General features: G+C 42.5%; 1 protein-coding gene across 3 annotated transcripts; it reads right to left on the bottom strand.

The window, feature by feature from the left end:
- Positions 1-128,249: 128,249 nt before the first annotated feature.
- atp10a (ATPase phospholipid transporting 10A) lies at positions 128,250-479,335 on the bottom strand. Of its 3 annotated transcripts, XM_059646782.1 has the most exons (23): positions 479,237-479,335; positions 363,926-364,249; positions 355,911-356,105; positions 227,486-227,690; positions 218,415-218,500; positions 202,015-202,121; positions 195,730-195,861; positions 191,911-192,041; positions 189,916-190,168; positions 187,070-187,287; positions 186,214-186,408; positions 182,872-183,427; positions 168,775-168,878; positions 161,401-161,527; positions 153,186-153,370; positions 150,488-150,818; positions 149,037-149,113; positions 145,460-145,585; positions 139,890-140,090; positions 133,918-133,998; positions 133,706-133,810; positions 131,991-132,178; positions 128,250-129,054 (listed from the first exon to the last, which is right to left on the bottom strand). In XM_059646782.1, the coding sequence occupies exons 2-23, from the start codon at positions 364,192-364,194 to the stop codon at positions 128,334-128,336; spliced, it is 4,593 nt and encodes a 1,530-aa protein (XP_059502765.1). In that variant the 5' UTR covers positions 364,195-364,249; positions 479,237-479,335; the 3' UTR covers positions 128,250-128,333. The 3 variants fall into 3 exon arrangements, with proteins under 3 accessions (XP_059502765.1, XP_059502766.1, XP_048389463.1); XM_059646783.1 differs by lacking the exon at positions 363,926-364,249 and having other exon boundaries at positions 479,237-479,321; XM_048533506.2 differs by lacking the exons at positions 355,911-356,105; positions 363,926-364,249; positions 479,237-479,335 and adding an exon at positions 302,916-303,881.
- Positions 479,336-563,413: the final 84,078 nt, after the last annotated feature.

The following is a 563,413-nucleotide window of genomic DNA, read 5'->3' on the forward strand; positions in this document are numbered from 1 at the left end:
TAACACCCTTCAGTGGTCAATTAATACCCACTATAGGGTTTCAACTCACCATCTCTGCAGCTACCTGACTTTCTGGCAGGCAAGATCCAGGGTAAAAACAAAGTTGGGATAAGGTGACACCCATTTGCTCCAGCCTGAGAATAGTTTTGTGGCTGGGGGTTGGCCATCCTTACCTTTGCCTCTGACCCTCTAGACCACCTCTCGTTGCAGACCTGCACCCTGCAACCCCCTCCAATAATACTGGGGCAGCTGTTTATGGCTGTGAAATCTGTACCTCCAGTAAAACTTCAGTCCCTCAGACTGCTTCACAGTTGTATGGCAAGTTGCTTCTGTTGCCTATCAGGTACACAGAAAAGATTATGTTCCAGTGACTATTTCACTAAATTCCCTACTATACAACACATCCAAGGGTGCAACGATTCTTGACATGTTGATTGTTACATTCATTATATTAACCTCAACGGATAGTGCCCAGTCTGCTCTGTAGGAAATCGGGTGTTCAACACATTACCTCCTGTCCTCACTACTGTTAGTTGAATTGGCTTGATAGCACACAAGTTGCACCATCGATGAGCATTAATTGCAAAGGGATTTACTACAACTTTTCGGACAGCTACGTTAGGTCTACAATTGTATGGCATCACATGAAGCCCTCATAATAGAGAGATGTACCCACACAGCTCTTCCCTCTCACAATCTTATCACTGAACCACATGTTCATGACACATTTTTAGAAAAAAGGGAGAAAATAATACAAGAACATGATTAACAAGCATGTAAGCAGCTATCCCAACTTAAACCAGAACAAAGCATAGGAGGTTGAAGTTTCTCTATGAATGCATGAGTTCATGGAAATTTACTTTTCATGTGTCCAGTCTAGCTCAAATGTAACATATGAAATAAGAAAAGCAGATTTCAGCTCCTCAAGCTTGCTTATCATTTAATAGGGTCATAGCAATCTCTTTATTTTCAAATTTCACATTCCCATCTACCCTGAAAATCTTTAATTCCCATGACTAACAAAAATCCATCCATCTCTGTCTCCGTCTTAAAAATATTCAATGACCCCTTATCCAAAGTTTTCTGAGATAGAGTTTCAAAATTGCACAATGTACTGAGAATAAAATAAAATCCCAAATTTCTGTCCCGAAAGCCCTAATTTTAAAACTAGGCAAATCCCGGTTCTGGGCTGAGCTGGCCCACAAGAAACACGATACTTTCCATGCCCAACTTGTCAAGCTCATTCAGAATCTTATACACTTGAATTAAATCATCCCTCACTCTTCTAATTTCCACTAGAAATAGGCCCAGTGGGTCCGACTCATCATTGTAAGACAAACTGCTCATTCCAGTTATCAATCTGGTAAGCCTCCTTGAAATAACTCCAGTGTATTTACAACCTTCCTTAAATTAGGATTCCAAAACTGCACACAGTTTTCAGGATGTATCACCAATGTCCTGTATAACTAAAATATAACGTCCTTACACAAAGACAGGTGGAGAGACAGGTAGTATTGAGGAGGTGGGGAGGATATAGAAGGGCGTAGACAGGCCAGAAGAGCGAGGAAAGAAATGGCAGATGGGATATAATTTGGGACAGTATGAATTTATGCATTTTGGTTGGAACAACAGAGGCACAGACTGTCTTCAAGAGGATAAAGATTTCAGAAAGCTGAAGCACAAAGTGACTTAGGAGTTATACAATCATAGAGTCATACAGTCCAACCAAGCCATGCCGACCGTAATCCCAAACCAAACCATTCCCACCGCCTGCACTTGGCCCATATCACCCCCAAAGATTTCTTATTCATGTACTTATCTGAATGTCTTTTAAATGTCGTAACTATACTGGCATCCACCACTTCCTCTGGAATGTCTTTCCTTACACAAACCACTCTTTGTGTAAATAAAAAAGCTCCTCATATCATTTTTAAATCTTTCTTCTCTCATCTTAAACATATGCTCCCTGGTCTTGAAATCCCCTACCCTAAGGAAAAGGCATTTGTATTCATCTAATCTATACCCTTCATTATTTTACAAACCTCTATAGGGTCTCCTATGCTTCAGTGAAAAAAGTCCCAGCCTATTCAGCCTCTCTTTATAACTCTAATCCTCCAGTTAGGATTTTCTTGAAGTTAACATGCAAGTTCATTTAGCAGTTAGAAAAGCAAATGCAATTTAGCATTCATTTCAAGAGGGCTAGAACACAAGAGGAGGGTATAAGGCTGTGGTCAGAAGCTTGGAGTATTGTGAGTAGTTTTCATCCCCATATCTCAAAAACGGGTCCAAAGAGGTTTGCAGGAATGATGCCTGGGATAAAATGCTTGAGGTATGAGAACCAGTTGAGGACTCTGAGTCTGTACCCAATGGGGTTTAGAAGGTTAAGTGTCGATCTCATTGAAATTTACAGAATACTTAGAGGCCTGAATAGAGTAGATATGGAGAAGATGTTTCCACTAGTTGGAAAGATGATGGCCTGAGGGCCTAGTGTTTGAGTGAAGACACATTCATTTAGAACTGAAATGAGGAAGAATTTCTTCAGCTAGAGAGTGGTGAATCCGAGGAACTTATTGCCACAGAGGGCTGTGGAGGCCAAGTCATTGAGTGTATTTATGATAGAGTAGATATGTTCTTGATTAGTAAGGGTGGCATGGTGCCTCAGTGGTTAACACTGCTACTTCATGGCACCAGGGATTTAGGTTCAATCTGCCCCTTGGGCAAGTGTCTGTATGGAGTTTGCATGTGCTCCCTGTGTCTGTGAGGGTTTCCTATCAGAGTCCAAAGATCTGTAGGATTAGCTGTGGGAAGTGGAGTGATGGGGAGGGGCCTGAGTGTCTGTGGGATGCTCTTCGGAGAGTTGGTTTGGACTTGATGAGCTGAATGGCTTGTATCCACAGTGTAGGGATTCTATGTAAGGGGATAAAGGGTGATGGGGAGAAGGCAACAGCATGGGGTTGGGAAACATATCAACCATGATTAAATGCCAGAGCAGATTTCATGGGCTGAATGGTCTAATTCTGCTCCTAGGTCTTATGGTCTTGCTTTTATGTTCAGTTCTGCCCGTAGTAAAGGACAGTATTCAATTAGCCTTTTTGGTTCATGTTGTATCTATATAAAGACTTCTGTGACTTACATTCCTGAACACTTAAATCCCTCTTCACATTGGAATTCTATCATTGTACTGAGCAATGGTTAAGTCCTGCAAATAAATAGATGACATTTCTGAACTGCACATCATCAACTCCCTGTCAGACAGGTTGGCAACATGGATACTGAAGCTATCATGCTAGACAACAACCACATATCCATGGCAAATGATTCACATCCACCTGCAATGCTAGATAGCATGCTGCAGCATGAAGCTACACAGCCAAGTAGTGATAACTGTATAATGACTACATCAGATTATGTCATACGTCCATCAAAGCATTACCCGAATGTATAGAGATAAAATATACCTGTATGCATCCTTGTATATGTTATCAGAAAAGGGAACAAGGGGGATATTGTATTATGGCACAGATTACAGAACTTAGCAGCTTGTACCTTTAAGATAATTGGGTGGTATCACAACATGTGATTTTCCAGTATAAAGATACGCATCTCACCTTCAATCACCCTCTCACTGTGTAATGGGATCAGTTGGTTCTGTTTTTGTAATGTCCTGTAATATTAGCAGGCACAGAACTCAGGCTATGTTTGTAAATTTGTGATATCATAGTCTTGTAAATAGTTAGCATTGTAAATAAACTTCAAGATACTTGAATCAACAGAAATGACTGTTTGTGATATACTCTTTAGAGGTAATCACGTAGTAAATGACAAACAGAATCAGCCATAGTGATGCAAATCTCTGGTCAGGTTCCAGGAATGGGAATAAGAATTCAGTGGTCAAAGCAAAATCATAAATAGTGCAGTCCTTCATCATCGTGGGTTCAGTAGCATGGAGACAACGCTTCAGAAAAACCAACTGAAGTGGGCAGAGCATGTCTCCCATATAGATGATTGCAGAATCTTCAAGCAGATCACCTATAGCAAACTTTCTCAGGGAACACAACATTGAGGTGGTTGGGGCGAACAATGGGTAGTGCCACCTAAAACATTCCACAGACTTCTGCATTGCAGATGACCTTTCTTTGCAACTGATTTGTCCACATGAATGCAAGCACTGATACAATGGACTCTTCAGTCATGACATGACAAGGTAAAGATGAAATCGCTTATAGTTTGGAATGCTTGAACAATGAGAAGTTGACAAGATGGGGATGGAACCCAACTAAGTTAGAATATAATGGGGAACACTCCCTACTTGCCGCCATGGATACAGCTCCAACAACAATAAGAAGTTTGACACCATCCAGAACAAAGCAACTCCCAAAGCACCTTCCAAACCCACAACAAATACCATCTAGAAAAGCAAAGGCAGCAGATACATAGAAACACCACCACCAATATCCTGACTTGGAAGTATATCAGTTCTGAGGAAGAGTCAATAGACCTGAAACATCAACTCTGTTTTTTCCTTCACAGATGCTGCCAGACCCGCTGAGCTTTTCCAGCAACTTTGTTTTTGTTCCTGATTTGCAGCATCTGCAGTTCTTTTGATTTTTATTTAAGCAGCTCACTCGATTGGCACCACATCCGCAAGCACCTACTTCTTCTATCATCAATACCCAGGAGCAACAGTGTGTACTATCTACAAGATGCACAGCAGAAATTCACCAAAAAATCCTTAGACAGCACCTTCCAACCCCACAGCCAATTCCATCTAGAAGGGCAAAGGCAGCAGTTACATAGAAATACCACCACCAATATCCTGGCTTGGAAGTATATCACCATTCCTTTCCTCTTGCTGGGTCAAAGTCCTGTGATTCCCTCTCTAAGGGCATTGCAGGTCAACCTGTAACACATGGACTATAGTTGACATCCATCTTCGGGATGGGCAAGAAATGCTGGCCAGCCAGTGATACCCAAGTCCCATGAATGAATGGAAAAAAAATCAAACTAAGGCGCTAGCTGGGAAGCAGGTTTGAGGGAGAAAACAGTAGTTGGTACATTGGGTGAAGGGGTGGGGTTATAGGTAGTTTAGATTGTGGGTTGAGGGCTGGTCAGGGAGCTTTCTGACTGCAGGTGGATTGCTTTGTCAGATTGCTTGATAGGAGACTGATTGTGGCAGTCGATCACAAGGGACCGGGGGAAACACTTTTATCCTCCAGGTCCGTACCAGAAGGACAAATAGTAAACCCAGATAACCAGGCACATTGACCTGACTTATACTTCAAAAACAGAGACCCAGAATGACCAGTGCCTTCATTTCTAAATATGACTGGTTTATCAAATTGGTTTTCCTGCTAGCTCAGAAGCAAAACTTGTACAACACTTAGTTGCTAGATCTACTGCTTTCATCTCCAATTTCCCCAAGCCCCAGGAAACCTGAGCCTCAGGTCTTAAGTATGAAAGCCTACTAAAATTTAATGTATTTAAACAATGGACTCACCCCTTGAAGCGGGAAGTGAATGGGTTGGAGGTAGTTTCGTTTGGTAAGGTAGTTTCACCTTGTTAATATTTTAACATCAGATTGACTGCTGCTGGTTTGAATATTCTGGCTATGGTGAATCAGCTATGTTCTACATTATCTTATCCCCTTTGGATCTACAGATAGCAAAAGCAACACAGCAGTAAACATAAAACAAACATAAAACAATTTGTTCATTTGCAATTAGTCCATAGTAATTAGTTAGGTGAGTGGGCAGCAGATGGTGCTGTTAACAAAGGGAAGTTTCCTTCCTGGGAATGTCAGACTTAAGGACCTAAAGCTTCATCAGTAGCAGTCATTTGTTACTATGTCAACCGGATGCTGGTGTTCTACATTCAGTGCTCCTTTCCTTTTGCTGATCTTTTTAAAAGATGAATTTTTAATGACTTTCGTGTATCCCAGCATAAGCCGAGCACATCATGAAAACCCTAATGGTCCTGGTATTCCACATAAGAACCGATAGCATTCATGGCAATGGGATTCTGAGAAATTATTCTTTCCCCCCTTTGTATTTCATTTGGGATGTCTACCCAGCTGCTGAAAACACAAGCAGGAAAAGAATAAAGAGCGACATCACGAGAAAATTTGCACTAGAAAGTATCTGCTTTATTTTGCTTTCACTGAGGTTCATGAATGATTTGTGTTATGATAGCTTGCCAGGGACAATATGCTTTTAATATACTCTCTGAGGTGAAAGTTCTTAAAAATGTCACATGAAATTAAGGTCTCTTTCATCTGGTCAGTTGTTGCACGGCTGGTTTTATTTTTCCTGCCAGGACAATCTTGTATATAAGCTGGAAGTAATTCACTGGATTATTTTCTTTGAATTGATTGCACTGATTTCTTGAGTGTCTGTGGGATATGTGATAAATGACAGTACATCTGGGACTTGGGCTGTTCTATGAAAACAGCTCCTGCACTTCTTTTTGGAGAAAACGCAAACACTAAAGAAATGGCCAATTTTACTTTCAAAAAGAATGGTTTGTAAGTTGACTTAAATATGCTAACATAACTTGCACCCAATACAAATATAAAATAATATGCAATGCATTTTAAAAAAAGTTTTTCTGACTTAAAAATGTTCAAACACACGATGCCTTGAAGCTATAGACCCCATTTTTCTCTGTTGTTTGTCTTTCTCGCCTCTGTTCCCAAAGGTATTGATTTTTATGGTAGTTCCTTCGTTGTGGATTCCATTTGAAGAATTTCTGTGAGAAAAAGAATTCTATGACATAGATGAGACATATGACATATTTTAATTGACATAGATGAGACATTTGACATATTTTAATTGAACAATGACCTGTTTATTTGCTGGTACTGTGTTACTGGGGAATGATGTGCTGCCCAGCAAGACCTGAGACAGTGTGTGAAGTAAGATAACAAAATGTGAGGCTGGATGAACACAGCAGGCCCAGCAGCATCTCAGGAGCACAAAAGCTGACGTTTCGGGCCTAGACCCTTCATCAGACTTAAATTGTGTTTCGGAATCTTTATTGCGTTTCGTACTCTATGAAGCAACTGGCTGAAATGCAATTTGCAGCAGGTTCAAAGACAGCAAAATTTTTTCTGATGATCCAATTCTGTTTATTCCTTTGTATTGGGAAATTGTAGGGAGGGTCTTGCGGCTGACAGTGACAGTTATGAGGCTCCAAAACAAACCCAGAAAATGCTGGAGAAACTCTGCAGGTCTGCCAGCATCTGTGGAGAGAGAAACAGAGTTGACATTTCAAGTTCCGAAAAAAAGTCATATTCCACATTTTCTGTCTTTGTTTCAGGTATGTAGATTATTTATTGCTTTTGTTTGAAGTTCTACATGATCAGGATTGTGTCTTTAATTTAGGATAAGATTAAGGGGTAAGGTGATCCAATCTGGATAAAAACCGAAAGAACTGTGGATGCTGTAAATCAGGAATAAAAGCAAAGTTGCTGGAAAAGCTCAGCAGGCATGTGAAGGAAAAAACAGTTAACATTCCTCAGAGCTGGCCCCAGTTCTGAGGAAGGGTCACCGGACTCAAAATATTAATTCTGTTTTTTCCTTCACAGATGCTGCAAGACCTACTGAGATTTTTCAACAACTTTGTTTTGATCCAGTCTGGAGTCTGAATAGGAATAAGCTTGGGTGACAGAGCTCATTTCCTCACAAAATTTCTCTGCATCAACCCTGCACTGCTGACTCATGATTTTGAAAGTCTCTGTCACACTTCCTGTTACCCTTCTCTCCAAGGAGAACACCCATCTTCTTCATTCTATCCTCATCTCTGAAGTTGCTCATACCTAGAGCCATTCTTGTAATTCACTTCTGCACTCTCTCCAATGCATTCACATCTTTCCTACAAAGTGGCTCCCAGAACCTTTTTTAAATTCACTCATAGGATGAGGGTGTTGTGGGTTGGGCTAGCACTTTTTGCCCATCCCTAATTGCCCTTAGAAGGTGCCCTCTTCCATCAGGCAGAAGACACAGAAGTTTGAAAATATGTATTAACAGATTTAAGAACAGCTTCTTCCCTGCTGTTGTCAGACTTATGAACGAACCTCTCATTTGTTAGAGTTGATCTTTCTCTGTACCTTCTGTGTGGCTGTCACACTATATTATGTATTCTGTTCTATTACCCTGATGTATTTATGTAAGGTTTGATTTGCCTGGTTAGCATGCATGACAATACTTTTCACTGTATCTCGGTATGTGTGACAAAAATAAATCAAATCAATTCAGCGCTCACTGGTGAAATGCCAGTGGTGTGGGAGAGGCAGCAAACACTACTATCATCCAACATCGTTTTACACTTTCCAGCCCATTTTGGAGTGGGTGTAATGTGGGAGCTGTTTGCAAATTCCTGGGGCCCAGGGGCTGTTGTAAAAAGTAAAGTAATTCTTCAGCATCCTTTCAGGAAGGAAGTGCACTGTCCTTACTTAGCCACAGTGACTGATTCTTAACAGATCTCTCCACCAGTCTTGTCAGTCATTCAACTGTATTGAACTACTGAAGAATTCACCTGCTTCCCCCCTTTAGGGCATATGAAATGGATAATGAACGCTTGCCTTGTGAGAGACTCCTATACCCTGAAAGTGATCTTAAACAGTTGTAGTGCCCCACCACCCAATCCCCATTTCTTTGTCCTGTTTGAGAATAGTTTTTCAGTCTTTCAATAGTACATCTTTTTGCTGTCCTTTTAGTGGGCTAAGCCATGTTTTATATATCCTCATATACTTTCCTGTTCAGCTTTCATTATGCTTTTCTTTTGATTCTTCCTTTTAGCCCTTATTGCTTTCTTGGCATTGTCAGCATATCCATATCAATTGCTTCATCCTACTCCTTCATGAATGCTTAATATTTTGCCTGTTTGCTCTTTCTACCAAATGGTTTGCACAACTTTGATAGTGAGCCAACTGATCCTACTAGCTTATTCTGCGCCAACCTATTTAAGGAATGGGGTCGTTCATTCATGTTAAAAATAATCCCTTTGAAAGTCTTCTAGTTTCCTTTCATATATTTTCCTTTCAGTACTGCTTCCTCCTTTTAACACTGCCCTGCATTAAAGTCAATATGTCTGAATCAATTTTGTTGAGATTTACTTCCTGCTATTTTCTAGCTTCATGACAACATGCTACAGTCACCAGATCACTTAAATCAACAGTGAATTTAAATCCAATGTTATGCTACCATTTGTTGATTCCTTCTCATATCGTTTTAGAAATGTGAATCCCTCACCATTTCAAATCAGGCCATTCAGAAAAACATTGAACACCAACAGAATTATGACTGGAGTCCTTGCTTTTAACTTTCCCAATTATTCCCTACTTGGTGTTGGATTAGCTCAGTTGGCTAGATGGCTGGTTTGCACCGTAAAGTGATGTCACCAGTGTGGGTTCAATTCCTACGCCCAATTGATAATATTGTGAAAGGCTTTCCTTCTTAATTGCTCCCCTTGCTTTAGGTGTGGTGATCATCAGGTGAAACCACTGCTAATCGCATCTCTCTAGTGAGAAAGCAGCCACATGTTCTGGTAAGACTATGGTGACTTTATCTTCATCTCCCACCAAATTGCATCAGTGTGTATTGGACTATTTGTTTGCCTGCTGTTCCCTCACCACTTTAAAATGTGCAGTTAGTTATTTTTCACAGAAAATGATAACCATCAACTATTTGCACTCATGCCCATTTCAAAGTTGCTAGTTATAGTATCTTGAGTGTTCAGTTTGTTTTGGGAAGAAGCAGCTGCATTGACACACTGGCTCACAAAACTCACTTCTCTTTGACCACCATTCTTGTTGCTCTTTGACATGGAGGCCTATTACATGCAATCATTCCATAGTCAAGTCCACAAGACAGATGATGGCAGGAAGACATGAGTTACAGCAGTTCCATTGACCTGTGGTATGAAAATTTGGTGGAACCTCAGCAATGAGTCAGTAACTGAACCCTCAAAGTAAGACATTGCCACTAACTCCAGAGCTGCCTGACTAGTACTGTGGAAGATATGAAATATTCTGGTGATATTCTTTATTTTTAACACTTTACTTCACATTTCAAAGTTACATTGGTCATTGGGTATGGAGGACAAGAGGCTTTTGCACAAACATACCTTCTGAAAGAAGTAGGGGCTGTCCTAATATTTTAATTTATTGTCCTTTGATTCTATTCAATAGAACTGAGGATCACACCAGCTCCTGTGTACATTTCCAATTTTTCTTCAAACACATAAAGCTGTCCTAGTAATTCCAATCATCATTTAATTTAAAACATTTGTCAAGCATTCATTCCAACATCAATTTCCTTCTTTTGGCTCACATTGTATTTATTGCACTCTTTGCATTTATAGAAATTACTTTCAGATTATCCTCTTATATCCTAACTCTCTTTTGCCAAATTATGCTCAGCTTTCTGCATTCCCCTTCTCTGCTGAACTTGTTTAATTTTACCATCATTGTCTCGCCTATCTATTCCATTCTCTCCTAATCAGTGGCTCTTTTTATTAGAACTGAACCCACTTTTGTTGGAGTCCTTTGTTTGCCATCTCTCAAGCCAATACATCTCATTTGTTCTCTCCAAACTGCTTGACATCTGTCAAGCCTGAGAGATCTCATTCCTCTCTTGCTTCGTAAATATCCATTATGGTCTCCATACAACTCTTTCCCATGTTATTAGATCTGTGGTTAAATTAAGCTCATGTAAGCCACAATGCTGTATTTGGATCAGGTGACATTAGTCTAGAATAAGCATCTGATGAGAGAGGCATGGCCAATCCACATAATCTGCACATCTTTGGACTGTGGAAGGAAACTGGAGCACCTGAAGGAAACCCATGCAGACACGGGAGAATGTGCAAACTCCACACAGATAGTTGCTCGAGGCTACCGATCAAACTGAGACCCTGGTGCTGTGAGGCAGCAATGTTAGCTACTGTGCTGTCTCCAAAAGGCTGCTCTCTCAGTTCAGAGAGGTTTGCTGGTTTAACCTAAGGGTTACCACACCAGAGTTGAGGAAGAAGGAGGATCCTTCATGGTAACCTCAGTCAGTGTGGGAAGTGAACCAACGTTGTTGGCTCCACAAACCACCAAGTGAGCTGACTGACTCCAGAGTTTTACAGCGCAAAAGGAGCTGAAGAACCTTACTGAGAGATGATACAAGCAATGCAAAGACAGTGTACATGCTGACTCTCGTGACCTAGAGATACTCCAGACTAATATTTCAGTGCGTGGATTGTGGCATTGGCTTAAAACACAAGATAAAGCAAATTCCTCAACAGGCAATGATTTCCAGTCCAACCTTGCATTCCCAATGAAAAGATTTTGCCCATGCTGTTATGACCTTCAGTACAGCACCAGAGAGACTTCAGAATGCTTAAGATTTGAGATTACATGAGAAAGCAACTGCTTTCGTTAAAAGGATCAAAATCCAGTCAAGGGTTTGCCCTTTCAATAGATAATAGACAATAGACAATAGGTGTAGGAGTAGGCCATTCGGCCCTTCGAGCCAGCACCACCATTCATTATGATCATGGCTGATCATCCAAAATCAGCATCCTGTTCCTGCCTTATCCCCATAACCTTTGATTCCACTATCTTTAAGAGCTCTATCCATCTCTTTCTTGAAAGTATCCAGAGACTTGGCCTCCACTGCCTTCTGGGACAGAGAATTCCATTTTTCCACCACTGTCTGGGTGATGAAGGGTCTACGCCTGAAACATCAGCTTTTGTGCTCCTAAGATGCTGCTGGGGCTGCTGTGTTCATCCAGCTTCACACTTTGTTATCTCGGACTCTCTGGGTGAAGAAGTTTTTCCTCAACTCTGTTCTAAAACGCAAGATATTATTTCCATGAGCTCCTCCCTGTGGCTAAAGCTGGAAGTGGTATTTAGCCCAAGGAGAAATACATTCTCTTCTAATGCTTAGAATGAACTTTCATAAAAGCTGCCCACATTGTTGTCCCATCAGTGTTGGAATTCAGGACTGAAAGGGTTAAATAACTTACCATATCTGGCAAGTTTTAAAAAAAAAACGCAGAGTAGACAATAGGCATGAGCTAAAAAAGATCAATCCCGCATTAAGCTCATTGTACACTTATTTAATGGCTTAGTGTGCACTGCTATTCACTGATTATACATCAAGCATGAAAAATATTGAGAAATGTGGTCGTTGATGAACAAAATACAATGAAGATCGAAAAATAAAAATCACATGAGTGCATATTGGCCTATTCAGTCATGCATTGCCCTATTCTGGTGCCAGAAAAGCAATAAAAACCCAGGATCATATCTGAGTTGTTATGACTTGGTTTTTAGATAATTTGTGAAGGCTTCCATTTCAGTTGCTACACTGAAAGACCACATCTTTGAATCACGACTTGCGTGAAAGATCGCTGTGAATGATGCGCAGCAAACAGCCAGGGTTAAACCAACTGAGATGGCTTCACATTGCGTTTTGTGAATAAGATAGTTGTTATCCTTGGGTAACCTAGTATGAAAGATAAGCACAGCAGTACAGTATCTGGAACTTAACAAGCAGAAGTTGTTCAAACAAACTGCAGTCCTCAGCAGACAGTGGGAGAATTCTTTTGCTAAAATGAAGATAAAATTACAACTCTTTCTGATTATTCCACAGAATTAGGGAACGTACTCTGGGATGCAGTGAATGTGGTGATATATAGCACGTTGTAAGGAAATAATTTTATTTATATAATGCCAGATTATGAGATGACTCAAAACAGTTCACAAACAGCGAAATACCTTCAAGACGTAATTACTTTAAACTTTTCAGCCAGAAGGAGGTAGTGATGTAAAAGTAATGTAATTGAGCTAGGAGTTCAGAACCCGAGACCAACTTTGTGGGAAATAGGTTTAAATACCACCATGGCAGATGGTGAAATTTGGATTAAATGGAAGCTTGCAGTAAAGGGTGGGCCTAATGGTGATCACGTAGCAAAATGTAAAAATCCATCTGGTTCATGCATATCTTTTAACCTCAATGTCTAATTATTCTTCGGCCTACATGAGACTGCAGACCCAAAACAATGTGTTTAACTCTCAACTGCTCTCTGGCCAATAAATGTTGGCCCAGCCACTGACGCCCACATCCTGTGAATGAAGAAAGAAAAGCTTCTAGTAAATTCTGGACCTGCTATAAATAAAGTGCAAGCTGTGAGTGTGGGGCCAGGCAGGGAGAGAATCTGGCTTAAAGTCAGGTTGCATTCTGCTTGCATTTTTTGTTGAGCAGTCTTATTTCATTGGTCTGAAAGCAAGCCTATTACAAACTTGATGTACTGTTATAGCCCTGCTTTATGTTTTTAACTGCTGTTGATATATGCATTTCTCTGGATTGCAAAATACTTGGCAGAGCAAGAGAGAACAGAAGAGCTGAATTTCCAATGACTTTTGTGGAGCTTAACTTGAGGATATCAGGGTATAGAAACTAAAAGCAGGAATAGGCCACTCAGCCCCTTGAGCTTATGCTTCATTCAATCTGACCATAGCTGGTCCTCTTACACAATGCCACTTTTTCCCCTGACCACTTGATGCCTTTAAAATGTAAAAAGAAACTTTCTTGAATGTATTCAGTGACTTGAGCACCACAACTTTTTACAGCAGAGAATTCCACAGTGAAGAAGACTTTCCCCATCTCAGTCCGACACGGTCTACACCATATCCTAAGTCTGTTTTCCCTGGTTTTAGAATCCCCAATCAGGGAAAATGTCCTTCCTGCATATAGTCTGTCCATTTCTGTTACAATTTTATACATTTCAATCAGATGTAAGGAGGAGGCCCTCTTCCCTACTGTCAGAGGGAGAATTCCAAGGAGTCTTCGAAAAATCAGTCTAACATCAGCCCCTCACTATGGCTATGATGTTAGAAGTTCAATTACTTCATGAGAGCAGCAAGGGTGAGAATAACTCTTCATCTCTCCACCTCTATCAAAAGCAATCCCTTTCAGCCTGTCCCTGACAATCTCAAAAAATGTACCGCTTGCCAGCACATATTTTAACTTCCAAACAAAGGTCATGCTACAACACCTCTCTGTGTCATGACAAATACACTCATCTCTCTTTTCTTCTGCCTCCGCTACTCATTAACATGATTTTCACACACTAAGGATCCGGGTTCAATTCCAGAGACAGAGAATACAAAATAAAAACAAACATTTCTGTACTGATACAGTGCCTTTACCAAATTCCCGTGTTATGAATTGAAGTATGCAGGTTATCTTCGTATTTATTCAAATAATCTCAGTCTTAGAGTAAGAATAGGCTATACAGAATTCCCTTAAACACTCTGTCCTGGCTGTGCCTGCCTCTGTTGCACCTCTGTGTGATCTCTGACCAGATCTGCCCGATCTGAGTCTGACATCTAATCTCAGTCTGATGTCTGTCTGATCTCAGTCCAACCCAGTACAGAGAAAATCATCAACCTTTAAAGCTCTTGTGAAGATTTGTAGCTCAGATTGTGGGTGAGGTTGTTAATTTGCTCGCTGAGCTGCCTGGTTGTAGTTCAGACATTTTGTCACCATGCTAGGTAACATTATCAGTGCAGTGTCGATGAAGCAATGTTGTTCCACCCCACTTGAAATTTTTATGATCTGGCCTGTTAAGTTGGTTTGTGTCATTTCCAGTTCTTCTTTTGCATGGGCTTGTTTATGGGATCTAATTCCACATGTTTGTTGACTGCATTGCGGGTTGAAACCAGGCCTCTAGGAATTCCCGTGCACGTCTGTGGTTGGCTTGAACTAGGATGGTGACAATGTCCCAGTTAAATTGGTAGCCTTCATTGTTCGAGTGCACTAAGATGAGGGAAAGTTTGTTGTGTCGTTTTGCAGCCACGCTACAACAAACACTCACAAGGACCAAAGACCCCATACCCATGACATGCAGGACCAACGTAGTTTACAAAATGCCTTGCAAGGACTGCAACAAACATTACATAGGCCAGACTGGAAGGAATGACATCATCAGGATACTCGAACACCAGCTAGCAGCAAAACAGCACGATGAGCTTTCCCTAATCTCAGTGCACTTGGACAATGAGGGCAGTTGAGTGTCAACCACATTGCTGTGGGTCTGGAATCAGAAATAGTCCATACCAGGTAAGGATGACAGTTTCTTTCCCGAAAGGACATTAGTGAACCAGATGGGTTTTTCTGACAATCAGACATTGGTTTCATTGTCATCATTAGACCCTTAATTCCAGATTCTTTAGTGAATTCAAACTCCACAGTCTGCCGCAGAATTTTAGCTGACTTCTGGGATTGACGGTGTGAAAATAATATCACTACGCCATTGCCACCCCACTTGGTTCACTGCTGTATCTTCTGGGCAGTTGGGCCATTCCATCCCATATATACTGTCTGCTGCTTCTCTTCCTGCGCATGAGGTGAAATCTGATTGCCAACACCACAGGGATCTCTCCTGCCTGGGGCTGAGCAGGTGCCTGGTCTCTGGGAATCTACAAGTGGCCTTCCTTCCTCAGCCAGCTGAACAACTTGAGGTGCTCATGCTTGCACGCTTTCTAATCCTAACATACCCACCGATGTGTCGATATCTGGGCTGGTGTTGGGGGGTGTGGGGCGCAGGTTTGCTAATGACTCCTCTGAGCCCTTGGTGCTCTCTGTCTCTCAGAAGTGGAGGAGATGGCTTCTGGGTGAGCTGGGCATTTCACCTCAATGGTTGTAAATATGCTGGCTGTACCTCCAAGGCCAAAAAGGGAGAAGGCATCATGGCCAGTGGTTAGAAGCGACATGCAATGAAAGACACCTACAGCAGGGTTAATGTGCAAGTTGCAGTGGATGAAGAATGGTACTTACTTGGTTGGTGGGACATGGATGTCTTGGAACAACCCATCACTTAGTTGAAGGACTGGCTTCTCTCGTATCCCTGCTATCTTTAAAAGGCTACCATTGACCCAGACAAGCGCTGGGATTCAGAAGCTGCCCTGCACACTGACATGCTCAATCTGAACATGTTGGATCAGCATCAATGCCATTGGATACCTTTATTGAAGTGATGGCACTTGAGGGTTGGTCCCTCCTTCCTCCCCCAAGAAATTTAATAGTGGGACCAATGACTGTACAGATTGGGTGCCTGCTATCTTACTGTTCTTTTAGTATACTTCAGGCCTGCAAAACAGGTGTAACAAATACCAATTTCTACTCCATTGCTTCACAGAATTTGTCCCATCTGGAATTCTGCAGCAGCCAATTAAAAGATGCTTTTGACATTGGCTTACACCAATTGCACTGGTTTTAAAAACTTGCACATTCTATTTATGATCCTCAAACTGTGCATTTATTTGCATAAATGAGTTAGGAAATACAGTTCATCCTGAAGAAAGGTTTCCACAGATTTAGTCACACACTCAAGTCAAAGTCTCAGTAGTATCTACTAAAACCCCTCTAAAGCAGGCCAGATATAGTTATATTTTGTGTTGGTAGTAAATAATTAGGATTTTTAACCAATTGCTTTGTATATGACTTCAGGGATAAAAGCTGGAAATATTTGAACGACTTTGTTCAATTGACAGCGCATCACCATGAGGTAACTGAAATAAAGATCAAAACAAAAATGGCAAGAATCAAGGAACCATTAAACTTCTATGAAATACAAAGAATATCTCAAATTTTATCAATATGTCTGAGGATTAAAATGTCACATTCTGCAGGTCCCTTTGAAATGATTAACAACTTGCTTATATGCTGAAGCATTACTGAATTTAATATATTAATCTTTTTAACTGCTTTGCATTGTTTATACATTTTTTATTATTTTATTTACCTATTTTCTTTAAGTATAACAATGGCTTGACCAAAGACAGATTTAAAAATTCCTGTTTTGACCTATGCCAACATAATGGAGGAATGCCAGATTTGTCTCCAGTTCATATTGGTAATAGCTATTGTGTTTGGAACATGTTGCCTTGGATAGCATCACAACTGAACTTCCCAAAATTGTAAGCCACAATTCTAGAGGAGAAGGTGTGAATGGGTTGCTTTTCTCAAATCTTGAAAGATTAGTTCAAGTTGGTACAAGAGGAGAAAGTCAAAACGATAGGCTTCAGTAGGACTGCAAAAAGGCATTTCATTATGAGGGACTTGCAGATTAAGAGATGAAAATCTTGAAGACTTTCTAGAGCGATGAATAACCATTTTATCTATCAAACAGAACCCATGTCTGATTATTCTTCTTTTCTCTTCAACATCAATTGCCAACATCCCATTGCCCAGGGAATTTATTCCTTCCCTAACTTCCTCTGGAAGATAAGCAGCCAAGAAACTATTGTTAACAGCTCAAACAAGGGGCAGAGCAAAAATAATACTACCTTGAAACAACTGCAATATTGGCAAATAGGCTGGCCAAGGCAACAGAAAAATGACAGAATGGAATCTTGCAGTGGCTCAACGACATGGATTATGGCAACAAATGTGTCAGAATCATTCAAGAAATCTGGCATGACCTATCTTGACGTTGAGAACAACTTCTTGTCTCTTTAAAGCACATTTCGTGCATTGAGGTAAGATTCGCCCAAGCTTTGAGTTGCTTATTAAGGGGGCTTATTATTTGTTAACTTTATTAAGTGCGGGTTCCTCCACATTAATTTGCAGCTCAATATCTTACCTTCTGTCACCAGCAAACCAGGCATTGACATGGAAGTCAGAGCTGGGTTCATCTTGCTCCTTGCTCCTAGTTGATCTGAACATCACAGGACACATTGCATGGGCACGGGCCACAAGCACCCCACACCTGCAGACACTGGCATCTGAATTGTGCCAGGCTTAACAACCCCTTATGGGGCACCTCCAGTTCACTTACTGCACACTTCTGCTACGTCTTGGGATTGCACAGCAGAGTAACACTTATTTTGTTGTGAGAGGGTTCACTTTTTTGGAGGAGGAAGGCTGGTGGTTGAAAGACATTTCTCTGTTGAGATTGATCTATAAACAACATTGCTGAGTTCAGTGGATAATAAAGTGTGAAGCTGGATGAACACAGCAGGCCAAGCAGCATCTTAGGAGCATAAAAGCTGACATTTTGGGCCTAGACCCTTCAATAGAGAGCTCTCTGATGAAGGGTCTAGGCCTGAAACGTCAGCTTTTGTGCTCCTGAGATGCTGTTTGGCCTGCTGTGTTCATCCAGCTTCACACTTTGTTATCTTAGATTCTCCAGCATTTGCAGTTCCCATTATCTTTGAGTTCAGTGGATAAACTGGTGGAATTTTTCACTGAGATTTTACAATGTGTATCTCTGGTGACTCTTCATTGCTGTCTTCAGTCAACTAAAACAAATTTTGATCTTTGCTCTCTAATATTTGTAGTTACACTGTAGTCCATGTAAAGTCCAAATTATTTACACCTGACATTGAATACAACCTATATCTGGCCTGCAATGGAGAAGTTTCAGTAGATGCCACTGATACTTTGACTTGAGTGTATCTCTAAATCTCTGGATACTTCAGGATTTACAGTATTATCTAATTCATTAATATAAACAACACATACAGATAGCCCATGGATCATAAATAGAATGTTCAAGTGTATTAAAACATGTATTTAAGAAATAGAGTTGTGAAAATTAGGAATAACCAAAACAGAAATTGCTGGAAAATCTCAGCCAGTCTGACAGAACTGAGAGTTCTGAAGAAGAGTCACTGGACTTGAAACATTAATTCTGCTTTCTCTCCACAGATGCTGCCAGACCTACTAAGCTTTTCCAGAGCTTTCTGTTCATGTTTTTGATTGCTAGAATCCACAGTTTTTTCCTATAAAATAACCATATTGATGACCTATTTGTGGCTGCAGTATTTAGAACTACATTGAAAAGCATTGCCAAATTATGCAACATATGAATAAAAAATCAGTGGGGTCCATTAATGTGATGGATGTCACTTGAGCCCTGAATCATTAGGCACTGGCTCCCTATAATAGCAGACATGAAGGTTTAGCCCGCATGTTCTTTCCATACAACTCACCAAGATCAGATTAAGTCATTAATGCTCCACATTTGTAAAGAAACAGAAGCCAACTTAGACCAATATATGACACACCAATCATCTAGACTGAGACTGAAGAAGAAAACCCTGATAATGCTATTTGTGCGATGATACTGAGACACAATAACTGATCTTGATGATTGATTGATTGTGATGTGTACCTAAGTACAGTGAAAAGTCTTGGTTTGCTGTGCCGTCCATGGAGTATGAGTAGGGAGAACCCATCAGCTTGTAGGGCACAGTCAGGAAGGGCAGGGTGAGTAAAGTCTCCATCAAATAGAGCGCACAACAGTCTTTCTGTTCCCTCTAAGACATAGACTGCTCGCATTGCAATTATGTTGTAAATTAAGAGGAAAAAGAATAACACACACCTCTCCAGTGGTACACCATTGCCAGATCAGGATGAATAGTCAAGCCTCCAAAATGTTGTATCAAAATCTGAATTATTGGTCTTGTTAACTCTGTTTTTATATGTATGCATGTATAATTGTTGAATTGACAATAAGTGCCTATGTTAAACACTACATATGTGTTTAACACTTCCCTTCTTTGGAAAAAGGGAGATGTGTTCTGCTCCACAGCATCTCTTTAGTGGATGTCATTAACATATCATGGTATATGACTCAATGGCTATAAAGCTGTCAGTTTCCATCTACTGAGCTCTGTCTTGTTGTAGCTGGACAAACTGAGGGATGTGGTACATTGTGCAGTGCATTGGAATTATATATATTGAGCTAAGGCACGCAAGTGAAAGTGATTGTAATGAACATATGTAGATACCAAGTGCTGTAATAAAAAGCTCACTGATAGTTTCAATACTGTAAGACCTATGTCTCATTTCACTCATGGGAATCTAACATAAACATCACAGTGATAAATTATCATGCCACATCACACCATGGTGTCATCATTGTGTTGCATTGTGATAATGCCTTCAACAACCTCTTCTACCACTTTCCCAATGATCCAGTGTGGAATAAAGGCTGGGTTGGCTTTGTCCTGTTCTTTGTGAATGGAATAGAATCCCTGCACAAATTTTTGCATTGCCTGTAAGATGCCAATGTTGTAGCTGTATTAGAACAGCTTGGCTAGGGGCAAAGCTAGTTCAGGAGCACAAATATTCAGCACTATTGCTGCAATGTTGTCAGGGCTCATAGTCTTTGTGGTGTACAAGGACCCCAGCCATTTTTTGATATCATATGGAATGAACTGACTTGGTAGTAAAAGGCTTTTAAGTGGGCCTAATTAAATATCCCTTTGCCTCTACATGTATCAGAGGAAATCAAATTAATTTCCACCCAGTGAGTGCATACATAGCTTTCATTACATTCTTATAGATTTCTCTTTATTGTTTCACTTGACTAATATCATGTAAACAATCTTAATTATTTCATAGAACAATTCATTATGATTTTATGCAAGTTCATTATGGCGCATAAAGACTAGTTCTTCATACCAACATACGGACACCTCCCAGTTGTGAACCATTTCAACGCCTCCTCTAATTCTGCAGAAGACATGTCCATCCTGGGCCACCTGCAGTGCCACAATGACGTTACCCAAAGTTTGCAGGAACAGCAGCTCATATTCCACTTGGGATCCCTGCAGCCCAATGGTATTAATGTGGACTTCACAAGCTTCAAAATCTCCCCTCCCCCTACTACATCCCAAAGTCAGCCCAGCTCGTCCCTGCCTCCCTAACCTGTCCTTCCTCCAACCTATCCCCTCCTCCGACCTCAAGTCCCACCTCCATCTCCCCACCTACTAACCTCATCCCGCCCCCTTGACCTGTCCGACCTCCCTGGACTGACATATCTCCTCCCTACCTCTCCACCTACACTCTCCTTTACTGGCTCCATCACTGCCTCTTTGACCGGTCTGCCTCCTCTCCACCTGTCTTCTCCTCTATCCATCTTCTATCTGCCTTCCCCTCTCTCCCTATTTATTTCAGAACACCTTTTCCCTCCCCCATTTCTGAAGAAGGGTCTAGGCCCGAAACATCAGGCTTCCTGCTCCTCTGATGCTGCTTGGCTTGCTGTGTTCATCCAGCTCTATACTTTGTTATCTGTCCTCCAGACAGATCTCTGCAACTCTGAGATCTTGCTCTTGGCTCCACCCTCTGCAACTGGATCCTTAGCTTTCTGACCCATAGACTGCAATCAGTAATCAGTGAAGGTGGACAACAGCACCCTCTCCATGATAACACTCAACACTAGAGCCCCCTCAAGGATGCATGCTCAGCCCCATACTGTACTCCCTGTACATCATAACTGGCCAAATTCCAAATGAACATTTGCTGATGATACCACCCTGGTAGAATGGATACCTAACAAGACAAGTCAGAATACACAAAGGAGATAAAGGCTTGGGTAGTGCGGTGCAATGAAAATGATCTGTCTCTCAATGTCGGCAAAACTAAGGAACTGATCATTGACTTCAGAAAGAAAGGAGGAGGCCATGCCTCCATCCACATAGATGGAGCTGAGGTTGAGAAGGTGGAGAGCATCAAGTTCCTAGGAGAGACAATAACCAACACCCTGTCCTGGACTTCCAATGTAGAGGTGATGGGCAAGAAGGCATAGCAATGCCTCCTGCTCCTCAGATGGCTCAGGAAATTTGGCATGTCCATAAGTTCCCTCACCAACTTTGATGGATGCCCAACTTAAAGCACACTGTCCAGGTGCATAACAGTCTGGTATAGTAACTGCTGTGCCCAGCACCATAAGAAACTATAGAAGGTTGTGTGCAAAGCTCAGGCCATCCCAGAAGCCAACCCTGCTTCCATGGACTCCATTTACACAGCTTATTGCTGTAGAAAGGCTGCCAACATCATCAAAGACCCATCACACCCTGGTAATGCTCTCCTACAACCTCTTCAGCCAGGCAGAAGATGCAGAAGCCTGCACACATACCTCAGCAGGTTCCGGTACAGCTTTTTCTCGGCTGTTAATAGACTGATGTATGGAATCTCTAACTTCTAATAAGGCTGGTTTTGCTAATGTTGACCTCGCCTAGCACACACCCTGTGTAATGTAACTTGAATGCCCCTGTCCAAGATTTTTTTTCTCCCCATTATCTGTATGTCTTTGCTTACTATGATCTGCCTGTACTGCTTGTAAACAAAGCTTCTCCCTGGACACGTACCAATAAATAAATCAAATCAAAACAAACGTCTACTTTCACATTCAAGTTCACTTTAGCTCAGTATCTGAGCCATCTTGGAGTTGTTGCTCTGTCAGTCAGCTTACTTTGCACTCTCAGTGGATGTGGGTACAAGATACGCACTTGTAGAGCTCTCTGACAATCATTTCTAATTGGCACTTGACTGCTCAACCTGCAAGTGCTTGTTTCAGCACCTCAAGACAAGCTCAAATTATGCTGGTCAGCAATTAGGATCCAAATTGTGTGCTAATATCAGATTTTGAGATGTATCTTTCATTAAAATCCATTTAATGCTTGTTTTCACACTTCCACCAACATAACTCTGACTGTTCACTTCGGAATCCTCCTCCCCTGGCTCCCAAACTCTGGCATTGGTATCATTAGTTGTTTTGTAACGGTTTAAAACCAAGGTGACTTTGCTGCTCGGTTGGTGTGGGTATTGGATCTTGTATAGAGGAGATGGCTTGACTATATCACAGCCTTTGTGTTAAATGTCAACTTTTTTGCCTACATTTCCCTGTCTTCATGGGTTGATTTTTTATTCACCAAGTAACTCTTTTCAAAGTCTCCTCTAAACCCACATGCTCCATTACCTTGCAGAAAAGGGGCATCAAGCTCATGGAAATGCCACCACTTGACTTGGAAATATAATCACAGTCAATGAGAACTCCTTCCCTAACAGAACGGAGGCTGTGTGTATATCACACAGCCTGCAGCGGTTCAAGAAAGCACTTATTCTCTCACACCCAATCTTCTCAAGGGCTAATAGAGATACATAATAAATCATGGCCTTGCTAGCAATATACACATTCCCCAGATTAAAATGTTTATTCATTTAATTTGGAAGCCATCAATGAACCACACGTGAAATGGAATTGCTATGTAGAACATAATGTACTATCCTCTCAACAAGTTACTGTAGTGGGAAGAACAAAGCAGCACACCTATTTAAGGTAATAAAGTGTGAAGCTGGATGAACGCAGCAGGCCAAGCAGCATCTCAGGAGCACAAAAGCTGACGTTTCGGGCCTAGACCCTTCATCAGCTCTGATGAAGGGTCTAGGCCCGAAACGTCAGCTTTTATGCTCCTGAGATGCTGCTTGGCCTGCTGCGTTCATCCAGCTTCACACTTTATTATCTTGGATTCTCCAGCATCTGCAGTCCCCTTATCACAGCACACCTATTTACTAGTTAATGCATTGAATCCCTTTTGTAATCTGCAAAAGGTTTTTGCAGCATTAGGAAAGCAGGTGGAAAATGTGGGTAAAACAACTTTCACCAACTTTCTCATCAAGAGCACTGTAACTCAATGAACTTTAGGCTCAATGGTGACAGCCGTATTCAGTGGCTATCACCTTGTCTACTACCAAATGACCTCTCAATTGTATTTGGCTTCATCTTTGGTTTCTGAACTGACATTGCACCATTCTCTGAATAATGGAACATCTCGCTAATGCTATTATGCCATAATGTGATGGAGGTGTCTAAGTCTGCGACTTTATCTCATTTTGACTTTTCACAGAAACTGACTGATCTGTCATGCAACCTCTACCATTTTCTCTTCATCAGTGCAGAGCGCTGACAATTGCTGTTTTTATTCTACTAATTGCAGTCGTTTGACGTAATGCATCCTTCACCTCAATGGCAGTCGAATACTCATCTGGATTGCATGTAGATTTTCCAGCTGGCTGCTGACAGATTACGATTCTGAGTTACTGCCAACATCTTAAATGCATGAAGAAATGATGATTTAAAAATAAACCTTTCTGATTCTCCTGTTCCTTTCCAAGTAGTTCTGTCACAATCAGGCATTATCATGCCAGATGCCACCTCTTCCATGCCTAACTCATGTTATTGTCCACAATATTAAACTAGAGTATTTGTTAAATTGCAATGAATCTAATTTGATTTCAGTAAATTCTTTCACTCTTTCACAGTCAGCACAGATGTAGCCTGTTGCAAAATGCATTGCTGTATATTTTACAAGTTCTCTCGGTTTTTGAGGCTATGTTTTCTTCACTGGTCTTTCCCATTTCATTATGCTGCCAATTTGTCAAGTCTATTGGTCAACTGCTCTATTATCATCTGTGGAAAAAGTTGTGCTCTCTTGACCTCTTCTTGAGGCTGATTTATTTTGTTCACAGAATTCATCTCCCATCAGTTTAAGTTTCCCAATATCTGGCATATGTCCCACCTTCTAATTTTGTTGGCTGTTCTCCTGAAGTAGCTAGCATACACTTTAACAGAGTTTTATGGGCAACTACTATTCTCTCTTATCTCACCGAAATGATCATTTTTTGTCTTTGAGTTAAGACAGTCAGTATAGTCAGACAGCCTTGCAAACGAGCAAGGGATTTCACTGAATATCACAGGACAAAGAATGATAGAACAGAAAAGTAACATGCTATCTAAATGGAGGGCAACTGCAAACCTCATTGTTACAGAAATATCTCAACGTTCTGGTACATGAATTACAAAAGTTAAAATGCAGGTATGGAAGGTGATTAGGAAGACAAATGGAGCTTTGTTGTTTATTGCAAATAAGATTGAGTACAAAAGCAGGGAAGGTGATTATGTTCTCTCCCTTTCAGACCAACATACAATTTGTGCTCACAGGCCTTTCACTGTTGCCTGGCACCCATGTGGTACCATTATCACTTGCCACATCTCAGAATAAATTTGAAAGTTTTGTTGTGTGTGGACATAATTGTTTCAGTAATTGCAAGCTGTCAATAGTGCTGAACATTGTCCAAACATCTGCAAACGTCTCCACTTCTGACCTTATGATGGAGGGAAGCCAATCAAGATGAAGAAGCTGAGAATGGTTGGGTCTAGGATACTCCCCTGAGGTAATCCTTCAGTGTTGTCCCGGAACTAAGATGACTGACCTCCAACAATCACAACCATCTTCTTATCTGCCAGACATGACTTCAACCAGCAGAAAGTTTTTCCCCCTTGCTCCCATTGATTCCAGTTTTGCTAGGGCTACTTGACGTGATATTTGGTTAAATATGGCCTCAATGTCAAGGGCAGTCGCTTCCACCTTACCTCAGGAATTCAGCTCTTTAGTCCAAGATGGGGTCTTGAAAGGCCTGTGAGCACAAATTGTATGTTGGTCTGAAAGGGTTAATATTTGACCTCATGAGGTGTTGGTGAGAGAGTGAAATAGCTTTGCATTGGAAAACACAACCGTGGCTGTGATAAAGCGGAGCTCTCCCAATAATCTTTGCAGTAATGTAGTTCTTATGATCCGTAATTAGTTGTAATGAAGAACCTGTTCTCCATGTAACATTCTTCTCTTTAGAGCAGAAGGTGGCTGTCATTTTACACACCATATAGGACCCTAAAGACCACACACACTTAGAAGAGAAGGGCAGCAGTGCACACAACAGTTTGTGTTTCTTGCAAGAAAATATTTTGGTAAAGGATTTGAAGCTTATGCTAGGCTGCTCAGTGAAGGCAAGACATTGATGGCCAGTTACGTCGACTAGTGGGATTTATTTCTACATTGAAAAATAAAGACTCTAACAGAAGGAAGCTCTATCTGTAGCTAACTAAGGAAGTTAATGCTGGTATCAAATTGAAAGGAATGGTGTCCAGTGTTGCAAAGATTAATGGGAGACCAAAAGACTGAGAACATTTTAGAAACTGGAAAAGTATGAATAAAAACACCAAAATGAAATAAATTGGAGCATGAGCAGAAACAAGCAAGAAATATATAAATGCATAGTACAAGCTTTTGCAAGTTCATAAAAATAAAAAAAAGATTTGATGAAGGAAATATTAATCTTCCAGAGAGGGAGACTGGCAAATTTATAAGGGGAATAAGGAAATGCTAGAAACTTTGAGCAAGAATTTGGATCTACTTTTATAGTTAATGACACGAAAAGCACAAAAAGAATAGCAGAAGGTGAAGAGCTAGTGAGAAGGAAGGAATTTAGTTAGCGTAACAATCTGTCTTTTGGAAAGTGCTTGGATGCATAGATAAAGAAGTATCAGCTGGACACTTAGACAATCATAACACTATCAGGCAGATCATCATGGTTTTGTGAAAGAGAAATCGTGTTTGACAGATGTATGAGATTTCTTTAAGGATTAACAAAGTGTGTGGATAAGAACACTCGTGTTGGTGTTTTTTCGGTTTTTGAAAGGATTTTGAGAAGATGCCACACCAAAAGCTATAATTTCAGACCATATAAAAACTGAAATGGAATACCAGCATGGATAGAGGACTGGTTAACTACGAGGGAAAAAAGAGTGGGACTAAATGATATTTTCCACAACGGCAAACTGCAATGACTGGAGTACCACAAGGATTAGTACTGGGGCCACAAATATTAATGATTCACATGAATAAGTTCAATGAAGGGACCAACCGTACTGTAGCCAAACACCCTGATAATAAAGAGAGATAGAATCATAGAAATGATACAGCACCGAGGCGGGCAATTTAGCCCACCTTGTCCAGGCTGACCTGAAGACCCCCAGATGCCTTTTTGAATCCTATCTTCCTGCATGCAGCAGCAAAGGCACTCCGTGTGTGGAACAGCGGCACCTTCTTGGTTGTTGGAGGTGACAGCAGTGGATGTGACTCCTCCCGGCATTTGGAACCGGCGACGGCAGCAGCAGCAGCAGCAGCAGCAAGAGTACAGCTTCTTTCGGCAATTAATGTGAGAATCTCTGGCCGGGCGAGACCCCTGGCCATGGCTAGGCCTGGGTGCCTGCATTGGTGGTTCCAAACATCTTTATGGAAATAAGACTTAGGCTTTAAGATCAGGACGTTTCTCTTGCCAAAAGGCTTTCTTTTATTTCTGCTGTTCTTTTTAAATCTGGTTTTGGGATCAAGATGGTGGCAGTGAATGGTGACTTTGTGCATCTTTCATTGTACTCATGTATTCCTATGCTTGAATACACATGACAATAATTCTAATTCTAATTCTAATTCATAGCCCTGCAGCTTACAACACTTAAGGTGAAGATCCAGGCACCTTTTAAACAAGCTTAGGGTCTCTGCCTCCATCTCAAAATCAGGCAGCAAATTCCAGACACCCTACACCCTCTGCAAAAAACAGTTTTCCTCTCATCCCCTCTAATCTTTCTGTTATTTAGCTTGAATCTATGACGTCTGGTTTTGAACCCTCTGCCTAAAGAGACTGGTTCCTCCTGTCTATTTTATTTCTGCCTTTCACAATCTTGCATACCTCAATCATGTCTATCCTCAGCCAGCTCTGTTCCAAAAAAAAACTACCCCACTCTCACCAATCCCTGCTCATAGCTAAAATTCTCCAGCCCTGGTAACTTCCTAGTAAATCTTCTCTGCACTTTCTCCAGATGTTAACCAGAGCTGCACACAATATTCTGGGTGTGTCCATTCCAATGTCTTATTCAGTTTCATCATTATAGCCCACTTTTGTATTCTATACCTCTGCCAATGAAGGAGTGCATTCCATGTGCCTTCTTTCTTTATAAGCTTATCTACCTGTACTAGTACCTTTAGGGCGCTGTGCACTTGCAGGCCAAGACCTCTCTCTTTGTCAATCCCTCTTGGTATATTCCCATTTATTATTATTACAGCACAGGAACAGGCCCTTCAGCCCTCCAAGCCTGTGCTGTTCTAGATCCTATATCTAAATCTGTCACCTGTTTTCCAAGGATCTGTATCCCTCTGCTCCCTACCCATTCATGTATCTGTCTAGATACATCTTAAATGACACTATGATGTATTCCCTTTTACTATTTGACCTTTCTAAATACATTACCTGAAACCTATCAGAGTTGAACTCTATCTACCTCTTTACCAGAATACCACAAAGCTCCCTTGCAATTTTAGGGATGTCTTGTTCACTTTTCAGTCACATAAAATTCACACTTTATTTTATTGTATTGAAACAATACAATAACTTTTGCAGGGACACTTCAAATTTATGCATCAAAATTGTAATGCAAAATGAGTTATTTGTTTTATTATAAATGCATGAAGTGGCCACTGTGAGCCAGCATCTAAATAAACTTGTGAGAGGTAAAATGGCCTTTGAAACATCTGTTTCATTTTTAAATCCTAATTTAGAAGTGTCAGCATAACTTGATAGCAGTGAATATGTCAATGGTATAATAAATGATTTCTGTTTTGATTGTTTGTTCATAATAATGCCAGAAGGCATTAATTATTGGAAGGAGAAAAAGGTGCTGGCATTTTCCAACAGATCTGAGCCATCAGTTTAAAAAATATCTAAATTTGAACAATGAAAAGATTATCTTGTGGAAGCTTATTTACATTTTAAAACATATGAGTAAAGTGTGTGATTTTTATAATTTGTTTTAGGGTTTAAATTTTAGCTCATTGCATGTGGGTTTTGATCTCCATGTCTTAAGGGGTTTAATGATTAACATAAGTATTTATGTAGCCATGGTGACTTTTTCTTAAATGCAGTATTAGAGGAGTACTTCTTTGAGAGTAATGAGATTTTGTTTTCTTTGGGAGAGTTCAGGAATTTGAATCTCAACATGGCAGATGATGAAATTTGAATTCAATAACAATCTGGAAGTGAATATTAGATGCTGATCATGAAACCATTGCCGATTGACAGGAAAAACCCATCTGGTTCATTTATGTTCTTTTGGGAAGGAAACTGCCATCCTTACCTGGTCTGGCTTACATAAGACTCCAGACCCACAGAAATATGCTTGACTCTTAAATGCCCTCTGGGCAATTAGAATTGGGTAATAATGCTGATCCAGCCAATGATGTACTCATCCAAAGCACAGTAGGGAAGTGCTAAAGTGTCTTCTGAGTTGGCCCAAGAATGACCATAATGATATGGTCAGGTTCCAAACTTCTACCACCCTTTGAATGGAGAAGTGCCCCCTAGCATCTTTCCTGAATGGTCTGGCTCCAATTCTCAGACTATGCGTTCTAATTCTAGAATCTCCAAACAGTGAAAATAGTCTAACTTTATCTGCCATGTCTTGTCCTGTTATTATCTTGAAGATTTCGATCAGATCAACCCCCAACCTTCTAAGTTCCAGATAAAATGGGCCTAATTTGTACAATCTCCCCTCATTAGTTAACCTGTGAAACCCAGGATTCATTCTTGTAAACTTACGTTGTACATTCTCCAAGGCCTAAGCGTTCCTCTGAGGGTGAGGTAGGTGTTTTGCCAGTGCCAGCTTCTATGGCAGAAGTGTGGAGCTGATTGCTGTCCATGGAAAATTCCACGAAATGTTACTGAAGTAAGATGTATGTGGAACCCTGCAGAATCAACTGGCAAACTGAATCCACCAGGTTTCTGATTTTCTCGTTGTGAATTGGCTCTGTCTGGCTTCTCACTAATACTTGGAAGAATTGTGAACTTCAAATAAATGAGGTGTAATTAGTCAATAATAAAGAAATGCAAATGCATGGTAATAAGGTCTTCACCAATTACTAGTGAGATTCTCATCTAGCTGTTAAAACTTTAAAATAGGACTTTTTTACGTTGATGCACACTGTCTTATTTCTCCACTCCGCTAAGTATCTATCATGACAATGTAACTTGTCCCTGGTTGGCATTGTGCAATAAATGACGTCGTGTTGAATACCAGAACATTTTTTCATTAGACGACCTCAAGCACATCAGCCTAGTTAGGACCTTTACGCCCCAAACGAGGAGGACAATGGCCACAAATCTTTCACCAAGTTGACAGTGGTGATGACCTCTCCCTATTAGTGTTGAATATCCTTATAATGTTGAGCATCCATAACCCTTTCAGATGGACCAGTGCTAATATTCAATCAGAGGTCAAAAACAACACAAACCTCCCTCTTACCCCTTATTTTGGTAAACAAGAAGTTACTTATCTACATCCATTCCTGAAGAATATTTGTATTAAGTGAGCTAAGGGAGATAGCACATCTGAGATCAGCTGACACAGCTGAAGTAGGAACCAGGCATAGGACATTTTTCAAACCTTACTCCACATTGGACTATGCAAATATTAACACCATTGCAACATTTCAGAAAATATTCTTCTTGGATGATAGCAGCAGAAGGAATGAAAATTGGCAAAATGTCCTGCGAAAAAGTTATAATTATGGAATCAGAGATAATGGAAACTGCATGTTTGGAAGCCTAACTGTACTTGAGATATGATTATTGTCAGTTTCAGATTGACAGAAATGCAAAGTTGCCAAACCAATGAAATTTGCACCTGGACCCATATGAAGGGCAGACTCTAAATTACGATCTTTATTCGATCTCATCTACGTGATTATAGTTCCATATCAACAAGGTTGACATTGAACTGTTAAAGGGCAGGTAGGGAAGGGCAACAAAGTCTAGCATTGCTAGCATGCTCATATATCAAGAAAGAAATTTTTAAAAATATCCTTATCCTGGTCATACACTCTGACTCTATCAAGATAATTAAAGGGTTGAGTCCCTCAAATCACCGACTCGCTTCAAGTGATTTTAAAAGTAAGACAAACTGGTGAAACATTGAAGAAACAAAGCTTCTTCTCGAATTAATTTCTCTACATGTATATGGCAATAGTGATGTTAAAACTTCGACAAGAAAAAATGACAATATCAAGGTAGACTCTACCCCATGGTTTGAACAGAGAACTGGGTGTCCTGTTGTATCAGAGATAATGGGAACTGCAGATGCTGGAGAATCCAAGATAATAAAATGTGAGGCTGGATGAACACAGCAGGCCAAGCCTGTTGTATCATCAGTTTTTGACAGGACAGACCATCCAGCAATGTAACCTGTATGCCCACCAAATAAAAGGGACCAAAGTAAAGGGATAGTAGGAACTGCAGATGCTGGAGAACGGGGGGGGCAGCTTAGTTACCGAAAGCTAACAAAGGTTAATCGTTCACTGGGCGATTGTGGCTGTAATTTCTTGTATTGTATGTAAGATTAATGGGTACATTATATTGTTGTTTGCCATTCCTATCAAACCTAGTTAAGACAATAATGTTTAATTTGGCTTGAACATTTTAATCTAATATTGTCAATATCAATACAGATTGAAATATGAAATATTACATGGAAATCTATTCAGTAATTATTATAGATCTTGCTGAAATTCTCTATCCAATTTTGGTAAAGAGGTAGGACATCTAAATCAGGATTGGGTCTCTTGGTTGACCTTTCTCCCTGATTGTGATAAATGTATAGTGCAATTAGACAATACAAATGTACCACATGAACTATCTGTGTACCTATAGACATTTTAAGTATTTAAATATCATGTAAACTGTGTTTGAAAGATAAATATAACTTCACAGGCAAGAAGTAGTGTCAGAGTGAGACATAATAATCTTTAACTCTTTGCAAACAATAGAATCAGGAAGCAAACATACCCGACATTTTCTTCCGAAATTTGCATTATGATTAAAGAATACTTACCTATGATTTCTGATAATGGCATAAGGTGGGCAAATTTGCTTCCTGGATCCTTTTCCCCTAAACTCACCTCCCCTCCACAGAATTCTCATGGACCCATGGAATTTCTGTCGATGTGAGCTCTGAAAAATCCACACTGTTATGGTAACTGAGAAAGGATGAAGATTAAATGGAATGATTTACACTATAAGCCATGGATAAAACTGTGAATCATTGTCATTACCTGAAGTATGTAGAACAAAATAGTTATGTATTCCGTGCCTTTTCATGCAGGAAAGGACGGTCATCAAGAGAAGACAGGTAGGTCGACTGACTCTACTGACCTGAAGTTTCATTCTTCTCAAAGATGGTTTCATGAAGATTATGAACTAGGACTGAACTGGAAGGTAATGTCCACAGTACAGGAAAGAAGTGTACACCAAAGGAATACAATGCAGCATTAACATAAGAACATAAAGGAACATAGGGACAGGAATAGGCCATTCAGCCCCTCAAACCTGTTCTATCACTCAATGAGATCATGGCTGATCTCTGGTGTAATGCCACATAGCTGCTTTTGGACTATATCCCTTAATATCTTTGCTTCAAAAAAATTTATCTCAGATTTAAAATTAACAACTGATTCAACATCCACTGCCATTTGTGGAAGAGATTTCTAAACCTCTGCAACGCTTTTTATGTAGCAGTGCTTCCTAAACATGTCTCCTGAATGGTCAGGCTCTAATTCTCAAACTAACACTCCCCTACTTCTAGGACCTCCACACAGTAGAAAAACTTTATCTTTAAATAATTTTCTTTTCCTATTAATATCTTAATAGCTATTAATGTGTTTCAATTTTGCTTGGAGCAGAGGAGACTGAGGGGGTCACGACTGAGATGTATAAAATTATAAAGTGTACAGATGAGCATAGATCAGAATAAACTTTTCTCCTTGTTGGACTGTCCAGTGACTGGAGCATAAATTTAAGGTAAAGGTCAGGCAGTTTAAAGGTGATATGAGGAACATTTTTCGCTCAGATTGTTGGGTGTCTGGAATTCACTGTTTGTAAGGGTAGTAGAAGCAGAAATGCTCATAACATTTAGGAAGTTCTGGAGGTGGGTTTGCTCACTGAGCTGGAAGGTTAGTTTTCAGACGTTTCGTCACCTTTTTTTTATTTGAAAAAATAAACTTTATTCATAGAATGTACAAAAAAAAACATTTATACACCTACCCAGTCTTGCAAGCCACTCCGGGTTACCCAGGGGGTACATACACCAACTAAAGGCAAAAACAAAACAAAGAAGAAAAAGAAGCAAAGAAAATACCCCGGCAGTCATCTCCCCGCACAGTCCCAGTTGGCCCCCTGACCAGTTGGGGAAGGCGCCAGCTGGGCCCAGTTACCAGATAGGGCTCTTTTTTCTATTCTGGACAAGGGGTTTCATGCCGTGGTCTTTCCCCACCACGCCTTGGCGGCGGCTGCCCCAAGCTTTAGCGCGTCCCTCAGCACATAGTCCTGGACCTTGGGGTGCGCCAGTCTGCAACACTCGGTCGGGGTCAGTCCTTTCAGCTGGCAGACCAACAAGTTGCGGACAGACCAAAGAGCGTCTTTCACCGCATTGATGGTCCTCCAGGTGCTGTTGATGTTGGTCTCGGTGTGCATCCCGGGAAACAGCCCGTAGAGCATGGAGTCCTGTGTCACGGAGCTGCTCGGGACGAACCTCGACAAATACCACTGCATCCCCCTCCAGACCTCCTGCGCATAGGCACACTCCAGAAGGAGGTGATCGACAGTCTTGTCCCCCCCGCAGCCACCTCGAGGGCAGCGTGCGGTGGTGCAGAGATTCCGGGCATGCATAAAGGATCTCACTGGCAGAGCCCCTCTCACCGCCAGCCAAGCAATGTCCTTGTGCTTGTTTGAAAGTTCTGGCGATGAGGCATTCTGCCAAACGGCTTTGGCAGTCTGCGTGGGGAACCACACGACGGGATCCACCCTCTCCTTTTCCCGAAGGGTCCCGAGGAGACTACGTGCTGACCACTGCCTGACGGCCTTGTGGTCAAAGGTGTTTCCCTTCAAAAATTTCTCCACGAAGGACAGGTGGTACGGAACGGTCCAACTACTCGGAGCGTTCCACGGCAACGAGGCCAGGCCCATCCTTCGCAACACCGGGCACAGGTAGAACCTCAGTAAGTAGTGACACTTGGTGTTTGCGTACTGAGGGTCTACGCACAGCTTGATGCAGCCGCACACAAAGGTAGCCATCAGGGTGAGGGTGGCGTTCGGTACGCCCTTTCCCCCCATTTTCCAGGTCTTAGTACATGGTGTCCCTGCGGATCTGGTCCATCCTTGACCCCCAAATGAAGTGGAAGGTGGCCTGGGTGACCGCAGCGGCGCAGGTCCAGGGAATAGGCCAGGCCTGCGCCACATACAACAGTACCGAAAGCCCCTCGCACCTGACAACCAGGTTCTTACCCGCGATGGAGAGGGACCGGAGCGTCCACCTGCCCAGCTTCTACTTCAGTTTGGTGATACGCTCCTCCCAAGGCTTAGTGCATGCCCCAGCTCCACCGAACCAAACACCCAGCACCTTCAGGTAGTCTGTCCTGACGGTGAAGGGGATGAAGGAGCGGTCGTCCCAGTTCCCGAAGAACATGGCCTCGCTCTTACCCCTATTGACTTTGGCACCCGAGGCCAGTTCAAACTGGCCGCAGATGCCCAACAGCCTACTCACCGACCGACGATCGGTGCAGAAGACGGCGACATCATCCATGTACAGGGAGGTCTTGACCTGAAGGCCTCCGCTACCTGGGATAGTCACGCCCTTCAGGCTCACGTCCTTCCTGATAGATGTGGCGTAGGGCTCCACGCAGCACATGAACAAGGCAGGAGAGAGCGGGCAGCCCTGCCTGACTCCAGATCTGACGGGAAACTGTCCGATTCCCACCCGTTGACCGAGACTGCGCGAACGATGTTTGTGTAGAGCAGCCGGATCCAATTGAGGATGCCGTCCCCGAACCCCAATTTGGAGAGGATGTCCCTCATGTAAGCATGAGAGACCCTGTCAAAGGCCTTCTCCTGGTCCAGGCTGACAAGGCAGGTGTCCACCCGCCTGTCCGGCACGTAGGCGATTGTATCCCTGATGAGTGTGAGGCTCTCAGCGATCTTCCTGCCCGACACAGCACAGGTTTGGTCAGGGTGAATCACCGACTCCAGGACAGACCTGACCCGGTTGGCTATGACCTTGGCCAGGATTTTGTAGTCCACGTTCAATAGTGAAATGGGATGCCAATTCTTAATTTCTTCCCTCTCCCCCTCCTCTTGTAAATGAGGGTGATGATGCCCTTCCTCATGGACTTGCATATTTCCCCTGCCCGAAGCGCACTATCATACACCTCCAACAGGTCCTGGCCGACCAGGTCCCACAGAGCGGAATACAGCTTGACCGGTAAGCCGTCGCTCCCAGGAATCTTATTCCTCTCCAAGGACTTGAGGGCGCTGGTCAGCTCGTCCAGGGATGTCGGCCGGTCCAGCCCCTCCCTTGTGCCGTCGTCTAAGACCTCCATGATAGACGACAGGAATGACTCGGAGGCCGTGCTGTCCGTGGGCTTCGCGTCATACAGTCCGGCATAGAAGGATCTGCTGATCCTCAAAATGTCGGGCTGAGATGACGTCACCGAGCCGTCGTCCTCCTTCAGCCAGCTAAGCACAGAGCTCTCTTTGTGCACCTTCTGAAAGAAGAAACGCGAGCACGTCTCGTCCTGCTCCACGGAGCGGACCCTGGACCGGAAGATTATCCTCGATGCCTCCGCGGTGAAGAGCAAGGCTTGCTGGCCCCTCACCTCGGAGGTCCTCCGTGACATGGACCCCCATCAACTGCAGAAGGAGCAGGTACTGCAACCTTTTCTGGGGTCACGACAGCTTTCCCCGCCTCTCTCTCGCCTTCCGAACACCCTTGAGGACAAAGAACCTCTTGATGTTCTCCTTCACCGTCACCCACCAATCGCCCGGAGACTCAAAGAGGGGTTTCCCGGTTCTCCAACCAGCGTACCCCCTCTTAAGCTCCTCGACGTTCTCCGGGAACAACAGAGTCATGTTGAGCTTCCACGTCCCCTTGCCGGCCTGCTGGTCGTCCTGTAAGTGACAGTCGGCCCGCAGGAGGCAGTGGTCAGAGAAGAACACTGGCTCGACGCCGGTGGACCTGACCAAGAACGCCCGTGACACAAACGGGAAGTCTATCCTTGAGCGGATAGACCCGTCTGGCCGCGACCAGGTGTATCTCCCCTGCGCTCCATCTGCAGGGGTGCTGAAGACGTTGAGCAGCTTGGCGTCCTTCACCGTGTCCATCAGGAATCTGGACGTGATGTCCAGTTGAATCCCCCCACTTGCTGTCCCCATGCCAGATTTTCCACCTGCATCGATGAAGCAGTTGAAGACTCCGCCTGGATGACTGGCCTGGACGTAGCCAGCAGGGGTGGAAGCCGCTGCAGGACGGCCAACCGCTCACCCCGTACCGCTGGGGCATACACGTTGATCAGCCTCAGGGGAGCGTTCCTGTAGGTGACATCAGCCGGATGTAAGCTGGTTCACTAAGCTGGAAGGTTTGTTTCCAGATAATCAGTCACCATTCTCGTTAACATCAACAGTGAGCCTCTGATGAAGCACTGGTGTTATGTCCCACCTTCTATTTATCTGTTTAGGTTTCCTTGGGTTGGTGATGTCATTTTCTGCGTTGGTGATGTCATTTCCTGTTCTTTTTCTCAGAGGATCGTAGATTGGCTCCAAATCAATGTGTTTGTTGATGGAGTTCCGGTTGGAATGCCATGCCTCTAGGAATTCTTGTGCGTGTCTCTGTTTGGCTTGTCCTAGGATGGATGTGTTGTCCCAATCAAAGTGGTGACCTTCCTCAGCTGTATGTAGGAAGTGTCTAGATGTACACTTGCAATAATGGGGTATGCAAGACTATGGGCTAAGTGCTGAAGGATGGGATTAAAATAGTTTGGTGGGTGTTTCTGACTGACACAGGCTGAATAAGTTGAAGAGCCATTTTCTATGTTGTCAACCTCTATTTTAAGACTGTCTGAGTAATGCATTTGTATTTTCTTGTATTTATTTGGTTTATGTAATAGCAATGCAGAAATGACTCTGGTTCTGAATCCAACCAGTTTATTTGCAGAATTTCAAAACATCTTGAATTGCAGAGATTTCAATGTACATTTGACCATTGCAGGGCATCTGAGGTCACTCCAGAATCTTCTGTCTTTATGGGGAATCAGTCACTTACCCAAAAGCTCAACCACAATTTTAAATTAACTAAGTACTATACAAAGACCTGATATCAGAAAAGCTTAATTAGCCAATGCATCCTTTTTTTGCATTTTAATTAAAGGCCTTATTTTCAGAAATTGTTTTAAACAATTATTATTTATATATGTATATGATTTGTCATTTCTTAGAGTCAAATTTACATTAAGTACAGTAAATAGATTTTGTAGCAAGCAGTCCTCTGTTTTATTTATTCTGAAATCTATGAATCTGTTGTTCTGTGATCAATTCGATGAGGTGGACTTTCAGCATCACTCATAGAAAAGGAAAAGTATTCTCGCCATTCCTGTCCTTGAAACATCCTGGTCTGCTCGCTATTAACCATCTTGAATTCCAGTATGCATTGTCAACTCATAGAGAAACACTTGGTTGAGATTTGGCCATGTAATTTGAACCCAAAAGTCAACATCAGATTGTGGTTCCCTTGCGTGTATCAAAATACACTTTCGTTTTCCCCTGTCACTTTGAGATTTTATCATGTTTGCTCTGATATTGTCATTAATTAGTACTAATGGCTTAAAACTGGTCAGAGGCATGTGGCAGTTATGGCCTATTGCAGGTTTGACTGGTGTCATCAGAAATTTATCTAGGTCCCAATTCTAACTAAAGCGTGTTACATTCTAATAAGGTTTTTCTCCAACCACGTACACTATGATGCATTTTTATTCTGTCTTTCTTGCTGAGAGTTTTGTCATAATCTGGATGCAACAGACAACATACATCAAATGTCCACTGGTAATGTTTCATGCTGTTCAATTTCTGGTCACAATAGGAACATATCTTCTTCATCTCTCCAGTATGTGTCTATTTTGACTTTTAAGCACAGGGAGAATCTCAAAGGCTTTATCACATAAATCATATTTGAAGTTTGTTTCCTGTTGTGTATCAGCAGATGTTTGTGCAGGCCGTTGAGAATCTGAACGCAAGGTCACACATCTCACATCGGAAACATCTCTCATCCAAATGTATCATTTTGTGGCACTGGGCATATTTTCGTGAGAAAATATTTTCCCACTAGGTTTGTGTTCCTTAAAATAACCTGGAACTTTATCTTTTGTCATAGTATAAGCAGGCTGCACTTTGCTCTTTGGAAGCACTAACTGAATGGATTGCTGAGATCTCCTTGTCTACTCCCTATGGACTTGAGCTGGTTGGGCAAATGTAACTGTGATTCAGAGCCTATGGTTCTTGTGTCACCTTTTTAAAATTCAGCCTGACAGATTTTATCTACTGCAAAGGCTGTGGCATGGTCAAAACATTGTCTACCATGAGAAGATGTTTCTTAATTAGTAGATTTGAAATATTTTAAATTATACATGTTAGCATCAAGAATATACCAGTTAGATGATGACCGACAGTTAATAGCTAATGTTTGTTTACATTTAAAACATGCTAATTGACTATAATTTAAAAGGAATTTGCCCAGAAGAATGAACCAGAGAATGGAAATAATCTATTTTGTTGAGATGACACAGGGGCAGTTCACATAAACAACTTTTTTTTGTCTACAAAGAATAAGGTGATGTATTGTGTCATATGTAGTTTATACATAAAATAAATATAAAAAAAATATTGTATGTGCAAATTAATTGCAAAATGGTCATAAACTACTCCATTGGTTAGTGTACCAAATTTACACATATAAGCCAATTACTATGACACCTCCATGTTTTATTTAATGGATTCATTATATTGCTGGGCTTTCTATGAGATTGTGTTACACCACCGTCTTGCTTTTTATGTACCCCAAAATATTTTCTGAGACGCTTACTACCATATCAAATATAAACAAATTGTCTATGAGCTGCTTGAATATTTGCTGGCCTTATTTTCCAAGACAGTGAGCAAATATTGCTGTCTTACTATTTGCTGCTACATTTGGCTTTCCAGTATACCTCGAACCCAGGAGTCGTTAATTGAACTGTGATGAACTTTTACTTTTTTTTTGCTTCTTGATTATGATTTCTCCAATTAATTTAGGTGCCATGGTATAGGCACTTATAAAACATTTCACTGTATTTATTTGTAAAAATACACCTGACAATAAATTTCTATTATAAGATAATAAAATGTGAGGCTGGATGAACACAGCAGGCCAAGCAGCATCTCAGGAGCACAAAAGCTGACGTTTCGGGCCTAGACCCTTCATCAGATGAAGGGTCCAGCTCTGATGAAGGGTCTAGGCCCGAAACGTCAGCTTTTGTGCTCCTGAGATGCTGCTTGGCCTGCTGTGTTCATCCAGCCTCACATTTTATTATCTTGGAATCTCCAGCATCTGCAGTTCCCATTATCTCTAATAAATTTCTATTCTCTTCTATTCGTGCTTGGAAATGAGAAGTTCTCCAGTAAAGAAAGAAATGATGCTCAGGCCTATAAAATTAAACCGGTTTCAGACATTCTCATTGCCATGTGATATTCTCAGCATTTGAGTTGCTCTCTATCTTATATATTTAATTTATCTCTAATGTTTCAGAGGTGACACTAATTCTAAATCCATACAATTTATTGACTGAACTCTTAAAAAAGATTAGGAGTTACGGAAATTTCAATATAGATGTGGGCTTTGCAGGGAGTTCCAGATCTTTCTGGAATCTTCTCTCTTTCCATGGAATCACAAATGGACTGAAGCAGTTCAAGAACGCAGCTCATCACCATCTCTGCCAGGGCAGCAATGGATGGTTAATATGCCCAGTCAGAGGGGGTTACAGCTCAAGTATGAGTTTAAAAAAAAGACATTTGACTCATTACTTTTACACACATGCTGAAGCAGTCAAGCACTGTAAAAGAATCTGTGATCAGGCAAGCTTAGTCAAATAGTACAATGACAGTTATCTCCTCTAAGCGAATGTGAATCAGTAGGTGCACAGTAAAGCAGCATATCACAAAATTGCGCAAAATTATTCCTGCAGCAACATCAACAAAATCACTAACCACCTACATCTGCCTTTTCTTTTTTCTTAGAAGCTCCTTCCAACCCCAAATGGACCAAAACTAATGCTCTTATTGAGAGGTTTCACCACATCAGTCAGGAACTTTGCTATTTGAAATACATATCAACTAAAAGATACAAACAGTTAGGTTAGAGTAATTTCAGAAAAGCACAAGGTTACTTCTAATGGTTCCAGATACAATAAGAACACAAACATGATCAACAGTCACCTACCATTTTCTAAACTAGGTCTGTGTAAAATATGTATGTATAGCTAAAACTGAGATTTGATTTAATCTTTTATGATTAAGGGTTCTGCTTTCTCCTGTGTTATAAATAACTTGTCGACTTGTAGCTGGGAACAATAAAATGGATATTCAATCATTCCCAGAATGCTTGAGGGCAGAAAGGACCTTTAACAAGAAAACACTGCGTCAGCAAGGACCATTTTTTTTTGTCTGTGCAGAATGATGAATGAGTGGTCAAAGATCTTCCAGATAAGAAAACAGCCTCTATCACAAACAAACAGGACAATGATCAACGCATTAGTTAGAAAAAAAGAACTGAAAAAAAAGGCTCAAGTTGAAAAATAATTCTTCACTCACCATAATTAATCTTCACAGTTGCAGGGATGAGTGTGAGTAACCAGAGCACTACAAAAATCTGAAGCCTTCCATTACAATCTATGGAGAGAATTGGGAATGGGTCGATGTTGGTTGCATAGCAAAAGAATGTTGATTAAGATGATTACATTTCCATCTATGAATATAACTTCAGTATTGAGTGTGTCAAGATGGCATTGGCAGTGGCAAATGGTCCCAGCAGCATGGCATGAACCTGGCAGCACTGTCTCGAGTGGGCCCTGCAGCACGGTGTTGACTAGACCTGGCAGCACGATGTCGACTGGGCCCAGCAGCACTGTCTCGAGTGGGCCCTGCAGCACGATGTCGACTGGGATCGGCAACATGGCACCGGTAGCGTTCGAGGTGAATATGGGCTCCCAGCAGATTCTGCATCGCCGAGGCAGTTGTAGCTCCGACTCATGGCTGCTGTGGGGGAGATGAGTTTGGGTTCCTGGTGGTATCTACACCCAGTGCAAATTAATGGAGGTGGCAGCAGAGGTGAGTTTGGGCCTAGTATGAGACCCTGTGGCAATGGCAGTGTTTGCATTAGTGAGGCGGGCCCGAAGCAGAGTCATGGCGGTGGCAGAGTCGAGTTTGGGCTGGTGGCATCGGTGGAGCCTGTGTTGGCAAGATCCAGCAAAGGGGACTCACAGTGGCAAAGGCATTGGCGGAGGTGAGATGGCCTTGCCATCAGCAGAATGGTGTTGTCCGAAGAAGGGGAGATTCATGACCAGAAAATGCTTCCAACAATCAGAGTGCCAAAAATTACCTTGGTGAAAATGCCACCTCCAGAGTGCTCTGGAGGCCACCTGTCTTGCCAGTTGCCACATTTGGTGACCTTCTCCTTCGAAATAAGTCTTGAAAGGACAATCTACCTCAGGATCTGTGTAATGGGTGCACTCGAAGATGTGGAGGTCAGATTGTGCCAGACATGCATACTGCTTCATTCACTGTTCAGACTATAGCCAATAGGTGGCAAGCTGAAACCATTTAGACGAGAAAAGACTTCAACAACTGTGCCTGAAATCAGAACTTGACTGTATTTTTCTTCCTGTGGTAGCTCCGGTGGCAGTCTCTAACCATAACGACTCTCTGGGAATGTGGATGCTGTTAGGGCATTTTATTCCACAGGTCACCTTCCAAATGGCTCACATTGCAGATGCCTGAGTTAAGACTAACCTCTACAACTCAACAACAAGAATAAGCGTACAGAAAAAGGGCAATTCCTGGAACTTTTAATTTGAACGGGAAAAAAAAAATCCAAGGCAGATTGAATCATGCTGCCGAAAATAGGAACCAAAGTTATTAGCCTGAACAAGAATGAAATAATTGTGCAAAAGCTTGAGTTTGATGAGGTGAAGCGATATTAAATTTGATTCTTTTGCTTTGCTGCCACTCAGTTTTACATTGAAGTCAGTGCTGGTTAAACAAGAATCCATTTTAATTTTACTTGCTGTGACTGGATTCCTCCTGGAATCGATTATTTTCATTAAACATATTTCAGCTGACAACACAAAGTTCAAATGTCAATGGAGCACTAATGGATTCTGTCTCATGCTGGTAGCCACCTCGGAACCCTCAATGATCTTTATAAACATGAGCTACCTGCGCTAAGTTAACATCCAGGATGTCCGTATACAGTGGCACATCAATGAGACCGCCAAATTATATCTGTAATGTGAGGGGGGATCTGAGTCATCCACTGAGGCTGAGGGAAGAACAGTTTCCACAAAATCCGCTTACAAACCTCATACCAAATTATTACATGCATAAAGGAAAGAAGTCACAGTGAAATAGCGTCAATTTTTGTTGGAACAAAATATCCTGCATGATGCTACTTTCTTCAGATGCCAAGTTGCTTACTGCACTGAGTAATATGCTCATCTTCAGTCAGCCAAGATGAGCTAAATTACATTTCCACTTCCCCAGCAGAGAGGGCAGCACGCTACAATTCAGGTCACTGTCTCCCATGAAATAAAATGAGTCTTTAACCCAAGGTAGAAGAGTAAAGGAATTGCAGACAGTAGTGGGTGGGTAATATTGGTGTAGTACTTAAGGGTGTGACTGCGGTAGAGTTCTAGTGAACACAATTCCTCCTGCAGAAGAATCCAACGGACAAACGCAGCTTCCCACAAGCTGTCTGAGAAATAAGGAACAAAAGTACCCTTCGAGATTCGTGGGGCAAAGTTTCAAATAAGGGAAAATCTCTTAAAAGTACTGTCACCTCCCGTGCACACTGTGGGGCATTTGGACTATCATCAAAGAAAGCAAAGGTTCAAAGAGCAGCCCTTACAGCTGGAGATATCATGATCCAGGTGGTTCTACCAGTAGGAGTCTGAGTTGAAATCTTCCATCATCAGAAGATCTTGGGATCATCACTAGATCATGATTGCGAGCAGAATTTGGAGGGTCATCAGTTAAGTTGAGTTGCAATTGGTGGATCTCTATGCTGGCTTCTTTTTTTCTTTCAAAAATGCACTTTATTCCCAAAAAATCTCTTTGTACATGAGATAACAAGGTGTAGAGCTGGATGAACACTGCAGGCCAAGCAGCATTAGAGGAGCAGGAAAGCTGACGTTTCAGGTCTGGGCCATTCTTCAGGGTTTCTGAAGAAGAGCCCAGACCCAAAACGTCAGCTTTCCTGTTCCTATAATGCTGCTTGACCTGCTGTGTTCATCCAGCTCTACACCTTTTATCTCAGATTCTTCGGCATCAGCAATTCCTACTATCTTTATACATGAACATTATCACAACTGCTGTTCAGTGCTTTACAGCTGCATATCAAGTGAATAAACAAAACATTGGACTTTGACTCTATCCAACAAAACCAAATATCTCTCTCACACATACAATACTAATATTTACATATACGTTGGCTTCAGCCTAACACCAATTCAGTGACAAGACAAGTAGAGCTATTGCCTCTGTTAGTGCCTGTGCCCCAGGCCAGGAGGTCTAAAATATAGGCAGGTTGACTGTGAAGCAGGTGGAGGAAGGATCACCAGTTTATCAGACCTTCTTCGTGAAGAGAATCCTCCTGGATTGCTGCGGGTTCCAAGCAACAGATATTTTCTGCTTACAGGAATTCCCCAGTGGGGTCTACTTCAGGAGCATGAAGCAATATGAGCATCTTCTGAAGGAAGTTCAGGAGAAAGGAGGTGAGGGTCACCTCTCCATCCAGTCTGCAGCACCATTGTTCATTCTCCATCCTCAGAGGAGCCACGTTGTTACAATCCATATGTACAACGCCCACATCCCGGCAGCATGATGTCCTGACCTTCCTTGGAAAATATGTACAGCTTGAAGGAGGCAGCACCGATGGTATGTAGACCAGCAAGTAGCTGGTCAAGGTGACCCTGAAGCGGGACGCTAGTGGGAACATTCTCTACCCACCTTCTGGCTTTGGAGGGGGCCAAGCCTACCTGATGTATATGGGGAAACCTAGGGCATGCAGATTCTTTGGGAGGCCAGAATACATGACAATTAACTGCAAAATGACCCTCTGCAAGCAGGAGGGGCACCTGACTAACAACTAAAAGGAGCCCAAGAGCTGCAAGCTGTGTGGGGAAACAGGCCTGCCGAAGTTGGGGTTAGGGGGTTGTCACATACACTCAAATGGCCGGAAGTGGCGACATGAGCTGTAGATCCCCAAAGGACAGTAAGGAACCACCTTTTAGTAAGCAAACTGTAATGAAGGGCACCCAGAAGGATTGACAGGCCGGAGAGGAGGAAAACATAGCCAGAGCGGAGACATTGTAACTGACCCAACCCCCATTTGAATGGACAGAGTCAATGGTGGAGGAGAAGGAAACAGAGGAGGCTGGGAAGTGGATACTGGTGAGAAACAACTGTGTGGTGGGTCTGTGACCTTCCCTACAGTCCCACGGCAAAATGGAACGGGGCAGCTGCATGACGGACATGTCAGCAGCTCCTCCAACAATGTGGCCATCAACAAAAAAGAGGCACAGCACCGAAGGGGAGAAAGAATAGCCACACCAAACTGAAAATCCTGGACGTCCCGAGGGGCCTGGTGAAGCACAATCTCCAAGAGTTCCTGTCAGGAACCAAGAGGTACCACAGCTCTGGGCTCCGAGCCAGGAGCAGAGTCTCCTCTGTCGGAATCTGAACCGGAACTTCCTGAATTCATTCTTTCCGCAGTGACACTGGAGCAGGGTAATGCTCCCTTTTGCTAAGGGAAGTTGTTGGCCTAGTAGAGTTATCACTGGATTGGTAATATAGATAACCCAACTGATGTTCTGAGATCCCAGGTTCGAATCCTGCCACGGCAGATGGTGGAATTTGAATTCAATAAAAATCTGAAATTAAGAGTCTAATGATGACCATCCCTCTGGGCAATTAGGGAGGGGCAATAAATGCTGCTGAGCCAGTGATGTCCTCATCCTGTGAATGAATAAGAAAAAAAAGGGAGGAACAGGACAGCTGCCTCAATACGGACAATATCCAATAGTTTGTCGACACCACGGGGATACAGGGAGCTCCCATTGATAAGATCATGGGTGAACAGACTTTGGATCTATGGATAATACTATAAACTCCTAATATGGGTTTCAAAATAGCCAGCATTAACATGTGTAGTGTTAAATCTACTATGCAATGTGTTTCAGTGTTGGCCGACTTCGGCAACATCAAAGTGAACCTTTTGCTCCTGCAGGAGTGTAGGATACCGCACCTCAGTAGCTACACAAAATGGCCGAGCCTGTGTGGCCATGGGCCTGCAATTTGGACGGGGGTAAATATTTGCTTTTCCTCCAGCCTGAGTATTCTGCAGTGGGGAGGCAACTTCACCATCTCTGAAGTTAAGGAGCTGATGGGCAGATGCCTCCTCATAGCAGACATTATGTACAAAAATATTTCCCAGAGACTAATTAACAATGTGTGCCCTGATGGTACAGAGCGAGTGTCTGGCCATCCTACAGCAGCTCCCTCTGCTGCTGTGACGTCCAGGTTGGTCATTCTGGCTGGAGACTTCAACTGTATGATCAATGTGGATGGACGATCTGAAGGGGCGTACACTAAACTGGACTCTACGTCCTGATTGAATGATTAAAGTCACAAAGCTGCACAATGTCTTCAGCCCGCCGATACGGACAGAGTGCACAGGTGTAGATGCACCATTTGTGGGCCTGATAGGTCTGTCTGCTCAGGGGTAGCTTTCCTGTTTGCATGTTACACATTCTTGTTCAGACCAACTGATATCAAGTTGGTGTTCTTCCCTAACTACAGCCTCCTGCTGGCCAATTGTCACCTACAGGATGACCAGTGTGTCAGCAGGGGAACGTGGATGCTGAACATGAAACTATTGACCCAGAAAACATTCTGGAGCTCAAAAGAAAACACACAGGTTGGAGAGCTATGAAGACCCTCTTTGAATGTCCATTAGACTGGTGGGAAACAGTCAAGGAAAATATCAAAAGGTTCTTCATCCTCAAACGTGTTTTGAAGACCAGAGAGAGAGAGAGAAGGGAAAAACTGCCCAAACTCCAGAAAAGTGCGTAGACCCTACTTCTGCTGCAGATGGTGGGGGTTGATATCATGGAGGATCTCCGGGAGTTGAAGAGCAAAGCAAGCCTTGCTCTTCGCCTCAGAGGCCTCCAAGATAATTTTCCAGTCCAGGGTCGGCACTGTGAAGCAGGAGAAGGTGTGTTCACATTTCTTATTTTAGAAGATGCACAAGGAGAGTTCTGCACTCAGGAGCCTCAAGGAAGAAGATGGCTCGGTATTCTCATCTCAGTCTGATATCCTGAAGATCAGAAAATCCTTTTATGCCAGACTGTATGAAATGAAACCCGCAGACAGTGCGGTCTCCCAGTCGTTCCTGTCCTCTATCACAGAGGTCTTACACAACAGTATGTGGGAGAAGCTGGATCAGCTGTTATTTCTGAATGAGCTGACCAAGGCCTTGGAGTCCTTAAAGAAGAATAAAACTCCAAGAAGCGACAGCTTATTGACCGAGCTGTATTCAGCTCCGTGGGACTTGATTGGCCGGGGCCTGCTGGTTGCGCACCTCAGTGTGCTTCTGGCAGGTAGCATATGCAAATCCATGAGGAAATATATAACCACCCTTATCTACAAGCAGAAAGGGGAGAGGGCAGGAATTAGAAATTGGCAACCAATTTCGTTGCTGAATGCAAATTCTAAAATCCTGTCTGAGGTCATTGCCAACCAGGTCAAAACTGCACTGGGATTGTTGAAACGCACAACCAAACCTGCGCTGTACTGGCCAGGATTATCTCTGAGACCCTTGTGCTCCTCAGGGATACAATCACAAACAGATAGGACAAGGAGGTGGACACCTGTCTCCTCAGGACCAGGAGAAGACCTTTGTCAGGATGTCACACACCGACATGTGGGACATGCTCTCCAAAATGCCCTCTAGTTTTGGAATCCATGAAAAGAGCTTGGCTGCTCACCCTATCTATGCCCTCGTGATTCTATAAACTTCTACAAGGTCACCCCTCAACTGCTTACACTCCAGGGAAAAAGTTCCAGCCTATCCAACCTCTCCTTATAACTCAAACCCTCCAGTCTCAGGAACATGTTTGCACATCTTCTTTGCACCCTTTTCATTTTAAATACATCCTTCCTGTAGCAGAGCGACCAGAATTGTATGCTGTACTCTGAGTGTGGCTTTATCAATGACTTGTACAGCTGTAACGCTTTTCAGTATCTTATTATGTGAGCGGTTATACATGCAAATGCAGCTTATAATATCTCTATCCATTTTACATGGAAAGCCTGGGACTAAAATAGACACCTACTTGAAGGTAATTCACAAGCACGTTTCATTTAAGAACCAAAAAGACTGCAGATGCTGTAAATCAGGAACAAAAACAGAAGTTGCTGGAAAAGCTCAGCAGGTCTGGCAGCCTCTGTGATGAAAAAATCAGAGTTAACATTTCGGGTCTGATGACGCATCCTCAGAACTCATGGTAGCTGGGAAAATGTCAGTTTAGTTGTTGTGACGTTGTTTTTTTTAGCCTTGTGTTGCGATCAGGCCATTTGAGCATTCAGAAATACTTGTCAACCACAGGAGTGATCAGAGAGAAGTTTTTGCTCCCCTGCCCCAGGTAGAGGTGACAGGATTCTTTGAACACCAGCCTCTGCAGTTACTAGTTGTTTCTCTACCTAGGCTTAGTTGACATCCATTAAGTGGAGAGGGAAACAGTCTGTGATTAGGGAAAATGTGAGGTCAGCCTGGAATTTGCCTTGCTGTCCCAAGTCCAATGCAAAGGATTCCATTTTTCTCTTGTTCTTCCCAGTACTGATTTAAGAAGGCTGTCCAGGGTCTCCTCTTGGTACTGTCTGAGCATTTTTTGTGTCTGCACTATAAGGAACAGCCAGGGCAGGATTGGGGATGAGAGAGAGAGCATGGACGTGGTGGAGGGGAGCCCTAATAATTATTTCTGATGTCAGTGATGTGACAAAAAACTCAGTTGATATCAAATGATGTCAATGATTCCCAATTGTTGGAACTCCATGTCATTGAGCTCTGTACATGAATGGTCAGAAGCAAAGTGTCCCCAATGTTGACAAGGTTTTTCTTCTTACATCACTTCATTCAGAGGCCATGTCCAACATGAAGAGCAGTTAAAGATTTGATAGAAGCAACTAAATTATCTCGTGACGCAGCAGCAGTTAAGATTAAAGCACACTGGAAGGTAGGAACCCCGCAACAACAGGGTAATGAATACGCAGATAAGGCAGCTGAAATGCCTATTGAAACAGCACAGACATTGAAGAAGTAAGGGCTACGGGGAGAGTGCAGGGAAGTGGAGTTGAAATGCCCATCAGCCGTGATTAAATGGCGAAGTGGACTCAATGGGCTGAATGGCCTTACTTCCACTCCTGTGTCTTATGGTTTTACGAAAGTGCCAAAAGCAGCAGAAGATGCACAGGGGTCTTACACAGCTGTTGTCAGAGCAAAAAAAAAATGAGTCAGTTAGGATGAGATTCCTCTCTATTCTGGATGCTGTTGAGATTTTGAAGCATCTTCAGGACACAACTAATTTGATTATTGAACAATTTTTAAGAATAGATGACAGCAGGTAGAAGAACAGGTTATAGGCCTTAAAATAGAGGCCAGCTTGGTGCATAGGCCAAGGGCCTAGAAGTTTGTGTTATTTGGGCAGAAAATAATCAGAAGTGGCACAATATGGCTGCTCATTGGCGTAAATATGGTGGAGACTTCTACTGCAATAACAGAATTAGCTTGCCTTGTTCACCATTAAAGTGAGATTGTAAATTAGTGCATTGAGAAGGAGATAAGCCCAAGGTAATTTGGTCTATTTTCAACAAAAGGATCTTACAAATTAATATACAGGGAGTTCTGTACAAATCACAGCTGCAGATGCCTTTAATAGACAGTGTGATAAAAGATGTTTGGAAATAGATAGCCAAAGTTTGTAATTTAGCAAGAATTAGAGGAAAAGTATGATCCCACAATAATAAAGACTATTTAGTAAATTGGATATTGTGAAATTAAGAAATGCAATCAACTCCTAACGTTAAGAGATTTGGCTGAATTCCTATAAACAAAGAGCTATAGATATTGGAGAGGAGCCCCCAACCCATCAGCAAGGGGGACTGAATGACAAGTGGGTAAGCAGGTGGCCTACAAAAGGGCATTAGCTTGACTTTGAGAAAATAAACAGTGGTAGCTTCACAACCTAACTAAGCAAACCTAAACAACAATGATGGAGACAGCTCAAATGAATTCATACAACTAAGGATCAAGAGAGGAAGAACAGAGGCAAATGACAAGATTGAAGGGGAACAAGAGTATATTTTGTAAAACCTTAAGTGCTCAGACAAACCGATTGAACTATGAAAGTGATTGCGTTTCTGTCTTTTTAATGACATTTGAATAGCTGTTGTCACATTAAGTGAAAGAATTAGTATAGAAATATTTAGAATAGGGACAGTAAATTTCAAAGCAATCTCCTGTTTAAAACACACTTAACAGGAGTAGAAGTAATAATTGCAGCTGCAAGATAGAGGGGCAGTGTTCCAAGATCAGGTGGGACAGAAACTGCTCACAACTTGTTGACTAAAGCATTCTAACTTCAGGTGTACCATATAATTTTATATATAACTACCCTTATATTAGAACTGATATTATGAATTTTATAGCAATTAGTAGGAATTAGCATCTTTTTGTATCCCCTGTGATTAGGATGGTAGGGAATATGAGATGAGTAACAGAATTTGATATAGATAACAAGGAATACAATGAATAACTTAGTTTAAACAGTCATTAGAGATAAGCAAGTCTGGCAATTTCCTGAGAAAAAGAGTATCACGATTAACATCAGAATTTAAATTAATGGGCGACATTGGAAGATAAATGAATGGAGTACATTGTAAGATTCCAAGGCCTGATGACGACAATGTTTGGTAAACATCATGAGATCATGGGGAACCTAGGGCTCTTAATGGAGATGTACATCATTGATCATGTGTTTGCAAGATTGGATATATAGTTTGGGGGTCATGGCTAGCAATAACATCAATATAATTAATGTAATGCAAAATGTATAAAAATGCTGTACTTGACGGGGAGGGCCAGAGTGCTCAGAGGACATTTTTTCAGGGACCTCTCCCATTCTGCATGATAAAACAGCTCTAAATAAAGATTAATTGTGAACACAGAACTCAAGACTCCTCTTTGACATCTCTCCCCAGCATCAACAAACTCACAGAATGTGAGGTTGTGGAGTACAGTATCAAATCCTTGAAGCTGTAAAATGCTTTAGTGGAAAATGAGGTGTTGTTCCTTGTGCTTACATTGTGCTTCTTTGGAACAGTGTGGCAGGCCCAGGACTAAAATATTAGAATGAGAACAAGGTGGTTTATTGAAATGGTAAGGAGCTGGGTCATTCTTATGGCCAAAGGTCAGGAGTTTCACAAAGCACCTACCCAGTCTGTGTTTGGTCTTGTCAACATAAAGGAGACCAGATTGCAAGTAACAAGTACTGTAGGCTAGATTGAAAAAAATACAAGCAAAATGCTGCTTCTCCTGGAAAGTATATTTGGATTCTTCCCCATGCAATCATTGAAGGTCTAACACTTGCCTATTCACTATCCTAGCCACAAAACACAACTTCCAAGAACCACATGGTCCAGGGGAACCAAAGTGTAGCAGTAGGAAAAGAAAGAGTAAGCAATATTTTGTTTGAGTGCCAACCTTCTGTACGATTTGACACTTGAAACAACGAGAGCACAGTCCTGTGGTGTGTTTCAATCTGTAAAGGTCTCTGACTGTTCCTGCTTTGCTGGTAGACTACCTTGAGGGGCACTCACCTTTTATGTTTACATTCATCACGTACAGCGGTGCAAAGAGCACTGAGACTCTCATTCACTGCTGTCCTCTGGGAGGAGCGGAACCTCAAGAAGTTGAAACCCTAAGCTAGATGCCTGTGCTTTGGGAATCAATCAGCATAACTTGGCCCCTCGACATCTCTGTAACAGATGAATTTCCCCTTGCAAACTGAGGTTTAAGTCATATAAGTACAGCCCTTAAGTAATCCTGCAAAACTTCATACTGACGCCCAGGCCAGGAAAATGAGCAGGAGGTTATTGGTGCAAAGGAAACAGAATCATGTAGAAATTATGCCAAACAAATGAGCTTAATGTTTTAAAGGGAAAAAGAAAGCATTGGCTTGAAGCAGAAATGCCTCTGCCAAATCAGCTCATAGTTCTAATTGTTCACACATATTAATGCAAAGTAATTTGCCCTCAAATCTGGCCACTATTAGGTTCTCCTGGGTCTGTCTGCTTTGGCTTCTAACACATTCTCAGTATCATTTGCCAGGGTTGAAGGGTCTGAGCTATAGGGAGATGCTGAATGGGCTGCAGCTATTTTCTCTGGGATGTTGAAGGCTGAGGGGTGACCTTACAGAAGTTTATAAAATCATGAGGGACATTGATAGGATGATAGTGAAGGTCTTTCTCCCAGGGTAGGGCAGTCCCAAAATTGAGGGCATAAGTTTAAGGTGAGAGGGGCAAGATTTAAAAGGGACCTAAGGGGCAACTTTTCACGCAGAGGATGGTGCATGTATGGAATGAACTGCCAGAGAAAGTGATGAAGGCTGGTACGATTACAACATTTAAAAGGCATCTGGATGGGTATATGAATAGGAAGGGTTTGGAGGGATATGGGTCAAATGCTAGCAAATGGGACCAGATTTATTTAAGATATGTGGTCAGCTTGGATGCGTTGGACCAAAAGGTCTGTTTCTATGCTGTACACCTCTATAACTCTATGACTCAGTATCATCTCCCAAAGCACCTCCATCAGATTCCCTTTCTTCCTCATTTGAGGAGACTGATGGCTGGTCCATCTTTCCCCTTCTAAGTTCTCACACTGTTGTTGAACTCAGTTGTAACTATCACTACACTGGAGATCATGTGTGGTGAGGACTGTGGTGCTCCTCCTGAGCAGTCCAGGCAAAGGAAGTACATTTTCAAAAGACCAAGTGTCCATTGATTGATGCCCTATTGCAGGCATAGTTAGCATGATTCAGCATCTGTATGGGAGGCTCACACTGGGATAAATAGCCACGCCATCCATATTACCCCTCAGCAGCAATCAGAGATGACGTAGGATGTGTGGGATTTTGGGCAAACATTTGAGGAACCTTAGAATTGTACGTAATTATTCCTCATGATAGCTCACTGGATGGTGGGCACATGCATGCAGGAACTGTGGTCAGAAGCAAACTGGCCATTGATTGAAATGCCTCCCTGTTCAGGAATCTGGTGGGATATTGTCACTGAGCTCTAAACACCACATGTGTGCAGTTGATGGTCTCTTATACCTGAGAGAAGTTAGTGTTGGCTGCAAATCTGATGGCCAGAGTACCTTGGATAACTGGGCCCATGGTGTATTGCTTTTCTAGAAAGCGCATCGGTGAAATTTGGAATGCCACTTGTGGGCTTCTAATTGAGAAATGCCACACATGTCTCAGGTTGTGGCGTGAAAGGAGTTGGCAGACAGGAAGTTCAATGCCACTACGTTAGGCTTCCTCCCAAGCTGCATGATCACATATCTGCCTGCGGGAGGTGATTGCTGTCGGTGGCAGCCTGCCTAGCTGGGTGGAGACACCTCCCACAGTGCCCTTCACTCACTTGCAGGCCCATGCAACACCTTTAGTACACAGCTCAGCAATGCTGAAGACCCTGGTTCCCCACTTCAGGTGCTGCTTGTTCAGCTGCATCGGAAGCTCCTGAGCCTCATGTCTCTGGTTCAGTTGGTTAAACATGTGGCATGGAGGCACTTAGGAATACCAGGAGTTAGATATTTGTTTTCCATTCACAATTTTGACATAGGGAAGTGACCCTTCTGGTTTTTATCAGGCTGTTTTGCTCTGTAGGCATTTTCATAGGTGAGGTGTATCCTCCAAGGCCCAAGACTAATTTTCTTTTTCCTCATTTTGCCATGTGTAAGATCATTGTAGCTGCGATCTTTGAATCCCTACAGTAGGGAAGCATGCCATTCAGCCCATCGAGACCACACCAACCCTCTGAAGAGTACGCCACCAAGACCCACTCCACTATGCTATCCCTGTAACCCAATATTTCCTATGCCTGTTCCAGCTAGCCTGCACGTGCCTGGCCACTCCACCTTGGCCAATCCACCTAAACTACACATTTCCTGGGCACTATGGGCAATTTAGCGTGGCCAATCCACCTAAAGAACACATTTCCTGGGCACTATGGGCAATTTAGCGTGGCCAATCCATCTAAAGAACACATTTCCTGGGCACTATGGGCAATTTAGCGTGGCCAATCCACCTAAAGAACACATTTCCTGGGCACTATGGGCAATTTAGCGTGGCCAATCCATCTAAAGAACACATTTCCTGGGCACTATGGGCAATTTAGCGTGGCCAATCCATCTAAAGAACACATTTCCTGGGCACTATGGGCAATTTAGCGTGGCCAATCCATCTAAAGAACACATTTCCTGGGCACTATGGGCAATTTAGCGTGGCCAATCTACCTAAACTACACATTTCCTGGACACTTTGGGCAATTTAGCTTGGCCAATCCACCTAAAGAACACATTTCCTGGGCACTATGGGCAATTTAGCGTGGCCAATCCACCTAAAGAACACATTTCCTGGGCACTATGGGCAATTTAGCGTGGCCAATCCATCTAAAGAACACATTTCCTGGGCACTATGGGCAATTTAGCAAGGCCAATCTACCTAAACTACACATTTCCTGGACACTTTGGGCAATTTAGCTTGGCCAATCCACCTGGCCTGCACATCTTTGGACTGTGGGAGGAAACCAGAGCACCCGGAAGAAACTGACGCAGACAGAGGGAGAATGTGCAAACTCCATGCAGGCTGTCACATAAGGTTGGAAGTGAGCCCCGCTCCCTGGCGCTGTGAGGCAGCTGTGCTAACTACCTAGCCACTGTGCTGCCCCTTGATTTGTACATTGTTTTCCAGACATGCTGCAATTAGCTCAATCTGACTGTTGGTGGCCTTCTTTATCCCCTTGCCAGAACTTTCCATCAGTGGCATCTACTGCCTAAGTTACACTTTCATTACCATGTCCTTAACTTTCAGGTACGTAGGCCTATGAGTGCTCCTGCAATGAATGAATGGAGAACAGCCACTCCACTTTGAGTTAAACCCTGCTTCCCAGTCCCCATCAGTGTGGGTGCCATGCTTGAGCAAGATTGCATATTAGTGAGGTTCAACCCTTACACTGTCAACGTTTGTGTAAAGAAGTGGCTCATTTATGAAAAAGCCAAGTTTGTGAAGAAATGTTTATTCACTGGAACTTGGAGGAAGGAGTTTACCTCATCAGGTGAATGCATAGTCAGGTTTCAAAACAAATGTTTCCTATTTTTGCCTAATAAGAATGCACCAGCGAAAGTAATTCCGAAGGCTTGGATGTGAATGAGTACTCATAGCATACCAGTAAATGAAAAAGAGCTTCAAAATTATGAAGGCCAGGAAAGCTGAGCTGCCTGGAAGATTCTGGAACTTCATAGCAACATTTTAATCCACTGTCAGGAAACTGATTTTTTTTTGTCTTCCATTCCTTAGTTTTTATGAAAGTTGCAGGGTGGGCCTGTATGATTCCACCCAATGCTCGGTAACTGACAGAATGCCATGACCAATGTCCGCCAAAGGATCTGTACTGGATCGAGGTTTTCTGTAATATCTATAGATAACTTGAATGAAGCAACAGAGAGCTGTGTTTCAAGTCTGCTTGTTGACACTATGTCATCAATGTAGACGTGAGCAGAAAGTTGCAAGGCTTTAGTGAATGCACAAAAGACAGTTTGGTTTACACCTAAGTAAAGCAGAGTATTTTCTTAAAACGTTTAGAGACTGGGGACTGTGGTTGAGCAGCAGATCTATAACATCATTGAAGAGGCTGTGGACAAATACAAACAAAAGAGTATGAGACAAGAGACTTGGAATACAATGACATGGATATACAGTTATAGCTTTACAGAGCTCCAGTTCAATCTCAGCTGCAGAAAAGATATTTTTCCACAAAATTGGGAACAGAAATTTCAAGCTCATTTTGCACGGATATATTGAGGCTATCGCCAGTTTCAAATTTCAAAGTTGTGTTAGATTTTGTTTATGGGGAATTAACGATTACAGAATCAAACAGAATTGATGGAGCTAAGAAACAGATCAGTGTCAAATAGAAATTGCCAGAGGAGTTCTGCTGGTCTGGCAGCGGAGAGAAAGCAGAGTGAATGTTTCAAGTCCTGTGACCCTTGTCCAGAACTAGACTCAAAACTCTGTTTCCTCTACACAGATGCTGCCAGACCTGTTGAGTTCCTCCAGTAATTCATGTTTTTGTTTCAGATTTCCAGTGTCCGCGGTTCTTTGGTTTACTTCAGTGAAGAGCTGGCTGGCCTCTCCCTGTTCTTATCTTCATCATTATAATACATAAATGTTCCACAAGTTCTGACACTTTAATTCACAAAGGATGTTGGATGCATTCTGTTCCAACTCTTCCCTTGTCACCACTCTTTCCACACCACTGTTCATTCCCTCTTCTCCCGAATTATTACAACATCAAGCAAGGCACGATCAATTCTTCCACACTCTTAGCCCATCAAATCAATGTATTCCAGAACAAAACCCAGCTGGATTTTGGTTTGTAAAGTGCCACAAATAGTTGCAATTTAAGGCATTAAATCAAAATCATAAGTTACATGTTCTGTCTTCCTGCAATAACTTCTCAGCTCCAAGATTCATCACCAGAAGTATGGAATTGAAGAATCAATTTTTTGCAGATAATTTTTGGCACACCATTGGGCATTTAACATCAATGAGTGATCTGAAATTTCATGCATTGTGATAGAAAAAACTATTGCCTTTCAGCAGCTTGTCAGCATGTAGCTTTGTATCAAGGTATTTGGTGCAGCAACAAATTAAAGTGGAAACAAAAAAAATGCTAGCGATCACAGTGCCTCATTTGTAAACACCAGTCACCAGAGCACTTGCATTTTCTGTAAAGTAACCTTGGCTTCTATATATTGACTTGCAGGAGGGAGCCATGAGGGAAGCCTGTGCTGAGTTTTATCCTTCAACATCCAGTGTCAGAACAAGGATCCTGTTTATTATCAAGGCACTCCCAAGCTGGCTAAGAGACTTGAGTGGGAATCTCTAAGGAGTTAGAGGAGTGATAAACCGCGACAATTCTGGGAGAAGATGGTGGAGTCACCATGACTAAGCAAGAGATCGTGGAGGACCCAGTGCTCAGCAGGAGAAAGAACATTCAATAGAGATCAGTGGTCAGAAGCGACCGAGGAGAATGCTGGGAGAAGTCAGCTCAGTCACCCTGATTGCGAGTTGCGAGTAGCAGTCTTCCCTGATGAGCAGCTGGGAACCGGAACAAGAGAGGCCGGAGGGAAGAGCCAGTGACAGGGGCAGGTACAAACTTGTTTGGGGGGCATTGATCCCGATCCATGACACGGAGAGCCTCATGGCAATAGCACTTAGCCAAATCACAAGTTCAAACGTGACATTTTGCACGGAAGGACTTCTGATTGGTAAGTTGTAATCAGATGACTCTTACCCTCAATTTCCATTAAACTTTTCATACCCATAAGGTTTTAGAGTATGGGATCTAGGCTGGTGGTAGAAGAGGATGATACCAGGACTACAACTTAGAGTATTATCTCAACTGTTCCTTGCACAACAGTGCCTTTAGTATTTTTTATCAGAATCTAACACTGGGGCCATCTAGTTAGTTGTGAATGATTTAATAGAAATTCATGTTTAATTAAGAAGTTGCTTGTGGGTAAAAATTGTAGGCAGTGGGATGATATGTTTCTCCTGCAGAATGTGGGAAATCAGAGTCTGTTCAAATGTCCCCGATGGCTACATCTGCAGAAAGTGTGTTCAATTGCAGTTGCTGACAGGCCACATGGATCAGTTGGAGTGACAGTTGGACATTTAGGAGTAGGGAAGAGGTGAAAGCATCATAGACAGGAGTTTCAGAAATGTGGTCCCACCCAAGGTACAGGAAGATAGATGGGTGACCAGTAGGAGGGACAGGCAGTTGGTGCAGGAGTCCCCTGTGACTATTCCTCTGTTTTACATGTGTAAAGTTTTGGATGTTGTTGGGGGGCATTGCCTATTAGGGGATAGTGACTGCAGTAGGAGTGGTGGCATCACAGCTAGCAGTTGTACAGCATGGAGGATCAAAGTGCAGTACAGCGATAGCAATAGGGGTCTCTATAGTCAGGGGCACAGATAGGCATTTCTGTGGCCACTAGGGAAACTCCAGGATGGTTTGTTGCTTCCATGGTGCCAGGGTCAAGGATGTCTCTGAGTGGGCACAGGACATTCTCAAAAGGGAGAGCAAGCAGCCAGAGGCCATGGTCCACATTGACACTACTGACACAGGCAGGAAGAGATGGGGTCCTGCAAAGGAGGTTCAGGGGATTGGGTAGCCAGTGGAAAAGTAAGGCCTCTTGCGTTGTAATCTTGGGATCTGTACAAGAAGGGAAAGTTGCAAGCGGGGGAAGTTTTTCTGGGGTCACTTGGGTTGTAGGGGGTGGGAACCAGAGCAGGAGATAAGCAAGTGAAGTTTAAGATAGATGGAGGTAAGTTTAAATGAGGTGTGAGGGGCAAATTGCGGTGGTAAGTAGGTGGAAGTGCTGCCAGAGGAGGTTGTAGAAGCAGATACATTAGCAACTTTTAAGAAGGATCTTGACAGGTGCAGGAATAGGCAGGGAATAGGGGGTTCAGAGCACATAGAAGCAAGAGGTTTTAGTTAGAAGGGCGTCATGTGTTGTGCAAGTCTGATGGGCTGAAGGACCTGTTCCTGTGTTGTACTGTTTTTGGTCTTCTTTATCTTCTTAATTATGGTTGTTGACAGTCAAATATCCACTTCTGAGTTTCTGCTTGCAGCAATTTGGTAATTCCATTAAGAAAACAAGAAAGACTCTTTAGCCCTTCATTGTAATGGTCATGTATAAAGTGCATTGTCATGAACACTATCTAATCCCACATGATTCTTCAAAGATCCTTTACATCACCCCAGTAGAAAAATAGATTAAACAAATTCCAAAATATCTACATCCAGTATTGCTCTGGCCTGGTTGTCCACTCTGGCATATATGGTCCTGCAAAGGTTGAGTAAAAGTGCTGGCCTCATATGGCCAACACCAGCAACTCCTGGGCCAGATATTTGAGCCACAGAATAAGACCATAACTGTATGATCTAGGAACAGAATTAGGCCATTCAGCCCATTGAGTCTGGTCCACCATTCAAACATGGTTGATATGTTTCTCAACCCCATTCTCCTGCCTTATCCCTCAAACCTTTGATCCTCTTACTAATTAATAACCTGTCTAACTTTGTCTTAAATACACTCAATAACTTGGCTTTCACAGCCTTCTGCGGAAATTTGATCCACAGAGTCACCACCCTCTGATTGAAGAAATTCCTCTGCATCTTGATTCTAAAGAGTCATCCTTTACTCTGTGCTCTGAGGTCCTACAAACATCTTCTCTACATCTCTTCTCAATCCATCGATGTTCTTTATGTTTCACTGACATACCCTTCTAAACTCCTTCAAATACCCCTTACTCCCCATTCTCTGCCTTCTGCCAGTCAGTCAATCCTCTGTCCATGCCAATACTTTGCCCCAAACACCATGGACTATTATCTCGCTGAGCAGTGTCCTGTACAGCAACTTTTCAAAGGCCTTCTGGAAATCTAAATAGATCATGTCCACTGACTCTCCTCTTTCTAACTTACTCATCGCTTCCTCAAAGAATTCCAGCAGATTCGTCAGGTGTGAGCTTCCCTTGATGAAGTTGTACTGACTTAGACCTGTCTTAATATGCAGTTGGAGTGAGGGGGTGCATACAGTTCAGTGTTATGGCAATGGTGCGCACCTGAACCCAGTGTATCCCTACACTTATAATAACTGTTGGAGCTACGTAGGGCAGTTCCCTCACTCATGGGTCAGTGAATGGCTTCTGCATTCGAAGATCATGATTCAAGTTCCACAGTCAGTAGTGAGAGAGGGCTGCATATCAGAAGTGCCACCTATTGGGTCAGGTTCCGAACCAAGGCTCTAACTACTCCTTAAGAAGGACATTATTGCACCATATTGAAGAGGAGGGGGTTAGGTTAATATCCTGATTTTTCTGGACGACATTTATCTCTTCATTACAGAAACAGATTATCTGATCATTTGGCATATCTGTAAGAGTTGACTGTGTGTGCACATTAACTACCACATTTTCTATGTTGTAACAGGCACGGTGGCTCAGTGGTTGGTACTGCTGCCTCACAGTGCCAGGGACCCAGGATCAATTTCAGTCTTGGGTGACCATCTGTGTGGACTTTGCACATTCTCCTTGTGTAGGATTCCACCCAGTGGTCTGGTTTCCTCCCACAGTCCAAAGATGTGCAGGTTAGCTGGACTGGCCATGCTAAATTGCTCTATACTGTCCAGGGTTGTGTGGGTTAGCTATGGGAAATGTAAGGGTAGGGTAGGGGGCTGGGTATGGGTTAGATATTCTTTGGAGAGGTGGTGGGAGTTGATGGGACAAATGGCCTGCTTCCACACTCTAAGGATTCAATGAACGGTGACTACACTTTTTTTTTTGAAAGATCATTCATGGGAAGAGGGCATCACTGGCCACTCTTAACTGGCAGTTAAGAGTCAACCACATTGTTGTGGGTCTGGATAAGGATGGTGGCTTCATTGAAGGACTTTAGTGAACTAGACAAGTTTTTTTTCAGATAATGGATTTGCGGTCATCGTTATTTCCAGATTATTTTATTGGCGTGGCAGAATTTGAACCCGGGTCCCCAGACGATTATATGGGTCTCTGGATTAACAGAAGGAGAGTGATAATAGCACTAGGACATCGCCTTCCACAAGAAAACAATAATTTGAACCCGGGTTCCCAGACGACTATATGGGTCTCTGGATTAACAGAAGGAGAGTGATAATAGCACCAGGACATCGCCTTCCCCTTGGCCTGGTGGATCTGACTGAGTTAGTCATCCAAACAATGTGGAGCTGGTTTTCAGACATGGGTCCCCTATCATGTGAACTAAACTGGCACCAAGGTAAAAGCGTAGTCCATGGACCGTGAGATAATGAGGAATCTTGGGTGTTTGCCTGGAGCCTGTCAACGTGAAGTTCAAAAGAATGATAACATCTGTTGGTGGTTTTAATTAATGCTCCAGAACCACTTGGAGACACAGACGGTGTTACAATCAGGGCGGAGAGTGCGCTGTTTTCATGCATCCAGCACAACACACAGAGTGGAAATGAAACAGTATCCCAAACCAATCTCCCAAAAAGCCAGTTTCTAATGTTATTGCAAAAACAATCATAATTTATGATCAAACACGGTTAAAAGATCTACAATTGTAATTAAATGGATTAGCATTAAATCTGTATTCATGGATATTGCAATGTGGTACTTCTGTTTCACAGTCCTGTTTACAGATCAAGTCCTCCCTGAGTAACCCTTATGCGTGTGGTTTGATCTTTCTGAAGTGCTTCTCCATCACAGGGAATTTCTTGAAACATTTCCAGGACATTGCTGATGCTTCCAACCTCACTTCTTTCAGCTAATTTTGGAACAGCTGTAAATTAAGAACAAATGCGAATCTGCTGATATAGTTTGCAGCTGGCTGTCTTTGCCACAGGCATCTTTCGGACTTGAGCCTTGTTCCCACAGGATCAACATAAGGAAGGCAAAAGCAAAAATCTTACTGCTGAGTGAAATCCCTCCACTGTAACCAAAACGGGCCCTGACACTGAGCAGGTGGACAGCAGGACCCTGGGGATGATTTTACGATTGGTGATCAATTAAGAGGCCGTTGCCAATTCTGACAAACACTTTCTTTCAATAATACAAAGGCTTTTCATTGGTGAAAGTCTCTTTATTCTCCCCGAAGGAATGTAAAATATTTTCTCCTGGCCTTGCATGGAATCTGAGGACTGTACACAGTGCGTAGTGATTTAATGGCTTTGGAGGATTCATAGAGTCAAAGAGATGTACAGGATGAAAACAGACCCTTTGGTCCAACTCGTCCATGCTGACCAGATGTCCCAAATTAATCTGGTCCCAATAGTCAGCAGTTGGCCCATATCCTTCTAAATCATTCCTCTTCATGTATCCATCCAGATGCCTTTTAAATGTTGTGATTGTTCCACTTCCATCACTTCCTCTGGCAGTTCATTCCAGACATACACCACCCTCTGTTTGAAACAGTTGCCCCTTAGGTCCCTTTTAAATCTTTCCCCTCTCACCATAAACCTATGGCCTCTAGGTTTGGACTCCCCCACCCTGGGGAAAAGACTTTGTCTATTTACCCCATCTATGCCCCTCATGATTTTATAAACCTCTGTGAGGTCACGCCTCAGTCTCTGATGCTCCAGAGAAAATAGCCCCAGCCTATTCAGCATCACCCTATGGCTCAAACCCTTCAAACCCAGCAACATCCTTGTAAATTTTTACTGAACTCTTTCAAGATTTTCTTATAGTAGGGAGACTAGAATTAAACACAATATTTCAGAAGTAGCGATGTGTGGGTACATAGAGATGACATGGGTGATCTGTGGGGGAACAGAGAGTACATGAGGGGCATTGAGATGGCATGGGGTAGCAGGGTCAGAATCACAGAATTGTTATAGTGCAGGAGCAGGCCATTCAGCCCATTATGTCTGCATGGTTGATCAGAACAGACATAGGTTAGCATGGGGGTGGGGTGTTGTAATATTGAGGGAGGTGAGAGGTAAGGTTTATGGAGCCAGGATATTGTGTTGCAGAAATGAGGTGAACTTGCTAATTGGCCTGCCTCTGTACTCAAGCCCCTCTCACCAGGGGCTTTTAAACTGCACAACGTTTATAATCTAAATGTGAAAAGACAAATAAAAGGGTTTCTGAATTGAACGGTGGGGTAGATTGTATCTGTGCATTGTGAGATTGCCTGTGTTGAGTTTTCCCAAGCCCCTGAGAAGATAAGGTCCCAGGTCATTATTAGATGTTAGGAAGTACAGGGGTCCTAATATCAATCCCTGGGGAATTCCACCATAAACCTTTCTGCAGACGGAAAGACAATTGATAATCATAACCGTCTCTCAGCCAATTATGCATCTATGTTGCTACTGTTTTTATTCTATGAGCTCTAACTTTATGCCATACCATTATTAAATGTCTTTGGGAAGTCCACATACACCATAACAATAGCCTCGTGTTCTGGATGTGAGTTTGCTCGCTGAGCCTCTTGTCATCAGTCCAATCATTAATCATCTCTGTTACTTCATCAAAAAACGCATTCATGCTAGTCCGACATGATTTGCCCATAATGAATCCATGTTGGCATTCTTTAATTAACCCAAATTTGCCTAAGTGACTGCTAATTTTGTCCCAGAATCTTATTTCCAGAAGACTGCCACAACTGACGTTAAACTAGTTGACCAGTAGTTGCTGGATTTTTACATTGAATAAAAGTGTGACATTTCCGATCCTCCAGTTTCTGGCACCACCTCCTCAGTCGGGCAGGAGAAAATTCTAGATTAAATAATCATTTGAGAGAAGAAATTCTTCCTCATCTCCATCTTAATCTTCATCATTGAAGAAATTGGGACTGTGCTCCTTGGAGAGAGGAAAACCAAGAGGAGATAGGACAGAGATATTAGGAACTGCAGATGCTGGAGAATCCAAGATAACAAGGCATAAGCTGGATGAACACGGCAGGCCAAGCAGCATCATAGCAGCAGGAAGGCTGGCATTTCGGGCCTACACCCTTCTTCAGAAAATTTTCTTCCTGCTCCTATGATGCTGCTTGGCCTGCTGTGTTAATCCAGAACTACACCTTGTTACCTCAGGAGATAGGACAGAGATTTTCAAAAGCTGAGGGCTAGATTGGGTAGTTAGGGAGAAACTGCTCCTACTTGTAAAAGGATCAAGACCAAGAGGGGCAGATTTAAAATGATTTACAAATGATGAAAGTGCAAGTGAGAAAAAAAAAAGCATTTTCACACAATGAGTGACTAATGTCTGGAATGGAGGTCAGTTCAATTGCAGCATTGCAGAGAGTATCAGATGACGATTTGAACAAAAATAATATACAGGAAGGTGATAGAGTGCTTGGTGTCATGGTGCAAAGATAACAATCTCTGCCTCAATATCAGCAAAACTAAAGAACTGATTGTCAACTTCAGGAAAGAAGGAGGAGGACATGCTCCTACCTACATCAATCGAGCTGAACCGGAGAGGTTCGACAGCATCAAGTTGCTAGGAGTGACAATAACCAACAACTTGTCCTGGTCCTCCCACAGAGACTATTCTACCATTCAATATGATCATGGCTGACTGTCCATCTCAGTGCCATAATTCCACTTTTTATCCAGACCCCTTGATACCTTTAAAAATTTATAAATTGCTTTCTTGAATATGCAGAGTGACCGAACCTTCACAGCCTTCTGTGATAGTGAATTCCAAAGGTTTGCCACCCTCTGAGTGAAGAAATGTTTCCTCATTTCAGTTCTAAATGGTCCACCCCAAATTCTGAGTGACTCCTGGTTCCAGACTTCCCAACCAGGGCAAACATTCTCCTGGCATCTAGCCTGTCCAGCCTGGTTAAAATTTTGTACATTTCAGTCAGATCCTGCTTCATTTTTCTAAACTCTAGTGGCTGCAGGCAAAGTCAAGCCAATTTCTCTTCATTGGACAGTGCTGTCATTCCAATATCAGCTTAATGAATTTCCACTGCACTCCCTTTATGACAAGTATATCATCTCTTAGGTAGGGAGACCAAAACTGCTTGCAACATTCCAGGTCAGGTTTCACTAGGGCTCAGTATAACTGCAGGAACACACCCCTGCTTCTGAACTTAAATCGTTTTGCAATGAAGGCCAATATACCATTTGCCTTCCTAATTGCTTGCTGCACTTTCCTGTTGCCTTCAATGACTAGAGTACATGGGCACCCAAATCCTTTTGTAGATTCCCCTTTGCTGACATATCACCACTTAAATATTACACTGCCTTTCTGTTTTTGTCCATGTTATTCTGCATCTACTACGTGCTCGTCCATATACTCAACTTGTTAGATCACTTCTAGTTTTGTATTGTCAGCATGCTTGTAAATATTGCATTTGCTTCATTCATCCAAGTCATTTAATATATATCATAAATAACTACAGCCTAAGCATTTATCTCTGCTCTACACCACTGCCACTATCTGCCACCTAGAAAAAGATCTATTTATTTCCAATATCTTTCTGGTCTGTTAACCAATTTTTAATCCATAACAATCTTTTACTCCTGATAAAATATACTTTGATTTTGCCCACTAGTTTCTTATGTGGATCATTCTCAAAAGAACTTCTTGAAATCCAAATATAACTCATCCACTGATTCTCATTTGATTGCAAGCTAAATCCTCAAAACAAAACTTGGTAGCTTAATTCATTACATTAGATTTCCCTTCCATACACTCATGTTAGCTTTACCCAGCCCTAACAACGCTTTTAAAAAAGCGTTCTGTTATCTCTTCTTTTATAATAGACTGTAGCATTTTCCCAACTCCTGATGCCCGGTGAACTGGCCTATAATTTTGTTTATTTCCCCTCCTTTGCTCTTTTTAAACAGTAGGATTACATTTTCCACCACCCAATGTGTAGGGACTGCTCCAGAGTTTACAGAATTTTGGAAAATGACCACCAATGCCTCCAATATTTTAAGGGCCAATTCATTTAGCACTTTAGAATATCAGTCCCTAGGGAATTCTCAGTCTTTAGTTCTATTAATTCCTCTACAAATTTTTCTTAAACTAATATTGACTTCCTTCAATTTCTCCCTCTCGCTAAACTCTGGGTTCCATAATATTACTGGAAATGATTTCTGTCTTCTTTTGTGAAGACACAACCAAAATGTGTGTTTAGTTCTTTCACCGCTTCTTTGTTTCTTGTTATAATCTTCCCTATTTCTGACTGTAGGGGACCAGAATTTGTCTTCATTATCTTTATCTCTCTACATATTCATGGAAGCTTTTCCAGTTAGCTCATGTGCTCGCTGTAAGTTTACCTCCTCCTTGATCTTATTTTAATCCTCTTTTGATGAATTCTAAACTGCTTCCATTCCTCAGACTTGCTGTTTTTTCTCCTTTATCTATTCCCTCTCGGGACCTATTCTTATCCCTAATTACTTTCGTAAGCCATGGCTGAACCATCATATTTCATTTTTGTGCCAGATACGAATAAGTAATTGTTACAATTCACACTAATATTCCTTAAATATTAGCTGTTTCCAATCCATTTAGTAAGGTTTCTCTATGCAATTTTGCCAACTTGCCCTTCATATCCATAAAATACCCTTTATTTAGACCCAGGACTCTAGTTTTGGATTCAATATCTGCACTCTTCATCTTAATATTGTTTTATGGTCACTCTTCCCCAACTGATCCTGCACAGTATGATTGTTAATTAATCCTTTCTCACTGCACAACATCCAAACTAGAATAGATTGCTGACTGGTTAGTTCCTCAATGTATTGGTCTATTATCATACACATTCTAGAAAACCATTCTGTACAGAATTATTACTCGTTTGATTTGTCCAACTTATATTTGAATAAAGTTGCCCATCACCTTGTGATGAAGCAAATTGTTTTAATTGTGTCAGTCCTGAGCAATTGACCCTTTATCCTGAGATTGTGCCCCAGCCTCTAGAATCCCCAGACACTGGAAACAGCCTTTTTGAATCTATCCAATCAAGTCAACTTCTGAATATAAGAAAACAAAAACTGAAATTGCTGGTAAAGCTCAGCAGGTCTGGCAGCTACTGTGGAGAGAAATTAGAGTTAATATTTCAGGTTGAGTGATCCTTCCTCAGAACTGATTGTAACTCAGAAAATGTATTTTTGTGCAGAAGGAAGGGGGTAAAAAGTAAATGATAGGTGGGGATAGAGCCCAAAGAGAGAGAAGAACAGTTGGACAGACAAAGGAGTGGATAATGATTAGGTTAGGAGGATGGATAGCTATTTATGGGGACTGTTAGTGACTAACAATGGGTTGTGTGTAATAGCTGACCATGTGATAACAAGGCCTGGAGTGTGGGGGTTGGGGTAAGGACATGGGAGAAGCTCAAGCCCTAAAATTGTTGAACTTGATATTGAGTCTAGAAGCCTGCAGGATTGCCAAGTGGAAAATGAGGTTATGTTCTTCCAGCTTGTGCTGAGCTTTGATCAGTGCAGCAAGTGTGAGACAGAGATTTGGTCAGGGAACATGGTAGTGTGTTGAAGTGGCAGGCAACTGGAAGTTCAGGGTCTGTTTTGTGGTCAGAACATAGGTGCTCTGCAAAGCAGTTACTCAGTCTATACTTTGTCTCCCCAATGTAGTGGAGATCATATTGTGAACAGTGAATGCAGTAGACTAGATTGTGGGAAGTGCAGGTGAAGTGCCGCTTTACCTAGAAGGCGTGACTGGGCCTGTGGATACTGAGAAGGGAGGAGGTAAATGGGCAGGTGTTATACATTCAGCGGTTGCACCGGAAGGTTCGGTAGGGCTGTGGGAGTTGTTGGGATTGAAGAAGGAGTGGACCAGGGCATCCCAGAGGGAAATATCCCTGTGGAAGGTGGACAGGGGAGGGAAGGGAAATATATGTCTGGTGATGGCATCCCACTGGAGGTGGCAGAAATAGTGGCTAATAGTCCTCTGAATGTGGAAACTGGTGGGATGTTAGGTAAGGACAAGTAGGTACCCTGTCGTTGTTGTGGGAGGGAAGAGCAGGGGATACAGGCTGAAGCGCAGGAGTTGGGTTGGACCTGGTCAAGGACCCCTGTCAATATGGCGCTGGGGAATGCTGATTTGAGGAAGAATGTGGACATTTTGAATGCCCCCCCTTGTCGAAGTTGTCATCTTTGGAACAAACACTTCGAGACGGAAGAACTGGGAGAATGGAACTGAGTCTTAACATAAGCAGGGTGTGAGGATGTATAGTCAAGGTAACTATGGGAGTCAGTTGGTTTGTAGTGGATATTAGTGTCCCAAGAAATGGAAACAGAGGTGTGAAGGGAAGGAAAGAAGGAGCCAGAGATGAATAGTCTATGTTTCAATGAGATCATCTCTCCAAAGCACAAGTCAAATTTTCTTGATCTCTAAGGATGACACTACAACGTGAAAATAACTCTAGTGTTTACCGCACTACATCGAGCCCAAGTATATCCTTGCTTAGATATTACAGACCAAATGCTTCAAGGTATGGCTTATATGTATTTCTAATACAACTTCCCTGAAAGCCAACATGCTTACTGTCTTCTGAAATGGTTGCTGTAATTACATTACCTTTTTGTACTCCTTGCACAAACTAACCCAAAACTCTCTGAACATCAATATTTTTATGCTTTAACCTTTTTAAAAGAAAATCTGCTCATCTATTCTTACACTACGATGAATAATATACACTTGCCCACCACTTGTGAGGTGACATTCTCTTAACATGTTAACATCTCTTTAAGTATCTATGTCCACCTAAGCATTTATATCTAACATCGCATCATCAGTAAACCTGAGTACATTACCATTCTTTTTTTCTGAAGAAGGGTCTAGGCCCGAAACATCAGCCTTCCTGCTCCTCTGATGCTGCTTGGCCTGTTGCGTTCATCCAGCTCTACACCTTGTTATCCTACATTACTAGTGGTCTGTTTGTAGCACACAGGAATATACATTGTAAATAACTGAGGTCTTAGCACTGATCCTTGTGTAACTTAGAGATGCCCCATTATCCATACTCTCTGCTTCCTGTCCATTAATCTTTCCTGTATGCACGTTAATTTATTACCCTACACCTCTAATAGCTCTAGCTTGCATATTAATCTTTTGTGTGTCATGGTATCAATTACCTTTTGGAAAATCAAATATACTTACAGCTACTAAATGCTCTCCTTTGGCTACCATAGTTATATCCTTAAAACACTGTAATTGTTTATCTTACGCTCAAAACTGTTTGCTTTTCTCTACGTAGACTTTAACACTTCCTTTAAACAGATTCCAGCTTTTCCCCAATATCTATTGCCATGATAACTGACCTGTAATTCCTTATTTATTCGTCTTCTTCCTTTCTTGAACTGAAATGTTTAATTTGCCAACTTCCAGTCTGCTGGGGGATTGGTGACAATTTCACTGGCCGTTGCCACTGGTGCCAACAGTATGATCTTATTATTGGAAAACACAATTTCAAAACTCGTTGAATAGTGGGCTTGATGTAGTTTAATGTTCCAATACTGTTTCTCAGGTAATTAACTGGCCTTTATTAGGGAGCCATGTCACATATTTTGTTATATGAATAGAAATAAAAATATTTCCAAATGTTGCCGCAGGTCTGCAGTAGATTGTGATTTTTTTTGCAGAGATAACATTATTACAAAATTCAGCTCATATTTTTTGACTATCATTGTTGGTATAAAGTCATTGATCATGGTGGCATTGACTCCGAATATTATGCTAATCGTATGCACCAAGGAGCCATAAACGTTAATATCACAGAAATTAGTCTATCACATCTGTGCTTTGTTAGATTAATCCAGAGCCATTCACACTCTCCCTTTAGACCCACATCTTCTTTTTCTTCAAATAGTTATTTGTCATTCCCTTAAAAGATGTCTCTACAGCTGTATTAATGAAAGGTTACAACTATCAAAATGATGACTTGTAAACTGAATATGATCCACTTTTAAAATTTAATTTAGCTTTATATTGTCATACACTATCCTTTTGAAGTCTTCCAGTGTTTGGGCTCATAGTCAATTTATTTTTAATTCTTTGTTGAGCACAGGTTCAACTCTTAGAAAGACAGTTTCTACCAGTTTAAAGTCAGCCTTAACCAGTTTAATCTGGTTCTTTCAAAGAATAACTTGTGTGGTAGACAAAGGGGAGCTGTAGATGTGCTGTACTTGGATTTCCAGAAGGGATTTAATCAAGTGCCACATCAGAGGCTATTGCAAAAAATAAAAGCATTTAGTAAAGGAGGTAAAAATTTATCACTGATCGAGGCTTGGCTTGAAAATATGCAAACATTGTTCTTTGATTGGCAAGAAGCAAAAACAGAGTCCTACAGCAGTCTGTGCTTTGGCCTTAACATTTTAGAATTTACATTGGATGATGGAAGAAAAAGCATGGTAGCTCAATTCACAAATAACACGAAAATCGGTAGGAAAGTGTGTTGTGAAAAGACAAGAAGACGGGCGCATCCCCCCAGCAGGCGAGGAATGAACCTGTCCTAATCAGGAGCCCTGTTGGCTGTGGAGCACAACCGTTGCCAGTCCCCACCACAATAGCTGTCCCTTGCAACAACACCACCGTACTCCACCCAACCACTGGCCCCCATTACCAAGCCCAGTGTGATGAGCCTTGGTGACACTGAACCTTACCTTCTGCAAGGTCATTGTCCACTGTTGAATGTGAGAGCGATGGTCAGCCCTGGACTGGACTGACAGCTGCCAGAGACGGGCTTGCCATGACTTAAATGGCTATCATCTGCCACATATTTATAAGGGGGAGGTGATAGCCGAGTATTATTATCATTGGACTGTTAATCCAGAGACCCAGATGACACTCTGGGAACTGGGTTTGAACCTTGCCATGGCAGACAGTGGTATATGAATTGAATAAGTATCTGGAATTAAGAGTCTAATGATGACCATGAATCCATTGCTGTTTGTTGGAAAAACCCATTTGGTTCACTAATGCCCTTTAGGGAAGGAAACTGCCATCTTTACCTGGTCTGACCTACATGTGATTCCAGACTCACAGCAATGTGATTGACTCTTAGCCGCCCCCTGGCCAATTAAGGATGGACAATAAATGCCAGCGACACACACATCTGGTGAATGAACAAAAAAAATCCCTAAATATCATTCCAACATTTATTGGAACCAGTACTGCTGGAGTTTTTGAAGGATTTAAATCACTGAATAACCAAACATTTTGCTTGAAGCAACATTCAAAGGCATATTGTAAATGATTTTGAAAACAAAATAAACAGATAGAAACGGAAGATGAGAAAAGTCTTTTTCCCCTCAGTGAGTAGCTAGTGTATGGAATGCATTAACTGGCAGTATGGTGGGGACAGGTTCAATTGAGGCATTCAAAAGGGTACTGGGTGATTATTTGGAGAGAAATAATATGCAAGGGTATGGATAAAATGTCGCAGATTGGTCCTAGGTAGTAATGCTCGTGTGAAAAGCTGGTGCACACACATTGGGCTGAATGGCCTCCTTCTGTGCTGTAAGATTCTGTGATTCTTTGAAGAGGGAGTTTGATTACATAGATATGTGAAACAGACTTTTTTTTCCTGGAAGTGTTTTGAAAATAGAGAGCTGTAGTGAAGGCATTTGAAAACGCTGCCATAAGGGTTGGTAAAAGAGGGATTCCATAGAGCCAGTGGAAGTCAGCGCTCGAAAGACTAGAGGAGAATTTGTGAGAATAACAAAAGGTCAACAGTGAGGTTATCCTGAATTTGTGAGGTGATGTGTGACGGAGCTGTGACAATTTATTTTCTATGGATCATAAGTGATAATAATGGGATTGAAGAGGAGATGAATGTGAAAGTGGTTCAGAGATTGTCAAGACAGCAATTCACTTGTCAATCAGCTGTGAGAGATGACAAAGTCAAGAGGGTGAGGTTTATATAAAGTGCATTATTGATAAAGTGCAAAAAGGTAGAGAGGCTAAAAGGGATGGAGCTGGAGATTTGAGACTCAGTTTGAAACTCATAGTGTCACAGAATCTTAGATTCATACAGTGCAGAAAAGGCCCTTCGGCCCATTACCTCCGCACTGACATAACTACCACTAAAGGCATGCTAAGCCCAATTTCCTGCATTTGTCCCATATCTTTGAATATTATGACGTCTGAATTGCTCTTCCAAATATTTGTAAGGGTTGTAAGGTTCCTAGCCTCCACTACTTGCCCAGGCAGTGCATTCTTGATTCCTATCACCTGTTGAGTGAAAATCTTTTTTCCAAAATCCCCTCTAAATTTCCTCCCTCTTACCCAAAAACTATGCCCTGTCATGATTGAACCCTCAACCAAGGGGAACAGCTTGCTGTCCTTTCACCCCGTCCATATCCCTTATAATGTTATACACCTCAATTGTGCCCCGTCTTTGCTCTAAAGAAAACAATCTAAGCCCATCTAGCCTCTCCTTATAGCTCAATTTCTCCATCCTAGACAATATCCTGGTGAACCACTAGCTCCTGTAGTGAGGTGACCAGAGTTGCACACCGTACTCCAGTTGTGACCTAATCAATGCTCTGTACAACTCCAACATTCCCTCCTTGCTCTTCTACTCCATGTCACAGCCATGTGCTTTCTTAACTATCCTATTCACATCTCTGTCAACTTCAAGGATCTGTGAATAATTACCCTAAGATCCCTGTGTTCCTCTGAGCTACCCAGTGTCCTGCCCGTCTTTAAATACTCCCTCATCATGTTTCTTCCTTCAAAGTGCATCACCTCTCACTTATCAGAGTTAAAGACTATCTGCCACTGGTCTCCCCATCTGACCAACCCATTTATATCTTTTATAACTTACAACCATCTTCTTCACTATTAATCACTCCACAGGTCTTGGTGTTACCTGCAAATTCTCCCCACATTTTCATCTATATCATTTATGTATATAACTAACAATGGTCCCAGTTCTGATCCTTGTAGCACACCGCTGAACACTGGCTTCCAGTCACTTGAACAGCTCTCTATCACTATCATTTATGTGCTATTACTAAGCCTGTTTCTGATCCATGTCGCTAAGTTTCCCTCAATTCCATGTGCTTTAACCTTCTCAGTCTTGGAGGTGGGACTTTATCAAAAGCTTCGCTAAAATCCACATAAATTACATCAACTGAACTTCTGTCATCCACACACTTGATAACATTTTCAAAAAATTTTAACAGATTTTTGGGGCATGTATTTCCTCTGGCAAAGCCACGCGGACTCTCCTTGATCAACCTGTGGCTTTCCATGTGGCTATTAACTTGCTCCTTCAGAATTTTCTCTGAAATACTTACTCTACCTTCCACTGACGTGAGACTCACTGGTCTGTAATTTCCTGATTCATCCCTACCACTCTTCTTGAAATGCGGAACCACATTAGCTGTCTTCCAGTCCTCTGGCGCTTTCCTCTTGGTCAGAGAGGAGTGTCAGAGCTCTTGTAGTTTTCTGCCTTGCCTCTCACAGCAACCTGAGATGCAATTCATCCAGGCCAGGAGGTTGGTCAGTTTTCAAGCCTGATGGAGCCTCCAACACCTCCCATTTCCTACATCAAACTGTACAAGTCCTCACAGTTGCTGCTGCTGAATTCCATACCTGCATTCTCCTTTTCCAGACTGAAAATCAAAGAGAAGTATTCATTTAACACCCTATCAATAACCTGCAGCTTCACATACCCTTGGTCCCTAATGAGCCCGACTCTTTCCCTGATTAACCTCTTCCTTTCAATGTATTTATAAAGTATCTTTGGCTTCTTCCTAATCCTGTTTGCAAGTCCTTTTTTTTATACCTCATTTTTGTTCTTTTAAATCCTTTCTTTAGTTCCTTTCTGCACTTCCTCACAGCTGAATTGTTACCTTTGGATTTGTTAAAAGCCCATCTCTTCTATATCCTTAATTCCTAGGCATCCAGGATTCTCTGAACTTATCACTCCTTATTTCCCCCCAAAAGGGTACAAGTTGGACCTGTACTCGCTCCAACTCCTTTTTGAATATTCCCACTGTTCTGCTGTAGACTTACTTTCAAGGAGCTGTTCCCAGTCTGCTGTGGCCAGATTCTGTTTAATTTTAAGAAAACCTGACTGTCCTCCAGTCTAAAGCCATCTTTTGCAGGCCATCTTTGTAGCTGGATATTTTAACATTTCGTCTTTCTCACATGGCCATCTGCAGGGATCCAATGAACCACAGTGAAGACTGGAGCAGCAACACCTCATCTTCAAAGTAGGCAGTTTACATCCTTCTAAGCTTAGTATTGAGTTCAACGCCTTCAAATTGTGAACCCATTCCTTCCTGTTCTTTCAGCTTTGCTTGTTACATTCTCAATCATCCGATCTCCCTGTCCCCCACCTCAGTGGGACTGCCTCTAGTTTCTAGCCTGGCAATTAGACACACCATTGTTTTGCCATTCTCACATTCCGATCAGTTCATTTGATCACCTTTGGCCCCCCAGCACTCTAAATCCCCCCTCCCATTATTGCATAAATGCTGTCCCCTCCACACTTTGCGTCAGCTCTGATGAAGAGTCATCTAAACTCGAAACATCAGCTGCTCTCTCTCTCTCCATGGATGCTGCCTGACCTGCTGTGATTTCCAGCACTTTTTGTTTTCAGTTAAAATTTGAACTGTACAGTCTAGTGGTCGCTATCGCTAAAATGTTCCCCCATTGCCATATCAAACAAATCCAACTTCTTTGCCCAAGGGTCATGTCTTTTCTGATCAGGCCATGGAGAGGAAGAAGGGAGGACACAATGAGAAGTGATGAGATATGGATTATGGGGCAATAAAGAAAGCATTTAGTGGCATGTAAAGGGTGAGGTGCTGAAAATTTTGTCTCAGTTTGTTACCACTTGTGGATGTCACAACTTTGATAATGTTTTAGTCAGAGACATTTTCCATTATGAAATATTTGACATAGACATTATCCAGTCAGCCTCTTTAAATATTTAATGAAAATTGCATCATCCCTGAGATAGTAGGAACTGCAGATGCTGGAGAATCTGAGATATCAAGGTGTAGAGCTGGATGAACACAGCAGGCCAAGCAACATCAGAGGAAAAGGAAAGCTGATGTTTCAGGCCTAGACTCTTCTTCAGATATTGCGGCGGCGGGGGAGGAGGTTCTGAAATAAACAGGGAGAGAGGGGGATGCGGAGAGAAGGTGGACAGAGGAGAAGATAAGTGGAGAGGAGGCAGACAGGTCAAAGAGGCGGGGATGGAACCAGTAAAAGTGAGTGGAGGTGGGGAGGTAGGGAGGAGATAGGTCAGCCCAGGGAGGATGGACAGGCTAAGGGGGTGGGATGATGTTAGTAGGTAGGAAATGGGGTGCGGCTTGAAGTGGGAGGAGGGGATAGGTGGAAGGAATAGTTAGGGAGGTGGGGATGAGCTGGGCTGGTTTTGGGATGTGGTAAGGGGAGGGGAGATTTGGAAGTTTGTGAAGTCCACATTGATAACATTAGGCTGCAGGGTTCTCAAGCGGAATATGAATTGCTGTTCCTGAAACCTTCGGGTAGCATCGTTGTGGCACTGCATGAGGACCAGGATGGACATGTCTTCTAAGGAATGGGAGGGGGAGTTGAAATGGTTCGCGACTGGGAGATGCAGTTGTTTATTGCGAACTGAGCGGAGGTGTTCTGAAAAGTGGTCCCCAAGCCTCCACTTGGTTTCCCCAATGTAGAGGAGGCCACAACGGGAACAGTGGATGCAGTATACCACGTTGGCAGACGTGCAGGTGAACATCTGCTTGATGTGGAAAGTCTTCTTGGGGCCTGGGATAGGGGTTGAGGGAGGAGGTGTGGGGGCAAGTGTAGCACTTCCTGCGGTTGCAGGGAAAAGTGCTGGGTGTGGTGGGGTTGGAGGAGAGTGTGGAGCGGCCAAGGGAGTCACGGAGACAGTGGTCCCTCCGGAAAGCAGATAAGGATGGGGAGGGAAAAATGTCTTTGATGGTGGGGTCGGATTGCAGATGGAGGAAGTGTCGGAGGATGATGCATTGGATCCGGAGGTTGGTGGGGCGGTATTCTGTTTTGTTTTTTTATATATTGACGGGTAGGGGTGTGAGGGATGAGTTGCGGGAAGGGCGGGAGACACGGTCAAGGGCATTCTCAACTACTGAGGGGGGGGGATGTTGCGTTCTTTGAAAAACAAAGACATCTGAGATGCATGAGAATGGAATGCCCCATCCTGGGAGCAGATGCGGCAGAGGCGAAGGAATTGGGAATAGGGGATGGAATTATTGCAGGAAGGTGAGTGGGAGGAGATGTATTCTAGGTAGCTGAGGGAGTTGGTGGGCTTGAAGTGGATATCTGTTTCTCGGTGGTTGTTGGAGATGGAGACAGAAAGGTCCAGGAAGGAGAGAGAGGTATTAGAGATGGTCCAGGTGAACTTAAGGTTGGGGTGGAAGGTCTTGGTAAAGTGGATGAACTGTTCGAGCACCTCATGGGAGCACGAGGCGGCGCCGATATAGTCATAAATGTAACGGAAGAAGAGGTGGGGTTTGGGACCAGTGTAGGTACAGAAGAGGGATTGTTCCACGTAACCTACAAAGAGGCAGGCATAGCTTGGACCCATGCGGTAGCCGTGGCCACCCCGTTCATCTGTAGGAAGTGGGAGGAATTGAAAGAGAAGTTGTTGAGAGTGAGGGTGAGTTCGGCTAAGCAGCTGAGAGGGTCGGTGGAGGGGAACTGGTCGGGTCTGCGGGACAGGAAGAAGCAGAGGGCCTGTATGGGGAATGCAGGTGTATAGGGACTGGACATCCATGGTAAAGATACGGTGTTGGGGACCGGGGAATTGGAAGTTCTGGAAGAGGTGGAGGGCGTGGGTGGTGTCATAGATGTACGTAGGGAGTTCCGGGACTAAGAAAATGGAGTCCAGGTGGGTGGAGATAAGTTCGGTGGGGTAGGAACAGGCGGAGATAATGGGTTGATCGGGGCAGGCAGGTTTGTGGATTTTGGGAAGGAGATAGAAGCGGGCCGTGCAGGGTTGGGGAATGATGAGGTTGGAGGCTGTAGTGGGAGGTCACCTGAAGTGATGAGGTTGTGGATGGTTTGGGAAATGATGGTTTGGTGGTTGGGGGTGGGGTCATGATCAAGGGGGCAGCAGGAGGTGTCAGAGAGCTGGTGCCTGGCCTCGTCGATGTAGAGATCAGTGCACCATACTATAACTGCGCCGACGCAACATCCTCCGGCACTTCTGCCATCTGCAATCCGACCCCACGACCAAAGACATTTATTCGTCCCCACCCTTATCTGCCTTCCAGAGGGTCCACTCTCTCCATGGCTCCCTTGTCCACTCCACACTTTCCTCCAGTGTCAACACAACTGGCACTTTTCCCTGCAACTGCAGGGAGTGCTACACCTGCCCCTACACCTTCCCCTCTCACCCCCATCCCAGGCCCCAAGAAGACTTTCCACATCAAGCAGATGTTCACCTGCACATCTGCTAATGTTGCATACTGCATCTGCTGTTCCCATTGTGGCTTCCTCTACATTGGGGAAACCAAGCAGAGGCTTGGGGACCACTTTTCAGAAGACCTACGCAGGGTTTGCACTAAACAACTGTGCTTCCCAGTCGCGAACCATTTCAACTCCCCCTCCCATTCCGCAGACGACATGTCCATTCTGGGCCTCCTGCAGTCCCACAACGATGCCACCCGAAGGTTGCAGGAACAGCAACTCATATTCCGCTTGGGAACTCTGGGTATCAATGTGGACTTCACAAGCTTCAAAATCTACCGCATCCCAAAACCAGCCCAGCTTGTCCCCACCTCCCTAACCTATTCTTCCTCTCACCCATACCCTCCTCCCACCTTAAGCCGCACCCCCACTTCCTACCTACTAACCTCATCCCATCCCCTTGACCTGTCTGTCCTTCCTGGCCTGACCTATCTCCTCCCTAACTCCCCACCTCCACTCACCTTTACTGGCTCCATCCCCGCCTCTTTGACCGGTCTGTCTCCTCTCCACCTAGCTTCTCCTCTATCCATCTCTGATTCGCCTCCCCCCTCTCCCTATTTATTTCAGAACCTCCTCCCCCTCACCCAATTCTGAAGAAGGGTCTAGGCCCAAAACATCAGCCTTCCTCCTTCTTTGATGCTGCTTGGCCTACTGTGTTCATCCAGCTCTACATCTTGTTATTGCATTATCCTTAATGTCTCTCACGTACCTGTTCGTTCTCCAAAAATTAAACATTGTCACGTTTATTTCTTTATTATATCAAGCTTCAATTGGTTGTGCCTGATTTCTAGCTGAACTGCACCTGGAGTATCAGAGCAGCTGGGTAACTCAAACCTTATATTATAGAATCAAAGTATAGAAATGTACAGCACACTCAGTCCTGTTTGCAGAATACAGGATTAATGGCAGGATTCTTGGAAGCGTGGAGGGACAGAGGGATCCTGGGGTCCACATCCATAGATCCCTCAAAGTTGCCGCCCACATTGATATGGTTGTTAAGGCGTATGGTGTGTTGGCTTTCATCGGCAGGGAAATTGAGCCTAAGAGCTGCGAAGTTATGCAGCAACTCTATAAACCCTGGTCAGACCACACTTGGAAGATTGTGTTCACTTCTGTTTGCCTTATTATAAGAAGGGTGTGGAAGCTTTAGAGAGGATGCCGAGGAGATTTACCAGGATGTTGCCTGGACTGGAAGGCATGTCTTATGAGGAAAGGTTGAGGTCATTCGAGCAAAGAAGGATGAGAGGCGACTTGATAGAAGTGTACAAGATAATGACAGGCCTGGATAGAGTGGATAGCCAGAGGCTTTTTCCTACTGCAGAAATAACTATTATGAGAGGGCATAATCTTACGGTGATTGGAGGAAGGTAATAGGGTCAGAGGTGGGTCCTTCACACAGAGAGTGGTGGGCATGTCAAATGCACTGCTGGCAGTGGTACTGGAGTCAGATACATTAGGGACATTTCAGCAACTCTTGGATAGGCACATGGATGGAAGTAAAATGTAGGGTACGCAGGGTAGTTTGATCTTAGAGTAGGATAATAGGTCAGCACATCATAGTGGGGTGAAGGGCCTGTACTGTGCTGTACTGTTCTATGTTCTGTGCTCTATGTTCTAGAAAAAGGCCATTCAGTCCATTGTGTATATGTGGGCTAATGATGAGTCAATAAAGATTTTAAGAAAGGCCACTAGACTGAAAACATTAATTCTGCTTCTCTGTAAAAACGTTGAGTTTCTCTTGCAGATTCTGTTTGTGTTTCAGATTTCCAACATCCGTAGGTTTTTGTTTTTAACCGTAAATTTCACTTCTACCCTCCGTTATGCAATAACATAGAGTCATAGAGTAATACAACATGAAAATAGAACCTTCTGCCCAAATTGGTTCATGTTGGCCATGATGGTTCATGGCTCAGCTAGTTCCAATTGCCTGCATTTGGTCCATATCCTACTAAATCCTTCTCATCCATGTACCTATCCAAATGCTTTTTAAATGTTGCTATTGTACTTTCCTCAACCACTTTCTCTAGCAGCCCATACCAGATATGTCCCATTCTCCATGTGAAGAAGTTGCCCCTCAGGTCCTTCTTAAATCTTTCCTCTCTCATCTTAAACACATGCCATCTAGTTTTCAATTCTCCAAGCCTGGAAAAAAGACCATATGCTATCATCCTATCTATGCCCCTCATGATTTTATACACCTCAATAAGGTCATCCCTCATTCTCCTATGTTCCAAGGAATAAAGTCCTATCCTGGCTAACATCTCGCTATAATCTAGGCCCAATGGTCCTGGCAACATCCTTGTAAATCTTCTTTGTACACTCTCCAGTTTAGCATCTTTCCTATAGAGCGGTGACTGGCCCATTCACAGTTCTCCAGTTGTAGCCTAACCAGTATTTTATATAGTTCCAGTATAGCCTTGCTACTCTTAAATTTATGACTAATAGAGACAGGTGTTCCTTGTGCTTCCTCAACCACCTTATTTTAACATCCCACTCCTACTAGCTTCCTATGTTGTAAATTATTTGGACTCAAATGGATAACCCAACACTGACCAGGAGAAATTTCCCTGAACCACTTGTGACACCGAGTACATAAAACCACTCCTTGCCATTGTCAACAGTCCATTTTACAAGTAGGGATCAACTTAGTTAAAACATACGCACTTGCAGACATGATCAGCAGGTAGACAGTATGGTGATGACTAGTCAGGCTGACATGTGAACAGAATTTGAAGAAGAATGGGAGAAAAGAATTGAACAGGCACTGCAGAATTTAGAGGTTTGCACTGGAACAATTTGAAATTAGAAATAAGTTTAAAAACTTCTGGAGTATTGGTTACTTAGAAAGTATTTTCAGCACAGAAACAGATGATTTTGTTCAACTTCTCCATGCTTTAAGCTTCCTCCCGCCACTCCTCATCAATATATCCTTCTATTTCCAGTGTCCTCACTGCTTGTCCAACTTCCTTTTAAAATGCATTGCCGTTTGAGGTCCTCTCAAACTGTGGATTGTGAACCCAAGTGAGTTCTAAAGATGCAGAGGCTGCTGTGGAGCTGTGACCAACCGTATGTTAATAGTTGCTAAGCTCTTTAAATCTTTGCGTCTTTTTAAGGTTTGGTGCTGCCTGATTGACTGATCTTTGAGGCTTGATCCTTGCTCTAAGAAAACAAAACACCAAGTGGAAAGATAAGTTCTTAAAAAAGCCCTGAAATTTATACAGATGCAAGAGACAACACAGCATGGAGCTGGAGGAACACAGAAGGCCAGGCAGCCTCAGAGGAGCAGGAGGAAGAGTTCCAACTTGAAAACTCAGCTTTCCTGCTCCTCTGATACTGCCTGGCATGCTGTGTTCCTCCAGCTCCATACTGTGTTACCTCTGACTCCAGCATCTGCAGTTTTTGCTGTCTCTGAATTTTATGCAGTTTGATCAGCATTCAGCACTTGCCCACAACCATTCTCACAGTACATGCCCTCTCCCTTAGTGTCCCACTGTGGATCTGTGGCCGTGGAAAGGGGTCACAGTGGGACAAGGTTTGGGAAGACCTGCTATATTAGGTCACTTACGTGGGTAATTTATAGAACTCTGAAAAGATATTTTACTTCATATCAAAAGATATGCACTTTCACGAAGTGAGAGAAGACCGCGCACAGCAAAAGACCTTGGATAAATGTTTCACATACAACATGCACAACAATATATATTCCTTTAGAAACAGCAGGCCAGAAAGTGATCTGAACGCTAATTTACTGTTCAATTTTTTAATGCTGCTTGGCAGGTGTATTTATTGCTTGATGTTTTTGTTAATGAATTGAGATCTGCTCTCAGAATTGAAGGAAAATGTGTAATGAACTCCTGTACTAATTGCTTCATTACATTACTACTCTTCACAGGGCCCTGGTTTTTAAATCCTTACTGTCAGTGACACAATGAAAAATTTTGAAAACCTATAATTGCTCTGATAAATATGAAAACTAACGCTTTGATCCTTGATCAGGTCCCTAACTTTATGTCACTGCCTGATGAGGGACAAGTAACGTCAAGCAAATAATTTTTGAGATTCTATGCAATTACTAAGTGAATACAACCTCAAGATTCCACCGTTCTGAACAAAGCGAATAAATGTTACTCGACAAAATTAGAATAGTAAGCCGATCTCCAATATGTAATGTAAAATTTATGGGAAGAATGTAAATATATATCTATATATATGGTGTGTTTATAATCTAATACTCTGAATGAACAGAACATGGTAAACATTAATAACAGACAAATCGTAGTCAAGCACCTTAAAATAATAAATGCAATCAAGTCTGTGTGTTTTCCATGGATTTTCCAGCAATCCATCAATGGCATACATTACACAGTGGGTCATCAAATCTTATTAAAACTCTGCCTCCGTCACGAGGGATTCCACTACTTCACTTTCAATGATCTGGTTTTAATACACCCTCTAAAGTCTATCCATTTCAGACTATGTGAACAACTGCTCACATCTTGATAGCTATTCTTTTCTTGCTAAGCTAAGGTTGCGCTGACTCTGGAAAATGCTCTCAAGTGCCTAATTTCAGGTTCAGCAAACAGTTAGCTTCACTGAGCTACTACTGAATTTCTCTGAGCTCCAATCTTTTGCATTTGCTTCAAGAAAATGCTTCCTTCATCCAATTTTCAGATGCATTGAACCATCATTAGCTGCTAGGGACTCCTTCTGCACAAAGTCCCTAGAGTCTGCTAACAGCAACATATAGATAGAGTGGGCACACAGAGACTTTTTTCTCGGGTGGAGGCAGCTATTACAAGGGGGCATTGTTTTAAAGTGAGTGGAGGTAGATGTAGGGGAGATGTCAGAGTTAGTTTCTTTACTCAGAGAGTGGTAGGGGCGTGGAATGCGTTGACGAAGAGGGTAGTGGAGTTGGCCTCATAAGGGCATTTAAGTGGCTATTAGCTAGGCATATGACTGATAGTATAAGGTAGGGGTAGAGGTTAGATAGACCTTACATTTAGGGTAAAAGTTCGGCACAACATCATGGGCCGAAGGGCCTGTACTGTGCTGTACTGTTCTATGTTCTATTCCTTCTGCTTTCCATCTCCCAGCTCCTAGTTGTAACTAACTATTGTGGCAAACACACACCCAGATAAATTGAAACCCTACCTTAAGGTGTTTATAAGTTTCACCTATCTCCATGACAATGTAGTCAGCTCTGCAATAGCAAATTAAATTCATTTAGCTTCAATGCCCTCTGAACTACTATTGCTGCAAGCATTGCAGATCCACATCTCCAGTTAAGTAAGCCCTTTGATGTTTTGTCGCCACCATCTCTTACATTCTGATTCCATTGGACGAGCATGGCTAACCTTCTGAATTGCCATTTGTTTGAATGCAGTTCTGAAGAATTGTCACTGAACTTGAAACTTGAAATGTTTCTCTATCCAGAGGTGCTGCACCGACTGCTAAATTTGGCCAGCAATTTCTGTTTATGTTTCAGATTTCTAGATCTGCAGCTCTTTGTTGCATTTTAATTGAGATTCTGATGGGGCTTGATGCTAAAATTTCAATGCTTTTCTGATGAAGGGTCTAGGCCTGAAATGTCAGCTTTTGTGCTCCCAAGATGCTGCTTGGCCTGCTGTGTTCATTCAGCTCCACACTTTGTCATCTTGGATTCTCCAGGATCTGCAGTTCCCATTATCTCAACTCCATTCCTTTCCCTGGCAATAACCTGAGAATGAATCAGATTGTTTGAAATGTTGGTGTTACATTTAACCCCATGCTGGGCTTCTAACCGCGCAGGCATACGGTCATTAAAACTACCTCTGTGACATAGGGCACATGACTCTGCCCCGTCTCAGCTCACTTGCTGTTCAGGCCCTCGTGCATGCCCTTGGTAACTCTATGCCAATGTTCTACCATCTGGACTCCCAGCTTCCAGACTTTGTGAGCCTGAGCTAAACTAAAATCCTGTGGCTGTGTCCTAAATTGCATCGAACCACTTCACCAGTCAACCCACATTCACTCATTTCCTGTCAAGCAATGCCTTCATTTTGACATTCTCATGTTTGTTCCCAGAATCCTTCATGGCCTTATCTCTCCCTATCTTTGTAACATCCTCCAACTATTCAGACCACAATGGTTTTTGTATTCATTCTGTAAGTTTTAATTGCCCCACTATTTGCAGTCGTGTCTTTAGCTGCTCATGCTTTAAGACTTCTTCTGCAGAGATTGCTGCCTCTCTTTGGGATAGACCTCAAAAACTACTGTGCAAACTGGAAAACAGCAATTCATTTTTCACTTGGGAACTCTACAGACTTCTGGACTCAGTATCGAGTTCAACAACATTTGGGATTGAGCTTCTCCCATGTCCTTACACCAACCCTCACATACCAGGCCTAGTTATTGCTGCTTTTGTTATATCTGAAGAAGGGTCCCGACCCAAAATGTCAGCTTTCCTGTTTCTTTGATGCTGCGATCATAGAATCATCGAATCCCTACAGTGTGGAAACAGGCCCTTCGGCCCAACAAGTCCACGCTGACCCTTGGAGCATCCCACCCAGACCTATCCTCCTATAACCCACACACCCTTGAACACTATGTGCAATTTAGCATGGCCAATCCACCTAGACTGCATATCTTTGGACTGTGGGAGGAAACCGGAGCACCCGGAGGAAACCCAAAGCAGACGCACGGAGAATGTGCCAACTCTGAACAGATGGTCGCCCGAGACTGGAATCAAACCTCGGTCCCTGGCGCTGTGACGCTGCAGTGCTAACCACTGAAGCACCGTGCCATGCCATGTTCCTCCAGCTCCACACTGTGTTATCTTTGACTCCAGCATCGGCAGTTCTTACTGTCTCTTGTTATTACACAGTCAGCTATTATACACAACCCATTGTTAGCCACTAATAGTCTCCTTTAGCAACTAATCATTCTCCTAGACTGACTGTTATCCACTCCTTTGTCTGTCCTTCTCTCTCTTTGAGCTCTATCTTCACCTATCATTTACTCCCTACCCTCTACCCCCACTGTATCCCCTGTCTAAAAACCAACACCTTCCTAGTTACAATCAGTTCTGACAAAGGGTCACTTGACCTGAAATATTAACTCTGATTTCTCTCGGATGCTGCCAGACCTGCTGAGCTCTTCCAGCAATTAATGTTTTGGTTTTTGATTTTCGGCATCCGCAGTTCTTTCAGTTTTCCTTAAGAATTACCTCTTTGACCAGGTTTTGTGTTGTCTACACCCAGTTTTGTGGATCGATGTCAAATTTTGTTTAATAATGCCTCTGTGAAGTGTTTTACTACATTAACAAAATGCTATAGAAAATGCACCTTTCTGCATTACTGACTTTACCTAATTGTAATGCTTTCTCAGACATTTTCCAGTACAGACAGTGACTAGGAATTCAATTTACCATGAGTGGCAACTATTTGAAAATCAGAAGTCAATACTGCGTCATCCTAAAGAATAATTTGAAGCGGTTTCAATAATTCTTGATTGAAATAACACACACAATCTGCTTTGGGATTATCCAAGATGTCGAAATCGAGGCGAATTGTGATCTCCATTGACATCTCTGAGGATAGAAAGATGCGAGTCACAATTCATCTTTTTTTCCATTATAGATATGAAAGAAATAAATTTGCATTTACACAGTGCCAAAACATTCTCCTGATAACTCAACGTGCTTTACAATCAGATTAGTTTTAAAACGAGTCTCTGCAACTTCCAATTGCACACAAGAAAATCCCCCATAAGAACAAGTTAATGAATGACCAGATATTCCCACCTTTGACTCATATTGGGCGATGGAGAAGTGTTGGCCAGCACTACTCATACAAATCCCAAGCTCAGAGCCTCCCAATTGAGTTGTAATTCCCATTTCAGAGGGAGAGTGACTCGGAAGAAGTGGGTTGGCCGGTGTTGGGATGAGGGAATATCGACATGAGTGATTGGATGGTTGATGCGGGGTGTAGTGGGTCATGTTCAGATTTATAATTAGCTAGGAATTAGATCAGATTGTCATTAACCTAACATCTCCTAGCCACCCATTAAATAAAGTAAGTTTGAAACCTCTAAAGCCTCTGACTCTAACTCACCACTGGGCTTTTTGAAGGATTCCAGAGAATTAGCTAATTGCCCCTTGCAAGTTTCAACTTCTCAGGTATTTATGATGTAGTCAATGCACCAGGACTTCTGAGAGATCCTGATGAACTTCTTACAGAGTAAATCTGGCCTCCAATTGGGAGATCGAGGCTCATGCCTTCTTCAATCATTGCTATATGATCCTTTGCAGTCAGCTAAACAGAAGAAGGGAGTCTGTGTTTTGAAAGAATAGAGAAAAACTGCTCCTGTGACAGCAAGGGCTGGATCTTGACACCATACAAGGAGGCACGTGGATGTTACAAATAACTTTATCAGGCAATTTGCAGCTTTCCATTGCCCCCCACACAGCGCATGGTCTTGTTGCAAATGAAGTGCTGAGCAGCTTCTGGTCTTGTTAAGAGATTATGGAAGTAAATTAAAGAAGAAGGGCTAGGGTTTTCCAGTCTGTCTCCAGTTTCTCACAAGAGGCAGAGTCCAGTTTAACTGCCTGTAGGAGAGGAGTCAGCCAGGGCTCCAGGGAGGTCCAGGCCTTCTGCACCTCCCTGGGATTAGAATCAGCCGCACACTGTCCCTTGGATGGGTTTGCATTCCAACAGCCCACTGGCAGAGGTGTTGTGGTTACAAGATCCCTTTGTTTTCTTTTATTTTAATACAACAGAGTTGGAGAGAGGATGCTTTCATTTTAAAGTACCATTTTCCCTTGTTTAACCACCACTGCATCCTGCTGTTCATCTCAAACTGGAAGGCCACTGTGTGTTCCCCAACACACTTTGTCACTGTGGAAGAAAGGCAGTTTAAGATTACTTTGAGATAGTAAGAACTGCCGATCTTGGAGTCAGAAATAACACAGTGCAGAGCTGGAGGAACACAGCAGGCCAGACAGCACCAGAGGAGCAGGAAAGCTGGCGTTTCGGCTCGGGAGCCCCATTTATGAAGAAGAGTCCCAACCCGAAACATCAACTTTCCTGGTCTGCTGCATCCCTCCAGCTCCACACTGTGTTATCTATATTTAAGATTACTTTGACCAAGTGTAATAAACTGAAAATTACCATTAACATTTCCTGCAATTGCCAAGAAAATCCAAGCCTGCTTTGATTTGTTGTTCTCCTTCCTGGGTAAGAGTAACGGTGGAGGAAGCATGTGTAAGTAATGGTGCATGTCTGAAGTGGAATCGTTTGACTCCAGGTATCTTGCTAAAGAAAGACAGCTGGTTAAATTTTCAGTTTACTGCCAGAGACAGACAACCCTATTATCATTTCTTCCTGTTGCATGAATGCAAGTGAGAGCTCGCTCAAATAAAAATTAAATGAAGGCGAAACTCATCCAGTGTGGCAGTATCTGTGGAGATAGTAATCGAGTTAACATTTTGAGTCTGATTTGCCTCTTAAGACCATAAGACCATAAGACCATAAGGCACAAGAGTGGAAGTAAGGCCATTCGGCCCATCAAGTCCACTCCACCATTTAATCATGGCCAATGGGCATTTCAACTCCACTTCCCTGCACTCTCCCCGTAGCCCTTGATTCCTTGTGAGATCAAGGAATCTTCTTCAGAACTGAAGAGAGAGGTTGAAGACTGGTGGTTTTTATGTTTGAGAAAACAGTGGGGAGGAGCAAATGGGACAAACAGGAAGATCGGGGAAGGCCAGAGGATAAGCAAGATTAGAGATCAGAGAAAAAGATAAAGAGAGGACTGAAGTGGCTGGACCAACTTGGTAATGGTGCTTCTTTGAACAATTTAAAAATAAATCCAAAACTGTTGGAAACCAATGGTTACCAAACAATGCTAACTTAAAGTTTAAATTCCTCAATCAGCTTCTCAGTCATTTAAGCTGAGCTCAACTAATCCTGTATCCCAACAGCAGAGGGCTCCTTTGCTCTTGCTAAAACAATGCATTGTACTGAACGGGGCATGGGCCCATGCACTGGTTTAGCACAGGGGCCTACAAAGGGCCATGGGTATCTTGTAATGCAATGTCAGAAGGAAGCTGTTGTGAGCTTGAAAACAATTGGAGTTGTGGAAAATGACAGATTTGCTCTTTGAGAAACAAATTATGCTTTTAAAGATTCACTTGAGTGAATCGAGGATAAAATTCCATGCTTACTGAAAGTGTGCTGCAAAACTTTGAATGACGTTCGCAATATATAAATTAGCTTTTATGGTTGAAGTGATTTCTGTTGTAATGAATCCTTGCATTCTTCATTGAACGATGTGTGTCTGGCAAATTCTGTTGAAGACTGGCTAATATTGAAATGGCTAAGGGGCCAAGCCTACAGGAACTCAGGGGTGACAGAAAGTAAGGTCAGTCAATAAGGCAGGACAGTTTGCGAAGTATCACCTGCAAGGTGACAGACAATTCTCTGTGATAAATGTTGCCAGCATTTTGTCTAACATTTTCTTTTCATCTGTCCTTTTGAGGGTAAGACTTTCTGCTGCATGAGCAGTTTCCCTACGAAGGCCACAAATAATAAGGAAATGTCATACCGCAGACACACTTATTTGCCTTTGAATGCTCAACGCAATAATGCAAACATTGCAGAATTTCAGAATCATAATTTCTTTCTATTCATGGTATTTCACCATGCTCATTTTCTCCCCAATAAACAGTTCTTTCAATGTGTGACTCCTCCTGATTCTTTCTGACAACCTCTACAGATTGTAGTCAATTTACATGCACGATACAGGAAAACATTGAGAAGATAAATTATTTAATGATGTAGACTATTTTGGTGTTTTGTTTCAGTTCTTTATGTTGCAGGCATTTAGACTGTTTTGTGGCCTCACGACAAATCATTGGACTGGCGTTACTCCACTGAGGCCGATAGCTGGAGTCAGGGGTATTTTCAGATTCGGCAGACCCACCTCGATCTAAACAGCAGCATTACAAGTACTTACTGTTATCTCATGGGAGTGAGATACAATTGGATCCACAGACCATCGTAGTAAACCACAGGAGTGAGTGAAAGTCACACAGGCTGATTAGAAGGCCCACTGTAGGAGTTAATATGGATTTCTATGTCACAGGAAAATCAAAGCTGCAGAATTCTCCAGGAAAATCTAATCCCCTCCAAAGGCTGAAATCAAGACATACTGAAAGGCCGTGGGGATCACAAACGATTCACTGTTTAGGAGATAGAATAGAGGGGGGTCTGGGCGGGGTAGAATAAACACGTAAGAGTTGAAGAAGCAAACATTATCAGGGATAGTACCAGTTCTGAAGAAGTCACAATGACTGAAAGCATTAACTCTGTTTCTCCCTTCACACATGCTACCAGACTGCTGGCTTTCTCAAGCATTCTCTGAGTTTCTAGCTGGCACAGCCAAGTTAGGTCCAGGTAAGGACTTGGGTGAACAAAGATACATAGCTGCGATGGGAGACGTCTGTTTATTGTGAAATTATGTGCTGACAAGGTTGGAATTCGAAAAACAGAATGTGTGGATGTGACTAAAAGTGATTAACTTCTTGTATTCAGCAGAGTTTTATCTGAGCTAGACTGGACCAAACTAATCCTGCATACACTTGAATACATGATCATAAACCTGTACTCAGGACTTCTCTGGTCAACCAAAGAAGGTACCACACACCCTTCTCCATTTCCTGTGATTTTACCCTAAATGTTGAAGAAAGTGATAGTCCCTCTAGACTTCACGCATTATATCCCTTGACACACGCCCACCTCAATGGTCACTCATAACAGCCACGTCCCCTCCATAATGCCCCAAATATCAGTACCACCTCCATCGTCACCAATCTAGAAAATAAAAACTACTAAAAATCTAATGGACCTCTCATCACATATCCATGATACTGAAAAAAGTCATAACCATGAAATTGATTCAAAGCTTTTAACCTCCCTTAATTATTCAGCAGGTTATTTAAAAACCAGCTCTACTCATTAGTGATATCAAAGCCAATTAATCCTTTAATATGCTGTTTCAACTGGCTATCAAAATGTGAAATCAGCCACGGGACCCACAGATATAAAATATAAGACAGAGGAGGACGGTGGGCCATTCAGCGAATCATGTTTGCCCTGCCATTCAATTAAGGCTGATATATTTCTCGACTCCATTCTTCTGCCTTCGTCCTGTAATCTTTGATCCTTTTACCAATCAGAACCTATCTATCTCTGTCTTAAATACACTCAATAACTTGGGCTTCACAGCCCTCTGTGGCAATGAATTCCATAGATTCACCACTCTCTGGCTGAAGAAATTCATCCTTATCTCATTTCTAAAGAATCGTCCATTCACTCTGAGGTTGTGCCCTTGGGTCCTCAATTCTTCTACTGTTGGAAACATCTTATCCTCATCCATGCTATCCAGGCCTCTCAGTATACTGTAAGTTTCAATCAGAGCCCCCTCAACCTTCTAAATTCCATTGAGTACAGATCTATTGTCCTCAACCGCTCCTCAGATGACAACAACTTCATGCCAGGGATCACTCTTGTAAAGCTCCTCCAACCCCACTCCAATGGCGGCATATCCTTCCTTAGAAAGAAAACTGCTCACAATATTCCAAATGCAGTCTGACCAGGGCCTCATACAGCCTCAGTAGTACATCCTTGCTTTTGTATACTAGCCCCCTTGAAATGAATGCTAACATTGCATTTGACTTCCTAGCTGCCAACTGAACTTGCATATTATCCTTAAAAGAATACTAAACCAGAACTCCCAAGTCCCTTTGTGTTTTAGATTTCCAAAGCTTTCTCCATAAAGAAAACAGTCTGCTCCTCTATTCTTCCTACTATTTGCATAACCTCACATTTTCTGATATTGTACTCCATCAGCCACTATTTTGCCCAGTCTCCTAGTCTGTCCAAGTTCCTCTGCAGCCTGCCCGCTTCCTCAACACGACCTGACCCTCCACCTACCTTCGTGTCATCTGCAAATTTAGCATAAATGCATTCAGTTCCTTTGTCTAGATTGTAATGTATAATATGGACAATTGTGGCCCCTGACTCCTGTGGAACTCTACTATTCTCTGGCAGAAATCCTGGAAAAAGGCCTCATCATCCCTACTCATTGCCTTCTGCCAGTCAGCCAATCCTCTATTTATGCCAGTACCTGATTTTAACACCATGAACTCTTACTCCATGTAGCAGCCTTCTGTGCAGCACCTTGTCAAATGCCCTCTGGAAAGCCAAGTAGATCATGTCACCTGGCTCTCCCTTATCTAACTTGCTCATTACCACCTCAAACAATTCTAACAGATTTGATAGATGTGATCTCCCCTTGACAAAGTCACGCTAACTCAGCCCTATTTTGCCATGCACTTGCACGCATTCTGCAATATCATCCTTAATATAAACTCTTAAATCTTATCAACAATCAACTGGTCTATAGGTTTCTATGTTCTGCCTCCTACTCTTCTTAAACAGAATGTTGCATTAGCCTTTTCCCAGTCTTCTGGGATTATGTGATTCCTGAAAGATCACCACCAATGCCTCTGTAATCTCCTCAACTATTTCCTTCAGAACACTGGAGTGCAGTCCATCTGATCTGGGTGATGTATCCACCTTCAGACATTTCAGCTTCACCCCTGCCTTCTTTTCAATGACTTCTTGACTGTCTTGAAGATCTGCTATGTAGTTGGAGTCTTCCACTGTAAAAACTGATGCAAAGTATCTATTTAGTTCCTTTGATCACCATTACTACTCCTCCAGCTTCATTTTTCAGCAGTCCAATGTCCACTCTTGCCTCTCTCTTGCTATAGATACTAAAAAAATCTTTTGCAACCTTCTTTTTTATATCTAGCTGACTTATTTTCATACTTCATCTTCCTCAACACCGCCCCCCCCCCCACCCCCATTGCCTTTGTGATTATCCTCTGCTGGTTTTTAAAGGCTTCCTACTCGCCTTCATTGAATGCTTGTATGTAAGTGCTTCTATGATATTTGAAGCTTAGCCAAGCATTCATAATGACTTCTGCTGTAATAACCGCACAGTACAAATGTCAAAAAAGAGCTCAATGAAACCACTGGGACATGTGGTAATTTCTTTTCTAACTTAAACCAGATGGCCTATCAATTACTAGTCCAGCAGTATTTCATTTTAACCTGTACCTGATGGCTTTTTCCTATCTTTTCATGCTTAAAGGGCTGGCAATTTGAAATTTTCAGATCATGTCATTTAAAAATAGCATATTCATTCTTCACAATGAATAACATCTATTCAATACATCTGTGGCTCCCACGCAGTGGGTTCAGGTCCTTGGGTCAGCCAAACTGGGATTTGCTTGAACTCAGCACTGATTTTAAATGACCCTGTTGAATTCAGCTTTCCCACCTGTGCTATACACAGTCTGATTCCTTTTTCTTGGCAAAATTGAGATTTCAGAAATGGGAATGAGACTTCTGCATCTGGATCCCACTGTTTTTAAAGACATTTGGATATGGCAGAGGTGACGTGAACATGCATGAACAAGCAAGACCCTGAACTCGTGGAAAATCTATAGTTGGAAGACACCCTAAAAAAAAATTAAAATGGGTTCAACTGTAAAAATGTGTGCTTTGTTTTTCAAGGGGCAGTGAGGTAGAAGCAGATTTGGTATTGTAGGGAAGCAGAGAATGCTGGAAATAGTCAAGTGATCTGAGAGCATTTGTGGGGACAGGGACAGAATTAAGATCTTGGGTTGGTGACATTTCAGCTCCTGAATAATCTTCAGATTTGAGATGATTGAACTGAAACATTGACTGGGATTTTAACAGCTCTCCCAAGCTTGCTGGGAGAGGGCAGGTTTGATTAAATCAAAGTGGAAGGTATTGGTGTTGGTGGGGGGGGGGGGTGCTGCAATGTCTGCCACCATGTGATATTCCAAGAAATGGGGCGTGGTGGTGAGCAACCCATTAAGGTTAGGAACCTTCACAAGGTCCATCTCTGACTTGTCCCTTCACCTCCTCAACAAATTGTCTTCATGTCTGGGTATGGGCAATCAACAAAAATCCACCATATGTCCATGGACTCCCACAATTTCCTGCTGTGTGTGAGGAGACATTCCATTCTGTCAGAAATTGGGGTCCTTTTAAAACTGATATTCCTGATTAATTTCTGTGCAGCATGAGATTTCATGTAAATGCTGTTTCAACAGTTAATTTAGTTCCCCAAACATAAACAATCTGTGCCAAAGTCGGAAGAAATCCATACTAAATACCACAAGCATCACAGAGGTCATTATGTTCATCAAACTGATGTCACAGAAGTATCCGTCATCATACGTATCTTATCATTAATGCAATGTTTACAGATGATTGGCCATCTATAATAGGACATTGTGGCCTCATATCCCAAAATCGAACAATTCTCTCAATCTCACAGTCATATCTGCTTTGATGAAGCAATCTTTCACCACCTCAATTCTAATGTGTCTTCCTTATTTCCAAACCGAAGACCAGCCTCTGCAAGTTCCTGTCCAAGCCACTCACCATCCCAACTTGGAAATGAATTGCCATTCCTTGAGTGTCACTGGATCAAAATCCTAGAGTTCCCTTCCCAAAGACAGTTTGGATGTACCTGCACCAAATGGACTGCAGTGATTGAAAAAGATAGCTTATCACCATCTTTTAAAGGGCACTGAGGGGCACGCAATAAGTGTTGGCCCAGCCAGCAACACACATATCCCCTAAATGAAGAAAACAAGAAAAATAGTCAAGATAGAGTTGACTAATGGGCCACTGCATTCCTTAAAATAGAATCGAGAGTGTTTGCATATACAGTCCAACATATTTTCATGGATAATAAATCAATGAAACAATAGTTGCACAGACTACTCACTTTCAGAGTGTCATCACAGTGTATGTGATTAAATTCAAGAGCGGGAATTGAATTTTCCACACCCACATTCAAGTGGAGAATTTAGGCAGAAGTACAAAAATGTTATCTGTCACAGATTTTGAACATGTATCTATGCACTCCTTTAGAATTATTGTGACTGTCTGCACCGACTGTACCATTCAATCTAGCCCTCTCTAGGCATGAAATTGAAATCAGTGCAAGTTGGCAACCTCATTGAGGGAGAGATGACTGGGTTGGGAAATAAAAAATAGTGGCACTGGTGCAACTGGGCTAAACAAATGAGATTGGAGCTAAAGCATGTTTTCGGACAGAGTAGAAGTAACTTTACATCTGACTGTACCATACACAAAGAACCTGATGCTTGAACTAGGACCCATTTATTTTCCATATATTGGTGAGCAAGGAGAAAAAGGATTTTTGAGAGCGCGCTGGGAACATATGATGAGTTAGTAGGGATACTGGGGAGAGAAGCAATCACATCAGATGGGACTGTGCGTGAGGCAGTGCTTGAGATATACAGCGATTGAGTTTGGATCTTTTATTCTTCCCTACTTCTTTGGACTACAATCATGCAGAAAGGTAAAACATTTCAGAAAAAGCAGCAGGAGCATTCTTAGATAACAATAGTTGAGCTTAGATGTGTGAGGTATGGCATATGTGTTTGAATTGATTTGATTTGATTTGTTCTTGTCCCATGTACCTAGGTGCAGTGAAAAGTTTTGTTTTGCTTGCAATACAGGCAGATTATACCATACAAAATGCTTCAGGGTAATAGAAAAGAGCAAAGAATACAATCTGAGATAACAAGGTGTAGAGCTGGATGAACACAGCAAGCCAAGCAGCATCAGAGGAGCAGGAAGGCTGACGTTTTGGGTCTGGATCTTTTCTAAAAAAGGATCCAGACCCAAAATGTTAGCCTTCCTGCTCCTCTAATGCTGCTTGGCCTGCTGTGTTCATTCAGCTCTACACCTTGTTATCTCAGATCTTCCAGCATTGACAGTTCCTACTATTACTGAAAGAATACAATGTTATGGCTGCAATGAAAGTGCACAAAGAGCGAGATCAACATTATATTTAAGATTTGAGAGGTCCATTCAGATGTCTAATAATAGTGGAGAAGAAACTGTTCAGGAATCTATTATATATATGTTTAAAATTTTGCATCTTTTGGTGAAGCTTTGGAGGAATTAAGCAGGGATACTGAATAAAAACACAAGAAATTTGAGCAAGAGTGGACCATATGTTTCCTTGAGCCTAGTTTACCTTTCAACACAGTCATGGACATTCTTGAGTTACAATTTCAGTTTCACACCCATTCTTCATATCGCTCAATTCCCAGAGAGACCAAAAATCTACTGATTTCAGCCTTAAGTGTGGACAATACTGGAACATCCACAGCTCTTTGGAATAGATAATTCCAAAGATACACAACCCTTTGAGTGATGAAATTTCTCCTTGTCTCAGTCCTAAATGTGTCCAGTATTTCATTTTCCCAGGCAGGGGGCAACAACTTCACAAGTCTCTCTGGGGTTGCTGGCTGTGGAGGTTGTGGGCGGAGCGATGAGGTCGTCGGCTGTGGGCGGGGTTCCATCGGTGTCGGATGAAGGGTCTCTCTGATGAAGGGTCTAGGCCTGAAACGTTAAGCTTTTGTGCTCCTGAGATGCTGCTTGGCCTGCTGTGTTCATCCAGCTTCACATTTTGTTATCTTGGATTCTCCAGCATCTGCAGTTCCCATTATCTCTCTTCACAAGTCTCTGCCCAGTTGAGACCCTTCAGAACTGAGTTCAAAAGTTGAATACTGTGAATGCTAGAAAGATGAAATAAAAACAGAATTTGTTGGAAATATTCAACCGGTTGGGCAGCATCTGTGGAGACAGAAACAAATTTAACAAGTCAAGTTGATGACCTTGCTTCAGGATTGGAAAAAGAGGTAAGAAGTGAAGGAATAGATTTTCTGCAAGGGGTAGGTGGAATAACATCACAAGGTGTGTCTGGGTTAGGGTAGAAGGCAGTAGAGATTGAAAAGTCAGTCTTACATTCCAAAAGGAATGATAATGGGGCATAACAATGACAAGAAATATTCATGGAGCAAGTGTGCTCCTGTTTGAATGTGAAAATAAGACAAAAAACAAAAAAAAAGCAAAGAAAGAAAGAAGGATCATGTGCATGGTCTGAAATTCTTGGACACAGTGGTGTATCCAGAAGGCTGTAAAATATCTCATTGAAAAATAAAATATCGCTTCTCAAGCTCAAGTTGATATTCACTGAACTGCACAACAGGCCAAGGACAAAGATATCAGTGTGAGATCTGGTAGGATCTGCTGGATAATATGGATTCCATGGAATGGAATTCTCTTCCGCTGAGAATGTTAGCAGAGCTACTGAGTCTTTTTAAGATGGAGTTAGATGGTTTTGTGTTTGAAAAAGGAGTCGAAGGATATATCAAGAAGCCAAGAAATTAGCGTTGAGGCCACAAAAAAATAATCCATGATGCTACAACATGGCAGATGTGGGGTCAACGGTCTGAATGGCCTACTCCACTTCATATAATATGTTTGTATGTCATAAAAGATACCAGGTGAGGGCATCTCTACACATCTATCTATATTTGCTCATGCATCACTCTGTTCAAGTAGACTGCAATTTGAGAGTCAGGTGTGCCCCACAACATAACTTCTGTGCTATTCAATTTAAAAGACATAAAAGAAGGATATTAAATGGCACTTTGTTTAGGAATCATGGCAGTTAATTTCAAACTACTGTTGTCATGAAGTGTGAGTGCAGCCTTAAATAACATTGTCCATCAGGTTTACCTGAGCTAATGTTTAGCAATGTCATTTTGGTTTGATACAGCAAAATTGAAATTTGTACTTGCAACAGAAGTTGAAGGAAAAGATCTTGTAAATGCAGAGAAACAGAATAAATATTGCAAGGAGAAACATTCTAGGATTTCTCCCAAACCTGACAAAAAACCAAATCCTGTACACGTAAGTGTTTGATAGACTCTACAGAGGCACTAGTACTAATGCTAAGGAAGCCCTGAAGTGGCATTATGGTGAATTAATACTCCTGGCTAACGCTGGCAGAGGCCACGATGGTGAGCCCTGACTGAGTGACTCATTCTGTGCCATAAATGATCCCATGGCCTGTCCTTCTCCTCTCCACCTATCTTCTCCTCTATCCCTCTTCTGTCCGCCACCCCCTCTCTCCCTATTAATTTCAGAACCCCTTTTCCCTACCCCATTTCTGAAGAAGGGTCCAGGCCCGAAACATCAGCTTTCCTGCTTCTCTGATGCTGCGTGGCCTGCTGTTTTCATCCAGCCTTACACCTTGTTATCTCAGATTCTCCGTGGATCTAATTTCCTAGCACTTGTCAGATCTCACAGTCATAACCTTGGATATTAATCAGTTAGCATGATGCATTGATAAGGACTGTTGACCATTTTATTTCCAGTGACTTGTAGGAACAAATGAAATAGAAGCAGACAACAGTATGCCATTTGGACCATCAAGACTGTTCTGTTATTCAACTAGCTTGTGTCTGATCTTCTTTCCAATACCAGTTTCTTGCACTACCTGTCGGTATCTTTAATATATGGAAATCTAATGAGCTCTGTCTGAACGTTTTGTTTTTTATTCATTCATGGGATGAGGGCATTGCTGGCTAGGCAACATTTATTGCCCATCCTTAATTGCCCAGAGGGCAGTTCAGAGTCAACCACATTGCTGTGGGTCTAGAGTCACATGTAGGCCAGACCAGATAAGGATGATGGTTTCTTTCCCGAAAGGACATTAGTGAACCAGATGGGTTTTGCCGACAATTGACAATGGATTCACGGTCATCATTAGATTCTTAATTCCAGATATTTATTGTATTGAAATTCCACCACCTGCCATGGCAGGATTCAAACCCGGGTCCCCAGAACATTATCTGGGTCTTTAGATTAACAGTCCAGCGATAATACCACTAGGCTATTGCCTCCGCTACTCAATGATTGAGCCTCTATAAGCCTTCAGGATTGAGAATTCCAAACATTCATCACCCTCTGAATGAAGGAATTTTTCCAACTCAGTTGTAAATGATCCACCCCCTTGTCTCGAGATGGTGTCCCCTGGTTCTAGAACCCTTGACTAGGGAAAATAATCTTGCTTTATACGGAGCTGATGTGGAGAGGGTCAGGAGTGTCAAGTTCTAGGACGGATGATAGCCAACAATCTGTCCTGGACATCCAATGTAGATGTGACATTCAAGAAGGCCCAACAACATTTCTTCTTTCTCAGGTGGCTTTGGAACTTTGTCCATAAGGACCCTCACCAATTTTTACAGATGGACACTAGAAAGCATTCTATCCAGTGCATAACAGCTTGGTATGACAACTGCTCTCTCCAGGGCCGTAAGAAACTACGGAAGGTGGTGTGCATAGCCCAGACCATCACAGAAGCCAAGCTCCCATCTATGGGCTCCATTTACACTTCTCATTGCTGTGAAAAGGCTGCCAACATCATCAAAGACACCTCCCACCACAGTAAGGTTTGTTTCCAATCTTTTCCATCAGGCAGAAGATACAGAAGCTTGAGCACATACACCAACAAGTTCAGGAACAGCGTCTTCCTTGCCATTATTAGACTGTTGAATGGACCTCTCCAGCTTCAAGTAATGACATTCTTGATCATGTTGATCTTGCTTTGTGCATTTCCTGTGCAACTGTAATGCTGTATGCCTTGCTGTGTCAAAGCACCCTTTGGTCTGTATGTTCTTGCGTACTGTGATTTGCCTGTACTGCTCGCAACACAAAGCTTTTCACTGTATTTCACAATAAATCAAAACACCCTGTCAAAGCCTCTAAGTATTTTGTATAATTTCATGAGGTCATCTCTCATTCTTCTAAACTCTAGTGAATGCAGGCACCTTGCTGACCATAACCAACTGCATTCCCTGATTAGCTGCACACTGAAATCATTATAATTTATGGGCTGCATGCCTCAACAATACAGGTGATGGGGTGATTGTGGAAGGTGACCACCATGCCTGAGAATGAGCCTTGATGCATTTTTCCCTCATAATCTTTCAAAAGCTCCATTTTAGTCCAATTGGTCTAGGGAGAAATGGCATGCAGGTTTAGCCTTGACCTCAGCTTACACAGAAATTGTTAAGCCTTAACCTGTAAATCCATTGGGATATGTAACAGTTGCATTAGAACTGACTTGTTCAGCTTTCAGCCATGATCCCTTATGCATTATGAGATTAATTATAAAAACGAATGGCACAGTGTCGGAAGTAAAGAGCAGTGTGTGCTCCAGGTCAACTCTATCAGCACAGCTCTGCTGATTACAGCATCAGCATCTTGCAAAGTTAATAGCTTATGTTTGCATCAGCAGTTCCCGGGTGACAATTCATTAATAACAGCATTTCAAAAATATATAGATGTGAGACCACATATGGCGCACCTGGTACGTGGGAACCCACCAGTGGGATTTCAAGGAGCGAGCTCATTCATCTTTGCCTCCTGGGCTTTTGTAAGAATATACACAAGAGGTGAACTAGCAGACAAAGATCTGTAAATGCCAGTCCTGGATTCAATTAAACATCTCTAATGTGTTAAAAGCTGACTCCCTCGACAGACTTCTCATTCAGATTACATCACACTAATGGTGGCATTCCCTCCCAGTTGTGGTTTGATAACGGAAATCACAGTTACAGATAAGAATACAAAACCTTGTAGAAGCGTAATTTAAACACATGCAAGGTGAGAAGGGAACCAGAGACTCTTTTTGAGTTAAAATGTTTGAAAAGGAGTGTATAATAGTTTAGAAAGAAGGACAATTCACAGATGCATGGCCAAATTTCTGGTACAGTTCCTTGAATTAAAGTTGGAAGGAGTTTAAAGTGTGGGATGTAAACTGTTCTTAAACACTGATCTGTTTTCATCGGGAGTTCCAACGCTACATGTGCAGTTGTGCAGAATCTGTGCTTGACGTCCTGTGGGGAAAGGAGGTGGCCTCTGCTGTTGGATGGATCCCTGAACAGAGTGTCAATGTCATTTCACAGCATGCCTCATCAGCAGAGCTACAGAACAACACTTGTCCCATCAGAGATAACACAGTGTGGAGCTGGAGGAGCACAGCAGGGCAGGCATCATCAGAGGAGCAGAAAAGTTGACGTTTCGCCTCCGGACCCTTCTTCAGAAATCTGAAACGTCAACTCTCCTGCTCCTCTGATGCTGTCTGGCCTGCTATGTTTCTCCAGATCCACATTGCGTTGTGTTCCTCCAGTTCCAGACTGTGTTATCTCTGACTCCAGCGTCTGTAGTTCTCACTATCTCACCCTATCAGATATTTTTTGCATGTCCGGTGCTCATTCACTCCACATGCCGCTCTTGCAGCGTTTGTGACTATTACCCACTGCATTGTGGAATGGGATCTTGTACAACAGTTCTGTTTCTCTCTCAAGGTTCATGCCAAGCAGCTCTGTAATACCCTGTGCACCGTGGGCAGTTCCGCAGACTGAGGTAAACGTCAATAATTGCTGAAAGCCCATTAATACACTGCAAGGTGCCCTTTAATCTGCCCGAAACCTGCTGGGATTCTGGTGTGAAGTGTTTTTGATGTCCAAAGTAGCACTTTGCAAGGCCCAGGGCTACAGGCTAAGATATGCCCTAAGGCTCCAATTTAAGGCCTTCCTGCTGTGGTGCACCATGAGGTTGGCAACCACGTAAAATAAAAGCCATGGAAACTGCCACGAATTCTATGTTTGGTATCAAATGAATATTGTAAATAATAAGTTGTAATTATAAGTGTACTGAGACACCTCAGGGTGCTACATACTGTACTGAAAGAAACAGATCTGATGCTCCTCTGATGCTGCTTGGCCTGCTGTGTACATCCAGCTCTACACCTTGTTATCTCAGATTCTCAAGCATCTGCAGATCCTACTATCTCTGATTTGCACTATGTCAACTTCAAAGAATTATGCAATTTACTTCTACAAGCATTATGCTTAAAGTATAACCTTAAAAAAAGGGAAAGTCAATCCATCATCCAAGGTAGCAATAAACATCACAGTGGGGGCCCCTTTGAACTCAGGAATACACTTTGGCCAGGTGACCTAAGACTCTCTTAATAATCTGTACCATTTCACCCAGCAGCAGAGCTCCAACCATCTGGAGAGAGAGAAAGAGAGAGATATAGAAGATCCACTGTGACCTGCAAGACCCATCATTGTGAAGAGAGAGCCACCACTACATTGGAGAGGAAGGAGATTCAAATGGCCTGGGTCAAACACATGGATCATTGCGAGTAATAGCCTTTCTGAGAATGATAGAGCTACATAGACAGTACAAATTGTGGGGATTTGGAAAATGTTCATATTGTGATATAATAAGGAATATTTTGTTAACGAAATCAACTTGAATTGCAAACCGAATTCTGTAACGCATTGTCCGCCTTGCGAACAGTAACACTTGGGTAAGAGATAATGGGAACTACAGATGCTGGAGAATCTAAGATAACAAAGTGTGAAGCTGGATAAACACAGCAGGCCAAGCAGCATCTCAGGAGCACAAAAGCTGATGTTTCGGGCCTAGACCCTTCATCAGAGAGGGGGATGGGGAGAGGGTTCTGAAATAAATAGGGAGAGAGGGGGAGGCGAACCCTGCAGCCCAATGGTATCAATGTGGACTTCATAAGTTTCAAAATCTCCCTCTCCGCCACTGCATCCCAAAACCAGCCCAGCTCGTCCCCGCCTCCCTAACCTGTTCTTCCTCTCAACTATCCCCTCCTCCCACCTCAAGCCGCACCTCCATTTCCCACCTACTAACCTCATCCCTCCTCCTTGACCTGTCCGTCCTCCCTGGACTGACCTATCCCCTCCCCACCTCCCCACCCATACTTTCCTATCCACCTATCTTCTCCTTTATCCGTCTTCAGTCCGCCTCCCCCTCTCTCCCTATTTATTTCAGAACCCTATCCCCGTCTCCCTCTCTGATGAAGGGTCTAGGCCCGAAACGTCAGCATTTGTGCTTCTGGAACACTTGGGTAAAGTGTTTTTAAGACATAAACTGGCTGACTTGACCAAAGCGTAGATAATGAGGTGCAAACAACACTAAAGCAGGGAATGTGAGACACAGCCATCAGAACACGAGTCGAGGCGGTATGTGAAGTACTCTATAGAAGGCAGGATTAAATATTTGAAAATATACAATACTGGCCTATGCAAAGGAATATGGAAGTGGGTTCAGTTGAAAACTGAAGAATATAAACAAGAAGATCCAAGCACAACACATTTTAAAAAGCAGGAAAGATCACCAGTTGAAAACAATCAGTTTATAAACAAAAGCGCTAAAACTTAAGCCGATGGTTGTTCTACACTATCAGGTATAACCCATCAGCACTTAATTACAAAGCACAACCAGTAAATTATTTGTCTCTTCTTTGTGGACATAAGTACCATTGCCTAACCTGGCATCTATTATCTATCTTTAGGTGCTGAAAGTTTGATGCAACAGAATGGTTTGCTGATCCACTTCAGCAGGCTGTCAGATATTAACTATTCAAATAAAAGCAAAATACTACAGATGCTGGAAATCTGAAATCAAAAGAAAAATTTCTGGAGAAACTCATTAGATCCTGTAGCACAGAGGCTTTCCAGTGTTTTTCCCTTTTCAGTTCAAGTGTCAACCTCGTTGGTGCTTGGACTGGACGCAAATCTGATCAGATTGGCTGAAGAAGGCAGTTTGCTCCTGCTTCAGCTATACTTCGAATGAGTTGCGTTTTTACCAATTCTTCACCAGCTTCAGGGTTATGTTTACTGAGGCCACGTTTTCTTTTCAATAAAGATAAATGTTCTGAAGAAAGGTCATTGACCCGAACGTTAGCTTTGCTTTCTCTGCACTGCTGCTGCCAGACCTGCTGGGTTTCTTCAGCAATTCCTGGCTTTGTTTTCTTTTTACTACTTTCCTGATATATGTCAGGATGTATATTATAGATGTTATAGAATCGTACAGTCATGCAGCATGGAAACAGACCCTTCAGTCCATCTAGTTGATTCCAACCATAATCCCAAACTAAACTAGTCCCACCTGCCTGCACTTGGCCCATATACCTCCAAACATTTCTTATTCATGTACTTATTTAATTGTCTCTTAAATGTTGTAATTGTATCCACATCCACCAATTCTTCTGGAAGTTCATCCCACACACGAATCACTCTCTGTGTAGAGAAAATTACCCGTGTCGTTTTTAAAACTTTCTCCTGTCTCCAAAATATGCCTTGAAATCCCCTACCCTGGGGAGAGGACACCTGCCACTCACCTTACCTGTACCCTTCAGTATTGTATAAAACTCTATCAGGCCACCTCTTGACCTCCTACACTCCAATGAAAAAAGGCCTGGCCTATCCAGCCTCTCCTTATAACTCAAATCCTCCATTTCCGGCAACATCCTGGTAAATCTCTTCTGAACCCTCTCCAGCTTGACAATATCTTTCCTATAAGATAAGGGAGATCAGAACTGTACACTGTGAAAAGTCCTGTACAACCTCAGCATAAGATCCCAACTCCTATAGTCAAAAGGTCTGAGGAATGAAGGCAAGCATACTAAATGCCTTCTTAACCACGCTATCAGAATGTGATGCAACTTCAAAGATTTAAGTAGTGAACCCCAAGATCTACAACATTTCCCAAGGCTCTGTTCTGTTATATTATGAAATCTGCTTGAACACATCTTGCCCACTTGTAAAGCAGTAACTTTTCAAAAAAATCAAGAATTCTCTGGAGGAGACTCTTTCAAAGGGCAGTATAAATATTTGTGAACTTTTTCGAAGTGCTAACATATTCAGTGGGCAGCCAGGACACGCATTTTACTCTGTCATGGACCCTGGGTGTATGAGATGGAAGTCAGGTGGGACCCATTGACCAAATGCATGCTATTTCTATCTTTATGTCCACACATATCTGCAACTGGCCCAGTTAGTGTGTCCTGAGAGTACAGTTATCTTGACAACTGTGGCTTCATTGTTGAGTGGTTTGATTTTGCTTTGTTGTACCGAAACGACAAAAAATCTGCACAATTGCTCAGACCATTACATCCATCTTCACAATATTGTTTTATTCTGCCCTTTGCCTCAGCACATTTACTACTGAGTCCCTCAGTACCTACTTTGGTTCCCCCTGGGCTTGATTATTCCAATTCTTTCCTAGTTAGCCACCCTGGTTTTAATCTCTTCAAAACTGAGGCAATTCAAACCACTGCTCCTTAAGTCCTAACTCGCACTAGGTTTTGTTCACCCATCTCCTCTAGGCCTTCATGACCTACATTGGCTCCTGGTTAAGCAACACTTGGACTGTAGAGTTCTCATTCTTGTTTTCCAATCCGACCACACCTTGACCCTCTTAGCCATCGCTCTGCCAGCCTTAAAGCACTTCAAGATAACTGTGCTCACCTAATTGGCGATGAGATATATAGCATTTGGGGTGAATGGGATCAAACGTTATGAGGAGAAAGCGGGATTAGTCTATTGAGTTGACCGATCAGCCACGATTGTGAAGACGGATGGAGCAGGCTGGAAGGGCCGCATGGCCTCTTCCTGCTCCTATCTTCTATGTTTATGATTTCTTTGATAGTCTTGATACTACATCTTTCCATCATTGATGGTGTTGATTTTGCCACGAAAGCCTCTAGCCTCTGGAATTCCTTGTCTGAACGCTTTGTCTCTGTGTTGAAAAATGTACAATTTATACAACTAGTATCTTTTTCAGGGTTGCACTGATAAAACTACTTGAAATTGACACTAGTTCCATATGCCAGCACAAGGCCCAGGGCTTTGGATGTTGCGACATTTCAGGTGTAAGCTACTCAAATGTATCAAGTCTTAACAAAGAAATGAAACCAGATCGATCAGCTGGCATTGACCTAGGCACTGGAAAAGCTAATGGCAGAAACAGTCCTATCAACCCTGTAAAGTCTTCCTTACTAACATTTGGCTAGTGCCAAAATTGGGAGAGCTGTCTGACAGACTAGTCAAGCAACAGCCCGACCACAGAATCATACCTTACTTAGTAAATGTGCTGAGGCAAAGGGCAGAATAAAACAATAACGTGAAAATGTCCCAGACACCAGCATTACCATTTCTGGCACAAAAACAAAGTTGTTGGAAAAGCTCAGCAGGTCTGGCAGCATCTGTGGAGAAGAAAACAGAGTTAACATTTCGGGTTCGGTGACCTGTCCTCTACACCGATGTATCTTTACTTCTTGCTCATCACTTCTGGTGATTTTCTATATTTAGATTATTGCATTTTTGGCTTCATCTTTTGTGCAATAGACACCTGTTGTGTGAAAGAAACTCTGATGTCACCGCATGTTTTCAGTGACTGACCATCACATTCACTATAATACATGACTTTTCAGGTTAGACTTCAGTATGAGATATAACTGACCTTCACCTGATGAAGGGGCAGCACTTTGAAAGCTTGTGATTTCAAATAAACCTGCTTAACTATAACATGGTGTCCTCTACTTCTGACGCTGTAAGCTTATGTTCTCTTATTAAAGAGCATCTGCAGCCTCGAATGAATATGTTTCAGTAACCAACTGTCATGGATACCATGTTAAAACATATGAAAATATATATAACATATAGAAGTTAAACATATGATCTATCAAGCCAAGTTTCCTTCTGGGATCTTACTTGCCCAGTACTGTCTTGAGCTAAGATCATATCACTTTAGCCACAGGGATGTATGAATACCACTAGCTGCCTCTGGGAGTCATAAACAGATAAATATCGGACACTATTAGAACATAGAACATAGAACAGTACAGCACAGAACAGGCCCTTCAGCCCACAATGTTGTGCCAACCATTGATCCTCATGTATGCACCCTCAAATTTCTGTGACCATATACATGTCCAGCAGTCTCTTAAATGACCCCAATGACCTTGCTTCCACAACTGCTGCTGGCAACGCATTCCATGCTCCCACAATTCTCTGCGTAAAGAACCTGCCTCTGACATCCCCTCTATACTTTCCTCCAAACAGCTTAAAACTATGACCCCTCGTGCTAGCCATTTCCGCCCTGGGAAATAGTCTCTGGCTATCAACTCTATCTATGCCTCTCATTATCTTGTATACCTCAATTAGGTCCCCTCTCCTCCTCCTTTTCTCCAATGAATAGAGACCGAGCTCAGTCAACCTCTCTTCATAAGATAAGCCCTCCAGTCCAGGCAGCATCCTGGTAAACCTCCTCTGAACCCTCTCCAAAGCATCCACATCTTTCCTATAATAGGGCGCCCAGAACTGGATGCAGTATTCCAAGTGTGGTCTACCCAAAGTTTTATAGAGCTGCAACAAGATCTCACGACTCTTAAACTCAATCCCCCTGTTAATGAAAGCCAAAACACCATATGCTTTCTTAACAACCCTGTCCACTTGGGTGGCCATTTTAAGGGATCTATGTATCTGCACACCAAGATCCCTCTGTTCCTCCACGCTGCCAAGAATCCTATCCTTAATCCTGTACTCAGCTTTCAAATTCAACCTTCCAAAATGCATCACCTCGCATTTATCCAGGTTGAACTCCATCTGCCACCTCTCAGCCCATCTCTGCATCCTGTCAATGTCCCGCTGCAGCCTACAACAGCCCTCTACACTGTCAACGACACCTCCGACCTTTGTGTCGTCTGCAAACTTGCTGACCCATCCTTCAATCCCCTCGTCCAAGTCATTAATAAAAATTACAAACAGTAGAGGCCCAAGGACAGAGCCCTGTGGAACCCCACTCACCACTGACTTCCAGGCAGAATATTTTCCTTCTACTACCACTCGCTGTCTTCTGTTGGCCAGCCAATTCTGTATCCAAGCAGCTAAGTTCCCCTGTATCCCATTCCTCCTGACCTTCTGAATGAGCCTACCATGGGGAACCTTATCAAATGCCTTACTGAAGTCCATATACACCACATCCACAGCTCGACCCTCATCAACTTCAACATTAGTATTCTAGTGTGTATAGTAACATTCATTAAATTAGACACAGCAACATGACAGAGCAGGACCTCAACAGAAACTTCTTTCTTCGAGTCCACATCCTATGTGATCTAGCAACATTTCTGGGCAATACTGGACAAGGAGTTGCCTCTAGAGTATTTTTAATCCCTTGCAACAGCTTTCCAGTTTTGATTTGTTAGATCTTGTCTGCATCTATCCCATTCAGTATGGTAGTACAGCTACTAAAGAAAACAATGAAGAGTCTCTTCTTTGTGAAGACAGGGTTTTAACTCCACAAGGGGTATGGAATAGTTACTCTTATTAGTTCCTTCATGGACGGAATGTATCTGAGACAAGTAAAATGGTGAGGATGAGGTCAGTTAGGTATTTCTCTTATTTTGGTTCTCAAATCTACTATAAGTCTCATCTGGTAGATATGTTCTTCAGGATACAGTCGGCTAGGTAGGTAGTGTTATTGTCAAGCAAATTTTGGTGATGGACATTGAAAAAGCCATCCACAATATATTTTATGACTATGCCAGCTGCAGTACTTTCTCCAAGTCGTGTTCAACATGGAAGAATACAAACCATCTGCTGAGGGTGGGGAGTTGCCGTCAAGCAAGATATTCCCTTGGTCATGTCTGACCTGATTCCATGGAACTTCATGGGGTGTGGGGTCAATACTGGGAACTGCCAGAGTTAATCCCTCCAGAAATCCCAAGGGAGGCTTGTCCTGAAGTTGGGATAGGACAAATTCAGAATGATGGAGCCTGGGAACATTGGCTGCAAGGAATTATTTGATGATCGTGGCTATGTATCATAGTTTCTTGATTAGTCTGTAGAATAGTTCTTCCAGCTTTGGCACAAGTTCCCTGATGCTAGTGAGGTGGTTTCTGCAGCGTCATTTGAACTAGGCCTGCCATTGTAGTATTAGATGCCTGGGTCAGTGTGGAGTGAACTGTCCAATTGTATTCTCACAATGTTTTTGTTTCGTGATTTTGGGACTCCTGAATGGCACTTGCTAAGCCATTTTGGAAGGATGCTGTTCAATTATATTCAATGGAAATATTTAGGATCAAAAATCGTTGACAGAAGTATCAACACCCATTTTGGAAGGTCCTTGAAAGAAAAACTAGGGGAAAATGTCAAAGCAGATTATCATTCAAGAATGCACGATGCAGAAACCCAAAACCAGTCCGTCCTCAAATCGATCGAATCCGTTCCATACCCCAGGTAAATTACTGCAGCATAAAAAGATGCTTTGTTCAAATTCTGAAAATGCATGGATATTGTGCTGGGAATGTTAATACTGATAATCCAAACTGTATCTCTGTCAAAAGTAACTGGACTTCCATGAAACACTAGTGCAGATAGTAATTATTTTCTGTATACATAATTTGTAGCAATAATAGATGTATTTACTAATTTGATAAAATAAAAAAAAGAAAAATCTTGCTTCTTTCTGAAATTTTTCGAGATGACGTTGGAATGCTACTCCAAGTTTGCATTGGAGACAGGCACCCATCTCATGGATTGGACCACTGTGCATATAAGGACTGTTCACTCACTTGTTGTATTAGTGCTCACTCACTTTGTGCCTACTTTGATACTTACTGCATCCTTGCCTTCCCTTTTTGTGCTTTGCCCCCTCAACTGGAGCTTAAAGACACACAGTACTTCTACCTCGACTTGCCTTTTAGTGCAGACACAAAGCCAGGCAGTTCGTCATATTTACCAGCAGTGATCAATCGAGAGGGGTGAGCATGTTCCTGTATGTCATCATGCTCCATTAATCTCATTCCGTGTGTCAAACATGCTGCATGTGTTTCAACTTAAAAACCATGTCTCTGAGTCAAGTGTAAGTTGTCACCCTTGTTCAAATCAAGGGAGGCATTCTTTACTTGGGGGGTTCCAGAAGAATAAGTCAACAGTAGCATTGCTATCAGTCCAGGGGATTGGGCACAGTCAGTTTCCAGCTTAAAGCAGTTAGGGTTGGGGACTTCTAACCTCTCCAGTCTGGGGTGTGGGGAAGGGTCAGCCCTATAGGTTCAGTGCAACCAATCTGATGGTGTACACTGGGGAGGTTAGTGGGGGGGGGGTGCAGTTCACAGAGATTGGTCACATTGTTTAGGGCTGTCTATCTAAGTTGGTCAAGGTTGTGAGCTATGCTCAGTCTTGAGGGTCTGCCTAGTTATAAAGTCAATGGCATGTTGTCAGGGAACACTGCTGTGGGAGGGAAGCTGGGAATTCAATTATGGGGCTTGGAGGGAGAATATAAGTAGCGTTTTACATTTTATTCATTTGTGGGATGTGGATGGTGCTGGCTGGGCTAACATTTATTTTCCAGGTCTAGTTGTCTTTGAGAAGGTGGTGGTGAGCTGCTTTCTTGAACTGCTGCAGTCCAACTGCAGTAGGTTGACCCACAATGCCTTTAGGGAGGGAACTGCAGGATTTGACTCAACGACAGTGAAGGAACGGTGATATATTTCCATTTCAGGATAATGAGCGGCTTGGAGGGGAACTTGAAGGTGATGGTGTTCCCATGCATCTGCTGCCTTTAACCTTCTAGATGGAAGTGAAAGTGAGTTGGAAAAATGCTGTCTGAGGATCTTTGACAAGTTTCTGCAGTGTACTGTGTAGTTGCACATACTGCTGTCAGTGGTAGAGGGCATGGATGTTTGTGGATGTGATGCTGATCAACCAGGCTGCTTTGTCCAGGATGGTGTAAAGCTTCTTCAGTGTTGTTGGAACTTCACCCATCCGGGCAAGTGGGGAGTATTCCATCACACTCCTGCCTTGTGTCTTTAGGGAGTCAAAAGATGGGTTACTTGCTGCAGTATTCCTAGCCTCCAACCTGCTGTTGTAGCCACTGTGTTTATGTGGCAAGTCCATTTGAGTCAATGATAACTCCTAGGAGGGTGATAGTGAAGGATTCAGTGATCGTAAATGTCAAGGGGTGGAGGTTAGATTGGGTCTTATCAGGGATTTTCATTGCCTGGCAATTGTATGGCATGAATGTTACTTGCCACATGTTTGCACATGCCTGGCTATTTTCCAGATCTTGTTGCATTTGAACACAGACTGTTTCAGTAACTGAGGAGTCATGAATGGGGCTTATTATTTTGCAATCAACAGCAAACATCTCCGCTTCTGATGTTATGATGGAGGGAAGGTCATTGATAAAGCAGCTGAAGATGGTTGGGCCGAGGACATTACCCCGAGGAACTCCTGCAGAGATGTCCTGGAGCTGAGCTGACTGACCTCCAACAGCCACGACCATCTTCGTATGTGCCAGGCATGGTTCCAATCAGCGAAGAGTTTTCCCTCCGATACCCATTGATTCCACTATTGCTCAGGTTCCTTGACAATAAACTCAGTCAAACATATCAAGGTCTGTCACTGTGTCTTTATCTCTGGACGAGAGCTCTTTTGTCCATATTTGAACCAAGGCTATAATGCGGTCAGGAGCTGAGTGGCCCTGGCAGAACCCAAATTGACCATCACTGAACAGGTTATTGCTGGGAAGGAGTTTATTTGGTTGGTGATTAGTTATCTCAGCCCCAGGAATCTGCAAGAGTTTCTCAGGGTAGTCTCCTAGGCCCATCCTTCTTCAGCTGCTTCATCAGCCATAAGGATGTTTGCCGAAATCACACTGTTGAGCATCATTCATGACTCCTCAGATATTGAAGCAGTAGGGCTTGCATGGGCAAGTCCTGAACAACACATGCCACATTACATCGCATAATAACTTGGAGGAAGGAAGAAACTGTATTGTCGTCAAATTTGCAGATGAAACAAAAAATAGGTAGAAAGGTAAGTTGCAAAAAGGGATACAAACAATTTACGGAGAGACATTGACAAGCTATGCAAACGGGCAATAAGTTGGCAAATGGAATATAATGTGGGGAAAATATAACTGCCCAGTTTGGAAAGGAGGACGATAGGACAGTTTTATTTAAATGAAGAAAAACTGCAGATAGTTGCAGTACAAAGGGGCATTAGCGTATTTGTACATGAAACAAACACACAGATGCATCAGGTAATTGGGAAGGCTAATGGAAATAAAAACAGAAATGGTGCAAAATCTCAGAAGGGGTCTAGCACATCCTCGTTCTGAAGAAAGGTCACTAGACCCGAACCATTAATTCTAATTTCTCTTCACAGATAATATCAGGCCTGCTGAGATTTTCTAACAATTTCTGTTTTGGCTTTTTATTTCCAGAATCTGCATTCTTTGTTTTTTTGTTGTTTAAGGCCAGTGGAATGTTGGCTCCTATTTCAAGGGGGTTAGAGTATAAAATTAGGGAAGTCTTATTGAAACTGTACAAAGTGCTGGTGAGACCAAATCAGGAGTCGTGATCAATTATGGTCCCTAATCTAAGGAAAGGTATTATTTTATTGGTGGCAATTCAGAAAAGGTTGACAGGGATGATCCCTGGAATGGAGGGATTGTCTGAAGAGCAAAGGCTAAACACTTTGGGACTTTACTCACTTTAGAGCAAGTGAGGAGAGTTTCAAACAATGACAGGTGATCTCGTTAGGGCATGTAAGATTCTTAAAGGGCTTGACAGGGTAAATGCTGAGAGGATGTTACTCCCATGGGAGAGTCTAGGACCAGAAGCATAGTCACAGATTATGGACACCAATTTTAAGACTGAGGTAAGGAGGAATTTCTTCTCTCAGAGGTTTGAATATCTTTGGAACTCCTTGCCACAGACAGCTGTGGGGGCAGAATCACTGTATATTTAAGTCTGAGTTAGATAGGTCCTTGGTCAAAAGGGGAATCAAGGGTTGTAGCGAAAATGCAGGGCAATGGATGTGAGGAATGTTGATTGAGACATGATTCTATTGAATGGCAGAACAGGCCTGAGGGGCCAAATGGCCTACTCCTGTTTCTTCTTCTTATGGCCACATAAGTGCCAGATAATTACTATCTTCAAAAAGAAACAATCTAAGTATTACCACTTGACATTCGACTGCATGATCATCACTGAATCACTACTATCTACATTCTGTGGGCAATCATTGATCGGAAACTTAACTAGCTCAGCCATATAAAATCTGGATGGTTTCAATGGCATGTCAGAGGCTAGAACGTTTACTGTGAGTCATTCACCGCCTGACTCCCAAAGTCTGTCCGCTCTTTATATGGTACAAGTCAGGACTGTGATGGAAAACTCCCCAATTGCTTAGATGAGGGTAGCTCCAATAATACTCAAGAAGCTTGACACCATTCAGGTCAAAGCTGCCCATCACTACATCCATTCCCTCCACCAATATCACACAGTAGCTGCAGTGTCTATCAGCCACAGTGACTATCATCTAAAAGATGAATTGCAGAAATGCACCAAGGCTAGTACCTTTCAAACCCATTGTCAATTTCACATGGAATAACAAGGGCAGCAGGTGAAAGGGAACACCTTCAGCTGCACTTTCTTGATTGAGTGCAGCTCCAATAACTCTCATGAAGCTTGAAACCATCTGGAACAAGGCAGCTTGCTTGATTAGCAGACCATTTACCTCAAACACTCTCCACCATTGCAAGGCTCCATACGTTGCACCTTCCATATTTGCAGCCTCTTATCACTGACATAGACAAGGGATGCAGGTGGGGAATAGGATCATAAGTACTGACAAGTTCCTCTCTATGTCATACGTCATCCTTACTTGGAACTGCTACTTTGTCAATGCCATTCCTTCCTAGCCACGAGGTTGAAATCCTGAAACTCTCTTCTGAACAAGATAGAGGGTTCACTAACATCAAGTGACCTGCAGGACAAAAAGAAAATGGTTTATCATCGAGGTAATGGGAACTGCAGATGCTGGAGATTCCAAGATAATAAAATGTGAGGCTGGATGAACACAGCAGGCCAAGCAGCATCTCAGGAGCACAAAAGCTGATGTTTCGGGCCTAGACCCGAAACGTCAGCTTTTGTGCTCCTGAGATGCTGCTTGGCCTGCTGTGTTCATCCAGCCTCACATTTTATTATCATGGTTTATCATCACTTCTCAATTACAATTAAGGATGGGTAAAAAATGCTGGCCCAGCTAGTGATGCTGACATCCTATGAATGGACACATAAAATAAGACTTTGGAATAGTTTTATTTGAGTCCCTGAAGCCACAGAGGCTTTGTGATTGATTTTTTTTACCAAAGCTGCTTGAAGTTGCTCTCTTCTAACACCACACTGGGAAACCAGATAAAACTCAGTTGAGATCTTAAATGAGCAATCAACCTTTTGGAGACTCCAAATAAGCAAGACAGCATGGGAATGGAAGAATCCCAGAAATCTGTTAGTTCCAAAATAACATGGACAATGAGCTTCATTTGGAACAGGGCACAGAAAATAAGAACTAATTAATATTGAAAGAAGTTACTTTTCATTTTCATGGGATGACTATCAAATGTGATCATTACACTAATAACCAGTTACTGCCAAATAGCCAGTATAAGACAAATTGGGCCAGTTTTCAGGAACTGCTGGTAAATTTCTTAGTTTTCTATTTTTCGGATAGGAGCAGAGAGATGGTCAATTTTACCTTAGCTTGAATCATGAGATTTGCTTTTAAAGACAGATTAAACCATTATTAATAGTAAATCTTGACAGGGTCTTGTGGAAGAAAAGTATGTGATGGTATACAGTTTCTGTCAGAACCAGCCAAGTTCTTTAAACATCAGTGCTGTGAAACCAGGATCCAACTTGCTCAAAACCTACCAAGGGGGTTAGAGTATAAAATTAGGGAAGTCTTATTGAAACTGTACAAAGTGCTGGTGAGACCAAATCAGGAGTCGTGATCAATTATGGTCCCTAATCTAAGGAAAGGTATTATGTTATTGGTGGCAATTCAGAGAAGGTTGACAGGGATGATCGCTGGAATGGAGGGATTGACTGAATTGTCTGAATCCACTCAATTTAAATGGTCAAATACTGACCTATGTCATGCTTTTTCATGTTGACAAGTACTTGGCTACTGGTACACATGTGGCGAATTGTACAGTTGAACTAGAGCATTTGAATGTCAAGTTGGAAAAGCAATATTGAAGGCAATTGGTCTGTGCACTGCATGAAGGACTTCTCACTCCATTTGGTCTTTTCATCCAGGATCAGTATTAGGGAAAGGATATTGATTTAGTCAATGCTGAATGAATGGGTCTATGGATAGGAAGTGTTTAGAGGGATATGGGCCAAATATTGGCAAATGGGATTTGATTAATTTAGGATACCTGGTAAGCATGGAAGAGTTGGGCCTAAATTTCTGTTTACATGCTGTACATCTCTAGGACGCTATGACTCTATGCGGTGTAAAGTACCTGAAAGTTTGCCATGTTAGCCATTGTACAAGAGAAAAGGGTCGATTCATCTTTTTATTGGTCCCTGTGGTGATCCTAGATACAGCTTACTTAGTTGCTATGAATTAGACTGGAGTGGCTAGGTTCAATCTAGCAGCCATCATTTTGTAGTAGACGTGGGTATAACCATTACACTAATGACAGCCTAATACTATGCAATTACTGTGATTGAGTCTGGAACACCATTTCCCATGTGATATAATAACAAACTGTGGAAGCTGTAAAGTTTGAAGACAAACTTTAATCACCGAGAAAAAATATAAAACAGTAGGCCAGACTGTCTACATATTTTCTACAAAAGGGTGGTGCTTTGGTTTAAATAGGCAATGGAAATAAACGTTAATATAAATATAGTGTCGTAGGTTATTCCATTTATATAATTTCCAAATTATTGACCAAGTAACAAATCAAAATTAATAAAACCCACAATAAATATCTCACTAACTTTTTTGAAAGTACAGACAAGTTCAGTTGAAGGTTATCAGATTATGATAAATGGGACTTGATCTCACTGAATGGCACAGCAGACCTAATGGGCCGAATGGCCTACTTCAGCTCTTACATCTTATGGAAAGACAACTGGAATGTAAAGATAAACAATTGAAAAGAAGCATCAACATGAATGGAGATAATGGGAACTGCAGATGCTGGAGAATCCAAGACAACAAAGCGTGAAGATGGATGAACACAGGAGGGCAAGCAGCATCTCAGGAGCACAAAAGCTGACGTTTTGGGCCTAGACCCTTCATTAGAGAGGGCGATTGGGAGAGGGTTCTGAAATAAATAGGGAGAGAGGGGGAGGTGGACCGAAGATGGAGAGAGAAGAAAATAGGTGGAGAGGAGAGTATAGGTGGGGAGGTAGGGAGGGGATAGGTCAGTCGAGGGAAGACGGACAGGTCAAGGAGGCGGGATGAGGTTAGTAGGTAGGAAATGGAGGTCCGGCTTGAGGTGGGAGGAAGGGATAGGTGAGAGGAAGAACAGGTTAGGGAGGCAGGGACAAGCTGGGCTGGTGTTGGGATGCAGAGGGGGGAGTGGATGAGCTGGGCTGGTTTTGGGATGCAGTGGGGGAATGGGATATTTTGAAGCTTGTGAAGTCCACATTGATACCATTGGGCTGCAGGGTTCCCAAGCAGAATATGAGTTGCTGTTCCTGCAACCTTCGGGTGGCATCATTGTGGCACTGCAGGAGGCCCATGATGGACATGTCGTCTGAGGAATGGGAGGGGGAATTAAAATGGTTGGCGACTGGAAGGTGCAGTTGTTTATTGCGAACTGAGCATAGGTGTTCTGCAAAGTAGTCCCCAAGCCTCCGCTTGGTTTTCCCAATGTAGAGGAAGCCACACCGGGTACAATGGATACAGTATACCACATTGGCAGATGTGCAGGTGAACATCTGCTTAATATGGAAAGTTATCTTGGGGCCTGGGATGGGGGTGAGGGAGGAGGTGGGGGAGCAAGTGTAGCACTTCCTGCGGTTGCAGGGGCAGGTGCTGGGGTTGGAGGGGAGTGTGGAGTGGACAAGGGAGTCACAGAGAGATTGGTCTCTCCGGAAAGCAGACACAAGGGTGGGGATGGAAAAATATCTTTAGTGGTGGGGTCGGATTGTAGATGGCAGAAGTGTCGGAGAATGATGCGTTGTATCTGGAGGTTGGTGGGGTGGTATGTGAGGATGAGGGGGATCCTCTTGGGGCGGTTGTGGCGGGGGTGGGGTGTGAGGGATGTGTTGCGGGTAATGCGGGAGACGTGGTCAAGGGCGTTCTCGACCACTGCGGGGGGAAATTTGCGGTCCTTGAAGAATGTGGACGTCTGGGATGTGTGGGAGTGGAACGCCTCATCCTGGGAGCAGATGTGGCGGAGGCGGAGGAATTGGGAATAGGCATGAATGGCTTCACTTTAAAATAGAAAGGACTTGGGATTTGGTTTCAGAGAGAGAATTTAAAACACCATTCTGCTTCCTTCAACTACCTCTAACCAACCATAACCAGGAGGGGGTCTAAGTGATGTAGAGACACAGGCCAGTTTATTGGAATGGCTGGTTATTTTGCTGTAAATTCTATCTAAAGGTCAATGTAAATGCAACCGCACGATAAATTGATTGGTGGCACAATTGGGAGTGAACCACATCTTTGCTGCAGACTAATGGTTACTTCAACCTCTTTAAAATTCAACATGGGGCTAAACCACAGTCAGCAACAGAGCTCAGATTGTCAATAAGGACTCAATATCCTTTCCCGATAGAGAAGGATGTCTACTGGGGAAGGGTGGGGGATCGTTTTGACAGACAAAGCCAATATGCTTCAGTAAATGTAATGCTCTTTTGGGTAAATGAATGTTCTTTTGGGTAAACTGTGATGAAAAAGAAATGATGAAAGCAGATAAGGCCAAGGAACGACTATTCTAAGATTCTCCATTTAGCCTCTGAGAGGAGATTGCAAATGCAATGGGTAATGGAATCACGGCAGCCAAAATCTTGCAATACAACTGATGTGCAGTCTCTCAAATGTAAGATTTACCAGTTAAGCTATTGCATCTTTGAGGATAGAACTGTTTATTTACATTAACACTATCTGTTTGGTGGTGACATGTCGATTTAATTTCCTAGCATATTAGAATGGACTATGGTCACGTTCTAGCCTGCTGAAATTAACTTTGGTAATATTAATTACAGTGTTTAGACACAAAACTTTGGTTTATAAAATATTAATTTCTGAATCCACCATCTCAGGACAGGGAGATGGGCAGTTAGCTCAGTTAGCTGGACAGCTATTTTGCAATGGTATGTTGTTGCTAACAGCATGGATTCACTTCCCACACCAGCTAAGCTTTCTATGAAGAATTATCCTTCTCCACCTCTCTCCTCACCTGTGATGACCGTCAGGTTAAGCCACCACCAGTCATCTCTCTCTAATAAGCATCTGGGAGACTGGCAACTTTAACTTGCATTCTGTGCATGAACTGTATCTGCTTTCAAATAATAATCACTGGAGTTTGCAATAAATGGTATTCTATGCTAGCACAATTCAAAACTTTCTTTTGCATTGTGTGGGGAAGAACTTGCCATTGGAGTTTGAAAGGAAACCACAGCTCGGCTTTCAGAAAAATACTTCAAGCCAGTGACTCAACTCTTGGCAACACAATGGAATTTCCTTACTAAATGGTTCTACACACTGCAGCTTAGTTGTCACAATGTGGTTTCTGGTTCATGAGCACTAGAAACTTCCCTGGAACTGTTTGCCAGCTGTAACCTCTGTGTGGAAACTGTTACCTGGGCTGATATTTAAGGTTTGGACTAAGATGGTGATGTTTGTTTTGTGGAAGCTCTGATGAGATTCCCAGCAGGAATAAAACTGCCTGCCTTGGCTATTGATTTGGGCTGCATTTGTGCAAACATGAGATTCTCCAACACTGCAGGAGCTCACACAATGGGAAACTGTGGGTCTCCATTAATATCTGTCTACTGAGTTCATCTTGAAAATGAAGTGTTACTATGATGGGAAACCATTTCTCACTGACCCCTTTTTGTTGTCAGGTATAAGGAATGCTGAACCTACTCATTACGATTTTGACTGTTATATTTGTCATGTAGTGTGGGAAAGATAATTTTACATTGGTTAAGGAGGAATTTATTTTCTTAAGGGAGGCTTTCTACAACTAAACAAAAGGAGATTTATCTTGATGATAAATACACTCAAATTTCTAAGAGAATATAAAAAAAACTCAGAATTAACAATGGTTCTTTCTTAAAGATGTTTATCCCAAACACCAAAACTTGCACACAAATATAAATAGTCTGCTAAGTAATTGGAGCCAATCACATAATTTTTTCAGACTTGTTTTTCTGCAGTTGCCTATGATGTGCCTCCAGAATATAAATTGAAAACAGAAATTTCTTGCTTCAGGTTTTGTTTTTGCTTTGTACCATCCTGAAATAAATCTCTTTTCTGAAAATCTGCCATTGTGCTGGCAACATTATCAAAACCATGCCATGGTAGTGACACAGTAAGTTGTGGAGAGTGGCTGGACTTAAAGGTAGGTGTCCAGAAAGTTACTTGATCTAAAGGAGCACAACAGTCAGGGGATTTTACAAATGGCTTCACATTCCCCAGCATATGGGAAAGCAAAATGAGCTCCAAATCTCCCTGTTCACTTCACAGGGCCTCAGACTACAGTGTGGTCAGGCTTGGTTGTGTGGACTTCTGCAGTCAAATAGTTCAGAGGGTACCCTGATATACTGAAATCTGTCACTTGTGCAGCTGGAGCCTGTGAAATGCAGCCCAAGGGGATGTCAGGCTTATTGGGCACTGAAGAATAAAAGTCACTTAATGGACAACTGCAGTGGCATGAAAACTTGAGGCAAATAGCTACTGCCAAAACACACAGCCAAGGCAATGTGAAATATTCCAAATATCAGAAAACCTGGGAATCGGCAGCCAAAATATTCCATACGTATCAGATAACTGATTTCTAAGAATTACTGAGCCTGAAGTCAACCTGGTATTGATCATTTTCTTGCAGTTTACTCCACAAAATAATTTAACCTGTACAGATAGAAGCATGAGCTTTTCATGAGAACATGTCTGCATAAAAGTGCTTTCTGAGGCACTTGCTGTTTAAAGATAGTCGTAGGATTTAAACGGTTAAGAGAAAAATATTTGGTTGTACATGTTATCCTTGAGCCAGAATCCAGGCTTCTAACTGATATGTTCTCAATCCATGAAATTATTTTGTGTAACACTCTGTCATAAATTTGCTCTACCAACAGAAGTGATATCTCTTCCATTTTATTTCCCAACTGTACAAGCAGCTACTTGGTAATATTTGAACTTGAGTATCGCTGAAAAGAGACACATACTGTCAAAACGTCTGATCTCGTACTCAATGGTTCTTTCTTAAAGATGTTTATCCCAAACACCAAAACTTGCACACAAATATAAATAGTCTGCTAAGTAATTGGAGCCAATCACATAATTTTTTCAGACTTGTTTTTCTGCAGTTGCCTATGATGTGCCTCCAGAATATAAATTGAAAACAGAAATTTCTTGCTTCAGGTTTTGTTTTTGCTTTGTACCATCCTGAAATAAATCTCTTTTCTGAAAATCTGCCATTGTGCTGGCAACATTATCAAAACCATGCCATGGTAGTGACACAGTAAGTTGTGGAGAGTGGCTGGACTTAAAGGTAGGTGTCCAGAAAGTTACTTGATCTAAAGGAGCACAACAGTCAGGGGATTTTACAAATGGCTTCACATTCCCCAGCATATGGGAAAGCAAAATGAGCTCCAAATCTCCCTGTTCACTTCACAGGGCCTCAGACTACAGTGTGGTCAGGCTTGGTTGTGTGGACTTCTGCAGTCAAATAGTTCAGAGGGTACCCTGATATACTGAAATCTGTCACTTGTGCAGCTGGAGCCTGTGAAATGCAGCCCAAGGGGATGTCAGGCTTATTGGGCACTGAAGAATAAAAGTCACTTAATGGACAACTGCAGTGGCATGAAAACTTGAGGCAAATAGCTACTGCCAAAACACACAGCCAAGGCAATGTGAAATATTCCAAATATCAGAAAACCTGGGAATCGGCAGCCAAAATATTCCATACGTATCAGATAACTGATTTCTAAGAATTACTGAGCCTGAAGTCAACCTGGTATTGATCATTTTCTTGCAGTTTACTCCACAAAATAATTTAACCTGTACAGATAGAAGCATGAGCTTTTCATGAGAACATGTCTGCATAAAAGTGCTTTCTGAGGCACTTGCTGTTTAAAGATAGTCGTAGGATTTAAACGGTTAAGAGAAAAATATTTGGTTGTACATGTTATCCTTGAGCCAGAATCCAGGCTTCTAACTGATATGTTCTCAATCCATGAAATTATTTTGTGTAACACTCTGTCATAAATTTGCTCTACCAACAGAAGTGATATCTCTTCCATTTTATTTCCCAACTGTACAAGCAGCTACTTGGTAATATTTGAACTTGAGTATCGCTGAAAAGAGACACATACTGTCAAAACGTCTGATCTCGTACTCATCAGGACAAATGGAAGAGTGTCAAACTGTGAACAATCCCAACAATCTACATAACAGGAGGAAACAGCGCTAATCAGTTGATCCTAATTGGCCAAAGCACTGCCATGGCAAAAGAAATAAATGTTCCACAAACTCTGACATAATTGAAAAAAGACAGTTTTTTGAAAAAAGGGAATGGGTCCCAATGTATACCTATTTGGAGCTTCAGCATGCTTACGTGAGCCACAATACTTGCTTGACTGATTAATTGTTAGTGTAGTTGCTCATGTAGAAATGATTATTCTGCAAGTGCTATCCAATTGCAGATTCACATGCAACAGCACACTTGGTCAGCATGTCTCTCTTTTTACCAGTACATTTATTTCCCCAATTAGAACAATTACCATAATGCCACAATTCTTCCTCGACTACGAAGTGCTACAAGATTAGCCAAGTATGTGAAAAGCACTTTAAAGTTCTTTACAAAAGTAGCAACAAGAAAAGTTGCACCTGGCTCTGTAATTCTATGTCACCAATATATTGTGCCATTGTGTTCACCCTTCTCGTTTTAAGAAATAAGCAATAAGGAATGCAAAGGGTTGAGCTGTTCTTCCTAATGCTTTAAAATAACCATTTCTACTAACTAGCTAACAATAAGCCCCATCTCTGGCTGTATAGTGTTTTAGCAACTCAGAAACCTACATCACTTTAGAAACAATATTCAAGTAATTTTTTTTTAAGAGAAAGAAAATTGTAAACATCAAACAAAGAAATATTCTTTGAGATGAAATTAAAGCTTTGCTTAGTTTGCACATTTTGGCAGTCACGTATAACAACTAAAATGAATTTGTACTCTTTATAGCAATTGATAAATGCTGTACCTGTTGACACCAGAAATAATGTAGTAAGAAAAATCATCAAAGATTTACTTTTAACTGTCCCACACATTCATAAACGAATGCATAAGTACCAATAGTAAATGGAGGTCGAACTTGTTTTACAGGTATAAACACTAGAAAGCAGATCACAAAAGCTTAATTGGATCTGACTTCAGATACATCATAGAGGTGAGGTACAATCAGAGCACTGTTCCAGCATATGAGGCCATTCAGCCTGTCAGCTCTGTGCCATCTTTCTGAAACAGCATCTCCCTTTTCCCTGTAGTCCTGCAAATCTTTTTTTCTGTTTTCTAATAATTATTGGATTCCATTTTGAAAGCCATAATTGAATCTAATTTCACTCTATATCCAGACATGACATTTCAAATCCTCATCAATTTCCTTCCATAGCCGATAGTCTGCCAACACAATGACTCCACTTTGCTGAGTGCACTAGTTTGGAACAGATTACATCTTGCTTTTCTTCCTTTTGAATCTATCCTGGATAAGGCACTTACTTGTTTCGCTATTTGAAAGCAGTTTGATAATCCTGTCTCAACAATGCAATAGTTAATTTCATTAAAGAAGTTCAAGAGAGCATCAAACATAAGGAAAAAGCATACAATTGTGTGAAGGTGAATGAGATGTCAGCTGATTGAATGGAATAAACAGGCAGCATAGAATGATTAAAAGATTAATCAGGAGGAAGAAATTAAACAATGAGAGGAATCTAGCTAGAAATATGGAAATGAATAGCAAGAATTTGAGCACATTTAAAACAAAACAAAGTGAACAAAGTGAGTAGGTGTAGAGCTGAATGAACACAGCAGGCCAAGCAGCATCAGAGGAGCAGGGAAGCTGATGTTGAGACCCTTGCTATATCAGATTCTCCAGCATTGGCAGTTCCTACTATCTCTGAGCAAAGTGAGTATTGGTTCTCTAGAAAGGGACAATGGAGAGTTAATAGATATTACAGAAATAGCAGTTCAACGGAAGAAAAATATTTGTCTTCACTTTTGAGGATACAAAAATATCCCAGTAACAAACATAAATCAGGAGGTGGAAGAGAGATAAACTCAGTGAAATTATAATCACTGAGGAAATGATACTGAGCAAATAAGTGGTGCTGTGGGCTGACGGGTTCCTAGGTCTGTTCATTCTAGGATCTTGAAAGATGTTGATAATAAGGTGCGTGATGTTAATTTTCCAATATCTGTCAGATTTTCGAAAGGTTCCATCAGACTGAAAGCAGCAGATACTACATCTCTATTTGAGAATAGGAGGCAGAAACCAAGAAACCACAGGTCATCTGCTTGATGTCAGTCATGTGGAAGGTAACAGAATCAATTTTTAATAAAGTTATAGCTGGGTACATGTAAAGTTCAAGACATTCAGCAAGTATAAGCCTGGTTTGATGAGGGGGAAATAATGCTGAACTAATTCACTGGAGTTTGTTGAAGCAATGAAATGTGATGCGAATGAAAGGAGCCAGCAGATATTCTGTACTTGGATTTCCAGAAGGATTGGCTGATATGTGACATAAAAAGGTTATTGGGCAAAGCAAGAGATCAAGGTATAGCGGGCAACATATTAGCAAGGATAAAAGATTGGCTGGCTGGCAGAAAACAGAGATTATATATACATGGGTGTTTTTCTAGTTGGCAAGTTCTGATGCGTTGAGTCCTGCAGGGATCTTGGATTTTTAGAATTGATAACCATGACATAGGTAGAGGGAACAAAGGCATGACAGCTCAATTTTCACATGATGCAAAGATAAGTCTTAAAATATGTCATGAAGACACAAGGAGGTTGACAATGTATATATGTCAGCTGAGTTAGTGGGGTAAGTCTGGAAAATTGAGACAAATGTAGGAAAAAGTGAATCTCTTATTAAGGTAGATGTGGAAAGGATGTTTCCTCATGTGGATAAGTCTAGAACTAAGGGAATCATTTAAGAAATAAGGGTCACACTTTTAGGGGCAGAGATAAGAAGATTAGAGTATTGTTGAAATCTAGAACTCTCTGCCTCAGGAGTGGGATCTTTGAATAATTTTGAGGCAGGGGAGGTAGGTAGATTCTTGCTGGGCAGGGCAGGCAAAGATTATTCGGGGTTGATGGGAGTGTGGAATTCAAAACACAAATGAATCAGCCAAGATTTTATTGAATAGCAGCATAGACTTAAAGGGTGGAATGGTCTACTTCTGCTCCTAATTTGTACGAGCTTGTATGACCTAGGTGATAACCGAAGCTCGGGTGTAGTTTCTAGTACTGGATGTCTGAATCCACTAATACGTTCAATATGGGGTATTTGCTTGTTAAAAATGCGATACAAGTTTTTATAATGGACATATTGGGTTTAAACTTTTTTTGATTAACCTGTTTAAATTCTACAGTTGTTTTTCTATTTTGAAGACACTAGATTAGGCAAACATGCCTTAAAAATGTTTGCATTAATGGATCCACAACTTGACACTGCTGTCAAGATCCAGATGAAGATACATAAATACACTCTACTACCTGATATCTATCACCAGAAGCTGAGAATTAATAAAATGTGGAAAGAGGCCATTCAGCCCATTGTGTCTGCACTGTCTCTAAGCATTTTGACTTGGTTAATCTTCTTCCTTTTCCCCTGCACACTGTTCCAATGTAAATGATCATCCAAATCCTTTCTCAATGCCCCGTTAGATTGCTTCCTTCAGTGAGTCCAAAAAGCGCCATTGTAACATGCCACTAACAGTGCCCGTTGTCTGTGATGAAAGGAAATGCCTGGAATTCAAACGTGTGGATTTTCACTTCTGCAAAGGAGGGCGGCATCAGTTTGGCTTTAAATTTTACAATCACTCAACATCAAGAGGAAAAATTATCTTCTTGCTTGCAGATGTTGCCCGACTGCCAATTCTCTCTCCACGACAGATACAGGCAGCTAAAAGAGTTATAAGTCTTTCATCAATATAAAAGCCACCACAACAGGAAATTTAGAGCTGTAGTTTCCAAGTTAACAGCTAAGTAGTTTGACAGAATAAGAATTTTAACACAGAACATTACAGCAGAGTACAGGCCCTTCGGCCCTCGATGATGTGCCGATCTGCCATACCAACCTGAAGCCCATCTAACCTACACTATTCCATGTACATAGTGTAAGCTAAAATGCAAAATATCAGGGCAGCTGTCAAAGATGGAAAATGTCAGGCATGTTAATGATAAGAGTCACTGGAATTAAACAACATGATTACCACCACACACATGTTATGCACATAGGATTTTTTTTAAGCAGAGTAAGAGTGAAATGAAGCCAAGGTGACACCAAGATTGGGAGGAATGAGGGAAATGGGACCAACTCATGATGATTTGACATCCTTAATGTTGCAGGAGAAAGACAGGAGAGGTAAGGAGTCAAGGCTCTGGGCAAGAATCAGCCATGGTTGCTGTCAATGCAACAAGTCTTACTGTTAACACTGAGAAGCAAAATCTGGCTTCAATAACTTGATGTTTGAGGCAATTAAACCTGAAGCGTTGACATTTATTAATTTAGTCTGCATTTCTCAATTATGATTTTAGAAGTCTTCCTTGGAGATACAATGGGAGTAATATTAAGTTTGGCGATAAATTTTCTATTTTAATGGTATAAGACTATACACTGTAAGACTCCAGAACTGAGGCCCACACTATAAAATACATTGAGGGATTACAGAGGGGAAGAAGTAGCTGCCTCGTTAAGTTAACTAAATGAATTGACTTGAAGGATTTATTGTCACTTACATTTTACACTGAATAATACAGTAAAATACAGTGAAAAGCTTCAACTGTTGTCACTATTCAGCACCATTTTGAACAGTTTAAGAATAATGAATAAGAAGTCGTAACTGAAAGAGAGTCTATCTTTGTTTTGCTGCCTGCATCATGAGTCCTGAGTTGCATGTAACTCTGAATAATGCTAGCAGCCTTCGCAATCTGGCTGTAATAGATTTGGGATCTACCTCTTAACCCAATCACAGGGTAAGCCATTTTTCAACAACTCTCAAATGTTCTCCAGAGGAGGCACAGACCAAACTGGTATTCTACATTGTTAAATAAAACACCCGCTGCGAGGAAACTTGAATGTTTAGGGTTGTCCTCATTGGAACAACGCATGTTAATGCATTGTAAGTGCTCATAATGATGACAGGAGGGAACAGGGTAGATGAAGGCAGACTATTTCCAAATTTGTGGAGCTTAGAACAAGTAGTCACAAGATTTAGAACAGAAGGCACGAGAAGCTTCTACACACTGGGAGATTGTGGAAAGGGGGATTGAACTGGGAATGGGACTACATGATTCAATATATTGCAAATTCACTTACAGCACAGAGACCACATAGCTTCCAGAAGAGGTAACTACCAGGTTACTGGTGCATGGCCTGCCCCTCCAACCCCATCTCTATGTAAATTACCAGCAATGGTACAAGGAGGCTGCTTAAGGGCCTTAATTAGGGTGAATGGGGTGAGGGGGTTGGTAGGCTGTCAGACATCTCCCTCACTGTGTCTGAAGTCCCTGGGGAGGTGAAAAGTCCCCTGCCCTCCCACAATGTTACAGGCACCCTGTTGCTTGCTAGCTCAGGAAGGCACAGAAATTCACCCTGCATCTGGAATTTGTTTTGCTGCTGTTGAAAATCTGTTGTCAGCTGTAACAAGTTTATTTATCACTGCTTTCAAATAAGATGATGAATTGGCTAAAAATCAGACGACATATGAAGGCCTTGATCGTTCTTTTTAGAAATTTTTATTCATGTGTTCACGGTGTCACAGGCTGGAGCATCACTTATGTCTATCCCTAAATTGGATTGCAAGGCCACTTCAGAAAGCAGTTAAAAATTAATTGGTGTGGATCTGGAGTCACATGTAGGACAGACCTGGCAAAGATAGTTGTTTTCAACTTTAAAGGACATTAGTGAAGAACAAGCTGGGTTTTTTTAAATGACGACAACAAAAACAGAAGTTGCTGGAAAAGTTCAGCAGGTCTAGCAGCATCTGTGATGGAAAGGTCAGAATTAACGTTTTGGGTCCAGTTCTGAGGGTCACTGGGCCCAAAACGTTAACTCTGATTTTTTCTTCACAGATGCTGCCAGACCTGCTGAGCTTCTCCAGCAACTTGTTTTTGTTCCTGATTTACAGGGTCCGCAGTTCTTTCAGTTTTTATTGGGTTTTTACAACAATGGTAGTCATCATTAGACTAACTATTAACTTCAGATTTTCATTGAATTCTAACTCCATGATCTACCATTTGAATCAAACCCATTAGACAGCGACAAAAGAACTGCAAATGCTGGAATCCAAGGTAGACAAACAGAAGGCTGGAAGAACAGAGCAAGACATACAGCATCTGGAGGGAAGGAGCAGTCAATGTTTCACGTACTACCTTTCTTCAGGACAGCTCCATTCCTCTAGATGTTGCCTGGCTTGCTGTGTTCTTCCAGCCTCCTGCTTATCTACCCATTAGACAGGCACTCTGGATTACAAGTCCAGTTATCACTGATTCCCCATTTTGATGCAATGTTTGGGTACCAATAAAATAGTGTTGCTATGGAACACACAGCAACCTTTACAATACGTAATCTCCTTATGGGTACAGTAACTGAATACACTATTTATTTCCTTAGGTGGGGTTCCTAGAACTATTAATTTTCCTTGAACTATTAGCTGCAGCACAAGCCCTGACTCCCAACACTCTTCGCATTTAAGAAGCGTTCAGCATCTGAAATATATTGCCACTATTATGCACAACCTTTTGCCTTATTTAGGGTTTATTCAATAAATAGTTTAAACCATCACCACCTGTAATCATAAAATTCTTTTTCCTGTTTCTTGGGAGTCAATGGCACCTCAAGGGTGAAAAAAGGCAATATTAAATTACAATCCCAACATAACACTTGGTGTTCAAATAAAATTTACATGCAGTTTTATAATACAATAGCTTAAATCTAGCTTGCACTATAAATGGATGGTATGAAATGATCAGTGAAATATAAGCAGCATCACACTTACATCTTTCATCAGTCTCACACATCATCATTTATAACTCATATCAATGTTGTTTTATTGCGTCTCCCACCTTTAATTAGACAGGAATTTTCTGTTTTCCATTAATCCTACTGCCATTGGTCTTCAAAACAATCATGATAAATGCAAGATAATAAAATGTGAGGCTGGATGAACACAGCAGGCCAAGCAGCATCTCAGGAGCACAAAAGCTGACGTTTCGGGCCTAGACCCTTCATCAGACAGGGGGATGGGGAGAGGGAACTGGAATAAATAGGGAGAGAGGGGCAGGCGGACCGAAGATGGAGAGAAAAGAAGATAGGTGTAGAGAGTATAGGTGGGGAGGTAGGGAGGGGATAGGTCAGTCCAGGAAAGACGGACAGGTCAAGGAGGTGGGATGAAGTTAGTAGGTAGATGGGGGTGCGGCTTGGGGTGGGAGGAAGGGATGGGTGAGAGGAACAACCGGTTAGGGAGGCAGAGACAGGTTGGACTGGTTTTGGGATGCAGTGGGTGGGGGGGAAGAGCTGGGCTGGTTGTGTGGTGCAGTGGGGGGAGGGGACGAACTGGGCTGGTTTAGGGATGCAGTAGGGGAAGGGGAGATTTTGAAACTGGTGAAGTCCACATTGATACCATTGGGCTGCAGGGTTGCTGTTTTCTGTTTTGCAGGCGGAGATTAGTGTGGTAAAAGAAAGAAACTTCAAAACACAGTCCAGTTATCAAGGCACAGCAAGTCTTTCAGTTGGTAGAAAGTAAGTCTTTTACCTTTTCAATTTTCACCTGTTTCTTACAATCTCACGTCCAGTTGAAACCCACCAGTCCTCTCTTACTTCTAGAAATCATTACCAATAGGTTGGGAATTTTCCCACTCCGATTCCCTTTCCATTCCGTAATCTCTGTCCTCTGTGCATGCACCCCTCTCCAGTCAAAAGCAAGCACTGACCCAGGCAATTAAGGCAGAGGAATTTAATAACCTTCATATTGATCTTTTTTCTGGAATAAAGATAGTTCCTTCTGCAGAGAGAAAATTTACACAACAGCTGCATTTTGGGGAAACGTGGATGAAGGTAAGAGGGATAGGAAGCAACCAGTTTGGCTGATAGGGTTAAATATCGAGGGGCTGGAGATCACCAGCATGAATCAGTGGGCAGAATGGCCTGTTCTCTGCTATGCATTTCAATTTCCCTTGGATTTGTGTGTATTAAGACCAAATGTGGTGTTCTGGTGAAACTGAATTAGTGCCTGGCAGATTATGGGGGCTATGGAGTCAATTGAAGTTACCACAAAGGTCTCCCCTTCTCAATCTCACCCTCACCTGAAGCATGGTTACCCTCAAGTTAAACTCATCACCAGTCGTCTCTCTGTCTCTTTCCCTCTGTCTCTCATTAGAAAGCAGCACTGTGCTCCTCTGGGACTAGGGCGACTTTACTGATGAGAGCTAAACTTATGGATTTAGTAAGATTCCTCAGCATAAAGCCATTAACTGAACTGTGATGAATACTGTCTTAAATGTACTTTTGTTTTACTATCATGCAGGACTCCTGTCATTAATTTAGGCGCCGTGGTAGGGTGACTTATAAAACTTTTCACTGTATTTTTCATGCAAAAGTACACATGACAATAAATTTCCATTTCTACTTCAAGATAATACTCTTTGTGTGTAAGTTTTTCCATCATTAGTTTCTACACCCTTTTCTGAATTGGAAAGGCCGCTGTGTGAATGGTGCTGACAGAGGAACTTTTCCCACAGGTCAAGGGCAAGGGGTACCTCCTTAAAATGACAGCCAGACCATTCAGGAGAGAAAATAGGAACCAATTTCTTATACCAGAAATGGTAGAAGTATGGAACTCACTCTCACGCAAGACAGACTCCAGGTTTGTCACCCATTTCAAATTAGAGATTGATAGCTTTTGGTTAGCCAAGGTCATTAAGCTATTGGAAAGGTATTAATCAGACAAGGCAGGTGAATGCAGATCAGCCACGACCTTTTGGGCAGCAGAAGGTGTGAGTGGCCTAATCTTGTTGCTGCTTGAGCTCTTTATGCTGGCATTCCAGCATCTTCAGAAGACATGGCACAGCTGCAGCCGTGGGAGCAAGGGGCGGGTTGGAGAGAGGTGCAGCTACATGTGAGAAGCTTGCAAATAGCAGTTTCCAATACAAATTTGAACAGAGAAAGGAAAGTCAACACACACACACACGCACACTCACACGCACACACTTTCATGCACTTATACCACCACACGCTTTCATCTGCAAACAGTGTTATGGGATTGGTGTATTATACATATATATTACAATTATACCATACATAATGGGTTTTGTTGGATCGGGGCAGAGGGAGCCTGATAGGTTTCAGACTTCACAATATAGTCACCCTTTCTGCTTGGTTTGTGATACCACTAACATAGTGGACTGCTTTCCTTTGATCCTTGATGCATAAACAATGCAAAGAATAAAAAAAACGTCATAGAGACATAGGGATGTAGAGCATGGAAACAAACCCTTTGGTCCAAATCATCCATGCTGACCAGATATCCTAACTTAATCTAGTCTCATTTAGCAGCAATTGGCCCGTGTCTCTCTAAACCCTTCCTATACATATAGCCATCCAGATGCTTTTTAACAGTTGTACCAGTCTCTACGACCTCCTCTGGCAGCTCATTACATACACACACCACCATCTGTATGAAAAAGTTGCCCCTTAGGTCCCTTTTAAATCTTTTCCACCTTTAACCTATGCCCTCTACCTCACAGCTGTCTCAATCTTCAGCTGTGGGGCTCTTCCTCTTGGAGGGCAAGAGGAAGATGGGTGGGAGGCAGATGTTTGTATGGGCAAAGCATTTAAGTGGAAAAACAGAACTGTTCAGTCAACTTGGCAAATGCAAGCTGCGTTTTGGTAACAGCATTATTTCAGACAGTTATATATTAAATTTCGCACAACTTTTCTCTATATTCCACATGTGCAAATTATAAAATACATACTCTCTTATTTAGCACTCATGAAAAGATGATCTAATATTAAATATAAAATTTTATAAGAAAGACTGAAACTGTGCAAAAATTTAAAATAAAGGCACTTTAGATGGCCAACTCTTGGTCACAATGGAGTCATTTCCAAAGAACTTTCCCCCAATGAGTTTGTTGGAATCATATGGGTTGAGACTTGGGAAGTGTCTGGAAACACTTTTGCAGAGAGTTTGCCACGCTCTGGTTTTATGTTACCTGGCACCAAGCTTTCACTTTCCATTGTCTGTGTCTGTAAACCATGGTGATGGGAGGAATGTAAAAAACACACTATGTCATTAGGAGATGCTGTTGATGGCCTACAGTTTAGTGAGTGTAAATTGGTTGGGCCTACATCAGTATGAGTGTTCGGTCGTACTCCATCCACTGGGAAAGACAACTCTGTCGTTGAACCAGGTTTCTGAAGTTTGTGCAAGTGCGCCTGTGCATCACGAATAGAAACAGACGATGAGCAACCATTTGGAAGAGAGTAGTTTGCACTTTCTGTCAACTTCATTGCTGGCAAGCTGGTTTCTTGTAACTCAGGCGCATGTGGTTGACTGAATGGTTCATTAGAGATTTGGTTTGCATCCAAGGGGACGCTTTGGCTTGTGCTGATTGAGGACTCATCAGCTCCGATCCCAGAATCCTTCGAAAGCGGCATTACCAAGTCAGGTTTCGATGTAACCGGCCAATTGCCTTGTGTGTTCCATTTCTGAGCCTGGTTGAAAGCCGTGGGCTGGAGTTTGTCCAGCTGGCGCCCTCGCTGGATTGGCGTGGGGAACATTGTGCTTTGAAATATTCGGTACGAGTACCTAGAGAAAATTGTTTCCCCGAAAGAAGGAAACAGAAACAATTGCAAGATATCAAAATAGAAATAGAACAAACATTTGAGATTTCTGGGAAAACCAGAAGAACAATTGAATGCCATTTTTACTTACATATGATCCATTCATCAATGATGAACACGCAATGTATTACCTATCTTGGAAAAGAACATTTCACGTTCATCTATCCTTTTATTACAACTACTTAATAAACAGCTGGAATTATCACACAGTCCTCCATCGCCAGTTTGTTTTGGATTCCTACAAATCATCGGATTGTAAATGTTTAGCAACAGTAGATTTCAGGGAGAAAAGAAACAAAAATGGCAATGATATTCACTCTGATTCCATCAACTTTCTTTCTGTCCTTATGTTGGCTGAGCTGCGGGATGCTATACTTGCTCATCCAAAGGTAAATGGAAAAGGGAGTTTGGGTAAAACCCAGGCAAAGCTTGAATATCGTCACAGAAATCCATGTGTCATAAGGGGAAGGAAAGAAAAATGTTGATTACCAAGAGGATGAAAGGTTATGGCAGAGATGTGGGAATGTAGAGTTGAGGTTAAAATCAGACCAGCCACAATCATACTGAATGGCTGAGCATGTTTGAAGGGCTGAGTGGCCTATGCTTGACTTTTATTGTGTATGGAATGAACAGTAGCTACAGTAACTACTTGCCTCAAGTGCTTAAAAACACACTGCCCTGATACACGCCCCTGTGTAAAATTCTACGTGGAGGAAACGGAAGGTCCTTTCATTGGCGCTTACTTGGATCATCAACTGTGTGAAAATTGGACAAATAAATACATAAATGACATAAGCATTAAAAATGAAATTTCCTGCTCCAGGGCATATCTTATTCACGACAGTGAGTTGGACAGGTTTATTGATATTAATTCAGCATTATCCTCCCTGTTTTTCAGCAGTTACCACTTCCCTGACAGACAGTAGTAATGACAGAGTCAGAGGGCACAAACAATGCTTCTGTGTAAGTGGCTGTGTGGTTGCTAGGAGGTCTGCAAGAGTGACTGTGATTAACACCTACTAATAAGATGAAAAATGTGCTGTTTATGAATTTGCAGGTACATGCACTGCTTCACTTGGTTTTTCAGTGTCCTACTGACATGCTAACACTAATAGCTTGCACATAATGGCTTTTCTTTTGAAATTTGATTTATTATTGTCACATGCACCTCGGCACATTGAAAAGTTTTGTTTTGCCTGCAGTACAGGCAGATATACCATACAAAGTGTGTTAGGGGAAGAAAACAGAGTGAGGAATATGAAGTTATGGCTGTACAGAAGGTGCATAAAGAGTGAGATCAAGATTAAATCTAAAATTTGAGAGGCCCATTCGGAAGTCTGATAATATTGAGAAAGAAGCTATTCTTGAATCTGTTGGTATGTGTTTAAGCTTTTGTATCTTCTGTTCAATAGAAGAGGTTGGAAGATATTATAACAGAGGTGGGTGGGGGTCTTGGATTATGTTGGCTGCCTTTCCAAGGCAGTGGACAGTTTAGTTGGGAGTCAGTGGATGGGAGATTGGTTTACATGATGGACTGGGCTGGGTTCACAACTCGCTATAGTTTCTTACAGTCCTGGGCAGAACAGTTGCCGAAACAAGACAACATATTATCACGGAAAAATTAACCAGCTGGCTGTCAACTCTAGTCTGTTCAGAACTTCAGCTTTGCACTCTCCTCCTAAATCCATACCAACCTATAAGCAACTGACGCCCAATCTACTCATTTGTCCTATTCTTTCATGAAATGTGGGTACTTCTGATGAGACCAACATTTATCACCGATCCGTAAGTGCCCTTGATCTGAGTGAGCAGTTAAGAGTCAATGTGTTGCTGGAGTCGCATGTAGGTCAGACCAGATAAGAATGGCAGATTTCCTTCCCCATGTCACACTGGTTGGGTTTTCACAACGGCTCAAGATAGTTTAACAGTCACCATTACTGAGGCTAGTGTTAAATTTCGGATGAATTAATTAAATTGAAACTCCACCAGTGCTGAGATTTGAATACAGATGTTAGCCTGAGCCACTGCATTACTAGCCCAGTGACATTATCACTGTGCCACCATCTGCCTCTGTCCCCTACAATACAGATAGCGGGCAGGAGATTCCTGCGGATTTTATAACAGCCTGCCCTGCTGACAGTGAAAAAAAATCCCACAACTGTCCATGCAAATGATCGTTTCCAACCCATAGCCAGGTTACTGATGATGCCAGACCAATCACAGGGAGAGATAGCAGGAACTGCCAATGCTGGAGAATCTGAGATAACAAGGTGTAGAGCTGGATGAACACAGAAGGCCAGGAAGCATCAGAGGAGCAAGAAAGCTGACGTTTCGGGCCTAGACCCTTTCTGAAAAAGGGTCTAGGCCCGAAACATCAGCCTTCCTGCTCCTGCGGTGCTGCTTGGCCTGCTGTGTTCATCCAGCTCCACACCTTAAATCAGAGGGACGGCTGGGCAGGCCGCTGAACAGGAGGGTGCCCCTTGGGGAGGTGCCTCTGAAGATGTCAAACAACATTGATGATGCAGTTGAAGTCTCTGGCTCCCCCTCCCAACCTGCCCCAGGGAGGACACCTTCAATACACGGGGAGCACTCTGCATCAGCACAAACAACAACAGGGTTGACTTGCCCTAAAACGGGGCTTTAAGCCTTTGAAACAGCTGCCTAAATCTGTGGATGGGGCATTTGGTCTGCAATCCCACCTGTTCCCTGGGAAAACATGCTGGAAATAGCAAACAGAATACTTCAGGGAGCAATCTGACAGAGCTCCTCCACCAGTCGCCTCCCACTTCAACTCCATTCCCAGTGGCTATTCCAGTCTATTCAGCAGCATGTTCACTGGATTGGTTCCCAGTCTGTGTCATTTCAATTGGATAATATCCTCACAATCCATATTTGACTTACCTCGGTAGTAAGGCTGCCACTGGTGTAAGAATACAAATCAGATAGAACTTGGGATCTGTCATCAACCTCTGCATGGTCCAGTAGGGATTGGACGGAGGGTAGCAGGCAGGACAGGCTGCATTGTAACTTAATGCAACAGTGAAGAACAGCAGGATGCTGAAAGTTATGGAGGCAACATGCATCCAAGTCTGAAAACATCAAAGAAAGCAACTTGATCCTTTTCATATACTGAACCATTTCAGTCTTAAGCAACTAATAAACAAATAACAGACATTTATTCACAGTTTCATGTTTTAGACAGCTTAACAGAAGTTCTAAATATATTGGCTCTATTCTACAGAAGTCACCTTCTATTCTTGTTTATTGTCCAATGTGTGAGCCCAAAGAACCTGATTTTCAAACTCATCTTGACCTAAGAAGATAAAGTCTTTTAGGAACAGGAAAAGGCTACATGTAACAAATCGCCAACATGTTCTGCAAGGTCTTAAAGCTTAACTATGGTCTTGGCCTAAATAGGCTCAAACGTAATTCTGTTCAGCGAATGGGCTTTCCAACAGGCAAAATGTTACCCCATCTTGCTGTATCTAGGATTTGTCAAAGTGTTCATAGCTGCCTCAGAATAGTGTACAGCAGTGATAACATGCATCTACACCAAATGTCAAAGGTGTAGATAAAATGGACACCAAGCCAAAGGAAGATTGAACAAAATCTTGGTCAAAGTTATAGCTTTAAAGGAAGGTCCAAAACGGAGGGTGTGAAGGGGAACAAAGATGTAAGGTGGCAATTTTGGAGCTTGTGGCTTTCAGCTAACCAAATGGCGGCATGTGGATGAGAAAGAACAAGGGCCAGGGCAAAATGCTTGGGAATTCTAGAGGTACCACTTACAGGTGAGAAACCATTTGTTTGAGGTGCTCAGATTCTGATCACAGGGATAGTTAATATCAGATAGTCTCACTGTACAGAAGGATACCACTCGGCCCATCGTGAGTAAAACCATGAGGCCAGTACCACTGATTATTGTTATCATGGTGTTCCACCACCTTGAAATGCTGCAGACACATACAGCCAAATTCAGCTGTCAGTTCAAGTCACCTAAAATATAACCTCCCTCATAAATAACAGTGCATTCCATCAGCAAAATGTTTGTAAGCTTAAAATATTTATCGCACAAGGGTCAGGAGCCAAGGAGAATGGTGATAAGTGTAGAGATGGCACAAGAATTGCTTATTGCACGAGCTTTAAGGAAGCAAAAGGGTCCTGTTTAACATCAGTGAACAGGTACCCTCATTTTAAAAAGTTCTTAATGATGATGAATTTGATTCAGGCAACCAACAACACAGCAATTTTATTTTAGAGACATCCTGCTGATAAATTCTATTCTATATTCCCTGTGAAACAATAACTGGAAACAGATCCATAGGGAGACACATTGAGCGTGTGTTCTTTGACTCAGATTGCGACAGGAATCTGCAGTTTTTTTTTGCACAGCCAGCAATACTGTCCCATGCCATCAAACTCAGGTAAATTGGCTTAGTTCTGCAAAGTGGGATTCATTGTTTTTTTCTCCAGTGAATAAACTCAAAACTATGCTTTTTTTTTGCAAGATGACAACACAATACAAAAGAGGAATGGTAAAGGTTGCACAGCTTTTGTAAGAGCCATCGAGCTGCAGATCAAATCTAAAAGGACAACACAGGTACAAAATGACTCCTTACCCAAGTCTTAGTTTCAATGCACAAATGCATTAAGATTGTGAACAGAGCCAGTGTGGTGATGGGTGTTCCCCAAGTAAACACATCGATATCAGAATCCTGGTAAGCCTGCAACAGAGAAATAAAAACACATTTCAAAGCCACCTGTGATTTTTGCTGAAAGACTAATAAATTTACTTAAACATGCTCGAGCCAAAAGAAGAAAACTGACTCACCAAATAGGGAAAGAAGAAGCAGATCAGACTTTGATAGAGAGCATCAATCATGTTCATCCAGAACATGTATGGCTTGTATTCCTAGAACAGCCAAATAATAAAAAGGTTGATTTCGTGCAGAATATGCCATGCTATTAATGCAGATGGAATCAACAAATATTAGTGTGTGACAGCTCGGTCTACAAAGAAATCTGCTCTTTTAAAGTCTACTCTACTCCGTGTGGTTTCATACACATTATGCCAAGTTTATTGATAGGTGAACAGTTGAGGAAATAGACAAGTGCTCACCATTATGTGAAAATGATTGTGAAAACATTTCCCTGGGTGCTGGACTCTGAAAAAGTTGAAAAAAAATCTTACTGTGGCCTGCGTCACAAGCCAACAAGCTGAGATCTGAGAACAGCATTCAGCTTTGGGGTAAAACAACAAAAGCGTTGGATCACAGATCTTCAGACGTGATGCTTTTCACAGGCAGAATGTGTTTTGTAGAATCAAGAACCAAACTCAACTACCTCATTTAGCTGAAGGTGGAATTCTGAATTTAACAGCACCAGGAATGGGAGTAAAGAGGATTAAGAGCAGCAGGATGAATAAAAGCTTAACTGTGCTGAGGAAGATGTTTGTAATACATGGAATTGTGTGCAATTTGGTTCTGTACTGTCCTAAGCAGATACTGGGGTGGGGTGGGGGAATTCAGAGCTCCATCTGTACAAAAGGTCATGCCAGCAAGATGTATTACCTGTCCTCGAGGGCCACTTAATGAGATGGAGGGATTGTGCACAAACTTCAAACTAAAAGCTAAGTACAGATGTTCTATTTAAATTAGAAAAAAAACAATGAAAACTGACACCAATGTCAGCTGTACTTCAATACAACTCGTTCAGAATAAATTATAATTCCTCCATTGGTACATGTGACAGTACACTACTCTTCAATGCTGTGGAATATTTTGCTGCACAAAGTTTTTAACAAGAGGACTGGGAAGTTAGCGGAAATGACCGTCACTATTGCCTTTTGCAATGACTTTGGAACCTAGAAACTGGAGTAGGCCATTCAGCTCCTCAAACCTCTTCTGCCAACCAAGTAGATCAATTTGGCTGCCAACATTTCTTCATGTTATCCTTACTCTGAACAGGGTTCCAAGGGTCTGTAAAACCGCCCATTTAAAACACAGATATGCCAAGCTGGAATAGCACTCAAGATTTTCCACAAATGTATTTTACATTTTCCTTCTCCAAATGGTACAGGGCCATGGTGCCACAGAACCACTGAATCACAAAGTGTCGTGGCACAGAAGGAGGTAATTCAGCCCATCATGTCTGCTCCAGCTCTTTAATTGAGCATTATTACCCAGGACCATTCTCTTGCTTTTTTGTCATATCCTTGCACATTAGTTTCAATCAAATAATCATCCAATGCCCTGCTGAGTGCCTCAATTGACCATGGCCCCGCCACACCTCCAGGCAGAGCATTCCATATCCTAACGACTCACTGTGTGAAAAAACTTTTCCTTGCTTCATCCTTGTTTCTTGTACAGATCACTTTAATATTTGCCCTCTTGCTGTTGTTCCTTTTATGAGAGGGAACAGCTTCTCCCTATCCACTCTATCCAACTCACTCATGATTTTGAAAACCTCCATCAAATCTCCTTTCAGCCATCTTCTCTCCCATGAGAGCAGATCCAATTTCTTCGATCTATCCGCATAACGGAAGTTTCTCATTTTTATAATCTGCCTCTGCATTCTCTCCAATAGGCTCACATCCTTCCTAAAATGTGGCGTACAGAACTGTACACAAGACTCCAGATGAGGTCTATTAAGTGTCTTATGCAATATATTTCCTTGCTAGTACATTCACTCCTCCTGCTTGAGCTTAGATACCATTTCCTCCAACCTGAGGTAAATGGATATGATCTTGTAGCCATTACAGAAACATGGGAAACACAAAACTGGGAATTTAGCATGTGGGGATATTTGACCTTTCAGAAAGACAGGAGGGAAGGTGAAGCTGTTAGGGTGGTACTGTTAATAAGAGATGAAATGAGAACAGCTGTGAGCGATCACCTAGACTCGTCGATGTAGAATCCATTCGAGTTCAGGCAAAAAATTGCAGCACGCTGCAGTGCAGAGGAACCTGGGTGTTTTCGTGCATGAATCGCTGTAGGTGGAATTGCAGGTGCAGCAGGTAATTAAAAAGGCAAATGGAATTTTGTCTGCCGTTGCTCGAGGGATGGAGTTTAAAAACAGGGAGGCTGTGCTGCAGCTGTATAGGATCCTGGTGAGGCCACGCCTGGAGTACTGTGTGCAGTTTTGGTCTCCTTACTTGAGAAGGGATACACTAGCACTGGAGAGGGTGCAGAGGAGATTCGCTCGGTTGATTCCAGAGTTGAGAGGGTTGGATTATGAGGACAGACTGAGTAGGCTGGGATTATATTCATTGGAATTCAGAAGAATGAGGGGAGATCTTATAGAAACATATAAGATTATGAAGGGAATAGATAAGGTGGAGGTAGAGAGGTTGTTTCCACTATCAGGTGAAACTAGAACAAGGGGCATCGCCTCAAATTAAAGGAAAGCAGATGTTGGACTGAGGTCAGGAGGAACTTCTTCACCCGAAGGGTTGAGAATCTGTGGAATTCCCTGCCCGGAGAAGCGGTTGAAGCTACCTCGCTGAGTGTTTTTAAGGCGAGGCAAGATAAGTTTTTGAACAGTAAAGGAATTAAGGGTTATGGTGAGTGGGCAGGTAAGTGGAGCTGAGTCTCAAATAGATCAACCATGATCTTATTAAATGACGGGGCAGGCTTGAGGGGCTGGATGGCCTACTCCTGCTCCTTGTTCTTATGTTGTTATGAAACCGCAAGGGAGGGAAAACATTGAGAAGAGTAATATATAGACCCACAAACAGCAGCCACACTGTAGGAAAGACGAAAAATCAACAAATTATAGGAGCATGTAAAAAGAATAGAGCAATAATTATGGAACAATGATTCATGTCAATTGGGTTAATCAAGTTGGAAAGCGTGTCTACAGCAACAAGTTCTTATAATGCATTAGGGATGGTTGCCTAGAGCATTATATCAGGAAGCTAACTGTATTTGATCTGGGTGTGTAATGAGACCATTTTAATAGATGACATCAGAGTAAAAGGAAGCAGTGATCATAAATGACAGAATTTATTACTCAGTTTGAGAGGGATAAACAAAAACAGAAGTTGTTAGAAAAGCCCAGCAGGTTTGGCAGCATCTGTGAAGGAAAAAACAGAGTTAACGTTTCGGGTCTGGTGACCCTTCCTCAGAACTGATGGTGGCTGGGAAAATGGCAGTTTATATGCAGACAAAAGGGGACGGGGATGCGGTAGGGAGTAAAGGTAGGATACAGCCTAAAGAAAGAGAAGAGCAGTTGGACAAAGAGTTAATAATGATCAGGCTGGGAGGGTGAATTGTTGTTAATGGGGACTATTAATGACGAACAACTGGTAGTGTGTAATGGCAGGCTATGTAGTAACAAGGCCTGGTGTGTGTGGTGCGGTAGATATGGGGCATGGGAGAGTTTAGGCCCTAAAATGATTGAACTTGGGTCAGAAATAACCTTGTTTAACTTAAGAGAATCATAATGAGAATATGGATAGCTAAAGTGAACTGGGCAGACAAGTTAGCAGGAAAGACAGTAATCAAGCAGTGACAGATATTTAAGGAGGTAATCCATGACCCTCAGCAAAAATGTATCCCAATATGGGGAAAGATTTCAAAAGAGGGACAAACTAACCATGGCTAACCAAAGAAGTTAAGCAGAGCCTCAATTAAGGTGAAAGAAAAAGGAGGCAAGAAGTTAGTCATAGCTGGTATAAATTCAGATTCCAGCAGAGAAGGATAATGAAAATGGAAGATAAATTATGAGGATAAACTAGTGAGGAATTTAAAAACTGGCAATAAGAGCTTCTTTAAATATATAAAAAGGAACAGAGAGGTCAATTTGAACATAGACCCCTTAGAAAATGAATCTGGGGAGATAGTTGTGGGAACATGGAAATGACACAGGAGTTAAACAGATATTTTGCATCATCCTTCATAGTTATTTCTAACATCCCATTCATGCTAAAGAATATGGGAAGGAATTAAGTGCCATCACCATCACTAGAGAAGTGGTACTGTACAAACTAATGAAGTTAAAGGTAGGTAAGTCCCCTGACTCCAATGGCTTGCTTCCTAGAATCCTAAAAGTAGTGGCTACAGACACAGTGGATGCATTGGCTGTAATTTTTCAAAAATTCTTGGACTCTGGAAAAGTACTGCAGAAATGGTAAGCTGCCCCATTATGGCATCCCCATTCAAAAACAGAGGGAGGAAAACAGTGGGTAACAATAGGCCAACTAGCCTAATAATCAGTATTGGAAAAATGTTGACGTAAGTTATTGAGGAAGTAATAGTAGCACCTTTGGAATATTATAACCGTATCAAACTTCAAAATCATGGCTTCATGAAAAAGAAATTGTACCTGGCTAATTCATTACAGCTTTTCGAGAAGTCTCAACCAGAGTGGACAGAAGGGAACCAATAGATATGTTAAATTTGAACTTTGAGAAGGTATTCAACAAGGTACCTCATAGAAGGTTAAATCAAAAGATAAAAGACCATGGCGGTTAGAAATAGTATATTGGTGCGGATAACGAATTGGCTAATGGGCTGGAAACAGTGAGTGAGGATAAGGGGTATGCTTTCAGTTTGGTGACTTGCGACCAGTGTGGTTCCACAGGGAATAGTCCTGAACCACAACTGTTTACAATATATTTAAATGACTTAGAAGCAAGGTAATAGAGGTAGTGTAGACAAATTTTTAGCTGGAGCCTAAATTTTTGCTGGCGCCTAAATTTTTGCTGGCATTGACTTGGTTAGAGACACTGATACCCTGAAGTCTCAGCTGATAACCAGCTAATTCAGCACAAATTAAGGATGAGGAACATAGGAACAGGAGTAGGCCATGCAGCCGCTTGAACCTGTTCTATCACTCAATGGCTGATCTGTGGACTAACTCCATATGCCTGCCTCGGGCCTATATCACTTGATGCCCTTAATTCATCAAAATTTGTTTATCTCCGATTTAAATTTAACAACTGAATTAACAACAACTTCATTTGAAGAAGAGAGTTTCAAACCTTCACTACTCTTGTGCGTCCAAGTGCTTTCTAACGTCTCTCCTGAATGCCAGGCCCTAATTTTTAGACAATACCGTCTTGTTCTAGAATCATCAATCAGTGGAAATAGTTTAATCTACCCTGTCTTTTCCTGTTAATATCCTGAAGACCTCACAAAGATCACCCCGTAACTGTCTAAATTCGAGAGAATAAAGGCCTAATTTGTCTAATCTCTCATAATGTTTTCCCTGAAGTCCAGGTATCATCCTTGTGAACCTTGAACTCCATCCAAGGGAAGATGTGGTGCCCAGATCTCTTACAGTACTCTAAGTGGGGTCTAACTAGGGTTTTGTATTATTGCAGTGTAACTCCTGCCTCCCCATAATCCAGCCCTTTCGATTTGAAGGCCAACATGAGCCTTTGACTATTTTCTGTGGCATTTTAAAGAGTTATGCACATGAATCCCTAGCTTGCCCATTTGAAACTAGTTTAAACACTAAATCTGAAACTACCGAAATACTCTACTTAACAGAACCTACAGTACTAAGAAATAATGATCTCACATTTCAACATGTAACTAGGATACAGAAGAATCTATTCTAAAGGAGAGTCACCAGACTTGAAACATTAACTCCATCTTCTCCCCAGATATTGCCAGTGACACCAGTGTGCATCAGATTAATAGCATTTGCAGTTCTTTGTCTTATAGTATTACAGAAGAATTAATTTGATTGGTTTTTTTGAGAATATTCTGTTACAAATAATGTGACCAACAGCTTGTTGAATTTCATAAGTATTTTTCCGTTTAACATCTAGCACTTTATTCTTCCAAAGAGCATTACCTCTGAATGCTGTCCACTTTTGTAAAGTTGAGGTAAGGTCAACAAGGTTCCTGCTGAAACGTCCTTATCAAGTATTCCAGTGATGAGTTGTGGGATCGATGAAAACAGAAGGTTAAAGAAGATAAGGTACCACTGGTCTATCATGGCTGACCCTGAGAATCCACAGAAGAATTGATACCAGAATAGAAGAGCAACAAACATCTGGAAAAGAAAAATTAAAGCTGTGCTTGGTAAATTGAACAGTAAAATGTTTATACAATGTTAAGAGTGCCATCTTTGGGACACTAAATACAGGCTACAGTTTATGAAAGAAATACTTCGCAGAATTAGGGGTCGATGTGGCGAAGAAAAATGCCGACAACACAGTTTCAAGGCTGACCGAGGTAACTTTTGCCCTCGAGTGATACTCTGGCATAAGTCACACAGCAAATCCCTCAGCAGACAGCAGCACAGTGCAAAAACGGAGCAACGCCCTATACAGCAGCTCCTATCTGGGTGTACGCCACTGCAATTCAGAGGATTAGGGCATTAGCACCTCCTCTGTTTTATGCAAATTTTGGTGGAAAGTGTTTATTTTTATTTGTCCATTGCATGTGAGTTTTGTAGGTTGTGCCATCGTTTATGACACTTCCCTAACTACAGTCATAGGCTCATTGAGCTGTACAGCATGGAAACACACCCTTCAGACCAACCTGTCTATGTCGACCAGATCTAATATCCTTATCAATCCTAATCTAGTCCCATTTTCCTGCATTTGACCCTTATTGCTCTAAACCTCTCCTATTCATATACCCATCCAGATACCTTTTAAATGCTGTAATTGTACCAGCCTCCGCCACTTCCTCTGGCAGCTCTTTCCATACACACGCCGTCCTCTGTGTGAAAAAGTTGCCTTTTAGGTTCCTTTTACATCTTCCCTCTCTCACCTTAAACCTATGCCCTCTAGATTTGGAGTCTCCTACTCTGGGGCAAAGATCTTGATTAGTCACCCTATCCATGCCCCTCATGATTTAATACATTTCTATAAGGTCACCCCTCAGCCTCTGGTGCTTCAGGGAAAATAGTCCCAGACCATTCAGCCTCTCCCCATTGCCATGTAAAAAGGCCATGATGAGTTGCCTTCTTGTACTGCTGCAGTAGGAACACCCACTGAGTATTTGATCCAGTGACAGTGAAGGAATGGCAATACAGTTCCAGGTCAGGATGCTGAGTGATTTGAAGGGGAACGATGGTGTATCTGCTGCCCCTGTCCTTCCAGATTATTCAGGTTGTGTGTTTGGAAGGTATTGTCTAAAGAGCTTTGGTGAATTTCTGTACTGTATCTTGCACATGGTAGCATCGTGTGCGTCTGGTGAAGGGAATGACTCTGAAGGTGGTTCAATCAAGTGAGCTGCTTCATCCTGGATGGCATCAAGCTGCTGGAGTGTTGTTGGAGCTGCATTCATCCAGGCAAGTGGGGAGTATTCCATTATATTCCTGATTTGTGTCCTTATAGATCGCGGATAGGCTTTCAGGAGTCAACACAAGACTGAGAATCCCTTGCCTCGGTATTTATCCGGCTAGTTCAGCTTCTGGTCAAAGTTAATCCCGACTTGATTTTAATCTTTTAAAATTCTCTTGATTCCGGAAAGGTGCAGGCAGATTGGAAAACTGCAAATGTCAAACTACTATTCAGTAAAGGAGGTGGATAGAAATCAGGAAGTGATAGGCCAGCTAGTCTAAACCCGTCATTGGGAGAATGCTAGAATCTATGATTAATTAGGTAGTAGTAGGGTATTGAGAAAATCATCATATAACCAGAGTTGGACTCATTGAGGCACCGGTTTTGTGATAGAGGAAATTACTTTTGACAAATTTATTAGGTATCGGCATGATATTAGTAACACGGTGGCTCAGAGGTTAGCGCTGCTGCCCCTCACAGCACCAGGGACTTGGGTTCCATTCCACTCTCAGGTGACTGTCTGTGTGGAGTCTGCACATTCTCCCCGTGTCTGCGTGGGTTTCCTCTGGGTGCTCCGGTTTCCTCCCACAGTCCAAAGATGTGCAGGTTAGGTGGATCGGCCATGCTAAATTCTCCATAGTGCCCAGGGCTGTGCAAGCCAGGTGGATCAGTCATGGGAAATGTTGGGTTAGTGGGAAAGGATAGGGGGTGCTGGGTCTGGGTAGAATGCTGTTCAGAGGGTTGGTGTGGACTCGATGGGCTAAACGGCTTGTTTCCACACAGTAGGGATTCAGATCTAGGAGGGTATAACAAGCAAGATGGGGAAAGGGGATACAATATATTTGGATTTTCAAAAGGTCACCGAAAAGGAGCTGATAAAACAAAGTTATTGCAGAAGACAAGACATTCTTGATTTTGGGGTGACATATTTACATAAATAGAGGTTGGATAAGTTACAGGCAACATGAAGTATGGATAAATAACTTCATTGAGATAAGCCTTTAAGATGAACTTTATTGTTTTATTTTTCTGGCTTTATATTCCGTGTTTCGATTTGTTTTCTGTGTTTTAACATGGTGCTGGAGAGTGGCAACACTAAACACTTTTCACTGTATTTGTAATAAATACGCATGGCAATAAATACATTGAATCTAAACATAAGAACACGCAGCAGGAGTAAGCGATTCAGCCCATAAAGCTGCTCTGCCATTCAATACAGTCATGTCTGATTTCACTTTGGTCTTAACTCCACCTTTCTCAACGCTCCCCATCACCCTTCAACTCAGCACGAGTGAAAAATCTGAATGAATTTAAGGAGGAGATAGACAGTGTTCTGGCACTCTGAAATAGTGAATTCTATAGATTTGTGACCTTTTGAAATAAATAATTCTTCACCTCTGTTTTAAATCTGCCACGCGTTATCTTAAAACTGTGATCTCTCATACTATTTTCATTCTTCTAAACTTGAGCAGGTATAAATTTCTCAATTCCTCCCCATAAGACAAGCCTCTCATCTCTGAAATTAATCTTGTGAACCTTCTAAATGGGTCATTTTCAGGTTGGCAAACTAGAACTAATTGAGCACTACAGCAATCAGTGCTGGGGCCTCAACCATTTAGAATCTGTAATCATCACTTGGAGATGAAGGGACTGACTGTATTGTTGCCAACTGATGTTCACCAGTGTACTGGGATACTGTCCATAGCTCAATGCCAAAGTTCACATGATTTACAACAGGCATTTTAACAGCTTGTTTGTGCCCAACTTTAAAAAGCATTGCCTGAAAGTTCATAAAATGGCACTCTCTTACTGTTTACAGCATAAAATTATTTGGGGAAATGGGGAAAAGTCAGTTAAATGAAGGTAGGTCACAGATATGGCATAATTACAAGTATAGTCTCAAGGGAGCAAGGCAGGCTTTCCCTGTTCCCATGTAATATTGCTTGGCTTTACTGCTGCTTCCCTCAATTTTAAAACGGGCAATATAATTCAACGTTCATGACTCTGGAACAAAACAGCCAGGCTCTCATGTGGTCAGAAAAATGCCTGGGACAATGGGGATGAATTGCATAGTAAAGAAAGCACAGCTGAAGACAGCTAGAAGAGGTCAGCTTCACTTTGGGATTGTTGATTAATGGAACATGTTGCCACGTAGTAAGTGAAAGGAAACTTGGACGAGCCATTCCAGAATGAAATGCACTGAATCCAGACTCGACAGCAAGGTCAGGAATATGGGTTTGGCACCAAATCAGGATGAAAATGAAAGCAGTCAGACAGGGGCTCTGCACATGCTGCCAGAAAACTGAGAAAACTCGAAGAGGTGAAATTGGGAACTAGTGCCCTTTAGATTTTTCATTCTCTCAGTTTTTGCTGTTAGCGGGGCTTGAAGAATAAGACATTAACTTTTTGTGCACATAAATACAGCATAATTGTAGCAAAAGCAGGATCAAAATAGAAATAGTCAACCAACATGAGCGAGAAAAGCAGGTTACAGCTGAAGCAATTTCGCTGATGAAAGGTTATGACTAAAACATCCATCAGCTCACATCCAGAGAAAATTAATCCACCTGCCGTGCATCTCTAATAGCTTCTGGTACTTTCTCTTGTGAACCCAATGATAATAGTCCGACAGGTCTCTGTGCAATTTAATTACTCCCATTAACCACAGTCCATATTGTGCACACAGGCTGACTAATTAAACATGTTCGTGAGCAAATGACTGAAGCAAAACACACAAAGTAATTGCGGTAGATAAAAATTGTGGTCTGTTTTAAAATGGAATAGTGTAATGTTGCAATCAAACATATATGCATTACAGAAATAAACTTGGTTCCAGAATGTGGCTAACAGACTTACGATGCTGCATTCAACGTTTCAGATATTACTCTTCTCCAGGACTGAAGAAGCATTGACTGCTCCTTTCCTCCGGATGCTGCCTGGCCTGCTGTGTTCTTCCAGCCTCCTGTTTGTCGACCTTCGGTTCCAGCATCTGCAGTTTTCTTGTCTCTAATATCGTAGCTTTAAGCAGACTTCTTGTTGAGTGTTTGGTGAAATGCCTGAATGCAGCATCTTAGGTCTGTTAGCATGTCAGTGACGGTACAGTGAGTCCAATTCTAGAATCAAATTTATATCGATAATGCATAAAGCTACAATATGACCGACTGGCCAACGAAATTGACACATTGTAGGTGCTTTTGCTGGCTCTCTTTTGTAGACATTTCACTGCTTTTATTCCAACTCATCCATCCGGACTCTGCTTTTTAGCTAGTTTCAGACTGACATGTTGAATACTCCCCACTTGCCTGGATGAGTAGGGCTCCAACGACCCTCAAGAAGCCTGGCACCATCCAGGATGACGCAGCTCACTTGACTGAGACCGCATCGGCCACGTCCAGCATTAAGTCACAGTGGCAGCAATGGACTGGTGCATGTCACCAAGGCTCCATGGGCAAAACTGTGGCCTCTACTGTGTAGAAGGATAAGGGCAGCAGATGCATGGGATCATCATGACCTAGAAATTCCCCTCTAAGCCACTTGACTTCAAAATATATTGTAATTCCTTCACTGTCACTGGGTCAAAACTCTGGAAGTCCCTATCTAACTGTTCTAATTAGTGTCTCTACATTTCAATGACAACAGTAGTTCAAGGAGAGAGTAAGAACTGCCGATGCTGGAGTCCGAGATAACACAATGTAGAGCTGGGTGAACACAGCAGGTCAGGCAGCATCAGAGGAGCAGAATGTTGCAGGTTGGGACCCTTCTTCAGAAATGGAGGAGGGGAAGGGGGCTCTAAAATAAATAAAGGTGGGGTGGTTGGTGGTAGCAGGTACATAGTGGAGCGGATAGATGGGAGAGGAGATGGACAGGTCAAAGAGGTGGGAATGAGAGGGAGAGGCTGGTCTTGGGATGAGGTCGAGGGTGGGGAGATTTAGAAGCTAGTTAAGTCCACATTGAGACCATTGGGTTATAGACTACTATAATATAATACTTCAAGAAGGTTGTTCAACACCACTTTCGAAAGGGAAGATAGGGATGAGCAATTAATACTGGCTCAGCAAATGATGCCAATGTACCACGAGATAGCGAAATGCGAAATTCTGTCCAAAAGAGGTGATAGCAAATAACTTACTGCATTTTTATAGAAGAAATAGAGCACCATGTTGGCAAGCCTGGAGTAACACCAATGCCCGTGAACCAGTAACAGCTTTTGCAAATGTCGAAACCGTGCAATGGCAAAGTCACTTGCCATTACTGCCTGAAATAAAAAAGAAAATAATTGCACAAGTGACACCACCAGATCTCCATTTATTATTCCTTTGTTAAAAAACATACCATTCAACAAGAAGCAACAAACAGCAACAGCTTACACTTAAGTATCACCATGAACACACAGCCCATGCCCAAGATGCTTCATAGAAAAGAAGACTGAACAACAAGAAAGAGGAGTGTGGTCAATGACATGGGGTTAAATGAAATGTCCTAAAAACGAATGCAGGGTTTAGAGTCAAAACGGCACAGAAGGAGGTCATTTGGCCCATCATTTTCCATGATGGCTCAATCTAGATTAATGCGTCCATCCCATTCTGCCTCAAGCTTGCTTCCTTTCATCAAGCATTCCACTTCTTTTTAAAATCAGTGAGTAGGCAATTCCAAAATGGAAGTCTCAGGGAGCTAAGTGTGTGGAATGGAGGAAGACGGCAAAGCATGATGAAAGGTCAAACGAAAGGAATAGAGGGTAAGGCTGCCGGGGGTTATTGAAATAAGGTGAGGTCATGGCTGCTTTAAGGCGTGCATTTAAGATTTTGGTTCGAGGTGGAAAGCTGGGTGAATGCCAACAGAGGTCAGTAAGGATATGGATGATGGTCAAGCAGTGTAACGGGCTGCAAGATATTAACAGACACTGTCCACGCGAGAATGAAATGAGTCAAGCTGAGGGATCATGAAGACACTGATGAGCATTTCAGTGGCAGGTACGCTGAGGCAGAGCAATTTGGGCACATACCAAGGCTGCAAACAAGTTTGGTTCTACCCGGGACAGTGGCTGGGGGAGGGGCATGGATTTGGTGACAGGAGCACCAAGCTTGATAAGGGTCAAAGATGACAATCTCCTAATGTTTAAGTACATGAGACTCAGCTCACCTATAACTGGTTGACAGTTCCACAGTTTCTAAATACAGAGACGGTGTAGGGGAAGAGGTGGGGGCAGGAAGGACCGATTTCTGCATGGCAAGTTGTCACCAAAAGACAACATTGTGATGATGAGGAGCAGGAATAAGTCTTTCACATACTTGTGAGTTAACACTGCCAGGGTGGGAGCTGTAAATTTATAGACAAGAAAAGTTCTAAAATATAGAAGGCAGAAATATTACAAACCTGAAACAGGTTAACAACACAAATCAACAGTTGATACAGAATGAAAACATACAGGATCAAGAGCAGGATTAAGCCAGTCTGCACCTTGAGTCTGTTCCACTATTCAATCCCATTGGGGCTGATCTGACCTAGGCCTCAGCTTCATTTTCCTATCTGCTTCCCCAGAACCACTAAATCCCTGGTGAATCAAAAATTACAACGCAGCGTTGAGTTTGTTCAAGGACCCAGCCTCTACTGCTCTTTGTCTTAGAGGGAGACATGTTATTTTTAAACTGTGTTCCCAGCTCTCGATTGCCTCAGACTAGGGGAAACATCCACTCAGCATCTACCCTGGCAAGCCCCTCTAAAATTCTGTCTCAATAAAACCACGTCACGTTCTTCCAAAATCTGATTACTTAAGGCCCAATACATAGTATAACCATTGCTAATTGTTGCTAAATGCATTGTCCAGGAACATCTTGAACGCTATTGACCAAAATCCAGATGTGGTCCTTTGCCTCAAGGATCAACTTGATCTGAGTCAGGGTGGCAAATAGCAGGTTATAATTGACTTCACTGTCCTTGGGTGTTGTTAGCTATTGGGCATGACCTCGACCCTTCATCAGAGAGGATCTCTGGCCTAGGCCCGAAATGTCAGCTTTTGTGCCCCTGAGATGCTGCCTGGCCTGCTGTGTTCTTCCAGTTCCACAACTTTCTTATCACTTAGGTCCAGACCTGCTTGTAAAATGGTACTGGGAGGATCTTGGGTTCAAATTTATGACAATTTAGTTTTAAAAATTTGCTCGTCACAAAAAAAAAGCTGGGCATTAGGCAAGTAAAATCCACACTTGTTACAAAATGGTATTCCGCTTGGGAACCCTGCAGCCCAATGGTATCAATGTGGATTTCACAAGCTTCAAAATCTCCCCTTCCCCCACTGCATCCCAAAACCAGCCCAGCTCGGCCCTGCCTCGCTAACCTGTTCTTCCTCTCACCTATCCCGTCCTCCCACCTCAAGCTGCACCTCCATTTCCTACCTACTAACCTCATCCCGCCACCTTGACCTGTCCGTCCTCCCCAGACTGACTTATCCCCTCCCTACCTCCCCACCTACACTCACCTCTACAGGCTCCATCCCTGCCCCTTTAACTTGTCTGTCCCCTCTCCACCTATCTTCTCCTCTATCCATCTTCGATCCATCTCCCCCTCTCTCCCTATTTATTTCAGAACCCTCTCCCCATCCCCCTTTTCTGATGAAGGGTCTAGGCCCGAAACGTCAGCTTTTGTGCTCCTAAGATGCTGCTTGGCCTGCTGTGTTCATCCAGCTCCACACTTTGTTATCACACATAGTGACACTGTCGCTTTCTGGTGCTGAAATATCATGGCACGCAGTCTGAACTCCTGCCACTTAATGAAATCATATTTAAGTTCTGACATATTCATTAAACTGTCAATGGGTAGATGCATTAAGAACTCCAAGGTATACACATTGTGCCTTAATTATTTCTAACAGATGAAAATCTTTTCGTAAATAAATGTGGAAATGAAGGGCAAATTAATAAACATCAGTTGCTGTGGGAAGCACAGCCTACTTAGATCTGACCTGATATAAAAAATAATTGGACGTGCAGCCATCCTAACAAATTGCCAATGGTTGATAAATGCGCTATTCCGATGGACTTGAACTGTATTGACCAACAGGTTTCAGATCTGGTTCCCTGACCCAAGGTAGCAGAAAGCACGTTAAAACTGGCTTCACTGTCCCTGGGCTATGCAGGAGTTGAGCAAACAGTCTGAAAACTGTGTGACATGGATGATGATACATTTAGCTATGACTTATCCCATTGTCAAATAACATGTTTTTGCTCAAGACTACACACATACATGGACTGCTGGTGAGTGTGTTATTAGCTGTTACAGCCCTCAGGTCTTAACTCCGTTCCACAACCTCTCTGTCCCCATCCCCATTGATAAAAGCCACCACTCTCACCTGGATTTGAGTCACTGACTTAATATCCCATGTGATTCAATGCCAATTTTCACCCCCCTACAGTATTCCTGTGAACCCCCACCTCAGGTATGCTTTGAAGAAGATGCTATATAAATGCAAGTTGTCGCTGGGGCAGAGTAATGGAAGTACCGCTGGTGTTTACAGAACAATGCGTCAGTACATTCAAGAACAGGGAGAAAGGACACTATAACACACTGTCTAAAGCAGGGCATTTATATCAGCATCGACAGAGGCACCTTCAAAGGTTCCCTAGCCACTCCATCAATCTACCGAAACACATGGCATCGAATCATTTGCGTATTTATGGAAACAGCGACAGGAAATGCGAGGACAGTACAATTACCTGCATCCCTTCCTGGCCAGAGATTCCCACTCCAACATCAGCAACCTGGATCATGCTCACATCATTGGCCCCATCTCCTGCAGTTAATGAGGAAACAAGCAATAATAGTGTGTTGCCTTGCCACCTTTGTGCCAGCCAGTCACAATTAAGCTGAGTGACAACTTCATGTTCACCAACAGAAAACCAAGTGCAATACACCGAAGCAATGATACCACAGAATCGGTGGATAACTTAGCTGATTTTCTTTGTTACAGAAGCACAGCTCACTTCTTCTAAATCCACTTCTAGTGGATTTAGCAAAGGCCCAATGCTAGTAATTTCTAACCCCCTACACACAAAGGGGCCTCTGCAGACTGCAAGATTTTTAAAAAAATTATTCATTCATGGGATGAGGGTGTCGCTGGCAAGGCAACATTTATTGCCCATCCCTAATTGACCAGAGGGCAGTTAAGAGTCAACCACATTGCTGTGGGTTTGGAGTCATGTGTAGGCCAGACCAGGTAAGGATGGCAGGTTCCTTCCCCTAAGGGACATTAGTGAACCAGATGGGTTTTTCCAACAATCGACATTGGATTCACAGTCATCATCTGATTCTTAATTCTAGATATTCACTGAATTCAAATTCCACCATCTTGCCATGGCGGGATTTGAATCTGGGTCCCCAGAACATTATCTGGGTCTTTGGATTAACAGCCCAGCGATAATACCACTAGGCCATCTCCTCCCCCATTATTAGGATACTTCATACAGTTAACAGCTTTGCTCTCCCTTTCAATGCAATTATTTTGGCTGTGAAATGTGGAACTTTCTGAACACTCTGTGCTCTGTCCCTCCCTTCAGGTTACAGGACCTGCGTTGCGAACAGAAAATGTACATCCTTTCCATCGGATCCAAAATGATATTGGGGATAAAAGGGTGATATTACGAGAAGAGACTGCATGGAGGAGAATTGTGCTCCATTCGGTACGGAGCATTTTGGGCTGCCTAATTGATGATTAAAGGTTTTGGCAAGATAAGTAGGGAGAAATTATTTCCTTCAGTCCAGAGCTGAAATTAAAAGGAAAAGCCATGCTATTCATGAGAAATGTCAATAAGTGCTTCCGTACACAGAGCTCGAGGGGGGAAGAAGGGCCACAGGACTCAAAATACTAACTCTGCTTTCTCACCACAGATGCTGCCAGGCCTGCTGAGTTTCTCCAGCAGTCAGAGCAGAAACATTGACTCTGTTTCTCTCCACAGATACTGCCTGAATGGTTTCAGCAAGTTCTGTTTTGATATTCATCTTTCTTGCTTAATTAGATTTCAACCTCAGTATACATTGGAAATAGAGCTTCTTTCATTCATGCTTTAATATATTGATCTTCGAAATGGAGATATTTGAAATGACATTTAGACAGTGTGTAGTGACCCAATACATAACAGCATACTGATGGAAATAAATGTGCACTTGCCTATTGCCAAGGTCATAACTTTTAGCTTATCTCGGACTAGTTTAACCACCATGCTTTTCTGTAGTGGCGTCGAGCGACAGCATAACACTGAGCGGCAACTTTGGGCCAATGCAAGAAATTTGTCCTCTAATGTCTTTTCCAATGCAAAGGTTAGAGTCTTTCCATCGATGACCAAGCTGAAGTTGGCTCGCAGGGTGGGCGAGGTCACTGAAGTCCTATTTGAAGGGATAAAGTGAACTGATGTATTTTGAGCCACATTGAACCGATTGTTCTGAGGAATCTTTGATTCAATGTAGTTCAAGCATTGCTCCAGCAAAGCAGCACAGGCTTCCTGTTGAAAGATATTAATGTGATAAGACAAGTGAATAACCAGACACACAGCAAAGATAATGACGAGGGTACCTTTCTCCCAAATCTGTCAGCTTCTGTACTGAGTTCAGAAGTATTGAAATGTCCTCTTCTCTTTTAAAAAGGTGATCTCTTTGAAACATCTGGAATTCTTAAGAAAGTTGACAGGGTAAACGCTGAGAGGATGCTTCTCCTCATGGGACAGTCTCACACAACATGGCATAGTTTCAGAATAAAGGGATGTCAGTTTAAGACTGAGATGAGGTAGAAATTCTTCTCTCAGAGGGTTGAGTGTCTTTGGTATTTCTTCGCACAAAGAACTATGGGGCAAGTGTCCTTATGTAGATTTATGACTGAGATAAATAGATTCTTGAACAGTAGGGGAATCGGGGGTTGGGGGGAAAATGCAGGAAGGTGGATGTGAGGAATGTTGATTGAGTCACGATTCCACTGAATGGTAGAACAGACCTGAGGGGTCTATTCTGTTCCTATTTCTAATGGACTTTATCATCTTATTCTATCTAGGCATTCTTCACAACTGAGTAAGGACCGATTACGAGAATATAATTAGCTTCCATCTGTGTCCGCCACCTCTGCAACCAACCCTTATCACAGTGATAAATAAATGCTACATGTTTGCAGGTTTGTACAATCAATAGCAATCCACAACAGGAAAAATGGGGGTCAGTTAGCTCAGTTGCCTGGATGGCTGGTATGTGATGCAGAGTGCCACCTGACGCCAACAGTGTTGGTTCAAGCTGAATGTCCCGCATTATCAACCTCACCTGAGAAGTAGTGACCCTCAGATTAAACTCAACCCCAGGCATCCCTCTGTAACGAGAGAGCAGCTGTATGGAACTGAGTCATGGCCATTACTTTTGGCAGCAGACGGGACTGAAAACAGGTGCAACTGGATGAAGAAAAATCTTTTCAACTTCTTAAAATCACTTGATTCCTTAGGTCTCTGTACAGGAAGAACTGCTCATTATTTGATTTCAGTCACAATTTTAAGCACCTCTTTATTTTAAATAACACTTTAAACTAGTTTAATCTCATAGATTACAAACTTCATGTCACATTTAATTTGGAGGCTACCTTGGAGTTTAATTGTACGAAACAGCTATCATCTCCTGATTTAGCATCACTATCTTTTCACTTTATTCATTCATTTTGTTCATAGAACATTGTGAAAGAGCCACACATGGCTAACTGGATGCTTTTCAATGAGAACAGATTTGCCTGCTGCTTTTAATTCCCTGTCTTAAGAATAATTTCTCTTTTGCATTCCCAATACCTTACATTTTGGTTGCAATGCGTTTTGATATTGGAGCCAACAGTAAAAAAAAAATCAAGATTTGTCAAAGCCTTCCCCGTCTGGTTTCACAGAAGTTTGTAGATCAGTGACAGATAGCTGAAGAAACATTTGTCAGATTTATTTATTCTGAAATCCTGGGCTAATGCTGTTATGAAAAGATGCTCAATATTTTAGGTCCTGCGCATGGAGGTTCCTTCTGCTGTAACTTACAATAGCACCCTACCTGTTCACTCTTCTGTTATCTACATAAGATCAATGGGAGTTGCGATTTTGAATCAGATTAAAACACTTCATTGTTGCACTATAATTTCAGGTTTATGCGCTTTGGGTCTTGCCTTTGGTCGCTGATTATCCACAGGATGACAGAGAAAGTACGGACCCTTCTATTATAAGCAAGTAATTAATGCTCCACTTATTCAAAACCAAAAAGTGCTTTTTGATTTTCTGTTTACAGCGTGGATCTGTACACATCTTCATGTGTGCTGTCCATCAAGACCAACAAATTTAGATCTCGCAAATTGATTTACTGAGCACTAAGCATTCCATGAAGTGTTTACTGGAGACTTAATCCCATCAAATACTGATCCAAATGCTGCTTCGCAAACAAACTCGCACCTTTAGCTGCCAAGATCTTAACCTCGAAATGAAATAATTGCAAGGCAGGAATCATGCTTACTATCTGCAAAAGAAAACCTTCTCAGCATTCAGGCAGCCTTTACTTTACAGCCTTCACTAGACCAACACCCCACAGATTCTGAGGCTTGTAAGCTAGGATTGAAGGGATCAATAAGAATCGGACAGGTTTCCAATATTCATGGCCACCTCTCCCATTAATCTTTTTCTCCGATTATGGTGAAAACATTGCGAATGCTCTCAGAAAGAAATGGTTAAAGATATAAATTACAATGCTGCAAAACTGGAGCGTTTATAATAAGTGGATGGTTTGCTTTCATGGCTTTTCAGGTTACGTGAACGGTGTCGGTTGGATAAAAGCTGTCCAGAGACTGCAGACTTTGCAGCTGAAATGGTGCTCACCTGCGATTCAGCATTCAAGGTGAGAATCTCCTCATCGTGACCCAGGAGCTTGCAGGCATAAGCAATATTGACTGCTGTTTCCTGTTTGTCCCCGGTCAGAACCCATATCTGTAAAGCAGCTTTTCGTAAATTTGAGATTGTTTCAGGAACGCCATCCTGCAAACGGTCTTCAATACCAGTTGCACCTAGAAAAATAATAGAGAATGAAAAAACTTACAATATCTAGGAGGTGGAATGTTTCAGATTTAATACTGTAAATTATCAAAACAGATCCATAAATGTCCAAACATGACTAGGGATCAATTCTGTTTTGAAGAAGGGTCACTAGACTTGAAACATTAGTTCTCTGTTTGTTCCCAAGCTGTATCCACTGGGCATCATGCCAGTGTGCGGAAGACCACAGGGACGTCGCCATTTTCCCAACATAAAAGCACAAGAAATACAAGCAGCAATACGAGCCTGCCTTGCCATTCAATCTAATCGGAACTGATCTTCCACTTCAACTTTGCTGTCCCCAATATTCCTCAACTCCTTTGGTATCTAAGAATCTATCAATCCTTGCATTATTACACTGACAGCCCTTTGGGGACGAGAATTTGAAAGATCCTCACAAAAGAATTCTCATAATCTGAGCCCAGACTTCTTACTCTGAGAGGGTAACTCTCCAACTCTTTGTCCTCCGAGATCCTAGCATTAATGCTATTAAATCCTTTAATAATTGCAGCAATATTTCCATGAGATTACCTCTGAGTCTTCTAAACTTCAGCTTAGACTTCTTTACTCTTACACTCCAACTCCTTTGTCATCATGGCTAACAGACTACTTCCTTTCCCAACTGCTTGCTACACCAGCATGCTAACCTTGAGATTCCTGTTCAACAACACAGAGGTTGCTCTCAAGAACACTTTGTCTTTCTCTCACCATTCAAAAATTATCCTGCTTTTTTACTTTTCTTCAGAAGTGATGACTTCACACTTCATCATACCATCCTCTGTGACATTTTTGCTTGTTTGCTTAGCCTGTCTACATTTCTATGCATTCTCTTTTGCGCTCTCTTCAAAACTTACCTTGCCAACTGGCTTTTAAATTACATTTGCAAACTTGGGATACATTATACTCGTGTTCTTCATCAAAGTGAATCATGAATATCGTAAACAGCAAAGACCCAGTACCAATCTTTGCTGTACCTAGACCGTTGTAGACTGAAAACACACAAGAAAGAACTCTATTTACTCCTGTAGAGAAAGTAAGAACTGCTAATTCTGGAGTCAGAGATAACACAGTGTGGAGCTTTAGGAACACATCAGGAGTCGCACCTCTGATGCTGCCTGGCCTGCTGCGTTCCGCCAGCTCCACACTGTGTTAGCTCTATTTACTCCTGCTTCAGTTTTCTGTTCTTTAACTAATCCTCGATCCATGCTGATATATTACCCTGAACTCCTACAAGCCCTAATATCGCATAATAATCTCCTGTAGAGCATATTTGTGAATGTTTTTTAAAAGTCTAAACACACTTCATCTATTGGTTCCCCTACCCTCCCAATTACAGTTACTAACAGGTCATTCAAACACAATTATCTCTTTTATAAATATGTGCTGACTGCATTACGATAGTTTTTTAAAAAATTTACTTGTGGTACATGGGCATTGCTAGCTGGGCCAGCATTTATCGCGAGCCCTTAGTTGCCCTTGGTAAGGTGGTGGTGTGCTACTTTCTTGGACCACTGCAGTCCATACTTTAATTGTTCTATTACTTCATCGCCAGATACCACTGATGTTGGGCTACATGGCCTACAGTTCTCTCATTACCCTCCCACTCCCTTTTTGAACACTGGGATTACGTTTGCTTCTTTCAAATCCGCCTATTCTAGGGTCTAGTGAAAGCTGAAATGTGAAGGAATTAGTGAGTGCATTACTGGGAAGCCCTGCAACTCTCTCAGAGTCCTGCTGAAAAGTTAACAGATACAATGATCTGTGCAAAACACTGGCAGAGCTAGACTGAAGAATCAGATGTGACATGAACTCAGTTTTTTTTAACCAGACGTTTTACACAACTGCTGACTCATTAAGAGGTCAATTGTTTTGCTGAGTTGACACTCATAACATAACTCAAAAGACCTGCTGACCTTCAGGGCTGACGCAGAGTGGTTCAGATGACACACATTGCAAGGATAAGAGTTTAAGAATGCATATCACCCTTTAAACTCACGTGTGTACTTGTGAACTTGACCACACTCTCATCCATCTTCCATTATTTTGAAAAGTATTAACGGGCTCAAAAAGGACTTTTTTTTCCCTTTACTGGAATTCCTAAATTACATCAACGATGCAAACCTGCCCAAATCATCTACCACCATCGTGGCAGATGTGATTGATTACATAAGCATTTCATGTGACTATATATTTTAAAAAAGATGCAGATTTTACTGCAAAAATAGATGTGTTGTCAAAAGGGGGAACACTTAACCGAAAAAGGTATCAGCTTAAGCCCAATGTTCCGGTGATGTGGGCTTAATCCCCATTCTGGCAGCTGGGATTTAACATCAAAATAATACATTCGAATTATAAGCTAACAATGACTACAATACTATTGTTCATTGTTACGAAAACACCACAGGTTTACAAATACCTTTCAAGGAAGGAAGCACAGCATCTTTACCTGATCTAGCCAACAGATCCATAGCAATGTGGTTGACTTGTAACTGCCCTGAGCTAAAATGACCCAGCAAGCCACTCAGCTCAAGCGCAAATAGGGATGGGAAATAAAATTGGCATTGCCAGCATGCCTACATCCCATGAAACAATAAAGAACTCACTTGCAACAATCTTTCACTTTCCTCTGATTTCAGAGGTACTACTGGCGGATTGGAGACTCGTAAACATTACAACTGAAACAGAGGCAGGTATTCCCTTATCGAGTCCCCCTTTATTTACACGTGGAGAGTCCTTGACACTGAGCCAGCTCCCACAGAGCCAGCTCTCAGAGTGAACAGGGTGTCTGACATGCCTATACTTATTTGTCAGTCACAGCTCTCTGACTGGACCAGATTAACAGCCCCCTTCAGAGAACTCATATTCTGTGATGTCACCAGGCTGACCTTGTTACAATCATTAGAATGTCCTTGTTGAAAGCGGTTGTATAGGTACACACAGCAATTATAGACCAGTCATTTTAACTCTGATGGCAGGGGAAGCTCTATAAGATAGAATTAATAGGCACATAGAAATAAACCGCATTGATTTGGAAGAGTCAGTATGGATTCATTAAGGTAAAATCATGTTTAACTTTGGAAATGCTGTGAATTGAAGAGATTACTTTATCCTTTTTCTTTCAGGAGACGTTTTAAGACAGAGGTGTTGTGCTGTCCAGTTGGAATAAACGGCTTGTGAGGCTTTGGTGTTTCGATTAAAGTATTGTAACAATAGAAGCAGACTGGATGGGTGTGGCCAGCTCTCACAGGCCAAGATTTATAGTTTTCAGTTTTTTTGAGATTCAGCATCAGTTGCTGTTGCAGTAAATGTCTCCTAAGTTTTTACTTGATATTCTCTCTCTTTCTTTCTCTCTTTGCTGCTGGATTACGTGTGAGAAAATCGGATTTCTGAATGTGCCTTCTTGCCAAGGAGTATGTTTACGGAATGTTACTATATTGGAACAGTTGTCTATTAGTCTGTTAAGTTTTCCAATAGAGTTGTTATTCCAAGTTCTTCTTTCTCTTGTTGAATTTCAACTGCAGCGTTTGAATAAATTGTGTTTTGCTTGACATTGAGTAGTTTGGCAGTCGCAATGAATTTGGAACATAGCATGTTGCATTTGCCTTTAAAATAAGAAAAAGTTAGGGTCTAGGCTACCTTTTTAAAATATTTTGAGGGCATCAGGTCTGGCCCAGAACAAACTAACTTGTCGAACTTCTTAAAGTGATAACAGCGAGGGTTAACAAGGATAATGTTATTGCTGTGGACTGCTAAAAGGCCTTTGATACAATTCCACACAATAGACTTATGAGGAAAATTACAGGCCATGAAATAAAAGAGAGGATAGCAGTGTGGATACAAAATTGGCTGAGTGACAGCAAACAGAGTGAAGGCCAATGTGTATTTTTTGGCTGGAGGAAGTTTTGCAGAGAGGAATTCCCCAGAGGTTGGTCTTGAGGTCCTTGTTTTTCCTTCTGTCTCGAAATGATCTAAATGTTGGTTTGGGAGGACATTTTCAAAGTTAGCAGAAAACACTAGGTGTGGGTGAATTATAAACTGAGGAGAATTTCAAAAGAATGTTGAATTGTTGGTGGAGGGGACAGATAGGTGACAGATGTGGAGCAACGTGGAGAAGTATGAACAGATGAATGATGATACAAAGAACATGTAGAGAGGGACTAACAAACAGGTAACAATCAAAAGGTTGCACAGCTGCAGAGACCTATGTGTAGAAAGAAAAATAACAGGAAGGGCAGCAAGTCATTTGGCCCTTTAAGTCTACTTTGCCATTCAATACAATCACAGCTGATCCTCCATCACAATGCAACCTCCCCTTTTCCCCCGTGCCCTTTAATATCTAAACATCTATCAATCTCTTTCTTGAACATATTCTATGGCTCGGTCTGTACAGCCCTCTGTGGTAGCAAATTCCACAGGTTCACCACTCTTCGAGTGATGGAATGCTTCCTCGTATGTTTTATCCTGAGCCTGGTTCTAGTCAAAACACCTTCTCTGCATCTAGTCTGACTAGTCCTGGATATGTCATTAAAACATCACTAAAGCTGGAAGGACAGATAGACAGCTGTTATAAAATGTACAATATTCTAGACTTCATTTCAAGGGGCATAGGTATAAGAGTAAGCAGGCTATGATGAACTTATAGAAGATGACAAAAAAATGCTAGAAGTCACAGTGGGTCCGGCTGTCATTTTGAGTGTACGTAACTCTTCACTGAGCTGGCATGAAGAGTGGAGGGTGCACTATGGAATATCCCTTATTTTTATATTTTATATTTGTCATGTGCGTTCAGTATAAAATACAGTGAAAAGTGTGAACTGTTGCCCATACAGGAGCTCTATTCACAGAATAAAATGAAAGAGAAAATGAAACAGAATCCAACTTTTCCTTCTCTGCTGCTACAGCATACCATCGTCACAGACTGGCTCCGGACTTCCCAGGCCACACCACGGCACTGAGTGAGTGTGTTCCACTCCGGACCTCCCGGCACACACCACGGCACTGAGAGGAGTCCTGCTCCAGGCTACACCAGCACACACCATGGCAGTGAGAGTGTGTCATGACTGCCTCTGAAATATCTGCTGCCAATCCAGAACCCATCAAAGTTACCTCCTGCTGAATAGCTCTCTTTATCAGGTAAGTGTGACGGATGGGAAAGGGATAAAAGGAAAAAGAGGCTAAGAAAAACTCAGACGAGGAAGACAACCTGGGCAGAGGACCCCAAATGCTGCTACTCCACTGCTGCCAAACATTAATGATGTGGGTGCAGTGACCTTTCCTCAATTTCTTCAGATTGTGAAGCCACTCCCATTCCTTCCCTTTCTTTTGGCTTTACTTGTTACAGTCTCTGACACTAAGTCCTCTCTCCCCTTGCCCTACCCCAGTAGGACTGCCTATTCTTTCGTGTCTGTTAGTCAGACACATCATTGTTCTGCCATTCTTACATTGTGATCATTATCAGCACTACCAACATTGTTCCTCCTGCAGCACTCTCCATCACCCCCCCCCAAAAATATTGCAATCAATGCTGCCTCCTCCACACTTCACATCCGTTCTGATGAAGAGTCAACTAGACTTCAAACGTTAGCTTGCTCTCTCTCAATTGATGCTCCTTATCCTCATCATTCAACCTATGGATGAAAATTACATCTTAAAATGTATTTTGTAACCATTATTTCCCAAAATTCATTTCTGAATAAACAGCTCAAGCTTGAGTTCATTCACAGTGAAAATTTGACTTCTAGATTATTAAGCAAATCACTTTTTTAAAAAAATTGATGATTTTTCAGAAATATTTAAACACAGTTGTGCAATTTGAAAGATTCTTGTCAAAACAGTGTTTAGCAAATTAACAAATATTGTACAGCTCTGGCATTTGGGGTGGCATAGTGCTGATTTCCAGCATTTTTTTTGTTTTCAGTACAGATTCCAGCTGTAATTTGCTCCTACATATACAAGATGTTGGTTTGATCTCAGTGGCAGTATTACTTCCAATTCTGAGTGCTGGATTATAGGAAGGATATCAACAGATTAGAGAGAGTGCAGAAGAGTCTATTTCATGGGACAAGACTCTTCAATTACGAAAAAGATTAGAGAAACTTTGAATATTTTCTTTAGCGAGAAGGCTAAGTGTTCCTACATAAAAGTTCTCAAAATCATGAGGGATCTGGATGGGTAGAAATGGAGCAACTTTTCCCATTCATAAAGGGATTAAGAACCAGAGAGCACAGTTTTGAAGTGTTTTACGAAAAAATCAAGTATGGGGTGTGAAAAATCTTTTTCATGCAGTGAGTAGTTGTGGTACAGAATACATTGCCAGGAAATGTGATGGAGACAAGTTCAGCTGAGGCATTCAAGGAATTAGATTTCAAAGGAATCGATGTGCAGGGTTCCAGGGAAAAAGGCAGGGGGCTGGTAATAAGTTAAAATGCTCAGGGGATTGATGCTCACACAGCAGGTCAAATGGCCACCTTCTGGATCATAACAATTCAGTGAAACAAAAATACCCCCATCATTCAACCTATGGACAGCAATTACAACTTAAAATGCATTTCGTAAACACTATTTCCATAAATTCACTTCCTTCCATACGCACTAATAAACAGCTCAAGCCTGAGTTCATTCACAGTCAAAATCTGATTTCTAGACTGCTAAGCAAATCACTTTTTCAAAACGTATGATTTTTCAGGAATATTTAAATACAGTTGCGCAATTTGAAAGATTCTTGACAAGACAGTGTTTAGCAAATTAACAAATACTGTACAGCTCTGGCATTTGGGGCAGCATGGTAGCACAGCGGTTAGCACTGCTGCCTCACATCACCATGGACCTGGGTTCAATTCCAGCCTTACATGTCCATCTGTGTGGAATTTGCACATTCTCCCCGTGTCTGAGTGGGTTTCCTCCAGGTGCTCCAGTTTCCTCCCACAGTCCAAAGGAGTGCAGGCGCGGTGGATTGGCCATGCTATATTGCTCCAAGTGTCAGAGATGTGTAGTTTAGGTGAGTTATAGGAGGATGGGTCTGGGTGGGATGCTCTGAGAGTCGGTGTGGACTTGTTGGGCCAAAGGGTCTGTTTCCACACTGTAGACAATTTTATGATGCGCTTTCCCAGATTATCTTTTCACATAATTATACATTAACTTAGAACACATTTATAAACAAGTTTAGAATGCACTTGCTATGGGTATAAGTGACTAAAATGCAACAGAAGCTTGAAATTCATAATAAATGTTCTGTAAAATCAACAAAAATGTTGCAACTTCCAACACTGTTATCTCTTTGAGGTACAAATATCAGTATTCTCTCTGATCTGTGAACGTGATACTCCGTATTTCACTGTCAACTGGATGCAAGGAGCCAGCAACGTTTCAGAATTCAGGAGGTGAACTGAGCCCTTCTGCGCTGGAATGACTCCATTTTGCTACGCTAACACCTTTCCTGCAAACATTTTAAGCTCAATGCAGCAATATGATGTTACATTCTGCACTTAAATTGGAGAGTTTTGAAAAATAGGGCCAAAATGTCAGAGTCGACACACCTAAATGAAATTCAGTGACATAAATGTGCTGAAACTACACACAAGTACAAACTTGTAAACTTATTCCCACACTGGGAAGTGTGAGATTCACCCTCGAGAACTTCCACCTTGTCAGCACTGCTCAAGTATTGAAAGCACAGGGTGAACACAGCTGGCTGCACAGCAACAAAACAGATGGTCTGGATGTACTGTTAAGAATGTATTTCTTCTTGTGTGCTGTGCAAACATCTGCTGTCACTTAATTGGTGCAATTTATTACCTAGAGGTTATCCTTTTCTCTGAAGCTCTATTAATGATAGTCACCTTGGTGGAAAAGCCCCATATTTTGTCATTTCTCTAGAGATACAGAATTTCAAAGATTAACCACGTGGCAGCCTTTACCAAATGCTTGTTCTGAAGGCCCAATACATCACTGCGCAGATGTGCTTATCATAGGCTTTTGATACTACGCAAGGTTTGGCCCATACCTAACAGCTGAAGGTCAGTCTCCAGGTGCACTGCTGACTGGAATAACAACTCATCCCTGTTTTCAACTGAAGACTCTGCCTCCAAATGATTTTCCAGCCACTGTGCATATTCTTCCTTACGCAGGACCTGAAATGAAGACAACAGTTTCAAATGTTTAGAAGAAAAGCTAATCATGTTTCAAAATCGTTTTGACTTATTTCTAAATCAAAGGGTGGCGCAGTGGCTCTTGGGCAGCACGGTGGCTCGGTGGTAGCACTGCTGCCTCACAGCGCCAGGGACCTGGGTTCAATCCCACCCTCAGGTGACTGTCTGTGCAGCATCTGTATGTTTTCCCTGCATCTGTGTCAGTTTCTTCCAGGTGCTCTGGTTTCCACCCACAGTCCAAAGATGTGTGGTTTAGAGGGATTGGCCATGCTAAATTGCCCATAGTCTCCAGGGATGTGGTGGCTAGGTGGATTAGCCATGCAAAAGGCAGGGTTACTGAGAGGGGGTGGGCTGTTTATTTTGGAGGGTGTTGTAGGCTGAATGGTCTGCTTCCACACAGTAGGGATTCCATGATTCTTCCAGGTCACATACTCATGAATGCTGGTATCACTAAAACTCACTACAATCAAATGTAAACCACAGCAATTAAATAAAAGTAAAGGCATTGCTATAAATAGAGTTGGAAATAATTAGAATTATGGTAAGCCCTGATTACATTCCCGGCATTGGGCTATTCTTTAGTCAGGGTGAATTAGAGCTCTACATGTGCTCTTTGTGCAGAAATAGAACTCTACAGAGAGGTTCAATTCCTCCTATAAATTGTAATTTCAGAGAATAGCAAGAGAGAGGGAACAGGATTTATGCCAACATTAACACAGGAAAAGTGAAACAGATACAGGCCACAAGAAAATCAGTTCATCTGCTTTTAGACCCAAAATCTCATTTTGTAGTCACGCTCCCTGAAATATTGATCCAATTCTCCTTCAGGTCTTTCCACACCATTCGGATGGACATCTCGTAACATAGACAGGTTGAGGACAGTGCGGTCTTTATGGCTCAGGATATGTGTGCTCCTAATTATGCCAGGACTTTGAGGGAACTTTCTGTCGTTGCTGGTGAGGTGTTGAAGCAATGCAAGATCAGCTCCTGAAAACAGTCTGAAAATATCTTTCTTTAATGATAGCCAGGGACAGTCACTTCAGTTGTAGATTTCAATTGGTTCAACCGCATTGCAGTTGTTGGCATTCTTGCTTCAGGTTCAGAAGTCATCACGAAGGATCATCGGACTCGAAACTCTAACTCTGCTGTTCTCTACTGATTTGAAGTACTCATTCAAATATTTGACTGAGGATATGGGGTATGTGCAGGGAATTGGGTTGTGTCAGTAGTTGTGAGGGTGTGTCAGTGCAGACTTGATGGATTGAAGGGACCTTTCTGTGCTGTATGATCTTAGAATCCATTTGGCCCATCAAGTCCACACCGACCCTCCGAAAAGCATTCCCCCCAGACCCACGCCCCTATCCAATCCCTGTAACCTTGCATTTCCAATGGCTATCCCATCTAGCCTGTACATCCCTGAATACTATGGGACAATTTAGCATGGCCAATCCACCTAACCTGCGCATCTCTGGATGTGGGAGGAATCCAGAGCACCTGGAGGAAACACATGCAGACATGGCAGAAAGTACAAACTTCACTCAGACAGACAATCACCTGAGGGTGGAATGGAAATCAGGCCCCTGGCGCTGTGAGACAGCACAGCTAGCCACTGAGCCACTCCTGATGGTGCCAGACCTGCTGAGCTTCTCCAGCACTTTCTGTTTTTGTTAAAAAAAAAGAGTATTACAGGGCAGAGTAAGACCACATCTTGAAACTGTATGCAGTTTTAGTTTCTTTATTTACAGGAAGGATGTTAATGCATTCAAGGTAATCCAGGAGAGGTCTACTGGACTGGTTACAGCATTAGTTGATTTGTTTTATTAGGACAGGGGACAGTTTGGGCTTGTTTCCATTGGAGCTCAGGAGAGTGAGGGGTGACTTGGTTGAAGTTCATAAAATCCTGAATGGGCCTGATAAAATTGGCATGGCGAGGATGTTTCGTCTTGTGGGCCAGTCCAGGAGAACAAGTTTCATCCCAGTAGGTGTTTGAACTCTGTGTCAGGAATCGGTGGAGGTCGGGGTGTTGCGGGGCGGGGGGGGGGGGGGGGGGGTTCACTGAATGTTTGTAAGACAGAAGGAGTTAGGTGCAAATGGAAATGAGCAGTTCTGCATCACAGAAGTGTTACTCTCAACAGGGAAGACACTTAAACACTGTATCTGCACTGACTCATCAAACAGGCATTTAAATTCCACTAATTGCTGTGGTTGGATCTGAACCCACAACCTCAGAGCGTTAGAATGGGTGCCTGGATTACTGGATTAGTGAAAGTACAAATTGACCACCACCTTCCCAGTCGTTAATTCTAAAGCTGTAGTGGATCAATTTTTGTTAAGCAAAGGTATGAAGGGACAAGGGCAAACACAGAGATACATGGAGTTAAGTGACCAGCCAGACATGATGTCAGTGAGGTGTGGAATAAACTGAAGGGGTTATATCCTGCTGCCATATTCCAAGATGGTACAGTTGTGGCAGGTCATTATCAAATTGCTGTTTGTGGGAGCTTGCTGTGCACAAATTTCCAACATTACGAACAACCACACCTCAAAAAGTCGTCCATTGGCTGGAAAGCCGTGCAGTCATGAAAGGCAACACACAGGTGTAATTTTCCTTTCTCTCACACTCTGCATTTGTTGAAGACCAGGGGAGCTCACCTCTTGCCCTGGCCAAACTTGATTTGTCAGATCATCACAGAATCCCTATAGTGCGGCAGCAGGCCATTTGGCCCTTCAAGTCCACACTGATTCTCTGTAGAGCATCCAACCCAGATCCACACCACCCCTCAGCCCACCCTATGCCTGTAATGTTGCATATCCCATTAGTAATTCACCTAGCAAGCACATCCCTGGGCAGTGGGCAATTTAGTGGGTGGACTGCGGGAGGAAACGGGAGCACCTGGAAGAAACCCACACAGACACGGGGAGAATGTGCAAACTCCACACAGTCATCTGATGGTGGAATTGAACATGGGTCCCTGGCGCTGTGAGGAAGCAGTGCTAACCACTGAGTCAGCATGGTGCCCAAGGGCCACTGTGCCACCATCTCTGTCAACAAGTATGAGGAAGACAGATTGACTCAATGCAGGATGTGGGTCCATTAGCTCAGTTGGGCGGATGGTGAACCTGGTTTGCCATGCAGAGTGATGCCCAGAGTGTGGGATCAATTCCTGCACCAGCTGAAGTCACCATGAAATCCAGCCGTCTTCACCTTGCCCCTCGTCTGAGGCAAATGCCCCTCAGGTTAAATTCTTTACCAGTCGTCACTGCCTTGCGCTAATGCAGAGCAGCCCCATCGTCTTGTGCGATTATGGAAACTTTACTTCTACCCCGAGGGTCATTGCTGTGTGCAAACTGTCTGCCCTATTTCCTGCAAAAAAAAACGGTGACTATACTTTATCATGTTTGTAACGAGGTCAGTCAGGCAGATCTCATAAAATATGAGTTCACTGATTGGACTAGATTAACAGCCCCAATCTGGGAGCTCTGGCTGACAGACATAAACAGGAGTGTCAGAGGTTCTGTTCACTCTGAGAGCTGGCTCTTGAGGGAGCTGGATCAGTGTCAAGGACTCTCCACGTGAAGATAAAGGTGATGGGATACTGGCCTCTGTGGAGTTATTTCAGGAACAAACTCAGAATTATTTTTAGTCAAACTTGCAATGTGGGTATCGCTACCAAGACCAGTACTTACTGCCTTACCCTAATTACCCTGAAGGGGGGTTGATGAGTTGCCTTATGGACCTGCTGTGGTCCCTGGGGCTGAGGCACAACAGAGATATTTGCAAATTGTGGGGAGAGCGAGAGTTTGGCAATGGAAGTTGAATTCATTCTTCTCCTCGTTTTGCACAGATAGGACCCAATACACAAACAAAAACAAACTCAGGTACCTCAAGTTCACAGTTTGATTCATCACTTTGGCAGAAATTATTTGCTTCAGGTCTACGTATGGTCTATATTTACAAAATATATTCCCAACGTCCACCCGTTTCTCTCTCCTTACAGATTGTACAGCACAATTTTGGTTTCACATTTTTTTTTGTTCCATCGTTTTGTTTCCCTGTCTCTAGTCCTGATTTACATCCAACCCCTGTATTTGTTTTACATGAAAACTATCTAATATCATTGTCAACAAGGTGGTTATGTACTATCATGTACAGATCATTCCAAACTGCCATTATATTGGTTTATTTACCAATTTTTAAAAATTAAATCTGAGGATGTATGCATCATTAGCAAAGCTAGTAGTTAGTATTTATTCTTAGTCTTAAGACTAAGCAGTCTGTATGGTGATGCTGGTGTTCATTTGGTAGTACCAGAGTTATTTTTCCTTGATTAATCAGTGCTTTGGAGAAAGCAACCTATTCATGCCCCATACGTTTAGGTTGGACAGCAATACATAACTGCTTACAGAAGGAATTTTCCATGACAGAAACATTCTGGAACCTGCGCCACTCTCGAGCCAGATTTCCAAACAAAATATCTTTGAAAAATCCTTTCTTCTGAGAAGTTTGGCCTTGTTTCTAGAACAGATTCCAAAGATGGAAAAAATGAAGCTACCAATTAAACATGGAAAAAGAACAAATGAATATCCCTTACTCACCAGTTTGTCCCTCATTTTAACCCTTTTTTTTAAGTTAATGTCTCTCATTCATGTTTTCTTTACCTCAGGCTGTGGCTGTTCTGCAGTAGTTTAAATTTTTAAGTGTCTTTGTTTTCTTCTCTAATTTGCTATTGAGCAAAACTGAATATTAAAAAAAATCAAGAAAATAACTTTAAGGTTGCTTCATGAGAAAGATTCTTTTTCTGCCACCTGGTTATAAAATTAAGCACTGCGTCTGAATTTACAGCTTTTGCCCACCTCAAATTCATAGAAACACCACACTGCGGAAGCAGGCCGTTCAGCCCATCAAGTCCCTGACCCTCGAGAGAGCATCCCACCTGGACTTGTCCCTTTATCCCTTTAACCCTGCATTTCCCAAGGCTACTCCACTAATCCTGCACATCCCTGGACACTCTGGTTAATTTAGCACGGCCATGCACATCTTTGGACTGTAGGAGGAAACCGGTGCACCCAGATGAGAACACTGCAGACGCAGGGTCCCAGGCACAGCGAGGCAGCAGTACTATCAAATAAGCCACCGTGCTGACCTGCAGTTGATTGTACACAGCATAGATCTCAACAATACAGGTACAAAGTGATTAAGCTTCTTGGAAGAACAGAAATTGATCAGAGCATACCTGAAGTAAAACAGGGCCTCTGCTAATAAAGTGGTGGTGCCAAGGTGAGCAATTCCTTGAGAAGACAGCTAAAAGGGACTGGTGATAATACATTGCAGTATTGATTACTGATCTTTTATGTCACTGGAGTTACATTAGCTTCTCTTGTTCTGATTCCATCCTGTTTACACAATGAAGCAATTTGAATAAAAATGCTTCATGTTTGTCTGGAGTGGCTACAGTGTATTCGTCAGTCCCGCATGGGATGGTGCATGAGGGCTGTAAAAAACTGTATTGATTAAAGCTTAGCCAATCAGAAAGCGGCTGTCTGCCCAACACTGCCATTGATGCATCTAAAAATAGTGGCAGCAAATGGGATTCACCAATTGGCTGGTGGTGGCTATTCACATTGAAGATAGGCAATGGGGTGTGAAAGGGAAGGGAAATGGAGTGCTGGCCTTTGTTGAACGAGGGAATGGACTATAGAGTTACAGAGGTTTTGCTAAAACTACACAAGGCCATTAGGACAAGTCACAGCACTTACTGTGAAGAGTTTTGGGCCCCTTATCTAAGGAAAGATATAGTGGCATTTGAAGCAGTCCAGAGATGGATGACTAGGCTGATATCAGATGTGGAGATTGAGGAGATTGTGCGGATCAGACATTCACTTGTTGAAATTAAGAAGAATCAGAGGGTTTAGAAAAGATTTTCAAGGATGTTGTTAGGGTTGGAGGATTTGATTATAAGGAGAGACTGAATAGGTTGGGGCTATTTTCCCTTGGAGGCTGAGGGGTGACCTTTTGGAAATGGTTAGGGTGAATAGCATAGGTCGTTTCCACAGGATAGTGGGGTCCAAAACTAGAGGGCATAGGTTTAAGATGAGAGGGCAAAGATTTAAAAGGGACCTGAGGATTAACATTTTCATGCAGAGTGTGGTGCCTGTATAGAACAAGCTGCCAGAGGAAGTGGTGGAGGTGGGTACAATTACAACATTTAAAAGGCATCTGGATTGCTACATAAATAGGAAGGGTTTAGAGGGATATGGGCCAAATGCTGACAAATGAGACTAGATTTATTTCGGATAACTGCTCAGCATGGACTAGTTGGACCGAAGGGTCTGTTTCCGTGGTGTACATCTCTATGACTCTATGATTTATTAAAGCATGCAACGTATTTAAAGGACTTGAGAAGCTAGATGCTTAAAGGTTATTTACCATTATGGAAGTGTCTAGGTCCCAAAGGCTATATCTTGGTACATTTAAGAGAAAGATGAGGTGAAATTTCTTCTCTTACAGGGTTGTTAATCTGTGGGATTATTTATCACAATGGGTTGTCCAGGCTGATGTGTTACGTATATTCAAGGGTGAAACACACAGATTTTTAATCAGTGTTGCAATCATGGATTATGGGAAGAGGCAGGTTCGTGGAGTTGGGGATTAACAGGTTAGCCATGATCTCATTCAATACTGGAGAAGCCCTGGAGGGCTGAATGGCCTACTTCTGCTCCTACATTTTATGGTTTTACAGACAACTATTAATAAAGGAATCTGCTGCATTCAAGACAACAGCTTCAGACTGTTCCTACTGCAGGATTATAGTAATAAACACTCCATGGGACTTGGTCATTCCTCTGCTATGGGTTTGTGGTTCAGCAACTATCTTCCTGAAGGACAGCAGGTTAGGGTTGATCAGTGGATATGGGAGATGGATGGGGATCTTGCAAAATAAAAAATGAAAGAACCGCAGATGCTGTAAATCAGGAATAAAAACAGAAGTTGCTGGAAAAGCTTGGCTTGGACAGTTCTGAGAAAGGATCACCGGACCCGAAGCGTTAACGCTGATATTAACGCAGAAGGAGGCCGAAGGGGAAAAGGGGCAAAAGTATGATACCTCTGGTTGCTAAGGCCTCATCATGGACACCAAGAGAAAGCTACAGCAGCGATAACCATACTAACATATGACAGAATAAAGGAGAACATTTAAACAGGTCCTTCAAGCTTATTAATAAATACACACCCTCTTGGCTATGCACAGCGTCCGGAGTCCATCAGTGGCGTATTGGTTTAGATAATTCTGTGTTTTGTTTCGGATTTTCCTTGCGCGTTTCCCTGTGCTCATCTCTTAAGAGTTGGAACGAAAGAAAGAAAAAGTCAATTCGGTTCAATAGCAAAGACAGTAAAACTCAAAACATTAGAAAAATAATGGAATGTTGAAAGAAGTCAGGGGAAATGATTTTAATCTAATTATTCTACACATCCAAGACACATAACTTTCTGTCAGGTTGCTTGCCCAACTCTCTGGAGCCACCAAAATTCAATACATTAGCTGTTGTCTCGAGTTGGAACATGATTAGAGTAGGGCCGGGGCTCAGGCAGTCACAATGTGAAACTGCTCCATGTGAAACACACGTTTTTAGGACAGAGTTTTGTCACAGCCACTTTGTACTGTGTTCTCACCCAAGGGCCGTGCTCCGAATGATCAATCCCAGTGAAGGATGTGTGGGTCTCATTGAACGAAAAGTCACAATTCAAACTCGTGACAAGGTGTACAGCTCCCCACCAAGCAGTGGTGCTTACTGTTCAATTCTAATTCAGGCAATGGTGGCAATATGTCACTCAGTTGTTGTCTGAGGAAAGCACAGCCATGCCAGGTGTCTCTGGCAACATTGGAGCTTCTTCACATTCTTTCAAACCACAAATATTTCTTTCGATTTAATGCATGGCTGGAAGAGCTTTTGGGTCTGACAAGAGCGCACCCATCAGCCTCCTAGGAGGCACATGCAGCCATTGGGATCGCGTCCTAGTAGAAAGTTATTTTTCCATTTTAAACTTATCCACACACCTCTTTTCAAAATTCACTTTCAATGTTGTTCACACGCACTAATTAAATTACAGCATGACTTTTACGATAAAGTTTATGTTACATTGGAACATGCTTCAATTGAACTGCACCAAAAGATGGGGTGAATCTTTGAGTTTTAAGCACAATGTGCATTTGAATAGTGCCTTTTACATACGCTACACACCCCTTATATATGGGGGCAGGTTTTGGATGAAATTTTGGATCACTGGAGGTTGATCGACAGTTATTGACCCATCACATCTTGAAAGGATACACATACACTGTTAATAAGCGTACTTCATTCTGTGTTTAATGAGCCATTATGACAAATAACAGCAATTTCATGGAAAATATTTGAAAGCTTAAGTGAAAAACTGCTTTGTGAAGTTCATGCCAAACTGTGGAAATTAGCCAACAAAATGTGGCAGCTCGCAATTCATGGAATCAGAAGTATGGGTGGAATTTGATGTTTGAGGTGCAGACATGCTAGTAATAGTTAGACATTGAAGTGGCCAACGCTGGGCCTACTCCCTTAGAATAAGGACCCCAGAACCACAAATCCTCACATACCCATTGGAATCTTTCCATTGGTGCTGGCATTGCTAAGAACAGTGATAGCTGATGGCACTGCACTCATTGGATCATGGAACCCTATAGTGTGGAAGCAGGCCATTCAGCTAATCGGGTCCGTACAGTCGCTCTCAAGAGAAACCCACCCAGAACCGCCCCCATTCTCCATAACCCAGCCTTGGACACCACAGGCAATTTAGCATGGCCAATCCACCTAGGCTGCGCATCTTTGGACTGTGGGAGGAAACCGGAGCACCCGGAGGAAACCCACGCAGACATGGGGAGAATATGCAAACTCCACACAGACAGTTGCCCGAGGGTGGAATTGAACCCGGGTCCCTGGTGCTGTGCTAACCACTGAGGCACCATGCTGCTCAGAAGAAGGGCATCAGGCCAATGGAGTGTGACAGAGGGATGGGGAGTGATTGGAGGGATGGGGAGTGATTGGAGGGTGGGTGGGTGGGTGTACGAGTGGGCATGCTGGTCAAAAGACAGGGTGGGGGCAGCTTCTGTGGATGTTGGCTCCCTGAACCATCCTCAGAACCTCGCAAGCGAATTCAATAGGGTAAGCTTCTCCTGTGCGATGACTCCCCCCACACTGCCTCTGGGTGACTACCAGCAGCAGCAGTGAGACAGGGGAAGGCTGCCCACCCTGAAATTAATCGTGTGGATGCGAAGAGTAGACAGTGCCCCCACATATGAAACAAGCACCCTTTTTTTGGGGTGGGAGGGGACATTGAAATCTGCCCAGGGAACCTGAGAGAGCACAAGACCTCATATTTGACTGCATGACATATAAGTATAGAGCACGAACAGCACACGGGCACCTAAACTAAACTGTGATTAGATAATGGGGTGGTTTGTAATCAAATTGAATGAGGCCGTCGTGCTGTGGTTAACCACAAATTACAGAACAGAGACACTGCCAGATGTGTCCCCAGTACAACCACGTTCGATACTCTGCCCTACCCCTAGCTTTCAGATCAACACCGGCTCTGTCCTTTCTGTTCTACCTCAACATGGCTTATAACTAATGCACCACATCATTGTCAAATACATCAGGCTACGTATAATGCCAAGATAAATACAGCAACGGGTTAGCCGCAAAATAAACACAAATTTCAAAATACATACAAAGGAGATCAAGCAGAAATCCAATTGCGATACTTGGAGTTTAGGCAACATGCAAGAATGAATTAATTGAATGCACATACCCCTTTCGTTATTACTATCACATCCCACATGCTCTATATTGCATTGTAAATGAAAGTCATTTACTTACCAAAAAAGTCATTATTTTGATGGTTACCTCCAAAAGAGGAAAAACTCAAAGGATTTCAAACCAAGACCTAAACTTGGGCACAGTGGCTCAGGGGTTAGCACTGCTGCCTCACAGTTCCAGCGATCAGGGTTCAATTCCATCCTCGGGTGACTGTCTATGTGGAGTTTGTGTGTTCTCTCCATGTCTGTGTGGGTTTCCTCCTGGTCTTCAGTTTCCTCTTATAGTCCGGGGATGTGCAGGTTAGGTAGATTGGCCATGCGAAATGCAGGGTTACAGGATAAGTTGTTGGGGGGGGGGGGGGTGGGATGCTCTTTGGAGGATTAGTGTAGACTTGATAGGCCAAATGGCCTGCTTCCACACTGCAGGGATTCTATGTTCGATACTTAATGTTCCTAATACTGCTTCAATTGGATAATGTATCATTGATAACTGCAGTCAGATACTGCACCCACAAATAGTTCATTAATGATTTTCAGGGGGCAGGTTCCAATCATCCAATTCCTCCCTAAAGTCACTGTGGTCACCTATCGGACCTCCCCACTGACTGGGTGGAATTGGAGAAGCTCAAGAGGAGATATGTTGGAGGAAATCTTTTTTGGTAAATAAAACCAGTGGATTTCATATCCCGCAAGTGGCACCATAGTAAGAGGTCAGTGACTTAAAATAACTAGCAAAAGAAGAAGAGGGTCAATTTCCTGATCCCCATCCCCAAACATAGAGGCCCGGTCAGAACTTGAACATGACCTGAGGGCAGATCTTACAACCAGGCAATCAGACTGGTACTTACTAAGCAGTAATTTGCATGGTTTTGAGGGTAAACGAGGCTAAACTGTTGGGCCAAATAGCCTCCTTCTAAGCTGTAACATGCTATATTTCCATGAGCCTGACACAGTTTGGTGTTAGGTTGTAAATTGGAAGCGAGGAATGCAGAGCTCAAGAGCTGCAGATGTTCTTGTGGGCACCAGCAAGATTGGAAAAGTGCTTTCAATCACTTACAATACTAAACATGGATCTCTGACGTGTGATGTTCAAAGGTAGTGGAAGGAATGTGTGCATGCTGGAATGGATAGAGATAGACGAAGCTGATGTGCTGAAAATTTTGTCAAACATTAAGATTGACAAGTCGCCAGGCCCGGATCAGATTTGTCCTCGGCTGCTTTGGGAAGCGAGAAATGCAATTGCTTCGCCACTTGCGAAGATATTTGCATCCTCGCTCTCCACTGGAGTCGTACCTGAGGACTGGAGAGAGGCAAATGTAATTCCTCTCTTCAAGAAAGGAAATAGGGAAATCCCCGGCGATTATAGACCGGTAAGTCTCATGTCTGTCGTCTGCAAGGTGTTAGAAAGGATTCTGAGGGATAAGATTTATGACCATCTGGAAGAGCATGGCTTGATCAAATACAGTCAACACGGCTTTGTGAGGGGTAGGTCATGCCTTACAAACCTTATCGAGTTTTTTGAGGATGTGACTAGAAAGGTTGATGAGGGTCGAGCTGTGGATGTGGTGTATATGGACTTCAGTAAGGCATTTGATAAGGTTCCCCATGGTAGGCTCATTCAGAAGGTCAGGAGGAATGGGATACAGGGGAACTCAGCTGCTTGGATACAGAATTGGCTGGCCAACAGAAGACAGCGAGTGGTAGTAGAAGGAAAATATTCTGCCTGGAAGTCAGTGGTGAGTGGAGTTCCACAGGGCTCTGTCCTTGGGCCTCTACTGTTTGTAATTTTTATTAATGACTTGGACGAGGGAATTGAAGGATGGGTCAGCAAGTTTGCAGACGACACAAAGGTCGGAGGTGTCGTTGACAGTGTAGAGGGCTGTTGTAGGCTGCAGCGGGACATTGACAGGATGCAGAGATGGGCTGAGAGGTGGCAGATGGAGTTCAACCTGGATAAATGCGAGGTGATGCATTTTGGAAGGTCGAATTTGAAAGCGGAGTACAGGATTAAGGATAGGATTCTTGGCAGCGTGGAGGAACAGAGGGATCTTGGTGTGCAGATACATAGATCCCTTAAAATGGCCACCCAAGTGGACAGGGTTGTTAAGAAAGCATATGGTGTTTTGGCTTTCATTAACAGGGGGATTGAGTTTAAGAGTCGTGAGATCTTGTTGCAGCTCTATAAAACTTTGGTTAGACCGCACTTGGAATACTGCATCCAGTTCTGGGCGCCCTATTATAGGAAAGATGTGGATGCTTTGGAGAGGGTTCAGAGGAGGTTTACCAGGATGCTGCCTGGACTGGAGGGCTTATCTTATGAAGAGAGGTTGACTGAGCTCGGTCTCTTTTCATTGGAGAAAAGGAGGAGGAGAGGGGACCTAATTGAGGTATACAAGATAATGAGAGGCATCGATAGAGTTGATAGCCAGAGACTATTTCCCAGGGCGGAAATGGCTAGCACGAGGGGTCATAGTTTTAAGCTGGTTGGTGGAAAGTATAGAGGGGATGTCAGAGGCAGGTTCTTTATGCAGAGAGTTGTGAGAGCATGGAATGCGTTGCCAGCAGCAGTTGTGGAAGCAAGGTCATTGGGGTCATTTAAGAGACTGCTGGACATGTATATGGTCACAGAAATTTGAGGGTGCATACATGAGGATCAATGGTCGGCACAACATTGTGGGCTGAAGGGCCTGTTCTGTGCTGTACTGTTCTATGTTCTATGTTCTATGTTCTATAACGTGGAGTCAGGCAGAGAGTTAATGATGAAACCCTGGGGACACTCTTAAAACGCTATCTATCAAGATTCCAAGGCACCAGAATGGAGATTTAATTTTTTTACAACTTATTCATTCACTACAACATTGATATTGATTTCCCAGTGGAACAACAAAGTGATTAACAAGGAGGGCTAAAGAATATGAGACTGAACAAACTTTCACACACTGTATGAGTATCAGGACTGAAAGCTGCAGCTAGTGCACTGACATCATTTCCTTTTCGCTCAGAGGTTTGTTCAAGGATCCTTCAGTTCACTGTTGTCAAAACTTATTAACATGTAAATGCAACCCAATTTGTAAAGCCACAATATTGAATATTGAAACAAGATATGCCTATAGGTCTAACTGTTGCTTATGTTAGCACTGTGAATGCTTCAGAGTTACTTCCAAAATCCTCAGGGTGTCATCACAACACTACACAGGCTGTCTCTAAGTAACCAGGGGTCTCATGCAGATGAAATTTCTACCAGATTCCTGTTTACATCCCTAGGAGAATGTTTGTCATTAATATTTATATTGAGCAAAGCCGTAAGATTTCTGGAGCCTCACAGTCACAACTGAATTCACGAATCACAGCAAATGCAGTTTTCTAAAGCATGCCGTCCCAAGCAAACCACATGCACACCAGTGTGTTTCAAAATGTGTTGTCAGTGAAGCACTTGCTTTACAGACAGAATTAATGGCTCTTCTACGGCTGGGACAAATACACTTCTCGTTTAATTAAAGTAAAGGCATCGATCAGCCTGGGAGAAAGGGGGAACCAATAAAAAGGGGTTGTGAAACTGAATCACAGCTAGCCATCTCCAGGACCCTGAACACCTTTCACTGTGGGATACCTTACGATGTAGAGGTGCTTGTGTTGTAATGGGGTGAACAAAGTCAGAAGTTACATGACACCAGGGTCCAGTCCCAAAACATCAGCTTTCCTGCTTCTCTGATGCTGCTTGGTCTGCTGCTGTGTTCATCCAGCTTCACACCTTGTTATCTCAGATGCTCCAGCATCAGCAGTTCCTATTATCTCTGGACCAGGTTATAGTCTGACAGGTATATTTGAAATCACAAGCTTTCAAAGCACTGCTCCTTTGTCGGGTGAAGTCCTGATGACGGAGCAGCGCTCGGGAAGCTTGTCATTTCAAACAAACCTGTCAGACTATAACCTGGTGTCATGTGGCTTCTGGCTAGGATAGGTTATGCAGTCACCCTGAGAAATGTCTTCAACGTGTCTCTCCAATCTCACATTCACCTCTCACTCTCAGATCCCACCGACCCCACCAAGCAGACAAGAAGGAGTGGGCAAGTGGTTGAAATTTCACCGACTAAATGAACCGACGACTCAAACATGAAGTTGACACCCCCGACAGGTCCTGGCTGACCTGTTGAAGCTGATCATCACTTTCCCTCTATAATTTCAGATCTCCAGCAGCTGCATCTTCCCTCCCTCTATGAATAACACCTTCAAAAAGCGCTCGAGGTTGCTATTACAGAGGGGGAGTGGCACGGCAAAGCCAAATGGAGACCAAGAGGTGAAAGGTGAGAGTCATAAATTCTCATCGCCACTGTAGAAAAGTGGTGAAGAACAGTGGCTAAGAGCTTGCTGAGAATGAAAAAAGATGAGCTGTGAAATACACGTTAGAAAGATATCTAAGAGGCAACAGGATGTTGAAATTCCTCTGCACATCAGCGATCTGGTTAACACCACAATATCACCAGCCTATGCGCAACACTGTCACCATATTACTGGGGATAGGGAATCTAGAGGAATGCCAAGTGCATGGTAAGGAAAACGTTTGCACAACAGAAGGAAGCAGTCTGATTTGGAATGGGAAGGCCTGAGAGCAAAATGAGGCACAGTTCACCTAGTTTGCAGCTGCTAAAGTGAATGGAGAGATGAGAGAGGTGCAGAGAGACCATGACTGAACGGACAGGAACAGAAAACTGAGTTCTCTTTTATATTGTGCTAGGGTTCCAAGTTGCTCAAGTGTCTGAAGTATCAATCACATGCAAAACTTCCATTAGCTCCAAGCAAGTGTTACAGAGTCCTGAGAGCTTCAATGGATGAACTGAATTGAATTAGTTTTACTGTCACAAGCACTCATGTGAAGAAAGTGAAAAGTTTACAAGTCGCCACTTATGGCACCTTCTTAGGTACAGAGGTACAGATTCAACAAATTCTGAGGAAATAAAAATGAGAAAAATAAAGAAATAAAAATTTCAGAACAATAGTGCTTTCCACCACAAAATAACAAAGGCCAAAACCCAACTGCGGGCATTGGTTTCTTAGTTGGTAGAGTCAGACAGTCAGGGAGATCGACAGCCCAGAAAAGGCCCTTTGGCCCATCCAGGCTGTGCTGGTCAAACCGAGCACCTAACTATTCTAATCCCATTTTCCAGTAAATGGCCAATAGCCTTGCCATTGCAAGTTCACATCCAAATACTTCTTCAACGTCATGAAGGCTCTGCCCTTACCAATCTGACAAGCAATGAGTTCCAGATTCCAAACACCAACTCAGTGAAAGGGCTTCACCCCACAGCCCCTCTAAACCTCCTGGCCTTTACTTTAAATCTAAGCCCCTGGTCATTGATCCCTCCAACAAGGGGGAAGTTCCTGCCTGTCTACACCAGGGAGGGAAGGGAATTGGGAATAAGGGATGGCATTCTTGCAGGAAGGTGGTGAGAGGCGGTGTATTCTAGGTAGCTGTGGGAGTTGGTGGGCTTGAAATAGATATCATTTTCAGACCATACAGGTGGTGCACTTTTTAAGATGCATGTATGGCTACACAAGAATCTTTAAGGTAATGTAACAAGTTACAGGAAACATTATACACCTGTATACATCCCACTCCTGACATTCTACAGGGGCGGCACAGTGGCTCAGCGGTTAGCACTGCTGCTTCACAGCACCAGGGACCTGGGTTCAACTCCAGCCTTGGGCCACTGTCTGTGTGGGGTTTGCACATTCTCCCTGTGTTTGTGTGGGTTTCCTCCGGGTGCTCCAGTTTCCTCCCACAGTCCAAAGATGTGCAGGCTAGGTGGATTGGCCATGCTAAATTTCCCCAAGTGTTCAGGGATATGTAGATGAGGTGGATTATGCAGATGGGTCTGGGTGGGACGCTCTGAAGGTCAGTGTGGATTTGTCAAGCTGAAGGGCCTGCTGCAACATTGTAGGGATTCCGCGATGATGATAAGCTCTCAAGAGGAGATGGAGGTGTGCAAAGTGAGATAGATAGGTTGAGTGAGTGGATAAAATAAATTGGCAGGTGGAGTGTAATGTGAGTAAATGGGAACATGTCTGCTGTGTCAGGAAGAATGTAACAGCAGCATTTCATTTAAATGGAAAGCAATTGCTCTTAGGTACAGAGGGATCTGTCCGTCCTGGTACATTATTCAGAAATAGTTAGTGTTCAAGCAGTTAGAAAAGGCAAATGGAATATTGGTGTTCATTGAAAAGGAAGTGGAATATAAAAGCATGGGAGCGCTTTTTTGGCACAGTGGTAAGGTCACAAGGCTTTGATTCCAGTCCCACCTGCTCCAAAGGCATGTAATAAAATCTCTGATAGTAGGAAGTGCAGATGCTGGAGAATCTGAAATAACAAGGTGTAAAGCTGGATGAACACAGCAGGCCAAGCAGCATCAGAGGAGCAGAAAAGCTTCCCTGCTCCTCTGATCTACACATTGTTATCACTAATAAAATCTCTGAACAGCTTGATTAGAAAATCACTTGTCTGGAGAATGCCAGAGGCTATTTCATTGAATTTATTCAAGGCAAGGTTGGATAGACTTTTACCAGCTAATGGAGACAAAGACCATGGGTGCATGGGGGAAAGTGGTATTGGGACTACAACTAGATTGTACTGAATGGGGGAGCAGGTTTGCTCATAACTCCTATGTTCCTTATCGGGACCTGTTTAATTAGCAAACCATTCATGCAGAGACACGCATACATACTATTTCCTGTAAAACTGAGTGGGGTTTTTGATGTCGAGCTGAACTTCATTTCTGATTTACAACAAACCAACTCAATTTACTGGCTGTTAAGAATTCACACAGCCAATAAGTATCTTGACAAAAGCAAGCTTTACACAGAAATAGGTTGCTTCTATTGGGTGCTTCTTCAGCAAAGCCCGTCTCTCTTCTGCACACCAAAGAGTGGGGCAAATGATACATTCTTAAATTTATTTTTAAAATACACCTTATTATTTCCCGTTCAGATATGCACAACTTTGATGACTGTGCTGAAGCTTCTTTCTTGTACTTTTCGATAATCTTTAAAGGTTCACATTTCCCTCTCCTCTTCTGAGAATCTTCAGAGATCTTATCCCAAATCTGGTAAAGTGTTCTCAACTTGTGTCTAGCTCATCAGTGATGTGCAATATAAAAAGTACGAAAATGACTGGGCTGATCTGTGCAGTTTCCTCTGAGCATTTCCTGTTGCAGTCATCTCACCTGTAGTAAAAACAGTCTGCTTCGTCAAATGGTTTCTGAAGAAGGGTCTAGGCCCAAAATGTCAGCTTTCCTGCTCCTCTGATGGTGCTTGGCCTGCTGTGTTCATCCAGCTCTACACCTTGTTATCTCTGCTTCTTCAAATCAGTTCCTTAAGCTGACAGTCCACCAGAAATGATCAGCCATTGGACTGTATAGTGTGATATACGTTTCTACTGTTTTCTACAGACATGGTTCTCAATGCATGAAATCCTGGCTAGTAGCAACAATTGAGTCTGAATGTCAAGATCGAATTTAGAGCCAACACAAGAATCTTCTTTTTATAAGGTCATTGGAATGGAAGGAAAGGTGAAGTATTCAGCCTGGAGTCCGGTTACTAGTGGTGCGCCTCAAGGATCTGTTTTGGGACCATTGCTGTTTGTCATTTTTATAAATGACTTGGAAGCAGGCATGGGTGGATGGGTTAGTAAGTTTGCAGAAGACACAGTGGAGTGGTGGACAGTGTGGAAGAATGTTACAGGTTGCAGGGAGACTTGGATAAACTGCAGAATTGGGCCGAAAGGTGGCAAATGGAATTTAATACGGATAAATGTGAGGTGATTCACTTTGGCAAGAATGATAGGAAGGCAGAATACCGGGTCAATAGAAAGTTTCTTGGGAGTGTAGATGTGCAGAGGGGTCTTGGTGTCCATGTACATAGGTCGCTGAAAGTTGCCACCCAGATTGAAAGGGCTGTTAAGAAGGCTTACGGTGTGTTAGGTTTTATTGGTAGAGGGATTGAGTTCCAGAGCCGTGATGTAATGCTGCAACTGTACAAAACACTAGTGCAGCCTCATTTGGAATATTGCGTGCTGTTCTGGTCGCCCCATTACAGGAAGGATGTGGAAGCATTGGAAAAGGTGCAGAGGAGATTTACCAGGATGCTGCCTAGTCTGGAGTGCAGGCCCTATGAAGAAAGGCTGAGGGACTTGGGTCTGTTCTCTTTGGAGAGAAGGATGCTAAAAAGGGATTTAATAGAGACATACAAGATGATCAGAGGATTAGATAGGGTGGACAGTGAGAGTCTTTTTCCGAGGATGATGACTTCAGCTTGTACAAGGGGGCATAGCTGCAAATTGAGGGGTGATAGATTTAAGACAGATGTCAGAGGCAGGTTCTTTACTCAGAGAGTGGTAAAGGCATGGAACGCCCTGCCTGCTAATGTAGTTAACTCAGCCACATTAGGGGCATTTAAACAGTCATTGGTTAAGCATATGGATAATGATGGGATAGTGTCAGGGGAGGGGCTTAGATTAGTTCACAGGTCGGTACAACATTGAGGGCCGAAGGGCCTGTTCTGCACTGTATTGTTCTATGTTCTAAAAGTTTTACATTTATTTAGTATTTTGTTACTTTCTAAGGAGGTCTCAAGGTATTATTTATGCAAGCAAATAAGGCAACCAATTGATATAGAAATATATAAAACAGGAGTATTCCTTCATAGAGATAATGGGAACTGCAGATGCTGGAGAATTCCAAGACAATAAAATGTGAGGCTGGATGAACACAGCAGGCCCAGCAGCATCTCAGGAGCACAAAAGCTGACGTTTCGGGCCTAGACCCTTCTTAGAATTCATTTAGGGCGGCACGGTGGCTCAGTGGTTAGCACTGCTGCCTCACAGCACCGGAGGCCTGGGTTTAATACCACCCTTGGGCAACTATCTGCGTGGAGTTTGCACATTCTCTGTGGGTTTACTCTGGGTGCTCCAGTTTCCTCCCACAGTCCAAAGATGTGCAAGCTAGGTGGATTGGCCATGCTAAATTGCCTACAGTGTCCAGGAATGCGTTGATTAGGTGAGTTATATCAGGATGGGTCTGATTGGAGTGCTTCATGGGTTGGCGTGGACCTGTTGGGGCGAAGGGCCCATTTCCCCACTGTAGGGATTCTACGAGGAGTAGGGTATTCAGCCCTTCAAGCCTGCTCCACCATTCAATGTTATCATGGCTGATCATTCAACTCAGTACAGCGTTCCCAACTTTTTCCTACACTTTTTGATCCCTTTAGTGCTCAGAACTACATCCACTCCTCCCTGGAAATATTTAATGTTTAGGTTTTAACTGCTTTCTGTGGCAGAGAATTCCTCACTTCTTTTTGGGTGAAGACATTTGTTCTTATCTCAGTGAAGATGATACATTAACATCCACGAATCTCAACCAAATAAGTAACTCTCGTTTGAGGTCAAGGAGGAATTCTGGCCGGAACACTCGCGGAATCCACTCATTTTAGCAACACAGAAGTTCACTATGACATTTACTTGATGCTGGATGGCCAATGTGAATTAAGTGTTCAAAACGATGAATTGGTGAGTCAAGGCAGACAAAAACAGTGGAGATAGGAACAAACTGCCTTCTATTTCAGGAACTGTACTGCTGAGGGGTCCGGTTGTTAGCTCAGGTTCCCTTGCCACCGACATTGCCTGGCATATGAACAAATGGATCAGACCAGGAGGAGCCAATCCGTTCCTTAAAGCCTGTTCCGCCATTCAATAAAAACTGACTGTAGCCTCAACTCCACATTCCTGCCTGCCCTCCCAGAACCTTGGACACCCTTGTTCAATGTAACAATATCTCATTTTCTGTTTAGGCATTTTGCAGCCTTGAGATCTTAACATTGGACTCAGTAACTTCAGAAACTGACTGCATTAAGTTTTCCCTCCATTTTTCTTACACTCTCTCCCCTCTCCTTCCACCACAGTTGTTTTGTAACTGCATCTTGTTTACTTTGTACTTAGTAGCAAGGACTCATTCTCTCCTTTTCACAGTGTAATTTGCCTACATTTTACATCTTTTTCTCTCATTCTCCACCAATAATAATCCCTGTGTCGTTTGTATTGGGCCTGAAGAAGGGTCACTGGACCTGAAAAGTTAACTCTGTTTTCTCTTCACAGATGCTGCCAGACCTGCCGAGCTTTTCCAGCGACTTTGTTTTTGTTCCTGAAAAGTTAACATTGTTTTCTCTCATAGACATTGACAAGCCTGCTGAGCTTTTCCAGCAATTTTTGTTTTTGATTTTGAGTTCCAACATCTGCAATTCTTTATTTTATTTTCCCCTTTGTCTTTTTTTATTGGATCTATATACCATATGTCCTTTTGGCGATCCTCTACGACTAGCAAAGGCATAAAAAAGAACACATGTTCCAGCACCTTTCAGGTCTGATGAAGAGTCATACTAGACTCAAAAAATTAACTCTCTCCACAGATGCTGCCAGAACTGCTAAGTTCCTCCAGTATTCTCTGCATGTTTGGTTTGAGGATCACCAGTATTTTGCTTTTATCAGTACTTGGGCTTGCAGTTGTTTATAACTGGAGTTGATCTTCCATGGAAGGTATTACAGGATACTAAAATCCTCCCAGCTCCTAAAGGTGAAACGAGACGAGAAGGCTTTTGTTATCATAAGAGGCAATCGTGGAAATGTAGTGTTGAAGGTTCCCCTATATGTTGGGATATCAGGAATATCTTCTAAGTTGCAATTGTTCCAAAAAATGAAAATCGGACTTTCTCATGAGTGTGTCATAATGTTGCTGCCGCAAAATTGTGAATATGATAATGTCTTGACCTCTGGAATTTGCAGTTTTATGTATTGCCACAGCCTAAGGAAAAATATGTAACTATTTTCTAGCACAGTTACAACACAGTGAGCATGAAGCACAGAGAACATCATTCCTCTATACAAAGTAAATGATCCTCCAGTTCAGTCTGCTTCCTCATATCCCCGAGATACTAAATAGTTAATTTGCTCAAACGCTGTCATGTGACTCAGCCCAATTCTAATTTCTCTTCTACCTTGTATCCATAGTTTATATTCCACATTTAAGCTTTAATCCGACAGTTTCACTGTAGTTATAAGCACAACACCATACAAAGACACCATTTTGGTCCAAGTTTTACTTTTGACCTGCAAGAATATTACTTGTTATTTTGCAATTCATTGTCTTTTTGCAAAAGGGCAGTTTGAAATTTTGCTTAAACCTGCTTGTGCTTTTGGGCTGCATACTACAGAGGGTTCTAATTTAGCAAAGTCTGTGAAGTGGAGTTGCGAAAGACCAGTTTGTGACAGGTAGGCAGAATATTGGAGCTTGGAGGGAGGTGACCCTTAACAAAGAAGAACTCAGCACATGGCCTCGTGTCTGACTGCCCCTCAGTACGGAGAAAGCTCTATATTTCTACCATTGTGTTGTCAAGAGAAATAGTTAGCATATGAAGAGAGAAGGGAAAATATCTGCATACCTGTAGAGGGCTGCTGAAGGAGGTCCATAATGACAGAATCTGCCCCTTTGGTGTAAACGACAATCTCGTCGGTCAGTGGATGCCTCACCACAACAGACATCCGCTTCCGGGTGGAGTCAAACCCCACGGTGTGCAAGAGTTCGACGGTTAACTTTCCCACATGCGGCAACTCCACGGTCACCTGCTCGGGTAGTCTCTCGACCAGGGCACAGTTGTAGGCCCTGGCTGCATAGACAAGAGCCGCTTCGTCCGGGCTCTCGGCCTCGTACCTCAGCTCTCCATCTTTCCCACCGTCTCTCACTGCTCCTGGCCGTGAGACACTCTCGCCCTTTTCCCTCTGGGACGATCGGCCAAACTCCTCGCCCATTTTCAGTAAGGTAACATCTCCTGAAGGAGAGGAAATGGCGCTGGACGAGACCCTGTACAGTGACTTGCTCGTGGAAAGGCTGGATGAGCTACTGCTGTTCGAACCCGAAGTCAGGCGACTGGGGGTAAACCTTTTGATGAAATCCTCCAAAGTCTTGACTGGAGATTTCAGCTCAAATCGGACGCGAGCCTGCAGAAAATTAACACAAACGTCATCAGAACAGCAAATATCCAAGGCTGAGAAATGCCTCCGAAGCCTTAATAAAAACCAAAAGAACTGCAGATGCCTTAAATCAGAAAGAAAAACAGAAATTTCTGGAAAGGCTCAGCAGGTTCTGAGGAAGGGTCACTCGACTCGAAACGTTAAGTGATTTCTCTCCACAGGTGCTGCCAGAACTGTTAAGCTTTTCCAAAATTTCTGTTTTCACTCCTGAAGCCTTTGTCTTTTCTTTCAAGTAAACAAGTCGCTTGCAGTACCAGCACTACTGTGTCCAAACATTCAAACTGAAACTAATACTGTTCCAGAGATAATGGGAACTGCAGATGCTGGAGAATTCCAAGATAATAAAATGTGAGGCTGGATGAAGGGTCTAGGTCCAAAACGTCAGCTTTTGTGCTCCTGAGATGCTGCTTGGCCTGCTGTGTTCATCCAGCTCCACACTTTATTATCTTCTAATACTGTTCCTATCAGAACCAAAAATGGAGTTTTATGCAGTTTGATGTAAATACAGCTTTTCACCCTACTCTTTTGTTCCATGCCAGGTCGGGTAGGAAAATACAAAAATACTGCAGATGCTGGAACTCGTGAACAAACGCAGCTAATGCAGGTAAATCTCAGCAAGTCTTCCAGCAACAGGAACAGAAATTGCTGGAAAGGATCAGCAGGTTCGGTGGCATCTATGGGAGAGAAATCAAAGTTAACGTTTTGGGTCGAGTGACCCTTCCTCAGAACTGTTTTACAGAAATCCTGTTGCAGAGAAGAGCAAAACTTCTTCAACTTATACATGCCTAGAAGAAATGTGGGAGTGAGCTAAACACTAAATAAAAACCAGTTAACCCTTTGTTCGACTCAGTTCTGAGGAAACCTTATTGGATTTGAAATGTTAGCTCTGTTTCTCTCTCCACAGAACTACTGAGTTTCTCCAGCATCCCCCTTTGACTATTAGAATAAGCAGTTTTTTTTATCTTTTTTTCCAGCTAGGTGTTTTAGGCCTCTCTTTCCTCACCATCAGTATCTAACCATCTAATACGGTCCAATATCTTTCAACATACACTCTCTCTGTCTCTCTTCTTCCCTAATGAACCGTTGGAAACATCAGACGAGAGAGTTTTCTGGTGACCTTCTTGACTTTGGCTGGGTTTTCAAAGAGAAACAATCGTTCAATGCCCCCATGTGGGAGCTTCAGAGAAATGTCACGTAGGTAAAAGGATCCATGGCTTTGCACTAAATTAGCTGACGTCAGCTGGAATAATATGGGGAGACACTGTGGTGGCCTTGACATAATGATTGGGGGCATTGCGGGAGGGGTTTGTCCAAAGGCTAAAGAAGGAAAAGAGCCTGCCAACGCTCTCATCTCACATCTTGAAAATCATACATTGGACAGTTCTTAGTGAGGTGGGGCCAGGGCAGAAGGAGGAGTTGGCAGGAAAACAGTTACGTGAGGATTTGCAGTGAGTCTTCAGCTGAGAGGAGAAAGCTGTCGGACAAAGGAGAAAAGCCAATCTTGAGACTTTCATTTAAAAAAAATTGCAAAATGACATTGATTACTAAAAATAGCCAAACAAATGTGAGGCAAAACAATTTGGGGCTTTATAAACATACTCCATGAGTTTGGCTCAGAGGCATTGCTTTACAAAGCGAACTCATCAAATATTAAGCTTTGCGAACAACATTTTTGTCAGTAAATGTGAAAACTGACAGTTTCTTTAGAATTTGAACTTAAAGCTTATCACAAGCCAAACTGGTTTACCTTGACGTTGATAACGACTTTGACCTGTTTTCCCTTGACAATGTCTATTCATTTGACAAATTAAACAAGAAAGCGATAGGTCTTAGAACCTTCAATCCAACCAGTCCCATGCTTCATATAATCTAAACTAAACTAGTCCTCCTGCTTGCTCCTGGCCCATACCCTTCCAAACCTTTACTATTCGTGTACTTATCCAAGCATCTTTTACACGTTGTAACTGTCCCCGCATCGACCACTTCCTCAGGAAGTTCACTCCACTCACTAACAATTCTGTGTTAAAAATACCGCCTCACCTTAAAACTGTGCCTCCTAGTCTTGAAACTCCCTGTCCTAGTGAAAAGACACCTAATGGTAGCCCTATCCGTACCCCTCAGGATTTTATAAACCTCTGTACACTCACCCCTCAACGTCCTATGCTCCACAGAAAAACATTGCAGCCTATCCAGCCTTTCTTTGTACCTCAAACCTTCCATAACTGACAACACTCTGGTACATCTCTCTGAACTCTCTCTAACTCCATTGATAATACCCTTTCTCTCAGAGGGCAACCAGAATTGGACAGAGTACTCAAGAAGAGACCTCATCAGTGTCTTGTAAAACCTCAAAATGATTCCCAACTCATACTCCAAGGACTGAGCAATGAAGGCAAGCTAAATATCTTACTCACCTATCTACATGTGACACAAACTTCAAAGAATTATGTACTTGAATCCATCAGTCACTCTGTTCTACAACAGTACCCAATGTATTGTAATCATTCTACATGTTCCTCAACTTGTTGTTGGTAATGTGTACGGACTGCGTAGCTGTGAGGCTGATATCATGGTTAATAAACATAGTACAGCAGGCTTCATAAAATGAAAGCACCCTTATTCTAGTTCATGTGTCCTAAATCAGAACATCCTCAGGCTCTATGAAAAGACCCAAAAGTGAATTTGACAATGCAATACTTCGAAAAGATCTGTGTGCAAAGCAGAAAGGATGGTGACAAATGAGTAGAACATACCTTGTGTCGTGGCTGATTTGGAGATGAAACCACAACAGTGTTGCAGACAGTCAACGCTATAAAAAAGTCAATGATGTCCGATAGTTCAGGGGTCAAATGGCTCAACGGGTGACCATGGTGTCTCAAAACCTCCAGCTGACTCGCACATTCATTCACCTTTTCTAATAATTGAGGGTCAGGAGTGATATCTTTTTCCTAGAGATAATAAGGAACATTTGGGGCAACAAAGTGACAACAAATTCTGTGTTGCAGTGCACTCCAAATGCAAACGACCTCCCAGCACAATATATGACTACAGCTCATTTAGGCCATACTACGTAGTTTAGGCCATCAGACCATAAGATATAGGAGCAGAATTAGGCCATTTGGCCCTTCAAGTATGCTCTGCCATTCCATCATAGCTGATATGTTTCTGAGTGCTATTGTCCTGCCGTCTCCCCATAACCCTCAATCCCCTTTCTGATTTATCTTTGTCTTACAGACACTCAAAGAATTGGCTCCACAGACTTTTGCGGCCATGAGTTCCACAGATTAACCACCCTCTGGCTGAAGAAATTCCTCCTCATGTCAACTCAGCTTGAAAAGGTCATCCCTTCACCCTGAGGCTGTGCCCTCGGATCGTAAAGTCTCCTATTAGTGGAAACAACTTCTCCACGTCCACTGTATCCAGGCTTCTCAGTGTTCTGTAAGTTTCAATCGGGTGACCCCCCTCATCCTCCTACACTCCGTCAGGCTTAAACTGTAAACATAGAATGCAAAGCTTTCAAGGTACACCATTCTCACAGAACAGCTATTGAGCCCGGCCTGTTGTAAAGGATGCAGCCCGAACCACCTTTGGTGTACCATGCATACTGACCATCGGGCTGCTGAAAGCAGTGTGTTTGGAGAGAATGCTGGCCCTCTTAGCTTCCGCCCTGCTGCCCGTACGCCGATGAGATTTAGTGCTTTGGGTTCGGTGAACAAATTTGGCACTCTGATGACTGGACGTGCTATCACACCTTGGTATGGTTCCTGATTTAGACATACATTCCTCGTCCTCTGAGTCAGGCTCTTGGTACATGGCCAATCTCTTTGCTGTTCAAGGAATAAAGTATTTACATTAAAATGCCAAACATATAAATTCAAACCACTGAAAAAATGTCATGGCATAGAAACTAAAATAAGATAATACTTCTGTTGATTTATTCGCAATTCTTCATATTCCCTGCGAGCTGAAAACATTAGGGCAATCTACTGCCCAGAGCATTTTCCAGGATTATACTGTAACTTCCTTCATCACCATCAGAAACACTGCTGTGGAGGTGCCAGTGTTGGACTGGGGTGGACAAAGTCAGAAGTCACATGATATAAGGCTATAGTCCAACATGTTTACTTGAAATGACAAGCTTTTGGAGCGTAGCCCCTTCATCAGGCGATATGAGAGAAAAGCACACAGATACAGAATTTATGGACTGAGTGATGAAGGGCAGAGAAATCAAAAGATCATACAAATGGTGTGAGTGCAGTGTCAAATAAGAAGTCTCTGCAGGTGACCAAGAGTGTTAAATGGTGTGTGAGTAGTAAGTGTCAACAGCTGAATAATGAGCGAAGGGATGACCTAGAGTCTGACTAAATGATATCATGTTGTTCCAAACATTTGGTTTGTCTCCAGCACCACATTATTTTTAATCTTTGTAATTCTGTCTTTGCCTCACTTAAATAGACTCTCGGTCATCCCTTGGCTCATTATTCAGCTGTGGACACATTACTCACACCATCTAACGCTCTTGGTCGCCTGCAGAGACTTATTATTCGACACTCCACTCACATTATTTGCATAATCTTTCGATGTCCCTGCCCTTGATCTCTCTGCCCATAAATTCTGTGTCTGTGCAGTCTTCTCTTTCACTTCACCTGATGAAGGGGCTGCGCTCTGATAACTTGTGATTGCAAATAAACCTACTGGACTATAACCTGGTGTTGTGTGACTTCTGACTTTGTGCACCCCAGTCCAACACTGACGCCTCCACAACAGTGTTTCTGATGGTGATGAAGGAAGTTATGGTATGATCCTGTAAAACACCCAGCTTTCTGAGTCTCCCCGTGTAACTAAAATCCTGATATCATCTCATGAATGAATTTTAAACTATTATAAAAGCCTAGCATAAATTTCTTGTTTTTATACTGTGTCTCCATTTATAAAGGGACCTAGACATTTTTTTTAGAAATCAGTTTTATTAATACATAAATATAAACAGAAATTGCTGGAAATGCTCAGCAGGTCTGGCAGCATCTAAGGAGAGAAATCAGAGTTAACATTTCGGGTCCAGTGACTCTCCCTTAGAACTCACTTGACCCGAAATGTTAAACTTTGATTTCTCTCCACAACTATTGCTAGACCAGCTGACTGTTTCCGGCAATTTCTGGTTTTGTTTCTGATCTACAACATTGGCAGTTTTTTCGGTTTTAATTCAGTTTTATCAATACTCTTACACCTTCAAAAATCTGTGTGCACAACTTCTACAGCTTTGGCTTTTATGAAAGAATTATTCCAGGTTTACTTTCCTGGTCCTATTATTTACCTCCTAATCCCCTATAAACTCTTCTCACACGGGTTTATTGAGGATGAAGAGACTCTTTTGTTTACCACATCATTTCTCATAGCTCAGCCCATCTATGACAGGACTTTAGCTTTCTTGTCTTTTTCCATAATCTGTCCAGGGCCAGACTGAACGCATTATACCAATGGTGAACACAGTAACCAAAGTGCGATCTGAACACGGCACCACCAGCTTCAGCTTAATCTCCGACTTGAAAGAACAGAGCTCAGATCTCCCAAAATCAGAAAAGAAATTTACGGACAAATTATGCAGTTCTATCTAATACGTCACACTTTCGAAAATGCATTCTCTCTGCAGATACATTTTTTACACAGTGGAGGACACTCTACACAGCACTGTGGAGAAGATCTGATGTTATTGCTTTAACCAGAAGAATCTATACAAACTATATCATGAACTGTATTTTCCATAAACTATACACTGCCGCAATCGATATTGTAAGATTGCCTACATTTCTGAGGCTGATAGCACAAAAGGTAGTGTGAAGTATAGCAATAATCACTGTTTGCTTCACACCATTTCACACATTGCCTGTTTTGTCATAGATTCTTTGTTGGGTGCACAGAACCACTCTACAACTTCACTGATTTTCAGGCTGTTTCAATAACCTCTTCCCTTCACTGATGAATGGGGATAAATGATACCTGTATAAAGCCTTCTCTTTGTGATTTCATTGAGCTGGTAAAGGTGACCACAATGGGATTTACAACATAACGGTTATTACAGAAATGGCTTTTCCACCGAGGCTGCATTGTCATGACATACTCATTCCAAAGTGGGGTAAGAAACTGGCCCATTAAAGCAAGTTGAATAAAACGATTTATTTTCCACCCGCGTCTAGCAGTGTACAGAGACATCAGTGGAAGACAGTAATGTATACTTCGTCACCAGGCTCTGGACACGTCTGCGTATGACCCCATCTTTGTCCCCTGCTCGAATCAACTCATTCAGAACAGACCACAGATCAAACACAGATTCATATCTGTCAGTGCTGCACAAAAGTAGTAGGGCCACACATGGAGCCAGATGGTCTCTCCACTTAGTTGCCACTTTGCTAAGGCAGGGATGAAAGTTATTAACACGAGCAGCAAACCTGACTTACCATTGGCGTCATGAGAGTACTCAACCCCTGCCACTGTACATCTTCGGAACACCATTTTGTTTTCTGTGAGTGTTCCAGTTTTGTCAGAGAAAATATACTGTATTTGTCCCAGGTCTTCTGTGATGTTTAGTGCCCGGCATTGCAGGCGAGAATCAGTCTCTTCATCGTACAGGTCCACGTCTTGATGGATGAAAAACACTTGGCAAATTTTAATAATCTCAATGGAGACATAGAGTGAGATTGGAATCAACACCTACAATGAAACAATTGATTAAACTATTACAACATAACAGCAAAACATTTCTACCTTTAGAATTACAGCGACCTGATTTCCAATCAAAAAAGCGCTTTTCCAGCTCAGCAATGTTGCTACGTCAGCTTGACGTCAGGTCAATGAAAGATAAGGAGATCATCCATGTTCAGTTAAAGGGGAATAGATCGACTTTAAAAGAAAATTTGCATTTACTTAGTGCATTTTCTTGATCTCAGGGCACCCCAACGTGCATTAAAGCCATAGAAGTACTTCTGACATTCAGTCGCTGTTGTTGCACAGGAAATCCTGCAGAAATTTGTACTTAGCAAGATCCCAAAAACAGCTCTTTGAATAACAACAAGTTAATCTACTTTCATGATGCTGAGTGAGGAATCAAGATCAGCCAGGACATACTCCTCTCAGCATCTTCTTCAGTGCTGTGACTTCTCTTACATCATCTAGATTATTTTCTCCTTTCACAGAATTCCTACAGCGTGGAAGCAGGCCATTTGGCCCATTGAATCCACATTGATACTCCAAACAGCAACCTATTCTTGTAACCCTGCATTTCCCATGGCTAATTCCCCTAGTCTGTACATCCCTGACACTATGGGCAATTTTCTATGGGCAATCCACCTAACCTGCACATCTTTGGACTGTGGGAGGAAACCTGAGCATCCGGCAGAAACCTACGCAGACACAGGGAGCATGTGTAAACTCTACACAGACAGTCGCCTAAGGCTGGAATCGAATCTGGGGCACTGGCGCTGTGAGGCAGCAGTCCTAACCACTGAGCCATCGTGCTGCCCAGCCTTATGATAGTGTAATGTGATTAAGTGGGTTCAAGTTAACTTGGTGAAATTGTTCTGACATTATTAAAAGTACTGGGTTTTCCCTCAGCGGAAAAAAAAAAGCCGACTTCCTCATGTCTTGACGCACAGTGCTAGTGTCACTACTTCTGGGCCGGAAGGTCTTGGAACAGCCCCATGTGTGTCAAACAGGTGTCATTCCATCTATGAACAAGTCACCAAAAAAGGAGCTGAATTCTGCCTCAGTGGATGTAGGATTCTGGACAGGAAAAGAATCCAGAAGGGAAAGGTGGAAACTGATGTGCATGCTATTTTACCAATTTACAGTGAAACCACTGTACGTCTCACAAAGTCTTTAGCTGCTGAATTCAACATAGGGACAGCAGTGAATGAAATACTCCTCACACAAAGCATTTGACGGAACTGAGCAGATGATTGAAAGTTTCCAAATTTGGGTGTTACATTTACATAGTAACAAGGCAAATACAAAATAAAGAATGTAAATTACAACAAATTGTATTTATTAAACCCCCTTAACATAACTCTCCCAAAATACATCACAGGAGCGTTATCATGGAGAATCTGATGCTAAACCAGGCAAAAAAGGAAGACCAAAATCTTGTTCAAAGAGGTAGTTTGTAAGATGAGTCTCAAAGGAGGATATAGAGAATAGGTTTCAGGGAGGGAAATGTCAATGCTTAGCGGGCTAGAAAGCTGAAGGCCAGAACCATTAATGCTGCACTGGAGGGCATTAAGGATATTATGTTGCCTTTTTTGGGCTTGATAGTTTTATTTCTTCAGTCACTGCTAGCTTTGGAAATGTGGGAAATTTCGATAAAAGCCTTCAAACCCATGAGAACGCTGCTGGATGATCATGGAGGATCATTTTATAACGAGAAGAGGTATGCAAGTAAAGTGTATCCCCCCTGTTACCTGTAGGACAATTATCATTGTGAAGAACAAATATAATCCAGATAAAGCAGGAGACAAAGCTTTGCCATCGCTGCTGAGAACATCAAATACTGGCCGCTGATCACCATACTGTGCTACCCAAAGTCCATGGCCTGCGTAATGCAAACAAAAACAATGTTAGGAAGCACTGGCATCCAAATCAAGGTAAAACAGTACATTTTATACTTTGCTGTTTCAAAGTACTGATGTCTATAAGTCACTAAGATTTCACTGAAGATCATAGAATCCCTACAGTACGGAAACAGGCCCTTCGGCCCAACAAGTCCACACCAACCCCCAGAGCATTCCAACAAGTCCACACCAACCCTCAGAGCATCCCGCCCAGACCCATTCCCATACAAACCACCTAATCTACACATCCCTGAACACTTTGGGCAATTTAGCATGGCCAATCCACGTAGCCTGCACATCATTGGACTGTGGGAGGAAACCGGAGCACCCAGAGGAAACCCACGCAGATACTGGGTGAAGGTGCAAACTCCACACAGACAGTGGCCCGGAGGCTGGAATCAAACCCAGGTCCCTGGCACTGTGAGGCAGCAGTGCTAACCACTGAGCCCTGGTGCCTATAATGGTCTTGTAAAAAAGATTCATGTTTGAAATTGTGGATGGCAGTGGTAAACAATGCTGCTTCTAATGGTGTTTTTCAGCATATGGATATCAAAGGTCTGTGCATAGCAGCGACTTCTGAAACCAAAGGTCAATGACTTGGGACACCGGACAGAGAACACAAGATCTCAAGCAGCTGCATGGCCCAGGGCTAGCGTTCATCCTAATTCTCCTTGAGAAGATGATAGTGGATACATGTGTCACTTCCACTATGGTGTTCTTTCGGGCTGTTTCAGGGTTTTGAGCTGGCAATGATATAGATGTGGAAATAAATGCCCAATGCAGAATGGCATTTCGCTCAAAATGGAAGTTGGAGCTTGTGAAACAGAAGTTGGAATTATTTTTATTTAAATCAAAGTACAAGTGCTGGAGACTGAAATGCTTTAACAGCAACTTTTCAAAGAATTTCTTCATCTGAATTTCTTTGACCTTCCACTAACTGGGTCCCTCAATTGGTTCATTCTGCTCCATCCTTTCCAGACATTACTGTGACAAACTCTTCTCTCATCTATCTGTGCCAGTTACAAATTCTTACCTAATCTGCTTTCCATTTATTATGTGGTCACTATTTCCTATGATTTCTTCTTGTCCCATTCATAGAGTCATAGAGACACACAGCATGGAAAGAGACCCTTTGGGCCAACTTTTCCATGCTGACCAGATATTCTAAATTAACCTAGTCCCATTTGCAACCATTTGGCCCATATCCCTCTAGACCCTTCCTGTTCTTGTACCTGTCCAGATGCCTTTTAAATGTTATAATTGTACCAGCTTCTGCCAATTCCTCTGGCAGCTCACTCCAAAGACCTCTCAGTTACCTTTTATGTCTTTCCCCTCTCACCTTAAACCAATGCCCTCTAATCCTGGATTCCCCTGCCCTGGGGAAAAGACATTGAGTATTCACCCTAGCTGTGCCCATCATGATTTTATAAATCTAAGGTTACTCCTCAGTCTCCAACATTCCAGGGAAAATAGCCCCAGCCTATTCAGCCTCTCCCATTAGCTCAAACCCTCTAACGCTGGCAACATCCTTGTAAATCTTCTCTGGACCCTTTCAAGTTTAACAACATCTTTCCTATAGCCCGGGAGACCAGAACTGAATGCAGTATTCCAAAAGTTCCATTGTTACAATTACATTACAGACAATGGGCTATTTAACTGGCCATTAGGATCCCCTCTTCCGTTTAGCGCTCCTCATTGCAGGAAGCACCTGGTGAAAATTAAGGAATATCACTTCAGTGGGGTTTACAATTCGGCCATTTTGGTGATGTTGAAAATTTACATTCAACAAGTTCTGTGAAGTGAGGCGACAATAAGAACAAAATTCACCGAAACTTCAGGAAGACCTTGAGCTCAGTTACTCTTGGAGGGAGGGAACCAGCAATGGAGCATGGGGAATGAGAAGTACAGGCAGTCCAGAACTAGGGGTCACAATTGAAGGAAATGGAGTGGCCCATTTAGGACTGAGATGAGAAGAAATTCCTTCACCCAGAGAATGGGAAACCTGAATAATTATCGGTTTGATAATTGAGGTCAAAACATTTGAATATTTTCAAGAATGAGATACAGTTTTTAGGGCTAAAAGGGATCAAAGGGTAGAGGGCGAAAGCAGGATCAGGGCACTGAGTTACATGATCAGTTGTGATCGCACAGAACAGAACAGCAGGCTTGAAGGGCTGAATGACCAACCCTTGCTCCTATTTTCTATGCTTCTATGAAAGGAAGTTTCATCCAAGAACAGGTGAGAAACATTGGATTTGGCAGAAGAGAGAAGCTAGAGCCAGGGAGAAACTATGATGGAGAAATGCTGGAGTCCAGTGGTTGACAGGAGGTGTTCTAACAGGTGTCCTTGAGTAACAGAGAGGAGGCAGGAGGAATGGCAGCCAGGGCATAGACAAAACATGTTAAGAAAGCATATGGTGTTTTGGATTTCATTAATAGGGGGATCGAGTTTAAGAGCCGCGAGGTTATGCCGCAGCTCTACAAAACCCTGGTGAGACCACACTTGGAATATTGTGTCCAGTTCTGGTCGCCCTATTCTAGGAAAGATGTGGAGGCTTTGGAGAGGGTGCAAAGGAGGTTTACCAGGATGCTGCCTGGACTGGAGGGCTTGTCTTACGAGGAGCGGTTGACTGAGCTCGGACTTTTTTCTCTGGAGAGAAGGAGGAAGAGAGGTGACCTGATCGAGGTGTACAAGGTAGTGAGAGGCATAGATACAGTCGATAGCCAGAGACTTTTCCCCAGGGCAGGATTAACTGCCACGAGGGGTCATAGTTTTAAGGTGTTAGGAGGAAGGTATAGAGGAGACGTCAGACGGAGGTTCTTCACCCAGAGAGTTGTGAGCGCATGGAATAGTTTGCCAGTGGTAGTCGTGGAAGCGGAGTCATTAGTGACATTTAAGTGACTGCTGGACATGCACATGGGCAGCAGTGAATTGAGGGGAATGTAGGTTATGTTATTTTATTTTTGGACTAGGATTATTCCACAGCACAACATCGTGGGCCGAAGGGCCCGTACTGTGCTGTACTTTTCTATGTTCTATGTTCTAAAGGGTTTCAAACTTTTTTTTATTCTCTTGTGAGATAGGGGCATCGCTAGCTGGCCAGCAATTATTGCTCACCCCTAGATGCCCTTGAACTGAGCGGCTTGCTAGACCATTTCAGAGGGCAGTTGAGAGTCAACCACACTGCTGTGGCTCTGGAGTTACTTGTAGGCCAGACAAGGTAGGAATAAGTGGGCCCAGGTGGGTTTTACTGACAATCTGCAATAGTCATCAGTAGATTCTTAATTTCAGACATTTTTAATTGAATTCAAATTCATGTTGTCGGGTGTCTGGTACATTAAATGAATTTATAGATTAACAGTCTCGCGATTATATCACTGGGCCTTCACCTGCCCATCACACTTGCTAAATGTTTGCGCACAGTTATGCTAAGAATGTGTATGGGCTCTTTACTTTTCAAGTCCGACAAATATGGAAAAATTTCAACAGTATCATTACTTGTTCATCTTCAAATGTAGCTGCCCTTCCAAATTAAAAGTCACGTGATTAGGTTTAGAGCCTTTTTACCATATGGTGCCATTTCAACACTGTTCATCTACGGATCTGTTAAACCATTCTGGAGGTTCTTAAGAGGTCTGACTACCTTAATCTAAGCAAATGCAACTTACCAATGGCTGAGAAAAGGCACATCACAAAAAGAATGATCACACACCAGAAGACGTCTACATTCATTTGTCTCTCCAGCTTGCTGCGTTTGTAGCGTGGTCCATTGTTGTTTAACAGAGCTTTGGTCTCATGACCTGAAAGAATTAGAGAAAAATGGTTAAGACCCAAGAATGCATCATTATAGAGAGCTCAGAAGCTGGCAATATTAGCCCCACACCAGCAAGTCTGCTTCAGAAAGACTATCACAATATATTAATGGTGTGTGCAACTAAAATTGTTCAAATATCCATCATGATGGAAACAGAATACTTTCAGATCTTGGTCCCAGAACTTAAATTTCAGTTAGCGAGTTTTGAGAAGATTTGTAGCTCAGGTTGAGTTTCTGGATGTGAGTTTGCTCGCTGAGCTGGAAAAAGTTAGTTTTCAGACGTTTCATCACCATTCTAGGTAACATCATCAGTGAGCCTCCGATGACGCAACCCAAGGAAACCTAAACAGATAAATAGAAAGTGGGATATAACACCAGCGCTTCATCGGAGGCTCACTGACGATGTTACCTAGAATGGTGACGAAATGTCTGAAAACTAACCTTAAATTTCAGTCATAAGTGTCACATCAGTTATCTATCTCAATCATTCACAATGGGTACAAATCCTTACGAAGTTTACAAAATATCTACCACTATTGATCTGACAGAAATCTACCCAGCCTGCGCCAATTTTCTTTATTATTATCCCTTTAAATATTAATATCCCTTTAAAAGCTTTCTACGGCATTCTGGATTTTTTTTTATCTTGCATCGTTACTATAGTGAAACCATAGCGAGAAAATGCCTGGAACTTCAAACATCGGAATTTGTCGATCCTCGATGTTTCCTCACACAGCTTGTGCAAATGGTGCATCCCAATGACTGTTGAAACAGTTCTTAATTTATATCACCCTCACTCGTACTTTTTAATACCTGCAATCTTTTCTGTCGTCTCTTTGTCTTTAAACATTTATTTGCAAATTTACAAACAAAATCCTTTTTTTGGGTTCTACCGTGGCATATGAACGTCAAAGTAAGAAAATTCTGTTACAGTGATACAGTGCATTAGTTTCTGCACTCAGTGCACTGCGAGAAGTTTATGTCACCTTACGGAAGCGGGGATGTGCTTGCTTTAGAAGCCAATTAGAGCTGGTTAATTTGGCTGATTCCTGGGATGACGAGGTTGTTTTCTGAGGAAAATTTAAATAAGTTGGGCCAGTCCTGAGGGGAGTTCATTAATTTGTAGGACCTGTGTGCGCTGGCTGGCCAATATTTAATGACTGTCCCTAGTTGCCATTGAGAAGGTGGTCGTGAACTGTCTTCTTGAACCACTGTAATCCACGTGCTGTGGGGTGACCCACAATGCCCTTGGGGAGGGAATTTCAGGATTTGACCTAGGACAGTGAAGAAACGGTGATATAGTTCCAAGTCAGGATGCTGAGTGGCTTGGAAGGGAGCTTGAAGGTGGAGGTGTTCCCATACATCTGCTGTCCTTGCCCTTCTAGGTGGAAGTGGTCATGGGTCTGGAAGGTACACACTGCTGCTACTGAGCGTCGGTGGTGGAGGGAGTAGATGCTTGTGGATGTAGGCTGCTTTGTCCTTGATGGTATTAAGTTTCTTGAGTACTGTTTTATTAGAAGACATAACATTCTGAGTGGGCTTGAAAGGTTTGTTTCCCTTTTGGGGGGAATCTAGAACTAAGGGGCATAAGTTTCAAAGTGAGGGGTTATGATGGAGAAAAATGAGTAATTTCTTTTCTCTCAGAGGGTTCTTAAAAGTTTAAATTCTCATCCACGGAGTGGAGGCTGGGTCACTGAATATATTCAAGGCCGAGTTAGATAGATCTTTGTGGGTGAGTCAAGTGAGTCAAAACTTATGGGGGACAGATAGGAACGTGGACTTAAAGCCACATCAGATTTGTCTGAAGCTTGACCATATCCTTCTGGCCTCACTCTGTTATGTGGCACTAACAAATCAACTTGTTGGGTGAGTCAACAGGTTAGATAATGATTATAGAGCTCAGGAGAACACTGTGGTAATGTCATTGAATTGACAATCCAACAGCCTGGGAGATGATGAAATCAATAATTGTGAATCGAACTCCCACTGTGTTCACCAATGCTGTTTGGGAAAGATCATCTGGCATTCATATCTGGTCAGGCCTGTTTGGGACTCCAGACAAACAGCAATCAGATTGACTCGTAGCTGCCCTCAGAAATGGACCGAGCAAGCCATTCAGTTTAAGGGCAATTACAAATGGGCAACACATTGCTAAGTTCTTGCCAGCAACACCCCAATCCCATGAAAAAGAGTAAGTTTAAGAATGTACCTACCTTCTGGCCTGCTGTTTAAGCCACAACATTTATTTGGCTGTTCCCGGTTAAGTTTCTAGTCAATGGTGACTGATAGTCATAATTTAATCCTTTCATGTCCCAGACCTTTCAGGAAGAACGCGCACTACCCCTTCAAAAGGTCAGAATGTAACCTTCCCCCACCCATCTCAAAACTGAGGCACAACGACCAGAACTGGACTCTAAATGTGAGTCTGATCAGGGCTTTCAAAAAAATCGACACATCGATTTTCCACTTCACAATTGTCCTCTTGAGACAAAGGCTAACAACCCAACATCCATTTCACCTCCAAAATTGCATGATAGTAATTTGTGCACATTGTCCTCACAATGCCTTTGGTCTGACTTCACTGCAAGAGGAATTGAGTTCTGAAGTAGGGATGCATTACTGCAGTTAAACAGGGCCTTGGTAGGACTACACCTGGGGATTGTGTACAGTTACGGGCTCCCTGCCTGAAGAAGGATATACTTGTCATAGTTGAACTGCAGCAGAAGTTCACTAGGCTGGTACCAGGGAAGGCAGGACTGTCTTGGTTTTACAAGGTCTGTATTCACTAGTTTAGAAGAATGACAGAGGGTCTAATTGAAATGCGTAGAATTCTAACAGGTCTGGGAAAACTAGACGCATGGAGGATGTTTCTCCTGGTTGGGGAGTGTAGAACCAGTCTATAAATCACAATGAAGGAAACATTTCTTCACTCATAGGGTCCTGACCTGTGGAATTCTCCAGGATAGAAAGCTGTGGAGGCCAAAGCCAAGGGATGTGGGCCAAATGCTGGCAAATGGGGCTAGATCAGATTGGGACATCTTGTTGGCACATACAAAGTTGGACCGAAGGGTCTGCTTCCATGCTGTATGGCTCTATGGCTCTTAAGTCACTGAATATATTGAAGAAAAATAGGTTCGTTTTAGATTTTAAAGGTATCCAAGGGACATGGGGAGTAAATGGGGAGAACATGAGACAGATGATTATATTGAATGGCCAAGCATTTTTGAAAGGCCGAATGGCCTATTCCTGCCCCTAGTTTTCAATGTTTCTATGTACGTAGCCATTGTCTCTTGGTATTAAGAAAATATCCTCATTTATGCCTTAGGTTCAAAGTGGGCAGCCTCTTCTTGCTGCATATTGAACTGCACCTGCTCAGTTGGCTGTGCCCATTTATAACGTACTGTTGCCATCTCCACCAGTTTCTGTGCCTTTTAACAATACTGGCTGCAAACCTGGACATGCATCTCTCTGTTTCTTTATTCATTAATCCATTATTAGAATAAGACCAAGCAAATTTTGTCCATTTGTCTATGTCTAGATTGATCTATTTAAGGATTGCATCTGCTGGTCAACTTGCAATCAACTTGTAAAATCTCTCATTCACCGACTGCCATCTCACAGCCCCAAAACACCATTAAACAGAAAGCATTCCACTCATCACAGCTCTGTGAGATAATGGGGCTTCATTGCTAGTCGCTCAAACTTTGACCAAATACCAACCAATTCCACAGTGATCTCTGATGTCACATGCTTTCACTTCTGCTAATTATCTCTCATGCGGAAACATGGTCAAATGCATTCAGACATAGATAGCATCCAATGCCACCAGTTTTGCTATCAATCTCCTCAAATATATAAATTGCACTGATTTTACAGCACTGATCCTCCAGAGGCTTGACAGTCAGCTCAAATACACAAAGCTCGACTGTACAAAGGTGAATATATCATAGTGCTCAAATTGTGCTGGGTTACCTGTAACAGGGACAGGTCATGAAGCTCACTAACTGCGGTGCATAACCTTCCAGAAGAACAAGGAATGCAAATGAAATTTTTAAAAAAGCCCCCCGGTGACCCAAGGTTTGTTCATTCACGTTTCAATAATTGGAAAGCCCTTACCGATTAGCTCAAGAAGAAATAACCTTTAATGTTCTGCAGAGGGAAGCAACAACACTCAGGAGTGAGTTCAGTGGGTATTCGCTCTTCCAAGCTCAGATTGTGACAAACAGATGACAAAAATGTGGCTCTTCTTTAGCACTTGTTAGAACACACCCATTAGCACACCACTTGGCAGGGTGCCAAGGATGTACAACTGTCATCAACATAACTTTCGGGAGTCAGTAGAGACAACATGAGTCAAATAGCGTCCATGTGTACTATAACATTCTATGATTTGATAAACAGAAACAGGTGGCAATGTGCTGCAGGCTACTCTGATAGATTCACACGCTCAAAGATCATTTCTTTTGCATGTTGTCACTCTGAATTATCAGATTGTTTCTTCAAATGTGTAGCACCCATGGCTTCTTCATCGAGAGCTTGTTTCCTTTCTTATAGCTATCGCTTGCTTTAACTCGACAAATTTTCAATCTAACCTTCGGCTCCAGTGCTCTAATGAAAGCAAAATATTGTAGATACTGGAAATCTGAAATAAACACAGAGAATGCTGATGAACAGGTCTGGTGTCACCTGTGAAGACAGAAACAGAGTTAACTTTTCAGGTCCGGTGTGACTCTTCTTCAGAAAACAAACAAAAAGAGTCATATTCAACTCAGAACTTTAACTTTGTTTCTTTGGCCACAGGTGCTGCCAAGTTTCTCCAGTACTTTTAGTTTTTATCTCAGTTACAGTGCTACCTGGTGCAGTGCTAACTCTGGTTGAATGGGTTCAGAAATCACAGTCAAACCAATGCTTCTGCTCACTCTCTGAATGAATCGAGTGGTTGGTGGTTCGATTTCCACCTATAGATGGTGAATTACCTCTTCGTTGGTCAGACTTCCACAAGAAAAATTGGATTAGACTGCACATTGTAACTTAGTCAGCAAGTAATCCCAAAAAAAGCCACAATGGTCCTTTGGTTTCTGAAGCCTGACTTCAGAATAAACATGAGTTTAAAGCCAAATAATTTGAAAAGCAACACGCCTACTGTTTGAAAGTAGCAAGTGCTGAAGACTTAACAAAACCATGATTGTGGAGTGAGATGCTGCAATAAGCTTAAACACATTTGATTCATAGATCTCTGAAAATAGAAACTGGAACAACACACACATTCCGAGTACAAGCATTACCGTGACACTGTTCAATACCAACAAATCGCAGCAATCTTTCAAAAACATATGCCATGAAGAAACTGGGGAAACGCAGTGAGGGGAAGAAACAGACAATGCAAGGGAAGGAATGAAGGAAATGACGGAAAGAAATAAAGAAAAATAAAAAGATGAAAGGATAATGGGTGGAATCTTCTGTTGTCAGGGAGACAATATTTTGAAGTTAAGCTGCTGGTGCCTGTTGAATGCTGAGGAAAGCTGATGTGCACAAGTAATTGCTTAGGAAGTTCAAACTTCTCGTACTGACCACTGCTGGTGACCAATTTCTTACATTGATCTGAAAATTAGGCTTGATCCATGTTACTACCCTGGATACTTTCCTTAGAAATAGTCCATTGTTTAATCTCTGGTGCAGCTCGGTGATTAATGTAACATAACCCAAAGCTCCACCCCACACACCTACACCTTCATTCCACCCAACACGACCATCCATTCTCCTCAAAATGCCCCACAACACAACAGTCATATACCCCAATCTCACTAACCCCACAGCACCACTGACCCCAAACCCCACCAATCCTCTGAATCAGACTACTTACTTCCCCAACTACACCAGCCACTTCGGTCTGCTAACCTGCCCTTCAGGAATTAATCACAATTGTGTTACACTGGTCAGGAAGCCAGAAGATATTACCTTGACTTCTACATTTTCAAAAAAAAGGTTGGAGAGACATCTCTCAGACTCTGGGTGCTTTGCAAGTACATTTGCAGCAAATTACATGTTTGAACTGTGGCAAGGAATGAAATGAGAAAGATCGTCGCTCTTAAAGAGATAAACCTGGAAATACACCACGCGCAAACACAAACAAAAGTACCTGCATAGATTACGATCCCCACAACCTCTTCAGTATTTCTAACTGTGCATCCTCGAAGTAAGAGGTTGTCTTTAGAAAGTCCTGCTCTCTTTCCATTTTTGTACACTCTGAAACAAGAGAAAATGCCAATTAGATGATGTTTTCTCCCACACAAGTTCTTCAAGTCATATTAAATACAACTTTTGGTTTATTCATTCATGGAATGTGGCTGCCACTGGCTAGGCTAGCATTTATAAGCCACACCAAATTGCCCAGGAGAGGCACAGTTAACAGTCAACTATATTGCTCTGGGTCTTGAGCCACATGTAAGCTAGGCTGGATGAGAAGGGAAGATTTCCATCTCAAAAGGACATGATAGTGAACCAGATGGGGCTTTTCTGATAATGGGCAATAGTTTCATGAGAGACTTTAACTGCATATTTAACAAAAAAAAGTTTTTTGAATTCAAATTCCACCATCTGTCACGACGGGATTCAGGCCCAGAACATGACTTGGGTCTCTGGATTAATAGTCGATTAATAGCACAGCGCTATTGCCTCACTGACTTAAAGTCACTTTAAATTACCCATAATACATTGTATTGGTCAACTACCTTCATCACAGGAATCAGTTTAGTGAATGTCTTTTGAACTGCCTCCAATGTCAGTATACCCCTTCTTAAAAATGGGGACCCAAAACTGTATGCAGTACTCCAGGAGTGGCCAAGTTGTAACTCTGATAGTGTCTTTCACACGCATGACCACAACCATCCAGAAGGACAAGGACAACGGATATATAGGAACACCACCACTTGAAAGTTTCCCTCCAAGGCACTCATCATCCAGATTTGGAATTATATCACCAATTCTGGAGTTATTCCCTGTTGGCATTGAGGGTCTATTAAACCAATTGGCCTGTAGCAATTCAAGAAAGTAGTTCCTATCACGTTCTCAAGGGCAATAAATGCTGCCTGTCAGCATTGCCCACATCCCATGTATAAATAGTATAGAAATCTCCTTTCTAGGCTTGGGAAAATTCTTTTGAGTGCTACATACTATAAAATTGTTTAAAGATTTTGCTACACATTCTCGACAAAGGAAGTGCTCACATCACCTATACAGTTGAGATGGTAACCATTAAATATAAACAGTCAAGGAGGTTTGCCAGTTACAAATTAATCTGAAGTTATGTAAATAATATCCATTATCTATAGAGTTGCCGGCACATACACACTTGTTTACATTCTCGGCTTGGTCAACTTCCGTCAAGGCTAAAATATTTTTCCAAATTCATGGCCAATTATGCTGTAAACCAAACTCAAACAGGGTACAGTGATAAATGGGAACTGCAGATGCTGGAGAATCCAAGGTAACAAGGTGTGGAGCTGGATGAACACAGCAGGCCAAGCAGCATCTCAGGAGCACTCCTGAGATGCTGCTTGGCCTGCTGTGTTCATCCAGCTCCACACTTTGTTATCAAACAGGGTACATGCCGCCATAAAATTTGGCAACACATTGTTCTCAACTTTGTTGAAGGGTATAACTAATGCAAATACAATTGCTACTTCTACAAAATATTTGCATATTAAAACAGTTCCTGTTGAGGAAATCGTTGTGCTTATCACTTGTGTATATCATCAGATGGCTATATTTGACACTGGGATTCATATTGACTAACACAGAAAGTATTCAAATAGCTGACAGGCTTCCAATAGAAAAGGGATTCAGCTTTGCAACAATGTGTGGCTTCTGCTGAAATTTCAGTATGTTTAGCATACACTGCAATCTGCAACCACATTGTGTCATATAGCACAGAAACAGGCCCTTTGGTCCAAACAGCCCACACTGACCATTTTCCCAAACCAAAAGTCACACTTGCCTGCGCCTGGCCCAGATCCATCCAAATTCTTCCTATTCATGAACTTATACAAATGTCTTTTAAATATTGTAACTGTATGTGCATCCGCCACTTCCTCTGTCACTTCATTCCACAGATGACTCACTCTCTGTGTAAAAACGCTGCCCCTCAGGTTCCTTGTTAAACCTTTCTCCTCTTACTTTAAAAATATGCTCCCTAGTTGTGAACCCCTCCACCCTAAGGAAAAGACCCTTGTCATTCATTTTATCTATGCCCCTCATGATTTTATAAACCTTAATAGGTCACCCCGCAACCTCCTACACTGCACTGAAAGAAGTCCCAGTCTTTCCAGTCTATTTTTATATCTCAAACCCTCCATTCCTGGCAACATCCTGGTAAATCTTTTCTGAAACCTGTGCAGTTTAATAATATCTTATTTGGAGCCACAAATCCCATAATTGCACAGACTTGTGTTTTTAAGTTTTTCATGGTTTGCATGTGGATTTGAACATGGTTTCTTTTGGTTTGTGGGATGTGTGGGTTTGTAAAGTTCATATTTGTTGCCATCCCTGTTTGCACCCAAGAAGGTGGTGAGTAGTCATTCTGAACTTGAAGTTACTGTATGACATGCAATCTCTGTGATGCCTGAGTAACCAGTTGAGCGTGCGAGTGAGAAGGCTCTCTGCTGCTATGTTTTAGTTAAGGCAAAATTGCATTAATATTTACGTGATTTATGCAGTAAATAAAATATAACAGTGATGCGTACACCCTTTGCATTACATCACAATTTCTTAGTCCATGTTTTATATTGATTTGAATATTCGATCAACTGGAGCCAATAGCAGCCTGTTAATAAAACTTTTTGCTGTAGTATCAGGTCAGAATGATGAGCAATCCAGAGGGGAACGAGTCAGTTGATATCCCCTTGTATCTGCTAACCTGATTTCTGGATTTGGTAGAGGGTGTGGGTTTGGAAGGTGCGAGAGAAGACTTGGAGAGTTGCTGCAGTACAGCATATAGATGGTACACACTGGTGCTACTGTGCTTCAGCCGTAGAGGATGTGACTGTTCAACTGGTTGATAGGGTATGAATCAATGACTGCTTTGTGCCAGAGGTATTATGTTTCAAGTGGGAGTGCTGGGCACCACTACTGACTGGTGTCTTATAGATTATCCACTTGATTTTATTCTTATTTGACTTTTCCCTACCAATTCCTAGAAAACTGAATGACTCACAGGGCCAACTCAGAGGGTGGTCAAGTGACAAGTATATCTCAGTTGGATTGCAGTCACGTGAGGCAAGGACAGGAAATATGCTTCTTTATGTTAATCCGATATCTCTCCTGGTCACAAAAATTAACACTAGATTTATAATTTTATCCTGATTTCTGTAGTAAATTGAAATTGCTCTCAACTGCTGTAGTATAATTGAATTCAAGACTGAGGAGTATTAGTCATATCATCTGGATTAGCATTCCAATAACATTACCTTTATAGTAGCGTGCCCATGCATTTATATCCTTTTTGCAATAAGGAAACAAATGTGAAATCCACAGGAATGAAGAGCCCATAAAAATGTCTCATTTTGCAAAGCACAATGACAACAGGTCCCCTCAGTGTGGGTGCCACCATATTGTGGGTGCGAGGGAGCAACATACCCCATATAGGGGTAACAAAGAGGAGACGATACTTCAAAAGAACAGCCTTTGTACTTCAACGTCTCACAAATATTTTCAAAGGTCTTTTAAGGTCAAGAGAAACTTTCTGATTGTGTACTTCATGATATCATTTCAGTTCAAAAGACAGGGATGATTTAAATCTTTTTTGGCACAAACATAAGTAGATTCAGAAACGTTATCCTGATTTGTGGCAGTATCTTAAAATGATGTTTACAATTGACACAAAGGAACGGAAGAATTTGTTCTTCCATACTACTGTGACCCCACCACTTTTTGTAGACAGTAATGTTTTCATGTAGCTACATAAAAATAAATTTCATGAGCTGATCTGACAGCATCAAAAAATATAGTGTTTGAACATCCCCTTATTCTACTCGGGTCATAACGTCATTGGACTAAGAACGCCTACCTAATGCTCCGGCAGCATGGGTTCAAATTCCACCATGACAGAGAGGGAAATTTTACTTCAATTAAATGTGGAATTTAAAGAATTAATGACAACTGTGTAACCATTGTCAAATATTGAAAAATTCATTTGATTCACTGATGAGTTTTCGGAAGGAAAATCTGCAATCCTTAATCTGGACTGGTCGACATGTGGCTCCACACCCACAGCAAAATGTTTGATTCTTAACTGCCCTCAGAAGTTGCCTAGCAAGCCACCCAGCTCCTGTGATGCAATTAGACGTGGATAACAATTACTGGCTTTGCCTCTAAAGCCCACATCCCATGAAAGAGTGAAGTGTGAAAGAGTTCAAGGACACAAAGGATTGCTAACAATTGCAGGCCTTTCTGCAAGGCCACACCTACATCCCGTATAAGAATAAAGAAAATAAATAGTGCAGTCATCTGAGAAAAGAAATCAAACTACTGGGCTGCATTAACTGACATCTCGGGAAGGCAATAGCCTAGTGGTATTATGGCTGAATTATTAATCCAGGTAATTTCCTGGGGACCTGGGTTCAAATCCTACCACAGCAGATGGTGGAATTTAAATGCAATAAATATCTGGAATTAAGATGACCATGACTCTGCTGCCGGTTGTTGGAAAAACCCATCTCGATCACTAATGTCCTTTCGGAAAGGAAACTACCATCCTTACCTGGTCTGGCCTACATGTGACTCCAGATCCACAGCAATGTGGTTGACTCTGAACCGTCCTCTGGGCAATTAGGGATGGGTAATAGATGGTGGCCTAGCCAGCAATGCCCTCATCCCATGAATGAACAGAAAAGAAATCTAAAACCTCAAGCTTTTGCCCCAACAGTATCATCATTCAGATGAAGATGGAAACTCTCTCATTCCTTGTCTCAGCAGAATATACACAAGGCAGTAGCACAATTCACTTGATGACTGGGAAGAGGCTCCTTAACAGACAAAATGCCACTACAATTTTAACACACGACAGTTTACATTTAACAAGCAATAACAAAGGTAATTAAGGAACTCCACAGATAAGCTAAATTAAGTGAATGAGAGCACACACTAAGTATATACTTTGATAGGGTCAGCAGCCTTTCTCTTGGCTGTTTGCTATCTGTATGACTGACTTATGGATGACACAGGCAACAAGGAGACTGCCTGAAAAAAAACACACAAACATATGAAGCTAATTTCAGGGACCCAATGACCCTCAGTTCCAAACTTTCCTTTTGCCATCCAAATATGATCCAAATCCTTCCAACTCATTAACTCATTCACAATGAAAGTTCATGTTCATAAATGAATATAACTCAAAAAAAGTGTTATTACAAAAACAAAAAAGGCCTATCTCATCAGTGGCAATAGTTAAGGCAACCACAACTTGTATCAGTAAATGTTGCTGGGGGAAGGAGAAGAAACGTGAGGCCAACCCTTCATATCTGATCACTGTGATGAGACTCACTGGAAAGTGGAACATGTGCATGTGTCATTTGAGGTAGTTGTGAAGCCCAATCCTGGAAAATGGCCTATCCATGCATGAAGGACATGCATGAAGCATGAATGAGCTGTCACAGGATACCAGGGAACTGTTGAAGCATAAAGGAAGAGAACAATCCATGGGAAACACAAAGTGAATATGATCATTCCTAGCAAAACCACAAGGACACAAAACCAAAACAATCCTGACTTCTTTCTGCTGAAGCAGTTGAAGGTGCCAAACTCTTTCACATCATGTTTTACCCTATCGCTGCAAAAATGCGGCTTTTAGCAACTTCAACAGCCAATAAATAATGTAGCAAATCAGACGAAGCCAACATCCGATTCTACGCACTGAAATAAAAACTAGCAAGATGAATCCAGCCGTGTATTTACAGTGAATTGGCCCAGCCAAAATAATATATTTGCTATGGTGAATTAAAGACATGCTTTCATACTTTAGCAATAACAACATGTCCAGAGCTTCCAAATATCAAAGTAAACATTTCTTGGTCTCATTTAGAATACTGGTCTCCCTGCTATAGGAAGGATGTTGTGAAATGTGAAAGGGTTCAGTAAAGATTCACAAGGACATTGCCAGAGTTATGGGTCTGAGCTATGGGGAGAGGCTGAATAGGCTGGGGCTATTTTCCCTGGAGTGTTGGAGGCTGAGGGGGTGAACTTGTAGAGGTTTATAAATTCATGACAGGCATGGATAGGGTAAATAGACAAGGTCTTTTCCCCAGGGTGGGAGGGTCCAAAAATAGAAGGCAAAGGACTAAGGTGAAAGGGGAAAGATTTTAAAAGGGACCTAAGGGGCAACTTTTATTTGCAGAGGGTGGTGACTGTATGAAATGAACTGCCAGAGGAAGTAGTGGAGGCTGGTAAAATTACAATATTTAAAATGTATCTGGATGGGCATATGAATAGGAAGGGGATTTAGAAGGATATGGGTCAAATGCTGGCAAATGGGTCCAGATTTATTTAGGATATCTGGTCAGCGTAGACAAGTTGGACTCAAGGGTCCGTTTCCATGCTATATATCTCTGTGATTCTATGACCATTGGAAAAATGCCGAGAAATGTATCAATCATTCCTCAATTAATATAAAATTTAATTATTTGTTTGACTGCAAAGACAAACAATACTGCATCTCCCAATATTTTAATAGGGTGAAGTCATTTGGCAGGAGGTGCAGCCATAAACATATTTAATGATTGAACAAAAATCAGAATGGCAGAAAGGAAAAATAAGCCAAAGTCCAAAATCAGAATTAATATTATGCAACCTAGGAATTTACTTCAGAGTTATCCTTGTTGAAATGTAATCATGGATAAATTCTCTCAAGTAGAAAAGGTAACCATTTTTCTGTTATGATTTTGTTTTAAAGCTGTGGTTTTTCAACTGGCATGCAGCAAATGTAGACACACTTCCTTGGGCCTCTGCAAACAATGATATACTTTCAGGGACCTCTCTCATAACTCTAAAATTTCACTCTCAATTTCACTGGCAGAATTCAACAGGCTGTTAAAATCAGCAATGCTGTTGCTTTCCTGCATGTTGAAATTTTAACCTGTTCTTTTGCAGGCAATCAGGGAACCTGGCAGACTAACAATCAGCTTTTTATGAATAAACTGCAGTCCTCAAGAGTCTATTAATCCTGGTTTTATTTGAACTAAATATTATTCACCGTATCATTTTGGCGATAGGGTGCTGTGGCTTTATCGTGTAGTTTTGGGATGCTATTGGCAGGCTACACAGACAATATTATGAATGTTCTTTTTCATGTCGTAGCAGTGGTGCTTCATGTTGCTCATTTCGTGTCACTTCCTGGAGAAGTTGTTGATGTTGTCTGTGACTTTGATCTCTTTTGCTTCACGAGCTCCAAAATGAATCAAAATTGGACACTGTTCCTTGCCATTCATTTGCTTAATGGTTTCATTCTCAATGATGGAGTCTCAGCAACAAGTTTTACCAGGATCCAGGCTTTGAAGTTTGGATCCTGTAAATGTACAGTTTGTCCCTTCAATAGCTCAAGCAGTTTTGGCAAGTTTGTTGAAGTGTTAATCTCTTCTACGTGTGCGTCAGTGAATTGCTGACTGATTTCCTTCTCATCATTTACAGAGGCTCTGACGTTAATTTTCAAAGCTTCTCTAGAAATGGAGGGCTTGATGAGGTCTCATGTGGCAGACTGGTCAAGAAGTTAGGAGTTCATGGGATCCAGGGCAATTTGGCAGATGGGATCTAAATTCGCATCAGCGGCAGGAAGCAGAGGGTTACTTTTATGACTGGAATCCTGAGTCCAGTGACGCATCGCGGGGTTCAGAGACAGAGAATGTAGGTGGTATAACCAATAAGTTGACAGATAACTCAGAAGTTAGTGGTGTGGTAAACAGCAAGGAGAAAGACTGAAGCTGCAGGATACCAGAGATGGTTAGATGGACAGATGGGTAAAACAGTGATAGAATCACAGAATTATTGCGATGCAGAATGAAGCCTTCTGACACATCATATCTGCACTGGTTCGGCCATTGATCAGGCTGTATAATCTAGCTGCACTATCCTGCCTATTCCCCATTTCTTGTACACCTTACTATTGAAGAAATCATCCAATGCCTTCCTGAATCCTCAAAAAGGAATTTATCATGAACAATGGAACTTAACCCTGGAAAGTGTGAAATGATGCACTTTGAGAGGTCTAAGAAAGCAAAGGAGCAAATTCCATTTGTCATGATAAATGGTAAGAATACAGAGGATCAGATGGCCCTTTAACTGAATGGCCACAGACTCTTGAAGGCAGCAGGAAAGGTGGTTAAGAAGGCATATGGGATACTTGTCTTTATTAGTCAAGGCACTGGCAACAAGAACAAGGGTATTATGATGAAGCTATTAGATAGGCTACAGCTGGAGTACTGTGTGCAGTTCTGGTCCTCACACTCTTAGAAGGATGTGACTGCACTAGAGAGGGTTCAAAAGAGATTCAACAGGATGCTGCTTGGGCTGGTGCGATTCAGATATGAAGGCAGACTTGATAGGCTTGGTTATTGTTCTTAGAGCCGGGAAGGATGAGGGGGCGATCTGACTGAAGTGTACAAAATTATGACGGGGACAGGATGGACATGAAGAAAAGTTTCCCCTTAGAGGAGTCTATAACTAGATGGAGCAGTTTTAAGGTCACAGCAGGAGGATTTAAAGAAAGAATATTTCCCCTGGAGGGTGGGGTTATCTGGAATTCAGTGTTGAAAGGGTAGTAGAGGTGGGAATTCTCAATTTAAGAACTATTTAGAAGAATACTTGAAATGTCATTGCATAAAAGGTTAGGGGACAAGTGCTGGAAAGCAGGATTAGCATAGATAGGTGTTTTATGAGCATCAGAAACATAATAGGTTAAGGGCCACTTACTATGCTATGTATCTTTATGTCTCTACGAGATCAGTCCTGATGTATTCCTGGCTATACAGTATCAGGATCATTTACTGACAATGTATCTGTAACTCTTCACATATTGGTAGTGTCACCTCTAACCCTTTTGAGTTTTGATGGTGCTACACTCATTAGGTAATGGATCTTTAAATCTAGATCTTTTACCTCATGGTTTCTCATGTGGAAACACTGACTCTCACAATTCATTTCCTCGTTTGTATTTCAGAATTATTCATCATTCTGAAGCCTCTAGGGTCTTGCTGGAGCTCTACACGAATTCTTCTTGTAGATCTGCTCCAGTGGTTGATGGCCACTCTGCACTGTGAGCTTTTCGTCATAAATTTCTGTCCATATAATTTCTGACACTGATGCATGACTCTTTCAATGTCAGCACATCTTGACTCAGCCTTACACATGTCAATGATATTGGTCTTCCCTCTTGTACCAGGGTTGGAACAAAGAACAATACAGCACAGGAACAGACCCCTTGGCCTTCCAAGCCTGTGCCAAAACATTTTGCCCTTCCATGCTAAAGCTGCCTTCCTTTTCATGTACTTGTCCAGATGCTTCTTGAATGCTGCTATTGTGTCAGCTTCCACCGCAACTTTTGGCAGCGCATTCCAGACACTCGCCACCTTTTGACTTTCCAGTCCTTTTGTAGAATCATCTACGTACAGATGTTGTAGACATGACCTTTTCAATTAAATATTTTGGTATTTTGGGGTGCTTAGCCTTCCAAATGAGCTAATCCGGCAGCCTTCCATTTCGGCCCCTATATTTACATTGTCTGGCTTCATTTTTCTAGTTGATTTTCGAATCTACTCCACACTAGACTCTGCTCACATTTAGTTTTCTTCTGACGTACAAAATAGGACTATCATGTTACATCTTATGAATCCTGTGATTGAAACTAATCATACTTTAAAATGGTGAAGCTTCATTGTGTGCATTTCTCTCTGTGTTGGCAACACACTGAGGTAGTGCTCCACAACATACAACCGCAGTGTGACAAACAATGAGGCAGCATGGGGTACACATTCATGTAACTGGTTTCGAGCTCTTTACAAGTAGTGCACCAATCTGACAAGGAAGCCACCAGAATATCTCAGCCAGGCTAGCTTTTGATGGCAAACAGAAATAAACCAAGAAGAGGAATGTAAAGTTATGCTTACTTCAAACTTCCTGATGTTGGAGTTCCTTTGTGACCCAAGAGAATCACCACATTTGCACTGACCATGATGTTTTTTCATCCTATTTTGAAACTCTTTGTGATCTTATGAGGTCTGTTCCATTAATGTTTCCAGTGCTGAAGCCCCTGACAGTCAAAATCTAACCCTGACTGCCTGGCAGCTCATGAGTGTGACAGAAGCGATGTTGGTGCCCAGGAAACCATGTAGTTCCCTCCCTGTGCAACTAAGAGTTCAATGACAGGCTTTGATATTAGCTACATACAGGGCAACAGGTCAATCATTATGTGTATAAGTCAGCAAGAGAAATAGGGGAATTTTAACTCCTAACCAAAATTGGCTGGGATTGGCTTTGTTTGATCTAATAATGTTAGAAACCTGAACCCTGACCCCAACTCAGCAATTTTCAGTTCTGACAGAGGGATACAGGGGACAGACATTCCATAAGACAGTTTGCAATTTAAATATTATAATCAGACGTTGTGAATCCTTTTAACCACCATGTTAAATGTCAGTCTAGACAGACAAGTCTTCTGGGTTGCAGGAAAGCTGTGCAGGGCCTGGCCACTTCTAAAACCACGTCAACCATCTCAATCTGCTGGGCTACAGTCGAGTACTGGGGACAGAAGAATACACCAACAGCTTGTGTCTTGGAATTCAGCAGGAGCTGAGCCAGTTCTGAGTAAGTGTCACTGGATCCGAAATGTTAACTGTTTTTTCCTTCACAGATGCTGCCAGACCTACTGTGCTTTTCCAGCAATTTCTGTTTTTGTTCTTGAGCCTTTGGTGGCCCCAGATCTCCCAATCCCTAAAACAGTCCCTTCTCATCCCTCTATACCTTTGAATTAATATGGCCCTTCGAGCTCGCTGTGCCATTCAGTAAGATCACGGCTGATTTGATTTTAATCTCAACTCTACACTCCTGAACATCCCCCATAATCTTTTATCCCCTTAGTAATCAAGAATCTATCTACCTTTGCCTTAAAAATATTTAAAGATGCTGCATCCACTGCTTTTTGAGGAACGGAATTACAAAAACTCTCATCCCTTTGAGGGAAAAATGTTTCCTCATCTCTTTTTTAAATGGGCGCCCCTTAGTTTTAAACTATGACTTAATGTCCATCCCAATGCGAAAGTTACAATAGATCCTTAAACACCTAGAATATGTCTGAAATCTTAAAACTTCAACTTCAAAGACCTTGCATGAGGCAGGCCCCTTCAATAATCAGACACAGTCACATTGCTGAAATAACTCCACAGAGGCCGAAAGCTTGTGACCTAGTCACCCTTAATCTACACATGGACAGTCCTTGACACTGATCTAGTTCCCTCAGAGCCAGCAGGATGACTGACATTCCTGTTCTTATCTGTCAATCAGGGCTCCCTGATTAGAACAGATTAACAGCCCCATCAGGGAACTCACTCTATAAGGTCCACCTGACCGACCTTGTTACAACCACTACAATTTAATTCTAATATTTATATGTGAAATTCCAGCGTTGTTACTGAACAATTAATCACAGGAAGAGTAAAGCTGGAAAGAACTAATTGTAAAAAAATCTAAATTATGCAACATGCTTGAGCTTGGGCAGTTATTTCTGTTGCTGTGACTAATTTAATACTGATATGTGTCAGCTGTAGTTTCCAAGCATGGGGATTAGTGACATGAACTACAGAGGAATCCCTACCACATCAGGGATGAGTTAGTTCATTTGTAGGAAATCACATTTCCCAAGCAGCTTTCCTGACTGAATGCTTTGAGCATGTCCAAGACTGACATGTTCACAACTATTAAGTACTCAAATCAACTTTTGCCCTCAAGACAAAAACAGGAGTTGCTGTAAAAGTTCAACAGGTCCAGCAGCATCTGTGAAGAAAAATCTGAGTTAAGGTTTCAGGGTCCAGTGACCCTTCCTTAGTTCTGAGGAAAGGTCACCGCATCTGAAACATTAATGCTGATTCTTCTACACAGATGCTGCTAGACCTGTTGAGCTTTTCCAGCAATTTCTGTTCCTGTTCCTGGTTTACAGCATCCGCAGTCCTTTCAGTTTTTACCCTTGAGACTCTCAGTTGACCTTTGAAACTAATTCCCAAGTGTCCTCAGGATACAGAAATCTACCATTTTTGCTTTTGAGCTCACTTAATAACTGAGCTTCCACAGCCCTGTGTGGAGAGAACACCAAGGATTCATTAACCTCCATGAAGAAGTTCCTCCTTAGTTCAGTCCCAATTGGCATGCACTTTTAGAAAGCCTAACCCAAGGGAAACATTCATTCTGCACCCAACCTATCTTGTTCTTTAAAAAATCTACAAGTTTTAAAGAGATAATCTTCTACTAGATTCTTCTAAACCTTAGAGAATACAGATCCAGTCTCCTCAATCTCTCATAAGACAGGCTCACCATTCCAGGAAATCTGGTGAACCTCTGCTATACTCCTTTTGGTTTTCCTAATTCATTCTATTTAATTTTGATTTGATTTATTATGGTCGCATGTACCTAGGTACAGTGAAAAGGAGCAAAAATTAAAGCTCATTTTCATAGGAGTTCGGCAAAGATCGACTACTGGTGCTGAAGTCCCCATTCAAATCCTTGCTGCCTGGCTTCACACTTCATTTTCTCTTTTAAATTACCTGGAATTTCGGATTTCCTTCAGCATTATCATTTCACAACATGCCACTTGCAATTTAACCCAGCTATCTGGCTGACTAATGTCCTTTAGTGATAGAAATCTGCCAGCTTTACCTGGTCTGGTCTGCATGTGACTCCAGACCCATAAAAATGTGCTGGGCTCTTAACTGGGGATGGACAATAAATTCTAGTCATGACATCCAAATCTCAGGAACAAATCAAAAAGAAATGGTGCAAGTTGAAACAAAACAGGGCAATATTATTAACTAATACATTGTCAATTCTATCCATGAACATTTTGTTTAAAGAAACCCAGAATTATTTCGGTGCACTCTTTACTCTAAATTAGTGCAACTTCAAATAAAAAAAACAGAGAAGAGCATATGCTTTAATGTTGAGAAGCCAAGTCCAGAAACTAATATGTAAGCAATTCTGCACGTACTCAGGCTACACTCTAAAATAACCAGGCTCCAACAGACTAATAGAGTAAAGGGAGCATCTGTTCCTTCAGTAACATGAAACACATGTCAGATTAATTTGAATTAAATCTACTGATACTGTCCTTTTCAGAGCCCAAGCTTGTCTGTCCTAATGATCCTTCTAGCTGATTACCTTTACATACCAGGCAGACTACTGCCGTGCCCACGTGCTTGAGATGAGCAGATACGATAAGGTTTGTGCAGCAGGTAGCTTCCAAAAATAGAAACATAATTCTTTTTATGTCATTGTTGGGCATAATCTGGCCTCTCACTGGATGTGTGCGTCTGTGTGCCTGCAACGAGGATCAGTGCATCACTGTGCTATCTCAATTCGCATCCAACCAGCAGATTAGCAGTTCAGATCTCTGGTCCTGCCTGGCCGCTTATTGCGACTAGTGCCCCATATGGTGAAGTTGTTCATGATTCTGAGAAGAGTGCAAATTGTGGGATAAGGCTAGGTGCGGAGGATACTGTTCAGGCAGGGGTTTCCAATTCTTCACCAGTGTGTACATCATGTTTAAGGCTAGCTCAACCAGTGGTGCCAACTCACTCTTGATCTTCAGCAGTGTTTCCCAACATATTTCCTGGTGTCATCTCAGTTTAATGGCCTTGCTTACACGTGACACAAGAGTGAATATTTGGGGATTGGAGAAAAGTGTTTGAGGATTGGACGGCAAATGAGAAGGATGGGGATAGACTTCTGTGGCAAATCCAAAGTAGGAGTGCTGGATGTTTTACATCCAAAAACGAAACACACCTTTTGGGAGGCTTATTTTCCGGCTGGGAACAGCCCTCAGGTCATCTTAGAATCCCTACAGTGTGGAAGCAGGCCATTCAGCACATCAAATCCACACTGCTCCTCCAAAAGGTCTCATCCCCAATCCTATCCCTGTAATCCTGCATTTCCTATGGCTAATCCACCTAACCTGCACACTACGGGCAATTTAGCATGACCAATCCAGCTGAACTGCACATCTTTGGACTGTGGGAAGAAACCCACGCAGACGCTGGGAGAATGTGCAAACTCCACACAGACAGTCACCCAAGGCTGGATTCAAATCTGGGTTCCTGGTGCTGTGAGGCAGCAGTGCTAACCACTGAGCCACCGTGCTGCCCCTGCCCTTGAGGCTACACCCACCATAAAGGGGGAATGAAAAGTTTTAAAAATCAGCAAATATTCTGCAGCTGACAGTATTCAATTTAAACTCCATGACAGTCACTGCTGACTTGGAGCCTACAATGTCAAAATTTCATCTCACATTACAGAAATCTTGCTCGAGACTTTTCCCAAACTCATTACTTGAGGGTCACAGCAAGAGGGCAAAGATACAAGGCACAGATACTGAACTGTGGCCCGGTGACTGCAGGAGGGAGGACAGAATATTGAGGGAAGGGAAATACCAAATCCACAACAAAGAACACAAGATAAAAATTTAGAATTAAGTCACAAATGGATAAACCAATTTTTCATAATGATTAAATGCAATTAAATTATTAACTGTTGAGCTGCACGTGACTGTGCTAGAGTATAACACAGATTCAGTAAAGATTAACTAGAAAAATGTGACCTTTTCATTTCAGTATCGAGTGGTCAACCCATTGTGTATGGGGAAAAATAGACACTTTCAAAGCTTTTCATCTTTCACCCCTCAAGCCATTTCACAAGAACATCAAGGACAAAACCAATATGTACACTATATGAGTGCTGACTGGTTGGTAAGTGGACTCTGATTGGTACAGGTGTCACCATGATGAATGCACTCGTTAGATGCCCAGACATACTGGGCACTTTTCTGGACCACAATCGACCAACATGGAAGTCCCTGGGAATGGGGTCTAGGCCCAAAATATCAGCTTTCCTGCTCCTCTGATGCTGCCTTGGCCTGCTGTATTCATCCAGCTCTACATCTTGTTATTTCTTATACAGTTAGGAATGATCTCTTGGTCCTACAGGAATGCCCAGTCTATCTAAAATAACTCTGGAAGGGTAAGGCATCTCAAGGGTGAAACTGGTTATTCATGCTGAAGTGTGGCGTACGCTACTAACAGGATATCAACACCATAAAACCATAAGAAGTAGGAACAAGAGTAGGTGACTTGGCCCCTTGAATCTGCTCCACCATTCAACAGGATCATGGCTGATCCAACATTCCTCACATTCATTTTCCTCGTAACCTTTGATTCCCCAACTGATCAACAATCTAACTATCTCAGCCTTAAATACACACAAGCCCACAGCTCTCCAAGGCAAGGAGTTCCCAAGACCCAGTTCCCAAGATCCCTCTCATCTCAATCTTAGGCTGGCATCCCTTCATTGTGAGATTATGGCTCCTGGCCCCAGACTCTCCCATGAGAGGCAACATCCTTCCAGTGTTTACCCTTTCAAGCTCTTTACAGTCATATAAGAAGAATCGTTCTTTTAAATACCAACGTGTACAGTCCCAAACAGCCTTTGCTTGTAAAGTGAAGCTTCTAAGATCTGCCTCTAGTGAAAAGATTTTTGTTTAGATAAGGGGACCAAAACTGGTCAAGCCAAAGAGACGCTCTGTCTATCACACACATTAATAATACGGAATATGAATTTCAGTGCTGCAATTGATTAGGCCATATTTCTCAAAGATGATCAGATTCTATCAAACCATATATCCTTTTGGCTGTTCATAACAAGCTAGGTACTGAACATACCTAAATAGCCTGCACCAGCAAAACTCAAAACACAGGGTTGGAAATTCGATGTGATTCTGAAATCGGACAACACTTATGCACAGTAGATGCGCAAATAAGTCTGCTGACAAACAATTTAGGATGTTCATGTTATTCTCTCACAGTATGTGGATGTCACTGACAAGGTCAACATTTGTTGCCCATCCTTGACTGCTCTGAAATGAAGTGGCTTGCTCAACCATTTAAGAGACAACTGCAATACAGAGAGTCTGGAATCACATGTAAACTAGCGAAGGTAAAGATGACCAATTTCCTTCTCAACAGGGCACTAGTCAACACAGTTGCTATGATGTTCAATGGTAATTTCATGGTCACCATTAATCGGACCAGTTCTCAATTCCAAATTTATGATTACCTGAATTTAAATTACACCAGCTGCCATGTAGTATTTGAACTCATGACTCCAGATGATTAGCAATGGCTCCTAGGTTATTAGTCCCATGACATAACCACCACCTCCCCATGTTTGCAGCAAATGTTGTAGAACTTGAGTCTTCCCTGAAGAAGTAAAGCAGCCTGAAGCTTATTGCCATGTGGTACTTACATATATCCTCGAAATCGGTTCAGATCGTTGTGTGGCTTTTCACATTCAATCACACTGTTAAACTTCATGGGATCAAATTCTGTTTCCTAAACACAAAAAAGGAGGGAAGGAAGAAACTGTGTTATTCATGTTGTCTTCAATTTAAACATTGCATTGGAAAAAAACAACGGAAGGATAAAACAATATTCTAATCACCAGGTCTTACATTTTGGGCGGGAAGTTAGGCTTTAGGTCTGGAACACTGCCCATGACATTTTCCACCTGGAGACAATCTCAAGGACCTGATCCCGGGAGGGGGAAGGAGAGGTTAGGCCAACTCGAAGTTTTTTGTCATCCTCTGTTCGGATGTTGGGGTCTTGTCCAATGTTATTACTCTGGTCCAATTTTCCCTGAATTGGCCAATCAGGCCCCAGGGGCAGGTTCACTGTTCAATTAAAGATGGCAGGTGGGTTCTCAAAGCAATATAGTCCGTTGTTGGTGCTTTAATATGGCCGGTCAGTTTGCTTTTCAGTTGATAGCGGATAGAGAGAGAGAGACAGACAGATAGTCAGAGAGAGATGGAGTGCATGAGACACAGTGAGACAGCGAAAGGGACAGAGAGAGATAGACAGACTGAGAGATCAAGGCAGAGACAGGAAAAGAGGAATAGAGAGACAGATGGAAAATGTGAGATGCAGAGAGATTGAGAAAAGGACAGAGAGATGGGAGGGGGACATAAAAATAGACAGAGAGAGAGAAAGACATAGAAAGACAGACAGAGAGACAGAGAAACAGGAAAAGGGACAGAGAGCTAGAGAGTGAGACAGAGAGATGGAAAGGGTCGGAGGGAGTCAGTGAGTGGGAAAGAGAGATAAAGAGGGGACAGAGAGATAAAGAGGGGTCAGAGAGGTAAACAGAGGACAGAGAGAGAAGGGGAAAGAGAAGCAGAAAGATTATGGAGCAGTACAAAGTGGCTGCAGCTGTCAAGCAACTGAGGAGGTGTGACGAGCCCTGAAATCAGGAAAAAACGGGAGGTCTCAAAGCCTGCCTGGAACACTATCCCTTAAGTCCGCCACCTGCAGACCATCTCCAGGATCTGATCCCAGGAGGGGCAAGGAGAGATCAGGCCAACTGGAATTTTTGAGTTAACTCTGTCATTTGGCCTTGGTTACAAATAACTGAATCATGTCCCAGCTGCCTATGGGCTGCTTGTATCTCCAATACTGCCTTTGGGAAAATGGCCTGTGGGTGAGATGATGCTGACAAACTGGCACACCAAGCAGTGATGCCAATTTGCAAACATGTCCCACTATATACTCACCCCATACATGGGAGTGAATATTCCATTCCTTGGACATCCTGAAGACAATTTCCTTGAACTAGCATTTGACTGTTTCAGCTTCCTGATGGATAGCTGGCACCTTCAGTGTTGACAGAAAGATGAGAAGCCACAGGTCCGATAGCACCAGATATGGGATTAACAGAGCAGCGGTTCACAAATTTATAAACTCTCGTTGTAAATGGGATCGGTCATACCAAATGTCCATCCACATTCTTAATTTTTTACATTTACCTCCTTCTTATCTCTATCGTACCTAGTCCTTTGGATGCCTGGTTTCCTTAATCCAGATCCTACTTTCAATAGATATAACACCTGAAATCAATGATTACACCACCTTAAGGTTGCAGTTTTTAAACCATGAGCTATTTTCACTGACAACGTACCAAAAATCTATCCTAATTGATCGAAGAAAATGGATGTCTAGTTTTTGGACTTTACTTTCGATAAAATCACATTGCTTGTCAGATACACGCAGTTGGGTGCTCCAGGACATTGCATCTCTACAACAGTGAAGGAATGCCAATAGAGCACCAACATGCTTTGGAGAGGGTTCAGAGGAGGTTTACCAGGATGCTGCCTGGACTGGAGGGCTTATCTTATGAAGAGAGGTTGACTGAGCTCGGTCTCTTTTCATTGGAGAAAAGGAGGAGGAGAGGGGACCTAATTGAGGTATACAAGATAATGAGAGGCATAGATAGAGTCGATAGCCAGAGACTATTTCCCAGGGCAGAAATGGCTAGCACGAGGGGTCATAGTTTTAAGCTGGTTGGTGGAAAGTATAGAGGGGATGTCAGAGGCAGGTTCTTTACGCAGAGAGTTGTGAGAGCATGGAATGCGTTGCCAGCAGCAGTTGTGGAAGCAAGGTCATTGGGGTCATTTAAGAGACTGCTGGACATGCATATGGTCACAGAAATTTGAGGGTGCATCCATGAGGATCAATGGTCGGCACAACATTGTGGGCTGAAGGGCCTGTTCTGTGCTGTACTGTTCTATGTTCTATGTTCTATGTTCTATGCTTTTTCTGTCCTTCTCCATCTTAGCTATAGAGGTCAAGCAGGTTTGGAAGGTGCTGCTAATGGAGCCTTGTCAAGTCACACACCATCTTGACTTACAACAATGTCACCCTTCCTTCATTGGCTCTGGGTGAAATTCCAACGGCACTGTTAGTCAACATCACCAGTTCTGGTCAGTAAGGAAGTCTGTCTCTGCACGTGCACACACGGCACTCATTCAGTCCAATCCATTAAGGAAGCTAATTTCCTCAACAAAAGGTCAACAAAGGCCTAAAGAAGTGAAACCTCACTGAAGAAATCAGAAATGTCCAAAAAGGATCATTGCAGTTTTCGAGAAACAGAGTCTTGTCTCATTTCTCTTATCATATTTAGGTTGAAGAAAATGTTTCCATTATATATCTAGGCTGTTAGAAAGTCATGTCTCCTCATTCAATATCACTGCTACAATCTGATTGACCATCTTTCTCTCTCACAATAAAGGGCACTGCTTTAAAAACAAACTCCTACCACTCCACCATACCTTGTACTGACTGCAATGTACTTCATCCTGCCATAACATGACAAGCTCAAAGCTTGACTCTTCACGATGAAGTTCTCATGAAAATATTTCATGCCAATAATTCCAGGTCAATAAACTGGCCTTTTGGAACAGATGTTAGAAGTTGAAAGAAAAATCTTCTTCGGAACTTTCATTATACACATTTCCCCAGTACAATGTTACCCCCAAATATGCATTGCAATATTAATTAATATCAATATTACCATCATCTTATTCACATGTCTCAAATTAAGAAAGGTTACAAAGGTGTCATTTGTGCTGCTGACTAAAAGGGGAATCTGGTTTCCTTTAGGTCCAGAAAATTAGTCTGTCGGCTTTCTCCAGAGATATATGTATTGGAACAAGGTCTCAATCAAAGAGATACAATGGAAGGATAATGATAGTAGAGGTTTTCACCATGAGCAAAATCCACCAAAAGTCTGACTGATTAACTTATAGGATAAACATCAAAGTGGTGTAATAGCTTATGGCAAAATTGTTCTTGATACTTCTTTCAACAGTTACATGCTAACGGGTTCAGAGGGCTTTAAGACATGTTTTCCTTAGATAGGAAAATTTACTTTTTTTTTTCAATTTTCAGTGTGAAACTTAAAATGAACTGGCTTATTTAAAAAGAAAAGCTTCCAAATGTTACCTCACATTTGTATGTAGAAACCATCAGAATCATTCAGAAATAATTAAGAAAGCACAGCATCAAGCATGTATCTTTCACAAAACTAAAACAGCAATATTCCCCAAAATAAAACGTGTGAAACTGCACACTGATTCTCTGTCCAGGCAATGCACACAGAGTAGATAAGTTATTGCTTGGTTTCCAACTCTGATGAAGTGTTTGTACCCTGATCACGAAGCTACCTTTTCTACTAAGAGTTGGTTGCTGACTTAATATTTCAGCATTTTCCAGTTTTAGAACAGTTTAAAATGAACAGCAATGAGATTTTTTTCTCATACATGTGGGAAGTAGTCCAAGGCATTAGATATGACGCTCTTAGGATAGAGATATTCAGGTCAGTAAAGAAGTAATGGAAAACCACAGTTTTGACTACAAAGCTCCTGTGCACATGAGGGAGTTCGATCCCTAGACTTTAAAATCTACATTTCCAGTCATTGTACAAGCAGGAACAACAATGTGATATTTTCAACAATGCTTCATTACAAAGTCACAAGGCCCAGGTGCATTTTCTTCTGGGTTGATTTTATATTAACTGTATTCAGGTTGTGGGCATTAACTGGTGACACATTAGAGACACTACAACAGGCAGATTAAAACTGGATTAAGAAGTACATGCTTGCAGTATGTAATTCTGTAAATAAATATGAGAAAGTGTGTAAAGATTAATTCCAAGTCAATAAACTGGCCTTTTGGAATAGATGTAAAAGTTGAAAGGAAAATCTTCTTCTGAACTGCCATTATACACATTTCCCCAGATCAACATTACCCGCAAATATGTAAGGCAGTATTAATTAATATCGGTGTTACCGTAATCTTGTCACTGACCTCTCTACCACTAACCTGTCTACTCTCTTTCCCTTGTACCGGCTGCCAATTTGACTCCTCTCTTTCATGCAATATGGCTCTTGCACTCCCTAACTGTCTTCATTACTCTTGATTAATCCTGCAGTATTTCATTGCATGAGATGCCATTGTTCCTTCTTCAATATGTCACTCAATCTAATTTTTTCTTTGTGTACCTCTCTTTCTGAAGGATATTGCTCATTCCCGCCCTGCTTGTGTTATGCACAATAGCTCCTTCCTTTCTCAAAGTACATCCCACTCCCCTCTATTGCTGGTTTACACTTTAAAGATCTTTAAGCAAGCAGCTTTGAAATAGTTTCAAAAGTTTCGGAATTTGTCTTGTCTCACTTACTTGGGGCATGTGTCACCTTGGTGTGAAAGAAGCTACCGTAAGGATTGGGAGGGAAATAGGCAAAGCTTGTAGTAAGAAAAGTGAACAACACAGATGAAAAAATTGAATACTTTGGAGAAGATGTAAACTGAGGATGAAACAAATCAGCCCAAAGCATCCCTAAGTGACGCTCCAAGCACACATTTACACCAAGTAGTAAAACAAACAAGAAAGACGCACATACAGGAATCTTATCTCCAATGCTAATTGCTTCTAACAGTTCTGTTTGGTCACCATTAAGCACATGATGGTATGATGAATAAGAAAACCAGATGGAAATACAATCATAGATATTAGATGAAAATTAATATAAATGACTGGTTCAAAATGAAACTACAGAACTGGGAAACAGGAGCAGAAAGAAAATCATGAGACATGGTCAACAGGAACACTTCCCTGTTGTCTCAATTATTACAGATCATCAATTCAACATTTTTTTTCATCTCTATCAGATATATTGTAAATAAAAGACAACTTGATGGAATGATGAACTCTATCTACTGGAAGTGAGGGTACCGATGTGGAATATAGGCCCTCTCAATCCAGCCTGTAGCGATTATGAGACACTGGGCCAAGCCCGCTCAAATAATGCATTAAGCAGCAAGCTCACTGGCGTCATTGATGACTGATGACTTACTAAAGGTCACTTTTTTTAAGAAGTGTTTACATGTAAGGAAGTTTCTGCAAATATTGACACATCTAGGTAAAAAAATGATCTAAAAATGGAAGTGAGTGTTTTGGGTGGTTTGGGCGTGGGGAGTCTTTTAAGCCACTCTGATGAATTTTGGGAAAACCAATGGGGCAAAATTGGAACTCTGGTGAAATTCAGTCAACACTCAGAGCAAAAGACAAAGCCTTTTAGAACCAAAAGTTCTTTCCAGCTAATAGCTGGAGCCAAGAGTATTTACATTGCAAAACCAAAAAATGAATGGGCCTTGTCTCAAGTGACAAAAACACTCAGGTTTAAACACAAGGAACAGCGGTTACAGGCAGTCCATCATGTTTGTACAGTGATGTGAAGAGGGAACTAAAAAATTGCCAAATGCCATACTTCTGGCAAAATCTCAGAATGTGAGCAATATTGAGTAACTTTTAACATTGCTTCTTTGAGCAGACATTGATTATCAGGTCCACTTAGCAAACAGGCAACGAAAAAGGCTCTCATCTTGTAATGAAAACAAGTAAAATTTTTGGATCCTACAAATAGCCAGCATGGAAGGGTTTGGAGGGATATGGGCCAAGCGCAGGCGGGTGGGACTAGTTTAGTCTTATGTTTGGCATGGACTGGTTGGACAGAAGGGTCTGTTTCCATGCTGTATGACTCAATGAGAGACTCTCTTATTTGGCTGGTGCAGATTTGGTTAAGATTCTCAGGAACAGCTCTCTCCTCCGACAGATTCTGCTCACTTGTTACGTGTGCTTCCAGTATTTCTATACGAATATATAGAACATACAGCATAGAACAGTACAGCACAGAACAGGCCCTTCAGCCCACAATGTTGTGCCGACCATTGATCCTCATGTATGCACCCTCAAATTTCTGTGACCATATACATGTCCAGCAGTCTCTTAAATGACCCCAATGACCTTGCTTCCACAACTGCTGCTGGCAACGCATTCCATGCTCTCACAACTCTCTGCGTAAAGAACCTGCCTCTGACATCCCCTCGATACTTTCCACCAACCAGCTTAAAACTATGACCCCTCGTGCTAGCCATTTCTGCCCTGGGAAATAGTCTCTGGCTATCAACTCTATCTATGCCTCTCATTATCTTGTATACCTCAATTAGGTCCCCTCTCCTCCTCCTTTTCTCCAATGAAAAGAGACCGAGCTCAGTCAACCTCTCTTCATAAGCCCTCCAGTCCAGGCAGCATCCTGGTAAACCTCCTCTGAACCCTCTCCAAAGCATCCACATCTTTCCTATAATAGGGCGCCCAGAACTGGATGCAGTATTCCAAGTGCGGTCTAACCAAAGTTTTATAGAGCTGCAACAAGATCTCACGACTCTTAAACTCAATCCCCCTGTTAATGAAAGCCAAAACACCATATGCTTTCTTAACAACCCTGTCCACTTGGATGGCCATTTTAAGGGATCTATGTATCTGCACACCAAGATCCCTCTGTTCCTCCACGCTGCCAAGAATCCTATCCTTAATCCTGTACTCAGCTTTCAAATTCGACCTTCCAAAATGCATCACCTCGCATTTATCCAGGTTGAACTCCATCTGCCACCTCTCAGCCCATCTCTGCATCCTGTCAATGTCCCGCTGCAGCCTACAACAGCCCTCTACACTGTCAACGACACCTCCGACCTTTGTGTCGTCTGCAAACTTGCTGACCCATCCTTCAATTCCCTCGTCCAAGTCATTAATAAAAATTACAAACAGTAGAGGCCCAAGGACAGAGCCCTGTGGAACTCCACTCACCACTGACTTCCAGGCAGAATATTTTCCTTCTACTACCACTCGCTGTCTTCTGTTGGCCAGCCAATTCTGTATCCAAGCAGCTAAGTTCCCCTGTATCCCATTCCTCCTGACCTTCTGAATGAGCCTACCATGGGGAACCTTATCAAATGCCTTACTGAAGTCCATATACACCACATCCACAGCTCGACCCTCATCAACCTTTCTAGTCACATCCTCAAAAAACTCGATAAGGTTTGTAAGGCATGACCTACCCCTCACAAAGCCGTGTTGACTGTATTTGATCAAGCCATGCTCTTCCAGATGGTCATAAATCTTATCCCTCAGAATCCTTTCTAACACCTTGCAGACGACAGACGTGAGACTTACCGGTCTATAATTGCCGGGGATTTCCCTATTTCCTTTCTTGAAGAGAGGAATATAGGCCAGTTTTCCATTTGTGATAATGGGAACTGCAGATGCTGTAGAATCCAAGATAACAAAGTGTGGAGCTGGATGAACACAGCATGCCAAGCAGCATCTCAGGAGCACAAAAGCCGACGTCTCTGATGAACAGTCTAGGCCCGAAACGTCAGCTTTTGTGCTCCCGAGATGCCGCCCGGCCCGCTGAGCTCATCCAGCTCCACACTCCGCCATCCAGTTTTCCATTTGCCTTCTCTATTACCCGCTGAACTTGGATGTATACTTCTTGTGATTTATGCATGAAGACTCCCAAATCCCTCTGAATGACAAGCAGGAGTAGGCCATGTGACCCCTTGGGCATGCTTCGCCATTCATTAAGATCTGTAACTCTGTGATCATAGCTGACCTGATTGTGGCCTCAGTCCAACTTCTCTGCTCTCAACACTCATTGATTCTTAATAAAAACCAAGAGAACTGCAGATGCTGTAAATCAGAAACAAAAAATAGAAATGTCTGGAAAAGCTCTGGAGTGAAGAGAAATCAGAGATAACATTTCAGGTTCTGAGGAAGGGTCACTGGACTGAAACGTTAGCCATTGATTCCTAATGAGTGAGGGAGTCTTAAAAGCATTCAACAAGTCCATCTTCTTACTCTCTGGGGAAAAAAGTTCCATAGACGCCAGATCCTCTGACGGAAAATACCTTCTTCCTCATTTCTGACTTAATTCCAGCTTCCTAACGTTCCCTTTGGATTTTTTTATACCTCTTCACTTAGGAGAGCATGTCCCTTGTTCACTGTTCCTCCTGTGCCAATAACCTGCCATTGGAAGGAAAAATAAATTGCAATATTATGGGGAAAGGAGCTGGGGAATGGGATTGACTCGGGAGCTCAGAGGGTCAATTGCTGAACTGCCTCCTTCTGTACTGTTTTGGCTTCAGATCACATTGGGAAAGTGTGTGCCCGGAAGTTACTTTCAGAGAGAACAACGAACCATGAGATGAGAGATGCACGGAGAACAATGTTGGCCACTTCACACTAATTGGGGTAGGATTCGATTCAAGCCGAACTTAGAGACTTAAAGTTAGAGTTAGTATTATACGTGAATTAAGTGAAGTTGAATGAAGTGAGGTGAAGTTGAAGTGAAGTTAGACTAAATAAGAAGTTACAATGAATATATGCTTTATATTATGTTTTGTTACTTAATTAGTTGAAATAAAGAAGGGTTCATTTAATTAAAATCTGAGTGGGTTCTCTCACGTTCCTCTGTCACATAAGGGAAAAATACCTGGGTTGAGTTTGAGTACTCCTTGTCAGGTAACACAGGGCTTTGGGGAAAAGGGCCGGGAAGTGGAATTTATTAGGGAGCTCAGAGGCTCAATGCAGAGAACGGCCTCTTGCTGCGCTCGACAGCCACGTGACCATTCCAATCGTTGAAAATTGCTTACCAGCTCAGTGAAACCCTTAATAACCTGTCGCTGTTTGAGGTTGGTCTCTCCATCCAGATTAGCAGTCTCGATATGGCAGAGTCCATCAGGGTCACTGGAGTACAGCAGCAGGATATCGGCAGGAATGATTTCATTGCAGCGCAGGCGAACAAAATCCCCGACCTGAACTTCTTTCCAGTATTTCTCCACGTATTTTTTCTCATTCCTTGAAAAAAAGGAATCAAGCACAGCAGTCAGTCACATGAATGAGGACACACATCACAAAGGCAGGAACGCAGGAACAACAGTAAGCCATTCAGCCCCTCAAACTCTGGGTCGTGGTTGAAAATCTCCTCAGTGTGTTCTTCCCACATTTTTCCCAGTCCACTTCATGCCATTAGTCTCCACAAACACATTGATTTCTGACTTGAATCTGCTCAGCGTTTGCGCTTCCACAGTTCCTCTGGGTTAGAGAACCACCTCCCGGCCTCTCAGTGAACCAATCTGACCTCATGTCAGTCTTAAATAGCCTGCCCTTTATCCTGAAGTAAAGTCACGAGGCTGGGGGAAACATCCCATCTCTGTCCAACACGTAAGCAGTTTCACCCAGATCAGCGCTCACTCTTCAAAATTCTGGGGAATGCAAATCCAGTTTCCTTAATCCCTCCCCATAAAACAGTTCGGGCTTCCACGAATTCATCTGGTGAACCTCTATAGCGCTCCCTGTATGACAAACATATTCTTCCTTAGACTAGGAAAGCAAAACTGTACACAGCATCACAGCAGATAGGTCATGATCTCATTGATTGTTGGAGGAGCCCCTACGGGCTGAATGACCTACTTCTGCTCCTAGCCTTATGGTTTTCGACCTTAGATGTGGTCCCGTCCCTAGCCTTATGGTTTTCGACTTTAGATGTGGTCCCGTCAAGGCAATAAAATTGCAGCAGGACATCTTTATTTCTGAACTCAAAACCCCTCACAACCTACCACTTGCCTTTCTAATTGCTTGCTGCACTTGCATGCCTGCCTCATGGACAGAAATAGCCACATCTTTTTGGACTCCGACACTTTCCAACTTCTGATCGTTTAATAAAATATTCTGCTTTCTTGCTTGTTCGCCCCCACCTTCCCCCAGTAACGAGAATAATTTCACGTGTTTATGTTATGATCCATGTGCCATGTTCTTGCCTATTCCTTGAGCTGGCCCAAGCCCTCTGCGAGCTTCCTTACACCCACTTCCCAACTTTCCCATCCTGTTGGATGTCGTCACCAAATCTGGTCCCCACATGTAAATCATTTATAGAGATTGTCAACTCTTGTGGGATACCACTCACCCTCGTGGTATCCCATTAGCTACAGCCTGCTATCTGTAGAAATGATCCAGTAATTGCTATTCACAGCTTTCTGCCAATTAACCCACATCAGTATGTTTCCCCTCACCCCACACACTCATATATTTCCTAACCAGGACCTAATCATAAACCTTCTGACAATCCAAATATATAACATTCAGTGATGCTCCTTTGTTTAGGCTATGAGCAGCATTCTCAAACAACTTCGAACAAGCTTGTCAAACAGGGTTTTCCTTTCATTAATCCATGCTCAATGTGCCATTATTTTCGAAATATTTCAGTATCACATCCTTTATAATAGATTGTGGTGTGTTCCCTGTTATGGATATCAAGCTAACAGTTCTCCACACTTCTTCTTCTTAAAGAAGGGGCTTATATTTGCTTCCTTCCAGTCAGCAGGCTCCTTTCCAAATCTGGACAATTATGAAAAATCATCACTAATATAAACATTTGCATGAGTTTTAGAATTAGTAAGAACTGCCGATGCTGGAGTCAGAGATAACACAGTATGGAGCTGGAGGAACTCAGCAGGCCAGGCAGCATCAGAGAAGCAGGAAAGCTGACGTTAGGGGTCGGGATCCTTCTTCAGAAATGGGAGGAAACCCATTTCTGAAGAAGGGTCCTGACCCTAAACATCAGCTTTCCTGCTCCTGATGCTGCCTGGCCTACTGTGTTCCTCCACCTCTACACTACGTCATGCATGAGTTTTAGAAATGGTTAAAATGATTAATAAGGATGGGGTAGGTTGTGGAATAGTGGTACAAGTCACTAGACTAGTAATCTAGTCTAGACTAGACTAGTAATCTAGACTAGACTAGACTAGTTAATGTACCGGATAAATGGATTCAAATTCCACCACAGCAGATGGTGAAATTGAAATTTAATGAAATTTTGGAATAAATGATTAGTAACTAGTAAAAACCTATCTCATGGCCTTTAGGCAAGGAAATAGGCCATCTTTACCTGTTCTAGATTCCATATGACTCTAGACTCACAGTAAGGTGTGGTTGACACTTAACTGCCCTCTAGACAATATTCATAGAATCCCTGCAGTGTGGAAGGAGGCCATTCAACCCATCGAGTCAACAGTGACTCTCTAAACAGCAGCCCACCCAGATGTACACCACTACCCTCTCCCTGGAACCTTTAATTTCCCATGACTAATCCACCAAGTCTGCACATGTCAATGGGCAATTTAGCATGTTCATTCCATTTAACCTGCACATCTTTGGACTGTGGGGTGAATCCAGAGCACCTGGAGGAAACCCAAGCAGAGATGGGGAAAATGTGTAAACTCCACAAAGTCACTTAAGGGTGCAATCGAAGCCTGGTCCCTGGCACTACGAGGCAGCAATGCTAACCACCGAGATGCCATGTAGCCCTATAAAGACAAGCCAGTGATGCTCACACGCATTGAATTAAAAACTGATCCGAGGGTTTGTTATGCTATTAATAAAGAATTATTCACTAATGGTTACCTTGTTATTCAATACACATTCAAAATGAGTGCACTGACATCTTTACTCAGAAATAGATGTCACAGAATCTTCATTTAAATTTATTCAGATTGATCAATAATGCAAAACGTAACTTCAAGTAAATTATTTCACCTTCAATACAAGAGTTTAAATAAATTTATAGCATGTTACACACCAGACCTCTGGCAAAGGAAGGCATCAAATAATTTTGGCATTTTATGGGGAGAATTTATTTTCAAGGGGAACAAAGATCATATTTAACCCATTTAGGTAAAGATTAGTTAACTTACACTGAGGTCCAATTAAAGAGACTAAATGCTACACAGGAACATTGAGTGCTTCTGTTGATCTGTCTTCATGAACAGCTAAAACAACTGTGACCATGTGAATTAACTGCATTGCAGTTGGCCAGGCCAGTTATATCAATTACAACTCATTTCCAAAGTCCACTGCACAAGTTGCCACGTCAGTGCTTGTGAACAACTGCTTTGCTGCTTGGAGGGAAACATACACAGTTGTGACTAAAAGGCAGCCAGCTATTGCAACACAGTCAGAGGAACTGCTCCCTCTTGATCAGACAGCAGCAGGAGTGAGGGTCGTGGAGAATGAGAGCAGGGTGCATTCCTGAGCAGTGTAGTGCAAAATTTCATTTCTCTTCGTTCCTGGGAATGACAGACTTCCCTCTCTTTTGGGAAGTACAGTCAAAAGCGGCGGGTGGGGGAGGCGATGGGCACAGGAGGAGGAAGCAAGGGCAGTGAGGGTGATTGGGCAATAGGTGGGGGAGAAGAGGCAAAGGCATCGATGGGGGGGGGAGTAAAAGCAGCATGGGGGGGTGGAGTGGGCAACAGCATTCACGAGGAGTGGACACTGACTGCAAGGGGATGGTGTAAGGGGGCAGCAGGGGAAGGGGTAATGGCAATTGGGGAGGGGTAAAGGCAGTTGGGGGAGGGGGAGGGCAAAAGCAGCAGAGGAGAAGGGACAGGCTACTGCGGGGAGTTGAATAGCAGTAGGGTGAGCAGACAAATACAGCAGGGCAAGTGGGCAAAAGCTGCAGGGGAAGGGACAAAGGCAGTAGGTAAGGAATAGCAGTGGGGAGCAAGCAATGCAATATATACTTTTGAAGCGACAGTCACCGTTATAATGTAAGAAATGCTGCAACCCATTTGCGCACATCAAAGATAATGGGAACTGCAGATGCTGGAGAATCCAAGATAATAAAATGTGAGGCTGGATGAACACAGCAGGCCAAGCAGCATCTCAGGAGCACAAAAGCTGACGTTTCGGGCCTAGACCCTTCATCAGAGAGGGGGATGGGGAGAGGGTTCTGGAATAAATAGGGAGAGAGGGGGAAGCGGACCGAAGATGGAGAGAAAAGAAGATAGATAGAGAGGAGAGTATAGGTGGGGAGGTAAGGAGGGGATAGGTCAATCCAGGGAAGATGGACAGGTCAAGGAGGTGGGATGAGGTTAGTAGGTAGGAGATGGAGGTGCGGCTTGGGGTGGGAGGAAGGGATGGGTGAGAGAAAGAACCGGTTAGGGAGGCAGAGACAGGTTGGACTGGTTTTGGGATGCAGTGGGTGGGGGGGAAGAGCTGGGCTGGTTGTGTGGTGCAGTGGGGGGAGGGGACGAACTGGGCTGGTTTAGGGATGCAGTAGGGGAAGGGGAGATTTTGAAACTGGTGAAGTCCACATTGATACCATATGGCTGCAGGGTTCCCAGGCGGAATATGAGTTGCTGTTCCTGCAACCTTCCGGTGGCATCATTGTGGCAGTGCAGAAGGCCCATGATGGACATGTCATCTAGAGAATGGGAGGGGGAGTGGAAATGGTTTGCGACTGGGAGGTGCAGTTGTTTGTTGCGAACTGAGCGGAGGTGTTCTGCTAAGCGGTCTCCAAGCCTCCGCTTGGTTTCCCCAATGTAGAGAGAGCCACACCGGGTACAGTGGATGCAGTATACCACATTGGCAGATGTGCAGGTGAACCTCTGCTTAATGTGGAATGTCAGGCAGATGTGCAGGTGAACAAGGACCGCAACTTTCCCCCCACAGTGATCGAGAATGCCCTTGACCGCGTCTCCCCTATTTCCCGCAACACATCCCTCACACCCCGCCCCCGCCACAACCGCCCTAAGAGGATCCCCCTCGTTCTCACACACCACCCTACCAAACTCTGGATACAACGCATCATCCTCCGACACTTTCGCCATTTACAATCCGACCCCACCACCCAAGACATTTTTCCATCCCCACCCCTGTCTGCTTTCCGGAGGGACCACTCAGGAAATGCTACACTTGCCCCCACACCTCCTCCCTCACCCCTATCCCAGGCCCCAAGATGACATTCCACATTAAGCAGAGGTTCACCTGCACATCTGCCAATGTGGTATACTGCATCCACTGTACCCGGTGTGGCTTCCTCTACATTGGGGAAACCAAGAGGAGGCTTGGAGACTGCTTTGCAGAACACCTCCGCTCAGTTCGCAACAAATAACTGCACCTCCCAGTCGCAAACCATTTCCACTCCCCCTCCCATTCTCTAGATGACACGTCCATCATGGGCCTCCTGCACTGCCACAATGATGCCACCCGAAGATTGCAGGAACAGCAACTCATATTCCGCCTGGGAACCCTGCAGCCTCATGGTATCAATGTGGACTTCACCAGTTTCAAAATCTCCCCTCCCCCTACTGCATCCCTAAACCTCGTCCCCTCCCCCCACTGCACCACACAACCAGCCAAGCTCTTCCCCCCCACCCACTGCATCCCAAAACCAGTCCAACCTGTCTCTGCCTCCCTAACCTGTTCTTCCTCTCACCCATCCCTTCCTCCCACCCCAAGCCGCACCCCCAGCTACTTACTAACCTCATCCCACCTCCTTGACCTGTCCGTCTTCCCTGGACTGACCTATCCCCTCCCTACCTCCCCACCTATACTCTCTCCACCTATCTTCTTTACTCTCCATCTTCGGTCCGCCTCCCCCTCTCTCCCTATTTATTCCAGTTCCCTCTCCCCATCCCCCTCTCTGATGAAGGCTCTAGGCCCGAAACGTCAGCTTTTGTGCTCCTGAGATGCTGCTTGGCCTGCTGTGTTCATCCAGCCTCACATTTTATTATCTGCGCACATCAAAGCTCCATCAAGAACAATGCAACAATGGTTAGTTCACTGAGGGATAAGAAATGGCCAGGACAACCCCTGTGCTGCTCTTGATTAGTGCTGGGACACAGCATGTTACGTGAGAAAGCCTCATTGTTGGATGAGGCAGTCTGCACCATGACTCACTGTGGGTCAGGTTTGCTGCACCAGCCTATTTTCAAGTCGAATTCAACAGGGTCACTATGTTTGGTGTGACCCCCATTTGTCCGGTCAATGGGAACAGAGTCTTGTCTCAAACACTATGAACAAATGATACTCGATGAGAGGATGGACTAGTTATCCAGAAACTCCAGTGCTCTACGAGGGGGCCCTGGGTTCGAATCCCAACGTGGCAGATGGTGTAACTTTATGGAGTTTTGTGACATAATGGTACTGTTCCCCAACTCCGAGCCAGGAGGTTCGGGTTCAAGACCCACATGTTCCAGAAGTGTGTCACAGCATTGACACCTAAAATAGGAGCAGCAGGCCATTCTGCCCTTTCAGCCTGCTCTACTATTTAATATGATCGTGGCTGATCATCCAATTCTGCACTCTGTTCCTGCTTTCTCCCATATTCTTTGATTCCTTTAGCTCCTAAGAACTATACCTAACATATCAATTAAAAATATCTCCAAGTGATCAACACTGTCACAGATTATGAAGAGGGCCAACCTCTTTTCCATCCTAAACTGTTCTCCCTCAGTATCAGGCTTGGGTGCACTCTAGCCGTTGAACTGGGATGTGAACCCATGACCTTCTGAGTGAGAGGCGTGTTAAGCACAGAGCCACAGTAGCACAAGAAGACGCTTTTGTAATTCATCACCTTCAAATTAAGTTAAATAGTAAATCTATTACTGTGTCCAGATCATTGCTGCCTTGTGTTTAAAGGTGAAAATAATCCCAGGTGTTCACTGGACTAATTTTTCGATATTTGTGGAAGAAATGGCAGGATCATCACTGCTTTTGGTACACATTGTTCTAAGTTGGGCAGTGATGTCAAATAATTAACCAACTTTATTGATTTGGATTTTTAATGTCTCACAGCATCTCAGTTAGTTATCTTGAATTGCGTTAACTTACAGAAGCAAACATTCTCGCGTGGGTTTTAAAACTGGTGATGGGAGTCACAATGCTCCAGATTTCAAACTCATTAGGTATGGCACCGCCACGATTACGACTGATAAGGTGTGTTAATTTCCACCAAATGGAGAATTTATAGCGACTTCATCATCATGAACCGTTCTGCTTCACAGTATGTTTGTAAACTAAGCCATGCAAGAGATGACATGATTTAAACCTGACCTGATATTGCCTGTCATGTAGTTGCAGAGATTCCAAAGGAGACAAGTTGTGTACCATTAAGATCACACACGAAATCAACTGGGTGGTATGGTGGCTCAGTTGTTTGCACTGCTACCCCACAGCATCATAGGCGGAGGTTCAATCTCAGCTTTGGGTGACTGTGCAAACTTCACACATTCTCCCTGTATCTGTGTGGGTTTCTATGGGGTGCCCTGGTCAAATTACACTGCCAGTATAATATGGACTGGGTGGCTGCCTCTATGTAAGGTTGCATCACATAGTACAAAAAGATTGTGATCTTGCTGACACATTGGTCTTAAACTTTATTATTAATCCTCACTATTTAATCTGTTATGACACCTTATGCTTGCACATAGCCTGTGCCTGGTGACTGTCACTGTTGCATTACATGAACATAACTGACTGGCTGAACACCTTTCACTGAATCCACTGCTCTGATCAGGGAATGATTGAAGGTGAGGACCTCTATACTGCAGCATGACCTGTCAGTTCAGGAATCTCTGGAATTATACAACAGGCAATATCAGGTCAGATGACCAAAAACACTTGGTCAAGGAGCTAAGTATTATATGGAGGAAAGTGAGATAGTGAGGTGTACAGAGAATGGAAGACACAGCCGCCAGCAACCAAACAACTAAAACTGGGAATGCAATAGGAATTACAGAAGTGCAGATATCACAGAGGCTTGTGGGGGTAAGACCATACAGCATAAGACATAGGAGTGGAAGTAAGGCCATTCGGCCCATCAAGTCGACTTCGCCATTTAAATCATGGTTGATGGACATTTCAATTCCACTTCCCTGCACTCTCCCCATAGCCCTTGATTCCTTGTGAGATCAAAAATTTGTCGATCTCTGCCTTGAAGGCATCTAATGTCCCAGCCTCCAGTGCACTCTGCAGCAATGAATTCCACAAGCCCACCACTCTCTGGCTGAAGAAATGCCGTCTCATTTCAGTTTTAAATTTACCCCCTCTAATTTTAAGGCTGTGCCCACGGGTCCTAGTCTCCCTGCCTAACGGAAACAACATCCTAGCGTCCACCCCTTCTAAACCATACATTATCTTGTAAGTTTCTATTAGATCTCCCCTCAACCTTCTAAACTCTAATGAGTACAATCCCAGGATCCTTAGCCGTTCATCACACGTTAAACCTACCATTGCAGGGATCATCCGTGTGAATCTCCGCTGGACACGCTCCAGGGCTAGTATGCCCTTCCTGAGGTGTGGGGATCAAAACTGGACACAGTATTCTAAATGGGGCCTAACTCGAGCTTTATAAAGCCTCAGAAGCACATCGCTGCTTTTATATTCCAACCCTCTTGAGATAAACGACACCATTACCTTCGCTTTCTTAATTACGGACTCTACCTGCAAGTTAACCTTTAGAGAATCCTGGACCAATACGCCCAGATCCCTTTGTGCTTCTGCTTTACGAATTTTCTCATCATTTAAAAAATAGTCCATGCCTGTATTCTTTTTTCCAAAGTGCAAAACCTCACATTTACTCACATTGAATTTCATCAGCCATTTCCTGGACCACTCTCCTAAACCGTCTAAATCTTTCTGCAGCTTCCCCACCTCCTCAGTACTACCTGCCTGTCCACCTATCTTCGTATCATCAGCAAACTTCGCCAGAATGCCCGCAGTTCCTTCATCCAGATCATTAATATATAAGGTGAACAGCTGCGGACCCAACATTGAACCCTGCGGGACACCACTCGTCACCGGTTGTCATTCCAAAAAAGAGCCTTTTATCCCAACTCTCTGCCTCATGTCAGACAGCCAATCCTCAATCCAAGCCAGTAGCTCACCTATGGGATGGGAAAGGTCATGGCAAGATTTGAGAACAGGGATGAGGATTTTATAATCGAGTCATTGTTTTATTGGGAGGCAACACAGGCCAACCAGTACAGGGGTAAGAGGAGACCGAATAAAATAAAATGCACTGAACACAACAAGACAGTGTCTTGGGGATCCAGCAGGGATAGTATAGATGCTTCAGAGATAGCATACAAACCTCTAGATGCCTCATCTGCTGAAGTCTTCAAGGGCTGGCTTACCCTCATGTAGGTGCCTCATTGGGCCAATAAGCCATGCCAAGATTGGAACTTGGTCATGGCCAGGCCACATCAGAGGAGCAGGAACGTTGACATTTTGGGTCTTGTTCCTTTCCTGTTCCTCTGATGCTGCCTGGCCCACTGTGTTCATCCAGCTCCATACTGTGTTATCTCTGACTTCAGCATCTGCAGTTCCTACTATCTCTCCTTGGAAGTATATCAACCTTTATTCTAAGGGGCTGACTAAGAGGAAGAGGAGACAGGAGGAGGACTTGCTGCAAATTGAGGCTCAGGCTGCAGAGATTTTGACCACCTTCAGTTTACAGCAGCTTGATAGCAGAAGACCAGTCAGGATATGTTAAATTAATGACAGAAGTAATGTAGGAATGGATTAAAGTAATGGAAAAAAAAGGACCACATGCACATACTCCACCAAAAAATACTGTCTAGACAGAATGAGAAAAAGATTTAATCGAGCAGGGATATTACATGAAACACCACCACTTCCTAAATATTACCAGATCTTTAAAATTACAGCAAAAGGACTTGCTATGGCAAATAAAAGCCAACTGAAAGGATTTTTTGTAAAAATTCTAAGTGTTCTTCTACATTAAAACCTGTGGCTAACAAATACAAACAAAATGTTGTAACAGCAGTGAGGGATACTTTGTAAAACCCGCAGTCTCTGAACAGTAACAGTAAACACACAGTCCTGAGACACTGAGTTTATGGAATTGAAACGGCAGAATAAATGGAAGACTTTGCTCACGATGAGGGTGTGCCCTTATTACAACATGAGGCAATCGTGTACTTGGTGTAAGTTATAGCCGCATTCCTATTTTGATGTCAATAACACACACGGACACAGACACACAGACATAGACACACACAGACACACACAGACACACACAAACACACACACACACACACACACACACACACACACACACACTCTAAATCAATTCAGAGGGCACCATACCTCAAACAGGCAATCTGCTATCATTTCTAGTGAACTGTAGGTCGATAGATTTTCCTGCTATTCGCACCCTGAGATACATTATAGGAACATGTGCAGGTGTAGGCCATTGAGCCCTTTGAGCCTGTACCACCATTCAATATGATCGTGGCTGATTACGCAATCTCAGCCTCACACTCCCGCTCTCTCCCCATACCCCTCGAACTCTTTAGATGAAAGGGCCACATCCAGCTCCCAATTGAATACATCTAATGATGTATTTTGGAAGATCTAATTCAAGGGCGAACTATACAGTCAATAGAAAAGTCCTAGGGAAAACTGATGAACAGACAGATCTGGGTGTTCAGGTCAATTGTTCCCTGAAGGTGATAACCCAGGTCAATAGGATGGTCAAGAAGGCATATGGCATGCTTTCCTTCATTGGACGGGGTATTGAGTACAAGAGTTGGCAGGTCATGTTGCAGTTGTATAGGACTTTGGTTCAGCCACATTTGTAGTACTGTGTACAGTTCCGGTCGCCACATTACCAAAAGGATGTGGATGCTTTGGAGAGGGTGCAGAGGAGGTTCACCAGGGTGTTGCCTGGTATGGAGGGTGCTAGCTATGAAGAGAGGTTGCGTGGATTAGGATTATTTTTATTAAAAAGATGGAGATTGAGGGGGGACCTGATTGAGGTCTACAATATCATGAGGGGTATAGACAGGGTGGATAGCAAGAAACTTTTTCCCAGAGTGGGGGACTCAATTACTAGGGGTCATGAGTTCAAAGTGAGAGGAGGAAAGTTTAAGGGAGATATGCTTGGAAAGTTCTTTACACAGGGTGGTGGGTGCCTGGAACACGTTGCCAGCGGAGGTGGTAGATGCAGACACGTTAGCATCTTTTAAGGTATATTTGGACAGGTACATGGATGGGCGGGGAGCAAATGGACACAGACCGTTAGAAAATAGATGACAGGTTAGACAGAGGATCTTGATCGGCGCAGGCTTGGAGGGCCGAAGGGCCTGTTCCTGTGCTGTAGGTTTATTTCTTCTTCGTTCTTTGAACCAGCCCCAGCAGCTTTCTGTGGCCGAGAAGTTCACAGGTTCGCAACTCTCCGAGAGAAGAAATTCCTCTTCATCTCAGTCCTGAATGTTTACCCCTTATTCTTAGGCTGTGACCCGTAGTTCTGGACTTCCCCAACATCAGGAATATTCTTCCCACATCCAGTTGCCATCTTAATATTTAAGTTGAAACACAAAATGAAATGCTCTTGGAGAATAGGGTGATGGAAAATCCTGAGGTGCTTTGTAATATATGTGGAGCAAGAGGGCATATAGAGAAAGGGTAGGTCCACTTGATGACAATGGAGGGAATTTATGCGTGGAGCTGGAGGATGTGTCTGAGGTCCCTAGCAAATACTTTGCATCAGTATTCATGAGGGGCAAAGATATGGTAGAGTTTAGAGGAGAATATGTTGATATTGTAGGACACATCGATACAAAAACAGGCGTTGGGTATTTGAAAAGTATTAAGGTAAATAAGGCCACAGGACCTAATGGGATGTATCCCAGAATGCTAATGGGGGGAGAGGGAACACAAGAGAAGAAATTACTAGGGCTTTGCATGAAATATTTCTCTACTTTTTAGCTGCAGGAGGGATCCTAGAGGACTGGAGAATAGCTATTGTTATTTCTTTGTTGAAGAACGGCAATGGGGATAATCCAGGAAATTACAGTCCGGTGGGAAAATTACTCACACAGACAGTATTTGCTCACGTTTGGAAAAATGTGAATGTATTGGTGATAGGCAGCACGGCCTTGTATAGGGTGGATCATGTCTCACAAATTTGACTGAGCTTTTTGATGAAGTAATAAAGATGTTTGATTAGGGTAGGGCAGTGGATGTTGTCTACATGGATTTTAGCAAGGCCTTTGACAAGGCAAGCTGATACAAAAGGTGAAGCCACATGAGATCCATGCTGAGCTGATAAGATGGATACAGAGCTGGCTTAGTTATAGAAGACACAGATGAGCGGTGGTAGAGTGTTTTACTGACTGGAGATCTGTGCCTAGCGGTGCTCCACAGGGATCAGTGTTGGGATACCTGTTGTTTGTGATACATATAAATGATTTGGAGGAGAATATAGATGGCCTGATTAGTAAGCTTGCAGATGACACAGACTGGGGGAGCTGTAGATAGTGAGGAGGATTCCCAAAGGATACAACAGGGTATAGATACTTGGGCAGAGAAATGGCAGACGGAGTTTAATCTGAACAAGTGCGAGGTGATACATTTTGGAAGGTCTAATGCAGGAGGAAAGTATACAGTAAATGACTGAGCCTTTACTAGCATCAACACTCAGAGGGGTCTAGGCGTACAGGTCCACAGTTTCTTGAATACAAGCGAATAAGGTGGTCAAGAAGTCATATGGCATGCTTGTCTTCCTCAGTCTTCGTAGAGTATTACAAATTAGCAAGTTATGTTGCAGGTGTATAGAACCTTAGTTCGGCCACATTTGGAATAGCATATCGTGTCTGGTTGCCACAATACCAGGAGGATGTGGAGGCTTTGGACAGGTTACAGAAAAGGTTCACCAGGATGTGCCTAGTGTGGAGGGTATTAGCTATACTCAACATCAGTGATAGAGAACAAAAATAAAGTTGCTGGAAAAGCTCAGCAGGTCTGGGAGCACCTGTGAAGGAGAAAACAGAGTTAACGTTTCGGGTCTGGTGACCCTTCCTCAGAACTTCCTCAGTTCTGAGGAAGGTTCACCGGACCCGAAATGTTAACTCTGTTTTGCCCTTCACAGAGGCTGCCAAACCCGCTGAGCTTTTCCAGCAACTTTGTTTTTGTTCCTGATTTACAGCTTCCGCAGTTATTTTGGCTTTTATCAGTGACAGAGAGGCCACTTGAAACAAGTTTACAAAATTATGAGGGGCATGGATAGAATGGATATTCATAGTTTTATTCGTAAGATAAAGGCAATAATTACTAGGGGAGGTAGGTTTAAGGTAAAAGGGCTTAAGTTTAAAGGAGATGTGAGAGGTAAGTTTTTTTATACAGACAGTGGTAAGTACTTGGAATACATTGCTGGTGGGGGAGGTGGTGGAAGCAGATACGATAGTAACATTTAAGAGGCAGGGAATAGAGGGATACAAATACATACAGGCGAGAAGTTTTTAGCTCAGGAAGGCATCATGCGTTGGTGCGGTCTAGGTGGGCTGAAGGACCTGTTCCTGTGCTGTATTGTTCTTTGTTCTTCCTTCATTGAATATATTACAACACGTAAACAGTCACTTAATATGAGCCCATCATTCTATGAGTTAGAGTTAGATTTGAAAAAAGGATATATGAACAAGGAACCAGAGTAATCTTTGAGCCTGTTACACCATTCAATAAGATCACAAATGGTCTCATTTTAACCTCATTTTAAAATTCCTGCACATCCCCTCGGATGTCAAGAATCTGTCTGCCACCGCCTTAAAAATATTAAAAGATTTTGCATCCACTGCCTTTTGAGGAAAGGATATCCAAAGTCTAACAACCTTCAGAGAGAAAAAAATTTCAGCATGTTTGTTTTAAATGGGAGCCCCTTCTTTTTAATTTGCTTTCAAGATTCTGCTAGTGTTGGTCTAACCCATATCACAACAGGGTGAATAGATTGAGCCCCGTTACACTTGTTGGCCTCTCCTCCCCACATCCCTTTCCCAAGGTCCTCTCTGTGGCAAGGCAGTGGTTCAAAAGTGCCTTGTACAGATGGAGGTTGTTCAGTCCCTTCAGCCCATACTATCTCCTTCGGCAAACCACATCACAGCAACAATACAACGCATTGCACTGCAGCCTTTCCAACAAGATTCAGTGCTCACTTAACAAAATATTGACACAAAGATTTGTTTGAATGTTAATTCATTTCAGTTATATCTAACTGCAATAAGAAGTCTCATAAAAACAATTTCAGTCTCCATATAAATCATTGTGCATCATTAGCGTTTGAAGGTTCACAAATGTGACATAAAACTCTTAAAGCTTCTCTGGTTACCTTCAGAATGACAGTGAATAAGTATATATGCAAGCTGACTGAACATTTTAGAACAATGTGGTTTGCACCTAACGTGTATTTGATTTTAGTATTTATAAATACATCAATTTAAATATTCCTGCAATTCTTCAGAAGGTGACAACACACAGCATGCTTGCAATGAACGTAAGAAATCTGCCTGTGCCTGAGAATAGCAGATTCACACATTTGATCATCTACAGTGATGTTTACGTTTTCTGAACATGCTGCACGCACCGATATCACTTGTAGCATTTATGTCAGGCAACGTAAATCAAATGCTGCACTTGCAAGGCACAAACGTGTGGCTTAATATAACACAGTATGCAGTGGACAACATTTAAAACATAAAGGCACCTTTTTCCGTTCAAATCAACTAAGTGAAAGCTACTAGCAGAGCTCAATGAGGTAGGAGTGTAAGAAACAGAAGTTGTTCAGTCAATTTGAGTTTGTTCCACCAGTTCCGTTTGATCGTAGCTGATCTGTAAAGGCCATCCTCACTAATGGAAAATATTCCAAGAATAACTTGAAGCCAGAGTTCTGATCCTGAAGATGTGGCATTACTTCCATAAAGTACCGTTCACCAAATGGTTATTCAGTTCTCCTGGGGTAGTAGGAACTGCAGATGCTGGAGAATCTGAGATGTGAAGCTGGATGAACACAGCAAGCTGAGCAGCATCAGAGGAGCAGGAAAGCTGATGTTTCATCCCTAGACCCTTCTTCAGAAAAGGGTCTGCAGAAGGGTCTAAGGCCAAAACATCAGCCTTCCTGCTCCTCTGATGCTGCTTGGTCTGCTGTGTTCATCAGCTCTACACCTTGTTATCTCAGATTCTCCTGGCACTGTTTTTGGAGGATTTAACTCCAGATTTATCTTCAATGGTTACCTATGTCTATATGGGTGGATTAAGTCAGGAAACAAGCATCACATTGTTGTAGGAACAAGGGATGGCTCAAGTAGCCAATTGCAATTCAAGGTAGGGATGACATCAAGATCAGGAGAAAAGCTCAGCAACAAAACATCACGAATGGGAACAATGTGATAAACTTTATATTTTATGCTTATTTTAGCCACCAAACTGAACCCGTCACAATTCTCTAATGTTGAACGTGCAACAATACTAAGTGTAGCTCAGGAAGGTCAAAGGGCAATTTGTCCAAAAGTGATTTAAAGGGTAACATCTCAAAACATTATGGAATTCATCTCGATCTTTTTACACCCACATCCTTGTTATCAGAGAGACAACCCTCATTCTTCAAGCAAAACATTTCAAGCAAGACAAAGAATTCTAAATTTGAGGCACTTGAAAAGTTCTAGTCTTGTTAATGAAGTTCATTCTTACAGATAAAGGGCAAAATCATGACCTGTAGGGGAAGACTGGGAAAATTCTAAAAGTAGTTGGCTTTCAAGCCAGATGTTTCCCTCCCCAGCCTGAAATAGCTTCAGACTTCAACAGAATGATGCACTATTATTGCTTTCAAGCACAAAGTGTACAGACAGCAATGAATTTTATTTCACTGCAAGTAACTGTCACAAACAGCAGGGGATGAGATGGGGAAATTCCACAAGAAGCATACTGGAAAGAATTAGTATTCTGGATTGACTGCACTTGAGAGGGTGGGGCACAAGTAGATGGAAAGAAATCAGGCTGCCCACTTTGCATCATCTCCCTGCCCTCCCATTTCCTAGTGGATTGCCCAATATCTGAACAAAACCCAATTCCATGACACATGTTGCGAGATATTCACTGCAATAATTCAGTGTCTCACTGCTACAACAGCAGCTTCAATGAACAAAAAAAAGGTGTTCAGTTCTGTTGCCATTACGAGCTGGTCTTGTCTATATCAAAGCTACTAACAGCAAATGCAAAGCTGATGAAAAGCTCCTGTACTCACACAGAAAATACCAGTGAGATCTGATAGTGCCGAAGGTGTCGGTTGGAGACGAGATGGCACTGAACAGTGGTGATAGCAAAGGGCATTCGCGCCTGGCCACCACACCCATGATGGAACATTTCATAAAAAGGGCTGTAAAGCTGAGCACTTTTTCTTTAGTTTTCTGCCTTTATATTCAGTGATTTGGTTTATTTCCCCATGTTTTAAGATTGCGCTGGCAAGTGGTGACACTATAAAACACTTTTCACTGCATTTTGTAATAAAATACATGTGGCAATAAATAAATCAAATCAAATCAAGATAATTATGTGTAAATACATGGTAAAATCAAAATCAGGAGAAAAACTCAGCAACAAGACATCACGGATGGGAACAATGTGATAAACTTTATATTTTATGCTTATTTTAGATATCAAACTGAAACCCATCACAATTCTGTGATCTGTGTTTTGACAGATGGCAGACACAAATACTTAAACGTTCCAATGAAACACTAGTGATTCTTCACAATCTTACATTTCAATTAATTTAATTAAACACCGACAGTCATGCATCAGTGGCTTTTTCCCAGGATTGAAGTTTCAGTTACAATGAGGCACAGGTTCAAGGTGAGAGGGGAAAGTTAAAGGGAGAGGTGCGAGGAAAGATTTTCACGCAGAGAGTGGCAGGAGCCTGGAATGCACTGCCAGAGGAGGTGGTGGAAGCAGGCACATTAGGAATATTTAAGAGGCAACTGGACGTTTACATGAATAGGGAGCGAATAGAGGGATATGGACCGAATAAGGGCAGTAGGTTTGCTTTTTAGTTTAGTCAGGGTATGATGATCGGTACAGGCTTGGAGGGCCGAAGGGCATGTTCTTGTGCTGTACTTCTCTTTTCTTCTTTGTTTTAGATGCAGTAACTATCGCAGCACAGAGACAGAAAGAAAGAAAACCTCCCCACTCCCCCATGGCAATAAGTCAGTTTGTAGCAAGTGACTACAGATAACCCCCCCCCCACCCCCCATTGGCTTTATGGGTGTCTGAGACAGGGTGGTTGAATCATTATTTAAATAAGGGAACACCAGGGAGCACCAGCACCATTAGCTACTGACCCCATGCTGTGTTTCCTAATTTGAACCGTGCCAAATCACAGATGGATTCGCTGCTGGGGAGAAAGGTTTCCACCAACCAAGTAAAAATTTCCACTTTGTGATTCCCTAGAACATTAATTTAGTTGCAACTTGTGAGATTTTTCATGTTCCGAAATACACAAGCAATGTGATCCAGTGATGGAGGCTTCATTTATGATGCGTTCAACAATAATCATTGAAAAGCACATTCTTGTTGAGTGTGGAAAAGTTTCTTCAAGATGTCCTAGACTAACAGGGCTGACTTATGAAGGGAGGCTGGATCAGGTCAGACTATATTCACCAGAGCTGAGAAGAATGAGGTGGCAAATCTACAAAAATGTATAAAATTTTAAGAGGGCCAGACAGAGTAAATGCAGGAAGCATATTCCGGATGACCAGGCAACTAGAACCCAGGATCACAATCAGGATAAGCCATTTACAACTGATATGATAGAAATTTCTTCACCCAGAGAGTGGCAAGCATTTGGAATTCTGCCACAGAAAGTGGTTGAGGCCAAAATATTGAATGTTTTCAAGAAGGAGTTAGGTATACTTCTTAGGGCAAAAGGCATCAAAGGATATTGGAAGGAAGCAGGAACTGTGTACGGAGATGGATGATCTGCCATGATCATACTGAATGCTGGAACAGGCTCAAAGGGCCAAATGACGTACCCCTGCTCCTATTTTCTACGTTCTAAGAATGAAAACAAAATGAAAGAAAATGGCCATCTCCAACAATGGGGAATAGAACAAGTGCCCATGACAATCACTGGTGTCACCATCGCTGAATCCCCCACTATCAATATCCCGGTACTTACCATTGACCAACGGCGTACCAATGGCAAATAAATGCTGTTTTCGCAAGCAATGTCCACAATCCTTAAATAAATAATTGATAAAAACACTATTGTTTGCATTTATAACCACAAACATCTTTAATCAACGTAACATCATACTGTATTATCCCAGCACTTGATTTACAGAATGGTGGAGTCAGAAACAATTGTAAAAGCTCTCCTATTTCAGCATGGCTGACCTTGGTGGTTGGTGATTATCAGAGAGTCTGGAGGAATGACACCACATCACCCACATTTCCTGAAGCCCATAGCTGGTTTCAATAAAACTGCCTCGGCAAGTGATAGTTAACTTCATGAAAGGTTCCTCAGTAAAGATTCAGTTCCAAGCACCAGCTCTCTGTTTGCTGTGTTTTCTGCCATGCTTTGGCAATGGAGAAACAGAATTAGAAATGTGGAAGATAGGAGCAGGAGTTGGTCATTCGGCCCTTTGAGCCTGGTCTACCATTCAAAATGATCACGGCTGATCATCGAGTCAATTCTCTAATCATGCCATCCTCCCATATCCCTTGATCCCTTTAGAGCTGTATCTACCTCCTTCTTGAAAACGGAACATTTTGGCCTCAGCTACGTTCTGTGGCAGTGAATTCCACATGCTCACCGCTCTCTGGGTGAGAAAATTTCTCACTCCATTCCGCAAGATTTCTTCCTGATTCTTAAACTATGACCCCTGGTTCTGGGACTCCCCTGCCGTCAGAAACATCACCCCTGCCTCTGAAGTGTCTAGTCTGTGAGAATCTTCAAAGGTTTCCATGAGATTCCCCCCTCCCCCCACACTTCTAAACTCCAGTGAACATAGCATGAACTGACTCAATCTCTCCTCGTATGTTGGTCCTGCCATCCTAGAAATCAATTTGGTAAACCTTCACTGCACTCCCTTTACAGTAAGAACCTTCTTCCTCAGAGAAGGAGGCCAAAGCTGAACACAATATTTGAGGTATGGCCTGACCAATTTCCTGTATAACTGCAGTTAGACATCCTTGATCCTGTACTTGAATCCTCTCACCTTCTTATCTGCCTGTATACTTATTTTTAACAACTGGTGCACGAGGACACCCACGTCGCAAGAACATTCCCCTCTCTCAATTTACGTCCAAAGAATATGCTTTCCTATTTTGCTACGAAAGTGGATAATCTCACATTTATCTACAATATACTGCATCTGCCAAGCATCTGCACACTCAGACAGCCTGTCCAAATCACACTGCAACATCTCCGCATCCTCCTCACAGCACACTCTTCTACCCAGTTTTGTACCATTTGCAAATTTTGAGATATTACCTTTAGTTCCCTCATCTAAATAATTAACAAATATTGTGATTAGTTGGTAGTCCTAGTACAGATCCCTGTGGTATTCCACTAGTCACTGCCTGCATTCAGAGAAAGACCCGTTTATTCCTTTTTATTATTTCCTTCAGCTAACCAATTTCCTATTCATCTGAATACACTCCACCCATATACATTCATCTCTGATGTGAGACTTTGTCAAAAGCCTCTAAAAGTCCAATGAAACCATGTCCACCGACTTCATCAATCAACTCTACTAGTTACAGGTGTTTCTGCTATAAAGTGTGTTTCATTAATGCGATTGATGAATAGTGGATACTGTTTAGATCATGCAAACTTTCCGCTGTACAGGTATGGTGATTTCCCGATAACGCAATTTTCTATAGCACAAGGTCACAGAACGAAATTATCACTTAATAGGGTAAGTGTCCGCACATCCTCAAAGAATTCTAGTTGATCTGTCAAGCATGATTTCCCTTTTGTAAATACATGCCAACTGTATCTGATTCTACCACTGTTTTTTAAGTGCTCTGCTATAAAATTCCTGATAATGGACTTGAGCTTTTTCCCCATTAGCGGCATCAGACTCACTGGTCAATAACTCCAGTTTCTCTACCTCCCTTTTTAAATAATAAAAACAGAAATTGCTGGAGAAGCTCAGCAGGCCTGGCAGCATCTGTGAAGAGAAATCAGAGTTGAAATTTCGAGTCCAGTGACCCTTCCTCAGAACTGTTCTGATTTGCTTCAGTTCCTCCTTCTTACTAAATCCTATATTCCCCACTATTTCTGGGATGTTATGTGTGTCCTCCTTTGTGAAGACAGAAGCAAAGCCATTTCCTTGTTTGCCATTACAAATTTTCCCACTTCTGATAGTCAGGGACCTGTATTAGTTTTCACTAACCCTTATCTCTTTATATACCAGTAAAAACTTTTACTGCCAGCTATTAAGTGCTCAGCGAGCTTACTCTCATAAAAATCAAAAGAACTGTCGATGCTGTAAATCAGGAACGCAAACAGAAGTCGCTGGGAAAGCTCAGCAGGTCTGACAGCATCTGTGAATAAAAATTCAGAGTTAACATTTTGGGTCCGGTGACCTGAGGAAGTTCCGAGGAAGGGTCACCAGACCCGAAGCGTTAACTCTGATTTTTTCTTCACAGATGCTGCCGGACCTGCTGAGCTTTTCCAGTGGCTTCTGTTTGTGTTCCAAGATTCTTCTCATGCTCTGTTTGCCCCTTCTTAATCAACCCCTTGGTCCTTCTTTGCTGACTTCTAAACCTTAGCAACAATATGTTCCACGGCCACTGGCTGGTTACTCAGCCACTCCAGGATGTCCTGGAGCTACTCTCTGAGACAGCCTTGACCGAAGCACCAAGGAGGTTATATACCATTCTGGAGTCTCATTTGGGACCACAGAAACACCGATCTATTCGCATCACACTTGAATACCCTACAACTATTGCATTTCCACACGTATTGCTCCTTCCCTGTCAACTAAGGCACCATGAATTTGTCTGTTGCTGTCTTCCTGAGGACCATTCCTCTCAACAGCATGTAGTGGTGTTTATCTGACGAAGGGTATTCTACTTTTTCTGTTTGGCTGGGCATGGCCGCAGGTGATTCCTGCACGGCCTGTCCAGTCCTCTTATTCTGACCAGCCCTTCCTTGCTCCCCTGACCTCACAAAAGGGTATCCTAGACAATGGAATCAGGCACAAAAGATAATGCTTTGATCAAGTACTGGGCAGTTTGAAGCAGATTCCTCACTGGGACCTTCCTCCATAATCGGGAACAATTACAGTGGCAACACAGTACTTTTGTGTTGGAAAAACAGTGTGATTGTCTACATAAAGAAAGAAAGGATTTTCACGACCATGTTGTGTGTTAAAGCTCTTTACAGTAAATTAAGTACAAAAAGTAGGGGTAATGCGTAGGCAATCAAATTGGCAGGATGTGACCAGTCAACGATCTGTGTTACTGCCTCAATTATTCATATTATTTATGAACGACTTCGATAATGGCATAGGAAAATTGTAATTTGCTGATGACACAAAGTTAGGTGGCACTGCAGATGACAGATTAAAACTACAAAGGGATATTGATCGACAAAGTGAATGGGCAAAACTGTGGCTGATAGAGTTTAAAGTAAGCAAGTTTGGACTGCAAAGAACAGATCAGGGTACTTCCTGGACAATATGCAGTTAAATACAGTGGATGTCCAAAGAAACGTGGGGGCTTCATGGGTATAGATCTTTAAAATGACATGAACAACTGTGGAGGATAATGGTTCGCATTTGTGGAATGAACTGCCAGAGGAGGTGTATACTGTTTGAAAGAATAAGAAATGTTTGGAGGATATGGGTTGAACACAGGCAGGTGGGACTGGAGTTAGTTTGGGACTGTGGTTGGCATGAACTGGTTAGACTGAAGGGTCTGTTTCTGTGTTCTATGACTCTATAAATCAGGCATCCAAGTTCAGCAGGTAACAGGGATGTCAAAGGGAACGGTGTATAGAAACAGGTAGGCCTTGTTAAAACTATCTGAGGCACTAGTTATGGCTTGAATATTGTAAACAATTCTGGGCCCTTATCTAAGGAAAGATAACATGGCATCGGAGGCAGCCCACTAAGGGCCTACCAGGCTGACACCAGATATGGTTGGAATGTCTTCTGAGGCAAGTTTCAGTATGTTGGACCTATACTGATTGGAGTTTAGAATAATGAGTGGCAACTTTATTGAAACATACAAGATTATTGATGGTGGGGCAGGGCACTTGATAGCGTAGATGTGGAAAGGTTTTTCCCTCGTAGGACGGCCATGCAGAAGAGGCTCTTCAGCCCATCGAGTCTGCATCACCAAAATATACTGCTAGCGACTCAGGCCCACTTTCCTGCAATAGGCCCACAGCCTTGAATGTCTAGTGTAGGTTCTGAGGGCATAATCTCAGATCAAGGAATTGCACATTTAAGGCAGAAATAAGGATGAGTTTCTTCTCAGACGGTAGCGAATCTGTAGCATTCATGAATGCACAGAGCTGTTGAGGTTGGGTTGTTAAGCATATTCAAAGTTGAGATAGACAGATTTGTAATCAGGAAGGGAAGCAAGTGTTTAGGGAAAAGGGAGGAAAGTTTAGTTGAGAATTACCAGATAAACCATGATCGCATTGAGTGGTGGAGCAGTCGTGATGGGCTGAGTGGTCCATTTCTCCTATGTCTTATGGTCTACAGCGTACCAGTTGGCACTGTGGGGGCCTTTAGAACATCAGGCCAGGCCTCTGGATTATTTGTCCAGTAACATGATGCTAACGTTCCTCGGGAGCAGGAGATAAAGAAAACAAAGAGTTTTGTTTGGCTCTTAAAAAGCCAGATGAGATTATAACTGTGTCTCTTTTAAAAACTAATCACTGTCAAACCGAAGATCAAGCAATACTTTCAAGGATAGCATGTACAGTTCATGCTTCTGTTCTGAGGTACACCGCAAAGCAATAGTATGAACACAGTGTAACGAGTCATCGTGTCCATAGAACACGAAACTGCAGTGACAACCTTTTGTACAGCAATACTGCGCCTGGTCAATATCTAACTAGTGTGGGCCAGTTACTTTAACCATAAACCACTGTATTTATCAAGGAAGATAAGGAAGAGCAGTATCAACCTGAAATTTATCCTGAAAATAACTCACAAATGAGCAAGTTTATAAATTGGAAATGAGACTCTTTCATGATGTTGCTTAATTAATTGATAGTTAATTATCATTACAGTACAACAGTGAGACATCTTCATTATTGCTTTTGAAATCCATGTCATAGTGTTAATAAACTAGTTTAATGTGTGCAATCTTTATCACAACTGTTCAACTTTTTGTAATGTTTATAATTCTGGCAACTTGCTTTTCTACTTTTGAAGACCGGTGTTATTTCAAGCACAGGAAAAGGAAAGTGTTTAGCAGAATATAACTCATGCTGTGCAACTGTAACACACTGGCAGAAAATATCCAAAACACTTGCACAGGAGAAACAGTCCTTCCTTTAAACTAGTCCCCGTGCAGAACTATCCTATGTTGGGATCAGAGGGGAGATGATGGTCTACTGGTATTATCACTGTGCGCCTAATCCAGAGATCCAGACAGTGCTCTCGGGACCTGGGTTTGAATCCTGCCACGGCAGATGATGGAATTTGAATTCAATAAAATATCTGGAATCAGGAATCTAACAATGGCCGTGAATCCATTGTTGATGGCCAGAAAAACCCACTAATGCCCTTTAAGGAAGGTAACTGCCACCCTCACCTGGTCTGGTCTATATATAACTCCAGGCCCACAATAATGTAGTGTGAGAGATAATGGGAACTGCAGATGCTGGAGATTCCAAGATAATAAAATGTGAGGCTGGATGAACACAGCAGGCCAAGCAGCATCTCAGGAGCACATGAGATGCTGCTTGGCCTGCTGTGTTCATCCAGCCTCACATTTTATTACCACAATAATGTAGTCGACTCTTAACTGCCCTCTGGGCAATTAGGGACGGGCAATAAATGCTGCCTGGCCAGTGACACCCTCATCCTGTGAATGAATAAAAAACCGAGCACAGAATCCACAACTGTGCACACAGGATCGATTAAGGAAAGTTAATAATATGGGGGGGGCTTGCTAGCTTAGTCAGTACAGCATCAAACGTTTAACCCAAGGGTCCAACATCCTGTCTGGTCGCCACTTAAAGCTGTTGTGGCAAGTGGTTGTGACCCCACCTCTGGAGTGGGTGGCCCAGGTTGAAGTTTCACCTGCTCCAGAGGTGTTTAACAAAGTGTACGGACAGGGATATTCAGAACAAAAATCATAGTCTGGCACTAGCTTAGACTCAGATGAACAAAGAATCCTCCTGCCACCCTCTGTGCTTTTGTGAATGGAGGGCAGATAAAGTTCCTAGTGAGAGGAGGCAAAAGACAACAGCAAATCGCCTGAGTCAGTTTTGCACAGTTAATGAACGACAAGTTACAGGAAACATGTGCGGTCCTGGGATTTCCAGCATGGTTTTAACAGAAAATTTCTGTCCAAAGCTGTTATTACTGAGGGTGAGTGCAGACTGACATTCCGACTCGGTGAGTTTATTCGGGTTTGGAGCTTAAAAATGAGGATTAACCAGTGTAAATGGAAATGTTACTTGAGTACACACTCTATTACATGTTTTGGAATTGTTCGTTTGTTAAAGGCATCACAACAAGCTGTTGCAATGCAAGTTTGACAAGCCTACAGTCTAAAAGATCATTACTTGGGCCTGAGGTGGAGGGAAGGGGTGGGAAGAGAGAGAGAGAGAGAGAGACAGAGAGAGAGAGAGAGAGAGAGGAGGGAGGGAGAGGGAAATAGATAGAGTGTGTGTGAGAATGAGAGAGAGGGAGGGAGATTTAGGGAGAAAGAGTGAGAGGAACAGAAGAGAGAAGGCAAGGGTGGGTATAAAAGAGAGAGAGAGAGAGAAAGAGGGAGCACTCTAGGAGACTTAAATGGAGAATGGCAGAGAATTCTGAGGTACAAAAGAATCTAGACATGCTTGTGCATGCACTACAAAAGACCAGTATACAGGTCCAGCACATAAATAAAGGCGGCTGATGGGGCGCTAGCAAGGAAGGGTGTTACCCTTCTGTTGTGCAGAGCTTTGCTCGATCAAATGTCAAATAATATGTAGAGTTTTGGTCACCTTATTGAGGGAAGGATGTAAATGCAAGGAGGCAATTCTGAGCAGGATCATTAGATTGATCCCTAGACAGACTGGGTTGTCTTATGAGGAAAGGCTGAACAGACTGGGCTCATTCCCATTGCAGACAGAAGGGCAGGGGGTGCTGGATTGAAGTTTATAAAACCTTCATGGTGTTGACAAGGTGAAGGATGAGGTGGAAAGGATGCTTACGTTTGTGGGCAAGTCCAGAACTTGGGGGTCAGCATTTTAAAATTAGAGGACCACTCTGTCAGAGCAGAGGGGAGGAGAAATATTCTGTCTCAGAGACTTGTGTGACTTTGAAATTCTCAGCTTCAGCAGGTGGTGGAGCCTGGGTTCATTGAATATGCGCCAATTCTCCTGGCTAACAAGAATTAAAGGTTATCATGGGATACAAACCGTGTCTGAAAACAATCCAGGAGTGTCATGCTGCATTCGGAACAGCTGGGGTTCAAGGAGGAGGGTCGCTTGGGTCTAAGATTAATACATCACGCAATAATCTGTGACAACCGACCTGATCTGACCTGCAATATGACTCCAGATCCACAGAAATGTGGTTGACTCTTAAGTGGGCAATGGTATTTTGAGCTACACAGTTCAAAGGGCAATAAGGAATGGGCAATAAATGTTACAGAGAGAGTAGGAACTGCCGATGTTGCCTTGGCCAGCAACGCTCACTTCCCATAAAAGGAGGAATAGTTACTTCAAAATTTACTTCTTTAAAAAAAATGACAACTTTGATAAGCTTCCTGTAAAAGTTGTTAAAACAGCAGGATATTGTGGCAGATGCTCCAAGGCAGATAATATTCATTAGGGAATGTTGAATAAAATGGCTTTACATTCTGCAAGGAACTCAGTGAGACTCCATTCCTCAGTTCTGAGGAAGGGTCACCGGCCCTGAAATGTTAACTCTGATTTTTTTCTTCACAGATGCTGCCAGACCTGCTGGGCTTTTCTAGCGGCTTATGCTTCTGTTTCTGTCTGTTGTTGAGACTCCAAATATTGCCCTTTGCAGGAGGCAGCGGCCAAATAATTGCAAGTTTACAACCTGGAAGTAGCTTTTCTCGTGCCAGAGATGTTATCAAGTCCTTACATTTACACTTTTATCCCAACTGCAATGTCATTAAAAAGTTCTTTTGGCAATTTTGGATACCCAGTGAGTCACAGAAAGAGGAAATCAGGAAGCTTGTTCAAAGAGATTGGCCATTTAAGAACATCTTAAAACAAGAAAGGTAGAGACTCGGAGGCTTGGAAGCAAGTTCTAGGGGTTAGGCTGAAGACAGCTGAAGGTATCACTGCCAATGGTCGAACAATTAAAGTCGGCGCTACTCATGAGATCACCATTGGAGAAGATCTTGAGGACTTGCAGGGCTGGAGGAAGGTGTGCACACAGGGAGGGTAAAGCAATAGAGATCTGAAAGGCAGGATAAGGATCTGTTGATCAGGGAGCCATTAAAGGCCAACAAGCAGAGGGATAAATGAGGTTTGCAACAAAACAGCTGAATTTCAGATGAGCGTAATTTTATGTCAGGTGAAAGATGGGAGGTGGCTTGAATAATGGAACAGTCAAATTCAGTGACAACAAATACATGAATGAGGATGTCAGTGTGTGGACTGAGGGAAGGCCATCAAGCAATGTTACAGTGGTGCAATCAGACAGCCTTGGCGATGGTGATGTTAAGTACCAGAAATACAATTGAGGATCAAAGACAAAGCAGAAGTTGCAAACGACCTCACTCAGTTTAACACCACTTAGCAGAGTTGAAAATAATGGACAAGACAGTTTTGTTGCTGGGACAAAATACAATTGCTTCAGTATTTCCAATATTTATATATCAATATTACATTATATTTACATCACAGATATTATCATAAACAAACATTCAGAACGAGTGGTGACATGCACAACTCAACCACAAGTTGATTATGTCGTCTCCCATTCATTTTCACGATGAGGATAATTTTATTAAATTGAACTTTTACCACAAACTCAATGTTATTTCGGTTTTCCCTCCCTCCACAGTGAACACTCTGTTGCTCTGGAGTTCTGAAAGCAATTGTCCCAGTTTAATCGAGTTTGTCGTTTATGAACTAGAGAGTTGGCATTTCTAGAAAACTGATTAAAAAAAGACAGGGCTACAACTTATTATCACACTAGTGTTCACCAAATGTAGGATACAGAACCGAAATCATTAAGACCACAAATGCCGAAGTTGCAAGGTTGAGGCTTTGATGTTGAGTTAAACAAGGTGAGCACTTGCGTCTTGTCAGGCTTAGGCTGTGAAAACATGTGTAAATTGTGCACTGTAGAAGGGGAGATAAGGAGAGATCATGTAAATTTGATCAGTGACTTGAGGAAAAAAGATACAGAAATAAAGGAGGGTGAGGGAGAAAGAGAAAGAGAAAAAAGCAAGGGGGTTAGCAAATGGACAAGGAGGGATGGAAGGTCGTAGACAGAAAGAGACAGCTTCAAGTTGACAGGGATTCATAGATCCAGCACTTCTAACTAAGATGTCAAGTGGGAGCCTTGCCAACAAATCCCACACAGCTGCTATGCTAGGCCTCAAATGAACCCAAACCCTGAATCTAAAGTGGAGTGACTGGAGGGGACAGCTATCCCACGTCAGAACTGCAGGCTGGTCAAACACCAGCTGCTCCCCAAAATTGCTGGTAACCGCTGCATCTGCAGTGAGGCCTAGGAGGAGGCCAGCTCCCTTAGAATCGCGGTTTGAGTTCATTTGAATGTGGGTCTAGCATAGCCCAGGTCGGGGGCGGGTGAACCCAGGACAGGCTGACAGATCAGGAAGATCCTCTGCTGGGCTAGAACAAATCTTTATACTCAGTGACAAAAGCAAAGTTGCTGGAAAGGCTCAGCAGGTCTGGCAGCATCTGTGAAAGAAGAAAGAAAATTAAGGTTTCAGGTCTGCTGACCCTTCCTTAGAACTGTCCTCAGTAGTGTGTGCAGAAGATTTTGGGCTGGATACTTGCATGGTCCTCTTCAATGGCCGGTAAAGACAGACGGTGGTTTCATGAGGCTCTGAAGTGGGAAATAATTGCCAATTTAACAGCTTCAATTGGGCCACAGCGAGGCAGGCCGGCTTACTCCTCCCATAGTTGGTAAAAGCCATGGCTGGGTCAGTGAGAAGATGGCTGTTACGCACCCACTTAATTTAATAAATCTGTTGGCCAGGTCAGCCCAAACACAGAGAACTAGGGTGGTATGGTGGCACAATGGTTAGCACTGCTATCTCACGGTGCCAGACACCCAGGTTCAATTCCAACCTCAGCTAAGTGTCTATGCGGTGGTTGCTCACTCTCCCCATGTCTTTGCGTGGGTTTGCTCCGGTTTCCGTGCACAGTCCAAAGATGTGTACGTTAGGTGGATTGCCCATGCTAGGTTGTCCATAGTGTCCCAAGATGTGCAGGCTAGGTGTGTTAGCCTAAGGATAAAAAACGGTTACAGGGATAAGGCAAGGGGGTGTCTGGGTGGAACGCTGTTTGGAGGATCAGTGTGGACTCAATGGGCCAAAAGGCCTGCTTCCACACTGGGGGGATTCAATGACATACCTACAGACCAGGAAACAGAGAAAACCCGACAAATAGAGAAAGCTGGGAAAAGGTCACGGATGTTTCAGTGTAGGTTTAGTCTGGGTTTACAAAATTACTATATTTCACTTTACTACAAACTATATCTGAAGATTTTTAGCTCAGTTCTTCAAAGAAGCTGTACTTCACAGAAGAACCATGATCATGTGTTTATTTTTATACAAATTACATAGCGCGGAGTTCAGTAAATGTGTTTTTGCATGCATTTCAAGCTCCCTGACTGTGCCCAGTGCTTTGCTATGCTTTCAGGGGGCTATTTTGTTGTATGTAAACGACAGTCAGGTGATCACAAGAGAGAAGGAAGAAATATCTGGCACAGAAATTTCCCGTGCCCACTTTTCCGAAGTTTTCCCGGTACCGAAACATAAATGGGCACTTCCTGTAACAAACTCAACTGAGGAAAGCAGAACCAGTGGAGATGCTGTTCATACCAAACCATCCCTGGTCATCCTTCATCTCGACTTTCAGCTGCTGAGATTTCACAGCTCTTTGCCTCCTTACAGAAAAAAGGGTAAAACAAGCCAAAGGCACAAGCTTGACGATTCACCACTTTACAGGAAATGTGGATAACTCCCACAAATCACAATTTGTCAACACACAGCTCCTTAGTCCAGCCATGATAACTCCTTCCAACAGCTTCCTGAATTCAATTGTAACATGATGCTCTTATTTTAAGCAGCTAGTGCATTGCCAATTATTAACTGAGATGTTTCACACAGTAGGAATGCAAAGCTTTATGCTTAGGTTTCTTTGCCAGGAAAATAAACTGATATTACAATACAGCGAGGATTGGGTTTGTCTCTTTTGGCTAAATCTAGAGCTAGACAACAACTGGGATTCTTGTGGCATGGTGTTAGTGACCCTACCTCTGAGGCAAGAGGCCTGAGTGGAGTCCCACCTGCTCTATAATATCCCTAAACAAGTTCATTAGAATATATCAGGAAGCCATCAACTATTGGGGAAGCAATGGATTAGTGGCATTATCACTGTACTATTAATCCAGAGACTCAGATAGTGTTCTGTGATCAGATATAATGGGAACTGCAGATGCTGGAGAATCCGAGATAACAAAGTGTGGAGCTGGATGAACACATCAGGCCAAGCAGCATCTCAGGAGCACAAAAGCTGACGTTTCGGGCCGAGACCCTTCATCAGAAAAAGTTTTCTTGATGAAGGGTCTAGGCTCAAAACAGCAGCTTTTGTGCTCCTAAGATGCTGCTTGGCCTGCTGTGTTCATCCAGCTCCACACTTTGTTATCAATGTTCTGAGGACCTGGGTTTGAAGCCTGCCACGGCAGACGATGGAATTTGAATTCAATAAAAATATCTGGAATTAAGAATCTAATGATGACTGTGAATCCACCATCGATTGTTGGGAAACACCCTTCTAGTTCCCTAATGTCCTTTAGGAAAGGAAACTGGCATCCTTACCTGGTCTGGACTACAGAACCCAGTGTGACTCCAGACCCACAGCAATGTGGCTGACTCATAACTGCCCTCTGGGCAATTATGGATGGGCAATAAATGCTGCCTAGCCAGCGATGCCCTCATCCCATTAATGAATGTATCAGCTTTCAGCTAAACACAGCAGTGGTCCAGGTATGGCTAGAATTAGAATTTAAACCTTTCGCACAGAAACGGGGGGAGATGGCATAGGTTTAGAAGAGCAAAACATAAACCCTGCACCTGCGCCTAGAGGGCCATCAGCCCTTTGGTGACGATCATGTGACGCAGATGAGTGAAGGAAGGTAGACTGGCACCACTTTCACACACATTCATTCCCTCCACCACTGACACTCAGTTGCAGCACAGTGCACCCACTACAAGACGCACTGCAGAAATTCATCGAGGCTCCTCAGAGAGCACAATGATCACTTTCATCTCAAAGAACAAGGGCAGCAGATATATGAGAACACCGCCATCTATAAGTTCCCCTCCAAGCCACTCACCGTCCTGATTTGGAAATATGTTGTCTCTCCAAGGTCAAAATCCTGGAATTCTCTCCCTTAAGGGCACTGTGGGTCTACCGACAGGATATGGACTACGGCCTTAAGAAGGCAGCTCGTTACCAAAGAATCACAGAATCCCTACAGTGTGGAAAGAGTCCCAACAAGCCCACACTGACCATCCAACCCACACAGCATCCCACCCAGACCGATCCCCCTTTACCTTCCTTAATCTAGGCATTCCTTGAATACCATGGGCAATTTAGCATGGCCAATCGACCAAATCTGCACATCTTTGGGCTGTGGGAGGAAACCGGAGCACCGGGAGGAAACCCACGTAGGCACAGGGAGAATGTGCAAACTCCACACAGACAGTTGCCCGAAGCTGGAATTGAACCCGGGTTCCTGGTGCTGTGAGGCTGCAGTGCTAACCGCCGAGCCACCTGGTGAAGGGTGACATAGGGACAGGCAATAAATGCTGGCCCAGACAATGATGCCCACATCTCATGTGTCAAAAAATAAGGAATTCTGAAAAAAAAACACGAACTGTTAAAACGAGTTCTCTCGTCTCTTGTGGTCATAACTTCAAGCAAAAGCATGGTTGAGCTTGACTGCAATAGGTGCCATCAGTATTCCCTGTTCATCAAGATATGCAGCTATACATTATCATGGCAGGGTCATCACCCATTGAATGATGAAACAACCTTCACACAACGTACAAACACTTTAGGCTGGGCTGGATGCCTTAAACGATCAGGATGATCAGATCTAACTCCAACAGGACCTCAAGTGAAGCTGCTGGGGCCAGAAAATGGCCATCATTCGCAACTTGCCATCACCAAGAGAACCAAAGTAAAATAAGAAGCTAGCTAAAGGGACAGAAGAAGAGGGATTTGTGACCAACACAAAGGATCCTGGAGAAACTCAGCAACATCTGTGGAGAGAGAACCAGAGTAACTGCTTCCAGTCCCGTATGCTCTCCTGTAGAACTGCCAGGTTTGTTGAACTTTTCATGTATTTAGACAGCCACAAAGAAGGATGCTCCAACCGCAGCTCCTCTGTTGGTTCTGTTTATTTTCCATTCCCATCTCTTTTCTCCCCCTTTCTCCCCTTTTTGGTGTTTTCCCCTGACATAGAGTGGGCTGGAGGCCTGAGCAGAGTGGGGACGGACAGTGGGCCGGTGGATCCAGCAGATCGGGCACGGTCAGTTGGGCAGAGGCTGAAACGGAGTGGGGAAGGGCAGTGGGGTGGAGGATCGAGCGGAGCAGGGAAGGGCAGATGGATGGTGGATCGAGTGAAGCGGGAAAGGGTGATGAGGTGGAGGATCGAGAGGAGAGGGGAAGGGCAGTGGGAAGTGTAACAGAGTTAATGGAAGGAAGACTGTTATTTATGATGGACTGGAATGCATTCACAACACACTAATTTCTTGCGGTCTTGGGCACAGCAGTTGCCATACCAATCTGTGATGCATCTGCATAGGATGTTTTCTATGGTACATCCATAAAAATTAATAAGAGTCATTGTGGATTTGCTGAATTTGAGGAAATAGAGGCATCAGTGTGCTTTCTTGACTGTAGCACTGGCGGAATTGGTGTATGCCGTTACTAATCTCTCGAAGCAGTTCATAATGTTGGATGTCAGACCCAAGAGGTGATAGCCATTAAAGCAGATTGCCTGATTTTTCTTTAGCAGTGGGATGATAGCAGTCTTCTTGAAGCAGCTGGCAACCTCACATTGTGATAAGGATGGGTTAAAGATGTCTGCCTGCCAGCTGGTTGAAGCGGGATATGAGGGCACGGCTGGGGACTCCATCCAGACCAGTCACTTTCTCCATGGGTTCACTCTCAAGAATGGCGATCTGTTGTCTCTGGTGAAGACTGTGGGTACAGGGATGCCTGACACTACTGGGCCTGGTGACAGCATTTCAATGACGTTCTGTTCAAAACGAGCATACAACGTATCTTGGAGGGATGCATTGTTTGTCAGCGATTCTATTTGACTTTGCTTTTTAGCCCGTTATATCGTGCGGACCTTACCACAGTTGGTGTGCGCTGATGCGGTTAATCTGGCACTCGTGCTTGGCCAGATATTGTCTCTTGATGTCCCTGAGGGCTTTATGAAGATCATACCTAGGATTGTATTCACTGCAATTTATAAGAATAGGTTGGCTGGACGGGTTGGTGGAGGGGGCATGTGGTCTCTTAGAAATCTCTAAAATCTAACAGGACTAAGCAGGTTCGAGATAGGAAGGATGTTCCCAATGTTAAGGAGATTCAGAACCAGATGCATAGTATAAGGAACAAAACCGTAAACTGCTGGAGAGACTCGGCAGGTCTGCTTGCTCCTGTGGGGAGGGGGAGAGAGAGAGAAAGAGAGAGAGAGAGAGAGAGAGAGAGAGTGAGAGAGAAGAGTTCAAGTTTTGGTCATGGTTTGAGGATTGGGGGGTAAACATTTCAGGACTGAGTCAAGGGACAAATTTTTCACCCAGGGAGTACTGAATCTGTGAAAAGTGCTTGGGGCCACAATACTATGTGTTTAAGGAGGATGTCGGATATAGCTCTTGTGGCAAAAGGGATCAAGGGATGTGGGAGGAGAGTATTGAGTTTGATGTCCAGCCACAAGCATATTGAATGGTGGAACGGGCCAGAGGGGTTGATTGGTCTGTTTGTAGCTTCCATGTTTCAATATTTTTGCAGTGAAGGGAAGAAGGCTATGGGGTCACCTGACAATAGTGTTTACCTTGAGGGTCGTGAGTCAAACACCCTTACTCCCACCAGTGTAAGTCTCGGATGACACTTCAAAAGTGCATCACTGTATCTGCAGTATTCAGAGGATGTGAAGTCGGTGGGGAAGGGGGATCATATAATTGCAAGTTCCTTCTTTCGATAGTTATATTGAGGCCGATGTTGAATTGGTTTCCACTGGTTGATGTGTAAGCACTGCCATTCAAGATGACCTCCAAAAGGAACTAATAAAGGTTAGAGCAAGTTTCTCAACAAAGTGTATTGTTGGAGTGAGGAGATCCATGCTACAAAGAATGGCTCAAGTGCAAATGCTTTAGAAAGGGAATCCATGAGGGCCTGAAAATGGAAATTAGAAGGGCTACAGGAAGGCAATTAGACCAGGTGGGTGAAGCACAGAAGAAATGCTGAAAATGCTAGATATACTCAGTAGGTCCAGCAGTATCTGGGAAGTAAGTGTTAAAGGTTCAGGTCTGTGACTTTTCATCACAAACAGGGTCTGTTAAAAGAATAACAACATTAACTGTAGTCTAATGGTGCTCGGGTAACCATTGTCAATTGTCAGCAAAACCAATCTGGTTCATGAGTGCCCTTCAGAAAAGGAGATCGTTATCCTGACCTGGTGTAGCCTACTTGTGACTCAAGACCAAAAGCACTACAACCGACTCTTCACTGCCCTCTGAAATAGCCCTAACAAGGGCAATTAGGGATAGGCAACAAATCTTGGCCTTGCAAGAATCAAAAACAAACAGAAATTTCTGGAGAAACTCAGCAGATTTGGAAGCATGTGAAGAAGGACTGCTGGACTCAAAACATTAATTCTGTTTTCTCTCTACAAATCATGCATCCATGTGCCCATCGGTCTATTATTACAAGGCAGAGGAAATAAAGCTGTAGTTGAAATAACTTTTTGATATTCAAGTCAAATATTTGTGCAATCCAGCCAAAAAACTCAACAGAAGCAAGAAACATGCTGGCATTCTGACTCCCATGGACACAAGAGTTGTAATCAGTTTGGTTAGGAGCCTTATATTCAGTGTGGTTAATTCCAGGAGTAAACACAAGCAATTTAGTAACAATACATTAGGACACTGCGACAACTGTGGTTCATTGGATAGTACTCTCATCTTGAAGTTAGAAGATGCTGGCTTCAAATCCGATTCCAGAAGCTTCCAAAAGTCTAGCTTGACACTTCACTGTACAGGAGTGGCACGGTGGCTCAGTGGTTAGCACTGCTGATTCACAGCACCAGGGACCTGGGTTTAATTCCACCCATAGGCCAGTCTGTCTGTGTGGAGTTTGTACATTCTTCTGCATGGGTTTCCTTCAGGTGCTCCAGTTTCCTACTGTAGCCCAAAGATGTGCAGGTGAGGTGGATTGGCCATGGATAATGCATGCTTACAGGGATAGGGTAGGAGGGTGGGTCTGGGTGGGATGGTCTTCAGAGGGGTGGCATGGACACGATGGGTTGAATGGCCTGCTTTGACACTGTAGGGATTATGTGATTCAATGCTGAGGGAGTGCTGCACTATCAGAGAGGTTACCATTCTTGATTGGCTTAACTGGAGCCCAGTCTGCCCCCTCAAACAATGCGAAGTATTCCATGGTATGGTTTTGAATAAGGAATTGAGCGATAAAATTTACCAAGAGACAATATGCATTGTCAAAGCTGCTATTATTGCTCATTTGAGCTGGCTGTGTGCAGGCTGGCTGCTTTTCTTTCTTATGTTACATCAGCGGGTTCACTTCCAAAGTGCATTATTGGCTACAAAGTATTCTGGCATATTGCCGAGGTGCTACATAAATGCAAAGCCTTCTCATCATGAAGGGATCAGTCTTGCTGCATTAAAATTTGTCAGTGGGGAAACGGGGGTTGGGAACTGGTGTTTAAGTTGCGAACTGTGGATAATGATACATAACTCAGCACGTGGCTACAGTCAGTAGTATAAACCAGCTCTATCAATTTCACATCCCACTTCACACATGTTCACTCAGAACCAGTGCCCATAACATAAATACAGCCTAAACATTTATAACAGATGCAGTTTGGCAGAAAGGAAGGTTAGGGAACGAAGCAGGTGCATTATGCAACATATTCAAGCACCATAAAGATCAGGAGGACTGCAGTGGTTCAAGAAGGCAGCTCACCACCACGTTCTCAAGGGTAACTCAGGATGGGAAAGAAATGCTGGCCAGCCAGCAACACCCACATCAAGCAAATGAACAGAGAAAAAAGATTCCTCCCTCCCCCACTTTAGCAATCCTATATGTAGCTTCTTTCATTTCTTCTAAAAAAGTGAGGTGATTCATTTTGGAAGGACAAGTTTGAAAGCAGAATACAGGGTTAACGGAAAGATTCTTGGCAGCGTGGAGGAGCAGAGGGATCTTGAGGCTCATGTTAACAGTTCCCTGAATGCTGCCACCCAGGTAGACAGAGATGTTGAGAAGGTGTATGGTGTGTTAACTTTCATTAATAGAGGGATTGAGTTCAAGATCCATGAAGTTATGCTCCAGCTGTACAAAAGTCTGGTTCGGCCACATCTGGAGTGTTGTGTCCAGTTCTGGTCGCCTCATGACAGGAAAGATGTGGAAATGTTGGAAAAGGTGCAGAGGAGATTTACCAGGATGTTGCCTGGAATGGAGGGAAGGTCTTATGAGGAAAGGTTGAGAGAGCTAGGGTTTTTCTCTTTCAAGCAACAAAGGACGACAGGTGATTTGCTAGAGGAGTAAAAAATGATCAGCGGTATTGATAGAGTGGGCAGCCAGAGACTTTTTCCTAGGGTGGAGGTAGCTATTACAAGGGAGCATAGTTTTAAAGTGAGTGGAGGTAGATATAGGGGAGATGTCAGAGGTTGGTTCTTTACTCAGTAGTCGGGGTGTGGAATGCATTGCCGGAGAGGGTAGTGGAGTCTGCCTCATTAGAGGCATTTAAGTGGCTATTCGATAGGCGTATGGTTGATAGTGTAAGGTAGGGGTGGAGGTTAGATAGACCTTAGGATTAGGGTTAAAGTTCGGCACAACATCACAGGCCAAACGGCCTGTACTGTTCTATGTTCTTACAAGTGAAGCTTAAAGAGTACAGGGAGAGAAAATAAAGTATGTCACTTCAAAGGGTAGATCTTAGCTCCGTGTTCTGTGGATTTGATCTGTGGCAATGTACGTACAAGCAGAATGCAAGGGATGCCACTCAGCTGCATTTCAGGTACACAATTGTACCATACTGAAAGACTCTAAAGGGGGCTTAATCCAAATGTTGTGATATCAAACGATCATTGTCCATTTTAACGGAAACATCTCCCAGAGCTCGTTCCTTGCTTTGGCTATTTACTGAGTGGAAGCCTCAACCATGGGGATTAAAAAAGTAGTTAGAGTCACTGGGCTCGAAATATTAACTCTGGGTTGCAGTGAGACCTACTGAGTTTCTCCTGCACTATCTGTTTTCATTTCAGGTTTCCAGTATCCGCAACGCTTCGCTTTTATTTGCATTCCTAACGATCCAGTTTCCATTCCTCATTCCTTACAGCTGGATTATTTGATCTCAACCAGCAAGAGGCTGTACGGTTTAGTTTGGCTCCTGGGAAAGTTAGAGAAGATCACGATTTCGACTCGCAACTGCTATGCAGCAACACTGGTAGTTAAAGGAATGGGATGTGTGGCCAAGTTGAGGAAGATGTGCCACTTGGGAGTGCCACTTGCAGGAAGTGGCATTCCCATGACATTCACTGTCTTTCTCACTTAATGATAAATGAAGAATCCATTCGGTATGCAGTATTGGTAACTGCATTGAGTATAGGAGTTGGGAGGTCATGTTGCGGCTGTACAGGATATCGGCAAGACCACTTTTGGAATACTACGTTCAATTCTTGTCTCCCTGCTACAGTGTTGTGGAGTTGTATAGATTACTTGTGAATTGGAAGGCAGGAAGGCAGAAATTTGTTTGTAAAAATGATGGGCAAGGGCAGAGAGTGTGGTTCCTTTAAGAAGCGATGTGCTTTCCTAAGCCTGGAGATTTAAACAAAAATGTGTCTGTAAGCAGCTGTAAGAGGTACACCCAGTTCTAAAAGTGAAACATGTATCAATTAGCTGTGTGACTGGAAACCTTAGGCTCGTTTTGATGTTTTGGCAACTAGTTGGAATCAGTCAATTAATGTAAACCAAGCACTCAGATGCTGAATACCAAGTGAATTTAAATCAAATGGTTTGACAACCTCGGACCACTCCTACTATAAGAAAATTATTTAAGAAGATATGTAAGAGGAGGGTTTTTGAAAATCAGTGTGTGAGTGAGCTGCCATCTGAAGAGTCATTAGCTGGCTCTCTCAGAAAGCTTCACTTATTCATGAAGATACCACAGCACTCATACCTGAGGTCCCTGACAGAAGAATTCACACAGAAAGCATTCCTGACAGAAGGAACAATGGAGAAGGCAAAGAACATCTGGAAGACACACCCCGCATGGATTTTGAGTGTCTAAGTTTTAACATAGTTTTCTTATTACTTGGGCCTGTATAAGTGGAGCTTATGTTTGTAGGAACAGCATATCAACAGAATTTTGTTAGGTTAGGGAATAGTTAGTAGTTAAGGAGGAATTGTTCGATCTGTTAGTAATTTTGTTAATTTGTTCCCAGGGTCAAATAAATAAATTGCTATTTATTGCTTACAAAGTAAATATCAGGGATGGTTTTTCATTTAACCATATCTTTTTAATAGATTTGGCGAGGTGAGGTGAGCTTCTATGGGCCATTCAGGTTTAATGATTAGAAGGGGCTGTACTCCCGCCCTAACAGATTAGGGGCTTGTGGTTTCATTTTAATTATCAGAGAAGTTCGGCCTCTCCTTCCTAACAAAAGGAAAGATGTTGTTAAACTTGACAGGATTCAGAAAAGCTTTGAGGATGTTGCCAGGGTTGGACGGTTGGAGCTATAGGTAGAGGCTGAATCGGCCAGGGCTATTTTCCCTGAGAAGTGTCGGAGGCTGAGAGCTGACCTTATAGAGGCTTATAAAATCATGAAGGGCATGGATAGGGTAAATAGGCGATGTCTTTGCCTTTTTCTCAGGGTACAGCAGTCTAAAACTAGAGGCCACAGGTTTACAGTGAGACGGGAAAAATTTAGAAGTGACTTAAGAAGCAACTTTTTCACACACAGGGTAGTGTGTGTATGGAATGAGCTGCCAAAGGGAGGGGTGGAGTACCATTACAACATTTATACCCATCCAGAAGCCTTTTAAATAGGAATGGTTTTGAGGGATATGGGTCACTGCTGACAAAAGGGACTAAATTAATTTGGGACGTCTGGTTTGTATGAAGTTGGGCTGGACTACTGTACATATCTATGACTCTATACCCGAGATCTGCCCAACTGACCATTTGGGAGGAGGCTGCATACAGCAGCAATTGATCAGGAAGATTCATAAATTTACCAATTTTCCTTTCATGGTTAGAATAATCCTTTGACTTCGCCAGTGGCCATCTTTTCACATCTAATGGTTAATAGACTGGTTTGTCTGCAAGAATGCCTTGAATGCAAGCCATCAGATATTGAAGTTACAGGAATATTTATAAATCACTCTTGCGGTCTCACTCTCCTCTCCACCAATCTTGTTTTCTCTCCATCTTCGGTCCACCTCCCCCTCTCTCCCTATTTATTCCAGTTTCCTCTCCCCATCCCCCTCCCTGATGAAGGGTCTAGGCCCGAAACGTCAGCTTTTGTGCTCCTGAGATGCTGCTTGGCCTGCTGTGTTCATCCAGCTTCACACTTTGTTATCCAAAATAAAACTAAGTTACTTTGAAAAGGATTTACCTTTTTTAGCTCGGCACTTTTTATAGGCAATCTTAATTATAATTGTCCCACCATCAGCAGCTTATCTCCAAAAACCTCAATTCTCTCCCTTGAATTTTAAGACACTGCTACTTTGACCAAGTTCTGGGTCAACTTATCTAATATCTCCTTATACGGCTTGGTGTCACTGAAATGCAGAAATTAGGAGCAAGTGTACGGCCATTCACGCCATTTGAGCCTACTCCACTCCCTCTACGACGTACTTTTCTACCATTGCATAATGCTCCTGTGAAGCTTTGAGAACGATCATTATGTTATAATGTGTGATTATAGGTTGTTGCTTGTAGAGACAAACATGCAGCCACTAACATTATTGAAATAAGTGTCCAATGCATCAACTGTTTGCACCCTTAACTGAAGGCACATTGTTAAACACCTTTTAATTTTATTCCTCAAAAATGCTCCAGTACTTTCTTTAGATCAACGTGAACAAGTAGGCCTCAGAATAAATCCCTTCCAAAGGGCAGAAACTCTTTCTGCACAAGACTGGTAGGTAGGCTTTGTTGAATTGCCCAAGTCTCAAAGTGAGATTGAACATCTGTATCACAAGCAACCAACTCAATGAACAAAAATGAATTAAAAGTGTCAACTACTGTTATGTGATCCCTAGTAACATATGTAAAACCAGTTCAAACTACTTTAAGATCACATCATGCAATAAAACTCATCTGTACGTTGACATTTTATGTTGTCAATTTTTCTAGACAAACACAGTGGTGTTCACCCTCTGGGCTGTTTGGTCAGGCTCCCAGAGGTATCAAAGTGTCCCTGGAAGGTTCTGCCATTCGAAGATTGTTCACCATAACTGTTCAGGTCTGGATGAGTTGCTTTCCTCTCCTTGCGTTTTCTCACTGCCTCTGAGGTACGCGCTTGCTCTCAAAGGAGGCTGCACCATTTGGTTACGTCAGGTGCTGTGATGCAGGACGGACCTCCTCCAGGACTCCAAGTTGCTACCAGAACCCTTGGGTGAAACCTTCAGAGTCACCTTGTAGAGTTCCCTGTGACTGGCATGAGAACGACATGCAGTTCATGGAGGTTTTGCTTCAGAAAGCAAGTGTCAGGCATTCCAGCAAAATGACCAGCCTAACTAGTCTGTGACTGTCTCAATATGCTGCAGATGCTCAGCGTGTCAGCTCAGGTGTTCTGAGGAACGGTCACCAGCACGAAAACGTTACCTTTGATTTTATTTTCTTCACAGATGCTGCCGGACCTGCTGAGCTTCTCCAGCAACTTCTTTTTTTGTTCTTGATTTACAGCATCTGCAGTTCTTTCAGTTTTTATATTGATTTCCTCAGTGTGCGTTTCATTTTGACCTGCTAGTCTGACCTGTGCAAAATTTGGAGGGCAGCTTAAGTGAAAGCTGTCAAAATTCTTGACATTTTATGGAACAATGGGTAAGGGTGTTACGTGTCTGGTCACATTCCAATTTGAATTTCATTTCATTATTTAGACGTCATGTTTTCATAATCTTATCTAGAGTTAAGATTAGGTTTCAATTTATGTCATAAAATTGGGTGTGGGGACTACATACACAGCACCATACTTCCCTCTTTCATCAGCGCCTACTATAAATTCTTTCTGCCATCATTATGTTTAGGTCACCACATCTGGAGTACTGTGAACAGTTCTGGGCTCCTTTTCTAAGGAAACATTTACTGGTGGTGGAGGCAGGCCTAAGAAGGTTCACTAGGCTGATAGCAGGTATGGAGGGACTGTCTTATGAGGAGCAGATCAGTAGTTTGGATCTGTACTCACTAGAATACAGGCGAATGAGAGATGATCATATTGAAACATACAAGATTCTTAAAGACTTGACATGGTAGATGAGGAAAGATCGTTTTTCCTTCAGAAGAATTTAGGATCAGAGGGTGCAACAACCTCAGAGGCATATTTAAGACCGAGATGAGGAGGAATTTCTTCTTTCAGGGGGTTGTATTCTGCGGAATTCCCTACCCCTGAGGCCTTTCGAAGCTGGCTTAGTAACTATAGTTAACCAGACTTTTAATCAGTAATGGAATCAAGGGTTACATGGGAAAAGTCAAGAACGTGCTTTTGAAGACCATCAGATTAGCCATGAGCCCATTGCAAGGCTGATTACAGTTGCTGAATGTCTTAATATGAGAAGTATGTGAAGCTTTTGCAACATATCAGCCTAAACTGCGATACAAACTGGGCTACACATTTTTTGAACTTCTACCTACGAAATGTGTCAGGAAAACTAGGTCACAGCAATATTGATGACTCCAGGTTAGTTAGTAAATGGAGCTACAAACCATCTGAGGCAACTACGGAGCCAGGAGCATTGGCACCCATGCACTTATTTAACATGACTGACAGAGTTTTGCAAACTAAGGGCTCACTGTTCAAAATACCTCGGTGAGATGAGTATTTCTTCTCACAGAGATCAATTCACTTGCTCTAAAAATGGAAAAAGTAGAGTCATACAGTGTGGAAACAGACCCTTCGGTCCAGCCAGTCCATGCCAAATATAATCCCAAACTAAATTTGCCTCACCTGCCTGCTCCTGGCCCATATCCCTCCAAACCTTTCCTATTCATGTACTTATCCAAATGTCTTTTAAATGTTGTTACTGTGGCCACATCCATCACTTCCTCAGGAAGTTCATTCCACACTCGAACCACCCTCACTGTAAAATATTTGCTCTTCATGTGTTTTTTACATCTCTCTCCTCTCACCTGAAAATTGTGTCCTCTTGTCTTGAACTCCCGATCCTATTCAAGATATACCCACCATTAACACTATCTATACCCCTCACTGTTTTATGAACCTCTATAAGGTCGCCTCTCCACTTCCAGTGAAAAATGTCCCAGGCTATCTTTATAACTCAAACCTTCCATATCTGGCAACATCCTGGTAAATCTCCTCTGAACCCTCTTCAGCTTAATAATATCTTTCTTTTAAATGGGCGACCAGAACTGTACACAGTATTCCAGAAGAGGCCTCACCAATGTCCTGCAAAACCTCAGTATGACTTCCCAACTCCCATATTCAAGGGACTCATCAATGAAAGCATGCTGATTGTCTTCTTAACCACCCTGTCCAAAGGTGACACAAATTTTAAAGGATTATGTGCTTGAACTAGTTTTAAGACAAGGGCTGATAGATTCTTGACAATGTAACACAGGCTGTGTGCTTTCATGTTATGTTTTCATATTTCAATAGCATTTATTTTGGAGTTCTGTTTTAGAACTAGTGGCATGTGGTCTTAAACTATGAAAGAGTTCAATAATGAACTTGTATGTATTTGTGTAGCCATGGGGGTTTATTTTTAAGAAATCATGAGAGATCATTATTAGAGGCTAATAGGAATTTGTTTACAGTGGAATTTGTTTTTAAAAGTGAACAAAGTAAATGTTATATTGCATCAGGCTTCAGTTACAAGATTCTGGAATTTTTGTTTTGGCTTCAGGGATATAACCAGAGATTGAAGATTCAAGGTCTGCAGAAGCTTGGCTGAATCTGAGTCTATAAGGCCATTGCTGCTAAAGAACAGATAGTTTAAAACTGTTCAGAAATAGGTCACCCCAGTGCTGAAAGTGATAGTTCAAGACCATAATTATTGATTTAAAACCCTAGGGATTATTTGAACCTGAGAAAGTCCAAGCTCAATTGCATGAAGACTCAAGAAAGAGGCCATCTAAAGATTGGAAACTTCTGCCACACAGTTAAATTACTTACAGATGTGATAAAGAAAGGAATTCTATTTTGCATGAGTATTGTAAAGTAGTGGTGTTGGGATTAATGGTAATGTGTTTACCATGTTATGCAAACTTTTAACACTTACATTGTATGCAAATAGTTTGGTTTGTTTTTTTCTATAGGGCATTTCTTTTCCATAACAAACTTTTGTTTTATCGCTAAAATAAAAACTACTGTATTGTCTGCTTGTGGTTCAATGAAAGACCATTTCATTAAAGCAAAAACAAATGGTCTATCAAGATAGATTTCAGTCTGGGATCTGACTTGTCCAGTAACAACTGGGATTCCACAAAACGTTCACAGGTTTGATCCTGGGCATGGAGGGACTTCTTTTGATGAGAGGTGGATGGTTTAGGCCTGTACTTATTTGAGTTTATAATAAAAGAAAACCATATAAAACACCCAAGATCATGAAAGGGCTTAAAAACATAGATATGGAAAGGTTGTTTCCCACTTTGGAAGAGTGCAGGTCCACAGGGCATATCCTTGGAGTAAGGGATTATCCATTTAAAACAGGGTAAGGCAGAATTTCTTCTCTCAAAGGGTTGAGAATCTATGAAACTCTTTCTTTTTTAATTCACTCATGGGAGGTGGGCATTGTCGATTCCTAGCTGCCCTTAAGAAGTTTGTGGTGAGATGCCTTCTTGAACCACAGCGGCCGATGTACTATAAGTCGACGCACAATGCCACTAGGGAGGAAATTCCAGGATTTTGGCCCAAAGACAGTGAAAGAATGCTGATCTATTTCCAAGTTGGGATAATGAACGGTTTGGAAGGGAACTTGCAATAGTTAATGTCTTTACTTGCAGTAAGCTGCAGATGCTGGGTCATTAAGAATATCCAAGGCTGAGATAGATTTTTAAACAGCAAGGGAATCAAGGTTTGTGGTGAAAGCACAGAGAAGTTGTGAGAATTATCACATCAGCCATGATCTCATTGAATGGCGGAGCAGACTGGAATGGACTGAATGGCCCATTTCTGCTCCTAGGTCTTATGGACTTATCTCCTGACTAAATGGCTAACCAGCCATATTATATTAGAAAGTGCAGAGGAAGTATAGAAGTGCGCAATTGTAAATGGAAGCTTTCATGTTGAAAGAATATATTTCCTGAGTCACCACTTCACTCCCATAGTTTTGATATTGTTTTTTGTTTTGAAAAGGAAGTGGATGGAGAGGAAATATACTGCCCACAGAGACCATGAGGTTCCTGCTGAACCTCTGATATGACATATGTGGGAGAAAACAATGATTCTGACTAACCAACTTTGGAATTTGTGACACATAGCTCATGCCTGTCAGGATTATATGAGCATAAATATTACAGTCAACACAATGCCTTTCACACCAAGCTTCTCTCTCCTGCAATCAACATCGGCCCACTTCAGTAGTTCCTGCTCTGTCAAATTCTTTCTGCTGCGAGCTGCTTTGCTCATTTCAAATCTGTGGGCTTTGAATAATCGAATGGTGGTGGCCTTCACATTATTCCCTAAATGAACATTGGATATCAATGACTGAAGATCATTGCAGATGTATGTTTCATCTGTAGTTCCCGAATGTCCATGACTCCAAACTCTGCAATCCGAGTGAAAAACTAGAGGAGGTTCCACTCACCAACTCCATCGATGGTGCTGAACTCAAGCGAGATGACGATGGATTACAACACAACAGTTCAACATGACCTAACATCGCTGTAAAGCACATTGGCATTTCCCAAGGTGACAAAAGGCACTGTACAAATATAAGCCTTTACATCCATGAAGTGGTTATAAAGCAAATACAACCCTACTCACCACGGATTGAGTGAGACAGCACGGAAACAGACCCTTCGATATAAACAGTCCATGCTGAACATAATCCCAAACTGAACTTGTCCCACCTGCTTGCTCCTGGCCCAAATCCCTCCAAACCTTTCCCATTCATGTACTTACCTAAGAGACTTTTAAATGTTGTAATTGTACCCACATCCACCACTTCTTCAGGAAGTTTATTCCACACGCAAACCACCCTCTGTGTGCAAAACTTTTTCCCTGTGTCTGTTTTAAATCTCTATCCCCCCACCTTAAAAATATGCCCCCGTGTCTTTAAATGCCCCAGAGGAAAGACACCTACAAATAACCCTATCTATACCTCTCATGAATTGATGAACCTCCGTAAGTCACTCCTCAACCTCCTGTGTTCCCGTGAGGCAAGTCCCAGCCTGCTCAGCCTTTCTTTATAACTTAAACCTTTGATTCCCAGCAACATCCTGGTAAATCTATCATGAATTCGTTCCTGTTGCGGGTATCTAGCAGAGTTTAGTTGTGTCAGACACTCTCAAGTACAATTTAGTTGCTTCCTTTCCAGGATTAGATTCCCATTTTGCCCACATAATAAGAAAATCATTACAATCAACCCTCCCTCTGATCAAGAACATAGGGAAAAAAAAGGAAGTCTCAGCCGCTAAATGTCGGGTCGGGTGGGGTGGGGGGGTATGGTGTGTGCTTGTAGCGGTTAATGTGCCATGCACTTCCAGAGCCAAGACAACCAGCCTATTGCCTGCCCATCAGCTCTTTAAGAGCTAACAAGCGAAAGAGGTCAAGTATCATATACTACCTGGCACCTCGACACTTGCATGCCAGGGTTGCTAAATGCTGCCACCGTGGATCTAAGAGACTGCCTGTCAAGGCCTACTCAAGAGGGAATCTGACAGAGAAAAGGTAAATCTTCTTTTCCTCTCTTGTCAGAGGGTCTGTATACCCCAGCCCTTACCACTTCTTGAGTTTGTCTCAATGCCTCTCATACATTGCTATCGTATCTACTTCTACCACCCACCCTGGCAGCGTGTTCCAGGCACCTACTACTCTGTGTAAAAAAACTTGCTTCACACATCTCCTTTAAATTTCACCTCTCTCACCTTAAACCTATGTATTTGACATTTCAACCCCAGGGAAAAGACTCCAACCATTCACCCTATCAATGCCTCTCACAATTTTATTAGGTCACCCCTCAACACTGTAGTGAAACCAATCGAAATTGGCCTGATCACTGTTAATACACTCGGGCAACATCCCGGTAAATCTCCTCTGCACCCTCTCTAAAGCCTCCACATTCTTCTGATAGTCTGGCAACCAGGACTGCTCACAATATGCTAAATGTAGCCTAACTAAAGTCTTATACAGCTGCAACATGATTTGCCAATCTTTAAACTCAATGCCCTGATTGATGAGGCCAAGCATACCACATGCCCTCTTTATCACCTGACCCACTTTCATTGCCACTTTTAGGGAGCTTTGGACTTGTACTAACTCACATGTGCTCGTAATAAACTCCATCTATCATTTCTCTGCCCAACTTTCTAAATGATCCATATCCTGCTGTATCCTTGGGACAACATTTCTCACTATTCATACCTCCACCAATTTTCGTGCCATCTGCAATTATATTAGTCAGACCTCCTACATTTTCATCCAACTCATTCAGATACATTACAAAAAAAACAGAAGCTCCAGCACTGATCTTTGCAGAACACCATTGATCACAAGCTCTAGCCAAAATCCTTCAAATACAGAACAATTCCATTGAATAACCTAAGTTTCTCAACTTTGATGCAAACAGTTCCTGCTCTTCCTTCTCCACATAAAGTCTCTTAAAACTGGTGCCACTTGCTTTGCTTCTATTAATAAGTAGTTTCATTATATTGTACGTAAAGTAAAACAGAGTATGTCACTCAATACAAGCAACATTCTGCACTTCCCTTATTTTGCTTAAAAAATACAATTAAAAAATAAACAGGCCAGAAACTCCACTGTTGTAGTCTACTGTTGCCTGACCTCTGTCATTTGCATTGACAGTTGAAAAAAAAGCTAACCTTCAAAGACATTTGTCACCCCAATAGTTGCACACCACTAATTCCCAGAGACAGCAATGTGGACATGGCCAGATGCAACACATTTCTGCATTTTTAATTTGAGTCAATGAATGTTGGTCAGGGCATCATGGCTAATTCCCCCAACCCTCTTCAAAATGGTACCACAGCATCTTTAAAGGCATGTGCCAAAGCAGGCGGGTGGGAATTTGGTTTAATGTCTCATCCAAAAGACAACAGCTCCAATGCTCCTAGAGTGGTACATGAACTGAGATCCTTGAGACTCAGAGGCCAAAGTGCCCCCACTCAACCAAAGCTAACAAGCATCACGATTGCTCGTCTCCAGCCTTTCTAACGAAGCGCTAGCCACAGAATTCCCAAACCATGACTGTATTGTCAGAAGAAATAATTTTTAATGCAACAGTCTGAAGGAAAGCTACAACAAAACATTGAGATTCAATATTTGTAGCTCAGGTTGAGGTTCTGGATGTGAGTTTGCTCGTTGAGCTGGAAGGTTAGTTTTCAGACGTTTCGTCATGAGAATTCCTTGAAGCATGGCATTCCAACCGAAACTCCATCAACAAACACATTGATTTGGAGCCAATCTACCACCCCCTGAGAAAAACAACAGGAAATGACATCACCAACGCAGAAAATGACATCACCAACCCGAGGAAACCTAACCAGATAAATAGAAAGCGGGTCATAACACCAGCGCTTCATCGGAGGCTCACTGATGATGTTACCTAGAATGGTGACGAAACGTCTGAAAACGAACCTTCCAGCTCAGCGAGCAAACTCACATCCAGGATTGAGATTCAATTTCATCAAATTTAAACCTGCACTGCACATGAGTGAGTTAAATACTTAATTTTGCTACAATATACCAGATAGTGTTTCAAAACCCATTAATCAAAAACTGCCATTATTTAGATTAATTTTAGAGTACTTGAAAGAATAGAGGCAGGTTTTAAAAATATAGTTTCCTGAGATGCCAATCATGAAGGAACAGCCCAATGACATGGGCTTTCAATTCCAAAATTATTCACGTAACAATATTAATGACGAAAGCAGAACACTACACTTGCTTTAATAGTGAAAACTCAACCACTTGGTAACATAGGTAGCAATCTTCGTCAGGCATTGACAAGCTGCTGCTAATTATATAACTGCAGCCCAGTATAAATTGAAAAATATGGAACAGAGGGAGGAGAAACTTTTGTTTTATTCATTGTTGGGATCAGGGAGTTGTTGATTAGGCCGGCATTTATTGTTCATCCCTAATTGCTGAGAGGGGAGTTAAGAGTCAACCACATTGGTTGTAGGTCTGGAGTCACATGTAGGCCAGACCAGGTAAGGATGGCAGTTTCCTTCCCTAAAGGACATTAGTGAACCAGATGGGTTTTTCCAACAACTGACAATGGATTCATGGTCATCAGGAGACTCTTAACTTCAGATTTGTTTTGCCAAACTTGCAAACAATATCAGTGTGGGATTCAAACCTAGGTCCCCAGAACATTAGGGATAACAAGGTGTAGAGCCGGATGAACACAGCAGGCCAAACAGCATCAGAAGAGCAGGAAGGCTGACGTTTCAGGCCTAGGCCCTTCTTCAGAAAATAGTGTAGATTTGGTGGGTTAGACATGGGAAATGCGAGATTACAGAGAATTGGGGGTGGGTCTGGGTGGGATGCTCTTTAGAAGGTCGAAGTTGATTTGATGGGCAGAATGGCCTGCTTCCACACTACAAGAACAAAATCCAGGAGTTTGAGCTAAGTACCAGTTTGGATCAAGTCAAAAAAGACTGTCCAAATCTGAGCAGCAGGTAATTGGCAGGGCACAAAGATTCTGGACATGGTACAGAAGTTATTTATTAAAAGCGGTCCAGTGATGAGGAAGTACACAGTTATGTGGATTGACTCGAGAAATTGGGGCTGTTCTCCTTAGCGTGGAGAAGGCCAAGAAGAAATTCAAAGGAGTTCCAAATCTTGAAGAGTTTAGATGGATGAAATAAAGACAAACTGTTTTCAATTGCTGAAGGGTTGACAAGTAGAGGGCATAGATTTGAGGAGGAATTGGATACAAAGTAGCATCACACTACATCCTGAAGACAGACAAGCAAATCAAATATCCATGTATTCATAAATCAGTACAGTCAAAACATCAATGACTCGCAAAATTGAACCAACCAGACTTTTTGAATAATAAGTATCAGACTTCGTCGAAAACTAACAGGAGACACCAAGTTTATAGCTTAAACAAAATAAAGAATTCACAATTCATTAATACAGTAGATTTAGCTGAGCAAAGTTAATAAATAAGGTAATCTAATTAATAGAGTACATAGAACATTACAGCACAGTACAGGGCCTTCGGCCCTCGATGTTGTGCCGACCTGTCATACCGATCTCAAGCCCATCTAACCTACACTATTCCATGTACATCCATATGCTTATCCAATGACGACTTAAATGTACCTAAAGTTGGCAAAGCGTTCCATTCCCTTACTACTCTGAGTAAAGAAACTACCTCTGACATCTGTCCTATATCTTTCACCCCCCAACTTAAAGCTATGCCCCCTCGTGCTCGCCGTCACCATCCTAGGAAAAAGGCTCTCCCTATCCACCCTATCTAACCCTCTGATTATTTTATATGTTTCAATTAAGTCACCTCTCAACCTTCTTCTCTCTAATGAAAACAGCCTCAAGTCCCTCAGCCTTTCCTCGTAAGACCTTCCCTCCATACCAGGCAACATCCTAGTAAATCTCCTCTGCACCCTTTCCAAAGCTTCCACATCCTTCTTATAATGCGGTGACCAGAACTGTACACAATACTCAAAGCGCGGCCGCACCAGAGTTTTGTACAGCTTCACCATAACCTCTTGGTTCCGGAACTCGATCCCTCTATTAATAAAAGCTAAAACACTGTATGCCTTCTTAACAGCCCTGTCAACCTGGGTGGAAACTTTCAAGGATCTGTGTACATGGACACCGAGATCTCTCTGCTCATCTACACTACTAAGAATCTTACCATTAGCCCTGTACTTTGCCTTCTGGTTACTCCTACCAAAGTGCATCACCTCACACTTGACTGCATTAAACTCCATTTGCCACCTCTCAGCCCAGCTCTGCAGCTTATCTATGTCTCTCTGCAACCTACAACATCCTTCTTCACTATCCACAACTCCACCGATCTTGGTGTCGTCTGCAAATTTACTAACCCATCCTTCTAGGTCCTCATCCAGGTCATTTATAAAAATGACAAACAGCAGTGGACCCAACACCAACCCTTGCGGCACACCACTAGTAACTGGTCTCCAGGATGAACATTTTCCATCAACTACCACCCTCTGTCTTCTTTCAGCAAGCCAATTTCCGATCCAAACTGCTATATCTCCCACAATTCCATTCCTCCGCATTTTGTAAAATAGCCTGTTGTGGGGAACCTTATCGAATGCCTTGCTGAAATCCATATACACCACATCAACCGGTTTACTCTCATCTACCTGTTTGGTCACCTCAATAAGGTTTGTGAGGCACGACCTTCCCTTCACAAAACCGTGCTGACTATCCCTAATCAATTTATTCTTTTCTAGAATTATAAATCCTATCCCTTATAACCTTTTCCAACACTTTACCAACAACTGAGGTAAAGCTCACTGGTCTATAATTACCAGCATTGTCTCTACTCCCCTTCTTGAACAGGGGAACCACATTTGCTATCCTCCAGTCATCTGGCACTATTCCTGTAGACAATGACGAGTTAAAGATCAATGTCAAAGGCTCGGCAATCTCGTCCCTGGCTTCCCAGAGGATCCGAGGATAAATCCCATCCGGCCCAGGGGACTTATCTATCTGCACCTTCTGTAGGATTTCTAATACCTCTTCCTCGTGAATCTCAATCCCACCTAGTCTAGTAGCCTGTATCTCAGTATTCTCCTCGACAACATTGTCGTTTTCTAGAGTGAATACTGTTGAAAAATATTCATTCAGCGCTTCCCCTATCTCATCTGACTCCACACACAACTTATCACTACTATCCTTGATTGGGCCTAATCTTACTTTCGTCATTCTTTTATTCCTTAAATGCCTATAGAAAGCCTTCGGGTTTACCCTGATCCTATCTGCCAACAACTTCTCATGTCTCCTCCTGGCTCTTCTGACCTCTCTCTTTCGGTCTTTCCTGGCTACCTCGTAGCCCTCAAGCACCTTAACTGAGCCTTCACATCTCATCCTAACATAAGCCACCTTCTTCCTCTTGACCAGAGATTCCACCTCCTTCATAAACCACGGCTCCCGCACTCTACAGCTTCCTCCCTGCCTGACAGGTACATACTTATCTAGGACACACTGGAGCTTTTCTTGAATAAGCTCCACATTTCTAATGTGCCCATCCCCTGCAGTTTCCTTCCCCATCCTATGCTCCCTAAATCTTGCCTAATCTCATCGTAATTGCCTTTCCCCCAGCTATAACTCTTGCCCAGTGGTATACACCTATCCCTTTCCATCACTAAAGTAAACATAACAGAATTGTGATCGCTATCACCAAAGTGCTCACTACTTCCAAATCTAACACCTGGCCAGGCTCATTACCCAGTACCAAATCTAATGTGGCTTCGTCCCTTGTTGGCCTATCTACATTCTGTGTCAGGAAGCCCTCCTGCACACACTGGACAAAAACTGACCCATCTACAGTACTCGAACCATAGTGTTCCCAGTCAATGTTTGGCAAGTTGTTGTCCCCCATGTTGACAACTTATACTCAATCTTCTTTGATTCAAGCCTCACTCACATGAAAACAGACATAGTGAAGGAATAAATCATAAGAAATAAAAAAGAGATGGAACTGGATGGTTTATTTAAACACACTCCATGATCCTTAATTTTACAGACACATGGGATTGTATCTTCCGTGGTTTCTGAAGACACTGATGTATGCAACGAGCTTCCAATTGTCTCTGAAGAATATTCACTTAATATTTATAACTGAGATTCTATTCTCAGAACTTTCAATAAGTTGATAATGTAAGGTCAACCATGGAGCAATCAAACCTTCCATAGCTACAATCATTTTAATTTAAACACAGTCAAAAGCAGTTCAAATTCAGTTTCTCTCTGTTGGACTAGCTGTCTCCCTATGAGGTCCTAGTTAACATCCAACATCTGCCATCTGTTTGACAGCTGAACTGTCAAGAGCATTCAGGAAGGACATACTAGTCTTGGAGAGTGTCCAGCGAAGATTCACACGGATGATCCCTGGAATGGTAGGTTTAACGTATGATGAACGGCTAAGGATCCTGGGATTGTACTCATTAGAGTTTCGAAGGTTGAGGGGAGATCCAATAGAAACTTACAAGATAATGTGTGGCTTAGAAGGGGTGGACACTGGGAAGTTGTTTCCGTTAGGCGGGGAGGCTAGGACCTGTGGGCACAGCCTAGAGGGCGTAAATTTAAAACAGAAATGAGATGACATTTCTTCAGCCAGAGAGTGGTGGGCCTGTGGAATTCATTGCCACGGAGTGCAGTGGAGGCCGGCACATTAGATGCCTTCAAGGCTGAGATCGACAAATTCTTGATCTCACAAGGAATTAAGGGCTACAGGGAGAGTGCAGGGAAGTGGAGTTGAAATGCCCACCAGCGATGATTTAAATGGTGGAGTGGACTTGATGGGCCGAATGGCCTTACTTCCACTCCTATGTCTTATGGTCTTATGGTCATTCTACAAACAACAATCAACCCGCAATTAACTTGCAGGCCTGGCCTCATAAACAATTCCCAGTTTGCTTGTATTTCTCTTTCTCTTTAAAACAAGCTGCTGCTCGCTGTCCAAAGATCATGTTCAGCTCTCAGTTCACAGCTCCAAACCAAAAATGATAAAGAAATGAAAATGCTCAAATAAATCACCAAATTTATTCATTTTAAAAATCACAAGTTGTCAGATTTTGGATTCTTTTAGCTGATCTCCGGGCCAGCAGAATTAGCTTCCAAAAGACAATTGTACAAGTATAAAAATGTATAAGATAAAGTTCCAGTGCGAGAGGGTAAAAGCAGAGTTGAGTTTAGCGATAGCCAATACTGACTCAGATGGCTGAATGGCCTCCTTCTGAGATGTGTATTATTCAGTAATTCTGTGATTTGAACTTGAGAATCTTTTGGGAGTTCAGAACCCATTCTTGCAAATCAACCTCATCTCGGTTGCTCCAAATCGTGATCTCACACACAGTAAAGTCAAAGAGAGATTGTTAACAAAACCCTTCCTCCCTTACCTCCAGTGCGCCCAATAAAAGGAGGCGATATTTGCAAATCCTTTGGCAACTTGCCATTCCAGGCAAACATCAAGCGACATTGTGAAAACATGTCGATCTCCTAAACTAGGCACAAGATACGCTTCAGGCAGCTAATGCCACTCATCCAAGTAACTGGTTACAAAATGTTCAGTGATTTGATCAACAGTTAAACACATGCTTCTTTCAAAACACTGGGGCACTGTATCACAAGGCTTGGAGTTTTCTTAAAATAAACAAAGGTCCATCTTGTCCACAGGAAAGGAAAGGTTCCACCTTCAAACACTGTGGCGTGATTTACGGCAATGACTTTGTCAGGAAGGTGAGGAATATTGAGAATTACATGGAAGTCGAATAAGGGAGGCTAGCATACTTCCAACGAAAGGGAAATATCTGCCTTTCAACTGGTGAATGCTCATGATGAGCAGTATTATAAACTTAGAATCTTTCTGTATACACTCTCCCATTGGTCTTACACCTATTCTAGATTTTTAGCAGTTTAACAACACACCCGAGCCTCTCTTTCTCTGGATTTAGCTCAAAATAGAGTCTCTTGTGTAATTTATGTTTAAAAACAGTCCAGAAAACCTGCTATACTCGAAGGCTATTTTCCATTTATAGACATTCAGCTGTATCAGAATGACTTATTTTCTGAAAAAAGAAAGTCTACTCCTTTTCATGGAAGACAGCCAGTGACTGTGAAGTGTACATAATGTCCCAAAGTCTAAATTCTGTCTGCAGCCCTGAACAAAGAGCCAAGTCAAGCTCCCAGCTGTCTACCTGTGTACTTTGGCAAGGGATAAGAACAAACTTTCTGAGTGACTTGTGTTTTTCACTCACACGTCACTTCATTTCTCAGCCCCTGTTCATGTTTCGTCTCCACCCTTGCCCTCAATGGGAATGCTTTCTGCCTTCCTTCATTCATTAAAAACGACCTTCCTCAGAGAGAAATAAAGAAACCTAGAAACGCCTTGCAGCAGCTACAATCCTTGCAGCAGACTGAGCGACGGATGTTGGGGACTGCTTAGAGTAGAGATTGAGATCGAGGTAGAAATGGGACAGTGTTCATCTCTCACAGATGGTAGGCCCAACAAGGAATGATTTAGGACCACACTTCCCACCGAGACCAGGCTCAATCTCATGGGAATGGGGAATGTGGTGCCACGGGGTCAGAAAGGAAATTCGCAGACCTTTCCTCTCCATCCAAATGGCCTGGGTTTATCATCAGTCTGCCTCTCCCAAGAAATCACTCATTTTTTTAAAAAAAGTCCTCCTCAGAATGTGAATGTTGTTGATACAGGAACTAAATTAAGAAAAGCCATTGTTAAAGCAAGCTGGTTAAAGCATTTATTGCCTGTCTCGATTTGCCACCTTCTTGAACCGCAGTCACCCATCCAGCATGATAGCAAATTGATACAACTTGGTGACTCGCCAGACCTTTTCTGTGGGCAGTTGAGGGTCAATCACATTGCTGTGGGTCTGCAGGCAGCATAAGGGCAGTAGACTCCCCTGGGTGAAACATCAATAACCCTGCAGGATTTTGATGACAATCTGCTAATGTGATGATCATTACTGATGAGGTTAATAGTTCATATCAGATTTAAGGGGGAGCTGGACTATTATTTACTTTTAAGACTAGATTTAGACAGATTCTTTACTAACATGGCAGACATGAACATTGTGATGAAATTAGATCAGTTATGTGCTTATGACATAGTAGGAAGAGATGGCTTAAGGGGCAGAATGGCCCATTCCTGCTCCTAATTCATAAGGTTATTGCAACGCATAAACGACTCTGTCTTTGAACTTACTCGCTGTTTCTTCAGTCATTGGGTTGAAATTCTGGAATTCCATTTCCAATGGCATTGTGGATATACTCACACCACATGGACTGGAGAAGACAGCTCAGCACCACTATCTCATAAGAGCAAAAACTAGGGATCAGCAATTAATGCTGGTCTTGTTATTCACTTCCAAATCCCAAAAATGATTAAATAAAAGCCTCTGGACAGCATTAGTACAGAACCCAATTAAACAGCCCTCTAAAGTCTCACTCTAGTAATATCACTCTGCAATGTAGAAATATATTCAGAAATGAAAGTATGTTTTTGTACATTCAGGGAGGTCAGAACTATGATAATAGTCTCGGGGAAAGAAGATAAATTTAGCTTGAGGCTAATTATCTTCAAGCCTACAGCATGAAAGAATATCAATTTATAAAGACAATAAGCCATAACAAATGACCGGGGAATCTGGTGCTGATACAGTAACTTGAATTAAGAAAAACCATTGTTAAAACAAACTGGTTAATGACATCCAATCTTATTGAAGCATCGAAGAAAAATTAGTCTGCAAAAACCCTCCAAAAATACAGCTAATTTCACACTCAGGAGAAGAAATTGTTGTTACTTCTATAATAACAATGACACATCTGTCAGTTTGAAATGGCGGCAATCTTATTCATTTTTGCAGTTCGAGAAAATAGTGATCTAACGCAAGATGACGGCCAAAGAAGTGTGCAATTTTAACAGGGGGGGTACGGCAGGGTGCTTGGAACGAGCACATTGGGTCCAGATAATCTTAAATAAACTCCAGACAATTTTAACTTCACTAAGCATCGAAACACAGGGGGATCGAGGTGTTCAGGTCCACAGTTCCCTGTAAGTAGCAATGCAGGGGGATAAGGTGGTCAAGAAGGCATATATCATGCTTGGCTTCATTGGATGGGGCATAGAGTATAAAAATTGGCAAGACATGTTGCAGCTGTGTAGTACTTCAGTTAGGTCACAATTTGGGATATTGTGTATAGTTCCCGTCCGCACACTACCCGAAGCATACAGAGGCTTTGGAGAGGGTACAGCAACGGTTTATCAGGACATTGCCTGGTTTGGAGGGTATTAGCGATGAGGAGAGATTGGACAAACTTGGCTTGTTTTCACTTGAATGTCAAAAGGTGAGGGGTGACCTGATAGACGTTTAAAAAATGATGAGAGGCATGGATAGAATGGATAGTTAGGGTCTTTTTATTCTCCCAGGGTAGAAATATGAATCACTAGGGGACAGAGGTTTAAGGTAAAAGGGTTTAAATTTAAATGAGATGTGAGAGGTAAGTTTATTTTTCATGGAGGGTGAAAAGTGCCTGGAATGTGCTGTCAGAGGTAGAGAAGGAAGAGGAAACAACAGCAATGTTTAACAGGCATCTCGACAGGTATATAAATAGGCAGAGAACAGACGGTTACACTCGGCATAGATGTAAAAGGTTTTCAATTTAGAAAGGCATCATGTGTCAGTGCTGTCTTGGTGGGCTGAAGGACCTGTTCCCATACTATACTGTTCTTTAATGCTTGCAAACAGTTCTATTCCAAAGTGAAAAGCTAAATGGCACTGGCAAGCCATGAAATCAGTTCCCAACATAAGCAACATGAGGAGGAGTAGACCACATGGACTGTGGTGATGGCTAATCTGACCTGGACTGCACACCGGCCCCACTGAATTTGCTTGCCTGCTCTATTGTTTAAAAGTTGTTCCATCTTGATCTTGTATTCATCCAGATATTAAGCCTCCCACAAACAAATCCAGCCAGGAAGACAGTAAGGGATGCAGATGCTGGAAGTTAAAATCAATTGATGTGGAGCTGGGAAAGTACAGCAGGTCAGACCGCATCCGAGGAGCAGGAAAGTCAACATTTCAGGCTGAAACCCTTCGTCAGGGTGGGGGGGGAGTGGGGGCAGAGGGAGCCCAGAAATAAATGGGGGTGTCGGTGTGGGGCTGGGGGAAGGCAGGTGAGATGGAGGTAGGTGGATGCGGGTGGGGGATATCCTGCGCTTCTGTCCTGAAACACTCTCTCCCCAACAACAATAAGAATAGAGTCCCCTTAGTCCTCACATACCACCCCACCAATCTCTGAAGACAACACATCATGCTCCGAAATTTCCGCCACCTACAACTGGATCCCACCACCAAAAAGATATTCCCCTCCCCACCCCTGTCTGCTCTCCACAAGGATTGTTCACTCCACAACTCTCTTGTCAGTTCCACACTCCCCACCAACTCCTCCACCACACCCAGTGCCTTTCCCTGCAACCGCAGGAGGTGCCACAGTCGCCCGAGGGTGGAATCAAACCTGGGTTCCTGGTGCTGCGAGGCAGCAGTGTTAGCCACTGAGCCATCATGCCATCCATCCACTCCACCTTTCCCACGGACCAAACACAATAGCCTCCTAGTTAACAAAGTGGAGAGCTGGATGAACACAGCAGGCCAAGCAGCATCTTAGGCCTATTACCTCTGACACAATAACCTCCTGCCTGCATCCATCTATCTCCAATTCACCTACCCTCCCCCCTGCCCCAGCCTCTGGCCCCTATTTATTTTTGGGCTACCCCCCGGCCTCCCATCCCCAACTCTAGTCCTGATGAAGGGTTTCGGCTCGGAACATTGACCTTCCTGCTCTTCGGATGCTGTATGACCTGCAATCCTTTTCCAGCTCCATATTTACTGTCTCTGAATTCCAGCTGGGGTTGGGTGGGTGCGAGAGCAGGAAAGGAACTAAAGCTTTCCTTCTGAAATCAGCAGGAATCCTCCTAGTTCTTGACCAAACAAAGCTCAGTGAGTCACCTCGTAGAAAGGAATTTGAGTTTATCTTGAAATAAGGGAGTCTTACACTGATTATAACTGGCACAAGAATGTCACACTTAAAAAGTCACACTAACTTATAGCACGTGAGAAACAAGGTGCTGTCTGGCTCGCAAGGTGTTGTCAAGCAGGAGGAACGTTTGTTCAGGGTGTAACTGTTTGATTAAGTCAGATACAGGAAGGCTAGTACAGAACTTTTAAAACACCACGAAATATTAATAACATCAGCATGGACTAGTTGAGTAGAATGGGCTTCAATATAAAAACTCAAACAAAGCGTTGTGCAAGTCAGGATTCAACTGGCATGACTAATGCCAATAGCCCAGGCAGCGGTGAGGGAATGTAGGAGAAAACAATTTCCGAAGAAAATAATTTCCCAAGCCCATTTCCGAAGAAGGGTCCTGACCCGAAATGTCAGCTTTCCCGCCCCTCTGATGCTGCCTGGCTTGCTGTGTTCCTCCAGCTCCACAGTGTGTATCTCTGACTCCAGCATCGGCAGTTCTTACTATCTCTGCTTAATTTAACTCCCAGATTCCGCACGACATGGAAAATGTATCTAAATGCACTTTCAAAAAAAAGGTAACTTATTGTGCATCGTGCTTCAAGATCTGGCAAGGAAGTCTCGTCATCACTTGCAATCAAAGAAATAATCTGTGTCAATGGTTTTCTCTTATGTCCAGTTAAGACTGTGTTGACAGCCAAGTGAGCCACTAATATGAGCCTTCTAGCCTCCAGCACTGGTAGAGAGTAAACGCACAGCTGGCTGTCAAATCCCAGACACAGGAACAAATTAATTAAGGAACACATTTTCACTCTCTCATGTCCTGTAAACAAAGATTCGACAGCAGGAAAACTGACCTCATTAAAACTGTTGAGACCATAATGCACATAGCTGGTCCCTTTTTTTGGCAAACGATAGAGTTCCTGTTGTGGAATGAGGCCATTTGGCCCAGCGCTTCTGCGCCAAGCCTCTGAAGAGCATCCCATCCAGACCCACCACCACAACCCTCCCTAACCCTATCTCTGTAACCTTGTATTCCCCATGGCAAATTCACCTAACCTGCACAACTTTGGACTGTGGGATGAAATCGGAGCACCCGGAGGAAACCCACACAGTGAGAACATGCAAACTTCACACAAACAGTCGCCTGAGGGTGGAATCCAACTGGGGTCCCTGGAGCTGTGAGGCAGCAGTGCTAACCACTGACCCAATCCTAATATTGTGGGATTCTCTCTCCACGTAACTCCAGACCCACAGCAATAGTTGATTCTCAACTGCCTTGTGCAGTGGCCTAGGCAGCCACTTAATTTAAACGCTATTAGGAGCTGGCAACAAATATTGGGCTCTCCAGCGATGTCTACGTATCCTTATTTTCCTCTGCAAACTGTCAATCAAATTGAGGATATACAACCCTCTTACTGTGATGGGAGGTTTTCAAAATGCACCATCTCTGTTTAAGAAAGGAGGGAGGTAGAAATCAGGAAGTCATAGACCAACTAGCCTAACATCTGTCATTAGGACAATGCTCCTACTTCTTATGTTAAGATAGCCAAACTTTAATAATGATATCATGATAGCAATCAGGGCTAGGTCAGCTACTGACATTGGCTGAAAAGGCTCTCAGTGATTTTCATTTCTCAAAAGGACTGCCATTTAAATACCACTTATCTCCATATCACCCACCCCTCCCCAGCCCCAACTCCTCCCTCGATTTATTTCTGTGTTCCCCTCCCCAGTCCGGAAGAAGGGTTTTGGCCAAAAACGTTGACTTTCACTCCTCGGATGTTGTCTGGCCTGCTGCGTTTTTCCAGCTCTGCATTTATTGACGTAAACGTTTGACAGTTATACAGGTCAGGTGCATTTACAACCTCTCCGTAGATTTATAACTGCCACACTGAAGGATAAGGCTCCAGCTAAAACAGGATCAAATAGAACAGCTGTGCTTGGGCATTATTCTGTTGGAGCCATGTCTCAGTCCCTGCTCCCTAATCTCTCCCTGCTTTATCCTCCCCTCTCCAACAAATGCAGCAGAAGTGGCATCTCTCAGAAATGGGGCAAGGGCTCAGATCCCTGGCCCAGCCACCACTTTTAAAAGGTGACTAGAATTTCTGTCACAACCCAACCCACAAAGTCTAAAGAGATAATGGGAACTGCAGACACTGGAGAATTCCAAGATAACAAAATGTGAGGCTGGATGAACACAACAGGCCAAGCAGCATCTCAGGAGCACAAAAGCTGACGTTTCGGGCCTAGACCCTTCATCAGAGAGGGGGCTGGGGGGAGGGCTCTGGAATAAACAGGGAGAGAGGGGGAGGCGGACCAAAGATGGAGAGTAAAGAAGATAGGTGGAGAGAGTATAGGTGGGGAGGTAGGGAGGGGATAGGTCAGTCCAGGGGAGACGGACAGGTCAAGGAGGTGGGATGAGGTTAGTAGGTAGCTGGGGGTGCGGCTTGGGGTGGGAGGAAGGGATGGGTGAGAGGAAGAACCGGTTAGGGAGGCAGAGACAGGTTGGACTGGTTTTGGGATGCAGTGGGTGGGGGGGAAGAGCTGGGCTGGTTGTGTGGTGCAGTGGGGGGAGGGGACGACTGGGCTGGTTTAGGGATGCAGTAGGGGAAGGGGAGATTTTGAAACTGGTGAAGTCCACATTGATACCATTAGGCTGCAGGGTTCCCAGGCGGAATATGAGTTGCTGTTCCTGCAACCTTCGGGTGGCATCATTGTGGCAGTGCAGGAGGCCCATGATGGACATGTCATCTAAAGAATGGGAGGGGGAGTGGAAATGGTTTGCGACTGGGAGGTGCAGTTGTTTATTGCGAACTGAGCGGAGGTGTTCTGCAAAGCGGTCTCCAAGCCTCCGCTTGGTTTCCCCAATGTAGAGGAAGCCACACCGGGTACAGTGGATGCAGTATACCACATTGGCAGATGTGCAGGTGAACCTCTGCTTAATGTGGAATGTCATCTTGGGGCCTGGGATAGGGGTGAGGGAGGAGGTGTGGGGGCAAGTGTAGCATTTCCTGCGGTTGCAGGGGAAAGTGCCGGGTGTGGTGGGGTTGGAGGGCAGTGTGGAGCGAACAAGGGAGTCACAGAGAGAGCGGTATCTCCGGAAAGCAGACAGGGGTGGGGATGGAAAAATGTCTTGGGTGGTGGGGTCGGATTGTAAATGGCGGAAGTGTCGGAGGATGATGCGTTGTATCCGGAGTTTGGTAGGGTGGTGTGTGAGAACAAGGGGGATCCTCTTTGGGCGGTTGTGGCGGGGGCGGGGTGTGAGGGATGTGTTGCGGGAAATACGGGAGACGCGGTCAAGGGCGTTCTCGATCACTGTGGGGGGAAAGTTGCGGTCCTTGAAGAACTTGGACATCTGGGATGTGCGGGAGTGGAATGTCTTGTCGTGGGAGCAGATGCAGCGGAGGCGGAGGAATTGGGAATAGGGGATGGAATTTTTGCAGGAGGGTGGGTGGGAGGAGGTGTATTCTAGGTAGCTGTGGGAGTCGGTGGGCTTGAAATGGACATCAGTTACAAGCTGGTTGCCTGAGATGGAGACTGAGAGGTCCAGGAAGGTGAGGGATGTGCTGGAGATGGCCCAGGTGAACTGAAGGTTGGGGTGGAAGGTGTTGGTGAAGTGGATGAACTGTTCGAGATCCTCTGCAGAGCAAGAGGCGGCGCTGATACAGTCATCAATGTACCGGAGGAAGAGGTGGGGTTTGGGGCCTGTGTAGGTGCGGAAGAGGGACTGTTCCACGTAACCTACAAAGAGGCAGGCATAGCTGGGGCCCATGCGGGTGCCCATGGCAACCCCCTTTGTAGGAAGTGGGAGGAGTCAAAAGAGAAGTTGTTGAGGGTGAGGACGAGTTCAGCTAGGCGGATGAGGGTGTCGGTGGAGGGGGACTGGTCGGGCCTGCGGGACAGGAAGAAGCGGAGGGCCTGGAGGCCATCTGCATGCGGAATGCAGGTGTATAGGGACTGAACGGTCAGTCCTTAGTAAGGGGCTCACCTTTGTCCCCCTACAACCACACATCAACGAATACCAGTCACGATTGGACATAGAGCAGTTTTTCTGCCGTCTTCGTCTCCATGCCTACTTCTTCAACCGGGAGCCTAACCCTCCCTCCACTGACCCCTTCACCCGCTTCCAACACAAGTCCTCCTCCTGGACACCACCCCCAGGCCTCCTACCCTCCCTCGACCTCTTCATCTCCAACTGTCGTCGAGACATTAACCGCCTCAACCTCTCCACCCCTCTCACCCACTCCAACCTCTCCCCCGCAGAACGGGCAGCCCTCCGCTACCTCCGCTCCAACCCCAACCTCACCATCAAACCCGCAGACAAGGGTGGCGCAGTGGTAGTACGGCGCACTGACCTCTACATCGCCGAGGCCAGACGCCAACTCTCCGACACCACCTCCTACCGCCCCCCTCGATCATGACCCCACACCCGAGCACCAAACCATCATCTCCAACACCATTCATGACTTCATCACCTCAGGGGACCTCCTACCCACAGCCTCCAACTTCATTGTTCCCCAACCCCGCACGGCCCGTTTCTATCACCTTCCCAAAATCCACAAACCTGCCTGCCCTGGTCGACCCTTCGTCTCAGCCTGCTCCTGCCCCACTGAACTCATCTCCACCTATCTGGGCTCCATTTTCTCCCCTTTGGTCCAGGAACTCCCCACCTACGTCCGTGACACCACCCACGCCCTCCACCTCCTCCAGGACTTCCAATTCCCTGGCCCCCAACACCTCATCTTCACCATGGACGTCCAGTCCCTATACACCTGCATTCCGCATGCAGATGGCCTCAAGGCCCTCCACTTCTTCCTGTCCCTCAGGCCCGACCAGTCCCCCTCCACCGACACCCTCATCCATCTAGCCGAACTCGTCCTCACCCTCAACGACTTCTCTTTTGACTCCTCCCACTTCCTACAGACTAAGGGGGTGGCCATGGGCACCCGCATGGGCCCCAGCTATGCCTGCCTCTTTGTAGGTTACGTGGATCAGTCCCTCTTCCGCACCTACACAGGCCCCAAACCCCACCTCTTCCTCCGGTACATTGATGACTGTATCAGCGCCGCCTCTTGCTCCGCAGAGGAGCTCGAACAGTTCATCCACTTCACCAACACCTTCCACCCCAACCTTCAGTTCACCTGGGCCATCTCCAGCACATCCCTCACCTTCCTGGACCTCTCAGTCTCCATCTCAGGCAACCAGCTTGTAACTGATGTCCATTTCAAGCCCACCGACTCCCACAGCTACCTAGAATACACCTCCTCCCACCCACCCTCCTGCAAAAATTCCATCCCCTATTCCCAATTCCTCCGCCTCCGCCGCATCTGCTCCCACGATAAGACATTCCACTCCCGCACATCCCAGATGTCCAAATTCTTCACGGACCGCAACTTTCCTCCCACAGTGATCGAAAACGCCCTTGACCGCGTCTCCCGTATTTCCCGTAACACATCCCTCACACCCCGCCCCCGCCACAACCGCCCATAGAGGATCCCCCTCGTTCTCACACACCACCCTACCAACCTCCGGATACAACGCATCATCCTCCGACACTTCCGCCATTTACAATCCGACCCCACCACCCAAGACATTTTTCCATCCCCACCCCTGTCTGCTTTCCGGAGATACCGCTCTCTCTGTGACTCCCTTGTTCGCTCCACACTGCCCTCCAACCCCACCACACCCGGCACTTTCCCCTGCAACCGCAGGAAATGCTACACTTGCCCCCACACCTCCTCCCTCACCCCTATCCCAGGCCCCAAGATGACATTCCACATTAAGCAGAGGTTCACCTGCACATCTGCCAATGTGGTATACTGCATCCACTGTACCCGGTGTGGCTTCCTCTACATTGGGGAAACCAAGCGGAGGCTTGGAGACCGCTTTGCAGAACACCTCCGCTCAGTTCGCAATAAACAACTGCACCTCCCAGTCGCAAACCATTTCCACTCCCCCTCCCATTCTTTAGATGACATGTCCATCATGGGCCTCCTGCACTGCCACAATGATGCCACCCGAAGGTTGCAGGAACAGCAACTCATATTCCGCCTGGGAACCCTGCAGCCTATTGATATCAATGTGGACTTCACCAGTTTCAAAATCTCCCCTTCCCCTACTGCATCCCTAAACCAGCCCAGTCGTCCCCTCCCCCCACTGCACCACACAACCAGCCCAGCTCTTCCCCCCCACCCACTGCATCCCAAAACCAGTCCAACCTGTCTCTGCCTCCCTAACCTGTTCTTCCTCTCACCCATCCCTTCCTCCCACCCCAAGCCGCACCCCCATCTACCTACTAACCTCATCCCACCTCCTTGACCTGTCCGTCTTCCCTGGACTGACCTATCCCCTCCCTACCTCCCCACCTATACTCTCTCCACCTATCTTCTTTACTCTCCATCTTCGGTCCGCCTCCCCCTCTCTCCCTGTTTATTCCAGAGCCCTCACCCCATCCCCCTCTCTGATGAAGGGTCTAGGCCCGAAACGTCAGCTTTTGTGCTCCTGAGATGCTGCTTGGCCTGTTGTGTTCATCCAGCCTCACATTTTGTTATCTTGGAATTCTCCAGCGTCTGCAGTTCCCATTATCTCTTTAGACTTTGTGGGTTGGGTTGTGACAGAAATTCTAGTCACCTTTTAAAAGTGGTGGCTGGGCCTCTTTTGATTGAACTGCTTCTTTCAGAATCACATTCAAGTTACATCCAGACAAATGCTCCTTCATTTCGTCACGAACCAAGTTGATTAACCAAGCTGGCTGACAGCATCTTGCTGGTGATTCAGACTGAAACTCAACCAAGCTATACTGAGAAATCCCCCAATGTAATACAGCAAGGTCCAAAAAGAAACATTCTGTAGAGCAGTAGCATATCGGGGGGTTGGGAGGGATACAGATAGACACACAAAAAGGATCTAAACAACAACAGCTTACATTTGTAATGAAACGGCTCAAGGCATTTCACAGGATCAGTATGAGACTCATCTCCTGACTCCCCAAAGCCTGTCCACCATCTACAAGGCACATGTCAGGAGTGTGATGGAATACTCCCCACTTGCCTGATGAGTGCAGCCCCAACAACACTCAAGGACCTTGACACCACCCAGGAAAAAGCAGCCCACTTGATTGGCACTACACCCAAACGCATCCACTCCCTCCATCACTGACGCTCAGTAGCAGCAGCGTGTACAACCTACAAGATGCACTGCAGAAATTCACCAAAGAACCTCAGACAGCACCTTTCAAACCCAAGATGGTTTCACTGACGCTCAGTAGCAGCAGCGTGTACAACCTACAAGATGCACTGCAGAAATTCATCAAAGAGCCTCAGACAGCACCTTCCAAACCCAAGATGGTTTGAATCTAGAAGGACATGGGCAGCAGATACATAGGAACACCACCACCTCCTAGTTCCCCTCCAAGCCACTAACCAATCTGACTTGGAAATTTATTGCTGTTCCTTCACTGTCGCTGGAACAAAATCCCAGTATTCCCTTCCTAATGGCATTGTGAGCTGCAGCAGTTCAAGAAGGCAGCTCAGCACCATTTTCTCAAGGGCAACTAGGGATGGGCAAGAAATGCCGGCCAGCCAGCGACACCCACATCCCACAAATGAATTTTATACAAGTCTACATGATGCACTTTTAGATCAGGTGACAATAGCTCAGCCAAGTAGGCAAGTTTTTACAAAGGATCTTCAGAAGGAGGAAGTTGAGGTGGGAGGGATAGCCAGGTGCAAGGAGGGCATTCCAAATCTTGGGCCGAAGGCAAATGAAAGCATGGCCATCCATGGTGGAGTGATAAAAAAAAAAGCATTGGGGGTGACATGTGGCCAGAATGATCGAGCACAAATATTTTGGATTCTAAATATGGAGAAGTTTAGAGATGCAAGGAGGAGGCAAGGCTATTTCCTTAGTCACTGACCAGGCCACGCCTACTCCTAACTTGTATTTTCTACCGTTGTGAGTGTGTTGGGAGTTTTGCCTCCAGCTGGGCGTTTTACCTGAGGAAGCAACGCTTGTGTTATCTCCCATACCACAAGGAAGGGGACATGCATACTGTTGTGTTGAAGAATCCAACAGACATTAAGCAAAACTACTCATTATGTACAAACATTACATTCCTCGGGCACACAAGTGTCCAGGCTAATATTAACTCACTACGTTACAGCTGAGGAACAGCAGAGTGTCATGCTGCAAGGGACGGAGCATGAGGCCTTTATATCAGGTGACTTGCTATGACACAAATAGTAATGTAACGAGCGTACTGGCATACTGACCATGAGAGTTAACACAATGAGAACAGCCGAGTGGTTTTAAGCGGATTTTGAAGGCCTCATTGGAAAGGGGGGAAACTGGCATTAACACCTGCGAGATTTTTGCCACAAACCATTCCATATGGCGGCGCTGCGTCCATAAAGTCAGTAAACCACCAGAAGATGACCACGGGCGGCATAGTGGCACAGTGGTTAGCACTGCTGCCTCACAGTGTCAGGGACTTGGGTTCAACTCCACCCGCGGGTGACTGTCTGTGTGGAGTTCGCACACTCTCCCTGTGTCTGTGTGGGCTTCCGCCAGGTGCTCCAGTTTCCAAAGAAGTGTTGGTCAGATTGGCCATGCTAAATTGCCCTTAGTGTCCAGAGATGTGTAGCTGAGGTGGGTTATAAGGGGATGGGTCTGGGTGGGATTCTCCAAGAGTTGGTGTGGACTTGTTGGGCTGAAGGGCCTGTTTCCACACTGCATGGATTCTATGACCAAGTAAGTTCTGCTGTGGAGACTAGATGAAATTACAAAGGAACAGAGGCAGCCGAACTTGGAATGAGAACCCTCTTCCCATCACCCCAAACCTTGTTCTCTCTGCTGAAAGACTTATGATTCCAAGACTTCTATGTTGAATTAACATGAAGATAGCCCGAACTATGACACCTGGCTAATACCAGCCCTGGGTGAGGACTTCTCCACGCATGGCCAAACCCTAGAGGGAGAATGGTGGAAAACAGCAAGATCGCTGCCATGATCTTCAAATTTGAGTGACCAGACAAGTTCAGTACAGTGCCACAAGGCCACTGGGGTCACTGCATGGCTGTTTCTGCTTCACAGTTGTAAAAGCTAAGCAGTCAAAGCAAGGTCAGCTGATGGCAGGTGCACAGGAAGCTTGAGGAAACAGCTTCCTTCACAGCGGCTGCAAGGCAAATACAACACAATATTTAAATTCCTGATAATCCCTCCTTTCTGAAGCCTGAAACTGAAAACTGATGTTCAGATCTTTCGGCAGACATCAACAGTTTATAAATATTAATTTATTTCATGCTCCGCAGGCAGATCATACCATGCAAAGTGCATCAGGAGCAGAATACAGCGTTATAGCCACAAGAAGGTGCAAGGAGAGAGAGAGGTCAACATTAACATTGCAGAGGTCCGTTCAATACACAGGTAACAGTGAGGAAGAAACTGCTCTTGAAACTATTCAGAGATAATGGGAACTGCAGATGCTGGAGATTCCAAGATAATAAAATGTGAGGCTGGATGAACACAGCAGGCCAAGCAGCATCTCAGGAGCACAAAAGCTGACGTTTCGGGCCTAGACCCTTCATCAGAGAGGGGGATGGGGGGAGGGAACTGGAATAAATAGGGAGAGAGGGGGAGGCGGACCGAAGATGGAGAGTAAAGAAGATAGGTGGAGAGGGTGTAGGTGGGGAGGTAGGGAGGGGATAGGTCAGTCCAGGGAAGACGGACAGGTCAAGGAGGTGGGATGAGGTTAGTAGGTAGCTGGGGGTGCGGCTTGGGGTGGGAGGAAGGGATGGGTGAGAGGAAGAACTGGTTAGGGAGGCAGAGACAGGTTGGACTGGTTTTGGGATGCAGTGGGTGGGGGGGAAGAGCTGGGCTGGTTGTGTGGTGCAGTGGGGGGAGGGGATGAACTGGGCTGGTTGAGGGATGCAGTGGGGGAAGGGGAGATTTTGAAACTGGTGAAGTCCACATTGATACCATATGGCTGCAGGGTTCCCAGGCGGAATATGAGTTGCTGTTCCTGCAACCTTCGGGTGGCATCATTGTGGCAGTGCAGGAGGCCCATGATGGACATGTCATTAAGAGAATGGGAGGGGGAGTGGAAATGGTTTGCGACTGGGAGGTGCAGTTGTTTGTTGCGAACTGAGCGGAGGTGTTCTGCAAAGCGGTCCCCAAGCCTCCGCTTGGTTTCCCCAATGTAGAGAAAGCCGCACCGGGTACAGTGGATGCAGTATACCACATTGGCAGATGTGCAGGTGAACCTCTGCTTAATGTGGAATGTCATCTTGGGGCCTGGGATGGGGGTGAGGGAGGAGGTGTGGGGACAAGTGTAGCATTTCCTGCGGTTGCAGGGGAAGGTGCCGGGTGTGGTGGGGTTGGAGGGCAGTGTGGAGCGAACAAGGGAGTCACGGAGAGAGTGGTCTCTCCGGAAAGCAGACAGGGGTGGGGATGGAAAAATGTCTTGGGTGGTGGGGTCGGATTGTAAATGGCGGAAGTGTTCATACTATTCATACTTGTCTTCAAACTTTTAAATGTTCTGCCCAGCAGTAGAGGGTGGAAGAAAGTATAACCAGGATGTAATGGGGTCTTTGTTTCCCAAGGCAGCAGCAAGTATAGATGGAGTCACTGGATGAAAGGCTGGTTTGCATAATGGACTCAGCTGAGCTCACAACTCTCTGTAAGTTTCTTACAGTCCAGGGAAGGGCAGTTGCCATACTATGCTGCGATGCACACTTTCTATGGAGCATCTATAAAAATTGGTAAGAGTCCTGGTGGACATGCTGAACTTCCATAGCCTCCTAAGGACATAGAGAAGTTGTTGCACTTCCTTGACCGTCGTATTGACGCGGGTGGACCAGGACAGATTGTTGGTGAGTGTCGCTCCCAGGAACCTGATGCTCTCGACCACCTCCACCTCAGCACCATTGATGCAGACAGGGGCATGTCCTGTCCTCCCTTCATGAAGACAATCACAAACTCCTTTGTTTTGCCGAGGTTGATGGAGAGCTTGTTGTCTTTACATCGTGCTGCTAAGCACGCTATCTCTTTCCTGTACTCTGTCTCGTCGTTGTTTGAGATCCAACTTACTACAGCGGTGTCGTGAACAAATTTGTGAATGGAGTTGGGGCGGAAATTGGCCGCACAGTCATTAGTGTGTAGTGGGGGCTGAGTACACAGCCTTGCAGGGGCACTGGTGATGAGAATTATGGTGGAGGAGGTGTTATCGCCTATTCTTACTGATTGCAGTCTATAGGTCAGGAAGTCAAGGATCTAGTTACAGAGTAGAAAGTAGAGTCCTAAGTCTCGGAGTTTAGAGATGAGTTTGATTGGCATTATGGTACTGAAGGTGGAGCTGTAGTCAATAAGTAGGAGCCTGATGTAAGTATCCTTGTTATCCAAGTGAATGCAAGGCAGCAGCAAGTATAGGGAGATGGAAGCTGCTGTGGACCCATTGCACTGGTAGATGAATTACAAACGATCACGGCAATTGGGTAAGCTGGAGCAGGTGTGGGAAACCTCTCGAAAAACTCCATAATTCTGGAGGTCAGAGCCACCAGGTGACAGTCACTGAGGCACATTGCATGAGTTTTCTTTGGCAGCAGGATGATGGCAGTGTTGTTGAAGCATATTGGGGACTTCAGATCATAGCAAGGAGAGATTAAATATGTGTGTGAATACTCCCACAGGTTCTGAGTGCACAGTCGGGAACTCCATCAGGGACAGTCGCTTTCTGTGTGTTTGCTCTCAAGAAGGCAGGTCTAACGTCTTGTAGGGGTAGTTGTCTGCTTCAACAAGAACCAACAAGATTGATAGCAGGGTGGAAACAATTCATTTTACTGGCTCAAAGTAACTGTCAAGTTGTAGTATCATATGATTGTCCATTCAATCTCAAAACAGGACGGGACTGTTTTCGAGTTTTAACGAAACTACTTTCTGAATAGTGACTTTAGGTTATGAATCACAGAACAATTCCTACACTATTTGTTGATTCACTTAAAATATAGCAGATTGACTTTAATTCCATTCTTGTGACTCATTCCTATTTCTGGGAAAAGATAGCCTTTTTTTGTTGCCAGAATGTAGACCAAAGAGTAAGGTTAACTTACTAATTTCCTGTTTGTAAAGCAATTGTTATTTGAAAAGTAGCTATTTGTAAAGAAAGGACCTGAGGTCCCACCGTAAAAGGAATGATTAAAGAAAGCTTTCAGAATGTAAAACAGATAAATTGGAGGTTCAGTTGGGAAGAGCAGCTTGGACTAGTTTAAATTTAACTGAGAATAGCAATCATTCTTATCCTCAAGCAATCATAGTTTACTAATGTGTAAGGGTGTTGTGGCAAGCTAACCATCTGCACGAGGTATAGCAAAAAAAATAAACATTCAAGTTTCACCCTTTTACACTGGAACAAGAATGAGAAACCATCTGTCCAGCCACCATTCAACGCACTTAACAGACCTAAACGACTAGGCAAATAATCGTTTCAGAGCAGTCACCAAGTGAAAACAGTGCTCAAACACAAACTCAGGAACGTTCCCAGAAATGCACACATCAATACACTGTTTAATGCCACTCTCAACTAACACTGGAGCAATTAAAATTTACAATACAATTAACGCAACCGCCAAGAATGGAAGAGCAGGACAGCTTCAATTCAACGAAAAATATCTGATCCAAGTTAGCTTCAGTGCGCTCCTGCAACAAAGGAGAGTTTTGTGGAGTTCAGCTGGGTCCAGGAAAGGTGGATTGCCAACAGTGCAATAGGCCCAAAAAGTGTGCACCCCACCAAGAATATCAAATGCAAGCTAGCAATGCATGGAAGTATTCTGATCTGCAAATATTCCAGAGAACCTGTATGTCAACCGAAAGGAGCATAAGATGTGCATTGCTAACTAAAGCAGAAGGCCTGACACTCAAAAGTATTAAAACAAAGGACAGCAAAATTTTCTCCAAGGAGGTCTTCTGGAGTACCTGGGTAAACTATCTTGTACATAAGGATATTTTTGAATATTTTCGAACCGATTTGTTCAGAGGAGTTATAACAGGTCTCTGGAACAGAACATAGAACATAGAACATTACAGCACAGCACAGGCCCTTCGGCCCTCGATGTTGTACCGACCTGTCATACCGATCTCAAGCCCATCTAACCTACACTATTCCATGTACATCCATACGCTTATCCAATGACGACTTAAATGTACCTAAAGTTGGCGAATCTACTACCGTTGCAGGCAAAGCGTTCCATTCTCTTACTACTCTGAGTAAAGAAACTACCTCTGACATCTGTCCTATATCTTTCACCCCTCAATTTAAAGCTGTGCCCCCTCGTGCTCGCTGTCACCATCCTAGGAAAAAGGCTCTCCCTATCCACCCTATCTAACCCTCTGATTATTTTATATGTTTCAATTAAGTCACCTCTCAACCTTCTTCTCGCTAATGAAAACAGCCTCAAGTCCCTCAGCCTTTCCTCGTAAGACCTTCCCTCCGTACCAGACAACATCCTAGTAAATCTCCTCTGCACCCTTTCCAAAGCTTCCACATCCTTCTTATAATGCGGTGACCAGAACTTTACGCAATACTCCAAGTGTGGCCGCACCGGAGTTTTGTACAGCTTCACCATAACCTCTTTGTTCCGGAACTCGATCCCTCTATTAATAAAAGCTAAAACACTGTATGCCTTCTTAACAGCCCTGTCAACCTGGGTGGCAACTTTCAAGGATCTGTGTACATGGACACCGAGCTCTCTCTGCTCATCTACACTACTAAGAATCTTACCATTAGCCCAGTACTTTGCCTTCTGGTTTCTCCTACCAAAGTGCATCACCTCACACTTGTCTGCATTAAACGCCATTTGCCACCTCTCAGCCCAGCTCTGCAGCTTATCTATGTCTCTCTGCAACCTACAGCATCCTTCGTCACTGGTGGGATTTGAACTCAGGTCTCCTGCTTATTTTTTGATGTTAAGCGAAAAGTCCCTGCTCCTTTCTGATATTAAAGTTAAATGTCTAAAGAAAGGGGTGGTTGAAATACTTATCAGGTCTGGCAGCAACAGTGGAGACAGAGACAACAGTTAATGTTTCACATCTATAATGTTCCATCTGGTGTTCCAACGTAAGGTCACAAACCCAAAATATTAACTCTGTTTCTCTCTCGCCACAGATGCTGCCAGACCTGCTGAGAACTTTACAGCATTCATGTGTTACTGTTTCAGATTTCCAGCATCCACAGTTTTATTTTTTATTAAGAGTTTATATGATTGGCAAAGTGAAGCTTTGTGTATTAAACACAGTCCATGTGGACACAGCATAGTTGCTGCACCTTGGAGCCAGTCAGACTGAGTCAAGTCTGTAATGATCAGCCAAGTTTTAGGTTGGTAACTGTGATAAATTACAAACTAAAAAGGATACTTTTACTAAATTATACACTGGTGGCTGTTAATTTTACAATTTTGCACAGACAACATATACTTATTTCTGCTTTGTCAATTCGCAATTTAACTCATTATAAGGCTTTTATTTAAAAGAAAAATGATTTTCAAGATTGCTCTGCCCCCTGTATCACAAACATAGGTTTCTAGGCAGCCATCCGCAGTTCTGCAGCAAAACTATAAAATCACATCCTAGAATACACTTTCACAAGTTGATCTGACCTTCCCAAAGCTCATCTGAAGTAAAGATCTTCAATCATGCATTGAGAAATTATGACAATAGAAGTCTGGCCAATTACTGCTCATCACAGAACCCAAAGTATGTATTTGATCTGTTTTCAAAGCACAACATATCCCAAGGTGATCTTTAAGGTAAACGTTGGGTGGTGATTTATACAAAAGCAGCAACTTTTAAAACACGCTGGCACTAAATCAAACCATTAAGAATGATTAAAGTCTGTTTAATCCTTCATAATACATTACAGCTGCATACAAAAAGCAACCAGCACTTGCAATTTGTGTAAGTTATTCATGTTTCAAAACACAAATAACCTCAAAGGCAACACGAAATAGAGAGGATGCCCATTGCCTGCAACTTATCCAGACGCGAGGCTCAGATTGTCTCCATCTCAGGCAACCATCGAGAAACCGATATCCATTTCAAGCCCACTGACTCCCACAGCTACCTAGAATACACTTCCTCCCACCCACCTTCCTGCAAAAATTCCATCCCTGATTCCCAAATCCTTCACCTCCGCCGCATCTGGTCCCAGGATAAGGCATTCCACTCCCGAACATCCCAGATGTTCTCGTTCTTCAAGGACCACAACTTTCCCCCGGCAGTGGTCGAGAACGCCCTCGAACGTGTCTCCCGCATTTCCCGCAACTCATCCCTCACACCCCGTCCCCGCAATAACCGCCAAAAGAGAATTCCCCTCATCCTCACATACCACCCCACCAGCCTCCGGATACAACGCATCATCCTCCGACACTTCTGCCATCTACAATCTGACCCAACCACCCAAGACATTTTTCCATCCCCACCCTTGTCTGCCTTCCAGAGAGACCATTCTTCTCCGCTCCACACTCCCCTCCAAATCTACCACACCCAGCAGTTTTCCCCTGCAACCACAGGAAGTGCTACACTTGCCCCCACACCTCCTCCCTCACCCACATCCCAGGCCCCCAAGGTAACTTTCCACATCAAGCAGATGTTCACCTGCATATCTGCCAATGTGGTATACTGCATCCGCTGTACTCGGTGTGGCTTTCTCTACATTGGGTAAACCAAGCGGAGGCCTGGGGATCGCTTTGCAGAACACCTCCGCTCGGTTCGCAATAAACAACTGCACCTCCCAGTCGCGAGCCATTTTAACTCCCCCTCGCATTCCTTAGAGGACATGTCCAACTTGGGCCTCCTGCATGCCACAACGATGCCACCCGAAGGTTGCAGAAACAGCAACTCATATTCCGCTTGGGAACCCTGCAGCCCGATGGTATCAATGTGGATTTCACAAGTTTCAAAATCACCCCTCCCCCCCACTGCATCCCAAAACCAGCCCAGCTCATCCCTGCCTCCCTGACCTGTTCTTCCTCTCACCTATCCCGTCCTCCCACCTCAAGCCGCACCTCCATTTCCTACCCACTAACCTCATCCTGCCCCCTTGACCTGTCCATCCTCCCTGGGCTAACCTATCCCCTCCCTACCTCCTCAACTGTACTCTCCTCTCCACCTATCTTCTCTTCTATCCATCTTCAGACGGCCTCCCCCCACTCCCTATTTATTTCAGAACTCTCTCCCCATCCCCCTTTTTGCTGAAGGCCGTAGGCCTGAAACATCAGCTTTTCTGCTCCTCTGATGCTGCCTGGCCTGCTGTGTTCATCCAGCTCCACACCTTGTTATCTCAGATTGCTGGCAAATCTGTTTATGAAGTTTTAGAAACTACATGTTAAACACTACAGCGGAGTTTCCCAAAACCAGGATCAGGATCTTGAGTGAGATTACGAGCTCTGAGGCAGTAACGGTCACCCCCAAATATCCTCACCATGCTCTCATGAGTCTTCTCCTTACAACCCTACCAGCCACACATTGAGGGATCCTGACAATTTTCAAGCTTTGAATGGGTAAAAGATTTGTGAAACGCTGCTAGACATACGTAGTTTGCTAAGGATATTCTCGTGCAACATCTCAAACCCTATGAACACTGAAATACCTATTGAAAACTTTACCTGATGCACAACTTGCAAGCTAGTACAAATGTAAACAGTATCAAAACTCAGAATGGAGAAATGTACGAGGTACATTGGAGGTTTTGTGAAGCAACTGGTCATGTATCCACCTCTGAGACAGAAGCTCTTGGTTCAAGTCCAATCTCAGACCTGGTAGTCAGGATAGGGGCATTCTTAATGCAACCAAAACAATTCAAGCATCAACCTGCAAGTCCTTCCAACGCAGGCCAACGACAGGTGGAAAGAGCGTGAGAGATTTCTAATCAAAATATGCAAGCGGCTCACTTTCCGTAGCTCCAGACTACAATCTACATGTTAACGCACACGTTTCCACAAGAACTCAGTCTTCCTGAGAGACCTGCAACACGCTTCCACTGACTCAGGGTGACTGAGAACTCAAGAGAGAGAAACAGGTCATATATTATTAGGGATGTTACTCAAAGGATTGATGTTAATAACTTTTTAGAAATGTATATTTTAATTTTGGGATATCTGACTTTTACAGTGTAACAATTTTGAAATTATTGTGAGTTTTAAATTTGAAATATTAATATTGCAATTACCTGCACGCTGTAAAAATATAGCAAAATAGCAAATATTTGTGAGGTCTGAAAATACTTATAATTACACGTACCTGCACAAAAATGAATATTGCAAACATTTGAATTGTGTAAAATTACTAGTGTTGTAAATACCTCCACTTAAGCATCAATATTGCAAATAACTGTGTGCTATAAAGGTATTCATATTAAACATATCTGGACTAAAGCATAAAAACAGCAAATATTTGTATTGTCTATAAGTACTGATGCGGCAAATACTTGCAGTCAAGTATCCTATTGCAAATATTTGCATGGTGTGAAACTAAAATACCAATACTGCAAACATTTGTACTGTGTAGAAGTATCAATCATTACACATCCCTACACTAAAGTACCAATATTGCAAACATCTACGTGGGGTAAAATATTAACGTTGCAAATACCTGCAGTAAACGAGGCAGTCCATGTGGTTGATCTCCTGGTCAGACCTGTACCTCCTGTAATCCTCCCACAGGTCCTTCAATGCAGTGACAGCCAAGATGAAGACCACAGGGGCAAGAGCCAGCTCGGGCTGGAAGGCACCGACGATGGGTACGAAGTTCAGGAGGGCGATGAAGACGAAGTAGACATTGGCGAAGCGGTGGAACTGCTCAAAGAGGTTCTTGGGCAGGAAGGAGAGCAGCGTGTACTTGGTGGTCTTGAGGCGGTTGCTGGCGTGCAGCCTCCGGGGCTGGTCGCTGCCTTTCGGGCCGAGGGGCAGCAGGTTGGAGCGGACAGTGCGACTCTTACCCTCCCTCCTGGAGCTGGAGCTCTGGGGCTGCTTGCATCCTTTAGCCGGGGCTATGTCCTGGGCCATGCTGAGCTGCACCCATACACCTGGAGCCCCACCTCAGACACCCCAGCAGCACCATATATATCATGCACTAACAGACAGCTAGACATCAAAAGTCCGAATCTTTGCTACTGTCCTGGCGAGACAGGCTGCACATTTCCAACAGACTCCTGGACACATCCAGTGCTCCTCCTCCCTTTCATAATCACTCACACTCTGTTCAAACTGGTGCTGGTGGCAGATTGCTGCAATGTGAAGTCTTTCTCTTCCTTCACTTCCATGTGAATTTCATACAAACTGCAGAGCAACAAATTCAAACACGCACACGTCCACAGCAGCACCGAGGTCCCTCCTCTTGCGTGTGTGTGTATCTCCCTCTCTCTCTGCTGCCGCTGCTCAGAAACTTCGGCATATCCAGTGTGTGTGCAGTAAAGTAAGTTTCTCTGCTCCAGCGGCCGAGGAATCAATTTCCCTCCCTTTTCTCTTTCCTTTTTCAGAAGCTCTTGTTCCTTGACACCCCACCCACTGCTTGCTTGGGCTCCCCGTTCGCACAGACCAGCCCAGACGCCAGCTCAGCTCCTCTTCATCCACCCACTTCTATTTCCTCTCTCCCACCCCCCCACTCCCCTTTCCATTCCACCCTCCCCTTTCCATCCCACCTCCCCGGTACTGGCAAGACTTTCCAACTTTAACCGTCCCTGCCCACTCAACTGCAAAAGCCCTTCGACCTGAGTGAGTTGGAAAAAAAAACTTGAGAGATTGTTCCTCCTCTGTAGCCATGGTAGCGTCAGAGACAGATAATACAAACACAGAGACCGGATTTCACAGGAAATCTCAAATAGTTGTGATTTCTGTTTCGTTTTCTTATCGCTTCAGTTGAGAAATTTGGTTTTGAAAGTGCACTAAGTTCTTCACAGCAACGTGGTCACATCAGAGCTAATTCATCTGTTAGCTTTTTTCTGGAGGTGTTATAAAAGCTTGTGACTTAAATAGATCATAGGTGTGTGGGTGAGAGGGAAACAACAGTTTTAAAACCAGTAATAATTGGGAATTGGGCTAATGCAATGATTTTACTGTTTCTTTTTCTTTAGGTCTTCTTCCTTAAAGGGTATTGTGCTCACAGCTTTCCCCTCTCTGCACAGTATGGAAGGGTCGCTGATTGGGCAGCAATTAAAAACAACTCTTAACCTGGACCCAATCTGAGGAACACCGAAGTGAATTGAAGATTCCTCAGAATTACTGAATTCAGTGTAAAATGAGGCCATTCGCTCCATTGTATCTACTCTGGCTCCCTCGGCATTTTGACATAGAACCAACCTACTGCCTTTTCCCTGTAATCCTGTACAGTGATTCTTTAGATAGAAACATTAATTGCCTTATTCAATGCTTCAACTGACCCTCCCTCCACATCCCCTCCAGGCAGTGCACTCTATTCCCTAATTAGTTGCTATGTGATTAAAAATCTCTTCGTAACAGTCACAATGGCATCAGTTTCAAAACGTTCGAAATCAATGTGCCTGGTTTCGATCCTTTTAAGAGCTGGTCTCTCCCAACTATTCCATCATCTCATGACTTCAAAGAATGTTGTCAAATAGTGTAGCTCAGTGGTTTGTACTGCTGCCTCACAGTAGCAGGGACATCGATTCGATTCCATGCTCACGTGACCCTATAAAGTTTGCACATTGTCCCTGTATCTACATTGGTATCCTCCAGCTGCTCCAGTTTGCTCCCACAGTCCAAAAATGTGCAGGCTAGGTGGATTTTCCATGGGAAATGTTGAGTTATAGGATACGGTAGAGGGTAGATCTGGGTGGAATGCTGTTTGGACGGTGTCAGTGTGGACACAATGGGCCAAATGGCCTGCTTCCACAGTGTAAGATTTCTATGACTCTATTGAAATCTCATCTCCAAGGAAAACAGTCCCAAGTGTCTCACAGCTGTAACCATTCTTGAAAATCTCTTCCTCACATCTCCCCAACCCATTCACATCCATCATTAAGTGTGGCACCCAGAGATGTACTCAATATTCTAGGTGAGGTCAAGAGAGTTTCTTATATAGGTGCACCATCTCCTCTTTGCTCCTGTACTAGGTATTCTATAATTTTCCAGACAAGTTGATTTAAAATTATCTTAGAATACACCATGCTTTATTAACAGCTTTCTGTACCTGTCCTGCCATCTTTAATGACTTATGCATAAGTAATCCCAGATCTCTCTGTTCCTGCCCATCTTTTGGAATAGTATTCTTTGCTTTGTACAGTCTCTCCACATGTCACTGGAAGATGAATCCAGACCTCAGGTGGGGAGACGGACTCAAATCCTACCATGGCAGATGATGAAATTTGAACTCAATTAAAAATTTGGAAGTAAGAGCTGGCTAATGACAATCATCTAACCACTGTAGATTGTCATTTAAAAAAAACCCATTAGTTTCATTTATCTCCTTGACAGAAGGAAATTTTCCATCCCTATCTGGTCCAGCCTACATGTGACTCCAGACCCACAGCAATGTGATTGGTTCTTAACTGCCCTCTGGGCAATTACAGATAGGCAAAAAGTGTTGACTCACAACCTATGAACAATTTGTTTTTTAAAAGATGTATCACCTAATGAGCTTAAAAGACCCTATACAGACAACAACAAATAAAACGAACGTCATCTGCAAAATACCTTGCAAGAACTGTGACAAACACTACATTGGACAAACTGGCAGAAAGCTAGCCACCAGGATACATGAACATCAACTAGCCACAAAACGACATGACCCACTATCACTCGTATCCTTACATACAGATGAGGAAGGACACCACTTTGATTGGGACAACACATCCATCCTAGGACAAGCCAAACAGACACGCACGAGAATTCCTAGAAGCATGGCATTCCAACCGGAACTCCATCAACAAACACATTGATTTGGAGCCAATCTACCATTCCCTGAGAAAAAGAACAGGAAATGACATCACCAATGCAGGAAATGACATCACCAACCCAAGGAAACCTAAACACATAAATAGAAAGCGGGACATAACACCAGCGTTTCGTCGGAGGCTCACTGATGATGTTACCTAGAATGGTGACGAAACGTCTGAAAACGAATCTTCCAGCTCAGCGAGCAAACTCACACCCAGAACTTCAACCTGAGCTACAAATCTTCTCAAAACTCGCTATGTATCACCTAATATGCCTCAATATTGAACACCATCTGCCACCTATTGGCCCACTCCACCAAATGGCCTTTTGAGGTTTTACACAGTCCAATGGTCCTAAGAGTTGAGTCATCCATAAACTTTGAAATCGCAGGAAAGGTACGAGTTCTAATACCAACCTTTGAAGAAGTTCACTACAAATCTTCCTCCAGCCTATAAAGTAGCCATTAATCATCATCCTCCATTAAAATGTGGCATCAATACAAGGATACTGGAAATGGATGGGCCATTTGTGAAGTATTCAGACTGCTGTGGCAGCAATGAATTTTTGTTGATCTTGCAGGAATTTGTTGGGTAAGGGAATTAGGACCCTGCAGCAACATTGGAAAGCTGTCAGGGTGTGACATGTTACTGAGTATAAATGAACAAAATGAGCAGAGTTAGATCATTTTGGAAGTCGCCTGCGGTATGCTGGACTGCAGTGCTACTCTTTAGAAGAAGCACAGAAATTGCATGGACATGAGCACTCCAAGAAGATAGATTAGTCCTTACCGCGATATGAATTGGAAAAGAGAGGGTAGACAGAGACAGCCTATTCCCAGTGTTTGGGATTTTAAAACCAGGGGACACAGTCTGAGAATTAGGGCCAGATGATTCAGGAGAGACTTTAGGAATCATTTCTAAAAATAAATGGTGGTAGATGTTTCGGATTGTCTTCCAACAAATCACAATGGATTTTAAATCTGAGACAGGTAAAGGGATTAGGGGATATGGACCCAGGTTTATGGAGTTAGATAACAAGGTGTAGAGCTGGATGAACACAGCAGGCCAAGCAGCATCTTAGGAACAGGAAAGCTGATGTTTTGGGCCTAGACCCTTCATCAGGATTCTCCAGCATTTGCAGTTCCTTTTATATATGGAGTTAGGCCACAGGTCAGCCGTGATCTCATTGAATGGCTAAACAGACTTGAGGGGCTGAATGGCCTACTCCTGTTCCTATGGTCCTAATATAACTGTAAGCCAATGGTATATTCCTGAGAATGTACAGCAGTTTTAAGTATTAATGTGTACCAAGTATTGTTACTTTGAAGTCTAAACTGTAAGACACTTCATGTTTCTGCTTTCTGTTCAACCACCCAGCATCTACACTCATAATGTGGTAGTTTCTGGTAACCAATGGCAGCCCCTTGAGGAAGTCCTCTTGTCTGGGCCCACTGTTGCCTGTCCTCAGCAATCCCTCCATCCCATTGCCATGAGCTGAATGGCTGATCCTGACTGTCAGTGTTTTAATACAATTAAGTAGCTTGTTGGGCCATTTCGGAGATCAGTGAAGAATTGGCTACGTTAGTATTAGTCAGGAATAACACGTAGCGATGGAAGAGTAAGTCCTCAGGACACAGCCAGCTGCATTTTGGAAAAGTTGAAATTTAAGGAGTTTAGCTGATCAGACCGACTAGCAAAAAAATCATGGGAGGAGGCGACAGTAACGTGATATGGAAATCAGTGTGGCATCCCCAGTTCTGTAACAATGGAAATAACCACATCCTGATGATACAGAAGAATTGGGGAGTGGGAAGTGGTGTCAAAGTTCTGCTCAAGGCTTGAATAATCTTGTTCAAAGTGAGCAGATGATTAGAGGTGAGGCGTTAATTATTAATGCAAAAGTAGCAGAATTTGTGTAAGATTTGTAAACCACGGAGTGCTCGGTTGAAGGAAGTGGTTCACGTAGGACTTGATGTCAGGTGGTCAGAATAAAAAAAAGCAGAGAGTTAAAGAAAGATTTTTCAACAAATCAAGCCGATTCCTGTTCATAATATCACTGCGAGGGAGCTGGTGATGTAGTGGTAATGTCAGTGGTCTGATGTACTGGGGAAATGTGTTTGATCCCTCAGGCTCTGAGAGTTGGCTAGTGAGTTATTTGCAGTAAAATTCCCACCTGCATCCCCCCACCCATTATCATCACTGTGTTTATGTAGTTAGTCCAGCTTTATTTCTTGTAGTTGTAAATCCCCACCCCGCACCCCCAGATGTTTATAGTAGGGGATTCAGCAATGGTAATGCCGCTAATTCTGGGTGATAGAATATACATTGTACATGCATTGTGTTTTAATGTTTTGTAGTAAAGTTTATTGTTGTTTGTTGAAAACTGAAAAGTTGTGGCTCTATGCTCATCGTTAAGTTTGATTTGATTTATTGTTGTCACATGTACCTAAGTACAGTGAAGAGTTTTGTTTTGCCAGCAGTACAGACAGATCATAGCAAACAAGGACATACAGATCATAAGGTGCTCAGATGGAGTGAAGCATACAAGGTTACAGGAGATGCATAAGGCAAGATCAACATTTGATTGAAATTAGAGAGGTTGTTTCAGCAGGCTGATAACAGCAGGGAAGAAACTGTTCTTAAATCTGTTGGTGCATGTGTTCAAGCTTCTGTATCTTCTGCCTGATGGAAGAGATAGGAAGAGAATATTACCAGAGTGGGAGGTGCCTTTGATGATGTTGCCAGGCTTTCCATGGCAACGAGAAGTGTAAATGGTGTCTCAAATGTTATCTACATTAATTAAAAGACTGTTGGTTCCTAATTTGATTACAGTTGACAGTGTGCTTCAGAATAGTAACATAATTTGATAGTAATTTGCGACTTCACGAAGGGTGTAAATGCAGTTGAGAGAGTGAAGAGGACGTTGACTATTGTGTAAGGGCTTTAGGACAAACTTGCAATGATGTCGCATCACTGAGTATGAATAGCAGAATGTAGGTGAAGTTGGAAAACACTGTGCGGCCGGGAAAAGCATAATTAGACTTCAGGTTCTGATCTGGAGTCCGTTCGTAAGTCAATTTTACGCACGTTGGAATGCAATGGAGGACAATGAAAAGCAACTGTTTCTAAATACAGAGATAGTAAGAACTGCTGATGGTGGAGTCAGAGAAAACACAGTGTGGAGCTGGAGGAACACAGCAGGCCAGGCAGCATCAGACAGACAGTGGGGTTATAACTCATTCAGAGGTAGTAAGAACTGCCGATGTCTGAAGAAGGGGCCCGACCCGAAATGTCAGCTTTTCTACTCCTCTGATGCTGTCTGGCCTGCTGTGTTCCTCCAGCTCCGCACTGTATTATTTATGTTTGTAAGTACAGGAAGTGTTTAGATGTCTGGTTTTAAAAATTACAACCAAGTATGGAATAGCATTCATAAGTGAGTTTTGAGAAGATTTGTAGCTCAGGTTGAGGTTCTGGATGTGAGTTTGCTCGCTGAACTGGAAGGTTAGTTTTCAGACGTTTCGTCACCATTCTAGGTAACATCATCAGTGAGCCTCCGACGAAACGCTGGTGATATGTCCCGCTTTCTATTTATCTGGTTAGGTTTCCTTGGGTTGGTGATGTCATTTCCTGTTCTTTTTCTCAGGGGATGGTAGATTGGCTCCAAGTCAATGTGTTTGTTGATGGCGTTCCGGTTGGAATGCCATGCTTCTAGGAATTCTCGTGCGTGTCTCTGTTTGGCTTGTCCTAGGATGGATGTGTTGTCCCAATCAAAGTGGTGTCCTTCCTCATCTGTATGTAAGGATACGAGTGATAGTGGGTCATATCGTTTTGTGGCTAGTTGATGTTCATGTATCCTGGTGGCTAGCTTTGTGCCAGTTTGTCCAATGTAGTGTTTGTCACAGTTCTTGCAAAGTATTTTGTAGATGACGTTCGTTTTATTTGTTGTCTGTATAGGGTCTTTTAAGTTCATTAGCTGCTGTTTTAGTGTGTTGGTGGAAACCTAACCAGATAAATAGAAAGCGGGACATAACACCAGCGAGCAAACTCACATCCAGCATTCATAAGTATCAGCATTCGTTGTCAGGCGTGCATAAATTGGGGACCCTCTGTGCAACGATCTAAGGTACACAGCAGAGCGTGGACATAAATGAAGGAGACAGATTATTTATAGCCTAATGTAATTCAGAGCCTGGTATTTCAATAGTTACCATGTACAGATAATTTAGTGTTAATGTATAATCAATAAAATTACTTTGAAGTTTAAGCCTGGGGACAATACTTGAATTTTCCTTCTTGATCAGTCTGAAAAGAACCAAGCACATCATGTGGCATAAAACCACATGATAAAACATTGACAAAAATGGTTCCAGTGATGATAAACTTCAGTTTTAGAGATAGATTGGGAAAGTCGAGACTGTTTGTTTGGAGGACGAAGGTTAAAAGGAGGCTTAATAGATGTTTTCAAAATCACAAGGGGCCTGGAAACGGATGTTGGTAAGAACTGTTCTCACTTATTAAAAGGATTGAGGATAAGTGAATGTAGATTTAAAGGAGTAAAGGTGATGTGAGAAATGCAACAAGAAGATGGGGCCTGGACTGCACTGTCTGGGAGTGGGAGAAGGTAGATTCAGTTGAGATACTGAAAAAGGCATTACACAAGTATTTGAAAGAAATAATCTGCAGGATCACAGGGTAAAGGCTGCAGAACTACAGGGAAAAGGCAGGAAAATGGCAGAAAGTCATGTTACTCATTTTGAGAGTTTGTGCAGGCACAATGAAGCATAATAATTTTGTGATTCTGTGAGAACGCAATTCATGGATATTTGGCCAACTTATGGCCCAGCTCCCCTTAATCTATGGTAGTTTGCAGAATAGAGCAGGCAGTGGTAATGTAATTGGATAAGTAATCCAGAGACCCAGGCTCGAATCCCACTGTGGCAAATGGTGAAATTTGATTTTGAAAAAAATCTGTAATTCTAAAACTAGCATAACAGTGACCATGTAAAATCTCATCAGGCTCATCTCTTTGTGAAGAAAGTTTTTCATTCTTAATGGGCTGGCCTACATGTGATACCTCAGGATCTCCGAACTAAACTAAGTCAGTGCTGTTTGGAGTTAGGATAATCTTAGTTTCAAAAAGATCAACAAAAGACCTCTTTTCAATAAACTGTTACAAATGCTAAAGTTTTTTTCACCTTCTGTGGTTGTTCTATGTTTTACAATTCTCACCACTAGAACTCTCATTACCTGAGAAGCCCTTCTCAATTCTCACCACTAGAACTCTCATTACCTGAGAAGCCCTTCTCAGTTCTCACCACCAGAATTATCATTACCTGAGAAGCACAATCTTAAACCCACTATTTAATGCAGCATTGTATTAAAACATTCCTTAGAATAATTCTCACACAAAGTATTGACTGGTATTGTGATCCTTGAAAAACAGATTATCAATAACTCTGTTCGGGTGAATGATCTCTGAATGAGAATTGACTAGTTTCCAACAGAATACATAGAACATTGCTCAGATTAGTGCCTGCAATCAAGTGTTTGAGAATATCTGAAAGCAGTGCAATGAAAATTAAAATTTAAGCATTGCCCAAAGAGTAATGCCGTTCCACTGGGTTAGAAAAAGGTACATACTTTTTTTTACTGCTCAATCATAAATGAGTAAATGTTTCCGAGGTTATTGTTTCCGAGGTGCTTTTACTGGTATTAAATAGATGTCCTACACATGATGTATCTCTGAAGAATGTAGGACATCAGAAAGTACAAGCAAGGGTAATCTTGTGTGTGTTGGACAAGCCCAAAATGCTGCAGCGTGGATGAGTGTAGCCACCTTTCTGGTCCAACTAGAGAAACCTTTTCAAGGAAACAGTCAAAAATTTGCTGCACAACCATAAATATTTGCAATTACAAAATGTGCCCTACATTAACAACTGCAGCTCAGAGTTTATGAGCTGGAAACTGAACTGCAGAGACTGCGACCTATTAGTGAAGTGGGAATTGCCTGCATTCCTGTACCAGGAGGCAGGCACATCAGTTAAAAGAGGGTCTTCTGATTTGGTCAGCCACCAGGAACAGGTGAGCAAGTAAAGAGATCAAGAGGCCAGGCGTGCAACTGGATCGATCAGGCTGCGAGATCCTTCTTGTATGCCCAGTCTGTCTGTGCAACTGTACGCTGCCCGTGACGCCAGGCTGGAGGTAGAGACTGTCATGTATCTCTTGCTGTAATGTGCCTTTGCAAAGGAGGTCTGGAGAAAGATACGGTGAATTTTGTTTGGTTCATCCCAAAAAGCTCTGTGGTACAAGATGCTTTGCTCCACGGAGGTTCTTTTCCCTGGGATGCACAGGAGACAAACATTGACCATGTCTGGAGAACCGTCAACTCAGTGAAAGAGGTTCTTTGGTCTGCCCGAAACTTGTTGATATTCCAGAGCAAGGAGTTGACCCTGACTGAGTGTGGTAACCTGGCATATTCCAAGGTCCAGGACAATGTGCTGAGGGATGCGTTAAAGCTTGGGACAGCTGCTGCTAAGGCACAATGGGGAAAGACCAATGTCTAACGTCTTCCTGTCAAAGTTAAATGGGAGTCCGTTCAGTTATTGGACCCTCGCAATTCTTCAAATATATGTAAACATAATCTTGCACAAGTAAGATATGTCTTTGGTTTATTTGTTGGACAGAGTAAAACTTCAATCTTTCTTTGTTACTTCATATGCTACTGTACAGAACCAAGATAACAAGGTGTAGAGCTGGATGAACACAGCAAGCAGCATCATAGGAGCAGGAAAGCTGACGTTTCGGGCCTAGACCCTTCTTCGCAGAACCAAACTGCTTTAATGACTATGTACGTATATAAAGATATTTTGATGAATAAAATATATTTTTGAAATAAAAAAGAAATCACCCTCTGTTATTGTCCATTAAGTTTAGCTTTCTCTTAGTTTGTTTAGATGAGAGCGATGGCTGTGGGGTGGATATGACTGTGACACTGTGGTTCAGAAAACCATTAAATGAGGCGAGCAACAAGCATTGTAGCAGTAGTAGGAATCGTGAGAAAGATCAGCCCCTATCTCTACAGCGAAGAACAAAAGTCCTGACAACTGAGTTTCATGATAGGTAACAGGGTTCAGGCCATCTGCTCAGGACTGGAAAGGAACTTGCAGTGGGAGAAGGAGGAACGAGTGTTGCATGTAGAGGGATAGGGATATGTGGAATTAGGAAAGGGGTTGCATATGTAGAGTGCGAGAAACTAGGCCATAAATTACAAAGCAGAACCTTAAAAGCATAACAAATGTGGCTCAAAAACTGTTATGGGAGAAGTGGGTTCAGTTCACAAGCATCTGGGAGCAACATGGAGTCGTACAGCATGGGAACAGACTCTTCGGTCCAACCAGTCCATGCGACCATAATCCCAAACTAAACTAGTACTACCTGCTTGCGCTTAGCCCATATCCCCCAAAACTTTTCCTATTGACATATTTATCAAAATGTCTTTAAAATGTTGTAACTGTACTCCCATCTATTGCTTCCTCTGGAAGTTCATTCCACACACAAACCACGCTCTGTATAAAAAAATTGTCCCTCGTCTTCTTTAAATTTTTCTCCTCTACACCTTAAAATGTTGTCCCCTTGTCTTGAAATCCCCCAACCCTGTGAAAAGATAACTGCCATTCACCTTATATATGCCCTTCGTGATTTTATGAATTTCTGTAAGGTTGCTGCTCCTGCTCCAGTGAAAAATGACCCAGCCTCTCCTGATAACTCAAATCCTTCTTTCCTGGCAACTTATACTCCGGAATGAGAAGGTTGTACCTTTGGGACAGTCTACACTTGAACTATACTTCCAGCAAATCACCTAACTTGGGAAGATATAGGACAGATGTCAGAGGTAGTTTCTTTACTCAGAGAGTAGTAAGGGAATGGAACGCTTTGCCTGCAACCGTAGTAGATTCGCCAACTTTAGGTACATTTAAGTCGTCATTGGACAAGCATATGGACGTACATGGAATAGTGTAGGTTAGATGGGCTTCAGATCGGTATGACAGGTCGGCACAACATCGAGGCCCGAAGGGCCTGTACTGTGCTGTAATGTTCTATGTTCTATGTTATAAACTAAATAATGGGGTCAAGGGAAAAATGTGTAAAGTGTGTAAAGATGTGGTGTATCAAAGAGTAAAACCATAAGAAATAGGATCAGGAATGGGCTGCTCAGCCCTTAAGCTTGCTCTGTCATTCAGTAGGATAATGGATGATCCAATATTCCTCAAATCCACTTTCCTCACCTTTCTCCATAACCCCTGATTCACATAATGATCAAGAATCTCTCTATTTCAGACCTAAATATTCAGAAAGACTCTTCCCCCGCAGCTCTCTGTTACAAGGAATTCCAAAGACTCATAAACCTTCTGAGAGCACAAATTCCTCCTCATGTCTATCTATGAAATTCTTAGACATTGACTTTGTCTTAAACAGAGTTTTCGTTAAGCCCCTGTCAGGGCTGATGTGAGAAAGGGAACAACAATTTTTATAACATGAGGAAGAGTTGTCAATTAATTGGTATGGAAATGCAGGTGGGACAGAGAACTGCCAATCTTCTTGATTCAACTCTAACCCCAGTTAGATCACTTTCGGTCAGGCTATTGACTGGTGCCTGTTACGTCTCCATGGTGCGACCTCTTGCCCTGATGTATATGTTAATTTTTATTTTTTTTGCCTCCTGGCCCTGATGTAAGTGCATAAGATAAAAGCTGCAAGTTTGTCACTGTTTAATAGTTCTAACTTCTGTACTACTAAACAGTAATGAAATTTTCAGAGTTGACAGCGTAAGACACTGTCTACTACAGTGATAGTAGCACATAGATCTTTAGGATTGAAATGAAGAGAAATTGGGGTGGCACGGTGGCTCAGTGGTTAGCACTGCTGCCCACAGTACCAGGGAGTGGATTCGATTGCAGTGTTGGATGACTGTCTGCGTGGAGTTTGCACATTCTCCTTGTGCCGGAACAGGTTTCCTCTGGGTGCTCCAGTTTCCTCCCACAGTCCAAAGATGTGCAGGTTAGGTGGATTGGCCATGCTAAATTGCCCGTAGTATCCAGAGAAGTGCAGGCTATGTGGAGCAAAGACAAAGTTGCTGGAAAAGCTCAGCAGGTCTGGCAGCATCTGTGAAGGGAAAAAATACAGTTAACGTTTCGGGTCCAGTGACCCTTACTCAGAACTCAGAACTGCAGACTAGGTGGATTGGCCATAGGAAATGCAGGATTATGGGGCTAGGGTAGGGGAGTGGGGCTGCGTGGGATGCTCTTCAGAGGGGCAGTATGAACTTGATGGCCAAATGGTCTGCTTTCACACTGTAGGGATTCTATGATTCTATCAGAATTAAAGTCGTGTCCCTTTGTTCTTTGGCTCTGTATTCTGGTCCTAGACTTTTCTCAGCATTCACTCTGTCAAAGCCCTTTAGGATTCCATATGTTTCAATGAGATCACCTCTCATCCTTGTGGGCTCCAGTGAGTACAGTTCCAACATGTTTAGCCTTTGCTCATAAGACAATTTCTCCACACCATGGATCATCCTGGTGAACCTTATCTGAACTGCTTCTAATGAAATGCCTCTTCTTAATCACCTCAGCATGTGTGGTCAAACTCGAATTAGCTTTAAATAGTTGAAATTACAGAGAAGTGCAAAAATTATAGATTATCATTGTGGTGGACTTTAATTACTTAAAAATAGACTGGATAGTAGCAGCATAAAGGGCAGAGAGAAGCAAGAGCTCCTACAGCATGTCAGGAATGATAGTATATTTTTCAGTCCATTAAGAAAAAACGTACTGCTCGACCTGGTAGTGTGATAGTTCAAGTAGATTAAGTATCATTGGGCTAACATTTAGGGGAGAATGATTATTGCACCATAAGGCTTGCAGCAGAAACAGAGTGAAAGCCTGAGAGTTCGGTGAGCAAGGAGGTGATTTCACTAAGGAAGGGAGGGAGTGCTACATTCTTTGTCTAACTTTGGCAGCATTAGTAGAGTGGGACTTGGAAAAGCTACATGGAAAGGGACAGCGTGCTAGCAGGAATTCAGCTTTGTGTACTGAGAGCTGGGGAAGAAGATGATTTATGAGTAACTGGTGAGGTTTTCAATTTATTCTAATCGCAATAAATAGTTTTTAAAGCTTTGGAGTGGCATTCGCAACAAGATTGGTGATTTAAAGGTACAGATGGAGGTGATTGGGTATGATCAAATTGTCATTACAGAAACATGGTTACTGGATAAGTAAGACTGAGAGCAATATATTCAATGATATTTGACAGTTCAGAAGTATGGGAAAAAAGAAAAAGAGGTTGGTGCTATGCTGATGATACAAAATGAGCTCAGAACATTACTAACAGATGATTTCAGATTGGAAGAACAAAATGTGGAATCTTTTTGTGTAGAGCCGAGAAGCATAAATAGGGCAGCAAACACTTGTTAAGCACTAATGGTCATTAAACATTAGTGGTGCTGGTGGGCAAGTTATTTTTCTGGAGGTTAAAGGAACACATAGCTTGGCCAATGGAGTAACTATGAGTAACTTCAATCTGTATTAAGGCTGGGTAAACATAATAAGCATGAAATGCTGTGGAGGATGAGTTTCTGCAATGTGTTGTGGATAGTTTTCTAGAGTAGCCTGTCAAGGAGCTGACCAAGGAATATGTCACATTAGATCTAATATACCTCATTAAAGAGGGCTCATTATAACTGTGTTGTAAAAGAATCCTTGGGGCTGAATGACTAAAATCTGGTGGAATTTACATAGAAGCAAAGAAAATAGGAGCACACCATTCAGACTGCTCCTCCATTTGATATGACCATGTCCCCTGTTCCTGATTTCTCCTCATTCTCTTTGATCCCTTTAGCCTTTAGAACCAAATCTCAATAATTCAACAGTTTGTCATCATCCACTTTCTGTGGCAAAGAATTCCACAGGCTCACTGCTCTCTGGGTGAACAAATTTTTCCTCAGCTAATTCTCAAGTAACCTTCCCCATGCCCTTAGTCTGTGACCCCTGATGCTGGACTCCCCTGTCATCAGAACATACTTTCTGTGTTTACCCTGCCTAGTCCTGTTAGAATTTTATAGGTTTCTATGAGATCCCCCCTCCCATTCTTCTCAACTCCAGTCAATATAGTTGTAGCCAATCCAGTCCCTCTTCATATGCCAGTCCTGTCATCCCAGGAGTCATCTCAGGTGTGGTTTCACCACGGCCCTGTGCAATTGCAGCAAGACATCCCTGGTAGTGTACTCAAATCCTCTTGCTTTGAAGGCCAACATACCATTTGCCTTCTTTACCACCTGCATGCTTACTTTCAGTGACTGGTGTACAAAGACAGCTAGGTCACATTGCACCTCAACCTTTCCCAATCTGTCTCCATTCAGATAACAATGTCTTCCTGTTTTTGCTTCCAAAATGGACAACCTCACATTTATCCACATTATGCATCATCTGACATGCATTTGCCCACTCACTCAACTCATCCAAATCATGTAGAGGCAGCTCTGCAACCTCTTCACACCCAGAGATGTGAATCAAATCAGGTGATCTGTTCGAATTATTCAGAAATCAGAAAGGTCATGCATTGAGTAAAAGAAGAAAATGGTGGAGTGGAAGTATGAATTAGAAGTCTAGCATGGTGTGGTTCCCAGAGAACTAATGTTGCTATATCAGGACTGCCTGGTGTAAGAACTGTGGGCTGTTTGGACCCTTGCACTGTGGCAGAGTGGTAATGTCACTAGACCAGTAATTCTGAGGACCAAGCTAATGTGCATGAGTTCAAATCCTACCTGAGTAACCTCTTGAATTTAAATTCAATTAATCATTTGGAATCTATCCATATCTATAATTATAATCATAGAAAGCATAATTAGTTGTACTTAAGATATTCCTTATGTCCTTGAGGGAAGGAAATCTGCATCCTTACCTGGTGTGGCCTCTATGCAACTCCAGACCCACAGAAATGTGTTTGATCCTTATCAGCCTTCTTAAGAGGCTGAAGTTCACAGGATATAATAAGATGTGAGTAACAAATACTGGCTTTGCCAGGAAAGTCCACATACCATGAAAGAAGAAAGCTTTCATTTGCTTGGCTGTGTCAGTGTTTGAGGCTATGGATATTAAGGTAGTAAGGGGGTCGATTAGCTCAGTTGGCTGGATGGCTGGATTGCAATTCAAATTGATGCCATCAGTGCAGGTTCAGTTCACATTCTGGCTGAGGTTACCATGAATATACTACCGTCTCAATCTCATCCCTTGCCTGAGCTGCAATGATTCTCAGGTTAAACCACCATCAATGGTCACTGTCTACTGAGAGAGGAGCCCTACGATCATCTGGGACTATACCAATTTTACTTATTATAGCTGTACACCTTGGATCATGAATGCTCCTTTAGATTTGACTATTTAATTTCATGGTAGAAGCAAACTACTGCAGATGCTGGAAGCGACTGGGAACAAAAAAGAAAAGTGCTGGAAGGTGCAGTGGGTCAGGCAGCATCCATGGAGAGAAGGCAAACTAATGTTTCAGGTCTGGATGACTCTTTATCAGAGCTGAAGCGCTGAGCACTGGTTATGAACCAGCTTTCAGGAACATTTGAGTACTTTTATTCGGGTTGGTTACTTGGCAGCTTGCTGTCCTTTCAACTGTCTCGTGTTAATGGAATGAAGCATCTACTCCTGTGTTGTGAGCATGGTGCCTGCTTTAGCATAGATTTTCAAAATAAAATTGATTTTCTTCCTTTAATTAAATCAGAAGATGAAGATGAACTTTGTTCAGATTGTGGTGGCAGTGTTGCCTAACTTGTTACTTAGAAATACATCATTGCCTCTGATTATTGATCACCCCCAGAATAATTGGGTTGATAACGTTGGAAAAGAAAAGTTCCTTCGGGAAACATGGCTTGTTACAATATACAAACAGTTTAACAGGTTCATGTGAAATTCACTCGTCTGCTGTTTCAGTCGAGATTTAACTGTGGTCACTGTTGAAACAGAAAGTACAAGTGCATAATGGTGATAGGAATACACCCAAACCCACATATTTAAACAGGAAGTATTCCTTCAACAAGTATGTGCAGATCACTATGCAGCCTCCCACAGTCCTGCTGTGACAATTGCCAAGAAAGGTTTAAGTGGTACAAAAGTGAAATGACTTCTGACTTAATAATGAATACAGCAGACAGAGCCACTTCACATCACTTCACCTGCATTTCCACATTGAGAGAGGCGCAAAGGCTATAAACCACAGGATTTTGTTGCCATGCAGTAAAAAAAATTGGAATGCAGTTAAATTGCTTTGTTGTCTTTCAACAAACAAAAGCTGCTTTTCCAAGTTTATTTCCTTACATATGTTCTGTAATAGATTTCAGTGTGAGCATTTAGAATCGTACTGACACCTCTGATTCAGAAGGACGTGGCTTCAAGTGCCAATCATGACTTGAGCTCCAAATAAAATCTACCGATGACACTCAAGTACGGTACTGAGGGAATGATACACTTACTGCTGTGCCATCTTTTTGATGAGATATAAAAATGAGGCTCCTTTTAGTTGAATAGTTAATATCCAAAGGTACTAGTGTGAACAGGAACAGGGAAATTATTAGAACAAAGAACAAAGAATATTACAGCACAGGAACAGGCCCTTGGACCCTCCAAGCCTGCACCAATCCAGATCCCCTATTTAAACCTGTTGCCTATTTTTCAAAGAACTGTATCCCTCTGCTCCTTGCCCGTTCATGTATCTGTCTAGATACATCTTAAATGACGCTATTGTGCCCGCCTCTTCCACCTCTGCTGGCAACGCATTCGAGGCACCCACGACACTCTGCACAGAGAACTTTCCACGCATATCTTCCTTAAACTTTTCTCCTCACACCTTGAAATCATGACCCCTAGTAACTGAGTCCCCCACTCTGGACAAAAGCTTCTTGCTATCCACCCTGTCTATACCTCTCATGATTTTGTAGACCTCAATCAGGACCCCCCTCAACCTCTGTCTTTCAAATGTAAATAATCCTAATTTACTCAGCCTCTCTTCATAGTTAGTACCCTCCATACCAGGCAACATCCTGGCGAACCTCCTCTGCACCGTCTCCAAAGCATCTGCATCCTTTTGGTAATGTGGCGACCAGATTCCAAATCTGGTCGAACCAAAGTCCTACACAACTGTAACATGACCTGCCAACTCTTGTACTCAATACCCCATCCAATGAATGAAAGCATGCCATATGCCTTCTTGAGCACTCTATCCAACTGTGTTGCCACCTTCAGGGCACAATGGACCTGAACTCCCAGATCTGTCTGTGCATCAGTTTTCCCTAGGACTTTTCCATTTACCACATAGTTCGCTCTTGAATTGGATCTTCCAAAATGCATCACCTCACATTTGCCCGGATTGAACTCCATCTGCCATTTCTCCACCCAACTCTCCAATCTATCTATATTCTGCTGCATTCTCTGACAGTCCCCTTCACTACCTGCTACTCCAACAATCTTAGTGTCATCAGCAAATTTGCTAATCAGACCATCTGTGCCTTCCTCCAGGTCATTTATGTATATTACAAGCAGTGGTCCCAACACAGATCCCTGTGGAACACCAGTGGTCACAATTCTCCATTTTGAGAAACTCCCTTCCACTACAACTCTCTGTCTCCTGTTGCCCAGCCAGTTCGCTATTCATCTGGCTAGTGCACCCTGGGCCCCATGTGACTTGACTTTCTCCATCAGTCTACTATGGGGAGCCTTATCAAATGCCTTACTGAAGTCCATGTATATGACATCTACAGCCCTTACCTCATCTATCAACCTTTTCACTTCCTCAAAGAATTCTATCAAATTGGTAAAACATGACCTTCCCAGCACAAAACCATGCTGCCTATCACTGATAAGCCCATTTTCTTCCAAATGTAAATAGATCCTATACCTCAGTATCTTCTCCAGCAGCTTCCCCACCACTGATATCAGGCTCACTGGTCTTTAATTTCCTGGGCTATCCTTGCTACCCATCTTAAACAAGGGAACAATATTAGCAATTCTCCTATCTTCTGCGACCTCACCCATTCTCAAGGAAGCTCAAAGATATCTGTTAAGGCCCCAGCCATTTCCTCTCTCGCTTCCCTCAGTAACCTGAGATAGACCCCATTGGACCTGGGGACTTGTCCACCCTAATGCCTTTTAGAATACTCAACACTTCCCCCCTCCTTATGCTGACTTGACCCAGAGTAATCAAACATCTATCCCTAACCTCAATATCTGTCATGTCCCTCTCCTCAGTGAATACCCATTAAGAATCTCACCCATTTTCTCTGACTCCTCGCATAACTTCCTTCCTTGGGTCCTTGAGCGGGCCAACCCCTTCTCTAGTTATCTCCTTGCCCCTTACATATGAATAAAAGGCTTTGGGATTTTCCTTAAACAAGTTTCCTAAAGATATTTCATGACATCTCTTAGTCTTCTTAATTCGTCATTTCAGACTGGTTCTGCTTTCCTGTTATTCTTCCAAAGCTTCATCTGTTTTCAGTCGCCTGGACTTTATATATGCTTCTTAATGCAATAATTCTGGCCAATATTATCCCGTAATCAACATCAAGAAACAAACATTTGGTCATCACTGTGAGAACTTGCTGTGCGAAAATTACAGAATTTCTAACCTTATTGCAGTGACTACAAAGGGACTTCAGTGGAGATAAAGCATCTCTAGATGACCTGAGATTCTGACAGGCACTAGTAAATGCAAGTCTTTGAAATAAAAATCTTTGCAATTACTTCGTGCTGCTTGAAAGGAATATCAGGGCATTTTCCACTTTGTTTTATTTTGTTTGCATTTGTGGAGCCTGTTACATCTATTTTCGTTTATTGCAAGCTGGATAGGACTGAGGACCTGATTATGAATAAACCGTTTCTGTTTAGTTAGCATTTCTATTGTTAAAAAAAATGTTTTGAAGCATTTCACGGAAGTTTAATCTGACAAAATCGGCCAGAGTGAGTGGTAGCCAAATTAAACATGAACAGCACTGGCAGTTGACAATGTTTGAGAAATAGCGCTTCCATCTTAATTTAATTTGAAGATGTGTCTAAAGCGAAGGGATCCTTGGATATTGCTCTTCTGTTTGAACAAATAATGCCAGCCATCTTTGTGAAATCTATTTGTAGAGTTGCACCTTCTGCATTATATTGCTGTTGATGCCCAGACCCTGTGTCGCTAATGTTGTAAGTGGGAGGTAATTTGTATGAACTTTCATAGTGCTATGAATAATGACTGAAATTGAATTCAGCTGAGCGTCAACACTGTTGAAAAGTGCATGGTGCTCTTTTTTCACTGTTCTGCCTGTCAATTATAAGTTCTAATTGTTTAGAGTAACTGGGCTTTCTGCTGCAGACAATGTTTTAAAAAATGTTTTGAAAGTGGGATGAAAGTATCTACTGTTGTGAAACTAACTGTTAATTCTATGAGAAGCAAAGAGATCGAAAGGTAATTGCTTTGCCATGAGGGAGAAGTACAATTTAGCTGATCTCTCATTTACTCTGGTTTTAAAGCTTTAACTACTGGTGTTGAAAGGCACTATTATAAATCTCCAAACTGCTCATAAATATATAGCAATCAGACTATCCTCCAATGTAAGAAAAATAAAAGACCTGCTTTTATACCACAACCTTGATGGCTTCTGGATGTTTTAAAGCATCTTACAGACACTGATGTACTACTGAAAGGCAGCAGCCAATTAACACACAGCAAGCTCCTATTATGTAATACATTCATTTTTGCATTATATATTTGTTTGTGGGATGTGAGCAAGGGGGCAGGGGCAGGGCACATTGCCCATTTCTAAATGCCTTGGAAAAGGAGTTTTTTGCGTTGTTGCTTTAGGGAAAAGTCTGAACCAGATACTGGGGCAATCTCCTGTGCAGTTATGGCCTTTTGACAGAGCTTGAACATTGCCGTAAATGAGACATTTATCAAAGCATTTCATCTTTCACTCATCAGGGCAATTATTTAGAGGCACCAATGTAGAGAAAAGATAACATTTATACTGTATAAGAGCAGAGTGTTAATTGGTTTACAAGTGGACTCTGATTGGTAGAGACAGTGCCTTCGAAATGCATCTGTCGGATGATAATTGACAGTTAACTGCCAAACTTTATTTATATTTTAAAACAGACACATACCTCTGATTGGTCACGACATTGTCCTGAAAAATGACCCAGAAAATGGTTGTCACGTATTTTGTTGAAACAGATGCAGTGAGTGCACACATTCTTTCTATCAGCATAGGGCACGGCTCTGTGTGTTAATATATGTAGATTTCAGTGTTTACAAATGCACCACACAAACAATCCTAAATTGGTTGTTAGTGTAATCTTCACACGCTAAGGTTTATTTGGCAAATGTTATTCAATTATGAATTACATCTAATTTTGAACACTATGTTCTGAGTTTAGAAGGTACGGGCTCTTTTGAATCAGTTAATACCTTGCCTGTTGCAAACAGCTGAAGAGATTTGCTGTTTGATGCAATCCACCAGTCTGTGGGATATGTAGCCTATATATGTGGCATCACACCAGCATTGAAATTCATATACTACTACTGATTAATGAGATAGGCAGAAAGTCTTTTTGGTTTAACAATGCTTCACCAGGTTGTCCACATCAGCGTACGATTGACTGACTAAGAATTAAACAGAAAGAAATTCCTCAAAAACTGCCCAAAGCAACAAAGTACTGAAGCCCTAATAGCCCCTTCTAACCTAATGTATACTTTTTCAGTACTCTTCTTTGACTCTTCAAGTTACCACCAGGAGCTCTTTTATGTCCACCAGAGAGGACAAATGGAGCCCTAATTAAGATTTCATCCAAAAACTGATAGTGCTGCAACCTGCCGATTTTTGCACTCAGGTCCTGGGGTAGGACTGGAAGTAACGTAGATTATTATTGGCCCTGCAATTAGTGTGTGGGAGAATCTATCTAGAAGGGCTAAAAGATGACTCTGCTTGGTTTTTATTCAGAGCCAAGACGAGCAATGGAACAAAGAGCGTGAGGGATCGTGGTGTGGATAATAAATCAAGAGGCGTTGTTCAGAAAAAGGGATATTAATAACCTCATGAGAAGTTGACAGCATTTATGAAATCAGCGAACATCTCGAGGGGCTGATTCTGGCCATATCTCAAAGTATGAGTCAACCGTTATTTGCACATTGAAAGGAGCTGCCAACGCTAAACATGCCACCAACCCTCGCCAACCCTCCATTGATGGGCTTCAGTACATTTTAGCTGCTGCTGTGAATTTTCAAGGGGTTTATTTCTATTAAACGCATTTTATCAATCAATCAATCAATCACACACAGTACATGACCGTCTGGTGTTGCAATACATTGCCTCTGGATCTAATATTATTGCCGTTTACATCAAAACCCGACCTTGGTCACCCTCACCTTTCCTTCGGTTGGCTAAATGGCTCAGTTGCTATTGCAGTGGGGAAGAGAATACTGAAGGCAATGTCCCATGTTTCTCTTACCCAGTCCAGCAACAAAAATCAATCGTTCAGTCCATTTGAGTGCAATTCTAGGTGGAGATTACAGACCAAAAGCCAAAGAGCCAATCTCTGTCAGAGATGAGACCGATGTCCAACATTTTAAGGGGAGATTGTTATTGTACAGCTGTAAGGCTGCCTGTGGGGAAGGCTGGCAGAGCAGTAAAGTGTACAACTATTTCATGCAACACTGACACTGCAATCAGCCATGGGGCTTGCAAACTCCTCAGCGGCAGTTCCAGTTGAGGCTGCCCCCTACTGATAGTATTCTGCGTATTCAGCTGAGAACAGTGAATAACCAGGGGCTTCAATCGTATTTGCTTATAGTCAGCTCTTTTGCAGATTTCTACACATGTATCCACAGGCCAGTAGCAATACCTGTCATGCGATGAGATTGGATACGATCTCTCCTGATGACAACACTTCAGTCGTGCCACAGTTCCTGAAATAAAGCTTGTCCAGGGGCCAACTGGGCAGCGGAGCGCTACGACAGACGCTGAAGTATTGTGATCGGCAACCGACCACCCTCAAGCGTATACTTCCTGTGGCCACTCAATGCGCCGTTCCATGATGAGCCTTTGATTGAGTCACAGCAATGATCCATTGATCCTGTTATGGTACTCCCACAGTTAGAAGTGGCCAGTGGCCTGGAAGTCCAATCTGGGGCTGTCAGGCTTCCTAAGCACCCTGGAAGGTTGAAAGTAAGTTTGGCAGAGTGAACTTGCTGGGAGTAAGATTGGATTTCTTGGTGTAATGGTACACACCTTCCAGAGGTGCAGTGCTCAGGTAAAAGCATTGCAAAATTTATCCCAATTGCATTAATTAATTAAATCATGAATCTGAGAGATAGGGCCTGGCATAGACCATATGGCCCACTGAACCAATTGTACCAGTCAATATGATTAGGGCCAATCTTGGGCTTCAACTCCATTTTTCTACATGTTCCCTATATCATTCAATCCCCTTAGAGATCAAACATCTGTGTCTTCCAAGCTTAAATATATTTAGCAACAGAGGCTTTGCACTCTCTAGTGCAGTAGATTCCCAAGATTCATACCCCTATAAATGAAATAATTTCTTTTCTCATCGCAGTCTTAAATGATTGGCTCCTCATCTTGAGACTGTGCCCCCGTGTTTTAGATTCTGCAACCAGTGGAAGCAATCTCTCAGAATCTACTTCTCTAACCACTTCAGAATTCTAAACGTCTCAATGAGATTGCTTCACATTCTTTAAACTTCAAACAATACAGATACCAAATGCTCAGCTGCTTATCAGTGGATAGCTCCTCATCCCAGGAACTAACTTAGTGGCTCCTTGCTGTACTAACCTCAATGGATGTATATCTTTTCTTAAATGCGAAAAGCAAAGCTGCACACTATACTCCAGATGTGTTTTCACCAAAACCTTGTACAACTGTAATAAGAATTCTCTTTTCCTCTACTTCAATTCCCTTCAAATAAAGGCCAACATATCATTTTATTTGCTTGCTGGACCTGCCTGTTAACTGTCTGCCTACTTGTACAAGCACAGCCAAGTCTCATTGAAGATCCTGGCACAATTGCCTTCATCAGCCAGACCACTGAATATAGGATTAGATTAGATTCCCTACAGCGTGGAAACAGGGCCTTCGTCCCAACAAGTTCACGCCGCCCCTTGAAGCATCCCACCCTGACCCATCCCCCTATAACCCACACACCCCTGAACACTACATGCAATTTAGCGTGGCCGATCCACCTAGCCTGCACATCTTTGGACTGTGGGAGGGAACCGGAGCACCCGGAGGAAACCCACGCAGACACAGGGAGAATGTGCAAACTCCACACAGACAATCACCCAAGGTTGGGATCAAACCTGGGTCTCTGGTGCTGTGACGCTGCAGTGCTAACCACTGAGCCACCGTGCCATACTGGAGTTGGGCTGTCATATCGCAGCTGTACAAGATATTGGTAAGGCCACATTTGGAGTGTATAGTATTATTACCCATAAAAGTCAACCACCTTGCTGTGAATCTGGAGACACATGTAGGCCAGACAAGTCAGGATGGCAGATCCCTTCTTAAAGGTCATGAGTGAACCAGATGTGTTTTTCCTGACAGTTGACAATGATTTCATGGTCATCATGAGACTCTTAACTCCAGACTTTGTTTTATTGAATTCAAATTCCTTCATCTGCCATGGCAGGATTCAAAGCTAGATTCCCTGAACTTTACCCGTGTCTGTGGATTAACAGTCCAGTAGGAATACCACTGGGCCATCGTCTACCCATGATGGACCAACGCAGGCAAATGAGATTAGTTGAGTTTAGGAAATCTGGTCGGCATGGATGAGTTGGCCCAAAGAGCCTATTTAGGAGGAGGCTATGATTCAATCATTCACCAGGATCTCTGTTTGAACATGATTACATATGCTTCCTCTTTGTCTTTTGCACAATTGAGTCACATGTAGGCCATACTAGCTAAAAAATGGCACATTTCCTTACCTAAAGTACATTAATAAACCAGTTATTTTTATAATGGCAAACTGGGGAGGACTGGACTGTTAATCCAAAGACCCAGGATTCTGGGAACCTGGATTCAAATCCCGCTACGACGGATGGTGAAACTTGAATTCCATAAAAATCTAAAATTAAGAGTCTAATGATAACAGTGAATCCATTGCAATTATTAGGAAGAAACAACCCACCTGGTTCACTTTCATGCTCGTAAGTCCGGTGTAGTGTACTCTTTGAAAAATGTGGACTTCATGAGGAGCTTGAGATTCAAGAAGGATCATTGTTCTGAGGGAGGGTCTCTTGACCCGAAACGTTAACTCTGAGTTCTCTCCCACTGACGCTGCCAGACCTGTTGAGCTTTTCCAGAAATTTCTGTTTGTGTTTTTGATTTCCAGCATTTGCAGTTCTTTGAGTTTTTTTGTACCTGATATTCAGTTCAGGTTACCGTTCACGTAGCCCTATGTTGCAGCATTTCCAATTTATATATCTCTTTTTAGATAAAACTGGAAATAGAACAAGGAGGTTTTCTCCAAAGACAGAACTGTACAGATGTTGGGAATCTGAAATAAAAGCAGGAACTCCTGGAAATACTCTGTCCAGAGAAAAGGAATTCATGTTTTAGGTAAATGATAACTTTTCTGCCATTTTCTTAACTTTTTTTTGGCAGTTAAGTCAAATCTAATTCCAACACTAATTCATGCATTGAACCATCTAAACTAGACATTGAAGGCTGATGGTGAAGGAGCTGTGCGTGTAAGATTTCTTATAACACCCGCAAAAAACATTTCTGGTGCAGTATTCAAGTTTCAACTTTATTTCTTGTGAACTTCACCTACATAATCACAGGGTTCCATCTGACTAGTCACAGCAGCTTATTCAACTGGATCAGCAACAAAAACCTCACCCTATCCTCACAGAATGGTATCTGTACAGAATGAGGCCATTTGGACCATCGTATCTGTGCGCATTCTCTGTGAGAACAACTTAGCTGGAACCTCTATATCTCTGCAGACTCAGCTCTTCCTTTCTCCTCAAATGCATGATTTTTTTCAGTGACCTTTCTCTTCGCAAAAACTGACTGAACTTCTGATTATTACCAGCATTTTCTGATTTTATTTCGTTGATTATTTTGATCATTTTGAATCTGATCAGTTGACATGGGCGACTCCTGTATCATTTGCATATTGATTTAACTTAAACAATTGCCAAAGCAGTGCCAAAAAAGTAGCGGTAAGTAAGTATGTCAACCAGGGACATGATGATGGAGGATAGCAAATGTGGTTCCCCTGTTCAAGAAGGGGAGTAGAGACAACCCTGGTAATTATAGACCAGTGAGCCTTACCTCAGTTGTTGGTAAAGTGTTGGAAAAGGTTATAAGGGATAGGATTTATAATCATCTAGAAAAGAATAAATTGATTAGGGATAGTCAGCACGGTTTTGTGAAGGCAAGGTCGTGCCTCACAAACCTTATTGAGTTCTTTGAGAAGGTGACCAAACAGGTAGATGAGAGTAAACCGGTTGATGTGGTGTATATGGATTTCAGCAAGGCGTTCGATAAGATTCCCCACAATAGGCTATTGTACAAAATACGGAGGAATGGAATTGTGGGAGATATAGCAGTTTGGATCGGAAATTGGCTTGCTGAAAGAAGACAGAGGGTGGTAGTTGATGGGAAATGTTCATCCTGGAGACCAGTTACTAGTGGTGTGCCGCAAGGGTCGGTGTTGGGTCCACTGCAGTTTGTCATTTTTTAAAATGACCTGGATGAGGGTGTAGAAGGATGGGTTAGTAAATTTGCAGACGACACTAACGTCGGTGGAGTTGTGGATAGTGATGAAGGATGCTGTAGGTTGCAGAGAGACATAGATAAGCTGCAGAACTGGGCTGAGAGGTGGCAAATGGAGTTTAATGCAGACAAGTGTGAGGTGATGCACTTTGGTAGGAGTAACCGGAAGGCAAAGTACAGGGCTAATGTTAAGATTCTTGGTAGTGTAGATGAGCAGAGAGATGTCGGTGTCCATGTACACAGATCCTTGAAAGTTGCCACCCAGGTTGACAGGGCTGTTAAGAAGGCATACAGTGTTTTAGCTTTTATTAATAGAGGGATTGAGTTCCGGAACCAAGAGGTTATGCTGCAGCTGTACAAAACTCTGGTGCGGCTGCACTAGGAGTATTGCGTACAGTTCTGGTCACCGCATTATAAGAAGGATGTGGAAGCTTTGGAAAGGGTACAGAGGAGATTTACTAGGATGTTGCCTGGTATGGAGGGAAGGTCTTACGAGGAAAAGCTGAGGGACTTGAGGCTGTTTTCGTCAGAGAGAAGAAGGTTGAGAGTTGGCTTAATTGAAACATATAAAATAATAGGATGGTGACAGCGAGCACGAGGGGGCATTGCTTTAAATTGAGAGGTGAAAGATATAGGACAGATGTCAGAGGTAGTTTCTAAGTCATCATTGGACAAGCATATGGACGTACATGGAATAGTGTAGGTTAGATGGGCTTCAGATCGGTCTGACAGGTCGGCACAACATCGAGGGCCGAAGGGCCTGTACTGTGCTGTAATGTTCTATGTTCTATGTTCTATGTTCTATGTTCTGTGCTGTGTGACTGTGTGACACTATCAATACGTAAATCAATTAATTAAGATGAATACTCAAATGTTTCACACCTTTTAAAAAAAATTGGTTTTCTATGATTATGACCAAAATGAATAACATGGCATTTTGCAACACTATAATGCATCAGAGCTGAAGCGCTCTGATGAAGAGTCATCTCGACTTGAAATATTAGCTTGCTCTCTCTTCTTGGATACTGTCTGACCCTTTGCGATCTCTAACATTGATTGTTTTCAGTACAAATCCCAGCATCTGCAGTAATTTGTTCCTACATTATGATGCATCTGCCACATTGCTACCCACTTGTTTAACTTGCCTTTGTTTCTCTGCAGCATCTTTGTGTCCACACACCTAGCTTTGTATCATAGGCAAACGTGGATATATTACTCCATCGTTTCTAGATCGTAGAATCCCTACAGTGGGCAGACAGGCCCTTTGGTCCAACAAATCCACACTGACGGTCAAAGCATCCCATCCAGACCCCTACCTCTATAACCCACACATCCCTGGACACTACGGGCAATTTAGCACGGCCAATCCGCCTATCCTGCACATCTTTGGACTGTGGGAGGAAACTGGAGCACTCAGAGAAAACCCACACAGAAAGAATGTGCAAACTCCACACAGACAATTGCCCGAGGGTGGAATTGAACCTGGGTTTCCTGGTGCTGTGAGGCAGCAGTGCTAACCAATGAGCTACCGTGCTTCCATTTCATATGAGTTATCACTACAGACTGTAAATTGCTAAGCGTTGATCCTTGTGGCAGTCCAGTGATCACTGCTGGCCAACTTGAAAATGCTCCATTTTGATCCGCTTTTTCGTTCCTGTCTGTTAACCAATTCTCCATCCTTGTTCATGCATTATTTTCAATTCCTATCTTGTCAATGAGCTACCATGGCCCAGTGAAACTGTACTCAGTAGCGTGCCACAGCAACTGGTTATCCTGTAGAAGGGTTTCTAAACTCTCGTCATACACTGGCTGGTTTGACCATGGGGCTGTGGTGCATCCAAGGCTGCAGAGCCTTCCATTGGACCTGTACCCCCAGGGACATATAGCTGAACAGCAGACTTATAGGGCCTTAATGAGCTGCCCCCTGGAAGTTCTCATATGGAGCCCAGCAGTCTTCCCTGGACCATCTCCAACACATCCCTCACCTTCCTGGACCACTCAGTCTCCATCTCAGGCTACCACCTAGAAACCGATGTCCATTTCAAGCCCACCGACTCCCACAGCCACCTAGAATACACCTCCTCCCACCCACCTTCCTGCAAAAATTCCATCCCCTATTTCCAATTCCGTTGCCTCCACCGCATCTGCTCCCAGGATGAGGCATTCCACTCCCGTACATCCCAGATGTCCCCGTTCTTCAAGGACCGCAACATCACCCCCGCAGTGGTCAAGAACGCCCTTGACCGTGTCTCCCGCATTTCCTGCAACTCATCCCTCACACCCCATCCCCGCAATAATCACCAAAAGAGAATCCCCCTCGTCCTCACATACCACCCCACCAACTCCAGATACAATGCATCATACTGCGACACTTCCGCCATCTACAATCCGAGCCCACCACTAAAGACATTTTTCCAACCCCACCCTTGTCTGCCTTCTGGAGAGACCACTCTCTCCGCAACTCCCTCATCCGCTCCACACTCCCCTCCAACCGCGCCACACCCAGCACCTTCCCCTGCAACCGCAGGAAGAGCTACACTTGCGCACACACCTCCTCCCTCACCCCCATCCTAGGCCCCAAGATGACTTTCCACATCAAGCAGATGTTCACCTGCACATCTGCCAATGTGGTATACTGTATCCACTGTACCCGGTGCGGCTTCCTCTACATTGGGGAAACCAAGCAGAGGCTTGGGGGCCACTTTGCAGAACAACTACGCACGCTTCGCAATAAACAACTGCACCTCCCAGTCGCAAACCATTTCCACTCCCCCTCCCATTCTTTAGACGACATGTCCATCATGGGCCTCCTGCAGTGCCATAATGATGCCACTCGAAGGTTGCAGGAACAGCAACTCATATTCCGCTTGGGAACCCTGCAGCTTAATGGTATCAATGTGGGTTTCACCAGCTTCAAAATCCCCCCTTCCCCCACTGCATCCCTAAACCAGCCCAGTTCGTCCCCGCCTCCCTAACCTGTTCTTCCTCTCACCTATCCCCTCCTCCCACCTCAAGCCGCACCTCCATTTCCTACATACGAACCTCATCCCACCCCATTGACCTGTCTGTCCTCCCTGGGCTGACCTATCCCCTCCCTACCCCCCCACCTATACTCTCCTCTCCACCTGTCTTCTCCTCTATCCATCTTCAGTCGACTCCCCCTCTGTCCCTATTTGTTTCAGAACCCTCTCCCCATCCCCCTCTCTGATGAAGGGTCTAGGCCTGAAACATCAGCTTTTGTGCTCCTGAGATGCTCCTTGACCTGCTGTGTTCATCCAGCTCCACACTTTGTTATCTCGGATTCTCCTGCATCTGCATTTCCCATTATCTCAGTCTTCCACTTACACCTATTTCAAGATTGCTGAGCAAAGGCCCTTAAACTTGGCCCCACAATGTTCTCCAAAAAATTGCTGGAGTGAACACTTGTCTGTTTGGGCAAATTATGGATCTTCTTCCATCACATGCAAATCCACACTGTAATGCGGTTACCGTTCCAAGAGGATGAGTTATTTAGAAAGTAAAAGTGCAGTTGGCCAGCAATTTTCTGTTGTTGAACTGCCAGGCTGCAATTGAAAATGTTAATTGCCTGATTTAGCTCGTCCTGGCACTAGGCTCTTCTGTGTTACTACCAAATGTGCCAGCTCTGCACCTGGCCAGTGTTTGTTCGGGCACAGTGCAATAGAAATAAATGATGCATTACTAAGAACTTGTGAATAGCAGGGATACATCGAAGTGGTTGAGTTGCTTTAGCACTGAGAATTGTTGGTGCTTTGTTGCACTATATCATTTCAGTAAAATCGAGATGATTGTTTCAATCTAAACAGTGGGAAACTCAAGTAATTAAATTGTATCCCTCGGATTCTTTATGGGGGCTGCTTGATGCCAAGTTTGCTTAAGGCAGTGTTTAATGGCAATAACAACTGGGTTTTTAAAAATATAACAAGGAACATTTAAGAGATGAAATTTAATTGTTGTGTCATTGAGGGCCTGTGTCACTTTTATAGAGTGCCCTGCACAACCAGCCATTTTCCTCTATTACTCGAGGGAGGCATGGCGGCTCAATGGTTGGCACTGCTGTCTGACAGCGCCAGGGATCCAGGATCGATCCCACCCTCAGGACACTGTGTGGAGTTTGCATATTCTCCCTGAGTCTGCGTGGGTTTCCTCCGGGTGCTCCAGTTTCCTCCCACAGTCCAAAGATATGCAGGTTAGGGTGGATTAGCCATGCTAAGTTGCCCATAGTGTCCACGGATGTGCAGGCTTGGTGAGTTGGTCATAGGAAATGCAGAGTGACAGGGATAGGGTAAGGGAGTGGGTCTGCATAAGTGAAAGAATCCATGCAAGGGAGGCAGAGAGAACCACTTTCCTCCTTCACCTCCTGGTGCATGACTGCCTTTGGCAGTGGGTTAGTCAGCCGCATCAGTGCAGCAGTGAGACCAGGCCATGCAGTGGTCTTAGGCCATGGATGTGGCTCCTTCCAGCAATTGGAGTCAGCGGCAAGGATGCCCTCCTAGTTTTTGGCTCCTGCAGCAGTGACAAAGCTTCTCCGGCAATGGTGGCAGCAGCGATCGACACGAGGCTCTCAGGCTGACTGAGATTGCAGGCCGTGTCTAGGCCTGGGTGCCTGCATCACTGGTTGCAAAAATCTTCGTTGTGAAAACACCTAGATTTTGAGATCTAGACATTTTTCTTACCTCTTGGTTTTCTTTTATTTCTGTTGTTCTTTTTTTTGAGATTCTGGTTTTGCAATGAAGACGGTGCCAGAAAATGGCAATTTTGTGAACTTCTCACTGTAGTCACGTATTCCTGTGAGTATACGGGACAATAAAATCTAATTCTAATACTCTTCAGAGGGTCAGTGCTGACCCGATGGGCCAAATGCCCTGCTTCCACACTGTAGGGATTTAATGACCCGCACAGTGCTTCAATGCTGAATTTGGACACTGGGCTTGTCAGCACCAGCCAACACACTGCCTGACATGTGGCATTCCTGTTATCAGGACAACAGTAAGTTCCATGCCACTGGAAAAAAGAATTGACATGCAGCTTGAAAGTACAGGAGTTGAATGTTATTTAAATGAAGAAAGACTGCAGGAGGCAACAGCACACAGACATTTGGAAGTCCTTGGGCCTACATCATAAAAATGGGGAGCTGATGGCCTAGTGGTATTATTGCTGTACTGCTAATCCAGAGACCCAGATAACATTTTGGGGACCTGAGTTCAAATCATGCCATAACAGATGGTGAAATTTGAATTCAGTAAAGTATCTGGAATTAAGAATCTGATGATGACCATGAATCGATTGCTCATTGTCAGGAAAAACCCACCTGGTTCACTAATGTCCTTTAGGGAAGGAAACTGCCATTCCTACTGAGTCTGGCCTACATGTGACTCCAGACCCACAGTAATGTGGTTGACTCTGAACTGCCCTCTGGGCAATTAGGAATGGGCAATAAATGCTGCCAAGCCAGCGTCACCCTTGCCCTATCAACAAATAGAGGAAAAAGCTGGCATCCAAGTTCAACATGTAATCAGGAAGGCAAACGAAATGTTAGCTTTTATTTCAACGGAAATGGCCATTAAAAATGGGGAGTCCTTACTGAAACTATGCAAGGCATTAGTCAGATCACAGCTGGAATAGTATGAACAGTTTTGGGGTCCTTATCTCACAAATGATAATATGGCATTGGATAAAGTCCTGAGAATGTTCTCTAGTCTGATCCTGACTACGGTGGGACTGTCTTACAAGGCGAGGTTGAGTAGGTTGAACTGCATTTACTGCAGTTTAGAAGACTAGCAATCTTATTGAAGCATGCACATTCTTAGGGATTTAAGACATGGTCGATGTGCTTAAGACTGTTTCCTTTTGTGGAGAATTCTAGGTGCTGAGGGCATGATCTCTGATTTGCACTTTTAAGGCAAAGAATTGCTTCTCTCAAAGGGTAGTGAATTTTGTACCACAGAGAGTGCTGAGTCTACATCATTGAATTTATTCACAGCTGAGATGGACATTTTTAACCAGTAAAAGGATCAAGGGTGTAATGATTGTAACAAAGTCAGCCAGGTACACTTCATAGACCCCTGGTTGATGGACAGGAACAAGAGTGTCAGACATCCTGTTTGCTCTGACAGCTGGCTCTGAGGGAGCTGGAGCAGTGTCTATATAAATAAAGGGTAATTATAGCCTGTAATCTGGTGATGGGATACCGCCTCTGTTCAGTAGTGATGACAGAAAATCACACTCCTGAACAAATTCACTCGCAACAGTTGCCTCTCAGTTGGGGTAAGCATTTCTGGCAACATGTCATTATTGAGGAAGCTTGACTCAGCTGACCCTGCTGTTGAACACGAGGACCAGTATGTGGAACAAATGTATTATTTTTTCCAGGGAAAATGACATTAGGGCTGGGGAAAAAGCAATAAGTAGTTCTCCAGACAGTTTGTGGATCTATAGCTTTTTCAGTTATTAGAAGTCTAACTTTCCCTGAAGCATCAGATACGAAAACCTTTCAAGCATTGACAGAATTAGTTAAGGAATATTATGACCCAAATTTCTAATTCTGACCCCTTGGTGGGGTTCTGAAATCTGTAATAAGGCAGCACATATATGCAAAATTTCTAAGACATTCTCCCCGTGCTTCGCAAGGTGGAAAGCACCATCGGTGCACAGCCTGCTGCTTGTCTTTTACGAGTTGCACTTGAGCTGGAAATGTTTATAGTTTTCATTGTGCCTAGTGAATGGGTTTGCCGACTTTACAAATACATCATCTGTCATACAAAAAGTATCAATTATCAATTATAAAAATTGTATTGCATTTCTTTAATACAATGCAAGCCAGTTGCTCTGATGGCCAAGCATTTTCGTATCAAACAATTATGCACATGACGACCTTGGCTCAAGAAGTGAATTTTCAAACCTCTTCTTCAGGCTTTTATATTGAGTGTCACCTTATCATCAGGTACTCAATATAGAGGAAAGGAAAACTGATGGATTCCAACACTTCGGATGGGTTTCCCTGACTGTCTGACCACATCACTTGTGCTAGCTGAAGCAACAGAAGGACCTGTTTCTCTCTATGTGACCAGTGAGAAGAAATTGTTTCTACTATAAATCAAGGCTTTGTTTGCAGCAAAAATATATATCTCTAGTTTTTATGGACATTCAACAAACGTGTGGTACAAAATCAGAAGAAGTAAACTACCACTCTCCTGGCTGGTTTGAGGCCCCAGGTTATTTGGCCAATTGAATCTTCTGGCAATGTTACTGGCACACTGCATGGCTTTGCATTGGTACCACAATGGACTTGCTGGCTTGAGATACAGTGAGGAATCAGACAACTTGCTCATTGATAACAAAGTGTGGAGCTGGGTGAACACAGCAGGCCAAGCAGCATCTCAGGAGCACAAATGCTGACCCTTCACTGCACTTTGTTATCTCAGATTCTCCAGCACCTGCACTTCCCATTATCTCTGATACAACTTACTCATTGAGTTGGCTGATAAGTCTGGAGACTTCTAGAGCAGCAGGAGGGAAGGGCAGATTGGCGGAAGTAAGGCCAGGTCAGGAAGGGATGGGAGCTGTATTCCTAGAGAGGAAATTGAAGGGCTGGGGGGTGGGGGTGGAGGTGCAGGAGACATTCCTGGATGGGGAGTGTGGAGTTGGAGGGTGAAGTAATCCCAGGAGTGGGGGGATTGGAGGTACAACCGTGGGGTTTGGAGATGAGGTAATAATCCTGGAAGGTGGAGGGGATTGAGTGAAGGCCTGGAACAGCAGTGGGTTGGAAGATTGCTTCTGTGGGCATCCCATCAAAAAAAAAGCACTTAAGTGTTCAGCGATTTGACCTGAAGCTGTCCCATTAAGATCTCATAGTTCAGCTCATTTATGTGATTTGATTTGTTTTATTTAGTGTCATGTATATTTTGTTTGCAGGCCTTCTTGAACATTGCAATGGATGAGCCAAGAGGACCAATATAGCAAATATTATGCCTGGCCTTCCTCTGTCCCTCCCTCCCTCCTTCACTCACTCACTCACTTACTACCTTTCAGATGGCAATTTCTATCCTGGTTGGCACTCTGGGCACCCCCTCCCCCGCCACCAACACAGCAATATCGGTATCCAACCTTGGCTACTTGGCATTGTATGTCGTCAGCATCTTTATCTTGGAAACCCCTGGATGACCCTGGTGGAGTTTGGCCAATATCTGGCAGCGGCCTTTACATGAGACAATCACCTTTGCTCCAACACAGTAAGATGTCATCCTCTACTGTGATTGGTTCTCACTGGTTCCAAGAAGGTTTTAATCCTGGTTGCGATGGCCCTTCTGTTTCCCCCATTACCACCAGCTGCTTCAGTTTCGCTAAGACAGGATCCTTCTGTGTCTACAGTTGGATATAGTCCACAGTGACTGGAAAGTGTCCAGAAAGTTTAAAATGATAACGGACTCTTCCAAGGGAGGCACCCCTGGTGGACTATCTACCAGTGAGAGGTGGGTCAAGGCATCCGCATTAGCCACTTGGCCTTCTGGACGGTGTTCTAAGTTGTACCTGTACACACTGAGAATGAGGGTCCAACACTGAATTCTACCAGAAGCTTTCGACAGCACTGCTTTGTCTTCCTTCAGTAGCCCTATCAGGGGTTTGTGATCTGCTACTATAACAACTTCCAGTCAATAAAGGTACTGGTGGAACTTCCTCACACCAAAGATGATTGCTAAACCTTCCTTCTCTATCTGGGCATACTTGCATTCAGCATCAGCTCCTCTCTGTTGGACCAGCGGTGAGCCAACACTACCCCGATATGGTATAGGAAGGCAACGCATGTCAGCACGACTTGCCGCTTCAGATTGTAGTTGGCCAACAGCTTTGATGACGATAGATTTTTCACTTCCCTCAAGGCTGCTTTACAACCATTTCCAAGGCTGACCCTTTTTCAATAGCGGGTGTAGAGGTGCCAAGAAGGAGGCCAGGTTATGTATGGATTTCCTGTAATAATTAATTAACTCAAAGAAAGACTTAAGCTCTGGTATCGACGTGGGAGCCAGTGATCCTTTGGCCCCCCCTCACTTCCTCTCCCAATGGGTGTAACTCAGTTTTACCTACTCTTTGATCAAAGTAGGCCACTTGAGGCACCTGGAACACATATATTTTTTCCACATAAGGCGGATGCCTGCCTGGGAGAAATGTTTAAAGACAATGTCCAAGTTCTCCAAGTGCTCATCATTGGTCTTCCCTGTTGTTAGTGCATCATCCAGACAAATGGCAACCTGGGGTAGCCCCTTGTAAAATGTTCTCTATGGTCCGCTAGAAATGGGTACAAGCTGATAGTATCCCAAATGTCAGTCTTGCATATTGGTATAAACCCTCATGGATATTCATTGATGTTTACTTCTGGGACTCCTCATCCGGTCATATTTGCAGGTAGGTTTGGCTCATGTCCAGCTTCGCAAAGGATAGCCGACCTGCCAACTTTGTGTACGAGTCCGCTGTGCGAGGGTTTGAGTGTTTATCCAGCTGTGATAAGCAGTTTATTGCTTGCTTAAAATCCCCACAAAGGCAAACTGAGCTGTTAGGCTTCACAATTGGTTCCCATTCTGCAAACTGCACTGGTTTGATGATTCCTTCACTCCCCAGCCTCTTGATTTCTGCCTCTACTTTTACCTGCAAGGCAAATGGCACCAGGCAGGCTTTGCAAAATCTCAGAATTGCTTCCTGATCAATACGTAAAGTGGCTTTGGCCCCGTTGATAGTCCCAAGCCCTTCTTGAAAAATTCCTAGGTATTTCACTCAGACTCCATTGAGGCAGCCATTTTCCAATTGAAAACTGTTGAGCCAATCTAGGTGAACATTTCTGAACCTATAAAACCATGACGGACATGGATTGGGGGGGGGCAGCCCAAAATGTGAGGGCATAGGTTTAAGGTGAGAGGGAAAAGATATAAAAGGGATCTAAGGGCAACGTTTTCACACAGAGGATGGTGCGTGTATGGAATGAATTGCCAGAGGAAGTGGTGGAAGCTGGTATAATTACAGCATTTAAAAAACATCTGGATCGGTATATGAGATAACAAGGTTTAGAGCCGGATGAACACAGCAGGTCAAACAACATCAGGGGAGCAGGAAGGCTGATATTTTGGGCCTAGACTCTTCTTCTGAAATTGCATAGGAAGGGGTTAGAGGGATAGATGTCAAATGCTGGCAAATGGGGCTAGATTAATTTGGGATATCTAGTCGGCATAGACTAGTTGGGCTGAGGGATCTATTTTGTGCTCTTCGTCTCTGTAACTCTATAAAGAGGATGCATTGGAAAGTCCACCTGTGTTTAAATTTGATAAAGCCCTAAGGCTGAATGAGATGCAACCAGGACTGCTGACCTATAGGTATGGACACTAAAACCGCATCGCAACACCCTCTATTTCAGAGAAATTCATAGCTGCAGTCAGCAGGTTTCAAAGCTATTAGGGGAGACCCCAATGGATTTCAAATCTGTCAACGTGGCCATGACATCCATCTTTTGGCTGCCAGCTGTAAATATTTCTAATCAACCTGTTCAAATATGCTCTGGCGCACCTCTGGAGAACCTGGACTTTGTGGCTCAGAGGTAGGGACACTGCCATGATACTACAGGGGTCCCTCCCTATCTAAGTTTATATCCTTCTACTCCAATCCCTGACAATAAAGGTCATTTACCCACTATTTCCTTGTGTTAACGACATGTTAACATTCTGTTTTTCTTGAATGAGTACACCCATATCCAACTGATTTACAAGTTTTGTGTTTTCTTTAAAACAGATTCTGTTTTTTTATTATTATGATCAGCAAGCAGTTGCAAACAGTAACTCTCCCAAACTGTAACCTGTGTTTATTTTTTAATTCTCTAAAGCAGTGAACTGGCATCGTTCAGGTCCAGTAAGTAAACTGTTTCAAGCAAATTGTTTACTATAGAATATGTAGGGCCCACCATCCAGTCTCTGTGATGGAAAATATTTAGTCTAGTTACACGAGCTAAATTACTACTCTGTATTCAATTACCAACAAAACAATACTTGAACGTAAAATCTCAGGTGGAATAACATGACAATATTGGCAATTTATGTTCCATTCACTCTGGCTAGCTGCTTCAAAAAGATTCTTAAGTCTTGCTTTTCCTTCTAGTTTTTGTGTAGATTTGAGGCAGCTGGAAGAAGAACTACCAGATGGTACAGAAAAGGTTTACCAGAATGTTGCCTGGTATGGGGGATTTTAGCAATGAAGAGATAGACTGGATAGACTGGGTTTGTTTTCACTGGAAAACTGGAGACTGAGGGGGCGACTGTTGGATTTTAGAAGATTGCAAATGGATAGAGTGCAAAGTGTGAGGGTTTTTCCCAGGGTGAGGCAGTCAATTACTAGGGGACACAGGTTCAAGGTGCAAGGGAGGAAGGTTAAGAGAGATGTGCGAGGCAATTGTTTCACACAAAAGGTGGTGAGTGCCTAGAACTTGTTGCCAGAGGAGATGGTGAAAGCAGATACTACAGCAGCATTCACGAAGCACCTGGACGAATACATGAATAGAAAGAGAAAAGAGGGGTATGGATCCTGTTGGTGGAGACAGTTTTAACATGAAAGGACAAAATATGCCAGTGTGGGCTTGGAGGGTCAAAGGGCCTGTTCCTACGTTGTATTGTTCTTTGTCTTTTGTTCTAACAACAGAGGAGCAGTGAGTATTTTGTTGAATCCTCCTTAGCAAGGCCATTAGATCGAAGTAGCCACCCTGATATATCCTGGTGTATACTAGTCCAGTTTAATATGACTGACATGTCAATGTTATCTTCACTCTTTTGTCACCTTTAGTCCACCTACTGCACCATCTACAAGAGGCATTCAATGTTACAGTATGGCTACTTGAAAGGGTGATACTGAACAAAAGTGAATGCTCAGAGGATATTTTAATTGCTGTAATTTTGCACAGACTGGAATTGTATTCCCTTGAGTATAGACGATTAAGGGATGATCCAATTGAAGCATTTAAAATGATTAAAGGATTTGGTAGCGAGAGAGAAACCATGTCATCTGAGAGAAGGGGTCAGAACAAGGCGGAATAACATTAAGATTAGAGCTAGACCATTCAGGGGTAACATAAGGAAATACCTTCTACAGAAGGTAATGGAAATCCGAAATTCTGTGCCCCACAAAAAGTATAGGCATAGTACTGAAAATGCCGGATATCTGAAACTGGAGTGAAATATGGAAGAGAAACTCAGCAGGTTTGGCGACATCTGTGGAGAGAGAAAACAGAGTTAATGTTTTGAGTCCATGTCTTCTTCAACACACAATGTTAACTCTGTGACTTTCCCTCCACAGATGCCATTAAACTATTCCTATGTCTTTCATTTCAGATTGACATATTTTTGTTAGATAAAAGTAGTAGTGGATTAGGGAGCCATGATAGATAAATGGAGTCTAAATGGCAATCAGTCATAATCTAATTGTCCTGAGGGACCTGAATGACCTGCTCCTGTTCTAATGTTCCTATGTTTCAGAGTACTGCAGAGTAACATTGAATGGTGATAATTTAGTATAATTTGCTCCAGCCTCAATCTCAGTGCTGGAACTCACATCCAAATTGAACAGTTATACTATATTAAACTCATCCCATTTCCAGGAATTTCAGTATTTCATCCAAAATTAATGCTTCACTTAAACTCTGAAGAGAACCCTTGGAACAGTTGTTAAGTCAAGGTCACAAATATACTTGAAAGTGGCTGTAAAAATCCCCACCTTTTCCTTCCCATGTTGAAGAAGAGCAGAGAAGTTCTCTTAGTGTTTTATGTAACTTTCATTTCTCAATCATTGCCACTAAAAGTGGATAAACCGATGACTTGATTCATGGGAGAGGAGATGTCTCAGTGGTATTATTGCTGTACTGTTAATCCAGAGACTCAAATGACATTCTGGGGACCCAGGTTCAAATTTGAATTCAATAAATATCTGGAATTAAGAGTCTAGCAAGAGACCGTGAATCCATTGCCGATTGTCAGGAAAAACCCACCTGGTTCACTAATGTCCTTCAGGGAAGGAAACTGCTATCCTTACCTGGTCTGGCCAACATGTGACTCCAGACCCACAGCAATTTGGTTGCCTCTTAACCATCTTCTGGGCAATTAGGGATGGGCAATAAATGCTGCTTGGCCAGTGACACCCTAATATCATGTATGAATAAAAATAAATCATGAAGAGATATATTGTATGTACATTTATTGATATCCAGGTTTCCTGTTCAGTAAAATCCTGATTTTTGCATGTCTGCCATTTACGAATTTGCCTCCTGTGTAAAACATTGGCTTAGTTATTCCAATGGTGAGAGTGTCAATTCTGCATTGTAGACTGGAGTTACATGTTGGGACCTTATGAAATCCTAAATTATGTTATCTGGTAGAAGATGTCAAAACAAGGGGCTTAAACTTAAAATTAGAGCTAGGCCATTCAGCGATAAAATCAGGGAACACTTCTCACAGAAGGTCGTGGAGATCTCGGATACTCACCCCTACAAAGCCTTTGAGAAAATACCAATAGTGGACCTCGTGGGAATAGCCCAGAATTCTGTGATGGACCATTTCTCTGCATCTGTAGCTCACTGAAAGAATCTATTCAAGTCAGAGATTCAAAGGGTTCCGACTCAGTTAGCTCACTGTTTACCCAGGAAAACTGAGAGGCTTAAAGACCTACTCATTTTGTGTAACTATGAAACTGACCATCCTCAATTAAACCTCCTTGACATCTGACTCCACGCCTCTCCCAGATCAGACCCATTCCCCTCCTTGGCTCCTCAACCAAGTTGAGTCTTTGGCAGACTCAACTACCAACCCCACTCTCACAGGCCTGTCCTCCCCTTAGAGCTAACAGGCGTGCTCAGCTCCCACTAATCTGCCATTTTCAACCCTTATCCATCTGGCATCCTACTGGCTTGGCACCACACACCCTATTGCTCAGAATATCTGGGCCATTATGTAACTCATTTGCTCACAGTGCGTACAGACTTAGCTTACTCTTGATTTGCAGAAAAAAGACAACTTGCAGAAAATGTCATAAAATTTTTTAAAATACCGAAATGTGTCTAGGAAAAGTGGATGGTGTATATTGTATCAATTGCACCCGGTGTGGCTTCCTCTACATTGGGGAAACCAAGCGGAGGCTTGGGAACCGCTTTGCAGAACACCTCTGCTCGGTTCGCAACAAACAACTGCACCTCCCAGTCGCGAACTATTTCAACTCCCCCTCCCATTCCTCAGACGACATGTCCATCATGGGTCTCCTGCAGTGCCACAATGATGCTACCCGAAGGTTGCAGGAACAGCAACTCATATTCCGCTTGGGAACCCTGCAGCCGAATGGCATCAATGTGGACTTCACAAGCTTCAAAATCTCCACTCCCCCCACTGCATCACAAAACCAGCCCAGCTTTTACCCTCCCCCCACTGCATCCCAAAACCAGCCCAGCCTGTCTCTGCTTCCCTAATCTGTTCTTCCTCTCACCCATCCCTTCCTCCCATCTCAAGCCACACCTCCATCTCCCACCTACCACCTCATCCCACCTCCTTGACCTGTCCATCTTCCCTGGACTGACCTATCTCCTCCCTACCTCCTCATCTATACTCTCCTCTCTACCTATCTTGTTTTCTCTCCATCTTCGGTCCGCCTCCCCCTCTCTCCCTATTTATTCCAGTTCCCTCTCCCCATCCCGCTCTCTGATGAAGGGTCTAGGCCCGAAATGTCAGCTTTTGTGCTCCTGAGATGCTGCTTGGCCTGCCGTGTTCATCCAGCTCCACACTTTGTTATCTTGGTGTCCATGATTTCCCACATTGCATTTTCTGGGCTAGAGAGGGCACTATCCATATCCCATCTAACATGTTGCTGACTAAATTGTTTGCATGTATGTGTTCATTGTTGTTAATTTATAAACACATCCTGTTGGACGCCTTTGTAGTAAGGATAAACATGCCAAATTTTAAAGAACTTTTCTGCTATTTATCAATTATTCCAGTTGGACACCTTTATAAGTATTGAAATCATAGTTTATATATTTTTTCTCTCTAGTACTGTAAACTGTTGGCAGTGAATCTGTAAATTGTTGGAACCCATCCAATATACTCCCATTATAAAATATGCACGGTTCTTGTGTATTTGCTGTTTGTGAATTTCTCCAAGAATGTAATCTCCAAGAACTGTGGGCGTTGCTATATGACAAGCCTGACAACAGTACAGTTGTGAGGAAGGGTCACCGGACCCGAAACATTAACTCTGTTTTTTCCCTTCACAGATGCTGCCAGACCTGCTGAGCTTTTCCAGCAACTTTGTTTTTGTTACTGATTTACAGCATCCACAGTTCTTTCTGCTTTTAACAATACAATAGTGCCTGATTGGTTTGCGAAACATTTTGGGAGAGTAAGCTAAAGATGTGACAAAGGCCTCAAAACCGCATTTGTTTAACATTTGCATTTGTGTTACACAGAAGAACAATGCAATGAATAAATGCAAATGAGAAAAAGTATGAGAATTGTCCGATTCTGAACCGCAGATCCTCAATCTTTATACAGCAAGATACATTGATGGGGAAACAGTGGCACGAGGCTATATGGTCTATGGTTATGTCTGATGTGAATGGTGAGTATCATTTTACAAAGATGGTACATTTTCCACACTTCTGTATGGGAACTATGTGGTGTACACTTGCCTTAGATCTAGGCTAGACAAGATGTTCTCAATGTTTATAATATCTACAAATGCGCAAACAGATTTCTCAATACATTGGTATTTGAGCTGCATTTTGGATCACTTCTCTTATGAACATTGCTTGCTAACATAGCGGACTGAGTGAGTCCAGAAAATTCCGTTGGAGAGGGGACGCCTGATTGAGGCTGATTGGCCAGTTGATTTTTCTTCGTGTTGAGAGGTTTTCTGCTCCATTAGCAGCACAGCTGCCTGGAGTGGGAAATGAACTGTGAGCTCTCCATTCATTTTCAGTGAACTGTTCTCTGAGAAAATGGGTTGAAGTCTGAGCAGAGTTGGAGAACAAAGTTAGGTTACAGAAAGGATTCGGCATGAGGAATCAAAAGTTACAAGTCGGAGACTGGGATTCAGAATGGCATAATGGGGTTAGGACTGGAGTTTGCCCATTTGTGAGTACACCTATCAGATTCTCTGATCCTGCTGTGACCATATCCTATTTCAATGCCTGAAGGGCCATCGAATGTGTACAGTGTGCTCTTAATGAAATTCCTGTACAGTTTCACAAAACAAGTGCCATCTATTCAAACTGTCCTCATTTATTCAGTTAAAGATATACAGAAACAGGAGTGGCCCATTTTGACAATGGAATTACAACCAGATAGAGGCATCCACTCTATTCTGGTAGTGTTGCCATCAGACAGCACATCCAGTATCGAAAGAATGGAGCGTGGACCTTCCACAAGTGAAAAAATCCATAACTAATTGACTTGATTGAAGATCCTGAGAGGTTTTGACAGAGCATGTGTAAACAGGATGTTTCCTCTTGTGGTAGAATTTGGAACTAAAGCTCAATATTTGAAAATAGGGAGTTGGAGAGAAATTTCTTCTGACAAAGGGTCTTGAGGGTTTGGAAAAGACTTTGCCCACCAGAGGTGGAAGCACAGTGTTTGAGTATCTCTACTGCAAGGATAGATAGATCCTTGGTGGGCAAGGGAGTAGAAAAGTTATCAGAGGTAGTTGGGAATGTGGAGTGATCAGATTAGCCATGATCTTATTGATTTGGTGTTGTAGAGCACAGTCTTGATGGTCCAAGTGGATGACACCAGTTCCTAATTCACGACTGCATGTTTGTCTGCAGTAAATTTTGGCCTAATCTGCAGCCACAATAAATTAATCATTTCATAAGTTACAAGGCCCATTTCTGCCACTGGGGAAACCCAAGATCATAAGGCGACCACTAGCCTTCTTAAAACATATAAGATTTTAAGAGGGTTTGACAGGATGTATGTGGAAAGGTTGTTTACCCTGCGGGAAAGTCTAGAACTAGAGAGGCATAATCTCAAAACAAGAGGTTGCTCATTTAATGAAGAGATGAAGAGGAATTTCTTCTCTTGGAGGATAGTGAATCTGTGAAATCCTTTACAGCAGAGGGCTTAAATGTTTAGGACATGAAGTTTATTCCAGGCTGCGATAGACAGATTTATAATGAGTAATGGAAATCAAGAGTGATGGATAGAAGGAAGGGAAGGGTGTTGACAATGATTGTATCAGCCATGATTGCATTCAATGGCAGAGAAGATTTGATGGGCTAAATAGCTTAATTCTGCTCCTGTGTCTTATGGTCTTATCTAGTGGCTTAGGTGCAGCAGTAAGTGAATTGATAGAGAATCGCTACAGTGTGAAAACAGGCCATTCGGCCCAACACGTCCATATTGACCCTCCGAAGAGCATCCCACCCTGACCCCTACCCTATCCCTGCAAATTTTGAAAGCACCAAACTTACACATCCATGAACACTATGGGTAATTTAGCATGGCCAATCCAACTAACTTGCACATCTTTGGACTGTATCCAATGGCCTGGCTTTCACTCCTTGATATCAGTTGAATGAAGATCATGGAAAAGTAAGATGTCTGTGTTGTGCCTGGGCCACTCAGCCACCTGAATCCCACCCGATTTTGAGCAAGATTGTGGAAGGAAGTCTGAGAACAAGGCCTATAAAATACAAGCAGAAAACCAGGATTCAGAAAAATGATATCACGAAACCTCTAGCCTGGGATTTAGGTTTTTTTTTAACTAATTCATAGGACAATGGTGTTGCTAGCTAGGCAACATTTATTGCCCATTCCTAACTGCCCAAAGTGCAGTTAAGAGTCAACCACATTGTTGTGGGTTTGAAGTACAGGTGGGCCAGACCAGGTAAGGATGGCAGTTTCTTTCCCTAAAAGGCATGAGTGAAGCAGATTGGTTTTCCCAACAATCACAGTCTTCATTAGATTCTTAATTCCAGATATTTATTGAATTCAAATTCCACCATCTGCTGTAACAGGATTCGAAACCAGGTCCCCAGGACATTATCTGAGTCTCTGGATTAATAGTCCAGTGATAATACCACTAGGTCATCACCTCCCCTTACATCTATGTGAAAAAGAATTTGGCAATTGGGAACAATGACAATGACAAACTGTATTTACACCAGTGCTAAGATAAGGCCGAAGGATTTGCAGCAACTTTCAGCCAGAGGTGCCGAGTAGATGATCTATCTCAACCTCCTTCATGGTCCCCTTCATTACAATTACCAGTGTTAAACCAATTCAATTCACTCTATGTGATATCAAGAAATGGCTGGAATCCGCAAAGACAATGGGCCTTGACCGCATTCTACGAATGGTACTTCCGCTCCAGAACTTGCCACCATCCTAGACAAGCTCTTCCAGTACGTTTACAACACTGGCATCCACCTGACATTGCGGAAAATTGTCTGGGAATGTTCTGTACACAAAAAGCAGGACAAATCCAACCCAGCCAATTACCACCTCATCAGGCTACTCTTGATCATCAGTAAAGTGATGGAAGGTGTCATCAGCAGTGCTGTCAAGCAGCACCTGCTCAGCAATAACCTGCTCAGTGACTCCCAGTTTGGGTTCCACCAGGGCCACTCAGATCCTGACCTCATTGCAGCTTTGGCTCAAAAATGGACAAAAGAGCTGAATTCCAGAGGTGAAATGACAGTGACAGGTCTTGACAACAAGGCTGCATTTCACCGAGTCATCTGGCATCAAGGAGCCTTTGCAAAACTGGGGTCAATGGGAATGAAGGGGCAAATTCTGCACTGGTTGGAGTCATAGCTGGCACATATGAAGTTGGAGAGAGATGTAGGAACTGCAGATGTTGGAGAATCTGTGCTAAAATGGTGTTGGGCTGGATGAACTCAGCAGGCCAAACAGCGGCAGAGGAGCAGGAAAGTGATATTTCAGGCCTAGGCCATTCCTGCTCCTCTGATGCTGCTTGACCTGCTGAGTTCATCCAGCTCTACACCTTGTTATCGCATATGAAGACGGTTTTGGTTGTTGGAGGTCAGTCATCTCAGCTCCAGGACATCCCTGTAGGAGTTCCTTAGGGTAGTATCCTATGTCCAATCATCTTCAGCATTAATGACTTTCCTTCCATCGTAAGGCCAGAAGTGGGGATGTTCGCCAACAATTGCACAAGGCTCAGCACCATTTGTGACCCCTCAGATACTAAAGCAATCTGTGTTCAAACGTGACAAAATGTGGACAATATCCAGATTTACACAGACAAGTGCCAAGTAACATTCATGCCACACAATTGTCAGGCAATGATAATCTCCAATAAGAAATAGTCTAACCACTGCCCCTGGACATTTAATAGTGTTATCATCTCTTAACTCCCCACTATAACCTGGGACTTGCCATTGACCAGAAACTCAACTGGACTCTCCACATAAGCACAGTGGTTACATGAGAATGTCAGAGGCTAGGAATACTACACCTCCTGACTCCCCAAAGCCTGACAACCAACTACAAGGCACAAGTCAGGAATGTCATGGAATATTTCTGACTTGCCTGGATGTGAGCAGCTCCACCAACACTCAAGGAGTTTGACATCATCCAGGACAAAGCAGCTCATTTGACTGGCACTACACCCAATAGCATCCATTCCCTCCCACCCACGCTCAGGAGCAGCAGAGTGTACTATCTACAAGATGCACTGCAGAATCACCAAAGACCCTTAGACAGCACCTTCCAAATGCACAACCACTTCTATCGAGAAGGACAAGGGCAGCTGATACATGGGAACACCATCCCCTGCAAGCTCCCATCCAGGCCACTCACCATCTGACTTGGAAATATATTGCCATTCCTTGACTATCTCTGGGTCATAATCCTAGAATTCCAACACTGAGCGCATTGTCGGTCAAACTACAGCACATGGGCTGTAATGGTTCAAGAAAGCAGCTCACCATCATTTTCTCAAGGGCAACTAAGGATGGGCAATAAATACCCTGGCCAGCAACGCATACAGCCCATGGGTGAACAAAGAAAATCACAACTTTAATTCAGTAAAATGTCACGGGCTTCATAGAATCCTTAAAGAGCGGAAACAGGCCATTCAGCCCAACAAATCCACACCACCCCTCTGAAAAGCACCCTACCCAGACCCATTCCTTTACCTGCTCCCTGTAACCCTGCATTTCCCCATGGCTAATCTATCGAGTTTACACACCCTGGACTCCTTTAGACTGTGGGAGTAAACTGGAGCACCCAAAGGAAACCCATGCAGACAGAAGGAGAATGTACAGACTCCACATTGTTGCCTGAGGTTGGAATCAAACCAGGATCCCTGGTGCTAGGAGGCAGCAGTGCTAACCACTGAGCCACTGTGCTGCCTCAAAGCAGAATGATCAAACAAAATTTAAGAATGTTTTAAGGATTGCCTTAAAGGTAGAAAAAGAGAGATTGAAGTAGGGAAGGAATCCCAGGGCTTAGAATTTCCACAGCTGAACACATGACCACTGAGGGCCGATTACTTTAAATAAGGGCTATGTAAGGAGTCAAAAGTGAAGGAATAAAGGTACTTTGGTGGGTTTGGGTGTTTGCAAGACATTGTACAAATAAGGAAGAGGAAAGCATGGAAGGAATAGAAAGCAAGAATGGATATCTTAAATTTGGGCCTTGCTGATTTAGGACACAGATTCTGCATTATCTCATGTTTACAGAGGGTGTGAGGCAGTAAGATTGCCATGAGTACCAGAAATTGACAAGTCTTGGAATGACAAAGACGTAAAGAGGTGGAAGAGGATTCCAGCAGGAGGTGAGCCGGAGTATAAACAGAAGCAGGGCTGGAGCAAGATCGGAATGTATCTTCCCCAACAGTATTGGGCTTGAAATAACTCCACAAAGGCCAGTATCCCATCACTAAGTCACCCTGTATTTACACGTGCATAATACCTGATAAGAGGGGAGGTAAAAGCCTAGTGGTATTACCACTGGACTGTTAATCCAGAGACTCAGATGAAGTTCTGGGGGCCTGGATTTGAATCCTGCCATGCCAGATGGTGGAATTCGAATCTAATATATATCGGGAATTTAGATTCAAATGATAACCATGAATCCATTATCTATTGTCTATTGTCGATTGTTGGGAAAAATCCAACTGGTTCACTAATGTCATTTAGGGAAGGAAACTGCCATCTTTACCTGGCCTGGCCTACATGTGACTTCAGACCCACAGCAATGTGGTTGACACTTAGCTGCCCTCTGGGCAATTAAGGATCAGCAATAAACTCTGCCTAACCAGTGACACCCTCAGCCCATGAATGAATAAAGGAACATAAAAACATAAGAACACAAACATAAGAAATAGGGGCAGGAGTAGGCCATCTGGCCCCTTGTCTCCTCTCTGCCATTCAATAAGATCATGGCTGATCTTTTCGTGGGCTCAGCTCACCATTGTCCTTAATTCTGTTACGGTTCAAAAACCTATTTATCTTCACCTTAAAAACATCCAATGAGGTAGTCTCAACTGCTTCACTGGGCAGGGAATTCCACAGATTCGCAACTCTTTGGGTGAAGAAGTTCCTCCTGACCTCAGTCCTAAATCTGCTTCCCCATAATTTTGAAACTATGCCCCGTATCTCTTGTTTCATCCACCAGTGGACACAACATCTCTGCTTCTATCTTTTCTGTTCTCTTCATAATTTTACATTTTTCTTTGAGATCCCTCTCTCATTCTTCTAAATTCCAATGAATATAGTACCAGTCTACTTTACTGTCTTCATACACCAACCCTCTCAACTCTGAAATCAACCTAGTGAACCTCTTCTGTGTCCCCTCCAGTGCCAGTCAATCTTTCTCAAGTAAGGAAAGTTAAGTTTGCTTTGCTGTGGTCAGATTTGAAAACACGTCTCAGTGGCATTAATCCAGGCACCTGCAAAACTATTGCAAAATCATACTTACTACACTACGGTGTGCTAATCTGATACTGACCCAGCTAGCTCAGAGTCAGCTCCTAGGGTGAACAGAACCTCTGGCACTCCTTTTTATGTCTATCAACCAGAGATCCCTGATTGGTCCAGGTTAGGAGCCCCATATTCTACGGTGTCCACCTGGCCGACCTCATTCCAGTTGCTGCTAGGCTCACTAATGTAATTTTCCTAGTTTATGTGATTCAGTGGATAAAGACCCTTTGTCATCTGGCAGGTTGTAGCAACAATTTTTAAGTAAGCAACCCTGCTGAGCAAACACAATGCACAGCAAACAGAAAGATAGATACTGCACACTATGGATTGTTGTGTAGGTTCAGAATTTTGATCTCTAGAAATAGTGGTTTCACATTAAAAATGAGCAATTATGGATACATATTCCCCACTTACTTATTCATAAAAGTAATGATCTTATGAATTAAGGAATAGGACTACCCCTACAGGGGCAGGAAAACTTGTGTGAAGCTTTTCTAACGGTACTCTGAACTTCCTAGATTTGAAGAATAAGTAAGCAGGGTGGTCTCTGATATGGAGGGATTGTCTTATGAGCAAAGATTAAACAGCTCGGGATTCAACTCATTGGAATTTAGAAGAATCAGAGGTGATCTCATTGAAACATTAGGGTTCTTAAGTGAGACGATGTTTCCCCTCACAGGAGAGTCTAGGACAGGAGGGCATAATCTAAGAATTATGGGATGCCAATTTAAGACTTTGGAACTCTTTCCTACAGAGATCTGTAGGGACAGAGTCCTTGTCTATACTTAAGGCTGACGTAGAATCTTGATCAGTCGGGGAATTGAGGTGCAAAGGGAAAAGGGTAGAAAAGTGGACATTGACAAATTTAGAATACGTCATGATCCCATTGAATGGCAGAGCAGGCTTCAGAGGCAGGGACTCCCACTCCTGTTCTTATTTCTTATGGTCTTAAAATCTTTGACAGTGCCTAGCACTAGATTGAGATGTTACAGAACTTGTTTTGATCTTGTTCGACTTTAATCGTACGAAAGTAATGCAAAATCATTAGATAATAACAAAACAGTCAACCTCCACCTCTGCTGTAATGGACTGTAGACTTTGTAGAGCAGGTTTTGTGCAATGTTTATCTACTCATTCATCTATACTGTTTGGAGTATAGAGGCTATGAAGAGGCTTCCCAGTTTTGGGATTCCAGCATAAATACCCTGAATCTCCTCTTTCCAAAGAAAAAGCACAATTCCTAAATACTTACTTATAATGTAAATTCCAGCCAAGTGGATTAATTGCTATTGATCACCTCTTTATCCTCTCAAAGGCAGTGATAACCTTCCTATATAAAGAGATTAAATCGGCTTAGCTGGCTCGCACAGTAGACGATGGGTTATCTGTGTAACATTTCTCTGTTAAAATCTTGGCACAACAATGGGGTTCCAGATATTATTTTCAAGATTCCTGTGTGAGGTACAAAGGCCGCTTTTCATGTACAATGATTTAAAACTGCAACCAAATTTGAGCCAGTGAGATGCCTCCGATTAATATATATAATCATTCTAACTCATTGAAGTGATGGAGGAATGCCTGTGACTCTTGCAGTATATTGGCCATTTCTGTTGGAAACTGTGAACAGATTGAGCTCTCAGCTTGCAGTTGGGTGCAGTTACACACTGGTAACCTGTCACTTTAAAAAAGTAATGTACAATCTACCTGCCTTGTCACTTTCAAAGCATATGTTTGCAAGCCCAACCTATCCAGCCGATTGCTGCATTGTGCATGGAGAGTGAGTGGAGAATATGACTGTTCAGCATGAGTTCTGTCTTTTTTCCAGTATACTTTTCTGTTTTCAAATAACACACAAATAATCATATGCACAGAAACAAAAATATTCATACGACATAAATTCTGGATTAAAAAATAAAATTGAATTACTAAAGATTAGCTTTCATTCTGCCATTTGATAGGCTGGATGTAGGGCAACAGAGGTGCAGGTCATCACAATATATATTGCTGCTTGTGATTAGGGTGATCACATGCCTGTTTTCTATAACAGCTATGTTTCTGTTGTTTGGGGATAAGGGAATGAGGAGCAAAGGGCGTTTATTTGCTTTTATTTGCATTGCTGCTACTTGCTGTCTGGCGAAATGCACTGATTACCAGACCCATCAGTTAACATTGGGTTCAAGCAAACTTCTAAGGGGTTAACGTTACAAATTTAAACTTGAGGTTTGGAGCTCTGCCCTCAGAGATTTGGTGTCACATACTTCAATGCTCAGGTCACCAGTTCCTCACCATCAGCGCCTTCACTTGAGAGGAGCCAGCTTGTTTCTACTGGAAGCATTTTTCTCCTCTTATCTAGTGGGTCAGACTGTTTAAATCCCATGCCAGTGCATAAATCATATTTCGTAGGTTGACGTGTTGGTGCAATGTTGATGGAATAACAAAAACACAAGTGTTGCATTTACCAGTCCCTTCTGAAACTGCTCCAGCTCTAACTTCCCTCTTTTAAGATGTTCCTTAAAATGTATTTTTTCAATTAATCTTTTTGACACTCTTCCCTAACGTCATCTAAAGTGGCTTGGTGTCAAATTTTAGATAACAAGCTGGATGAACACAACAGGCCAAGCAGCATCAGAGGAGCAGGAAGGCTGACATTTCGGGCCCAGACCCTTCTTCAGAAATGGGGGAGAGGAAGGGAATTCTGAAATAAATAGGGAAAGAGGGGGAGGCGGACAGAAGATGGATAAAATAGAAGATAGGTGGAGAGGAGACAGTTCAGAGTGGCAGGGGTGGAATCAGTAAACGTGAGTGCTGGTGTGCAGTTAGGGAGGGGATAGGTCAGTCCAGGGAGGACGGACAGGTCAAGGGGGCGGGAAGAGGCTGGTAGGTAGGAGGTGGGGATGGGGCTTGAGGTGGTAGGAGGGGGTAGGTGGGAGGAAGGACAGGTTAAGGAGGCTGGTTTTGGGATGCGGTAGGTGGAGGGAAATTTTGAAGCTTGTGAAGTCAACATTGATACCATTGGGCTGCAGGGTTCCACAGTGAAATATGAGATGCTGTTCCTGCAACCTTCAGGTGGCATTGTTGTGGCACTGCAGGAGGCCCATGACGGGCATGTCATCTGCGGAATGGGAGCGGGAGTTAAAATGGCTCGCGACTGGGAGGTGCAGTTGTTTAGTGCAAACCAGGCATAGGTGTTCCGCAAAGCAGTCCCCAAGCCTCCGCTTGGTTTTCCTGATGTAGAGGAGGCCACATCTGGAACAGCAGATACAGTATACCACATTAGCAGATGTGCAGGTGAATATTCGCTTGATGTGAAGGTCTTCTTGGAGCCTGGGTTGGGGGTGAGGCTGGAGGTGTAGGGGCTAGTATAATGCTTTCTACGGTTGCAGGGAAAAGTGCCGGGTGTGGTGGGGCTGGCGGGGAGTGTGGAGCGAACAAAGGAGTCACGGAGACAGCGGTCCCTCTGGAAAGCAGATAAGGGTGGGGAGGGAAAAATGTCAAGAGCTGCAACTTCCCCTCCACAGTTGTCGAAAACACCCTCAACTGTGTCTCCCACGTTTCCTGCAACTCTTCCCTCACACCCCCTCCTCACAAATAACAACCAAAACAGAATTCCCTTCGTGCCACCAACCTCCGGATCCAATGCATCATCCTCTGACGCTTCCGCCATCTGCAATCTGACCACACCACTAGAGACATTTTTCCATCTCCACCCTTGTCTGCTTTTTGAGGGATCACTCTCTCCGGGACTCCCTTGTGGACACCACACTCCCCTCCAGCCCTACCACACATAACACTTTTCTCTGCAATTGCAGGAAGTGCTACACTTGCCCCTTCACCTCCCCCCTCACCCCCATCCCAGGCCCCAAGAAGACTTTCCACATCAAGCAGATGTTCACCTGCACATCTGCCAATGTGGTATACTGCATCCACTGTACCTGTTGTAGCCTCCTCTACATTGGGGAAACCAAGTGGAGGCTTGGGCACCGCTTTGCAGAACACCTACGCTTAGTTCGCACTAAACAACTGCACCTCCCAGTCGCAAACCATTTCAACTCCCCCTTCCATTCCGCAGATGACATGCCCATCATGGGCCTCCTGCAGTGCCACAACAATGCTACCAGAAGGTTACAGGAACAGCAACTCATATTCCGCCTGGGAACTCTGCAGCCCAATGGTATCAATGTGGGCTTCACAAGCTTTAAAATCTCCCCTGTCCCTACCATATCCCCAAACCAGCCCAGTCTGTCCCTGCCTCCCTAGCCTGTCCTTCCTCCAATCCACCCCCTCGTCCCACCTCAAGCCCCACCCCATCTCCTACCTACTAGTCTCATCCCGCCCCCTTGACCTGTCCATTCTCCCTGGACTGACCTATCTCCTCCCTACCTCCCCACCTACCCTTACCTTTCCAGGCTCCATCCCTGCCTCTTTGACCTGTCTGTCTCCTCTCCATTTGTCTTCTCCTCTATCCATCTTCTAACTGCCTCCCCCTCTCTCCCTATTTTTTTCAGAATCCCCATTTCCACCCCCCCCCCATTTCTGAACAAGTGTCTAGACCTGAAATGTTAGCTTTCCTGCTCCTGTGATGCTGCTTGACCTGCTGTGTTCATGCAGCTCTACACCTTGTTATCTCGGATTCTCCAGCATTTGCAGCTCCTACTATCTCTGGTGTCAAATTTTGCTTCAATATATGTCCACAAACCTCCTGGAGCTGCTTTATTACATTAAAGGCTCAATATAAATGCACACTCTTGTAAAACGATTATATATTTTCTACTGTTAACCAGTTCAATTGAAATACTGAGTTTGTTATTTAACAATTGGTGAGTTCCTGAAAATAACTTTTGAGTTTTAATAGCACTATGATAGACAACTTCTGATATAATTGTGCAAAAGTACCTGTCAAACACATCTGTTAGTAAATGGTTGATTGCTCTGTCAAATCTGTATCGTCGATAGTCCTCAATAGCATCTTTAATTGCGACCAAGCCCAGAACTATAACTAATGGGATCATGGTGAGATCCTTTCGGAATGCTTCAACAACAGGGATCCAATTCAATAGAGCCAAAAACAAAAAGTAGGCATTGGCACATCTGTGGACAAAAGATTAAAGTTAGAAAACAATTTAAGTATTTGGAATTCTGAAGAAGGGCCTAGGCCCGAAACGTCAGCCTTCCTGCTCCTATGATGCAGCATGGCCTGCAGTGTTCATCCATTCTACACCTTGTTATCTCAGATTCTCCAGCATCTGCAGTTCCTACTATCTCTGAAACAATTTTAACCCCACTGTGAAACCTCTTCGAAGGATGCCTACCCTGAAGAAGTTACCCATCTCCCTCCAGAAATAACCTCAGTGGACCTCTCTCCCACTGCAACTCTCTTGTAATCTCTTTGGCTTTGAAACTGCTCGACCACTTACTGAAGCAAACCAGGGACTACAGCCAAATCACCTTTCTTAGTACCTACCTATGGAATTAGATCATCCCCAATGGACCACAGTCCACATTCAGGCCTTCCCAATTTTGCCCCAACAGTGACAATGTCTACATTCAGAACATTGAGATCCTTCAGAAGTGTTTCCCCCATTTCTGAAGAAGGGTCTAGGCCCGAAACGTCGGCCTTCCTGCTCCTCTGATGCTGCTTGACCTGCTGTGTTCATCCAGCTCTACACATTGTTATTTCAGATTCTCCAGCACCTGCAGTTCCTACTATCTCTAAAGTATTTGGAATAATCACTTCCAGTCAAAATAGTGAACAACTCTTATTTAATAAGTGATTCAACAGAATTTAAAGCAGTTGTTACTGGTTTGCAAGTGTCCACTAAAACCATGCTCTACCCATTGTTCAGTTTTGTATCTCAGAGTATAGAAGTATTTTAGTAAATAGCTCTTTCCATAATCTCCGCTCCCATTCCTACCTGCCATTTATCAACACCTCAATTGCTTCCATGGAATTTACTTTTAAGATTAGGACTTTAAATTAGAATGTGAAATAACAGTGGTTTCATTTTCACAATCAGTGGTTACATCAAATAGTTTTTTTCATTGATTCATTTCATTGTAGCCCTCTTACTGCACACTTCCAGATTTAAATGTATAATCTAGACTAACACTTCTGCTTATGCAGTATGGATGGAATACTCTATTGGCAGCAATTTGGTCTTAGGAAAAGTAATTGAGCTAATAGCAAGTCTCCCTAGTTGAGACAATGTAAAGGATTCTGTGATGATAGTGAACTGATCAATATTCCACCTCAATGAGCTGCATCAAAACAGATGAACTTGTCATTTATCCTACCTACTGTTCAAGGAACCCTGTGTGTAAATTGACTGCCTATGCAATAGCAATGACTGCACTTCAAAAGTAATTAATTTGACCGTAAAAGATTTCTGAATCTCTTAAGGATATTAAAGATGCCACTGGGGGACAGATTTTGCTGAGAAAGCAGGATGCTCATCATTATTAAAGTGCAAATTGGCCAGCGAGTTGCAGCAGGAGTAGATACTCCTTAAATTGAAGAATAACAGAAGACCTTAGTCAGTTTGCATCACTCTGATGTTAGCTTTCCACAAAGTGCACCTTATGCATTACCTCCCTGTGAGTTTCATAAAGTTGCTGCTAATTAACTTCCTATTAAATGCACTGCAGAACATGAGATCAGTGATCTGGTGGTGTTTAGAATGTGGTGATTGCTACTGGCTGCCATTTTTTCTTTCCTTAGAAAGTAAATAATTAAAAGTACACAAGTTCCTTTAAGTTCCAAGTTGTTTTAAGAAATTTTCGAATGCCAAATTTTAATTTTGTGATGTTTCTAATTTTTTTTTACTGTCTCTTTTTCTGTTACTCCTAAGCCAATTGTTCTTTTCCTTTGTTCATTGCCTACCAGCAGCTTCTTTTAAATTGAATTCACTCACTCTAATTCATTTTTTTTCTCAGCCCTTACACTGTAAATCCCACAAATTTTTAAATTCATTAGTTAAGGACATCTCCAGTTGTTTATCCAATTCATTAGGTTCACAGAAACCCTGTTGCACTCACCATGACATTAATAGCTCACATTTCCAGGAATTTTATGGTGGAAATATTTTTTAAAAATCTAACTGAGCAGTTTGAAGGCAAGCAAATAGGGTAAACTGTAAGTCCTAAAGGATTGTCCCTTCACTCTGACGCTGTGCTTTCGGGTCCTATCCCTGCAACTAGTGGAAATATATTTTCCGCATCCGCTCCAGTGAAATTTGGTCCACTCTTTAAACTAAAGTTCTTTCTTTACCAAGCATGTGGAACGACTAATGTCCCAAGGACACCAGAGGAAACATACTTGTACACAGCAAGTTGTCACAGTTTGTACTCCTGAAAAGGTGGTCAAAAATTGCAATCAAGGGTAGGACTATGCAGTCAGCAGATACATAGAAACACCACCATGAGCAAGATCTCCTGCAGGCCAAAGACCACCCTGACTTGGAAAGTCATTGAAGCTCTTTCACGATTGCTAGATCAATAATGCTGGAACTGCTTTCCTAACAGCAGCACGAGTGCCCCTACATTGCATGAACTACAATGGTTCAAGAAGGCAGTTCACCACCACCACTGAAGGCAATTAGGGATCGACTATTAATGCTGGCTTACCCAATGAAGCCCACAACCTTCGGCTGAATAAAATGCATTGTTTTAGAGTAAAAGAAGCTTGAGCGGGATAAACACTACAGAAAAGAAGTGCTAATTGAACAGCTCTATCCAAGATTAGGCCCTTTGTTCTGAATGACAACCTTACACGCTGTTTCAGTTAACAAATCAATAATTCCAAAGTAAGGATGGGGCTACATGTTAAGGTTTCTGGTGGATTTGAGCTTCCAGAGTGTATCCTGTAGTGATTGTAACGAGGTCAGCCAGGTGGACTTCGTAAAAAATAAGTTCCTTGGTGAGGCTGTTAACCTGGTCCATTTAGGGAGCCCTGGCTGACAGATATAAATAGAAGTGTCAGAGGTTCTGCTCACTCTGAAAGTGCCAGACTAGTTTCAAGTGGTATGCATGTGTAAATAAAGGGTGACTTGATGATGAGATACTGACCTCTGTGGAGTTATTTCATTCTCTAATGTAGTCTACAGAAATTTTTCTTTTAAGTGACTCAGGAAAGCTTACTTATTTTAAATAGGACGAGGGCTCTGCTCATATAGCAGAGAGAGGGAGACTTCAGACAAATACACAAAGCATTTACACAAATTATCCCACTATTTAAAGCATCAAAGGGGTTAGCTTTTACATTGGCAGAAAGAGTTGAACATTGATAGCATGATATTGAAATCAAAATGCTTATTGACGCCCAGCTAGACTCAAAATCACACTGAAAGAACAAAAATAATTGTATATTGTGATAAAACAAGGCTTCCATCTCTCACTGCTGCACAACATTAGCTATGTTAAGAACATCATTTTAGAGACCTCTAGTGGATATTGTGGCAAGTCTTCAGCCTTAGCATCTTTTATTCCACATGGTGGATGTTGGTAAAACATAATGCAGCATCTTTTCTATTATTAGATGGGATGTTGCAAGGTAGATTCTCCTGCATTATACTCAACCTGACCTTTTCTCTAACGTTTGCAAATGGAAGATTTATGCCAGTATGTCAGTTGCAAGAAGGCCTTTTGCAATTATAATGTCAGAACAAGTTGTGTCGGCAATGTTAGGCTTCGGCAGCACAGTTTTCCTCCAACAATACATGACTGTTCAAACCTTGGCATTGCTATGTTTTTGCATTGAAAATAACCAAAAACATAATATTTACATTTTTTCCAATGTGTTGGATGATTCCATTCCATAAGCATCAGACATTATGGAATTTTGTGTCAGGTCTTTAGTGAGATGAGATTTTCACTGATGGGGCCAAGATTTGTTACCCATCCCTCTCTACCTTTGAACTGAGTGGCTTGCAAGGACATTTTGGAAGGCAATCAACCATATTGCACCAGATCTAGAGTCACATATAGGTCGTAAGGCCAAAAGACAGAGGAACACTCTTTGGCAATTCAGCCCATTGAGTCTGCTCTGCAAATTTTTCATGGCTGATAAGTTTCTCAACCTCACTCTCCTGCCTTCTCCCCAAAGTCCTTGATTTCTTTATTAACCAAAAACCTACCTATCTCTGTCTTAAAGACATCCAGTGATGTGGCCTCCAGTTTTTTTAGTGGCGATGAGTTTCACAAGTTCACCACTCTCTGGCAGAAGAAATTGCTCCTCATTTCAGTTCTAAGGGGTTATCCTTTCATTCTGAGGCCATGCCCTCAGGTCCTAGTCTCTCCTATGAGCAGAAACACCTTTACAACATCCACTCAATCCAGATCTCTCTGTATAATGTAAGTTTTAACGAGACCCTCTTATCCACTAAACTCCACTGTGTACAGGCTCAAAGTCCTTAACCACTTCTGATATGACAAGCCCTTTAAACTCAGGGTCACTTTTATGAATCTTCCCTGGACACCCCTTTCTTAGATAAGGGTCCCAAAACTGCTCACAATGTTCCAAATGTGGTCTGAACAGAGCATTAACAGTCCCAGCAGTACATTTCTTTTGTTGTATTCAGATCGGGTAAGAATGGCAAGTTTCCTTCCCTAGAGGCAATTAGTGATCCAGTTGGGTTTTTCTGACCATCAGCTACAATTTTGTGGTTATCATTACTTTAACTTCCAGACTTACTGATTGAATTGAAATACCATCAGCTTCCATGATTGGGAAACATACCTACAGAATATTAGTCGGGATTACTAGTGCATTGACTTTATATCACTGCTGCATAATCTCCTCTTAACAACCTAGTTGCATGAACCGTCTAATGATTCTGGGGACTGTCTGTGATCCCTATTACCTGCTATAGGCAGTTGACCAATTGTGAGCAAATTTTTTGATAGTTTATTAAGTTTGTTAAGAAGCAGCAGTTTAGATATGATACATCAGTTAACTAGACAAAAAAAAGTATACAGCCATGACAATTGGAAATGGTTCACTGATAGCAGAGGACAAAAAGACCTTTGGCATGGAATGTGTTGGCCTCATTAATGTTGTGAAGGAAGAATCCTGCCTTGGTGCTGAAATGTTAGAGAACTCTGGATCTTCCTCCTCCTCTTTCAGCCCATTTTCCATCTGGAGAAGACAGCTTCCAGGCGATATCTGCTGCTTACATGACCCTGTGACAAAGTTTGGCCTCTACCGTGAGCACTTGTTGAGACAACCTATTTCTCGAGGCTATTCACTCAGGCTATGTCAATCAATTGTCTAAATCCTTTGATCATGGAGCAACGACTCATGATATTAGATGACCATTGTTCGCTTGCCCACCTTGATTTGGAGGTTAGTTTTCATTCTTTCTAAGAACAAAAACTTCATATTTTTCAAAGTTCTGCATTCATAACAGATTAGTGTGACATCCGATAAAACTTTATGTTGATGTTTGTAGAAGGCTGGTTACTAATGTAACACAGTTGAATGAGGTCCATTGTTGCACAGGAAATATTAAATATGGAACATTAAAAGAACTTTGGTACATGAAACCTAAACTACGCTTTGAACAAAGCCCAAGCTGATAATTAGAATGAACCTGTTTTTGGGCTCTGATGGTTACGTTTAAAGGATACAGTGCCATATGTGAGGCTCTTTATGAATGAAATATGAGTAATGTGGATCTAACTCAGTAATAATTCAATTAAATTGACAAACTAGAATGCAAAAGAATAAGAGAATCAATGAAATGGTGCAGTGAATAAAACTGACTACAGAGGACCCTACACTGGAATGATTGAGGAACTTGGTAGCTATGGGTGGAACAGTGGCTCAGTGGTTAGCACTGCTGCCTCACAGTACCAGGGACCTGGATTCAATTTCACCCTTGGGCGACTGTCTGTGTGGAGTTTGTACATTTCCCCCATGTCTGCATGGGTTTTCATCAGGTACTCTAGTTTCCTCCCACAGTCCAAGGATGTGCAGGTTAGATAGATTACACATGTTAAATTGCCTGCAGTGTACAGGGACATGCAGGTTGTGCAGAGTAGCCATGGCTAAAAACTCGCTCAGGAGTTATGGGGGTGGGTTTGGGTCTGTGTGGGATGATCCTTGGAGGTTTGGTGCAGAATCGATGGGCTAAAGAGCTTCTTTCAACTCTGTAGGGATTCTAAGTCTTACTGCAATTGTACAAGGTGCTGGTGAGACAACTTTTGGAGTACTATGAGAAGGCCTGCTTGCCTTATCTACGGAAAGATATCATTTGGAGGTGATTCAGGGAATGTTCATTTGAACGATCCCTGGTACAGAAAGATTGTTCAATGAACAAAGGCCTAACAGTTTGAGACTCTAATCGCTGGAGTTAGACGAATGAGAAATGACCTCTTTGCGACATAAAAGATGTTTACGGGGCTTGTCAGGGTAATTGCTGAGCAGATGTTTTCCCTCCTCAGAAAGCGTAGGACCAGAGGGAAAAGTCTCACAATAAAGGAGCATCAATTTAAGAGAGATGAGGAGGAATTTCTTCCTTCAGAGTGTTGCGAATCTTTGGAACTTCTTGTCACAGAGAGCTGTGGGGCAGAGTCATCGTGCATTTTTAAGGCTGAGATAGATAGGCTGTTGGTCAGTTTGGGAATCAAGGATTATAGGAAAAGGGCAAGAAAGTGGACGTGAGGAATGTTGGATCAGCTAGGATCCTGTTGAAAGGTGAAGCAGACTCAAGGGGCCAAATGACCTACTCCGGTTCCGATTTCTCATGGTCTTATGGTCTTGTTACTACTGTGGAGCTTCAATCATCCCTTTTGCTACCTGAAAAACAAGCATGACACTACCCAGGTAGAATCATTTAATTAGTCCACATTAGTGCCCAGACATGGTGAAATATGGTGAGTGCATATTTTACTCCTAGCTTTTATTTTTCGTATGTGGCTATGTCAGCAAGGCAGGTAAGGCCAGCATTTATTGGACTTGTTACTATTGGAAACCGAACAAATTATCAAATAAAAGATGCAGGTGAAGGATCCAAATTCACAAGGTTTTTGAACCAAACAAGATGAACTGGAGAATTTTACCTTACTGCAGGGTTCTTTTTCCAATAAAACACTAATAAGAACCACTCTCAAAATGTTGAGTCGTAGCGTCATGAAACATGGAAGCAGACTCTTCAGTCCAACCAGTCCATGCTGACGATAATCCCAAACTAAACTCGTCTCAATCTGAGGAGGGGTCACTGGACTCGAAAAATTGACTCTGATTTTCTTCACAGAAGATGCCAGACCTGCTGAGCTTTTCCAGTAACTTATATTTTTTTCCCATGTGCCTGTTCCTGGCCCACATCCATCCAAACTTTTCCTATTCATGTACTTATCTAAGTGTCCTTTAAACATTGTAACTGTGCCCACATCCACCATTTCCTCAGGAAGGTCCTTCCACATGTGAACCACCCTCTGCATAACAAAATTTGCCCCTCATGTCTTTGTCAACTCCTCTCACCTGAAAAATATACCCCCCAAGTCTTGAAATCCCCCTGTTCTAGGGAAAAGACACCTACGACTAACCCTATCTATTTTCTTCATGATTTTATAAACCTTTATAAAGTCACCTCTCAACCTCGTACACTCCAGTGAGAAAAATCACAGCCTTTCTTTCCATCTCAAGTCTTCCATACTGGGTAACATCCTGGTAAATCTCTTCTGAGCCCTCTCCAGCTTAATAAGGTCCTTCCTACAAGAGGACAGCCACACCTGTACACAGTACCCCAGAACAGCTTGGGTTTAATCGATAATTCTGGTGTGATATTTTCATTTAAAACTATGCTTTCCACTGGGGTTGTTTGTTGCTTTGTAAAAGAAAAGCAGGAAGAGAAAGCACAGAGGATAAATTCTTGGAACGATGGCTTAAAATCTTTGAAAACAAGAGCACCCACCTGTGAAACTGCTCATAGAGATTTTTGGGAATAAAGTTCAGCAGGGTATATTTGGTGGTAATGATTTTATTCCCCTGGTAAAGCCTTGGTGACCCAAAATGTCTGCTTTTGTTAGAATTGTGGTTTGGGATCACAATTCTGTGCTCAGGTATATCATTCCTCAATGCTGTGTAACCTCGTGTGCTGAAGGGGTTTCTCCAGACTCGGTAACAGATATTTCTCAGAGCAGAAATTCTGGTGTAATTGGGTCTTTCATGTCTGGTTGCCATGGTGACAGTTTCAAGGAGCAATAGTCGTATCCTCTCAGCACCAGCAAAAGCAGTTCTGGAGGATAAAAAGAGAGAAAAAAATGGAATAGTAAAGATGACATTGAATTTTCTCATCTAAAAATAGCTTTCTTTACCGCAGTGCCTTTTAGAAAGAAAAAAAACTTCTCCAAGATAAATACAGATGAATTCAGCCTAATGCTTCCATGGTAACTCATCCACGCAGAAAAGAGCAATCAGTTCCCTTCTCTCCCATTAACATGCCCAACTACACATTCCTAGGAATTGGTTTCCCCAGCTGCTTAAGCAGGTCAGGACATTTTTGCTGTGTTGGAGGCTTTTTATAAATGGTCAGTCTAGCTAGCTCTATTGTATCAGTGATAATGGGAACTGCAGACGCTGGAGAATCCAAGATAATAAAATGTGAGGCTGGATGAACGCAGCAGGCCCAGCAGCATCTCAGGAGCACAAAAGCTGACGTTTCGGGCCTAGACCCTTCATCAGAGAGGGGAGGAGGATAACTTCTTCAGGTTAGGCATCCCTGGAAGAGGCTTCGCAGTGAGGTTAAAATTGTATCAGTGATAATGGGAACTGCAGATGCTGGAGAATCCAAGATAATAAAATGTGAGGCTGGATGAAGGGTCTAGGCCCGAAACGTCAGCTTTTACGCTCCTGAGATGCTGCTGGGCCTGCTGTGTTCATCCAGCCTCACATTTTATTATCTTAGCTAGCTCTATTGGCTGGTTTGTGATGCAGAATGGCACTTACAACATGGGTTCTTTCCTGCACTGGCTGAGCATACCATGAGGGTCCTGCATCCTCAATCTTACTACCATTAACCTATGTCAATTGTGTAGCTGGACGTTTTTCATGAGCTGAGTAGACTAGCCACTGATGTTCAACATCTCTCTCTCTCTCCTTTATTTGTCTGTGCCCTTTTAACTGCAGCACATTTTAAAACTTGAAATCCTGATCGTAATATTTCTATGCAATGCTTTGCCCATTTTACAGCATATTTTTGAGAGCGAGAGAATGTGCCTCGATGTCAGAAACATTCAGCTAAAGACCACTTGAAGAGAGAAAACAAGAAAAAGTCCTCTTTTGCAGTCAGTGTTACACTGTGTCAAGGGAACACAGTTCAGCTGATAGCGCCATAAGCTGTTCCTCCTCTTTTCAAATCACAGTGATGTGATTGTTCACAAGGGCATGTAAATTTGGTAAAGCACAACATGCAATAAATCATCCAAAATATCCACATGTACAATGTACTGTTTGATTTGTTGCCTGAACACAGAGATTTTGCAAGGCTACCAGTTTATTGCACTTGAGCATAATGGCCACAGGCAAGTGCTCAGCAGTCAAAACCTTACATTTCTGAGAAGTTATAAAATACAGTTCAGGGATAACAAATTGTTTGCTCTGTATGTTAATAAATACTAAATGTAATATAGTCTGCCTTCTCTCCCTCAATTTTAAAGCAAATGATAAAGTCTCTTTTAAAATAAAGTCAAGTTAAAAATTGGTGTAAGGAAACAAATTGCTTCCTGGAAAGAGATTGAATTATCTGAACCTAAAGACTTGCAAGAGGATTTCTCAATGCCTAATAGTCTTCATTTCCCAGAGCAAGCCCTTGGGGAAAATTTGCTGTGAAAGTTAGAGACATTGACCTGTTAACATTCTGACCAGATGGTCCTAGGTTTGCATAGATAGAACTCTGCTGTTACAACAGCGTAAAATTGGAAATTCATATATTGCAATGTAGCTCCATGTTCTCTTCAATGAAGCGCGGGATTCAATTTGCATGATTATACGAACAGAAAAGACACTTGCAAGTCTCGTAAACCAAAATAAATATTTTAAAATATGAACCCTGTTAAACATTGTAATATATTGGCTGGGAATTAAATTGCATTAAAAGAAATAGCATTCATTCAGAAAGAATGCCTCATTGTGTGCACCAGACAGAATAAGTTTTCAACAGATGCATTTCCAGCAGGTGGCAGACTACCCACTGCAAAAATCCTCTTTCTTTTACATCCTTTTATATTTTGACATATTTTACCTAATCTTTTGCTCAATAGTCCTGGAAAGATTTTTGATTTAAATTACAGAAACAACAACAAATTATACATTGCAGGACCAGGCTCCTACTTCAGCCAGGCAATATTGATTTGTTAACTTCTTGATTCAGATGAATGGTAGTGTATTGACTCCTGGACTAGTAAAAGGATGCAAGTTCAATGGAATTCAAATGCATTGTCAGAATCTTGGAAATTATGCGCTGGTCACAGTAATAATGACCATAAAGCTGCAGTATTACCAAAAAATCCAACTGATTCACAAATGTCGATTGAAGAATTAAACTTTCTGAACTATATGGGGCAGCATTTTGAGGTGACTGTCTCTTAGCTACCCTCTGAAATGCTTAACATTATTTATGAACAAGAAATTAGATTTCTGTTCCATTTGTTTGGGTTGGTTTTGAGCCTAGGTTTCACAGTTGAGAGGATTTTAAGAGGGGACATGCTAATAAGAAGATAAGCAGATGTGGAAGATGGAGCTAACAGCCATTGTTCAGTCTCACATGCAGCGTGTACTGTTGAAGAAGGGTAGCTATGTTTTCCAGGTACCAGCAACTGCTAAGCTACTGTAACAAATCTGCTAGCAGAGAAATCCTGTAGCAGATCTTCAAATCGACAGAGCCCACATCCATTTCCCATGCTTGGTGTGAGTTTGTATAAGTTAACACAACACCATAACAATGACAAGCTCGACTTATAGAATTCCTACAGTTTGGAAGCAGGCCGTTCAGTCCATCGAGTCCACACTAACACTTTGAACAGCACCCACTCAGACCAATACCCCTACCCAATCCCTGTAACCCTGCATTTTGCGTGGACAATCCACATAAACTGTACACCTTTGGACTGTGGGAGGAAAGAAGAGCACCAGAGGGAACCCATATGGACATTGGTAGAATATGCAAACTCTGCACAGTCACTTGTGGGTGCAATTGAACCAAGGTTCCTGGAGCTCTGAGGTAGCACTGCTAACCATTGAGCCATCATGCTGCTCAGTCAGTCACGCAATGATCTCTAATTATACAGTTAGTATAAAAGTACTCTAATACGCCAACGGTTAGTCATATTTAACAACAACAAGGAATTACGCTTATATAGAACAAAGAAATGCGGATGCTAGAAATCAGAAAGACAAACAGAATTTGCCACTGAAACTCAGCAAGTCAGACTGCGTCTGCAGAGATATTCCTGAATGTGTATTTCTCTCCACAGATCTGCTGAGATTGTCCAGTGATTTCAATTGTTGCACCCGTACAGCATGGTTAAACATAGTAAAAGTCCCGAGACGCTTCATAGATGTATCATAAAGCAAGTCTTGATGGCCAACCATGTATTGAAATGTTAAGAGAGATGTCAAACAATTAATGATTAAAGAATAGGTTTCAATGATTGTGTTGCAGAAGGAACAGAGATAGAGAGGTGAAGAAGTATTGAGAGTTTCACACCAAAGCAGGTGAAGAGATGGCGATCAATGGAGTAAGGTTGATATTCTGAAGAATTGGAGGAGCTCAGAGCTTACAGGCAGGCTGCATAGGCTACAAAATGATTTGAAAATGAGGATGGGGTTTTACAATCAAGTTGTTACTCAGCTGAGAAGTCATATAGGTCAGTGAGCATGGTCTTGTTGGGTGAGTGGCACTTGAATTGAGTAAGAGTTTTAGGTGAACACGGTTTAGATTCCTAGAACGTTGCCTAAAATAGCTACATATACACTGAACAATCTATTAAACAAATTAAACCAGACAGTCTCCATTGGATTGCAAACCGCCCACCTGTACAAAGGTCTCCTTCCAACTGGTTCATGTATCCTGTGTTCTTTATTCATTTCTCTCCCTGATGGAAAAAAATTCCTCGCTGACTTAAGTGAAACATTTGCATAACACTCTACATTTTGACAGCAATCCTTCCTTTTCTATGGCCCTCCTGGTTTTCTATCAGTGAAGTGTAATACCTAACAATTCCTTCTGCAGACATTTTTCATTTGCTTTATCTTGACTGCTGATGTTTCTGTCTGCAATTCTCTTTTGCTGTTTGCTAAATTTAAGTGATTTTTGATTTATCTTGCTATTGTGCCTTATCCCCTCTCTCCTGGTACTGTCCCTGATTTCCAGAGGGATTCTGACACAGTGTTCAAAATTGAAAAGGGAACACTTCTCTGTAGCTGCCATGCTAAGATGTAATTATGCTGTTACACTTATACATTTCTAGCGGCTGGCAGAACTCGAAGCGTAACCCCACCCCAACAGATGTTAAGACGTGATAATTTGTGAATTACAAATCTCTGATAATTACAAGAAATTCAGAAATACATAATCACATAACAATCCCAACACCTTGTCGGCTTGCTCACTGAGACGATGTGTTTGATTACAGGCGTTTTGTCACCCTGCTAGGTAACATCGTCAGTGTGCCTCCAGTGAAGCATCGGTGTTCTGTCCCGCTTGTTATTTATTTATTTATAATAATTCATGGGAGGCGCACTGACGATGTTACTAGCAGGGTGACAAAGCGTCCATAATCAAACAGACGGGCTTGGCGAGCAAGTCTACAACCTCATCCTCAACCCGAGCCACAAATCTTCTCAAAAGCTTTAAATCCCAACACTGTCTGTTGGATTACTTATGGCAATGAGACTGCTCAGCAACAAATCGTCTAAACTCCACAGCCCGTTCATAGAATCCCTACAGTGTGGAAGGAGGCTATTCAGCCCATCAAATTCACACTGGTCCTCCAAAAAGCATCCCAGCCAGACACACCCTGTCACTGTAACCCTCCATTTCCCATGACCAACCCACCTAACCTGCATATCTTTGGACTGTGGGAGGAAATTGGTTCACCTGAAGGAAACATAGGTAGAACTTGAAAACTCCACACAGGCAGTCATTTGAGTCTAGAATGGAACTGGGGTCCCTGGCACTGTGAGCCCGCAGTGCTAACCACTGAGCCACTGTGCCGTTGTCAATGGTGGTGGATAATCAAACAACTAACAGGAGGAAGGCGTTTCACCAATACCCTCATTCTCAACGACAGGAGAGCCCAGCGCATCATGCAAAAGGACAAGGCTGAAATACTTGCAACTATTTTCAACCAAACATTCTGAGTAGGTGATCTACCTTAGCCTCCTTCAAAAATGTACACTTGCCAATCTTCAGCCAATTCGATTCACTTCATGTGAGCTCATGCAAGGGCTAGATCCTGCAAATATTGTGAGTCCTGACAGCATTCTGGAAATAGCACTGAAGACTTTGTTCCAGAACTTGCCGTACTCCTAGCGAAGCTGTTCCAGTTAAGCTCCAAACTGGCATCTAGCCGAGAAATAGGTAATGTGACGCGCCATTGTTGAATCCCTGACTGTCAACATTCTGGGGATATCACTGACCAGACAACAACCTGAACAACCCATATTAAAACTGTGGTTACAAAGTCAAATACTGGTGCTGATGGAAGTAATTCACTTTTTGACTCCCCAGAACCTTGACATCATCTATAAAGCACCAGAGGGAGTGTGATAGAATGCTCCTAATTGACTGGATGGGTGCAAGCCCAATAGAACTCAGGAAGCTTGGCACCATCCATGATAAATCACCACTGGATTGACACCTCATCTGTCAAAGTAAACACTCATTGTCTCCACACAGTGGCAACTGGTGTACCGTCGGAAAGGTGCTATGTCATAACTGCTTTGACAGCACCTTCCAAATGCAAAACTTCTATCACTTAGATGGGCAAGGGCAATGTGTCCATGGGAACACTGGCAATTAGCTTTCAATCCGGAAGGGTGGAATTCACAAACATTATGCTCTTGTCTGAAACAGATTATCAAGGTGTGCTCACCAATTACTAACTTTGATTCTGTGGAAACTTCTAGAAACAATTGTGTGGGATAAAATTAAAAGCCATTTGAAAAATGCAGATTGATATTGGAAAAATTAGCTTGGATTTGATAAGGAAAAATCGTGCCAAACTAATTCACTGGCATACTTTGAAGTGTTATCATAGAGGGTCAATGAGGGGAAGATCATTGATGTTATATAGATAGATTTTCAAAAGGCATTAGAAACAGTTCCAAAAAACTCTCAGCTAATATACGTCATGGAACAATAGGAAGCATGGCAACATGGATACAAATTGGTTGAGGGATAGGAAACAGACAGTAATGATTAAGGGGTATTTTTAGGGCCAGAAGAAAGTTTGTACTGGAGTTGTTTTTGGGACTTTCCTGATATATATAAATGATCCAGATGTGCAGGAGACAATTTCAAAATTTGTGGATGACACAAAATATGGGAGAATTCTAAACTGTATTGATAGCATTGCTGTTCAACAGGCAAAGAAAGAATGAGGTGGGGTAACTTCTGTGTTGCAGTGATGAGGAGGATAATGTAGAACTCCAAAAGGTGTCACAACGATGCCACCTGGAAACTGAAGGAACAGCACCTCATATTTTGTCTTGGAAGCCTACAACCCAATGGTCTCAATGTGGACTTTACTCGCTTCAAAATCTCCCCACCCCTGACCTCAACCCAAGACCAGCCAACCCCCCCAATCATCCTTGCCTCATTGACTTGTCGGTCTTCTCTCCCACCTATTGGCTCCTCCCACCTCACTGAATAATCACCACCACAACCTACCTACACTCACCTTTACTAGCTTCATCCCCCCTTCCTTGACCTGTCCGCCTTCTCTCCCACCTACCTGCTCCAGTATCTGTCTGCTTTCACCACTCCTCCATCTCTCTATTTATTTCTGAGAGCCATTCCCGTCCCCTCAATTTCTGAAGAAGGGTCCCAAGTCAAAACATCAGCTTTCCTGCTCCTCTGATGCTGCCTGGCCTGCTGTGTTCCTTCAGCTCTACATTGTGTTATCTCAGACTCTAGCATTGACAGTTCTTAATATGGATGTCAGTTTGCTCGCTGAGCTGGAAGGTTCGTTTTCAGACGTTTCGCCACCATTCTAGGTAGCATCATCAGTGAGCCTCCGACGAAGCGCTGGTGTTATGTCCCGCTTTCTATTTATCTGGTTAGGTTTCCTTGGGTTGGTGATGTCATTTCCTGCATTGGTGATGTCATTTCCTGTTCTTTTTCTCAGGGGATGGTAGATTGGCTCCAAGTCAATGTGTTTGTTGATGGAGTTCTGGTTGGAATGCCATGCTTCCAGGAATTCTCGTGCATGTCTCTGTTTGGCTTGTCCGAGGATGGATGTGTTGTCCCAATCAAAGTGGTGTCCTTCCTCATCTGTATGTAAGGATACTAGTGATAGTGGGTCATGTCGTTTTGTGGCTAGTTGATGTTCATGTATCCTGGTGGCTAGCTTTCTGCCTGTTTGTCCAATGTAGTGTTTGTCGCAGTTCTTGCAAGGTATTTTGTAGTTGACGTTTGTTTTGCTTGTTGTCTGTATAGGATCTTTTAAGTTCATTAGCTGCTGTTTTATTATGTTGGTGGGTTTGTGGGCTGCCCTGATGCCAAGAGGTCCGAGTAGTCTGGCAGTCATTTTGGAAATGTCTTTGATGTAGGGGAGAGTGGCTATGGTTTCTGGGCATGTTTTATCTGTTTGTTTGGGTTTGTTGCTGAGGAATCGGCGGTCTGTGTTCATAGGGTACCCATTCTTTTTGAATACACTGTATAGGTGATTTTCCTCTGCTCTGCGTAGTTCCTCTGTGCTGCAGTGTGTGGTGGCTCGTTGGAATAATGTTCTAATGCAGCTTCGTTTGTGGGTGTTGGGATGGTTGCTCCTGTAGTTCAGTACTTGGTCCGTGTGTGTTGTTTTCCTGTAGACGCTGGTTTGAAGTTCCCCATTGACTGTTCGCTCTACTGTGACATCTAGGGATGGCAGTTTATTGTTGTTTTCCTCCTCTTTTGTGAATGTTATGCCAGTAAAGGGTATTAGTGATGGTCTTGAAGGTTTCCTCTAATTTGTTTTGTTTAGTGATGATAAAGGTGTCATGCATGTCTCTGTTTGGCTTGTCCGAGGATGGATGTGTTGTCCCAATCAAAGTGGTGTCCTTCCTCATCTGTATGTAAGGATACGAGTGATAGTGGGTCATGTCGTTTTGTGGCTAGTTGATGTTCATGTATCCTGGTGGCTAGCTTTCTGCCAGTTTGTCCAACCCAAACTTTGGGTCCACTATGTGGATGACACCTTTGTCATCATTAAACAAAACAAATTAGAGGAAACCTTCAAGACCATCAATAACACCCTTTACTGGCGTAACATTCACAAAAGAGGAGGAAAACAACAACAGACTGCCATTCCTAGATGTCACAGTAGATCTCCCACAGACAGCAGCTTAATAAGGACCAGACTATCTGGTTTCTAATGTTGGTTGAGGGATAAATATGTTTAGGGAGAATTCAATGGAAAGTTAACTGGCTGACTGTCTGATCCTATTTATTTCCCTGTTAAGTGTTAGATGGCAACGATCACATTATGTATGAGAGTACTGATACCATTGCTATGGATCTAGACAAGGAAAGAATGGGGTATGGGATCGGAGGGGGTGCTCTTGTGTTGCAGTGGCACAGTCCCTAACTCTGGCCCAGGAGACCCAGGTTCAAACCCCATTTGTTCCAGATGGCATGTACTAACATTGCTGAACAGTTTAATTAGAAAATATCTAGACATGGCAAGATACCTGAGCCTGATGTTGTATAACCTGCTAGCAATGCAGCATAACATCAGTAATATCTCATTAAAATGGTATTTCCTTTGACATCAATGTGGGCTCAAGCTGACAAAAACAAATTGAAACGAATCTAACTATTTGTCTATAAAGCAGTCAATGAGAAAAAGAAGCTTTGAAAAATGAGCTGTCCGTCAGAATGTTCATTGATTTTTCACCAGACAATTTCAGCAGAATACAATAAAGTCAGAAGACAGAAACACATCTGCCATCATCATTCAGTCCATCATGAGCCTGCCTGAATGTGTTTCAGGGACAGTTAAACTTGGTGCTACAATACCTAGCTTGTTGTCTTAAATTTGAACAGAAATTCATGCAAAATAAATCTCACAAGAATACATTAAAAATAAGCTGTGTGCTGCAACACACAATGTTTTATAGAATATTCTACACCTTTATCTTGGTCCAAGAGATATAAGTTGACATATAAGTTGAAAATGATTTCTATGCTTTATGAAACTCTTTTACCAGGCACTATAACGGAGATGGTGGTGTAATGGTAATGTCAATGGTCTACAAGTTCAGACATCCAAACTAATGTTCTGAGATTATGGGACAAATTCCATCTTAGAACTTAAATTACATTATTAATACTGTTATTGAAAGCTACTCTCAGTCATAATGACTGATAAGACTGTGGTTAAAAACCCGTTTGGTTCATTAATGTCCTTTTCACTGTAATCCTGTACTTATCCACTTAAGTACATGTGACAGTAAAGGATATTCTATTCTATTCCAGGAAAAGTTATCTGCCATCCTTATTTGATCTGGTCTACACATGATTCTGATACACAGCAATGTAGTTGACTCTTAACAGCCTGTTGAAGTGGTCTAGCCAACTGCTCAATGCAAGGAGTGATCAGGGATGGGTAACAAATGCCAGGCTTACTAGTGATACCCACATCCAGTGCAAGACTCAAAAGATATATCCGCATGCTACATTACTTATAAGAGCATCTTCCAGCTCTCCTAATGGTGTATTATGAAGGTTAAGCAAAGTATTTTTACAGTCTTCCTGACTCACATACAATTTTAAATCATGACATAGCTTGCAGGCAGCAGCTCACAGGCAGAGGAAGCAGTATATGGTGAATGTCCGCATCATTAGAAAAGCCTCTGTTTTGTGAATCCAAGTGCTGCAGGGTGGGAGTAGATGGTTAACTCTGCGGGGAGCAGAATAAGTCGAATGATAGGTCGAATATACCACCTTCTGTACAGTAAAATCCTGTAGTTCTAAGTACGCAGTCATGGTAATAGGTAAAGGGCTAGATTACAATCTCTCACTCTGTAATGTTGTGCACAAGCTATTCAATACAATCCATCATCGAGCACATTGGTTTGAAATAAGCAATGGTACTGAATGGTGAAGTTGATGATGGAGGTATATAGGTCAGTGACGAGTGTCATAATCATCTTACAGTATCCACTCATACTATATCTAAAATGTTGGAAAAGGAATCTCTATAAGACACATATCCCACATAGTGTACTCACCTACAAAAGAACCCCCCATCATCAGGCACTTGAAGTGTTGTTGTGGATCAAGTAATTGATTCTTAAATGCCACGTGATGGATTGCTGATCATTGAATTGGAACATTAATGATTCATCATGTCCTATTAAGGCTGTGCCCTATTTAAAAGCAATAATGGCTATCATTTCATTATTTTATTTCCACTTTCAAATTAAAGAATACAACACTAGAGTTATATAAAGATTTGAAATAAAATGGATTTGATGTAGCTGTGCAATAATATGAACAAAATAAGTTCCTTTGGAGCCTGCCAACATTTATCAATTGCCGATAATACCTATTGGACAAACTATAACATAGCAACACACATTTTGGAACAAAGAGTGTTTTCCCTCCACGTTTGACAATAATTTTAATCACATTTATCCAACCTGACCCCTCATTGCCTTTCTTTCTTCACTCCCAAATTACGCTTGAATGTTCAGATAATTTCCACCCAATTCTAAGCCTCGAAGTGAAAAACACACTTTATTTTAGTAAGTTTCTTTCGCTTTCTGACTTAAATTTCTTACTTTTAATATCACATTTATTATCTTTTGTTCTTGGCTCCCAATCGACTCACAGCAGTCTATTATTTGTACTTCCTCATCACACTGGTTAGCTCATTTCACCATCTTATCTATAGCCTTTGGCATCAGCCTTTGGTCTTCCAAACAATGAAAAATACTTTTTATTTTAGTCTCATCTGCAAATTTTGACACTACTCCCTTGAGGCTCAAAATCAGAATCGCTGCCATACACAATGAACAGGACTGACCTTCCGTTGGGACATCATTCCCACTTCTAACCATCCTGAAAGTCAGCGCTTAACTCCAACCCCAACTTTCACCCTTTTAACCATTTCATTGCTGCTGACAATTCTCCAGTTCATTCCATGCCATTTATTTTTCTTGCTAATAGTCTCACATTTACAGATTTTAGCAGAAACAAGATAACTGACATCTTTGATAAATTTTATGGGGAATTTCCCTGCGTGAGCCTGAGTGGATTTTGTCACAACGTCTTCCTGAATTTGCCTTGATAACTAGGCATCATGCCCATAGGCAGCCAACCCTTGTCATGTTTTGCTGCTTGTCGTAGGCGAAAGTATTGGCCAATACTGGGACCTGCTGGTGACATCTTTAAAGCTCAGTCATACACCTGGTCAAACACTGGCAGCCCACAGCTGCCGACATGTTTTGTCTGCTAAGGACTTGGACATCTTACATATTTAGCTGATGGAGACCTGGAGGTCATGTTAGGTGGGGAGAGGGCAGTATTGTTTGTGGCCACTGTCCAAGGGTGAAATATTGATAACTGATGGAGGCCTGTAAGATTAAGCTGCTTCCATGTAATTGCCAAACTTTATCCTCATTGTTCACTTTAAAAAGGGTCTGTCAGAGTTGTGATCTAACAGTTGTCATTTATGTTCTTCATTGCGTCTGGCTGGAGAGCTCACATTTCCGATTGCCGCTCTCCCTCTCTTGTAATGCATTCATACATATTGGATTTGTCAATGTCAGCTGTATCAGATCACAAAGCCCTCTTGCCTCCAAGTAAAAAGGTTGTGGCATTGTGATCCGATTCGAAGACTTGAATGGGAAAATCTGGGCCGATCCTCCAAAGTAGTACTGGCAGGGAGCTAGCACTTTGGAGCTGCAGTTTTTCAAGTGATTTATTAAACCAAAGCCCTGCCCTTTCAGATGTAAAAAAAACCCCAGAGCATGAATTGAAAAAAAACCAATGGATTTGTTCTGGCATCATAACCTACATTTGTCCTTCAATCAGCATCAACAAACAAAATCATTTCCGTCTTCAAGATGCTAACTCTTTTTCCTCTCATTAAAGATGCTTCCTGGCCTGCCGAGTCTTCAGCCCAACAAGTCCACGCCGCCCCTTGAAGCATCCCGCCCAGACCCATCCCCCTATAACCCACACACCCCTGAACACTATGGGCAATTTATCATGGCCAATCCACCTAACCTACACATCTTTTTGGACTGTGGGAGGAAACCGGAGCAATCAGACACAACCAGACACGGGGAGAATGTGCAAACTCCACACAGACAGTTGCCCGAGGTGGGAATCGAACCCGGGTCCCTGGCGCTGTGAGGCTGCAGTGCTAACCACTGAGCCACCGTGCCGCCCTAAAGCATTTTCTGCTTTAGTTTCCGTTTATATGAGACATAGCATCCTTACAGCATGGAGAGAGGCCATTTGGTCCATCAAGTCTACACTGACCCTCCAAAGAGTATCCTACCCAGAACCAGTCCTCCCCTATTCAATCCCCAATAACTCTGCATGTATCATGGCTAACCCAGCCAGCCTGCACACCTTTGGACTGTGGGAGGAAACTCACACAGACACAGAGACAAAATTCCACACAGGCACCTGAGGGTGGAAAAAAACCTGGGGCCCTGAAGCTGTGAGGCAGCAGCGTTAACCTCTGAGCTACCATGCTGCCCTGATGAGAAGTGACTATGTCCAAAATGACTGCCATATCTGCTACTTTACAACAGTAAACGCACTTCAGAAGTCACTTCAATTACCCACAAAATGACCTGTGAAGAACCATTGTCGAGAAAGGTGCTATATAAATGCAGATCTTCCTTTTTTTAAAAAATACAATGCCACTTGCACTTACAATGTAAAATCACCTCATACTGATGAATCACTTATTTATCCTGCAGCACTTCTTGATGCAACGATCTCTGTGCGATCTAAAGTTATTTAGTCAGTTTTTGCTGCGTTGTCTGTGGTTGGGCGAGAGGAATAAAAAAAAATCATGTTGGAGGTATTCTTCCCACAATCCCCTGAACAGTCAACTGAAAAGCACCACTAATGATATCCTCTGAGATCCCCTCTTCTACCAAAGCTGGCTCAGGTTATAAATAACCACAAAGCTGGCTTTTTGAGAAAGGTATATTTTTCAATTTTTGAGGAAAATACCAGCTGGGATCTAAGATTTTAAATAAAAAATATACAATTTGTTTACACATATCCAGCCAATGAACACATGTATTGCCTATTTCAAAGCAACATTGATATCGAGCCTTAATAATCATGTTTCTGTCAAAACATAAAGCACATTCTCCTTTGATCCAATACAATGGATATAGTCATTCAATATTAATATGATAATCTGATACAGCAGCTCCAGAAAAAGCTGTCTACACCATCCATCAAAGAAGCTTTAATGAATTAGAAAAAAGAACCTTAGGTCAACTCGAGTATTTTTTTTAAGCACATTATGAAGCGATATAACATAATGGCTTTTTTTTAACTGGAATGGCATTAGAGTTACAATATCGTTCTGATATGATGGGGAAAGCTAAATGCATAGAATCACAATTCCTTGTAATTTTATCCCACATAAACATACCATGAAAGGATGGAAATCAAAACATTTTGGATGCAAATTTCCAGTTGTAATAAGTTCAGCTGGAATAATTTTTGCATTCCACCGTCTCTTGTTTTTCCCTTTTCCACATGATGGTTTCTCTCGTTTTTTCCCCTTTCCATATGATAGCTCATATTGAGCTCCATCGCATGGGCCCCGTCACATGTCAATAATTTCTTCCGACTCCCATAATCCTCTGAAATATATGCAGCCTCAAATTTTGGCCTTTCGCACATTCTCAATATTAATTTCTCCACCAAGGATGGCTGTGCCTTCGGTTGCCTTGATCCTAGACTCTGGAATATGCTTCCTACACCTTACCACTCTCTATCTCACTTTTCTCCTTAAGACGCGACTTAAAGCCTACCTCTCTGACCAAGTGCTTGGTCACCTGATGCGATGTCATTTTATGTGTCTGAATGTCATACTTTGGTTTATAATACCCTTGAGAGACACTTTGTTCTTGTTGATCAAGTGGCCATGTTTATTGATTAATGACCTTTCAGGAAACTAGCTCCTTTATGGGATGTTGCTGATTCATACCGATGCACTTTGCAGGAGTAGTGGGATCCTTGCTTAATGTTTCCATTCTCCAGGTCATGTGTCGGCTTTGGTTGTGCAGCAATATTCCAGCCTCAATACATTTTAGGTTTATTCCCAACAGGGCCTAACTTAGCTTAAACAATAACTGAGCATTACAAGTTTGAGGAGGTAATGTTTTAAACCAAACCTTACCTCTCAAGCTCAAGCTAAAAAACATCACAAAATATTTTGAAGAAAAGAAAGGAGACACTGCTGGTTCCTGGGCAGCTTGTGTCCCTTAGCAAACACCGCTCAACACAAATTGTTTACCGATTCCTGTTTTGCAATCTCTCCTTGTAAGATTTACTGCTACGTTTCCCCAGATAAAGTTGTCCTTGGCCTGATGAACCACTGATTTGTTCTCCCGTTAGAGAGAGAGCGAGAGAGAGAGAGAGAGAGAGAGAGAGAGATAACTGGTGGTGAGTTTAATCTGAGGGCCAGCATACCTCAGGTAAGTGGCAAGGTGAGACTGTCACACTAACTCCAGTCAGTACAGGAACATATCCTGTGCTCTCATGGCCAATCTGCATCAGAAACCTGCTGATCAGCCAACTGAACTAACCAACCCCTATGTTTCCCCAGATAGCATCAGTCTCTCCACTACAAAAGCACTTATTCAGCTGAGCAGCTTCATGGGGTTGGAGGCGTCTATGTAAAAGTAACTCCATTTTGGTGTATTCGGATTAAAGATTAAAGATGGAAGCCTGAGCAGAATGGGGACGGTCAGTGGGATGGAGATAAGAGCAAAGTGCAGATGATTGGGGGTTGGGAGCCGGAGCAGAATTGGGACGGTCAGTGGGATGGAGGCCGGAGCAGAATAGGGACGGTCAGTGGGTTGGAGGCCTAAGCAGAATGGGGATTGGCAGTGGGATGGAAGCCAGAGCCATGTGGTGACGTACAGGGGGATGGAGGCCGGAGCGATGTGGGGACGGACAAGGGGGTGAAGGCCGGAGATATGTGGGGATGGACGGGGGATGGAGGCTGGAGTGATGTGGGGATGAACAGGAGGATCGAGGCCGGAGCGATGTGGGAACTGTTGTTGAAATGGGATCCAGTGTGGGTGGTCAGCAGCTTATGAGCCTGGTCAGACCATGAGTGGAAGCCCCCTGCATTGATCTACTACAGGCTCTTAATGCTGGTCTTCTTAATGTTATTTCCCATTTTTTCTAACTTACACTATGAATAACTGGAAGTAATATAGCATTTTTCCTTTTGTTTTCTTCATTTTGTATCTAATTTCTGTACTTAGGTATTACAACATGGGGCAACATTGTAAACTCTTCACTGTACTTCTGTACTTGAGTACCTGTGACAATCAGGATATTCTATTCTATTGTAACACAACTGTTAACTTTCGTAACTGGCTAGCAGATTTCCGAAATTAGTGTCGTGTAACATAAAAAAAACCTGACTGACCAAGGCAGCGATTGTGTTAATTGGTCCCAAGAGAATATTTACACATACAATTTGTTCCTGGTTAATTAGTTCCTAGCTTATTACAGACATCACAGCAGTACATGTATAGGCCTTAACAACACCCTTACCAGTGATGCCCTGAACTAGTGATTGATTAAAACAAAACCGTCTTAAGATTAAAAACCAAAAGAACTGCAGATGCTGTAAATCAGGAACACATTTCTGAAGAAGTCACCAGGCCTGAAACGTTAACTCTGTTTCCTCTTTCACAGTTGCTGCCAGACCATCCTCAGATTGCTGTGTGAAATGCATTTAGTATTATAGTCCTTCAGTTTTTAAAAATGCATTCATGGGATGTAGGCATGGCTGACTGGGCCACAATTTATTGCCTGTCCCCAGTTGCCCTTGAGAAAGTAGTGTTGAGCTGCATTCTGAAAACTCTTGCAGCCTATTTGGTGAGGGAAATTTTTGTGTGATCCTCAGTTCTGAGGAAGGGTCACTGGACCCGAAACGTTAACTCTGTTTTCTCCTCCACCGATGCTGCCAGACCTGCTGAGCTTTTCCAGCAACTTTGTTTTTGTTCCTATTTGGTGTAGGCCTGGCCACATTCCCGTTATTGAGGGAGTTCCAGGTTTTTAACTCACCAACACAGAAGGAACAGTGATATTTCCAAGTCGGCATGATCGGTGGCTTGAAGGGGAACTTGCAAGTGGTGGTGCTCCCATATATCTATTGTCCTTGCCCTTCTGGATGGTAGGGTTGTGGATTTGGTGACACCGTCTAAGGACCGTTGGTGCACTATTTCAGTGCTTCTTATAGATGGTACATACTGTGGCTACTGAGCGTCAGTGATGGAGCAAGTGAATGTTTGTGGATATGGTGCCATTTGAGAGGACTGCTTTGGCATTGAGCTTCTTCAGTAAGCTTGTTTGGGGTGCAGTCTTATTTCTAGCCCACCGTCAAACGTCAAAATTTGAAATTACCTTCCCAAAGGAGGATTGCCATCACACAATAAAGAATTAAATCAAATCTTATGGCCACTCATAAATAAGGCTAACAATTAAGGGAGTTAATTGGGGACAGCACGGTGGCTTAGTGGTTAGCACTGCTGCCTCACACCACCAGGGACCCGGGTTTGATTCCAGCCTTGGATGACTGCCTGTGTGGAGTTTGCACATTCTCCCCTTATCTGCGAGGGTTTCCTCTGGGTGATCCGGTTTCCTCCCATAGTCCAAAGATGAGCACATCAGTTGGATTGGCCATGCTAAATTGCCCCAGTGCCCAGGGATACACAGGTTAGGTGGATTAACCATGGGAAATGCAGGGTTACAGGGGCAGAGTAGCTGGGTGGAATGCTGTTTGGAAGGTTAGTGTAGACTCAATGGGCCACATGGTCTGCATCCACATTGAAAGGATTCTATGAGCAATTCATCTGATTGTTGTTCCTGGAAAATGCTGTATTTTGTCAAAGCTTTTTACCCTCATCAGGATAATTCACAAGAAAGCCAATTTCACGGGAAGGCGACATTTATACCTCAGAGGAGTGCTGAATGAATGGCATAGCTGCTGATTGGTTGAGGCATTGCCATGAAAAATGCATCGATGCTGACAAATGACAGTTAACTGACAAGCAATGCTTACATTATAAAGTGAATTTTCTCTGGGCCAAATAATACATCTGTGCATCGAGGTGACAATGTATCCGAGCCACTTTCCGAGATAAAATGCCACGTGCATTTACTACAAATATTAACCTTTTTCCTCATGACGTCAGAGGCCAAGGTAAACCAAGCCAGGATGCTCAAGTTGAAGCCAAAACCTTTGGAAGAAATTGCTGTTGCGCTATTTTGAACAATGCTGTGACTGGATTGGAATTCAATAAGCAGGAAAGAAATTTGTATCAACTCATTGATTGTTAGTCATTACCGAAAAGGGCAGAACCTTATCTGAGTCATTGCTAGCCATCATTCACTCTGTCATCAGAATGTAGAGGCCACGCTACCTGTGGGATAATGCCAATTAATGTACAGGGCTGTTACTGTGCAACTTTGATAAACAAAGCCTCACTCTGTAAGCAACAGCTAAGATATGTTACAATGTTCTTCATCCATTCTGAAGTAAATAATTTGTCAATACGTGGCATTTCTACGAATGCTAGACAAATGAGTTTTCCTCAGTTGTATTTGCGTGTCAGGCATGTGTTCAGCCTCCTGACTGAGACCAGAGTTAATTGGTAATTTCTAATGGAGCTGTAGTGTGATTTCAATAATCACTGTCAGCCACCTTCTTTGAGTAATTTTTATGTAGGGGTGACGCAAAGCCTGAATTACAATTTCACTGTGAAATAATTAACATGAGGCACAAACACAGGATTGAATTTTCTAACATAGCTATCCTTCTTTCACCATATGATATTATGGGATGTCACCAGCCGGGCCAGCATGCTTTGGTCATCCTGAATTACCTTTAACCTGAGTAGCTTGCTCAGCTGTTTCAGAAGACAGTTCAGAGTTAATCACACTCTTTTTGGTGTGGAGTTACGTGTAGGGCAGACATGATTCTACAGCACGGCGAGGCGGCCTACAGCGACTGCGGGAGCAGGAAGCCCGAGGTGGCGACGGACATGCCGTGTCCCTGGAGTGAAGGGGGTGGGGGCCAAGTCCCCAGAGCGATGGGGGGGGGGGGTGGGGCCATGACGTGGAGCGATGGGGGGCCATGACCCGGAGCGATGGCGGGAGTGGGGTGGGGTGGAGTCCTAGAGTGATAGATGGACCGAGGTACGAATCCAGGTACAGCACAGTTGTTGCTGAGTGCCAGTGAGGAGTGGACTGGAGGCTGGAGTGATGTGGGACAATTGCTGGACCTGGGCCTGGCACCACATGCTGAGCTGCTGTTATCAGACTGTAATTGAAAACCTTTTCACTGTGTTGTAACTATCTTTGTAAGTAATACCTATGCTTTCCTTTAATCCTCTTTGTGTAAGATTTGTATCTGGATACTGGTACCTAAGATGGTGCCACTTAAAGGCAGCTGCTGTAAAATCTTTTCACTGTGCTCTGGTACTTTGGTAATTGCAGTGCAAGTGACAATTAAGGATATTCTATTCTATTCTAACAGAATGGCACTAACCAAGGCCACAGAGTCAGTCAGCGCTCATTGGCAGAATCACCTTGAGGACCTCTTCAACTTTGACTCAGTCATTTACATGGCTGCCCTTGACCACGTTAAACAGCATACTCATCATCACCACCTCTGCAGAAGCCGAGCGTGACGTTTGGTTGAAAAGGTCTTGCAGCAACTGCGTAAATGGAATATCCACTGAAATATTGTGGAGAAACCCTCTTGGCACAAGGACAAGATCTCATCTCTCCTATCTAGAACCTGGAAAGCATGCTAGCAAATATCCAAGATACTATCATTGATGAAATTCTCATTTGAGCCATTGGTAGGAGCTCTTCAAACAACAGGGGGGGACCGACTGTGAAGCTCAAGATCATCCAGAATAAGGCAGCCTGCTTAATTGACACCCTATCCATCACCAACCACATTCACTCCCTTCACCACTGACACACAGTGGTAGCAACATATACCACCTTCGAGATGCACAGCAGCAACTCACCGAGGGTCCTCCAGTGACACCTTCCAAAAGCATGAACTTCACTACCTACAATGACAAAGGCAGAGATGAATGGGAACATCACGTCCTCTCTGAGCCACAAACTGTCCTGACGTGGAACTCTTTCACCACTTCACCAGTGCCACTGATTGAACGTTCTGGAACTTCCTCCTAACAGCACTATAAATGTGCCTAGACACCATGGATGGTAGTGATTCAAGAAGGCAGCTCACTACTGCCTTTTCAGGAGCAATTAGGCACAGGGAACAAATGATGGCTGAGTGAGAATCACCCACGTTCAAAGAGAAATTAAAAATAAATCATTGAATAAAGTAAAGTATAAACAAGCTGAAGTTTACATAAAGCCCACAAAAAAAAATCTGCTGTAGGTCTCTATAGACCAGGATATTCAAAGCAAACATTGGAGAGGAAAGTTCTGCAGCTTGCATAATCACAATAAAACTTAAATAGTTTCTAATTTTGTGCATTCTCAAGGTATGGGCATCCATGATGAGGCCAACTTTTATTACCATCTCCAGTTGCCCTGCTTGAGAGTAGGATGCTCCAGTACTAGCTATATTTGTATGAAATCGGAATCTAGTATAGGCCAAACAATGGAAAAACAAGAGAGCTTCTTACGAATGCATGGAACAACAGTCTTGCTTGTACTGAGTCTTTATTGAACTGTTTGTAAAATGCAGTGAGTGCTTCATGGCAAAAGACACAAAGTACACCAAGCCAGGAAGCACTTCAAGACAATTTCTATCCAAACATTCCCCTTTTCTTACGGTAGAACAAAAATAAATTTGTGCGTGCTATTTTATAATTCCAATTGATGTCACTATGGGAAAAGTAAAATCCTAGAACGAAATCAGGCTTGTTAAATCATTTCCAAAAATTTAGTGGTGTTCATTCACTGAAAGGTAAGTATATAGCGGCAGATTTTAGCAGTAAAACAGCAGTGTATTACATTAAAGAAAAGGAAATGAGATCAAGCCACGTTTGCACATAATTTGATAGATCTTAGAACTCGCAACAAAAGGAAGGGTTACTTGACATGAAATGTTAACCGGTTTCTCTCCACAGATGCTACTGGCACTGTAGAGTTATTCCAGAAATTTCTGCTTTTGTTGCGAAACAAGGTCTCATCTGTTCATCAATAATATCACTTTACAGTGATTCAAGCCCAGAGAAATTATCCTTCCGTATCAAGTTCTTATATTTGTCTTAACTACTTACCCTCAGGTCTGTCCTGTGAACTGTGACATCTTCTTACATGAATGCTCACAAAACTGAAAGCTTAGACTTTCTTAGCTTTTTGCTAAAATAAGCAGTAGATTTCTAACTTAACAGCCTTGGTCTTAAATTTCATAGGTTACATTTTTTTTTCCAAAAGATAACCGTACTTTTCCTATAATGTTCAATATTCCTTTCTAAGAGAGATATTCTATTGGCTTTTGACCCTAGTTGTTTTTTTTCTAAAACTGACCTAAAAGTTTTCAATTTATGGATTTTCTAACATCAAATCAATTCTGAAGAAGGATCACTGGATCCAAAATGTTAAGACTGGCTTCTTTCCAAGACGCTGCCAAATCTGCCGTTTTTTTCAGTAATTTCTATTTGCTTCTGAAATCAATTCTTGATTATTCCAAACCAAAGCAAGCTATTGCCTTCAATGTTTACATTCCCTGTTATATAAACCCTACAGACTCAATAATCTTCCATTAAGAATCCAAGGCTTTCGCAGTCACTTGCTGCCTGACACATATCAGATTAGGCCAGAGTTCGGCAAGAAAACCTCTCAGCCCGGTTATCATTTTAAAGCTTATTACAAAACTGACACCCATGTGATACTAGTTTGAAATCTAAATGCTAAAAATGATGTTAATATATGTATAAATCACACACTTTTCATCACAACTATCTTTTACACTTCAATGTTCATCACCAATACTAGCTTGAATAAAAGCAACATACCTCAGATGCTGGAAATGTGAAATAAAAATGGAAAGTCCTGGAGAAACTCAGCTAGTCTGGCAACATCTGTGTCGAGAGAAACATAGATAATGTTTTGGTCTGACATAACTCCTTTCTGAACTGAAAAATAATGGTTTGTATGCTGGTGACAGGAGTGAGTGGAGAAGGTGGTGACAGTGCCTGAAGCTAATGGTCGTAAAGGAAGGCTAGAGATGTAAAATAGATGTAAACGGTAGATGTGAAAAGGTGAAATCATTTGTTTTGCAAAAAGCAAAACCAACAAGATGTGGCTGAGATGGGAGTTGTAAATAACACCACCTTACACTATAACAAAGCTAGCCCCCAGTCCCATTTTATTCTTCATTTCTTGTATAATAATAATCTTTTCTTTCCTTTCTGGTGTTAATGAACACAAGCTTCAAAACGAAAGGATTTTTCTTCCCCTCCCATTTCTTCTGGCTCCATTGTTTTTCTAATCTCACCCATTCTTGTGTTCTCGTGAGACTACCTGATCTACCTCTCTGATGCTGAACTATCTGTGTTCAGCAAAGGACTTTGTTTTATCTCTTTACAACCCCAGCTCAACGAATTTCAGGCACGACCTGACATCGACCTCCTCTACCATCAGTTTTGCTCCCATGCCTCCCTCTTTGGACAGGAATTCTTTCTCCAGTTGACACACTCTTTCACCCATCTCCAATACTCTTCGTCCGCCCGTACCCCACTCTCTTGCCTGCTCTTGATCTCTTCAGCAAGAACTGTCAATGTAACCTTGAAAGCCTTAATTGTTCTACTCCCTTCACGTGCTCTAACTTATCTCCCTTTGAACTAGCTGCGATCCAACACAGGCCTTGTAATAAAACCCGCAAACAACTATTAGCATTCCGGAGGGACAGATCCATACACAGCCCTCACCCACCACTTCTAACACCTCCTGAATTTCCCATAGCACTTTCTGTCCTCACTGTCCAAGCCACCGTGTACATCCTCCAAATGAAACAAAGTAATATTTGTACCCCGTTCACTCTATTCTACTGCATTGCTGCTCACAATCAGGCCTCCTTTACACTGGTGACACCTAACACAGATTGGGTGACTAATTTGTGGGACACCTCTCTCTGTTTCTAAGAATGACCTCAATCTTCCATTTGTCATTTCAATGAACCATCTTGTGCTCAAAAGCTTACATTTTTCTCCTATACCTGCAAAAAAATGTTCCATCAAAGCTAAATGCAAGCAGGAGGGATAATAGATAACATGGAGTGAAGGTGAATGAACTCAGCAGGCCAAGCTGCATCAGAGGAGCAGGAAAGTTTGACGTTTCAGGTCGAGACCCTTGTTCAGAAAAAGGAGGGATAATACTTAATTTTCTGCTTGGACACTTGATAACCCCCAGGCTTCAACATGTCCTTTTGTCCTCCACTTTGATTACACCACCCTCCTGTCTTGTTTGTGTCTTGTTGGTGTTGATCTTAGCAGAATGAATCGACTTTCTTCTTGTCACACCTATTGTTTGCACCTATTTTACATCTCTATCCCTCCTTAACTACTGTTCCATTGCCTTTGGACAACCTCACTGTTTGCTTCACTCACTCCTCTACTCCCTTTGTTAAAAGCGTATAAACCATCATTTTCCAGCTCCTTTTAGCTGTGAAGAACAGTCATATCAGGCTCAAAATATTAACTCCATTTTCTTCCCTCTCTGCAGGTAACACCAGGTCTGCTGCATTTCTCCAATATCATCTATTTTTACACCAAGATTAGTTGAATAGCAGCAATACTGACTAAGCTGGCTAAGTCCTCATTAGGGGATTGCTGCCAGGCTGGGTCTGTAGTTGGGCCTGGTGATGGAACCAACAAGAGGGGAAAAGCTTAAGGAAGGTCTCTGGACCTGAAAGGTTAATTCTGTTTTCTCTCCACGGATGCTGCCAAAACTGTTCGGTCTTACCAGCAATTTTGGGTTCCCATCTTAGATTTCCAGCATCCGTAGTTCTTTGATTTTGTTTTGTTTAGAAGGTGAGCTCGTCCCCACCAGTCTGTCAGCTGCTGATGCATTCATCTGCGGCAGTGTCAGAGGGAGGGAACAACATGTATCTATCGGTGGTGAAATGCCAGCTTCAGATTGAAGTTACCCTCCATTGTGTTGTGCAGCATTTGCACAATCCTAAATGGTCCAGGATTTGAACAAATTTAGCAACACAAAATTGTGCACCCATGAGGTGTTGTGGGTGATTATAGCAGCAGTACTGTATACAACTGGAACATGTATCTTCGTGGCCCAGTATAAGACCATAAGACTTAGGGGCGGAAGTAAGGCCATTCGGCCCATCGAGTCCACTCCGCCATTTAATCATGGCTGTTGGGCATTTCAACTCCACTTAGCCGCACTCTCCCCATAGCCCTTAATTCCTTGTCACATCAAGAATTTATCAATCTCCGCCTTGAAGACATTTAATGGCCCTATCCCCAATCTTCCTTGACAATCAAGCTGAGCGATGAACCCTGGTTCAATGTTGAGTGCAGGAGGGCGTGCCAGGAGCAGAACCAGTCATACCAAAAAATAAGGTGTCAACCTGGTGAAATTACAGAGCAGGTTTACATGTGCACCAAACAACATAGGCAACAAATGATAGACAGGGCTAAGTGATTTTACAAACAGCAGATCAAATCTGAGCAAAAACAAAGTTGCTGGAAAAGCTCAGCAGTCTGGCAGTATCTGTGAAGGCGAAAACAGAGTTAACACTTCGGGTCCGGTGACCCCTTCTCAGGGTCTGTTCTGAGGAAGGGTCACGGGACCTGAAACTTTAACTCTGACTTATTAATTAACAGATGCTGCCAGACCTGCTGAGCTCTTCCAGCAACTTTGTTTTTGTTCCTGATTTACAGCATCTGCAGTTCTTTTGGTTTTTAGATCAAATCTGTGCTCTGCACTCCTGTCACACGCATTCTTGGATGGTGGTGGTTGATTAAACAACTCAGAGGAAGAGTAGAATCTGCAAATATCCACATCCTGAACAATGGGGGTCCCCACTTTATAAAACAGTGGATGCATTTTCATCTATCTGCAAACAGAAATGCTGATTGGATATTCCACCTTGGCCTCCTTCTGAGGTTCTCACAACACAGGGGCAAGTGTTCGACCACTGATACACTCCACATGATGTCAAGCCTTCAAGAAACTGCTGAAGACAATGAATACTGCAAAGGCATTGCGCACTGACAACAATCCAACAGTACTTCTGAAGGCTTGCGCTCCAGAACTTGCTCCATCCTTATCCGTGCTGTTCTGGTACAGCCACAAAACTGACAATGATCTGATAATTAGGTAAATTCTTGTACCAAAAAAAACAAGATAAACCAATTACCGCCCCATCGACGTACTTTCCATTATTAATAAAATGATGAAAGGGATTGTCGACGATGCTGTTAAGTCAGTGTGGCCTGTGAAACACTAAATCTCCTCTGGCACGTTTACGGTTATTAGTCTGAGCTTTGGGTTTGCTTTGGTTGAGATGGGTGGCTTTAGGTTCATGACTAATATCTGGAATTGCAGATATGCAAATTGTCATTGCGTTGGGCTCTCAGACTGATTTCTCCTCTCGAGGTGTGCTATCATCCCATTACAAAGCCCACATATGTTCCTTCAAGGGGTCGATTTTTGGACTGTTATTGACTGTAACTTTATGCAGGTCTGTGATGCTCACAATATTGCAGGAAGTAACCTGTGCCTATCTGACACTGCAGACTTATTTGATCTCTCGTTCTGCTGTCTTTGCCACAATAGTTACAAGCTATTTTTCTTCTTTGGATTTGGCTTTACCAACCTGCTATAAGGTGTAGATTAAATCCCCTGAGACTTCATCTGATATCAGTCCAGTACCTGCACTTGGTTTGCCATCTGACATCCCGTGTCAATCATTCCTCTGGACTTTTATCAGATTTTTTGGCTTCTTCTTCACTAAAAACCTGTGTTGCAAAGTGATTTGGCTTCTTGTAGTTCAAGCAGTTTCTCTCAATGTAGCACAAGCCATCTATTGTTTTGTCTGATGTCTCCTGCACGTGTTAATACTTGCCCTCCGATGTTTCTCTTTCTGCTGAACCTTCTGTGGGTAATTGCTGCTTTTGCTTTCACGGTTGAGCTTGAAACATCCATACTGTGTCGCGACATCGTGGATAGATTTAAGCCTCCTCTCAAAATAGTGCACATGTCTGGGCTGCTCCTCCACACTGTGGATCAACTACCATGTATGTTTTGGAGCTGCTGATGTACACATTCAAAGTTTCTGTAGATCACAGAATTCTGACAGTGTGAAAGGTGACCATTTGGCCCATCGGGTCCATACTGACTCTTTGAAGAGCATCCCACCCAGGCCTACTCCTTCCCCACCCCATAAACCTGCATTTCCCATGCATAATCTGCCTAGCCAGTACACCCCTGAACACTATGGACAATTTAGCATGGCCAATCCACCTTACCTGCACATCTTTGGACTGTGGGAGGAAACCAGAGCACCCAGAGGAAACCCACGCAGACACGGGGAGAATGCAGAAACTCCACACAGACAGTTGCCCTGAGGTGGGATCGAATCTAGGTCCCTGGCGTTGTGAGGCAGCAGTGCTATGAACTGAGCCACTATGCTGCCATTTTCTGTGCCTTCTTGAAGCTTTCAGTTGCTCTTTCCTGGGCTTGTTATCAATTGTGCTTCCATACAGCTCTTCAACACGATGTCTGAGTAGAGCTGAGATCACAATGTTGCTAACTCAACGGACAAATGTCTTGCTTGTGCTATGTCTTTATTGAACTAGTTGTAAACAGCCGCCTGCAGTGAGTGCCAAGTCACAGCAGTGACAACAGAAAGCCAGCCACCACCTAAGTCCAATTTTGATCCAAACACAGTTGATTGGAGCCTTACATTATTGTGGAGGTGGTGCAGTTACCCTATCCTCACTGATTGCAGCCTGTGAGTCAGAAAGCTGAGCATCCAGTTGCAGAGGGTGGAGCCGAGGCCAAGGTCGTGGAGTTTTGAGGCCAGTCTGGAGGGGATAATGGTTTTGAAGGTGGAGTTGCAGTCAATAAGCAGGAGTCTGGCATAGGTGTCCTTGCTGTCCAGATGTTCCAGGAATGAATGCAGGGCAAGGGATATGGCATATTCTATGGATCTGTTCTCTCAGTAGGCAAACTGTTGGAGATTGAGGCAGGTTGGGAGACTGGAAATATGTATGCACAAGGATTATTGTGTCCTTGGTCCAAATGTCTTCAGCTACTTTATCAATGATCTTCCCTCCACCATAAGGTCATGGTAGGAATGTTTGCTGATGATTGCACTATATTCAGCACCACTTGCAATTCTTCAGGTTTGGTGTCTAAATGCAGCAAGACCTGGGAAATATCGAGGCTTCGGCTGGCAAATGGCTCTTCGTATTTGTAGTACTTAAGTGCAAGGCTCATCGAGTGACCCACCTCTTGATTCCCTAAAGCCTACCATCATCTACGAGGACAAGTTAGGTGTGTGAGAGGCTACACCCACTTGCCTGGATGAATGCAGCTTTGACTACACTCTAGAAGCTTGACACCAACTAGGACAATGTAGCTAAATAATTGCACTATATCTACAAATATTCACTCCTTCCATAACCAATGCTTGGTTGCCACAGTGTGTACCATCTGTCAGATGCGTTGCAGAAATTCACCAGGTTTCCTTTGACAGCGCCTTCTAAATCTATGACTGCTTCCATTTAGAAGGGCAAGGACAGCAAATAAATGGGAGTACCACCACCTGCCAGTTCCCTTCCAAGCTACTCATCATCCTGACTTGGAAATATATTGCTGTTCCTTCACTACCTCTGTGTCAAAATTCTTGAAGTCCTTCACTAACAGCACTAAATGGAATGCAGCAGTTCAAGAAGGCAGCTCATCACCTTCTCAAAGACAACTCGAGATGGGCAGAAAAATGCTGGGTCAACCAGGGAAGAGTACTTCTCCTGAAAGAATGTAAAAACCTTTGAAAGAGGAAGAGTAGGTGAAGTAAGGATGAAGTCACCATCGTCCCGGGGGACCAAAGGTTGTTCTGCTATCAGAGAGAGATGACTGGTGATGGTTTAACAGAAGGGTGACCACTCCTCAAGTGAGGGGAGAGGTTGAGAAGGCAGGTCCTTCCTGTTAACCTCAGCCCAGTTGGCAATGTAAGTTGTGGAAGTTGTTTAAAAGGTACTTGGGCTGTGTGTATATTGGTAAACGCTATATGTAAATGGCGTAGTATAAAAGCTACAAAGGTTTGAAAAACCTTTTAAAAATTGGCTCAGCTTAAAGTATGAGGTCCAATTCTGGGCACTGTATTTCAGGAACAATGTGCAGCGTTAAGAGATGGTGCAGTAACTATTTACAACAACGGTTACAGGGATAAAGTACTTCAGTTTGAAGAATAGATTGAAGAAGCTGAGGCTGTTTTCCTTAGAGGAAAGAAGATTGAGAGGAGATTTGATAGAAACGTTCGAATCACCAGTGGTCCAGAGAGAGTAGATGCAGAGAAACTGTTCCCATTATTGGATGCAGAGTGAATCAGAGGACCCAGATTTGAGGTGATTGACAAATGAATTGAAGGTGCCGTGAGGAAGTACTGTTTCCTACAATGAATGGTTAGGATCTGATTGCTCTGCTTGAGAATGTAACAATGGAAAGTTCAATAGCGGCTGATTTAGTTGTGGCTTCCAAATGGGAATTACATAATCTCATGAATAAAATAAATCTGCAGGGTTGGAGGGAAAGGTTGGATGGTAACAGAATTTCTCTCCCCAGAAAGCTAGTGTGGACTTGTCGGGCCAAATAGTCTTTGTCTGTTCTGTAATCATTCTATGGTTCTAAAGATCTACACCACATGCATGAAATTCCTTGATCGTTCCTACCTGAAACAAAATTTAACTCACAGATGCCTCACTGATGCTAATTCATCCAACTACATGTACAACATGGCAACAGGTACAAGTTCCTGCACCCCACACCAATAGAAAATATAAGTATTTTAACGGATTTTTAGCGTCAACTCTTTGAGTGAGGTATTTATTTTTCAGCCCATGAAGAATTTGGCTGTGCACTTTTGCAACATTTACAAATTATTATGCTCTTTTCATATGGGAGATAAATTGAAAAATGGTTTGCCATTAACTACCTCTGAATTTTTTATCATCTACCTTTGCGAACTAAGTTATAACTTGTGCATAAATGTTATGCGTGAACATTACATATAAATATTATACCTACTTAGTTATGTGTTACTAAACGTTAAATATTAACATTCCAGTCTACAAATCTGTCATTCTTTACATCACACACTTGTGTCAGCTTTTTTTAAAATTACTAATTGTCATTTTCACATTCAAAATTGAAGCAGCTTATCAATCTCCCATCATCTAACACCATAACCACTAGATGGTGCTGTATTCATACAGCGATAGAGTCAGATGGCCAAGAAACAGGCCCTTTGGCCCACCATGTCAATGTCAATCAACAACCACTAAACTACACTAGTCCTGTTTACCTGAACTTGATCCATAGTCTACTATGCTCTGGCATTTTAAGTGTTCATCCAGATGCTTCTGAAATGTGTGAATACGTGTCTCCACCACCCTCAGGCAGTGTTCCATATTTCTACTATCCTATGAGTGAAAAAATAATTTCTCAGATCTCCTCTAAACCACTTACTCATGATCTTGCACTCTCTGGTCTCAGACACGTCTGCCATGAGGAAGAGATTGTCTGGATCCAGCCTTGTGTCTATCTCAATCAGACCATTCCCTCAGCTTCCTCTGCTCCAAGGAAAACAAGCCGAATCCATCCGGTCTCTCCTCATAACTGAGAATTTTTCCATCCCAGGTAACATTCTGGTGAATCTCCTTTGCGCCCTCTCCAGTTCTTTTGACCAGAAGGACACACTGTATTCCATGTGTGGCTGCACCAATATTTTATAAATCGTCTTTATTGTCTTTGTCTTATAGGTCATTCCTCTCATTCCCTCAGTAACCAAAATTGCTAATGTTCAAAATGCCAAAACAAAAATTAAATTTAATTATTAATTAACACCCTATTTGAAGGCCTCAGCCACTCTTATGCTGTTCTGCAACTTCAAGTTTAGGCGATGCACTGTAAACTAAGACATGGATGAAGTGGATTACTCGAATTTGGACAATGCATCTGTATTGCTCCATTTGCTGAACTATTGCAATGTTGGAATTCCTGGAAATTCCCTCCTAAAGGGCATTGAGGGTCAACCTACAGCACACGGACTGCAGCAATTCGAGAATGCAGCTAACCGCCATCTTCTCAAGGGCAACTAGGGATGGGCAAGAAATACCCTGGTCAGCTAGCACCATCCACATCCCATGACTGAATAAAGACTTACATATTTCATTAAGTTCGAGTGATGGTGACGAGTTGCTTCTCAGCATCAAATTAAACAACCACAGAAGGACAAGTTTTGAGTGATCTGTACAGATGAACTATTCACTTAAATGATAATGAGGGTACAAATCTCATCATTGTGCATCTGTGTGTGTAAACAGGAGACAGAGAACATGAGAGAAAAATTTACAGAGTGCGCTTTATAAACTTACAGTGTACAAACTTCAAACTGTTGTCAGCTGAGAAAGGGGAATGCTTGAGCTTTATCTTAATTTAAGTTCACTTTTCAAACAGAAAATCTCTAATTCTTTCATTGGTTTGGTTCAGGTAAAAAAAAGCATAAACATTCAATTTCCAGATAAATTTGAGATTGTGACAAGAAAAATAAAGAGTGGCAGACAATGTCATCCCTAATTCAAATTTCATATTTTGTTTTCAATTAAAGGGAAATGGAACTTTGAGGGAAAATAGAACCTATTTGAAAGTGTAAATAAAAAGCAAAAGAACCGTGGGATGCTGTAAATCAGGAACAAAAACAGAAGTTACTTGAAAAGCTCAGCAGGTCTGGCAGCATCTGTGAAGAAAAGAATCTGAGTTGATGCTTCGGGTCGGGTTCTGAGGAAGGGTCACCGGACCCGAAATGTAAACTCTGATCTTTTTCCCTCGCAGACGCTGCCAGACCTGCTGAGCTTTTGTTTTTGTTATCTATTTGAAAGTGTGATGTAATAATTCTCCACTTGCCTGGAGTTTGCAGCTCCAACACCACTGAAGAAGCTCAGCCTTATCCAGTATGGAGTAGTCTGCTGATAGTGATAATGGGAACTGCAGATGCTGGAGAATCCAAGATAATGAAATGTGAGGCTGGATGAACACAGCAGGCCCAGCAGCGTCTCAGGAGCACAAAAGCTGACGTTTCGGGCCCGAAACGTCAGCTTTTGTGCTCCTGGGACGCTGCTGGGCCTGCTGTGTTCATCCAGCCTCACATTTCATTATCTTGGAGTAGTCTGCTGATTGGGATCCCCAGTGCCATCACCATTGGCACACAGTGTTAGCAGAATGTACAATCTATGAGATGTCATGCAGCAACTTGCTCATCCTCACTAGGTATCACCTTCCAAACGTACAGCCTAAAAGCACAAGGGTGGCAGATACAATGGGATTCTGTTTCTCTCTATGCTACATGTCATTCTAAGTGGAATTGCTGTCGCTTCATGCTGGTTCAAAAGCCTGGAACGTCTTCCCTGACAGCCCTGAGGGTGTAGCCTCACCAAGTATAGCAGTTCAAGAAGACTAATCACCATCACCATTCAAAGGCAATTAGATGTGGGCACTACATGCTAGATTAGCCAGTTATACAGCCCATGAATGAATTATCAAAATAAAACAGTTTGAGGGAGTGATTAACTCGGAACAAGGTTGAGGAAAATGAGCTCTCTGTCCTTTCGAAAATCATTCTTGATGAAGATGAGCAGAAGTGAAGTGGAAGAGTCTGAATCAAGGTGATAGGTCTTAGCAGAGGTTGTGTCATTGATAAATATCAAGAGAATACTAGACCCTAAACTGTTGGCAAGATTACCTATTTGTTTAAATTCTGCCAACTATCTGCACCACAGAATCTAGAACAGGGGCTACATACAGGCATCTCTGTCCATCTGTCATGAGATGGCCTACATCATCATGGGCTGAATGGCCTTACTTCCACTCCTATGTCTTATGTCTTTACATTTCTGAGTATTAAAATTTTAATAAGATAGAGTAGCAGGGGTGAGTTAACTAACAGCAGACTGAGGAGTGAAGGATACAGGAATTGAATGGGTGCAAGTGGATGTGGAGATAATGGAAGGAATAAATTTCAATAATTTTCAATGGAGTGCTCCTTGGCCCATACTAATTTACGTTTACTGATGGGGCAAAGGGCAGTTTTCTTTTTCATTCATTCATGGGAAGAGAGTGTCACTGGCTAGGCCAGCTTTAATCACCAGAAGCGCAGTTGAAGAGTAAACCACATTGCTGCGAGTTGGGAGTCACATGTAGGATGGACCAAGTAAGGCTTGCAGTTTTCTTCCCGAAAAGATGTTAGCGAACCAGTTGTGTTTTTACATCAAAGGATTCATGGTCATCACTAGACTCTTAATTCCAGACTACTTCTTTTGAATTCAAATTCTACCATCAGCCATGGCAGCATTTGAATCCTGGTACCCAGAACGTTCTGAATCTCGAGGTTAATGGTCTGGTGATAATGCCACTGGGCCATCACTTCCCCTATATGCTTAATGTTTTAAGTTATGGACCTTTGGTTCATCCTGTACATTCCTTTTGTTGAGGCAGTTTGCACCCTGATATAGGCTTTTAGACTGCTGGCTCCCTGAAGGGCTGCCTGCCCTGTTTGGCACAGCAGTGGCAAGCATCACCAAGGCTCTCATTTGTTTTGCCAGTAGTGCCAGACAGGCGGCTCCCCCTGCCGGAGTCCTTCCATGTTAATAATTAGACTGTAAACTCATCTCTTGTATGTAAATGCCATTCACATTTGAAAACAGTGACCCAGGAAGTGGTCATCAGGTTCCTGATCCCTCATTTAAAATCCAGCTGTAGGATACACTCTAATACATCACTGGTCAAGATATTGAAGATGAAAATTGTTTGGGTGAGAGCAAACTTTCTTTTATAGCAGCCTGTAGATTGTTAGGCAAAGATTATACTTGAGCTGAGAGATTACATTACTTGGGAGAGGATGAGCAGACTTTTCTTCTGGGAAAAAAAGCTCAGAGTTTACTGAAATGGCTCCTTAAAATTATGACAGGATTATTATGGTTGGTGTTCGCTTAGTGGACATGTCTCCAACCTTAACATTTAGAGCTCTAGGTTAATGCACTAGCTCAAGAAGGAAGCTCACTTCTTGTGGACGCTTAGGGATAGGCAATAAATACAGGCCTAGCCAATGATGCAGACATTGCATAACTCAGAGTTCAAACTGGCAAATAAGAGAAGAAGGGTTGAGGCTCGAAACGCCAGCCTTCCTGCTCCTCCGATGCTGCTTGGCCTGCTGTGTTCATCCAGCTCTACACCTTGTTATCTTAAATAAGATATGCTGACATGAATCATCTTGTAATCTTCAAAATGTAACACCAGTGCAACTAACCCAATGTTGCTGCTTTTTAAACCTTTCTTCTGAGCCAAAAAAGAAAATGGTGGTCTTGGATACCAGCTGGAAAAACCTGTCACCTTTTTCCATGAATGTCGCCATAAATTGTCCCAGAGGAGGGACTTTTCCTAGGATCAAGGACCTCAGAGGCAGAAGAACCACCACTGATAGTACCACTGGGAGGTTAGTGGCTGCCACTGGTACTACACCTGTCTGAGATCTCGGATCATCCCTGTGTCCCTGGCCATAGGTAAGTGATGATCAGAGTAGGGTCACTGGTGGAGGGAGTTAGCAACAAAGGCAGGGGTGTGGCTCACAGCAGGATCCCAGCCCTTTCCAATGTCAAGTATTTTAATAAAGCACCGAGCGTCTTTGAACAAGATAAACTTGTGTCCCTGCACTGGAGCCTGCTATTGGGCTAAAACTGTTAACAGCACAATGAGGTCCTTAAGTAGTTATTAATTACATAAGAACTTCAATTGATGATGAGGTAGGGAGGCTGTTCACTGGTCATTTCAACATGGACTTATAGATTAGCAGCTGGAAAGTGCAAAGGCCCCATTTGCCACCCTCTTGCCTGATCGAGTGCCTGCCCCAATTGACAAACGTGTCATGGAGGAGAATAGAAGACTTGATTGTATGAGTGATAATGGGAACTGCAGATGCTGGAGAATCCAAGATAATAAAGTGTTAAACTGGATGAACACAGCATGCCAAGCAGCATCTCAGGAGCACAAAAGCTGACATTTCGGGCCTAGACCCTTCATCAGAGAGGGGGATGGGGTGAGGGTTTTGGAATAAATAGGGAGAGAGGGGGAGGCGGACCGAAGATGGAGAGAAAAGAAGATAGGTGGAGAGGAGAGTAGAGATGGGGAGGTAGGGAGGGGATAGGTCAGTCGAGGGAAGACGGACAGGTCAAGGAGGTGGAATGAGGTTAGTAGGTAGGAAATGGAGGTGCGGCTTGGGGTGGGAGGAAGGGATGGGTGAGAGGAAGAACAGGTTAGGGAGCAGAGACAGACTGGGCTGGTTTTGGGATGCAGTGGGGGGAGGGGAACAGCTGGGCTGGTTGTGCGGTGCAGTGGGGGGAGGGGACGAACTGGGCTAGTTTTGGGATGCGGTGGGGGAAGGGGAGATTTTGAAGCTTTTGAAGTCCACATTGATACCATTGGGCCGCAGGGTTCCCAAGCGGAATATGAGTTGCTGTTCCTGCAACCTTTGGGTGGCATCATTGTGGCACTGCAGGAGACCCATGATGGACATGTCATCTAAAGAATGGGAGGGGGCGTGGAAATGGTTTGCGACTGGGAGGTGCAGTTGTTTATTGCGAATCGAGCGGAGGTGTTCTGCAAAGCGGTCCCCAAGCTTCTGCTTGGTTTCCCCAATGTAGAGGAAGCCACACCAGGTACAATAGATACAGTATACCACATTGGCAGATGTGCAGGTGAACCTCTGCTTAATATGGAAAGACTTCATGGGGCCTGGGATAGGGATGAGGGAGGAGGTGTGGGAGCAAGTCTAGCACTTCCTGCAGTTGCAGGGGAAGGTGCTGGGTGTGGTGGGGTTGGAGGGCAGTGTGGAGTGAACAAAGGAGTCACAGAGAGAGTGGTCTCTCCGGAAAGCAGACAAGGGTGGGGATGGAAAAATGTCTTGGGTGGTGGGGTCAGATTGTAGATGGCGGAAGTGTTGGAGGATGATGCGTTGTATCCGGAGGTTGGTGGGGTGGTGTGTGAGAACAAGGGGGATCCTCTTAGGGCGGTTGTGGCGGGGGCGGGGTGCGAGGGATGTGTTACGGGAAATGCGGGAGACGCGGTCAAGGGCGTTCTCGACCACTGCGGGGGGAAACTTGATTGTATGACTTGGTTTTTATTGAGTTAACATGTAAAATATGTTGCCACATGTGCACAAGAGCAAACCTGAAACTCAAAGCAATGACCATCTCCATTAAGAGTCAATCTAATCGTCGTCCCTTGACATTCAATATGTTATCAACTCTGGGGACTACCATAGATCAACTGGACTTGCCACACAAACACAGTGGCTTTAAGAGCAGGTCAGAGGTTCAGAATACTGTGGTGAGTAACTGATCTCCCAACTCCCCAAAGCCTGTCTACCATCTGCAAAACTCAATTCAGGAGTTTGATGGAATACTCCCCACCTGCCTGGATGAGTGCAGGTCCAACAACATTTGAGATGTTTGATGCCATGCAGGTCAAAGCAAGCCACTTATTGGACACCACATTCACAAGCATCCATTTCCTCACCAGCAATGCTTAGTAACAGCAGTGTGTGTCATTTACCATCTACAAGTTCTGAGGGTTATCAGACCCAAAATGTTAACTCTGATTTCTCTTAATGGATGCTGCCAGACCCGCAGACATTTTCCAGAAATTTCTGTTTTTGTTTTTGTACCATCTATAATACGCACAGCAGAAGTTCACTAAAGATCATGAGATAGAAGTTTACAAAACCATAACTACTTATATCTGGAAGGACAAAGGCAACAGAGACACATGGGAACACCACTGCCTACAAGTTCCCCTCTAAGCCACTCATCATTCTGACTTGGAAATATAGCACTGTGCTTTCAGTGCCGCTGGTTCAACATCCAGGAATTCCCTCCCTAATGGCATTGTGGATCTATCTACACTGACATGACCTGCAGTGGTTCAAGGAGGCAGCTCGCTACCACCAAGGGCAACTACAGACAGGCAATAAATGCTAGCCGATAACGCTCATGTCTCATGAGTGAATTAAAATAAAGACTATCTCTAAAAGATTGTAAGATTTAATCAGTTGGGGTTTTGGTAGGAACAAATTTTCTGGAACTCACTATCATGGGGAATGGTGGAAAGTGATAGTCTAGATTCATTTCAAAGGAGTTGCATTGATCCTGTTGAAAGGAAAGGATTAGCAGATTATACTGACAATTTGACCAGGAATGATAGGTAGGAATTCAATGGGAACATTAATGTAGGAATGGGCTTATTGGACCATATGTCCTGTTTTTGCAGTGTTTTTCCAATGTAATGTAATCCTGTGAACCTAAAAGATCCAGAGTGTGGAAGCCTGGGGATAGGCTGCATTGGATGAGGAGATTGTGCGTTGATTCTCATGAGTAATTTCATTGATTTTGGGCTCCCTGCCAATACGGACATTAAGGGTTAGAGAAACATCACCAGTCTCACAGCTGTACCTCAGTATTGAGCTGCTTTTGAATGCGACTTCCGACTGGGAAGACAACGTGTTTGACCTTCTGCATTCGCTTCAACACGATGAGCATGAACTGAAGTCTGTAGAGACAACAAAGTCTATTGAAGGCAGCCTACAGGCTTGTTAAACAGGTTTGTCAATCCTGCAGGCACCTCACAAGACCCTTTACCAAGTAATCAATCTTAACTCCTCAGTTTGGTTTGATTCATTACCATTTATGGTACAGATGCAAGTACAGCTTACTAATGTTGAGAACATAGAAAACCTTGAATTTCACTGCTAATTTCTCTCAGGTTTTTAAATTGAGAAGGAAAAGTGAGAAATATTTAGAAATATATTACAGTTTTGAAATTGAGAAAAATAAGCAATTGAAAATAAATTTGATTCAACTACAGAAGAGAGCTTAAACTTTACTGGAAGTGAAATAGGTAAACCTCAGTTGTCTCATATGTTTATGTCTCCAGATACACTGAACTCAGTTACAAAATAAATACAGTCCCACTCAAAACTGCTATGAGTTACAGAGAAAAACGATTTACTCAGTCAGTCATACAGCAAAGAAATGGGCCCTTTAGTGCAACTTATCCATGCCGATCAAATATCCTAATTTAACCTAGTCCCATTTACCAGGATTGACCCATATCCATCTAACCCCTTCCTATTCATATACCCATCCAGATGGCTTTTAAGTGTAGTACTTGTACCCATCTCCATCACTTCCTTTGGCAGCTTGTTCCATACATGCATCACCCTTTGCATGAAAAAGTTGCCTCTTATGTTGCTTTTAAATCATTGCCCTCTCACCTTAAAGCTATGCCCTCTAGCTTTGGACTCCCCTATAAAAAGCCATACACAAAGATATGTGAATCTATCACATAGTGTAATTTGTCATCCTGGTATTCAAAGTGTGAGCAAACCTTTTTTGAAAATCTAATCTGAGTATAGCTAATTTTTAAAAAGTATTACAAATGTGAGACTTTGCTTTAGCGGCAGCACACAACTTAATATTTCATCCTTCATATATATTCCAAGTTTGCTGCTAACAATAGTTTACAGCATGGTGCTTGCTGGAAGGAAGCAATTATTTCATGCTGTGCATATGCTGAATTACCGCTGTTCAGAAGAGGCAATTTGTTCTGAATAGTTCAACATTTATTGAACTCAGCTGAATAGGAGTAATTAATGTATGGCATTCATTTCTCAACAAACTTCCGTGAACATATTTCCTCTGCGTACCACAAATTGCAAAGGAGGCAACAAGGTTGAGGAGAATGATTGTTAGTACATCTGATGGTGACCCCAATTGCTTGGTGCACCTGAGTTCATTGAAAGTAAAATCGAAAGGGCCTGCGTTGATGTAGTTCCTGGCAAACAAGACTTGTACAGTCCAAGATAAAGATGAATTGTCATTACAAAAAAAATCAACAGATGCAGAGGAAAAAAAAAACTTCTGTGAAAATTCACAATTGGAACAAAACGTAACAGTCATTGGTAATTACAACTGGTGAAGATGTAACAGTCACTGATATGAAATCATCTATTTATATTGCTCCTTTTAAGACGACAGAATATCCCAAAATGCTTTATAACTGATGACGTACTTTGAAATGAAGTCCCCATGTGTACAGCAACATCCCACAAACATCAATGAGAATAATGACCATCTGTGTTAATGAAATTGGTTGTAAGATAAAAGACTTTCAGGACCTTGGGGCAAGAAGCAAAGGTAATTGCTCCCCAGAGATTTCCCTTCTTAACATGTCAAAAAAAAACAACTTACCATACTTAGTAAAATAAAATACCCTTGAAACAACACAAATTGTCGAAGATTCCTTACTTAATTAAATCTGGTGAATCTTTGAGCCTTGTTTTAATCAATTCATTCATGCCATCCAGGACAAAATGTACTGGCCATCCTTGCCAGAACACAGTTAAGTGTCAATCACATTGCTGTGGATCTGGAGTCACATGTAATCCAACTGGGTGAGGACAGCAAACTACCCTCCTTAAATGGCATTTGTGAACCAGATGTCATCATTAGACATTTAAATCCAGGTTTTATTAAATTGAAATACCAACATCTGCCATGGTGGGATTCAAGCGCATGTCCCCAGAACGTTATGTGGATCTCTGGATTAATAGTCTAGTGATCATATCACCAAGCTCACTCATGAACATGGTCTCTCAATCTGAATGTCAGCTGCCACCTGCCTTCTGCATGGATAACAATGGTGAGTGCATACCTTTTTCCCTCAGCTTTCTAAACTCTTAAGAAAAAAAGGCTTAATCATTCTTGTTCACTCAGTCAACCATCTTCAATAGCAATACATCCTTTGTTTAATATGCGGACCAAAACTGTACACAGCACTCCAGGGCCAGCCTCACTAACACCTGGTACAGTTGTGACAAGTACTAGATAACAAAGTGTAGGGCTGGATGAACACAGCAGGCCAAGCAGAATCTCAGGAGGACAAAAGCTGATGTTTTGGGCCTAGAGCCTTCATCAGATGAAGGGTCTAGGCCCAAAACGTCAGCTTTTGTGCTCCTGAGATGCTGGTTGGCCTGCTGTGTTCATCCAGCCCCACATTTTGTTATCTTGGATTCTCCAGCATCTGCAGTTCCCGTTATCTCTGTAACAAGTACTAAATCTATGTTATGCTCTCAACAGTCATGTGGACAAAGTCACAAGTTTTGGAGGGACTATGGCACTGCACTATAGTTTGAGACGCATAAGTTAATGTTCAAAAATACTTGCAAAAGTAGGAGTTGAATTATACACTGTGTGTATACATGCAACTATGAGGAGAAACACTGAGGCCAGCAATTAATGTGAATATAAGATTTCAAAGCAGTAAAGGGGAGGGGTGAATGTACACATTGAGTACTTGATTTTTGGTGCCAGCAAAGTGGATACACATACACTGAATGGATTAATACGTCATGTTCATAAACATTTCAGAAAATATTTCTGCATAACTCAATCATTTGAAAAGAAAGATGATTTGTGGAGTATCGAGTTTTTTGTTCTCCCCAAATGTGGCCTGCCACCTTTCTTCCTGTAGCTCCATTGAAGATTTTGTTGTCATGTGTAATGTCACCTTGTCAACTTAATGATATAATGCACTAATATAGAATAGATTTAATAAGGGATTACCAGTCAGACCACAAAGACCCCTATCCATCCTTATATGAAGTCTATATGCTACAAGCCTTAAAGTTAAGGAAATTGGAGGCAGTGGCATATTGCAAAATGCCTTCGGACTAGTGATCCTGAGGCCTGGATAATGCTCTGCTGACATGGGTTAAAAGCCCACCACGATAGCCCAAGAAATTTACATTCGAAAAAAATGTGGAATTAAGAGCTGGATTAATGACAACCATGTAGCCATTGTTGCAAAAAATCAATTTTGTTCACCAATGTCCTTGAGGGAAGGAAATCTGTCCTTACCTAGACAGACCTACTTGTGACTCCAGTTCCGCAGCAACGTTGATCAGCATCTCAAATGCCCTCTGAGATTGAGAGGGAGCCAATTAGTTAAAGGGGCCACTAGGGATGAGAAACAAATGCCAGCCTTGCCAGTAGCAACTACATCCCACACAGGTATAAAGGCAAAAAAAACTTATTTACATTGTGAGTCACCCTGCATTCTATAATTTATTCTCACTATAATTAGGTCCCAGAATACAGCAGAAGCTAAACGTATGCACCTACATGCCTGTACAGTGATGACAAATAGTGATTGTTATTATTCTGCTCATAATATAAACACATAGGACACAATGGACCAACTTATCACCTATTCCCAAACTGTCCTTGTTTTATTTTTAAACTGAAGTTTTGAAAAGTCGATCATTTTTACCATCTCCAATAAAAACACATCTAACATTTCACAGGAGTGCTATCAAACATAATTGATCCTGAGACAAGGAAGGAAGCATCAGAAGAGGTGATCAAAAGCTACATCAAAGGGAATGATTTTATTGCAGCAACATTATTGAGGGATACATAATGACAATGTAAGCAAACTATTTAAAAACAACAACTTGTGCTCTAACATTAACATTAGCATGGTAATATAACCCCAAGGTATTTCACAGAAACATAATCAAATGATAATTGTCCTGAGCCAAAACGGAACCATTAGATGATCGAGAAGCTGAGTTAATGAGCAAAGCCTTAAGGAGTATCTAAAGGTGGAGAAGCCCAAGGAGGAGAGGGACATGTCGTATTTGGAACAAAATAAATGAGAGAATGAAATAAATAGAAGTTAATGGGTCTGATTTCATAGCCATTATGGAGATAAGGAGGAAAGGCAGGAACAGAAGCAGGGAGGGGATGGGGGTCTTTGTTAATATGAGCTAGAAGCAAGGTCATTGGGGTCATTTAAGAGACTGCTGGACATGCATATGGTCACAGAAATTTGAGGGTGCATCCATGAGGATCAATGGTCGGCACAACATTGTGGGCTGAAGGGCCTGTTCTGTGCTGTACTGTTCTATGTTCTATGTTCTATGTTCTAATAAATACATTAGTTGGAATGATTTTGGATTGGCAGATGTCGAATCTTATGTGTGGTGTAAAGGGAGAACGAGGGGAAGAGGACATTGGTGGGAATTGTTCATAGACTTCCTATTTGGAGAGTGGTGTTTAACAATTTAAGATCAGGAGATAGTCAGGGCATGTAAGAAAAACAGTACATTCATCTTTAATCTTCATATAATTTGGGAAAATTGAATTGGCAGAGACAGTCACAAGGAAGAATTCATAGAATGCATTCAGGATAATTTCCTGAGTCAAACACATAGGTCCCTTAAAGAATGAAGTTGGGAAAATAATAATGGGGAACCATGAAATTGCAGGGAAGGTGAACAAATACTTTTCTTTAGTCTTCAGTAGAAGACACAAATGATTTTTCAAAATTACTAAATATCCAAGGGGCACTGTTTGTAATCTTCCAAGAATCTTTAGATCATGGAAAAGTCCCATAGGATTAGAAAACAGTCAATACGTTTATGAAAAAATGGAAAGGAGGCAGAAAAGAAAACAGGTAACTTTAGATCAGTTAGCTCAACATCTGTTATCAGGAAAATGTCCAAGCCTATTGTAAAGGATGGAATAGCAGGACATTTGGAAATACATGTAATCAAACAGGGTCAGCATGGCTTCATGAGGGGCAAATCATGCTTGACGATTTATTGGAATTCTCTGAGGAGAAGCAATATAGTTAAAGTGGATGTCAGAAGTGTTTCGATAAGGTACCACACATTTGGCTACTTAATAAGAACACACGGTGTTGGAGGTAGTTTGTTATCATGGATAGAGGATTGGCTAACTGATAGAAGATAGAAAGTTGGGATAATGGGGGATCGCAAACTATAGTACCTCAGGAATCAGCGCGAGGGCCACAATTCTTTCACAATACATGTTAATGGCTTGGGTGACTAAAATGAATGCACGACAGCTATGTTTACGGATGACACAAAAAATAAGGGGGAAGGCAAGTCGTGAGGATGATATGAATCTGTAGTAGAATATAGTCATGTTAAGAGAATGGGCAAAAATTTAGCAAATCTGGGGAAATTTGAGGTTATGTACTTTGGCAGGGAGAATAGAACAATTGAGCTTTATTTAAATGGAGAAGGACTGCAGAAGGCTGCACCACAGAAGGATTTGGGAGGCCCCATGTATGAATCACTAAAAGTTAACATCCAAGTTCAGCAGGTAATGTAAAAGGCAAATGAACTGTTAATCTTTATTTCAAAGGAAATGGAGTTTAGACATAGGCAGGTCATGCCAAAACCATACAAGGGTCTTGTCAGACATCACCTGGAATGTTATAAACAGTTTTGGTTACTTTATTCAAAGAATATTTCAAATTAATGGTATGCTGACATTGGAGGGAAGTCCAGAGAAGTTTCATTAGTTTGATACAGGGTGTAGAGAATTTTCTTGTGAATGAATATTGAACAAGTTGAGCACTTGAGTTTTGAAAAATGAAAAACAAACTTATTGAAAAAAATATCAGATTCTGGGAGGCTTGACAGGGGAGATGCAGAGAATATGTTTCCCCTTGTAGGGGTGTCGGAACAGAGAGCATAATCACCATGTAAGGGTCACCCATTTAAGTCAGAGATGAGGAGGAATTTCTTCTCTCTGGGTAGTCAGTCTATGGAATTTTTTACTGAAGAGGGCTGTGGAGGCTGTAAGTTTAGATACACTCAAGGCTGAGAGAGACCAAATTTTAATTTGCAAGGGTATCAAGGGTCACAGCGAAATGGCAGGAAAGTGTAGTTGGTGATGATCAGATCAGAAATCATCTCACTGAATTGCAGAATAAACTCAATGGATGGAATGACCTATTTCTGCTCCCACATCTTATGGTCTGATTCAAGACAATGACAGCGCTGTTGTGATGTTGTAAATTATTTTTAATCAGCATGTTTGGACGTGTTATGACACACATCCATAGCAGGTGGGACCTAAGTCCAGATCTTCTGACTTAGAGGTAGGGACACTAGCACTGTTCCTGTATTTGTAATGAACCTGCTGGAAGTTAAATTGAACTATAGTTTATTCCAATTACTAAGATTAGTAAGGCCAAACAATGACATAACGAAAAGAGAGCACACTTGGCATTTGGCTAGACCATAGATGCTGGAACTGCATTGGCAAGGTAGGCCAGTCTTCAATATGCAGCAGTGAACAATTACACAATTCAAAGGTGTGAGATACAACCTATATTTCTTTTTTCAGACCCTGATGAAATTTTCTGTCAGACAGAATGGTTGGCAGAGGGCAATGTGTCATGGTTTGCTTTGGGATTCAGGCTTTGATTTGCAACAGCTCCCTGCCTCCACCAATTCCAGCAATACAGACATGGAGAAAGGTTGTGAATTACTGTAATGGTGTGTCTGCACAGTATAATGTTATAAAATCACTTGAGTTTGCTTTTTTAATTTGACACATTACCAGAGCTTCGCAACTTGTGTAACATACTTCCAAGTTGTCGCGCAACGTGTAACACATACAATGCTGTTTCTTCACGTAAGGCTTTTGATGTTCAACATCTTTTTTTTATTTCATAAACTTCCTCTTTTCATTTAAAATGTTTGCAAAACACTACATCTTCACACTTATGTCTTTAGTGATTAGCAGTTCTCCTGTTACAAGTCTCATTTGCTCATCTGTCAACGTTCATCATGCATAACTACAGGGCTACATTCAGGATTCCCTTCAAACACGCTTGCCCAAGAAAATAAATTTAATGGATGACTGCTCCCTTATGTGAGCAAATTGAAGCTGATCAAAACCCATTTTATGACTGTTATATTGATAACTCAGCAATACTGTAAGTGCAATATTTTGCACTATAATCTTCAATTAACATGTGAACACTGACAAGGAGCTTATCCCTTTACCTTTGCTTCTGTTAAGAGAATTCTCATTCTTTGTAAGTAAGCTTGAAATTCACTTTTCAGATTTCTAGTTGACCTAAAACAGCAATAGCGTTGGGTCAGTTAACTCGATGAGTAAACACTGGGTGTAATTTTCCCAAAGATGGTAAGTCCTAACTACAGAATCATGTGTGAATCCCTCACTGGTGCAGGAGAGCGGCTGAGCCATGTTCAAAATCTTTCAACTCAGTACATGATGTTTAACATGCCATGTGATCCTTGCTGTCCAAGTATATGAAGAGTTACACAAACAACAATTTTAAGATTATCGATCAGCCTCACGCTACACCGCACTTATGCTTGCAAGAAATTACATACTGGCATCTTCAGGATTAAGTATCATATCCAGTTATTATGTCCTTTTTGAATTAAACAAAAACATGGAAGACAATCCTTCTCTCGTGCATTATCTACCGCAGTCCCTTGATCAACGAGCCAACGAATCAACGCCCTTTCTTCATTAAAAGTTGCTGTTCCCTGTGAAATTTGGCATTCTTGCAACTGTCCTGATGGGTGTACCACAAAAGGCTTCATCAGCAATCTCTAAATATCCTAAAACGGGCGGGGTGTTGTAGAGGGAAGACTTGGGAGAGCCGCAGGAGTAGATCTGCTTCTTCTAAGTCAGCAGGCTGTGTGTTCAAATCTCACTCAGACTTGGGCACAAAACCTAGAATGACTTTTCAATGTGGCAACAAGGAAATGCTGCAGTTAGTGGCACTGTCTTTGGAATGAATTGTTAAATTGAAACAGTGTCCTTCCCTGAGAAGTCTCTGTTTATTCCTCAAGAAACATCAGTAAAACAGATTATTAACTCTTTATATCATTGCTCTTTCAGGTACATTGCTGTGCTCAAATTGTTTGCTTAAAGTGAGCCTTTCTTCTTTCTTATCCTGGACAGGAATCAGATTTATGAAGCAATTCGGAAATACATTGGCAAAGTGGTCAACAGTTTACCAGATCAAAAAAAATTCACACCCCACCTATCAGTCACAGGCATCATAAAACCAATTAACTTGCAGCAAAATATGACTTTTGACCTGTATTCCTTTCTCATCCTTGCTGTTGTAATCATCTATAGGAGTAGCAAGCAACTGACTCAATGGCAAAAAAAGAGTCAATCTAAATAGACTGAAAGAAAACAAAGCCTGCACACTCAAGCATGCAGTCATGTCACAGAATCACAGAATCCCTAGAGTGTGGAAACAGGCCCTTTGGCCCAACAAGTCTACACTGAACCTCAGAGCATCCCACCCAGACCCATCCCCCCATTGCCCACCTAATCTACACATCCCTGAACACTAAAGGTAATTTAGCACGGCCAATCCATCTGGCGTGCACATCTTTGGACAGTGGGTGGAAACTGGAGCACCCAAAGGAAATACGCGCAGACACAGGGATAATGTGCAAACTCCAGACAGACAGTTGCCCGAAGATGGAATCAAACCCGGGTTCCTGGCGCTGTGAGGCAGCAGTGCTCACCACCGAGTATTTAATTAAAAAAAAACATATGACTGTTGACCAATGCTAATTATTTTAAACTCAAATCTTGAGAATCTTTCCTTCAGTTTAGTTGTATCCTTCACCTGAGCTCGATTTTAGAAAAAATCACATGTATTCAATATAAAATACAGTGAAAAGTGTGTACTGTCGCCATGCATTGGCACCATTCATGTTAACTTAAAATAAAATAAACAGTGAAGAAAGGTAGCTTAAAGAGACTCCTCTTTTCCTCCTCTGCTGACACAGTTCTGCCCTGAGCTGCACCAGCCCATGCCATGCCGCTGCCAGGAGCCCAGTCCACATGGAAGTGACAGTCTCACTTCAGGCTTCACAGGCCGGCCAAATCTGTAGCCCCGCTGCCTCTGAAGGCAGCACCACCGCGCCAGAGCCCATCGAGTCTGCCTTCCTGCTGAAGAAATCTCAGGGAGGTTTGAGCGAAAACTAAATATAACTGAGGCAAGAAGAGGGGGAGAAAGGAAAGAGGCACAGAAGATGTAGAGTATGGCCTGCTTGCTACCTCTCTGCCTACTCACCCTAATTGCTTTTCCATTTAACAGTGGGTGGCTCATTCACCTGTGTTTACACCTATGGATACCTTTAATTGCACTGCAAGGCCTTGTGTCAAGCAAGGGGTGGTACTGTGGAGCGATCTTCCTTTGGGGGCTCCACTGTGCACATTACAGACACCCCTTTCCCTCACAAGCCCCTCATAACCACCTTTAGCCCTTCTCCCCTGGCCTTGGCCCTGATGACTAGGGGATTCAGAACCATGGGTAGTAGTCCAAGAGTACAGGATATGTCTTCAGACAGAGTGGTGAGTCTCTGGAGCTCTCTGTGACAGAAAGCAGTTGAGCCCAAAGCACCGAAAATTTTCAAGAAGGATTTGGGCATCGTTCTTACAGCTGAAATGATCAAACGGTACGGGGAGGAAAGAGGAATGGGATACTGAGTTGAATGATCAGCCATGATTAGACCGAATGATGATGAGCTGAATGATCTACTCCTGCTCCTATCTCTATGTTTGCAAATCCAGCCCCAACATACTTAATGCATCTTATTGCAGTCTTTCAGCCAGACCCTGCTGACAATCTGAGATGTACCTTGGAATTTATCTCAATAATCTCCACCTTTTTGGAGTCCTGCCTGTGGTTCCATCACAGACCACCACTGAAACCTGGTGCTGTTGAGACTCTCTACATTCTAGTCTCACCATCCTTTCAATTTTTAAGTTGGACGTGTGGAATAGGGGGCACAAAACTCTACAACATCCAGCTCCTGGTTTTGAGACCCACACCTGGGTTGTTGAAATTCTCCCACCTTCCCCATCCCTTTCTTTTTACTGTGTAGATCTTCAGGCCTTGAGTTCATATTTTCATATTCCTGGCCCATTCCTCCCTTGGCCTTTTCTGGCCTGCTTCCTTCTCCCAGTGTTCTGTACAGGCAAAGGCTCATTCAATGCCAGTAATGTTTAATTTCTGAATGTGAGTTGCTGAAAATCTTTTTTCATTTTCAACTTTTCATTGAACTTACCTCTCCTGAGTCAATGGCCACAGCCTAAGAATCCCTTTCTTCTAATCTCCAATCCTCCTTCAGACCTGCCTCAATTCCTCCACCATATAATCACACTCAGCCTGAACAATACACTGGGTCTTTGATGCCGTTTGTGCAATGCCATGAGAGATATTTTGCCTGGATAATGAAGTGGGATGTGTGGAGTTCTGCCTTCATTCTACCGTGAAAGATAATGGATGTTCAAAGATCATGCTGCTGTAATAAATGTTGCTGTTTTTGTGCCTGTTTATTTATTAATAGAGCTGCAGCATGTTGGTGATTGTGCAAACCAAAAAGAGGCATAAGAAAGATTTTGCACAATGCTCTATAGAATTACAAATAATGTATAGCACAGGAGCAGGCATTTGTTGCATCTTGCAATTGCTGAGGTTTATGATTTAAATTGTCTTCCTGTTTACTTCATTTAACTGTCAGCATATCCTTCAATTATTTTCCTTTAAACACATCAGTTATATTATTCAAATGATTCCATGCATTGAGCAAATTCCACTCTCATGATTTTCTGAAGAAAGAAGGTTTTCCCATATTGCTTATTAGGGTAATTAATCAGTTAATTAACTGAAATAATTAGTTGTGGTCACTGCATAAGTGGAAATTTTTCAGCCTATCAAAACACTTCAGAATTTTAAAGACATTAATTACTTTGCTCCTCAGTGTTCATTTTTCTAGACAAAATGTTCCAGATTTTATTTAGGATTCTGTAAAAATATCTCCTTTGATATACTTGGATCATATATAAATTTATTCTGATAGTGTAAAGGCTATATTTTTCACAGCGTAATGAAATTTGCAAATGCTGGCAATCAGAAATACTACAACAAACACAAATACAAAGCAGTTCCATCAGCATCTGAACAGAGAAAGGGGAGGATTATATTTTCAATTTGGCAAAGTCAGAAGTCACATGACACTAGATTATTGTCCACAGGTTTATTTAAAATCACAAGCTATCTAAGCATTGCTCGTTCATCAGGTGGTGTTGCTTGACTTCATTTGACAAAGGAGCAGTGCTTGGAAAGTTTGTGACTTTAAATAAACCTGTTGTACTTTTGCCCAATGTTGTCTGACTTCTGAATTGCCCATCCCAGCCCAATGTTGCATCTTGACTTCATAAAATAATGGAGTCTGAGGTGTTAGAAAATTCTTCTTTTGTCGCTGTCCAAATGAATTATTTCCGTCGCTACATGTGTCGGTGACATTTTCACCCCTTTTAGTTTGTTTGTAACAATCTGCATCAGAAACTACTTGATGGTTTTCAGTTAAATTTTATACTTGCAATAGGGCATTGCTCGAGAAAGAGCTTATTAGTTTTTGGCAAGAATTAAATCTTGGAATTTTTAAAGGCTCTGTTAACATCAAAAAATAAGGTAGATTTCACTTTTAAAAATGTCACAAGAAGAGTGCAACAGTAATTAGAACCAGAATAAGTAATAATAGTGAAAAGTTAAAGCTTAAATTTCTTCAGTTAAACGCACATTACATATATAACAAGATAGATGAGTTGGCAGCCTGAATAGAAATAAATGAATATGGCTTGATGATTTTTACTGAGAAATGGTGGCAGGGTGACCAAAGCTAGAAACCAAATATTCAAGGGTAATTGATGTTCAGGAAGAATAGACAAAAAGAAAAAGGAGGAAGGTGGATTTGTTATAAAATCAGGCATCAATGCAATGTTGTGTGCTATTATAGGTACAATATATTGTGATGTGGTATCAGATTGTGTGCAAATAAGGAATAACAAGGGAAAGATGTCTATGATGAGAGTTGTCTTACTGTAGAACATAGGATAAATCAGGAAATAAGCAAGTACGAAGAACACTGCAATTTTCCCGGGTGATTTTATTCAGCATATTAAATGGATAAATCAGGTCGGCAAGGGCAACATGGAAGATGATTTTGTAGAGTCAATCAGGGATTGTTTCTCTGAGCAGAACATTGCAGAACTTACTTGAGAACAGGCTATTTTAGATCTAGTAATATAGGGTTAATGAAGTAATGTAGGCAGACCTAATAGTAGATCTCAAAGTTAAGGATAGTCTAACAGTTAGTGATCACGACATGGTTGAATTTCAATTACTGTTTGATGGAGAGCAAGTCAGGTCCAAAACCAGTGTCTTTGACTTAAATAAGGGCAAATACAAAGAAATGAAGAAACAGTTGTCCAAAATAGGCTGGGTAAATAGACTAACTGGAAAGTCAGTGATTGGACAATATAAGAGACATTTCAGAAGATGTTTCATGATACTAGCAAACATTTATTCCAATTAAAAAGAAGGACTCAATGAAAAGATGAGCCACCCATAACAGAAGTGGTTAAGGAAGGTGCCAACCAAAAATTAAGGCAAGGAAAGCAGTGCAAACTAATGGTAGGCCAGGTGATTGGGAATTTGTTAGGGATCATCACCGGATGACTAAAAAGCTAATAAAGAGGGAGAAAATTATTTATGAATATTAACTGCCAAGAAATGTAAAAGCAAACAGCAAGAGCTTCCATGGGCAAATAAAAAGAAAGCAAGTAGCTAAAATAAGTGTGGGACCAGAGGACATAACTGGTCACTTTATAAATTGGAAGAGGGAATTGGCAGATAATTTAAACCAATATTTTGCATCAGCCTTCATTGTGTAATGCCTCAAAGATATCAGACAAGCAAGGTGCTAATGGCAAGAAAGATCCTGTCACAGGCTCAACAATGAATGACAAAGTATTTGACATACTAATGGTAGTAAAGGCAGAAAAATTTCCAAAACCTAATGGTCTGTATGCCAGGCTTTCAAAGGAAGTGGCTGCAGAGATAGTGGTGGTGTTAATCAAAACATTCCAGAGCTCATTGGATTCTAGAAAGGTTCCAGCAAATTGAAAAATTGCTAATATGAGGCCTCTGTCCAAGGGAGACTGAACACAGGAAACTACAGCTCTTTCTGAAGAAGGGTCCCGACCCAAAACATCAACTTTCCTGCTGCATTGATGCTGCCTGATCTGCTGTGTTCCTCTAGCACCACACTGTGTTATCACAGGAAATTATATGTCAGTTTGCATAAATTTTCTCAATGAGTAAATACTAGGTTCCATTATTGAGGAAGAAATAGCAGGACATTTAGAATAGCTTAACATAATCTAACAGTGTGGTGTTGTGAAAGTGAAATCATGTTTTACAATTTTCCTAAAGTTCTTTGAGAGTATATCAAGCAGAGTTGATAAAGGGGAATGGGTAGATATATTTAGCTTTTCAGAAGGCACTGAAGAAGGTGGCATATCAAAGTTCATTATGCAAGATAGGAGCATACATTATAAACATGGGTTGAGAATTGGTTATCGATTAGAAGATAGAAAACTGGGATTGTAAGTATTTTTTCAGTTGGGAAAGACATACCAGGGACTACCCCAAAAATGGTCAGCCATAGGACCTCAATTAGTTATGATTCATGTTAATGACTTGGAGCGGGAGCAGAGTATAATGTGTCCAGATTTCTTGTGTATAGAAAAATATGGAGGAGGCCACGTTACGATGTAAACAGAAAGAATTTCCAAGGAGATTAGGATAAGTTGAGTGCATGGGCAAAAATTTCACAAATGCTGTTTAATGTAGGGAAGTGTGATGACATGAACTTTGGAAGGTGGAATCAAACAGCAGACTATTATTTAAATAGAGAGACACTTAAAATGTGCAGTGCAGAACGATCTGAGTTGTGTTTTGCAATGAAACACCAAGGTAGCATACAGATGCTGTGTATGAATAAGAAGGCAATTGGAATTTTGGCCTTTATTTTTAGAGGGTTGGAGTTAAAGAGTAGAGAAATCTTGTTACAACTGTACAGGGCTTTGATAAGGCCACATCTGGAGTACTGTATGTAGGTTTGGTCATTTAAGAAAGGATGGACTGGCATTGGAGGCAATTCAAAGTGATTGCCCAGGCTGAATCATGGGATGTAGAAGGTGGAGTTTGAAAGGTAACCTTACAGACATTTATAAAATCATAAGGGATATAGACAGTGTTAATGGTAGCTATCTTTTCCCTGGGATGAGGGATTTCAAGACTGGGAGAGAAATTTTTAAGGTCAGAGGAGAGAGACTTAAACAAGACCTGAGGGACATTTTTCATTTTTATACAGAGGGTGGTTCACACGTGGAATGAACTTCCTGAAGCAGTGCCCAGTTGTAATGTTTAAAAGACACTTAGGTAAGTATGTGAATAGGAAAGATTTAGAGGATGTTGGCCAGGAGGAGGCAGTGAGACTAGTTTAGTTTAGGATTATGTTCGGCATGGACTGCTTGGACCAAAGGGTCTGTTTCCATGCCGTATGATGCTATAACGACTAAACATGTTAGGTCTTTATTCAGAGAAGAATGAACAGTGATTCTGAGGAAGCTTGACAGCGTAGGTATTGACAAGATATTTCCTTTGAACTAGGGTATAAAGATACAAGATAAGGAGACATTCATTTAAAGTTGTGATGCAAAGGAATTTCTTCTCCAACAGTATGGTATAATTCTGGACTTGGGTAAGTGGAGGGTGGATCGCTGATAGTACTTTAAGAGGAAATAGAAACATTAAGGAATTGCAGGCTCTGACACGCTGACACAAAAGAGTCAGATCAGCTGCAATCTCTTTGAATATCTGGACAGGCTTGAGGAGTTGAATGACTTCCTCCTTCTCCCATGCTTGATGTTTTTTGTTTAGAATGTTGTTGATCATTTTAGATCGTCTCAGCTGCTGCAATGGAATTTGTCGCTTCTGTTAAAATGTGAACAGAGTTTTCAGAGCAGGTTCTTGCATATAGCTTGATCTGAAGCCTCTTCAGAGGGATGCAAGTTTTTAACTAAACAAAAAAGTTTTTGTTTACAGTTTTGTCATTACAGAGCATCAATCAGGCAGGGAAATGCCTCAAGGAAGAAATACATAATTATAATAAGTCAGTTAACAGAGCATGACACTTCACAACAGAGCATGACACTTCTTCATATTTAAAGATTGCATTGAATATTTTATTCTCGGCGTGAGTTTTAGTCCCAACCATGTTTTGGAAAAAGGCCAGTAGTGCTGATTCAGCCCTACTTTAGTGTGTACTTCCAAGTGCTCTGCCATCTCATTCCTGATAATGGGCTCTAAATTCTTACCAATGACCAAGGCCAGCCTAACCAGCCTACAGTTTACTGTATTCTGCTTTCAATCCTCCCTTCTTAAACCAGGGGATGTGACACCAATCATTTTCCAGTCCTCTGAGGCTGTCATGGACTCTTGTGATTCCTGAAAGATCATCACCAATGCCTCTACAATCTCCTCAGATATCTCCAAAAGAACTCTGCGTATAGTCCATTCGGCCGGGGATATGTATCCACCTTCAGACCTTTCTGCTTCCCCAGAACCTTCCCTCGAGTGGCGACCACAACATTCACCTCTGCCCTCTGACTCTCATGATGCTCTAATATGTTGCAGGTGTCTTCTACTATGAAGATTGATGTAAAGTACCCATTCAGTTTCTCTACTATTTCTTTGTTCCCCATGACTGCATCTCCAACCTCATTTTCCAGCAGTCTAATGTCCACTCTTGCCTCTCTCTAACCTTTTATCAATCTAAAACACTCCTACAGTCTTCTTTTATACTACTATTTAGCTTACTCTAAAATTTGAACTTCACCCTGTTATTGCTTTTTTAAAATTTCCTCCATTGGCTTCCCAATCCTCTTGCATCCATTAACTTTTTTATACCGTTTTATGCTGTCCTGACTTCCTCTGTCTGCCGTAGTTGCCTCATCAACCTACCAACCACCCCCAACCCCCACTTTAGTATGTTTCTTTTTCCCTGGGATAAATTTCTGCTGTGACTATAAAATTACTTCAAGAAACTCCAGGCCTTGATGCTCCACCATTTTCCCTTATTGGCTTCTCTTCCAATCAACTCTGACAAATTCTCCCTCACATCTTTGTAGTAACCTTCGCTAAATTATAATACCATTACATCTGATTCAAGCTTTTCCCTCTCAACCTGCAGGATGAATTCTATCATTGTTTGGTCAGTGGCCCCAGGGGTTCCTTCACCTTAAGCTCCCTAATCAAACCTTCCTCATTACATATCACAAATTCAGAATTGCCTGCTCCCCAATGGGGTCCATCACACATTTCTTACCACAAGCCACTTCGAAAAGAAAAGTCTTATAGACATTCCATGAATTCCTTGACTTGAGATCTGCTACCAATGTGATTCACCCAGTCCACTTGCATATTGAAGTCCCCATAATTATTGGAACAGTGCATTTCTTACATGCCTTTTCTATCTTCTGATTTATTTTCTTCCCCACAAAAAGGGGAACGCTGCTAGAAGCCCGTACACAACTACCATCTGGGTCTTTTTTCCTTTGTGGTTCCTCAATTCTACCCTCACAGATTCTACGCCTTCCCATTCTATATCACTTCTTGCTGTTGATTTAATTTAATTTCTTACTAAACTTTTCCATTTCAGTCCACAGTCAAAAATACAGAAAAAAAGATGTTTCACATTTCTCTCATTAGGAGAAGGAAAGTTTTTGTTTTAACTGAAGGACTGTGTGATTTTCTCTGAATATGAATTATATATTTTCTTTATTCATTCATGGGATAAGGGCATCACGGGCCAGGCAGCATTTATTTCCAACCCCTAATTGCCCAGAGGGCAGTTTAAAGTCAACCACATTGCATTGGGTCTAGAGTCACAAGTAGGCCAGACCAAATAAGGATGGCAGTTTCCTACCCTGAGGAAAGCAGATGGGTTTTCTCCAACAATTGATTCTTAATTCTAGACATTTAATTGAATTCAAATTCCACCATCTGCCGTAGTGGGATTTGAACCTGGGTTCCCAGATCATTATCTGGGTCTCTGGATTAACAGGCCACTGATAACACCACCAGGCCATTGCCTCCCTGATAAAAATGAACACAGTAAAACTGTGCACAATACATAAGAAATCTCTAGGCTGAGTGGAGATCATAGTTCAACAAGAAAGACGAGCAACCAAACTCTGGTCAATTATAGGTTTTTAACAAATTGGTCTAGACATTCAGCAATTCAATTGACAGGAGGGCACAAAAGTTCAAAGTTGATAAATTAATTGGAAGCAAATGATTAATTCACGTCAACTTATGTTAGCTTCTTATTGACTATGTTGGGGTTTTTTTATTATAACTGTTAGTTTCCAGCTTCTGTACATCTTCATGTGCAAAACTAAGAATTATTTTTATATAGTCTTACAAAGACATGGTACCTATAAAGAAACAGGTTTATTTCAAATAGTTGGTATTGCTAAGGCCTGTTAGACAACTGATTGAAATTGATAACATTAGATTTTAGACAATATCAGGCTAGGCCAGTTCAATGGAGTAGTCAGAAACTAAAGAATTGCTTTCATGAAATGTATCAGTAGGGAGGCTATTGATAGATTATAATCAATGTAGTTAAATTTCTATACTTTGTGCTTTACCCTAGGAAAAGTTCTAAGTCACATTTCACATATGAGAATTATCATCCATTGCTGAAAAAAGTAATGCCCCATTGAAAGTTTTCCTCTTTCAATCATTAGAATAAATGCAAGAACACCAGACTTCAAAGGGAACAACAATTTATACTGCATATGAAAAGGATGCTGATTTGTTGAGCAAGTGAAGTTTGATTGGTCAAGGCATTGCCATTGAGGATGTATCAAGGAACAGTTATTTCTAAATAAAACCAGAAATTGCTGGAAAAGCTCAGCAGGTTGGCAACATCTGTGAAAAGAAATCAGAGTCAATGTTTTGCGTCCAGTGACCCTGCCTCAGAACTATCAGAGTTAACATTTTGGGTCTGGTGACCCTTCCTCAGAACTATGAGAGTTAACATTTTGGGGGTCCAGTGATCCTTCCTCAGAACTGTCTGTTTCTGACTTACAATATTTGCAGCTTTGATTTGTTTTTTTTCAGTTATTCCAAAATATTTGGTTGAATTTAAGAAAGGGCAGGCCGTTTTTTAGTATCAATAGGTGGCTATGAGGGCTAAATTAGAGAACAATTGCTTCAAGACTTCTATTTAATTGGAAAACTTGGTCTTGCCTTTTCTCAATGAGCTACAACAAAAGCTAAACATCCACAGTTACTTTATGATAGAGCAGTTGAACTGTATGAAACAGAATTAAACACTGCTGTTGAATGTCGACACAAGAGCCAGAGTCAGCACTAAGGGAACTAAGCCCTTCAGATTCAGATGCGGAGCTGGTTGTCATTGCAAATGGTTATGAGTAACCTGCTAGATGTCAATCCAGTATTTAGAGAACATGTCCTAGCCTCCATTTGCTGTCACTGTAGACACTTAGGAGAGATAAATAGCATGAATGCTCCAAGCATTGGTTTGGAAAAACAAGGTTGAAATTTAACCGTATCTACATTCGTTAGTAGATTTGAGACTTGTCCTGCATTATCATAGTATGTATGATATTATAGAATACCCATATAATAGTGTTTTTGACATTCATGGCACCTGCTGGAAGCAAATGCAGCTGACAAAAGAAACGCCATTGCTGCATGCCTTATGAACATGTATGGCTGAACAAAATGAGGCTCCATTCTCCAGCCTAGAATTTCACGCAAGAAAGTATTGTTCCAAATATATTCACTATTTGTATCAGGAATGACTTTGCTCTGACACATGGAAAATTGGAGAAAGTCACATGATTTAATGTAGTGTTTGCTTCTGAGATTGACTAACGGGCGATGTTATCACATAGCCTGCCACTACACACCCCCTGTTGTTAGTCACCAACAGTCCCCATTAACAACTATTCACCCTCCCAGCCTGATCGTTAGCAACTCCCCTCTGTCCAACTGTCTTTCTCTGTCTTTGGGCTCTATCCTATCGTTTATTCTCTACCCCATCCAGCTCCCTATTTCCTGCATATAAACTGACGTTTTCCCAGCCACCATCAGTTCTGAGGAAGGGTCACCCGACCTGAAACATTAACTCTGTTTTCTCCTCCACAGATGCTGCCAGATCTGCTGAGCTTTTCCAGCAACCTTATTTTTGTATCTTTCAGTGAAATTGTTGTTGATTGCATTCAAGTCTGCGCTCTGTGCGTCTTGGCTGATTGTCTGCTAATGTTTTATCCTGAACCGTTTTCTTTGCAGTCTTTTATCAGTGGTGATTTGCTAAGGTCTTAGGGGCTGAGTGAGGAGGATGTTCTCAAGTCTACAGGCATCCGAAGCAGGAGTCAAACTTACACAAAACAAACTCTGAACCACACGTTAGCCATCTTTTTTAATTAGCCCCAGATGCTGACAAAGCTATTGTTCTTTCTGCTATCAAATTCATGTTTCACAAAACTGACCATTGCAAAGTTGCAACTTGGTGTTATTGGAATCACTTATACTAAAGATGAAGATGGAAATACTTTTACTCAAGTGCCAGTCAAAACACCCTTTCTGCTAACCATGGATTTTTTTCTTCATTCAGTAAGATGGGGGGGTGGAAGAGCTGCCTTTAAGAACAGCTGTGAACATCCCGATACAGTGTACTTATTCCAGGAAATCCACTATTATTTTCAAGCCAATCGATAGCTGTTTTTTTGCTGGGTTCAATATCCTGTTCAATCAAACTTATTTTTAATTGCTTTTGTTCAGCTAGTTCTCAGAATGCCTTTCTTTAAAAAAAAGTAAACTTTACTAGTGGGCTACCTGGTAATCATTTCTCTAGATGCAGTATCTTCAGCAACTGGGAAACACATGGGTTATTCCCTGAATCTCAAAACAGAAATTGCTGGAGAAACTCAGCAACTCTGGCTGCATCTGTGCAGTGAAAACTAAATGAATGTTTCGAGCCCAGTGACCCTTTTTCTGTTTTCTCTGTGCTGTTGTTGTCAGGCTTGCTGAGTTTCTCCAGCAATTTCTGTTGTAATGTGGTTTAGATCTCCAGCATTTGCAGTTCATTGTTTTACTTAAGGTTATTCTCTATAAGCATCAGATCATAGATTCGGTACAGTGCAGCAGGAAGCCAATCAGCCCAATGACTTCAGTCTGATTCTCTGGTCTGTCTGATTCGCTTGCGATTATCCTGTAATAGTGCGGCAAGTGTATTTCCTTTAAATGTCTATCCACACTTCTTCTTGGAATATTTGATTGTTTCCACTTCCACCACTCTCAAAGGCAATGAGTTTCAGATCATTATGACTTTCTGAGTAAAGAATTCTTTCCTTAACGCACTCCCCACTCCAACCTCTCTTGTCCAGGACTTTAAACCTGTGTCCATAAGTCAATGAAGTGGATATTGTTCACGATCTCTAAATTTGACTTAATCTTGCGAATTTTCATCAATTCTCCATTCGATGACATTTATTTCAAGAAAACAACTCAACTTCCCCAATCTCACCTTGTTGTTAAAATCGCTTACCACTGGAGCCAATCTGTTCTGCATCTACTCAAATACCCTCACAACCTTGTTAAAGAGGAATGGCCTGAATTGGGCCTAATACTTGAGCTGTGACCCATGAGAATTTTATACAGACCCATATCTCTCTTTATTACGCTCTAGATTGCTTGTGCTGTGCCAACTGCATTCTCAATACATCCTGAACCTTCAAAGATCTGTGGGCATGAACCTTTGTGTCCCTCTCTCTCTGCATAGGCATTAGAACAGCATCATTGTCTATATTCCCTCACTATTTCCCTTATTCCAAACTCCATCACCTCACATTTCTCTGCACTGCAGCAGTTCAAGAAGGCAGCTCACCACCGTCCTTTCAAGGGCAGCTAGGAATGGGCAATAAATGCAGGCTAGCCAACAATGCCCATGTCCCATGTGTGAGTATGTGCAAAAAACAACTGCCACTTACTCAATCTGCTAACCTATTTGATGTTGACTGGCAACACAGTGTGGAGCTGATGGAGCACGATAGGCCAGGCAGCGTTAGATGAGCAGGGAAGCTGACGTTTCGGGTCGGGATCCTTCTTCTGAAAAATAAGAAGCCATTTGAAAAATGGTCCCAACCCAAAGCATCAGCTTTCCTGCTCCTCTGATGCTGCAGGGCCTGCTGTGTTTCTCCAGCTCCACGCTGTGTTATCTCACCCTCCAGCATCGGCAGTTCTTACTATCTCTGATGTTGACTGGTGTCATCCATCTGTTAGCGACAATCCCAAGGCCCTAAGGGAAATCCACTGTCTCCCAACCAGTGTAGGAAACTACCACATACCAACACGTGTCAATCAGGCTCCAACAACAGTCAGGATTGCTTGAGTTCGTTTATGTCCAAGAAGTTTATGAGATTAAATGGGTTTTCAGTACAATTTCCTGAAATTTTTCTCAAAACATTGATGCTTAGTAATCACATGAGGTTAGCATATGAGTTTACTGGGGAGAGAAGTGTAAATAGTCCCATACCCCATGACAAAATTATTATTGTTATTTTATGATTGAATAAGTGCTTTCATTTAGAGGAAGAAACACTGAGATTGTTTACTTAAATCACTCGATGGTTATTTCAACTTAAACCGATAGAAAAAAAGTAAGAAGGAGCCAGCAATGAATGATTATGTCACTTCACGGAAGAGTTTACTTTTGTGTAGCATGTCAAATGCTGTTATCATGCTAGATCATGATGAATTATATCCCTACAGATTGTATCAAATTAATGTTGAGCTGAATTCTGCCCAGTGTCTGCGTAGTGAGAACAGTGATTGGTAGGAAGGGTGGGGAGGGAGTGGTTCATTGTACTGGGATGAATTAAGTAGCAAGAAGATACATTGGTTTTCTTCTGCGTCACTCTTCATCCGTTGGGAAAGTATTCCAGTGAGGGGCATGAGGCTTAATAGCTGCCTGCTCCATAACATTTTTCCAAAGCCAGAATAAGAGCCAACCCCCACCCTGCATCCCCACCCTGTGCCTGGTGGGGAGGATGGCAGTATTTCAAACAAGGCTTTCCTGTAGCAAACTGGGAATCCATTAGAACTACAGCATCCCTTTACCAAAGAATGTGCAAAATATGTGAAAAGCAAACCTCCTCCAGCTCCAACATCACACTATGAGTGAATTCCACTCATTTTTCTGGGTCCTCAGCCATGCAGAAGTTTAATTTTTACTTGTCCGTAGTACCTCTATTTTCAGAACCTGCAGATCTTGTCCATTGGAGGCTGACAGAACAAATGTACACATATACTGAGGCTGCAAAAACAGAAGTTGTTGAAAAAGTTCAGCATCTGTGAAGCGAAAAAAAAAAGTTAATGTTTCAGGTCCAGTGGCCCTTCTTCAGAACTGCCGGACCTGAAATATTAGCTCTATTTTTTTCCTTCACAGATGCTGCCAGACCTACTGAGCTTTTCCAGCACCATTGCTTTTGTTCCCGATTTATAGCATCTGTAGTTCTTTTGGTTTTTATCATCTGTTGAGGCTGTTTCAGCTTAGCAAAATATGCAATAACCACAATCTAATAATGCTTGGAGTATTAATGGGAATATGTTTAAATTGGAAGAGTTTTATGAGAGGAAAGTATAAATATTGAAGAACATTAACCTGCTTTCAGTTTGAAGGATAAGGATCTTGTATTTTTATTGTTGGAGGGAAGCACCCGCAACTTGGAAAGATTTTCTTTTCCATTTACAGAGGTTCTATTTGAAGTGAGAAAAATGAAACAGTTTCCCCTGAAGAGAAGAAATAATTTAGATCAGTTAGAAAACAGATTACTTCAGTATAAGGGTTTGGTTTAAAAGTTCCATACTAGAAATATTCACATAAACCCCTGATGGGGTTCTCCAAAGCTGGGAAAGTCTAAACTCAATTGTGTGAATTCTCAAGGAACAGGGCTATCAAACTCTCAAGACTGGGAAGTGAAAGCAACAGTTATGTCAAATCTATTCAATTAATGGAGAAAGGAATTCCCTCTTGTATTTGAGTTAAGTATAGGGAAGCTGTGGAATATTTGTATTTTACTGTGTGTTTCAAAATCTTTCAAATTATGTAAATAGTATGGTGCAGTTTACCTTATCCTTTTTTGCCGAATAAACTTCTGTTTTATTGATAAAGCTAGATCTGCAGCTTTGTATTTCGGTAAAAGACAGCCTTGTTAAAATTTAAAGAAAACCTAACAAGTTATATTTCAGTCTGGGATCTGACTAGTCCAGTAATGACATCAGCTGGGATCAAAACAATTAAAACAGAACATAATCTACTCTGGCAGTACTTAATGGTAGGCACAGAACTGATTTTAAAGGTGGTTTTCTGGAACAAAGTACAAACAGATTAAAACGAAGAAGGAAATCATTGCTAAATATTCATCAAGTGAATAAGAAGGTTGTAGCAAGTGGTTATGTAAGCACTGACAATTGAAACATCTGTGTGCTTGAAAGATTGTTTCAGCTATCAAACTGCACATTTCCAATTATACAATCATTTCCTGTATTTAATGAATACTATCAAGCAGAATCAAAGAAACTTAAGAGAAGTGTTTTGGTATTTAATTTTGTGGCTGAAGTAATACTGGAGGGCTCAGAGGATTAACCTGGTTGTGGACTAATTTACATGTTCATTGATATGGTATGCAATAATTTCAGAATGGCTGTGAAGAGCTGAACTACTAGCGATCTGCATATAAATTCAGCAGTAATGAGATTTAGCAGGAATGCAAAGAAAACAAGGTGCTTGTAAATGGCTGCTATGTGTTGCCAAGTATGTTTAAAAAGATTGTGTGCCTAGAAAATGTACAAATATGACAATAATGTGTAGCTATGCACACAATTTGTTTTGGTGTGTTGAATGATTTTGCAAGAACAGCGTTATTGCCTACTCTCATTTCCCTTGAGAAAAGGCGTTGGCGAGGTACCTCCTTAAACTGTCACAGTCCATGCCATAGCAGTGTTGGGACAGGGTTGCAAGAATTTAATCCAGTTGTAGTGGAGAAAGTGTGATATGTTTCCAAGTCAAGATGGTGTAGTTTGGAGAGGGACCTGAAAGTCATGGTATTCCCATATGTCAGTTGCCTAGGAGATAAAGTTATTACGGTTAGGAAATATGGTCAGACAAAGCTTGGTGACTTGCTGCACTGTCTCTTGTAGATTGTACCACAGTGTTACCACAGTGGGGCAGAGGTGGAGGGAGTGAATGTTTAACTCATCCTGATCAAATGGTCAATTGTCCTGGACAATGTTGGAGATCTTACATACAAACATGGAAACATGCAAATTAGGAGCAGGAATAGGCCATTTGGATACTCAACCCTGTTCTGAAGAGGCCATATTGGACTCGAAATGTTAACTCTGTTTCTCCCTCCACAGATGCTGCCAGACCTATTGAGCTTCGCTAACATTTAAGTTTAGATTTAGATCTAGATTTAGATTTTGATCTAGATGTAGGTTTTATTGTCACCTGTAATCTGGTACAGTGTGCAGGAGTACAGTGATAAGTGTAAAATATTGCCATCCCTGGCACCGCCTTTGGTGCAAAGGTACCTAGGTACAAAGCCTTACTTGCAAAAATAGTAAAATAAAGAAATAAGTTAAGATTTAAACATTACAGTCCTTGCTTAAGCCATGGGCCTGCAGGTGGTCCACTCTAGCCTTTCCCCACTGCTGGACATGCTTTTTTTGTGTTTATTTTTGCTTTCTGCATTGATTGGTAGGTGCCAGTGTTGTAACAATATGGGAACACTCATTGGTAGTGCGCGTAGTTATGAACAACTCATCAGCATTAAAGCTAGGATGTAGTGAGGATGTGTGTGTCATATCCAATGCACTTCACTGGTCTTTGCTGGCATGTGGAATTGATCGAACTGGCGAAAGACTGGCATCTGTAATCATCAAGTCATATAGATGTACTGCATGGAAACAGAACCTTCGGTCAAACTCATCCATGCTTACCAGGTATCCTAAATTAATTTATGCCCATTTGCCAGCATTTGGCCCATATCCCTCTAATCTGTTCCCATTCAAATATCTATCCAGATGCCTTTTAAATGTTGCAATTGTATCCCTCTCCACTACTTCCTCTGGCAGCTCATTCCATACAGGCACTGCCCTCTGCATGATAAAGTTGCCCCGTAGGTCCCTTTTAAATCTTTTCCCTCTCACCTTAAACCTGCGCCCTCTAGTTTTTGATGCCCCAGCCCTGGGGAAAAGACCTTGTCTTTTTACCCCATCCATGCCTCTCACGATTTTATAAACTTCGATAAAGGTCACCCCTCAGCCTCCAAAACGCCAGAGAAAATAGTCCCAGTCTATTCGGCCTCTCTCTATAGTTCAAACCCTCCAATCCTGGCAACAGCCTCGTAAATCTTTTTTGAACACTTTCAAGTTTCACAAATTCCATCCTAAAGCAGGGAGATCAGAATTGCACACAGTATTACAAAAGTGGCCTAACCAATCTTCTTTATAGTTACAAAATTACCTCACAACTCCTATAATCAATACACTGACCAGGAAAGACAAACATACCAAATGCCTCCTTCACTATCCTATCTACCTGCCTGGGACATCAGGAGAAGTTTGAGATGGATCATCATTCAGGCATTTCTGGTTGTTGAAGATGCTTGTCTTTTGCACTAATGTTCTAGGTTTCTTCAAATTTGAGGCTACAGAAGTTCATGAAGCCATTGTCTCTTATTACTTGCTGCACTGGTATTCAGAGCTGAACGTAACAGGACTAGAGAGCTTTGGTCTGATATGCTAGTTGTGTGATTGTTCAGCTCGGTCAGTGCGTGCTGTGTCTGTAATTTAACACACAGGTGATGCTGTGCTGTAGCTTAACCAGACTGACACCTGACTTTCAGGTGTACCTATTGCTCCTGGCATGCTGTCCTATATCCCTTATCGAACCAGCTTTGGTCTCTTGATTTGATGGTAAATGTGAGGGAAATGCTGATTAATGAGGTTACAGATTGTGGTGGAATATAATTACTTGTGGCTGATGGGCTGAAGCTGTAAGATCTGTTTTGAATCAATATTACTTAACATGGTGCAGCGTGTCCTCAGTGTGAACTTCATCTATGTAATGTCCTTGCAGTGGTCACTCATCCCGACTCTGCTATGGGTTTGCAGTCCCGTTCCTGGCAGGCTGGATTTCCTTAAAGGACGTGTGGGTCAAGAGGAACAGGAGTGTTTACCTGTCCCAACAAGTTTCCCAATCTGTCCAATATTAATCCTTCAAATACAAAGACCCAGGCTGAGGAATTGGAGCAACATTTCCTTGGGTCATTGATTGGAATTATCTGCCCCACTGTCCTCTCTGAAGGCCAAGCCCATCAGTCATCCTGCATTATGGGATAGGAACCTGACAATCACACTGTAAGTACAGTACACAATTTGGACCCCGAAAGTAGGCTCTGCTTCCTTTTGTCCTCCTTCCATTCAAGCTGTCAGTCAGCAGGAGTTGGATGCTGTTCTGATAAGATGTACGATTAATTTTTTAAATGGTAGCACCTTGGTGTGGTGGCCCAATGGTTAACACTTTTGCTTTACAGTGGCATGGATCCAGGCTCAATTCCACCCTCAGATGACTGTCTGTGTGAAGTTTGCACATTCTCCCCGTGTCTGCATGAATTTTCTCTGGGTGCTCTGGTTTTCTCCCACAGTCCAAAGCTGTGCAGTCTAGGTTCATCGGCCAGGAGGAAATTGCCCCTCATCTCAAAGGATGTGCAGGCTAGGTGGGTTAGCTACGTCGAACACCGAGTTACAGGGACAGGTTAGGGGGCTGGGTCTGGGTGGGATGCGGTTTGGATGGTTGGTACAGACCCAAGGGGCTGAATGGCCTGCTTCTACACTGCACGGATTCTATAACGTAGGCTTGAGAAAACATCTTGAGATTCTGAAGAAGAGTTGTACTGGATTCAAACTGTTAACTCAGTTTCTCTTTCGACAGTTGCTGCCAATTTCTCTAGCATCCTGGTTTAGTAGATTACCTTTCACAACCCACCCTCAAACAGAAATGCATACAATACTTTCAGACTCTTACACTGGCCAGGGCTCCCATTCCTACTAATCTCTGAAACTACTTTAAGATGAGCCTTGCAATTGTGATAATGAAATGTGAGATGATTGGCTTCTGTCCTGAACTTCTTTACTGTGAAAAGCTGATTCCAAGCTTCCGTAAAGTTCATTAGCTTCCCTTTTATATCCCTACTCCTTATTGGCCCTGTTGACCCATTTAGGATTTCAGAGACACCCCTCAACTCCAACTCCTCGCAACTGAGCAGGATTCTGCTGCTTCCTTTTTGTTTCCAAGTGTCAGTAGACTGTGTTTGACCTTGTGCACATTGCCTGGTATCCCATCAACTTGTGTGATTGTTTACTCAGCAAATATTTAAATACTAAATGCCCTGTTTTTACTGCTTCACATTTGTTCTGTTTCGAGATGGCATCTTAGCAACCTTCTCTGCAAACAGGCTTTGAAAACCACCCTGTGCTTCCAAGAATGAACCTTTCTCTCCTCAGGGGTTTGTGATACAAAAGGAGTAATTTTCCCTGTGTGTACGAAGTCAAACTCTAGCCCTAACCATAACCACCCCAAGTGTTATTTTCTTGGACATGTCCATACTTTCTGCAATGGGTAGACACAGTTTTCTACCTTCCAGCTCTTCCCCTCCACCCACTGCATCCCAAAACCAGCCCAGCCTGTCTCTGCCTCCCTAACCTGTTCTTCCTCTCACCCATCCCTTCCTCCCACCTCAAGCCGCACCTCCATCTCCTACCTACTAACCTCATCCCACCTCCTTGACCTGTCCGTCTTTCCTGGACTGACCTATCCCCTCCCCACCTCCCCACCTATACTCTCCCCTCCACCTAACTTCTTTTCTCTCCATATTCGGTCCGCCTCCCCCTCTCTCCCTATTTATTCCAGTTCCCTCTTCCCATCCCCCTCTCTGATGAAGGGTCTAGGCCCGAAACGTCAGCTTTTGTGCTCCTGAGATGCTGCTTGGCCTGCTGTGTTCATCCAGCTTCACACTTTATTATCTCAGCTCCTATGTTTTGATGGGTTTACATACTCATTTTGCACACTTATTAGAAATATGTCAGCAGCAAGCTGATGAGAGTTTAAAAATATATAAAAGTATATTTATTCGACATTAACCTCAAACTAAATGCATTTTCTGATACACTTGTTCTCAACTACACTTTAGCACACACAAATATTAGATACAGGTGAAGTTAATGAACCTTTACAGATTATAATTGTCTCAGTGGGCTCTTGTGGTGCAGTGATAGTGTTTCTACCCTGGGCAGGAAGCCCCGATTTCAAATCCCATTTGTGCCAGCATGTCCGAGCAAGCTGATTAGAAAATTTCCATTATCATCTCAGTGGCTCTTATATACAGTAATAATATCCGTACCCCTGATCCTGTAGGCCTGGGATCAAGTCCCCTTTACTAGAGGTGTGTGATTGTATCTCTGAGCATGGTTTATTAGGAAATTGGCATAACTATCTCAGCCCTGATATGTGATCTCCCATATGGCAGGCTTGCAGTTTCTTAGATGATTTTAACAAGTTGAAGCTGAATTTAGGGTTTGAATATGTGAAGAGTTCACAACATGATGTGAGGTTACTCATAGCTGAATTTCTAAGAGGATACTCCTCTGGTGAACTTTACCTGGGACGGATAATGTACTTTGGCTCTCTGGAGTCTTGTAACCTACTTTCAAGTTTAGGGCTTTCAGAGAGTCAGTGCTTTTGTTTCAGAGTGGACCATTCAATCTGATAATACCTTTTCATTGGTTTTAGGGAAAGACATTGACAGATATAAGTCTGGAAGATTTATTTTTCCTAATTTTGAGACAGCAGTGCGATTCTAATTTCCAAAAAGTTGTCAAGTGAACTCTGGGTGGCTATTTTTTCCTGCATTTCTGTCAAGTCTTATAATATAAAATCAGCTTGACTGTCAGAATTAGATATAATTAGAAATTAGATACCAGCTAAGACAACCTTCGTTTTATTATTTTGAAATGGTGTTCCCTAGTTCTAGAATTCCCCTTGAGGGGCAACATCATCTTAATAATGCCCTGTGGATCAAATCCCTACCCCCATCCCCATGTTCAATAAGATGACTTCTTATTCTTCTAAACTCCATTGAGTGTAGGTTCAACTCACTCAACCCTTCCACATAAGGCAAACCCCACCTCTCCCATAACAAATTGTGGAGCTGGATGAACAAAGCGGGCCAAGCAGCGTCTCAGATTCTCCAGCATCTGCAGTTTCTGCTACCCCCAACGCTCCCATATTGGTTTTCTAAGATATCAGTAGAACGTAACACAGAGAACAAACTTATTTTAAGATATATAACCTGCTAATGAATCCTTCTAATCAGTCTGACTCAATGAGAAGAACATAAGGGACAGATCATTTAATTTACAGAAGTACTATTTAGGCATACTTGGCAAGATGCTGTGTTCAACATGAATGTTAGATCGGAAAATCACCTGGAGCTATGGAAAGAGGCAGTTTCTGGAGCTGTCAAGTTATTCTGCTTCAGTGATAGGAGCAGCTGTACATTGTTATTATTGCTGAGCACAATAGAGCAATGTAGTGTGAGAGAATTTCACAAATCAATTCAAAGCACAGACATGCTGAATGAAGCAAAGCTGAATTCACCCTGTGCCAAAAGTCCAATAAACTGCATTGTAAGTGTTGAAACATGAATGCTGAAGGAAGTGCCACAGCTAGGTGAACGTAGGGGGGGTTGGTAGAAAGAGACTGTCATTTACAAGTAAGGTAGAAAAGCTGACTTGAACGTAAAGGATCTGACATAAGCTTTAATATCTAGCCTCAAAGCTGGAAGGTAGCCCAGGAAAAGTTAATGAAATTCTTTGCTTATTGATGGCTGCTAATAAATTCAGTTTTAGTCTAACCCCAAGTGAGCTGAGTTTGCAATCTCAAACCCTTCAAAGCAAAGAAGGCTGTTTCAGCTAGGGCTTGGCTGAACAGGTAATGACAAGGTCATGGGCTGATTTAGTAAATTTAAAGTAAAAAGTACCTGTTGGATAACAAAGTATGGAGCTGGGTGAACACAGCAGGCCAAGCAGCATCTCAGGAGCACAAAAGCTGACGTTTTGGGCCTAGAGCCTTCATCAGAGAGGGGGATGGGGAGAGGAAACTGGAATAAATAGGGACAGAGGGAGAGGCGGACCGAAGATGGAGAGAAAACAAGATAGGTGGAGGGGAGAGTGTAGGTGGGCAGGTAGGGAGGGGATAGGTCAGTCCAGGAAAGACGGACAGGTCAAGGAGGTGGGATGAGGTTAGTAGGTAGGAGATGGAGGTGCGGCTAGAGGTGGGAGGAAGGGATGGGTGAGAGGAAGAACACGTTAGGGAAGCAGAGACAGGCTGGGCTGGTTTCGGGATGCAGTGGGGGGGGGGAGCGAGCTGGGCTGGTTTTGGGATGCAGTGCGGGGAGGGGAAGAACTGGGCTGGTTTTGGGATGCAGTAGGGGAAGGGGAGATTTCGAAGCTTGTGAAGTCCACCTTGATACCATTGGGCTGCAGGGTTCCCAAGCGGAATATGAGTCCCAGCACCTGTTGGACTCACCTTACTATAGTGCAGTGTTTCTGGGTTCCCTTTGTAAAGGCCCATCATTTCCAAAACTTCCTGTATCAATGGTTGTGCTCTCCATAGCTCCCAGTGTAAAGGGTGATCTCTCATGTAATCCTCTGAGTAAAAGACCACAGTTTCTGTGGCTCACTCTGTTGTTTACAGTGGAAGGGTCACAGTCTCTGTGTTTCCTGTTCTAAAGGGCCACCATTAGCAAGATAGGCAAAAGTTAACAGCTTTCCTCGCTTGGCTTTATTTCAAGGGGATCCCATTGACTCTTCTATCTCAATTGCACACAGGGAGTTCTCACCTTTTAAAGTAGTTTTTGCTTTGAAGTTGTTACTTTCTTTAGCCATGTCTCCTCATTAAAGTGCCATTCACCATTTAACAGTCCCAGTCACGTCTTGTGTCATTTCACCTCTCCTGACATTTTGCAAGTCCAGTCATCACATGAATCATGTCATTACATTGTCATAGAGACTCCCTGATTGAGCTGCCAGAGATAGTACCAATCTGTCTGTGCCTTCAGTGGAAGACAGTTTTTTTTTAAAATTTCTCTGCCCAGGTATGGAACTAAGACTTTTTCTTTCATCTTTGTTTTTAAATTTCTACTAGGAGAGGAATTACTGTGAGCATAATCATTTCTTTACAAAGAATTCACTGGTAAACTATATGCTACAGCACTTTACCTGTACAGGTACAATCGCTGAGGAACTTGTACCTTACTTGTGATAGTAAGAACTGCAGATGTTGGACTCAGAGATAACACAGTGTGGAGCTGGAGGAACACAGCAGGTCAGGCAGCACCAGGGGAGCAGGGAAGCTGACGTTTCAGGTTGGGGCACTTCAGAAATGGGGGAGGGGAGGGGGGCTCTGAAATAAATGGGGGGGGGGCAGCGCAGTGATAGCAGGTAGATAGTAGAGTGGATCGGTAGGAGAGAAGACAGACAGGCCAAGGAGGCGGGGGTCCTTTCCAGAGGGAGGAGGTTCACTTCTTCAAAGTAGGCATCCTTAGAAGAGACTTCGCAGTGGGGTTAAAACTCACTCAGAGATACCAAGAACTGTTGATGCTGGAGTCTGAGATAACACAGTGTGCAGCTGGAGGAGCCTCTACATCGGTGAGACCAAGCAGAGGCTCGGAAACTGTTTTGTGGAGCAGCTATGCTCAGTTCACAACAAAAGACAACACTTCCCAGTCATGAACCACTTCAACTCCCCGTCCCACTTCCTGGGTGACATGTCCATCCTGGGTCTCCTCCAGTGTCACAACAACACCACCCGGAAACTGGAGGAGCAGCACCTATTATTCTGCCTTGGAATGCTACAACCCAGTGGTCTCAATGTGGGCTTTACTAGCTTCAAACTCTCCTCACTCCCAAACTCATGCCATGACCAGCACCCCCTCTCATCCCCGCCTCATTGACCTGTCTGTCTTCTCTCCCACCTATCCACTTCTCCCACCTCAGTGACCAACCCCCCCACTCCTACTTCCTACCTAAACTCACCTTTACTAGCGTCATCCCGTCTCCTTGACCTGTCGGTCTTCTCTCCCACCTAACCGCTCCACTACCAGCCTTCTATCACTGCCTTCCCCCCACTGTCTATTTATTTCAGATCCCTCTTCCCCTCCCCCATTTCTGAAGATGGGTCCCGACCTGAGGTGTCAGCTTTCCTGCTCCTCTGGTGCTGCCTGGCCTTTTGTGTTCCTCCAGCTCCACACTGTGTTTTCTGTGCCTTACCGGCAATGTGCTGTAAATTTCATTAAAGGCTTGGATCAAGCAAGAGCCAACTTTCAGTTAAGTTCTCCTTGTTTCATTTGTGAGTTATTTCAGCTAAGAATATGCAGTACTTCACTTATCTGGCGCAGTATTTCAACCTTTGCATGTATTTTGTGGCAAAAATTGCCCCAAGGGGGAGAAAAACTTTCAATTGGAATCCATGCTTCACTTGAAGTCACAAATTTCAGAAATGTAAACTTCAACTTCCATGGAGGACACCTTGTGTTGGGTTCTGATTGAAGCATTTCGTTATTTGCCTTCCAAGAGGCAGGAAGGTTTTCCACCCGAAGGGGACTAAGAGGAGATTTTCAACATTAGTGAAGTGCTTGACGCAACTTGTTTCCAATTGTGTTTCTAGTGGGAGATTGGGTTTACCAACAGTGTCCCACTGGAGTGTATTACAATAGACATAGTGTACGAGCCCCCTGTACACAAAACACCAAAATCCCCACATCTCCACATGCAAACTAAGAAACTGAAACTTTCCATAAATAGGAGGAAGTAAGCTCCAGGCCCCATTCCACAGACTGGCCTATCACAAAAGAACTTGAAGAAATGAAATAAATACAAAAATTGCTCAACAAGATCTGGTAGCATCTGTTATGTCATATTATCCCATGATATGGGTTGCATTAAGTGCAGCTAACCCATTTTCTCACTCTTAGAGTTATTATCATTTATTCAGCTTTCCTTCTGTTCTGGCCTGCTATCTATAATCTCCTTGCTTATCCACCCCCTTTCATATCTCTTTCTCGAGGTTCCATCTCCACCAATCCACTCACCCCACCCCTTTGACACCGCACCCCCACCCAATTTCGGCTTCAGCATAAATACCAGTGTTCCCCAGCTACTAACAGTTATGATGAAGAGTCACCGGACTCGAAACATTAAGTCTGCTTTCTTCCCATAGATGCTGCCAGACCTGCTGAGTTGCTCCAACATCTTCCATGGGTGTTTCAGATCTCCAGCCGATGAAGAGTTGGTGCATAAACAGTGGCGACTCCTATGTTGGGGGATGCAGTGCAGACTGTGGTGGTGCAGGTACCATTGATGAGCTGGCTCAGGGTTCAAGACTCTCTTTCAGTTATATCTTTTGTCCTTTTTAATTCTCAAACTATTCAAAAAGGCGCTGGATTATGGTGACTGTTGAAGCAGTATTCTACTGTATTATTCACTGTATAATGCAAGTGACTATAAATAAATCATCCATTTATCTGGACTTCTTTGTTTTGTTGAAGAAATGAAAGCCTTTCTCAGCCCACATCTATGGAAATAGGCATACTGTTGCAATAGGAATAGAGGTTCGTTGTTTGGCTGAATATTGGATCATATAATGCAGCATGGAAGGGAATGAGATAAGCACAAGTAGGGAAAAGAGACAGAAAGATACACTTGAGTAAGGTTCAATAAAGTACAGTGGGAAACAGTTGATGTTGAGTCCAAACATATACTGGACCAGTGGGTGAATTCTCTCTCTGTTATGGATTCTCTGTAAACGAATTATTTGTAGACCTTCCAACAAAGTTACAATCATATACACTGCTCTGAAAATACAACTCACGAGCAACTAAAATGGAAAATGAGTGGTCCAGTTCTCCTGCTGTAATATCCCTTACTTTGATCAAGCACAATATTCACAAGAGGGAAATGGTTTACGATTGAGCTCAATGGTGAATGTCACTGCAAACAATTCTCTACTCTCTAAATGATATTGCCAAATTGTTCTAATTTGAAAGCAAAGAAAATAACAATGCATTCCTTGACCCCAGTGTGGATTTTAATCAGCAACAGGTAGAGATGGATGTTGCAAAAGCTTTTGGCCCTTTACTGAATCTTTACGATCTTCAAGGTGAGAGACATTCAAAACATGGGGCTGATTGACATGGGCTCACACTGGTTTCAGAATGGTCAAGCATTTGACTATTAACTGAGGTGAATAAATACAGCCTGAGCTCTAATTCAGACATGATTGTTTGTCACATAGCCAGAGTAACCCAGAATTTTACAGTAGCAAAAAAAAGGGGCATTTTCCCAACTGGTGCAAGCTGGTTCATGCTCCACAGGAACTCCCTTGCATCATCTCAGCGTCATTTCACTGGAATATATCCATTGGTAACAAACCCCATCCATTGCACAAATCCATGACACACAATCTAAAGTCCAATGCTCTTTACTGCAGGTGCTAGAGGTGCATTGTCTCAAGTTAAGGCCTCTCATCATTTCTCCATGAATCGCAGTCTTACACTTTCCTTTTCAGTTGCTTGTATGAACATTCTGTTGTCACTTTCAAGTTACATTGAGCATCAGCATCCATTTCCTTCATCTTTCTGTGCAACCCTCTTATCCTCCTTTAGTCAACTCCTTTAAGAAGTTTGCATACTAGAGGAACTCCTCAAATACCCCAACACCACCGATGTTGAAATGAAGTTATTTTGAGGGCACGTCAATACTTTTTTATTATTACTCATTGGTTTCCTTATTGCAAGGCACAGCACATGCTTGAAACCCAGGTTCTCCCTTCACAGTTCACATTCCATCACCTAGATCTTTCCATGAATCCAATCCAGTTTCCCACATCAGGAGTAATAATACATGGGAATAGACTTCTGCCAGGACCTCTAGCACCAAGACAAAGCCAGTCAACTTTGGTGTGAAAAATGCGGGCATCAGTGCAGCTGGATATCCAACACAGCGCCAGAAGAGAGGAGGTCTTACAACGGGGGAGGAGGAGCAGTATTGGCCCAAAGTTTAGTTCTTTTGCAGACCTGTCCTGGGACTTGGTTCTAATTCTAAAGGAAAAGCTGAGGAGTCCCCGAACGGGCCTCCCTAGTGAAAGGAAGTGCCAATAGGCCTTGTGCTGCCTTAGAGGTTACAGTAAGCTCTCCTGGTCTAAACAAAAAATACTGATATACACACACACACACAGAATGCTGGAGAACCTCAGCAGATCTGGCAGCATCTTTGGAGAGTGAATCAGAGTTGATCTTTTGAATCCTTATATTGGTGAAAGAATTTTATATGATCTGCCTTAACATCACCAGTTTTTCGTTGCCCAACAATGAAGGGGTAGCCTTAACTGTTGAAATGCTGGGAGAAAAATCTTCAAGGCATTCCCAAATAAATTTCCCTGCTGATGTAAACACCTAACCTTGGGTTGCAGAGTGGGAAAAGTAAGTTTAATGGATTGTGTGCATAATGTGTGAAGAATTTCAAATTGTATATTTTTTCCACTGGTAAACCATAATGCTTGAACTGCCAAGCTAAACTCAGACTAAACGACACACTGCACTATCAACTCAAAGTTAAACTTACAAATGCACGATCACAATGAACATCAGGTCATCACAATAGATCACAATATCATCATAACATCACATCACACCATCAGGGTTATTGAGACTTCCCCTTAACATCAAATGTAGTTAAGAGCATGATTGTTAGTGGAACCAACCCAGCGCAGCCTTATTATTTCCCTGAGGGCTGTGTTGGAGGTGGTTTGGAGAGAGGAGCTGGGGAGTTAAAATAACGATGAGTGGCAAAACAAAATCATGATAATCAAATCGGGGAAGAGTTTTTTCTGGGAATTCCTCTATATTCCCTGAAATTCATCAGTTCAGTTCCAGAAGGGCACAGAAGAATGATCTTTGTCATTCCACCTTGTCTACACAGTCACGTTAACCTCAGTCACAAACTCATCCAGTTCTCTTCTTAAATTTGAAATTCATTTTCTGACTTATCAACTTGTGCCTGTATGATAACCTCCAAAAAAAAATGCATTCTGATTCTCAAAATATTTCACTTAAAGGCACGTCCTCTGGTTAATATTAGCCTATCTCATTTAAGTAGACTATTCACATACACTTAGAACAATATATCGCTTCAGTATTTTAAATGCATCAATTAATCAACAACAATGTTTGAATTTGTATTGTATGTTTAGCATAGTAAAGTATCTCGATGTGTTTCACATAATTGTCAGCAGACAAAATTTGATTCAAAGCCACATAAAAACAAGGAATAACATTTATATGGCATTTTTCATAATCACTGGATGTCTTAACGTCAACAAATTTCTTTTGAACCACCATCATTGCTGCAATCTATGAAAAGCCACAGCTAATTTGCAAGGTCCCACAGGCAACAGTGTGGTACATGAGTAATTTGTTTTGTGGGATATTGATTAAGAGGTAAGTATTGGCCAGGACATCACAGCCAATTCCCTGGCTCTTCGCAAAATACTGTCGTAGAATCCTTCATATGTTGCAGTCTGACAATGCACCAAACCCTCAGCACTGCACTCTGGAGTATTACCTCTAGTTTTTGTGCTAGCCCTGGTGTAAGTACGAGAGAACCCAGCACTGTGTCTGAAAAGGAATGATGTTACCAACTTACATATCATAACTTATCTATAGAATTACAACAAGTGGGAACGAAAAACTGGCCCAAGGGGAGAAAGTTATACAAGCATCCTAAATGAGGAACGAGAGAGCAAGAGGTTTATAAAGTGAACTCCTGAACTTAGAACGAGACAGCTTCAGGCACGGCCTCAAATGGTTCAGACAAAGATACCAGAATTGAACAGAGGATTGTTTGGCTGGTGGTAATTTCAGAAGGTACAAATCTGTCACAAGCCTCTGCTTTTCTCCAGTAAGCTTTTCCAGCTCTCCAGGATTTACAAGGCCAAGGAACTGACACTGGTGATAAAGGAGAATTGTTTTTAATTGCTTGCTTTCCACAAAGATATGTGGGAACTGAAAGTAAATGACAACCAGCAGGCTGTTATGTAGCAACATTTAAATAAAGCATCCAACAGGTTGCCAAGGACTCATTTCACACAGGATGGATGTCACATCCTGCAGTAACTGCAGACAACATCACAAGCTCACTAACAAACAGGTAACTTCATTTTAACAGATAGAAAAATAAGTTTGTATTAACCAAAGACAACACAGCTTGTATCTTTAATGCAATTAAAGAGATGCAATTAAACGTGATTAGCATGAGGTTTTTTTCAAAGGAAGAGGAAAAATTGCAAATTACAATTATGAGCTAGAGACATTTTGAATGTACAAGCACTGAATAAAGAGATTCACAATCCTAAACTGCAGCTGATATTGTATGTTTCTGTCATGTCAATAACAATGCTACCAGGAAAGTTGCTGATCAGGACCAAGATAACAAGGCGTAGAGCTGGATGAGCACAGCAGGCCAAGCAGCATCAGAGGAGCAGGAAGGCTGACATTTCGGGCCTAGGCTCTTCCTCAGAAAAATTTTCTGAAGAAGGCTCTAGGCCTGAAACATCAGCCTTCCTGCTCCTCTGATGCTGCTTGGCCTGCTGTGTTCATCCAGCTCTACACCAAGTTATCTCAGATTCTCCAGCATCTGCAATTCCTACTATCTCTGCTGATCAGGACTGGCAGGATTTCAAAACCACACCCTCCCGTTGCAACGTAAATAGACAGGCTATTGTGGGTAAAATTGTTAAGGTGCCAGAGATATATTTAAAGATTCAGCTCCTTTGCTTATCTTTCAATCTATGACCAGCAATCAAATTCTCCTGGATAGATTGCCTCATGGCCCTGTATGACCAATATGACTTAAATGCTGCACCCCAATAATGAGTATGTTCAAAACGTAGTCTCTCATGGAAATTGAATATCACTCGTAAAGTCAGTGTTTGTTGTCCATTTCTATTTGCCCTTGATATGAATGACTTACTAGATTATTTCAGTGGAAGTTAAGAATCTATCACTTTCCTACGGTTCTGGAGTTATGTGCAAGCTCTGGATGGCAGACTTCCAGATGGGTTTTTGCAACAATCAATCATAGTTTCATGACATCATTACTGAAAATTTCAACTTTTTAAAAATATGGTCAGATGTTATGGTGGGATTTGAATCCATGGAGAATTGTTCTAGGCTAATGAATTACTAGTGCAGTCAGAATGCCAATTTGTCAATAACTCCAACTAAATTTTAAGATGTGGTGTACATGCAGCGCTTCATGGTATGTTGCCCCTGTCATGTTAGAATTTAGTATCACAGCTATAAAGGAGCAGATATACCATAGAAATGAATAACGCGGTATGGTCCTGCCTCTTTTCTCCCAATGGGCTGGAATGCTTCCACCCTGTCCTGTAAACGTTGAATAACCTTTTTTAAAAAGTTGATAGTGAAGTTCACCGAGTGAATTATTTCCTGCACACTGCATTTAGTTGACGAGGTCTGCTCTTGCTTGAGCTCATTCATCGGGTGGGTCACACGCCTTTTAATTCAAGATTGGCAACTGGCTCATGGTCACACCTCCATTGTGAGGACACGTGTGAGTGAGATGTGAAACTGGTGGATGTTGGTAGCTGGGGGACAGTTATTGATGGCCATGGATAAACAGATCGGTGCAACATCGTGGGCCAAAGGACCTATACCGCGCTGTAATGTTCTGTGTTGTATGGAAGCTGATTGTTTGCAAGAACAATGAAAGAGGTAAACACAAACAGAGAGTTTCCTGACTGGGAAGAAGGCCCAGAGAAAGTGACAGGGCAGTGAACTGTTTACCTTTTCAGCCTTACAGTCTCCCTCTACTAGACCTGGGTGGAGCTCCCAATGCTAACAACAGAACTGGTCACAATGGCATAAGCCAACACCTTATTTGGCAATCAGGTGATTTGTTCATGGCAGGGGGTGGGGTAGGCATGACTGGCATTTATTTCCCATAAATTTATTTTCCATAAATGCATGTGAAAAGGTAGTGTTTTTTTAAAAGTTGCAAAGTTGACCAAAACAAAGTATAATAGCAATGCCATATCTGAAACTGCTATGTCCTCTTATTCTGTTGTCAAGGCTGAAGCTCACAGTTTGTTTGCATTGTTTATGTGATCTGCCTATTCAATGAGATCATTTTTGTCCCTACCACAATCAAAACTTTATTGTAACCGTTTTCTCATGTTGGGGCAGTTTCTCATTTTAGCAGTGAATAAATTGGTGCAAATCTAACATTATCACCACATCTGTGAAGAGGTAATAGATACTGTGACCATTACTGTCAATTAGAAATTGATGGAATGGGTAAACAGTGGCATTTAGTCACGGCTACATCAGTCGAGAAATCACATCAATGCCCCTTGCATTATACAAACAGTTCCAACATCAAACATTTGTGCCTGCAATACCACTGTGCTAAATTGGACAGACTTCAAACGGATCAAGCTACTCAAAATCTGAGTATTCATGAAGCATTTTGGGCCATCAGCAGCAGTAGATTCAGATTCCAGAACAATCTGCATGTCACAGTCTGGCATATCCCCCACTCTACCATTACCATCAATTTAGGAAATCAACCTCATTCAAGGAGGAATACAGGAGGGCATGGTAGGAACAGCACCAAGCACAGCTAAAAGCAAAGTGTCAAACATTGAGAAAACTAGGAGTAGGAGTCAGCTGTTTGGATCTTCAAGCCTCCTGCATCATTCAATATGATCACGCTGATCCTTTATCTCAATTCCACATTCCTGCTTTCTCCCCAGTACCCCTTGTTGCCTTTACAATCTAAACATTTATTGATCTCTTTCTTTAACATAAATCATGACTTAGCCTGAGCTGGCAGATAATTCCACTTGCAAAATTTGTAGATGACGTAAAAAATCACTGGGTAGTTGATAGTAAAAAGTTGTCTAAGTAAATGCAGGGAGCTATCAATGACTTGGTTGAATGACCAGAAATGTGGCAAATGGAATTCTGTCCATAAGTGTGTGCAGTTATGCATTTGAGGAGGTCAAACAAAGCAAGGGAACAGACTACAAATGAGGATATTGGAGAGTAGACAAATGAGTTTTGAGAAGATTTGTAGCTCAGGTTGAGGTTCTGGATGTAAGTTTGCTCGCTCAGCTGGAAGGTTAGTTTTCAGACGTTTCGTCACCATTCTAGGTAACATCATCAGTGAGCCTCCGGTGAAGCACTGGTGTTATGTTCCGCTTTCTATTTATGTGTTTAGGTTTCCTTGGGTTGGCGATATCATTTCCTGTTTTGATGTCATTTCCTGTGTTGGTGATGTCATTTCCAGTTCTTTTTCTCAGAGGGTGGTAGATGGGCTCCAAGTCAATGTGTTTGTTGATGGAGTTCCGGTTTGAATGCCATGCTTCTAGGAATTCTCATGCGCGTCTCTGTTTGGCTTGTCCTAGGATGGATGTGTTGTCCCAATCAAAGTGGTGTCCTTTCTCATCTGTATGTAAAGATACGAGTGATAGTGGGTCATGTCTTTTTGTGGCTAGTTGTTGTTCATGTATCCTGGTGGCTAGCTTTCTGCCTGTATGTCCAATCTAGTGTTTGTCACATTTCTTGCAAGGTTTTTTGTAAATGACATTCGTTTTGCTTGTTGTCTGTATAGGGTCTTTTAAGTTCATTAGCTGTTGTTTTAGTCTGTTGGTGGGTTTGTGGGCTACCCTGATGCCAAGAGGTCCGAGTAGTCTGGCAGTCATTTCTGAGATGTCTTTGATGTAGGGGAGAGTGGTTATGGTTTCTGAGCCCGTTTTGTCTGTTTGTTTGGGTTTGTTGCTGAGGAATCGGCGGACTGTGTTCATAGGGTACCCATTCTTTTTGAATACACTGTATAGGTGATTTTCCTCTGCTCTGCGTAGTTCCTCTGTGCTGCAGTGTGTGGTGGCTCGTTGGAATAATGTTCTAATGCAGCTTCGTTTGTGGGTGTTGGGATGGTTGCTCCTGTCGTTCAGTATTTGGTCCGTATTGTGTTGTTTTCCTGTAGACGCTGGTTTGAAGTTCCCCATTGCCTGTTCGTTCTACTGTGACATCTAGGAATGGCAGTTTGTTGTTGTTTTCCTCCTCTTTTGTGAATGTTATGCCAGTAAAGGGTATTATTGATGGTCTTGAAGGTTTCCTCTAATTTGTTTTGTTTAGTGATGATAAAGGTGTCATCCACATAGCGGACCCAATGTTTGGGTTGGATGATTGGCAGACCTGTTTGTTTGAGTCTCTGCACTACTGTCTCTGCTAAGAACCCTGATATCGGAGATCCCATGGGTGTACCGTTGGTTTGTCTGTAGGTTTTGTTATTGAAAGTGAAGTGGGTGGTAAGGCATAGGTCCACTAGCTTGATGATGTTGTCCTTGCTGATGAGTTTGGTAGTGTCTGGTGTATGTGTCTTTGGTTATTCTCATAGTGTCGTCAGTGTTTCTTTGATCAGGTTGATGTTGATGGATGTGAACAGGACTGTTACGTCAAAGGAGACCATTATCTCATCCTCTTCTATCTTGGTGTCTTTGATGGTGTTCAGGAATTCTTGGGTGGAGTGAATGGAGTGGCGTGAGTCTTCTACTAGGTGTTTTAGTCTTTGGTGTTGTTCCTTGGCTAATCTGTAGGTTGGTGTTCCACGTAGTGAGACTATGGGTCTGAGGGGGGCTCCTAGTTTGTGAATTTTGGGTAGTCTGTAGAAGCGTGGTGTGTTGGATCCATCTGGTTTCATTTTTTGGAAGCCTCTCTTGTTCAATTCTCTGGACTTTTGAAGTTCTTTGAGTAAGGCTGTGATTCGCTTCTCTAATTGTGGGGTCAGGTCTATCGCCGCCTGTTGGTAAGTGTCGGTATCTGTAAGCAGTGCGTTCGCTTTTGCAATGTAGTCTGTTCGGTTTAAAATAACTGTCAAGCGTTCTTTGTCTGCAGGTAGGATAACAATGTTTTTATCTTTTTTGAGTCCTTTTAGTGCTTTCCTTTCTTGTGTATTGAGTGTGTTTCCTTCCTTTTTCCTGCTTAATGTTGGTGTGACTGTCGGTCTGATGGTTTGCTGGGTTTCTTCTGTGAGTTCGTTGTCTTTTAGTGTTGTTTCTAACAAACACTACATTGGACAAATAGGCAGAAAGCTAGTCACCAGGATACATGAACATCAACTAGCCACAAAAAGACATGACCCACTATCACTAGTATCCTTACATACAGATGAGGAAGGACACCACTTTGATTGGGACAACACATCCATCCTAGGACAAGCCAAACAGAGATGCGCACGAGAATTCCTAGAAGCATGGCATTCCAACCGGAACTCCATCAACAAACACATTGATTTGGAGCCAATCTACCATCCCCTGAGAAAAAGAACAGGAAATGACTTCACCAACACAGGAAATGACATCACCAACCCAAGGAAACCTAAACAGATAAATAGAAAGCGGAACATAACACCAGTGCTTCACCGGAGGCTCACTGATGATGTTACCTAGAATGGTGACGCAAGGTCTGAAAACGAACCTTCCAGCTCAGCGAGCAAACTCACATCCAGAAGTAGACAAAATTAGAATATGTGTTGATAGGTTTGCAAAGATGGCAGGGCAGGTAGATAGGGTGGTAAAGAAAACAAATAGGACGCTTTGTTCAATGCGTGAGATCTTGAATACCAAAGCAGGGATGTAATGCTGGAATTATGTTAGATACTAGTCAGGCTGTAGATGGCGTATTGTGTATCATTCTGGTCAAATAATTAATGATTGATTGATTGACTTTATTGTCATGTACCAAAGTGCAGTGAAAAGCTTTGTTTATGAGTGGTACAGGCATGTCACAGTGAGCAAAGGATGTACAGATCATAAAGACGTAGGGACATTACAGGTTACATTGCAGGTTATATTATTTGAGGCTAGAGTCCATTCAATAGCCTGATAATGGCTGGAAAGAAGCTGTACCTGAACCTGCTTTTGTTTGTGTTCAGGCTTCTGTATCTTCTACCTGATGAAAGAGGTTGTTGGAGGGCATTACATTGGTGCGATGGGTCTTTGATATTGGCCACCTTTCTGTGGCAGCTAGCCGTATAAATAGAGTATATGGATGGAAGACAATAAAATGTGGGGCTGGATGAACACAGCAGGCCAAGCAGCATCTCAGGAGCACAAAAGCTGACGTTTCGGGCCTAGACCCTTCATCAGAGAGGGGGATGGGGGGAGGGAACTGGAATAAATAAATATGGATGGAAGGTTGACTTTTGTGATGGTTTGGGCTGTACACACCACCTTCTGTAGTTTCTTACGGTCCTAGGCAGAGCAGTTGCCATACCAGGCCGTTATACGCCCGAACAGTATGGTTTCAAAGGTGCTTCTGTCGAAGTTGGTGAGGGGCCTTACGGACGTGCTAAATTTCCTGAGCTGCCTGAGGAAGAAGAGGTGTTCTTGTATCTTTTTGACTGTTGCATTTACATGGGAAGTCCAGAGCAGGTTGTTAGTTATTGTCACTCTGAGGAACTTGAAGCTCTTCACCCTCTCAACCTCAGTTCCATTGATGTGGATGGGGGCATGGCCTCCTCCTTTCTTTCTGAAGTCAATGATCAGTTCTGTAATTTTGCTGACATTGAGAGACAGATTGTTTTCATTGCATCACGTTACCCAAGCCCTTTATCTCCCTTCTGTATTTTAACTCATCGTTGTTAGATATCTGAGATAATGGGAACTGCAGATGCTGGAGAATCCAAGGTAACAAAGTGTGGAGCTGAATGAACATAGCAGGCCAAGCAGCATCTCAGGAGCACAAAAGCTGACGTTTCGGGCCTAGACCTTTCATCAGAAAAGGGGGATGGGAAGAGGATTCTGAAATAAATAGGGAGGGGGGGGAGGCAGACTGAAGATGAATAGAGGAGAAGATAGATGGGAAGGAGATTATGGGTGGGGAGGTAGGGAGGGGATAGGTCAGTCCAGGGAGGACGGACAGATCAAGGGGGCGGGATGAGGTTAGTAGGTGGGAAATGGAGGTGCGGCTTGATGTGGGAGGAGGGAATAGGTGAGAGGAAGAACAGGTTAGGGAGGCGGGGACTAGCTGGGCTGGTTTTGGGATGCAGTGGTGGGAGGGGAGATTTTGAAGCTTCCAAGGTGTTCTCGACCAGTGCGGGGGGGAAGTTGCGGTCCTTGAAGAACGAGGACATCTGGGATGCACGGGAGTGGAATGCCTCATCCTGGGAGCAGATGCGGCGGAGGCAAAGGAAGTGGGAATAGGGGATGGAATTGTTAGATATCTGTCCCACTTTAGTGTTGTTATCAGCGAACGTGCAGATGGCATTCATTCGGAGTTTGGCAACACAGTTGTAGGTTTACAGGGCGTACGGTAGGGGGCTGGGGATGCATCCTTGTGGGGGGTTCCAGTGTTGAGTGTTATTGTGGAGGAGGTGCAGCTACCTATCCTCACTGATTGCAGCCTGTGGGTCAGAAAGCTGGGGAACCAATTGCAGAGGGTGGAAACAACGTATGTGTTCTAGTGCTAAGGAGATTTACAAGAATGTTGCAGGAGCTTGAATATTGTAGGCACAAGTAAGGATTGGATAGGCCAGGGTTGTTTCCCATGGAACAGAGGATGCTGAAGGGTGACTGAAGCAATGTGTAGTGAGGAGCCTGGATAGGGTGTGCAGGGAGGTTTCTCCTAGCACAGTAGCTAATTACCAAGGGGCACAGATTAATGTAACTCAGCAGAGGGTTAGAGGAGGCACAAGGAAACATTTGCTGAGGGCTTAAGCTTCAATGTATTCATTTAATTCATTTAAAAGGAACCTGGATTAGCACCTGAAGCATTGTAATTTGTAAACCTGAGGGCCAGATGTTGGTAACTGGTATTAGAATGGGCAGCTTGTTTATTTACCCACTGCAGACATGATAGGATGAATGGTCTTTTTCATGCATTTATGATATTACATATCAAGCAAATGTCTTCAGAGAGTTTAAAGATGATACCAATATTGTGCGGTTGTGATAATCTTCATTGAAGGTGCCAACTCCATTGTGAATAACTATGGTTGTACTTTGTAATCTATCAGGAAAGTGAGTTAGTTAGTTTATTGAGTAATCGTAGCAAGCCTATACTAATGGCTGTGATGGAGCTGCAACATATTCTGTTGCTCTTTAAATAAATTGTCTGATACCTGTTCCCAGACAGTCTTGATTTCCGTATGACCAGAACTGACACAATAGAAACATACAGAGAACACTTCATGTAGAGATCTCAGAGGGTTGTGCAGCTTGGGGAAGCAGCAGTAAGAGGGTGAGTAAAGCCATGGAAGATTCAGAATCAAGGATGAAAATAATAAGAAGAAAGAGTGACTGGAGCAGCAGCCAACTTTAGGCCATTGAGACCAGGATGATGGGCGAAGTGAATTTGGTGTTTAGGCTGAACTGAAGCTTCACAGAGGTGCAAGGTGTGAGAATGGCCACATTTTCAATAAATATAAAATCTTTGTCCACATTTACAAATCTCACCAACTGCTGACAAAACCTCCTCTGAACACTTCAGTCCAGGCCTCTCTGAGTCACGATTCCTTCCACTTTGCCATTCAGTCATTCTGTATGGAACTCTCATCATTGATTTGATTTGATTTATTATTGTCACATGTACCTGGGTACAGTGAAATGCTTTATTTTGTGGGTAGTACAGGCATATCAACCAAATAAAGTGCAAGAGTGTAATAGTACAGAGCGAAGAATACAATGTTACAGCTGCACAGGAGATAAACATAGAGCAAAACTTACATTATTTGTAAAATTTGACAGGTCCATTCAGAAGTCTAGTAACAGTGGGCAAGAAGCTGCTCTAGTGTATATTTGTACATGAATACAAACTTTTACATGAATAGATCTTAGCATCCTCCACCCCTTCTTTGCCGTTTCTCTCTCTGCCTTTAAAGTCCTCTGTAAAACTTTCTATTCAAACTTAATTTCACTCTTAATCAATACTAACTCAGTACGTATTCCTTCTATCTGAAGCGCTTTTGAGGATTTTCAAGGTTAGTGGGCTGGTGGCTGTTAAATGAGATCTGGATTGTGAATGAGGTTGTTCAAAGTGGTTTTCCCTTCCTTGTAGTTTCCATACATTATGTGTGATCTTAGGCTCATTCAGAAAATACTCAGTACACCATCATAAGAAAACCCAATATGGTGTGTCATGTGGAGGACTGCTGATGCATGCACACTTGGGTCTTCAGGTAAAATGTAACACAAAGAAAACAAATGAAAAGAACCGGGAAGAGGAGAGGAATCGGTGAAATTGAGAAATGTGGAGACAAAGATTGATATTTGCCCATGGATTGCATTGGGCATTTTAAAAATTAATCCTGCGACATCTGACATTATATCCTGATCATTCTATAATTGCAAGGCAGTACTTCAGATTGCAATGAGAAATAGATTTTTGAGTTAGTGATGGTACCATTCATAGACATAAAATAAACAGCTATAATGTAATATATGACAAGTGTGATGTTCAGCTCTATTTATTCAAGGTCAGTGTTCAGATCTGCATCCTGGAAGTACAACATGACATAAGCCAACAAAAGACATGGCTGTGCTGTTCATTTTATTTTGACTACAGACTATCAAGGCAGCAGGAAAATGAAGAGCTATCAATACTCATGGCTGAACTCTAAAATATGACATGGCAGCTATTAAAGCTCAGGGATCAGTTTAATTAGAACTCATGCATTAAGATGAATCCAGCTCAAAGCAATGGCAGCTAAAGAACTTTGAGTAAAATAAGATTCAATTGAATAAGGAAAATAAAGAAGCACAATTCTGTCAGGTTCTGATATCTGCAGAGATACATTGAGGTTGGGCTGACAAGTGGAAAGCGACATTCACACTAAATAAAATGCCAGGCAATAAACATTTCCAATAGAAGACAATCTCACTATGGCTCTTTGACATTCAATGGTGTTACCGTCACTGAATCCCCAATTTTAAAAATCCTGTTATCACTGACCAGGAACTGAGCTGGATTTGCTATATAAATGCCATGGCCACATGAGCAGGTCAGAGAGGAAGATTCTTGCTGTCAGTAACTCACTTCCTCATTCTCCAAAAAAGCCTGTCTATCATCTACAAGGCACAAATCAGGAGTCTGATGGAATATTCCCCACTTGTCTGGATGACACCACTCTAACAATATTCAAGAAGATTGACACCACCCAGGACAAAACAGTTCACTTGATTGACACCGTATCCACTCCCTCCACCACCGACACTCAGTAGCAGCAATGTGTACTATCTACAAGATGCACTGGAAAAATTCACCGGAGATCTTCAGACAGCACCCTGTGCCAAGCAGATGTTCACCTGCACATCTGCCAATGTAGTATACTGCATCCGCTGTACCTGTTGTGGCTTCCTCTACATCGGGGAAACCAAGCAGAGGCTTGGGGACTGCTTTGCAGAACACCTATACTCGGTTCGCAATAAACAACTGCACCTCCCATTCACCCTGTATTCTCATTACATCCTCCTCACATTTCACACTGCCACCCAACTTTGTGTCATTGGCAAATTTGCTAATCTTACTTTTATGCCTTCGTCTATATTATTAATATACATCGTAAACAGCTGCTGTCCCAGCACCAAACCTTGTGGTACCCCACTGGTCACTGCCTGCCATTCCGAAAGGGACCCATTTATCACTACTCTTTGCTTCCTGTCAGCCAGCCAATTTTCAATCCAAATCAGTATTTTGCCCACAATACCATGTGCCCTAATTTTGTTCACCAATCTCCTATGCGGGACTTTATCAAAGGCTCTCTGAAAGTCCAGGTACACTACTTCCACTGGCTCTCCCTTGTCCATCTTCATCGATACATCCTCAAAAAATTCCAGAAGATTAGTCAAGCATGATTTCCCCTTTGTAAATCCATGCTGGCTCTGACCTATTCTGTTACTGCTATCCAAATGAGTCATAATTTCATCTTTTATAATTGACTCCAGCATCTTTCCCACCACTGACGTCAGGCTAACCGGTCTAACATTTCCTGTTTTCTCTCTCCCTTCTTTCTTGAAAAGTGGGACAACATTTGCCACCCTCCAATCTGCAGGAACTGATCCTGAATCTATAGAACCTTGGAAAATGATTACCAATGCGTCCACAATTTCTAGACCCACCTCCTTAAGTACCCTGGGATGCAGACAATCAGGTCCCGGGGATTTATTGGCCTTCAGACCTAACAGTCTATCCAACACCATTTCCTGCCTAATATCAATTCCCTTTAGTTTGTCCATTACCCTAAGCCCTTCAGCCACTATTGCATCTGGGAGATTGTGTCTTCCCTAGTGAAGACAGATCCAAAGTACCTATTCAACTCTTCTGCCATTTCCTTGTTCCCCATAATAAGTTCACCCATTTCTGACTTCAAGGGTCCAATTTTAGTCTTAACCATTCTTTTTCTTTTCACATACCTAAAAAAGCTTTTACTATCCTCTTTCACATTTTTGGCCAGTTTTCCTTCACAGCTCATTTTTTCTCTCTGTATTGCCTTTTTAGTTATCCACTGTTGCTCTTTAAAAGCTTCCCAGTCCTCCGGCTTCCCACTCATCTTTGCTATGTTATACTTCTCTTTTATCTTTATATAGTCCTTAACTTCCCTTGTCAGCCACGGCTGCCCCCGCCTCCCCTGAGGATCTTTCTTCCTCTTTGGTATGAACTGATCCAGCACCTTCTGCATTTTATCCAGAAATACCTGCCATTGTTGTTCCACTGCCATCCCTGCGAGGGTATTGTACCACTGAACTTTGGCCAGCTCCTCCCTCATAGCTCCATAGCTCCCTTTATTCAACTGCAATACTGACACTTCTGATTCTCCCTTCTCCCTCTCAAACTGCAGATTAAAACTTATCATATTGTGGTCACTACCTCCTAATGGCTCCTTTACTTTGAGGTCCCTGATCAAATCCGGTTCATTGCACAACACCAGATCCAGAATTGCCTCCTCCCTGGTAGGCTCCAGCACAAGCTGTTCTAAGAATCCATCTTGGAGGCCCTCCACAAAGTCCCTTTCTTGGGGTACAGTACCATCCTGATTCTCCCAGTCTACCCGCATGTTGAAATCTCCCATAACAACTGTAGTGACACTTTTGCGACAGGCCAACTTCAACTCTTGATTCAACTTATACCCTACATCCTGACTACTGTTTGGGGGCCTGTAGATAACTCCCATCAGGGTCTTTCTACCCTTAGAATTTCTCAGCTCTCTCCATACTGACTCTACATCTCCTGATTCTATGTCCCCCCTCGCAAGGGACTGAATATCAATCCTCACCAACAGGGCCACCCCACCCCCTCTGCCCACCAATCTGTCCTTTCGATAGCACGTATAGCCTTGAATATTCATTTCCCAGGCCCTGTCCACTTGAAGCCACGTCTCAGTTATCCCCACAACATCATACTTGCCAACTTCCAAATGAGCCTCAAGCTCATCCACCTTATTCCTTATGCTTTGTGCATTCATATATAATATTTTTAATTTGTTTCTCCCCTCACCCTTCCTATCAATCCCTATTTCACTTGGCCACACTCTACGATCTCTTCTTGAGTTTTCTGCTCTGTTGATTCTGTTGTCTTTCTTAACTTCTCTTATTCTCACTTTCCCTTTAACTTCATGCTTAAATTTCCAGTTTTCCCCCCCTCCCCCCCCACTACTTAGTTTAAACACACCTGTGTTACAGTGGCAAACCTGCCTGCCAGAATGCTGGTCCTCCACTTATTAAGGTGCAACCTGTCCCTCCTGTACAATTTATTCTTACCCCAAAACATACCCCAGTGATCCAAGAATTTAAATTCTTGCTTCCGGCACCAGTCCATCAGCCACACATTCAAGTCCATTACCTCCCTGTTCCTGCCCTCTCCAGCCCGAGGAACTGGAAGCAAACCAGAGATAACCACCCTGGAAGTCCTGCTTTTCAGCCTTCTTCTGAGTTCTCTGAAGTCCCGCTGTAGAATGCTCCTCCTTTTCTTCCCGACGTCATTAGTGCCGACATGCACCATCACCTCTGTCTCTTCACCTTCACCCTTGAGGATTCCCTGCACTCTATCAGTGACGTCCTGTATCCTGGCACCAGGAAGGCAACACATCATCCTCAAATCTCGCCTGTTGCCGCAGAAACCCCCGTCAGTCCCTCTCACTATGGAGTCCCCTATTACCACAGCTCTCCATGATGTCTGACTCCTCGGCTCTGCCTCTACACCAATTTTTGACTCGCAGACCTGCCCACCTCTTAGACTGGCAGTGTCGTCTGTCTTGACAGTTTCCAAGACAGTCAGCCTGTTTACAATAGGTGCTTCCCTTGGGGTCTGTTATACTTCATTCATGTCTTCCTTCGTCGTCGACATTCCCCTTCGATCTTCAGGTATCCTCGGTGTAATGGCATCACTGAAGGTCCTGTCTAGAAAATTCTCGTTCTCTCGGATGAGCCTGAGGTCATCTAGTTCTTTCTTCAGGGCTGCAACAACATCCTTCAGAGGGTGAATGTGTACACACTTTCCACAGCTATAGGAGCCAGAAACATCATCAGTGTCCCTGGCCTCCCACATCATGCACGCAGCACACCGAATCAGCTTGGCAGTCATGTCTTCACCCTCTTCAACAGTGGCGTAATCTCCTCATTGAGCATCTTCGCCAAAAACTCCTGAGCCAAAGACTCGCACTTTACTCACCAGGCACTTCCGTCAACCCTTGTTTTTTGCTGTGAGTCTGTGGACTCTTAATTAGGTTAGAGAAGGAGGGTGGGAGGGAGACCCTACCTTGTAGGACCTGGGGCCGAGAACACACCTACTTAAATAGCACTCACTTACCTTCCCAACTGCCTCTCTGCCCTGACCTCACGTCCGCCCGGCTCCCGCCGCTCTCCACTGCATAAAGGATTGGCCATGGAGATGAAAGGATGGGGTGGGTCTGGGTGGGCTGCTCTTTGGAGGGTCACTGTGAATTCAATGGAGTGAATGGCCTGCTTCCACCCTGTAGGGATCTTATGCCCTCATATTGCGCATATATAATGTTAGCATTCTCAGTGCTACATTCAGAATTTCAAACTCGAGACAAAATCTTTATAAATGCATATTTCATTCATAAACCATGACTGAGTATCTGAAATAAAGCAGAAAGTGCTGGAGAAACACAGCATCTGTGAGAACACAAACAAGAGTCAATGCTTTGAGGCCAAAGAATCTTTTTTGCAGCAGGATCAGCTCCAGGTCATTGAATGATTCACAAGGGCAAGCTTTTAACCCACTGAAAACCTACTCCTTTGAGATAAAAACAGACCCAATCTTAGAGTGTGATATTTCGGATGCAAAACCATCTTAAAAAAGCTGAGGGAGCATGAAGTTGGTTTCTGAATGTTACTGCTGAATGAGCCAAATATGGGCTTTTGCATATTTAAAAATGTGGCTTTGAATGATTCTGACAGAATTCTTCAGTGCAGACATAACATTAGAACAAAGAACAAAGGAAACGTTTTAAAACATTCCATAATTTGTTACTAATCACATTTCAGAAGGCAGAATTGTCAGGCCCTAATGAGGAACAGAGGTGGACAGGGCCCAAAAATAGCAGAGCTGGCTGGTTTGCTTGTTCTTCTCCCAGCATTCAACATTTAGGCCATGGTGGATTGGAGGGCCCAACAGTGCTATTTGCCTTCATGAGGTAGTAAGTCAATTAAATGGCTCATTAAGAGATTTATTAAGGGTTCTGAAAGAGGCAGAGAGGAAATGCAGCCGTCTAGGATCTACCAGTCAGAGTCCAGTTTCCTGAGGCAAAAGGAAAAGGTTGAACTGTTTGGAAGTAGGCAAGCCAGGAGCCAGAAATCCAATGGGTGTGATTAATGGCAGCAGGGTGCAAATGTCAGGGAGGAGCTTGCTCCAATTGATGAGCTCATCCCAAATTCATTTAACAGACTCTGAACCATTAATTGACTTGAAATGGATCATCTGCCTTCATCAGGGAAGAAGGCCCAACTCAGAGAACTGTGCGCCAGTCAAATAAGCATGAGACTGCAGTTCTCAGCAGCACTGCAGGAGGGGTGGCCACTATTGGGGCAAAAGTTAGCCTCAGAGAGGGCTGAGAGTTGATGGAGCTTTCAGGGTAAGTTGAAGGTATCTAGTCACTGGGGCCAGGCTGATAAGTGGGCCTGAAGCAGGTTTGGGGATGAGTGGATGTGATGTAGGGGGCTTGTAAATGAGGCGCTAGTCTGCCCAGTGAACTGCCCTGTTGGAAAATTGGCACTGGACTCTCTTTGCTGCGGTTGAAATGCCAGCGATGACAGCAGGTAGCTCCTAACCGAGTGCTAATTGGTCACTTAAGGGCCTCAATTGGCTGATGAACACATAAAATTGGTAAAATTGCAGAGAGCGGAGACAAGGCCATTGGGCTAATGGAGTGACATCCATAGCATGGAGCCTATTTTTAGAGCTGCCTCCAACGGGCCATTCGAGTTGGCAGTAAAATTCAGACAAAGGAGTAACATGAGGAGCTGTCTTAAAGGGACAGGCCACATTAGGAGCTAAACATTGCAAATATTGTTGAACAGTGCCATGGGAGACTGACTAGCAACTGCTGAATATGGACGAGAAACAAATTATTTCGTCCCAAAATTTATGAGCCCATTGTGCTTATTTCCAATTCAGTTTCGTTACTGAAATGGCATGCATGCATTTTCTCTTGACTGAAAAACAACCGTTTTAAACATGAGACTCTAAGACGTGAACACGGCAGATTTTCTCAACACAAATGAATGATGTGAAGAGTTGTATCCTGAACAGTCACCATATGGAGAAACTGAATTAGCAATTCCTTTGCATTAAGCTTTGGACTTTAATTTGGGAAGGCTGTCTCAAGCTATTTTTATTCCTGTCAAGATGAGGCTGATAGAAAATCATTCATGTATTTGGTGCAAACCTACCACAGTCTTTGTTTCTGTGCTGCTCAGTGCACTTTAAGGCTGTTCATTACTAAGTCTCAACCTGTGCTCAAAACAGGCCAATGGGAATAATCACACAATCAATAGCTCCTATTTAAGTTATGTTTACTGTAGAAGAATGGAAGATAATCTTTTTGTTTGAAAATAAAGTGTTGTACTGGGTGATGGATGCTTGTGTTTGAACAGCTGAAGAACACAAGACTCAGAACCAAGAACTGAGCTTCTTGAAGTTGATTGTAAATGAAAAGTATAAGGTCCTGAGGGGATCTTCTGAGGTAAATGACTTACCATGTAGGAGAATTGTAGAATTTCCACAGTGTGGAAGCACACCATTCAGCCCATCAAGTCCCTCAAACCCTCCAAAGGGGCAGACTACTCAGACCCAGCCCCTCCACCGTGTAACCTTACATTTCCCATAGCTAATCCACCTAGCCTGCATAACCCTGGAAATAATGAGCAACTTTGCATGGCCAGGCCACCGAATCTGCACACCTTTGTATTGTAAGAGAAAACTGGAGCATCCAGAGGAAACCCACACAGACATAGGGAGAATGTGCAAATTCCACAAGGCATGCAAGGGTGGAACTGAACCCGAGTCCTAGAGCAGCAGTGCTAACCACTGAGCCACCATGCTACCCCTGAGAAATTTGAACGGAGACTCAGTTTAAAAGTTATGGGTCTCCCATTTGCGACTGGAGTGAGAGAAATTACTTTTTTTAACAGGGTCATCACTTCTATGGAATTCTGTTCCCTAGAAAATGGTGGGGGCTGGGTGAATATATTCCCTGGCACCATCCCTGTAAATCTTTTCTGAATCCTTGCAAGTTTCACAACATTTTTCCAATAGCAGGGAGACCAGAACTAACTCATTATTCCAAAGGTGGCTTAACCAATGCCCTATACATTTACTTCAGCTGTCTCTTTCTAATATTAACGCTCCACCTGCCTCCCATCAATTCAAAGGGACATTCTATTCCTTCAGAGATGCAGTTAATTGCAGTTCTCTACCCTTTCCAGCTCTTCACTGCTTCTCCTCTAGCTTTCACAGTTTATATATCATATGTATATATATATATATATATATATCATTTTCCAACTGTGCACCACACCCTAATAAATTATTTGATGAATCTGCCCTCAGCACCATTCCAAGTTAAGGCCTCCTGCTAATGAATAATTTGACCAATCTTTTGTTTTTGCTCTTTTATGACATGTGGGCATTGCTTGTAATGCCCATATTTGCTGCCCATCTTATATTGCCCTTGGGCTCAGGATTTACTAGGCCATTATAGAGGGCAGCCACATTGCCGTGGGGTCTGGGGTCACTGGGAGACCAGGCCAAGTAAGGAAAGCACATTTCAATCTCCCTGTTGTTCCTCCATCTGTCTGGGTTATATCCTTAGCTCCAGTGGGATCTCCATCCTGCCCAGCACAACATGCATCTTATTGAAGCTCCTACTTCGGGAACCTGCTTTCTATCCCGATAGAGCTTTCATAAAATTGATCTGCCTTTACAAAAGAAGCTGCTGATAGTTGGCATTATTACTGAGTCTCGCTTTATATTCCAGGTTGATCCATTTCATTCAAATCCCACCAGCTGTCATGATGTAATTTGAGCCCATATGCCCAGAGCAGCCTGGCATTCTGGGTAGCTAGTCTAGTGATGTCACCACTACACCACCATCACCCTCAAGCTGTTCATAGCAACCCTACAGTGTGGAAGCAGGCCCTTTAGCCTGTCAATTCCACACTGACCCACCAAAGATTAGCCCACCCAGACCCACCTTCCTATTTTCTCCCTGTAATGCTTCATTCCCCATGGCTAATCCCCCCAACCTGCACACTATGGACAATTTAGCATGGCCAATCCACCACACCTGCACATCTTTGGATCGTGGGAGGGAACTGGAGCACCCTAAAGAAACTCACACAGCCAAGGGGAGAATGTGCAAACTCTACACAGTCAGTCACAGGAGGGCAGAACCAAACCTGGGTCCCTGGCGCTGTGAGGCATCAATGCGAGCCACTGAGTCACTGACCCCTACTTAAAATTCCCACTGTGAGTATGCAGCAGCTGGAACACTTAAGTGAACTTCACAGAATCACAGAATTGTTAACCGTGCAAAGGAGGCCATTCAGCCCACTGTGCCTGCATGGTTTCTATTACCTACTGCTCATCTCCTGCCTTTTCTAGAAATCCCTGCTTACCATTTCTATCAGAAGAAAATCATCCAGTGCCCTCTTAACTGCCTCAATTTAACCTGCCATCTGAAATGCCTCATTGGAACATGTCTCCCCTACACTTACGGACAGTGCCCATTCTGTATCCTATCTACTCACATCAACCTTGTTTATTTTGCACATCATTTTAAATTTACACCCTCTCACATTGTTTTTTCTTTTACCACTCATGATTTTGAAAACCTCTATCAGGTCTGCTCTCAGTTTTCTTACCTCCAAGAAAACTCTTTAATCCATTCCAATAACTGAAGTTCCTCATTCCTGGCTCGGCTCTTATAAAATCACTTCTGCACATTAGAAGGGCCGAATACCCCCCTTCTGCACCTTGATGACACTTCAAATAGCAGCACAAAACCTTACATGAGTGACCCTGAAGTGAAAAGGCCCTGAACTGCATCAACTGATAATGAGACGTCCTTGAGGGACAGAGACAAGAGCTGGTCCCATCTTTGTCCTTGCAGCCTGACAATAAATGCGGGATGAATTGGTGGAATGGTTCATTTTGTCTTGTTTACAATGGCCCACAGTGTTGCGCTTCCTCAAGCAGCTGCTATACAGTTCCTCCTTCAGTAGAAATAGGCTTACATTGACTGAAGTTTAAAACAGTGACAAGTGATCACACTTTTTTTTAAATTCGTTCATGGGACGTGATTGTCACTGGCTAAGTCAGAATTTATTGCCTATCCCCAATTGCCCGGGGGGGGGGGGGGTAGTTAAGAATCAATCCCATTTCTGTGGGTCTGAAGTCACATGTAGGGCAGACCAGGTAAGGATGACAGATTTCCTTCCCTAAATGACATTAAAGTTATTCCTAACAAACAACACTTGTTCCATGGTCATCATCAGACTCTTGATTCCAGATTCTTTATTAAATCTAAATTCCACCATCTGCCATGACAGGATTTGAAGCTGGATTCCCAGAACATTAGCTGAGTTTTTGGACTGATAGTCTGGTGATAATACCACTGGGCCATTGCCTCATCTACTTAATCACATTTGATTCTTACATATCTTGAGTTGCTGAGAAACTGCTTCAAATGTCCAAACAAACGCATAAATTCAAAGTGGAAGTAGGCCTCTTGACCTTTTGACCCTGCTACAGTGTTGAATATGACTACAGCTGATCTAAATATTCACATTGCACCCCCCGCCCCTGATTATTTTTCAGCCCATTGCTCAACAAGAATCTATCTATCTATCTCTGCTTTAAAAATATTCAAGTATCTACTTTCAACACCTTGTGAGAAGACAGTTCCAAACATGCAACCATCTGTAAGAGAAAATAATTCTTCTCATCTATATCCTAAATAACCTTTTTTTTAAAAAAAAAGTGACTTCTGGTTTCAATTCTCCCACAGGGGGAAACATCCTTTGCTCATTCATCCTGTTAAGATCCAGAACTTACACATTTCAATCAAGCCGCCTCATACAATCCAGCTGGTACAAGCCAACCTTTCCTCATAAGTCAATTCTCCAAATCCTGGTGTTAATCTCATAAACGTTCTCTGAACTGCTTCCAATGCAATTACATCCTTCCTTAAATAAGGAGACCAATTCTGCAATCAATACTCCAGCTGTGTTCTGCTAAATGATCTGTACAACCCCATTTTAGGATATAAATCTAGTGATATTACCTAATATAATCACCTAGTGCACACACCCTTATTTAGAACATAGCACATAGAACACTACAGCGCAGTGCAGGCCCTTCAGCCCTCGATGTTGCACTGAGCTGTGAAACCAAATTGAAGTCCATCTAACCTACTCTATTCCATTATTTTCCAGATGTTTATCTAATGACCATTTAAATACCCTTAAACCTGGTGAGTCTACTACTGTTGCAGCCAGGGCATTCCACGCCCTTACCACTACTCTACTGCTGCTACTACTTTAAAGCCCCTCCAACCATATTAGCTCGAATGCCCTGCAGGAGCACAATTTCAGTTCTGTTCAGATGCAATCCATCCTAGTCCCATGGTCCCCAGAGCCAGTACCAGCAAACCAGGATGCTAAACCTTTGACTCCTGCATCATTTTTCCAACCAGTCATCATCTATCTTATTGTTTTATTTCTGTACTCACTTGCACGTGGCACTGGGAGTAGTTTAGAGATGACGACACCTGTATGTAAATTTTCTTCCAAGCTCCCTGATTTCTGACTGCAGTTTTACATTTCTACATTAAATATTATCTGTCAGCAATGCCCCCAACCCCTTAACCCTGCCCCTGGAAATAAAGCTCTGAATTCTTGCAGAAACATTTGATGTTCTGAGGAAGTTCAGCACAGGAGACGCTTTCCATCCTCAGTAATTGAGGCATTAGCTAATATCAAAGCTGGAGCATATAGGGAGACCATTCACACCAACTCAGGCATGTTAGCTCCTTACCCAATAAAACCAAAACTTTGATTTCCAAAGTTAAACGGCAAGTACAGTAAGAAGGTTGCTGATCGTACTGTTAATAAGGTGGATGTTCCCAGACAGATAGAGCTAATCAGTAAAATAAATTAGCACTGCTATCTCCAATATCTAATTGCGTGCCTACAGTTGACTTGCATGCTGATCAGCCACTGAGTTGATGCTGAGCTTGCAACTTCTTCTAATGCACCATCAATAGTGTCATTCCACCGCAATCTAGAAGGAAGCCTCCCACTATCAATGTTTATAGATTATATAATAGTTTACATCTCTCAGACATTAATAAGACTTGAAAATTCTACAGTGTAATCAAGATTACTTAGGAAAATAATTCTTAAAGTTTCCTTTACATGACTTTACCAGCCTCGCTAATTACATCCTGGTGGCATTAGGGCCAGGCGTAAGCTATTTGACCTGTTGGCTTTGCTTCACCATTCAACAGATGATGGGGAGACACAGACTGGGGGTGATTGTTGGAGGGCGTAGGAATGGGGAGGAGAGGTGGGTGCGGCCCAGGAGAGTGGGTGCATGTATGGGCAATGGGAAAAAAGAGGTGATGGTGGATAGTGAAGTGAGTGATTCTGTGACTCCTATTCAAGGGGCAATTGGCCCAATGCCAAAACCAGTCAGGTGATACCCTGTAATAAACACCTTGAAGTAGTGTTGGTCATTGTAGTAGTCTGCTGTACACTCCATAACAGAATAATGGAATCCAGAAGCAGGAACAGGCCATTCAGCCCTTTGAGACTGCCCTGCAATTCAATATGATCATGGCTGATCCTTAATATTATATTCCTACTTTCTATCCACACATCTTGATGCCATAAAAAATGATCTATCCCTTTCTTGAATATATTCAGTGGCACACCTCCACAACTTCCTGTGATAAAGAATTCCACAGGTTCACTACACTTTAAGTGAAGAAAGGTTTCCTCACCTCAGTTCTATGTAATCCATCCCATATCCTGAGACTGGGATCCCTGGTTCTAGATTCCTTAACGACCCTGTTTAAATTTTAATTTGTGTTTCAATCCAATCCCCTAATCCTTCCACTTTTTTGAGAATAAAGCCCTAGTCAAACCAATCTCTCCTCAAAGGTCAGATCTGCCATCCCTAGTATCAACCTAGTTAACCTTTGCTGCACACCCTCCAAGGCAAGTACATCCTTTCTTAAGTAAGGGGACTAAAACTACATGCAATACTGCAAGGCATGGCCTTGCAAAGGCCCCGTATCACTACAGTAAGATGTCCTACTTTGAAACTCAAGCCCTTTTATAATTTGGCTTCCAAATTTTTTTCTGCACTTGTCTGTTTACTTTCATTAACTGGTAAAGAAGGATACCTGTGTACATCTACACTTCCCAGCATATCACAATTGACATAACACTCTTCTTGCTTTTAGCACCATAGTGTATAACTTTACATTTAGCCATGTTATACTGCATCTGCCGTGTATTTGTCCACTTATTCAAATTGTCTAAGTCACCATGAAGTCTCCTTATCTCCTCTTCACAACTCATAATCCTGCCCTCATATTTGTCATCGGCAAATTTGACCTCATCCAGGTCATTTATGACTTCATGAAGTGCTGAGGCCAGAGTACTGATGCTTGTGGCACCTTTCTGGTCAATGCCATCAGACAAAAGAGCAACTTATTCTCACTTTCTGATTCCTGTCTGTCAGCTATTTCATAAACCATGCCAATATATCATCCCTATCTCACATAATTTAACTTTTCCCATGAAGATCACATGCAAGCCTTCTGAAAATCCAAACATACTGCATCCACTACATTTCCCTTATCGATTCTGTTAGTTACTTCCTCAAAGGATGCATGATTTGCCAAGCCAATATCCTTCCTCATAATTGCATGGATTTGATCCTTTATGAAAAATGCTACTCCACATTCTTTCCCTTTATGTCTGTCATTAGATACATGAATCAGGATTTGCCATTCATTTATGCATGCTCACTTTGACCAATTCCATTGATGCATTCGACTCTATATTTCCCACAATTGATTTCAGGCTAAGAGACTTACTTTAAAGCCCTTACAGTGTGGAAACAGGCCATTCGGCCCAACAAGTCCAAACTAGCCCTCGAAAGAGTGTCCACCCTATCTCTGCAACTCCCATGGCTAATCCATTTTGCCTACACTTCCCTGAACATTTGGACAAATTTAGCATGGCCAATCCACCCAAACTGCACATTTTTGGACTGTGGGGAGGAAACTGGAGCACCTGGAGGATATTCAAGCAAACACAGGGAGATTTTGCAAACTCTACACAGACAGTCACCCGAGGGTGGAATTTAACCCAGGTCTCTGGCACTGTGAGGTAGCAATACTAAACACTGTGCTACCCCTGTAATGCTCTGCAACTCTCTGAATGTTTTTCTCCCTCCCTTTTAAATAGTAGTGTTACATTTCAAACTGTAAGGACTGCTGCAAAGTCTGTAGCATTTTAGAAACTGACCACCAATGTTTCCAATATTTTCAGAGCCACTTCCTGAATATTCTGGGATGTAGACTATCAGGGCCTGGTGATTTGTCAACTTTTAACCCCTTTTATTTCATTAGCAGTCTTTTCTTACTCATACCAATTTTCTTCTATTCCAGCCTCTGTCTAGGCTCTTTGTTCCCAAACATTTCTGGAACGTTATTTGAATCAATTTCTCTGAAGTTAGAACCAAAGTACTTGTTCATTTTCTTTTGCCATTTCTTTGTTCCTCGTTATAATTTTCCCAGTTTCTGACTGTAAGTGACCTACCTCACAAATTTACAGAAGCTGTTATGGTCAGTTTCCATGCTTTTACTTTCATAGTCTATTTCTTGTCCCCTTGATGAAACTTATTTCTCCTCTTTTGCTGAATTCTAAACTGTTCTCAATCCTAAGGCTCGCTGCATTTTCTAGAAATTTTATATATTTCGTCTGCGGATCTAATACTATTTCTGATTTCTTTTGTCAGTCATAGTTGAGCCACCTTTCTTGTTTTATTCTTCTACCAAATAGGATTGAAAAATTGTTGCAATTCATTCACACAGTTTGAAAATATAAGTTGGGTGGACAAGATTTTAAAGGGACATAAGAGGCCACTTATTCATGCAGAGGGAGGTGTCTGTATGGAATGAGCTGCCAGAGGAAGTGATGGTGGCTGGTACGATTACAACATTTAAAAGGCATCTGGATGGGTACGTGAATAGGAAGGATTTGGGTCAAATGTTGGCAAATGTGACTAGATTAATTTAGAATATCAGTTTGGCATGGACAAGTTGGACCAAAGAGTCTGTTTCTATGCAGTACAGCCCTCTGACTCGAACTACCTATCCACTGTTAACCCCTTTATTAAGGTTCCCCAATCCATCCTTGCCAAATTATGTCTCAAGCTTACATAGTTCCCTTTATTTCAATTCAGGATTCTAGTTTCTGATTCAACTGCTTCACATTCTTCTATCTTAAAAAAATCAACTCTATCATATTATGATTGCTATTCCCCAAGGGACCTCACACAACAAGATTTTTATTTGATCCCTTTTCATTCCATAGTATCCAGTCTAGAATGGCATGTTTTTTGTTTGGTTCCTTAACATATTAGACTGTAAAGCCATCACATGTACGCAACAAGAAATCTTCCTCTACAATATCATTGTTCGTTTAGTTTATCCAATCCATATGTAAGTTATAGCCATTCATGATTACAATTGCACCCTTAGTATATCCATCACTGATTCCTTGCTTAATGCCTTCCTTTACATTCCCATTACATTTTGAGGGCTTATAGAAAATTCCTAATATTTTATCCCTTGTTGTTTCTTATCTCCATCCAGGCAGATTCCATGTCATGGTTTTCTGAGCCAATCTGTTTCCTCACTATTTCAATAAATTGATCCTTTACAGGCAATGTTACCTCACCTCATTTCCCTTTTTATGTGCAGTTCCTCAATAATGAATATCTCTGGATGATCCTTGGTCATCATGCAACTACATCTCCATAATAAATAACTATATTATAGCTGCTTATATCTATTTGTACTCTTAATTAATCTACCTCATTGCAAATACTCCACACATTAAGATATAAAACCCGAGACTTGTTTTTCTGACCTTATTAGTTACCTTAGCTTTATTTTCCACAATGGCTACTTTTTTTTAGTCCCAGCTTTTTCTGCCTTTCATTTTTGCTTCTTACCTTTCAGTCTTTTGCTTCTTAGCCTTTATTCCTTCTTCTGCATCTTCTTGCTGAGATTCTCATCTCCTGCAACTCTGGTTTATACCCTCCCTGTCAACGCTATCAAATACCCTCATCTGAGGAAATCAGTATTCCCCCTGCCCAGATGCAACCTGTCCTGTTTATATCATTCCCTTCTTCCAAGAACCAGTCTCAAAGTCCCAGGAACCAGAATCCCTCCCTCCAACACCATTTCTCCAGCCCAGTATTCATCTGGTATATCCTGCTATTTGTACTTTTGCTAACGAGTGACGCTGTTAGCAATCTTACTATCTTTGAGGTCCTACAACTTAATTTATATCATAACTTCCGATATTCTGATGGTAGCAACCGATCCCTTTTATTTTTATCTATGGCATTGATACTGATATTTACTGTGACCATTGGCTATTCACCCTCCCCTTTTAGAATGCCCTGTGGCCACTCTAACACATAATGACCGTGACACCAGGGAGGCAACGCATCATCCTCGAGTCCCTTTCATGGTCACAGAAATGCCTATCTGTTCTCCTTACTAGTGAGTCCTCTACCCCTACAGCATTTCCACTCATCTTCATCCTTTCTTATGTAACAGGCTACTCATGTCAACGGACTTGGCCTTAATGATTTCCTCCAATTAGTCCTCCCCAACAGCATCCAAAACTGATGAGGATGACCACAAAAGACTCATGACATATAACTATCAAGGAACCAGCAGAAGTTCTCTGACATAAGTTAACTAAGCTTTCCTCACTGGGACAAAGAGAAACTGCCCTTCTCTGTTTATGACTCTGCCTACTTGGTTCAGATAGTATCAAAAACGAAGCAATCACCTAAAACATTAGAACAAATGACATTTTAGATTGAACAATTAACATTGAAGCAGTCTATGTCCAAATGTCCAGCAAGACCTGGACAATAACATGGTTTGGGCTGACAAGTGGCAGTTAACATTCGTTCCACACGAGTGCCAAGCAATTACCATCTCCAACACGTGAAAATCTACCCATTACCCCTTGGCATCTAATGGCATTGCCATCAGTCAATCTTCCACTATCAACATCTAGGGATTTACCATTGACCATTGACCAGAACTGAAGTTGACTGATCATGTAAGTATCTTGGTTACAAGAACAGGTTAGCGGCTAGAAATACTGTGGTGAATCAGTCCCCACCTGACTCCCCACAATTCATTCACCATCTGCAAGGCACAAGTTAGGAGTGTGATGGAATACTCCCCACTTGTCTGGATGAGTGCAGTTCAAACAATGCTCAAGAGAGCTTGAAATCATCCAGGACAATGCAGTCGACTTGATTGACACTGCATCTACAAACATTCGCACCCTTCATCACTAATGCACAGTAACAGCAGTGCATACAATCTACAAAGGTGCACTGCTGAAATTCATCAAAGACCCTGAGGCAGCACCTTCCAAACCCATGACCACTTCCATCTAAAACTACAATGGCTACAAATTCATGGAAATACCACAACTTGTGAGTTCCCGTCCAAGCCATTCACCATTCTGAGTTGGAAAGACATTACCATTCCTTTAGTACCACAGGGCCAAAATCCTCAAACTTGTTCCATAATGTCATTTTAGACGTCCCTATAGAATACTGCCTGCAGTGGCTCAAGAAAGCAACTCAACAAATATCTTCTCAAGAGCAAATGGGGATGGCCAATAAAAGCTGCTGCAGCCAGTAATGCCCATGCCCCACACATGAATAATATAAGAAAGTGTTGTCTTACATGCCATTCATGTTTCTACGCGGTGAACACAGTAGAATTGAAAAGCCAAATACTTGTTTCTCAAAATTCTGTTCAAAGCCAATGCCTGGCTTGTTGAGTTAATTAAGTATCAAGAAGCAGAGGTTTAACAGCTCTGAGACTAAAATTGAAATCCTGCTCATATGCTCTTCTGCAGATTTGTTGTAGATTCAAACTATTATTCCTCCTGAAAAATGCTACAGCTAAGATTTTAAAGGATCCTTATTTGACAGGGTTCCCTGCTTCATGCTTCGTGAACTGGCTCCATGCTGTGCTGTTTGAAATGGTTCATTATCTTGTTTTTACTGTTTGCTTCTGTAAATATCAATGCCGATGTGACCTGTTGGTTCATTAGGAAAAGTGTTTGCACAGGTTGGTATGATTAGCAATCAGATGCAATAGATGTATTGCCTGGAGAAACAAACTATTTGTATTAAGATTGCATGTTGTGTATCTGTGTGTTATATTATGTACCAACCATATTCAAGTAACTCTACATTATCCCTTAGCAAATTAAATAAACATCATGTCATATTCTGAAATTTATTTTTGTCTCATCTCTTAAAACAATAATTTTATTGCTATATTCATCATAATTGACCCCATGCACTGGCCCACTCATTTGTCAGTCCACCTGTTAATTCGTGTCCATGATTCACATTGGACAGTTCCACTGCTATAAAAAAAGGCCTGCATTTATATAGCACCATTCGCAACCACTAGATGTGGCAAAATAATTTTTAGCCAATGAAGAACTTTTGAAATGTTGCTGTTGTAATGCAGGAAGCAGGGCTGTCAATTTTCATATTGTTAGCTCCCACAATTAGCAAAGCGATAATGAACAGATTATAGTGGCTGTAATAAGATCAATATGGTTGGTTGGCTTGCCGAGCTGGTCCGATGTTCCACAGGTGTTTTGTTACCCTGCCACTAGCATCATCAGTGCGGCCTCGGATGAAGCACCATTGTGATTTCCGCCTGTTGTTTAAACTCTGGAGTCCATTGTTCTGGATTACCTCATTTCCGGTTTTCCTTCGCAATGGTGTGTATATTGGGTCGAGCTCTATGTGTTTGTTGGTGGCTTTCTTTGTGGAGTACCACACCTCTAGGAATTCCTGTGCTTGTCTCTGCTCTGCTTGTCTCAGGATCTTGGTGCTGTTCCAGTCAAATCGGTGGTTCTTTTTATCCATGTTGATAGAGATGAGTGAGTATCGGTCGTGTCTTTTTGTAGCCAATTGATGTTTGTGTAACCTTGTTGTTAACTTCTTTCCTGTTTGTCTGATGTAGCATTTCTCACAGTCTCTACAGGGGGTCTTGTATATGACATTGGACCTGTCCATAGTGGCGAGTGGGTCTTTGGTTTGGGTGAACAGTTGCCGTAGGAAAGCGGTCAGGCAGGTAGACCTCATAGAATATGAGTTCCCTGGTTGGGACCGTTAATCTGGTCCAGTCAGGGAGCCCAGGCTGACAGATATAAACAGAGTGTCAGACACTTTGTTCACTCTGAGAACAGGCTGTGAGGGAGCTGGGTCAGTGTTAAAGACTTTTCGTATATAAATAAAGCATGACTTGGTGATAAGATACCAGCCTCTGTGGAGTTATTTCACAGATAATCTGTTTTTTTTGTGTGGTCATGATGGACTATTAGTCATGACATGTGGGATAACTCCACTTCTTTCACTTAGTGTCATGTCTCCTTTTATATCCCCCAAGCAGGCAGATGGCACCTTGGTTTAATATTTCATCTGAAAGATGGCACTTCCACCCAACAATGCAGCACTCCCTCAGCCCTGCAGTAGAATGTCAGCTGCAAATTTTTTTGTGCTCAAGCCCTGGAGGGCAACTTGAGTTGCCTGATTCAGAGGTAAGGATGCTACAAACTGAACCACAGCTATCACATTCATAGCCAAGAAAATGATTACTATCTCTTTAGGGTATGGTAACTGAGTTCAAAGTACAGCCTGCAGTTTAGCACTGATTCACAAACTACATGCCACACAACATTATGAATGCATGTACATATAGGCCCAGGAGTGCTGTTTACAAAATGCTCAGTCATTTAATTCTATGTCCCGAGCACTTTGGAGACTTGGCTTCACACTGGTGTGGATTGATGCCATCTGTGTTATCAAGTTCAATCAGTACTAATTGGCTTTGGTCAGGGAGAAAGTCTCATGCTGCTTAGTTGTAGGGCAAGCGAAGAGTTTATTTGGATTCCATTTTTCCTGGGATTCTCATCTCTGGCCTTTGATGAGAAATCAATGATATAGCTGCAATCTAGGTTGTGAACCAATGCGGTTTGGATTCCAAATGAAAATAACTGAAATTATTGTTTAAGAAAATAAAACCAATATTAAAAGAAACTTATTTTCCATTTGTGTGAGTGTTTAAGGAGGAACAATCTAAAATGCTGTAGTTAAGGGTGCGGAAGTAGATGCAATGCAGGTAAAATCTTTTAGGAGGCAATGCAATAACTACTTGGAGTGGAGCCAATTACAGAGTCCTTTCAAAAAGCTGGTTCAGGCACAATGGGCTGAATAGCCTTCCTCTATATTGTATGATTCTCAGTAATTCTGCGAGGGTAGTTTCATTTTCAACGCTGATGGGCTTCTGTATTCTGAGATCACTTACATGTTGATTCAAGTTCACTCCCAATGCTTTTCTTTCTCATTCTAATACAAACAGCCTTCATTCCCTATGAACCAATGTGAGGTTAGCTGGGAATGTATATTGGGAGTTGGCGCATATTTTAACATATGGGTACACCCGTTTTGTGATCTCTAATGTAAATGCTTTGGATTATTTGTAACCACCGCCAGTACTGTAATGCTCTCCCTACAGCTCTTGTTTGTTTCTGCATCTCTGACATTTTGCACAATGTCTGCCGCACTTTGAGCTATCCAGGCCTCATATTCTGGCATTCCCTCAAAAAATCTCTCCGCCTTTTCGTCTCATTTTCCTCCTCAAATATCCTCTTTAAAAACCTAGTTCTTTGGCACTACATTTCGGTCACTCGCTGTTAATAGAAACTCCTTTCCCTCGTCATTTATACTTGCTTTGATTCCACTTCTGATTTGGAATGCTTTTCAATGCTGCAGGTCACACCTCTGCACATATAATTGTTTGTTTCAGTAGCTATCGATCCAAAAACTCCACACGCGATAGAAAGAAATTAATTTCTTTCCCCCTAAGTTTTAGACCGATTTTGAGTGGCAAATTGAAATTCGGCCTATTTTCGCTGAGGATTTTTTTTAAAGCTTTCGAAGTTCTCTGTGAATCTTCCATCTCTACGAAATTTCTGGGACACCAATCATTCGATAGTTGCTGTTCCCCCTCAGGTTGTTCTGCCACCCTGACAATGATGACTGATTTTGAGATTTCCAATTTATCTTTTGAGTAATTTGTTTTCTTTTTGGAGCAGTGAGTTTGGCCAGTTCGCCCGATCCATACCTCACTTTTGACAAGCCACTGACTGAATTTAAAATGACCAGTAGGGGAGTTGAGAACTGAGGCTTGTGTTGCCAGATTACTTTTTCATTGAATAACCTGCTGATTATTAAGGAAAAAGAAATAGACGTAAGCCACTACTTTAATAGTAATGTAACATTGAACTGAATATATTATAATTCCCTTGAGTGAAGGCCAATTTATTGTAGTATTTGCAGATTTTGCAAATCCTAACAAATATTAATTCCAGGACAGTACTCAGCAATATTTTTGCTTTACTGTTTCATAGGATGTGGGTGCTGTTGGCAAATCCAACATTTATTACTCATCTCTGATGGCACCTGAACTGATTTCAGAGGTTAATGGCATTGTTGTAAGTCTGGAGTAACATGTAGGCCAAGCCAAGTAAGGATAACTGATTTCCAAATGACACTACTAAAGCATACAGGCTTTTACAAAAATTGCTGCTTCGGTAATTATTTACACCAGATTGGTGTGGACTGCAATGATTTAAGAAGGCAGCTTGCCACTGAACTAACTCAGCAGAGGTCAATATCCTGTCATGAAGTCAACCTTTGTTTACATGTACACAGTGCTGGATACTGGTCTGGCTTCCTCAGAGCCAGGTCTCAGGACGAACATAACCTCTGACGTTCGTGTTTATATCTGTCAGCCAGGGCTCCCTGATTGGGCCAGGTTAACAGCCCCAATCAGGGAACTCATACTGTGTAACGTTCACCTGGCTGACCTCAATACAATCGCTACAACCACCATCTTCTCAAAGGCCAATTAGAGACAGGTAATAAATGTTGGTCAGCCAGCGATGCCCTATCCCACAATGAATAAAAACAAATGTGCCTCAGATGTACTAGGCCAGTGACAAACCACTATGCTACCTCCATTTGTGTGCTGGGAAGGGTACAGATGAGAACTAAGCGCTGTTCCCTCAGAAATGAATGCCTTTGAAGATGACGGTCAGCAGCCTATTCAGGAAGAGCCAAGGTCTGGGCATCAGGAGGTCAGAGGTAGGATTAAAGGGTGCAAAAGGAGTCTTGATCATCGTGATAGTCTGTTTACTCTCCATAACAGAAACATAGTAACTAAGGACAGGAACAGGCCCTTCATATCTTTGAGTCTGTTCTACCATTCAATGTGTTCATAGCTTTCTCCCATACCCTTAATCTCCAAAAAAGTCTCCTTTCTGAATATACTCAGTGCCTTGACTTTTACAGCCTTCTGTGGGAGAGAATGTCGCAGGTTCACTGCTCTATGAGCAAAGGTACTTATCCAAATAACAGTCCTAAAAGGCCTACCCTGTATCACAGTGTGGAAACAGGCCATTTGCCCCAACAGTCCAAAGTTCTTCTCACCCAGACCCATCCCCCCACCCTAACCCTGTAACCCCGTATTCCCCATAGCTAGTAAACCTAATCTACACATCTCTGAACACAATGGGCAATTTAGCATGATCAATCTAACTAACTTGCACATCTTTGGACTGTGGGGGAAAACCAGAGTACCCAGCAGAAACCCACACAGGCCCAGAGAGACCATGCAAACTCCACACAGACAGTCACCCAAGATTTGGATCAAACCTGGGCCCCCTGGGCAGAAGTTCTAACCACTGTGCCACCACAGCACCCTGTGGCTGGGACCCTGGCTCTAGACTCCCCAACCAGGGAAAACATCCTCCTTGCAACAAGTCTGTCCAGCTTTGTTAAAATGTTATATGTTTCAATCAGTTTTCCTTCATTTTTCTAATCTCTGTTTAACACAGGCCCAGTTGAACAAATCTTTCTACAAAAGCAGCCCTGCTATCCCCAATGAACCTCTTTTGTCTATGGCAAGGACATTCTTTCTTGGGTCCAGAGACAAAAAACTGCACCTGATACTCCAGGTGTGATCTCACGAAAGCCCTGTAGAACAGCAATAAGACATCTTTATTTCTGAAATCAACTCCCCTTGCAACGGATTGTCAAAATATGATTTGCTTTCTTATTTGCTTGCTGCATCTGCCTGTTTACTTTCATTGTCTCATGTACATCAAAATCCAGATCCCATTGTATATCCAGACTTCCCAACATACCACAATGTAAATAATGCTCTGCCTGCTTTTCTTACCCAAGTGTATAACTTCACATTTAGTCACATGTATGGACTGCAGCGGTTCAAGAAGGCAGCTTACCACCACGTTCTCAAGGGACAACTAGGGATGGGCAAGAAATGCTGGCCCGCCAGCGACACCCACATCCCACAAATGAATAGAGAAAAAGAATTCCCACATGACATATGTTAGGTTAAATGATCTGTAATTCTTTATGTTCACTCTCCCTATAAATAGTGGGTAAAAAACCGAAAGAACTGCAGATGCTGTAAATCAGGAACAAAAACAAAGTTGCTAGAAAAGCTCAGCAGGTCTGGCAGCATCTGCGAAGGAGAAGACAGAGTTAACATTTTGGGTCCGGTGACCCTTCCTCAAAACTGTGCTGAGCTTTTCCAACAACGTTGCTTTTTTTTTCAAATAGTGGGGTTGCATTCACCAGCTTCCAATCAGTAGGATCTACTTCAAGGTCGATGGAAGTTTGGAAGATGACCCCCAATAAATCCAATATTTTCACTGGCACTTCCTTTCAGTCCGGGATGTAGATTATCAGTCCCTGCGGATTTGACAGCTTTCAATTTACTGCCTGAGGTGATTGTGCAGGCAGATTCGATCATGAATTTCAAAAGAGCATTGGATAAGCACCTGAGAGGGAGAGAAATGCAGAGTTACGGGGAAAGATTGGTGAACAGAGCTAATTAATTTTCATTTGCAGAGATCTGGCATGATCTCCGCTGACTGCCCTTTGTATGATTCTGAATCTAGTCCTGATAAGGGGTGGATAAATATTAAATTGGGTGGGGAATGAGGTAGTCACTCACTCACTAAGCATTCACTTTGTGCTGCGGCTGGAGACCATTTCTCAGCCCTGCCTTTTGAAATGTTGCCTGGGGAAAAATTTCATGCAACACCACAGATTTTATCTGAGGCAAAGGGGATTGGGCTGCCAGTTCACAATTGCAGGAGTTACTTACAGCAGAGAATGGGCAAACATTTTCAGCTCTGATGCTGCAATACATTGGTGATCATGGCCTTTGGAGATGCTGGCTTTTTCAATGCGATAACCACTCCCTCTAGTTACATGTAAAAGATTCCAAGCCACCACTATGCAGATGGATGAGGGTGTTATCAACCAGCTTCAGTCTTAGACATTTTCACACAGCATTGTGAATTGAAAAGAAATGATCTGACATGGAGATATAGAGAATTTTTAGGATTAGTGACCAAAAGTGTGGTGAAAAGGCTAGGTTTTAAGATATATTACAACAGAAGAAAGAAGGATAATATATATAAGAAAGAAAAATAACATGTGGCACAGTGTCATACTGGTTAGCACTGCTGCATCACAGCACCAGGGACCCAGGTTTGATTCCAACCTTGGGTGACTGTCTGTGTGGAGTTTGCACATTCTCTCTGTGTCTGTGTGGGTTTCCTCTGGATGCTCCAGTTTCCTTCCACAGTCCAAAAATGTGCAGGTTAGGTGGATTGGCCATGCTAAATTGCCCATAGTGTTCAGAAATGTGCAGATTAGGTGAATTATAGGGTGCTGGGTCTGGGTGGGATACTCTGAGGGTCAGTGTGGACTTGTTGGGCCGAAGGGCCTGTTTCCACACTGTAGGGATTCTATGAAATATTCTCTTGATCCGCAGTCTGGATTCTTGTTGGTGCTGGTGCATCGAGCGCAGACTCCTGGCAGTGATAGGCCTGGAGCACAGGCTCTTGGTAGTGATGGCAGTAGCAGCAGAACCGACCTCTCCTGGAGCATTGGCATTATTGCTGCTGTTTCCAGAGTGGGACTCCTTGAGGACCGGAATACCTCGCAGAGACCTTACAGAAGCCCTGAAGCTGTGCTTGAGACCCAATTTGAATAGAAGATGAACTTTTAAGTAATTCCTTTCTATCCTTATTGTACCTCAAAATGGTGCTGGATTGTGATGACAAAACACTTTCAAGTACATCGTCAAGATTTTAGTGACAATACGTAAATTGTTCATCATTCATTAATCAGGGCTGAAAATCTTCCCATGTTCTGGTTACATGCCAGATTTGGAGAGTGTTACTAAGTTGTATAGAGTACTTTTGAATTGGAAGACTAGAAGTTAGAACTTGTTTGTAAAAATGATGGGCAGGGGCAGAGTACATGGTTCCTTTAGGAGGCAATGTGCTTTTCTAAGCTTGGAGACTTAAACAAAAATGTGTCTGTAAGCAGCTGAAGCCAGTTCTAAAAGTGAAACATGTATCACTTGGCTGTGTGATAGGAAACCTTAGGCTCGTTTTGTTATTTTGGCAACTAGCTGGAATCAGCCAATTAATTTAAACCAAGCACGTAGCAATTAAAAACCAATTGAATTTAAATCTGGTTATTTTGACAACTTTGGACCAATCCTATAATAAGAAAATTGACAGGTCATCGGTAGGTATATAAGAAGAGGCGTTTTGAAAATTGGTGTAAGAATGAACTGCCATCTGAAGAGTAAATATCCGTCTCCCACAGAAATCTCTGAGAAAGCACCACCTATTTGTAAAGGTACCATAGCACTTCAAGCTAAAAGTCCTCATAGAAGAATTTATGGAGAAAACAGTCCTGACAGGATTGGCAGAGAAGGCTAAGAATGTTCCAGAAGTCTTAACCTGGCTGTACCTTGAGAATCTAAGTTTTAGTTTATTTTTATTACTACTTGAGTTAATATAAGTGGGACATGTGTTTATAGGAACAACACTCCAGTAGATTTTGTTCTTAGAATATAGAACAATGCAGTGCAGAACAGGCCCTTTGGCCCTTGATGTTGTGCTGACCTGTGAACTAATCCAAGCCCATCCCCCTACACTATCCCATCATCATCATCATCCAAGTGCTTATCAAGTTAGGGAATAATTAGTAGCCAAGGTGGAATTGTTTGATTTGTTAGCAATTCTGTTAATTTGTTCACTATTAGGGTCAAACAAATGAACTGTTTTTTTTAGTTCTTATAAAATGCATGTTGGGGATTTTCTTTCACTTAACTACCCCTTTTTAACAGATTTGGCAAGGTATGGCAATCTTCTCAGGGTGTTTTGGGTTTAATTATTAGAAGGGGACCTCTACTCCTGCCCTAACAGACTGGGGGCTTGTGTTTCAATGTTAATTATCAGAGAGGTTTGACCTTCCCTTCTTAACAGGGAATTTCATGGAGGATTCCCCTCAATGGGTGCTGGCAGCTTTTCTCAAGTAATCTTCTGCTGTTTCCCACACTAATCATGCATTAGAGCTCCTCTTTGACTCTTATGGAAGAGGTAGAAATGATTGACACTGTTCTGACCCTCCAGTTATGGATAAGTGCACCATATTTAAAACTCAGCTATGCACTAGTTCCAATGCTGCAAGTCAATGGGTTGCCACCTAATATCTGCTGCTTGACCAGTTATTGTACAGGAAATGGTTGAGAAAAGAGGTCTGGAGGTTCTTGGCAAGTGGGATGTTGGAGTGGAGGGCCATCCTTTTCCCTCTGGACCACTAAAAGAAACCACAAAGTTAGACACTGGCACCTCAAACAGTGACAGCTATCCGGGTCATTGTGGTGTCCCCAGTGAGAAGAAACATCCAGCAATGTAGGAAGAAGATCAATGGCCTCCTGCATTCTGTAACACTAAATATCACCATCTTCTCTCTACTACCACACATTCACTCTAACTGTGCCATTGCACACCCTTTCTACTACGGCTAATGATCTACCACTCTCACTATTAGATGCAGCTTCTACCCTCACTGGCTCACTCTGATCTAACATTCCCAAAAAACTCAGCTTTCCTGCCTCTAACCTTTCTATATGTTGCCTGGCAACACCCCACTGCCTTCCTGGCTCCCACTGTGTCACTAACAGCTCTTTCAATCACTTCCATCCAATCCATAGTTCCTCTTCCCAAAGGAGTAGTGAAAAGGCAGCCCTGTGCCCTCCAATGCTGCATCAAATCCCACCCTGATATTTGGAATTGCCCCGCTTCACAGTCAATACACTGTCTGTACCCAAGAGTAGTTGCTCCAATTTCCAAACTTGGCTTCCCAATTTCCCCAATGCAACATGGATTTACTCCCCCAGTGACATTTGAAAACCAGAAGAATTGCAGATGCTGCAAATCAGGAACAAAAGCAGAAGTTGCTGGAAAGGCTTAGTAGGTCTGACAGCATCTGTGAAGAAAAAAATCAGAGTTAACTCTGGTTTCTCTTCACAGATGCTATCAGACCTGCTGAGCTTTTCCAGCAACTTCTGCTTTTGTTTCCCCATGACATTTTCTGCCCCAGACCCCAGAACTGAGTGTGACCTAGCCCTGAACTGACCTGTGAGGGTGGTAGCAACTTAGGACAGGTCAATCATCTGACTCACATCTAGATGGCTTACAGACAGACTTAGCTAAGAGTGCCCATTGAAAGCGGAGATGGGGGATATTGTCAAAGACCATGGGGAAATGGCAGACATGCTGAATGATTATTCTACTTCAGTATTCACAGCAGAAAAGGAGGATAAGCATGCCTGAAGCCCCAAAGAAATTGACAGAGGATCAGGAACAGGGCTTAAATAAAATTAGCTTAAGCAACAATGGGGAAACTAAAAGAAACGAAGTGACAAGTACCCAGGATTTGCTGGTTTCCATTCATGGGTATTAAAGGAGCTGGGCCATAATGCCGATACCTGAACCATGACGGCAAAATATCCCTGTACAAATATTCTCCAAGGGTCCCACATCTTGTTATTTATTTATATGATCATTGCAAATTATAGAATCAATTTGACACTTTTTATTAGCTTCTTATGCTTTCGCTGCTGGTCCTCAGAAAATTCCCAATCCTTTGGTCTACCACTGGTTTTCTTTGCTTTATGTGCTTTAGTTTTTGATTGCTCTCCATGACTGCCTTTGTTAACCATTGGCGTCCATCCTTAACAGTGACTCCTCCTTTTGGACTGGAATAAATTTTTGCCTGACCATCATGAGATATCTGCTTGAATGTGTGCCACTACCAGTCGATTGATTTTCTCCAGCTTTGGACATCTCTTTCTCCATATCACCGTAATTGTTCTTATTTTAGTTTAGGACATTGGTTTAGGATATGAGGTGCTATCCCTCAAATTTGAAATTCTACCAAGCTGTGATCACTACTCTATACAGAATCCTTAATCATGAAATCTCGTATTAATCCTACCTCATTGCACTTTACTAGATCTAAAGTAGCCTGTTCCTGGGTAGGTTGTGCAACGCACTGCTCTAAGAATCAATCCTTGATGTACTGTACAAGTTCATTTTCCATGTCAGCCCAACTCAGCTAATTTGCCCAGTCAATATATAAATAAAAATCAACCATGACAAATTGTAGGGTGTTATTTGTAACCACCATTATTTTACACTTTATACTTTGCCGTACAGTGTGGCAACTCTTCAAGGCTCCCGACTGTGACTTGTTTCTCTTCCCTGTTTGTGTTTTCACCCAAACTGATTCTACTTCACAATTTTCTGTATGTATCTCCCCACTCACCACCACACCAATATCTGTCTCCCCTTTGGTTGCTCAGTGCAGGCAAACGTGTCAGGCGGCCCGGCTCTCTTTCTGCACTCAAAGGCAAGGCAAGACAGAAGTGTCATGACCTTTAAGCTCTGGATGAAGTGACAATTTGCCAAAAGGCAAGGCAGAGTTTCTGACAGTGTTCAAGTCAGCCCAAAGTAAGTGAGTGCTGAAGAAGAGTACTAAAATCGCTGAGATGCCTCTTGTGCTGATGCCATCGTGTGTGTGTGTGTGGGGGAGGGCTGGGTGTGTTGTCAAAGTGACCTGCCAGACGTGTCAGTGAGCTCCAGAATGAAATGTTGAACTGTTACCTGAGTGAGTGTGAGATTAGATATGAGACTGCTGTTCTGCTGAAGCCAATTCCCATGAAGGTCGGAAGGAAATGCCCAAGAAGCATGCCATGAGATGTTGTGGAATGTTGGCTAACATGGATGCCTGGAGAACACACTGGTGATCTGCAGCCACCAAACACTGACTCTGACTTTCAAATCAGGAACTGGCATTGTCCAGTTTCTCATCAGTACTCAGGAGAACATGAACTGAACAGAAATGTGGTGCAATTAGCTAATAATGAGATGCTAACGCCTGTGAATAGGCTTCTCACTGTCTCTTGTCAGGGTTCTCAGCTAACCATTGAAATCTTAAAGGGTAAAATCAGAGTTTTCTTTCTTGATATCAGGGATCTCATTTCTCAATCTGAGATAACAAGGTGTAGAGCTGGATAAACACAGCAGGCCAAGCAGCATCAGATGCAAGGAAGGGTGACATTTCGGGCCTAGACCCTTCTTCAGAAAATGTGTTTCGGGGGTTGCAGCGAGAAACGCTTCTGAAGGATCTCAATGTTCTGAATGTAGACATTGTCACAGTTGGAGTCAAATTGGGAAGGCCTGAATGTGGACTGTAGTTCATTGGGAATGATCTGGTTCCGTAGGCAGGTACTAAGAAAGGTGATGTGGCTGTAGTACCTGGTTTGCTTCAGGATGTGGTCGAGCAGTTTCAAGGTCGAAGAGATTATGAGACAGTTGCAGTGGGAGAGAGATCCTCTGAAGAAGGGTCTAGGCCCGAAACATTAGCTTTCCTGCTCCTATGCTGCTGCTTGGCCTGCTGTGCTCATCCAGCTCTACACCTTGTTATCTCAGATTCTCCAGTTCCTACTATCTCTGAAACTCATTTGACATTCTTGCTACTTTCTCCTAAATATCTAAGCAGTGCCAAACCACTCAATGGAAGATTCAGCTGATAGAGAGAGAGAGAGAGAGAGCGCGAGAGAGAGGTTTAGGGAGTGAAATGCAGATCTTGCAGCCTAGACAGATGAAGATATACCCATCACATGGAGTGGGATTAAAATGAGGGATGCTTAAGACAATGGAATTTGAAGATTACCAAAACAGCAATTGTTGGAGAAACTCAGCAAGTCTGGAGGCATCTGTAGAGAGAAAGCAGAGTTAACATTTCAAGTCCGGAGAGTATGATTCTCTTGCAGTCACTGGAGCTGAAACATTAACTCTGTTTTCTCTCCACAGAACCTGCCAGACCTGCTGTGTTTCTTTAGCAATGTCCATTTTTGTTTCAGATTTCCAGTGTTCACAGTTTTCTAGTTTATTATAGAATTGGAAGGTAACTGGGGGTGGAGGAGGCTACAAGACAGCATGTGGCAAATCATGGGGAGGTTTGAAAACCTGCCTGAGAATTTTAAATTCAAGCATTTGTGTGACAGGGGGTCAGTATAGTATAATATGCACTACATTGCTGGGTGAACTAGATGTGGTATGATCTTTTCTCATTTATTTCACAAACTGGCTGCTGTACCTCCTATATTTCAATCAAACATTGAAACATTCTTTTGACTCAAAAGAGCTTTGGGAAGTACTGAGATCACAAAAGGCCCGGAAGAGCTTCAAGTTCTACCTTTTCTCCTTTGCAGATTTGGAGCAAAATTTTAATAGATTCAAAATCAGCCATCTGTCGAGATTGAAAATTAAGCTATTGGTTGGGACACGTTCAGTTCTATTTAAAGATATTATCAACTTTTAATTCATCTTTTCGAAACTGCTGCATCTTCTTTATAGTTAAATGGGTTTATATTACATGTCGACCTTTTTAATTACAAAATCTCAGTATTATTGTTCACCTGCAGATTTTTAGTCCGTAAAGGAATGAGGGGATCTGAGGAAATGGCAGGAAAGTGGATTTGAGGATTTTCAGATCAGCATGATCTCATGAATGACAGACCTGGCTTGATGGACTGAATGGCTCACTTTTACTCCTTTGTCTTCTGGACTTAAAACCTGCTGTTGATAATCGCATAATATCAATAGATGTTGCACTGTCAGCAAGAGTAGAACACAAGGACATCATGGCAATAGAAGTAAAATGCCAATCAAGCCCGTTTCACTGTTGAGTACAGGAACATTATGGTTGATCTTCGAGTTCATTAGCTGCTCTTCTCCATATCCATTGATTCTTGAGAAACTAAAAATCTTTTTTCACTCACCCTTAAATATTATTCAGTGATGAAACATCCATAATCCTCCAGGATAGAGAATTAGATAAAAAAAAGTGTAGAGACTGAAAATTTTCGTCAACCAGGTCATTGCCAAACCAATGAACAGTTAAAAGCAAAGGCATGAGCAACGAATTTAAACTTTGACCATTCCTGATACTGATAAAATAGGGCGGAGTCCTCTTAAACCTTTGGAATCAAAGTCCTACTAAATGATCGGTTGACTTTTTTTCCCTATTAAATGATCAGTTCTATCGAGATCTCAGTCCCTGAAGCTGCTTTTCTGCAAGAAACAATCTATGTTGAGAAAATGCCTTTCAGGAATGTTTAAAACATTCCGGTGTGGGATTAGGAAGGGCTTGTACTTTCTGATCAGAGTGGACCACTACTGCCGACTGGTGAAATCTTCCTGAACATACCCTTTTCCTCAACATTCCTGAAAACAAGAGGACAACCCCAGGAATAATGTAGAGAAAGATAATAGGAGCTGCAGATGCTGGAGAATCCAAGATAACAAAGTGTGAAGCTGGATGAACACAGCAGGCCAACCTGCATTTTAGGAGCACAAAAGCTGACGTTTCGTGCCTGGACCCTTCCGGATGAAACGTCTATGCCCAAAACATCAGCTTTTGTGCTCCTAAGATGCTGCTTGTCCTGCTGTGTTCATCCAGCTCCACACTTTGTTATCTATAATGTAGAGAGGGCTATTAGCTCCGTGAAGCCTGTTCAAGAATCCAGTTAGATCCTTGTCCTTTGGATCTTTGCTTGCCAGCAACAATTTTAATCTTGCATCATCCTATATCCCCAGGCATTGTGAAAAATGTGACAGTCAATTAACTAATTTTGAAATGTAATTGCAGTTGCCGAGTAAAGAAATGCGGCGTCAAATTTGCTCACAACAAGCTCCCTGACAAACAGCTATGAGATAAATGACTGCCTGAGACGCCCTGTTTGAACAACAAAGCAGCTTGGCAAGTTTCCTGGAAATTCCGATCAGCTTAGTAAACGAAAGGTGTGTCAGAGGCATGGAGGCACAGGGCAGGGTCACAATATCTGTTGCTTTCGCCGTTTTCGCATTTTATTGTGAGAGAAAAACTCTTGAAATCAAAAGTGTCGGTGATTCTCGACTACCACCCCCAAAGCTAACTTAGGCACAAGATGAAAAAAAATCACGTCATGCCGAAGAAAGCAATTAAAAACATCTTTCACCAACAGTGACCTTCCCTGTCAATCACCCCATTAATAAATGCATTAGCAGTTATATGCAAACCCACAAATTATACAGCTGTCGTTTGTTTTAAAAAGTCCCCAAATTCTTACCATAAAATGAATCTTTTGCTTGAAGTATTACCATGCACTCTTAAATTACAGGTCTAAATGATGAAAGGACAGTTCCTTATTTTATTCAATGTTGTTGATTGAGGAAACTCCCTCCGGTAGGTTTCTATGGTGACTTGCGTTATGGCTTTTTGGCAGCTGGCCAATGTGGGAAATTGTATTGCTGTTGCCAAAGGTTGAATGACAATCAATTCTTAAAGTTTTTCTCGTTTCTGATTTTGCTAAATATTGTTCTGATGGCACTATTTTATTAAATATGTGAAGAAAATGAAATGCTCACGAACCTACTGAGTGTAACATGTTATTCTTAAAGTTTCCTATGAGATAAAAAGTCTGTTTGAGTATAGAGAGAACTTTTCTTTGTTCTTTCACAGGATGTGGGTACCAGTCATGAGGTCTGCCCTTATTGCACTTTCCTCGCTGGTTTTGAGAAATTCTGTTTTAATTTCAAAAATATACTTTATTCATAAAATATCTTTGTATATATACATTGACGTAAATGCAGTTCGATTCTACACAGTTGCAGAATCAAGCAAACATACAGAACATTGGAGTTTGATATACACAAACCCAAAGACCTCTCTTACACATACACTACTAATATTTACAGTCATGGATTTTGAGAAAGTGGTGGGGAGGTGCCCTCTTGAAACACTGTGGCTTGTGTTGGAGCAGCAGTGTCAGGATTGTGCAATGAAGGTACGGCAATGGAGTTCTTGGTCAGGGTGATGAGTGTCTTAGAAGGAGACTGGGAGGTGATAGCATTCCCATCTGCCTGCTGCACTTGGCCTTTTGGGTGGTAGGGTTCAGTGGCTTGGGAGGTGAATGGAAGGAACCTTGGCGAGGTGCTGCTACACATCTTGTAGATTCTACACACTGCAGGTTGGCAATGCGGCAGAGAGATAATTACTAGGATGAAGAATGGGGAATGCTTTATCCTGAATGGAGCTGGCCTCTTCAATATTGCTGTTTCTGCACCCATCCAGGCAGCTGGAGGCTGTTCCATTACATGGGAACTTTGGAACGTGAGAACAGTGAATGAAGTTAAAGGCACACAGAACAAGATAGATTTTTTTTATTCATTCACGGGATGCGGGCATCGCTGGCTCGCCAACATTAATTGCCCATCACTAATCGCCCTGAGGGCAGTTAAGGTCAACCACATTGTGTGGGTCTGGAGTCACATGTAGGCTAGATGAGGTAAGGATTACAGTTTCCTTCCCTAAAGGACATTAGCGAACCAGATGGGTTTTCTGAATAATCAACTCACGGTCGCCTTTAGACTTTGATTCCAGATTTATATGAATTCAAATTCCACCATCTGCAATGGTATTATTTGAACCTGAGTCCCTAGAACATTACCCGGGTCTCTGGATTAACAATCCACTGTTAATATTGTTGCCCCTAAATGATACTCCACATGATTCCTTAGATGATCTAAAGGTACAGATAGAGGCAAATTATTATGATATAATTATCATTATACAGACATGTTTGCATTGTGACCAGGGTGAGAAATATTCAAGGGTATTAGAAATTTGGGAAAGGCTGAGAAGAAGGAAAATGAGCTAGAATTGCTTGATAGTATGAGATATAATCTATACATAAAAGAGAGGATCTCAGAATACAACAACACTGTGATATTGGAAGTAATAGCAGAAATATGGCAGGAAATCAGTAGGTCTGGCAGCATCTGTGGAGCGAGAAAGAGACTTGAAATGTTTGAAGTCTGATAAAACTTTTCTTCAGATGCTGTTTGACCTGCTGAGTTTCTCCAGCATTTTCTGTTGTTAATCAGTTCAGATTTCCAACATCCACAGGATTTTGCTTTCATTTCAACATGTGGAAGGCTCTGAATAGGGTGGGCTGTGTTGAGATGTGTGACAAAATGGTACGTGATATTCAGCATTGCCCATCTCAATTTCAAGATCACTTCATCACATCCTATTTGCATTTCTCAAACACTGTGGGTAGATTCTCACAGGCGTGTGGTTTTTCTTAATCGCTTATTGAAAGGCTTGTTTACAGCCCAGCTCAGCACGGGTTGTGCTCTCACTCTAAATCGCTGAACAAACTTGCTATTGAGAAAACTTGACATGGAAACTAGATATGCTTTCATCGTGGACATTGGCATTGCTACCTTCCAGGCATTGTTCAGTGGACTGGCACTGCATCTTGCAAGGGCTGACCAGTCTAGGAGGGCACACAAGTAACCAGCAGCCCTGCCCAGCCTTGCTTTGGCCATTTGTGCAGCTGATTGTGCAGTAATCCTTAATCAAGGGCTCATACATCTTATCGCATGTCAGTGTGCCATGTCAATCTTGTACTGCATCACCTTGACTCATGCTAAATGCACAGCATCTTCAGTAAACAGTGGGGCATGTCTGAGGGGATTAATCCACAGTGAAGTTCTTTGGGAGCCCTTCCCCAATACGGTGAGTCACGGCAGCCTCCTGTACCAGTCTTGGGTTGTTGTCACATTCAGGCGTTTGGATGGATTGGCATTTCATAGAACCCCTACAGTGTGGAAACAGAGCATCCCACCCAGACTCATCCCCCTATAAACCGATCTAGTCTACACATCCCTGAACACTGCGAGTAATTTAACATGGCCAATCCACCTCGCGTGCACATCTTTGGACTATACAAGGGGACTCTGCCTCTGTACTTCAGGGAGCAGGTCACAGTTACTCCTTTGTGTCCATTGGGTTCAGTCCTTGGGGGAAGGTCAAGGATGCTTGTGTCCAATAGCCATGGGTCTGTGTAGCAGAGACGTGGCACTGGCAGGTCAGGCCACGTGAGAGGGTGGGCCACAATCATCCTGCCACTTTTATTTACAGAAATTAAGGCAGAATTGAGCTAGGGGAAGGGGGGATTAGGGCAAATGGGTACTGGGGGAAAAGGTGGAGGCATAGCTTGTGTGATGACACGGGGAAGTGTCAACGGAACGGACATCTAGAGGGAAAAGCCTGATGTTGGGGGTCTCAGCAGCAGGTTAACACTGAGGTTGGAAACTGCTCATTATTGCTTCCAACGTGAAGCACATAGATAATGCGCTATGTTCAGGAGGACGGCTGTGAAAGGACTCACAATGGATGGAGAGTGAACTGCATCAGCCACAGGGGAACAACATTATTCTTCCATCACATCTACTGTCCTTTTAGGGAAAGAAACTGCCATCCTTAACTGGTCTGGCCTACATGTGACTCCAGAACCACAACAATGTGGTTGACTCTCCTACCCTCTGGGCAGTTAGGGATGGGCAATAAATTGTTCCTAGCCAAAGACACCCTCATTCTGTGAATGAATAAAGAAAAAGAAAACATTGTATGTTGATCATACAGACGTACAGGGTGCCTCTCCCCTGACCGTCTCAGTTTCCAGATCTCTGTCATTGTCCCTGCTGAGGACCTCCCTGAGGTACACTGTCCAGTTCAGACAGCCCGTCAAACTGTAGGCAATGACATGGAGGTGATGGGGATGAAGTTGTTGGAGTGAGCTAGTGGCATGTACATATACTGCTACTCCTGGTCTCTCATATGGTGTACTGAGTGAGCATTGCAGACCCCTAACCACTGCACCTTACTAACATCCAAGGAGTGTTGCTCTAGGACGGTAAAAAGTATCTACGGTCACAACAGAAACAGGGACAACAAAATGAAAGATGAAATGTCGGTTACTATGAAATAACAAAACTATTTATATACTGTAAGTTGTAAAATAAACTTTTAAACATGAAATTGTTTTCCAAATAAGCTGGGAACATGACATAGAATGGTAAACAATCTATTTACATCAGATATGATGATCAACTAATTACGTACAGGTTTCTGAGCCATTAGTACATTTTTCTTCTCCTGGCCCTCTAATGCACTGCACTGAGCTCCCCGCTACACAGATTGTGGGGGGAATAATGGACAAAGTCAAGTCGATCATCTTTAGCTAGAATTTCCAATGGTCGGAAAGGGCAGGCAGGCTAGAAGTAGAGGGCCCAGCCAGCTCTGCATTCTCCTGAGTGGAGATTATGGGTGTGAGGGTCCTTTCTTCAGCTGTTCATCTTATGGCACTGCCCTGCTGCCTTGTGAGGGGGCACTTGGAGAAGGGGCAAGGCTTCCTGCCCATTTGTTGCCTTGCCTTCTGCCTTGAGGACCAATACATAGGGCAGTGGAGTGCAGGTGTGGTTGTCTGTCCACAACATCAGAGGGTGCTGGGTCTTCCTCGCCATGGCAGCTGACAACCTGTTGATGGAGTCAGATACACTTCCTGCATGCTTGCATTTTCTGAGCAGATGATAGAATTTGAATTCAATGAAAATTTGGGATTAAGAGTTTGGTGATGATTGTGAAACTATTGCCAATAATCAGGAAAAGCCCATCTGGTTCACCAATGTTGTTCATGGAAGAAAATTTCTCCATCCTTACCCAGTTTACCTACAATGCAGTTGAGTCTCAACTTGGTACATAGGGATGAGCAATAAATGCTGAACTGGCTGGTGATGTGCACGTTCCTTGAATGAATAAAAAAAGAATGGATGCTTTTAGTGTACTGAGGTACTTTTTGCAATATGTAAAGGAATTTTTTTAGAATTAATGGAATTATATATTAGAATATATTTCAAAACCTCTAGGTTTACGTTTTATGTGCAAATATTTTGGTTTATTCTGATGATCGAGCAGATTCCTGTGAGCTTACCAAATCTGCATGTTACAATCATTCATCTGAGCTTGATAAAAGTGACCTCATTGCACACAGATGTCATTTTTAAAAACTAACGCAGCTCCTTATGTTAACATAGATTTGCATAGACTGGACTTGCCGAGAGGTCCCATTGATTCCAAGATACTGTGATAAATTGTGACTAGATGAGGACGCAAGTGTTGTAGAAAGCTAGGTAGTAAAGGTGGGAGTCACTTCTCTAGCAGCAACTTCTAGAAATAGCCATGAACTGATCTCTCACATGTTGCTGTTTATGGGAAGATTATTGACAATAATATCATCGGGGAACGCTCTTACTCTCCCTCAAATAGTGACAAAGAATATTCTATATCAACATGACCTGGTAGATGAGATCCTTTGTTTAAGTTCTTATCAAAAAAAAATGACAGCAACAACAATGCTGAACAGTGCTTGCCCAGTACTGATGAGGTCAGGCTCGATTATGTGCGGCACTCCTTTGATGGGAATTGAGTTTTCAAAGTTCTGACTCAAAGTAAATATGGCCAACAGAGTTCAATTAACGAAAACAGAAATTGCTGGAAAATGTTAGCATTATAGAATCCCTACAGTGTGGAAACAAGCAGTTTGGCCCAACAAGTCCACACCGACTATCCCATCCAGACCCATCTCCCTAATCTACACATCCCTGAACACTACGGGAAATTTAGCGTGGCCAATCCGCATAGCCTGTACATCTTTGGACTGTGGGAGGAAACCGGAGCACCCAGAGGAAATCCACACAGACACAGGGAGAATGTGCAAACTCCACACTGACAATCACCCAAGGGTGGAATCAAACCCCGGCTGCTGGAGCTGTGAGGCCGCAGTGCTAACCACTGAGCCACCGTGCCATACCATCTGTGGAGAGAAATCAAAGTTAACTTTTCTGGTCGAGTGAACCTTCTTCAGCACCTGAGTCTGGACCTGAAATGTGAACACTGATTTGAATTAGCTTTGTTGTTACTTGAAGTCAAATGATTACAGTAAAAAGTTTAGAAGGTGCCATAATCTTCATAGATCTTCTTCCAAAGATGCTGCCAGATGTGCTGAGATTTTCCAGCAATTTCAGTTTTTGTTTCAGATTTCCAGCATAAGCAGTTTTGTTGGTTAAGTTAACATTTTATCAATGGAGCTGGATGCAGTGTTTGCAAGGAACAATTAAACTCTTCAATGATCTCATTTACCCATCACATCTGTCCTAAATCATCTAACTAACAATAGCTTAACATAGCTTTATTTACCTGCTTTGTGCAAAAACAGAAATTAATCTTTATTCTTAAGCATAATCATGCCGACTGTTCACTTCAACACATGGTACTCTGAGTCAGTGCTATTCAAAATAAACACATTGCAGTGCAGGAGAGAAAGTGCAATCTTACTTGCTATTTCTGTTGGTATTTACAGCTGTAGCATGCTTTTCGCTTTTCCGGCCTTTGTCCAAATTATTCCAAGCATTTTCCAACCCCTTTTGCAATTCTTCAGATACAGCTGACCTAAGCTTCGACCACAATCTGGCTCAATGGAGCGTTTTAAGATTAGCTCAAATGGAACCGAAATCTCAACTGCAAAAACCTTTGTTATTGCTGAATGAAAAACTGGATTCATACTCGGGAAACTAGTTCAGCAACATTTCTTTAACTTTATGTTCTTGCTCTTGGGCAATTTCTCCTTGATAACCGTGATTATATTCCGTGATAATGTGCCTCTTTGCTTGCCATTATCATGTGACCTCTACCATAAGGCGCTCACAGCATGTATCCAACTTTCAGGTACACTACAATAAAGCCATGCTAGTGTGGTGTGAGATCATAAAGTGGCGTCAGAATGGAGATGAGATTGAGTGTTGAGAAGGGTCCATACCCGAAATGTCAACTTTCCTGCTCCTCTGAAGCTGCCTGGCCTGCTGTAATCATCCAGCTCTACACTGTGTTAGCTACATCTTAGTGAAACTTTTGTTAAGAATGATGCATTGTGATACTAAGAGAACATTTACTTATCATTGCAGCTGCTAGCGTACAAAGCTAAGCCAGGTCCAGAAGTGAAGCAGCATCAATGGATAGGCTTACCTCTCCTACCCCCAGAGGAGGCACCTTTGAGGAGAAGCAGCTGAGGATCTCAGAAAATGGCAACCCACACCTTCGTCCACCAGTTCAGAGATATTCACCTTGGTGGGTAATGTATCACAGGTGGGTTTGGGGCTGTATACTGGGGAGAACAGTACAGTACATGCCAGCAGCTAGACTTTGTGGAGATGAAGTCTTGTTTTCACATGGAGCATTTCCTCCATTGTGTTGTGTGGCACTGCCACCACACTAAATGGAATAGTCTTCAAGCATATCTAGTATGTGACACAAGACTGGGCATCTGTGAGGTGGTTCCTGCAGCAAAAGAATTGCACTCAAACACAATCTGCAACCTCACAAGCCAGTGGAACCAATTGTGCCATTTTTAACAAGTGAGTAGGTTAACAACAATAATGTTTGTACTTTCTCAGGAGGCTAAGAAAATTTGACATATTCCTCTCACCAATTTTTATAGTTGTACCATATAAAGGATTTTAGATTACAGATTAGATTATAGATTCCCTACAGTGTGGAAACAGGACCTTTGGCCCAACAAGCCCACACCGCCCCTTGGAGCATCCCACCCAGGCCCATCCCCCTATAACCCACACACCCCTGAACACTACGGGTAATTCAGCACGGCCAATCCACCTAGCCTGTACATCTTTGGACTGTGGGAGGAAACCGGAGCACCCAGAGGAAACCCACGCAGACACGGGGAGAATGTCCAAACTCCGCACATATCTGGATGTATCATGGCTTGGTGTGGCAACTACTCTGGGCAGGCCTGTAAGAAACTCCAGAGAGTTGTGAACACAGCCCAGTCCATCACACAATCCAACATTCCATCCACTGACTCCATCTACACTGCCCACTGCCTCAGAAAGGCAGCCAACATAATCAAAGACACCTTTCACCACAGCTATAATCTCTTCCAACCTCTTCTGTTGGGCAGAGATACAAAAGCTTAAACATATGTACCAGCTGATTCAAGAGCAGATTCTTTCCCACCATTATTAGACTCCCGAATGGACCCCTCAAACTTCAAATTTAACATTGACATCACTCCTCGTGCATCTTCTCTGCAGCCATAATATTGCATTTCTGGCTTTGTTTTATTACCATTATATATTTTGTATTGTATGGTCTGCCTGTATTGCAAGCAAAGTAAAATTTTTCACTGGACTTTGGTATATGTGACAATAATAAATAGATCAGATTAAAGCTGAAGCTTTGAATCAAGATTACTTGTGTGTCAAATTTAGAATAAGTAATTGATAGATTTAGAGAGATTCATTTCAGTAACAGATTTGGAAATTGTGAGCAGTTTTGGGCCCCATATCTAAGGAAGGATGTGTTGGTCTTGGAGGGGATCTGCAGGAGGTTCACAAGAATGATCAAGGGAAAGAAAAGCTCTTCATATCAGGTGAGTTTGAGAACCATGGTCTGTAGTGAATGGAGTTTAGAAGGATGAGGTATATCTCACTGAAACTTACAAATAGGCCTAGATAGAGAGGGCATGGAGAAGATGTTTCTACTAGCAGGAGAGGCTGGTACCTGAGGTGAAAGAACAACCATTTAGAGCTGAGATGAGGAGGTATTGCTTCTGCCAAAGGGTGGTTAATATGTGGAGATCATTGCGCAGAAGGTTGGGGAAGCTATGTCATTGAGTATCTTTAAGAGAGAGATAGGTAGGTTCTTGATTAGTAACAGGATCAAGAGTTGTGCAGAATAGATTGGAAAATGGAATTGAGAAACATATGAGTCATGATTGAATGGTGGAGCAGACTTGGTAGACCAAATGGCCCAATTCTGCTCCTTTAGCTTGTGGCCTTATGGTCTTCTGAGTCAAGTGATTCCATAGCCGATTGGTAAAATATAAGCTCTGCAGCCTTGCCACATCCCATTGTCAATGGTTGTGGACAATTAAGTAGCTCACTGGAAGACAAGACTCCACAAATATCCCATCCTCAATGATGAGGGTTGGGGCCAGGGGCGGGGGGTGTGGATAATTCATCAGTGTAAAAAATATGTGATGTAAGATATGTGTTTATATAAATTCTAATATCACTTATTTTAACTTTTTAAATTTTGAACAGGTAGATGGGTTTTCTGTGTGTCTGTGAAGGGATTAAATTATTACTTTGTAAGCACTCCTGAAGCCATGGTGATTTCTTTTAAAACATTGTGTTAGAGAAAGACTTACTGAACAGTAATTGGGTTTTACATTGGGAAAGTTTTCAAATGAACAAAATAAACAATGTTATGCATTCAGCTTTCATAGAAGTGTTTTGTGCATTTGGACTTGGAAGAAATGCACATACTTTTAGGAAAAACTTTTAAGCTCTACTTTAGGCAATTTTACACAATTCTTGGTTGAAGCTAGATGTGTTAAACAGTTGTACCTGAGAAAGGGAAGTAATAGAACTGATAAACAGAAAGTCACCTCATCATAAGGAGCTTAGTTTAAATGTTCCAAACCAGAAGTGTTTGGTTAAAATTCTGAAGAGATTATATCAAGATGAAAATATCTAAATCTATGATAAATCGAGGAAAAGGCTATAAAATTCTCATGAATAGGAATTCAAGCCAAAGTTAAGTCAAACCTTATGTGGGTTGGAACATGGAGTACTAATGGAATGCTATTGGGATTAGTGGGACTACAATTTGATATTGAAATCTTTAAATTTTTAAAAATGCATATAGTTCAGTTTGTTCTATTTTATCTTAATTTCACTATGCGCAATTGACTTGTGTTTTATTATTAATCTTGAATCTGCAACAATGCATGCTTGTGTTTCAGTGAAAGACAACCTCATTAATATGAAGAGAACTCTAAATATGATTTTGAAATAATAAGAACTTACTAATAGTAAGACGCTGGAGTCAGGGATAACACAGTGTGGAGCTGAAGGAACACAGCAGGCCAGGCATCATCAGAGGAGCAGGAAAGCTAATGTCTCGGGTCGGGACCCTTCCTCAGAAAATCAGGCCCTGACCCAAAACATCAACTTTCCTGCTTCTCTGATCCTAAATATGGCTTGTCAAGCCATTAATCTGAGATCTAACTTGTCCTGTAATAAAATCATCTGGAATCATAACATAAGGCAACAGTATTTGCAACACCTTCAGTTGGATGTGCTGAGTGGAAGATCTAACTTGGCTTCCTATGGCTGTCCCCAGTATCATGGATATCGATCTTCAGCCAATTTGTGCCACTTCATGTGATATAAAGAAACAGCTGAAAGCAGTGGATACTGGAAAGGCTATAGGACCTGAGAACATTTTGTCAATAGAATCACAGAAGTAATACAGTGCAGAAGGAGGCCATTTGGACCATCATGCCTGCACTGGCTCACTCATTGAGCGACTTTGCATCGTGCCAAACTCCTGCTTTCCCCTGTACCTTTACATAATCTTTTTAGCTAAATGATCACTTAATGTCCTCTTGAATGCTTCAATTGAAACAGCTTTTGCTGCACTTCCAGGCACTGTATTCCATACCCTAGCTCATTACTGAATGGCAGGGTTTCCCTCACTTCACTCTGGCTTCTTCTACAGATCACCTTAAGTCTAAGGCCTCTTATTAGTATTCCTTTCCAGGGTAGGAATGGTTTCTCCTACTCTACCCAGCCTGACAATGATTTTGAAAACTTCATCAGATCTCCTCTCAGCCTTTTTCTCTCTGGGAACAGTTCCTAACATCTCCAGTCTATCTGCATAAATGAAATTCCTCATTCCTGAAATCATTCTTATAAACCAATTTCGCAGGATCTTGAATTCCAACACCAAACCCCTCCCGCCCCCCCACCCCCGCCGTAATCCAGCACCCAGAGCTGTACATAGTAGTGCGGAAGGCTTCTACTTCAGGGTCCCTAGTGAAGCTGTTTCAGTACAGGTACATCATTGGTATCAAACCAAAAAGTGAAAAATTGCCCAGATATGTTCTGTACCTGATAAGCAGGACAAATCCAATCCATCCAATGATCACACAATTAGTCTACTCTCGATCATCAGTAGAGTAATGGAAGAGGTCATGAACAGTGCAATTAAGCAACATTAGCTCAGCAATAACCTACTCACTGACACCTAATTATAGCCTTCACTCTGCTTCTGACTGTGTTAAAGCTTTGGTTCAAGTATGAGCAGAAGAGCTAAATTCCAGAGATGAAGTGAGATTGACTGCCTGCGACACTAAAGACTGCATTTGATTTAATATGGCATCAGAGAACTGAGCAAAACAAAATTCAGTAGGTATCAGAAGGAAAACTCTTTGCTGGTTAGAGTCATAACTTGCACAAAGGAAGATGATTTTGGTTATTCATGTCAGTCATCTCAGCCCCAGGCCATTTCTGTAGTAATTCTTTAGAGTGTGAGCTAAGCTCAATTACCTTTATAAGAGGTAACAAAGTGTGAAGCTGGATGAACACAGCAGGCCAAGCAGCATCTTAGGAGCACAAAAGCTGACGTTTCAGGCCGAGGCCCTTCATCAGAGAGGGGGATGGGATGAGTGTTCTGAAATAAATAGGGAGAGGGGGAGGACAACCAAAGATGGATAGAGGAGAAGATAGGTGGAGAGGAGAGTATAGGTGGGGAGGTAGGGAGGGGATAGGTCAGTCTGGGGAGGACGGACAGGTCAAGGAGGCGGGATGAGGTTGGTAGGTGGGAAATGGAGGTGCGGCTTGAGGTGGGAGGAAGGGATAGGCGAGAGGAAGAACAGGTTAGGGAGGCGGGGACTGGCTGGGCTCGTTTTGGGATGCAGTGGCGGAAGGGGACGAGCTGAGCTGGTTTTGGGATGCAGTGGGGGAAGGGGAGATTTTGAAGTTTGTGAAGTCCCCATTGATACCATTGGGCTGCAGGGTTCCCAAGCGGAATATGAGTTGCTGTTCCTGCAACCTTCAGGTGGGATCATTATGGCACTACAGGAGGCCCAGGATGGACATGTCGTCTAAGGAATGGGAGGGGGAGTTAAAATGGTTCGCGACTGGGAGGTGCAGTTGTTTGTTGCGAACCGAGCGGAGGTGTTCTGCAATTTGGCCTCAATTACCTTTAGTTGCTTCATCAATGACTTTCCCTCTATTGCAAAGTTAGAATTGGGAATGTTTGATGAAGATTATACAGTATTTGTGGCCCCTCAAATACTGAAAACAATCCATGTTCAAACGCAGCAAGATCTGGACAATATCTGAGCTTGGGCTGACAAGTGGCAAGCAAAATTTGTACCACAGAAGTACCAGGAAATAACCATCACCAACAAAAGAGAATCCATCCATCACTCGATGTTCAATGTCATTACCATCACTGACTCTCCAGTTAGCAATTGAGGCTACCATTGACCAGAAGCTGAATTCAACCAGGCATATAAATAATGTGTCAACAAGACCAGCTCAGAAGTTAGGAATCCTGTAGTGAGTAACTCACCTCCTGACTCCCCAAAGCCACTATCTACAAAGCACAAGTAAGGACTGTGATGGAATACTCCACAAATGGCTGGATAAGCGCAGCTCCAACAACACTCATGAAGCTTGACACTTTCCAAGACAAAGCAGCTTTCTGGACTTGAACTACGTTCACAAATGTTCATTCCTTTTCGTACCAACCCTTAGTGGCAGCACTCACCTACAAGATGGACTCCAGAAATTCACCAAGGATACTTCAACAGCTCTTCCCAATTTTGTTTTAATTCATTAACTGGACGAGGACATCACTCGCCAGGCAGCAATTATTGTCCATCCCTAATTGCCCAGAGGGCAGTTCAAAGTCAATCACATTGCTGTGGGCCTGGAGTCACATGTAGATCAGCCTAGGTAAGAATGGCAGTTTCCTTCCCTAAAGGACATTAATAAACCAGATAGGATTTCCTTGACAATCGACAATGGATTCATGGTCATCATTAGATTATTAATTCCAGATATTTTATTGACTTCAAATTCCACTATCTGCCATAATGTGACTCGAACTGTTTCTCCAGAACATTATCCAGGTCTCTGGATTTACAGTCCAGCGATTGTATCACTAGGCCATTGCCTCCCCTGCTAATTCCTTGAGCACCAAATGGAATTGAACAACAACTACGTGGGAACACCATACTCTAATATGAGGAGAGATACTGTTATAAATCAGCGGTCAACACCCCCCCATTCGTCCGATAACTAAAACTGAAACACCCAGTCTAGTGTGCCTTGATATATAATCTATTAAAAGAGCCCCAGTCTGCTGTAAAGGAGTGGTTAATTAAAAATAAACCCTGACATTGTCTTTATGATCAACAAGTAATAATTTATTTATCTAACTCTAACAGTGAACAACTAAACTATTAACAAACCGAATACCCCTTCTAACTGAGATAATGGGAACTGCAGATGCTGGAGAATCCAAGATAATAAAATGTGAAGCTGGATGAACACAGCAGGCCAAGCAGCATCTCAGGAGCACAAAAGCTGACGTTTCGGGCCTAGGATGAAGGGTCTAGGCCCGAAATGTCAGCTTTTGTGCTCCTGAGATGCTGCTTGGCCTGCTGTGTTCATCCAGCCTCCCATTTTATTACCCCTTCTAACTACTGACTATTCCCAAATAAAACAAGATTATAACGCTATGGTGTTCTAATCAGTCCCACTTATATAAAATATAATAAATTATAATGTAGTATCTCAAAATTATAGCCAGTGTATGTCTTCCAGAACGCTCTGTGTTTTCTCTGACAAATTCGTCTGTCAGGAATATCTTCTCGATGAACCTCTCTGTCAGGAATATGTTCTTCATCAAATTCTTTTGTCAGGGCCATTAACTATTTGTGCTGTAGGCCCCTTTAATTTAGATGGTGCTTACTCTAAGGCTTAGGAAGTTCTGTGTGAGCTAGTGATTCTTTCTTTTAGAGCTGAGAGCTGTTCTCTTGGCAGAAGACAGTTGGCTCTCCCCCAGTTTTCTAAATTCCCTTACCTTTTATACCCTTGATGACATATCAATTTCTTACAATAGGATTGATCCTATGTTGTCAGAGCCATAAGTTTAAATTTAATTGTTTTTTGGTATCTTAGTGTTTAGTGTAAATTAATTGACTAAATTTTAAAACTTGCTAGCTTGGTAAAAGTGCTGCTTTGCCTGCTAAAAGGAAAACCTTTTGATACAATGTTTCAATTCAAGTGGTCTGTGCGCCTATAAACCCACAGACATCTTTTTTGAATCTCTAAGCATGGAAAAAGTACATCATCTTTTAAAGGGATCACGCACTACTTTCTTGAGAGCATTTTGCAAACACCAACATTTACAAACACCAAATTCTAAACTTCTTGCCTACCAATCCACAAGTACTCTACCAACTTCACAACACCTGCCCCGAACAAAAAAAATCATTATTTTGAAAAGATGACATAATTTTTCTTTTCTAAACCTTAATGCCATTATTATGAGACCCATATCTCATTTATCAAGTGTTACGTATCTCGTACTAATTCCACATATATACAACATTGAACAGTACCATTTTCTATCCCATATAAACATTTTTCTTTTAAACCTGTGATAAAGCATTTGCAATAACATTTTCACAACTCGCAACTTATATGATCTATAAATTAGGTACTGGTCACATTGATTGCAACAAAATTATCTGAGTTCTCCTCCTTAAATCTTTCCAGAAATGTCAAAAGATTGTGATTGGTATACATAACCATCTGGAATGCATTGTTTGCAATGTAAATATTAAAATGTTGTGAGGCCATGACCATGCTCAATAACACATTTTCAATGGCTGAAATTCTTTTCTGGTGGATATTGAGTTTGTTTGGAAAATAAACAATCGGCTTTTCAATTCCACAATCATCTTCCTGTCAAAACACAGGCCCAACATGTACATTGCTTGTGCTGATGACGCCTTTGAAGGTGTTTCAAAAATTTGTTGTGGCTAAAAATGATTAACATGGCTTTAAATTCTTAAAGGTTTCCTGGCATTGTTCTGTCTACCAAAATTTCGAGTTCTTTTTTAACAAATCCGTCATCAGTGCCACCAGACTACTAAAGTTTTATAGAAATTTCCTGTAAAATTTACTCTATTCTAAAAATCATAGTACTTCCTCACTCCTAGATGACCTCCTACAGGTAATGTGTGAGCCACCCAAAATGCCTCCTGTCTATATTCTACTGACAACACAATCTGGTGAACTTTTACCCTTTTCTTATGTGCACTAACCTGCCAAGGTCTCCATTTCCACCTTAAGATTTTGTCCTTAAGGTAATAGCATTCTGGAACACATTCTGATTCCTTTTCAGAGTAGGCTTTGTGATATAAATCCTTTATCGTCTCATTGTTTTGTTGTAACTCCATTAGTCTTTCAGAACTAAGCATTCTGCCTGATCCTCTACCTGCTGAGGATTTTCGTTTATCATTTCATCAAACAGAGTATCAGCTAACTGAACCTCAACTCTTTCATCTTTCTCTTTTGTTTCCCCTTGTTGTTTTAGCTTATGACTGTGGGATCTTGTTACCATACAGTCTGGAAAAATTCTAGGGGATTTTTCTTTTAACTCTTCAGTTCCCTGGTTTTCTTCAGGCTTCTCCACTAGAAGGGGCATCACTCCCACCATTGATCTGGCTATATTGTTTTCAAGAACAAACTGTATTCCTGGAATAGCCACTTTTTCAATCACTCCCACGATCACTTCTCCAGTTCTGGATGTGAGTTTGCTCGCTGAGCTGGAAGGTTTGTTTTCAGACGTTTCGTCACCATACTAGGTAACATCATCAGTGAGCCTCCGACGAAGCGCTGGTGTTATGTCCTGCTTTCTATTTATCTGGTTAGGTTTCCTTGGGTTGGTGATGTCATTTCCTGTGTTGGTGATGTTATTTCCTGTTCTTTTTCTCAGGGGATGGTAGATTGGCTCCAAATCAATGTGTTTGTTGATGGAGTTCCGGTTGGAATGCCATGCTTCTAGGAATTCTCATGCGAGTCTCTGTTTGGCTTGTCCTAGGATGGATGTGTTGTCCCAATCAAAGTGGTGTCCTTCCTCATCTGTGTGTAAGGATACTAGTGATAGTGGGCCATGTCACTTTGATTGGGACAACACATCCATCCTAGGACAAGCCAAACAGAGACATGCAAGAGAATTCCTAGAAGCATGGCATTCCAACCAGAACTCCATCAACAAACACATTGATTTGGAGCCAATCTACCATCCCCTGAGAAAAAGAACAGGAAATGACATCACCAACCCAAGGAAACCTAACCAGATAAATAGAAAGCGGAACATAACACTAGCGCTTCGTCGGAGGCTCACTGACGATGTTACCTAGAATGGTGACGAAATGTCTGAAAACGAATCTTGCAGCTCAGCGAGCAAACTCACATCCAGAATCTCAACCTGAGCTACAAATCTTCTCAAAACTCACTTCTCCAGTTTTGATTGGACTTTTCAGCCTTATCTTACACAGGGAAACACTACTCCTCTCTCCATCTATTCCACAGAGTATCACTCTCTTGGGCAATATTTCAGAAGGAGTGCAAATATTTCCATCTCTTACTATTGGAGACTGACCGGCTCCTGTGTCTCTAAATATGTTATCTTCTTTACCTTCTCCTCCTGTTCTACCTGAGTAAGCCTTACCGACACTGGTGAAATCTTTGAAAAAATCGGGTGCTATTTTACTTGCCAGCTCATGACTAGGCTGTGCACATTCTTGCAGCTCCTTAACTTCTCATGGGATTTCCTGCACTATCTCAACTAATCTCACTGGTTTACCCTGTTTTACTACACCCTTTTCCCCACTGCCTCTCTTAAACCACTAGCACTGTGACTTTGTGCATCCCACATTATTATAGTGAAATCCCCTGAGGTTTTACACCCTCTTGGGTTTCTCCTTTCACATGTGGTAAACTGTTCCCAGTGTGATCTACTTTTTGTTTCTCATTGAAGGATCTCCCTCTTTCCCAATTCCTATCCCTCTTAGAATGAAATTGCTGTTGGAAGGTAGGTTTCGATTTCTGCAGGAATTTGTATTCATCCGCCACCTCTGCAACTCTTCTCGCTGTTTTAACTTTCTGTTACTCCACATGAGTTCTTAACATTTCTGGAAGTGAGTTTTTAAACTCTGCCAGCAGAATAACATCTCTAAGATCCTCATATGTCTTTATCTTTCATGGTCTTATCTATCTATCAAAGTTGATCTGTTTAATTCTGTTAAACTTGATAAATATCGGACCTGGATTCTTTCTTTTATTTCTGAATCATTTCCCATATGCTTCTGGTACCAATTTGCAGGCGCTCAAAATAGCCTGTCTGGCATCTCCATAATCGCTTGATATCTCATCTGACAGCACTGCAAACACTTCACTAGCCTTGCCTACCAACCTGGTCTGAATTAATGTTATGCACATAGTCTCCGACCAGTTCACCTTTTTAGCTAACTTCTCCAAGGAGATGGCAAAGGCTTCCATATCTTTTAAATTGAATTTGATGATGTTTCGACATATTTGTATATATCCCTATGAGGCCTTTGGCTATGATGGATTTGGTCATCATCATTCTCCTTAAAAAGCCTACCTCTACCTTCATCTCCATCCTTTTCAATTAACTTTCCTGTCTAATTTTCAACTTTTGAGGCTCAAACTCTCTTTTGCTTTCTGTTCAGCTAGGGACCTCCTTTCCCTTTCTTTTTTAATCTGCCCTGGATATGCTTTCTTTTACTTCAACTAAGAATCTTCTTTCCCTTTCTTTAACTTCTAACTCCAATTGTTCGTTTGAAATTTAATTTTTTCTAGATCCACTGCACTTGACTGTTTCTTTCATTTACCTAAATGCCTGGCTAACACCATTATAATTTCAGCTTTCTTCTTATCCCTAGTTAAACCCAATTCTAGCCTGTCTGCTAATTCTAAAAGTTCGTTCCTTTTCTGTCTTTCTAAGCTATCGTGGCAAATTTGGAAGTGTCTTTGAGCCCCAAAAACTCTTTCATAATGTTAACAGCAATTTGCACACTTCTCACTTAAGCTTTACTTAAAGATCTAGGACACTAATCCCCAAGCCTGTTTAAATCTGCTGGGACTTTTCGTACCCAAATCTGTTCAAACCCATCCAAATCTGTTTGGATCCATCCAACTCTATTCAAACCCTGGATCTGAACTGGCCAGATCCTGGACCTGAATCCTCAAACTATTAGAAAGTGGAGGTCGATCCCCTTCTGATAAATAAAGCTGAAACACCCAGACAAATGTTTCATCCTGTAATCTGTTAAAAGAACCCTAATCTGGTATAAAGGAGTGATTAATTAAAAATAAACCCTGACACTCTCTTTATCATCAACAAGTAACAACTTACTTATCCAACTCTAACAGTGAACAAACTAACTAAACTATTAACAAACCAAATACCCCTTCTAACTACTAACTATTCCTGAATTAAGGGCTACAGGGAGAGTGAGGTTAAGTGGAGTTGAAATGCCCATCAGCCATGATTAAGTGGCGGAGTGGGCTCGATGGGCCAAATGGCCTAACTTCCATTCCTATATCTTATGGTCTTATGGAATATAACAAGATTACACAAGTATGCTGTCCCAATACATACAACATATAATAAAAAGAAATTAGAATTTAGTCTCTTGAAAATACAACCAGGCTGCACCTTCCAGAATGCGCTGTCTCTGATGAATTCTTTTGTCAGGAAAACCTTCTCTGTGAATCTTTCTGTCAGGAATGCCTTCTCCATCAAATTCTTTTGGCATGGACATTAACCATTTGTGCCGTAGGTACCTTTAATTTAGATGGAGCTTACTCTCAGACTGAGAGAATTCTGTGAGAGCCAATGATTCTTTCTTTTAGAGCTGATAGCTGTTCTCTTGGCAGATGGCATTTGGCTCTCCGCCAATTTTCTAAATGCCCTCATCTTTTATATGCTTGATGACATATCAATTTCTTACATTAAGATTGGTCCTATGTCGTCACAATCATCAGAATTTTTTAAAATTTAATTGTTTTTTGGTATCTTAGGGCCTGGTGTAAATTAATTGACTAAATTTAAAAACCTGTTGTCTTGATAAAAGTGCTAGCAGTATAGTCTTTTGATACAAATGTTCCAATTCAGATGGTCTATGCACCTCCAAATGCACAGACATCCTTTCTGAATCTCTAAGCACAGAAAAAGTGCATCATTTTTTAAAGTGACCATGCACTGCTTTCCCCATAACATTTTACAATCAACAACACTGTACAAACACCAAATTATAATGTCATGCCTTCTAATCCACAAGTACTCTACCCAGTTTTGCAACAGTACTAAAGCCAAAGATACCTGCAAGCCTCTACGGAACTCAGTCAGGCCTGAGCAGGATAACAGAAGTGTTTTACTGTTCAAACTTGAACAGTGAAAGCAATGATTGTATCAGCTAGTGCGGTGCTTGTAATGAGTACTGAGCTGAGCAACTTAGAGAGCCATTGATAACATACAACATCTCAGACAGACTATGGATGTGGCTGGGAGGATTTCTCCACTTTCGAAGGAACCGATGAACATTTCATTGCAGGTGATGATTCTGACTGCTGGAGATCAGTCTAGCTAATACCAGTGAGTACTGATGAGATTATAGAATGTCTAAAAGGCAAGTTTCAATGTCCGTAGCATTCCGAAATTAGTGATGAGTGACAATGGCCCTCAGCTCATTAGTGAAGGATTCAGTCACTTCATAAGCAGTTGGGAAATTCAACACCATGGATCACTCTGCACTATCCCCAGACAAATGGAAAAACTGAGGCAGCAGTGAATATCACCGCCAGGCTCAAAGAAATCAAGCAAATCACACACAGTTGTAAATAAAACAATTTTCAAGCAGGAAAACACACTTACTGAAGGTGTAGAGAACAATTCAATACAAAGATTATTACCACACAGCATCCAGACTACTCTTGCAATAGCTAAGACGTTACTGAAGCCAGATATAGTCACAACCTGACTGTCCTTCCTGAGTGATTTGACTATTCTCCTAATGCAGCCACCTATCAACTCTCTCCTGACCCAATTAGCCATGTGGATCTGACTTCTTAGCCCAACCTGACTACCCACTCACCCTAGCTACTTCCTACCTACCCATTTGCCCTGGATGCCTCCTGACATACCCACTCTTATTCCACACTGCCCAGTCCAACTCCCCTCCTGATCCCTTTGACCTGACTGAATGCCAGACCCTACCATCTCCCTGTCCCAACTGCCTTCCTGATCCAACTATGCGTCCAACCCAACCCAACCTCCCAACTTGAATATCAACCAAAATCATCTGGACTCCATGGGTGTGACCAACCACCCAACTCACCCAACCATGTGACTGAACTACTCAGTCAATCACAAACCCACTCACTTATTCAAAGACTCAGAACTTGAAAAACATTCTAAAATCAGCTGCTGATGTGACTAAAGGGGCAGCGGTAGGGATGAATGGCCTCTCTTTTCATATCCCTCCTACTCCCCCAACATCCTGCTCTTGCTCTGTGATGGTCAATTTCTGTTGCAGCAAGGTTCAGGGGCTACAGCTGAGCAGTATTGTTGGAGCAGAGAAAACCTTGTAGTAGCTATTGTGATTTTCACTGCTGCCTCAGCCTTTTCATGTATCGGGGGTTGGTATAGAGGCCAATATCGGCTTTTATGGCACAGTGTCTGATATTATATTATAATGCTGCTGTAAAGCACATTGGATTGTTGCATTATGTTAAAGGTGCTAGATAAAATAGAAATTGTTGCTGCTGGTATTCAACTTGAAGAGGAACTTGCCGGTGTAATTTCTGCCCTTGGTCTTCAGGATGGTCAATGCCGTAGGGCTGGAAGGCACTGTTGAAGAAGCCTTGGTGAATTATGGTAGTACATGCTACAGACACTAAACACAGCACCCACTGTGCAGCAGGGGCAAAGGGAAAGAATGCCTAAGGTGTTGGAATGGGTAGCAGCTACTTTGACCTGCCTGGTGTCAGCGTTGTTGGAGCTGCACGAGACCAAGCAATTGGAGATTATTCCATTGCACGCCTGACTTGGCTCCCTGGTGGTTGTAAGTGGAGCTAAGACTCCTTCAAATACCCATCTATTTAACTCAGAATCTTGAAGGAACTGCTTAAAGTGCTCTGGATTCTTTGGATGATTGATGACAGCAGAATAAATAGATTCAGCTGTATGCTGTGAATGACAAATGTGCTCTTCTGAACAGCAGGAACAGAAACAAACTAGAGGTGTAAGTCCTAATCATGGAGCTCATTATAGCTCATGTAGGAAGTATGCTTATTATTCCTGTCATGGCAAAAAAAAAATGTAAGGATTTGTATACTGATAACAATAGCATCTCGGATTTTTTCATGATACTTAAAATAGCACAAAGCTCTAAGGCATTTCTCAGTCGTGACTGCCAAATAAGAATTGAAGCTAAGCTACAAAAGGGAATATTAATGCAGGTGACCAAAGGTTTGATCAAATTAGGCAGATTTTAAAAATGGAAAGCAGAGGGATGAGAGGCTTAGGATGGGTATACCAGAGTTTAGGGCCAAGGCAGGTGAAGGCACACAAAAGAAAGGTGGCGCCATTAAAATAGACAGGATCCAGTGGTCAGAATTGGATGGGTAGAGAAATGGTGAAGGGCTGTGGGGCTCGATGAGGGTTCAAGGTTAGGGAGAAGCCTAACCACAAGGAGATCTGAAAACAAGGATGAATTGTTTCAATTTGAGCTGTTGTTGAACTTGGGGCCAATGTAGGTCAATAAGCACAGGATTAGATTTGATTTCAGTTCAAACACAGGAACAAGAGTTTTAGTTGAATTGGAGTTCATATGATTAGAATTGGGACACAAAGCAGGGGTGTGTTTGAATAGTTATGTACAGATAGAAAGGAAGGAATCCATTTTCTTTATTCATAGGAACATAGCAGCAAAGAATTTGAATCAAAGTAGGCCTTTCAGACCATCAAGCCTGCCCCACAATCAATAAGATCATTGTTGTTCTCGGTGTCAACTCACGTCCACTTCCCTGTCTGAAACCCCGAACACTTGGCTCCATTGTTTAGCTCAGACTTAAAATACATTTAAAGGCACAATCTCTGCTAACTTCTATTCCTGTACCCAGAACTAGATAGAGAAGGTTTAAAAGCCCCAATGCCTCTAATTCCACATTTTTATCATGAGCAAAAATATAGGGAGCCAGAACATTATCTGGATTTCCACTCACATCCTTCTTTGCTGATTGCCCTGACTCTTTTCATGGATATGATCCTGTAGATGCCGGTTTCAGTCCAGGTCATTAACTTTCCATTGCAAACCTGGACTGTGAGAATCAGTAGGTTCTTACACTGTGAGGCATCTGGCATCAATATATCTCAACCTCACCAACACAGACTAAATTTTGAAACTGGAACTTTAGCAGAGATTTGCAACTAAACTACTTACTATGTGAACCTCCATTCGAGGAGCTGAAATTCTGATAGAATGATCAGTGAGATGACTGAATTTTTTTTACATTTGTTCACAGTTGGAGTATGGTTGTGTAGAGTTCTGGTCACCCTGCACTAGGAATAATATTATTAACTGGAAAGTGTGCAAAAAGGCTTTACAAGGATGTCAGTGAGACTGGAAGATTTGAGTCATAAGGACAGGCTGGATAAGCTGGAACTTTTTCCCCTGGAGTTTTGGAGGCTGAGAGGTGACCTTATAGAGGCTTTTAAAATCACGTGGGACATAGATAAGATAGATAGCAAAGGTGTCTTTATTCCCAGGGTAGGGAGTTCAAAACTAGACAGCATAGATTTAAGGTTCATGGGCACCAGCTGCAGGGACCCCTTAACCAGGGACATTGGCAACCTTCTTTTGTCAACTCTTCAGGGTATTCATGGCACCTCTCTGATCTATTGGCAGGCCACTCAGGGAACACAGATGTGCAGTGCAAGTTGCACAGACAGGTGGCATTAAAAGGCTGCAGCAGGGGCAGTTTAAGTGCAGGGCCAGACACCTGTAACACAATCAGGTGGCCGCCTACTTGCTCTCTTAGTGTTTATGCACTTAACCCCTGTATGCTCACACCATCCATGACATGCCTACCATGCCAGTTAGCATGCTATCATTACTGAACTCCCCTACTATCAGCATCCTGGCTGTTACCATTGACCAGCAACTGAGCTGGAATAACCACGTGAACAAAGTGGCTACTATGGTGAGTCAGAGGCTAGGAATACTGTGGTGAGTAACTCACCTCCTGGCTCCCCAGAGCCTGTCCACCGTCTACAAGGCACAAGCCAGGAGTGTGATGGAATACTCCCCACTTGCCTGGATGAGTTCAGTGCCAACAAAACTCAAGAAGCTTGACACCATCCAGGAAAAAGCATCCCGCTTGATTGGCATCGCATCTACAAGCATCCACTCCCACCACCACGGATGCTCAGTGGTAGCAATGTGCATGATCTGTAAGATGCATGGTAGAAATTCACCCAAGGTTCTTAACAACACCTTTCAATACTCACCTCACCATCAAACCCGCAGACAAGGGTGGCGCAGTGGTAGTATGGCGCACTGACCTCGACATTGCCGAGGCCAAACGCCAACTGTCCGACACCACCTCCTTCCGCCCCCTCAATCATGACCCCACCCCCGAGCACCAAACCATCATCTCCAACACCATTCATGACCTCATCACCTCAGGGGACCTCCAACCTCATTGTTCCCCAACCCCGCACGGCCCGTTTCTATCTCCTTCCCAAAATCCACAAACCTGCCTGCCCTGGTCGACCCATTGTCTCACCTGTTCCTGCCCCACCGAACTCATCTCCACCTATCTGGACTCCATTTTCTCCCCTTTGGTCCAGGAACTCCCTACCTATGTCCGTGACACCACCCACGCCCTCCACCTCCTCCAGAACTTCCAATTCCCTGGCCCCCAACACCTCATTTTCACCATGGACGTCCAGTCCCTATACACCTGTATTCCGCATGCAGATGGCCTCAAGGCCCTCTGCTTCTTCCTGTCCCGCAGGCCCGACCAGTCTCCCTCCACCGACACCCTCAAACGCCTAGCCGAACTCGTCCTCACCCTCAACAACTTCTCTTTCGATTCCTCCCACTTCCTACAGACAAAGGGGGTGGCCATGGGCACCCGCATGGGCCCCAGCTTTGCCTGCCTCTTTGTAGGTTACGTGGAACAGTCCCTCTTCTGCACCTACACAGGCCCCAACCCCCACCTCTTCCTCCGTTACATTGGTGACTGTATCGGCGCCGCCTCTTGCTCCCCAGAGGAGCTCGAACAGTTCATCCACTTCACCACACCTTCCACCCTAACCTTCAGTTCACCTGGGCCATCTCCAACACATCCCTCACCTTCCTGGACCTCTCAGTCTCCATCTCAGGAAACCAGCTTGTAACTGATGTCCATTTCAAGCCCACTGACTCCCACAGCTACCTAGAATACATCTCCTCCCACCCACCCTCCTGCAAAAATTCCATCCCCTATTCCCAATTCCTCCGCCGCCGCATCTGCTCCCACGATGAGGCATTCCACTCCCGCACATCCCAGATGTCCAAGTTCTTCAAGGACCGCAACTTTCCCCCCACTGTGGTTGAGAACGCCCTTGACCGCGTCTCCCGCATTTCCCGCAACACATCCCTCACACCCCGCCCCCGCCACAACCGCCCAAAGAGGATCCCCCTCGTACTCAAACACCACCCCACCAACCTCCGGATACAACGCATCATCCTCCGACACTTCCGCCATCTACAATCCGATCCCACCACCCGAGACATTTTTCCATCCCCACCCTTGTCTGCTTTCCAGAGAGACCACTCTCTCCGTGACTCCTTTGTTCGCTCCACACTGCCCTCCAACCCCACCACACCTGGCACCTTCCCCTGGAACCGCAGGAAATGCTACACTTGCCCCCACACCTCCTCTCTCACCCCTATCCCAGGCCCCACGATGACTTTCCATATTAAGCAGAGGTTCATCTGCACATCTGCCAATGTGGTATACTGTATCCATTGTACCCAGTGTGGCTTCCTCTACATTGGGGAAACCAAGTGGAGGCTTGGGGACCGCTTTGCAGAACACCTCCGCTCGGTTTACAATAAACATCTGCACCTCCCAGTCGCGAACCATTTCCACTCCCCCTCCCATTCTTTAGATGGCATGTCCATCATGGGCCTCCTGCAGTGCCACAATGATGCCACCCGAAGGTTGCAGGAATAGCAACTCATATTCCGCTTGGGAACCCTGCATCCCAATGGTATCAATGTGGACTTCACCGGCTTCAAAATCACCCCTTCCCCCACCGCATCCCAAAACCAGCCCAGTTCGTCCGCTCCCCCCACTGCACCACACAACCAGCCCAGCTTTTCCCCTCCACCCACTGCATCCCAAAACCAGTCCAGCCTGTCTCTGCCTCCCTAACCTGTTCTTCCTCTCAACCATCCTTTCCGCCCACCCCAAGCCGCACCCCCAGCTACCTACTAACCTCATCCCACCTCCTTGACCTGTCCGTCTTCCCTTGACTGACCTATCCCCTCCCTACCACCCCACCTATACTCTCCTCTCCACCTATCTTCTTTACTCTCCATCTTCGGTCCGCCTCCCCCTCTCTCCTTATTTATTCCAGTTCCCTCACCCCATCCCTCTCCCTGATGAAGTGTCTAGGCCCGAAACGTCAGCTTTTGTGCTCCTGAGATGCTGCTTGGCCTGCTGTGTTCATCCAGCCTCACATTTTATTATCTTGGATTCTCCAGCATCTGCAGTTCCCATTATCACCTTTCAATACTATGGCCATTTCTACTCAGACGGACAAGGCGACAACTACCTAGTAACACCACGACCTGCAAGTGCCCCTCCAAACCTCTGGCAACATGACTTGGAAATATATCATTGTTCCTTCAAAATCTTGAAATTCCCTTCCTAAGGACATTGTGGGTCAACATACAGCACATGGACAGCAGTGGCTCAAGAAGGCAGCTCACCAGCACCTTCTCAGGAGCCTGCAGGGATGGGCAAGATATGTTGGCCCAGGCAGCCATGTCCATGTCTTATGAGTGAACAAGATGAAGTTACCCAGTGCAATATTTATAGTATATGTCACTGGGAAAGGGATTGTTGACAATTCTTGCACTGAGAGATTACCTATTTTGAAGATTTCATCTAAGTTAACAGGTTAACAAAATTGATCCATCAAGTCAAGCAAGAAGCTACCTGTGCTATTCTTGATTGAGCCACCGATAAGGGCCAAGATGACTAATGACACCACCAATAACAGCAAGATCAGGGAGTCTTTGCTTCATACGACAAGGGAGAGCATTGGAGAGGACAGGTGCAGAGTGATCCAACTCACAGAGTCTAAAGGCAGAGGACAGACAACCTTGTATTAATAGCAGTATGTAAGGAGGCTCAGGATATCTTGTTACTTGCTGGGCCTGGCAATATGTTTACTCAGTGACTCTCCACATTGTCACTTTCAAAATCATAAATTGCTGGAGAAACACAGCTTTTTAAATATTATTTGCCTTCAAGGGTACTTATGATTGCACTAAATTTGTAATTTTTGGGCTAAGGTTCTTGCTGCAGAGAAAATGGTGTCAGTTACTTACCAGACATTAAGACTAAATACTGCTATACATAGTAATCATAAATATAGCAAAGACAAAAACGAAACAAAATTGCAGGAGAAACTCAACAGGTCTGGCAGCATCTGTGGAAAGAAAGCTGAGTTAATGTTTTGAGTCCAGTGACTCTTCTTCAGAAGGGTTGCTTGAATTAAAACATTAACTCTGCTTTCTCTCCACAAATGCTGCCAGACCGTGCTAACTTTTTCCAGCAATTTTTGACTTTGTTTCTGTTTTCCACAACATCCACAGTTCTTTATTTGGTTTTGTTTAAAATTGTCACTTTTCTCTGTTCTGTAGATTTTACTTTCTTTGTTGATGACCGTATGCACATTATTATTTACGATCACTTAAATTCTATCTATGTGCTCAGCTTTCAGTCAGAGCAATGGCATTTAACTCACCAGTGATCTATTCATTGGCAATCAGCTTGGGATCAGCCAGGTCCAGATATGATCATAGGAGCTAACTTGTGTTGGGAGTGACTGGCCTTGGCATCAAAATAACATTTAACCATGTGTGATATCACGGAGCCACAGTAAAACTGAAAAGACTGGAGATGGTATTGACTTTTAACACAAGGTAATAAATGAATTGGAGTTTGTTCAACTGATCTCCTTGCCCATTGAAGTCAGCCGAAAACAAACTGAGGCAAGGTCTGAAGGAAACTCTGGTTTTCTGTCATAGATTTTGTGCCCAATGAATCTAGCTCAAATTGCTCCATCCCAGGGCAAAAAAGAAAGGTTTGCTATGAAATGGCAAAAAATGAATAGAAGGGCCCACTCTTACTGAAACTGCAAAGAAAAACATAGTACATAGAGACAAGAAATGGTTGCCACAGATTCATCAAGCAGCAGAACAGGGTATTGGTACAAAATTAATTATCTGTTTGGACTGCTGGTATGTACAGCTTGCTGCATGCAAAGTAAGATGAGACGAAGGAAGTGGATGTAGCCTCGATTGCAATATTTGTAAAGTTGGTTGCCATAACCGGTGACTGCATTAATTAGGGAAGTGTTTATGCATTGTCACACATTTGCTCTTATGAATCCTTCATTACAGATCTGTAAATTGCATGCAAGCAGTGCTAAATAGGGAGAAATCATTCTATAGTCACTGTGGTTCACACACATGATGCATTATTTCCCGTAATCGGAGCGAAACATGAATTTACACAAAATCTGGAGCAGCGACGAAATTAACTTTAAAATTTGCAAAAGAAATTATTTATGTTATGGGTAAATGTTGATTAGTTAAAGGCATTCTGATGAAATTACCATTCATGTGTCAGTTGTAGAGCATTTAGCATTCAGCTTAAGAGTTCTATGTAGTAACAAAGACAAAAGCTTCCCCAAAATCTGAGTGCCTTTCGTTGGTGAGATATACAGCTCAAGGTTATTCTGGGCTTGATCCCAATCTGTTCCAGAAATTTGTTCTTTTATGCAAAGCATCACCCAGGTTCTGGAATCAGTCTCAGTAGTTTTCCACCAGGGAGCCAAACAGGTTTGTCAAGCCCAAATTGCTTCGGAATGGCCAAGAAACGTATGCAGTCACTATCACAATCTCATGCACAAACAGTTGTTGCTAGGCATAACTATCACTGTGAGACTAGCTCGATGAAACTGTGCTAAAATAGAAATTATTACTTTAAAAATGTGTGCATTGCTCTAAATATCAAGTATCATTCTTATTGTAGGGAAGTGTTTATGCATTGTCACACATTTGCTCTAATACCCATTTGTCTTTTATACCCATATCTTTATGCATATTGTAGATTCCTAAAATGGCATGTTTCAATCATTGTATGAACTCCACTTAATCATTACTAAACTACATGCTTTATTGTCAGGGGCCCAGGTTGAATTCCAGTCTCAGGCGAATGTCTGTGTGAAGTTAACACATGCTCCCCGTGTCTGTGTCAGTGTCCTCCAAATGCTCCAGTTTCCTTCCACAGTCCAAGGATTCGCTAGATTTGGCCCATTGTGTGCAGGCTATGTTCTTATATGTCTGGCCTCAGCCTGTGTACTGTGTACAGTTCTGAGCACCACAATTTCGGAAGAAAGTGAAGGTATTGGGGGAAATATTAAAGATGTTTATGTGAATAGTTCCAGGGTGAGAAATTCCAGTTATGAAGGTAGGCTGGGGCATCTAGGACTCCATGTAAAAGACAAGGCTGTGAGGAGATCTGATCAAAGCATTCAAAATCATGAGATGTTTGGACAGAAATAAGGAGAAAATCTTCCCACTTGCAAGGGGATCAAGAGCAAGAGCGCATAACTTTAAAGTAATTGGTAAAATAAACAAAAATAATGCAAGGAAAAACATTGTCATGCAGGAAGTGGTTAGGGCCTGGAATGCTCCATCTCAAAGTGATATAGGGGCTGGTTCAATGGAAGCATTCAAAAGGGAGTTATTTGAACTGGAACAATGTACAGTGTTATGGGGAGATTGGTGAAATGCTCAACTGGAAATGACATGATGACTGAACAGCCTCCTGTGCTGTAACAGCTTTGTAACTCTGTGATTTTGTAATATCTGAGTACTGCTTCTGATGTGGCACAATTTAATTTCTAGGTCTAGTGTAGAATCACAATGGAACGATTGAGGGCTATGTGTAATTTCTGTATTCCTATCGCTGCATTGATTAATATCAGGACATCGCAATTCAATGAGAACGGTTTTGTACTTTACACAGTTAAGAATAGAAACTTGTTGATGTAGATAGGGATTGGCCATTGGTTTGCCATTCTATAAAATATCCATAAAAAACATAATCAGAAATATACTTAATCAACAAATGAAGTACTGGAAGTTCAATATTTAAAACAAAAGCATTACTGTAATAATTCTATCATTCTGAGAGAAAGGAAAGAAGCCAAAAACGTAGTCTGGTTCAATATATTAGCATACAAAATTAAGCCATACTCTGTAATTTTATAAAAATATATTGTTCATGGAGATATGTGATGTACTGTTTCCAGTGTAAGTGTTAAATCTGCTGGCTCCAATTACCTGAGAGAAATTTGGGCCTGTTAGTAGTATATTGGAATTTTTATTCATATGAATAGTAGCATTTACTAATCTTGTGTTCACAAAACAGACATACAATGTGCTCATTTGGGGTTGTCGCTTGTTTATTTTTATATTTTGCATTGCCCTGCTGAGGTCTTGTTCCTGTTATTTCAGAATTGCTTCAAGTGAGAGAAAGTTAGGTGGAAGTAGAAAGTTTGGACAAAATTTAAAGCAAACTGTTCCCTCTTTACTTCTCCAATGGCATTGGATCCTTTTTTGGGGGGGAAGACTGCTCTCTCTCTCTCTCTCTCTCTCTCTCTCTCTCTCTCTCTCTCTCTCTCTCTCAGACCTCACTGCAATAGCTATGCTTCATAACAGCCTTTTACAAAGAACAAATAAAGAACAAAGAAATTTACAGCACAGGACCAGGCCCTTCGGCCCCCCAAGCCTGCGCCGATTGAGATCCTCTGTCTAACCTGTCATCTATTTTCTAATGGTCTGCGTCCATTTGCTCCCTGCCCATCCTTGTACCTGTCCAGAGACATCTTAAAAGACACTAACGTGTCTGCGTCTACCACCTCCGCTGGCAACGCGTTCCAGGCACCCACCACCATCTGCGTAAAGAACTTTCCACGCATATCTCCCTTAAACTTTCCTCCTCTTACTTTGAACTCATGACCCCTAGTAATTGAGACCCTCACTCTGGGAAAAAGCTTCTTGCTATCCACCTTGTCTATACCCCTCATGATTTTGTAGACCTCAATCAGGTCCCCCCTCAATCTCTGTATTTCTAATGGAAATAATCCTAATCTACTCAACCTTTCTTCATAGTTAGCACCTTCCATACCAGGCAACATCCTGGTGAACCTCCTCTGCACCCTCTCCAAAGCATCCACATCTTTTTGGTAATGTGGCAACCAGAACTGTCCACAGTACTTTAAATGTGGCCGAACCAAAGTCCTATACAACTGCAACATGACCTGCCAACTCTTGTACTCAATATCCCGTCCAATGAAGGGAAGCATGGCGTATGCCTTCTTGACCACCCTACTGACCTGCATTGCCACCTTCAGGGGACAATGGACCTGAACATCCAGATCTCTCTGTTCATCAATTTTCCCTAGGACTTTTCCATTTACTCTATAGTTCGCTCTTTTAGCAGTGCTTCTCAGCAGTTTCAGCTGTGAGAGGTCTTGCTTCTGAATCGATTTCAAATGTTCATGTAGAGTAACCAAGGCAGGAATTTTGTTCTACCGACCCAGAGGTGGTGTTACAAATGCACAGACTTACCATCAGCATTTTCGGTTGTGTGTTGGACCCTCACCAAGTTCATCGTGGCTAAGATCCATCTGGTAGGTTTGCAGTCACCATTCCCTTTCATGGTAGGAGTCTACAATGGTTGGCTGGTCAGGTATGCATGGTTGAGGAAAGCCAACGGTAGTCTAACTAGAAGAGGCTCTAGCCTTAAACAAGATACAATTTATTGTATAACACGGTGTGAAGCTGGATGAACACAGTGGACCAAGCAGCATCAAAGGAGCAGGAAAGTTGATGTTTCGGGTCGAGACCCTGCTCCTCTGATGCTGCTTGGCCAGCTGTGTTCAACCAGCTTCACAGTGTGTTACCTCAGATTCTCCAGCATTGGCAGTTCCTTCTATCTCAGTAACAATTTATTGCATATTAGCAGCTCAGTACAAGTTACATTAGTATGTTTGATTTTACTAACATTTTGACTGAGACCTTAATGTTGTGTTTTAATTTTTTGAGGTCCAAAGTGATTTTCCTAGTGTTATGGTCCCAGCTGATGTTTATCCTTGTCAAATCAGATCCCAGACTAAAATTGGCTTTGAGAGATTTCTTTTTCACTTTAACTTAAACACAGAAAATTCAGGCTTAGCAACAAAACAGAAGTGTATTGCAAAAAAACATTAGTGATAAAATAGAAAATAAATCAAGCTATTTTTACATAACAGCATCTAAAGATTTTGAAACATGCCGTAAAATACAATTCTATTAATTTTAAAACATTCCTTTACACTTTTCACAGCAAAGCGAATTCCCTTGTATTTGACATCTGTTAGGCTCAATTTAACAGTGGCTTCATTGCCTTATCTTGATAGTCTGATGGTTTCTTCCTAGAGTGTTCATACAACAGTGCTTAGGCTTTCTCAGCTTCAAAAAACCCTTCATGGTTTTAATGAGGCACTTCTGGTTTGTAACTTATAAACTAATCTCGTTACGATGATGTAATCTTTCGCTTAACAGCCCTAAATGACTTCTCTGTGTCAAGAACTATTTTACATATCCAACTCCAACTGAGGCTTCTGCCAAAATATGCCTTCATTACACCTCCCTGCAAATATGAATAAAAATGTTATCTTTAGGAGAAATTTCCATTTCTCATCAAAGGTTATCTCAATATTACTTTGCTGTCTTGCTAACAACAGTAATAATATAACTTGGTGATAACAAGTAAAGGAACTTTAAACATACAGTGAATTATATAGCAAACCTATTTATTTAAGTTAATGGGCACCACCTCATCTGTTGTCCTTCATGTGTGCTTATTAAAGCATTTGTTCCAATGAAGGGTGATGAAGGGTCTAGGCCCGAAACGTCAGCGTTTGTGCTCCTGAGATGCTGCTTGGCCTGCTGTGTTCATCCAGCTACACACTTTGTTATCTTATTTGTTCTAATATTTTCTTTTCTAGCCAAATGCATGATTTCCAAATTGTATAGCTGGAGAATAAAACTCCACAAAATAATCATATGTTCTTATCCCAAAACGTTTTTGAAAACATCAAAACATTGCAGTCCATATAAATGACATTTTCTTCTGTGTTTTTCACTATGTAAATCTTAAAAGGATGTACAACTATTATCAATCTCTCTTCTTTCTCACTGTGTAATATTTTTTGCTGAAATTTCTGTTAGTTTCTTTGAAAAATAACTGACATACCATTACATCCTGCCATTCTGCACTAGAAGACCCCTCATGTTGAAGTTACTGCCACCACCAGGTAGTTTGAAAGGCTATCAAGATTAGGCATGGCTAAAACTGCTGCAATTGTCAGGACAGCTTTCAAGTTTCCACCAGATGGTTGATACCCATGTGTTGATTCAAACCTTCTATATTTTTTGAACAAGTCCATTAGAGATGCAGCAACAGTGCTGAAGTTTGGAACAAGTATTATGATAAAATCTACCTATGCTAACATCGCACGAAATTTCAAACTCTGTCTAAGGCACACACAAACGCAAAATGGCCAGAACTTTCACTTTTGTGGATGCTACTTGACTTTGTTACACAGTGTGGCTAAAAAAAGTCATCTTTGCCTTGGTAAATTCATCTTAGCCAGATCTACAACCAATTTGGGTATTGTAGCTGATTAAACAACTCAGTCAAGAGATACAAGTATTGATTCCAGGTTTGGCTAAAGGCAACCAAATTGTTAATGTGAGCAACACAGTTACATAATCTGTCAATTACTTAATGGACTGAAATATTATTGGTGCTTGTTTCATTCAAAATGGCTTTACGTTGCAATGATAAAGTCCATCCAGTACTACAAAAGCTGATTTATTTTTGCTCTATCAGTCATTGGAACTTGCAATATTCTTTTAGTGAGATGGTTTTTGTGACAAATCATGTGTGGCCAATTCATTCAGCCTTCCAGTCTCAGATAGGATACAAGTCCACTTCTGCTACCATGTTGATTTTGCAATTATCAGTATAGTCTTATGGTCTTTGTGACCCTTCAGGCTTCAGCTGCGTCACAATAGGTGAGCTCCAGCTGTTCTGACTCTGTTCAATAATGTTATTGTTCACCAATGACATCACCAACCCAAGGAAACCTAACCAGATAAATAGAAAGTGGGACATAACACCAGCGTTTTGTCGGAGGCTCACTGATGATGTTACCTAGAATGGTGATGAAACGTCTGAAAACTAACCTTCCAGCTCAACGAGCAAACTTACACCAGTTATTGTTCACTGTCAGCTTACTCTCTTCTCTCACTTGAGCTAACCTCTCTGGATTAATTCTCTAATTTTGTTGTTACAAAAGGAGCACATCCTTATATTAACAACATGAATTGTCAAAATTGTTTTTCCTAATCTATTCCCACAAATTGGTTTATAATTCTGTAAAAGAAATAACCCTGGCAGTTTTCTGAAGGACAGAACATAATGTGTTCCATTTTGATTGTTGGGAAGGCAACTTTTATATTTTCAATTTCTGATTCATTCTACCATTGTTCTGATATTTGTACTTTTTGGTTTCTACTACTGCTATAAATGTATTTTTTGTCCAAGACATAACATTTTTTCAAAATGGTGACATTATTCAGTAATTTCTTCCCCTGTCTGGAGAATTCGCCACCTAATTTGAAAATGGTCAGTGAACCTGGTGTTCAGGGAAACCAATGGTTCCCCAGAGGTATAACAAAATTTCAATGCTTGGCCTTTATACCTGCTCTAGTTTTTACTGTTTTGTTAAGCATGCTTCAAATGCTTTTTTATCAACTCAAATGTCGTCGTTAAATTTCTCTCTAAACTTCAAAACCTAAGGTGAACACAGAATTCATAAGTTTTGGTTTGCGAATGCCTCTTTAATCAAATAAATTGGATCTCTTATCTCAAATCTATAAATTCGTTTGATAGAATCAAATCCCATAGACTTTTTCAGAGCATCTATAAAGGCAAATAGTGGCAAATGAATTTCCTTATCCCAGTCATTAGCATATTCTTTTCAATAAGGTCATGATATCATCAATTATGACATCATGTCTATCTTGAGATTGAGGGTAATAAGCAGAAGATATAAATTGTATTATCCTCAAACTTCTTTATTCTGCTTTTTGACCAACTGTATTCTGTAACTTCCCTCTCACTTTGGAGTTCAGGCTTTTAAAAAAAATCAGTCTTGCTTTCCATTTCTTCCTGCTTCTTTTTCCTCCCCATTATCTCTCTTTCTCCATTTTCCCTGTTCTTCCCTTTCCATTTCATGTTGTTCATAACTCCATGTTTTAGATAGTACACTCTATTCTGTCAGTTATATCACTCGAGATATGCTTCTTGTTTAACATGATCTCAATTACTGATATGGCTGGTTCTATCTGAATTATTGCATTCTGAATTACATCATGTGAAAATTCATTAATGAGCTGAAGTGACATTTGTTAACTCTCTGAATCAGATTCAGAAGCACGGTCTCTCATGGTTGAATCAGGTGTTTTATTAATTTTTATTTCTTTTGCATAATACACTTTAATTAAAACCAAATCTGCCATCTGGTATGCTAAACATTACAGTAAAAGACCACCATATTAAATAAAACAATCAAAATGATCTATCAAGCCATATTTCATGTGGGATCGATCATGTCTGTTGATAATATCAGCTGTCATCTGAACATCATTATTCACTGCTTTTCTAAATACCTTAACTGAATCTGCCAACTCCACTTTTTCTCAGTTTAGCTTTAGTCAAAGCTTTCAAACAATTTGCTATTAAATATTTCACTTTCAGAAAACACACAGCAATATTCAAAGCCATTTTCAAATTCTGTGCAATAGACATCACCACAATGCAACTACACCATATCCACCACATAATCTTTATTTTACAAAGAAATACATGGATCTCCCATGAATCCAGTGTATTCAAAAATCCCATCCAGAGCCTACAAATGTTAAGATTCCAGCTGATATTACAACTGGATAAAATCGGGCTTGATACATCAATTTTTAAACATTTCTTTGTTTTAACGAGATGGTTTTTCACTGAAACACAAGCGTTTGATGATGCAGGTTTGCGTTTAGAAATAAAGCTAAGGTTTATTGTGCATAGAAAAATACCAAACTATTTAAAAATTTGAAACATAAAATAAAATATAATTCTATTAATCCCAAAAATATCTTTTTTGTGCTTTTAACACCAAAAAGGTTTTTCTTCTATTTCACATCTACAAGGCTTCAATGCTCCATCTTGAACTTTAAGAAGCCTATTCCTGGAGCTTTCAAATAACTGAGCCGAGACTTTATCAGCTTCAAGTAACCTCTTAGAATTTTAGCCAAACTCTTTTGGCATGGAACCTTGAAACTGAACTCTTTGTGCTGAGATTTTGAAATTATCATTTTTTTTTAACTGTGCATGATTATATCTCTTATCCAGAATAACTTTTATGTATCCAGATTCACAAAGATTTCTGTAAAAACCTTAATTTACAGGCTTTTCTTTTCCAAGATTTCTCCAATTTCCTCAAACCAATTCCAGAATCTTACATCTGAAAGTCTAGTCTTCTCTTAATTTGCTCTTAAACTCTTCCAATATAAACAAACCCCAATTACTTTCCAAGAAGTCTCTCTAATATTTTATTTCAAAATAAATCACTATGGCTATGCTTACAAGTTAATCATTAAACTCTTTCAGACAGAGAGAAAACCCATCTGTCACGAATCCAAAATTTAACACTCAACAATATTGGGTGAGTCCACATGACATGACATTAATGGTGCTTGATACACTCATGAGCTGTAACCTTTTTGGATCCTTATGTGCTATTACAACATCTGCTAATAAAATAGAGGATTCTTGCTTTCTTTGAGCTCTATTTCACATCTCCTCAAGATTAATCTCACTAATCTCATCTTTAGCCAATGATTCCCATTTCCTTAACAGTTTTATTGAGTACAAGAGTTGGCAGGTCATGTTACAGTTGTGCAAGACTTTAGTTTGGCCACATTTAGATTATTGTGTACAGTTCTGGTGCCACATTACCAAAAGGATGTGGATGCTTTGGAGAAGGTGCAGAGGAGGTTCACCAGGACGTTGCCTGGTCAGGAGGGTGCTAGCTATGAAGAGAGGTTGAATAGATTAGGATTATTTTCATTAGAAAGACGGATCTTGATTGACGTCTATAAAATCAGGGGTATAGACAGGGTGGAGAGCAAGAAGCTTTTTCCCAGAGTGGGGGACTCAATTACTGGGGGTCATGAGTTCAAAGTGAGAGGAGGAAAGTTTAAGGGAGATATGCGTGGAAAGTTCTTTATGCAGAGGTTGGTGGGCGCCTGGAACGCGTTGCCAGCGGAGGTGGTAGACACAGACACGATAGTGTCTTTTAAGATATATCTGGACAGGTACGTGGATGGGCAGGGAGCAGAGGGATACAGACCCTTAGAAAATAGATGACAGGTTTAGACAGAGGATCTCGATTGGCGCAGGCTTGGAGGGCCGAAGGGCCTGTTCCTGTGCTGTAGGTTTCTTTGTTCCTTGTTCTTTTACTGGATGAATCCTGTTACCTGTGGTTTTAATTAAGATTTCCATTCTCTTAATGGTGGTATCAAGTGACCTCACTGCTTGCAGCTGTAATAATGATTTCTATCTCTTAACAACTCTATCTAATTAATCCCGCTTTATACGGATCTATAAATAAATCCTAAATTTGTAATGGATATCCTAGGATGATGAAACATGACTATTTCCCATTGCTTTACCTTTCGTTTTCTCAATGTGACCCACCGTATGTTGTTTAATAAGTGCTTCCAATTTCTCATGGCTTTATGTGATGAATCTCCCAACTTTTCTGCAGCCTCAATAGTCTTGAATTTTATTTTTCCATAAGGCTTTGTGTGCTCGCTTTCTAAATTGCCCCTTTATTGTTTTAATTCTGTTTCACAATATCCCATATTCTGCATCTTTGTTTTTGATCATTTTGTGACACTTGACTTCCACCATTGTACCCACAATGTGTGCTGTTCGCCCAATATGGTGGCCAAGCACTAAGTACTATGCTTACTTATCGTTTTCCAGGCCTATAAACTGTGCCAATGTTTCTCCTTACCCGTCACGGATTTTAAACTTTACTCAGAAGGCTTTCACCATCTGTTCACTTGCTGGCCGGACTCTGGGTCAGATTAACTCTCACAGGCCACAGCCTTGAGATACAGTGGTATCTGCTTTTGTGGAACTAATATTCAACTCCAGGCAGTTCCTAGTTTACCCATTGTAGTTTACACCTTGCCAGGTTTGAAATGCATTTTACCATTAATTGTAAACCCTGACTTTTAGAATCTTTCCTGCAGGGTTCTCAAACGTTCAACTCCACTAGCACCTGGCTATATCCACGAGCAGCCTCCTTAACGACTTCACCAAATTAATCATGCTCTATACGGGTGTATAAAAAAATCCCAATGCTTTAACGGATATCCTGAGATGAAGAAATTTTAAAGCTGAGTCTGAGAATTATTGATAATAAAATGTGAGGCTGGATGAACACAGCAGGCCAAGCAGCATGTGCTCCTGAGATGCTGCTTGGCCTGCTGTGTTCATCCAGCCTCACATTTTATTATCTTGGAATCTCCAGCATCTGCAGTTCCCATTATCTCTGAGAATTATTGAGTTCTTCACTCCTTGTTAACTAGTTGTAGAACAAAGTTGTGACTCCACTGCCACCATGTTGCATAATGGATCCTTACCACAGCTTGTCATGGTGTAAGACCCAACTGATAGATTATCAGTCACCACCAGCTCACGTGGTTGGGATCTGCAAGGCCTGGTTGGCTGAGTGTGCTAGGGGAAAACAACTTTGTGGCCCAATGAGACGAGGCCCTTACATTAAATGATGCACATTGTTACTAAAACTATGAGGGAGACCCCAATATTCAATCTTATTCCTTTGAGATCCAAAATGGCTTTTCCACAGAGTCCATGTGACATCATCATATTTCGTGGTGTTTAATGCACTCTTCAACATTAACCCTTTCAGACCCCGATAGAGTTGTAAGATGTCGCTTTTCATCATCAATCACTCCTGTAAATCAGGAACAAAAACAGACATTGCTGGAAAAGACCAACAGTCTGGCAGCACCCCACCTGAAACATTAACTCTGGTTTTTTCTTCACAGGTGCTGCCAGGCCTGCTGAATTTTTCCACCAACTTCTGTTTTTGTTCCTGATTGCCAGCTTCTGCAGTCCTTTTGGATTTTACTCCTGTAAATGGACCGAGCATCTTTAATTCTCTGGAGAGCATCCCTTGAAATTGGAAGCCATGCATCTGCTTGCCAATTGACATGTGTGGAACTTTTGGTTGCCTGCGTAGAGGGAACATCGTTAACTCTTAGAGGGAACACTGAAAATTCATCTGATGGAGCATGTGGACATTTCCTGGCACAGATACTGCTTGCATAGTTACTGCCTGGTATCATATGAAACAATAATTAACTAACCTTCTGAGTACGAAATTTAGGAACAAGGACAGTCCATTCAGGCCGAAAGAGTGCCCTGTGATAAAACACAGGTTTTCTGCACCTCATCTCCATTATCCATTTATTCTATTCCTTAATATTCAGAGCTAACACAAATCTAATGGCCTCAGACCTCAAAATTTCAAATGAATCCAGAATCCAGAAATGCATGGGAAGGAGTTCAAGATTCCTATTCTTTTTTGTGTGAGGAAGAGCTTCTCTCCCATTTCTAATCTGATGAGATAATATCCCTTCATTCTTGATTCTTTTCTCTTTAATCGCTAATAGCGTTTAACACTTAAGCACTTTGGTGAGATTGTAGCTCAACTTGAGGTAAAAAAACAAGTTTGGCAACCTTTCATAATGTGATCCCATGAACATTCTGAATATTCACTGCATCCCCTCCTTGGCCAATCTATTCCTCCAGAGGTGTAGAGCCCAATACTAATCACAATGTACCAGATGAAACATGACCAAGACTCTGAACTATTGAATATAATTTCATCACTGTTAAAATCTTTTGCAAAATAGACTAACATCCCATTTGCCTATTTGATGACGTTTTGTCCCTGTCTACTAATTCTTAATAAGTTGAAATCTTGGACTGCTAAACATTTTGCTCCTTTGTAGTATCACATTGTTTCGAAAATGATCTGATTTATGAGATTTAAAAGATTCATATTGCTTGTACTGGAAATTATTATCCCAAATGTATTTCTGCAGTCTTATTGGTATAGGACAGGTTTGATTATAAATTCACAATCTGGTTTATTTTGCATAAAGTATGCAAATTGTCAGATTTGAGTTTCTATGAAAGCCACCCACGTTCCATAGCTTGTCATACCACAGTTCGGAAAAATGTATAAATCATGTGTAATGAGTGAAGTTCGTAGACTTCAAACAAAATGGCACTAATCTTTTATTCCTCAACCCACGCAGCTTGCTTGTGCATCCTGGCTTCTCTCAGATTCCATGACTAACCAGAAACTGTATTTCATTCTTCCTCTCTCTCTCTCTCTCTCTCTCTCTCTCTCACTCACACACACACACACACACACACACACACACACACACACACACACACACACACACACACACACACACAGTCTCTTCTATTCATGTTCAAACTAAAATTTCAGATATTTAAATGTTGAGTTTCACAACTGCTTTAATCTGGAAAAGTCCATGCGGGCTTGAAGTGGTAAAGCTTCATTCTCCTGCTTGGTGGAACTCCTTCACAGAAATTCAATTCCCCCATTCAGCAGAGACAATGGGGAACACTATACACCTGTCTGGAAGCCAAAGGTTTTCATGTTTCTTTGAAATGATTTACGTGATTGGCCTAGATATATGCCTGACAACTTATAACTGAAACCCACTGGAAAGTTGAAAATGTTACGGCAAAATGATACAGAAAGTAACTGCATCAGAGCCACATGATAATGACAAGTCTCTGTGTACAAATACATTGCTCCAAATATATTGTATTTAATTTAGTCAACACCAACTAAACTGTGGCAACTGCACATGACCAACCTTGATCGACTGAGGAAAATGCACCAAAAGATTCATTACAGAGATAGCAAAGAACTGTCATTGGAGTTAAGTTTTTGAAATAGAACCTGAGATGAGTGGTTTGCCTGATGAAGAGATATTGCTCAGTTTAGGTCTAGGTGTTTTCCTTTTAAATCAACCTGCTCAGGGATGTCTCTCCCTATTTATTCCAGTTCCCTCCCCCCATCCCCCTCTCTGATGAAGGGTCTAGGCCCGAAACGTCAGCTTTTGTGCTCCTGAGATGCTGCTTGGCCTGCTGTGTTCATCCAGCCTCACATTTTATTATCTTGGAATCTCCAGCATCTGCAGTTCCCATTATCTCTGATACTATTTTAACCTCACTGCGAAGCCTCTTCCAGGGATGCCTAACCTGAAGAAGTTACCCTCCTCCCTCCGGACCTCCCCCTCTCTCCCTATTTATTCCAGTTCCCTCCCCCCATCACCCTCTCTGATGAAGGGTCTAGGCCCGAAACGTCAGCTTTTGTGCTCCTGAGATGCTGCTTGGCCTGCTGTGTTCATCCAGCCTCACATTTTATTATCAGGGATGTTTTAACATGCTTCTTGAGTAGGTGGGACTTGAACCCAGGCCACCTAGATCAGAGGTAGGGATACAGAGGGAGGTGAGAGTGGCAGCTCTTGGCATTAAGGAGTGCATTCAGCCAAGTGTGGCACAAAGATTCCTTGCCAAAACTGGAATCAATGGGTATTTGGGGAAAACTACCCTGCTGGCTGGAGTCATGCCTGACGCATAGGAATGTGACAGTGGAGTTGGATGTCAGTCATCTCAGCTCCAGGAAATCGCTGCAGGAGTTCCTCAGAATAGTGACCTTGGTCCAACCATCTTTAGCTGCTTTATCGTAAGGTCAGAAGTAGGAATGTTTTGCTGATGTTTACACAATGTTCAGCACCACTCACAACTCCTCAGATACTAAAGCAGTCCATGTTCAAATGCATAAAGATGTGGACAATGCTTATACTTGTGGCAAGTAAAATTCACACTGCACAAAAGGCAGGCAATGAGCATCTTCAGTAAGAGACAGTCTAACTCCTGCCGCTTGACATACAATGGTTTCACTATCACCGAATCCTCCACGATCAACATCCTTGGGATTACCATTGATCAGAAATGCAACTCTACTTACCACATAATGTCTACAAGAGCAGGGTAACAGCTAGCAATTTCCGTTGTTGTATCTAGAATAATAACTCATATATTTAGGATAGCGCGTAGAAGATTTAAAATAGAGATGAGGAGAAATTATTTCTTTCAAACGGTCATGTATTTGTGGAATTCACTACCCCAGAGTGTGGTAGATGCTTGGGCACTGAATAAATTTATGGAGAAGATAGACAGATTTGTAAGTTGAAGGGTTGTGGAGACCGGGCATGAAAGTGAATTTGAGACCAAACTGAGATTAGCCATGATTTGTATTTAATAGCAGAGCAGGCTTGAAGGGGGCTGAATGGGCTATTCCTGCTCCCAGTCCTTATGCTCAGAGCAAGGCTCTCACTTTGGTGGTATAAATTTTCACGTATTTACATTATCCTTTCAACATGATAATGGTGTGATAAGCACTGTAAAGGCTTCAAGGGAAATGGAGCAAAGGCAAGGAAATGGTGCTCAGTTATAGGCCTGATGTGATCTAATTGAATGGCAGGGCAGGTATGATGGGAAGAGTGGCTTAGTCAAATTCCTTGTGTTTCTTTGTTTAAAAGATTTCTACATGCTTCATCCTAATTACAGAAATTGAGCTCATGAATAAGGTCACTTAAACTATTCTGACTTTATAATTACCTTGGTTAATTAATCAACTTTGAACCTGATGAGACAAGTTGAGGTATGATATCTGAGAAAGTAATTTTTGGTAATTGGATAAAGTCAGAATAGTTTAAATGATAGCATAGGTAATTGGAAAATGTGTTTTGTTTTATGATTCTAAGTTGATAAATGGTTTTAAAGCAATAAATTGTTTCATAAATTTAAGTTCTTCAATAGCTCTACTGTCTAAATCTTAAGAAGATTATGGTTTAGTTTTCAAAGACATTATTATCGCTGAATCCCCAACTATCAATATTCTGGGGTTACCATTGACCATAAAACTGAACTTGGCCAGATATATAAGTACTTTAGCTGCAATTTCAGGCCAGAGACTCAATTCTTTGGCCAATATCTCACTTCTGATCATTAATTTGCTTGTCCACCGTCTACAAGGTACATGTGAGCAGTACAATGGAATATTCTCCACTTGCCCGTACTGGGAGCTGCTCCAAAAACACACAAGTAGTTCCATGCCATCCAGGACAAAGCAGCCTGTTTGATAGCCATCTGATCCACCCACTTCTCCATTCACTCCCTTCTCCATTCACTCCCTTCACCATCAACACCTTGTAACAGCTGTGTATACAATCCACGAGATGCATTGCAGCAACTTGCCAAGTTAATTTTCTCAAAATCTTCCAAATTAATGATGTCTCTAATACCTACGAGAACAAAGGCAACTGATTTTTGGAAACACCATGTTCAAGTTCCCATCCAGGTGACTCACCATCTGCCTTAGCACAATATTCTACTTCCTTCACTGTCACGTTATCCAACTAATAGTCAGCCTAGGAGTTAGAGCTGGTTTTTATCCCACTAACCTTTTCTGATCACTGTTAAACTGAATCAACTGGAACTGGCTGAGATCTGAGATTCAAACTCAGAGGTAGGAATTCCATTGGAGTCTACAAGACACCAGATAATTCCCCCCAGGAGGTTTCAACCAATCAAGCAATTTCCAAGGAGTCAGCAGTATCAGGGTCATGTTAGCAACTCCTGTCTACAAGATGTGACTTCCTGTGAGGGGCAACTCCCATCAGCGATACCCAGGTTCCTTGAAAGAATGAAAAAAATGACCTGAGCCCGTGGTTGATCTGATTGTGGGGTTAACTCAATTTTCCAGCCTAAACCATATCCTTTGACTTCATTGTCATTCACAATGAGAACAGTGGGTTTATTTTTAGGAAGATGCCCAGTGCTGGAGATGATTCACTTTCAATATGATGGATGACATGGAATAGTCACACTGCTGAGAAAGCTTCAAGAGAAGGATGTGATCTCATTGGGATCCTGCTGTGATGATCCTATTCGGAATTTCCCCACCCTGCAAGCTTTTGAATCTGTTTCCACAAAGCTGCAAATATTCTTCCAAAAAACACTGATTTTCTGCCCAGAGATGCCAGCCCTACTGATTATTTTGAGCATTTTTAATTTTGATTAGCAACAGCAAACGACTTACAAAGCAGAAATGGTTTCCAGTTCAGGATAACCTGAATGAACAGAAAGTAAATTAAAGTTTATATTCATTCTGGGAAGAAAAATACAAGTCTTGCAAAATTTTCTTGCCACCATTATCTGTTAATGTCTTGCTGTATGCTACATGTGTAGTGTCTTTATCTACACTAGCAATTTAAATATAGTTAACTTTGCTTCTCCCTGATACTTTCCCGTGGGTTATCTAACTTCTAATTCCTGCTTAATCCTTAATGACTGTGTATCAATCTTGCTGAATGCATTGAAGCAACTACACTTTGCAGCAACCAAAGATTCCTGTCAGTGAAACAGGGTTTGTTTCAGCATTATCCACACGTGAGCGATACCTGGCAAAATAGCTGTACATGTATCCCAAATTGCTAAACATGAGCCTTGCTAGTGAGTTCAGATATCGCCACTGAGTTGCTTCTGGGCTTTTAGAACATACAGTGATTGGTTCAAGCCTGATTGCTGGCCCATGTACATTATTAGATTGCGAAATTATGATACTCCAGCATTGTATTGAGGTTGTACAGCCAGAAGTATTAATTAAGCCATAGTCCTGCCCTTTCAGGTGAATATCAAACATCTTCTGGTTTTATATTGAATAGAAAGCCAGTTCTCCCCTGTCCAATATTTATCCCTTCAACAACACCTCCAAATGCATGATCCATTAATTAATAGGGATCTTTGATCGGCACGAACTGATGTGACTATTTTTGAACATTAGGGCAATAATTGCACTCCACCAAATACTTAAGTGGCTGTAAAGCACTTTGGGATGTCCTAAGAGATGCTAACATAAATCCAAGTATATCTTTTTCATTTATAGAGGCGTAGAGTCACAGATGTTTACAACACAGAAACAGACCCATCAGCCCAACTTGTTCATGCCACACAATTTTCACCATTAAACTGGTCCCACTTGCCTGTATTTGGTCCATATCCCTCCATTCTGTCCCATCCATGTACCTGTCCAAATGTTTCTTAAATGATGAAATTGTACTCACCTCTACAATTACCTCTGGCTGCCCATTCCAGACACTCATCAACCTCAGTGTGAAACAAATTGCCCCTCTAGGTCATTTGGTACCTATCCCCCCTCACCTTAAACCTATGCCCTCTAGTTTTAGACTCCTCTACCATGGGGAAAATCTGTTGGCTATCTACCTTATCTCTGCCTCTCATAATTTTATTGACCTCTATAAGGTCACCCCTCAGTCTCCTGTGCTTGAGGAAAAAGTCTCAGCCTATCCAGCCTCTCCTTATGTTTCAAATCTTCAAGCCCAGATGTTTGATTGATTTGATTTTTTGTTACGTGTGCCTAAGTACCGTGAAAAGCCTTGTTCGTGAGCAGTACAGACAGATCATAGTCAGCTAGTACATACAAATCATAGACAGAAACAAAAAGACTTGGACAGAGTGAGGCATACAGGTTGCATCACACAGGAGGTGGGCGAAGCCAGATCAACATTAACAAGGTCACCATAATTTGAAGTTAGAGAGTCCATTCATCTGTCTAATAATGACAGCTGCTCTTGAACCTGCTGGTCCATGTATTCAAGTTTATGTATCTTCTGCCTGATGGAAGAGGTTGAATGAGAGCATTACTGGAGTGGGATGTGTCTTTGATGATGTTGGCAGCCCTTCTCAAGCAATGAAAAGTGTAAATGGAATCCATGGATGGGAGGTTGCCTTCCATGATGGTCTCGGCTGTGCATACAACCTTCTGTAGTTTTTATGGTCCTGGGCAGACCAGCTGCCATTCCAGGCCATTATGCACATGGACAGTAAGCAAATGGAAACAAAGTCATTGTTCTGGAAATTATTTTTATTAACAGCAGATATTAAAAGGAGTAGAATTTGCTTACAAAGTAATGGATAATTTAACTTGCACACCATTCTGTTGTTTAATAAAAAATAGTATTTTCAAGACAATGGCGCACCTCTGAAAGATGGTGAGGGACCTTATGGACATGCCAAATTTCCTGAGCCACCTGAGGTAAAAGAGGCGTTGCTATGCCTTCTTGACTGTTGCATTTATGTGAGAACACCAGGACAGGTTCCCGGTTGTTGTCTCTCCAAGGAAATTGACGCTGTCAACCCTTTCAACCTCCGCTCCATTGATGTAGATGCATATTGTCCTCTTTTCTTTCTGAAATCATTGATCAGTTGTTTAGTTTTGCTGGCATTGAGAAAGAGTTGTTCTCATTGCACCATGTCATCACGTCCTCTATCTCCTTTTAGTATTTGGAATCATAATTGTTTGATATCCATCAGCAAACGGGCAGACAACGTTCATTCGGAATTTGGCAATACTGTCGTAGGTGTACAGGGAGTACAGTGAGGGTTGAGAATGCAACCCTATGGAGCTCCAGTGTTGAGTCTTATCATGGAGAAGATGCAGTTGTCTATCTTCACTGATTGCAGTCTATGGTTCAGGAGGCTGAGGATCCAGGTGCAAAGAGTTGAGCCAAGACCTAGGTCTCAGAGCTTTAAGATCAGTCTGGAGGGGATAGTAGCAGTAATCCTAGTAAATCTTTTCTGCACTCTTACTAGTTTAATAATATCTTTTCTACAGTAAGGTGACCAGACCTGCATTCAGTACTCCAAAAGTGCCCTTACCAGCAAAATGGAAGTCAAAAACACAAAAGCCAGCTCAAGACCAGTCGCTAAAGAGATTAAGAAAGGTTAAGTATTGTGAGCAATTTTTTTGCAGAAGTGATTGCTTTGCTCTGTGTCTATTCAATTGCACTTGAAGAAGCTACACTGAGGGCTTCAGAATGAGCTCTTTAAATGGTAATTTTGTTTGTTCCAGATCAATAGGAAATGGAAGAGGACATTTGAATTTGTAAGAGATTAGTTGAGCTATTAATCAGCAAATTGAAATGCTGACAGCTCATATGCAAGGAGGTGTACTTATAAATAAAATTGATGCAAAAGTATTGAAAATGCCTGTTTGTCACATTAATATGAATCAAAGCATTAGTTTTCTTTGCTCTTAAAGAGAAAAGCAAATGGCGTCAAATTGAATTTGTCAAATATTAATAAGCAGTTAAATGAGAAAAGTAAAACATGGAAATTTGCTACAGATTTTACAGTTCCTCAATTTGTTACTGCTGAGAAGCTGCCAAACATTTTGGGGCCTGTTCCCACTAATTCAGCAGGCTCTGAGGAATGGAGAACCCTCCTAAAAATATTGATGCTGTCCATGTCCTATCTTTGAAAAAATAGAGCTCCTCTTCAAATGGAAACGAAGTCATTTTTCTGGAAAATATTTTTATTGGCAGCAGATATTAAATGGAATAGAATTTGCTTACAAAGTAATGGATAATTTAACTTGCACACCATTCTGTTGTTCAATGAAAGATTGTATTTTCATGCCAAGTAAGAGGTACACTGTGAAAAGCAAATTGCTAACAATTGCCCATTTGTGTTGGCCTGTTAGCCATGTGAAAATGACAGCTCTAGAAATTGTGAGGTTCAAATTAAATTAAACTCTAAAATAAAAGTTATGTGGTTATAATAGGTACCTTGCAGTCAAAATTGGTATTTCACAACATATTCTCTATATTTTACGATTACTTAAAGTCTGGCAACCTGAGCACAGAGATTGGGTTCTAACTGAGAAGTATCAGAAAATTCATTTAAAAAGCAACTATATTACAACTCTATCATCAATGTTATGGCCTGGGCCCTTGACAGACCAGTTAACTAATTAACTTTCCTGATGGATTGCAATTACATCAGTCACAATAGGAACACAAGATAACAAAGTGCTACACTTGCCCCCACACCTCCTCCCTCACCCCTATCCCAGGCCCCAAGATGACTTCCCACATTCAGCAGAGGTTCACCTGCACATCTGCCAATGTGGTATACTGCATCCACTGTACCCGGTGTGGCTTCCTCGACATTGGGGAAACCAAGCGGAGGCTTGGGGGCCGCTTTGCAGAACACCTCCGCTCAGTTCGCGATAAACAACTGCACCTCCCAGTCGCAAACCATTTCCACTCCCCCTCCCATTCTTTAGATGACATGTCCATCATGGGCCTCCTGCAGTGCCACAATGATGCCACCCGAAGGTTGCAGGAACAGCAACTCATATTCCCCTTAGGGACCCTGCAGCCCAATGGTATCAATGTGGACTTCACCAGCTTCAAAATCTCCCCTTCCCCCACCGCATCCCAAAACCAGCCCAGTTCGTCCGCTCCCCCCACTGCACCACACAACCAGCCCAGCTCTTCCCCTCCACCCACTGCATCCCAAAACCAGTCCAACCTGTCTCTGCCTCCCTAACCTGTTCTTCCTCTCACCCATCCCTTCCTCCCACCCCAAGCCGCACCTCCATCTCCTACCTACTAACCTCATCCCACCTCCTTGACCTGTCCGTCTTCCCTGGACTGACCTATCCCCTCCCCACCTCCCCACCTATACTCTCCTCTCCACCTATCTTCTTTTCTCTCCATCTTCGGTCCGCCTCCCCCTCTCTCCCTATTTATTCCAGAACCCTCACCCCATTCCCCCTCTCTGATGAAGGGTCTAGGCCCAAAATGTCAGCTTTTGTGCTCCTGAGATGCTGCTGGGCCTGCTGTGTTCGTCCAGCCTCACATTTCGTTATCTTAACAAAGTGTGGAGCTGGATGAACACAGCAGGCCAAGCAGCATCTCAGGAGCACAAAAGCTTTTGTGCTCCTGAGATGCTGCTTGGCCTGCTGTGTTCATCCAGCTCCACACTTTGTTATCTTGGATTCTCCAGCATCTGCAGTTCCCATTATCACTGATACAATAGGACCACAGGTAGGAATAGTAGTAGCAGATGTAGAAGAAGTTAGCTGCATGAAAAATTGTATCATGAGTTGTGCATTCATCGAACCTGTTCGCCCAGTTTATATGACCAATGCTGATCTTCTATTCAAACATTACACATGCTCTTCACAAACTTCTTGATCCCTTTAGTGATTAGAAATCCTTTTGCTTCTTTTTTTAACTGTATTCGGTGACTTGCCCTTCACTGCCTTACATAAGAGGGTATTCCACAGGTCCGTTACCTTTTGAGTGAAGAAATCTCTCCTCATCTCAGTCCTAACCGGTCTACGCTATACATGGAAGCTGTGACCACTTGTTGTAGACTCTCCAACAAAGGAAATTATCCCTGCATCGAATTTGTTAACCCCGTCAAATTTCTATACATTTCAATAAGCTCCCCCCTCAACTCCAGTGAATATAGAGATAATCGAAACTGCAGATACTGGAGAATCCGAGATAACAAAGTCTGGAGCTGGATGAATACAGCAGGCCAAGCAGCATCTTAGGAGCACAAAATCTATCATTTCAGGCCTAGACCCTTTCTGATGAAGGGTCTAGGCTGGAAACATCAGCTTTTGTGGGCATAAGATGCTGCTTGGCCTGCTGTGTTCCTCCAGCTCCACACTTTGTATTCCAGTGAATATAGGACTAGTGCACCAAATTTCTCTTCATATAGAAATTCTGCCCTTGAACAGGAGACCAAAAGCTCCAGGTATGGTCTCACCAAGGCCCTGTACAGCTCAGAAAGACATTATAACTCTGTTACAGATGTTGGTATGGCCTGTAGTCAAATCGCCTTGCAATGATGCCTCCATACCATTTGCCTTACTGACTGTTTGCTGTAACTGTTTGACTGCTTTCAATTACAAGGCATGAGGACACTCAAATCCCTTGAGAGTTCAACATTTCCCAATCCATCACTGTTTAAATAATACTCTTCCATTTTGCTTTTCGTCGCAAAGTGGATAACTTCACACTTATTTACATGATACTGCACCTGTCATATGGTTGCCCAGTCAGACAATTTGTCTAATCACCTTGAAGCCTCTTAATTTCCAACCAACTAAACAGAATTCCTTATATTTTTGAGTCAACACAAACTCTTTTAGGATTTAATATTTGATTTAATTTCTTTTATGAGCCATGGTTAGCCACTCTTTCTATTGCACTCTGACACCAGAAGGAAATGCACAGCTACTGAAATAGATGTGTTTTTTCCTTAAAAATTGGCTATTTGCCTCTTCACTTTCATGCCTTTTAATGAAGTTACCGAATTTTGGTGGCCAACTCACATCTCATTTATAATTCACTTTGGTTAGATTTAGGGCCCTCGCTTCAAAATAGACCTTATCAATTTCTATCCCAATGAGGAATTCCCTGTTGCCAAGATCAATATTCCATAAAAGATCTCACACAATAAGGCTATTACTAACCCCTCCAATTACACACAATATCTAGCCTAAGATAGCTGGTTTCTTAGATAATAAAGTGTGAAGCTCGATGAACACAGCAGGCCAAGCAGCATCTCAGGAGCACAAAAGCTGACGTTTTGGGCCTAGATCCTTCATCAGAGAGGGGGGTGGGGTGAGGGTTCTGGAATAAATAGGGAGAGAGGGGGAGGCGGACCGAAGATGGAGAGAAAAGAAGATAGGTGGAGAGGAGAGTATAGGTGGGGAGGTAGGGAGGGGATAGGTCAGTCTAGGGAAGACAGACAGGTCAAGGAGGTGGGATGAGGTTAGTAGGTAGGAAATGGAGGTGCGGCTTGGGGTGGGAGGAAGGGATGGGTGAAAGGACGGACAGGTTAGGAAGGCAGAGACAGGCTGGGCTGGTTTTGGGATGCAGTGGGTGGAGGGGACAAGCTGGACTGGTTGTGTGGTGCAGTGGGGGGAGGGGATGAACTGGGCTGGTTTTGGGATGCGGTGGGGGAAGGGGAGATTTTGAAGCTGGTGTAGACCACATTGATACCATTGGGCTGCAGGGTTCCCAAGCGGAATATGAGTTGCTGCTCCTGCAACCTTCGGGAGGCATCATTGTGGCACTGCAGGAGGCCCATGATGGACATGTCGTCTAAGGAATGGGAGGGGGAGTTAAAATGGTTCGTGACTGGGAGTTGCAGTTGTTTATTGCGAACCGAGCGGAGGTGTTCTGAAAACCGCTTCCACCTGTACTCTCCTCTCCACCTATCTTCTTTTCTCTCCATCTTCGGTCTGCCTCCCCCTCTCTCCCTATTTATTCCAGAACCCTCACCCCATCCCCCTCTCTGATGAAGGGTCTAGGCCCGAAACGTCAGCTTTTGTGCTTCTGAGATGCTGTTTGGCCTGCTCTGTTCATCCAGCTTCACACTTTATTATCTTGGATTCTCCAGCATCTGCAGTTCCCATTATCACTTATAGCTGGTTTCTTACTTGTGTTTTCAACAAATTAGTCTAAAAATCGCATCTTGTTGACAGCCCAGGAATGTGAAGTGAACATGTGGATTTCCCAGTCTATACCGATGAAAGTCACCCATGATTATGATAGCACCTTTGTTACACACTTCTTTAATTTCCTGTGTAATGCTGTCTGAAATCTTACCATCACTGTTTGGAGACTTACTTGAAAGCCCAGCAAGTGAACAATTGAAACAATGATGTCTGACAGTGGCAGGTAGTGTTTTGATACTTCGGTGTTTTCAATCATTTAAAATGTTATTGGTTTCCCCTTCAGCCTCATTTTTGCCACTCTTAAGAAGAATTATCATTCTTTTCACTTCCTTTGCTTAATTTTGCCTTCGGGTCTAGGCCCGAAATGTCAGCCTTTCTGCTCCTCTGATGCTGCCTGGCCTGCTGTGTTCATCCAGCTCTACACCTTGTTAACTTTGCTTTCATTGATCCAGTTTCCCAACAACTTTATTCGATAATTTTTTTTACCTCTCAGAGCTTAAATCTCATTGGCTAAGGGGATATACATTTGATCCCATCAGTTACCAAGGTTTCCAATAAACCATTTGCATCAAAATTATTTGAAGCTGAAGAGAGTGGTGGGGATCTCATTGAAACTCACCTGGAGAGGCCTTTAGTTGAACATTGCAGGCCTTCACGAAGCCTTTCCCATTGTAACCATATTTTGATGCTGTAAATCATGAACAAAAACAGAAGTTGCTGGAAAAGCTGAGCAAGTCTAGCAGCACTTGCAAAGAAAAAATCAGAGTTAACGTTTCTGAGGAAGGGTCACCAGGCCTGAAATGTTAACTCTTGACCTTTTCTACACAGATGCTGCCAGACTTACTGAGCTTTTCCAGCAACTTCTGTTTTTGTTCCTCTTAAAGTTAAAGCTGTTTTAACTTTGTCAAAGCACCACAAGGGTCATCGCTGACTCAGAATTTGTGATCCCAAAGTTTTAGCTTACAGCATTATTTGGGGCTGTGATCCCCACTTTGGGAAGACCTGCTCTGCATCATTCCTTTATTAAATGTTTCAAGATTTCATGACTGAATATTTCTGGTTGACAATTTAATGAGCTAAACTGGGCAAGGTAATTAATTAAGGTACACTAACCTACCAAGTAACTACCACAAACTTTCAATGATACATAAGTCAGTCTCAGGTCTCCTATGTGGTGTGGAAGTGAATACTGTCTTCAAGGAATCGTTGTGAATCGCAGGAAATGAACTGAGCTGAATGGATGACGCTAAACTGTTAATTAAATGAAAAGAAACTCTAATGGAGGGGTCTAGTCTGAGCTGAGATGGAGATTCAGATCACTGTGGATGTGATTTATTTTTCTTTTATTTTGACTCAACATTGAAAAATTGTGCTTAGATTTTCCGTATCTACAGGCAGTAGTTTAATGACATATACTCATGATACTTAATCAATTCTGTTACATAATGAACTGGACATAGAAATCAATAGAATTGAAAATTTTTTTAGCTTTGTGTTTGTTAACACTAATTTGGCCCTGAAAGTATTCTTCCCTTAAAGACACATCAAATGGCTGAGAATCGATATAGACAATTGCAAAAATATATAGATCTGAAAGTAACAATAAACTGAAAATGGATTCACGCTGTTGAAACCTTTGACCTTGCTGGACCATAGAGAGTTGGGGGGTGACCTTATAGAGCTTTATAAAATCTTGAGGGGTAATTTTATTAAGCTCTATAAGGTCACCCCTCAACATCCTACTTTCCAGAGAAAAAAGTCTCAGACTATCCGGCCTAATTCATCCTGCAGGAAAAGGAGGAGGTGAATAGCAAGGGTCTTTTCCATAGGATGGGGGAGTTCAGGGGCATATTTTTAAGGTGTGAGGCAAAACTTTGTAAAAGCACATGAGGGGCAATATTTTACACTGAGAGTGTTTTGTATGTGGAATGAACAGCCTGCGAAAGTGATGGATGCAGGTACAGTTACAACATTTAAAAGACATTTAGATGAGTACATGAATAGGAAAGGTTTGGCGGGCTATGGGCCAAACACAGGCAAGTTGGACTTGTTCAGTTTGGGGATGTTGTTGGCATGGATTGGTTGGACTGAAGGGCCTGTTTCCATGCAGTATGACAATATGACTCTGACTCTATAAATTGTGGTTCTCTTCTTGGAGGTTTGGTATTCTGGTAATTTTGTGTAGGTGAATGCAAGAAAAATACCTTTCAACAGCATGTCTATTTTTCACCAATGCTCAAGTTCTGCATCACCAATTGACTAGAGAAGTGACAAAGGAATGAAAATGAAAAACATAAGAAATTTGATTTGAAATAGAAAGTGCAGAGCAGGTTTGTTGTTAATTAAAAAGACAAAGATACATAGGTTAGTATGTTAAAATATTGATATCATATCTTAAAACCCTTGAATATCCACAAGTTTAATTGATTCACATTGATGGCCATCTCTTCAACTGCTCGGGCTTTGAGCTCTGGAATTCTGTTCATTATCATCTGTATGTTTGTCCAACTCGCTTTTCTATTTCAAAACATTAATACCTAATATTACCTTGTTTGTTCCAATGTTGGATTTTATCTTATGATGGGCCCTCTGAAGTTCCTGTGGCCAATTCTTACATTGAAGGTGCTTTTTAAAGGCTATTCAATTGCTGTTGGGCATAGAGCATTCTTTAGAGTTGGAATGGGAAACTAACTGTGCCCTTTAAATAATAACACTGAACAAAAGTGGGAAGAGGGCAAGAGCATTTGTTTCCTGACTGCAGGATTCTATGCAGTGTCAACTTGATTGCTGAATTTCTTGAGTTGCAATGTATTGTTTAAGATATATTTTTGCTGAGACAAGATAAAATAACTCATTTGTTTGAATACAATTTCAACACTGAGGAAATAGGCATGAATCTGCAATGTGTTACAACGCAAAGTGATGATGTACAAACATTTTTCAGACTGGAGCAAGATGTACAGTGGGTTACTCCAGGGGTTGACTTTTCTTGATACTTTTCAAAATTGGAAAATGGAATAAAACTTAGAAATATTGTGAACTGGTCCATATCAGCCAGAACAAAGATTGATAACAAGGTGTGAAGCTAGATGAACACAGCAGGCCAAGCAGCATCTCAGGAGCACAAAAGCTGATGTTTCGGGCCTAGACACTTCATCAGAGAGGGGGATGGGGAGAAGGTTCTGGAATAAATAGGGAGAGAGGGGGAGGCGGACCGAAGATGGAGAGAAAAGAAGATAGGTGGAGAGGAGTGTATAGGTGGAGGTAGGGAGGAGATAGGTCAGTCCAGGGAAGACAGACAGATCAAGGAGGTGGGATGAGGTTAGTAGGTAGGAAATGGAGGTGCGGCTTGGGGTGGGAGGAAGGGATAGGTGAGAGGAAGAACAGGTTAGAGAGGCGGAGACAGGCTGGGCTGGTTTTGGGATGCAGTGGGGGAAGAGGAGATTTTGAAGATTGTGAAGTCCACATTGATATCATTGGGCTGCAGGGTTCCCAAGCAGAATATGAGTTGCTGCTCCTGCAACCTTCGGGTGGCATCATTGTGGCACTGCAGGAGGCCCATGATGGACATGTCGTCTGAGGAATGGGAGGGGGAGTTAAAATGGTTCGCGACTGGGAAGTGCAATTGTTTATTGCGAACTGAGCGGAGGTGTTCTGCAAAGCGGTCCCCAAGCCTCCACTTGCTTTCTCCAATGTAGGGGAAGCCACACCAGGTACAATGGATACAGTATACCACATTGGCAGATGTGCAGGTGAACATCTGCTTAATATGGAAAGTCATCTTGGGGTCTGGGATGGGGTGAGGGAGGATGTGTGGGGGCAAGTGTAGCACTTCCTGCGGTTGGGGGGAAGGTGCCGGTTGTGGTGGGGTTGGAGGGGAGTGTGGAGCGGACAAGTGAGTCACAGAGAGTGTGGTCTCTCCGGAAAGCAGACAAGGGTGGGGATGGACAAATGTCTTGGGTGGTGGGGTCGGATTGTAGATGGCGGAAGTGTCGGAGGATGATGATCCCTGATTGCAATTCCGATCCACAGGCAAATTGTCCAACCAATTTGGCCCCTCCCCTCTCCACTCTCCACTCTCCCTCTCATTCCTGCCCTCCCCTATGCCTTCCATACCCTGAACTAACAGGAGTCTGGGGCAATTCAGTCATGTCTAAAAATGTCTTCAGAACACAGCTGTTCAAAAGATCACTCTTGGCATGCACAATTTTAGGGAGTGACGCAGAATTTATACACATGGTTACCTCTTTTTGTCATTGTTTTTAAGGAATGTGACATGATAAAAGACATGGCACAGATGACAATCAATTTTGAAAAAAAGAACATTGAGGGAGGATGTGATAAATTAAGGAATCAAGAGCCATGTGTTGATAAGTTGTCTTGGAAAACAGAGACAATCAAAATAATGAACACCAATGTTTTGGATTGCTGGCAAGCAATGAGTTAATCTCTATTATATGGTTTCTAATCTGAGGCTGGGCTGTCAAATCTTATTCTCACTACTCAGCAGGAGACAGAGTGAGGAGACTGGTAAAAGTACTTCATTGTGGATGAGGATTGAGAATAATTTATGAGGATCTCTTTACTTTTATTACCAGGGTGTGGGAAAGCTAACCAAAAAAAAATTAAAAGTTAAAATGCAATCCAAAACGTCATGATACAACAGAGCTTCAATCAGAAACAAAAACAGAATTGCTGGAAAAGCTCAGCAGGTCTGGCAGCATCTGTCAAGAGAAGTTAGAGTTAACATTTCGGGCCCAGAGACCGTTCCTCAGAACTCAGACCTCAATCGTCATTATAATGCTGCTTCAAATGGAACTGTTCTTTTTCATGCCTCTCACTTCTCCATCCCAAAAATATACAGCACTTAACTGCACTCTGCTCCTTTAAGCCAAACATCTCCAAAAGGTGAAGAGCTGCCTTGCATGGCCATTGAGTTATTGTTGTAGGCTATCACTGCAGTTGGAGCTTTCAAGCCTCTAAAATGAATAGGTTTTGATTACACTATGATTACAATATGGACTGCTCACTTGCACTAGTTGTGCCTTTATCTGAATCACCCTTAACATATTTCCAGGTGCTAAGCTCCATGCATTTACAATGGTAACTGCTTTTATGGAGATTGGCATTACTTCGGCACACGGAGCAGCAGCACAGCAAGATCCCATTTTAAACATTTCACTGATGACAACAAATGGACTTAGAAAGGCATCGTATTACCGCCAAAGGATTTCCTGCTGAGTAAGGGCTTTTAGTGAGTGAAGCACTTTTCACACTACAGATCATTCTGCGATACAAAGGACTAAGGTTCTCTGGGGCAGAAAATACAATAAGCATTGAATCTTGAGAAAATTTAAAGCCCCCTTAGAAATTTATGCCAGTTGGAATACACTAATTTAATGAGTTTGAACACCAGCGGGGAGATTTCCTCCAACCACAAAGCGTTTGGAACTTTTCTTTTACAATTTTGCTGGAGGCCATGAACTCTTCTGTCAATGCTTATGATGCTGCTAATAATGTGACAGGAGTTTTACTGGCCTGGTGAGCTGCCCATGAACTCTTAAGAGTGAACAGCTAATGAAAGGAAGAACTTCGCTGTTTTAATGAAGATGCTGCAATAAAAAAAATGCCCATTTTAACTTGCCTGTTCAGTGAAAACTTTCCTAATTGTCCTCTGCTACTTACTACTGTATTTACCTCTACTGCCATAGTTATAATAGTGCCTTCTGTCATGTGGTCTAGATGTTTAGTTTCTGGGTTAAGGCCTAAATTCAAAGGCTGGAGCATGAAGATCAATACTGACTCTCCAGTGAAACACTGAGAATGTTGAAAATTTAAACCTGTGTTCGCTCCCTATTCCATTTTTAACATGAAATCTCATTTAACCATACCAAATGGCGACTAGCCTTTCACAACCATAAACAAAAGATTTATCAAGCGCCACACCACCTTATAATGAGTACAATATTTTTGAAAATGAGGACGTTTTGTTCTGAGGAACGACGAATGCTTAACTTCAAATGGAGTTAGTAAGAACTGACGATGGTGGAGTCAGAGATAACACTGGAGCTGGAGGAACACAGCAGGCCAGACAGCATCAGAGGAACAGGAAAGCTGACATTTCAGGCCAGGACCCTTCTTCAGAATTCTGCTCCTCAGATGCTGCCTGGCCTGCTGTGTTCCTCCAGCTCCACACTGTGTTAACTTCAAATGGAGGTGGGTAAGGGGACAACAGTCATCTTGACATCATGAGTAACTGCCCCATGGTCTTTGGCAGAGGGATTTTAGGCAGGTAATTGACACAGCAGAGATAAGGTCTATCAACAGGGGTAGGTGGGGAGAGATAGGCAAGTGTGAAAGGACCCAGGGAAATGAGCTATAATCTTCCTGAGAGGTCACCAGACACCTTTACATCAGCCTGAGGAAAGAAAAAAAATGATATCACTCCAAAACCATTGCCCAACTCCTCCATTCCAGAGCACAGCTTCAGAATCAGAGAAATATTCTCGACTGTCACGGTTGTATAGTTTCTTTCCTCAGTAATCAGATGTAACATATCTAAATTGCTGCTTCTTGGCAGAGGTGTGGGTTTCCTCCAGGTGCTCTGGTTTCTTCCTACAGTCCAAAGAAGTGCAGGTTAGGTGGATTGGCCATGGGATAAGGTGTGGGGGTGGTGTGGTGTGTGGGCTGCTCTTTGGGCAGTCAGTATAGGCTAATGACCTGCTTCCCCACTGTAGGGATTCTAACTCAGACCGGTATGCATCATTTGAAAATTTACTGTTTTTTTTGCCTTTTGAGATTAATTTTTTTTGCTATTTGCAAGTGGTTTCGCACCTGCAGAGGGCTGACAAGTGTATACATCCTTCCCCTGGGAGCAATGATTATGGAATAAGCAAGTCAGACCAACAGACATTTAATTCTATCTTGCTTTTGGTTGTTGGTTTTGTGGCCAAGTGGCAAGTACAAAATTGACCCCTATATTCCTTCTGCTTAAGTGTGAACAATGACATGGGAAACAAGACCAAAAGATGATTTTGTGGTTGGTTGGCTCGCCGAGCTGGTTTGTTGTTCTGCAGACGTTTCATTACTGTTCTGGGTAACATCGTCAGTGCAGTCTCCAATGAAGCGCTGTTGTGTTTTCCCACCTGGTATATTTAAACTCTGGTATTCGCTGAGTTTGATTACCTAACTTCTAGTTCTCCTTTGTAGTGGAGTATATAGTAGAGTCTAGCTCCATGTGTTTGTTGATGGCCTTCTTTATGGAAAACCAGGCCTCTAGGAATCCCCGTGCTTGCCTCTGCTTGGCCTGTCCCAGGCTCCTACCAATCAAACTGGTGGTTTTCCTTATCCATGTGGATGGAGATATGTGATTATTGGTCATGTCTTTTTGTTGCTAATTGGTGCTTGTGTACTCTTGTGGCAAGTTTTCCTTTCTGTCTGTCCAATGTAATGTCTGTCACAGTCTTTGCAAGGAATCTTGTGCGTAACGTTGTTTCTGTCCATAGTGGGTAATGGGGCCCACTATGGGTTAGCAGGTTAGCAGTTGGTGTAGGGTTGATGTGGGTCTGTGTGTTAATCTGATGTCCAGTGGTTGTAGGAGTCTTGTAGTCAGTTCAGATGTGTTTTTGATGTATGATAGCATGATGAATGTGTCGGGGCGTGCAGTACCTCCCAGTTGTTGTCCGTGTAATAGGCATCGTCTGATCCAGTTGTTCGGTTATTCATATGGTGAGACACAAGACCAGCGGGGAATTCCAGACAAAGGTACACAGGAAAGCCACACATACTGGCCAAGTACTGAATTTCAGAAGCAATCACCCTAACACCCACAAACAAAGTTGCATGAAATCTCTATTTAAAGGGGCAAAAACACACTGTACCAACACAGAACTATGCCAAAAAGAAGAAGAGTACCTCTTCCAAGCATTCAAAGACAACAGATACCCGAACAACTTGATCAGAAGATGCCTATTACACAAACAACAACAGGAAGATGCTACATGCTCTGACACATTCATCATGCTACTATACATCAAAAACACAACTGAACTGACCACGAGACTCCTAAGACCATTGGGCATCAGGGTAGTGCACAAACCCACATCAACCTTACACCAACTGCTAACCTGAACCAAAGACCCCATTACCCACTATAGACAGAACTAACGTTATGCACAAGATTCCTTGCAAAGGCTGCGACAGACAGGAAGAAAATTGGCCACAAGAGTACGCAAACACCAACTAGCAACAAAAGGCATGACCAATATTCACTCATGTTCATCCACATGGATAAGGAAAGCCACCAGCTCAATTGGGACAACACCAGGATCCTGGGACAAGCAGAGCAGAGGCAGGCATGGGAATTCCTAAAAGCCTGGTTCTCTGCTAAGAAGGCCATCAACAAACACATAGAGCTAGATCCTATACATACTCCACTGCGAAGGAAAACTGGAAGTGAGGTAATCAAGCTCAATGAACATTAGAGTTTAAATAACAGGTAGGAAAATACAATAGTGCTTCATTGGAGTTGCACTGCTGATGTTACCCAAGTATAGTAATGAAAATCTCTGCAGAACAACAAATCAGCCCAGCAAGCCAACCAACTACAACTTCCACAACCTGAGCTACAAATCTACTCCAGATCCTTATAAGACCATAATTAATAGGAACAGGAGTAGGCCATTTGGATCTTGGGGCGTGCTTCACCATTCAATATGATCATGGCTGATGCAATATTCCTCATATCCACTTTCCTGCCCTTTTCCCATATCCTTTAGTTTCCAACCCTATGATGATGATGATGACGACCTACAGTGTGGAAACAGGCCCTTTGGCCCAACAAGTCCACACCGCCCTTTGAAGAATCCCACCCAGACCCATCCCCCTATAACCCACACACCCCTAAACACTACGGGCAATTTAGCATGGCCAATCCACCTAGCCTGCACATCTTTGGACTGTGTGAGGAAACCGGAGCACCCGGAGGAAGCCCATGCAGACACGAGGAGAATGTGCAAACTCCACACAGACAGTCGCCTGAGGCGGGAATCGAACCTGGGTCCCTGGAGCTGTGAGACTGCAGTGCTAACCACTGAGCCACCGTGCCGCTTAAATGTCCCAACTATAATTACAAATATTTGTCAAGATCCTTAAAATTCAGACATTCAACACTATAACGTATAACTCAGTGTTCTCGTCCAACAGCACAGTGTCGCTGAGCTGTGGCCTAGTTAACCTGCCTTTAATGGGGGGTCTTATTTTAGCTTGTGTGAACAAGACAAGTCTTCCAACATCTGTGGTAATATTGCTTTGGTAATATAACTCTTCTAACCAAATCTAACCTTTAGACCAAGTCCTCAAGTGAGCTTAAAAATAGAACTTATTAGAGTTGCATGAATCTACAGCTTTTACCAGTTAAGATTTCAGCAAAGGCAGCTTTGAATGAGTCAGATAAATACTAGGCTTTATTCTGGGTGTTGTGATTGATTGTAAGTGTCTGTGCTTCAAGTTGCTTCCTTCTAAAAAAATAAAACAACCCACCATTTACAACTTGTTAGTGTTACCTAGCCTTACCACCAGCAGTTTGGAGAATAATCAAGGTAGTAAGTATGTTTGTGGTTATTTTCAAGATGTATATAAATCTTTTCAACATTAATACTCTTCTGAAGGCTTGCCTTTTTGAATGGCCATTAATCACTCGTTCCATGGAGATGGTCACCTGAAATGAAGAGAAATTTCTTCGTGCAGAGTGCGATGAGGCTTGAAATGGTTTACCACAGAAAGTAGAGTTGATATTTTACAACAAGAGCTCTGATGAGGTCCAAGAACCAATTTCCTTTATTAGCCAAGCCTCCTGGATTTGGGCATATAATAGTAAAGCAGCACTGAGTTGGCCTGTAAACAAACTTCCAGCTCAATGTACGTCTCTATATTATCATCAACAAGCAATCTTTTTGACTTCTGATGTATGCAGCCCTGCCACAAAAGGACAAAATAAAGTAATCGGGGCTGCCAGAGAAGAAAGCTCAAGATCTGGCATATGTAAAACTGTAAAGTATTTATTAACGACACACACGCTTTGGGAACAAACTCAGGTGCAAAGATCTGATTTGAATAATATCTTCCATATCTTCCAAAGTGATCCATGAGTAAGCCACTTTCCTCATGCATTTTGCCCAAAGAAGCCTGCACTTTATCAACATGGCTTTTGAGAAAGATCGCTTACTGTTAAACTGCTTGGAATTTCTAAAGTGAATGCCTGGAAAATTGTGCTGTTCCCAGGACTCGGAAGAAAAATCGGCATGGAACCATAATGCTGTGAGACCCTAAAACTTAGTGAACCAAAGGTGGGGGGAATAATTGCATTTACGTTTGCAGAACTCATAATATGAGTTGAATAACAAGCACCAGGAAATCCTTTTGTGTGCATTTGCATCTTGCCAATGCTAATTCAAAAGATCTCTCACCAGTATTAAGAACCCCTTTCCACTCAAATTCTCCTCAAGCAAGCAACACAAAACCCATCTGGTTCATTAATATTGTTTTGCAAATAAATCTGCCATTGTCACGTGGTCTGGTCTGCAAGTGACTCCAGAGCACAGCAATGTGGTTGAATCTCAATTGCCCTCTGAAATGGCCTAACAAGCCATTTGGTCATATGGAAGTGAAAAAAAAAGAATGAAATTAGATGCACTAACTGGCTTCAATCCATGCACTGGAAACAACAAGGGCACAATCAGGTCTGTTCACCTCGCCCACCTTGCCAACGTATGGGGGCTAGTGCCAACATAATGAGAATGTCTCACAGCCTAATCAAACAACAACCTGACAGTGTCACACTAACAGAGTTGAATCTTATAAGTAATGTCTCAGACAACACGATCACCATCCTTCATTATGTCTCATTGGCAGGATCAGCCCAGTAGAAGCGGTGGCACAGTGGGCATATGTACGGATAAGCTGCCCTGGGAATCCTGAGCATTAACTCTAGATTCCATGAAATTTTGTGGCATCAAGTCAAATATGGGCAAAGAAATCTCCTGCTGATTACCAAGTAACACCCCTGTTCCTCCCTTCACATCTCAGCTGATGAATCACCACTCCGCCATGTTGAACATCAAAGAGAGGAAGCACTAAATGTGATGAGGGCACACAGGTACTCAGAATGGAGGACCTCAATATTCATCAGCAACTGTGGCACTGTACTGTCACTACTGGCCTAGCTGGTCAAGTCCCACATAGGTGCTAGACTGTGTCTATGGCAGGTGGTGAGGAGACAAACAAGAACAAAAAGAACATTCTTGATGTCAGAACACTGAAGAAGAGTCACATTTATCTCAAAATGTTAGCTCTGTTTCTCACACCACAGATGCTGGTAGGCTGATTGAGTTTCTCCAACATTTTCTACTTTGTTTTGGAGCCAACAACCATACAGTTAATTATGAGATAACAAGGTGCAGAGCTGGATGAACAGGCCAAGCAGTATCAGAGGAGTAGGAAGGCTGAAGTTTTGGGCCTAGACCCTTCAGGGCTGAAACATCAGCCTTCCTGCTCCTCTGATGCTGCTTGGCCTGCTGTGTTTATCCAGCTCTACACCTTGTTATCTCAGATTCTCCAGCTTCTGCAGTTCCGACTATCTCTGGTACAATTAATTATCATCAGTTTGGGTGTTCAACAAAGGTTTCAACACAAACTTCCCATTTATCATTTAAGTGAGGCTGTACCTCAAAATGTGCCCGTGCAGAGAAACAGAGAAATATCACAAAAGGGTACCAAACCTCTCCTTATGGCTTTAAGACGTGTATTTTGTCCTTTGTTAACAAAGGAAGATTGAGGCAAAGATATCAAGCAGTTTGTTCAAATTCAATAAAGTAAACAACTTGTGAGGCCTTGGGTTTTTTTAAGTTAGAACAATAGAAGCAGCCTGAATGAGTGGGGTCAATCTCCCACAGAACCAGAATTTCTTATTTTAACTATTAATAACTATTGCTGGGGTCTTGAGGCTGGATATGGAAGCTTTTGTTCCTCTCCCTGTTCCAGCTAAAAGCTGGGGTTCTCTGTGTGCTACTAGAATTGATGTAAGGCAATCTATTTTACTGAATTGCCTTTGCCAAGTGCTGTTTGTAAGATGTTACTACATAAGAAAAAATAATTAGTGGTTTTTAATAGATATGTTACTTTGTTAAGCATTATGATAGAATTACAGTTGACCAAATTCTTTTATCTTTATTTTGTCCATATTTTAACTCGAGTATAAAAATAAGGTATGTTTTGCTTAAAGTCGAGTAATTTGACCAATCGAGTTGCACCAACACCTTACGCTTATCTTCAAAATAAAAAAATAAGTTAGGCTCCAAGCTATCTACTTAACATATTTTGAGGGAGTTCAGTCTGGTCCACTTCATTGTTGAGTGTTCTCGTGAACTGAGTTATTGCTTTAGCTCTGATCTTTCCTCAGCGGTAGCATATTTGGGAATACCAAGGATTTTTGCTGCTTAAGATTGACTCCCCAACACGTGGGCTGAAATACATTTCTCACATCCTTCGAATGAACATAGTTGGTAGGAGAGTGTAATAAACAACATTTTGTGAGCTGAACGTGATTATGCTTGACCGCAAGCTAATATTTTGTGGCCCAGACCTTCTATTATGTAATGAGGCTGGGACTGTTCTTGTCAGCTAAATGTTGAAAGAGCGGTTCTCCTTGATTGAATGCACACAGTAACAAGTGCTGAGTAATAGCGTTGTACAATATTCCCGAGAAACAAGTAAAAAACATAGTTTGCAATGATATTGCCCATTGTCAAAATAATTGTCGTCTATGAGAAGTTTGCAGGTAATCACTGTGTGTGTTCTTTTAAATCATTGCTTACTGACAATGGTCACTACAGTAATGGATCCCAGGATAAAGCTTTAACATAATCATTGTGCTAATGAAGTCTGGAAGACCATAGTGCATCTGAAATTGGATAGTGCCAACCTGCTGAAGTAAGCTAGGCTGTAAACCTGGAAGGCAAATGCAGCGATCAAGAGAGAAGCGAGCAATTGGCAGCAGGATCAGTTTGCAGGCGCGGACAATGTGTTTTGGAACTGCTGTGGAGTTCCTATATTGCAGGAAAAACTGCTTAAGCTTACACATCTACTTGGTTATTCTGAATGCAACTGACATGGTGGTCATTACGTAGAGGGCCACCCCAGCTTTGGAAAGAGGACTTGAAGTAATAGTAAATCTTCAACTTATATGGAGAGGTGGTTCAATGTGTTGAAGATGAGGATTGGCATTTAGGTGTTCTTGACAGATTGAATGTTAATTAAAATCAACAGCCTTTATTAACTGTTCATCCTCTGGTTATGTCTAGGAGAGAAAGAATGAACCAGTTGCCCTTCTTTTCTAAGATAGTAGGAACTGCAGATGCTGGAGAATCTGAGATAACAAGGTGTAGAGCTGGAGGAACACAGCAGGCCAAGCAGCATCAGAGGATCAGGAAGCCTGATGTTTCGCACCTAGGCCCTTCCTCAGACATGCATTCAGAAATACATTTCTGAAGAAGGGCCTGGGCGGAAACGTCAGCCTGTTATGTTCATCCAGCTCTCACCTTGTTATCCCCTTCTTTCCTATCTCCTCAGTGGTCTCCACAAAAGTTTAATTTATTTTTGACAATCAAAATGCAATAGCTAAGGTTTTATTGTAAACAATAAGGAAAGAATCACAAGGTTTTCATGAGCTAAAGAAACAACAACTTTATTACTTTTCTAATCTTGAGACAATAATAAAAATGGGAAATCAAGCTTAGGGCCTTTGTGCAATCATTTGGGCCCACACTCTTTCTCTCTCTCACACACACACACACACTCTCAGACACATAGGCGCGCACACACGCAGGCACACACACATGCACATGTGCACACACAAATAGACACACACAGGTGCATACACATACATGCACACACCCGTGCACACATACACACATGCACACACACACACATACACACACACACGTGCCTGTGCACACACGTGTAGACAAATTTCAAAAGGGATAGTATTGAGTGCAAAAGGAAAGTTAAAGAATACATAGTTTAATGCCCAGTCACTGAATGTATTCAACAAAAGGATAGGCATTTAGACATAAAAGACATCAAGGGATACGAGAGAAAGTAGGAATATCGCATTGAGGTGGAAGATAATCCAAGGTCATGTTGGAGGGTGCAGGACTATCAAAGGGCCCTGTTCTTATTCTTAGTTTCTATGTTCCTTTATACAGCCTTTGTGCTGCATTTGTCCTAAAGCGAGCATAGCATGTTCTTCTCAGGTTGATTCTGGATTTCAGTTCTTGCCACACAATCTTTAACTTTTCATTTAAAATCCCCATTTTCGATCTAAACTCCAAAGTTTTCAGGTCCAACCTACACCATCCGTCCTCCTAAGACAATTCCTCCAGGATTAACCTAGTGAACCTTCTCCGGACAGCATCAACTACGATCATATCTTTCCTTTGATAAGGGGACCAAAACTGTTCATAGTATTCCAGCTGCAGTCTAACTTGTAAGACAGAAATACAGTACAAACAATGTGAGCAGCAATAAGATTCAGATACAATATCAATTATGTTTTCACGTGCCAGTTGCAGTTTTCTCCCATATATGCATCCCGTTTTAGTTCAGTTTAAAAGTTGCAGAACTTTCAAAATATCCTGCATACGTTTAAACATTTGATTAGACTTGTGCTCGAGCAGTGACCAAAGTGTAGGTACTTTAGTAGAATTTACTCACCTTAAACAGAAATTTGTCTCTGCGTCTATATGCTTGTTTCTGTATCATGGTGAACTGAAAAATTAGCCTTTACTGAGTGAAAGTTTAGCCTGGGCCAGTAACAATACATATACAACCTACACGTAAATCTCAAAATAATTCAAGATGTTCAACTAATGTGATACTATAGAACTGAAATAATAATTTGCTTGCACTCTATCAAACATTTAGTGTTGCATTATGAGTCTCACACTTAAATATCTGCAGAAGATATAGAAACAAATTAATGTAAAATGAGCATAGCAACCCCGTTTTTGTTCTGTCTGTACTTCATGTTTATCTTACCTTGCTTGGGACATGTTTATGTTCTGTCAACCCTTGGACGGACTGCTAGCTGTTTTCACATTCCCTACAATCTTTGGCAGTGTGCCAGGTCATTTCTGAAGTAACGAGAATTTTGATGATCTAGTGAATGGCAACGAGTGACTTGAGTGGCGATGCGAAGGAATAAACAATCTTCTGCAATAGTTCCCAAACAGCAATATGACCTTGAAAACTGATACATTTCTTTGTGGAGCTGGAGGAACACAGCAGGCCAGGCCACATATAGTAAGAACTGCCGATGCTGGAGTCAGAGATAACACAGTGTGGAGCTGGAGGAACACAGCAGGCCAGGCAGCATCGGAGGAGCAGGAAAGCTGACATTTCGGGTCAGGAGGCTTCTTCAGAAATGGGCCCATTTTTAACCCGAAATGTCAGCCTTCCTGCTCCTCTGGTGCTGCCTGGCCTGCTGTGTTCCTCCAGCTGGGCACTGTGTTATCTCTGACTCTAGCATCGGCAGTTCTTACTTTCTGTGGCACATTTCTTTGTTCTGGACCCCAGTGAAGAACATGTGACACAGGGCAATTGCAATACATGAACAGATCCCTGTATGGTTCTTTTTGTGATGAGTCAGAAGATTGCTATTTTCATATGAATGCTGTCAATATCAGCTCTGTCTCATTACCACTTCTTGACACTTCTGCTGTTTCAAGATGGGTGTGTGTTTGTCTGAGAGCCAATACTGGAGGGCATAAACCTTCTTCAGCTAAATATTGGAAAATTTGAAGTTTCCAATACTCGATTTTCGAACCTTTGCTCTTCAATTCTCTGAGACTGAAAACTTGGCATTGAGATGAACTTCCAACCAAATATTGACACAGTTACTACCTATTTTGGCCTTCATATCAAAGGCAATGGAATATAAAAATAGGGATATCTTGCTCACTTTATATAAGGCACTGGCTACACTACACCTGGAATATTGCTAACACTTCTGGCCCCCTTATTTAAGGGAAGATATAGTCTTACAAAGAGATGTTGAGTAGATTGGGCATGTAGTCATTGGATTTTAAAGGAATGAGAGGCAACCTGATTGAAACATATAAGATTCTTACAGGAGATGATAGGGTAGATGCAGAAAGATTGTTTGTTCTTGTGGGAGAGATTAGGATCAGAGGGCACAATCACAGAAAGGGGTTGCACATTTAAGACAATGATGAGGAATGTTTTTCTTCAAAGGTTAGTAAATATAGAGCCACAGGGTCCCTACAGTGTGGAGGCAGGCTATTCAGCCCATCAAGTCTGCATCAACCATGCAAAGAGCATCCCACCCCTCTACCCCATAACCCTGCATTCACTCTGGGCACTTTAGCATGGTCAATCACCATAACCTACAAATCTTTGGACAATAGGAAGAAACCCATGCAGATGCGGGGAGAATGTGCAAATCTGACATGGACAGTTGCCTGAGGCTGGAATCAAAGAAGGCCCCTGGCAAGGTGAGGCAGTAGTGCTAATCACTTAACCACCGTGCCACTCATGGTGCAATATGTGGTATCATTTACTGCAAAAGGCTGTTGAGGCTGGGTCATAGATATATTGAAAGCTGAGATAGGTTTGCAGCCTGTAAGGAAATTAAGGTCTAGGGGATTAAGTCAGCAAACTAGAGTTGAGGATAATAAGATCAGCCACGACTTCATTGAATGGTAGAGCAGACCTGATGGGTCAAATGGCTTACTTCTGATCCTTTGTATATTATTTTCTTACTACTGCCTCTCTAAGATCATCTGAACTCTGCTCCTGCCCTCTGCCCATTGCTATTGAATTGCACACCAATGCTTTTGTAACCTCGAGATTTGAGTATTCCAGAGCATTCCTCATTCATCAACCACATTATACCCTCTGTAAACTCACCCCAACTCCGCTGCCTGTGTTTTAACTCACATGTTGTTTTCGGCTCACTGTGTTATAGTCAGTGCCCTATGATACAGCTTGATTTAAAATTCTTGATTTTGTTTTCAAATTCCTCCATAGTCACGTCCCTACCTCCGTAATCTCCTTTAATCACACAGCCCTGTGAGATATCTGCATCCCTTAAAATGGCTTCTTGAAAATTCTTGAAGTTGATCATACCACCATGCGTGGCTGTTCCTTTTTAATGTCTGGGCCCTAACTCTGGAATTTCCTCCCTATGTATCTCTGACTCATCTTCTTTCCTTTACAGAACATTTTAAACCTCCATAATGAACAACCTTTTGGTCATTTGATCTAATATCATTTTCACTGACAAAACGTTGTCTTGTAATTCTCCTTTAAAGTGCAATGAGGCATTGCACCACATTACCACAGCTAAATAAATACAAGTTATTATGGTATTAAGAGAGTGGATGCTTACACCAATTAAAATACTTCATCAGAGCAACGAATTTACAATGGCTGAATAAGGCAAATCCTGTTTCTATTACATAGTGATGTAAATCTTTACTACTATTTCAGGTTCAGATTCTATGATCGTTTATTATTAGAGAGCCATAGATCATAAATCATAGAAACAGGCCCTTCAGCCCATCATGTCTACACCAACCAACAAGCAGCAAACCACAGTGATCCCATTTAGTTGCACTTGGTCAATAGGCGATTTAAATGTTTGTCCAGGTGCTTCTTAAATGATTGAGAGTACCACCCTCCACCCCTCCACCTCAGGCAGCGTGTTCCATATTTGATATTCTTGCAAAGATTTGTAACTCGGGTTGTGGATGAGGTTGTTGATTTGCTCGCGTATCTGGCTGGTTATAGTTCAGACGGTTTGTCATGATGCTGGGTAACATCATCAGTATTGCTTCCAATGAAGCAATATTGTTCTACTCTCCTTAGTATTTATATGACCCGGTGTGTTGAAGTATTTCATGCCATTTCTGGTTCTTTTTTGCAAGGATTTGTATATGGGCTCTAATTACACATGTTTATTGGCTGCATTATGGGTGGAGAACCTGGCATCTAGGAATTCCTGTGCATGTCTATGGTTGGCTTGGGCTACGATGATCATGTTGTCCTAGTTAAATTGATGGCCTTCATCGTTCAAGCCTACTGAAATGAGGGAAAGTTCATAATGTAGTTTTGGGGCTAGCTAGAGTTCATGTATCCTGATGGTTAGTTTCCTTCCAGATTGGCCAATTGAATGTTTTTGGCAGTCCTTGCATGGTATTTTTACATTACATTGGCCCCACATGTTGTGTGTATGGGGTCTTTGGTCCTTGTGAGCGTTTGTTGTAGTGGGGCTGCGGATTTGTTGGCTATCCTTATTCCTAGTAGTCGTAGAGGTCTCATTGTCAGATCTGACATGTTTCTGACATACAGAGACAGGTGTATTAGGTCATTTTGTGTCCTCTTGGTGTTGTCTATCTAGTAGGCATCTGTGGATGAAATTGGTGAGGTATCCATTGATAGTGAAGACCTTGTATAGGTGCACTTCCACTTTCTTGCAAAGTTCAGGTGTGTTGCAATTAGTTGTGGCCCGTGTGAATAGAGCTATAACACAGCTGTGTTTGTGGATGTTGGAGTGTTTGCCATGGAAGTTGAGGATTTGGTCAGCGTGGGTTGCCTTCTTGTATCAGGCTGAGGCCAATTGTCTCCCTACTGGGCACACCTACATAGTTTAGTTTGGGATTAGAGTGGACTGGTTGGACTAAAGCATCTATTTCCATGCTGCATAACTCTATGGCCCTATGATTCTATGTGAGTCTATCTGAAGCCTACCTGGATGGATAGATAACTTTGGACATTCTTGTGCCTTACCTGGCATGTACAGGTGATGAACTTAGTCATGCCAGTCTCTGACTGGCCTGATGATTTTCAGGGCTGCATCAGTGATTGGAATGGGGTCAGCCAGCTGGACATCATAGAGTATGAGTTCCCTGATTGGGCTGTTAACCTGGACCAATAAGGGAGCCCTGGCTGACAGATTAAGCAGGAGTGTCAAGGGTTTTGCTCACTCTAGGAGCTGGCTCTGAGCTAGCTGGGTCAGTGACATGTATTACGCACATATAAATAGGGGGCGATTTTGTGATGGGATGTTGGTCTTTGTGGTGTTATTTCAGCTGCAACATCTAATATCCTAGAATCATAAACAAAGAAAGAGACCACAAGCGATGATATATCTGTCACTTCTGAAGGGCAACCAGGGATGGGCTAAACTAGGCAGAGTCACCCACATCACATGAGTGAATAAAATTACCTTGCAAAATATTTCTTACTCAAGAATTATGCTACTCCTCATAAAGTTAATGTTGTATCTACTTACGCCAAATCAAAACAACTCATTTCACAAAATTAAAAGAAAGTTCCCCTTATTTACTTGCTAGATCACTTGTTTTGAACATGCTATTTTAAACATTTAATCCCCTCAGTGAGAATGGAATGTGAACAAATGTTGGCTAGAAATGAATTTGACATCCAGGAAGGTTTGTGGAAAGTAAATACAAATTAACAAGTAATTAAATCATTCTCTATGTGCTTTGTAATTCGTGTTACCACAAAGGCAATAAAGTTTGAATTTTTAAAAATTGCACACTAATTTGTTTTTAGCATGCACTAAATCATCAATTTATGTGAGTATTCAGCAGTCCCTCATTTTAAATTCATAATCGTGGCTGTATCGTTTTCCATTGGAAATTGTTACCACAGCTGCAGTTGTGGCAATTAAGATCCTTGGATCTTGGCAGATGATTGGTGATGTAACAACGTTGGAAACATTCCTTTCAAAAGGTTTGTGCAGATCAAGGTTCAGTATCGAAGATGATCTGAGTTGAGAATTTTTAACTCTCTCTGTATGGACCATTCTGACCTTCATATGGAACTGAAATTGTTCCAACAGCAATTTTAACTCTTGCTGCTGGACCAAAAAATAAATGAGAACTTGTGAATGAGTTACTGCTGCTGTAAAATAGACACACACACACACACACGTATATATTTACACTTTTAAAAAATTCACGAATGGATGTGTGTATGTTACTGGCCCGACCAAAAATCATTGCCCATCCGTAATTGCCCTTAAGAAGCTGGTGATAAGCTGCTTTTTTGAACCTTTATAGACCATGATGGACCCACAATGTCATTACAGAGGGAATTCTGGGGTTTTGACCCATTGACAATGAAGGAACAGTAACATATCTCTAATCCAGGATGGTGAGTAGCTTGGAAGAAAATTTTCAAGCGCTGATGTTTTCATGTATCTGCTGCCTCTGTTCTTCTAGAGGTAGTCTAGCGGTCGTTTGTGTGAAAGGTGCTGACCAAGGGGATATGGTGAATTTTTGTAGCGCATCTTGTAGAGAGTGCATGTTGTTCCTACTGAGCATCAGCGGTGGAGTGACTAAATTCTTGTTGATTTGAGTCAATCAAGCAGGCTGCTTTTTCCTGGATGATGTTGAGTACTTTGAGTGTTGTTGGAGCCACACATGTGCAAGCAATGGGGAGTATTCCATCACACTCTTGATTTGTGCCTTGTGGCCAAGCTTTGGCGAGCCAGAAAATGGGCTACTCACTGAAGGATTCCGTGTCTCTGACCTCCTCTTGTAGTGCCTATAATTATATGTCAAGTCCAGTTGAATTTTTGTTCACTGGCAAACCCTGAGGATGTTGATAGTGGGGGCTCCAGTGGGAATGATACATTGAATGCCAAAGGGTGATAGCTAGATTCTCCCTTGTTGTAAATGGTCATTGCCTGATGCTTGTGTTGTGTGAATGCTACTTAGTACTTGAGCCTAACTGAACACAACAGTTCTACCACAACTCAAAAAACTGTTTGAGATTTTCCTTGTTGCACAGGTGGCAGTCAGATTCTGTACAGTTTCATAGAGTGATAGAGTCATAAAGCCATATAGCACGGAAACAGACTCTTTGCTCCAACTCTTCTGCCCCAATCAGACATCAACAATCTGACCTAGTCCCATTTGCCAGCATTTGGTCCATATCCCTCTAAACGTGTGAAGCTGGATGAACACAGCAGGCCAAGCAGCATCTCAGGAGCACAAAAGCTGACGTTTCGGGCCTAGACCCTTCATCAGAGAGGGGGATGGGGAGAGTGTTCTGGAATAAATAGGGAGAGAGGGGGAGGCGGACCGAAGATGGAGAGAGTTGCAGTGGGAGAGAGATTCCCTGAGGTTGATCCGGAGGGAGGAGGGTTGTATCTCTGATACAATTTTAACCTCACTGCGAAGCCAACTTCTTCAGAATAGGCATCCCTGGAAGAGGCTTTTTACCCAACTACCTCACTTCCTCTGCCAGCTCATTCCATGCCTGCATCACTCTCCACATTAAAAATTTACCCATCGGGTCTGTTTCAAATTGTTTCCCCCTCACCTTAACCCTATGCCCTCTAATTTTGGACTCCTTCCACCTGAGGAAAAAGACCTTGCCTATTCCCCCTATCCATGATTTTATAAACCTCTATAAGGTCGTTCCTCGGCCTCCGACACTCCAGAGAAAAAAGTCCCAGACTATTCAGCCTCTCTCTGTAACTCATATCTTCCAGTCTCGCAACATCATTTTAAATCCCTTCTGCACCCTCTCATGTTTCGCAACATATTTCCTAAAGCAGGGGAGACCGGACTTGAATGCAGCATTTCATTTCCTTCAATGTTCATTTGGAAAGTTTTACAGATCTCAGTGGTCACCGGGGCAGACATCTTGTCCATCCAGACCTTAGTCTGAGCTACAACTCCTGAGCACTCAGGAGACAAAATCATAAACTCAGTTGAAATGGGGAGCTTTACTGGGATCAGCCAGGTAGGTGTTAGCAATTAGGGTAGGAGTAGTGGAGGTATCTTCCTGTAGGACAGCCCTAACCACTGGCAGAGTATCCCTTAGACCACAGGGATGTCCACCTGATACATCTGGTTGCTTGTTGGCATGTTGTGGTCTCATCCACCCCACTGGAAAATTAAAGATATATTTTACACTATCACTCAAGCCGCCACTGTCCTGGGGGTTACAATTGACCAGAAACTCAACTGGGCATGTAAGGCCTGGGAAGAAAGGGACTTGAACCCAGACCTTCGGGTTTAGGAGAGTTGCCACTGCACCACCAGAGCGGAAGAGATTAGCACTCAGTCTAAATGCTGAGAGGGCTGGTACAGATTTGATGGTCCAAAGGGCCTCCTTCTGCACTGTAACAAGTCTTTGATTCTAAATGGCATTTGGTGCTGTAACTCACATGTTTCTGCCTGATTAAATGTCATTACCCTGTCTCTTCTAGGTGTGCATTAAGTTGCATTCCTGATGTAAAGTATTCTGACTGATGGCTCGCTCATCCTCCCTGATGACAAGAAGAGTGGACACAGCAGGAGTTCTGAATCTTATAGCATGATCCCTCATTTTCTGGATAATCAGCACTCAAATATTTGAATTGGTGCTGACAATGTTTAGCAGATTTAAGTAATTTTACTGATACTTATGATTGTAGAACTGAAGTAAACAGGCCTAACTTTACTTATGATTGAGTGAGATTAGATCTTTTTCCACTTGTACTATAAAAGCTGCAAGTTAATGAACTAAATAAGTAAACTGCCAACAGAGCAGCTGGCATTTTTTTGACAGTCTTCTTCAAGAAAAGTGTGGATGTAAATCTGGTTAAGTAAATAGTTATTGTAGAGAGGTAGATGATAAATACAATGATTTCCATTGTGTTGGGGCCATGTTATCTGCTGAATGCAGTCATTCAGCTTTAATAATACAAACTGTAATATCAGATTCATATCCTCAAATACTGTTTCATTATCTTTGTGAGGCCAGGAGGGAATTTTACAGGTGTCTTATTTTCTTAGAAATGTTGCCTTTGATAATCAGCTTCACCACAAAATGATACTCATGGCCAATTTGTTTCTGTTACCATTTATGACCTTTGGTCACCATGGTGTACCTGGATAAGTACCTACAGACACTGCAATACTTGAGACCATAACAGCATAAAGCACATGAGCAGAAGTAGGCCATTTTGCCCATCGAGTCTGCTCTGCCCTTCAATGAGATTATGGCTGAACTAATAATCCTTAACTCCACTTTTGTTCCTTTTCCCTATGACCTTTGATTTCCTAACTGGTCAAAAACTGGAGAATTCCAAGATAATAAAATGTGAGGCTGGATGAACACAGCAGGCCAAGCAGCATCTCAGGAGCACAAAAAAGCTTTGTGCTCCTGAGATGCTGCTTGGCCTGCTGTGTTCATCCAGCCTCACATTTTATTATCTTGGAATTCTCCAGCATCTGCAGTTCCCATTATCTCTGGTCAAAAATCTGTCTATCTCAGCCTTGACTATACTTAATGACCCAGCCTCAACAACAACATCCAGATAGAATTCCACTGATTCACTACCATCTAAGAAAACAAATTCATCCTCATTTATGCTTTAGATGTATGATCCTCTACTGGCTTTTGTGCCCTTTATTCTGAGATTATGCTGTCTCATACTGGGCCCTCTCACAACGGGAAACAATCCTTCCACATTTACCCTGTAAAATCCCCTAACAATTGTCTATGTTTCAATAAGGCTGTGTCTCATCCTTCTGAATTCCAATGATTACAGGCTCAAGCTACTCACCCTCTCCTCCTAAGATTGTCCCTCCATGCCTGGTCCCAACTTGGTGAAGCTTTTGTGGACTGCATTTCGTTCCAGCATATCTTTCCTCAGATAAGGGGCTCAAAACTGGTCACATATTACAGCTGTGATCTGATTGGTGCCTGGTATAGTTTTAACCACCCCTCCCTACTTTTATCCTTCATTCCCTTTGAAATAAAGACAAATATTCCATTTGTCTTCCCTATTACCTGCTAAACTTGGATGCTAGTTTTTTTTTGTAGTTCATGGATGGACTTCCAAATTCCTCTAGTCTGTACATTTTTGCATTATTTTTCTCCATTTAAATAATCTCACTCATAGTGAGATCCATGACAGTAAGAGAATGTGTATGTATAGGTAAAAACTGCACATAATGAGGACTAAACTTAGATTATATTGTGTGATGTTTAAGTGATTTGATCAAAGCTTTCAAGATACAGGAGGGGGAAGTGTTTTTGCTGACTGAGAAGCGTAGGATTGGGGAGACATGTCAAAAAGCTATAGCCAAGTGTTTAACGGTGTAATTAAGCCCAAAAAGATTTGGTAGAAGTTTGAATCCCTTCTGCGAATGGCAATAGTAATAGATATAATGTCAACTTTAAAACAGAAATTGATTTTTTCCTGAAGAAAGATGTTACAAAGGATAAGGGGCAAAAGCAGTGGTAATAGATTCTGTAATCAGCCATTATCTCATTGAGTAGCATGTCTGTTTTGTGGTTAAATGACTGACCCCTGTTATGCTTGTATCAGAGATAATAGGAACAGCAGATGCTGGAGAATCCGAGATAACAAGGTGTGGACCTGGATGAACACAGCAGGCCAAGCAGCATCTTAGAAGCACAAAACATGATGTTTTGGGCCTAGACCCTTCATCACAAAAAAAAAGAATTTTTTTTTCCTCTGATGAAAGGTCTAGGCCTGAAACGTCAGCTTTCCTGCTCCTGACATGCTGCTTGGCCTGTTGTGTTCATCCAGGTCCACACCTTGTTATCTCCTGTTGTTATGCTATTGTGTTACGGCTGATGCCAATGTAAACGTTATAGCAGTGCTTCCTGTAACTTGACAATATATAAGACGGCATACATGCTTAGCACAGTGTCTTTTGGAATAGTTTTCCTTTTAGTATTGTTTCACAGGTTGTATGTATTTAGGCACCATTTATTACTTTGAGGGCAGTTCAGACTGAAACTCATTGCTGTGGATCTGGATTCACATACAGGCCAGACCAGGGAAGGATGGTAGAGTTCCTTTCCTAAAGAACATTAGTGAAACAGACAGGTTTTTACAATAATCAACAGTGGGTTGCATGGTCACCTTCAGGTGTGGTTTGTTTTCCAAATTTTCACTGAATTTAAATTTCACCATCTGCCATGGTGGGATTCCAACCCATGACCCCAGAATATTAGCCTGGGTTTGTAGATTACCAGGTCAATGACATTACCACTATGTCACCAAGCCCCCTAAAGCTGGTCTGACATAATTATTATATAAGTGATCTTCAGATGAAGTTTGGCCTATCAACTCCAGCAACATTTTTAAACTCAGTGCAACATTTCACTTCCTGTGGGCTCAAATTTCAGTTCACAATTGGACATTGAACTAATAACAGGGGCCTGTCTGCTTTGAGGAAACTCTGATGGGGTCGCTTGTTGGTGTGGGCAGGTGGATAAAACATTCCATTCATAACACTAACGTTTGTAAAATCTTTTATAAACTTTTTTTTAACTTTCACTTATTTGTGGATGTGCGTATTGCTGGCTGGGGTCGCATGAATCGCCCCTTGAACTGAGTGGCCTGCTAGCATCATTTCAGAAGGTAGTTAAGAGTCAACCATATCGCTGGGGTTTCTGGGATCACATGTAGCCTGTTCACATATCATCTAAACTTTCTTGTTATCTTACCATTTCCTTGTGACCTGCACTATTAAACCTTCTGTCACGTAATCTTTCTTGCCCGCTACCATATCACAGACCTTTCCTTCTGCTCTACTTTCCATTCCATTTTCTTTCGTTTGCTTTAAATCTACAACATTTTCATCTTTTCTCAGTTCTGTTGAAAGCTGTTGAATTGAGCCAAAATTTCTCTCCTCTGTGAAACTGCCAGATCTGATGAGTATTTGCAGGATTTTCTCATTTTGTCTCAGTTATCTTTGTCCTGTCATTGATCAAATTATTGACCCATTGGTAGTGCATGGGATTTTTAATCTTTGACGCAAGTCAATCAGGAGAAGCCATGGTTTAATTGTTGTCAAAGTTCAACAATAAGCAGAAATTCAAAATGTTGCTGTGTGCAAAAATACGGAACTGAAATCTTTTTATTATTTACTTTAGCAATGTTGTCTTCACTGGCTGTTTTGACAGAAGGGGCACGACACAAAGTATTAACTCTGCTTTCTTTCCACAGATGCTGCCAGATCCTCTGAGTTTCTCCAGAAATTTCTATGTATGTTTGTATATCTTGAACTGCTGCAGCCCACTTTGTGGAGGTGCATCCGCAATGTTGTAAGGGAAGATTTTGACCCAGTGACAGTGAAGGAACAGCAATATATTTCTAAGTCAGGATGGTGCGTGGTTTGGAGCGGAGCCTGCAGTTGCTGATGCCCCCTATATCTACCTTCCTTGACCTTCAAGATGTTAGTGTTTGTGGGTTTAGAATGAGCTGTCTAAGAAGCCTTGGTGAATTTTTGTCAATAGTACACATTGCTGTAAACTGAGCAGGGTGGAGGGAGGAAATGTTTGTGGATGTAGTGAATGAGCAGATTTTATTTTTTTGCTAAGATATTCATACTTAAATGTTAGTGTACACCACCTTACAAGATGAGAGAGCTGTTCTTGTGAATTGGATGTAGATAGAAAAATATCTCATGCAATAAATCATAGTGCTGCAGGCTTATCTTTATGGCATGGGATTGTTGCTATAGTGGAAATTTGTATTTATCTCAAGGCAACATTTTTGTCTTGAAGGACTGTGAAAGACAGTTTTGTTCAAAAGTATTTTTGCTTTTCAAATTGTGTAAGCTGTATGGGAATGTTAAATCTCTTTTGGTATAATTCTTTTATAAAAGTATTGAACTTTCAATATCATAATGCCTTTCTATGTCTATATCTAATCCAGTCAACACAATGTGGATCTGAATTTCAGTTCTGAAGAAGGGTCCTGACCAGGTTGCAGGAACAGCAACTCATATTCCGCTTGGGAGCTCTGCAGCCCAATGGTATCAATGTGGACTTCACAAGCTTCAAAATCTCCCCTTCCCCCACTGCATCCCAAAACCAGCCCAGCCTGTCTCCGCTTCCCTAACCTGTTCTTCCTCTCACCTATCGCCTCCTCCCACCTCAAGCTGCACCTCCATTTCCTACCTACTACCTCATCCCACCTCTTTGACCTGTCCATCTTCCCTGGACTGACCTATCCCCTCCCTAACTCCTCACCTATACTCTCCTCTCCACCTGTCTTCTTTTCTCTCCATCTTCGGTCCGCCTCCTCCTCTCTCCCTATTTATTCCAAAGTCCTCTCCCCATCCCCCTCTCTGATGAAGGGCTAGGCCCGAAACGTCAGCTTTTGTGCTCTTGAGATGCTGCTTGGCCTGCTGTGTTCATCCAGCTTCACACTTTGTTATCCTGACCTGAAACATTGACTTTCCAGCTCCTTTGATGCTGCCTGACCTGCTGTGTTCCTCCAGCTCCACACTGAGTTGACTCTAACTCCAGCATCTGCAGCTCTTGCTATCTCTATACCCATAACTTTGAATCTATTAGCATGTTGGCCTAGCTGAATGCAATTTTGCACTCATGATGAAGATGTGGCATTAATTAAAGGATGATCAGTTTCACATGCAGTCTAGATTCATTGATGACACAGCTAGAAACTGAAACTTTTCATTCGACTTTATAACGTTACTTGAATGTCAAGCTTGTTTCTCATTTCACCTGTTTAACAATTGAAAGATATTTCCCTTCAGACACTTGCATTGGAAGAACAGCTCACAATTCCTAGTAGTCTCAGCTTTGCTGTAATAGAAGGTTGCCAAGAGCTTCTTTGGATAAAATGGAAGGATGTGAGTTTAGCATCCCACCAGCTGTTATAGGCTGTACAGAGAAGGACGTGTAAGTTCTGTTGTGTTAGGTCTCAGTTAGTATGCAATATTCTTTTAAGAGACATGCTCAATATGTCATCACTGGATAATACCACAAACTTGAGGGTTGGTCTCAGACTCCATCTGAACTGGGGCTGACTGAAGCATGACACTGTAGCAAAAGTGTACTATTTTCTGCAATGAAATAGCTTGATATTGGTCAAGGCATTTAAGGAACTGTAAAAACGTCTGCTGAATATTTCAATTGCATGTAACCCCCATTTCATTCTTGCGTTATAACGGGCAGCATCAGCATTGTTGAGAATGCTGGAGAAACTCAGCAGGCCTGGCAGCATATGCAGAGAAAGAAATGGAGTTTGTGCTTCAAGGCCAATATGACACTTCTTCAGAATTGTTCTGGAGAAAAGTCCAATTAGGCTTGAGACTTCAACTCTGTCTTTCTCTCTCCACAGATGCTGTCATACCTGCTGGGTTTCTTCAGCATTCTGTGTGTTGGTTTTATGTTTCTAGAATCTGCACTATTTTGCTTTTATAGATGTTGCTACATCACGTACAAAGATCCTACTGCAAAGTCCAAACTATGGTAACAGTTTATAAAAGAGCACATAAAAGTGACAGACACTTGGAAATAACATTGTTCATCAGCTAGGCAACGGCCTTGGATTTTACAGCATTTGTAAAATGGCAGCATCAATTTTGAGAGTGGACATCCGTACATTGAAAAGCTAGAAGGCACAGCTACCTTCTTTCTGCTTAAAGCATAAGCCCTGTCAAGCTAGAAGCATGTCTCCCTTAAAAAAAACAAGCTATCAACCTGCTTATCTATTTGAAAACGTTGCTGAGATATGGCAGTCAAAAAGCCTATTACTGCACAGAAAGAGACCTCAATTGAAGGAAGTTTGACTTTGAAAATACTAAAAATCTAGCTATGTAAACCAAACAGGTGTACCTTTACACAGAGATCAGTTTGTTTTGTCATTTAGACCCTTCTATCTGGTGCCAGTGCAAAGGGAAGCCCATGTAATATCATCATTCCTTATTTGTATCGATACCATTTAGTAGCAAAAACCTGCCACTACATACCTGCAAAGCTTAAAGGAACAAGCCAAATAGACTAATGCCCATTAACGGGCCAGCAACAGAGAATAATAGTGAAGCAGAAGCCAAAAAAGTAAAAATAAAAGTGCAGTAAAGCAAAACAAAGAAAGAAGCAATAAAATCCTACATTTTATTAGAATCATAGAAGCATACAGTGAATAAAGGCAATTTAGCTCATCGAGTCTACCACCAAATAATATAACACAATCCACAATTTTCTATACTAGGCCCATAGTCTTGGGTGCTATGACACTTCAGGTGTCCATCCAAGTGCTTTTCTCTACAACAGAACCTTTGATTGAAAATGGAAAGCAAGCAATTATTTATGAAACAAGCACAGAAGAAGTTGGAGAAACTCTACTGGCATGTGTGGAGAGAGAAATGTGAGTTAATGTTTTGAGTAGGTATGGCTTCTTCAGTTGCGAAGTGCAGCGAAAAAGCAGGAAATATTATTTTCAAATAACTTATTAATCAAAAGATACCTGGGTTAAAAATTTTAAAAATCACCAGATTTCAAAAGGGTTCTGAAAAATACCATCAGGTGAATCAAAACATAAATCAGCTTTGATTCTAGAGACAAAATATATGTTAATAGTCTCCATCCTTCAGAGTTTCTACACAGTTTAATTCCAATGGGTATGTCAAGGCGCAGTTTTAGACTCAAGGTAAAAACAGGTATACTGTTGCTACAAAACCAAAATTCTAAACAAAGACTCTTTGGTGGAAAAACATTGGTATTTAGGAAGTTATTTTCCTCACATATAGATGCTTAAGATTTTGAGGAATTGGAATGTTTATTCATTGAATAGTGTTGAACTCGGCAAATGTTAACCTGATTTTTCACCTCAGGAGAAAACATATTCTGTAATTGCAAAGAAGACCCAAAGTCAGATCAGAAGAATCACAGAACCTCTACAGTATGGAAACAGGCCTTTCGGCCCAACAAGTCCACACTGACCGTCCGAAAACCAAGCCACTCAGACCTGTTCCCCTGCCTTTTCCCTGTAACATGGCGTTCCCATGGCTGACATACCTAATCTATAGATAATAAAGTGTGAAGCTGGATGAACACAGCAGGCCAAGCAGCATCTCAGGAGCACAAAAGCTGACGTTTCCGGCCTAGACCCTTCATCAGAGAGGGGGATGGGGTGAGGGTTCTGGAATAAATAGGAAGAGAGGGGGAGGCGGACCAAAGATGGAGAGAAAAGAAGATAGGTGGAGAGGAGAGTATAGGTGGGGAGGTAGGCAGGGGATAGGTCAGTCCAGGGAAGACGGACAGGTCAAGGAGGTGGGATGAGGTTAGTAGGTAGGAAATGGAGGTGCAGCTTGGGGTGGGAGGAAGGGATGGGTGAGAGGAAGAACAGGTTAGGGAAGCAGAGACAGGTTGGGCTGGTTTTGGGATGCAGTGGGGGGGAGGGAAGAGCTGGGCTGGTTGTGTGGTGCAGTGGGGGGAGGGGACTAACTGGGCTGGTTTTGGGATGCGGTGGGGGAAGGGGAGATTTTGAAGCTGGTGAAGTCCCCTCCGCCCACTGCACCACACAACCAGCCCAGTTCGTCCCCTCCCCCCACTGCATCCCAAAATCAGCCCAGCCTGTCTCTGCCTCCCTAACCTGTTCTTCCTCTCACCCATCCCTTCCTCCCACCCCAAGCTGTACCTCAATTTCCTACCTACTAACCTCATCCCACCTCCTTGACCTGTCTGTCTTCCCTGGACTGACCTATCCCCTCCCTACCTCCCCACCTATACTCTCCTCTCCACCTATCTTCTTTTCTCTCCATCTTTGGTCCGCCTCCCCCTCTCTCCCTATTTATTCCAGAACCCTGTCCCCATCCCCCTCTCTGATGAAGGGTCTAGGCCCGAAACGTCGGCTTTTGTGCTCTTGAGATGCTGCTGGGCCTGCTGAGTTCATCCAGCTTCACACTTTATTATCTTGGATTCTCCAGCATCTGCAGTTCCCATTACCACTGATACCTAATCTATACGTCGCTGGACACTGCAGGAAATTTAGCATGGCCAATCCACCTAGCCTGCACATCATTGGTCTGAGGGAGGAAATCAGAGCACCCAGAGGAAACCCACACAGCCATGGGAAGAACATGCTACTCCAGACAGTCACCCAAGGGTGGAATCAAACCCAGGTCCCTGGTGATGTGAGGCAGCAGTGCCAACTACTATGCCACCCATTGACTTTTGTTCTGAAGATGTGTCAGCCTCGGCTCAAAACATTAACTCTATTTCTCACAAATGCTGCCATACCTGCTGAATTTGTCCAGCGTTTCGTGTTGGTTTTCACCAGACTCCACTGCTAGTCATCTGCGAGTGCACCTATGCATTAACGACTGCAGTAGTTCAAGTAGGCAGCTCACCATCACCTCCTCAAGGGCAATTAAGGATGAGCATTGGATGCTGGTCTAGCCAGAGACAACCCACATGCCAGAAATAAATTAGGAAAAATAATGATAATAACCAAAAAACTGAGGATGTTGTAAATCAGGAATAAACACCATCAGTGAATAAAAATCAGAGTTAAGGTTTCGGGTCCAGTGACGCTTCCTCGGAATTGGAAGTTTGCTGGACTCGAAATGTTAACTCTGATTTTTCTTCACAGATGCTGCCAGTCCTCCTGAGCTTTTCCAAGGAAAAATTATGTGTACAGTCCAATGATGTGCAAGTGAGGTGGATTGGCCGTGCTAAATTGCCCGTAGTGCTCAGGGATGTATAGATTAGATGGGTTATAAGGGGCTGGGTCTGGGTGGGATGCTCTGAAGTTCGGTGTGGACTTGTTGGGCCAAAGGACCTGTTTCCACACCGTAGGGGGTTCTATGATTCTATGATTCTACCTCAAAGCTGACCTTAGACATCAGAAGCTATTGCAGCATTTTTTCTCTAGAGTAATAGGTTTTGACTGTTAAGTTCTTTGGTGACAGGCAACTAGAAATCCTTTAATCAAGAAAGTACTATTGCAATAAAGACACTAACTCATCTACAAAGATTTTGCGAATGTTATCTAATATGGAACTTAATTTTTTAAAGATTTTATAACATGGATTTTGGGTGCGATCATAGTCATAGTCTCGCTTATAGACATAGAGGTTTACAGCACAGAAAAAGGCCCTTTGGCCCATTCAGTCTGCGCTGGTCAGAAGCAAACACCTAACTATCCGAAATAACAAAGTGTGAAGCTGGATGAACACAGCAGGCCAAGCTGCATCTCAGGAGCACAAAAGCTGATGTTTCGGGCCTAGACCCTTCATCAGAGAAGGGGATGGGGAGAGGGAACTGGAATAAATAGGGAAAGAGGGGGAGGCGGACCGAAGATGGAGAGAAAAGAAGATAGATGGAGAGGAGAGTATAGGTGAGGAGTTAGGGAGGGGATAGGTCAGTCGAGGGAAGACAACGAGGTCAAGGAGGCGGGATGAGGTTAGTAGGTAGGAAATGGAGGTGCAGCTTGAGGTAGGAGGAAGGGATGGGAGACAGGAAGAACAGGTTAGGGAAGCGGAGACAGGTTAGGCTGGTTTTGGGATGCAGTGGGGGAAGGGGATGAGCTGGGCTGGTTTTGGGATGCAGTGGAGGAAGGGGAGATTTTGAAGCTTGTGAAGTCCACATTGATACCATTGGGCTGCAGGGTTCCCAAGCGGAATATGAGTTGCTGTTCCTGCAACCTTCGGGTGGCATCCTTGTGGCACTGCAGGAGGCCCATGAAGGACATGTCATCTGAGGAATTGGAGGGGGAGTTAAAATGGTTCTCAACTGGGAGGTGCAGTTGTTTGTTGTGAACTGAGCGGAGGTGTTCTGCAAAGCGGTCCCCAAGCCTGCACTTGGTTTCCACAATTACTACCAGTCGCGAACCATATTAACTCCCTCTCCCATTCCTCAGATGACATGTCCATCATGGGCCTCCTGCAGTGCCACAATGATGCCACCCGAAGGTTGCAAGAACAGCAATTCATATTCTGCTTGGGAACCCTGCAGCCCAATGGTATCAATGTGGACTTCACAAGCTTCAAAATCTCCTCTTCCCCCACTGCATCCCAAGACCAGCCCAGCCTGTCTCCGCTTCCCTAACCTGTTCTTCCTCTCACCCACCCCTTCCTTCCACCTCAAGCCGCACCTCCATTTCCTACCTACCACCGCATCCCACCTCCTTGACATGTCCATCTTCCCTGGACTGATCTATCCCCTCCCTACCTCCTCACTTATACTCTCCTCTCTACCTATCTTCTTTCCTCTCCATCTTTGGTCTACCTCCCCCTCTTTCCCTATTTATTCCAGTTCCCTCTCCCCATCCCCTTCTCTGATGAAGGGTCTAGGCCCAAAAAGTCAGCTTTTGTGCTCCTGAGATGCTGCTTGGCCTGCTGTGTTTATCCAGCTCCACATTTTGTTATCTTGGATCCTCCAGCATCTGCAGTTCCCATTATCACTCACACCCAACTATCCTAATCCCATTTTTCGGTATTTGGCCCATAGCTTGGCATGCCTTGGCATCATGTGTGCATGTTTAAACATTTCTTAAATGTTCTGAATGTTTCTTCTTCCATCATTGTAATAGGCAGTGAGCACCAGATTCCCAGCACCCTCTAGATGA

This window comes from Stegostoma tigrinum, chromosome 6 (genome assembly GCF_030684315.1).
Source record: "Stegostoma tigrinum isolate sSteTig4 chromosome 6, sSteTig4.hap1, whole genome shotgun sequence".
NCBI classification, from domain to species: domain Eukaryota; kingdom Metazoa; phylum Chordata; class Chondrichthyes; order Orectolobiformes; family Stegostomatidae; genus Stegostoma; species Stegostoma tigrinum.

What these genes read in the sequence shown, in the direction of transcription:
- atp10a (XM_059646782.1), bottom strand. Translation starts at nt 364,194, where the DNA reads ATGGCAACCAGACATGAAAGACCCAATTACACCAGAATTTCTGCTCTG. An exon ending in AGTTATGACCTTGGCAATAG is followed by an intron (nt 149,114 to 150,487) that starts GCAAGTGCACAT and finishes CATTAACTGCAG; the next exon opens with GAGATGGGGCCAATGATGTG. An exon ending in GCATTGAAACTAAGACTTGG is followed by an intron (nt 132,179 to 133,705) that starts GTAAGGAGTCAT and finishes TGATGTTTTCAG; the next exon opens with ACTTGGATGCATGTTGCCTC.